This window comes from Bufo bufo, chromosome 2 (genome assembly GCF_905171765.1).
Source record: "Bufo bufo chromosome 2, aBufBuf1.1, whole genome shotgun sequence".
Lineage (NCBI taxonomy): Eukaryota > Metazoa > Chordata > Amphibia > Anura > Bufonidae > Bufo > Bufo bufo.
Genome location: NC_053390.1, coordinates 351,000,681 through 351,506,731, shown reverse-complemented (window position 1 = coordinate 351,506,731; position 506,051 = coordinate 351,000,681). Strand labels below are relative to the sequence as shown.

At 44.2% G+C, this 506,051-nt stretch overlaps 3 protein-coding genes across 5 annotated transcripts; 1 reads left to right on the top strand and 2 right to left on the bottom strand.

Annotated features, from left to right (window-relative positions):
- Positions 1–81,412: 81,412 nt before the first annotated feature.
- FAM189A2 (family with sequence similarity 189 member A2) lies at positions 81,413–179,486 on the top strand. Its single transcript, XM_040417092.1, has 12 exons — positions 81,413–81,955; positions 121,162–121,218; positions 135,777–135,887; positions 146,884–147,012; positions 160,640–160,747; positions 162,584–162,717; positions 168,025–168,154; positions 168,917–168,989; positions 170,253–170,393; positions 171,566–171,855; positions 174,820–177,061; positions 179,191–179,486. The coding sequence occupies exons 1-11, from the start codon at positions 81,584–81,586 to the stop codon at positions 175,024–175,026; spliced, it is 1,752 nt and encodes a 583-aa protein (XP_040273026.1). The 5' UTR covers positions 81,413–81,583; the 3' UTR covers positions 175,027–177,061; positions 179,191–179,486.
- Positions 179,487–183,220: 3,734 nt separating this feature from the next.
- APBA1 (amyloid beta precursor protein binding family A member 1) lies at positions 183,221–363,331 on the bottom strand. Of its 3 annotated transcripts, none has more exons than XR_005776237.1 (13): positions 363,173–363,331; positions 265,729–266,932; positions 232,656–232,754; positions 229,090–229,129; positions 224,286–224,431; positions 216,796–216,882; positions 213,163–213,348; positions 208,314–208,493; positions 205,554–205,766; positions 205,291–205,410; positions 197,415–197,555; positions 194,206–195,763; positions 183,221–183,231 (listed from the first exon to the last, which is right to left on the bottom strand). XR_005776237.1 is itself a non-coding variant. In XM_040417091.1 (13 exons), exons 2-13 carry the CDS (start codon positions 266,893–266,895, stop codon positions 195,692–195,694), a joined length of 2,487 nt encoding a protein of 828 aa, XP_040273025.1. In that variant the 5' UTR covers positions 266,896–266,932; positions 363,173–363,331; the 3' UTR covers positions 192,769–195,691. The 3 variants fall into 3 exon arrangements, 1 of the variants encoding a protein (XP_040273025.1); XR_005776236.1 differs by lacking the exon at positions 363,173–363,331 and adding an exon at positions 222,468–222,500 and having other exon boundaries at positions 265,729–266,895; XM_040417091.1 differs by lacking the exon at positions 183,221–183,231 and adding an exon at positions 222,468–222,503 and having other exon boundaries at positions 192,769–195,763.
- A 32,446-nt stretch (positions 363,332–395,777) lies between these two features.
- On the bottom strand, positions 395,778–505,235 carry PTAR1 (protein prenyltransferase alpha subunit repeat containing 1). The gene is made up of 7 exons (XM_040417090.1): positions 505,109–505,235; positions 481,780–481,949; positions 460,232–460,298; positions 459,795–459,899; positions 449,976–450,183; positions 399,385–399,647; positions 395,778–396,529 (listed from the first exon to the last, which is right to left on the bottom strand). The coding sequence occupies exons 1-7, from the start codon at positions 505,192–505,194 to the stop codon at positions 396,175–396,177; spliced, it is 1,254 nt and encodes a 417-aa protein (XP_040273024.1). The 5' UTR covers positions 505,195–505,235; the 3' UTR covers positions 395,778–396,174.
- Positions 505,236–506,051: the final 816 nt, after the last annotated feature.

Sequence of the window (506,051 nt, the reverse complement as noted above, 5' to 3'; positions counted from 1 at the left end):
CAATATACCATATATAAATATAGTAGTTTGGTTATATTTTGGTACCCATAGCAGTACCAGATATTTGGAATCGGAAGTCTGAAAAAAAACATTGTAATTGTGTGAGAGAACTGAAATGTTATAAATTTAACATTCTGAATAGGGATGAGCGAACCCGAACTGTATAGTTCGGGTTCGTACCGAATTTTGGGGTGTCCGTGACACGGACCCGAACCCGAACATTTTCATAAAAGTCCGGGTTCGGTGTTCGGCGCTTTCTTGGCGCTTTTTGAAAGGCTGCAAAGCAGCCAATCAACAAGCGTCATACTACTTGGCCCAAGAGGCCATCACAGCCATGCCTACTATTGGCATGGCTGTGATTGGCCAGTGCACCATGTGACCCAGCCTCTATTTAAGCTGGAGTCACGTAGCGCCGCACGTCACTCTGCTATGATCAGTATAGGGAGAGGTTGCAGCTGCGACGTTAGGGCGAGATTAGGCAGATTAACTCCTCCAAAAGAGTTCATTCTGTGATCGATCTGCAGCTGTGGAGCATTGAAGTGCTATTATTGACTTGCTCACTTTTTTGAGGCTGCCCAGAGCGTTTTTAGATCACTTTTTTTCTGGGGTGATCGGCGGCCATTTTGTGACTTGTGGTGCGCCAGCACGAGCTATCACCAAGTGTATTTAACCATCGATAGTGTGGTTATTTTGTGCTATATCCTACATCAGCTGCAGGCTGAGCCTGTGTCACCGAAGTGCATTTAACCATCAACAGTCTGGTTATTTTTTGGCCATATACTACATCAGCTGCAAGCTGAGCCTGTGTCACCCAAGTGTATTTAACCATCGATAGTGTGGTTATTTTGTGCTATATCCTACATCAGCTGCAGGCTGAGCCTGTGTCACCCAAGTGCATTTAACCATCAACAGTCTGATTATTTTTTGGCCATATACTACATCTGGTGCAGGCTGAGCCTGTGTCACCCAAGTGCATTTAACCATCAACAGTCTGATTATTTTTTGGCCATATACTACATCTGGTGCAGGCTGAGCCTGTGTCACCCAAGTGCATTTAACCATCAACAGTGTGGTTATTTTTTGGCCATATATTACATCAGGGGCAAGTTGAGCCTGTCACCCAGCGCCTAAAAAATAGACCTGACATTTCTATTCAACCAAATCTGTACTGTTTTAGCTGGTCAAGTTATTTGTATTGACCGTAAAAGCACACTTTTTTTCTGGGTTGAAAAAGCATTCCCAAATTTGCCATTCTCAAAATAACTAGTTTCTGGTATTTGAGGCCTACTTGAAATCGATCCCAAAAAGAAAATCTTAGATTGAAGGTACTAATAGTGTCATTCAGAAAAACCTAAGACACACGCTAGCGTGCTGATAGAAGTGTGATTCTGTGATTAAACCTATACCTGTCACACAGCGCAAAAAAAAACAGGTCTCACATCTCTATTCAACCAAATCTGCATTGTTATAGCTGGTCAAGTTATTTGTAGTGACCGTAAAAGCAGACTTTTTGTTCTGGGTTGAAAAAGCATTCCCAAATTTACCATTCTCAAAATTGTGGTGAACGGGAACAATGAGGAAAACATCTAATAAGGGACGTGGACATGGTCGTGGTGGTGTTAGTGGACCCTCTGGTGCTGGGAGAGGACGTGGCCGTTCTGCCACAGCCACACGTCCTAGTGAACCAACTACCTCAGGTCCCAGTAGCCAGCAGAATTTACAGCGATATTTGGTGGGGCCCAATGCCGTTCTAAGGATGGTAAGGCCTGAGCAGGTACAGGCATTAGTCAATTGGGTGGCCGACAGTGGATCCAGCACGTTCACATTATCTCCCACCCAGTCTTCTGCAGAAAGCGCACAGATGGCGCATGAAAACCAAGCCCATCGGTCTGTCACATCACCCCCATGCATATCAGGGAAACTGTCTGAGCCTCAAGTTATGCAGCAGTCTCTTATGCTGTTTGAAGACTCTGCTGCCAGGGTTTCCCAAGGGCATCCACCTAGCCCTTCCCCAGGGGTGGAAGAGATAGAATGCACTAACGCACAACCACTTATTTTTCCTGATGATGAGGACATGGGAATACCACCTCAGCACGTCTCTGATGATGACGAAACACAGGTGCCAACTGCTGCGTCTTTCTGCAGTGTGCAGACTGAACAGGAGGTCAGGGATCAAGACTGGGTGGAAGACTATGCAGGGGACGATGAGGTCCTAGACCCCACATGGAATGAAGGTCGTGCCACTGACTTTCACAGTTCGGAGGAAGAGGCAGTGGTGAGACCGAGCCAACAGCGTAGCAAAAGAGGGAGCAGTAGGCAAAATCAGAACACCCGCCGCCAAGAGACTCCGCCTGCTACTGACCGCCGCCATCTGGGACCGAGCACCCCAAAGGCAGCTTCAAGGAGTTCCCTGGCATGGCACTTCTTCAAACAATGTGCTGACGACAAGACCCGAGTGGTTTGCACGCTGTGCCATCAGAGCCTGAAGCGAGGCATTAACGTTCTGAACCTTAGCACAACCTGCATGACCAGGCACCTGCATGCAAAGCATGAACTGCAGTGGAGTAGTAAACACCTTAAAAACAAGGAAGTCACTCAGGCTCCCCCTGCTACCTCTTCTGCTGCTGCCGCCTCGGCCTCTTCTGCTGCTGCGGCCGCCTCGGCCTCTTCTGCTGCTGCTGCCGCCGCCTCGGCTTCTTCCTCCGCCTCTGGAGGAACGTTGGCACCTGCCGCCCAGCAAACATGGGATGTACCACCAACACCACCACCTGCGTCACCAAGCATCTCAACCATGTCACACGGCAGCGTTCAGCTCTCCATCTCACAAACATTTGAGAGAAAGCGTAAATTACCACCTAGCCACCCTCGATCCCTGGCCCTGAATGCCAGCATTTCTAAACTACTGGCCTATGAAATGCTGTCATTTAGGCTGGTGGACACACACAGCTTCAAACAGCTCATGTCACTTGCTGTCCCACAGTATGTTGTTCCCAGCCGCCACTACTTCTCCAAGAGAGCCGTGCCTTCACTGCACAAACAAGTGTCCGATAAAATCAAGTGTGCACTGCGCAACGCCATCTGTGGCAAGGTCCACCTAACCACAGATACGTGGACCAGTAAGCACGGCCAGGGACGCTATATCTCCCTAACTGCACACTGGGTAAATGTAGTGGCGGCTGGGCCCCAGGCGGAGAGCTGTTTGGCGCACGTCCTTCCGCCGCCAAGGATCGCAGGGCAACATTCTTTGCCTCCTGTCTCCTCCTCCTCCTCAGCTTCCTCCTCCTCTTCTTCCACCTGCTCATCCAGTCAGCCACACACCTTCACCACCAACTTCAGCACAGCACGGGGTAAACGTCAGCAGGCCATTCTGAAACTCATATGTTTGGGGGACAGGCCCCACACCGCACAGGAGTTGTGGCGGGGTATAGAACAACAGACCGACGAGTGGTTGCTGCCGGTGAGCCTCAAGCCCGGCCTGGTGGTGTGCGATAATGGGCGAAATCTCGTTGCAGCTCTGGGACTAGCCGGTTTGACGCACATCCCTTGCCTGGCGCATGTGCTGAATTTGGTGGTGCAGAAGTTCATTCGCAACTACCCCGACATGTCAGAGCTGCTGCATAAAGTGCGGGCCGTCTGTTCGCGCTTCCGGCGTTCACACCCTGCCGCTGCTTGCCTGTCTGCGCTACAGCGTAACTTCGGCCTTCCCGCTCACCGCCTCATATGCGACGTGCCCACCAGGTGGAACTCCACCTTGCATATGCTGGACAGACTGTGCGAGCAGCAGCAGGCCATAGTGGAGTTTCAGCTGCAGCACGCACGGGTCAGTCGCACTGTGGATCAGACCCACTTCACCACCAATGACTGGGCCTCCATGCGAGACCTGTGTGCCCTGTTGCGCTGTTTCGAGTACTCCACCAACATGGCCAGTGGCGATGATGCCGTTATCAGCGTTACAATACCACTTCTATGTCTCCTTGAGAAAACACTTAGGGCGATGATGGAAGAGGAGGAAGAGGGGGTCATTTTTAGCACTTTCAGGCCAGTCTCTTCGAAGTGACTCAGAGGGAGGTTTTTTGCAACACCAGAGGCCAGGTACAAATGTGGCCAGACAGGGCCCACTACTGGAGGACGAGGAGGATGAGGAGGAGGTGGAGGAGGATGAGGATGAAGCATGTTCACAGCGGGGTGGCACCCAAAGCAGCTCGGGCCCATCACTGGTGCGTGGCTGGGGGGAAACACAGGACGATGACGATACGCCTCCCACAGAGGACAGCTTGTCCTTACCTCTGGCCAGCCTGGCACACATGAGCGACTACATGCTGCAGTGCCTGCGCAACGACAGCAGAGTTGCCCACATTTTAACGTGTGCGGAATACTGGGTTGCCACCCTGCTGGATCCCCGGTACAAAGACAATATGCCCACCTTACTTCCTACACTGGAGCGTGATAGGAAGATGCGCGAGTACAAGCGCACGTTGGTAGACGCGCTACTGAGAGCATTCCCAAATGTCACAGGGGAACCAGTGGAAGCCCAAGGCGAAGGCAGAGGAGGAGCAAGAGGTCGCCAACGCAGCTGTGTCACGGCCAGCTCCTCTGAGGGCAGGGTTAGCATGGCAGAGATGTGGAAAAGTTTTGTCAACACGCCACAGCTAACTGCACCACCACCTGATACGGAACGTGATAGCAGGAGGCAACATTTCACTAACATGGTGGAACAGTACCTGTGCACACCCCTCCACGTACTGACTGATGGTTCGGCCCCATTCAACTTCTGTGTCTCCAAATTGTCCACGTGGCCAGAGCTAGCCTTTTATGCCTTGGAGGTGCTGGCCTGCCCGGCGGCCAGCGTTTTGTCTGAACGTGTATTCAGCACGGCAGGGGGCATCATTACAGACAAACGCAGCCGCCTGTCTACAGCCAATGTGGACAAGCTGACGTTCATAAAAATGAACCAGGCATGGATCCCACAGGACCTGTCCATCCCTTGTGCAGATTAGATATTAACTACCTCCCCTTAACAATATATTATTCTACTCCAGGGCACTTCCTCATTCAATACTATTTTTAATTTCATTTTACCATTATATTGCGGGGCAACCCAAAGTTGAATGAACCTCTCCTCTGTCTGGGTGCCGGGGCCTAAATGTGTGACAGTGGCCTGTTCCAGTGGTGGGTGACGTGAAGCCTGATTCTCTGCTATGACATGAAGGCTTATTCTGTGCTGACATGAAGCCAGATTCTCTGTTACGCGACCTCTCTCCTCTGTCTGGGTGCCTGGGCCTAAATATGTGACAGTGGCCTGTTCCAGTGGTGGGTGACGTGAAGCCTGATTCTCTGCTATGACATGAATACAGATTCTGCGCTGACATAAGGCCAGATTCTCTGTTACGGGACCTCTCTCCTCTGCCTGGGTGCCTGGGCCTAAATGTGTGACAGTGGCCTGTTCCAGTGGTGGGTGACGTGAAGCCTGATTCTCTGCTATGACATGAAGAAAGATTCTGCACTGACATAAGGCCAGATTCTCTGTTACGGGACCTCTCTCCGGTGCCTGGGCCTAAATGTGTGACAGTGGCCTGTTCCAGTGGTGGGTGACGTGAAGCCTGATTCTCTGCTATGACATGAAGACAGATTCTGCGCTGACATAAGGCCAGATTCTCTGTTACGGGACCGCTCTCCTCTGCCTGGGTGCCTGGGCCTAAATGTGTGACAGTGGCCTGTTCCAGTGGTGGGTGACGTGAAGCCTGATTCTCTGCTATGACATGAATACAGATTCTGCGCTGACATAAGGCCAGATTCTCTGTTACGGGACCTCTCTCCTCTGCCTGGGTGCCTGGGCCTAAATGTGTGACAGTGGCCTGTTCCAGTGGTGGGTGACGTGAAGCCTGATTCTCTGCTATGACATGAAGACTGATTCTGCGCTGACACGAAGCCAGATTCTCTGCTATGGCATGTAGAGACTGATTCTCTGCTGACATGAAGCCAGATTCTTTGCTATGGCATGAAGAGACTGATTCTCTGCTGACGCGAAGCCAGATTCTCTGCTATGGGACCTCTGTCCAATTGATATTGGTACATTTTTATTTTTTTAATTTTTATTTTAATTCATTTCCCTATCCACATTTGTTTGCAGGGGATTTACCTACATGTTGCTGCCTTTTGCAGCCCTCTAGCTCTTTCCTGGGCTGTTTTACAGCCTTTTTAGTGCCGAAAAGTTCAGGTCCCCATTGACTTCAATGGGGTTCGGGACGAAGTTCGGATCGGGTTCGGATCCCGAACCCGAACATTTCCGGGAAGTTCGGCCGAACTTCTCGAACCCGAACATCCAGGTGTTCGCTCAACTCTAATTCTGAACAATTTTTTTCCTTGCTGAAAAAAAATTCATATTGTCAACCTACTGTAGATAATAATTTGTCTGCTGACCATGGCAGCTACATGGTTTACAAAAGGAGGGGACTCAATCTCTGACCCATTAGCTCCCCTGCAATACGATCATGTGGTGCCTATGGATTCCTGTGGCAGCCTGAGGCCTAACAATGGATGCCAGGTCTGCCACCTCAGCATACAAATTAGGCCCTGCCAGAGACAGGGCTAACGGGATGCTAGGCATAATACACAGCAGTACAGAAGTGTTACTGTGATTAGTGAAACTTTATTATATATATTTTTTTAATACAATTTAGTACTAAAACAAAACAAAGAATTTTAAATGTTATTTAAAATAAAATGCACAATTGTTAGTACTATGATCATAACTACCTGAACTATGAAGTTTTCATATTGTTTAACCTGCACAATGAACTCTGTAAAAAAAAAATATATATATATATATATACACACACTCACCTAAAGAATTATTAGGAACACTATACTAATACGGTGTTGGACCCCTTTTGCCTTCACCTTAATTCTACGTGGCATTGATTCAACAAGGTGTTGATAGCATTCTTTTGAAATGTTGGCCCATATTGATAGGATAGCATCTTGCAGTTGATGGAGATTTGAGGGATGCACATCCAGGGCACGAAGCTCCCGTTCCACCACATCCCAAAGATGCTCTATCTATTGGAGTGCTGCCCCTTTTTCATCGTTTATATATATATATATATATCCAGAAAAAGGACGGCACTCCAGCAGGATGAAGGTGAAAAATTTCTTTTAATCAACCATACGGTGCAACGTTTCGGCTCAACTGAGCCTTTCTCAAGCAAAGGTACAAATCAAGTGAAGACAAATATATAGGAGACTGAAACAAATCATGTGATCTCGCCACACCCAGTGGGCGTGTTACAAAAGTGATAATTACAAAAGCATAATACGATGCACAATACAAGTGTCAAGTAAGGCAAATACAGACATACTGTATCATGGCCAAAGCCCACCAGCATCATGAAAACCACGATGTGGGGACCTGCTGGAGGAGAACCCTCTTGGGCATGAGCGCAACCAGACATTTTTGATTGGCATTGTCCTCCACATCGTGGTTTTCATGATGCTGGTGGGCTTTGGCCATGATACAGTATGTGGACGATCTGGTTTCAGGGCTGTCTGCACTGGTCTGAGTCGCAATACCCGGATTACAGCAGGTTTGGTGTCGGAACACAGGGCAATGGCATCTTTCCAGTCTCCAAGATGGCGTCCTGGGACTGGATGCACACTGGGCATGCGCCGCGACGCACCTAGGCTGATCTGTGTGGCGCTGTAGTGACGCAAGAGCGGAGGCCGGCTCTGATGATGCTCGGCGTCCTCCAGCTGCTACTGCCCCCTGATTGATGCTACGCCGCTCCAGTCCAGTGGTATGTGTACAGTGTTGAATGATCGCATAGCTTGGGCCCCTCGCCGTCAATATGTATCTTCCGGATCATCCCTTCGCTCCTCCCTCTGTCTGTTTTTATATTCACTGGACGCATCCACAGACTGTTTACACTTTCAATGTATCTGATCTGCGGGTTCGCCCTTTCACGTATGTATGCAAATGTTATACATGTATGTTGGATTGATGTTTTTATAGCCAGGTGTGCTAATACTGGATACATGTAATTTTTTCATTTGCCTTACTTGACACTTGTATTGTGCATCGTATTATGCTTTTGTAATTATCACTTTTGTAACACGCCCACTGGGTGTGGCGAGATCACATGATTTGTTTCAGTCTCCTATATATTTGCCTTCACTTGATTTGTACCTTTGCTTGAGAAAGGCTCAGTTGAGCCGAAACGTTGCACCGTATGGTTGATTAAAATAAATTTTTCACCTTCATCCTGCTGGAGTGCCGTCCTTTTTCTGGATATATTGGTTGGGGTAAGAGGTCAATTCCCCAGGAGCGTGCACCCGTCTTTTCCCATTGCAGTCAGTGCCGCCATTTTTCCTTTGTGTGTATATATATATATATATATATATATATTTTAAATAAATTACACCGCAGCACATCCAATGGTGAAGAAAAAAAGTAGGATCCTTTATTCACCTATGCGACGTTTCGGTCCGCTTGCTGGGACCATTCTCAAGCAAATGAGAATGGTCCCAGCAAGCGGACCGAAACGTCGCATAGGTGAATAAAGGATCCTACTTTTTTCTTCACCATTGGATGTGCTGCGGTGTAATTTATTTATTTTACATCATACACCTTGGTACAGTGTTTTCATCGCTGGCACCAAATTACTGGCTACTAGAAATGCTGCCCTGAACTTCCGTAAATAAATAAATAAATAAATAAATATATATATATATATATATATATATCAGATGAATGAAGAGGCAGCACTTTCAGTATAGCGTAACCGGGTGAGGACCCCAAATTTATTAAAGCGACGTTTCGGCCTACTCAATGAGGCCTTTCTCAAGCTACATAACAGTGCAAATAACAAGGTATATATACCCACAATCCAATACAACTCAATTACAGAATGTGGTAGGGCGTATCTTTAGTCTGGTCACATGATCATTAACCATATCTTCACATGACAAACGTGCATAGTAAACATTATCATATAAAAAAACATCAAAATTGCATAAGTGATCATAATAGTGTCAGGATGCTTCATAAGGTAACAATTGCTGTGCCTCCATTACATTAAGTGGGAAATTTCTATCCATTCCATACATAATTATACATAGCAACCACTGTGCGTAAAGTGACAAGTGCATAAAGAGTTAAAATCACAGTCGCTTATACAGCTGTACCCTATCAAAAGTTAAAAACATCAGGACGGAGCTCACCACACTTAGACTCTTGAAGCACGCCGGCATTGGCGTCTCCTCGTCAGCGGTGCGCCTGCGCCGAGTCCGACGTCACTGGCCTCGCCCCCGACACCACCGCGCTCACACGTGACCGCCCCATGGACCGCAGCGTCATCCATTGGAACGCATCGCAAGGGAGACGGCTGTGAGGGGAGGGAGGCCAGAACATGTGACTCAGCGTCACGCGCACCGCACACGGGGGTGTGTACCAGTAACCATAGTGATGTAAACATAAAGGGGAAGTGCGGACATACGCTCTGATTCCAGAATGCATAACTCTGCACACAATCCAAATATCAATATGCCATGAGGTGCATAAAACCATCCAGAGGGGGGTATAATTGTGCAACAGTTGCACGCAAAAAATGCTTGCTTGGTCAACAATAATCATCACAACACTACCTTATGTGTATGTGATTTCACCTCCCATCTGTCTACACCCATGGCATGATGTATGTGTGTCACCACCGGCCCACAACGGTGCAGCAGGTGAAGTGACACACACCATCCATACTCTAAAAACCTTACACAGGCAATTTTAGCAAAGTGTGCATCACGCTATCAATCCGGGCCATCAGTCGCAGTCCTGCAGATCTCCACACTATGGTCACACTAATGTTCAAGTGTTCAAGTTCTATAGGCGGCTCAATCCAGTACATAGACAAAAAGGCTCATCAAGTTCATCCAAAGTCATCTAGAATAAGAAAATACATATCATTATACGTTGTTGGTTTTGTCAAAAACATTAACACTGTTAGGTGTCTCATACACCACACCGGGTGGTCGAGGACCCCCCCTGCCTGCGAGCACTATACACTTCTATCATCCACATAGCTCCCATCTACATTCAGCATTGAGACCATCAGGCTTCAATGTCTGTAACTTATGTATCCACATAATCTCACGTTGTTTAAGTAATCTCTCCCTGTTCCCTCCCCGTTTGAGTGGGGGAATGTGATCTATTACCCTAAACCTAAGATCTTTCTCTCTGTGCCCAGCCTCAACAAAGTGCTTTGGCACAGGGAGATCTCTCCTTTTTTGACGAATCGAATACCTGTGATAGTTCATTCTAGTCTTGACCTCACAAATAGTCTCCCCCACATATAGGAGGTTGCAGGGACAAGACAACAGATAGATCACAAATGAACTATCACAGGTTAAATGATGTCGTATTTCGAATTGCGTCTTCAGTGTCGGGTGTATAAATTTCTCACCTTTTAGCATGTAACTGCAATTCACGCAGCCTAAACACGGATAGCATCCGTATTTCCTACGACCAATATAGGTCTGGACTTGGGCCTTATTTCCAGCCACCTCAGCCTTAACTAACTTATCCCTCAGATTGGGAGCTCGCCTGTAAGACATCAGGGGGGGTACAGCAAATTCCTTGACCCCCTCTGGATGGTTTTATGCACCTCATGGCATATTGATATTTGGATTGTGTGCAGAGTTATGCATTCTGGAATCAGAGCGTATGTCCGCACTTCCCCTTTATGTTTACATCACTATGGTTACTGGTACACACCCCCGTGTGCGGTGCGCGTGACGCTGGGTCACATGTTCTGGCCTCCCTCCCCTCACATCCGTCTCCCTTGCGATGCGTTCCAATGGATGACGCTGCGGTCCATGGGGCGGTCACGTGTGAGCGCGGTGGTGTCGGGGGCGAGGCCAGTGACGTCGGACTCGGCGCAGGCGCACCGCTGACGAGGAGACGCCAATGCCGGCGTGCTTCAAGAGTCTAAGTGTGGTGAGCTCCGTCCTGATGTTTTTAACTTTTGATAGGGTACAGCTGTATAAGCGACTGTGATTTTAACTCTTTATGCACTTGTCACTTTACGCACAGTGGTTGCTATGTATAATTATGTATGGAATGGATAGAAATTTCCCACTTAATGTAATGGAGGCACAGCAATTGTTACCTTATGAAGCATCCTGACACTATTATGATCACTTATGCAATTTTGATGTTTTTTTATATGATAATGTTTACTATGCACGTTTGTCATGTGAAGATATGGTTAATGATCATGTGACCAGACTAAAGATACGCCCTACCACATTCTGTAATTGAGTTGTATTGGATTGTGGGTATATATACCTTGTTATTTGCACTGTTATGTAGCTTGAGAAAGGCCTCATTGAGTAGGCCGAAACGTCGCTTTAATAAATTTGGGGTCCTCACCCGGTTACGCTATACTGAAAGTGCTGCCTCTTCATTCATCTGATATACTACGTGGAGGAAAGCCGACCTCTGTGGGGATTTGCACCCGGTACATCTCATCTGACTGTGCTGCTGCACTATTTGTGTTTTCTATATAAGGACTTAGCAGCTGAGCACTGAATTCTGTCTATAATGCTTGAACCACCTGAGAGGGACCCGCTTGATGTGTTTTCCTACACCAGACAGGATGAGGAGAGGATCCTCCATGACTTGGTGAGTGACTGCACGTTTTTATCCACCCCATCTGTTACTGAGCTGAAGAAAGGCTATGAGGCTGATGGTAAAAGGCTGGCTTCAATGGAGCTACATCTAGCTACCCTAGCGGAATGTTATAAGTCGCATAGAATACCAAGGGGTATGCGCTCCCAACTGAAGCCTAGTCTATTTCCAGCTGACAGCAAGTTTGCACAAAAGTTTACACAGATTTCAAATAAATTTGCCCTGGATGTGATATTACTGAATTTGGAATTCTTGCAACATGAATTGGGCAGTGTACGGGAACACCTTGATAAAGCTGCTCACAAGCTTAAAGATGCCCTCCCTACACAGGACTTTGATGTTTATTTAACTAACTGCTCTGCTTATCTGGAGAAATTCAGGAAAGAACAAGAGGCTATTAAGCGGCGCAAATGGTTGCGTGATGAAGAGGATTACCGACGGGGTAATGTGTACACCTGGCAGGAATCAAGAGGCCAAAGGCGACCACCGTTTTATGGTAACCCCAATGTGAATAAGAGAAATTACGTCAATCCTAAGAGGAAAATGGCATCTGCCAATGAAGATGGAGTCACACCTGCGCAGCGGCATAATGATGATTTTTTAGGCCCTGCTACGGATCCAAAAGGGCCAGACGTGGTGGACAGCGACAATTTAAATGGCGAAAAAGAACAACGAAGCGTGAGGAAGCGGCCAATAAGGAAAAGAAATCCATAGTGGTAAATATATCTTCCCACAAATTGACTGATGCACAAACCGAGCTTCTATCCAAGGGGTTAACCTTTTGCCCTGCAGTGGGAATTGATTGGTATCAACTTGAAATAGATTTGCAAAAGTTTTTTAGAAGCATCAAATTAAAAGTGTGGTTTTCTGATAGTGACCAGCATATGAGAGGTGGTGACGCGGAGCAGGTTTGTGAACTCTCCCTTCAGAGTGTGGGTTTACACTCCAAGAGTGACTTCACACCGCAGGTTAAATGTCCAGCCATAGACACATATATCAATGCTGTGAGGGCCGATGTCGAACTGTTAAAAAGCTCTATAACGGAAGGAGGGCTTAAACATCCTAATATGAAGTCAGCCGAGATACGTGCATTGGGTGAACTTTGCAACAACGGCTCCCTCACGGTCAAACCGGCCGACAAGGGGGGAGCCGTTGTTGTGATGGACACCCAATGGTACATCTCAGAGATACAGAGACAGCTGGGAGACGGCCTGGTGTATAGACAGCTGAACCATGACCCTAAATTTGATGTGATCAAGGTTATCACTGGTATACTTGATAGAGCAAAAGCAGGAGGTTTGATCGATGAAGCACTATACAAGTATCTATTGATAACACATCCCAAAACACCATTGATATATGTGTTACCTAAAATTCACAAGAGTTTACAAAACCCGCCGGGGAGGCCGATTGTCTCCGGGAGGGAATCTGTGTTCTCCAATATAGCTATCTTCTTGGATAAGGTATTGAGAGGGTTCGCTGTGGGAGCCAGATCATATATACGTGATACAGGTGACTTCCTGAATAAAATTGCTGACGTACAAATGACGGCTGGGACTCGGCTAGTCTCTTTTGATGTGGTGAGCCTCTACACCTCTATCAATCATGATAGGGGTGTGGAGGCAGTTAGGAAATGCCTGATTTCCACTCAATATACAGATGAAGCTAGGGAGTTCATATTGGACCTGCTCGGTGTAGTCTTAAGGTACAACTATTTTGCTTTTCAAGATGGCTACTATCTGCAACAGCGGGGAACCGCAATGGGTTCGAATATGGCGCCGACTTACGCCAACATTTTCATGTCGGGCCTGGAGGCTGAGCACGTCTATGTGTCCCACCACTTCAGCCTAGTGCGGGGGTGGTGGAGATACATAGACGATGTCTTTGTCATCTGGGACGGCACTGAAAGTGAGTTGGCCGACTTTCATTTGTTTCTGAATACTATGGATTCGGATATACAGTTTACTCTTACGCACTCCACCGAGCAGGTCCAATTTTTGGATACCATGGTGATTAAGCAGAACACTGGATTGGTGACTGATTTGTTCACCAAGCCAACGGACTGTAATAGGCTTCTAAAATTTGAGAGCTGTCATCCACGGTCCATGGTCAAAACCTTGCCACGGAGTCAATTTCTCCGTGTGCAACGGATAGTTAAAGATCCTAACCTATGTGACATGAGACTAACACAGATGGCTGATAAGTTTGTTGACAGGGGCTACCCAAGAAAGTTGGTTCATAGGCAATTGAATGAGCTGGAGTCTAGGACCCGGAGGGACGACACCAACAAACAGATGAGGGTACCGTTTATTTCCACATTCACCGAGGGGAGCTACCAGGTAGCAGATGTCATCAAAAAACACTGGCCTATTCTATACAGCAATTTCAGAAAGGTCAAGGAATTTGCTGTACCCCCCCTGATGTCTTACAGGCGAGCTCCCAATCTGAGGGATAAGTTAGTTAAGGCTGAGGTGGCTGGAAATAAGGCCCAAGTCCAGACCTATATTGGTCGTAGGAAATACGGATGCTATCCGTGTTTAGGCTGCGTGAATTGCAGTTACATGCTAAAAGGTGAGAAATTTATACACCCGACACTGAAGACGCAATTCGAAATACGACATCATTTAACCTGTGATAGTTCATTTGTGATCTATCTGTTGTCTTGTCCCTGCAACCTCCTATATGTGGGGGAGACTATTTGTGAGGTCAAGACTAGAATGAACTATCACAGGTATTCGATTCGTCAAAAAAGGAGAGATCTCCCTGTGCCAAAGCACTTTGTTGAGGCTGGGCACAGAGAGAAAGATCTTAGGTTTAGGGTAATAGATCACATTCCCCCACTCAAACGGGGAGGGAACAGGGAGAGATTACTTAAACAACGTGAGATTATGTGGATACATAAGTTACAGACATTGAAGCCTGATGGTCTCAATGCTGAATGTAGATGGGAGCTATGTGGATGATAGAAGTGTATAGTGCTCGCAGGCAGGGGGGGTCCTCGACCACCCGGTGTGGTGTATGAGACACCTAACAGTGTTAATGTTTTTGACAAAACCAACAACGTATAATGATATGTATTTTCTTATTCTAGATGACTTTGGATGAACTTGATGAGCCTTTTTGTCTATGTACTGGATTGAGCCGCCTATAGAACTTGAACACTTGAACATTAGTGTGACCATAGTGTGGAGATCTGCAGGACTGCGACTGATGGCCCGGATTGATAGCGTGATGCACACTTTGCTATAATTGCCTGTGTTAGGTTTTTAGAGTATGTATGGTGTGTGTCACTTCACCTGCTGCACCGTTGTGGGCCGGTGGTGACACACATACATCATGCCATGGGTGTAGACAGATGGGAGGTGAAATCACATACACATAAGGTAGTGTTGTGATGATTATTGTTGACCAAGCAAGCATTTTTTGCGTGCAACTGTTGCACAATTATACCCCCCTCTGGATGGTTTTATGCACCTCATGGCATATTGATATTTGGATTGTGTGCAGAGTTATGCATTCTGGAATCAGAGCGTATGTCCGCACTTCCCCTTTATGTTTACATCACTATGGTTACTGGTACACACCCCCGTGTGCGGTGCGCGTGACGCTGGGTCACATGTTCTGGCCTCCCTCCCCTCACAGCCGTCTCCCTTGCGATGCGTTCCAATGGATGACGCTGCGGTCCATGGGGCGGTCACGTGTGAGCGCGGTGGTGTCGGGGGCGAGGCCAGTGACGTCGGACTCGGCGCAGGCGCACCGCTGACGAGGAGACGCCAATGCCGGCGTGCTTCAAGAGTCTAAGTGTGGTGAGCTCCGTCCTGATGTTTTTAACTTTTGATAGGGTACAGCTGTATAAGCGACTGTGATTTTAACTCTTTATGCACTTGTCACTTTACGCACAGTGGTTGCTATGTATAATTATGTATGGAATGGATAGAAATTTCCCACTTAATGTAATGGAGGCACAGCAATTGTTACCTTATGAAGCATCCTGACACTATTATGATCACTTATGCAATTTTGATGTTTTTTTATATGAGAATGTTTACTATGCAAGTTTGTCATGTGAAGATATGGTTAATGATCATGTGACCAGACTAAAGATACGCCCTACCACATTCTGTAATTGAGTTGTATTGGATTGTGGGTATATATACCTTGTTATTTGCACTGTTATGTAGCTTGAGAAAGGCCTCATTGAGTAGGCCGAAACGTCGCTTTAATAAATTTGGGGTCCTCACCCGGTTACGCTATACCGAAAGTGCTGCCTCTTCATTCATCTGATATACTACGTGGAGGAAAGCCGACCTCTGTGGGGATTTGCACCCGGTACATCTCATCTGACTGTGCTGCTGCACTATTTGTGTTTTCTATATATATATATATATATATACACACACACACACACACACACACACACAGACCAGTTCACATTTTATGTTGTGGCCTTGTGATAAAATAAAATAAAAAATTGCATTTCCTCCATCATTCTGCAATACCCCATATGACAAAGTGAAAACAGAATGTTTACAAATTTTTCGAAAAGGAAAAACTTAAATGTTGACTTGACTTAAGTATTCGGACCCTTTTGGGTCCATTCACACGTCTGCAGAATGGGTCTGCATCCGTTCCACAAATTGCACACAGTGTGCTGTCCGCATCTGCATTTTCCGGAGCGTGCCCCCGATCCAGTCCGCGGCTCCGGAAAAAAATAGAACATGCAATTGCGGACAAGAATAGGCAGTTCTATGGGGGTGCCAGCTGGGTGTATTGCGGTCCTACTCGGGACTAGAAGCACCTTTGGCACTGATTACAGCCTCCAGTCTTCTTGGATATGATGCCACAAGGTTTGCACACCTGTATTTGGAGATTTCTGCCATTCTTCTTCACAGATCCTCTAAAGTTCTGTCAGGTTTGATGGGGACTGTGGATGGACAGCTAGTTACAGGTCTCTCCAGAGATGTTTGTCAGGGCTCTGGCTCACTCAAGGACATTCACAGAGTTGATCATCAGTAAAATAATACACCGCCTGAAAGATCGGTAATAACAAATAAAATAAAAAACTTTATTTCCCCTCCCCTCCATGACGGCACCTTACTTGGAGATTATCCTCCAGCCAGGCAGGGACAGAAAGGTTCAAAAGGGCCCGTCTCCTCACTTATCTTCAGTGTCTTCCTGTCCCTGCCAGGTGGAGGATAGGAACTACGTTTGCGCTCCGGTCGGGAGCTATCGCGGATTGCGGGTGCATTGCGCCAGCCACGGTCTTACCTTGGGCAAGTAAGTACGTTCCATGGGTGCCTGCCGCGGTCCACTTCTTGTTTAAAACTCGCGCGCGCCAGCGTGTAGTGGCAGGCCGCGGCAACCGGACACTCAAAGGAGCACTTCCGGTTTCTAGGCCGTCCGCTGCCCGAGATTCTTGGCTCCGGCGGGTGACGTCATCTGGGGGCCGAATAGTGGTAGCCTGAGAGTTGCCGGCCTGGATGACGTCGGAGGTCCTGGGGAGACTAACGGCCATACGTGGGTTTAAAAACTGGCGCCCTGGTCAAGTCGTATGTCGGCCTCTGACCAGAGAGATTGCAAGCTTTCCTGCAGCCTCAGATATCCGCACATATGGATTGGGAGGAAGCTATGGACCAACCTGTAGCAGTGAGTGACATCCAGGTTGTGAGTATGGAATGCTGCTTGCACTGTTACTAAGTCTTTCTCATCTTTCCCCTGTTTTTTGTATGAAAGAGTGACAAAGACAGTTCTGTGAAGCCTAAAATAGCGTAGAAATCTAAAATTCCTAGATGTCGCGTATGTTCGGCTAAACTCCCCGATAATCATGATAAAAAACTTTGTGGAAAATGCATTGATCACATTGTCAGGGAAGAAGTCCCGTCTTTAAAACAGGAACTGCAGTGTCTGATTAAGCAAGAAATAAAATCCGCTTTTTCAGATTTTTCTGCAGCCGCTAGCGTACCATCAACATCAAAACAGGGGCCCAGGAAAAAATCCCCCTTAAAAACCTCTTCATCTTCTTCCGATGTTTCTTCAGATAGCGATGAGGGTAGTAATAATTCTGACTCTGATGGAGATTTTAAAAATTATTTATTTTCATCTGACGATATAAACGATCTATTGAAAGCAGTCAGGGATACCATGGAAATTAAAGAAGAAAAAATACATAGATCCGTCCAGGATAGAATGTTTTCAGTGTGAAAAAAAGAGTATTTCCTGTACAGAAAAATCTACAGTCTCTTATTAAAAGCCGTAGATTTTTTGTCAGACACAACAGCGGATTCTGTTTGGCTGGCCGCAAGAGCTACGGCTCTAGCTAATAACTCTAGAAGGGCACTTTGGCTAAAAGCCTGGTCTGGAGACACAGGTTCCAAGGCAAAATTATGCAACATCCCGTTTTATGGTAGCCTTCTCTTTGGTCAGGACTTAGATAAAATTCTAGAGAAAGCCTCTGATTCCAAAAAGAACTTCCCAGAGGATAAAAAGAAAAGGAAAACTCCTTTTTTTCGTCCCCAAAAAAAGGTTAGTTTTCAAAATAAAAGGAGTAAAACGGAAAACTGGAGATCGGGAAAACAGAAAGGGAAGGGTTTTATGTTCTCTCCCCGTTCTGAGGAATCTTCCAAAAAATGACGCCAGAGCCCCAGTGGGGGGAAGACTGGGAAGATTTGTGGAATGCTGGGAAAAATACTCATGCAGCCACTGGTTATTAAATACCCTCCACAAGGGGTACAGTATTCCCTTTGTCAAGAGTCCCCCCTCTCTCTTTGTTCAGACTCCAGTGCAGAGCTCGGAACATCTCCAGCTTTGCATGGAGCAAGAAATCGAACTGTTAGTTCAGATGAACGTTTTAGTTCCGGTGCCAACGGATCAAGTCGGTCTGGGCTGTTATTCCAGGGTTTCTTTGGTAAAAAAAAACAAACGGGAAAATGCGTCTCATTATAAATATGAAAGCCCTGAACAAGTCCATAAAATACGAGAAATTCAAGATGGAATCTATAAGAACCACGGTCAAAGTTTTACAAGAAGGGGTGTTTCAAGCATCCATAGATTTAAAAGATGCGTATTTTCACGTACCCATTCATCCAGGGTCACAACCTTTCTTGAGAATAGCGGTATGGATCCAAGGGCATCTAAAACATTTCCAGTTTCAAGCACTACCTTTTGGGATAACAACTGCCCCCAGGCTTTTTACAAAAATTATGCTAGAGGCAATAACCCCTCTGAGAAAGGAAAAAGTAATGATAGTTCCATATCTGGACGACCTTTTGATAGTGGGGGACTCCCAGAAAGATCTAGAGACCAATCTATCCAAAACGATAGACAGACTGGAGGAACTGGGTTGGATTTTAAATCGGGAGAAGTCTTACTTAGTTCCCACACAAAAAATAGTTTTTTTGGGAATTCTCATAGACTCAGTGAGCCAAAAATGTTTTTTACCAGCAGAGAAGATCACAAAAATCCAATCCCAAGTAAAACAATTCAGTCAACAAAAATCCCACACCATAAGACAAACTATGGCCCTGATAGGGTCCTTTACAGCTTGTATCCCGGCAGTGAAGTGGGCGCAAATACATTCCCGTCCTCTTCAGACGTTTATGTTAAAAATATGGAACCGGAAACAGGATTCCCTGGACAGTCTAATAACAATTCCGGATCACATTCGGTCCTCACTAAAATGGTGGGAATTAAATTCAAACCTACAGAGGGGAGTACCGTGGATAGTGAGAGATCAGTTGATCCTCACCACGGATGGCAGTCTGTGGGGCTGGCGAGCACATCTCCAAACATTGTCGGCCCAAGGGGAGTGGTCCCAATCCCAGAAGAAATACTCATCAAATCACCGGGAACTTCTGGCGGTGTGGGGGGCTCTGAGTTACTTCTCAGAGGAGTTAAAGGGGTCCAATGTACAAATAAGATCCGACAACAAGACGGTGGTAGCATATATAAACCACCAGGGAGGAACAAAAAGCAAGCAACTACAAGCCCTAGCCAACAAAATTTTCTTGTGGGCGGAGGAGAATCTCCTCTCCCTATCAGCGGTTTTTCTAAAGGGGACGCAAAACATGCAATTTCCTCAGCCGCAGGAAATTAGATCCGGGGGAGTAGAGTTTAAAAGAGGACATTTTTCAAACCTTAACACAAAAATGGGGTCTTCCCCAAATAGACCTTTTTGCAAACAAGATAAATTGCGAAATTACCAACTTACTTTTCCCTAGATCCAAGGGATCCGAGAAGTGCAGGAACAGATGCACTGGCTCTTCCTTGGAATTTCCAACTGGCATATTGTTTCCCACCTCTGCCTCTGATTCCAAGGGTTCTCAGGAAAATAAAAGGAGAGGACCAAAGTAATCCTAATTGTTCCCAACTGGCCGAGGAGATCCTGGTTTCCTCTCCTGGCAAAAATGTCCAGGGAGGATCCATGGATTCTACCCTGGTCAGAAGACCTCCTATGTCAAGGGCCAGTTCTCCACCCAAAGACGCAAAGTCTGCACCTCTCGGCTTGGATCCTGAAAGGGCAGTCTTAAAATCTAAGGGTCTATCGGACAGAGTAATTAATACCATGCTAGCCAGCAAAAAAGAAGTCACTAATAGAATTTACCGTAAAATCTGGAATAGATATGTTTCCTGGTGTTCAGAAAACACTTCTAACTCTGCGGGGAGTATTTTGTCTATTCTAGATTTTCTCCAAGAAGGTTTTAATAAGGGTTTAAAACCTAGCACTCTTAGAGTTCAAATTTCAGCATTAAGCGCCTATTTAGATGAAAAAATAGCACTTAACCCGTGGATCATTCGCTTCATAAAGGGAACCAACAGACTCAGACCCTGGAGTAGACCTCTGGTCGCTTTGTGGGATTTAAACTCTGTCCTTTCCGGTCTCACTAAACCCCCCTTTGAACCCTTGGAGTCAGCAAATATCAGATATCTGACCCTTAAAACAGTATTCCTAGTGGCCATTACATCTGCACGTAGGGTTAATGAGATACAGGCCTTCTCGGTTAAAAAACCCTTCATGACGATCAGGGACGACAGAATAATTCTAAGATTCGACGATTCCTTTCTACCTAAGGTGGTCTCGGAGTTCCATAGGATGGAGGAGGTGGTTCTTCCCTCGTTCTGTGAAAATCCCAGATCTAAAAAAGAAGACGTTTTTCACACTTTGGATGTCAGAAGGTGTGTTCTAGTTATGAATTTAAATAATTAGTCTAGAGTTATATGTATGAGATCTAATATGTATAACAGAGAATAGTTAAGTAACTGGTGAAGGTCACGAATGAGTGTGTAAGTTTAGGGCCTGTCAAGTCCAGAAGACACTGAAGATAAGTGAGGAGGCGGGCCCTTTTGAACCTTCCTGTCCCTGCCTGGCTGGAGGAGGAGGATAATCTCCAAGTAAGGTGCCGTCATGGAGGATTTGCGGAAAAGGAATTACCAGTAAGACTAATTCAACTTTTCGTTATACTAATAAAACAAGGGTTATGAAGCCCCCATAGCTTTTTTCACATTTTTAGGCTAAGCTTAGTGTTGGGAATGTGCAGGTCGTTACAGGTGTGTAATCCTAACATCTCTAGGTAAGCAAAGGTAGATCTATGCCCTGCGGGGAACACCCTTCACTATCATGCTGAGCATTGGTATATGGGATGTCCAGGCAAATATACTGCACCCCTGTATGTCCTAATCGCAATCCCCAATCACCCTCATCATTGACCAAGGGATATTGCGCTCCTCACAGGTATTTGTACATTGGCATTAGAATCCCCTTTTTGGTCAAGAATGGAGTCACCACATGGAGGCTGAACACAAGTCTATAGTTATATGGGTGGTAATTGGTGCCTATGCAGACCTATCAACTCAACCATTTCTTTCTCCCCTATGGCTATAAACTGCTAAAATTCTGCTCTAATAGTTATTAATTCTAGTGTCTGCTATAGTTGCTAGCTGTACATTCTCACGTTCAACGCATTTCCACATTATTTTCTGAAAAGGGGGTAGGGCTAGTAGGTACTCTGCATTTATCTTTATTTGCACCAGTTTACAGGCACAAATGAAGACTGATATCCATGGCAGCTCCAAGCTGCTGTACATTTCATTCTGGCACACTGACTGCCTGAGGATACACTTAATTTCTGATGAGGCCTGCACCTTATCATAAATTAGGCGCCTAAAACTCTGGTCTTTGATAAATCTCCCCCATTGTCTTGATAGAAGGTGAATCTTCAGCCCAGTCTGAGGTGCGGAGCAAATAAAAACGGCAAATCTGGCATGAATTTATTGTCAGGATCTGTCTATGTTGGTGGGGTCGGCAGTGACACAAAACACAGGCATCAATGGTTAAATGTCCAAATTGGGGGGGGGGGGGTTCATAAACACTGCAGGGCATCCAAGTTTGACATTCATAGCAAAAAAAAAAAAAGTTATAAAATATAAAATAGTTGCCCATCTGGGCGCAAACTATGTAGAAGGTTCCTCACCTAGGTTCTTCAGATCAAAACAGGGCCATCAGGAACATCCACCACAGGTCATGCAGTCTCCAAGCTCTGACCAGGAATGTGCTTTTGAGGCTTGTATTTATCCCCTCAGGCTAGGGGAATACCTTGTACTGGAGTGTGGGAGGGAATTGCATATCCCACTACCAACCTACATGCCAGTAAATCAAAATCAAGCCCATGAAATAACATATTTTTTTTTTTATGATGACCTGTCCTCACTATTACCGGGACCCTCGCTGATGAGCAGCTGTTTTGAGAAGACACTGGCGCCTATGAGTGCCACTGGCTTCTCGCAGCTTACCAAGCACAGTGCCGTACATTGTAGTGGCTGTGCTTTGTATTGCAGCTCAGCCCCATTCACTTGAATGGGGCTGAGCTGCTCCTCTGCCACATGATTGATGAGCATGTTGTCACTGGCCTAGGTAAAGCTGAGAGAAGACCACAGCACTCATAAGAGTGCTGGTGCCTTCTAATGGCTGATATGCGAGGGTCCCGGGTGCTCCCACCAATCAGATATTGGTGACCTATCCAGAGGATAGGTCATCAGTAAAAAAAAAAAAAAATCACGCAAAACCCATTTAAACAAAATGCCTGAATAGATAGAATTTAAGTGATTTCCATGCCTTTTTGATGGGTAAACACTCTCGTTCTATAATGGCATAATTTTTCTTTGTGTAACGGTCGCGTACACACACACACAGGGGGGAGGGAAGTGACCACTGCGCTCCACCCTTACCCCTGGCCCTGCCTACTTGCCTCGCGAGTCCTAATGACAGGGGACAACTGGACGGCAATCCCTAACTTGGAGTAAGTGCAGGGATGACAGACAGACAAACAACAGGACATGAACGGACCGAGTCAATACCAGGAAAGCTGCAAAGTACAAATGGAGCAAGCAGAGAATTGTCAGGAGAAGCCGGGGTCATAAATACCAGGAGAGCAGAGAAGTACAAGAGGAGTCCTAAGAGAGTAGTCAGGTGGGAGCCGAGGTCACAATACCAGGACGGATGCGCAGTACAGGCGGATCAGGCAAAAGGATGGTCAAGGAACAGGATCAGGTAAGTATTCAGCAGTCCAACAAATACCAGGAACCTAGAAATTAACAGGCAACCTGTAGCCAGCAGGCTGCCTGTATTTATAGTGGGGAGTGAGGGTCATGTGACGTGTCCAGCGTCACATGACCGACAGACCAACCAGTCGAGCACCGAGTGATCAGCTCGGCGCTCAAGGCAGACTTAGGAGCAAGGAGCCACCCAGCTAGTAAAGCCGCCCTGGGAATGAGGTCAAACACAGAACCTCATTCCAAAAGCTAAGCAACAATTCTGCGGGCAATGGGGGACCGAGTGCACCTTCGGAACCCCGTGACAGTACCCCCCCTTTTACGAGGGGCCACCGGACCCAAGACTTCAGGCAATGGCTTTTCAGGGTGTTCTAAATGAAATTTACGAACAAGTCTAGGAGCATGAACCTCCCTGGCAGGTACCCAAGATCTCTCTTCAGGTCCATACCCCTTCCAGTGAATCAGGTACTGCAAGGAATTACGCACCTTCCTGACATCCACTATTTTAGACACCACATACTCGACAGCATCATTAACAAGAACTGGCGGAGGCGAGGCTTTTGATGGTACTACCGGTTCAAAATATTTTTTAAGCAGAGATTTATGGAACACATTATGAATGTGGAATGACTCAGGCAGCTCCAACCTAAAAGATACCGGGTTAATCACTTCCGTGATCTTATATGGTCCAATAAAACGAGGAGCAAATTTTTTAGAAGTTACCTTGAGAGATAGATTCTTGGAGGACAACCATACTTTATCCCCAACCTGAAAGTTTACCCCCCTTGAACGTCTCCTATCGGCCTTGAGTTTTTGAGAACATTGAGCCTTTTCTAGGTTCGATTGAACCCGGGCCCAAACTGTGCACAGTTCGGAGGAGAGTTTATCAGCTTCAGGGTTAGAGGAGGAGACGGACGACCCAGAATGAAAACGGGGATGAAAACCATGGTTACAAAAGAAAGGGGAGACCCCAGCAGAAGAATTGACACGGTTATTCAGAGCAAATTCAGCCAACGGAAGGAATTTGACCCATAATTGCTGGTCATCAGCAACATACAACCTCAGGAATTGTTCCACAGACTGATTAAGGCGTTCAGTCTGCCCATTACTCTCAGGATGGTAGGCGGAAGAAAAAGACAACGAAATTTTACATCTTTGACAGAAGGCCCTCCAGAATTTGGACACAAACTGCACACCCCTGTCCGAAACAATATTTTCCGGGATACCATGCAATCGAACAATTTCTTTCACAAAAATAGACGCCAGGGTTTTGGCATTCGGGAGTTTAGACAGGGGAATGAAATGGACCATCTTGCTAAACCTATCCACCACTACCCACACTACAGTCTTACCCTCCGCCAGCGGTAGGTCAGTTATAAAGTCCATCGAGATATAGGACCAGGGTCTACTGGGAATGGGTAGGGGTCGTAGGTTACCAGCAGGGCGAGTCCTAGGTGTCTTGGACCTGGCACAAACCTCACAGGCTGACACATATGACTTGACATCCCTAGTTAGAGTGGGCCACCAATAAGATCTAGAAACCAGATCCTTAGTGCCCTCAACACCCGGATGTCCACAAAAGGCAGAATCGTGACACTCACCCAACAGCTGGAGACGAAATTGTACGGGAACAAACAACTTATCTGTTGGGGTGGATACCAGTGCCAGATGTTGTTCCGACCTAATGCGAGCCGAGATATCCTGGGTAAGAGCTGCTAAGAAGATTTTTGCTGGTAGGATGGATTCAGGTGGTACCTCAGTAGGTTGAAAAGCCTGGAAGCTCCGAGATAATGCGTCCGCCTTCACATTTTTACTTCCCGGCCTGAACGTGATGGAAAAATCAAAACGAGTAAAAAACAGAGCCCATCTGGCTTGACGGGGATTCAACCTCTTAGCAGACTCGAGAAACATAAGGTTTTTATGGTCAGTGACAACAGTTACACAATGCCTTGCCCCCTCCAGAAAATGCCTCCACTCCTCAAATGCCCATTTAATGGCCAGCAGCTCCCTATTCCCTATGTCGTAGTTTCTCTCCGTGGGAGAGAATTTCCTGGAGAAGAAGGCACATGGTCTCAGATTAGTGAGGCTGGCAGGACCTTGTGAAAGGACTGCTCCTGCGCCGTCCTCGGACGCATCCACCTCCACAATAAAAGGTTTCTACTGATCAGGCTGGATCAGAATGGGAGCGCTACTGAATGCCTTTTTTAATTTTTCAAATGAAGAAATGGCCTCAGAAGACCAATTCTCCAAATACGCCCCTTTCTTAGTAAGGTCGGTCAACGGTTTAGCAATTACGGAAAAATTCATAATAAATTTACAATAGTAATTGGCGAAACCTAAGAACCGTTGTAAGGCCTTTAAGGATGAAAGTCTTACCCATTCCTTAATTGCTAGTACCTTACCAGGATCCATCTTGAAGGCGTGAGGAGTCAGAACATGCCCTAGAAACAGAATCTCCTGCACACCAAAGACACATTTCTCTTGTTTAGCGGATAGCTGATTCTCCCTCAACACCTCTAATACTTGTCTAACATGAGACACATGGGATTCGAAGTCAGGAGAGAATATCAAAATGTCGTCAAGATAGACAATAACAAATTTACCTAAGAATTCCCTAAGAATGTCATTCATGAAGTTTTGGAACACAGCTGGGGCATTGCTGAGTCCAAAAGGCATCACCTGATATTCAAAGTGTCCTACCGGAGTATTGAACGCCGTCTTCCATTCGTCTCCCTCCTTGATTCGGATTAGATTGTATGCCCCTTTCAGGTCAATTTTGGAAAACCAGGTTGCCCCCAGGACCTGGTTAAATAAATCCGGAATCAATGGGAGGGAGTATCTATTCTGGACAGTGATTTTATTTAATCTCCGGTAATCGATACATGGCCTAAGACCACCATCTTTTTTCTTAACGAAGAAAAACCCCGCCCCCATAGGAGAGACAGAAGGTCTAATATGCCCTTTACCAAGGCTCTCCTTAATATAATCTTCCATGGCCTTGCGTTCGGGCATAGAAAGATTATAAATTCGTCCTTTAGGAAACTTGGTCCCCTCTACTAGCTCTATGGTACAATCATAAGGTCTATGGGGGGGTAGAACCTCTGGGGTTGGTGATGAGAATACATCAGAATATTCTCTAACAACAGAGGGTAAAGTATCAGACTTTACTGAGACCCCAGCCTGTACCACGGACAGGCACGAGTCACACTTAGGCCCCCATCTCACCAACTCCCCATTGGACCAATCTATAGTGGGGTTATGTAGTCGGAGCCAAGGCAACCCTAGTACCACCTCAGCAGGTAGGTTCTCCAGGACTAGAAGCGAACATCTCTCTGAGTGGCACACACCCACGGTTAGAGAAATCTCCGAGGTACATAAGCTCACCGTACCACCAATAAGAGGAGTAGCATCAATAGCCATGACATGGATAGGAGTTGGTAAGGCAAACATAGGAATACCCAATCTAACAGCATACTCAGAGTCAATAAAGCTAGCCGCTGAGCCAGAATCAATAAAGGCCTTACCCGCCCATTTATTTACTCCCAGAGAAATCGTAATGGGTACCGAAAGCTTACATTTAGAAAATTCAGGGTGTACCTGGTCTTTAGGTTGCCTTGCCTTAGGAGACTTGACAGAGAGGACCTTCTTAGGACACTGGTTGATCCAATGGTCAGAATCTCCACAGTAAAAGCATTCTCCACGTCTGCGGCGAAGATTCCCTCGGGTCATGCCAACCTGCATGAGTTCCTCGGTGGAGACCTCAGCATTGTCTCTGGGATAGGCCTCTGGCTGGACCACCATCTGGGAAGAGAACTGTTGTTCCTGTCGTCTCTCTCTAACCCGTCGGTCAAGTCGGACAACAAGGGTCATCATCTCCTCTAAGGTCTCTGGAAGTTGATAACTGACCAGAAGATCCTTTAATTTATCAGACAGACCTGACCTGAACTGACTCTTCAGGGCTGGTTCGTTCCATCCTGAGGGGACACACCACCTTCTGAATTGGATGCAATAATCCTCCGCTGGTAAATTGCCCTGAACCAGTGCCTTTAGAGCCGTCTCGGCTACTAGAGCCCTGTCTGGTTCATCATAGAGGGTACCTAGGGCCTGAAAGAACCCCTCCACAGAATATAAACAACTGGCGCCAGCAGGTAAAGAGAACGCCCAGTCCTGGGGATCACCCTGTAATCGGGAAATGATAATGCCCACGCGTTGACTCTCGGGGCCAGAGGACACAGGGCGCAAACGGAAGTAAAGTTTGCAACTCTCCTTAAAAGAGAGAAACTTCTTCCGGTCTCCAGAAAAGGTTTCTGGGAGCTTAATCTGGGGCTCAAAATGCAGACTGGAGGCCTGAGGAGTGGAAGAGCCTTGCCCTAACTCAAAAGAGCTGAGTTTTTCCCCTAACTCCTGCACCATCTGCGTCAGATTAGAGACATAGTCAGTCAGGGTCACCAGAGGATTCATAATACAGTGGTTATTGGGCCTGTTAATCTGTAACGGTCGCGTACACACACACACAGGGGGGAGGGAAGTGACCACTGCGCTCCACCCGTACCCCTGGCCCTGCCTACTTGCCTTGCGAGTCCTAATGACAGGGGACAACTGGACGGCAATCCCTAACTTGGAGTAAGTGCAGGGATGACAGACAGACAAACAACAGGACATGAACGGACCGAGTCAATACCAGGAAAGCTGCAAAGTACAAATGGAGCAAGCAGAGAATTGTCAGGAGAAGCCGGGGTCATAAATACCAGGAGAGCAGAGAAGTACAAGAGGAGTCCTAAGAGAGTAGTCAGGTGGGAGCCGAGGTCACAATACCAGGACGGATGCGCAGTACAGGAGGATCAGGCAAAAGGATGGTCAAGGAACAGGATCAGGTAAGTATTCAGCAGTCCAACAAATACCAGGAACCTAGAAATTAACAGGCAACCTGTAGCCAGCAGGCTGCCTGTATTTATAGTGGGGAGTGAGGGTCATGTGACGTGTCCAGCGTCACATGACCGACAGACCAACCAGTCGAGCACCGAGTGATCAGCTCGGCGCTCAAGGCAGACTTAGGAGCAAGGAGCCACCCAGCTAGTAAAGCCGCCCTGGGAATGAGGTCAAACACAGAACCTCATTCCAAAAGCTAAGCAACAGTTCTGCGGGCAATGGGGGACCGAGTGCACCTTCGGAACCCCGTGACACTTTGCTGGAGTTAACTTTCTGCTCAGGTACATTACCAGATGTTCTTCCCCATTCATAACCTCTGACAGAACTGCTCTCAACCCCACATCAGAAGAGTGAGCCTGGACCAGAAACGCTTTCCTAAAATCAGGGGAAATGAGCACGGGCAGTTGACACAGAACAGACTGTAAGCTTTGAAAAGCCTTTTCAGCCTCCGATGTCCATGTTACTACCACCCTTTTGTTAAGTCAGTCAACAGAGCTGCAATTGAGGCAAAATTTGGCACAAACTGGAGGTGGGACGTCGAATCCCTTGAATCTTGAGGGATTCGTGGACTCGAATCCCGACCTCATTTACTAAATTTGAATCCATGACATCGGGGACTGGTGCAGTCCCTGTATTCTAATGCACTGGCCACTCTCACTGTAGTATAATATTATGATCTAACCTGCATTGTTAAGATATAATAATTCATCTGTATTACTTACATTACATTAAGTTCCGTAGGAGGGAGGTGGCAGGCCGGGAGGACGGCGCGTCACTCACTGCGTCGCGTGCCTGTGCCGCCCACTTTATGAATGAAGCAGGCGACACGTGACGTAGTGAGTGACGCGCCGTCCGTCCTCCCTCCCTCTCTGCTACGGAACTTAATGTTGTAATGTAAGTAATACAGATGGATTATTATATCTTAACAATGCAGGTTAGACCCTAAGATTATACTACAGTGAGCGGGGCCAGTGCATTTGAATACAGGGACTGTACCGGTCCCCGCTGTCATTCCTAATCCAGACGCCAGCCCCCAGCCCCTGTATTGGGGGTCATTCACACTGCAGGGACACTGTTATGGGGGGGGGGATCTGTGGATGGCACATAGCATAAGATGCTATACATGTGTCATCCACAGATTCCCCCCCCCATAACAGTGCCATCCACAGATCCCCCCCCTCAATAGCAGTGCCATCCACAGATTCCCCCCCATAGCAGTGCCATCCACAGATTCCCCCCCCCCATAGCAGTGCCATCCACAGATCCTTCCCCCATAACAGTGTCATCCACAGATTCCCCCCCCCCCCCCCCCCATAAGTGTTTGGATCACTTTGTTTCTTACTCCGTTTACACAATTCTTATGTACAGGATTCGAGATTCGATAGATTTGGGAACCTTTTCGGATTTGGATTCGAAAAAAATTGGATTTGTCCCACCTCTAGCACAAACCATTGGTAGTACCCAGTAATACTGAGAAATGCCCTGACTTGTTTTTTTCGTTAAGGGTTTAGACCAGTTCTGTATGGCTAGGGATTCACAGACTAATTGTGTAAGTCAACTATCAATGTTATCACTGCTTGGTGTTGACCTAAAAAGAAAACAAGAAAACTTAATTCATATAATTAAATTAATGCATGGGCAGGTACCATCCAGAACTACTCGAATTCTAAACATATAAAGGGTCTGACTGAATTGTGGCAGTGACCCAAATTAACGTGGATTTCGTTTCCCCTTATTTTCCCACCACCCACCAGGTACGGTATGGTTAGAATTTAGGGACAAGAAAAGAGGCAAAAGGAGAACGTCGGTCCTGTGACTCCAAAATTATTAGATCAACAGCTTGCAATCACCTGTAGCTGAGTCAGCACACAAGCCCGTCCTGCAGTGGAACTGGTTTTAACCAAGGTAACTGAAGGTACCTGCGGTGGACCAGACTCTAGCCGTTCAGGCACTGGAATGCTAACCCAGCGGTACAAGACTAACTTTAAACAGCAGACTACAAAAGTGATGGAACATTCACTTCTGTGTTGCCTATTAGGGTCCAGGAATCAGCAACAATGTTGCCCAAAGCTAAGTATTGCTAAAGGCTGCTGCCCTAAACACCTGACCCCAGACGGGGAAGATACATTTACCTGCTGTCTTAGGCTACTTTCACACTTGCGTTTTTCTTTTCCGGCATAGAGTTCCGTCACAGGGGCTCTATACCGGAAAAGAACTGATCAGTTTTATCCCCATGCATTCTGAATGGAGAGTAATCCGTTCAGTTTGCATCAGGATGTCTTCAGTTCAGTCGTTTTGACTGATCAGGCAAAAGAGAAAACCGTAGCATGCTACGGTTTTATCTCCGGCTAAAAAAACTGAAGACTTGCCTGAATGCCGGATCCGGCATTTTTTCCCATAGGAATATATTAGTGCCGGATCCGGCATTCAGAATACCGGAATGCCGGATCCGTCCTTCCGGTATGCGCATGCGCAGACTGAAAAAAAGGTGAAAAAAATAAATGCCGGATCCGTTTTTGCCGGAAAGACGGATCCGGCATTTCAATGCATTTTTTCGACTGATCAGGCATTTTTAAGACTGATCAGGATCCTGATCAGTCTTACTAATGCCATCAGTTAGTATACATTTTGCCTGATCCGGCAGGCAGTTCCGGCGACGGAACTGCTTGCCGGATCTCTCTGCCGCAAGTGTGAAAGTAGCCTTAGGCTACTTTCACACTTGCGGCAGTGTGATCCGGCGGGCAGTTCCGTCATCGGAACTGCCCACCGGATCCGCCGATCTGCCGCTGACTGAAAGCATTTGTGAGACGGATCCTGGTGCGGATCCGTCTCACAAATGCATTGCAAGGACGGATCCGTCTCTCCGCTTGTCATGCGGACTGACGGATCCGTCTTGTAAATTTTTTCACATTTTTACCGATCTGCGCATGCCGGAACGACGGATCCGGCATTCCGGTATTCTGAATGCCGAATCCGGCGCTAATTCATTCCTATGGGAAAAAATGCCGGATCCGGCGTTCAGGCAAGTCTTCAGTTTTTTCCGCCGGAGAGAAAACCGTAGCATGCTGCGGTTTTCTCTTTTGCCTGATCAGTCAAAACGACTGAACTGAAGACATCATGATGCATCCTGAACGGATTACTCTCCATTCAGAATGCACGGGGATAAAACTGATCAGTTCTTTTCCGGTATAGAGCCCCTAGGACGGAACTCTATGCCGGAAAAGAAAAACGCAAGTGTGAAAGTAGCCTAATAAGGGAAGCTCGTTCCTACACTATATGAGAGTGTTGGCAGGAGCCTAAAAGCACAGAGAGCAATTCAGTTATAAAGCAACATCACGCCCATCCCTAAGGGTCCATTCAGACGTCCATAAGTGTTTTGCGGTCCGCAAATTGTGGATCCGCAAAACACAGATACAGGCCTTGTGCGTTCCGCATTTTGCAGACCGCACATGGCTGGCCCTATGATAGAAATGTCTATTCTTGTGGACAAGAATAGGACATGCTCTATATTTTTTGCGGGGCTGCGGATGGAACTACGGATGTGGACAGCACACGGTGTGCTGTCTGCATCCTTTGCAGCCCCATTGAAATGAATGGGTCCGCACCTGTTCTGCAAAATTGTGGAACTGATGCGGAGCCAGAAATACCGACGTGTGAATGGACCCTTAGAGTGTTTAGTGGCAGCGTGTATGGCAGCCATCGTAACTGACCCATTTTACGGGGTTAAGTCTCACCCACCAAACGGACCGAGCCCACACGTCAGTGAATCATAGGGGAGGAGGTGTATCCAAAGGCCAGGTCCCTTATCCCAGATGATTTGCGGTGTCTCTCTATGTGGAGGTCCAGCAAAGGGTGTGAAACTGTTACTGCAGGGATCAAAAGCAGAACCGATATCAGGTACGTGGACAGGTAAAGGCTTACAGGGATGGCAGAGAGGCATTAACAGAGGTTGTAAAATGAACCAGAGTGGGAAGAATGCGGCATATGCGATCCATCATTGTGCCTAGATTCAGTCCAAGCTAGTCAGAAATACATCCCCTGCGTGGCAAGAGATTGCCTAATGCGACAATGGTGCTAACGCTATTTAATGCCTCAGTAATCAGTGATAGCCCAGGGGAGTGCATACATGGTCTATATCTTGTGTCCCATTGGTGAATCGCTTGCTTCTAATAGAAGATGGGCATGTCATCAAGGGGGTGCCAGGATAGAAGGCAACTTGGCCTTATTTGTAGTTCCTAAAGCCCCTCCACTTGGAGGTGCCAATCCTCCCTACACGGAAAAGAGACACACCACGTCTTTTTTTCATCCTGCATGTCTACAATATTAAGCACCAACAAGTGCCTCTCACAGCACAAGACATGTCTAAGGTGCTAATGCTCTGTTGCCCATAGTATTCGCCATACAGAATACCACTCCAAGCATACTGTGTCTATGAGATCAAACACCGGCATGTGCCGTATAGTACTAGTACCAACTCCAATCGGATAACTCCCTGGATCAACGACCCCTCTCTAGTAACTATAACCTGTAATATTATTACACTCCAGAAATACATCCAGGCCCCTCTTGAATTCCTTTATTGTACTCACCATCACCACCTCCTCAGTCAGAGAGTTCCATAGTCTCACTGCTCTTACCGTAAAGAATCCTCTTCTATGTTTGTGTACAAACCTTCTTTTCTCCAGACGCAGAGGATGTCCCCTCGTCACAGTCGTCACTGACTTTGGATCTGTTTTCACTGCTGCTGCAGCTCCTTCAGTTAAGTGTGCAGACATTGTGTGTTTCTGTTTGTTTGCTGACTGGATCCGAGGCGACCCCGGTTCCGTCCATATTTTGAGCAGGGCACCGGTGGCCGTGCCCCTTCCACTATTGCAGGGGTTACAGTGGTCATCAGCCTTAGGTACGCGGGCATGTCTCGATCCACCATCTGGATCTGGACATGTGCTTAGCAGCATAGGGAGAGCTTTTAGGGTCTGACAGGGGTCACCCTTTATCCTCCCTAGTTTAGGTCCGGTCAGTAGCTAATTCACTGTGTATGCTCTTGTTGCTCACATACAGCCGTGACATTATAATCCGCCTAAACCGTCCTTTTTGACATGGATCCGCTTTCTAACCTGGTTGACCGCATGCAGGGTCTTTCTTTGGAGGTAGCGGATCTCCGTCAATCTATGACTCAGCTTCATGCATTGGGCTCTGCTCCGGCCCATGGAGTCTGTTGCGAGCCAAAGGTCTCACTTCCGGAAACGTTCTCCGGGGGCAGTGAGAATTTTGTTCGCTTCAGAGAGGCATGCAAACTCCATTTTTGCTTGTGTCCCCATTCCTCTGGTAATGAGGAGCAGAGGGTGAGGATTGTCATCTCCCTGCTCAGGGGTAATGCTCAGACTTGGGCTTTTTCGCTGCCATCAGGGGATCCCTCCCTTCGATCCGTGGAAAGATTTTTTGTGGCCCTGGGGCAGATATATGATGACCCGGATCGTGTTGCTCTGGCTGAATCTAACTTACGTTTTTTATGCCAGAACAAACTGTCTGCGGAGCTTTATTGTTCTGAATTTCGGAGATGGGCAGCTGATTCAGGTTGGAATGATGCTGCACTCCGGAGTCAGTTCTGTCATGGTCTCTCAGAGAGATTGAAAGATGCGTTTGCTTTCCATGAGAGACCAACGTCCTTAGAGTCTGCCATGTCATTGGCGGTACGCCTTGACAGGCGTCTAAGAGAAAGAAACGAGACCTCTCTGTCCAGCCATTGTCAGGCTAGGGGCAGTGGTGCGGACTCATTCAGGGTGCAGGGGCCTCATCCTGTCTCGGTCCCCTCTGAGGAGGAGCCCATGCAACTAGGTCGACTTGCCCCTGATAAAGGAGGATTTAATCCTCAGAGAATGGTGTGTTTTTGTTGTGGGGGCATAGGTCATTTGGCAAATGTTTGTCCGTCTAGGAAATTCATGAACTGTACTAAGAGTGATAATAAGAGAAAAACCTCAAAAGATAAATCATCAAACTCTGCTTCATCTGCTACTTTGGGCAAAGTTGATGTAGGAATTGATGCTTTTCCTCTGACCTGCAGTTCCTGTTTTCTCCTTTCTGCCAAGGTGGCGCTAGAGAGCAAAGTAATTTCCTGTGAAATTTTTGTTGATAGTGAAGCGGCCGTCAATCTTATTGACACTCAATTTGTAGCCATGCATGGTTTTCAGGTTTGCACATTAGAAAAGGATATACCTGTTTTTGCCATTGACTCTGCTCCACTCTCACAGAGATCCCTGAAGGGCATTGTTCACAATATCCGGTTAGCTGTAGGTGACACTCATGTGGAGGATATATCTTGTTTTGTCCTTAACGGATTGCCTTCTCCTCTAGTTTTGGGGTTACCCTAGCTCACTAGACATAACCCCACTATTGATTGGCAAGGAAGGCAAATAAATGAGTGGAGTGAGTTTTGTAGAGAGAATTGTCTCACAGCGACTTTTGCAGAGGTGTCTACTAAAACTGTGCCATCATTTCTCTCTGGTTTCTCGGACGTGTTTTCCGAGAGCGGTGTTCAGGAGCTACCTCCTCACCGGGGGTTTGACTGTCACATTAACCTCATTCCCGGCGCCAAGCTGCCAAAAGCACGCCTCTACAATCTCTCACAACCGAAAAGAATCTCAATGCGAACCTATATCTCTGAGAGTCTCGATAAGGGGCATATTTGTCCCTCAAAATCACCTGTTGCCGCTGTTTGTTTTTTTTGTTAAAAAGAAAGATGGCTCTCTGAGACCTTGCCTAGATTTTAGGGAGCTGAACCGTATCACGATTCACGATCCCTATCCCCTTCCTCTGATCCTGGACCTCTTCAACCAAATTGTTGGGGCCAAGGTTTTTTCCAAATTGGATTTGAGAGGCGCGTACAACCTGGTCAGGGTCAGAGAGGGGGATGAATGGAAAACGGCCTTTAATACCCCTAACGGGCATTTCGAGAATCTCGTTATGCCTTTCGGCCTGATGAATGCTCCGGCCGTCTTTCAGCATTTTGTTAACAGTATTTTCTACCATTTAATGGGGAAATTTGTATTGGTGTATCTTGATGATATTTTGATTTTTTCCCCTGATGTTCAGACCCATCAGGATCATCTTTTTCAGGTTCTGCGGATTCTGCGGGAAAATAAATTGTACGCCAAGCTGGAGAAATGTGTTTTTATGGTATCGGAGATTCAATTTCTGGGTTTTCACCTCTCTGCTTCTGGTTTTCGCATGGATCCGGAGAAGGTCCGTGCTGTGCTTAAGTGGGAGCTTCCTGAGAATCAGAAGCCTTTGATGCGCTTTCTGGGTTTTGCGAACTATTACAGAAAGTTCATTTTGAATTATTCCTCTGTTGTCAAACCCCTCACTGACATGACAAAAAAGGGGGTGGATTTTTCCTCTTGGTCGGAGGAGGCGCTTGAAGCTTTTTCTAAGATTAAAGAGAGTTTTGCGTCTGCTCCCATCTTGGTGCATCCCGATGTTTCCTTACCTTTTATTGTTGAGGTGGATGCTTCCGAGGTGGGTGTGGGTGCGGTTTTGTCCCAGGGCCCTTCTCCTGCCAAATGGCGACCCTGTGCCTTTTTCTCTAAAAAACTCTCCCCGGCAGAGAAAAACTATGATGTGGGAGATAGGGAGTTGTTGGCCATCAAGTTGGCTTTCGAGGAATGGCGCCATTGGTTGGAGGGGGGCAGGCACCCTATCACCGTTTTTATCGACCATAAGAATCTGGCGTACTTGGAGTCAGCCAAGCATATGAATCCGAGACAGGCCAGATGGTCTCTGTTCTTCTCCAGATTCAATTTTGTCATTACATTCCGCCCTGGGATCAAAAATGTGAAGGCTGATGCTCTCTCTCGCTGTTTTCCGGGAGGAGGAAACTCCGAGGACCCGGGTCCCATTTTGGCGGAGGGGGTAGTTGTTTCTGCTCTGTATTCTGATTTGGAGGCCGAGGTCCAGGCTGCCCAGACTGAGGCACCTGCCCGTTGTCCTTCTGGGAAGCTGTTTGTGCCTCCTGAGTTACGTCACAAACTCTTCAAGGAGCATCATGATACTGTTCTTGCTGGTCACCCCGGGAGTAGAGGCACGGTAGATCTCATTGCTCGGAGATTTTGGTGGCCGGCTCTTCGTAAGTCGGTGGAGGGTTTTGTGGCTGCCTGTGAGATGTGCGCTCGCGCTAAGGTCCCTCGTTCACGGCCTTCAGGTCCCCTTCTCCCGTTACCCATACCTTCCCGTCCTTGGACACACCTGTCCATGGACTTTATCACGGATCTTCCTCGTTCCTCAGGGAAGTCGGTGATCCTGGTGGTGGTGGACCGTTTTAGCAAGATGGCTCATTTCGTACCCTTCCCTGGTTTACCCAATGCTAAAACGTTGGCGCAAGCTTTCGTCGACCATATTGTTAAATTGCATGGCTTTCCCTCTGATATTGTTTCCGATAGAGGCACGCAGTTTGTGTCCAGATTCTGGAAGGATTTCTGTTCTCGCCTGGGGGTTCGGCTGTCCTTCTCTTCTGCTTTTCACCCGCAGTCGAATGGTCAGACTGCACGTGTCAATCAGAATCTGGAGACATATTTGCGCTGTTTTGTGGCAGAGAACCAGGAGGATTGGTGTTCGTTTCTCCCTCTGGCTGAGTTTGCTCTGAACAACCGTCGTCAGGAATCTTCTGATAAGTAACCATTCTTTGGTGCATATGGGTTCCATCCGCAGTTTGGGACATTCTCGGGAGGGGCTCCTTCTGGTTTGCCTGAGGAGGAGAGATTTTCCTCATCTTTGTCTACCATTTGGCAAAAGATTCAGAGTAATCTTAGAAAGATGAGTGAGAAATATAAGCGTGTGGCTGATAAGAGACGTGTGCTTGGTCCGGACCTGAATGTGGGTGATCTGGTGTGGTTGTCTACAAGAAATATTAAACTGAAGGTCCCCTCCTGGAAATTGGGTCCCAAGTTTATTGCGCCTTATAAAATCTTGTCAGTCGTCAATCCTGTTGCCTTCCGTCTTGATCTTCCACGGGTTTGGAAGATACATAATGTATTTCACAGATCTCTCTTAAAACCATATGTCCAGCCCACGGTACCCTCCTCTTTGCCTCCTCCTCCGATTTTGGTTGATGGCAATCTGGAGTTTGAGGTTTCCAGAATTGTGGACTCTCGCATTGTCCGCGGTTATCTTCAGTACCTCGTTCATTGGAAGGGTTATGGTCCTGAGGAGAGGATGTGGGACATTAAAGCCACTCGCCTCATCGGGGCATTTCATAGGGCTCATCCTGAGAAGGTGGGTCCTGGGTGTCCGGAGTCCACCCGTAGAGGGGGGGTACTGTCACTACCAGAGCTTTGAGACGTTCTCACAGCTCTGTTTCTCCACCCCTGTAATGATGTCACTACTAGAGCTTGGAGGAGTTCTCTCTGCTGTTTCTCCGCCCCTGTGTTGAGGTCTTTACTTTCTGTTTCCTTCCTCCCAGCTGTCCCTCCTGTGTTTGATTTCTCTGCCTTTAAATCACCCCTCCTCCTTTGTAGGGTGCGGATTATACTTTTCATTTGAGCTGTATCTCTCGCTTGAGTATCTTCACTTGTGTGATATCTTTCTATGGACCTGAGTTCTGCTGAAGCAAGTACTTCGGATATTGTCTGCTGACTTTGGATCTGTTTTCACTGCTGCTGCAGCTCCTTCAGTTAAGTGTGCAGACATTGTGTGTTTCTGTTTGTTTGCTGACTGGATCCGAGGCGACCCCGGTTCCGTCCATATTTTGAGCAGGGCACCGGTGGCCGTGCCCCTTCCACTATTGCAGGGGCTACAGTGGTCATCAGCCTTAGGTACGCGGGCATGTCTCGATCCACCATCTGGATCTGGACATATGCTTAGCAGCATAGGGAGAGCTTTTAGGGTCTGACAGGGGTCACCCTTTATCCTCCCTAGTTTGGGTCCGGTCAGTAGCTAATTCACTGTGTATGCTCTTGTTGCTCACATACAGCCGTGACAATAAATAGATGATGGGATAGATCTCTGTACTGACCCCTGATATATTTATACATAGTCCCTTCAGTCGTCTTTGTTCTAAAGTGAATAACCCTAATTTTGATAATCTTTCAGGGTACTGTAGTTGCCCCATTCCAGTTATTACCTTAGTTGCCCTCCTCTGAACCCTCTCCAGCTCTGCTATGTTTGCCTATGTTCACAGGAGCCCAGAACTGTACACAATACTCCATGTGTGGTCTGACTAGTGATTTGTAAAGTGGTAGGGTTATGTTCTCATCACGGGCATTTATGCCCCTTTTGATGCAGCCCATTATCTTATTGGCCTTGGCAGCAGCTGCCTGACACTGGTTTTTGCAGATTAGATTGCTGTTCACTCAAATTTCTAGGTCCTTTTCCATGTCAGTGTTACCCAGTGTTTTACCATTTAGTATGTACGGGTGACTTGCATTATTCCTTCCCATGTGCATTTGTCAGTGTTAAACCTCATCTGCCACTTCTCTGCCCAAGCCTCCAATCTATCCAGATCCCTCTGTAGCAGTATACTGTCCTCTTCCGTGTCAATTACTTTACACAGTTTAGGGTCATCTGCAAAAAATGATATTTTACTGTGCAAGCCTTCTACAAGATCATTAACAAATATATTGAAGAGAATAGGGCCCAGTACTGACTCCTGAGGTACCCCACTTGTGACAGTGACCCAATCTGAGTGTGTGCCATTAACCACCTCAGCCCCCTAGCTTAAACCCCCTTAATGACCAGACCACTTTTTACAATTCTGCACTACACTACTTTCACGGTTTATTGCTCGGTCATACAACTTACCACCCAAACAAATGTTACCTCCTTTTCTTCTCACCAATAGAGCTTTCATTTGGTGGTATTTCATTGCTGCTGACATTATAACTTTTTTTGATATTAATCAAAATTGACCGAAATTTTTGCAAAAAAATGAAATTTTTGACTTTCTGAGCACCTGTCATGTTTCCTGAGGTTCTACAATGCCCAGACAGTAGAAACACCCCACAAATGACCCCATTTTGGAAAGTAGACACCCTAAGGTATTCGCTGATGGACATAGTGAGTTCATGGAAGTTTTTATTTTTTGTCACAAGGAAATGGAATTATTTTTTTTTTTTCTTACAAAGTCTCATATTCCACTAACTTGTGGCAAAAAATAACATTTTACATGAACTCACTATACCCCTCACAGAATACCTTGGGGTGTCTTCTTTCTAAAATGGGGTCACTTGTGGGGTATTTATACTGCCCTTGCATTTTAGGGGCCCTAAAGCGTGAGAAGTAGTTTGGAATCCAAATGCGTAAAAATGCCCTGTGAAATCCTAAAAGTACTCATTGGAATTTGGGCCCCTTTGCGCATCTTGGCTGCAAAAAAGTGTCACACATGTGGTATCGCCGTACTCAGGAGACGTAGGGCAATGTGTTTTGGGGTGTATTTTTACATATACCCATACTGTGTGTGAGAAATATCTCTGTAAATGACAACTTTTTCCATTTTTTTATACAAAGTTGTCAATTTACAGATATTTCTCTCACCCAGCATGGGTATATGTAAAAATACACCCCAAAACACATTGCCCTACTTCTTCTGAGTACGGCGATACCACATGAGTGACACTTTTTTGCATCCAAGATGCGCAAAGGGGCCCAAATTCCAATGAGTACCTTTAGGATTTCAGAGGGCATTTTTACGCATTTGCATTCCGTGAGGGGTATGGTGAGTTCATGTAAGATTTTATTTTTTGTCACAAGTTAGTGGAATATGAGACTTTGTAAGAAAAAACAAAAAAAATATAAATTTCCGCTAACTTGTGCCAAAAAAATAAAATCTATGAACTCGCCATGCCCCTCAAAAGTGATCTTTATAGCGCCGCAGCGATTTTGCGGTAGGGCGGACTGAACGCAAGTGTGCGCACAAGATCAGGCCTGATCGGGTGAACACTGAGTTTTTTGTAGAGCCTATAGAACATGTCCTATTCTTGTCCGCAATTACAGACAAGAAAAGGCATTTTCTATATAGTTCTGGCAATGTGCGGATCTGCAAAATGTGGAAAGCACATTGCCGGTGTCCGTGTTTTGCGGATCCGGAGATCCGCAAAACACATATCGATGTCTGAATGGAGCCTTACAGGGGGGTGATCAATGACAGGTGGGTGATAAGGGGTTAATAAGGGGTTAATAAGTGACAGGGGGGGTGTAGTGTAGTGTAGTGTGGTGATTGGTGCTACTTACAGAGCTGCCTGTGTCCTCTGGTGGTCGATCCAAGCAAAAGGGGCCACCAGAGGACCAGGTAGCAGGTATATCAGAACAGCGTCTAATATACCTTTCTGTAGATCAACTCGTTTACCTTGTGATCCTGGAGCGCGCGTTCACAGGAAATCTCGGCTGACGCGTAGATGCGTGCAGGAGGAATAACCCGGCCGCCCGCAGGATGCATCTCTGCGTTAGGCGGTTGGGAGGTGGTTAAGGACACTCCTAGGCTGCATCTCCTCGGCTCCCATAGAAGGGAGGTCCCAATGCCGTGCAAGGCATTGGGCAGCCTCTGCACAGCATCCGGCTGCCTTCTGAGACATCAAGTCCCTGCCACAGCAGGCGGGGACTCGATGGGCTCCCTAAAGCAAAAACCCCTTCTATGCCGCGGTAGCGGCATAGAAGGGGTTAATCCGCTGCAATCGCCGATACAGGGGGGTCACAGGACCCCCCTCGGCATTGACCCAAGTACCAGGACATCAGGGCGTACCTGTGCGCCCTGTGTCCTTAAGAGGTTAATAGTGGGTTGCATCTATGGTAAATTAATGAAATCACAATGTCTTTTAACCATATAGCTAATATGGCAAGAAAGGGGTATTGCTTAATACCACTGGTTCATTATGATTTTGCACAATGTGAGAAATAGGAGATATAGCTGGATGATCTCAATGAAATATAGTCGATTAATATACTATATGTGTGACGGACAAAGAAAGATGGATATAGTTAATGTTTGTAGCAAATGTTATATCCAATACCATAAGTTGAGATATGACATAAATGATTTTCCAGTAAATAGGCTTATCTTACCTCCACACCTCCGTGTATGGCGGTATCGCTGTTCTCGGCGGTGCACGTGGTGCAATTCAAATACGCTCAGGCCGGTCAGCTGTAGTTGAGTGGTATTTGTAATGTCCTTCGAGCGCTCCAACTTTTCCTCAATGGAAACAGTATTCTGGCAATAGATGAGTATTCTATGGGTCCTGGATCTTTGTTATTCCATCTGTAGTACCAAATGCCTTTCTTTGTCTAACTCCTTCTTCAGTGGCCATGTTTCATCAAAGATCCAACCCATTTATATACCCATATTCAGTCTTTCCCAAGACCCAAAAAGGATTTTTATTTTTTACTTTTTTTTATTAACACAAAAGAAGAAACATCAACAACTTACAACCACAAAGCATATCATAGTATACACAGATAAATCGAGTCCATTACATATATATCTTTCAGTTGTTCACTGCATTGTTATAATTTCTTAACCACTATCAAAGGTTGACATAAAACATATTTTTGCTGCTCCACTAAACCGACCAATCCAGAGCACCTTGGGCTGCCGACAGTGCCTGCCGTATTCTTGGAGCTGAGTACAGTGTATAGGGAGAGGTACACCAGAGGCCCCAGACGTTCTCAATTTTTTTAGGCTTATTACGGTGTTTAAACACCAACACTAAATATGGTATAATTTGGTTAATTTGTGATTTCAACATAGATATGGTCGGTGTATTGGGGTCATACCATCGCAGTGCAATACATTTGCGTGCCATGAATAGCGATTCTCTCAAGAATATCGTCATGTAGTGATCCCAGTTACCATCATGTATGAGTCCAAGCAGACAAGTCTCAGGAGTGCATTCTATCTGTACTGGCAGAATATTGGAGAGAAAGGCAGTCACCTTTCTCCAAAACGTTGCAATTGGACTGCAACTCCATATCATATGCCAGAAATCTGTGTCTAGCTCCCCGCATCTCGGGCATGCAGTAGATGAAGCCCTGCCCCCTCTATATAGCTTAGTTGGCGTTAAATATGTTTGATGAATAATGTATAGTTGTATAATTTTGTTATTAACTGCTGGCGATACTTGTAGATGTGATTCCAATTAATCTGTTATGGATTCTTCTGTGAGTATCTTTCTTTTCCATTTATCAATGACTTTGAGAGGGCTATTTTTGACCTTTGCTTGCACTAAGTGGGAATAAATTGCTGACACTAGACCTCTGGGGCCCTGGGTTTTAACTATGCCTATTAGCGGGTATTTTGAGATCGTGGTATTGGTGTTCGGGATTGTGGCTTGTATGGCTGAACTAAGTTGTAGGTATGAAAAGAAGTGAGTGCGGGGAATATGATATTTTTGGGTCAGTGCTTCAAATGTCATCAGTATACCCTGATCGTATACATCATCGAGAGTTCTTACTCCTGCCGCTTGCCATCTATCAGCCCCCATGACCACGTGCATCTGTGGTAGCGATTGATTGGTCCATAAATGTATATCTGAAACCACTCCTGTGAACTGGGTTAGTATTTTTGGCTCTTTCCAAATATACTGTGCCTGCCTATGCAGTGGTAGCAGTGGTTTCTGGAATCTAGGGTCTAGGGGGCATCTCTAGGACTCGCCATAAGGAGTGACAGTCCAGGAAGCACATTAGGAAGTACTCTGAAGTAGGTAATTCCTCCGCAACATACCATGTTCTAATAAGTCTCAACTGCCCTGCAATGTAATATAATAGTAATCTATCTTGTAGAACCATGCCACCTTCCGGTTTGGGCCGTTTAAGTGTATCCAAGCTTAGTTTGGCCCGTGATCTTTTCCACATAAAAACTCTGGTTATGGAGTATATTTCTTTAAATATCTGCTTGGTTATGGGTACCTCTGAATGTTGGAGGACATATAGCACCTTGGGAAGTATAATCATTTTAATTAGGTTAATGCGTCCTGCCACCGAGATGGGCAGTGTTTTCCAGTTTTGGAGCTTATTCCGTATATAATCCTTTAGTGGGTAAATATTAAGGGATAGAGCTTGAAAGTGTCTTTTAGTAATATGTACCCCCAGATACTTGAATGTATCAACCACCTTTAGTCTTTCTATGTGTGGGGGACCTGACCAATTTGTCTTGCCTAGAGGCATATAAACTGATTTTCCCCAATTGATTTGCACGCCTGAGAACTCCCCAAATTCATTGATCAGAGTGACTGAACCTTTGAGGGATGTATCCAGCGATGATAAATATAAAATCATGTCATCTGCATATAATCCTATGCGGATCTCTCTTTCCCCCATAATCACTCCTGTTATATTGCTGCTGCTCCTCACCCTAATCGCCAGGGGTTCGACTGCCAGTGTGAATAATAGCGGCGACAAGGGACAGCCTTGCCTCGTACCTCTGTGAAGCATAAAACTGTCGGATAGCTCTCCATTTATCAGTAATCAACTGGTAGGCCTGCTATATAATATAGTCCGCTGCCTTGGAGTGACCTTGGATTCTGCCCTTTCCTTCCGACCGCACATCCAAGCCCTTTCCACCACCTGCCGCCTCCAACTCAAAAACAACTCCCGCATCTGTGCTTTCCTTAACTTTAAATCTGCGAAAATGCTTGTACATGCCCTCATCATCTCCCGCCTAGACTACTGCAACACTCTCCTCTGTGGCCTTCCATCTAGCACTCTCGCACCCCTCCAATCTATCCTCAACTCTGTGTAACAGTACGCGGGATTGCGCTCCAACGTGGAACGCAACTGCCGCCTATAATGAGATGCTGGGTTGCGCTCCAGAGTGGAACGCAGCGGCTGCCTGTGATGATACGCTGGCTTGCGCTCCAGCGTGGAACGCAGCGGCCGCCTGTGTTGATACACTGGCTTGCGCTCCAGCGTGGAACGCAGTGGCCGCCGGGCCGTCTTGTGGCTCCGCCCACTTACCGTCCGGCTCTTAAATAGGAGACAGGAGCTATGCAGGGTGTTCCACTAATGGAGTGCGCACCCTGCTAGCTCCATTGAATCTGAGGACTGCCTACCTTCTTGCCACTGGCTCCCCCACTGCTGGCTCCCTTACCAGGAACAACTAACCGCAAGTATATGCCTGTTAACTGGCTTGATTACTATCCTGGAACTCAGAGTGGGGAGGTCCTCTGCTGGTGAGAGTCGGTATTGCTAAACTAACCTGAGCTGAGGACATGCTATATACTAACCCTGAGCTGAGGACATGCGGTACACTAACCCTGAGCTGAGGACATGCTATATACTAACTCTGAACTGAGGGCATACTATATACTAACTCTGAACTGAGGACAAGCTATATACTAACCTGTAACCTCTGCAATATTGGGAGATCCTCCTTCCCATCAGTAAAATTAATTAGCTAGATAGCGGTAAATGATTTTGCTACCCCAAACTCTCCGCTTAAGACTGAGAGAGCCGCCTGGGGTACATACTGAGTAACCGCGAATCTCACAGCCAACACAAGAGAGGTGGGGTAATAGTGGATGTCCATTGCCTCCGCAGTTGAGATCCTAACTGATCAACTTGGTGCGTTACACTCTGCTGCCTGACTAATCCACCTCTCACCCTATTACTCCTCTGCCTCTCCCGTCTGCCAATCCCTTCACTGGCTCCCCATTGCCCAGCGAATTCAGTTCAAAGTACTAACAAATACATACAAGGCCGTCCACAACCTGTCCCCTCACTACATCTCTGAGCTACTTTCCCGATACATCCCCATACGCAATCGCCAATCCTCACAAGACATCCTTCTCTCCTCTCCTCTCCTCTCCTCTTCTCACCTCTTCCCACAATCACCTCCAAGATTTCTCCCGTGCATCCCCCACACTCTGGAACTTGCTACCCCAACATATCAGACTCTTACCTACAGTGGAATCCTTCAAAAGAAACCTGAAAACCCACCTCTTCAGACAATCCCACACCAGTGACCCTGCTGCCTCTATACCGCCATGACCAACTTCACCCTCACATACTGTGTCCTTCTCTTATACCATGTAGATTGTAAGCCCTCACAGGCAGGGCCCTCTCTCCTTCTGTACCAGTCTGTAGCTTATCTTGTTTATGCTTAGTGCAATTGTCTGTATTATGTATGTATACCCATTTTCATACGTACAGCGCTATGGAATGAATGGTGCTTTAATAATAAATAATAATAATAATAGTAATCCATTTGAGAAACTTTTTCAGGCATTCAATAAGATACGGCCATTCTATTGAATCGAATGCCTTGGCAGCATCTAATGAAGCCAAGGCCCAGTCTGTGTTTAAGTAGAACCCTACCTAGGCGGCTACCTGGACCCTCCGGATGTTTTCAGTGGTGGATTTACCAGGCATGAATCCTGTCTGGTCTGCATGGACTAGTGACAGGATTACCCGGTTTAGCCGAGTGGCCAGAACCCTTGTCAGGATTTTGTAATCCACGTTTAGCAATGCTATAGGTCTATATCAGCCACAATCTAAGGGGTCCATATCCGGCTTGAGTAATAATATTGTGGTGGCTTCCATAAAAGTGTCAGGTAGGTTTCCTCTGTCCAGAGAAAATTGGAGAGTAGATAGCAATTGTGGAGCTAGAACCTCCCCATATTTGGCGTATACTTCTTTGGGAAGCCCGTCGGGGCCGGGGGATTTCCTGTTATTAAGGTCTGTTATAGCTTTCATGATTTCCTCTAAGCTGATTGGTTGGTCTAGTTGTGTACATTTGCAATGTGCGAGTCCGCAGGGGTAGAACACATAAGGTTCACGGTGGGCCAGAATGTACATACACTTCATCGGTTACTCACAGTTTAGCAGATGCCTCCCTGGGCCAGCAGTGCAGTGAAGGGGAGAACAGCACTGGATTCCGTGGGGCACACTCGGTTACAGGGGACACCTGCCAGGTGGTGATTGAGGTGCCCTTGATGGTGAATGGGTGCTGAGTGCTTGTGCAGCTGGGCCCCTGGTTTAAGTAATGTTGTGACGCCAGCACCTTGATGGTGCAAAATGTTGAAAGTAAGACTACGTCTACACAACGACATTTGTCGCGATACATTTTTATAATGGCAGTCTATGGTGTCGCACTGCAACATGCAACATGCTGCGACTGCGACAGTAGCAGAAAATCCATTCAATATGGATTTTTCAGCGACTGTTGCGTCGCAGCATGTTGCATGTTGCAGTGCGACACCATAGACTGCCATTATAAAAATTGTCGCGCGACATTAGTGCAACTAACTGTTGCGCGACAAATGTTGCAGTGTAGTTGTGCCCTATCTGTTGCGCGATAAATGTCGTCGTGTAGACGTAGCCTAATAGTGGTGTGGAGTTAGAAGAATAAGGCAGGTTTAAAGGGAGTCTGTCACCACATTTGAGCATATTAGACTGATCAAATAGCGTTATATGTGCCACCCAGAACTTAAAAACTGTACCTTTGTTGTATCTAATGGAGTTTTCTTTCAGCCAAAAATGAACTTTTAAGATTCTGTAAATGCGCCCTCTCAAGTGCCCAGGGCGGCGTCTCAATCGTCCGAGCCCCAGGCAGCACCTCCTCAACGGCTCATAACCCCGCCCTCCGTGTGCCTCTGCCCGCCCGTTTACTCTCCTCCTCTCTCCTTTTCCACTGCGCTACGAATTTGACCTCCGGCAAATGGAGTGCACGACGGATCCGGACAACGCAAGTGTGAAAGAGGCCTAAGTGTTGCTAAGTATTGTCTGCCCGCTTGGAGCCAAGCGTTTCTATTGGTGTCCGATGGGTGATTAATATGTCGCTGCTCCAGTGTATTACACTGGGATTCCAGCTCCGCCTCTGAACGTTTAGCGTCTTTTTTTTATATAGGATATGCTGGATTGTAAGGTCCCTCTAAGGAACGCCTTTAAGGTGTCCCATACTAATGCCAGATTATGCTCTTTTTCATGTGTCATTAGAAACTCTTGCAGTTGGTAAGGGATTCCGTCCGCTGATCCTAAAAGGTTCAACCAGAAGGGATGTACATTCATCCTATACATAATTGAAGGGGCACTCTCATCAGAGTACCCAATATCAGTGAGTGATCCGATATTCCCCTGGGGAGATATGATATCGCCTTCAGATATAACATCATCACTTCATTGCCCAACATATAATCTATTCGGGATAGAGAGTCATGTCCTCCACTGTGGCAAGAGTATACCTTATCTGTGGGGTACTTAGTTCTCCAGAGGTCTAACCATCTAAATTCAGTCAGAAATCTACCCAGTCGTGAGGGAATCCCTGTATCCATTGGGTCCACATTTCTCTGGTGACGATCGAGTGAGGGGTCTAACATCATATTCAGGTCACCCATGCAGATTACTCTAGCTTGCGGATATGAAGCCACAAATGTAGCCGCCAGGTGAAGGACATGCATAGAGCCTGGGGGTGGATTATATATACCTATTAATGTATACTGTACATTATTAATTAGATAGTGTACAAAGACAAATCTGCCTTCTGAATCAATGACCGAGTTTTTCACCTCCCAGCGCAGTTGCTTGTGTACTAAAAAGGACATTCCTCATGAAGAGGAGAAGTGATACGAATGTGCGGCCCATTGTACCCAGGGCTTCTTTAATACCCGACAGGTATTTGCAGTGAGATGCGTCTCTTGCAAGCATAGGATCTGTGGATTATAGTTTCTAATCAAGGCTAGCGCCATAGATCTCTTTTGCGGTGTCCCCAAACCCCTAACGTTCCATGATAGTACTTTTAACTCAGCCATGGATTCAGATGCAGATATGTGTGGACGGTAGTGGAGTCAAATGCAGTGGATGTACTAACACGTTGCATTGCTACAGAAACAATTATATCTAATGAATAAAACATAGTATTTATAATAAAAGAAAAACTTTCAAAGTTATTAACCGTCAACGTTTCCTAACGTTATACTGTCCAGGTATTAAGTCTGTAATAATTTCCTATTCCAGACTAACTGCCATCAAATCAGGGATGCCTCCGCCTATGATGTTGGGTGGCAGAGGAATGCGGGCTGCGGCCACAGAAATAATGTGTCCTTATTAGTAAAGTGCAGGCATATATCAAAGCCCTATATTATTAGCTAAGGTGTAACAAAACCTAGAGGGTTTTGCCAGGAAAACTATAATTAACACATATTTTAATGCGAGCAAACCAGTCTGCTGGGGTTGTCAGACGCCCGTCAGCCACTTCTGGATGTGTCAGATGTGTCAATGTCTCGGTGATCGTCGCCGCAGGGCCAGCCATTCGGAGACTTCTCCAGGGGAAGTGAAGAACACCGCTCTGTCGCCGTCCACCACTTTAAGTCTAGCAGGGTAGCCCATTGAGTACGGGATATTGGCTTCTCTCAGGCGCCTTTTAACATCCATGAAGGTGGCGCGTTATTTCTGTAGTTCCATAGGGAAGTCTGGGAAGATGGAGACTCTAGCGTTGTCAAATTTTATCTCCTGCCGCCTTCTAGCTAGAGCTAGTATCTTATCCCTGTCTTTACAGTTAAGGAACCTTGCAAGCATGGGGCGAGGCGGTGCCCCTGGTGGAGGGTGTTTTGCCGGTACTCTGTGTACCCTTTCCACCACATAAGCAGAGGAGAAATTTGCATCTGGGAAAAGTTCCTTCATCCAATTTTCTATGAATTCATCAGGCGCCCGGCCTTCAGCTCTCCCAAAAAGAATTCTTGATTGTCATCAACTCAAATTGTTTTGATATTTTGGTTGTATATATTATTACTATTTCATTCATACATCTGAGAGTTTGAGTGCCCTTTCTTATTTGTTCGCAATGAACTCTCCCATAACCCTAAAAAAGCGATTTTGATGCATTTTCAATGCGGTTTTTGGTCTGAATATGCATTTTTTGTGCACCATTGCTCCTTACTTCAAATAATAACCTTATATATTAATTTTCAATATATTATAAAATATTATAAAGATAAAATATCAATAATAAAAAAATTAGAATATATTTAGAAAAAATTTAAAATATTTTTAAAAACATAAATATATATAAATAAATAGACATAATCTTATCATTATACAAATCAATGTCGTATTCATTATACAGGGAGTGCAGAATTATTAGGCAAGTTGTATTTTTGAGGATTAATTTTATTATTGAACAACAACCATGTTCTCAATGAACCCAAAAAACTCATTAATATCAAAGCTGAATATTTTTGGAAGTAGTTTTTAGTTTGTTTTTAGTTTTAGCTATTTTAGGGGGATATCTGTGTGTGCAGGTGACTATTACTGTGCCTAATTATTAGGCAACTTAACAAAAAACAAATATATACCCATTTCAATTATTTATTTTTACCAGTGAAACCAATATAACATCTCAACATTCACAAATATACATTTCTGACATTCAAAAACAAAATCAGTGACCAATATAGCCACCTTTCTTTGCAAGGACACTCAAAAGCCTGCCATCTATGGATTCTGTCAGTGTTTTGATCTGTTCACCATCAACATTGCGTGCAGCAGCAACCACAGCCTCCCAGACACTGTTCAGAGAGGTGTACTGTTTTCCCTCCTTGTAAATCTCACATTTGATGATGGACCACAGGTTCTCAATGGGGTTCAGATCAGGTGAACAAGGAGGCCATGTCATTAGATTTTCTTCTTTTATACCGTTTCTTGCCAGCCACGCTGTGGAGTACTTGGACGCGTGTGATGGAGCATTGTCCTGCATGAAAATCATGTTTTTCTTGAAGGATGCAGACTTCTTCCTGTACCACTGCTTGAAGAAGGTGTCTTCCAGAAACTGGCAGTAGGACTGGGAGTTGAGCTTGACTCCATCCTCAACCCGAAAAGGCCCCACAAGCTCATCTTTGATGATACCAGCCCAAACCAGTACTCCACCTCCACCTTGCTGGCGTCTGAGTCGGACTGGAGCTCTCTGCCCTTTACCAATCCAGCCACGGGCCCATCCATCTGGCCCATCAAGACTCACTCTCATTTCATCAGTCCATAAAACCTTAGAAAAATCAGTCTTGAGATATTTCTTGGCCCAGTCTTGACGTTTCAGCTTGTGTGTCTTGTTCAGTGGTGGTCGTCTTTCAGCCTTTCTTACCTTGGCCATGTCTCTGAGTATTGCACACCTTGTGCTTTATTGCACTCCAGTGATGTTGCAGCTCTGAAATTTGGCCAAACTGGTGGCAAGTGGCATCTTGGCAGTTGCACGCTTGACTTTTCTCAGTTCATGGGCAGTTATTTTGCGCCTTGGTTTTTCCACACGCTTCTTGCGACCCTGTTGACTATTTTGAATGAAACGCTTGATTGTTCGATGATCACGCTTCAGAAGCTTTGCAATTTTAAGAGTGCTGCATCCCTCTGCAAGATATCTCACTATTTTTGACTTTTCTGAGCCTGTCAAGTCCTTCTTTTGACCCATTTTGCCAAAGGAAAGGAAGTTGCCTAATAATTATGCACACCTAATATAGGGTGTTGATGTCATTAGACCACACCCCTTCTCATTACAGAGATGCACATCACCTAATATGCTTAATTGGTAGTAGACTTTCGAGCCTATACAGCTTGGAGTAAGACAACATGCATAAAGAGGATGATGTGGTCAAAATACTCATTTGCCTAATAATTCTGCACTCCCTGTAGTTCTCTTGCAGTTATTTCTAACAAATAGGCTTCTTCTTTTCTACAGATCTGTGCATTGATGTGATAGAGATGGGGGCCTCCCACCGAGGACAGATCGGGGTGCTGGTAAACAGCCTGATGTCACCGCCAGTTCTGTGAGAAGGTCTGTTAGATGTTCTTCTCTACCTCTTGCATGAGGTTCTTTGTTTTGGTTTCACTTTGTCATCTCCTTTCCTTCTCCCAGCTGTCACCTATTTACACTAATTGTCTCCCTTTATATCCCCTCCCATACTGCCTCACTTTGCGGTTTATACTTCTTCCTGGATGAGTTGTTCACTGCTGGAGGCTGCTACTGCTGATTCCTCAGATAAGTCCTTTTCCTTTATTTGTGTTTCCTTGCTGGCTTGATTCTAGGTGACCCTGACTCCGTCCGTATTAAGTGCAGGGAGCCGGTGGTCATGTCCCCTCACTATTATAGGGTTTTCAGGTGTCACACAGTATAAGGTACGTGGGCATGCAATCGTCTACCATAAAGAACTTTGCATGGGCATAGCAGTCAGGGAGAGCTCTAGGGGTTTTATAGGACTCACCCATATGCTCCTTAGTTTGTGATCAAGCCAGTCGGATGTTTATTTATAAGTTCCATCTTTCTGCAACACCATCCGTGACATTATAAACCGCCATAACCGTCTTAAGCATGGATCCGGTTTCAGCCTTGATTGACCGCATGCAAGGTCTTTCGCTGGAGGTAGGTGTAGTCCACCTTTTTATCTGATGTGATACATCACACAAACAAAATTGATATATATATATTTTTTATGTATTGTCCAATAAAGTATATGTACATTTTTGCTACTATACCCGTCTATTCTCAGATTATCCTTTGTTCGTGTATGCTTATGTACACTGAGTGGGTATGTCACTATATAGGGTACTTTCCATCACATAGGATCACTAAATGTGAATGCAAATCTGTGTTTTCTGTGATTGTTGTTTTCTAATTATTTCGCTGGAGGTAGCAGATCTCCGTAAAACTGTGTCTCAGTTTCAGGTGACCGGTTCTGCTGGCGTTCATGGAGTTTGTTCTGAGCCTAAGATCTCGCTTCCGGAGGCTTGCAAACTCCATTTTCGCCTACTTCCCCGTTCCTCTGGTGATGAGGAGCAGAGGGTGGGGATCATCATCTCGCTGCTCAGGGATAACGCTCAGTCTCGGGCCTTTTCGCTGCCGGTGGGGGCACGGCCCCCGCGATCGGTGAATGAATTTTTTGTAGCCCTGCGGCAGATATATGATGACCCGGATCTTATTGCTCTGGCTGAATCTAAACTGCGTCTTTTATGCCAGGGTAAACAGTCCGCAGAGATATATTGTTCAGAATTTTGGAGATGGGCAGCTGATACTGGTTGGAATGATGCTGCACTCCGAAGTCAATTTTGACATGGTCTTTTGGAAAGATTGAAAGATGCATTTGCTTTTCATGAGAGACCAGCCTCGTTAGAATCTGCCATGTTCGTATTGACAGGCATCTTAGAGAGAGAGAGGAGACTACTCCTTCCTGTTATATTCAGTCCAAGGACAGTGGGGCTGTCTCATTCAGTGCGCAGGGGTCTCACTCTCTCTCAATCCCCTCTGAGGAGGAGGCCATGCAGCTGGGTTTGCTTGCCTCTGATAGTAGAGGATTCAGCTCTCAGAGGAGGGTTTGTTTCTGTTGTGGGGGTATAAATCATTTGGCTAATGTTTGCCCCTCTAGGAGATTCATGAAGTTTTCTGAGGGTAATAAAAGAAAAACAAAAAGAAAAAAAACCTCTAAAAACTTTCCATTTGCTACTATTAGCAAGGTTGATGCGGAAATTGAAGGTTTGCCGTTTACTTGTAGTTCCCGTTTTCTCCTACCTGCCAGGGTGGCGCTAGACAGCAAGAACATGGTTTGTGAGATTTTTGTAGATAGTTGAGCAGCTGTCTATCTCATTGATAATCAATTTGCAATAATGCATGGTTTCCAGGTATGCACTTTGGAAAAGGATATACCTGTTTTTGCTATCGATTCCGCTCCACTTTCTCAAAGATCATTAAAGGGCATAGTTCACAATATCCGTTTGACTGTGGGTGACGCCCATGTTGAGGATATGTCATGTTTTGTCTTAAGCGGATTACCTAATCCTCTAGTGTTGGGGCTACCCTGGCTCACTAAACATAACCCCACCATTGATTGGCAAGCAAGGAAAATAAATGGTTGGAGTGAGTTTTACAGAGAGAATTGCCTCACGGCGTCTCTTTCAGAGGTTTCTACCAAGACTGTGCCATCTTTTCTCTCAGAATTTTCGGATGTGTTTTCCGAGAGTGGTGTCCAGGAGTTGCACCCGCACCGGGAGTACGACTGCCCTATTAATCTCATCCCAGGCGCCAAACTGCCAAAATCACGTTTATACAATCTCTCCCAAACTGAAAGACTCGCTATGCGTACTTATATCTCTGAGAGCCTGAGAAAGGGACACATCCGACCCTCGAAGTCACCTGTTGCCGCTGTTTTTTTTTTTGTTAAGAAAAAAGATGGTTCTTTAAGAACTTGTCTGGATTTCAGGGAGCTGAACCGTATCACGATTCGTGACCCATATCCGCTTCCTCTGATCCCGGACCTGTTTAACCAGATTGTTGGGGCTAAGGTTTTTTCTAAGTTGGATTTAAGAGGGGCATACAACCTGGTCAGGGTTAGGGAAGGGGAAGAATGGAAGACGGCCTTCAATACCCCTGAGGGTCATTTCGAGAATTTGGTTATGCCCTTTGGTGTGATGAATGCTCCGGCCGTCTTCCAACATTTTGTGAACAGCATTTTTTATCATTTAATGGGGAAATTTGTACTGGTGTATCTAGGTGACATTTTGATTTTTTCTCCTGATTTCAAGACTCATTCGAGACCACTTACGTCAGGTCTTGCTGATTCTGCGGGATAATAAATTGTACGCTAAACTGGAAAAATGTGTGTTTGCGGTTCCGGAGATTCAATTTCTTGGTTTTCTTCTCTCCGCTTCAGGTTTTCGCATGGACCCTGAGAAGGTCAGCGCTGTGCTTGATTGAAAGCTTCCTGAGAATCAGAAGGCGCTGATGCGGTTTTGGGGTTTTGCCAATTATTACAGAAAGTTCATTTTGAATTATTCCTCTGTTGTTAAGCCACTCACTGATATGACTAAAAAGGGGGTGGATTTTTCTTCGTGGTCGGTAGATGCGCTTAAAGCCTTTTCTACTATCAAAGAGAGTTTTGCTTCCGCTCCCATTTTGGTACAACCTGATGTCTCTCTACCATTTATTGTTGAGGTGGACGCTTCTGAGGTGGGTGTGGGTGTGGTCTTATCTCAGGGTCCCTCTCCTGCCAAATGGCGACCATGTGCCTTTTCTCAAGGAAACTATCCTCTGCAGAGAGAAATTACGATGTGGGAGATAGGGAGTTGTTGGCCATCAAATTAGCTTTTGAGGAATGGCGCCATTGGTTAGAGGGAGCCAGACACCCTATTACCGTGTTTACAGACCATAAGAATCTGGCCTACTTGGAATCGGCCAAGCGTCTGAATCCGAGACAGGCCAGATGGTCTTTGTTCTTTTCTAGGTTTAATTTTGTTGTTACGTTCCGCCCTGGGGTTAAAAATGTGAAGTCGGATGCCCTGTCACGTTGTTTTCCGGGGGCGGATGCCCTGTCACGTTGTTTTCCGGGAGGTGGGAACTTTGAAAACCCGGGTCCCATTTTGGCTGAAGGGGTGGTCGTCTCTGCTCTTTATCCTGATTTGGAGGCAGAGGTTCAGGCAGCCCAGGCAGAGGCTCCTGATATTTGTCCCCCTGGGAGGTTGTTTGTGCCTCTCGCTTTACGACACAAGGTTTTTAAGGAGCACCACGATACTGTCCTTGCTGGGCACCCGGGGAGTAGAGCCACAGTGGATCTCATTGCTTGGAGATTCTGGTGGCCGGCTCTTCGTAAGACGGTTGAGGGTTTTGTGGCAGCCTGCGAGACCTGCGCTCGTGCCAAGGTCCCTCATTCATGGCCATCGGGTTCTCTTCTCCCGTTACCCATTCCTTCCCGTCCTTGGACGCATCTGTCCATGGACTTTATTACGGACCTGCCTCGTTCCTCGGGGAAGACTGTGATTCTGGTAGTAGTGGACCGTTTTAGCAAAATGGCGCATTTCATTCCCTTTCCTGGGTTACCCAATGCTAAGACGCTGGCGCAAGCGTTTGTTGATCACATTGTTAAATTGCATGGCATTCCTTCAGACATCGTTTCTGATAGGGGCATGCAATTTGTTTCCAGATTCTGGAAGGCCTTCTGTTCTCGCTTGGGGGTTCGGTTGTCGCTCTCTTCTGCTTTTCACCCGCAGTCGAATGGTCAGACCGAACGCGTCAATCAGAATCTGGGGACATATCTGCGCTGTTTTGTGGCGGAGAATCAGGAGGATTGGTATTCTTTTTTGTGCCTTGCTGAGTTTGCTTTAAATAACCATCGCCCCGAGTCCTCTGATAAGTCACCATTTTTTGGTGCATATGGGTTTCATCCGCAGTTTGGGACATTCTCTGGAGAGGGGTCTTCTGGTTTACCTGATGAGGAGAGATTTTCCTCGTCTTTGTCATTTATTTGGCAAAAGATTCAGGGTAATCTGAAGAGGATGAGTGAGAGATATAAGCGTGTGGCGGATAAGAGACGTGTGCCTGGTCCGGACCTGAATGTGGGTGATCTGGTGTGGTTGTCTACAAAGAATATCAAACTGAAGGTTCCCTCCTGGAAGTTGGGTCCTAAGTTTATTGGGCCTTACAAGATCTTGTCCGTCATCAATCCAGTTGCCTTCCGTCTTGATCTTCCTCAGTCTTGGAAGATCCATAATGTTTTTCACAGGTCCCTATTAAAACCTTATGTCCAACCAACTCTACCCTCCTCTTTGCCTCCTCCTCCGATTGTTGTTGATGGTAATCTTGAATTTCAGGTCTCTAGGATTGTGGATTCTCGCATTATCCGCGGTTCTCTCCAGTACCTCGTTCATTGGGAGGGTTATGGTCCTGAGGAGAGGATGTGGGTCCCAGTGGCGGACATTAAGGCCACTCGTCTCATCAGGGCTTTCCATAGGTCTCATCCTGAGAAGGTGGGCTCTGAGTGTCCGGAGTCCACCCGTAGAGGGAGGGGTACTGTCACCGCCAGTTCTGTGAGAAGGTCTGTTAGATGTTCTTCTCTACCTCTTGCATGAGGTTCTTTGTTTTGGTTTCACTTTGTCATCTCCTTTCCTTCTCCCAGCTGTCACCTATTTACACTAATTGTCTCCCTTTATATCCCCTCCAATACTGCCTCACTTTGCGGTTTATACTTCTTCCTGGATGAGTTGTTCACTGCTGGAGGCTGCTACTGCTGATTCCTCAGATAAGTCCTTTTCCTTTATTTGTGTTTCCTTGCTGGCTTGATTCTAGGTGACCCTGACTCCGTCCGTATTAAGTGCAGGGAGCCGGTGGTCGTGTCCCCTCACTATTATAGGGTTTTCAGGTGTCACACAGTATAAGGTACGTGGGCATGCAATCGTCTACCATAAAGACCTTTGCATGGGCATAGCAGTCAGGGAGAGCTCTAGGGGTTTTATAGGGCTCACCCATATGCTCCTTAGTTTGTGATCAAGCCAGTCGGATGTTTATTTATAAGTTCCAGCTTTCTGCAACACCATCCGTGACACCTGACTCCGATGTCCCGTCAGTGAAGGGCATCCATCTCTAATCTACAGGAAGCCAAAAAGTTCCATCTCAGCATTGAATCCCCCAGGTATGAGTGTATTAAAGTCAAAGATTCTCCTTGATTCTAAACGTGACATCCTTGTCACATGATTCCCTCATCTCCAATGTATTTTTACTTTTTCAAAGGCAGCAAAGGTCAAACCTGCTGGGTCTTTGTTGTGAAACTGTTTAAAGTGTTTGGATAAGGAATGTTTCTCATAACCATTTCTTATATTCCCTATGTGTTCAGATATTCTCTTTTTAAGTGACCTTTTCGTCCTCCCTATGTATTGTTTTTTACAGGGACATTCAATTATGTATATAAAACATTAGTTGAATTACATGTCAAGAATTATTTTATTTCATACACAAAGGAATTTTGTATAGAGCTGACCTTAATTCTTTTTTTTTGGGAATGTGTTATTCTTAAAATGATTACATTTTTCGCATCTAAAAAAAACTTTTATATTAAGCCAATTATGCATAGACTGATCTCCCCTTTTTTTTATTTTAATAGATGGTGCTATTTTTTATATATTTTTTTAAAATCAGATAGTTTTTATTAACAATTTTCTGTAAATTACAAAAAATGCTTGTACAATATCCATGTAACAGCCAATAAAATGATTACCAAAGCATCACATGGTCAGTCACGTTGTTAACCTCTTTAGGACACATGACGTACCAGTACGGCATGTTGTACCGGTACTTAAGGACGCATAACGTACTGGTACGTCATGTGTATTTCCGATCACAGCCGCCCGGCGGTCGGTGATCGGAACAAGGTGCCTGCTCAAATCGTTGAGCAAGCACCTTTGCTAAATGTGCAGGGGGTCCTGTCAATTCAGACCTGCGGTTTGCGGCTTTTCAATGGTGAGGCGGGCGCAGGTGCCATCGGGTCCCCGTGGGGCTGTAGGGGGGACAAGATGGCATGGAAGGCAGTGCAATGCCTAAGGAAGGCATTGTGCTGCCTTCCGGTGACGAGTCTGTGAGATCCAGCCCCCTGGATCTCACGGGCCGGAAGCTGTATGAGTAATACACACAGTATTACTCATACAGCCAATGCATTCCAATACAGAAGTATTGGAATGCATTGTAAAGAATTAGACCCCCAAAAGATGAAGTCCCAAAGTGGAACAAAAAATAAAGTGAAAGAAAAGTTGAAAAAATAAAGTTTTCCCCCCAAAAAATTAAGTTTCAAGTAAAAATAAACAAAAACGTCATCTTCCCCAAATAAAGTTAAAAAAATTGGTAAAAAATAGGGGGGGAGGGAAAGTAGACATATTGGGTATCGCCGCGTCCGTATCGACCGGCTCTATAAACATATCACATGAACTAACCCCTTAGATCAGTGGTTCTCAACCTAAAGCCGTGACCCCTTAATACAGTTCCTCATGTTGTGGTGACCCCCAACCATTACATTTTTTCTCCTTGCTACGTCATAACTAATTTTGCTACTGTTATGATGACCCACCAAAAACACGCACAGACACCAATACACCAAATGTTAATTCAAATACACAAGTATTCATTCATAACCACAGAACTTTAGCATAAATACAAAATATTTGTAAACCAAATAAATAACTTTAAAATAAATAATAAACAACAAATACCCCCTAAAAAATAAATCAGTGGTGCGCACAGTACCCCTCAAATAAATAACTCAGTGGTGCTCACAGTACCCCCCCCCCCAAAAAAAAATTAAAATAAAATATCAGTGGTGCTTCAAGTCCCCCCCAAATAAATAAATCAGAAGTGCTCAGGGTCCCCCAAATAAATAAATAAGCGGGGCTTCAGGTCTCCCCCAAATAAATAAATCAGCGGTGCTCAGGGTACCCCCAAATAAATAAATCAGTGGTGCATTAGGTTTCCCCCAAATAAATAAATCAATGGTGCTCAGGGTCCCCCAAATAAATAAATCAGAAGTGCTCAGGGTCCCCCAAATAAATAAATCAGCGGTGCTTCAGGTCCCCCCCAAATAAATAAATCAATGGTGCTCAGGGTCCCCCAAATAAATAAATCAGAAGTGCTCAGGGTCCCCCAAATAAATAAGTCAGCGGTGCTTCATGTCCCCCCAAATAAAATAAGCCTTGCTCAGCCAAATAATTAAAATAAAATTAGCCAGGCTCAGCCAGGCTCAATTAAATCATTGGTGGCAGTGGTGCTCAGCGGCGGTGTCATTAACGAAAATACTCGGACCTCAGCAGACAGGCGGCCCGACTTAACCGTCCAGACGTCAGGCTCCTTCAAGCACAGGCAGTGATAGGACATCACTTCCTGTGCGCGAGGATAAGGGGCCGCTGCCGTTGTGCGGGCGACCCACAATAGGAAGCCTCAGGCGACCCCCCGGAAAGGACCGATCGACCCCCAAAGGGGTCGCGACCCCTAGGTTGAGAACCGCTGCCTTAGATGAACACCGTAAAAAATAAAAACTGTGCTAAATAAACCATTTTTTTGTCACCTTTCATCACAAAAAGTACAACAGCAAGCGATCAAAAAGGCGTATGCGCACCAAAATAGTACTACTCTAACAGTCACCTCATCCCGCAAAAAATGAGCCCCTACCTGTGACAATCGCCCAAAAAATCTAAAAACTATGGCTCAGAATATGGAGACACTAAAACATCATTTTTTTGTTTAAAAAATGAAATCATTGTGTAAAACTTACATAAATAAAAAAAGTATACATATTAGGTATCGACGCGTCCGTATCGACCGGCTCTATAAAAATATCACATGACCTAACCTCTCAGATGAACACAATAAAAACTGTGCTAAATAAACAATTTTTTGTCACCTTACATCACAAAAAGTGTAATAGCAAGCGATCAAAAAGTCATATGCACCCCAAAATAGTGCCAATCAAACCGTCATCTCATCCCGCAAAAATCGTACCCTTCCCAAGATAATCGCCCAAAAACTGAAAAAACTATGGCTTTCAGACAATGGAAACACTAAAACATGATTTTTTTAGTTTAAAAAATTAAATCATTGTGTAAAAGTTACATAAATAAAAAAAGTATACATATTAGGTATCGCCGAGTCCGTGACAACCTGGTCTATAAAAATACCACATGATCTAACCTGTCAGATGAATGTTGTAAATAACAAAAATAAAAACGGTGCCAAAACAACTATTTCTTGTTACCTTGCCTCACAAAAAGTGTAATACAAAGCAACCAAAAATCATATGTCCCCTATAATAGTACCAACAAAACTGCCACCCTATCCCGTACTTTCTAAAATTGGGTCACTTTTTGGGAGTTTCTACTCTAGGGGTGCATCAGGGGGGCTTCAAATAAGACATGGTGTCAAAAAAACTGTCCAGCGAAATCTGCCTTCCAAAAACCGTACGGCATTCCTTTTCTTCTGTGACCTGCCGTGTGGCCGTACAGCGGTTTACGACCACATATGGGGTGTTTCTGTAAACTACAGAATCAGAGCCATAAATATTGAGTTTTGTTTGGCTGCTAACCCTTGCTTTGTAACTTGAAAAAAATTATTAAAATTGAAAATCTGCCAAAAAAGTGAAATTTTGAAATTGTATCTCTATTTTTCATTAATTCTTGTGGAACACCTAAAGGGTTAACAAAGTTTGTAAAATCAGTTTTGAATACCTTGAGGGGTGTAGTTTCTAGAATGGGGTCACTTTTTTGGAGTTTCTACTCTAGGGGTGCATCAGGGGGGCTTCAAATGGGACATGGTGTCAAAAAACCAGTCCAGCAAAATTTGCCTTCCAAAAACCGTATGGCATTCCTTTCCTTCTGCGCCCTGCCGTGTGCTCGTACAGCGGTTTACGACCACATATGGGGTGTTTCTGTAAACTACAGAATCAGAGCCATAAATATTGAGTTTTGTTTGGCTGTTAACCCTTGCTTTGTAACTTGAAAAAAATTATTAAAATGGAAAATCTGCCAAAAAAGTGACATTTTGAAATTGTATCTCTATTTTCCATTAATTTTTGTAGAACACCTAAAGGTGTTAACAAAGTTTGTAAAATCAGTTTTGAATACCTTGAGGGGTGTAGTTTCTAGAATGGGGTCATTTTTGGGTGGTTTCTATTATGTAAGCCTCACAAAGTGACTTCAGACCTGAACTGGTCCTTGAAAAGTGGGTTTTTGAAAATTTCTGAAAAATTTTAAGATTTGCTTCTAAACTTCTAAGCCTTGTAACATCCCCAAAAAATAAAATGTCATTCCCAAAATGATCCAAACATGAAGTAGACATATGGGGAATGTAAAGTAATAACTATTTTTGTAGGTATTACTATGTATTATAGAAGTAGAGAAATTGAAACTTGGAAATTATTATTTTTTACTTCATTTTTGGTAAATTTGGTATTTATTTTATAAATAAAAATTATTATTTTTTACTTCATTTTACCAGTGTCATGAAGTACAATATGTGACAAAAAAACAATCTCAGAATGGCCTGGATAAATAAAAGCGTTTTAAAGTTATCACCACATGTGACACTGGTCAGATTTGCAAAAAATGGCCTGGTCCTTAAAGGGCTTCTGTCACCCCACTAAACTGTTTTTGTTTTTTTGGTTTTTTTGGTTACTTATAATCCCTATACTGCGATTTATGCATCCATACTGTAATTAATCATTTTGGTTCAGCAGATTATGTTAAAAACGTACTTTTAAAATATGCAAATTACCTTGCTACCAGCAAGTAGGGCGGCTACTTGCTGGTAGCAGCCGCATCCTCCTATCCTAAAGACGCCCCCTCCGCATGTTGATTGACAGGGCCAGCGGACGGGATCTTTCTCTGCTGGCCCTGTTTGCATTCAAAATCGGGCGCCTGCACCGTACCTGTCTTCAGTCGGCGCAGGCGCACTGAGAGGCGGACGCTCGCTCGGCTGCTCCATCCTCAATGCGCCTGCGCCGATGATGTCACATCTACACCCGGCGCAGGCGCATTGAGGATGGAGCGAGCGCGCAACCGCCTCACAGTGCGCCTGCGCCGACTGAAGACAGGTACGGCACAGGTGCCAGATTTTGAAAAGTGTGGGATGACCTGTCATCCTACCAGCAAGTCCACTATTTTCCAATAGAGTCACCTAGGAGTCATGACCTATGATGTGTGCCACCAACCTGGCAGATGCACTATCCCCAACAGTCCTCCCCCATCCCCTCAGCTGCTGCAATTGGGACGTGATGTAGTAGAGCCATGCGTTCGGGACTGAAAGCCCTCCCGCCTCTTTCCCCCTGTGTAGAGTCTCTAGTCTAATCCAAGCTCTTTTAGGATGCCAGATCAGGTCCCTAAATAGCCTATCTATTTTAATAAATATCCTACGAGGTATCCATATCAGGGAATTATGTAGGACGTACATGAGTTTGGGCATGAGAATCATTTTCAGAAGGTTACTCCTCCCAATTTTAGACATCGGCAATTTGCACCAAGCCTTAACCTTAACAGACATTGTAGTCAATAGCGGTTCTACATTATGTTTAATATAACTGTTGGGGTTTGCGGTAACCCATATCCCCAAATACTTAACTTGATGAGCAACTTGTAATGGGCTGGACTGGGGAAGGAGAGTCATAGCAAATTCATCTAGCGGTAGGAGAGTGGACTTGTCCCAATTGATATGGAGACCAGACCTAACTCCAAACTCCTGTATGAGTGACATGATAGGACCTAAGGACCGTTCCACATTTCCCACATAGATTAGCATGTCATCTGCATACAGGGACACCCTCTCTTTCCAGGTCCCACAGGGAAATCCTATGATCCTGTCAGAGGAGCGCAACACACAAGAAAGCGGCTCAATTGCGATGGCAAAAAGAAGGGGGGATAGCGGGCATCCCTGACGGGTTCCCCTGCCTAATCTAAACGCCTCCGATATTCCCCCATTAGCCCGTATCCTAGCCGTGGGGCCATTATACAGCAACTGGACCCAGGAGATAAAGGTCTTCCCAAATCCCATGACTCGCAACACCTCCCAAAGATAGCTCCATTCAACACTATCGAAGGCCTTAGCCGCGTCCAATTAAAGGGTGGCTCGACCTCCGACTGACTCAACCCTCCTCTGAATATTAAGAAAAAGATTTACCGAAGTAGATTTATCAAGCATGAATTCCGCCTGATCGCTATGAATAATAGTGGAGATGACCGACTGCAGTCGGTTCGCTAAAACTTTCGCCAAGATCTGAATATCGAAATTGGCCTGTACGAGTCAGGGAATCTGGGATCCTTACCGGGTTTGGGCAAGACCACCACAATGGCCTCTTTCATAGAGGCGGGAAGATTCCCTGCTAAAAGGGCATCATTAAAAACCGATAGAAGATGAGGCAGCAGGACACCACTATATTTTTTAAAGAACTCTATCGGCAATCCATCTATCCCCGGGGCTTTCTCATTGGGAAACGATTGTAGCGCCAATTCCAACTCAGCGAGTGTCAAATGGCCATCTAGACATGCAACACTTTCCGCCGATAATCGCGGAATCCCAATTCCTTCAAGATAAGCGGCTTTATTAGTAGAGTCCACCTCTAGTTTAGTCCTATAAAGGGATTCATAATAGGCGTGAAATACTGCTAGAATATCTTTCGTTGCAAGAGAACCATCAGTCCTCTGAATAGACAAAATTTTGGACGGGCCCTCCTGGGCTCTAATAACCCTTGCTAGTAGCCTCCCAGAACTTTCCCCCGTCTCAAAATACTTTTGTTTTTAAAAAAACTGTGATGATCTGCCGTATGCAAGAAATGTTGCTTCAACCCCAACTGTGCTGCTATAAGGGATTCCTCGCTTGCCCTGTCAGGTGAATTTACAAACCTTTCCTCCGCCTCTACTACTAAAGCTTGCAACTTCTTCTGGGCGTCCCGGGTTTTCGTTTTATGACGACTAATCTTTTGGATGTAAAGACCTCTAGCATATGCTTTGCAAGTATCCCACACCACCCCCATAGACGCTGATCCCACATTCTGCGCAAAAAATTCCCTCAGTTCCTCCACAATACCATTCTCCCCATCTACCAGCTGCAATCAGAACGGGTTAAGCTTCCATGTACCAACCCCAGGGGAACGCCTGGTGCCCAAGTGCAATTCTACATAAATCGGGAAATGGTCGGATAGACTTCTAGGTAAGTATTTAACCTCAGCCAGCAGCGACAACACCTCAGGCGTTCCTATAGCTAAGTCAATCCGAGACAACCTCACCCGCCAAATGTCATGTAGGTCTAGTTCCCGCAGCACACTGGGGAAATTGGAGTCCCTACTCGCTCCCGACATCCCATCCCTATCTAACGTTACAGAGGGACAAGTATTAAAATCCTCTACTATCAGTATAGGACAGTGAGGTAGCTCCTCAACATACCTCATAATCTCCTTTAGCACCTCACTACTATAGGGAGGGGGAATGTACACTGCTACCAGTATGAAGGACCAATGATAACAAGTACAGTGGAGACATATATAACGTCCACTATCATCTATATGGAACAAATGACATACAAATGGCAGTGATTTATGCACCAAAAAACGTACTCCCCTGGAATGTGAAGAAAGTATAGAATGAAACACATGACCAACCCACGGCCTGTGTACGACCGAGGTAGTGGTAGGAGATAAATGAGTCTCTGACAGACAGATTATAGCGGGGTGAAAGTGTTGCAACGCCATAAGCACCGCGGCTCGTTTAGTCGGCTCTCCTAGTCCCCTAACATTCCAGCCTGTTATCTTAAGACTATTCGCCATAAGGACTCACAGTACAATTAATAGCCAAGCACACCACTCCAGTCATACGTGTTACCTCCATCCTCCCTACATACCATAGAAGATCCCCAATCCCGTTCCATAGCCTGTCCCACCCATTCCCAACCCCAGAAACTAACCCAAAAACATAACAGCCTCCGGCAAAGATAGAATCCCTACCCAGAAGACACCAACAAACAGGGCGAAAAAATTTCCCTACAGTCGGCCATAGATGGCTGAATAACTGCTAAAGGAAAACCTGTGTAAGAGATTACAAACATAAATCGGGTCGCTTTTGCTGACCCGCCTATATACAAGTAAATCTGCAGCGTAATATGCATGAACAAATTGCAAAGACATAACCGAACAGTTCTAGGTGACACCCACAACTAGTCACCAAGGTAGCACAGGGGCCTAAGGACCCGACATATAGAGCACAGGTAAGATAAACAAGAGGTCATAAAAACATTAGGCAAGAAGGAGATACAGCCTATTCACAAAGCAATAATGTATAAAACATAATAGGCGCGTCCCACGCTATTTTCAGCATAGCTCACGTATCCCAACGCTGGCAGAGGCAGGACACTCATCCCACAGTTGCCGAGTTCTTGAGCGATGATTCATTGGCATCGATCCATTGCGCCGCCTCTAAAGGAGTATCAAAGAAGCAGACTTCTCCATGTTCCACTACTCGAAGCTTGGCTGGATACATCATAGAGTACGGAATTTGTAGATTCCGGAGGCGACGCTTCACATCCAGGAACTTGACTCTCTTCCGTTGGACCTCAGCAGAGAAGTCTGGATAAATCGCGATTTTATTTCCATTAATCAATAGCTCAGGATGATCTCTCGCTTTCTTAAGAATAGCATCTCTGTCCTTGAAGTGTAACAACTTCATTAAAACTGGACGGGGTGAGGCCCCTGGTGGTGGAGCGCGGAATGGCACTCTGTGCGCCCTCGAAATAGCAAATACCCTGGATAACGAGTCCTTGCTAGATTTAATTGTAAGCCAGTCTTCAAAAAAAGTCACCGGGTCAGAACCTTCTGCCTTCTCGGGGACCCGCACCAAACGGAGGTTGTTCCTCCTTAATCTGTTCTCTAAATTGTCCGTTTTTTACATCAACAGGGTCACATTATGAATAATCCTGCCCAGATCCCTTTTAACAGGAGGCAATTGGTCCTCAAGGGTGCCCACTCTGACTTCAACCTCAGCCATCCTGTCAGTGACTTTTTTAAGGTCTTGACGAAGAAGGGACACACTCTCTTGCAGGCTGCCCATGTTAGTAGTAAGAAGAACAAGCGAACTGTTGCACTGCTGTACAGCATTAAGGATATCTTTAGATGTGGGCTCACCAGTGCCATTAGCAGGCTGTCCATGCTGAGTACACATAGATGCAGGGCCAGTAGGTGGAGCTAAGGGGACAGAGGCAGCAGCTTCAGCCATTTCTTCTGACTGTGACCCCCCCATCAGTAGGCCCCATTGCAAAGGCTGGCTGATACAGGGACATCTCCCCAGAGATAGCAGGGGGTGGAACAGGCACTTTGGAGGGAGGTATTGCAGAGGCTGTACGGGCATATTTACCCAGGCGGGCCGCCACCTTCGATGCGGCTCCATCTTGCTTGACCGGCGTGGAGGCTCCGGCGTCTCTCAGCTCCCTCTCCTTCTTGCCAGTGCGGGTCATAATGTTTCCTGCAGGTTCCACGCACTCCCCGGCGTCTCCCAGCGCTGTCCGGAGCAGCAGCACTCACTGCAGATAGAGGATTCCACAGGATAACAGGCGGCAGGTCAGGAGCTCCCCGCAAGCACGTCCGTTCACATGCCCGACCAGGCCACGCCCCCCAGATGGTGCTATTTTTGGTCCCAAATTTGGGGCCTTTGTGTAAATTAGTTGAGGAGTGGTATTTATCAAGGGGCCAATGACCTCATTTTCAGAATATGATGCCAATGGTGTTTTATTATCTGTTCTATTTTCTTATATTGTGCATTAAAAGGTAAAATAATCCGTATAACATCATCCTTCTGATCTTCTCCTTTATCAATATTACCTATCATAAAAAAGGATTGTCTATCCATATCCCTCACTTTCGATAGAGACATTTCTATATCAAGTGGAGATTTCTTCATGATAAATAGTTTCTTCATCTTTTTGGCTTCTTCCTCAAATTTATCATTCTCTGTACAGTTACGTTTCATACCATTTAACAACCATGGGGGTAGGTGACAGCATGAGTACAAAATATAACAGTTGTGAGGCAGTGACAGGCCTTATGGTTGTTAGGGGAGATACATGGCAGGATTTGCTGTGTCTTCCCCACAATCTCCAGTTCTGAAGAAAGACCAGGTGCAGTAATCACCTGGGGATAAAGGAATCCTTTAGAGTGAGGGGGTGGGGGAAGGGGGGGGAAGCAGTCTTGTACACAGAAGGCTGGAGTGGCTCTGTGTGGTCTGAGAGACCACTATCCCCCAAGAGACCCTGGTGTGGGAGCAGCCTGGAGGCTGCTGGAGGTTGGGCTGGGAAAGCCGCATCTCATCACGGGTGTGAACTGTGGTACGCTTTAGGTGAGTCAGGGAAACCTACGTGTTTAGATAGGGCCCAGACGGGCAAGGTATTTTATTTTGGCTTTGTATGTTTTTTCTTTATGCCGTGTTATAAGCACAGTTTGGCCCCTAAATCCTGGTGTCCGTGAAGAAGTGTGTGGTTGCAACCCCCGAAAAAGAGCTAATCCCCCACACAGTTTTTGGTTACTGGTTTATAATATGTACTACATTTCAATCATCGGTGTGTTGGCTATAAAACAACTAAAAAAATCTGAAAATATTATTATCTGACTGGCAGATAAGGGAGGTGCCATTGTGATTCTTGAAGCAGAACAATATAATTTAGAGTGTATAAGACAGCTGTCTGATGAAACTACATATAGAAAACTAAAAGGCGATCCTACTAAAGAGTTTAATAAAACTCTTTTTGAAAATTGTAAAAAAGGATTGGACAATAAGATTCTTTTGGAACAGGAGTATAAGTTCATCCTAGGAACACAAGTTAGATTACCTGTATTCTAATGCCCCCCAGAAGAAGCGCACCAGCGAAACGTACGTCGGGCCTCTGGCTCTCCCTAAACTGGTCAGTTCTTTTTGTAGGATTGGCTTGTATTGCTAGTTAGGGCCATCAGTTTACATTTTGTTATTTGCACATGGTTGTTGTTTTTTGTGCTACAGGCAATTGTTGCAAATGTGAATAATGGGGTTGTGCAGATCCATAGCTGATCCACACCAAACGCGAGTGTAAAAGTAGCTTAATATATAGTGTGGTTTCACCTTTTGGTGGTCACCCTGCTGATAATACTTTGTTTTTTATTCCCTGTGTAGAACCTTTGCTACACCTGCAAGCCAAATGCACCATGTGCTTTAGAGACTTAGATATATGATCTTGCTATCTTGGAGCTATACACCTATTTATTAATTTATGACCACTTGTTCATTTGTTTTTGGGGGAGCCTTTGTTCTACATTCCAACACTCCTTACATTGTATTAGTCATTATTGTATTTTATATTGATTTAAAAAGATGTTGTTTTTGTACTTTAATGTGTGGCGTTAGACTATTTTGTTTTTTTTTGTGTACCAACAATACATAAAGATCAGAAATACCCACCGGGCTGACCAATCATCTCAGGAATTGGATCTTTGACTTCTAATTTATCTCAATATATTTACCGAATTTTACAGCCTATTGTGAAAAACACTTTCTCATATATAAAGGATACCACACAGATAATACAAATCATTGAAAGTCTAGACTACAAATCACATTGGATTATAGGTACATTAGACTTTAACACATTATATACTATAATAGATCATGATCAAGGGATTACAGCAATGAAGACACAATTGGAGATGAGTAGTCGGCTTTGTGCAGAACAAATCAATTTTATAACAGAAGGAGTACGATACATATTGACAAATAACAATTTCTTTTTTGAGTCAGATTATTATTTACAGATGAAGGGTACTGCCATGGGCACCAGGTTTTCCCCCAGCTATGCCAATTTATTAATGGCACAATGGGAACAACACAACATAGTGCCCAGGCTGGGGACGGACCTGGTGCTCTGGCGCAGTTACAACAGCGATGTTGTTTTTATATATCAAAAAACAGAGCCAGAACTTCAGTTATTTTTGGAAGCGATCAATAATAATCCAAACAACCTACACTTTTCCTCAAATATTTGTAAAGAATGAATTGAATTCCTGGATCTGTTAATTACAGTACAGAATTACAAATTGATTTGTAGTACATATCATAAACCAGTAACCAAGAACAGTTATATTTTCTACTCAATCTGTCACCTACCCCAATGGTTGTTTAATTTACCCATGGGACAGTTTCGTTGTATAAAAAGTAACTGTACAGAGAATGAGAAATTTGAGGAAAAAGCCAAAAAGATTAAGAAACAATTTATCATGAAAAAATATCCACTTGATATAGAAACGTCTGTATTGAAAGTGAGGGATATGGATAGACAATCCTTTTTTACAATAGATAATATTAATAAAGGTGAAGATCAGAAGGATGATGTTATACAGATTATTTTATCTGTCAATGCACAATATAAGAAAATAGAACAGATTATAAAACACCATTGGCATCATATTCTGAAAGATAAGGTCATTGGCCCCTTGATAAATACCTGTCACAGTCTCTACCATGACAGAGGGGAGAAGATCTGAGAGACTGGTGGCACGTGAGGGTATCTGACAGTCTCTCTGTTTTCTCCTTGCAGTGTTGTTGTTTTGTAATGACCACACCTCTTGTCAGGTGCAGCTTGTGGTCATTACTGAGGATCTATTTAGTTCTGACTCACACTGCTTACCATGTGGTTGATATTTCCTGCTGGAGTTGGTTGAGCTGGTGTGTTGTTCCTTTGGATCTCCTGCTCCTCCACTCTTTTTTAGGCTTTGTGCATTTTGTTTAGCATTTTGTTGTTCGCTTGTGTTTGTTGCTTTCTAGGCCTCAGGGAGACGCTGGTTCCTTCATCTGGGAAGGAACCAGTAGTCTCATTCCCTGCCACCACTCCTATGGATTTCCAGGGTCTCCAGGGCTAAGGTTCCGGTGTATGAGTATTTCCACTTTCAGGGTCTACTCATATTGGCAGGAGTCAGGGAGAGGTCTAGTGATTCCTAGGAGGTCATCATCCCTCTCCCTTAGCTTTGAGGCCTAGATTCCTATTATATTTCCTTCTGTGTCTTATCTGGTGTTTTCCCCTCCCCATTACCTGTGACAATACCACTCCCCAATAATTTACAGAAAGGCCCAAAATTTGGGACTAAAAATAGCACCTTATATATATAAAAAAAGGGGAGATCAGTCTATGCATCTGATCGGCGGGGGTCCAACACCCGGGACCCCTGCCGATCAACTGTTTGAGAAGGCAGCGGTGCTGGCAGTAGCGCCATGGCCTTCTCGCTGTTTACCACAGGCCCAGTGACGTCACGACTAGTATCAATGGCCTGGGCGGGGCTAAGCTCTGTTCACTTGAATGGAGCTTAGCCCTGCACAGGCCATTGATACTAGTCGTGACGTCACTGGGCCTGCGGTAAACAGCGAGAGGGCTGCGGCACTACTGCCAGCGCCGCTGCCTTCTTAAACAGCTGATCGGAGCGGTCCCAGGTGTCGGACCCACGCCGATCAGATGCTGATGATCTATCCAGATGATAGATCATCAGTTTAAAAAAACTACAGAACCACTTAAGTATTAAAGGATTTTCTAGATGCGAAAAATTTTATAATTGTAAGAACAACACATTCCCCCCAAAAAACTAAGGTCGGCTCTACACAAAATTATTTTGCGTATGAAATAAAAGAATTCTTGACATGTAATTCAACTAATGTTTTATATACATAATTGAATGTTCCTGTAAAAAACAATACATAGGGAGGACGAAAAGGTCACTTAAAAAGAGAATATCTGAACACATAGGGAATATAAGAAATGGTTATGAGAAACATTCCTTATCCAAACACTTTAAACCTTTTTTACAACAAAGACCCAGCAGGTTTGACCTTTGCTGCCTTTGAAAAAGTAGAAATACATTGGAGATGAGGGAATCATGTGACAAGGATGTCACTTTTAGAATCAAGGAGAATGTTTGACTTTAATACACTCATACCTGGGGGACTCAATGCTGAGATGGAACTTTTTGGCTTCCTGTAGATTAGGGAAGTATGTCCTTCACTGACGGGAGATCGGAGTCAGGCTGTTTACCAGCACCCTGATCTCTCCTCGGTGGGAGGCCCCCATCTCCATCACATCAATGCACAGATCTGTAGAAAAGAAGAAGCCTATTTGTTAGAAATAACTACAAGAGAACTATAATGAATAAGAAATTGATTTGTCACATGATCGCATCACTTTGTATAATGATAAGATTATGTCTATTTATTTATATATATATTTATCTTTTTTTTAAATCTTTTTTCTATATATTTTCTTATTTTTTCTTATTGATATTTTATCTTTATAATATTTTATAATATATTGAAACTGAATATATAGGGTTATTATTTGAAGTAAGGAGCAATTGTATACAAAAAACGCATATTCAGACAAAAAAACTGCGTTGAAAACGCATCAAAATCGCATGCGTTTTTTAGGGTTATGGGAGAGTTGATTGCGAACAAATAAGAAAGGGCACTCAAACTCTCAGATGTATGAATTAAAAAGTAATAATATATACAACCAAAATATCAAAACAATTTGAGTTGATGACAATCAAGAATCCTTTTTGGGTCTAGGGAAAGACTGAATATGGGTATATAAATGGGTTGGATCTTTGATGAAACATGGCCACTGAAGAAGGAGTTAGACAAAGAAAGGCATTTGGTACTACAGATGGAATAACAAAGATCCAGGACCCATAGAATACTCATCTATTGCCAGAATACTGTTTCCATTGAGGAAAAGTTGGAACGCTCGAAGGACATTACAAATACCACTCAACTACAGCTGACCGGCCACTTGAGACGCCGAAACGAGAGGCTATGGCGGGTAGCGGCACCCGCCATACACGGAGGTGTGGAGGTAAGATAAGCCTCACAATTCACTCACTGCTGCCACGTGGGACGCAGGTCGATTTACCCTTTACCATCAGCAGTGAGTTCATCACTTTACCAAATACCTGTTACCTTACTGCTACCACGTAGGACACAGGGTCGGTTTACATTATACCACCAACGGTGAATGTAATATATGGATCGCCATTAAGTTCTTACTATCAAGGAAAGATTAATAAAGAAGAACTTTTGACTGAACATAATGTCACGAGGGTATCAAGAGCCACGTCTGACTCCGTTATACCCGGGGTCAGGAAGTCGCAGCGGGTGGCTGCGCGCTCTATATCTAAAGATCACGTTGTTTCTTAGTGATTGTTTTCTGTGTTTGCCTTGCTATCCTTTTTGTCTCACTCAGGGATCCGTAGCTTCTCCTCCTCAGCTGTTTCTTGTCTGCCACTCCCAACCTCCTTATATTCTCCCCTCACACTTCTCTAGTTGCCAGTTATAGAGCTTCTTGCCTGGACATCTATCTTGACCCACTGGAGTTGTGAATCCTGGTTGTCGTTCCAGAGTGCTACCCTCCGGATCCCTGTTGGGCTTATTGTTGTCTCCTGTTGTCGCCCACCTGGGATTATATGTTGAGTCTGTGTTGTCTGTCCTCCCCTTGGTGTTTTCCCTTAGAGCTAGTGGTGCGGACTAGTGTTCCCATCGCCCTGTTCACTATCTAGGGCTCAGCTCAGGGAAAGCCAGGGCTTTAGGCACGTGATCGGCGTACGGGTGAGGAACCCGTCTAGAGACGTCAGGGCAGCCAGGTGCCAGCCGCCAGGTGAGTCAGGGGTCACCACCTTCCCTCTCACTTGGGCAGGGCCTTCCTCGTTCCCTCCCTCTGTGTCACGTATGTGATAGCCACGCCGACCGTGATATTATAACTGGCCCTTACTTTTTGAAAAAAAAAAAAAATTATATAATTTTTTATTTGTTGTTTTTTTTTTCTCTACTTAGAATCCAATATGGATCCTATTGATGCCTTGGCAGAACAGCTTCAAAGCCTGTCTTTGGAGGTGGCAGGATTGAAGGCGTCTGTTCTCCAACAACAGCAGCAAATGCAGCAGACCGCACCCCCAGTGGTTGCTATGGGTAACCAGGTTGTCACAGAACCCAAGGTTGCTCTTCCCGACAGATTTTCTGGGGGAAGGGACAAATTTGCGACGTTCCGTGAGGCCTGCAAATTATATTTTAAGTTGCGCCCTTACTCCTCAGGTCATGAAGAACAGCGGGTAGGGATTGTCATTTCCCTGCTTCAGGGGGATCCGCAATCCTGGGCGTTCTCGTTACCCCCTGGTTCTCAGGCTCTTCGGTCAGTGGAGGGATTTTTTGGGGCTTTGGGTCTCATATATGATGACCCTGACCGAGTCGCCCTGGCTGAGTCGAAGTTACGGAGACTCCTACAGGGAGATCGGTCAGCAGAGGAATATTGCTCAGAGTTCCGTAAGTGGGCTACGGATACTCAGTGGAACGACCCGGCTCTCAGGAGTCAGTTCTGCTCTGGGTTATCTGAAAGGGTTAAGGATGCACTGGCGCTATATGAGACCCCCCTTTCCCTTGATGCTGTTATGTCCCTCTCTATCAGAATAGATAGACGTCTTAGGGAGAGATCGAAAATTCCGGAGCAATTGGTTACCTCTCCCAAGCAACAGTCAGCCTGTACTGACTTAGATGAGCCTATGCAGCTAGGCGGAACTTCTCGTCAGGTCCGCCCTCCCGAGGTTCGCCGTAGGGGGGGGCTTGTTTTTTCTGTGGGGGGAAGGGTCATTTCATTAATGTCTGTTCCTCCTTTCTCAAAAACAAAAGACCGTCGGAAAACTACTAACCCCGGGCTGTGCGGAGGATGTCAGCCGGGGGGTATACGTTTCCTCCATACGAACATCTCAATTTGTGTTACCAGCGGTCATTGTTTTTGGTGTTAAGACGGAGTCTATTTCTTTTTTTCTAGACAGTGGAGCAGGGGTAAACTTGATTGATGCCCATTTTGCCCGCACTATGGGTTTGTCTCTCTGTACGCTGCAGAGACCTATTCCCGTATTCGCTATAGATTCTGCTCCTCTGTCTCAGAGAAACCTCACCCACATTGTTCATAATTTACACCTTCGGGTAGGGGACCACCATAATGAGTGTCTTTCATGTTACGTTCTGGAGGGCCTTCCCTCTCCGGTGGTATTGGGTCTTCCGTGGTTGGTAGCGCACAATCCAGTGGTGGATTGGCAGGCCAGGGAGATATTGGAGTGGAGTGAGCATTGCAGAGAGAATTGCTTAAATAACAATTGCTTAATCGCCTCCATAGCTTCCCTACCTACATTTATTTCGGACTTTGAGGACGTTTTTTCTGAAAAGGGTTGTCAGAAACTACCACCTCATCGTCCTTATGATTGCCCGGTTAACCTGATTCCCGGGGCAAAATTACCCAAGTCCAGGTTGTATAATCTTTCGGGTCCCGAGAGACAAGCCATGAAAGATTATATCTCCGAGAGTCTGGCTAAGGGACACATCAGACCCTCTTCTTCACCCGTGGCTGCAGGGTTTTTCTTTGTTAAAAAGAAAGATGGGGGCCTGCGTCCTTGCTTAGATTTCCGTGAGTTAAACCAGATAACCATCCGTGACCCATACCCTCTTCCTCTCATTCCTGACCTTTTTAATCAGATTGCGGGTGCTAAGTGGTTCTCCAAACTTGATCTTAGGGGGGCCTACAATCTGATTCGTATTAAGGAAGGGGATGAGTGGAAGACAGCGTTTAACACCCCTGAGGGGCATTATGAAAATCTAGTTATGCCTTTCGGTCTGACCAATGCCCCTGCTGTCTTCCAACATTTCGTTAATGATATTTTTAGTCATCTCATCGGCAGGTTTGTAGTCATATACCTAGATGATATCTTAATTTATTCGGCTGATCTGAAAACACATGAGGTGCATGTCAGGCAAGTGCAGCGTACTCAAGTCGTGTTATAAATGTCCCTGGGTGTTGTAGTGCAATGGACACTAACCTGAGACGCTGACTCTCTGCAAGGGTAGGTGATGATAGGAAATGTTCGTGACGCCAGTGCCAATTAAACGGTGGCACGCCGTTTGCTGATAGCAGGAATAACTGAGGAACACGTGAGGTTAAAGCAGAACTCCAACTTTAGTAGTTATCATAAATATAGGGACATTAACGGAAACGCAGTTCCTTTGCATACAGTCGATTTTTCAATACAGTTGATGCAGGCAATACAGTTACAGCAAGGTGACTTCAGAGTGTTTAACTCAGGACTTGCAGTACAGGCAGCTTGCACTCTATTCCTGACTGATCCTGGATCATAGAAACTCTTCCCCAAGGTCCAATGCCCTGCTCTGGCGTATATCCTTGGTTTTATCCTTATAAAGTACCTCCTCTGTGGTCTTAAGTACCTCTTGCTTTCCTTGGCTTGCCTCTGTCCCTCTCAGCTTCCTCAGGCTCTAGAAACTTCTGAACAACCAGGCTGTTTAACAGTGGTCTTCCTGCTTCTGCATATATAAATTCAGGAGGGGAACCTTCTCCTTGGATCTGGAACCCGGTTACAGGGACTGCAATACCCTCTCCTGGTCCGCAGGCTTCAGGCCTGGACTTGTCTCTGACATAGTCTAAGCTCCAACTTCAAACTGCAGGCTGCAGCTTTAGACTCCCACTTGAGACTCTAGACTAGACTAGACTGACTTTTCCTTCCCTGACTGGGCCTTATATAAACTAGGGCTCCCTAGCTCCCTCTAATGACCAGAAGCTGGAATGACACCCCTAGCAGGCCTGTACATGCAAGTTTCACAGTAACAGGGAAATACATAGCATTACATTACATGACATTTTATAAAGATGACATATACCAACTTCCCCATAAGTAAGGGGACACGACAGCACACAAGGTGACACTTTTGTAGTGACGGGCATTACAGTCCCCGTACACTACACAAGTACTGCAGGTCCTACGGACGAATAAATTATATGCGAAAATTGAAAAATGTGTCTTCGCCGTTCAGGAATTACAGTTCCTGGGATATCTATTATCTGCTTCAGGTTTCCGCATGGATCCTGGGAAGGTCCAGGCAATTTTAGATTGGGATCTTCCTGAGAACCTTAGAGCCCTACAACGGTTTTTGGGTTTCGCTAATTTCTATAGAAAGTTCATTAAAAATTATTCAGTGATCGTTAAACCCCTTACCGACATGACTAGGAAGGGGACGGATTTTTCCAAATGGTCTGACGCCGCTAAAGATGCATTTTCCTCTCTAAAGGAGAGGTTTACCTCGGCACCTGTTCTAATTCAACCTGATGTCTCCCAGCCTTTTATTGTCGAGGTAGATGCGTCAGAGGTGGGAGTGGGAGCTGTATTGTCTCAGGGTCCGTCTCCTGGCAAATGGCGTCCTTGCGCTTTCTTTTCCAAAAAATTATCTTCTGCGGAGAAGAATTATGATATTGGAAATAGGGAACTGTTGCCGATTAAACTGGCGCTTGAAGAGTGGCGTCACTTCTTAGAGGGAGCAATCCACCCCGTCACGGTGATTACGGATCACAAGAACCTTCTGTACCTAGAATCGGCTAAGCGTCTCACCCCTAGACAAGCTAGGTGGTCGCTATTCTTTACCAGATTTAACTTTGTAATCACCTATCGTCCTGGGGCAAAAAATACCAAGGCAGACGCATTATCTCGTAGTTTCCCTGGAGGGGGTAATGTTTGTGATCCGGTACCTATTTTACAAAGAGGAGTGGTTGTCTCTGCTGTACACTCTGTTCTAGAGGGAAAGGTGTTAGAGGCTCAGGGGGACGCCCCGGCCTCTTGCCCCTCAGAGAAATTGTTTGTACCGTTAAACCTGCGTCTTGAATTATTAAAAGAACATCATAATTCGGCACTTGCTGGACACCCGGGTAGTAAAGCAACCTTGGAGCTTTTATCTCGTCGTTTTTGGTGGCCAAGGTTGCGTCAGGATGTAATGGATTTCGTGTCTACTTGTTCTACTTGTGCACGCGCGAAAGTCTCTCATACACATCCAGCAGGGTCTTTATTGCCACTTTTCATCCCCAATAGGCCATGGACACATCTGTCAATGGATTTCATCACTGACTTACCGTTGTCGGCGGGTAAAACAGTTATCTTGGTAGTAGTAGACAGGTTTAGCAAAATGGTACACTTTATTGCGCTACCCGCACTTCCTAATGCTAAAACTCTCGCTCAGGTGTTTATCAGTGAAATCGTGAAGCTTCACGGGGTCCCTTCCGATGTGGTTTCGGATCGGGGAACCCAGTTTCGTTCTAAGTTTTGGAAAGCTTTTTGTTCCCGTTTGGGGGTTCACTTGTCCTTTTCCTCAGCTTTCCATCCTCAGTCGAATGGACAGACTGAGCGTACCAACCAAAACCTAGAAACATATTTAAGGTGTTTTGTGTCTGAAAACCAAGAGTTGTGGTCATCATATTTACCGTTAGCTGAGTTTGCCATAAATAATCATTATCAGGAGTCCACTGGCAAGTCACCATTCCTTGGTGCATACGGTTTTCATCCCCAATTTTGTACTTTCAAAGAGGGGGGGTCGTCTGGGGTTCCCGAAGAGGAAAGGTTTTCTTCATCTCTTTCATCGGTTTGGCAGAAGGTGCAAGTTAACTTGAAAAAGATGAGTGGTAAATATAAATGCATGGCCGATAAGAAACGGTCGCCAGGTCCGGACCTAGGAGTGAATGACTATGTGTGGTTGTCTACTAGGAATATTAAGTTGAAGGTTCCTTCTTGGAAACTGGGTCCTAGGTTCATTGGTCCCTATAAAATAGTAGCCGTCATTAACCCTGTGGCTTTTCGCCTGGAGCTACCTCAGACTTTTAAGATCCATAACGTCTTCCATAAATCGTTACTCAAGAAGTATGTTCCACCTCTAGAACCATCGCCGCTGCCACCTCCTCCTGTCATTGTGGCTGGTAATCTGGAGTTTCAAATAGCCAGAATTGTTGATTCTCGTCGGGTCCGCCGCTCTCTTCAGTATCTGGTGCATTGGAGGGGTTACGGTCCCGAGGAAAGAATGTGGGTTCCAGCGTCAGAGGTAAACGCCAACAGGTTAATTCAGACTTTCCATGCCTCTCATCCGGAGAGACCTGGTCCTGAGTGTCCGGAGGCCCCTCGTGAAAGGGGGGGTACTGTCACGAGGGTATCAAGAGCCACGTCTGACTCCGTTATACCCGGGGTCAGGAAGTCGCAGCGGGTGGCTGCGCGCTCTATATCTAAAGATCACGTTGTTTCTTAGTGATTGTTTTCTGTGTTTGCCTTGCTATCCTTTTTGTCTCACTCAGGGATCCGTAGCTTCTCCTCCTCAGCTGTTTCTTGTCTGCCACTCCCAACCTCCTTATATTCTCCCCTCACACTTCTCTAGTTGCCAGTTATAGAGCTTCCTGCCTGGACATCTATACTGACCCACTGGAGTTGTGAATCCTGGTTGTCGTTCCAGAGTGCTACCCTCCGGATCCCTGTTGGGCTTATTGTTGTCTCCTGTTGTCGCCCACCTGGGATTATATGTTGAGTCTGTGTTGTCTGTCCTCCCCTTGGTGTTTTCCCTTAGAGCTAGTGGTGCGGACTAGTGTTCCCATCGCCCTGTTCACTATCTAGGGCTCAGCTCAGGGAAAGCCAGGGCTTTAGGCACGTGATCGGCGTACGGGTGAGGAACCCGTCTAGGGACGTCAGGGCAGCCAGGTGCCAGCCGCCAGGTGAGTCAGGGGTCACCACCTTCCCTCTCACTTGGGCAGGGCCTTCCTCGTTCCCTCCCTCTGTGTCACGTATGTGATAGCCACGCCGACCGTGATACATAATAACAAACGCTAACTCAATGCATTGAGATATTATTTTCATCTTTCTTTTTATATATTTTTATATATTTTTTTATATGCGGTCAGAGTGAACTACCTCCTATTTACTGGAAAATCACTTATGTCATATCTGAACTTATGGTATTGGATATAACATTTGCTACAAACATTAACTATATCCATCTTTCTTTGTCCGTCACACATATAGTATATTAATCGACTATATTTCATTGAGATCATCCAGCTATATCTCCTATTTCTCACATTGTACAAAATCATAATGAACCAGTGGTATTAAGCAATACCCCTTTCTTGCCATATTAGCTATATGGTTGACAGACATTGTGATTTCATTCATTTACCATAGATGCAACCCACTATTAATGTGGTATAATTTTCAATTTCTTTTTTTATTTTCCATATCCTTATATTTTTTTGTTTGCTATTTTAGCCTATATGTTTTTACAGATGTGTCAATACATATGTATATGTTTAATATAACCTTATATACACGTGATTATTGCTCTTGAATAGTTCCAAGTAAAGAGTGCATGTCTAAGTATATAATTATTGAATTGATACAGACAGAGCGCCTTTATTCAGATTAAGCGGGGTGGTGAGCCACTATTATATAGATATATGAGTGAACATGTCCTGTGCTGGTAGAATAGTGGGGTACATCCTGTCATTTGGGAGTTGGGCAGACTGTGAAGGAACATGCCCTGTGCTGGAAGAATAGTGGGGTACATCCTGCCCCTCATGTGGGGGTTGGGCAGGCTATGAGTGAACATGCCCTGTGCTGGTAGAATAGTGGGGTACATCCTGTTATTTGGGGGTTGGGCAGACTGTGAAGGAACGTGCCCTGTGCTGGAAGAATACTCAATAATGGGGGTACATCCTGCCATGTGGGGGTCAGGCAGACTATAAAGGAACGTGCCCTGTGTGAGTAGAATAGTGGGGTACATCCTGCCCCTCATGTGGGGGTCGGGCAGGCTATGAGTGAACATGCCCTGTGCTGGGAGGATAGTGGGGTACATCCTGCCCCTCATGTGGGGGTTGGGCAGACTATGAAGGAACGTGCCCTGTGTGAGTAGAATAGTGGGGTACATCCTGCCCCTCATGTGGGGGTTGGGCAGACTATGAGTGAACATGCTCTATGCTGGTAAAATAATGGGGTACATCCTGTCATGTGCAGATCGGGCAGACTGTGAAGGAACATGCCCTGTGCGGGTAGAATAGTGGGGTACATGCTGCCATGTGGGGGTCAGGCAGATTATGAGTGAACATGCCCTGTGCTGGTAGGATAGTGGGGTACATCCTGCCCCTCATGTGGGGGTCGGGCAGGCTATGAGTGAACATGCCCTGTGCTGGTAGAATAGTGGGGTTCATCCTGCCCCTCATGTGGGGGTTGGGCAGACTATGAGTGAACATGCTCTATGCTGGTAAAATAATGGGGTACATCCTGTCATGTGCGGATCGGGCAGACTGTGAAGGAACATGCCCTGTGCGGGTAGAATAGTGGGGTACATGCTGCCATGTGGGGGTCAGGCAGATTATGAGTGAATAAGACCTGTGCTGGTAGGATAGTGGGGTACATCCTGCCCCTCATGTGGGGGTCGGGCAGGCTATGAGTGAACATGCCCTGTGCTGGTAGGATAGTGGGGTACATCCTGCCCCTCATGTGGGGGTTGGGCAGGCTATGGGTGGACATGCCCTGTGCTGGGAGGATAGTGGGGTACATCCTGCCCCTCATGTGGGGGTTGGGCAGGCTATGGGTGAACATGCCCTGTGCTGGGAGGATAGTGGGGTACATCCTGCCCCTCATGTGGGGGTCGGGCAGGCTATGGGTGAACATGTCCTTTGTTGGTAGGATAGTGGGGTACATCCTGCCATGTCGGAGTTGGGCAGACTATGAGTGAACATGCCCTTTGTTGGTAGGATAGTGGGGTACATCCTGCCCCTCATGTGGGGGTTGGGCAGGCTACGGGTGAACATGCCCTGTGCTGGGAGGATAGTGGGGTACATCCTGCCCCTCATGTGGGGGTCGGGCAGGCTATGGGTGAACATGCCCTGTGCTGGGAGGATAGTGGGGTACCTCCTGCCCCTCATGTGGGGGTCGGGCAGACTATGAGTGAACATGCCCTGTGCTGGTAGGATAGTGGGGTACATTCTGCCCCTCATGTGGGGGTCGGGCAGGCTATGAGTGAACATGTCCTTTGTTGGTAGGATAGTGGGGTACATCCTGCCATGTCGGAGTTGGGCAGACTATGAGTGAACATGCCCTTTGTTGGTAGGATAGTGGGGTACATCCTGCCCCTCATGTGGGGGTTGGGCAGGCTATGGGTGAACATGCCCTGTGCTGGTAGGATAGTGGGGTTCATCCTGCCCCTCATGTGGGGGTTGGGCAGGCTATGAGTGAACATGCCCTGTGCTGGTAGGATAGTGGGGTTCATCCTGCCCCTCATGTGGGGGTCGGGCAGGCTATGAGTGAACATGCCCTGTGCTGGTAGGATAGTGGGGTACATCCTGCCCCTCATGTGGGGGTTGGGCAGGCTATGAGTGAACATGCCCTGTGCTGGGAGTATAGTGGGGTACATCCTGCCCCTCATGTGGGGGTTGGGCAGGCTATGGGTGAACATGCCCTGTGCTGGGAGGATAGTGGGGTACATCCTGCCCCTCATGTGGGGGTTGGGCAGGCTATGGGTGAACATGCCCTGTGCTGGTAGGATAGTGGGGTACATCCTGCCCCTCATGTGGGGGTTGGGCAGGCTATGAGTGAACATGCCCTGTGCTGGGAGTATAGTGGGGTACATCCTGCCCCTCATGTGGGGGTTGGGCAGGCTATGGGTGAACATGCCCTGTGCTGGGAGGATAGTGGGGTACATCCTGCCCCTCATGTGGGGGTTGGGCAGGCTATGGGTGAACATGCCCTGTGCTGGTAGGATAGTGGGGTACATCCTGCCCCTCATGTGGGGGTCGGGCAGGCTATGGGTGAACATGCCCTGTGCTGGGAGGATAGTGGGGTACATCCTGCCCCTCATGTGGGGGTTGGGCAGGCTATGGGTGAACATGCCCTGTGCTGGGAGGATAGTGGGGTACATCCTGCCCCTCATGTGGGGGTTGGGCAGGCTATGGGTGAACATGCCCTGTGCTGGGAGGATAGTGGGGTACATCCTGCCCCTCATGTGAGGGTTGGGCAGGCTATGGGTGAACATGCCCTGTCAGCCTGTAGAAGGTAGAAGGTCATGCCTGCGGGCGCTGTATCTCCCGGGGGCAGCTCAGTCCTCCTCACGCCCTCCTTGGAGCGGGGCCAGGCTGTGACACCGGAGCTCTGCTCCCTCCTTCTAGTCACTGGAGTTATTTTAAAACTTCCATGCCGGATGGTCGCTGGGAGAGAGGGCTGAGAGCGCAGGAAGCCAGGCTCGGGGCAGCCCAGCGCCTGCAGACAATGGCATGTGCGGCGGGAGCTGGCTGTGTGTGATCAGGTTTTTCCCCTCCCTTGGCCCGGCCACCGCTCCCGTCCCTCCCGGGTGATGTCTCTGCCCGTGCTGCTCCCTGGCTCTTGCTGCCCCGTGGCAGGGCTGTCTTCCTCCATGGGCAATGCGGCACCTGCTTCTTCTCCGGGCGGAGAGCCTTCCCAGCACCGGGCACGTAGAGGCCGCGGGCCGCCCCAGCCCCCTCGATGTTCCGCTGCTTGGAGCCTGTGCCCCCCTCCTCCACCTCCCACTTTATCAAGCCGGCGCCGGGCTGGGGCTGGACTGATCCTTCCAGGGAGACCGCTGCTGTCCCTGGGGTTGCTGCAGCTGATTCTGGGGTGCTGCACTGTGGCTCTCAGTTTTGGGGCTCTGTCACTGAGCAAGAGCCCCCAGATCAGGAGTTCATGTCCCTTCTGGGCAGGATCCTCGGTGAGTAGCAGACACCTGCTGCATGTTATAACGTATCTTATATCGCGATTGTCATGACAGTTATGTATACATTACAATGCTGTGATGTAGGAGGTGAGACATACAAAAGACTTGTATCTGCATATTCAGTCCTATTCTGCGACAGCCCCAACATATGCAAATCCAAAATAGGCAATAATGCATCCAACCCTCCCTTACTGTGCCAGTAATCCCCAAAGTGACCCATGCCCCCATAAGGGTGCGCCAGCCACAGACTGCTCCCAATATGTGTGCACCAGCCACTGATACCCATCTGTTGTGCCATCCATGGTCTACCCATAACTGTGCACCAGCCACAGCCTCCCCCATAGATGTGTGCCGGCCACTGACACCCTACAAGTGTGCGCCAGCCACAGCCTCCCCCATAGATGTGTGCCGGCCACTGACACCCTACAAGTGTGCGCCAGCCACAGCCTCCCCCATAGATGTGTGCCGGCCACTGACACCCTACAAGTGTGCGCCAGCCACAGACTCCCCATAAGTGTGCGCCAGCCACAGACTCCCCATAAGTGTGCGCCAGCCACGGTCTACCCATAACTGTTCGCCATCCACAGCCTCCCCATATATGTGTGCCAGCCGCTGACACCCCATTAGTGTGCGCCAGCCAGAGACTCTCCATAAGTGTGTGCCAGCCACTGTCACCCATTTTTTTGCGACATCCACAGACTCCCCATAACTGTGCGCCAGCCACGGTCTACCCATAACTGTGACAGCCAGAGACTCCACTTAAGTGTTTGCCAGCCACAGCGCCCTCCATTACAGTGTGCATCAGCCGTAGATGTATCAGACCCTGTACCCGCATAACAATGTATGTCGGAGTGACAGATGCCCCCCATTAACAGTGTACCTTAAGTACAGGTGACCCATAATAGTGTGGACTCCCCTGCGTAACGGAAACTGGACGGAACGGTTTTGCAGCCCATAGACTTCTATTATGACGGAATACCAGTCTAAAGGCATTCCATCATAGAATTGCGTTATGGTCCGTGGTAACGAAATCCATAACGCAATTCACATTTTACCAACAAACGAAGTGTGAACGAATTTCAAAATATGAAATTCGTTCCTCTCTAGTGTCAACCACAGATGCCCTTCAATAACAGTGTACATCAGCCACAGTTACCCCCATAACATAGAAACATAAAAACATAGAATGTGTCGGCAGATAAGAACCATTTGGCCCATCTAGTCTGCCCAATATACTGAATACTATGGATAGCCCCCGGCCCTATCTTATATGAAGGATGGCCTTATGCCTATCCCATGCATGCTTAAACCCCTTCACTGTATTTGCAGCTACCACTTCTGCAGGAAGGCTATTCCATGCATCCACTACTCTCTCAGTAAAGTAATACTTCCTTATATTACTTTTAAACCTTTGCCCCTCTAATTTAAAACTGTGTCCTCTTGTGGTAGTTTTTCTTCTTTTAAATATTCTCTCCTCCTTTACCGAGTTGATTCCCTTTATGTATTTAAAAGTTTCTATCATATCCCCTCTGTCTCGTCTTTCTTCCAAGCTATACATGTTAAGGTCCTTTAATCTTTCCTGGTAAGTTTTATCCTGCAATCCATGTACTAGTTTAGTAGCTCTTCTCTGAACTCTCTCTAGAGTATCTATATCCTTCTGGAGATATGGCCTCCAGTACTGCGCACAATGTAGGTCAGCCACAAATACCACACATAAGTGTGCCAGCCATCAGTGCCCCACATAAGCTTGTGCTGCCATTGATAACCCCTCTTATCAGTGTGTGCCAGTCATCAATTTCCCTATAAATTTGTGTGTCCCCTAGACCTCATTAAACTAGTGAAATTAAAAACATTCTAAAAAATGTACCAAAGAAATTCCGTACTATGTTTCCAGAAACAATGCACTTGAAGGTCTGCTATGGACGTATGATCTGAAGAACTGCTTACACCTCAAGTAGATGTATTTAGTTGTTTGGAGGCTGGTATTGTGATTTTGTTGGTGCAGTTAAACGGGTTGTCCGGGTTCAGAGCTGAACCCAGACATACCCATAATTTCACCCAGGCAGCCCCCCTGATGTTAGTATCGGAGCATTTTTATGCTCTGATGCGCTACCTTGGCCTGTGCTGGGTCTCGCAGGGCAAGGGCTCTTTTATTTACAATACCACACTGCCGGGCGGAGGCTTCCGCCCAGCAGTGAGCCCGGTGACGTCACTGGCTCTGATGCGCGGGCTTTAGCGCTGTCCTAGCCGTTTTACAGGCTAGGGCAGCACTAAAGCCCGACCATCAGTGCCGGTGACGTCACTGGGCTCACTGCTGGGTGGAAGCCTCCGCCTGGCAGCCCTATGGAGAGCTCGGTTTGTCACGGAAACTCCCGAAAATACCTGTGCCCTGCGTGATTTTTGTGTTGATGTGCTTAAAAATAAAAGCATCGTTTGGACTTCAACCTGGTGTCCGTGGCGAAGTCTGTGAGAATGACCCCCGGATAAGAGACGATCCCTTACAGTGTGTATACATAGATAGCTGTCAGTCACTGATAGTTGTACATGGGCAGGTGTTATCAGTGATTGATAACATTCTCTGTGTAAGTGTGTATACATAGATAGCTGTCAGTCACTGATAGTTGTACATGGGCAGGTGTTATCAGTGATTGATAGCATTCTCTGTATAAGTGTGTATACATAGATAGCTGTCAGTCACTGATAGTTGTACATGGGCAGGTGTTATCAGTGATTGATAACATTCTCTGTGTAAGTGTGTATACAGAGATAGTGTTATGTTCTAGCGAGGGTCCAACTGACCCCTAGAACATCTCACCACAAAGAATACACGGAGCAATAATAGTGAGTTGGAAACTGAATCAGCAGGTAAGGAACCAGTGGGAAGAGTTACCACTGGTCCAAGTGCACCGGTTTTACTTGGGGCCAAGCTTAGAGAGCATAAACCCAGTGAGCCCCGTTCTTCATAGAGCCCTAGATGGTAAGGATGAACTTAGCCGTAGCTCACTGGTTGCACCTCCAGGATAGTCCCAGTGCACTTGGCCACTTACCTGCAGAGACTGCTGGAAAAGGCACCAGCAGTCCACACAAACAACAACAGAAACCCAGTCACCCGTACTGGAACCCAAACACTGTACTGAACACCACCACCAGCACACCAAAAGACCGTGATGTTTTTCAAGGTGGCCACACAGACTGGGTAGAAGGAAACCCAGGTAAGGTGCATAGCTCCAGCACCAAACAAGGCCTGGAGAAGAACTAACACCCTGGCCTACAGCAGCAGGATTAAATAGCACCTAGAAGAAGCAAGCATTCAAGGAGCAGTGCACACACAGGCTACCAAAACTACACGTTGCCCCTGGCAACCAGCATACACAACACTAACCGCAGCCTGTACGCCAGAGCACAACAGTGAGCAACATGGAACCTGTCACAGTGAACCACACAGAGACCGAGACACTACCGTGGCAGATAGTTGTCAGTCAGTCATATTTGTACACAGGGGAGGTGTTATCAAAGATTGATAGCATTCTCTGTGTAACTGTGTATACAGATAGCTGTCAGTCACTGATATTTATACACAGGGGAGGTGTTATAAGTGATTGATAGCATTCTCTGAGTAAGTGTGTATACATAGATAGCTGTCACTGATAGTTGTACATGGAGGAGGTGTTATCAGTGATTGATAGTAGAGTTGAGCGGACACCTGGATGTTCGGGTTCAGCCGAACTTGAAAAAAAAGTTCGGGTTCGGGACCCGAACTTGACCCCGAACCCCATTGAAGTCAATGGGGACCCGAACTTTTGGGCACTAAAATGGCTCTAAAATAGTCCTGGAAAGGGCTAGAGGGATGTAAAAGGCAGTACAATGTTCTTAAGAGCATGGCAACTGCTCTGCAAACAAATGTGGATAGGGAAATGACTTAAAATGAAATAATGTGGGGAATTGGGTCAGCACAACCTGTATGTGGTGCACATCACTATGGCGAAATACATATACAAACGAAAAATACAAATGTGATAGCACTCTACATCCAGCAATTTGCCTCCATGCTGGATGAGGCATTGGTGTACATTTTGGCCAAAGCGTAGTAAGCCACTCACCACGTCAAGGTCGCCTCTATTTGAGTGGTCCCTAACTCTAGTTCCTACCTGTTCATGGGCCATGACAGCCACACAAAATCCAGGGAATGCAGGTCAGTGTGCACACCAAGCACACTCTGCTTTTAACCCCGTCCGGTGCCATTACAGCTTTCATCGGATCCAGGGATGCAAGTCCCAACATGCACGCTGAGCCCACCATATACTTCTCCTGGAGCCAAATGGCTACTGGTAGGTTCTATATAAGCAGACTCAGTTTTATACTGACTTTAAAACCAGCCTCCAGGACAGATTGACTGGTCAGGTGTGCAATGACTCCAAGGAGATCGCCACGCCTCCAATATATACTGCAAAGAAAAAATGTGGGGAATTGGGTCAGCACAACCTGTATGTGGTGCACATCACTATGGCGAAATACATATACAAACGGAAAATACAAATGTGATAGCACTCTACATCCAGCAATTTGCCTCCATGCTGGATGAGGCATTGGTGTACATTTTGGCCAAAGCGTAGTAAGCCACTCACCACGTCAAGGTCGCCTCTATTTGAGTGGTCCCTAACTCTACACTGCGTGCAGAATTATTAGGCAAATGAGTATTTTGACCACATCATCCTCTTTATGCATGTTGTCTTACTCCAAGCTGTATAGGCTTGAAAGCCTACTACCAATTAAGCATATTAGGTGATGTGCATCTCTGTAATGAGAAGGGGTGTGGTCTAATGACATCAACACCCTATATTAGGTGTGCATAATTATTTGGCAACTTCCTTTCCTTTGGCAAAATGGGTCAAAAGAAGGACTTGACAGGCTCAGAAAAGTAAAAAATAGTGAGATATCTTGCAGAGGGATGCAGCACTCTTAAAATTGCAAAGCTTCTGAAGCGTGATCATCGAACAATCAAGCGTTTCATTCAAAATAGTCAACAGGGTCGCAAGAAGCGCGTGGAAAAACCAAGGCGCAAAATAACTGCCCATGAACTGAGAAAAGTCAAGCGTGCAGCTGCCAAGATGCCACTTGCCACCAGTTTGGCCATATTTCAGAGCTGCAACATCACTGGAGTGCCCAAAAGCACAAGGTGTGCAATACTCAGAGACATGGCCAAGGTAAGAAAGGCTGAAAGACGACCACCACTGAACAAGACACACAAGCTGAAACGTCAAGACTGGGCCAAGAAATATCTCAAGACTGATTTTTCTAAGGTTTTATGGACTGATGAAATGAGAGTGAGTCTTGATGGGCCAGATGGATGGGCCCGTGGCTGGATTGGTAAAGGGCAGAGAGCTCCAGTCCGACTCAGACGCCAGCAAGGTGGAGGTGGAGTACTGGTTTGGGCTGGTATCATCAAAGATGAGCTTGTGGGGCCTTTTCGGGTTGAGGATGGAGTCAAGCTCAACTCCCAGTCCTACTGCCAGCTTCTGGAAGACACCTTCTTCAAGCAGTGGTACAGGAAGAAGTCTGCATCCTTCAAGAAAAACATGATTTTCATGCAGGACAATGCTCCATCACACGCGTCCAAGTACTCCACAGCGTGGCTGGCAAGAAAGGGTATAAAATAAGAAAATCTAATGACATGGCCTCCTTGTTCACCTGATCTGAACCCCATTGAGAACCTGTGGTCCATCATCAAATGTGAGATTTACAAGGATGGAAAACAGTACACCTCTCTGAACAGTGTCTGGGAGGCTGTGGTTGCTGCTGCACGCAATGTTGATGGTGAACAGATCAAAACACTGACAGAATCCATGGATGGCAGGCTTTTGAGTGTCCTTGCAAAGAAAGGTGGCTATATTGGTCACTGATTTGTTTTTGTTTTGTTTTTGAATGTCAGAAATGTATATTTGTGAATGTTGAGATGTTATATTGGTTTCACTGGTAAAAATAAATAATTGAAATGGGTAAATATTTGTTTTTTGTTAAGTTGCCTAATAATTATGCACAGTAATAGTCACCTGCACACACAGATATCCCCCTAAAATAGCTAAAACTAAAAACAAACTAAAAACTACTTCCAAAAATATTCAGCTTTGATATTAATGAGTTTTTTGGGTTCATTGAGAACATGGTTGTTGTTCAATAATAAAATTAATCCTCAAAAATACAACTTGCCTAATAATTCTGCACTCCCTGTAGTTCCTACCTGTTCATGGGCCATGACAGCCACACAAAATCCAGGGAATGCAGGTCAGCGTGCACGCCAAGCACACTCTGCTTTTAACCCCGTCCGGTGCCATTACAGCTTTCATCGGATCCAGGGATGCAAGTACCAACATGCACGCTGAGCCCACCATATACTTCTCCTGGAGCCAAATGGCTACTGGTAGGTTCTATATAAGCAGACTCAGTTTTATACTGACTTTAAAACCAGCCTCCAGGACAGATTGACTGGTCAGGTGTGCAATGACTCCAAGGAGATCGCCACGCCTCCAATATATACTGCAAAGAAAAAATGTGGGGAATTGGGTCAGCACAACCTGTATGTGGTGCACATCACTATGGCGAAATACATATACAAACGGAAAATACAAATGTGATAGCACTCTACATCCAGCAATTTGCCTCTATGCTGGATGAGGCATTGGTGTACATTTTGGCCAAAGCGTAGTAAGCCACTCACCACGTCAAGGTCGCCTCTATTTGAGTGGTCCCTAACTCTAGTTCCTACCTGTTCATGGGCCATGACAGCCACACAAAATCCAGGGAATGCAGGTCAGTGTGCACGCCAAGCACACTCTGCTTTTAACCCCGTCCGGTGCCATTACAGCTTTCATCGGATCCAGGGATGCAAGTACCAACATGCACGCTGAGCCCACCATATACTTCTCCTGGAGCCAAATGGCTACTGGTAGGTTCTATATAAGCAGACTCAGTTTTATACTGACTTTAAAACCAGCCTCCAGGACAGATTGACTGGTCAGGTGTGCAATGACTCCAAGGAGATCGCCACGCCTCCAATATATACTGCAAAGAAAAAATGTGGGGAATTGGGTCAGCACAACCTGTATGTGGTGCACATCACTATGGCGAAATACATATACAAACGAAAAATACAAATGTGATAGCACTCTACATCCAGCAATTTGCCTCCATGCTGGATGAGGCATTGGTGTACATTTTGGCCAAAGCGTAGTAAGCCACTCACCACGTCAAGGTCGCCTCTATTTGAGTGGTCCCTAACTCTAGTTCCTACCTGTTCATGGGCCATGACAGCCACACAAAATCCAGGGAATGGCACCGGACAGGGTTAAAAGCAGAGCGTGCACGCTGACCTGCATTCCCTGGATTTTGTGTGGCTGTCATGGCCCATGAACAGGTAGGAACTAGAGTTAGGGACCACTCAAATAGAGGCGACCTTGACGTGGTGAGTGGCTTACTACGCTTTGGCCAAAATGTACACCAATGCCTCATCCAGCATGGAGGCAAATTGCTAGATGTAGAGTGCTATCACATTTGTATTTTTCGTTTGTATATGTATTTCGCCATAGTGATGTGCACCACATACAGGTTGTGCTGACCCAATTCCCCACATTTTTTCTTTGCAGTATATATTGGAGGCGTGGCGATCTCCTTGGAGTCATTGCACACCTGACCAGTCAATCTGTCCTGGAGGCTGGTTTTAAAGTCAGTATAAAATGGAGTCTGCTTATATAGAACCTACCAGTAGCCATTTGGCTCCAGGAGAAGTATATGGTGGGCTCAGCGTGCATGTTGGTACTTGCATCCCTAGATCCGATGAAAGCTGTAATGGCACCGGACGGGGTTAAAAGCAGAGTGTGCTTGGCGTGCATGCTGACCTGCATTCCCTGGATTTTGTGTGGCTGTCATGGCCCATGAACAGGTAGGAACTAGAGTTAGGGACCACTCAAATAGAGGCGACCTTGACGTGGTGAGTGGCTTACGCTTTGGCCAAAATGTACACCAATGCCTCATCCAGCAAGGCAGGCAAATTGCTGGATGTAGAGTGCTATCACATTTGTATTTTTCGTTAAAATGAAATAAAATAACAAAAAATTACAAATTATTAACCTGCAACTCAGAGAAGGAGGTGGATATGGAGTCGGAGGTTGAGGAGGCGGTGAATGTGGTGTTGTAGGTGGAGGCAGCAATAGAGGAGGAGGAGGCAGCCAACAATGTTTATTTTTTATTGCGGTAGGTAGCCCCCAAAATATTGGGACAAATAAAAAAAAAAAGAAAACTAAGAATCATTGCACTTGACTTGAGTACAAGAATGTATGTTTGATGGTGGTATAAATGTCTATTCTGCACAAGGTACAGACAAGTCTTGTGGGATCCAAGCCTGGTACATTTTAATGAACGTGAGCTTGTCCACGTTGGCTGTGGACAGGCGGCGGCGTCTGTCTGTAATGACGCCTCCTGTGGTGCTAAATACAGGTTCAGAGAGTACACTGGCTGCAGGGCAGGCCAGCACCTCCAAGGCATACAGAGCAAGCTCTGGCCATGTGGACAATTTGGAGACCCAGAAGTTGAATGGGGCAGAACCATCAGTCAGTACGTGTAGGCGTGTGCACAGGTACTGTTCCACCATGTTGTTCAAATGCTGCCTCCTGCTAACACTCTCCATATCAGCAGTTGGGGCCGGTTGTTGCGGCGAGGTGACAAAGCTTTTCCACATGTCGGCCATGCTAACCCTGCCTTCTGAGGTGCTGGCGCTGACACAGCTGCGTTGGCGACCTCTTACTCCTCCCCTGCCTTGTGCTTCCACTTGTCCCCCTGCGTCAGTCGGGAATGCTCTCAGGAGCGCGTCTACCAGCATGCGCCTGTAGTCGCACATCTTCCGATCACGCTCCAGTGAGGGAATTAAGGACGGCACATTGTCTTTGTAACGGGGATCCAGCAGGGTGGCCACCCAGTAGTCAGCACACGTTAAAATGTGGGCAACTCTGCTGTCGTTGCGCAGGCACTGCAGCATGTAGTCGCTCTTGTGTGCCAGGCTGCCCAGAGGTAAGGACAAGCTGTCCTCTGTGGGAGGCGTATCGTCTGCGTCCTCCGTTTTCCCACAGCCACGCTCCAGTGATGGGCCCGAGCTGCGTTGGATACCACCCCGCTGTGAACATGCTTCATCCCCATCCTCCTCCTCCTCCTCCTCCAGTAGTGGGCCCTGGCTGGCTAAGTTTGTACCTGGCCTCCACTGTTGCAAAAATCCTCTTTCTGAGCCACTTCTAAAAGACTGGCAAGTGTTAGAGATGACCCCTCTTCCTCCTCCTCGTCCTGGGCCACATCCTCTTCCATCATCGCCCTAAGTGTTTTCTCAAGGAGACATAGAAGTGGTATTGTAACGCTGATAACGGCGTCATCGCCACTGGCCATGTTGGTGGAGTACTCGAAACAGCGCAACAGGGCACACAGGTCTCGCATGGAGGCCCAGTCATTGGTGGTGAAGTGGTGCTGTTCCGCAGTGCGACTCACCTGTGCGTGCTGCAGCTGAAACTCCACTATGGCCTGCTGCTGCTCGCACAGTCTCTCCAGCACGTGCAAGGTGGAGTTCCACCTGGTGGGCATGTCGCATATGAGGCGGTGAGCGGGAAGGCCGAAGTTACGCTGTAGAGCAGACAGCCGAGCGGCGGCAGGATGAGAACGCCGGAAGCGCGTACAGACGACCCGCACTTTATGCAGCAGCTCAGACATGTCGGGGTAGTTGTGAATGAATTTCTGCACCACCAAATTCAGCACATGCGCCAGGCAAGGGATGTGCGTCAAACCGGCTAGTCCCAGAGCTGCAACGAGATTTCGCCCATTATCGCACACCACCAGGCCGGGCTTGAGGCTCACTGGCAGCAACCACTCGTCGGTCTGTTGTTCTATACCCCGCCACAACTCCTCCGCGGTGTGGGGCCTGTCCCCCAAACACATCAGTTTCAGAATGCCCTGCTGACGTTTACCCCTGGCTGTGCTGAAGTTGGTGGTGAAGGTCTGTCGCTGACCGGATGAGGAGGTGGTAGAAGAGGAGGAGGAAGCCGAGTAGGAAGAGGAGGCAACAGGAGGCAAAGAATGATGCCCTGCGATCCTTGGCGGCGGAAGGACGTGCGCCAAACAGCTCTCCGCCTGGGGCCCAGCCGCCACTACATTTACCCAGTGTGCAGTTAAGGAGATATAGCGTCCCTGGCCGTGCTTACTGGTCCACGTATCTGTGGTTAGGTGGACCTTGCCACAGATGGCGTTGCGCAGTGCACACTTGATTTTATCCGATACTTGGTTGTGCAGGGAGGGCACGGCTCTCCTGGAGAAGTAGTGGCGGCTGGGAACGACGTACTGTGGGACAGCAAGCGACATGAGCTGTTTGAAGCTGTCCGTCTCCACCAGCCTGAATGACAGCATTTCAAAGGCCAGCAGTTTAGAAATGCTGGCATTCAAGGCAAGGGATCGAGGGTGGCTAGGTGGGAATTTACGCTTTCTCTCAAAGGTTTGTGAGATGGAGAGCTGAACGCTTCCGTGTGACATGGTTGAGATGCTTGGTGACGGAGGTGGTGTTGTTGGTGGCACATCCCCTGTTTTCTGGGCGGCAGGTGCCAATGTTCCTCCAGAGGCGGCGGAAGAGGCCGAGGCAGCAGCAGAAGAGGGAGCAGGAGGGGCCTGAGCCCTTTCTTGGTTTTGAAGGTGCTTACTCCACTGCAGCCCGTGTTTCGCATGTAGATGCCTGGTCATACAGGTTGTGCTAAGGTTCAGAACGTTAATGCCTCGCTTCAGGCTCTGATGGCACAGCGTGCAAACCACTCGCGTCTTGTCGTCATCACATTGTGTGAAGAAGTGCTATGCGAGGGAACTCCTTGAAGCTGCCTTTGGTGTGCTCGGTCCCTGTTGACGGTGGCCAGTAGCAGGTGAACTGTTTTGGCGACGGCTGCTCTGCTTTTGCACCCTGCTCCCGCTTTTGCTACGCTGTTGGCTCGGTCTCACCACTGCCTCTTCCTCCGAACTCTGAAAGTCAGTGGCACGACCTTCATTCCATGTGGGGTCTAGGACCTCATCATCCCCTGCATCGTCTTCCACCCAGTCTTCCTCCCTGACCTTCTTTTCGGTCTGCACACTGCAGAAAGACGCAGCAGTTGGCACCTGTGTTTCGTCATCATCAGAGACGTGCTGAGGTGGTATTCCCATGTCCTCATCAGGAAACATAAGTGGTTGTGGGTCAGTGCATTCTATGTCTTCCACCCCTGGGGAAGGGCTAGGTGGATGCCCTTGGGAAACCCTGCCAGCAGAGTCTTCAAACAGCATAAGAGACTGCTGCATGAATTGAGGCTCAGACAGGTTCCTGTCATGGTCTTACCTTCTTGCTGTTCTCCTTCGTTTGACATGTGCTGGCGGCCATCTTGGTTTCTGGGTTTCTTGTAGCCTTCCACCCTGCGGCTCCTCCTTCCCACTGGGAGGAGCTGGATGCCTAGCTCATATATATAGGAGGTCTGTGGCTTCAGTTCCTTGCTTGGTCCTCTTGTGTACACATGCTTCTAAGACTGCTGCTGCTTCTGGTTCCTGATCCTGGCTTCGTCTGACTACCCTGCTGGTTCCTGATCCTGGCTTCGTCTGACTACCCTGCTGGTTCCTGATCCTGGCTTCGTCTGACTACCCTGCTGGTTCCTGATCCTGGCTTCGTCTGACTACCCTTCTGGTTCCTGACCTCTGGCTTCGCAAAGACTCTGCTCGGTTTCACCATCCATTTGGACTTTTGCTTTACAGCTTTATTTTCAATAAAGCCTTCTTATTTTCTCTTATCTCTTGTTGTACGTCTGGTTCATGGTTCCGTGACATTAGGACCAAGCCATGAATTCTGACGGTACAGGGCCATCCTCGCTACCCACGCTGGTTGCCAGACTTGATCAGCAGGATCACCTGTTGGGTCGGTTCGCTGTGGCGTTGCAAACCCTGCTTGAACACACGGTTCATTTCGCTCCCGTTGCCGATGGGTCGGTTGTCGCTCCTGGGCTCGCTCCTACTGCCGCTCCGGTTGTTGCGCCAGAGTCTACCCCGACACCTGTTGTTGCGCCTGCGGTGTTTCGGGGTATGACCGGTTCTGCCCCTCTTCCACAGCGCTTTGGGGGAGAGCCAACTCAGTGCCGAGGTTTCCTTAACCAGGTGGGCATTTATTTCGAGTTGCTGCCACATGCCTTTCCTACTGAGAGATCAAAGGTGGGCTTCTTGATCTCGCTGCTCTCGGACAAGGCCTTGGCCTGGGCCAGCCCTTTATGGGAGAACAACAATCCGGTGGTTGCCGAGTTTTCCGGTTTTGTTGCTTCTCTTCGGAAGGTATTCGATGTGCCGGCTCGTGCTGCCTCTGCTGCGAAGCTCCTTATGTCCATCAGACAGGGTTCACGATCCGTAGCTGAATACGCCATTGAGTTTCGTACCCTGGCAGCAGAGGTGGGCTGGAATAATGAGGCTCTGGTCGCTGCTTTCTCTCATGGTCTCTCGGATGCCTTGAAGGATGAGGTTGCAGCTAAGGACCTACCAGTTGAGCTCGAGTCTCTTATTTCATTCCTGATTTTGATTGACACCAGACTCAGGGAGAGACCTTCCTTTAAGGAGAACCTGCGGAGGTCTTCTAACAGATTGGTGCCTACGTTTGCTGTCCCACCCGTGCCTCCCTCTCCTCCCACGCCTCCTGGGGATGACTTGTCTGGGGGTGAACCCATGCAGCTGGGGTTTGCTCGCCTGTCCGAGGGGGAGAGGGCACTCCGGAGACGCGAGGGCCGATGCATGTACTGTGGTCTCGGTGGGCATTTTCGGTTGGCATGTCCGAACCGTCCGGGAAAACGCTCGTACCTGAGATCCTGTCGGGGGCAGATCTTGGGTGGAGTCTCCTCGTCCCCGGTTTCCCGTGTTGACAAACCACTGATCACTGTTGTCCTCTCCTGGGTCGGGGGCTCGGTGACGACCCAGGCGTTGGTGGACTCTGGTGCTGGTGGTTTGTTCATTGATAGTGTGTTCGCTGCCGCCAATTCCATTCCTCTGCAGGCTCGAGGTTCCCCACTGGCTCTTGAGGCGATAGACGGCAGACCCCTTCTGCCGCCACACGTGACTCATGAGACCCTTCCAGTGGGGATAGCCATTGGTGCCGTTCACAGAGAGTCGGTCTGTCTCCAGGTTATTTCGTCTCCACACTACTCGGTGGTCTTGGGGTACCCCTGGCTCCAGAAGCATAATCCGACTTTCGATTGGAGATCGGTCGAGATCCTCTCGTGGTCACCGCAGTGTGGGGCTAGTTGCATCCATGGGCCTGTCAAGTTGCTGTGTACTTCCTCGGACTCTCTGTTGCCTCCTGAATACGAGGAGTACCGGGATGTATTCGATAAGGTGCGCGCGGTTGCCCTACCTCCGCACCGCCCATACGATTGTGCCATAGAGTTACAATCTGGTGCCGTTCCTCCTCGTGGCAAAGTCTATCCACTGTCGGTAGCGGAGAATGAGGCCATGGAGGAGTACGTGAGGGAGGCGCTTTCACGCGGACACATTCGCAAATCTTCGTCCCCGGCAGGGGCTGGATTTTTCTTTGTGAAAAAGAAGGGCGGTGAGTTGAGGCCTTGCATCGATTACAGGGGTCTCAATCGCATCACGATCAAGAACGCTTACCCGATACCCTTGATTTCCGAGCTGTTCGATCGCCTTAAAGGGGCCACGGTCTTTACCAAACTCGACCTGAGGGCGGCATATAACCTGGTAAGGATCAAGGCGGGCGATGAGTGGAAGACCGCGTTTAACACCAGGACCGGTCATTATGAATCCTTGGTTATGCCCTTTGGGTTGTGCAATGCGCCCGCAGTCTTTCAGGAATTCATCAACGATGTTTTCCGTGACCTGTTGCAGCAGTGTGTGGTGGTCTATTTGGATGACATCTTGGTATATTCTGAATCCATGGAGGTCCACATTCTGGATGTCAGACGAGTGTTGCAACGGTTACGAGAGAACAAGCTGTTCGGTAAGCTTGAGAAATGCGAATTTCACCGATCCCAGGTAACCTTCTTAGGTTACATCATTTCCGCTGAGGGGTTCTCCATGGATCCTGAGAAGGTTTCGGCTGTCTTACAGTGGCCCCAGCCCAGTGGTCTTCGTTCCCTGCAGCGCTTTTTGGGCTTCGCCAATTATTATCGGAAGTTCATCAGGGACTTTTCCATGCTGGCCAAGCCTCTCACGGATCTGACCAGGAAGGGCAGTAATTCCCAGGTCTGGCCGCTCGAGGCCATCCGAGCTTTTGAGGCCCTAAAGTCCGCCTTTGTGTCGGCTCCGATTCTGTCGCATCCCAACCCTGGGTTGCCCTTTGTCCTCGAGGTGGACGCGTCTGAGACGGGAGTAGGCGCCCTTCTGTCTCAGCGTAGAACACCAGAGGGTCCTCTGCTTCCTTGTGGGTTTTACTCCCGGAAACTGTCTTCCGCGGAGTGCAACTATCAGATTGGTGACAGGGAGTTATTGGCCATCGTGCAGGCCCTTAAAGAATGGAGGCACTTGCTCGAGGGTTCGGTGGTTCCGGTTCTCATCCTGACGGACCACAAGAATCTGACCTACCTTTCTGAGGCCAAGAGATTGACACCACGTCAGGCCAGATGGGCTCTGTTCTTGTCACGTTTTAATTACGTGGTCTCCTACCTACCCGGTTCCAAGAACATCAGGGCGGATGCCTTATCACGGCAGTACTCCGAGCTGTCCAGGGAGGAGTCGATTCCGACTTCGGTCATACCTCCGAATCAGATCCTGGCCGCCATTCGCACCAGCCTGACCTCTCCCCTGGGTGAGCAGATTTTGGCGGCTCAATCTGGTGCTCCCTCTGGGAGACCCAACGGCAGATGTTTTGTGCCTGAGGAGTTGCGCACTCGGTTGTTGCGTACCTACCATAACTCCAAGACCGCGGGGCATCCTGGAAAGAATCAGCTGTCCTGGGCTGTTTCACGTCTGTTCTGGTGGCCTTCCCTACGTTCCGACATCGCCGCATATGTAGCGGCATGCTCCGTTTGTGCCCAGAGTAAGTCCCCTCGGCACCTTCCGTTGGGCCTTCTGCAACCGATAGCCACCGGGGAGCGCCCATGGTCACACCTGGGGATGGATTTCATTGTGGACCTCCCTGCATCCCGAGGCCATACGGTCATTCTCATGATTGTGGATCGGTTTTCCAAAATGTGCCACTGTGTTCCTCTCAAGAAGTTACCCTCTGCACAAGAGTTGGCCACGATTTTTGCCAGGGAGGTCTTCCGGTTGCACGGTTTGCCCAAGGAGATTGTGTCGGATCGGGGGAGTCAGTTTGTGTCCAGGTTCTGGCGCGCCTTTTGCTCCCAGTTGGGGATTCATCTCTCCTTCTCCTCGGCCTACCACCCTCAGTCCAATGGGGCCGCAGAACGATCCAATCAGGCCTTGGAGCAATTCCTTCGTTTCTATGTCTCCGACCACCAAGACAATTGGGTTGACCTCCTGCCTTGGGCTGAGTTTGCCAGGAACACGGCGGTGAACTCTTCCTCTGGGACGTCTCCCTTCATGGCCAATTATGGGTTCCAACCTGCCGTGTTACCGGAGGTATTCTCTCCCCAGGATATTCCGGCTGTGGAGGATCACCTTTCCGTCCTACGTGCTTCTTGGGTACAGATCCAGAAGTCCCTTGAGGTCTCTGCGCAGCGCCAGAGACTCCAGGCTGATCGCAGACGAGCGCCTGCTCCTTCCTACCAGGTCGGAGACCGTGTATGGTTGTCCACCCGCAACCTCAACCTTCGAGTGCCCACTCCCAAGCTGGCGCCTCGCTTTGTTGGTCCCTTCCGAGTGCTTCGCAGGGTAAACCCGGTAGCCTATGCCCTTGCGCTTCCTCCTGGCATGCGGATCTCCAACGTGTTTCATGTCTCCCTGTTGAAGCCACTGGTGTGTAATCGTTTCACTTCCTCGGTTCCTCGGCCTCGTCCGGTCCAAGTGGGCAATCGTGAGGAATATGAGGTGAGCAATAGCCTGGACTCACGCCTGGTCCGCGGTCGGTTGCAGTTTTTGGTCCATTGGCGTGGTTATGGTCCAGAGGAGCGTTCCTGGGTTCCCTCCGCAGATGTCCATGCTCCTGCCTTGCTCCGAGCCTTCCACGCACGCTTCCCTCAGAAACCGTTTTGTGCTCCGCGGAGGAGGGGCCCTTGAGGGGGAGGTACTGTCATGGTCTTACCTTCTTGCTGTTCTCCTTCGTTTGACATGTGCTGGCGGCCATCTTGGTTTCTGGGTTTCTTGTAGCCTTCCACCCTGCGGCTCCTCCTTCCCACTGGGAGGAGCTGGATGCCTAGCTCATATATATAGGAGGTCTGTGGCTTCAGTTCCTTGCTTGGTCCTCTTGTGTACACATGCTTCTAAGACTGCTGCTGCTTCTGGTTCCTGATCCTGGCTTCGTCTGACTACCCTGCTGGTTCCTGATCCTGGCTTCGTCTGACTACCCTGCTGGTTCCTGATCCTGGCTTCGTCTGACTACCCTGCTGGTTCCTGATCCTGGCTTCGTCTGACTACCCTTCTGGTTCCTGACCTCTGGCTTCGCAAAGACTCTGCTCGGTTTCACCATCCATTTGGACTTTTGCTTTACAGCTTTATTTTCAATAAAGCCTTCTTATTTTCTCTTATCTCTTGTTGTACGTCTGGTTCATGGTTCCGTGACAGTTCCCCGATATGCACGGGGGTGATGTGACAGACTGATGGGCATGGGTTTCAGGCGCCACCTGTGCGCTTTCTGCAGAAGACTGGGTGGGAGATAATGTGAACATGCTGGATCCACTGTCGGCCACCCAATTGACTAGCGCCTGTACTTGCTCAGGCCTTACCATCCTTAGAACGGCATTAGGCCCGACCAAATATCGCTGTAGATTCTGGCGGCTACTGGGACCTGAGGTAGTAGGTTGAGTAGGATGTGTAGCTGTGGCAGAACGGCCACGTCCTCTCCCTGTACCAGAGGCTCCACCAACACCACCACCACGACCATGACCGCGTCCCTTATTAGATGTTTGCCTCATAATTAGCGTTCACAAAGCAAAGTAAAAAGTGGTTAAGTCTGTTAAAAATAATTAACCGCCAATATAAACCCTGATGTAGGGTATTGCACTCTATTTATTTTTTTAAAACTCTATATGACAGCGGTATTTGTGGCCTAAATGTGACAGTGACTTATGCACGTCTTATCCCAGATGTGCAGTATATTAGAGGGTTTTTTCACCCTAACCAAAAAGCTGTATTTCTGTCCTAAATGTGACAGTGACTTTTGCACGTGTAATCACAGATGTGCAGTATATTAGAGGCTTTTTTCACCCTAACCAAAAAGCTGTATTTCTGTCCTAAATGTGACAGTGACTTATGCACGTGTAATCACAGATGTGCAGTATATTAGAGGGTTTTTTCACCCAAGTAACCAAAAAGCTGTATTTTTGTCCTAAATGTGACAGTGACTTATGAACGTGTAATCACAGATGTGCAGTATATTAGAGGCTTTTTTCACCCCAGTATGCCAAAGCCGTATTTATGGCCTAAATGTGATAGTGACTTATGCACGTGTAATCCCAGATGTGCAGTATATTAGAGGGTTTTTTCACCCAAGTAACCAAAAAACTGCATTTCTGTCCTAAATGTGACAGTGACTTATGCACGTGTAATCACAGATGTGCAGTATATTAGAGGGTTTTTTCACCCCAGTAACCAAAAAGCTGTATTTCTGTCCTAAATGTGACTGACTTATGCATGTAAAGAAATAAATCAAAAACCTAAATGTGGAAAAGATTTTTCCACTAGCCTACGTTTGCAGGATAGCAGGCAAATGTATTAATAGGCTGTTGGGGCAATGTCCCTGATTCTAGCCCTATTCTTATTGCCCTGCCTGCAAACGGAATAGCTGCTATTTCTGTCCTAAATGTGACAGTCGGAGGGCGTGGCTTGTGAGTGCATGGAGTAAGACGCATGTTTCACTGCTCCTGCCAAGATCCTGCTCATTTACAGTGAAAGCGCACTCAAAACTGCCTGAAACTACTTACCTAAGGAGAGGAAGGTGTCCGGTGACTGCAGTGACAAAATCGGAGCCTGAAAATGCCGAGGAAATCGTCCAAACTGGCGCAACAAGACCGCATGGAGAAAATCCAAGATGGCGCCGGAAGTGGAGAGGGGTCGGCGCGGCAGGAGTTGGTGAGCCAGAGTGCGGCTGCTAAACTTAGTAGATATGCCAGATTGGATGGTGGAGTGGGCGATTCGGCCAGTGATAAAGGGACTGATATTCCTACCTCCTCTGACCAGGAGGACGGATCCATGGACGGCGATGACCCGGTTTTCTCCGGTCAGCCGGTGCCCAATTCTGCGGTCCCTGAAACAGTTCCAGCAGGCCTGCGGGCTGATTCTACAAGGGAGCCCACACTGAAAGATATAATGGTGGCGGTGGCAAGCTGCAACAGTACCCTTAAAGTGCTTGCAGTACAAGTTGGCAGCCTGAGATCAGACGTGTCCATAATCAGGCATGACCTGCATAAGATTTCTGAGCGTACTTCAGATCTGGAAAAGAGGGTGTCCTCACTGGAAGATGTTATTCAACCCCTGCAAATGGCGTCAAAATTGAATGGGAAAGATATAGCTGCTTTATACGCCAAAGCGGATGATTTAGAGAACAGATCGCGGAGGAATAATTTGAGAATTGTTGGAATGCCAGAAAAAACAGAAGGGGCCAATGCTACAGAGTTTGTGGAGAAATGGCTGCACCAGTTATTCCATGAGAAGGGCCTATCCCCCCTGTACGCGGTTGAGCGGGCGCACAGAGTCCCGTCGCGGCCGCTCCCGCCAGGCAGGCCTCCTCGCCCCATACTGGCGAAGATTTTACACTTTAAAGATCGGGACACTATCCTACGTCAGTCAAGGGACAATGATGAGATGGTCATGAATGGGGTCAGAGTGTCCATTTATCCGGATTATTCCAATGAGGTACAGCGGAGGAGGAGCAGATTTATAGACATAAAGAAAAGGCTCAGAGTGCTACAAGTTCCGTACGCCATGTTGTTCCCGGCCAGATTGCGAGTGGTGGCGTTGGGATCCACCAGATTTTTTGAGGACCCTGATGAAGCGACACAGTGGCTGGACGTCCACGAGAGGCAATTGAGAAGTGGGGCCCTGAACACTTGAAGGAAATAGTTTGCAGTTTGTGTTCACTTTATATATGCATAGGACTGCACCTTAATGTCACTTGAACGTTATACCAGTTATAAAGTGTATTGAGTGTTGCTACCGCATGGTAGATCCTGATGCAGGAGTAGGAGGTTGGGATAAGAAATGTATTTCCCAGTTGTGGAGAGGATTCTCTACCTGAGGGAGAGTGTTGGAATCAGAAATGATTTTTGTTCAGCATTGGGCATGGTGCTTACAGATTGCCCTGCGTTAGAGTTGGATGTTTGGGAGGGGGGGGTTGGGGTTACTGTTCAAAGTAGCCTGATCACTGGGGAGGGGGAGGGATGGGGGGGGAGGGTGACGGGTCAGAGATGGGTGAGGGGCGTGAAGTATGCGAGAGTGACTTTAGTATGGAGTGTGAGATTCAAACATGATGTAACCTTTCATTATGACACAGGTGATTAAAGTGTTGAGCTGGAATGTGAGGGGAATGGCTGATGCACGAAAACGACAAGGTATATTTCAATATTTGAGTCGATTTCAGCCAGCTATCTGCTGCCTGCAGGAAACGCATTTGTCAAATGATAATGTGCAGTGGCTGAACAAAAATTGGGTAGGACATGTGGTACATGCAATCCATTCCTCTCACTCCAGGGGCGTAAGTGTGATTGTGCATAAAAGTATAAGGTATGAACATCTGAAGCAATGTGTGGATGCTGAGGGTAGGTATGTGTGTGTAGTGTGCAAGATTGATGGGATCCAGGTGGTGTTGGTGTCAGTGTATGTGCCTCCACCTTTTGCTTCCCCTTTAATAAGGGATATTATGACCTTTGTGGCGGACTTCCCTGGACTGCCGTGGCTGCTAGTGGGGGACTACAACTGTACATTGGATGACTCCATAGATAGATGTCGGGTAGAAGGTGCCAGTGGATCACCGGGGAGTGTGGCTCTAAAGAATATTATGAGGGAAACTGGCTTACTGGATGTTTGGAGGCTGCGTAACCCGGATAAGCGGGTGTTTTCATGTAGATCTGCTACGCATCATTCACTATCACGCATAGATCTGGCTTTGGTTAATGATGTTATGCTGCCATTGATAAGAGATGTTATTTATCACCCTCGGTCGTTGTCTGACCATTCCTTGGTGCAGGTTGATTTGTGCCTGGGCGTGCTTAGGCAGGGACCGAGGTTGTGGAAATGCAACCCGCATTGGCTGAATGTACTGGGGGATCTGTCTGAGATTACTAGGGAGATCAGGGAATACTTTTCTATTAATGGAGGGACGGCTTCAACTCACGGTGTATGGGATGCCATGAAAGCGTTTCTGAGAGGGGTATTGATCAAAGAAATAAGTAAGCATAAATCTAAATCCAGAGAGGCGGATGTTAAAGCGCATGTACAAGTGACTGAGGCTGAAAGGGAGTTTGGTAGAACCCCCACCATGGATAATAGTGAGGCGCTGGAGGTAGCTCAGGAACAACTGAGGTGTCACCTACTACAGGCTGCGGATAGGAAGCGTAGTTTCTACCGCCAAAGATCCTTTGAGGAGGGAGAGAAAGTTGGGCATTTGCTCTCAGTGGTTTCTCAAGCACAGAGGGGTTCTTCTTGTATACAAGAGCTAATGGATGGTAATGGAAATAGTAGCCAAGATACAAAAGGGATATTAGACATTCTAAAAGGGTTTTATGTCTCTCTTTATGCTTCTAAGGCGTCTGGCTCGGAGGAGGCCTTGTCCGCCTTCCTGGCTGAGGCTCAGCTATCAGTGTTATCAGAGGAGGATAGAGAGAGACTGGAAGAGCCGATCACGCTGGAGGAGTTGGAGGGAGCTCTTGGGGGGATGGCGAATGGTAAGGCGCCGGGGGCAGACGGTATACCAGTGGAGGTATATAAAAAATTGCAAGGGATACTTCTCCCTGAATTACTAAAGGTTCTTGAATATTCTCTGGAGACAGGGTCGCTACCACATTCTATGCAGGAGGCTATCATAGTAGTTATTCCTAAGCCTGGGAAGGATCCCAAAGTTCCTGATTCTTATAGACCAATTTCGCTACTAACAGCAGATGTGAAGCTCCTGGCAAAGGTGTTGGCGAACAGGTTGTCCAGAGTAATACTTACTATAGTGCACCCGGATCAAACTGGCTTTATGCCCGGGAAATCGACTGCTATAAATATCCGTAGAGTATATACTAGTCTGAATATTCCAGCAGATAATGGAGGAGATAGGGCCTTACTTGCGTTAGACGCCGCCAAGGCGTTCGACAGTGTTGAATGGAACTACCTATGGGAAACATTGAGAGTCATGGGCTTTGGTACTCGATTTATTCAGTGGGTGAAAGTGTTGTATTCAAGCCCAAAAGCACGGATCAGAGCTAATGGGGGGCTGTCAGATAGCTTTTCCTTGTCCAGGGGCACCAGACAGGGGTGCCCATTGTCACCCTTGTTGTTTGCGTTAGCAATTGAACCTCTTGCAGCCCTTATTCGCCTGTCACCCCATATTGTGGGGTTTAGATATGGTGAGACGCAAAACAAAGTGGCGATGTATGCTGATGACACTATGTTATTTCTGGGTGACACTGGGGGCTCTCTGGATGCGGCCATGGCTTTAATAGATAGATTTGGTAGCTTCTCAGGGCTCCGGATAAATTGGCAGAAGTCCGCCTTGATGCCAGTTGACGGACAGGCACTCTCTGGTGTGCAGGCTGATAGTTTGATTCCTTGGGTGGGCAAGTTTAAATATTTAGGGCTATATATAACACCTAGACTGCTAGATTTTGAAGAGCTTAATTTAACCCCTTTGCTAAATACCTTCAGGCTTAAAGCTAGGACATGGGGTAGACTCTTTTTGTCAGTAGTGGGTAGAGTGAATCTCTTAAAAATGGTAATGATGCCTCAGTTACTATACATATTGAATAATGCACCTGTATGGATCCCAGTGGAGAGATTTAGGAAAATACATTCGATATTTAGAGATCTCATCTGGAAATATGGTCAAGCTAGGATTAAGCTGGAGACGCTGCAATATCCCAAGTCTGAAGGTGGCTTGGCTGTCCCTAACGCCTGGATTTATTTCTTAGCCTCTCAGTGTCAACACTTTAAGGGTTGGATGGAATTTCAGCTACCAGATGTGACGGGGAAGATACTGCAACACTGGTTGGGCAGTAGGGATCTTATGGGTATTCTGGAGGGTGCAGGGATGCATGGGGGAAGAGAGAAAGTGACGCTTATTGAGCTTATGAAAAAAGTGTGGGCAAAGGTGAAATTGATCAGGGGAGTTGGTGGGGTAGGAGAGCTTTCCCCATTGTGGAACAATAACCTGTTGCCAGAATTCATTTCTCTATCAGGAGTCCGAAATTGGGAATCCCATGGAGTAATGAGGATAGGTCAATTGATTGAGACTAGTGTATTTAAATCATTTCAAGGTCTACAGCAGGATTTCAACATTCCCAAAGTGTGGTTCTATCAATATCTGCAACTGAGACACGCATATGAGGTCACGATAAGGAAGGGATGCACTATTGCAAAAGTGGATGTGGTCCATAAACTGGTTCTCCCAGCTGGAGGAAAGAGAGGTTTGATATCACAGGTGTATACTCTGCTTTTAGACAAATTTCTGGTAGAATTCCCCCTTACTAGGATGAGAAAATGGGAAAAGGATTTGGGGGACATCCCAAAGGAACAGTGGGAAGATATATTGGAGGCAGTTCCGAGAGTGTCTGTAAGTGAACAGGGCAAGTTGTCACAACTATTTATCATCCACAGAGTTTACAAAACTCCAGTATTTTTGCGGAAAATTGGGATTAGAACTGATGACAATTGTCCAAAATGTATGGCGGAAGGTGCAGATCTATTTCATATGCTTTGGTCTTGTCCAGTGCTAAGTAGATATTGGGATGAGGTGCTGTCTTTGATTAATCGTAACCTGGAGTTGAGGGTAAAGAAGGATCCTAAGATATGTTTGCTGGGATATGTGAAGGAGATTGGTGGGGGAGAGGCGGTCAAGGTGGCAGTTGGGAGACTACTGTATGTGGCCAGGAAATTGATTGCCTTCAGGTGGATCCAGGGGAGTCCGCCAACGGTGGATGAATTTGTGAGAAAGGTGAATGATATGTTAACATTAGAGAAGGGAGTGTTTGTTAGGAGGGGATGTCCTTTGAAGTTTGAAAAGTTGTGGAATGAATGGTTGTCTCACACTCATGTTGTAATATAAAAGATCTTGGAAATTCATGCTCTGATCGGGGAGGGGGGGGGTTTGGTTGTTGGGGGAGGGGGGTAGGGTGCTGTTGGGGTTATAACAGACAAATGACTTTGTAATTGATTTGTTTATATCTTGGTATGTTCATTATGTACAATGATTGTAGAAGATGTAACAAATATATGGTCAGATGATAATGTTTTTATAATTGTGTATATTTGTGATGCGGAGGGGAGAAAACTACAAGAAAATTGAGATACATATTGTATTGTAATATACCAATTTTATTTGAACAATAAAAAACGATTTGATTGAAAAAAAAAATGTGACAGTCACTTATGCTTGTCTAATCCCAGATGTGCAATATATTAGAGGCTTTTTTCACCCTAACCAAAAAGCTGTATTTATGTCCTAAATGTGACAGTGACTTATGCACGTGTAATCACAGATGTGCAATATATTAGAGGGTTTTTTCACCCCAGTAACCAAAAAGCTGTATTTCTGTCCTAAATGTGACAGTGACTTATGCACGTGTAATCACAGATGTGCAGTATATTAGAAGGTTTTTTCACCCCAGTAACCAAAAAGCTGTATTTCTGTCCTAAATGTGACTGACTTATGCATGTAAAGAAATAAATCAAAAACCTAAATGTGGAAAAGATTTTTCCACTAGCCTACGTTTGCAGGATAGCAGGCAAATGTATTAATAGGCTGTTGGGGCAATGTCCCTGATTCTAGCCCTATTATTATTGCCCTGCCTGCAAACGGAATAGCTGCTATTTCTGTCCTAAATGTGACAGTCACTTATGCTTGTCTAATCCCAGATGTGCAATATATTAGAGGCTTTTTTCACCCTAACCAAAAAGCTGTATTTCTGTCCTAAATGTGACAGTGACTTATGCACGTGTAATCCCAGATGTGCAGTATATTAGAGGGTTTTTTCACCCCAGTAACCAAAAGCTGTATTTCTGTCCTAAATGTGACAGTGACTTATGCACGTGTAATCACAGATGTGCAGTATATTAGAGGTTTTTTCACCCCAGTATGCCAAAGCCGTATTTATGGCCTAAATGTGATAGTGACCTATGCACGTGTAATCCCAGATATGCAGTATATTAGAGGGTTTTTTCACCCAAGTAACCAAAAAACTGTATTTCTGTCCTAAATGTGACTGACTTATGCACGTAAAGAAATAAATCAAAAACCTAAATGTGGAAAAGATTTTTCCACTAGCCTACGTTTGCAGGATAGCAGGCAAATGTATTAATAGGCTGTTGGGGCAATGTCCCTGATTCTAGCCCTATTATTGCCCTGCCTGCAAACGGAATAGCCGCTATTTCTGTCCTAAATGTGACTGTCACTTATGCTTGTCTAATCCCAGATGTGCAGTATATTAGAGGGTTTTTCACCCCAGTATGCCAAAGCTGTATTTCTGGACTTGCAGATAGTGCACCAGCATAGGCTATCGTTGCATAAAATGGCTGCCGATCATGTATTGATATTGACTAACTGAAGAAAAAAAAGTTCGTTTTCAGCAGTAGTTGGCTCAGGGCAGGCTTAAAAAAATTGTGCACTACACCCACAAACCACTTTTTCTGTAGATCGCTGAGTACATAAACTAGTTCTTGATGAGATTTCTCCCTGATCTCTCCCTCACAGCAGCTGCAGCCTCTCCCTACACTAATCCGAGCAGAGTGACGGGCGGCGCTATGTGACTCCAGCTTAAATAGAGGCTGGGTCACATGCTGCAGTTGGCCAATCACAGCCATACCAATAGTAGGCATGGCTGTGATGGCCTTTTGGGGCAAGTAGTATGACGCTTGTTGATTGGCTGCTTTGCAGCCTTTCAAAAAGCGCCATAAAAATCACTGAACCTGAACTTTTACGTAAATGTTCGGGTCCGAGTGCCGAAAACCCTAATGTTCGGTACGAACCCGAACTTTACAGTTTGGGTTTGCTCAACTCAAATTGATAGTATTCTCTGTGTAAGCAGATATATATAGATAGCAGTCAGTCACTGATAGCTGTACATAGGGAGGTGTTATCAGAGATTGATAGCATTCTCTGTGTAACTGTGTATACATAGATAGCTGTCAGTCACTGATAATTATACACAGGGGAGGTGTTATCAGTGATTGATAGCATTCTGTGTAAGTGTGCATACATAGATAGCTGTAGGTCACTGATAGCTGTACACGGAGGAGGTGTTATCAGAGATTGATAGCATTCTCTGTGTAACTGTGTATACCGATAGCTGTCAGTCACTGATAATTATACACAGGGGAGGTGTTATCAGTGATTGATAGCATTCTCTGTGTAAGCATATATATATATATATAGATGTCAGTCACTGATAGCTGTACACAGGGAGGTGTTATCAGTTATTAATAGCATTCTCTGTGTGTGTATACATAGAGAGCTGTCAGTCACTGATATCTGTAAACAGGGGAGGTGTTATCAGTGATTGATAGCATTCTCTGTGTAAGTGTGTATACATAGATAGCTGTCAGTCACTGATAGTTGTACACAGGGGAAGTGTTATCAGTGATTGATAGCATTCTCTGTGTAAGTGTGTATACATAGATAGCTGTCAGTCACTGATAGTTGTACACGGGGGAGGTGTTATCAGTGATTGATGGCATTCTCTGTGTAAGTGTGTATACATAGATAGCTGTCAGCCACTGATAGTTGTACACAGGGGAGGTGTTATCAGTGATTGATAGCATTCTCTGTGTAAGTGTGTATACATAGATAGCTGTCAGTCACTGATATCTGTACACGGGAAAGGTTTTATCAGTGATTGATAGCATTCTTTGTGTAAGTGTATATACATACATAGCTGTCAGTCACTGATAGCTGTACACAGGGGAGGTGTTATCAATTATTGATAGCATTCAAAAGACCTTTCAAAATTGTTTTTGTAGGTACCAAAGATAATGAGGCATTTAGTTTGATCAAGTACATATAGCCTTCTTTAAAATATGGATGATGTAAGAGCAACTTGATCAAATATTTCAGAGTTGCTGAGACAATTCCCCTAACTGACCATGTATTTCCAACGATTCCCTTTAACTGTGTTTTCACACAACTATTATAGGGAATGTGTCATCAGATCTATTATTTAAATCACCTTTTTATGTTTGTATGTTGTGTTTTTTTATTTTGAGGGGTTTTTAATTCAGTTTTTTTTTCTAATTTTCAATGTCCTGATCTATATTTTACAAAAATCTTAAAATCCTGGAGTTTTCACACTAGCCACTAGGCCTAATATATGTCAAGGCTTCCTGATCTTTGAGTGGAGCCACATGGGACATAGACACAGTGGACAGGAGGAGACCTCATTGAGTTCTATGGGAGAGTTTCCTTGACATGCTCTGTGATAAGCTTGTGATATCACCTATTGTCAATGGTTGCTCCAGTGTTATCTATACATAGAGGACGATATCAGTTAACTTTCGACCTATTACGTCTAGTGGCCAGTGCGAAACTTGCATACTTTTAGATATTTTTTTACAATATATTGATATGTAAAATTAAAACAAAAATCTCCAAAATGCTAAAAAATGTGTTTAACATAAAAACCTGATTTAAACAATAGATCACTTTCTGATCACACATTTCCTTTAGGGCTCATTCAGACGGCCGTATGTTGTGTTCCGCACCTGTTCCGCATTTTTGTGGAACGGGTGCGGACACATTCATTTCAATGGGACCGCAAAAGATTCTGACAGCACACTGTGTGCTGTACGCATCCGTTGTTCCGTTCCGCGGCCCAGTAAAAAATACAGAGCGTGTTTTATTCTTTTATTGCCAACAAGAATAGGCCGAGTGCGGTCCGCAAATTTCGGAACGCAATCGGGCCGGTATCTGTGTTTTGCAGATCCGCAATGTGTGGACCACAAAACACATACAGCCGTCTGAATGAGTAAATCCTGCGGAACAATCTGACACTGAATTGGCGTCAGAAATGCAATCGTCAGCCTTGGATTTTTGCTGACAGATTTGCAGTTTGATCTGCTGTGGGACTGTGTGTGGATTAGCCTCATTTAGTGGAGCTAAACCAGTGTGGCTAAGCACAGTTTCCGTGCCAAGAAGTGACAAAGAACCAGTGGCTGCATGAACGGCAATGCTGATTTCCATTAAGAACAATGAATTCAGCATGAAATCCGCACAGGATTCATGAAAAATTTATGAATTTTAGGGCTCATTCAGAAGGCCGTATGCTGTCCGCAAAAATGCGGATCCGTTTTTTTGCTGACAGTTCAGCATGTCTGCAAAAAAACGGATTGCATTCTGCATTTTTGCGGACCCATAGACGTCCTGATTTTCACAGACAAGTATAGGACATGTTTTATTTGTTTTGCAGAGCCATAGAATGGAGAAAAGGGCCCCAAAGAAGTGAATGGGTCTGCATCTAATCCGAAAAAAAAAAACTGATCCGCTTTTTTGCAGACAGCATATGGCCGCCTGAATGAGCCCTTAAAGGGAACCTGTCACCTGGATTTTGGCTATAGAGCTGAGGACATGGGTTGCTAGATGGCCGCTAGCACATCCGCAATACCCAGTCCCCATAGCTCTGTGTGCTTTTATTGTGTAAAAAAAAAGATTTGATACATATGCAAATTAACCTGAGATGAGTCCTGTCCCTGATTCATCTCACATACAGGACTCGTCTCAGGTTAATTTGCATATGTATCAAATCGGGTTTTTTTACACAATAAAAGCACACAGAGCTATGGAACTGGGTATTGCGGATGTGCTAGCGGCCATCTAGCAACCCATGTCCTCAGCTCTATATCCAAAATCCCGGTGACAGGTTCCCTTTAACATATCCTAAAGCAGTGATCAGCACTCCAGCTGCTGTGAAACTACAACTCCCAGCATGCACACTTACTTAACTGTTCTTGTAACTCCCAAAGAAGTGAAAGGTGGATTCTGGGAGTTGTAGTTTCAGAACAGTTGGAGCGCCAGAGGTTGCTTATCCCTGCCCTAAAGCCTAAAGATAGTCTACCAGATCATCGGTAACGAGCATTTGTACGAATGCTTATTAGCGGTCATCTGACAGAGTAAAGCCTCATGCAGACGTCCATGGAACACGGTCCGTGAGATACCGGACTGGCATTGCAGGAGCGCACGGCATCATAGCAGCCAATGACGCCGTGCACTCCTGCAATGCCAGTCCGGTATCTCACGGACCGTGTTCCACGGATGTCTGCATGAGGCTTAATACTGCTGCCAATTACCCGATAAATGAGCAAACGCTTGTTTATCGGGCAATGCCAATCTTTCAACAGGTTTAAAAATCTTAATTTCCCAGAGGCAGATCGTGGTGTCTAATCAAGATCTGCTGCTGGCAAACAGTGATGGAATTATGCTGGGTTCACACCTGAGCGTTTTACAGCGCGTTCCTACGCGCTGTAAAACGCTCAACAGGCAAGAACCAATGATCCCCTATGGGCATGGTTCTCACCTGAGCGTTTTACAGCGCGTACGATCGTGCTGTAAAACGCCCTACGCCCCAAGAAGTACAGGAGCTTCTTTGGGGCGTATGGTCGCGCGTTCCCGTACATAGACTTCCGGGAACGCGCGACTATGGGCGTTGCTTGTAGCCGGAGCCGCGTCTGTAAACGTGCGATACAATCGCGCATACAGAGCACTCCTTCGGTACGCTCAAGTGTGAACCCAGCGTTAGTAATCACTCCCCATACTGAGGAGGTAATAGCAGCGTCTCCTCCACTGACGAGCAGGCGATTGCCGGGAAGGAACGCTTCCTTCCCGACAATCACTTGCATAATCTGCCCATGTAAGGCAGCCTTTAACATCCTTGATCCTATTCCTGACCAAGGGTAACTCGGACATGTATGGAAACCACTGCAATATTTGTCGCTTTTTTTATTGCAAAGTTGCCATTAATATGTTTTCTTAGACAAACACGACTAAAATACTATAATGCATTTGTTCATAAGGAGTTAAATGGCTAATTAATAAGATTGTCATGATATCCCTACCTGAAGGGGGGGCTGCAGTATTTAATATTTAATGAACAGCTCCAGAAAAGGTCACGTTGCCCTTTAACAAAAGACAAGGAAAGCATCTGATAGTAGTAAGTGTAGTAAGTGAAATTCTTGTATAAAAACGAGGGATCTGAATAATTTTATAGGTAATTCTAAGAGCAATTTGTTTGCAAAATTGTTTGTTTTCTTCATTACTGTAACATAATAGGAAAGCGTTGCCTGATGTGTCGGATGGCTGTTCTTGGGTTCTGTCCGGTTAGGACTTGTTCACATCTGCATTGGAGGGCTCTGTTCAGGTCAACAACAAAAAAAAAACAAAAAAAAAAAGTTAAGCATGCAGTTTTTTTGGTCCTGTATAAAAGAGATTCCCAAAACAGAAAATGAATGGACTCCATTGTAGTCAGTGGAGTCTGTTCAGCTCCGCTCATCTCAGCTATGTGCCAAATCCTGTAACGGAGCAGAACAATGGAGATGTATAGCGCTGGTGTGAACTCACCCTTACCCGTGCTGCCTTCTTTAGGTTTCATGGTCTTGTCCTGACCTGCTGCCTTCTTTAGGTTTCATGGTCTTGTCCTGACCTGCTGCCTTCTTTAGGATTCATGGTCTTGTCCTGACCTGCTGACATTTCATTTCTTTGCTTGCAAGCCATGCTCTCTGCTCATTTTATCTTTTGTGGCAGACTATACTTCATTTTGGCTTGTCAGCTGGAGCCCGGGGCAGACAACCTTTATATCAGATCTGTGTCCGTGTTGTTTTATTGATGGTTTGTCGAAAAAGAACAAATACGTTTCTAAAAAAATAAAATTCTTTAAAGGGCTTCTGTCACCCCACTAAACATATTATATTTTTTTTGGTTACTTATAATCCCTATACTCGATTTTTTTTAATACATACTGTAATTAATCATTTCGGTTCAGTAGATTATGTTAAAAACGTATTTTTAAAATATGCAAATTACCTTGCTACCAGCAAGTAGGGCGGCTACTTGCTGGTAGCAGCCGCATCCTCCTATCCTAAAGACGCCCCCTCCGCATGTTGATTGACAGGGCCAACGGACGGGATCGTCCTCTGGCTGGTCCTGTCTGCTATCAAGATCTCACGCCTGCGCCGTAACGGTATTCAGTCGGCGCAGGCGCACTGAGAGGAGGACGCTCGCTCGGCCGCTCCATCCTCAATGCGCCTGCGCCGATGACGTCATCAAGTACACCCGGAAGAGATTTATTATTAATAATCGTTGGTGGTATAGTGTTAATAACTGTCATTTTTATAAAATTATTTATTCCCATTTCGTTGGTGGTTTTTGTGGCAGCATGCTTATTACGTACATACTTACCTGATTCGAGCACCCAGCGACGTCACCAGACTCTCCGCCTCCTTCCAGCGATGCCGGCGTCTTCTCTTCCGGGTGTACTTGATGACGTCATCGGCGCAGGGGCATTGAGGATGGAGCGGCCGAGCGAGCGTCCGCCTCTCAGTGCGCCTGCGCCGACTGAAGACAGGTACGGCGCAGGCGCCAGATTTTGAATGCAAACAGGGCCAGCAGAGAAAGATCCCGTCCGCTGGCCCTGTCAATCAACATGCGGAGGGGGCGTCTTTAGGATAGGAGGATGCGGCTGCTACCAGCAAGCAGCCGCCCTACTTGCTGGTAGCAAGGTAATTTGCATATTTAAAAAATACGTTTTTAACATAATCTACTGAACCGAAATGATTAATTACAGTATGTATGCATAAATCGCAGTATAGGGATTATAACTAACCAAAAAAAAAAAAAAACTGTTTAGTGGGGTGACAGAAGCCCTTTAAGGGGTTTTCCAGAATTTTGATATTGATGGCCTGTCCTCAGAAGTTTCTGTTCTGAAAATGAATCACAGTGATCCCTCAGGATACAATGGCCTCAGAATACAATATTTTCAACATACAATGGTCTTTTCTGACCCATCGTAAGTTGAAACCAGACTCAACATACAATGTCTCAGACTCAGAGCCAACCAATCCAGGTCACTTCCGTGGTACAATAGCTGGATTAGTTGGCTAGTTAGCAGCTATTCCTGACTGTTATATGTGAGGACTTGTCTAGTTATCTGCTTATTTTTCTTATATATTAATTTTCTCTTATCCTGGATGACATTTTGGGGCTTTGGAACCAATTATTCAACTTACAATGGTTTCAACATACAATGGTCGTCCTGGAACCAATTAATATTATATATTGAGGGACCACTCTACATTCACCTGAAACAAACAGTGGTTCATGTTGTGGTGAACTTGAGACATTTGAAGTTTCACCAGTCAAAATAATCTTTTTACCCATTTTCATATTAAAGGGGTTTTCGGGGATTTAAATATTAATGACCCGTCCTCAGGATAGGTCATCAATAGAGTAGAGCGAAGTTCAGGTTATGAAATTCGTTCACGTTTCGTTTGGTGGTAAAAGCAGAATTACGTTATAGATTCCGTTACCACGGACCATAATGCAATTCTATAACGGAATGCCTTTAGAGTACTCCCCTGCATAACAAAAATGGGACGGATCCGTTTTGCAGCCCATAGACTTCTATTATGACGGAATGAATAACGGAATGCCTTTAGAGGCATTCCGTCATAGAATTGCGTTATGGTCCATGGTAACGGGATCCATAACGCAATTCTGCTTTTACCACCAAACAAAGAGTGAACGAATTTAAAAATATGAATTTCGCTCATCTCTAGTCATCAATATTAGATCAATACCGTCTCCCAAAACCCCTAATAATAAGCTGTTTGAAAAGACTGTAACTTGAGACTAATGTCCATCGATCATATGGCTTTTGTGCTGCTCAGTCCCATTTCATATCCAATGAATGCCATTTTTAGCAGTTTTCTCCTTTGCATGCTGCATCTCTAAGGCTTCTTTCAAACTAGCGTTTTAGTTTTCCGGTATTGAGATCCATCATAGAGGCTCAATCAGTGCTCCAGACTAAAAAAAATACCTAGTAGCCATTGGCTCCTGAACTGAAAAATTTAGTTAAGTTAAATTTTTAGTCGCCAAATCTAAACCGAATCAAAATTTTGGTATCGTGACAACGCTACGCCGATCAGATCGGCGTAGGGTTGTTTCGATACCAAAATTTTGATTCGCTTTCGTCACCATAAAAAAGTATTGCGATACTTAATACCAAGCAAAAAAAAAAAAAAAACACCAAAAAAAGCCGCGTGCAATTTATGAAACGTTCGGCCCATAATAGAACAGTCCTACCCTTTTTTTTGGGGTGACAAGGTGACAAAAAAATGGCGAATCGCATGTTTTTTATTTATTTATTTCTGTTACGGCGCTTACCCGCATAGTAGATATTTTTTAATAATTTAATAGTTTGGACTTTTCGGACGCAGCGCTATGTACAATGTTTATTTATTGTTTATATATTTTATATGTAAAATTGGGAAAGGGGGGATTTAAACTTAATATTTTAGGGTACTTTCACACTAGAGTTTTTCATTTCCGGCATAGAGTTCCGTCCTAGGGGCTCTATACCGGAGAAGAACTGATCAGGCATATCCCCAGGCATTCTGAATGGAGAGTAATCCGTTCGGGAGGAATCAGGATGTCTTCAGTTCAGTCATTTTGACTGATCAGGCAAAAGATAAAACCGTAGCATGCTACGGTTTTATCTCCGGCGAAAAAAACTGAAGACTTGCCTGAATGCCGGATCCGGCATTTTTCCCCATAGGAATGTATTAGTGCCGGGTCCGGCATTCAAAATACCGGAATGCCGGAAACGTCCTTCCGGTCTGCGCATGCGCAGACCGGTAAAAATGTGTAAAGAGATACAAGACTGATCCGTCTGTCCGTATGACAAGCGGAGAGATGGATTCGTTCTTGCAATGTATTTGTGAGATGGATCCGCATACGGATGCGTCTCACAAATGCTTTCAGTCACATCCAGATAGGCGGATCCGGCAGGCAGTTCTGACGACTGAACTGCCCGCTGGATCACACTGCCGCAAGTGTGAAAGTAGCCTTAGTGTTTGTGTTTATTTATTTTTTTTACTTACTATTAGCCCCCTTAGGGGCTGGAACCCTTGTCCTATTCACCCTTAGGCCCCTTTCACACGGGCGAGTTTTCCGCGCTGGTGCAATGCGTGAGGTGTACGCATTGCACCCGCACTGAATCCGGACCCATTCACTTCTATGGGGCTGTGCACATGAGCGGTGATTTTCACGCATCACTTGTGAGTTGCGTGAAAATCGCAGCATGCTCTATGTTGTGCGTTTTTCACGCAAAGCAGGCCCATAGAAGTTAATGGGGCTGCGTGAAAATCGCAAGCAAGTGCGGATGCGGTGCGATTTTCACGCATGGTTGCTAGGATGAAAGTCTATTCACTGTATTATTTTCCCTTATAACATGGTTATAAGGGAAAATAAGGAATGCTATTAATACAGAATGCTTAGTAGAAGGTCAATTGAGGGTTAAAAAATAAAAAAATGAACTCCCCTCCACCAATTGATCGCGTAGCTGCCGGTCTCCTGTTCTTTCTTCAGTACCTGTCAAAGGACCTGTGGTGACATCACTGTGCTCATCACATGGTACATCACATGATCCATCACCATGGTAATGGACCATGTGATGAGCTCAGTGACGTCATCACAGGTCCTTTGACAGGTCCTGAAGAAAGAACAGGAGACCGGCAGCTACGCGATCAATTGGAGGAGGTGAGTTAATTTTTTTAAATTTTTTTAACCCTCATTGGCACTGCGCCACAAATGTTTATTATACTAGGGTGTTGGGGGCGCACTGCGCCACCAATGAAGATAACTGACCTGTTAATACAAATACAGGAATCAAATAGCCGGCACCCGACGTCTATGACAGGGAGCTGCCGTCCGCTGCAGTTAACCCCTCAGGTACCGCACCTGAAGGGTTAACTGCCGCTGATTGCAGCTCCCTGTCATAGAGGTTGGGTGCCGGCTATTTGATTCCGGCACCCGCCTTCTGTATTTGTATTAAAGGGTTTCTATCACTTTGTATCACATAATTAGCTGTCAGACACTAGCGATCTGCTAGTGTCTGCTCTGGCCAACCATCCTACTATAATCGCTTGTGGGGCAGCGGTTTTGCTAAAAAACGAACTTTTATAAATATGCTAATGAGCCTCTGGGTGCTATGTGGGCGTCATTAGCACCTAGAGGCTCCGTCTACCTTCATAAACAGCCGCCGCCCAGCGCGTCCCTCCAGCCCACCCATGTCCTCCTCCGTGTGACGCAGCGGACGTGCATGCGCCGTGCGCGGCTGTATTCGGCGCATGCGCATTGAATGTCTGACCGCTCCCAGCTCAGACATCTCAAATGCGCCGAATACAGCCGCGCACGGCGCATGCGCTAGAATTCGTCCGCTGCGTCACACGGAGGAGGACATGGGCGGGCTGGAGGGACGGGCTGGGCGGCGGCTGTTTATGAAGGTAGACGGAGCCTCTAGGTGCTAATGACGCCCACAAAGCACCCAGAGGCTCATTAGCATATTTATAAAAGTTTGTTTTTTAGCAAAACCGTTGCCCCACAAGTGATTATAGTAGGATAGTTGGCCAGAGCAGACACTAGCAGATCGCTAGTGTCTGACAGCTAATTATGTGATACAAAGTGATAGAAACCCTTTAACAGGTCAGTTATCTTCATTGGTGGCGGAGTGGCCACAGCCCCTCCCCTCCTCCTCCTGTCTCTCTTCTTATTGGCGGCGGGGAGGGAGAGACTCCTCCACTGCGCTGCTGAGAACATCGGCGGCGGGGCAGAGAACTATCATCTCCTGTGCCCGCCGCTGTATTCAACTGCAGAGCTGCGGCGGGTCTAGTCGCAAATGGCGACAAGACTAAAAAGTCTTGTCGCCATTTGTAAATTCTAAGTCGCATTGGCGACCATTTTGGTCGCCATATGGAGCCCTGGAATCAATACTGTAAAAAAACTCTTCAGTTTTGTCCCTATTCATTGTCAATGGGGACAAAACTGAACTGAACAGAACGGAATGCTCCAAAATGCATTCAGTTCCGTTTAGTTCCATTCCCAGACCGGAGAACAAACCGCAACATGTTGTAGTTTGCTTTCCGTCCTGACACAATCTGACACATACGGATCCGTCCCCCATTGACTTTCATTGGAGTTTATGACAATCCTTCTTGGCAATGTTAAAGATAATACAACCGGATCCGTTTATAACGGATCCGGTTGTATTATCAGTAACGGGAGTGTTTTTGCTAAGCCCTGCCGGATCCAGTTAAAACGCTAGTGTGAAAGTAGCCTAAGATTGTGTTTTGTCTATAGTTCTAATCAGTACAGGAATACAAGTATTTCCAAAGTGTTTACTTCCTTTTTTAACTGTAATATCTCTTATTATTATGTTTTTATTGGCTTTATCTCACAACCTTGCGAAAAATGTTGAATAATGAAATTAGCGTACTATAAAGAGCACTTGACATTTTGAAATGTTATATGTGCCTTTCATTCCTCTTATGGGAGTCCAAGCATCTGCAGGGTACTGTTATTGTTTAGGAAGAAATGTCCAACTGAGCGCAGTTGCTCTAATGAAGACTGGGAAGAGGCATTAAGATCCTTTGCCAGTATTAAATGGAGTAGTATTTTTTTTTTACGTCAGCTACATGTTGACATTTAGTGAACCTGAGACGAGAGCTTGGAAAATAGGTTACCTACATATCACTCGTAGCAGTGAAGTGCACTTACCCGAACACTCTGCACTTACCGAACTGAGAAAAGGTGTAGTGTACGTACTATATCGAACAGAATCACCGAGATGGAAGAAATGAGCTTAGTTAGCAAATATGCAGACATCATTCATAAATAAATGAATAGAAATACTGCACATTGCCAAATTCAGCCAGGTAGCTGGTGCACCTAGAATGTTCCGACTACTAAAAGCAAATCACAGGGGTTCCTATGATGATCAAGCTGGCCCCCAAAGTGTTCAGTAGTTTGTCCACCCCTGATACTTAGGTGATGCTATACAGTCAAAAGGATTTTCCAAGATTTTATAACTGGTGACCTATCCTCTGGATCAGTATCTGAATGGTGGAGGTCCAGCACCCGAGACACCCGCCAATCACCTGTTTGAGAAGGCACCAGTGCTCTTGTGAGTGCCACAGCCTTCTCCGTGCTCACCAAACACAGTGCTGTACATTGTACAGTGGCTTTGCTTGGTATCGCGCTCAGCCCCATTCATTTGAATGGGGCTGAGCGGCGTCTAGACCACGTGACCGATGAACGTGTCGTCACTGGCCTACGAAAAGCTGAGAGAAGGCCTCGGCACTACTGCGAGCGTCTGTGCCTTCTCAAACAGCTGATCAGTGGGGGTCCCAGGTCCAATAAGTCTCGGAAAACCCTTTAAATGTCTTCTAAATATTGCATAAGATGGAGAACAAGAGCTTCATGAAAAACATGTTCAATCATTGAAACATATAAGAAGAGTAGGGGGTCAGTTTTGTCAGAGTGGGGGTCAGTTTTGTGATTCCCTGATTGCTAGAATACTGAGGCATGTGTCCTTTCAGTTTTTAATCAGGGGTTCTCTGGATCCTCTAGCTATGGGGATGGCACTGCTTTTAATTTTGTAATGCTATTTAGCACCATTAAAACATGCCAAAAGGAGAATGCTAAGCAGAGCACCAGCAAGTTGGCATGTCCGCACTGCGCTTAAAATCCACAGCAATTTACAGTACAGTTTTAAAAACCCCATCCACATGCAGTGGGTAAAAGTCAAGCAGAATTGAGGGCATGCTGTGCCTATTTGGCTGGAGTGAAGGGTGTTTGGACATTGGGGGAGATTTATCAAAACTGGTGTAAAGTAAAACTGGCTTAGTTGGCCATAGCAACCATTCAGATTCCACCTTTCATTTTTCAGAACACCTTTGGAAAATGAAAGGTAGAATCTGATTCTTTGCTATGGACATCTAAACCAGTTTTCCATATACCGTATATATACAGTGCTGCCCATAATTATTCATACCACTGGCAAATTTTGACTTAGTTACTTTTATTCAACCAGCAAGTAATTTTTTGACGGGAAATGACATAGGTGTCTCCCAAAAGATAATAAGACGATGTACAAGAGCAATTATTGTGGGAAAAAAAAAACATTTCTCAGCTTTTATTTACATTTGAGCAAAAAGTATCCAGTCCAAAATTATTCATACCCTTCTCAATAATCAATAGAAAAGCCTTTATTGGCTATTACAGCGATCAAACGCTTCCTATAATTGCAGACCAGCTTTTTGCATGTCTCCACAGGTATTTTTGCCTATTCATCTTTAGCAATGAGCTCCAAATCTTTCAGGTTGGAGGGTCTTCTATCCATCACCCTGATCTTTAGCTCCCTCCACAGATTCTCAATTGGATTCAAGTCTGGACTCTGGTTGGGCCACTCCAAAACGTTAATGTTGTTGTCTGCCAACCATTTCTTCACCACTTTTGCTGTGTGTTTTGGGTCATTGTCATGCTGAAATGTCCACTGGTGCCCAAGGCCAAGTTTCTCTGCAGACTGCCTGATGTTGTCGTTGAGAATCCTCATGTATTGCTCTTTTTTCATGGTGCCGTTTACTGTGATTAGGTTCCCTGGTCCATTGGCTGAAAACCCCCCCCAAAGCATTAGGTTCCCACCACCATGTTTGACAGTGGGGATGGTGTTCTTTGGGTTGAAGGCTTCTCCTTTTTTACGCCAAATGAAGGAAGCATCATTGTGACCAAACAATTAAATTTTTGTTTCATCTAACCATAACACAGAAGACCAGAAGTCGTCTTCTTTGTCCAGATGAGCTTTTGCAAAGGCCAAGAGAGCTTTTGTGTGCCTTATCTGGAGATGTGCGTCCTCCTTGGTCTGCATCCCTGGAGCCCAGCAGTGTCCGTTCGATTGTCTGCCTTGATACATTGCCAACAGCAGAGCCCAGATTCACCAGGATAGCCTTGGTGGTGATCCTTAAATTATTTTTCGCCTCTGTAACTATCCTCCTGGCCAGCACAGGTGTCACTTTTGGCTTCCGACCATGTCCTCTGAGATTTTCCACAGTGCAGAACATCTTGTATTTTTTTTTTTATAATACTTTGCACTGTAGCCACTGGAACTCAAAAACATTTAGAAATGGCCTTGTAGCCCTTTCCTGACTTGTGAGCAGCCACAATGCGCAGCCGCAGGTCCTCACTGAGCTTCTTTGTCTTAGCCATGACTGTCCACAAACCAACTGCAGAGAGCTGCTGTTTTTCACCTGTTGAGTTGATTAAAACACCTGTTCCCAATTAATCAGGGTAATTAGGATGCTTTAGAACAGCTTGGACTATTTGGAATGGTATAGAAATTTTGATTTTCCCACAGACTGTGACAGTTTGTGAAGGGTATGAATAATTTTGGACTGGACACTATTTGCTCAAATGTAAATAAAAGCTGAGAAATGTTTTTTTCCCACAATAATGCCTCTTGTACATCGTCTTATTATCTTTTGGGAGACACCTATGTCATTTCCCGTCAAAAAATTACTTGCTGGTTGAATAAAAGTAACTTTAAGTCAAAGTTTGCCAGGGGTATGAATAATTATGGGCAGCACTGTGTGTGTGTGTATGTGTATGTATATGTGTATATATATATATATATATATATATATATATATATATATATATATAATTTTATTATTGTAATAGCTTTCATGCCTTTTTTATTGACTCTAGGAAGTGTGTAGGTAAATGAATGAATAATCCATTCAGTATTCCTGCAGCTCAACACCATAAAATAAACACACCGAAGAATTAAGTCATAAAACATAACTGAGATTGATTTTGGAATCTCTTTTTGTAGGTAATTCTGTCTGGAATTATAGGACTAACTACATGGAAGAAGCCCATGGTCCTTCTGGTAAGTGAAAAATACCACTGGGTGAGATAACTGGGTACAACATTTATGACCTGTCCTCAGAATAGGTAATCAATATCTGATCGGCGAGGAACCAGTCGGCTGTTTTCACTGGAGAGCTGTGGCCTCCTTGTAGCATACCATGCACAGCACCCTACATTGTATAGTGGCTGCACTTGGTATTACAGCTCAGGCCCATTCACTCAGGCCATGTAACTGATGTACGAGGCGTCACTGTCCTTGGAAGAGGCCACATCACTCACCGGCTTATTCAGCTGGTCGGTGGTGGTGCTAGGAGTGAGACCCCTGATGATCTGGTATTGATGATCTATCCTGAGCATAGGTTATCAGAATTTAATCCTGGAAAACTCTGTTAACCAATGTGAAACAGATTTGGATAATGTTCTTTTGATGCATCTGTGGAAAATCTCAGAAAAATAAATATATAAATTAGAGGGGTTGTCTGATGCCCTGATTTGATTTGGGGGGGGGGGGGGGGGGGGGGGGGTGGTGACCTGATTTTTCTTAAAGATCAGGTTGTGCATAAAGGTATATACTTTAAAAACCTGCTTGAAGGATATTTCTTCTGTATTTTGGAGGTACAATGTCTTGATCAGGCACTTCATTGGCACGTATATTGTAGAGAACAGAAGCTACAAGAGGCAATTTCAGTTAAAGAAGCAAAGTTCACAATCTCAGTTGAATTTTTCATGGCCTAAGTTTGCAGGACCATGTCTCCTAAGAGAACACATAGACAAAATGTATCTGATGTATATGGACTTTTCTTACTTTATGGATAATGGGGAATAATTAGACGTTTGTGGCATGTATAAATGATTCTAAATCTCCTTAACCTGGATCAAATCAAGAATGTAGATAATACATTTACTGAAAAATAAAATTAATGCACCCAGCAATTCACTAAGAAGGAATTGTTGGAATTTAATCAGACTTTTCTGTGTGTGAATGTAATGATTATATATGTATATATGATGATATACAGTGCTTTGAAAATGTTTTCATGCCCTCTGAACTTTTCCACATTTTTTTCATGTTACACCCACAAACTTAACCCCTTAAGGACACGGCCATATTTCACCTTAAGGACCAGGCCATTTTTTGCAAATCTGACCAGTGTCACTTTATGTGGTGATAACTTTAAAACGCTTTGACTTATCCAGGCCATTCTAAAATAGTTTTTTCGTCACATATTGTACTTCATGACACTGGTAAAATGGAGTCAAATTCATTTTTATTTATTTAAAAAAAACAAATTTGCCAAAAATTTTGAAAAATTAGCAAATTTCAAAGTTTTAATTTCTCTACTTCTATAATACATAGTAATACCTACAAAAATAGTTATTACTTTACATTCCCCATATGTCTACTTCATGTTTGGATCATTTTGGGAATGACATTTAATTTTTTGGGGATGTTACAAGGCTTAGAAGTTTAGAATTTAAATTTTTTGGCAAATTTTCCATTTTTTCCAGTTACATAATAAGGGTCAACAGCCAAACAAAACGCTATATTTATTGCCCTGATTCTGTAGTTTGCAGAAACACCCATATGTGGCCGTAAACTACTGTACGGGCACACGGTAGGGCGTAGAGGGAAAGGTGCGCCGTGTGGTTTTTGGAAGGCTGATTTTGCTGGACTGGTTTATTTACACCATGTCCCATTTGAAGCCCCCCTGATGCACCCCTAGAGTAGAAACTCCATAAAAGTGACCCCATTTTGGAAACTATGGGATAAGGTGGCAGTTCTGTTGGGTCTATTTTTAGGGTACATATGATTTTTGGTTGCTCTATTTTACATTTTTGTGAGGCAAGGTTACCAAAAATAGAAATTCTGAAATTTCCTCTCCATTTGCCATAAAGTCTGTTGAGGAACACCTAAAGGGTTAATAAAGTTTGTAAAATCAGTTTTGAATACCTTGAGGGGTGTATTTTCTTAGATGGGGTAGTTTTTCCTAGAGTTTCTACTCTAGGGGTGCATCAGGGGGTCTTCAAATGGGACATGGTGCCAAAAAAAAAGGCCATCAAAATCCGCCTTCCAGAAACCATACAGCGTTCCTTTCCTTCTGCGCCCTGCCGTTTAGTCGAACAGAAGTTTACAGAAGCACCCCATATGTGGTCGTAAACTGCAGAATCAGGGTAATAAATATTAAGTTTTATTTGGCTGTTAACCCTTGCTTTGTTACTGGAAAAAAACGGATTAAAATTGAAAATTTGCCCAAAAATAGCTGTTTTTGCATCGTTTTTATTAAAAATTTTTGACCGTGTTCATCTGAGGGGTTAGGTCATGGGGTATTTTTATAGAGAAGATTCTTACGGACGCGGCGATACCTAATATGTTACATTTATTTATGTTTTACACTATATTATCTTTTTATAAACCAAAAAATAAATAACATTTTAGTATCTTCATAGTCTAAGAGTCAGTTTCTTTTAAAGTTTTTAGCCGATTATCTTAGGTAGGGGCTAATTTTTTGCGGGATGAGAGGACGGTTTTATTGGCACTATTTTGGGGGGCATATGACTTTTTGATCGCTTGTGTGGCGAAACTAACCTCACCACTGGGTTTTGGAGGGGCCTGTTTGCCAGCCTCTTGCCTCAGGATTATGGCCCATATCCTAACTTTGAAGGAGAAGACAGACCGTCCGCACAGTCTAAATCTGTGGTACTGTTTTGGGCAGGAAAGCCATGCTTGCGGTCGGCCAAATGTGACTTCCATGGAATTCGGGAACCCCTGCTCGGATCTGGGTGATTTTTGGATATGTTGTTCACCCAGATCAGAGCTAACCACGGATGTATAAATTATGGGGATATGTGGGGTTTTGAGGTGGTTTCTGTGTTTTGGGGAAAAATGTGTGCTTTCTGCCTGTTAGTGATTAAGTTAGCCCATTATGTTTGGTAATTGTATCACAGGCAGAGCCCATTGTGTTTTGGTAAATTTATTTTGTTGATTGCATCAAAGGCAATGCCTATTCTGTTATTGAGTGCATCACAGGCAATGCCATTGTGTTTAATTGCGTCACAGACAATGCCATTGTGTTTGTTGAATGTATAGTTTTTGTGTTTAAACTGTAAGGATTGGCTGCTATGTTATGTCCTCAGTTCCCAACCAGGTCCACAGGGGTGGCACCCTTGTTGGAAAATGTGTATATAAGTCAATGCTTGTGTGTTCAATAAAGAGTTCCTGTTTTACCCTTCATCATGTTGAGGCTGGTGTTTGGGTAACTGATCGACACTGGGGATTGCTATATGCTGAAGATTTGCTATTCTCCCCTGGCTATAACTACTAGCTCTTGTAAGAGCTGTTCCTGTTCCTGGTTCCTGTGGTGGTTACGGTGTCGAGTGGAGTGCTTGGAGTCCTCGGGAAGCGCTAGGAGCATCCATCAACAGAGGTACCCAGTCGGGGTGCCAGGAGATCGTTACAGATTGCTATTACAATTTTTGTGATGTAATGTGACAAATTTTTTTTGACCGTGTTCATCTGAGCGGTTAGGTCATGAGGTATTTTTATAGAGCAGATTCTTACGGACGGGATGATACCTAATGTCTACTTTTTTAATTTATTTTAGTTTTACAAAATAATATTTTTGAAAATGTTTTTTTTTTTTGTTTTAGTGTCTCAAGTCTGAGAACCATAGTTTTCTTATTGTCAGTGGCTAAATGGAATTAAAATTGGGGAAGGGGATTATAAATTTAGAACTCCATGGAAGTGTGGTACTCCCCGAAGCAACCGTCAATGCAGAGGCCCGGATGATCGGGGCACGTGTCACACTGAGTGGTGGTGTTCTTCCGTATCCCCCTCCTGTGACGCACTCTGCACTTTTTTGGGGGTCCGTCCCTTCTTTCCAGTATGGGGGACCACACCTAGAAAGTGTTGGCCAGGGACGATCCGGGCGCCTCCAGTTCCCGAGGTACTCCGGCCTGCTTTTTCCCGGTCAGAAAAGATCAGGGCCTTGAGGACTGCCTCAACTGAAGGAATTTCCCTGTGTTGCCAGCGCTCCTGGACAGCACAAAAGAGTTGTACAAGGCAACCTGTACCAAGTAGACCGCAACTTTTTTGTACCATGCCCAGGTTTTGCGCATGGCATTATATGGCTTGATGACTTGATCAGAGAGATCAACTCCTCCCATATACTGATTGTAGTCGATGATGCAATCGGGCTTGAGGACCGTTGCCGCGGTACCTCGCACAGGGACAGGGGTGATGCCGTTACCGTGAATTGTGGACAGTACAAGGACATCCCTCTTGTCCTTATATCTGACCAGCAACAGGTTTCCACTGGTAAGGGCATGGGTCGCACCCCTGGGGATAGGTACCTGGAGGGGGTGGGTAGGGAGGTCGCGTTGATTTTTCCGCACATTCCCACAAGCGGACGTGGATCTGGCGGCGAGGGACTGGAACAAGGGGATACTAGTATAAAGGTTATCCACGTACAGGTGGTAACCTTTATCTAGCAGTGGGTGCATAAGGTCCCACACAAGTTTCCCGCTAACACCCAGAGTGGGGGGACATTCTGGGGGTTGAATACGGGAATCTCGCCCGTCGTACACATGAAACTTGTAAGTGTACCCTGAGGTACTCTCACAAAGTTTGTACAGCTTCACGCCATACCTCGCCCGCTTAGAGGGAACATACTGGCGGAAAATTAGTCTCCCCTTGAAAGCAATGAGAGACTCATCAACCGCAACCTCCCTTCCAGATACATAGTCCTCCAAAAATTTGGCCCCAAAGTGATCGATGACCGGCCTGATTTTGTACAAGCGGTCATAGGCAGGATCACCTTGGGGGGGACATGCTGCATTATCTGCATAATGCAGGTATTTCCGGATGGCTTCAAACCGGGTACGTGTCATGGCCGTACTGTAAAGTGGGGTCTGGTAGAGGACGTCCCCACTCCAGTAATGCCTGACACTAGGTTTTTTGACTAGGCCCATGTGCAGCACGAGGCCCCAAAACGTCCTCATCTCGGCTGCACTGACCGGAGTCCAGCCACCGGCCCTAGCCAAAAAGGAGCCCGGGTGTTGAGCAATGAACTGTTGGGCGAACAGGTTAGTTTGCTCCACCATCAGGTTCACAAAGTGGTCACTGAAAAAAAGACTAAAATAGTCTGGATTCCTGGTTGGCCAACAAAATCAGGAATCGCAGGCTCAAAATGCTCTGGGGTATACCATGCAAGTTCACCGGTAGGGGGCTCCGGTGGACTTAACTGGTGGGCCGGAAAACTAGTACGAGCCCCAGAGCTTCTCGTACTAGTGTGGGCCACAGGGTCCCTAGCATGGCGGTCCCCTTGCTCCGCCTGGCGGCGTCTCCGCCTCCTTGGGGGCTCATCATCATCGCTAGATGATGAGGAGGATGCATATGACAAAAGGAAAGTGGGGTCATCCTTGTCCTCACTGGGAGAACATCCGGCGGGCCATAGGGGAGTGTGTGTGAGTGTGTGGAAATCGTTATTTGGTGTGCGTGTGTGTGGGGGCACGTGTGTTCACGTACTTACCCTAAACCTAACAGAAAAAAAAAAAGAAAAAAAGAAATAAAATAAAAGGCCCAAATTTTTTTTTAAATTCAATCTCGTCCGAAGCTGATCAGCGTTGGGGTGTGCGATGCGCTAACAGTGGCCGGACGCTAAGAGAGCCGGCCACAGTCAGCGTACACAGAAAAAAAGTTTGCGCCCAAAAAAAAGTTGGGGGGGGGGGGGGGCAAGCTGCAGCACCCCTGGGGGGGGAGGGGTGTCTAGGGTCACACAGCTGTGCTGTGGACCCCAGACACCCGATTTAGGGTGATGCAACAAAAATATATATATATTTTTTTTTTAACAAAACTTTCCCTGAATATCCCTGCTTAACCTAACCTGTCCCTAACCTTTCCCTAAATACCTTTTAGTGCCAGATGGCACTGTGGAGGGTCAGAAGGGGGTGCTAGGCACAGATGGGGGTGCTGGCTCTGGAGATCCGATGCAGCGCTCCTCTCTCCTCTGCTCTCGGACACAGAAAGGAGGAGGAGAGGAGCACTGCAATAATTTGAACTGCCCGCCCCTGCAGCCAATCAGAACCGATCCTGAGAGATGATGTAACCATCACCTCTCAGGATCGCAGGATGGTGATTGGTGGTGTATTATCACACCACCGATCAACAACCTGTTCCGGGTTATCGGGTCCCCAGAGACCCGAATAACCCGGAAACTCAGCAAACCGCAGGTCTGAATTGACCTGCAGTTTGCTGCGATCGCCGACACGGGGGGGGGGGGGGGGGTCACAGGACCCCCTCCCCCGCGCATTGTCCCAGGGTGCCTGCTCAATGATTTGAGCAGGCACCCAGTTCCGATCACCGCCCGCCGCGCGGCAGTGATCGGAACTACACAGGACGTACCGGTACGCCCTGTGTCCTTAAGAGGTTAAATGTGTTTTTATTGGGATTTTATGTGATAGACCAACACAAAGTAGCAAGTATGTGTGAAGTGAAAAGAAAATTATACATGGTTTTCAAAAAATTTTATAACTAAAAACCTGAAAGGTGTGGTGTGCATTTGTATTTAGGCCCCTATACTCTGATAACCCTATATAACATCCAGTGTGACCAATTGCCTTCAGAAGTAACCTATTTAGTACATAGAATCCACTTGTGTGTAATTTATTCTTGGTATAACTACAACTGTTCTGTGAAGGCGTCAGAGTTTTGTTAGTGATCAAACAGCATCATGAAAACCAAGGAACACACCAGACAGGTTAAGGATAAGCCCTTAGGCTTCATTCACACATCCGCGGAACACGGTCCGTGAGATACCGGCCTGGCATCCTGCTTAGTGCAGGAGCGCACGGTGTCATTGGTTGCTATCACGCCGTGCGCTTTGTGCCGCTGCTGCAGTACAGTAATAGACTCCTATGATCTATACGAGTGTATTACTGTACTGCAGCGGCGGCACAAAGCGCACGGCGACATAGCAACCAATGACGCCGTGCACTCCTGCATTAAGCAGGATGCCAGTACGGTATCTCACCATGTTCCACGGATGTGTGAATGAAGCCTAATTCACACAGTCAGTGTTCGGTCAGTGATTTCCATCAGTGATTTTGAGCCAAAACCAGGTGCAGCTCTAAACACAGAAGAGGTGCAGGTTTTTTCCTTTATACCTTATCTCTGTATAGCTCCAATCCTGGTTTTGGTTCACAATCACTGATGGAAATCACTGACGTGTAAATAAAGCATAAAGCTGTGGAGAAGTGTAAAGCAGGGTTAGGTTATAAAAAAATATCCCAAGTTCTGAACATCTCACGGAGCCCTGTTCGATCCATTATCTGAATATGGAAGGAGTATGGCACAACTGCAAACCTACCAAGACATGGTCATTCACCTAAACTGACAGCCCAGGAAAGGGGAGCACTAATAAGAAAAGCAGGCAAGAGGCCCAAGATCACTCTGGAGGAGCTGCAGAGATTCACAGCTCAGGTAGGAGAATCTGTCCTCAGGACAACTATTAGGCTGAGTTCACACGGGCGAGATTTCCGCGCGGGTGCAATGCGGTAGGTGAACGTATTGCACCCGCACTGAATCCGGCACCATTCATTTCAATGGATCTGTGTACATGAGCGTTTTTTTTCACGCATCACTTCTGCAATGCTTTAAAATCGCAGCATGTTCTATATTCTGCGTTTGTAACGCAGGACAGGCCCCATAGAAGTGAATGGGGCTGCGTGAAAAACGCACTGCATCCGCAAGCAAGTGCGGGTGCGATGCGTTTTTCACTGATGGTTGCTAAGAGATGTTGTTTGTAAACCTTCCGTTTTTTATCACGCGCGTGAAAAACGCATCAAAACGCATTGCACCCGCGCGGAAAAAACTGAACAACTAAACGCAATCGCAGACAAAACTGACTGAACTTGCTTGCAAAATAGTGCGAGTTTCACTGAACGCACCCTGAACGCATCCTGAGCCAATCCGTCACGCCCGTGTGAACCCAGCCTTAGTCTTGTACGCCACAAATCTGGCCTTTATGGAAGAGTGGCAAAAAAAAAGCCATTTTTGAAAGCAACCCAAAAAAAGTCCCGTTTGCAGTTTGCCACAAGCCATGTAGGGGAGACAGCAACATGTGGAAGAAGGTGCTCTGGTCAGATGAAACCAAAGTTGAACATTTTGGCCTAAATGAAAAACAATATATGTGGCGGAAAACTAACACTGCACATCTCCCTGAACACCATGAAAAGACTTGAGACTGAGGCAGAGGTGCACCTTCTAGCAGGACAACAAACCTAAACATACAGTCAGAGCTACAATGGAATGGTTTAAATCAAAGTAGATTCATATGTTAGAATGGCCCAATCAAAGTCTAGGCTTGAATCCGATTAAGAATCTATGGCAAAACTTGAAAATTGCTGTTCACAGACGCTCTCCGTCCACCTGACTGAGCTTGGGCTATTTTGCAAAGAAGAATGGGCACACATTTCAGCCTCCAGCTGTGCAAAGTTGGTAGAGACATACGCCAAAAGACTTGCAGCAAAGGGTGGTCCTATAAAGTATTGACTCAGGGGGCTACATACAAATGCACGCCACACTTTCCAGATTTTTATTTATTACAAATTTTGAAAACCATTTATCATTTTATTTTCACTTGACGCATACAGTATTTGCTACTTTTGTGTTGGTCTATCACATAAAATCCCAATAAAATACATTTAAAGAGGACCTTTCACCAGGATACATGCATTGAAATTGTTATATTACCTTACGCGGTTATCTTCTGCGAGCGCATCCAATCAGAGCGCCCCACTCTTAGCCAGAGAGAAGGAGTTCAAGTTCTCGCGAGACTCGCGAGAACTTGAGCTTTTACACATCCCGAGCCGTGCGCCATCTTGGAGTCCATCGCAGCAGCAGCATCCCCCGGGGTCTCCAAGATGGCTCACGGCTTGGGATGTGTAAAAGCTCAAGTTCTCGCGAATCTCGCGAGAACTTGAGCTTTTTCTTCCTGGCTAAGAGCGGGGCGCTCTGATTGGATGCGCTTGCAGCCAGGCAGAAGATAACTGCGCCCAGGACAAATTCAAGTCCCCGCCTAGTTGAACCGAATCGCTTTATTAGCATATGAGGCGCAAAAACAAACGGGGACCACAGCGGACGAAAGGGGGGGTCCTTTGAAAAAAAAACAAAAACTGAAAGACATCACTGGGGGCCGCACTGTAAGGTAATGTAACTATTTCAACACATGTATCCTGGTGAAATGTCCTCTTTATGTTTGTTGGTGTAACGTGTAAAATATTTGGAAAAGTTGAAGGGGGTATGAAAACTTTTTCAGGCCACTATATGTAAGTGATTACAATATTAGAGAGAAAGGATAAGTTTTTTGAAGAAAACTTTACAATTGAAATAAGTCTGTAGTACCCTGCTGGGCCGTCTCTAGCCAGGATACAAGATGAGATACAGTTGGGCATGGAGCCATACAGGTTCCATATGGTATCTTGCAGCACATTTGCCCACAGATGTTGCAGCTGGGCCTGTAGGTCCTGCACACTAATAGGTTGTCAAAGCTGGTGCCCCATCTGGTCTCATTGGCAATAAATCTGGCAAACGGGCAGGCCAAGAAAGTGTTGCAATCTGGAGGAGACATTCCTGGAAAATCCTTGCTATGTGTGAGAGAGCATTATACTGCTGAAAAATTGTCAATTGGAAGCCCTGCCATGAGAGGCAACACATTTGGCCGAAGGATGTCCTGCACATATCACTGAGTGTCCTTTGTATCACAAATGAAATTTAGGTGCCACATCAGCATCACACCAAGGATACACCGGATAAATGTACCCCCTTTATACACACCTCCTAATGGTGTCCCCTGAAGAAGCCGAGCGAAACGCGCGTCGGGGTGTGCTCACCAAGACTCTAAGGTTTGTCCCCCATAATATGCTTAACTGGTGGTTACATGCGGGTTTTTTGTACATGGGCTCCAGATGGATTAACGCATGTAGGTGTCTTATATATGTTTATTGACATCTGATACTATTCTCAATAACTGTTGCAACTCGCTTTGTTAGATATCACCTGTATTACTATCACAATACACGCTCTCCTTTGGCCTGCTGAGGAGATGTATTTCTCCGTATTAATTGTATTGTCAAGCCATTAGGAGGTGTGTATAAAGGGAGTACATTTATCCGGTGTATCCTTGGTGTGACGCTGATTCGCAGCGCTACTGCATTACTGCTATTTATATTATATTTCATTGTTGTCTATTTTGTTGTCTTTTATGATGATATTCAATAAAAATGTATTATCAATATATATGTGTGTTCTTGTCTGTTTGGTATATTAATGGTGGGCAAGGAAACAGTGAGAGCTGCCCATGTTTGTTGGCAGATAAAACAGTCTTCTTTACTGGTGGTCTGTCCGGAGCCTGTTTAGTGTGTGTATGGTCCCTCTCTTAACCACTGCTCCGAACAGCTTTTAACAGCTATGACAGAATGGTCTACATGGTGGGCAAATCATCAATACGACCATCTGGCTTCTCTCAGTCCAATGATGTGCCCCGTCTCAAACTCTTTCTTATGGGCAAAATGGCTTTGAGTGCATTGAAGAGGCATGTCTAGCAATCAATGATCTCTCCCCAAGAGGTTCACTACCCAAAAGTAGCTTCTGAGAGCCAATTTAAAGGACAGCAGGGGAAGCACTTTTACATCCTCTTGTGGCAAGACTGTGTCTAATCAGACCACACCTTTATTCGTTTACATGCTGAGTTTTACAGCAATCCAACATTTCGTCCGGGTGTGTGTGTTGTTTTTTTATTTTATTTTGTCATTGTCAACAAGTGTAATTGTATTCCACATGGAATGACAATTCTGGAGCATCTCAGGACTTATGTTGTACCGTTCCTCTGTTCTAACTACAAGAAGTCTATGAATAAATTGCCAACTCTGTATTACCAGTTGGGGGAAGGGGGGGGCGGTGTCCTTGCATAGTCTGACACTGTCCAGTCAGTGCGGGCGTGGCAGCCAGTACAAGGAAAATGGGAATACTCTGCAATTTATTCATAAATTTATGTTAGGAATAATGGAGGAAAGACACATCTATTCTGGAATAGATGCTCCAGAATTGTTGTTACGTAGTCGGTGCACACTTTGCTGTTATTCATTATTCATAATATCAAAATTCCCAGCAGAATGTTTTTTGGCTTTTACATTTTCCATTATTACATGTTTGTTTTATGTCTTTCTCCCTGCGATCTTTTGGGAACTTCCCTCTTATTCCTGATTTCTTCCCCTTTGCTGTATGTGTCCTGGCAGCGTAGTATATTGGATTTTCTGTCAGCGTCGCCAGGTTTATTTAGGCTACTACTATGCCTGATGGTAAAATGTGCTAAATCAGTCATAAATTCTTAAAACTTATGTTTTCTTTCCAATAAAATAAATAGGGTTGTTCAAAGCTATGTACATGTTGCTGTGCAGGTACATTTTACACCCAAAATGTCTTGTTGCTTGTGCACATTAGACGTACATATCTTGGCAAGTTATTTGTAGTGTTTGATATGATTGGCTGGAAATGCTACAGATCAAATTTTCATAGGGAGCAATACGATTTTAGGTTAGACCTGTTAGTAATTCCACATTTAAAGGGTTTCTGTCACCAGATTGGCCCCTATTAAGCTAGCTGACATTAGCGATGTGCTAATGTCAGCTAAACCTAACTATCCTATTCCTACTTTTATCTATGCCCCCGTTACGCCAGAAATCTAACTTTTATAATATGCTAATTAGCCTCTAGGAGCAGGAGGGCCTTGTTCCTGCTCCTAGAGGCTCCGTTCTCCCACCTTTGTCGCCTCCCTCCGAGTCCTGATTGACAGGGCCAGGCAGCGCTCGCATCCGTCTGCCAGCCTTGTGCTCTGGTGAAATCTCGCGCCGTTCAGTATTCGACGCAGGCGCGGTGAGGAAGTTGGCAGCCTGCGAGCGTCTATCCCTCACAGCGCCTGAACGGCGCGAGATTTCACCAGAGCACAGGGCTGGCAGATGGATGCGAGCTCTGCCTGGCCCTGTCAATCAGGACTCGGAGGGAGGCGACAAAGGTGGGAGAACGGAGCCTCTAGGAGCAGGGGCAATGCCCCCCTGCTCCTAGAGGCTAATTAGCATATTATAAAAGTTAGATTTCTGGAGTAACGGGGGCATAGATAAAAGTAGGAATAGGATAGTTAGGTTTAGCTGACATTAGCACATCGCTAATGTCAGCTAGCTTAATAGGGTTAAATCTGGTGACACAAACCCTTTAAAGCACAGTGTATAATGTGTGGCTAACAATTAGAATATATAAGCAATGGTGAAAGGAGATACCATGTCACAGACTTTTGTTTAATCTTTTAAAGGGGTTGTCCGGGTTCAGAGCTGAACCCGGACATCCCTCCATTTTTCCGCCGGCAGCCCCCCTGACTTGAGCATCGGAGCAGTTCATGCTCCGATGCTCTCCTTTGCCCTGCGCTAAATCGCGCAGGGCAAAGGCATTTTTTGGAGATCCGGTGACATACCGGGGCTCTCTATGGGGCTGCCAGGAACCCCGGTGACGTCACCGGCACTGATGGGCGGGATTTAGCACTGCTCTAGCTAGTAAAACGGCTAGGGCAGCGCTAAAGCCTGCCCATCAGAGCCGGTGACGTCACCAAACACACTGCCGGGCGGAAGTTTCTGCCCGGCAGTGTGTTATTGAAAACAAAAGAACCCGTGCCCTGCGCGATCTAGCGCAGGGCAAGGGAGCGCATCGGAGCATGGGATGCTCCGATGCTAGCCTCAGGGGGGCTGCCTGGGTGAAAATAAGGGTATGTCCGGGTTCAGCTCTGAACCCGGACAACCCCTTTAAAGGAATTGTATTAACCAGATTTTGTTTTTCTAATTTAAAACCAAACACTGAGATAATTTTACAATATTGATTGTTTTATTTTTGTGACTGTACATATTTTTTTCTAAAAAAATAGAGCTGCACTCTGCTTCGTTGACAGCAGTTCAGAGATTTGCTTTACAGCAGCTTAAAGTGAATGTGTCATCAGAAAATGATCTGCTGTTTAAATCACGTTTTTATGTATAACATATTTTGAAATAATTTTTGATGATGATATTTTTACATTTTCCATGTCACTTTTTATATTTAAACTAAAACAAAAAATCCTGCAGTTTTTGCACTGGCCACTAGGGCTAATAATTGGTGCCTCTTCTTGGTTTGTACTTTACTGCAGTTAACTCTTTCTAATCCTGCCTGTAATGATATCATTCCTATCTACAGATAAGACAGGATCCACCACTCACAATATGTGATTGTCAGACCTTTTTCTTTCCTTGTACAATGACCTCTGCACAGGTCACAGGGCATGTCCAGAAAACTGCCCCATAGAAGTCAGTGAGGTCCCCTCCTGACCATTGTGTCTACTATGTCTAGTAAAACAGTGGTTAGACCTGCAGCAATCGCATTATTAAATATCTTAAAAGACTTCCCATCAGTCTTGAAAAGCACAGAACCTCAAATAAATCATTAAGCAGATATGAGTTAAAGGGGTTGCCCAGCCTAGGAGCTGACAACCTATCTAGGCCTAACGTGTGGCTCACAAAATAAAAGAACCCACTTACCTGCCCACATTCCCGGATGCTTCTGGTTACCCCTGGAAACAGCCAGGAACGGGGCAGTGTCCCAATTGCAGTGGGACCACAGACAGGTAAGTGTGGGTTTGTTTATGGGCCACATTATAGGGATTATAGGGACTGTCGGCCTCCAGCCGAGCCGGACAACTCCTTTAAGGGTACTTTATCAAATAGCGCATTAGGCTACTTTCACACTAGCGTTTCTATTTCCTGTATTGATCCGGTATGGTCTCAATACCGGAAAAAAACGCTTCCATTTTGTCCCCATTCATTGTCAATGGGGACAAAACGTAACTGAACAGAACGGAATGCTCCAAAATGCATTCCAATCCGTTTGGTTGCGTTCCCATACCGGAGAGCATCCGTCATGGGATGCAGAGAAAGACGGATCTGTTATAACACACAATGCAAGTCAATGGGGAGGGATCCGTTTAACTCTGACACTATCTGACACAATAGAAAACGGATCCGTCCCCCATTGACTTTCAATGGACTTCATGACGGATCCGTCTTGGCAATGTTAAAGATTATACAACCGGATCCGTTCATAACTGATGCAGACGGTTGTATTGTCAGTAACGGAAGCGTTTTTGCTGAACCCTGCCGGATCCAGTATAAACGCTGGTGTGAAAGTAGCCTTAGCTGGTTATCATAGAAGGCATTGGGAATGTGTGTGGCCTCACATTCATGGTAACAGTGATTAGCACTCCAAATCTTCTGAAAACCTCCTTACTAATAGAAGTTCACATCTGCATTGTCGCTTCCATTCATTAAGCAAACCACATATTTCTGCCGGATCCGTCACACAGTGGACAGCAATGCTCTCCAGTGATTGACTTATAATGGGGTTCCATCATGGTTTCCATAGTTTTGTTGGCAAGGATTAGCCCTACGTGTGCTGGGTGTGAAGATATATAATATATATAATATTTGTGTTTATTTCCATTCTACCAGGTGAACCTATTTGTCATGCTGTCAGTGGTCTGCGTATTACTGAACCTGGCTGGTTTCATACTAGGATGCCAAGGTGCTCAGTTTGTTTCCAGTGTGCCCAGCTGTCATCTGGTAAGTGTTTATATTGTAATGTATTTCTGAACATCTTAAGACCCTGTAGTCCACCACGCTCTGCAGTCATCTAGATAAGATCCTTTATCCATGGCACTTTACTATTAAGGAATGTAAATTACTACATGCCCACCTGTGCCATTACCACCCATTCTGACAACAAAGGAAATGTCACTGACGGTGCCCAATACATCTTCACCTCTTTCCTTCTCCATATTCACAGATGCCCATGGGGACACACCAGATCATGCCCACAGATACCCCCACAGTGACCTCAATAACATCATGCCTGTGACATTAGCACTGACTAGAGTCTTCACAGGGATTCATCACACCCTCCATATGTCACCCATGCTACCCATGCTCCCAAGTTCAGCCACCACAGTTCTCTGGCCGCTTTGGGTTCTAGCAGTCAGTTTGTAGGCCAGAACTCCTTGTGACATCATGGCCGCCCTGTCCACCCCTGTGACCTCACTACCAAGCCTGGGACCTTAAAGAGGACATATTATCAGTAAATAATAGTATTCCACATGAGATTAGCATCTATTCTTATGACACTATGTTGTGCAATTCCTCTATTATACCTGGTAGAAGTCTCACACTGTTCAATAAGTGCACCCAGTGGCAACCTGTGCATGAACACCCCCCCCCCCCCTACACTGGAAACACCCAGTTGTGCCCTAACCCCTTTGCACCCTCTGACGTAATAGTACATCTGCAGTGTGTCAGAGGTGTATGGAGCAGGGTCATCAGCTGATCCTGTTCCATTCATCATCTCAGTCATTTTAAGGGATTCTGTCATCAGAAATGAGCCCTATAAGCTAAACATATGGCGATGTCCCTTGTAAAACACTGAATCCTAAAGTGACCTTATCAAATGCCCCTGTGGCTCTATATTCCTAAAAAAGCGGTTTATATCACCTGTCAATCACTTCAAAATGTGTCCAAGGGGACGTCTCATGGTGAAAGGTGCCCGGCTGCAGCCATCTCGTTTAGGTGCCCAGCGCCGCCTTCTGAGCTGAAATCGCCGCCCTCCCTTTCATTCGATCCGCCTACCTCAGGTGACTAACCTTCCTTGTGCCCAGCCGTGCCCAGCCACGCCCGCTTGTGAAGGAGCCCAGCACCGCCTATGTCTCCTCCTTTCATCAACGATGGATAGCCGTAATCTCGCTATCTAAAATAAAAATAAAAAGTACATAAATTTGATATTGCTGTAAACTCACCCAATGTCATGTCAACCAGCATATAATGAACACCATAAAAGTAAAGCCGAAAAAAACCATGGGGGAAATGCGTTTTTTTTTTTCTCACCCAGCAAAGATTATTATTATTTTTTTAAAACAAGATATGGTAAATTTATTGGTGCCGTTAAAAACACAAATTGTCCTGCAAAAATAAGCCTTAGTAAGGCTGTGTGAACATAGTAACACAGGGGCACATTTATTAAGACTTCGGCGGGACCACTGCTGCTTCTATATGTAAGACATCTTCCTTGCTGTCTTACAGACCATTTTCTACGCCTAAACCAGGCATAGAAAATGGTAAATGAGACGGGACTGCCAGCCCGCCAACATCACGCCCACTTTTTTACACATGGTGTGAGCGGGGAAAAGTTGCAGATTGCGGCGCAAAGGTAATCTGGGCCTAATACAGGTTCTTCTCAAAAAATTTGCATATTCTGATAAAGTTCATTATTTTCTGTAATGTACTGATAAACATTAGACTTTCATATATTTTAGATTCATTACACACAACTGAAGTAGTTCAAGCCTTTTCTTGTTTTAATATTGATGATTTTGGCATACAGCTCATGAAAACCCCAAATTCCTATCTCAAAAAATTAGCATATTTCATCCGACCAATAAAAGAAAAGTGTTTTTAATACAAAAAAAGTCAACCTTCAAATAATTAAGTTTAGTTATGCACTCAATACTTGGTCGGGAATCCTTTTGCAGAAATGACTGCTTCAATGCGGCGTGGCATGGAGGCAATCAGCCTGTAGCACTGCTGAGGTGTTATGGAGGCCCAGGATGCTTCGATAGCGGCCTTAAGATCATCCAGAGTGTTGGGTCTTGCGTCTCTCAACTTTCTCTTCCCAATATCCCACTGATTCTCTATGGGGTTCAGGTCAGGAGAGTTGGCAGGCCAATTGAGCACAGTAATACCATGGTCAGTAAACCATTTACCAGTGGTTTTGGCACTGTGAGCAGGTGCCAGGTCGTGCTGAAAAATGAAATCTTCATCTCCATAAAGCTTTTCAGCAGATGGAAGCATGAAGTGCTCCAAAATCTCCTGATAGCTAGCTGCATTGACCCTGCCCTTGATAAAACACAGTGGACCAACACCAGCAGCTGACATGGCACCCGAGACCATCACTAACTGTGGGTACTTGACACTGGACTTCAGGCATTTTGGCATTTCCCTCTCCCCAGTCTTCCTCCAGACTCTGGCACCTTGATTTCCGAATGACATGCAAAATTTGCTTTCATCCAAAAAAAGTACTTTGGACCACTGAGCAACAGTCCAGTGCTGCTTCTCTGTAGCCCAGGTCAGGCGCTTCTGCCGCTGTTTCTGGTTCAAAAGTGGCTTGACCTGGGGAATGCGGCACCTGTAGCCCATTTCCTGCACACGCCTGTACACGGTGGCTCTGGATGTTTCTACTCCAGACTCAGTCCACTGCTTCCGCAGGTCCCCCAAGGTCTGGAATCGGTCCTTCTCCACAATCTTCCTCAGGGTCCGGTCACCTCTTCTCGTTGTGCAGCGTTTTCTGCCACACTTTTTCCTTCCCACAGACTTCCCACTGAGGTGCCTTGATACAGCACTCTGGGAACAGCCTATTCGTTCAGAAATTTCTTTCTGTGTCTTACCCTCTTACTTGAGGGTGTCAATGATGGCCTTCTGGACAGCAGTCAGGTCGGCAGTCTTACCCATGATTGTGGTTTTGAGTAATGAACCAGGCTGGGAGTTTTTAAAAGCCTCAGGAATCTTTTGCAGGTGTTTAGAGTTAATTAGCTGATTCAGATGATTAGGTTAATAGCTCGTTTAGAGAACCTTTTCATGATATGCTAATTTTTTGAGATAGGAATTTTGGGTTTTCATGAGCTGTATGCCAAAATCATCAATATTAAAACAAGAAAAGGCTTGAACTACTTCAGTTGTGTGTAATGAATCTAAAATATATGAAAGTCTAATGTTTGTCAGTACATTACAGAAAATAATGAACTTTATCACAATATGCAAATTTTTTTGAGAAGAACCTGTATATATGTATTTCTGGTTAAAAAAGACAAGTCCATCCAGTTCAGCCTGTTATCCTGCAAGTTGATCCAGAGGAAGGCAAAACCCTGTGAGGCAGAAGCCAAATTTCCTCATTTTGCACCAATCAGGCAATCGGATAACTCCCTGGATCAACGACCCCTCTCTAGTAGCTATAGCCTGTAATATTATTACACTCCAGAAATACATCCAGGCCCCTCTTGAACTCTTTTAGTGAACTCTCCATCACCACCTCCTCAGGCAGAGAGTTCCATAGTCTCACTGCTCTTACCATAAAGAATCCTCTTCTATGTCTGTGTACAAACCTTCTTTCTTCCAGATGCAGAGGATGTCTCCTCGTCACAGTCACAGTTCTGGGGATAAATAGATGATGGGATAGATCTCTGTACTGACCCCTGATATATTTATACATAGTAATTAGATCTCCCCTCAGTCGTCTTTTTTCTAAACTGAATAACTTTAATTTTGACAATCTTTCTGGGTACTGTCTGGGAACAGAAAAGCAAAAAAGTTGAGATCTTGGAAGGCAGGGAGGAAAAAAAATAAACTCAAAAATGAAAATTCTGCTGGTCCCTTATGGGGCTAAGTCATACATTTCTAGAAGGAATAAAAGAGGAATGACACAACATACAGTTATAAGAAAACATGCTCCAGAATTATTATTGCCTGGAGTATGCGAGTAGTTACTAAAACAGACATGTCAGGAGAAGTAAAGCAATCTTTATGTGTTGCGACACAGTGAAGGGTACGGTCTGTAAAAACAGGTATTTTCCTCCCAGCGTGTGCTGCTGGGCTGATTTGCAGCCAGGTGGAGTCAAACACCGGACTGGATTTTAAGTGCCAGTCCGGGTTTTGACAGCGCCTGGCTGTCCTTTAAAGGCAGCTGGGCTCAGCAGCAAAGTGTGTGTGTGCTGGAATCTGAGGCTTGTGCTGTGCTGGAGGGCTGAGACATGTGTTTAGGGAAAACAGGCCCCCTAAAATCCTGCTATGGACTGCTGGAGATAGAACTGCCAACAAGGTGATTTTTGCTATGTGGACTTTCCATTGTGTGTGAACTAACACCAAGACTGCAAAGTGACGTTTTGTTTTTGCCTTATGTGTGAATAAACACGGTAGTTCGATTTAAGAACTGGTAATTTGCCTCTGTACTGCGTCCGCATACCCTTTCTACCAGAGCGAATCCCCACAATTGGTGGAGGATGCGGGCACGCCCATAGAGGCTGGCATAAATGCCAAAATATTTTTGCTTTCGGGTACGGCTGGATGTCTTGGATTAGATCAGTTAAAATCAAACCTGTGTCACGTGACAAAATGGAGGCTGTAATGAAAGCTCTCGTGGAGGCTAACCAACACCAGCAAAAAAACAAACCAGCTGCTGTTACAACACTTGATGGCTTTACAGACGGCAGGAGCGTCCCAGAGTGTCCATGATGTCCAGAAAGTGGTCCGTGCGGGGATCCCCAAGATGACACCCTCAGATGACATCAAAACCTACCTGGCGATGTAAGAGAAGGTGGCCACAAGGGAGAATCTACCCCGAGATCAGTGGGCTGAGGTCGTCGCTCCGTTCCTGGCATCCGATTTCCAGCGGGTGTATTTCGACTTGCCAGACGATCAAATGGCTGACTACCAGAAAGTCAAGGGTGAAATTCTGGCAAGACTGGGGGTGAATGTGTTGGTCCGGGCCCAGCGGGTGCATCAGTGGGGGTTCAACCCGGCTGAGCTCGTGAGACCCCAGTATTATAACTTACTTAACCTCTTGCAAAAGTGTCTACAGCCTGACGTGCTGAGCCCCACTGCTATGCTGGATTGTCTGTTAGCTGATATGTTCTGGAGGGCTTGCCAACCCCTCTTCAGCACTGGATCGGCCAGGTGTCTCCTGGCAATGCCCTTGAGATGGTGGACCTGGTGGAATGCTATGAGGCTACCAGGAATCTAAAGGGGGGTTCTTTCGGGAGGGGGCCAGTCAAACCCTGGAAATCTCCACCCCAGGCCCGGAGGTTTGAGCCGCTAAAACCCGCCCAGGATGTACCCACTGCGGACCTGGCTCCGATAGTCTGCTGGCGGTTTCAGGATCATGTCCATGTAAGGGCTGACTGTCCCCATCGGGTTGAGCCCATGGACACTAACTATGGCTACCATCATTCGCTATATTCCATCAAGCTGTGTGCAACAGGTACCCCAGAAACTCTAAATCACTTGTGCCAGGTGGAAGTGGGAGACACTCCAGCAGAGGCCCTGCTGGACTCAGGGAGTCTGGTGTCCCTAGTAAGTGCTCCACTGGTACGGTCCGCTTAGTATACTGGCCGGAAAGTCGGGGTCATGTGCATTCACGGGGACTTTAAGACTATCCCACCGCCCTGGTGTCTCTAACCACGGGGGACGGCAGGTGGACTCACGAAGTGGCAGTTGCCACAAACTTACACTACGAACTTATAATCGGGAGAGACTTCCCGGGTTTCCCGGCACTGTGGCCTGCTACGAAAGTGACTGATACCCATGAGACAGGGGTAACCCCAGCAGAGTGTCCTTGCTCCGGAGGGAGGCCAGAACCCTGGGAACCCGAGGCCGAAAGGCCAGAGGTAGGGGTGACCGCCACTTTGGTGGAAGAGGGGGAGATAACCCCACTGAGTGTAATGGTGGGAGATGTGGAGGACTTGCCGCCGGGGCCTGAGCTGGCAGACCTCAATGTCTCCGGGGATAATTTTGGTACTGTACAACACCGGGACCCAACCCTATCCCGAGTCTGAGAAGATGTATTATCAGTAGATGGTGAACCACAACATGCTGGGGCAGAGTCGGTGTTCCCCCGTTTTGTGGTTCATCAGGATATGTTGCATCGGGTAAACCAGCTGCGGGGTAAACCCATTGAACAGTTGGTGGTGCCCCAGGCTTATCGCAAACTCGTGTTAGAGTTAGCCCACCAACATGTTCTCCGTGGTCATTTGGGAAGGTAGAAAACACAGGACCGGATACTACAATGGTTTTACTGGCCCAGTGTGTTTGGGGAGGTGGACAAACTCTGTAAGTCTTGCCTGACCTGACAGGCAACTAGCCCCCAGCATCTTTTCCGCAGTCCATTGGTACCTCTCGCGATCATTAAGCGAATCGCTATGGACCTCATAGGCTCAGTACCGAAGTCCGCTAGAGGACACCAACACATCTTGGCCGTCCTTGACTACACCACTCGGTAACTGGAGGCGGTGCCACTGTGACATATATCGGCTAAACTTATAGCTAAGGAGCTAATGGAGATGTTCTCCCGAGTGGGGCTACCTAAAGAGGTTCTGACTGACCAGGGGACCCCTTTTATGTCCAAGGTCATGAGGGAACTCTGTAAGTTACTGCATATCAAACAGTTAGACTTTCGTGTACCATTCACAAATGGACGGTGTGGTAGAGAGGTTTAAGAAAACATAAAAAAACATGTTAAAAAAGGTGGTGTCTAAAGATGGGAAGGATTGAGACCACCTTCTGCCCTATCTCATGTTTGCAGTGCGAGAGGTACCCATGGCCTCTACTGGGTTCTCACCCTTCGAACTGCTATATGGTAGACATCCTCGTGGTTTGTTGGACGTAGCCAAAGAGGCGTGGGAACAGCAACCTACTCCGCACAAAAGTGTCCTTGAGTACGTTACCCAGATGCAAGAAAGGATAGAGACAGTGTTACCTCTTGTTAGGGAGCGTATGGAGGCAGCTCAGCAAGCACAAAGTCAGATCTATAATCGGCAGGCCCGGGTCTTGATCTTTAACCCGGGTGATCGGGTTTTGGTTCTGGTACCGACCGTGGACATCAAGTTCCTGGTTAGGTAGCAGGGGCCCTACGAGGTACTCGAGAAAGTTGGAGAGGTAAATTACAAGGCACACCAGTCAGGGCGGCGAAAGCCAGAGCAGGTTTACCATGTTAATTTACAAAAACCTTAGAAAGATAGGGAGACCTTGTGCTGAAGAGGTTTTGGCCCCTCTTTCTGATGCAAGGGAAGCGGTTGCCACAGTAAAAATTGCTGACAGCCTCTCCTCTAAACAGGGTCAGGAGGCCAGGGAGTTCGTTAGTTGGAACATGGATGTGTTCTTGGACCTCCCTGGACGCACTTCCGCATTCCAGCATGACATTGTCTCTAAGCCTCAGGCAAAAGTCCAGTTAAAGCCATACCGGGTACCCGAGGCTCGGCGACAAGCCATCTCGGAGGAAGTGCAGCTAATGCTGCGGCTAGATGTCATCGAGGAGTCTAAAAGTGAGTGGGCCAGTCCTATAGTCTTAATACCCAAGCAGGACGGGACGTTACGTTTTTGTAACGATTTTTGTAAGCTGAATGAGATCTAAATTCGATGTATATCCCATGCCCCGGGACCTCACAAAAGGGTACTGGCAGGTGCCCTTAATGGAGGCTGCCAAAGAGAAAACTGCCTTCATCACGCCTGAGGGGCTGTATCAGTATAAGTTGTTACCCTTTGGTCTGCATGGCGCCCCCACCACTTTTCAACGTCTAATGGACAATGTGCTTCATCCACATCGGCGGTACGCCTCGACTTACCCGGATGATATTGGCATTCACAGTACCGACTGGGAAAGTCACCTGCCCAAAGTACAGGCCGTAGTGGACTCCCTTCGGAAGGCTGGACTAACAGCTAACCCAAAGAAATGTGTGGTAGGGTTAGAGGAGACTAAATACCTAGGGTATGTCATTGGGCGCGGAGTCATTAAACCCCAAGTAAACAAAATGGAGGCGATACGGAATTGGCCCCAACCTGTCACCTCTATGCAAGTAAAGTCGTTCCTACGGATGGTGGGCTATTACATGAGGTTTGTCCTCCACTTTGCTACGATAGCTGCGCCATTGGCAGGGCTCTTGAAGGGACATAAGTCCGTGATTGCTCACTGGGATGATCCGGGCGGAAGAGGCGTTCTCCGCTTTGAAGTTGGCCCTGTGTGGGTCCCCGGTTTTGGTGACGCCCAGTGCTGTACTGTCCCAGGAAGTCAACGGGGAGGAGAATCCCATTGTCTTCCTCCAGGAAGACAGGTATTTTCCTCCCAGCGTGTGCTGCTGGGCTGATTTGCAGCCAGGTGGGGTCAAACACCGGACTGCGTTTAAGTGCCGGACTGGGTATTGACAGCACCTTAGCTGTCCTTAAAAGACAGCTGGGCTCAGCAGCAAAGTGTGTGTGTGCTGGGATCTGAGGCTTGTGCCGTGCTGGAGGGCTGAAACCCGTGTTTAGGGGAAACAGGCCCCCTATAAGCCTGCTATGGACTGCTGGAGATAGAACTGCCAACAAGGTGATTTTTGCTATGTGGACTTTAAATTGTGTGTGAACTAACACCAAGACTTCAAAGTGACGTTTTGTTTGTGCCTTATGTGTGAATAAACATGGAACTTTGATTTAAGAACTGGTAATTTACCTCTTTACTGCGTCCGCATACCCTGTCTACCAGAGCGAATCCCCACAGTGTCCAAAGCAATATATTCGACCTCCACTCTTGGTAGAAGCTCATACCATCATTACCCTGTTAACATCATATATACACTGCACTGACCCCCCATGACAGGTCACCCTCAGATTCCCCTAAGGATACCGTCACATGGGTGCGGGTGAAACAGAAATTCCTCACAGATTTTGATGTGGTTTTGCCCCTATCTTATCCTTTTCTATTACAAAGGGTGAAATCTGCACAAACAATTTACATGCCTGCAACTCGATTTCCGCACGGACAAAAAAGCAAAGTGTACATGAGATTTATCAAAGCTCCTTTACTTTGATGGTACTGCATAATCCACCCTCAAAAACAGCATGTAACTCGCAACATGTGCAGGTAGTGGCACTGGTTAGAAGCTAAGAGAATGGTGGGAATCGTCTGGACACACAAGGTAGCATGCAGCAGTTTCTGTCCTGCCAATTTTCGCCATTTTTGCCAGATCTCCGCCGGACCCCATTATAGTTCATCTCTGCTGGAACAGCCTGCTGGAATTGGTGCCGCACATGTGAAAGTACTCTAAGCAGTGCAGTCTTTATAACAGGAGCCAACTGCAGCACGCACGGCCGCGCAGTACTGAACTGCAGCGCAGCTATGTTGCAGCCACTACCTGACTGCGCCGTGTGGTCATACCCCCATATTCGGGTCCTGTGTGGGTAGGAGAACAGTTTGCAATTACTTTTACCAATCAAGCCTTTCATTTTTCACACGTACGCTCTTTAGTGAACAGTATATTTTGTGTCGCCTTGTTACCTAATTGGTTGTCAGACGCCGGTTTCCGCACTCAGGCTCTCATAATGTAAATCCTCTGCTGATCGTCATCCTGAGATGAAACATCACATTGTGGTTTTTTTGTCCATTCAGGCTGAAATGATGTTTATCTGCTGTTGTACATTAGTGGTTCTCTTGTAATGCCACGATGACTCACATATCAGAATGGCACTGGTAAATTGCTTCCTCCAGTTCCTTGGGAATACACTGCTTCAGAATTAACCTTTTAAAGGGCAGCTCCTTCCACTTATACCGTTCCCAAATATGTTTGTTCATCCATCTGGAGTTTATGAGTGATGAAAGTATGTGAGATATTGCGATCACGGAGACAGGCATTTCCCTGGACATTTTATTAGTACCCCCATTGCAGAATACTGCAGTCAGCCTCTCCATAGCCTGATATGGCTGCTAACAGGGAACAGTAGCTTGCATAGAGATATCCCTTTAGTGACTATTTCAAGCCTTAAAGGATTTCTTCAGTTTACTAAATACTCTTCAGCATATCTAAGACTTTAAGCTCTTTATATTTTCCTATTATATGAATTTTGTCCATTTTCTTTTTGTTCATTTTAGGTTTTTACAGCATATTCCTCTAATGTTTAGCCCCTTCAGGACTGGGATAAATATTTTTTGCATTTTCATTTTCTCCTTCTTGCCTTTTCTGTTTACATAGATGTATGAAGGCTTGTGTTTTTGTGGATAAGTTATATTTTGTAATGACACCATTTAATTTATCATATCTTGTATTTAAAAATGGGTAAATCTTCGTGGGGTACAATTGAAAAAAAAAAATGCAACTCCACCATTGTTTTTTTTTTCTTTTTCTCATTTCTCACAACATTTCGCACATCTCGCCAACCTTTTCTGCAGGTTAGAATGTTTATGGAGGTTCTAAATGAATTTCAACAATAATCAGATTGGTGGGGTCTGCCCTACGCCGGACAACAGTGTGAAAAGGAGGCAGTGCTCAAGTTAGAGCTACGTCCTTTTCACGGTTTAGGTGCACTCCGTCTAAATTATAGCGACGCTGTGGTGTAATTACAACTGCTCATGCCATTCAAGTGAACGGGCTTCCTCAAACAGCTTGTCAATGGGGATACGGTAGTCGGACCCCTGACAATCTGAGGATAGGTCATCGATAATCTCGCACTGTGGGGATTTTTTTTTTTTTAAGGGCTCAGAGTGGGATGAAAAAACAAAAGTAGCAGTACTTCACTGATCTCCCACCGCTCCTGTTTCAATGCTTACAAGATCCCCGCTAGTCTTTACTTCCTTGACCCATCTCAATACACTCAAAACCCAGGAAATGCCAGTTCAACCAGTCCAGCAGTGTCCTGCCTCAGCCAGTGATTTACAAGATGAGTCTTGTCCATGCTGTACTGTTTTTGTCAAATACTCGCTTGTCACTCTTTCTTGTACAAATGGGGCAGATGCGTGACAATACAGTGTTGTGTTGTAGTCACAGTCGTGTATTTGCAGGTAGATATGACTGAAGGCAAAATCTGTGTTTGCTGTGAAGAACCTCAGGCTTCCAAGTGCTTGGAGAAAGAACATGTCCTGAAGCTGGTCATGATCCACTCCTGTAATGCAGTCCATCTTTTACTCAAGGTAGTATTGCCGTAGTACTATGTGTATCTGCTTGGTTTGCTTAAAGTGTTTGTACACTTAGGACTCTAGGCAACTCCCCTCAGCACTCTACTGTTATTGCTGGGTAGGTTTCCGGTGTGTCTATGTAGTGCTGCAGGTGGAATGTAGTATTACACAGCAACCATCAAAGTCAATAGGTAACACTATACCATCTTTCTTAGGAATTGTAAGAATAATTCCTCCTCACCACACAATTTGCATATGCAGACAGGTTTGGAGTGGTCCACAGGGGTACAGGTAAATCTCCGGATTGGCCCTTGAGGAAGTTGGGCCCCTAGTCTCCCTCCCCGTGTACAAGTGCCACATATGTAACTCAGTAGACTTACTGCACTACACATAGATGGGCAATGTACAGCACCTCAACCAGCCTATGTCCATATAAAAAACTGGTCCCCAGTTTATTATTATAGACACGCTGATGTGGCTGAGATGACTTCTAGGTGCAGAGGCAGGACAGCCAGTATCCTCCATTGATTGAGGACAGAGTGCTGGGACTCATCCCATTCAAGAGGGGAGTGCTCCCCAATTTCCAAGAGGAATACCATAGGAATGACACAATGTAAGTGTTCCCTAAAGCAGACATGTAAGGAATGCTGACATACCCTCTTTAAAACTAGAAAACATAAGAACAGTCAGTCATTTCTAATGAGATGTGTGTGTGTTGTTAAACCCTTCCACTTTCTATTTTTGGGCTTAGTGACCAACCAATTTTTTTTTTACTGCAGCATTCCAAGAGCTACAACGTTTTCATTTTTCTATTGATTAAAGAGGACCTGTCACCACAAAATGCAATGCAATCTGACAGTGCCATGTTATAGAGCAGGAGACGCTGAGCAGATTGGTATTTATTTTGGTGGGAAAAGATTCAGTAAAACCTGTAATTTTTACATTTACATCTGCAGCCCGGTGAAGTGCTATTGGTACAGGGAGGAGGTTTTATTACTGACTGACAGCTATCTATGTATACACACTTACACAGAGAATGCTATCAATCACTGATAACACTTCCCCTGTGTACAACTATCAGTGACTGACAGCTATCCATGTATATACACTTACACAGAGAATGCTATCAATCACTAATAACACCTCCCCTGTGTACAACTATCAGTGACTGACAGCTATCTCTGTATACACACTTACACAGAGAATGCTATCAATCACTAATAACACTTCCCCTGTGTACAACTATCAGTGACTGACAGCTATCTATGTATACACATTTACACAGAATGCTACCAATCACAGATAACACCTCCCCATGTAAAACTATCAGTGACTGACAGCTAGCTATGTATATACACTTACACAGAGAATGCTATCAATCACTGATAACACCTCCTCTGTGTACAGCTATCAGTGACTGACAGCTATCTATGTATACACACTTACACAGAGAATGCTATCAATCACTGATAACTCCTCCTCCCTGTACTGATAGATATTCAGATAAAAATTTATAAATTATAGGTTTTAGTGAATCTTTTTCCAAAAAACTATACATCAATCTGCTCACTTCCTCCTGCTCTATAACATGGTGCTGTCAAATTGCATTGCATTATGTGGTGACATGTCCTATTTAAGCCGTATGAGAGCTTATTTTTTGCGGTAAAAGTTGTACTTTTTAATGTCAAAGGGTACAAGGTTTGGGTTATCTAAGAATTCCATTATGGATTCTGCTACCACAGACCATAAAATCTTCCCCAGTGTATCAGTTTTGCCTGAGGTGTTCCCTTAAAGGGGTTATCCAAGACTATAAAATACCAAATGGCGGGCCCCTCACAATGAATATACTTACCTGGCTCCCCGCTCTCTGCACCGCTCATGGTCCCCGCACCACCGCTGCTGCTTCTTCTCCCCATGCGCGGATGAAAACATCCGGTGTCAGGGAAGGGGGGTGGAGAGCAGCCAATGGCAGGCAGGCAGGGAGGCTCATCCCCCGTCCCGGTCTGCCATTGGCTGCTCTCCACCCCCCTTCCCTGACACCGGATGTTTTCATCCGCTCACGGGGTGAAGCAGCAGCGACTGTGCAGGGACCAGGAGCGGCGCGGGGAGCCAGGTAAGTATAGTCATTGTGAGGGGCCCGGCACAAGTTTCCTATTACTTAAATAATATTAGTGGTATAGCTGGGACTGTGTGTGAGGGACTATTTTCTATGTAGGTGAGGAGGGGGTTACCAGTAGCTGTCTGCAGTACATTTCTAGGAGATGCAGGTGCTTGAAGAGCTGTTGCCCTCCCACAGAAAGTGAATTACCCCCCCCCCCCCCCAAAAAAAAGTGATTATTACACTGTAGAGCATTGTTGTTGTTTTTTAAATAAATACAGCAAAAATAATGTGTACGTTACTCCAGATATTTTTTTTTCATTTGTCATTTAATTGCCCTGTTTGTGATAAACTTGGAAGAAACGTGATGTGTATCTTTGGTGCTTTGCTGTATGTTTTTTATTTTGCAGTAAACAATCTACTGAGCATTCATTTTTGCAGGTTAAGATCCTGTATTCCAGGATGTCATTTATTTAGGACCTCTGGCTAGCATCTCGGAGAATATCTTGTTCTAGTATATATTTGCACTGTCAGGAACATATTGACCTTGCTGTTACATAAGACAAAGAAAGCTAATGTGTGCTCTAATATTCCAGGAACTTACCAGGCATCTTACTTTACCAGTAGACAGTGCTGACAAGGCACACTTGAAAGTCTAATAAAGGGGACATTGCTGCACACTATACCAATATATTCACTGCTCGATTTCCCATTGTGTAGCTGTCTGTCATGATTTAATGCTGTCCTATAATTGGAATATTGCCTGATTTTTAAAGAGGCTCTGTCACCAGGATCAACCCTATTAAACCAGGCATATTGCCTGGAAGGGTTGATCCATCTGAGTAAAACGATACTTGTGTTTTCATTGTATGTGTCGTGTTTATGCAAATGTGGCATTGGAACACCAGGAGACAGGCTTATGCAGGCTTAGGCTACTTTCACACTTGCGTTCGGGGTTCCGCTTGTGAGTTCCGTTTGAAGGCTCTCACAAGCGGCCCCGAACGGATCCGTCCAGCCCCAATGCATTCTGAGTGGATAAGGATCCGCTCAGAATGCATCAGTTTGGCTCCGTTCCGCCTCCATTCCGCTCTGGAGGCGGACACCAAAACGCAGCTTGCAGCGTTTTGGTGTCCGCCTGGCCGTGCGGAGCCAAACGGATCCGTCCTGACTTACAATGCAAGTCAATGGGGACGGATCCGTTTGACGTTGACACAATATGGTGCAATGGCAAACGGATCCGTCCCCCATTGACTTTCAATGTAAAGTCAGGAGTCCCTATTAATATACCATCGGATCGGAGTTTTCTCCAATCCGATGGTATATTTTAACTTGAAGCGTCCCCATCACCATGGGAACGCCTCTACGTTAGAATATACCATCGGATTTGAGTTAGATCGTGAAACTCAGATCCGACAGTATATTCTAACAAAGAGGCATTCTCATAGTGATGGAGACACTTCAAGTTAGAATATATAAGAACTGTGGACATAACGGCCCCCTGCTGCCTGGCAGCACCTGATCTCTTACAGGGGGCTGTGATCCGCACAATTAACCCCTCAGGTGCCGCATCTGAGGGGTTAATTGTGCGTATCATAGCCCCCTGTAAGAGATCAGGTGCTGCCTCCCTCCCCAGTTTTAAATTCATTGGTGGCCAGTGCGGCCCCCCCTCCCTCCCCAGTATTATATTCATTGGTGGCCAGTGCGGCCCCCCTCCCTCCTCAGTATTATTCATTGGTGGCCAGTGCGGCCTCCCCCCCTAATTAAAATCGCCTTCCCCCCCCATCATTGGTGGCAGCGGAGAGTTCCGATCGGAGTCCCAGTTTAATCGCTGGGGCTCCGATCGGTTACCATGGCAGCCAAGATACTACTGCAGTCCTGGCTGCCATGGTTACTTAGCAATTTTAGAAGCATTATACTTACCTGCGCTGTTTGTGTCTGGCCGGGCGCTTCTCCTACTGGTAAGTGAAAGGTCTGTGCTATAAGCAATGCGCCGCACAGACCTTTCACTTACCAGTAGGAGGAGCGCCCGGCCGGACACAGACAGCGCAGGTAAGTATAATGCTTCTAAAATTGCTAAGTAACCATGGCAGCCAGGACTGCAGTAGCGTCTTGGCTGCCATGGTAACCGATCGGAGCCCCAGCGATTAAACTGGGACTCCGATCGTAACTCTCCGCTGCCACCAATGATGGGGGGGGAGGCCGCACTGGCCACCAATGAATATAATACTGGGGAGGGAGGGACGGGGGCCGCACTGGCCACCAATGAATATAATACTGGGGAGGGAGGGGGGCCGCACTGGCCACCAATGAATATAATACTGGGGAGGGAGGGGGGGGGGCCGCACTGGCCACCAATGAATATAATACTGGGGAGGGAGGGGGGGTGCACTGGCCACCAATGAATTTAAAACTGGGGGAGGGAGGGGGGGTCTGGCCCCTGCTGCCTGGCAGCACCTGATCTCTTACAGGGGGCTATGATACGCACAATTAACCCCTCAGGTGCAGCACCTGAGGGGTTAATTGTGCAGATCACAGCCTCCTGTAAGAGATCGGGTGCTGCCAGGCAGCAGGGGGCAGTTATGTACACAGTTCTTTTAGTATATTCTAACTTGAAGCGTCCCCATCACCATGGGAACGCCTCTGTGTTAGAATATACTGTCGGATCTGAGTTTTCACGATGTGAAAACTCAGATCTGAAAAAACTGTTATGCAGACGGATCCGTTCTGAACGGATGCAAGCGTTTGCATTATAGGTGCGGATCCATTTGTGCAGATACCAGACGGATCCGCACCGAACGCAAGTGTGAAAGTAGCCTTAATGACGCCCCTCGTGCTCAATACAGACATCTCCATTGTTAAAAACACGCCCCCCATCCCCTTTGATTGACAGCGCTAGACGTGGGTCTAGACCTGCTATCTTGTTCCTGCGCACTAGTACCCTAGCAAGGAGCGTGTGCACCACGTCTTCTGCTGCTTGCCAAGTTAACGTCACTGAACCCGGAAGTGGAGGAGCAGAAATAGGAGTCTTGGTACTCTGATTTAAAGATGAATACAGTATTCCTCAAGAGCCAGTTACACCTCTCCAGGAATCAAACTGATTATTTTTGTGGCCTGCAGATAAAGGGGTTGCCCTGTAATAAATACAAACCAGCACCTGGATCTGAATCCTATTGTAATTGCATGTAATTAAAAATATAGTAAAGGCACTGAGCTATTCAATAAATTGTATTGTATCTGTATAGCGCCACCTGCAGTTTGTTCTTTTCGTTATTTCTCAGACTCTATTCATCTTGGTAACATCACTGAGGTTGCCGCTCATGCTCAATTCCACCCTTCATCTGCCACCAGCTAGATCTTCTTTTAGAAGCTGTTACAGGGACAGAGCTGTTACAGGGACAGACCCCCTGACCTGCAGCAGAAGAAACACGACTTGTGAGCTGTGATGGGGAGACAGTGGCAGTAGAAAGGACATACCTCCTGAGCTGCAGCAGAAGAAACATGACTTGTGAGCTGTGATAGGGAGACAGTAGCAGTAGAAAGGACATACCTCCTGAGCTGCAGCAGAAGAAACACGACTTGTGAGCTGTGATAGGGAGACAGTAGCAGTAGAAAGGACATACCTCCTGAGCTGCAGCAGAAGAAACACGACTTGTGAGCTGTGATAGGGAGACAGGGGCAGTAGAAAGGACATACCTCCTGAGCTGCAGCAGAAGAAACACGACTTGTGAGCTGTGATAGGGAGACAGTAGCAGTAGAAAGGACATACCTCCTGAGCTGCAGCAGAAGAAACACGACTTGTGAGCTGTGATAGGGAGACAGTAGCAGTAGAAAGGACATACCTCCTGAGCTGCAGCAGAAGAAACACGACTTGTGAGCTATGATAGGGAGACAGTAGCAGTAGAAAGGACATACCCCCTGAGCTGCAGCAGAAGAAACATGACTTGTGAGCTGTGATAGGGAGACAGTAGCAGTAGAAAGGACATACCTCCTGAGCTGCAGCAGAAGAAACACGACTTGTGAGCTGTGATAGGGAGACGGTAGCAGTAGAAAGGACATACCTCCTGAGCTGCAGCAGAAGAAACACGACTTGTGAGCTGTGATAGGGAGACAGTAGCAGTAGAAAGGACATACCTCCTGAGCTGCAGCAGAAGAAACACGACTTGTGAGCTGTGATAGGGAGACGGTAGCAGTAGAAAGGACATACCCCCTGAGCTGCAGCAGAAGAAACACGACTTGTGAGCTGTGATAGGGAGACAGTAGCAGTAGAAAGGACATACCCCCTGAGCTGCAGCAGAAGAAACACGACTTGTGAGCTGTGATAGGGAGACAGTAGCAGTAGAAAGGACATACCCCCTGAGCTGCAGCAGAAGAAACACGACTTGTGAGCTGTGATAGGGAGACAGTAGCAGTAGAAAGGACATACCCCCTGAGCTGCAGCAGAAGAAACACGACTTGTGAGCTGTGATAGGGAGACGGTAGCAGTAGAAAGGACATACCTCCTGAGCTGCAGCAGAAGAAACATGACTTGTGAGCTGTGATAGGGAGACAGTAGCAGTAGAAAGGACATACCCCCTGAGCTGCAGCAGAAGAAACACGACTTGTGAGCTATGATAGGGAGACAGGGGCAGTAGAAAGGACATACCCCCTGAGCTGCAGCAGAAGAAACATGACTTGTGAGCTATGATAGGGAGACGGTGGCAGTAGAAAGGACCACCCCCTGGGCATCCAACTTGAAATAAATATAGCAAGTAATCAGTGGGGATATCTCTGGATTCACGTGAGGTAAACGGCTATTTCTAGCATTGTAAGAAAGCAATAGTAATGTACTGTCTTATTTATTTATTTTTTATTAATTGTAGGATAATCACTTTAATTAAAAGTTAGCAATAGGAGGTAGAACCTGTTGCTTCTTTGTGAAACCATGGATAAGGTCCTTTTTCTGTACAGTTCAGATAGTCAAGACAATGTCAATATAATAGGAGCAGGCCATGACTTGTATGGTGTTATTATAGCATGTTGACACAATTACTGTACTTCTTATTGCTTTTCCCTTCTGCTGTCCCAACAGACTCCAGTGTAGTGACGCACACGTTCAGCCTGAAGCTACTGTAGGTCACATTTTTCTTTCCTAGTTGAGCACTATGGCCTCTTCAACGTTTTCCCTGCACAGTTGTCCTCACAGAAAAAACTGCTGTGTAGAGACAACGCCGAATCGACCTCGATCCCTTCATTCTCAGGATTTATCATTCTACAGCATCAAAATGTAATGTCATATCCTAAGGATAGGCCAAATATTACAAGATTGAAATAACCCTGTAAGGCATTTGTTTCATAGGAACAGAAAGGTGCACCTTAGAAATTAACCTGAATTGGGGTTTTTGATGAGCCTAGAAAATGAAAAGGGTCGCCTATCTGAAGGAGGTACAAATTAAGATCTCCTATAATATACTGCAATCATGAAAAAACCTTTTTAAAGGGGGGCAGTATCACAAATTAAGGCTACATTCACTCGTCCGTGGTGTGTTGCGGACCCGCAAATTGCGGGTCCGCAACACACCAGCCCGTCACCCCCATAGAAATGCCTATTCTTGTCCGCAAGCTGCGGACAAGAATAGGACATGCTCTATCTTTTTGCGGAGCTGCGGACCCAAAATCGGGGCCGCGCTCCGCAATTGCGGCTGCAGACAGCACACTGTGTTCTGTCCGCATCCATTCCGTCCCCATAGAGAATGAATGGGTCCGCACCCATTCCGCAAAATTGCGGAAAGGATGCGGACCCATTTTGCGGACGTGTGAATGGAGCCTAAGACTTAACTTTTAATAAAGTATGTATAAAATATACACAAAAGAGACAAGCCTAGTGTAATGAACCCCCAAAAGGACGAACAAACATAGAATCAAACAAACCAAGAAGTGTGCTAGCAACTATAACATATACAGAAGCCCCCAAAGGGGTATCTTTAGCCGGTTGAAAAAATGGGTAGATCTTACCGGTCCAGTAGTATTGTACAATGCAGAGGTGGCTCAGAGTTACGTTCACTCAATGATACCTTTTTCGCATTCGTGTGCTTGAGGATCCTTACTTTCTTTCTCACCATCAAGCGTCACATTTAACTTCTGCATGTATAGGGGACGGGGCAAGGGGTCCTAAACTATCTCTAGTATGCCCTAATGAGGCTGGTACACCCTAATGACCTCCTAATACAGTCATCGCCCTAAAAAGAGTGGCCCATCTGGAACCTGACCCTGTTAACGAAACCCTAGACAACTCTAGCTATATGTGCAGTAGTACCTACTGGGGGAGTGTTTCTGCACAGAGCAGTATGTTGTCTCCTGAGAAGCACGAGATGAAGAAGAGTGTTCCAACGCGTTTCATCGGATTTAAACAGCCCCAGGAATAATCAGGGGACACAGGGCTGGACTGTCTTCAAATACATGGAGTGCAGCGTGCGTATGGCAGGGCTCATCCATGCAGGGACATCCAATAGTTTAAATGTCCCTGCTTTCTTGTAACTGTGTGAAGTTGGCACCCCATGTTCTTAAATTTCAAAAAGAAATACACCATTCGTTTGTGCTGCGTTTGTGCCGCAAAAATGAACGTTTGTGCCGGTTCGGTTCCTGAGATATTGCGCGTTAGATTTTTGTGAAGCCCCGCCCACTTTCCACCCCATGTTCAATGGTAAATTTCAAAAAGAAATACACCATTCGTTTGTGCTGGTTTGTGCCGCAAAAATGAACGTTTGCGCCGCTTTGGTTTCCGAGATATTGCGCGCTTGATTTGCTGAAACCCCGCCCACTTTCCACCTTATGTTTTTAAATTTCAAAAAGAAATACACCATTCATTTGTGCTGCGTTTGTGCTGGTTTGTGCCGCAAAAATGAACGTTTGCGCCGCTTTGGTTTCCGAAATATTGTGCGCTTGATTTGCTGAAACCCCGCCCACTTTCCACCCCATGTTTTTAAATTTCAAAAAGAAATACACCATTCGTTTGTGCTGCTTTTGTGCTGGTTTGTGCTGCAAAAATTAACGTTTGCACCGCTTTGGTTTCCGAGATATTGCACGCTTGCCTAGACCCCCCAGGTGTGCTGCAGCTTGCCCCCCTCCCCCCTCCAACTATTTTTGGGGCACAAGCATATTATTTGGGGCACAAGCGTACGCTGACTGTGGCCAGGACTTTTAGCGTCCGGCCACTGTTCGCGCATGGCACACCCCACCGCTGATCAACTTCAGACGGTTGATCAGCGAGTTTTGAATTTTTTATTTTTTTTTATTCAAATTTTTTGGCCTTTTTTTTATTTTTTTGTCCGTTAGGTTTAGGATAAGTTCGCGAACACCCGTCCCCCCACACACACGCACACCAAATAAAGTTTATCACGCACACACACACTCCCCTATGGCCCGCTGGATGTTTTGGGCTGAGGAGGCATACGCCCAGCTTGCCTCCGAGTCCGAGAGCCCCAGTGAGGACGAGGATGACCCCACTTTCCTTTTGTCATCCGCGTCCTCATCATCATCTAGCGATGATGATGAGACCCCAAGGCGGCGGAGACACCGCCAGGCGGAGCAAGGGGACCGCCATGCTAGGGACCCTGTGGCCCACACTACTACGAGAAGCTCTGGGGCTCGTACTAGTTTTCCAGCCCACCAGTTAAGTCCACCCGAGCCCCCTGTCGGTGAACTTGTCTGGTATACCCCAGAGCGTTTTGAGCCCGTGATTCCTGATTTTGTAGGCCAACCAGGAATCCAGATTTCCACAGTGGGCTTCATTGAATACGACTACTTTAGTGTTTTTTTCAGTGACCACTTTGTAAATCTGATGGTGGAGAAAACAAACCTGTACACCCAACAGTTCATTGCTCAACACCCGGGCTCCTTTTTGGCTAGGCCCGGTGGCTGGACTCCGGTCTGTGCAGCCAAGATGAGGACGTTTTGGGGCCTCGTGCTGCATATGGGCCTAGTCAAGAAACCTAGTGTCAGGCATTACTCCCGTCCTATACCAGACCCCACTTTACAGTACGGCCATGACACGTTCCCGGTTTGAGGCCATCCGGAAATGCCTGCATTATGCAGATAATGCAGCATGCCCCCCCCCCAAGGTGATCCCGCCTATGACCGCCTGTACAAAATCAGGCCGGTCATCGATCACTTTGGGGCCAAATTTGTGTAGGCCGATGTACCTGTAAGGGAGGTCGTGGTTGATGAGTCTCTCATTGCTTTGAAGGGGAGACTCATTTTCCGCCAGTATGATCCCTCTAAGCGGGCGAGGTATGGCGTGAAGCTGTACAGACTTTGCGAGAGTACCTCAGGGTATACTTACAAGTTTTGTGTGTACGAGGGGCGAGATTCCCGTATTCAACCCCCAGAATGTCCCCCCACTCTGGGTGTTAGCGGGAAACTTGTGTGGGACCTTATGCACCCACTGCTAGATAAGGGTTACCACCTGTACGTGGATAACTTTTATACTAGTATCCCCTTGTTCCAGTCCCTCGCCGCCAGATCCACGTCCGCTTGTGGGACCGTGCGGAAAAATCAACGCAGCCTCCCTACCCACCCCCTCCAGGTACCTATCCCCAGGGGTGCGACCCGTGCCTTTACCAGTGGAAACCTGCTGCTGGTCAGATATAAGGACAAGAGGGATGTCCTTGTACTGTCCACAATTCACAGTAACGGCATCACCCCTGTCCCTGTGCGAGGTACTGCGGCAACGGTCCTCATGCCCGATTGCATCGTCGACTGCAATCGGTATATGGGAGGAGTTTATCTATCTGATCAAGTCCTCAAGATATATAACGCCATGCGCAAAACCCGGGCATGGTACAAAAAAGTTGCGGTCTACTTGGTGTAGGTTGCCTTGTACAACTCTTTTGTGCTGTCATGGAGCGCTGGCAACACAGGGACATTCCTTCAGTTCTATGAGGCAGTCCTCAAGGACCTGATCTTTTCTGACCGGGAAAGAGCAGGCCGGATTACCTCGGGAACTGGAGGCGCCCGGATCGTCCCTGGTCAACACTTTCCAGGTGTGGTCCCCCATACTGGAAAGAAGGGAAGGACCCAAAAAAGGTGCAGAGTGTGTCACAGGAAGGGGATACGGAAGGACACCACTACTCAGTGTGACACATGCCGCGATTATCCGGGCCTCTGCATTATTGGTTGCTTCAGGGAGTACCACACTTCCATGGGGTACTAAATTTATGTTCCCCTTCCCCAATTTAGCCACTGACAATCAGATAAAAAACTATGGTTCCCAGATGTTTGGGTACCAAACATGTGCGATTTTTCTCACGCGAGTGCAAAATGCATTACAATGTTTTGCACTCGCGCAGAAAAATTGCGGGTGTTCCCGCAACGCAACCGCACATTTTCCCGCAACGCCCGTGTGAACCCAGCCTAAGTGTACCCTAAGGTACTCTCGCAAAGTTTGTACAGCTTCACGCCATACCTCGCCCACTTAGAGGAAACATACTAGCGGAAAATGAGTCTCCCCTTGAAAGCAATGAGAGATTCATCAACCGCGACCTCCCTTTCAGGTACATCGGCCTGCACAAATTTGGCCCCAAAGTGATCGATGACCGGCCTGATTTTGTACAGGCGGTCATAGGCAGGATCACCTTGGGGGGGACATGCTGCATTATCTGCATAATGCAGGCATTTCCGGATGGCCTCAAACTGGGTACGTGTCATGGCCGTACTGTAAAGTGGGGTCTGGTATAGGACGTCCCCACTCCAGTAATGCCTGACACTAGGTTTCTTGACTAGGCCCATATGCAGCACGAGGCCCCAAAATGTCCTCATCTTGGCTGCACAGACCGGAGTCCGGCCACTGGGCCTAGCCAAAAAGGAGCCCGGGTGTTGAGCAATGAACTGTTGGGCGTACAGGTTCGTCTGCTCCAACATCAGATTCACAAAGTGGTCACTGAAAAAAAGACTAAAGTAGTCGTATTCAGTGAAGCCCACTGTGGAAATCTGGATTCCTGGTTGGCCTACAAAATCAGGAATCACTGGTTCAAAACGCTCTGGGGTATACCAGACAAGTTCACTGGTAGGGGGCTCTGGTGGACCTAACTGGTGGGCTGGAAAACTAGTACGAGCCCCAGAGCTGCTCGTACTAGGATGGGCCACAATGTCCCTAGCATGGCGGTCCCCTTGCTCCGCCTGGCGGCGTCTCCGCCGCCTTGGGGGCTCATCATCATCGTTAGATGATGAGGAGGACGCGGATGACAAAAGGAAAGTGGGGTCATCCTCGTCCTCACTGGGGCTCTTGGACTCGGAGGCAAGCTGGGCGTATGCCTCCTCAGCCCAGAACATCCGGCGGGCCATAGGGGAGTGTGTGTGTGTGTGATAAACTTTATTTGGTGTGTGTGTGTGTGTGGGGGGACGGGTGTTCGCGAACTTATCCTAAACCTAACAGACAAAAAAATAAAAAAAGGCCAAAAAATTTGAATAAAAAAATAAATAAAAATCTAACTCGCTGATCAACCGTCTGAAGTTGATCAGCGGTGGGGTGTGCCATGCGCGAACAGTGGCTGGATGCTAAGAGTCCTGGCCACAGTCAGCGTACGCTTGTGCCCCAAATAATATGCTTGTGCCCCAAAAATAGTTGGAGAGGGGAGGGGTGCAAGCTGCAGCACACCTGGGGGGTCTAGGGTCAGGGTTAAAAACATGGGGTGCAAATCAAGCGTGCAATATCTCGGAAACGAAAGCGGCGCAAACGTTCATTTTTGCAGCACAAACCAGCACAAAAGCAGCACAAACGAATGGTGTATTTCTTTTTGAAATTTAAAAACATGGGGTGGAAAGTGGGCGGGGCTTCACAAAAATCTAACGCGCAATATCTCAGGAACCGAACCGCCACACACGTTCATTTTTGCGGCACAAACGCAGCACAAACGAATGGTGTATTTCTTTTTGAAATTTAAGAACATGAGGTGCCAACTTCACACAGGTCTTTCTTGTTGGTGTGTTGAGCAGCAACGTTTTACTATTGCTGCCTGAATTTACATCTTTTTATACGGAAATTACTAAACAAAGACAAATTTGTCAACGGCAACTAGTTTTATGAGAAAAAAATATCATAGTTTTCAGGAAAAATAAAATGTAGTCAATATTGGCGGGTGTCTGACTCCCCCACACCAATCAATTATTTTGGGCTGCCGCCAGTGCCAAACCTATACATTGGATAGGGGACTCAATCCATTGTGTAGTCTCCGATGCTGGTGTACTGCATCTCAGCTCCTGTTCACTTGAATGGTATCTTAGCTGCAGTACCTATACAGTGGATGGAGTCTTCTGCTTCCACCAGCCTGAAAGCAGATGATCGGTGGGATTGCTGATCCCGAGGGTAGACCATCCAAGTCCTGGAAAATTATAAAAGTAAACTGAAATATTATTATAATTTTAGAGTTTGTGGCTCTGCAGTTCACTTTTATCATATAGGATTCATCTTCTAGAACACATACTATTGTGCCCTATTATACTAATGCTTTTCTTTTTACAGCATGTTCTATAGCATACTTTTATTGAACATGATTTTTATTCTTCCTGTAGAAAGTCTTTTTTGCTCTATGTGCCTTGAATGCTTTGACAACCACTGTTTGCCTGGTAGCGGCTGCATTACGTTACCTTCAGCTCCTGGCCACTAGAAGACCCTGCACAGTAAGTGAGTGGAAAGTTTACTAACATATATTTATTCTATAATAAATCCACACATACTGTACTTCAAGGCTCTGTGAAATGAATGCAGCATCAGGGGAAAGGATTACAGTGATCAGTCCAATAATGAGGGAAACTGAAGCACGAATAATGATGGATGGGGGTTTATACTACTTGATGTTTTAAAAATATAAATATTATTTTTTTGACAAATACACTCATTAAAAAAAACACATTAAGAAGTTGTTTGTGTGTGTAAATGTAATGATATGCATAAAAGATTACAATATAACAGCTCATTCAGATGGCCGTATGAATGAGTCCGCATCCGTTCCACAATTTTGCGGAACGGGTGCAGACCCATTTATTTTTATGGGGTGCAAAAGATGCGGCCGGCAAGAATAGGCATTTTCTATTACGGTTGCGGCCATGAGCAGTCTGCAAATTGTGGAATGCACACGGCCGGTATCCGTGTTTTGCAGGTCTGCTAAACACTGCGGTCGTCTGAATGTGCCCTTAGAGTGAAATGATGGGTTTATTGGGTAAAACTGTAGGAGACTCTAGTAGGTCTCAAGATAAGGTTGGGCATGGAGGCATACAGGTTCCCTATGTATCCTGCACACTCATAGGTTGCCGAAGCTGGTGTCCCATGTGGTCCCATAAATGTTTGATTGGTGATAAATTTGGTGACTGGGCAAGCCAAACATGTGTTGCAGTCTGGTGGAAACATTCCCGGTACACCCTTCTTGTGTGTGGGCAAAATGTCTCTCCCCAAAAAGTGCTTTATGTAAAATATTTGTTATTTTTATTTATTTTTCGGGCAAATCACGTTTACGCCCTCTTGTGGCAGGACCCAGTGTCTAATCGGACCACACCTGTAATCATGTACATATCTGCCTGACACAGCAAGCCAACATTTCTGTCTAGGTGCATATTTTTCTCTCTGAGTGTACCTTAAAGGGGTTTTCTGTTTCCTCTTCACAGCATACTAAGCTCTGTTCATCATATAGCTGCTCTACTTGGTATAGCAGCCCATTCCCATTGACTTGAATGGGACTGAACTTCACCTAGGCCATGTAAAAGATAAACATGACATTGCTGGCCTCAGAAGAGGTTGCAGTGCCCACCAGAGTAGCTGATTGGCAGGGGTGCCTGGATTTGGACCCCCAACAATCAGATATTTATGACCTATCCTTTCTGTGCCCCCAATGTGGAGAAATAAGCCTTTTATTGTTATGCTAATTAGCCCCTGGATGCAACTAGAGTGTTGCTGTTGCACCTAGAGGCTTCACTTACTTTGCCCCCACTGCTTTGACTGACAGGGGCAGACAATGAAGGTGGCAGCGAGTTGAACACACGCCCAGTGCAGGGTTAGAGATCGCCCATCTGGCTGGTGATCTTCAGGCCTGTACTGCGCGTGCGCCAAACACACTGCTGCAAGACTTCAGGGACGGGCATGAGTTTATTTTCACTGCCTGGCCCTGTCAGTCAAAGCAGTGGTGGAGAGGACATCACCATCAAGGCAAGTAAACAGAGCCTCTGGGTGCAATGAAAACTCCCTTGTTGCACCTATGGGCTAATTTGCATAAAAATGTGGAAATCGGACCAAGAGCATTAAAATGTGGTGAGCAGCGCGCATCTCGTATCGCAGATGGATATGTATCGAGGTAAAAATAAACAGAGAAAAAATAAAACAATTGGTATCGTAGCATCCAAAAATATCTGAACTAATAAAATAGAATGTACCATTATTTGCGACACCATTACACCACAATAGTAGCGATAACATTTTGATAACTGCCCCCCAATAAGTTTTTTACTAACTTTTATTATTGTCAGGATGAGTCCCAAGTCTCTGTAGAGGAAGCAGAAGAGCAAGATCGAGAGCCAGACTTTGAAGACTTTGTTCCACCTCCTCCTCCGCCTTCTTACTTTTCCACATTTTATTCTAACACTCCCAGAATGGGTCAGAGGTAAGTGATTATGTTTTCTACAGCTCACAATCTCATTCCATTCTTTGTCAGTTGATTTGTACATTTAATAATAACACATTTCTTAATCTGTATTAATTCATATGTTTGCTAATAAGATACATTGTGAAGTTTAAAAAAAGTGTATAAATTCTAATGAATTCAAATTTAGAGGTTGGTGCATAGTGGGGCAATTGCAGTGCCATTTTTTTTTTCAAGAGCAGAATTGTCACGATTACAGGGGATGGGATTAACACAGAACTAGGCCTTAAAGCTAGGGAGAGGGAAAAGGTCACCTCCTAGGAAGCCCCTAAACCTGGCCCTGACTCCTGTCAGTATGTATAGACCCTGAAGGTGGGAAAATACATACGCCGGAACCTAGACCCTAGAAGCCCTGAAATGCCCTAGGTAGTGGCAGGGAATGAGACTACTGGTTCCTTCCCAAGTGACCGAACCAGCGTCTCCCTGAGGCCTAGTAACAACAAGCACAGGGGAACAACCAAATACAAAGAGCAGTACAACTTATCTTATAGAAAGAGGATGAGCAGGAACACCGGTAAGGTCCACACACCAACTCTTCCAAATCCAAGCAGAGAATATCAACCTCATGGTATGAAGTGTGAGACCAAACTACCGTAAGTAGGGAATGCAGTAATGACCATGGGCTGCACCTGACAAGAGGTGTGGTCATTACCAAACCACAACACTGAGAATCAAGAGACTGTCAGTTAACCTCATGTGCAGTCAGTCTCTCCGATCTTCTAACCTCTGTCATAGAAGGTACCATGACAAGAATATGACATGAATGGCGCCATATGATTGTCTATGGGCAACAGCAGCAGTTATTCCTTTAAATTGTTTGATAAATCCTACATTGTATTTTTTTTTTTACTTAGAAATGCACAACTGCTCAAAATTTTTAATTATGTTGAGAAAGGTGGGTGAGGGGAGGGTGTGAAGAAATAAATAAAGCCGGTCACTTTATATGAAGGACAGCTCCGGGTCGTTTCCTGTCCCGCCAAACCGGAAGAGATAACATGCCATTCCCACTCATGTAACTGCCTCACCCAATCACAGGCCTCAGCAGTAACATGTAAAGTACTATAGCACATCACTGCAGAGGCTAAGCGGTCAATTGGCGTTCTTGCACACGTGACCGTGAATCCACTGATTAGTCACAGCGGTCGGAGTGGGAATGGCATGCATCACCTCTGGTCAGGTGGGTCAACGGAAACAGTGGGGTAGGAACCACAGCACTGGATCTGCAGGACGTTTATAACACGAGAGACTGTTTTTGTTACACACATTTTAATTTTTGGTTGGACAACCCCTTTAAACACCCTACATTTGGGTCCAATGAGTACAATCCTTTTACAAGTGCAGCCGCCCCAATGGGCAAGCAAGTTATACATGGCCTCATAACGTCTCTTTACCTTTGGGTAGGACGCCTGTATACAACCTTATTGTGGAGTTCTGCTGTTTGCAGCACTGTCTTATATTTGGCATTTCATAATTTAACTTGATAAATTTTTTCATAACAGCATGTCCTTTTCTTTCTTATATTGTCAAGGCAATGTGTCATTAGAAAGACTGATTAAAATATAGACTCATTTGGCCAGGTCAGCATTATAAGAGGATTGCTGCAGTCCTTCGTTCTTTGCCATTAGGAAGGGAGCAGATGTTTATGTAGTTTGAACATGTAATTATTGTAATTGCTTCTTTTGGCAGTGAGTGCATTTGCTCCTCATTTTTGGATCACAGTGTTAGAGACTTTGTTGGTCCCCACAATTTCACTTCCAAATTCTTGTGCACAATAAAGTGTTCTATGGACAGAATAAACGAAGACAGACATTCTCAACCTGCGGCTCTCCAGCTGTTGCAAAACTACAACTCCCTGCATGCCCGAACAGCCTACAGCTATCAGCCTACAGCAGGGCATTTTGGGAGTTGTAGTTTTACAACAGCTGGAGGGCCGCAGGTTGAGCTTGCCTGAACTAAGAAATATTGTCATGCCAGTTCATACAGGCAATCTCTTGTCAATCTGTTACATGCACCCATTCCATCATGCTTCATGAGGGTTTAGGCTGCGTTCAAACGGGCGAGATTTCCGCGCGGGTGCAATGCGGTAGGTGAACGCATTGCACCCGCACTGAATCCGGACCCATCCATTTCAATGGGGCTGTTCAGATGAGCGATGATTTTCACGCATCACTTGTGCGTTGCGTGAAAATCGCAGCATGCTCTATATTCTGCGTTTTTCACGTGACGCAGGCCCTTAGAAGTGAATGGGGTTGCGTGAAAATCGCAAGCATCCGCAAGTAAGTGCGGATGCGGTGCGATTTTCACGCATGGTTGCTAGGTGACAGTCTATTCACTGTATTATTTTCCCTTATAACATGGTTATAAGGGAAAATAATAGCATTCTGAATACAGAATGCTTAGTAAAATAGCGCTGGAGGGGTTAAAAAAAATAAACAAATTAACTCACCTTCTCCTCTTGATGGCGTAGTTCCCGGTCTCTTCTGATGAGCTGTCGGCTAAAGGACCTTTGGTGACGTCAGATCACATGCTCCAATCACATGGTCCATCACAGTGGTGATGGACCATGTGATTGGAGCATGTGATCTGACGTCACCAAAGGTCCTAGCCTGTAGTTCATCATTAAAGAAGTAAAGAAGAGACCGGGAACTACGCGGAGGAGGTGAGTTAATTTTTTTTTAACCGTCAATTGATCACCTACTATGCATTCTGTATTCAGAATGCTATTATTTTCCCTTATAACCATGTTATAAGGGAAAATAATACAATCTACACTACAACTAACCCAAACCTGAACTTCTGTGAAGAAGTTCGGGTCTGGGTACCACAGTCGGTTTTTTATCACGCGCGTGCAAAAAACATTGCACCCGCGCGATAAAAACTAAACATTGGAATGCAATCGCAGTCGAAACTGACTGCAATTGCATTCCTACTCGCGCGGGTTTGCCGCAACACACCGGGACGCATCCGGACCTAATCCGGACACGCTCGTGTGAACCCAGCCTTAGTCTTGGCATTCTGCCTATACCCCTTCAGGTCACAGCCAGTTTTCACTTTATGGACTGAGCCTAAGTTTGCAAATCTGACATGTCACTTTATGTGCTAATAACTTTGGAATGCTCTTATCCAACAGATTCTGAGATTTTCTTGTGACACATTGCACTTCATGTTAGTGGTAATTTTGAGTTGATATGTTTTACCTTTATTTATAAAGAAAATGTAAAATTTTACAGGAAATTTGGAAAAATTAGCAATTTTCTAAAATTGAATTTCTCTCATTGTTAAACTGATAGTTATTAACATTCACTATATATCTATGTTATGTTAACATCATTTTGTAAATATTTTAATTTTTAGGATGTTAGAAATCTTTCAAGAACATTTCCAAAACCAAACTTTTTAAGGACCAATTCAGTTATGAAGTGACTCTGAGGGGTATACATCATAGAAACCACCCATTTTAGAAAGTACATCCCTCCAATTATTCAAAACTGGTTTTATAAACTTTGTTAACCCTTTAGATTACGGCAACAATACGGCAACACCCCATATGTGGTTGTAAACTGCTGTATTGGCACATCACAGAGCTCAGAAGGGAAGGGGCGCCATATAGCTTTTGAAGGGCAGACTTTGATGGAAAAAAATTTCAGGCACCATGTCTCATTTACGAGACCTTGCGGTACTGGAATCTTCCACACACCTCAAGAAATGTATTGGGGGTTGCAGTGAGTTCTTTCACCCCACAGACATTTCATAGGATTTAGAAACACTTGACTGTGAAAATGAAGAATTACATTTTTTCTGTTAAATTGTAGGGACCCTACAAATTGTAGTTCATTCTCTCCTGAATATGGCAACACCCCATATGTGGTTGTAAACTGCTGTTTGGGCATTTGAAGCTTAGTTTGTGGATTTATACAGCACTGGCCGATAACTGCAGAGGCTCTGAAGTTAAATAAAAAAGAAAACCTCAAGAAGGGACACCATTTTGGAAACCCCACCCCTAACAGAATTTACCAAGGGTTGTAGTAAGCATTTTGACCCCACAGGTGTTTTTCAAAAATGAATTCACAGGACATGGTGCCATTTCAGTGCCCAATATGTTGTGCCCAAGGTGTGAGTGTAAAAAGCAAGGCCACAGAGCTCAGGAGTAAAGGAGCATCATGTACATTTGAGGCTTAATGCGATTTACGCATCTTGTGCTGTGTGAAATACTAGATGGAAATAAAGGGGCACATTTATTAAGACCGGTGTTTTAGACGCTAGTCTTAATAAAGGCCCATAGCTGGCGGTGGATCCGCCGAAGTTATGAACAGGCATAGGCCTCTCCATAACTTCGTCACATCCAGCACCAGTTTTAAATGTAAGGAAGCTTCCTTGCTGTCTTACATTTAGACCACTTTCTACGCCTAAAACAGGCGTAGAAAATGATGAATGAGACGGGTCTGCCGGCCCTTCCGGGCCCCTTTTACAATGCAGTACTATACATGCTGTATTGTAATGCATTGCGTCTGTCAGTATTACACTGACAGTTGCCTATGTGACCCAGCCTGGGGTCAAGCCCCAAGCCCTTTGTAAGGCCTTTGGCTGCATTAGCAGCCAACGGCACCCCGCAGTCGCAGTTTTCACCAATGCTGGCAGTTACAGCTGTCAGTAACATTCGGGGCCCTGCTGCTGATCAGGCAAGCACTGCTCTTGTGCTTGTCCAATCAATGCGCCATACATGTACAGCGCTGGTCGGGAAATCACTTCCTGCTGACCTGTACTTGTACGGCACTGGTCATTAAGGGGTTAAAGGGTTTCTCAACCCTTTTCAAGTGATGGCCTATCCTCTGGAAAGGCAATCACTATATGACCAGTGGGGGTCCAACACCCTGCAACCCGCAGCTCTGCTGTTACGCAATAGCTCCAAAAGCCAGAACTCCCATTAAAGTGAAAGGGAGCAGCACTGCAGTAACCAGCTCTGTCCACTACACACAGTGGACGGAGCTGTGTAGTTCCACTGAAGCTACTGCAGAACATCTTATCGGTGAGTTTGCAGGGTGTCAGACCCATGTCATTTAGATCAGTAAACTAAATATGTATTTTATACGTTTGCTTAACTTAATTAGCCAAATTAGCATGGCACATAATCAATTTCTGGAGCCAGAAGCCACTACTTTGGGACACCATAAGAGTCAGTGCCAGTATATAGTAGTGGAGATTGGTTGATTATGCTATATTTTTCCAGTATGATTCGGCAGCAAATAATTCCTATGTCTTCTCTTTTAGAATGATTGATAATGATGTGATTCCTCTTCCACACATTTATGGATCCAGGTTCAAAGGGGTTGAAGTGTTTTGCCCTATGGAGCCACCGCCGCCTTATGAATCTGTGGTTAGCCAAAGTCATTCACCAGAGGTAACTATGGCTATCAATTTGACTTACGGTAATATTTACTGATGTCCTGTGTCTTATCATTTTATGTATCTCTAATGGTGGATTTACACATTCAGATATTTGGGCAGATTATTGGGGACGAACATCCCTGCAAACGCTCATTCCTGACAATCTTCCCATCTAAAGGTGCAGCCAAAACTGGTGTTAGTGCTGGCAGGTAAATTTTTGTTTTTGGGCAGCAGATAATGCAGTCTATCTAAACAGCGATCTGCTGCCCAGAAACAATGCAGCTGTATAAGGACAGGGCGATGGCATTAGTGATCCCTCATCCTCATACAGTGGAGATGATCGCTGCATGTAAATTCAGAGCGTCACCTCTACTGAACAAGCAGCCAGTTGTTGGAAAGGAACGCTTCCCTCCAGCTAATGGGCTGCTCCTCTGTACATGGAAATTCACCTTAAGTAGACCACTATCTGTCCTCCAAAGTGTGGACATTTGGCCAAGCAGTCATTTTATGGGTATGAAAAGCCACAGTCTGGAAATTTCAGAGCTGGGCTGATAACCCCTACAGAATCAGTTTGATGGGTTTTCCTCAAGCACATATCTATGTACCTCCCATATTCACAAATTACAGGAGCTCACCAGCTTATTTACATTGCAGCACTATTATGTGTTGAGGAACATCACAGGCCAAACTGAACACTTTCTTCCCTGACCTGTTCATGTGAATACTTCTTATTATTCAATGTCTTATTCACGCATTATCTTAATATTATTTAAAGGAAACCAATTTGGAAGTCGCAGGCTGTGCAACGGATGCCACAATAGCGCTGCCTAAGGTACCAAGCACATCAGGTAGGTAGAAATATGGAAAGAATAGTGGAGGCAAAAAAAGACCAATAGGCCCGTCCAGGCAGTCCTCTCTTGTATTTTTATTTAATTAGCATTTTTGTGTGTGTTTTAAAGGATTGTCTGTGTCCTAGTATTATAGTAAATGGGCTGTAAAGGAGAACTCAACTATTAAAGCTTTTGCCGCTCCAGCGTTGATGCTTTGGTGGTCCTTCACTGCTCTTGCAGACCAGCAGTGGTGATGTGCCACACTGACACGTGCTGTGTTACACGACCTCTGCTTCCACTCGCTTTCCTTAGAAGTTCTGTGCTATAGTAACACACATCGCTGCTCCCAGTCCCGCCAACAAAGACTGGCGAGAACCAACAGTTCATCTGTGCTTGAGTGCCAGTGGATTTTTTTACTAAAACATTCTTTTCATTTTAGTTGTAAAGTATTGATTCTCAGAGATATACCAGGCTGTATGTACTCTCAGAAGCACGCACCCTAGAGCAGTATCCCCTGTATTATATGATTCAAAGATCCTGAATAATTTGGCCCAAAATATGTCAAATATGTGTGTTTGTGACTTTTTAAATGTGACTTTTTGACAAAAGCCGCAAGTGCCTCATTTAACGCTGCCCTTGCCATGTTTCCAAAAAGGAATGTGGCAAGAGTGGGAAAGAGTCGTGGTCCACAGCAGAGGCAAATTTATCTGCATTTACACCCATTTTTGGGTGCAAATGAAGCCAGAAATCGACTGCAGTTTTGAGCTGTCATAGATTTCTGTTTAGGCGCATCCTCTGGCAGTGCAGAAGATATGAAAACCAATGCATAAATCACCGGTCTTGATAAATCTCCCCAGTAATGTTTTTCTTACATTATTGCTTAATTTATATAAATAAAAGGCAACTCTGCACCTGTATCACCCAAATAAAAGGCACCGGCTCCCTAACTTAATAACAGGTCTGACCATCTTTTGTAGTAATAGCTGTAACTTGAATGGGAGCCGCACCACAGTAACCAGGCACAGCCTCTACACAGTGTTCGGAATGGTGCTGTTCCTGCGCACAAAAGTTCCTGCAAGCAGCTGATTGCTGTGCATACCTGGAATTGTTCCTTCACTGATCTGATATTGATGACCTATCCTAAGAATAGGTCATCAATATCAAAGTCCCAGAAAACTCATTTATTAATTTTCTATTTGTGCTTTGTATCTATTCAGTGACTTGTTCCATGACTAATAACTCACCAAGAAAAGTAAGCTGAGCTGTTGTTGTCATCTACAGAAGTTGCTGGCTGTTCTAATACAGAAGCCATATTTGCACATTCCTCCACGGTACAACAAAATGCAGAAGGTGATCCAGCCAGAAAACCACAGCGGAAGAGGTCACACAGTGATCCAGTCATCCATGATCTTCCACCAAGAGGTAGGACTGGAAGCAGGAGAAGAAGATAGCAGGGTATCAGTGTGATATGTCTAGCAGTGACCTAACCTAACAAGCAACATTTCTTATGGTTTATTGGCGATTGCATACAATCCCTGGAGATTGAGTTGGCCCAGAATGTCTCTGTGCACCTTATTACGGGACCATGCACCCAGGAGCTTCAGGTTCCACCTCTGCCTCTCTACATATTGAGCTTTGCACCTCCACGTTTGGCTGCATACATGGTTTCTTTTCTCCTCTAGACTGGTGAGAGCTGCAGTTGAGACCCTGTGAAGACCCATTCCTATACTGTGCTAGGGGTCACAGAACCTCACTACAAAATAATGTTAAAAAAAAACCTATTATTTTTTGCAATTGATATAACATTTATCAGTCACATAGCAAACATGTCGTCCACGGGTGCTCAGGCAAGTTGGCGTGAAGCACCTGTATATGTCATGGAGTAATAGCACACAGAGTATGTGGATACATATCTGCATATAGTTGCCCCTTCTTTGGAACATTCAGAACATCCCTGGTTCAGTATGGAAAATAACTGCTGTTAAATGTGTCCAGGTAGTATAACTTCATCCTAGACTTTGGCTTTAGTCATAAAGGTTTCTATTCTTCCCTGAGGACCAGGACCCTAGTGCATTTAGGCACACATGCTCAATAGCTCAGTCCCATCACCCAGAGGTACATGGGTGGGAGACTGATTCCTCCTATTGTGCAGTCCAGCCAAAACGAAACGGTGTCGGTAGAAGTTGCTTATTCCCACCAGGACTGGACACATTAGGTGTATGTTCTGAAAACCACAGACCCTCAAAATACAGACACCTTCCATATGCATTCTGCATTTTCCTCACTCTCATCAGTAGAAAGGGCTATTCTTGGCCACAATACAGACCATAAAAATAGGACATTGTCTATGATTTGTGGAACGGCCACACGGATCCTCAAAAAATACGAATGTGTGCACGGAATCCATAGAAGTTAATGAGTCTGTGTGCTGTCTGCAAAAAAATTAGCATGGATGAAAAATACAGTCTTACGGAAATGTTCAAAATATGGGACAACCCCTTTAATTATGTGGTTTTATGCTATTTTATATTACCGAAATATTATAATTGATAAGTATTGTGAAATACAATATAATCACATTTTTTTCTATCTAGGCGCAGTTCCAAGCTGCGAAGCCGCCACTCAGACAGAACTCAGACCCCCAGTGACAACTGTCACCTTGAGACGTGCTTTAAGAGCAAAAGCTGTTCGATCAAGACCCAGGTCATTAGTTGATTACAGATCATACATGGACACTAAGCTCTTGGTGAGCAGGTTTTTAGAGGAGCCATCTTGTCACATGTCAACAGAGGTCTCTGAACTGGTAGAAAGCATCAAAACAGTTTTAAAATCAGATGAAGAACACATGGATGAAGCCATTCTAAGTGCCAGCTTTCTTGACCAGGTTAGTTAATTCTATATTAGGCTCTTTGTTAGATGGATCATATTTGAACAAGATCATGATGATATGGAAAGATTCAGATGTTGAATTTATTCATAAAAATCATGAACACATGAAATGATCATAATATGTAAATTCACTGCATTTAATAGTCATGCTTAAAGGGGAACTGACTACTTAATATGCTGCTTAATGTAATAGCTACAGGTCCATAATGACATAAAATGTGCCAGACCGGTAACCTGCATCACCTATAAAGATTTTTCTACCCTGCTCCAGTCCTTCCGGTCGGATAAGGACAAAATCTTTGCGCAAAATTAAAACGCTTTTCAACAGTTTTCTGGCACATGGGGAAGATAAATTTCCCTGCATTTATTTATTGCACTCAGTAATGAAGCAGTATGCATCATACCTAGGCTCCATCTAGTGGTACTTAAAGGGAATCTGTCACCAGCGCCCAACTGTTTACACATAGCTGTGGTTCACCTGATTAAAACAGTCTTTCTTTTGTTGATTTGAGGCTCCGTTCCTGAGTTATGATACTTTTTCTTAATATGCATATTAGTCCTTTGTGCAAGGAGGTCATCACCATTGCTCTTGTTGCACTCAAGCTCCACTCCTTTCTGTGGCTAGCCCCTCACTGGCTGCTTTGATCGACAGGGCCAGGCAGTGGCAAAGCAGTGAGGGAGCAGCAAATGGATTGGAGTTTGGGTGCAACAAGAGCAATAGAGACGCCCTCATTGCACCAAAGGCCTAATTTGCATATTAGGAAAAAATATCATAACTCAGGAACGGAGCCTCGGATAAACAAAAGAGAAACTGCATTTTAATCAGGTGAACTACAGCTATGTGCCTGTGAAAACAGTCTGATAGGGAGGTCGCTGGTGACAGATAACCTTTAAAGGTTTTTTTTTTTTAAACTTTCAAAAAATGTGTGCTGTTTAACTGGAGAACAATAGATCAATTACTAATGTAGTGTCTGTAGCTGAAATACCTCTGAGAGCCAGTCTCGCATGCAGTCACACGGCCATGCTCCTGGTGTTTATCTCCTGTTGTTGTGATGTTCCATTCTGTGATCATGTAGTCATCTCCCCTTTCCTGTAGTAAGGAACATCACCCCTCACATGCCTCTTATCTCCACTGCCATCTGGCTCTCTCCCTTCCTCCCTGTCCCTTGGGTGGTGTTTCACATGCTGGTAGCAGGTTGTGTCCGCACAGCTGTATTATGTGTGAAGTCAGAGAGTAATTACAGCACTACCTTACACTTTGTAACATAGGTCTATGCAGGCAGCTCAGCTGTAAACGGAGACATTGGGTACAGGCCTATTACCGTAATTCATTTGTCTGCCAAAATTAGCTTAAAGGGGTTCTGCAGTTTGTTTAAACTGATGATCTATCCGCTGATCGGCGGGGCTCCGACCCCTGAGACCCCCGCCGATCAGCTGTTTGTTTACCGCAGGCACAGTGACGTCACGACTAGTATCAACTGGCCTGGGCGCGGCTAAGCTCCGTCCACTTGAATGAAGCTTAGCCCCGCCCAGGCTAATTGATACTAGTCGTGACGTCACTGCTGAATAGCTGAATGTTCGTGACCTGATCAGGATCCAAGCGACACACGAGGGTCTGGCGTGGTGCAGGAACAACTGCGCCTGCGCGGCTTCTATTTCCGCACTTCTCCTAGTAACGGCAGTCTTCTATAACCAGCGGGTCAGCTGATCGGAGAGTCAGAGGTCAGGTGATCAGAGTCTTGAAGTCACATGTGACCTGTTAGTACAGGTTGCTACCGCAACCATCACGTGACTCAGGTCCTGCATTCTATAGACCGAACTTTTGTTTCTGTATCTCTCTATTTTCTCTGTGATGGCTTCAATCTTCCCAAAATAAATATCACATCTGCAGTTCCGGATAGTGGAGAAAAAAATCTCAATTAGATTTATCATTAATTGACAAACGTAAGTTTCAGACTTAATTGATATACCTATGGGGTCATCAACAACTGCTGAGATCGCTAAATGCCACCAGTTGTGTCCGTGGGTAGCACCGGCCACACTGCACTTGTCCCCAAGTACAGGATCTGGCCCTGCCCGCCCATCCCCCAATACAGTAAAGTAAAAACATAATGGCAGGGAGGATCTACCCCCACAAGCAGCGATCCAAATTCGGAGCAAATGCTGGGTGGTCTCATCACACACTATCATCCAGGGGTTTCCTGGACGTGCATCGGGCTCCCGTTTCAAGGGGCTCCAGCACATCCGATCAACATCCCATTTGTTAATCTAGTAATTGTCTGCAGCTCACCCTTGTCAAAACTAAGGTGCAATTTGCACCCAAAGCTAAATCCAAGAGCTCCAGATGAGACAAGAGAACAGACAAAAGAAGATAGTGGCCTCATATTAGTGATCTATTCCCTTAACCATATCTCCTCATATATGTGTTCATGATTGTCCAGCATCCTCATGTGTGGCGAGGATCCCAATCCCTTCTCCATGTACACCGAACGTTCAGCTTTACATATTCTGCAAGTAAAAAAAATCTGGTAAAACATTAGAAACAATATATTATTTCATAGCACCCCACATATAACTAGCAGGTCGACAAAGCAGGACTTGGGTCACAACCAGATAAAACGCCATCTAAGTACATATCCAAGGTCTGAACTCAACATTCAATCCCATTGGTTTTAAGGTATTTAATTTCATGATCCAAAGAATATCTCTTTTTTTAGCAGTAGGCCTCTATTCCCACCTCTTCGTGATAATGGGACATGGTCAACGAGTATCCATTTTATGTCTCGTTCACCATGTCCCATTTCTGTACAGTGTTTTGACACCGGTAAATCCATCCGCTTTATATATATATATATATATATATATATATATATATATCTCATTATAATGCATATTCAGAATAATGGTTTTCCAATATTTTATCTATAATTATATTTTATCCTTTTCCACAATTGTGAAGGTGATGGGGCCAAGCCAACAGACCGTGACAGCAACCCAAAGACAGCCAAGCAGAAGGCAGCCTGGTGTTCTACATTTGGATAGCTGCGGGGACTTAAGCACTTTTTGCACTACGCAGACCCAGAGAGACAATAGTATGAGATGCCAAAGGACTGCCAGAGAAAGACCTCACAGTCTCATTGGAGTTGTGCGTGAAACCATACTGTGACACAGAAATAACCCATTGGATGAACAAGGGATGTCCTGTTGCCTCCAGAGATAAGGGCATGCAACTATTCCTTGAACTTGCCAATTATGCAGCCCTCATACATAACTCTTGCCGAATAGTTAATCTTAAAATTAATGTGTTTATTTTTTGGCCATAACCAAAGATTCATGAGCACATTATGGTTCAGGAATATTTTGTTGTTTGTAGAGCATGCTCAAGTGTGGACTATTCAATTATAAACTGTCCTGAAGCCTGGTAATGTAAAAAATTATATATATTATGTATAATTTACAGGCACCTCAGGGGTATTCAATGCCAAGATATGGTGACACTATATATGTGGCATTGTAATAAAGTAAATGAACTTCTAGTGTATCTTCTCTGCAGATTGCTGCCTTATGTCTCAACTATGCACATAAAAAAATGGCTCATATGTATGATGCTGAGTAGGAAACCCAATTGGAAGACATGTATGATTAAAAAACAATGTAAAAGAAGCATATTTTGTATACACTCTATACATTAGTCTGCCTTCATTTTGACTACACTTCTATGGTCATTCAATAATCCAAAGAAGGAAGAGTGTGCCATGATTTTCCCATGCTTCACACCATTGACTGAGAACTGTTTGTGTGGTCTTCATGTATAACTTGCATGTTTGCTGTTTACTATATTATGTGACAAGTCTTCAAATCATACTTTGTCTAAACATGGTGCTGGTTTTGGATACAGACTTGTATACAACACATTGGAATGCAGATTGCCACCTTGCTAGTATTAGCACATCATCCTATAAATAGATGGCATATTGGTAGTATATGCCATCACTATATAATTGATGGGGGTCCAACCTCATTTACCCCCACCAATCCTCAGAATAAAGGTGCTGTATTCTTGGTTTAGCATTGCACCCCATTCAATGGGGTTTATCCCGGGGTAGTGGTGATCCCAGCCACCCAATGTGCAGGAAACTGCAGCAGAGCTGCATTCAAGTGAAAAGGACTGTACTGCAGTTCCCTGCACTGTTGGATGGCTGGGACCACCACCGTGAAAGGGATGCTGAAATTAAGACTTCAGTTTCATGTTTTTAATACTCTGTCTACGGTCAAACATGAAGCAACAATTTATGGGGGTTAGCAGAAACTCATGACTAATCCTTACTTACTCTTCAAGGATGCATACAAGATTGTATAGTAGCATATTGGGGACTGATAATGCATAGGAAAATATAGAGATCTTTAGAGGGGTTCTCCACCTTTTCGAAATTGATGACCTATTTTTTTGGATAGGTCATCAGCATCAGATTAGTATGGGTTCAGCTGATCAGTGGGTGTGCATGGTGTCAGAGGCCCATCAATCTTATATTGATGACCTGTTTAAGATAGTTAAAGGCTATGAGGCCAATTTTCTATTCTACTTATCTTGGGTAAAAACTATTTTTCCTATTGGTCTTTGTTAAAAGGTTTCAACAGATTGTCTCCTACAACCTTTAGGTTTTACTTTCTATGCAGACTGTTCTGCTTGCCACCAAACAGCATAAAGAACAGTCTGTGGAGTCCATGAAATTTGAAGGCTGTAGAAGACAACCTGTTGAAAATTATGAATAAATACCATAATGGAAAAATAATTTTAACCCAAGATAAATCGAATCAAATAATAAAAAATGTCCACAAAAGGTGTCCATAGCTTTTTTATGTTGAAGAAACTAGGGGACGCAAGCTCATCTAAACACTTCTTGAGACCATGTTAGACCTTGTTCACACTTGCATTACAGTGTTCCGTTATAGGTTCCGTTTATAACGGAATATAACACTATTAACAGACGGAATGCAGAACGGAAGCATTTAAGAGGCATTCCGTTTTGATCTCTCATAATAGAAGTCTATGGGCAAGCATAACAGATCTGTCTGGTTTCCATTATGCAGGACGGAAAACAAAGTTCTGTTGGCCTGCATAATGGAAAACAGGCGGATCCGCTATCCTTTCCCATAGACTTTAATTATGACGGATCAAAACGCAAGGCCTCTTAAACAGGGTGGATTTTATTTAAATCAAAATGATTTAAATCACTAGTCAGTAAGGCTTGATTTAAATCATAGTTTTCTACATAGACTAATTCTTGCTGGTATAACTTATTCTAAAAATCTTCGTCTACTTGCATATTATAACAACTTTTTATATTAGTTTGATTAGGTTGATTCTGCATTCATAGGTTTGTAGAAGTTAGGATTAAGGTATTTTTCTCAACTCTGTTCATGTTCTAACATTTTTGCTGTGAAGAAGAGGCATGTGATCTCTGCGGAGTCAAATTCAGTTTTGAGAACTGCAAAAGTAAACCAAGCATCTGTGATAATATCTTATAGGCAGAGAAACTGCCCAATAATCTTACATAAACCTCTGGAAGAGCATGACATTGTGAATGGATTAATGGAATTTATTTACCAAAAAAATTACACATATAGAAACATAGAATGTGTCGGCAGATAAGAACCATTTGGCCCATCTAGTCTGCCCAATATACTGAATACTATGAATAGCTCTTGGCCCTATCTTATATGAAGGATGGCCGTATGCCTATCCCATGCATGCTTAAACTCCTCCACTGTATTTGCAGCTACCACTTCTGCAGGAAGGCTATTCTATGCATCCACTACTCTCTCAGTAAAGTAATACTTCCTGATATCACTTTTAAACCTTTGCCCCTCTAATTTAAAACTATGTCCTCTTGTAGCAGTTTTTCTACTTTTAAATATTCTCTCCTCTTTTACCTTGTTGATTCCCTTTATGTATTTAAAAGTTTCTATCATATCCCCTCTGTCTCGTCTTTCTTCCAAGCTATACATGTTAAAGTCCTTTAATCTTTCCTGGTAAGTTGTATCCTGCAATCCATGTACCAGTTTAGTAGCTCTTCTCTGAACTCTATCCAAAGTATCAATATCCTTCTGGAGATATGGTCTCCAGTACTGAGCACAATACTCCAAATGAGGTCTCACTAGTGCTCTGTAGAGCGGCATAAGCACCTCCCTCTTTCTACTGGTAATTCCTCTCCCTATACACCCAAGCATTCTGCTAGCATTTCCTGCTGCTCTGTGACATGGTCTGCCTACCTTTAAGTCTTCTGAAATAATGACCCCTAAATCCCTTTCCTCAGATACTGAGGTTAGGACTGTATCACTGATTGTATATTCTGCTCTTAGGTTTTTACGCCCCAGGTGCATTATTTTGCATTTATCAACATTACATTTTAGTTGCCAGATTTTTGACCATTCCTCTAGTTTTCCTAAATCCTTTTCCATTTGGTGTATCCCTCCAGGAACATCAACCCTGTTACAAATCTTTGTGTCATCAGAAAAAAGACACACCTTACCATCGAGGCCTTCTGCAATTTCGCTGATAAAGATATTAAAGGGCTTCTGTCACCCCACTAAACTCATTTTTTTTTTTTTTGGGGTACTTATAATCCCTATACTGTGATATATCTATACATTATGTTATTAATCATTTTCGTTCTGTAGATAAGGCAAAAAACGTAGGTTTTATAATATGCTAATTACCTGTCTACCAGCAAGTAGGGCGTCTACTTGCTGGTAGCAGCCGCAAAAAACCGCCCCCTCCTCCTGTTGATTGACAGGGCCAGCCGCGATCTTCTCCTCCGGCTGGTACTGTCTGCATTTCAAAAATCGCGCGCCTGTCTTGATTCGGCGCAGGCGCTCTGAGAGAAGGAAGCTCGCCTCCTCAGCACTCCCTCAGTACGCCTGCGCCGATGACGTCACCGAAAGAGAAGACGTCATCAGCGCAGGCGCACTGAGGGAGTGCTGAGGAGGCGAGCTTCCTTCTCTCAGAGCGCCTGCGCCGAAAAAAAATAATTAGTTTAGTGGGGTGACAGAAGCCCTTTAATGGGTCCCAGAACAGATCCCTGAGGTACCCCACTGGTAACAAGACCATGGTCTGAATATACTCCATTGACTACAACCCTCTGTTGTCTGTCCCTCAGCCACTGCCTAATCCATTCAACAATATGGGAGTCTACGTACAGCCTTATTCTACATAATTAAAAACGAATCTTTATTTCATGATGGAATAACCTTTGGATGGTAATATATTTTCCTCAAAAAACATTTTATATAAAAAAATCATAGATTTTTATCCACCCTGCTCTTAAAGGCTTCTGATTTTGCATTCCGTTATAATCTGTTATAAATGGAACCTATAACGGAATATCCTAACGCAAGTGCGAACCCAGCTTTACTCTCCTTGAACTTCACAGCAGAGCTTCTCTGCTGTAGATCTTCTGCTTCCTGTCCAGGATAAAAGAACTGGACCGTTCAGCAATGGTGTGAGGTTACAAGGCCAGTCCGGAGCAGTATTCAGACACCCGCCCTGTCAATCAAACAGGTGTAGGAGGGGCTTCTCATATACAGCGGTAGAATTAGGGTGCACCAAACAGTTAATTTGTATATTTGACTAAAGTTGTTTTTCTGGTGAAAGCAATTACTGATTATAATGATAAAGGTGCAGTTTTAGTACTCTGTGTAAGCCCCACCAGGCACTATGCTTGGTTTTATATGCTAACTCAGGCTGACAGCCTCCCTTTAAGTAAAGTCATTATTTACCTAGCTATTGTGTTGACCTTTTTACTCATGCTGTTCTTGAAACTACTATATTTGGTGTCAAAAGTGGGATTGTTTGAATAAAAATGTTTGCACAAGATTTGCTTATTTATTAAAGGGAGTTTGTCACCATTATTTAGCATATTTGACCATGCAAAACTGCCAACAGCAGTATGTACTGACAAGGGAGAGCAGGACAAACATGCCTTTTGCTGAGTTTTTATTTCTGCATCAAGCTGCTTCACAGCCCCTCCCCTCTGCTTTGAATGACAGCTGAAACATCCAATCAGGAAACCACTACAGCTGTCACTGAATTAGCCGATTTCACAGAGGACTACATAGTAAAGCATCGCCTCCAAGGCACGTACAGAAGCAGCACCCAACAGAATAAAACCTCATATTCATTTCAGGCTGATTGCCCCTCATCAGTATGGAGTAGGATTCTGCCTGGGTAAGTAAGATACCTTGAACACAGCTTGGGGGGGGGTTGTGGTTTCCTTAAAGGGGTTGTTACACCTCAGACATTGGAGGCATATCGCTAGGATATGCCCCCAATGTCTGATAGGTGCAGGTCCCAGAGGTGGGACTCGCACCTATCTTTACAACGGAACCCGCAAAGTGAAGGAGGGCGCAGCCCTCCATTCATTCCTATGGGAGCACTGAAAATAGCCAAACAACGCGCTCAGCTATTTTTCGGCAGTCCTATTGGAATGCATTGGAAGCGCACTACTCAAGCGCAGCCACCGCTCCATTCACTTCTACGGGGCTGATGGAAATAGACGAACCACCGCTCCCAAAGGAACGAGTGGAGGGCGGCCACACATGCATGGTGCACCCTCCTTCACTTTGAAGGCTCCTTTCTAAAGATAAGTGTGGAGACCTGCACCTTTCAGACATTGGGGGCATATCCTAGCGATATGTCCCCATCGTCTGAAGTGAGACAACCCCTTTAGGGCTAATTCAGAAGGCCGTATGAATGAGTCCACATCAATTCCGCAATTTAGCGGAATGGGTGCGGACCCATTCATTTCAATGGGGCCGCAAAAGATGTGGACAGCACACAGTGTGCTTTCTGCATCCGTGATTCCGCTTCGCAGAAAAGATAGAATATGTCCTATTCTTGTCCGCAATGGCGGACAAGAATAGGCATTTTCTATTATGTTTGCAACCATGTGCGGTCCGCAAATTGCGGAACGCACACGGCCAGTATCCGTGTTTTGTGGATCTGCAAAGCACTACGGCAGTCTGAATGGGCTCTTAAGGAGAGCCAATACCTGCCTAAGTATAGTTACTACAAGGTGATACTTTTCAGCAGCTCTACTCAGTAATAGTATTGGACGATGACTTGTTTAGGCTACTTTCACACTAGCGTTCAGAGCGGGTCCGTCTGATGTCTGCTCAGACGGATCCGCTCCTATAATGCAGACGTTTGGATCCGTTCAGAACGGATCCGTCTGCATTATAGTTTAAAAAAAATTCTAATTCTGAAAGTAGCCTGAACGGATCCGTCCAGACTTTACATTGAAAGTCAATGGGGGACGGATCCGTTTGAAGATTGAGCCATATTGTGTCATCTTCAAACGGATCCGTCCCCATTGACTTACATTGTAAGTCTGGACGGATCCGCTTGCCTCCGCACGGCCAGACAGACACCCGAACGCTGCAAGCAGCGTTCAGGTGTCCGCCTGCTGAGCGGAGGCTGAACGCTGCCAGACTGATGCATTCTGAGCGGATCCGCGTCCACTCAGAATGCATTAGGGCAGTACGGATGCGTTCAGGGCCGCTTGTGAGCCCCTTCAAACGGAACTCACAAGCGGACACCCGAACGCTAGTGTGAAAGTAGCCTAAGCGTTATTGTGAGAGCATTTAGATCTTTCATATTCTCCTTACATCTGAAGCAGCATAAGATAAGCAGCTGCAGGTATTTATATTAAAAATGTAACAAAACTAATTCCAGCACTTGGAAGATAAGTCTCTGTGCAAGGACCCGTTCCAGTCCGTGAAGAAAAGTCATGTCCAGCACTAGAGTAAGATTCTTGGACATTATTGTATAAAAATTCCATAAGTAAGATGTGTGATCGAAACACGTTGGCTGTAACTGTATGCCCTTAATATTGTGGAGATGGAATTTTTATACAATGAAGTTCAAGAATTTTACTCTGGTGGACATCACCTTTCTTCAAACCTTTTATTTTGAATCCCTTGTACCAGATGTTTAAACTTTTCCCCCCACTGTTTTATACTACCTCGGGATAAGTCATCAATATCTGAGTAGGTGTGGGTCCAACTTCTGGCACATCCACCAGTCAGCTGCTTGACAAGGCAACAGCACTCCAGTGCGCGCCATGGCCCCCTCAAAGCTTAACCTGTGGCACTCCAGCTGTTGTGAAACTACAACTCCCAGCATTCATACTTGCTCTGCTCAGAACTCTCATAGAAATAAATGGAGCATGCTGGAGTGCCGCAGGTTGAGCATGCCTGGTCTAGGCCATTGATGGCCACGTTCATTGGTCACATGACCTTAAGTGAATGTGGCTGAGCTGCAATACCAAGCACAGCGTCTATCCAATGGACAAAACTAAGATGGTTAGCTCCAGTGAGCACTGCAGCCTCCTCAAATAGCTGATTGGCGAGGGTACCAGGAGTTGGACCGCACCGATCAGCTACTGATGACATATCCTGAGGATACACTACTAGGTCATCAATATTAAACACTCAGAAAACCCCTTTACTGTTCCCTAGGACGAGACCATTTTACATTATACATAAGGCCAGTTATGCTTTATAAACGGTGAAGAATCTGTTCCACTTGAAATTTTATAATGGAACTGAGCATTGCTATGTACTGTATATACGGTACTTTTTCATTAACTAGTCGTCTGAAGGCGACATAAACCTTCCATTGACAACTTTATTTTCAATGTACGAAGACTAATTGATGAGCTTTTACATATTAACAGGCAGACATTTTTTATTTTAATGTAATGATTTTGATTTCATAATAGGCATGACTTGTAAAGTGACCGTACTATATACTCATGCAGCCAGATCCTATCCCTTCGCAAACCATCTTTTCCACTTTCTACGTAGGTAAAAATCAAAGGTAACATTTTCTTCCTGGTGTTTTTCTTCTAGGGAAGGTGCGTTTTTGCAAAGAAGCCAAGAAAGACAAAAAAACACAAATGAACACAGACTTTTTTTTTAAAAAAAAGGTGCAAAATCACTCCAGTGGGTGGGTGGTGTAGAAAAACTAGAGTATATTTCTTGACAAAAGTTTTAAAGATTTTTGTGCTGAATTTATCAAACAACTTGTGAATTTTGCTGCGTGAATTAGAATTCTGGTGCATTTAGCTTGAAAAAACAGAGCTTCAGTGGAAAATGCAAGCAACATTTTCCTTCTGATTTACATGAAGTCACTGAATACCCAGGACATGTTACTAAAGATGAATTAATTAGGATCCAAACACTAAGAACCCCACCAAACTAATGTGGCTATCTAACTCCCATTCACTACAATGGAGAGTGCTCTTCAGGCCTATGTTGGGGACCTTAATGATCAGACACCTTCAATAAATGGTTGATTGACTGTAATAACCTCAGTTTCCCAGAAAGGTTAGTATTTCTAAGAAACAGATGATGCGGGCTATTGATTGCTTACTGATACTGATTGTATGCACTTTACCACTAGATGGCATAGATGCACTGTGCCACATTTCAAACTGGCAAAAATAGTGATGTAGATATTTTATATATACTTTTCGCAGGATATCCTTTTTAGGTTAAATGTTTTTAGCACTTTTCTGTCTAATGATGAAAGCAGTATTGAGAATTCAATAAAAGACTGCTTCATTAATGTAGGTTCTAATCACAGTACTTTAGCAGCAGATTGCATAAACCACAATCCCTCACCCATTTGTAATGTAATAATAATTTTGAAAAAGACAAAAGCTTGCATTATTCTTTCCTGTAAAAGTTACTTTTTTTTTATAGTTGAGAAATTGCAAGACTGATGCAAATAGAAGTGACGGCTGGAATTCCCAGCCCGACTGCTGCTCTGCTGAATTGAACCCGCTGCAACAGTGATCTACAATACTGTGATGCCCAGCCCGACTGTGGGTCTGCCGTTCCATACTCACATGTTGTGGTAAGTACTTGACTATAGACCTGTGTTTGGGCTGGAACTCACAGCGTTATAGATCAGTATGATGCATGAAGTTCAGCTTGGTCCGGGAAATGCGGCTATCACACAGACTGTATTTTCCAGACTGCACACCCTTGTGTGAAACTGCTCTTAGGGTACTTTCACACTAGCGTTAGAAGAATCCGGCAAGCCGTTCCGATGCCAGAACTGCCTGCCGGATCAGGAAATCCATATGTAAAAGGATATCATTTGTTTTCAAATGCATTGAAATACCGGATCCGTCTCTCCAGTGTCATCCGGAAAAACCGATCCAGTATTTATTTTTTTCACATTTTTAAAGGTCTGTCTATGTCCTCAATGCGGCAATTTCCTGAACACTTGGTACCGGATCCGGCATTAATACATTTCAATGGAAATTAATGCCGGATCCGGCAAGTGTTCCGGAATTTTGGCCGGAGCATGCTGCTGTATTTTCTCCGTCCAAATACCGTAAAAGGGACAGAACGGAAGACATCCTGATGCATACTGAACGGATTGCTTTCCATTCAGAATGCATTAGGACAAAACTGATGCGTTTTTTTTCCCGGTATTGAGCCCCTATGACGGAACTCAACACAGGGAAAACTTTAACGCTAGTGTGAAAGTAGCCTTAAACTGTTATGTCTAATAACATCATGCATGTGCTCAGAAAACTGCCAAAGACAAGTAGTCAGGAGTGTAACTTGAAGCTTTTGGAATCCAAGACCCTACCCAGCATGAAATATTTATAAAATGTTGAGGAAGGGGTCCTCCTATGTGGCAAAGAGGTTTTTAGGGCCCCTCAGGAACCCAGGTTCTAACTTCACACCCTCTATGGCTAGGTCTACACGACGACATTTGTCGCGCGACAAATAAGGCGCAACATTTGTCGCGCAACATTTTGTTGCACTAATGTCGCGCAACAATTTTTATAATGGCAGTCTATGGTGTCGCACTGCAACATGCAACATGTTGCGACTGCGACGCAACAGTCACAGAAAAATCCATCTCGTTGGATTTTCTGCGACTGTTGCGTCGCAGTCGCAGCATGTTGCATGTTGCAGGGCGACACCATAGACTGCCATTATAAAAATTGTTGCGCGACATTGGTGCAACAAAATGTTGCGCGACAAATGTCGTCGTGTAGACCTAGCCTATATCTACAACCCAGACGCTGTTGAAAAGAACAACTTGAGCAGGTCTTTAGAAAGGGATACTTAATCCAGTGAAGACATTGACAGTCTGTACCCTGCATTCTGTGTAATAAGGTAAATCTTTCTTCGCCAGCCACCAAAATGTTGAGCGTTACCTGTAACCCAGTAGAGGAAAAGAACCCACAGGATCAGGAACCTTCATTCCAGACAGTTTTTGCTTAAGTTTATGCATGCAGTGACTTTTAGTATTACAGGTCCATTCACACCACATTTTCCTGTCTGCATACCACACAGAACGATTAAGGCCTATACTGTATTTTAGCAGTAGGCCTCTATTTAGCAGATATATAACACACGTGTGTCCTTTGGCATACACGTACTTTGACAGTTTTACACCTGGACACCTTTTTATAGAGTGTTGAGACGTGTAGACTGCGATGGAAACCAATGACCGATGGATCCAAAGTATGAATGTTTTTCCATCCTATTTGAAGTTTGAACTGCTGTGGGTCAGTATGCACCATAGTCATATTCATATTCATAGGGGATAACCTGCTGCGATTCCTCAGCAAAACGAATATCAAATCCTCAGCAGAAAAATCAATAGAAAGCTGAATACATGCATAGAAAATAAGCCGTGTGAACATGTCCTCGTAGGTTACAGGTTTTGTTACAATCTCTGATCCAACCGATCAGCAGCCTAGATGAATACGTAACTTATCCATCCATTAACTGTCCATTAGAGCTTATCTTCTGATGCATTACAGCTTGGCTTAATCCACCTTCCTTCCCTGTGGGTGATGTAAACCGCTGCATGCCATCTTCTGTCTACTGAGCAATTACAGGAAATGAGGAAGACACTGTTCTTTTCTCCCACCAATCAATGCACCATGTGCTACATACTGTATAACCAACCTACATTTTTTAAAGGTGAAAATCACCGGTCTGCATGATTGTAATGCAGATCTTCAACAGTCTGGAAATGCTAGTCATGCAGCCAGTTACTTTAGGTCTCCAAGGTCCTATTCTTGGCACCTGCTCACACTACATATAGCACAGCTAGGACCACAGCAGTAGTTAAGTGGCATTTCACCTAAAACCTAATGTTTTTAGAGGCTGAGAGATATAGAAAAAAAGTGCCAGAAATCTGGCTGATCTAGAATTCTAGTGCACGTGCCGTGGAACACATTTATTCAGAATTTAGAAATCTTTTCTACCTCGTGCACAAGGATCATGACTTGACATTGTATTGCAAAAATAAGGTGCAACATTTTGGCACAAAGTAAGCCAAACAATAGGGAATGTAAAGTTAGATAAAGGCGTCTTGCGATGCAACAAACATACATGAACCACTTTATATATCAAGCAACATTATGGGTATGGCTACGAGGTGCGGTCGTGATGCAGTCAGGAACCGCAACATCTCAAGTGAATGGGAAAATAGATTTCTGAGATAGACCTGGTACTTGTGATGACTGCACCTGATTGACCGCACATAAGACATGACGTAGTTTTATTCCGCCCACCTCGCGGCATGTTTACCGTGCTGCGGACGGACCTCCAGCCCGCCCCATTATAGTTGTTGTGGAAATTTTATTAGGCGGACATTTTACTTTAGGATGTGTGTGTGTTTTTATAAATTGGCATCTGTCTCCCTGTGTCTGATTTAGCCAAGGAACGCTCTAGCAGAGGGTACTTTGGCTGAATCGGGACCAGTGGCAAAACCGTCAGTATGAAAACCTTCCCATGGGCTTGGAGACATATCTGCTTTTAAGACATGCATATCTGCCTTGTCGGTATACTAGTACCGTATACTGACAATAGCCGTAGCAATGTCTCGCAGATCATTTCAAACCTATGGGAACCAGTAGAATGATCTTTATTAGATACTGATCACCTTTGAGCAGTATTGAATGAGGTCCATGCTGACAGTGATGGGGCGTGGGCGGCCACCTGGCTGATCAGACAATGGACATGACTCATCCTTCCTTATACAGGGATGGGGCGTGTGCATTGTCTGTCCAGCCACATTGATTGCCCCGCCCTGTCCTTTGACATCACTTCCTGCATGTTGTCACTTCCTGTGTCCTTGTCTTGGGCCAGCCCCTTTTACACCTTTTGTTAGTAAATAAAGGTGAGCAGACTGAGCAGGGCGGAAGGAGTTGCTCAGAATTTTCTATCAAGATGGTAACACGTGTGTCTCTCTCTGACTGGGGCTGAGAGAAGGGATTCACCTTTTTCCTTACACAAACTTTGATGCGAGCGGCTGATGTCTAATCCCGAACAGACAAGATACCCTGAAGACCAAGGACCAGATGCAGAGGATTCCAAACCAGCCGGCGACCAGCGCGAAACATCACCTCCTGAGTCAGCTCTCGAAGAAAAGAATCTCAGAGTCAAGATTGGTTTTAAGCTACGTGTCAAGATTGACTTTCTGTTTTCCATCATCTGTTTTGTTTTATGGATTCAGGACTTTTCGTAGACAAGACAGTTTTTTTCAAAGAAGAAGATTGAGATTAGTCGAGAGACACTGGGGAGCATATGACAAAGAGGAGGGACTGTTGTGGAAATTTTATTAGGATGTGTATTTAATATATTGTGTATTGTCATCATGTCTCTCGGTGTCAGGGTAAACCATTGGAGTAGATATCTTCCCGTGTATGTCCTGTCACAGCTGCTGGGCACAGTGGTCTCCGTCGGCGAATGGTCCATGTGCTAAGCACTGGGCTGTGGGCCGAGGGAGACTGATGTGTTCAGCAGAGCAGTGTTTTGTTGGCTGATGTATGGACACCGGCTAGGGCCCCAGCGCAAGACGCGGATTTATTGGCTTGGTGTGGATGCATTTGTTAAGAGAACAATATAACGAAAGGAACGTGCGTTTGTTGTCTCTAGTGCGCCTGATCAGCCGCTGGAGATAATGACGTTGTCCTGTAAATAAACATGCATGAGGATCATAGTAATTTTATCTGGCATTGATCAGGCGCACTAGAGACAACAAACGCACGTTCCTTTCGTTATATTGTTCTCTTAACAAATGCATCCACACCAAGCCAATAAATCCGCGTCTTGCATGGGGGCCCTAGCCGGTGTCCATACATCAGCCAACAAAACACTGCTCTGCTGAACATATCAGTCTCCCTCGGCCCAGAGCCCAGTGCATAGCACATGGACGATTCGCCGACCGAGACCTCTGCGCCCAGCAGCTGTGACAGGACATACACGGGAAGATATCTACTCCAATGGTTTACCCTGACACTGAGAGACATGATGACAATACACAATATATTAAATACACATCCTAATAAAATTTCCACAACATAGTGAATGGGTCCGGAGCAGACTTCTGGCAGCACCGTGCACTAGCGGCAGCACGGATCCCGCAGACTGTTTCCCCGCCGAAACAGCCTGCCGCTAGTGTGAAAGAAAGATAAAAAAAAAAAAAAAGAAACAGTTATTTTGAGCATCAGTTTGCGTCTTGCATGCAGTACTTTTTCTCCCATCAAAAATAACTGATCTCTGACGGAACTGATGCAAACTGATCATACCTGATGATCAGAAAAAGACAGATCAGTTATTCTTAGTGCATACTGATGCTAAGTACAACTGATGCTTAAAATAAAGGATCTGTTTTTTTTAATTATTTATACCTTTCTTTCTCTGACGGATCAGAAGAACAGAAAGCTAAACGGTGATGTGAACTCAGCCTTAGGGCTCATGCACACGAATGCGTGTGCCCCGTGCTGCAAATTATGGTTCGCAATGCATGGACACCAGCCGTGTGCCCGCTGTTTGTGGATGCGGACCCATTCATTTGAATGAGTCTGCGATCCACAAGATTCAGTCTGCACATGTTCATCTTTTTTGCAGTGTGGAGACACAGACTGAAATACCATGGAAGAGCTCCATGGTGCTTCTGCTCCACGCCGCTCTGTATCTTGAGGATTGCACCTGTGATACGGAGCACATGCGTCCGGTGTCCGTCTATTGTGGACCCGCTGTTTGCGGACCACTACACGGGCATGGGCCGCACAAGACGTTCACATGCATGAGCCCTTACTAGCAGTTTAGGTCCAGATGGGTGTTACCTGTTGGAGGTGTGACCTGTTCAGTCTACCACTATTCAATCAGTGATGCCAGTGTCAGACTATGCAGGGACAGCCCCCCAAACTCGTGATACCCATATAGACCTTCACTGCAAACTGCTAGTAATTCAATCATTAAATTGTAGCAGGAATAATAAAGGAATGGCACATCATAAAATCATAAGACTAGATGCTCCAGAATTGTTATTACATGGGGAAGTTACTAGTCGGGACCTTTACACAGATACCTTAATGAACGGCTGCATTAACGATCAGATTGTTTGTGGGGTCGTTCATTTACATAACTCTTGCTAGTACACACCCCGTTTACATGGATCAACGTGCTGCTGACATAAGATCCGATCAGCCAATAAACAGGTACTTGGTCATCTTTTCAGACAATAATTGGTCAGTGTAGAAGAATTTGCAGTGTATGAAGGTAGGACAAGATAAGCCAATCTACTACGCCGTATGTCCGTATATAAAGCACAATACACAGGGTCACCATACAAGAAAAGAAAGCCGCATACACAAGAACACCAGTAAATCTGACCAGTTATTTGTACTCTTCTTTTTTTTTATTATTACTATTGTTGTTGATGCAAATGTTACAGACATCAGCAAGCGCTCCGTTAAATAAAAGATAATATAGCAGAGTAGATACACCACAACAAAGTAGCTGGCGAATCAATGGAACCGTTGCAGCTGCATCACAGATAAAAAGGGGTCGGGGATCTGTGACAAAGCCGTCGGAGGAATTACATTCAGTAGATGTGCAGTATTAACATTCCCGGCTCACATTGATTCTTTTTCGGTTTGCTGTTTACAAAGAACAATATGGTTACAAATACATTACTATACTTTCCCAGCGATTTACAAGAATCTCTAGTCCACCCTCTTTACAGAACAATAGTGTAACTGCATATTCTAAGTACTCTGCTAGGTATGTACAGGACCGTCTGTAGACGCAGCGGTTGTCATTTTGTACAAATAAGAAAACAATTGAAATCATACATTAAAAAAAAGAGAATTTCAAGGATCTCTAAGACATTTTAACCCAATCATAGGTCAAGTAAACTTAAAACTGTCTGAAAAAAAACATTAAAAACGCCTTCTAGGAAGCTTATGAAATGTGAGTAAGACAGCAGTGCATATGTCGTAAAACGGGCTCACGGCGGAACGTTCCAGGAGTGAGATGGAAATGTAACTATTGCAACTTTACTGACAGGGGTGATTTGTACAGCACTGCGCTTCTCTGTGGGATGGTAAGACAGTGACACTTGTGCTCTTCTATGTGACGGTATAATATGTATGGTGCGCAATTAGATGTCACTCTTGCCACAAAGGTTGCAATTTCTCTTAGAAATCAATATTTGATGCTAAAAGGTAAGAGCTCGGGTGAGTTTTGCTTCTAGACCATTTTATCTATTATGATTTTTCATGCCAGAGATTAGACTAAAACCAATGGATTTCTGCTTTAGTTATATTACTAAATATGGTGCATCCCTATTTTCTATGTGTAGCAGATATCAGATATTGCACAAAGCTCCAGACAAATTTAAGGCTACTTTCACACTCGCGTTTGGTGCGGATCCGTCATGGACCTGCACAGACGGATCCGCACGGATAATACAACCGCATGCATTCGCTCAGAACGGATCCGTTTGTATTATCTTTAACATAACCAAGACGTATCAGTCTTGAACACCATTAAAAGTCAATGGAGGACGGATCCGTCTTGAACACCATTGAAAGTCAATGGAGAATGGAGGACGGATCAGTTTTCTATTGTGCCAGATTGTGTCAGTGAAAAAGAATCCGTCCCCATTGACTTACATTGTGGATCCGTTCAGCTCAGTTTCGTCAGACGGACACCAAAAGGCTACAGGCAGCGTTTTGGTGTCCGCCTCCAGAGCGGAATGGTGACTAAACGGAGGCAAACTGATACGTTCTGAGCGGATCCTTTTCCATTCAGAACGCATTAGGGCAAAACTGATCCGTTTTGGACCGCTTCTGAGAGCCCTGAACGGATCTCACAAACGGAAACCAAAACGCCAGTGTGAAAGTAGCCTAAAACATTAAAATGAGCCATGTGTACAATAAAAACTAGCAATATAGTAGATAGCGCCTCACAATTATGGCAGGCTGGAACCCCAAAATGGAAAGCAGGATAGCTACAAGGAATTCTTTTGCCTACCCTGGGAGCCATGCTTCACACTTATATTGTGACTTATTACATAGCTCCCTCCTTACCTTGTCTCACGCGGCCATTGTTTCCCACCAAACAGCATGTGATGCTAAACAACAGCTCAATTCTTGTGTTTTGTTTTTTTTCAAATATCATGTACAAGAAATATTTTAGGATCGTTCTTTTAGGCACAGAGAACAAACCCATCCTCATTGCATATTTCCAATCTGGATTTCGAATTCTTAATCTGTCTGGATTCATTGTGATAAAGGTTTGTTCTGGGTCTTATTGAAAGAAAATCCTGCACCAACCGCTAGATCTAAAAAATCTACTCTGTCTCTTCCCAATAGGCTACACACACACAACTGTATGCATTTTGTGGTACGCAAGCCGCACATCCGTAAAATACAGATACCGTATGTGTGCCATTTTTTTGCGCACCTGTTGACTCCAATGGGTCCATGTTCTGCATTTTGAAGATCAGAATAGGACATGCTCTATATATTGCAGAATGGACATGTGGATGTGGACAGCATAAGGACCCATTGACTTTAGTAAGTCCTATTCTGTTCCGCAAAAAAAATGCAGACGGAACATGGACGGTATCCGTATTTTTCAGATCCATGGTTTGCGGACCGCAAAATACATACATTCGTGTGCATGAGGCCTTAATTTTAAGCTTCTCGCTGTAGTCAAGGACATATTATTGTGCCATAGAAGTTACTATGGGCCCCTGGAAACAGGGGCCCAGGTCTGATTGGTCCTATCTCCATGACTATTAGGTGACGAGAACCTGTATAGGATCTGTATAGAGGCCGGCGCCTCTACATAACTTAGGCGCATCAAGCGCCAGCGTAGGGTTATTAAGACCGGCATCTAAAACACAGGTCTTAATAAATGACCCCATAAGTGTTTGGTAATTGGGAAAGGAGCATGGAGGAAGAATAAGCACCAGGCCCTTCTGTCCTGGGTGGATGTTTGCTATATACACCTCTGGCTGTCGTATTGTGTTTCTAAAAAGCCGGCAGCAAAATAAGTACAAAATACAAATCAAAAATCATCAGTAAGAAAAAGTCCTCCTCTCTTTCTATCCACTTTAAGTCAAGATATTTATTTCTGTCATTTTTTGTCAGAAGCTATGAACTGCAAATTCCGTATGTAATCTTAAAGGGAACCTGTCATCAACGTTATGCTGCCCATACTAACGGCAGCATAAAGTAGAGACAGGTGAGTTGATTTCAGCGGTCTGTCATTTATAAGTTAAAAGTAAGTGGTTGCCGAGAACCAGCATCACAATCCTTGCAGACTGGGCCTGGAAAAGAGTCCCGGCCTCCTGAGAAGAGTCCTGGTTATTCATGAATTCCTGCTCTCCCGTCCACCTGCTGATGACTGACTGTCTTCTACCTAGTTTTCTCTCTTTCTCTCTAGGAGAGAACTGCCAATCATCAGCAGATGGGTGAGAGGGGAGAAGATCATGAATAACCATGACTCTTCTCAGGTAGATTTGACTCTTTTCCAGGCCTGTGCTGCAATGATTATGATACTGATTCTCGGCAACCACTTACTTTTAGCTCATGAGAGACACACCGCTGAAATCAGCATTTCTGTCACTAATTTATACTGCCCTCGGTGAGTGAGCTCAGCATAAAGTTGATGACAGGTTCCCTTTTATGGAACCTGTTCATTTTCCTTAACCAAAGGCAGCAGCGAGGCTACAGATGATACTTATGTGAGCTTGTCCCACCTTCTACTGACAGTCTGCTCAGTATAAAGAGGACCTGTCACCTCTCCTGACATGTCTATTTTAGCAACTACTTTTATTCCACATGTGATAACAAGTATGGAGCATTTATTCATATGAACCTACGTTGTGCGGTTCCCCTATTATTCCTGCTAGACGTTTATGAATAAATGTACAAGTGGGTGCTACCCAGTGCACCGTTTGACACTGTGCGGGGACACATCCCGAACTGCTAATCTCAAGCCGCACAGGAATAATAGAGGAATGACACAACATAGAGCCAACAGAATAGATGCTCCAGAATTGTTATTACATAGGGAATGCAAGTGGTTACTAAAGCAGTGCTATTGCACATTCGTACGCCTGTCACTAGATAGCGCCAGGTCTCTTGGATTCCCAGGAACACTTACAAGTTTAGAACACATAAAATATCTTAATAAATAAATAAATACATTACCGATTCTCTTTATAGCAAAGCTCTCAAGGAAGCGTCAGCTCTCTAAGAACATAATAAAGGATCTTCACACCTTATGAATAAACCCTGTGATACCAGTCTACACAATTATCTAACATCACAATATAAATATCAGTCGCATTATATCGGTATGGTTTCCTTTAAGTTGAGCCGAACGTTTGCTTTTGTTTTAAATATTATATATGCTCTTCTTATTCATTCACTGTAAAATGATATTATAACATTACAACTATTTAGTGATATATTTCTCGACTGACAGCAACCAACAACAGTTAGAAAAGTGGGCCAAAAAATGGTCCACGTCATTGTTCTGTAATCTTGTCCTTTTCCATACCTTGTCCTAATAGTGTCCTCTGGACGCACAGAATATTGCACGTCAGTAACATGTAAATCAGGTTGTGTAATGAAGTTAGCTAGTAACAAGTAAGGGGATGTTCACATTATACTGCCATCCGCAATGACTGCCTGGCTGAATGGTGGCCAGCTCTACAGTCTGAATTGGAAAACATCACGTTGATAGCCTGCACATATTATTGCTTGCTATATCTGGACATACACATGGAAGGAACCACCCGAATCTAACTTGTTACATCTGTCGCCTCTTCTGAAATAGAGCATGTCACTCTAATGGATAGTTAAAGGGGTTGTTCAGTGTCAGATATTGATGATCTACTCTCAGGATAGGTCATCAATAGTAGATCGGCGGAGGTCTGTTTGAAGAAGCTGCTGAGCGCTGTGTCCTCTTCAGTGGTCACCTGCATGCTGGCTACAATTGTTGGTCCCCTTCAAGTAAATGGGAGAAGAAGCTGAAGTTCTACTGCACCGCCGCTACAACCTACACAAGGGACAGGCAACCACTGAAGAGGACAGCGCTTGCATTAGCACCGCAGCTTCTTCTCAAGAGCTGATCAGCAGGGGCACCGGATGTCCCAACCCCTGCCGATCCGGAGGGTAGGACAACCCCTTCAATCAGCAGCAATTGTAGGGCTTAACAGCACAAACAATGAGCGGTTGATGTCCCTGTGCTCTGCATTATCATGTATATGATACTGTTCAGTGTAGACATCTGTTACACTGTGTCATGAGAAATCTATTGCTCTGTATGTGTGAACAAGGATTTTCAAAACAAAGAGCTGTAATACTTCACCAATACAGGACCCCCCCCCTCCCAAGATGTCCCAACACTTTGTAAACAGGGAGGAATGTAAACTCATACACGACCATGTGTAGAGTTCATTATTAGGGTACGGCAGCATGGTCAGGTTTCTCAAAGCAGTTTTGGAAGCCAAAATCAGGAGAGAGGGTATAAAGGACAGATACGACTTCTCTCTTAAGAATACACTACTAGTTTTGGCTTCGAAAACTGCATCTTGAAACCACATCGTGTGGCCGTACCCTTATAAATAACGATTAAGAAGAACGGCAGCCTTTATACAGATGAAATGGTCCCTATATATAGAGTACATCCAACTCTATGTGGAGCTCACACGTCCAGCTATGGTCTATATAACTATGTTATTCATCCACCACATGCATACACTTATTGTGCAAATAAGCCACAGTGAGCTAGTGGAGCCAGGTCTGAACATCGTCATACCTTACATTAAATAATTTAAGGTGGAATATTAAATATCGATTGATAGTACTATTTAACATCCAGGTCAGGCTACTTGTAGAATGCTACCTGTCACTTACTCGTATTGCAAGATTCTCCATTGAGTTTCAATAGTGCTTTGATACAGTGAACACCACAGAAGCACACATAGTATAACTTAGAAATTCAATGTGACCCAGAGCTTCATGCACAGCCTTCCGAGTTGTAACTAAGATTCAGTCCTGCTACATTATTACTGTGGCACATGCATAAGGGCTTGTTTGTAACACATGGTATTGAGAATTGGCCAATTTCAAGTGTTAGAGCTAGAAGTGCATGAGACGACGGTAGAATGAGCCCAACCACCAGGAGCTTGGTAGCCTTTTAGAACGGACTCCTTATGAACCTTATGAATGTAAAGTGTCTTCCCGACTGTGAAAAAAAAAAAAGGATTAGCTTAGTCATTGGTGGAACGTGTCGCTGTCAAAGTCATGACTTTTTGTAAAGTATTCATTTCATGGGCATTGAGGAAATAGACAAAAAAATTCAAAAAGAGGAATGTTCCTGGAGATGCTTCTGCAGACAAAAAGGCAGCACTCGAAAAACAACCACAGGTGAGGAGAACTGTCCTCCATGCATGTTGTGAAGTAGCAGAGAGGTGATCAGATGTAAACTGGTTGCTCCTGTGCAGTCAGCAGACGGTACATGGCTGCTGGCATTGTCTTCATGTGTATCTGGTGAGATAGAAAAAAATATACAAAATTCATCAGTGTAGAGATAGAACCCTAATCCTATAGTTCACTGAATAGTCACATGGCCACTAGGACTTAATAAAAGGCAATAAGGACTGGTCAGCGTAAACATGTTCTTGTCAGGATTATGTTGCATTTCTCAGCGTTGACCACTAGTGGCTGCTGTTTCTCCATGAAGAATTTGTGCTCCACTTCTACACCACTTGACCAAGCACAAGTCACAGTTTAGCCATATTTCACTTGTACTTTAACGCCTAGGAAATGTTTTATTCCTTGAGCTAGCAACATTTTTTGTGAATAATGCTGGTTTCTTGATTTATGACAATTCACGGAAATCAATAGGTGATAAAGTAAAGCGTCCCTAATAAATATGAATCACGGAAGGTGTGGGATACGCTAAAATGTAACTTTTATTGGTATATCAATAAAATAGGGGGAAGAACGGGACCTAAAAAATCCCTAATAATTAAAGGCAGGTGGGGTGGCACTAACCAGGTGCTCAAACAAATAGTGACATGTGAACCCACCATGTGTATAGTGTCGCCACCTCCACTCTGTAGCCATTTATGTTATTATTAGAATTTTTAGGCTAATAATTTGTAAAAATATTTTTTTTTGTATTTTAGTTTATTTTTCTACTAAATATATAGTATTATCCCAAATGGATTTATTTTATTTGCATTCGCCATGGTCTACCTAAAATTGGACATATAATATAGCAAAATGATTAGCACAAGGAAGTTTTTTGTGTAGGCTTTTTTTTTTTTTTTTACTTTTTATTTCTATGCTCTATCCCTAAAGGTCAAAAAAGATCATGGGGGGACTTTATTATTATTATTTTTTTCTTCACACTATACTTTTCCAAAGTGATTGGCTCAAGTCTGCACCGTAAATTTACTATGGCGTGGGTTTTGGGGACCTGGTAGGCAGTCCATTAACTAGTTAAACTTGCTCTTTACCAATATTGCCAATGTTGTTTCTAATGGAAGACATCTTGCATCCTCTTTGGGTCCACTTAAAGGGGTTATCCAACCCCTATGATACCCTCCAAAATGCCTAGGCCCCTCATACTGGTTATACTTACCCCGCTCCCCACGTAGCTTCTGATGCCTGCACGGCCGCCGCTGCATCTCTCCGACGCACGGATAAAATCATCCAGCGACTGGGTGGGGGGCAGCCAATAACAGGCCGTGACGGGAACAAGCCTCCCTAGCGTCACCCGCAATGATAGGGAGGCTCGTTCCCGTCGCAGCCCGCTATTGGATGCACCCCCCCCCATCCACCGTCACTGGATATTTTGATCCACGTGACAAGGAGATGCAGCGGCGACGGCCATGTAGGGATCCGGAGCGACACGGGTGCTGGGGAACAGGTAAGTATAATGAATACGAGAGGCCGGGCATTGGGGGTGGGGGGGAAATCTTTTAGACTTCGGATAACCTCTTTAAAGGGAATCTGTCAAAAGCCAATATGCCCTTCATTACAGCCCATTCTTTCTAAGTGATATACAGAATGATTGGTGTGGCTGAAAAGGCTAATCTACTAATTAATGTCTATATACATTTAGTTATGTAGTGCATGCATTTCCTATCTCATCCAAAGTAGACAGTAATGAGGGCAGTTCATTCCTTACCTCACCAACTGCATTGGACAGAATATGAACTATCTTCTCATGAGGAGTTGCTACAACACTCTGTCCATTGATTTCTATGATGCGATGACCCACTCTTACACCACCTCGTTCTGCAATACCCCCTCGCATCAGGCTGCAAATCTGAGTATAAGAGATCCATAAATAAGCAACATGGAAATTATAAGCAACATGGCAATTATCAAAGTTGTTTTGCCTTTCCAGGAAATTAGTTTCTGTTAGAAAACTAGCATTACATCAGCATTAGAATCCTACAAATCCATAGCTCCCTTGTATGAATGGAGTAGCGGACACGCATGAGTGCTGCTGCTCCATTGAGCCCTATGGGGCTGCAAGAGATAGCCAAGTGTAGCCCCCATCGATCAGACAGTTATCCTCTATCCTATGGATTCAACCCCTTAAAACAAGGATTTTAAAATGGGGCATTTTAGGATTTTAATATTGATGGCCTATAGTCAAGATAGGCCATCAATATCTCAACAGTGGGAGTTCAACACCACTCACTTCCACAGAGGAGATATTGATATCCTAACCTGAGAATAGGCCTTCAATATTAAAATCATGGAATACCACAACCTGTCACCAGGAAATACAGTACAATCTGCAGGCAGTGTGTTACAGAGCAGGAGGAGGAACTGAGCAGACTGGTATATAGTTTTATGGGAAAAGATTCAGGAGAACTTGCAATTTATACATTTATATCCCAGCGTTTTCTGAACATAAGACCGCCACTGTGTACAGCTGTCAGTGACTGATAGCATTCGCTGTGTAAATGTGTATACAGATATGGCTATCACTAATAACACCTCCCCTGTGTACAGCTATCAGTGACTGACAGCTATCTATGTATACATACTTACACAGAGAATGCTATCAATCACTGATAACACCTCCCTCATGTACAACTATAAATGACTGACAGCTATCTATGTATATACACTTACACAGAGAATGCTATCAATCACTGATAACACCTCACCCATGTACAACTAATAGTGACTGACAGCTATCTATGTATACACACTTACACAGAGAATGCTATCAATTACTGATGACACCTCCCCTGTGTACAACTGAAGTCAGAAAGAGGCGAGATTTAGGGCTCTTTCACACTTGCGTTCTTTTCTTCCGGCATAGAGTTCCGTCGTCGGGGCTCTATGCCGGAAGAATCCTGATCAGTTTTATCCTAATGCATTCTGAATGGAGAGAAATCCGTTCAGGATGCATCAGGATGTCTTCAGTTCCGGACCGGAAAGTTTTTTGGCCGGAGAAAATACCGCAGCATGCTGAGCTTTTTGCTCCGACCAAAAATCCGGAACACTTGCCGCAAGGCCGGATCCGGAATGAATGCCCATTGAAAGGCATTGATCCGGATCCGGCCTTAAGCTAAACGTCGTTTCGGCGCATTACCGGATCCGACGTTTAGCTTTTTCTGAATGGTTACCATGGCTGCCAAGACGCTAAAGTCCTGTTTGCCATGGTAAAGTGTAGTGGGGAGCGGGGGAGCAGTATACTTACCGTCCGTGCGGCTCCGCGGGGCGCTTCAGAGTGACGTCAGGGCGCCCCAGGCGCATGGATGACGTGATCGCATGCAGTGCTCCAGACAAAAAAAATTTACCAGGAGCCATTGGCTCCTAAACTAAAAAATTTAGGAGCCAAATTACATTTTTTAGTCGCCAAATTTAAAATGCATATAATTTAAAAAAAAGGACTTTGAGAAGATGAGACGCAGGTGACAGTAGTGAGCCAGCACTACATATAGGAAAAAACAGCACCACATACCTTTCACATCCAGGGACATCTTCTGGGGGACAAGGTGACTAAAAATGGCGAATTGCGTGGTTTAGAGTTTTTTTTTTTCTGTTACGGCCTTCACCGAGCGGGAATATTTTTTAATATTTTAATAGCTCACATTTTTTGGGACGTGGCGATATGTAATATGTTTATTCTTTATGGTTTGTAAATTTTATATGTAAAACTGGGAAGGGGGCCATTTAAACTTTTAGTATTTTGGTGGTTTTTTTACTTTTTATTTAATAACCATTTCTTCCCTTAGGGACTAGAACCTGGATCGTGTCATCCCTTGTCCTATTCACCCTGATAGAGATCTATCAGGGTAAATAGGAGCTCACATCTCCCTGCTGCCCTGTGCCCTGTGCACACAGCAGCAGGGAGCTGAACATGGCAGCCAGGGCTTCAGTAGCGTCCTGGCTGCCATGGTAACAATCGGAGCCCCAGCAGTGTAATCTGCCACTGCCACCAATGAAGGGGATGGGACCCTGTGGCCACCATATAACAATGAAGGGGGGATGGGGGCGACGACTTGTGGCCAGTGATAATGGGGGGGGAGCACTGCGCCACCAATGAATGTAATTAAAAAGAGGACCTTTCGTGGGTCCAAAGAATAAGAACTTATCAGCAGGCTGCATAGAGCGGCGCCCAGGGATCTAAGTGCACTTACTATTATTCCTGGGCGCCGCTCCGTTCGTCCTCTGTGGCCCCCGGTATTTTCAGCATTAAGAGGAAGGAGGAGGAGACGCCAGTGTCTCTCCTTCTCCCTGACAGTAGCGCTGTCCAATCACAGCGCAGAGCTCAGAGCCAGGGAGGTTTTTTTCTCCCTGGCTCGGAGCTCTGCGCTGTGATTGGACAGCGCTGCTGTCAGGGAGAAGGAGAGACACTGGCGTCTCCTCCTCCTTCCTCTGAATGCTGAAAATATCGGGGGCCACAGAGGACGAACAGAGCGGCGCCCAGGAATAATAGTAAGTGCACTTAGATCCCTGGGCGCCGCTCTATGCAGCCTGCTATTAAGTTCATATTCTTTAGACTCACGAAAGGTCCTCTTTCATACAATTGTCTGCAGCGGTATAACAGACCCGTCACCCGGCCTCAATAACAGGGCATGCGATCTGTGGCACCTGAGGGGTTAATGGCCGCGGATCGCATGCCCTGTTATTGAGGCCGGGTGCCGGGTCTGTGATACCGCTGCAGACACTCATGTTTTACATTCATTGGTGGCGCAGTGGCGACAGCTCCTCCCCTCCTCCTCCCTGCTATATCCCCATTGGTGGTAGTGGCGGCCGCGTCACAGTGGAGAGGGAGGGACTCCTTCCTTCTCCACTGTGCAGTGTGCTACTGAACTTAGGCTGCGCAGGATCGCGGCGGTACAGTCGCAAATGGCGACAAGACTAAAAAGTCTTGTCGCCATCTGCAAATTTTAAGGCGCATTGGCGACCGTTTTGGTCGCCATCTGGAGCCCTGGCATGGATCATGTCATCCATGCGCATGGGGCGCTCTGACGTCATTCTGGAGCGCCCCGGGAGCCGCACAGACGGTAAGTATACTGCTCCCCCGCTCCTACTATGGCAACCAGGACTTTAATAGCGTTCCGGGTGCCATAGTAACACTGAACGCATTTTGAAGACGGATGCGTCTTCAAATGCTTTCAGTTCACTTGCGTTTTTCCGGATCCGACGTGTAATTCCGGCAAGTGGAGTACACGCCGGATGCGGACAACGCAAGTGTGAAAGAGGCCAAATGAATAAATTACACATTTTTCGGAATCTTTGCACGCACCATGTTATACAGCAGGAGGAGCTGATCAGACTGATACATGGTGTTATGGGAAAACTGCACTACATTTTGTGATGACAGATTCTCTTTAAGGCTGGTTTCACATTACAATTTTGCCATCCATTTAACGTATACAAAAAACTAATAAGTTAAAGGATCCCTTAGACGGATCCCATACAGTAGCATCCATTTTAACAGGACTCTGCAGGGTATAAAAGCGTGGTATGCTACTCTTTTGTATCCTTTTTTCCCCAACGCATACGTTAAACAGATGGCAAAAACCATGATGTGAACCCTTCATCAAGTGTTTAAAACTTGTTCACAAATTTAAAAAAACGTCCTCTATTTTTATCCCTTCTTGACACACTTCAGATGAATTAGGCCTCCTGCACACGACCGTATGGTTTTGCAGTCCGTTTTAAATAGATCTGTTTTTCAGTTTTTTTTTTGTTTCAGTAGTGTTTCCGTTCCGCCGTTCCGTTTTTCCATTTGGTTTCCGTTTTGTGATCCATTTTTTGCGGATCGCAAACTGTAATGGAAGCATACAATTGTTTCAACAGTAAGTACATAAAAAAATTGGGCTAGGCATAAAATTTTCAATAGATGGTTCCGCAAAAACGGAACAGATACAGAAGACATACGGATGCATTCTGTTTTTTTTTTTACAAAACCATTGACTTGAATAGAGCCACGGAACGCGATTTGCGGAGTACCTTCCGTTGTTTTTGCGGACCCATAGAAGTAAATGGTTCCACATACGGACCGCAAAAAAACGGCACGGAGAAGGAAAAAAAAAATACGGTCATGTGCAGGAGGCCTTAAAGATGTAAAAAAGTTAAAAATATAGCATAAAGCTCTAAGACCTAAAGGATTTTCATTATGAATGTGATTCTAAGAATATGTTGATTAATTAAATTAATTCCATACATGGGTTTTTTTTGCAGCATGTGTTTATATTTCTTCAAGATTTAGTCAGATGAGTGGGAAAATTGTGTGTGAATATATCTAACATACCTAATTTTCTTTGGGGGGGCTTTTTTGTCTTGTAAAAAATGCCATGTAATGTGAGTGCTTTTCTAAGCATTATCCAGGGGAGGTGGTTTTTGTCACACACATTTTACTTCTGTATTTTTCAGCCTTTTTTTCCCCTATAGAGACATCTACAGGCTCATTTATGCAGTGGTTACAGTAGTTCCACATCAAAGCTTCCAGACATGTGGACTGCTGTGTTCAGGGTCCTCACAGTGGAAAGTCGTCCATTTTCCTTCAGAACTGTTATGAACAGAGTCACCGGTGCATTTATTCTCCTGGCTGACCATGCTGACAACGAAGCTCTGAAGGATCAAAAATCAATTCTCAACTCATCAGTCCTGTGGAGTCATTACTCCGGTAGGCTTTAGTCACAAGGCTGAATTGCAGCCTTGTGTCAGTGAAATATACTTTGTGCCATAGACAGGATAACAATAGGATCCTATCAGAAGAAAGGAGGGAAACATGCCAAAAAAGCTTTGGGAAAGGTTTCCTTGTATTCCTCTGTCAGGATACATTTCCCGTTTCTGGTGTTTAATAAACCGCATGCAACTGGGCAGTCTGAATGAATCCTAATGCCTCATTCACACATCAGTGATTGGTAAGTGATTTCCGATCAGTGATTGTGAGCCAAAACCAGGATTGGAGCCTCCACAGAGATAAGGTATAAGGTAAAGATCTGCACCTGTTCTGTGTTTAGAGCCGCACCTGGTGTTGGCTTAAAATCACTGAAGGAAATCACTGACCAAAATTAGAGCAGAATTATATTGAGCTTAGCATTTATTTTTAGGTTTTTAGGTAGAAGTGGACCAAGACCCCCAACATTACTAGTAAAGTGGTCCGGAATCCCCTGTTCTTCCTCAATACAGTCGTGAGTGAGGATGGGTGACCACTGCTCCATTCACTTCTACGGGACTGAGGGAGATAGCCAAGCACCGTACATGGTACTCACAAATAAGTCAATACACACAGGGGACTCAGGGGTCCCTGTTCTTGTGATGAGCAGGGCTCCCCATGGTCGTACCACCAGTAATCATAATTTATCACCTATCTTGTGGGTAGGTGATCAATGTTTATGGGAAGACCTGAGTGAGAATACGCAGATGTTTCTGTAACTTCCAAAGAGTTGAATGGCACATGTTCGCAACCACCTTTCCATACATTTCCCCATCATGGTTATGTTGGTGAAGAGCAACCTAGTGACACATGGCTGTACTAGTAATCGAAAGGGTCTCAGTGGTGAGGCACACCAGAGTAACTGGAGGATACGAAGGTAATAAGCATATACTTAGATGACAGTCTCTGTATCATATGTGCACCTAGGGGTCACCAATAAAATTATTCCAACATAAACTCCAATGTACTGTAACTCAATGCAGAATCTGTATGACCATTAGATGAGAACATATGCCATGCCAGGGAAGGCCACACCCAAATTACAATTTAAAGCATGGTTCCCCAATGCAGATATGTGTGAATTAGTGACATTATCAGGTAATAATGTCAACAATGATAGAAGAGACTTTTATTGATATGTCACCTGGTGGCACTGATTATACATTCATAACCGTGGTCAATCTGCTTGCATTATAATTGGCAGCAGTCCCGAGAAATGTGTAGGAAGGGGGCAGGAGCAGACATAAAGGGATCGGAAGGGTGGGGCTTAAAAATCCCCCAAAATCTTGAAATCTATTGGTGACTATAAATCATTTTGTTCTACCTCAGAGGCTAATGTGACCTCAACAAGTAGAGGTGTTATCTATTGGGAACAAGTTTGTGGAAGGTCTGGTTAGACTAAGGCTAGGTTCACACCTGAGCGTTTTACAGCGCGTTCCTACGCGCTGTAAAACGCTCAACAGGCAAAAACCAATGTTTCCCTATGGGCATGGTTCTCACCTGAGCGTTTTACAGCACGTACGAACGCGCTGTAAAACGCCCTACGCCCCAAGAAGTACAGGAGCTTCTCTGGGGCGTATTGTCGCTCATAACACCTCTGTTTTTCATTGTACGCCTCTGTGGTCAATAGCAAGAACACGCGTAGGACGCGCGTTTCCAAAATAAAAAAAGCCCCAAAATACGCCTCAAAAACGCCCGATAAAAACGCCTGTAAACAGCGCTTATCGAATACGCTCAGGTGTGAACCCAGCCTTAGTCTTATGCACTCTTTCAGCTCGACTGGATGAGATGCTGGATTCTTTTTCCATCACTGCAGTCAATAAACCCAGATGACAACTGGATATTTAATCTGTAAATTATCTTCTAGATTTCATTTCTGTCATTTTTGGGCACTGCGTATGCAGTAGTTTTCAGACAACAGACTGTGATATTAAACCATCAGTCTAGTTTTAGCTACAATATAGCACCCTATAATATTTGAAATGACTGCTTTTAAATTAGAACGTGTTTCCCAGTTTCACATTTTTTATATTTATTCTTCAGGTACTTTAATTCATCATGGTGGTTGCGGAGAACATCAATCGCAGAAACAAGGCAAGTGGTAAAATTAGACTACGGTCTGTCCTGCATGCGTAACCGACAGGTCTACACTTCTATTTCAGCCATAGCTATTTCTCACCAGAGCTGCAGCATAATAGACAGCGCTAGAGGCTTGTGAACAAAAGCTAATAATAAACCAAGCTAATTATTCAGATCTCCATGAGCATCTTCGTAAAAATAATCTCAAGGGAAAGCAGTGGTGCTATGAAGCCTTGAGCGCTCAGTGCTCATTTCAAGTCAGAACTTGCAGGTTCTAAATAAGAGAACTATGTATGGATGGAACAGCGGTTACCTGGGTAAAATATGTCCTTCAAGAATATTGTAGTTTTAATTTACTTTTAGGTTTAGAATAAGTTTATGTATTATTTCAGCCAAAAAATAGATAGGAAAGCTTTATGCTTCTTCTTGGATTCATACACAGTTTGGCTGCATGTTAGAGTCCCAATGGGTCTTTACTAATCTGTACCATACTCTCCCCCAGAACCTTTCAGGGGAGAATATACACGTATCTATAATATGACATGCATTGGAGCACGCTACAGTTTTTTTCTCATATCATTTTGTGATAAATAGCCTCTATATATCTCCGTATGAAATCAGAAGAACACAGATGTACACTATGGCCCCACAGTAGTCTATGGGCGCCATGCTACAAATCTGTACAACATAAAATCATCATAAAGCCATGTGCTGGAGGGTCATTCATCCTCCAGTTCTAGGAAATGTTTAATGACTAGAGACAATGTACGTGTACAACACTCACAATCCCATTCTGTACACTGAAGCCCAGCTGGTATCTGAGGTCAGGTCTTCGTATTAAGACAGTTGTAACTGGAGGACATCTCACAATATTCAGCTTCACTCTAGCCTGGTTCTTCAAGCCCTAAAATGAATGCAATAAGTAAGTATGTACATACACAGCTAAACAGACAATGGCTTAGTGTAGCATATGGCTAGAGAGCCATTTATGGCATATTCTATGGCCATCCAATAAATGCCCAGAATGAAGAATCCCCTTTATTTTACCTTTATTATGCTCTGACAAGTGGACAGTGGTAAACCAACCAAACTGGTGCCATTGATAGACATTATTTGATCCCCAATATTCAATTTCCCTGACTTCTCAGCAGGCCCTCCGTGCATCATATTAGCAATAATAACTGTAGGCAGAATGGAGCCCCAACCAGATTCTACAATCACTACACCAAGGATTTCACCCTTCTGTTTTTCTATAAAAACCTGGAAGACAAAGTGAAACAACAAGGTTTTAGAATATCAGTATTATACTAATGTATCTAATATGTAGGCAAAAGAGAAAACCGTAGCATGCTACAGTTTTATCTCCGGCGAAAAAAACTTAAGACTTGCCTGAATGCCAGCATTTTTTTCCACAGGAATGTATTAGTGCCAGATCCGGCATTCAAAATAGCGGAATGCCGGATCCGTCCTTCCGAAAAAAAAAGGTGAAAAAAAAAATGCCGGATGACACCGAAAAGACGGATCCAGCATTTCAATGCATTTTTTTGACTGATCAGGCATTTTTAAGACTGATCAGGATCCTGATCAGTCTTACTAATGCCATAAGTTGGCATACGGTGACGGTGACGGAACTGCTTGCCGGATCACTCTGCCGCAAGTGTGAAAGTACCCTAAATTACAATGTACTGCGGATATGATCCAAGCACTTATAAAGACTGATATATGAAGTATATAGCATCAATGTAAAGAAGAAGAAGACATATGGTAAAAAGAAAGAATACCCTAGGGCGCTATCCAGAGATGAAAATGTGCAATTACTGTCATTTTTACAAATGTATCACCCATTACTATTCATTTATACAGACCAGGATATAGATAGATATTAGATACTAGGTAGATAGATAGATTATAATCATTATTATTTACTATTATAGCGCCATTCATTCGATGGTGCTCTCCATATGATAAGGGTGTACATACATGATAAAAAAAAACTAATACAATAAGCATGATTAAGACAAGTTACAAACTGGTACAGACGGAGAGAGGACCCTGCCTGTGAGGGCTTACAATCTACAAGGGATGGGAGAAGGATACAGTAGGTTAGGGTAAAGCTGGTTGTACAGTGTTATATTGGCAGCAGGGTTACTGTAGGTTGTAGGCTTGTCTGAAGAGGTGGGTTTTCAGTTTTTGAAGGTTTCCACGGTAGGTGAACGTCTGATATGTTGGGGTAGAGAGTTTCAGAGTACGAAGGCTGCACCAGAGAAATCTTAGAGGCGATTGTGGCAAGAGGAGATAGGAGGAGAGTAGAGAAGGAGGTCTTGTGAGGATTGGAGATTGCGTGTAGGAAGTTATTGGGAGATCAGGTCACAGATGTATGGTCGGGATAGGTTGTGGACGGCTTTGTATGTTATAGTGTTTTGTACTGGATTCTCTGGGCAACGGGGAGCTAGTGAAGGGATTAGCAGAGGGAAGAGACAGGAGACTAATGGGGCTAGAGGTGGATTAGTCGAGCAGCAGAGTTGAGGATAGATTGGAGGAAGTGTTAGATGGGAGGCCACAGAGGAGGATGAGGGCATGTGGAAACATTTTTGCAGACTCCTGGTTGAGGAATGTGCGGACCAGAATTATATTTTTGTGTTGGAGGCAGCATAAGGTGGAACGGGCTTGGATGTGCGGTTTGAAGGACAGAGCAGAAGCGAAGGTCACCCCAAGATAGCGGACTTGGTTGACCAGGGAGAATGTGCAGCCATTGACTGTGATAGAAAGGTCGACTGAGGCTGATGGGGGAAAAATGATAAATTCTGTTTTAGCCATGTTAAGTTTCAGAAAGCGAGAGAAGAAGAAGGAGGCTATAGAGGATAGGCATTGTGGGATTCTAGATAGTAGGATGGTGATATCTGGAGCAGAGAGGTAAATTTGCTGGTCATCAGCACAGAAGTGATACTGAAAGCCATGAGACTCTATAAGCTGTCCAAGGCCGAAGGTGTAGTTTGAGAAGAGCAGGGATCGTAGGACAGAGCTTTGAGGGACATAGACAGAGAGGGAACAAGGCGAGGAGGTGTTGCGTTTAGTGTAAGACACTAAATGTCTGGTCTGTAAGGTATGATGTGATCCAAGAGAGGGACAAGCCCGTGACGCCAAGAGATGAGAGAGTTTGTAGCAGAAGAGAGTGGTCAACTGTGTCAAAGGCAGAGGACAGGTTAAGAAGAAGGAGGACAGAGTAATGGTGTTTGGCTTTGGCCATTAGCAAGTCGTTGGTGACTTTGGTAAGGGCAGTTTCAGTAGAGTGGTGGGGTCGAAAGCCAGATTGTAGAGGTCAAATAGTGCTCAGTTGAATCCAAACCTCTGGTCAGACAATTAAGCCTGGCAAGTGTCACACAGTCATGACAAAACAAAAAAGCATGTTATATCCTTTCTAGGGACTGTGGGGTACTATAGGAAGTTCATTCCTAACTATAGCACCCTTGCTAAAGCTTTAACTGACCTCACCAGAAGAAACTGCCTCAAATAGTCAATTAGACTGCACACTGTGAGTGTTTTCTGTCAGCTCTGAAGTCTGCCTCTGCCAGCTCTCCAGTCTTGCAAAGTATGGATTTTACCTGCTAATTTGTGGTGCCTATAGCTTAGGTAGGTAAATATGGAAGGGGAGGAACATCCAATCATATACTTGAGCAAGAAACTTCTACCGATGGAGGTAATAGTTGGATAGAATAAGATAGATAGATAGATAGATTTGCAGAAAGCCTGACTTATTTTCAGGTTTACAAGAGGTAAGCAGGGCACACAATAGATCACAATACTTACATCTTTGCAGTTCTCTGACTTGGAGAAGTGGATGAGGTCATCATTGTACATGTCCTGGGTATTGAGTAAATCACTGTATTCCTTCTGGCTCAGATCTTCTGGGTTAATGCCATTAGCTCGCAGGAATTCCTGGTAAGCAACACTGAATGCCTGACCTATAGACTGAGCGATAAGCTGGGCCTGCACATAGAGAGAACATGGATAGAAAATAAAACACAGAATCATAAATATCCTAATATATATATTATTTAAAGTTATAATTTTCAACCTGAAATCAGTTGAGGTACATTTATAGGGAATCTGTTACCAGGTTTATGGTGTCCTAACTAAGGACAACATAAACTAGTGACAGATGCTCTTAGCAAAATGCTGGGTCACTTTCTTTAATTGACCCAGCCATTTTTCTAAAATCGTGTGCTAAACATCTCCAGCGCATGCCAATGAGTCCTCATATTCATAAGCTCACGGCTCTCCCCGCCCACCTGTTGGATGACCTGGCAATTTTGGCTGGACTGTCCGACCATCTAATGTGTTCAGGTGCCTCCTGAATCTCCCCTGATGGCAAATGTTACATGAGAAAATGATTAGGGAAGTTGGATTTCAAAATGCCCAACATTTTTGTTCTCAAGGGAGATAAATTGCCACCACAGGTGTCTAGCAGCAGTTTATTCCCTCTCCTTATTGGGTATACATGCACTCTCAGCCAAGCCAAGCATGCATGTGTATGGGGAATCATGAGGAACAGCAAACGTGAACGAGTTTGTGGTGGACAACTATCTAATTAGTATGACTGACCTTAGGATAGGACAGGGATGGGCAAACTGCGGCTCTCCAGCTGTTGTAAAACTACAACTCCCAGTATGCCCAGTCTGCCTACAGCAGGGCATGATGGGATTTGTAGTTTTACAACAGCTGGAGAGCCGCAGTTTGCCCATCCCTGGGATAGAACATCAATTTATGAACGGATGAGCAGAATGAAGTGGTAGTGGTGCAGCGATATTAGTTTGGCAGTGCACGGTACTGCAAACCAAAACCGTTACATATGTGCTAGAATTTATACATTTTCACCAATATGAATATGGACATTTTCTACTCTCCCAGGCGGAAAAAAAATAGTAGTCAAGCTTTCCATCATATTATATATAACTCATGGCTTCTGTCACTCATGTCAATAGGTTCTAAAGAGACCATAAAGGAGGACTATATCAAACCAAACCAGACACCTAATATAACTGCAAAGTAAGTAATAGCACACACTTATGTATATAGGATGGGCACAATTCCCTTGTGTGCCTAATTAGCATCCATCTTTAGGAAGTGCCTGCAAACAGTCTGCAGACAAGGGAACAATCAGTGACCAAGTATGACCTGCTGGCAAGGTCATCCAGCATCTATTTGGGCCGTCCATACCCTGTTCTAATTACAGCCGTGTCACTGCTCGGCGCTCCTGCTGGGGTGTCACGTTGGCTGAACACAGGCGAAAAAGCATCAGCTCAGAAAATAACAGCATCCAAAAAAGCTAAAAGAAATTGTGCTACGACATTCCCAAGTGGTGGCATGCGAAACATAATAAAATTGCAATCCATTTACATAGCAACATAATACTTTGAGTAACTGAGCTAATAGAGGCTGACATTCATGTCATTAATTTCCACAGCCCTTCCAAGGGAAAAAGATGAAACATGGGAATGGAAATGTTCATGGCCGGATATACCGCAGTGATCGAGGACGAAATTAAACCCACACAAGTGTGAAAAATGAGCGCTAATTATACCGAGCCTAGCAATAAATGAAAATAAGGAATATTTATAGATGTACGCCTTATAGATATTATAATAGCTATATCACAGTCGCAGAGTTTAGACGACTAAAAACTAGGTCTCCGTTCTATGTGCTTCTCAGGGCTTGTTATTTCATGTTAATTAGGTTTGCTGCAATCTATAATTACTGTATTTTGTAAAGTATACGGGTATACGATAAATACATATGACTCTGCTGAAAGGGGGTCGTCTTCATAACCGAGCGTGTCCTGTCCTATAGTGGTAAAGCATATGCCATACTGTGGGCTCTGTAGACACAGCCATTACTTACTTGACTAGAGGGGCTTCAGTTAATAAATCTGTGTTGTTGCAGGTGAAATCCCTAAATCTGTATTTACGGATGTATTGGGATGTGTGATCACTGCCGCAATCTTTCGTCCTAATACAGATTGAGTGTTTCTGGGCAGCAGATCACAGTTCACACGGGACTATCTGCTGCTTAGACACAATGATTTTGTCGCATCAAGGTTACATCTTTACAGAGGGCAATTATTGGGAATCAGTGTTCATACAAACATTTGTTCACGATAATTGGCCTGTGTAAAGCAGCCTTAAAGGGGTATTCTCATCACAGACAATGGGGGCATATCGCTAGGATATGCCCCCATTGTCTGATAGGTGGGGGTCCCACCTCTGGGACTCGCACCTACGGCAAGAACGGAGCGGGTAAGGTGGTGGCCGGAGGACCCCGGTTTTCCCGGGATCTGGCCACCACCAAGAGCTCTCCCCATAGTAGTAAATGGGAGCACACCGCATTTGCGCGGCCACCGCTCCCATTCATTTCTATGGGGCCGACGGAAATAGCCGAGCCCCATGGAAATGAATGGAGGGCAGCTGCGCATTCGCCCTCCACTACCTTTCCCCGCTCCATTCTCGGTGTAGGTGCAGGTCCCAGAGGTGGAACCCACACCTATCAGACAATTATGGCATATCCTAGCGATATGCCCCCATTCCCTGTGATGGGAATACCCCTTTAAGGCCACCATCAGATGGGAGCCATATTTACTGTCAAGAATGGGATCAATTCCCAACAAATATCAGTCGACTAAATGGACATTATCTATGAACCTTTTCGACATACAATATGTATGTCTCACACATAGTAAGTGAGTAAATAAATAGTTCCACCTCTGCTGATGCAGTCCCTGATTTAGGACTAAATATTAAAAAAGTATTCCACCCAAAAACACTTATCTATCCCCAGTCACCCTTTTCCCCCAGCGGCACAACAGCAGCTAGCAGGAGTTTGAATGTAATGGCTATCGAGTGTATGACATGCTGCTCCGTTTAGCCAAGCAGCCTACCAGTGGATAAGTGATCCATGCTTTTTGGCTGGAATAGCATTTTAGAAAAACCTATAGGATTTTAAGATTGATGGATAGGTCAAAATATCTGATCAGTGGAGGTCTGACTCCCGGCACCCCTGCCAATCAGCTGTTTGAAGAGGCTGCGACTCTTCCTAGGTCATGGGACATCACAATCATCTTTTACTGAGTAGAACAGTTTCACAGTCTGACCTCCCGTAGGTGGGCAGGTTTACTGCACTTATGCCAATTTGAGTTAATTATGGCACAAATCTATGCCTGCTCGTAGCAGTTGTAGATGTGCTTTTCTGGCGCATGAACAGATAAACCTTGTATGACAACAATTGAATGTGTATCTCCTGGAGGGAGCAACCATAAGAAACCAAAATGGAGGCAGTCTTCTTGTAGTGCTATGCTGGCATCATATTGTATTTTAGACAATGTACATATAATTGGCATCGCTATGATCAGAAGAATTAGCAGATTTGTTTTCGTGGTACATATTATAGACTGAGCCAACTAATTTAGAAAATAATATGAAAATACTTCAAACAGGGATCTAGGTCTTCCCCAAATAATTATAGTAAGTTAGACTAGTAAGCTTAACTTCTGTTGTGGGGAAAATGTTTAAAGGACTCTTAAAGGGTTTTTGTCACCAGAATTAACCCTCTTAGGCTACTTTCACACTTGCGGCAGAGTGATCCAGTAAGCAGTTCTGTCGCCAAAACGTATGCCAACTGATTGCATTTTTCTGACTGATCAGGCCTTTTTAAGACTGATCAGGATCCTGATCAGTCTTAAAAATGCCTGATCAGTCAGAAAAATGCATTGAAATGCCGGATCAGTCTTTCCGGTGTCATCCGGAAAAACGGATCCGGCATTAATTTTTTTCACCTTTTTTTCGGTCTGCGCATGTTCCAGATTTTTGGCCGGAGATAAAACTGTAGCATGCTGCGTTATTATCTCCGTCCTGAACAGTCAAAACGACTGAGCTGAAGACCTCCTAATGCATCCTGAACAGATTGCTCTCCATTCAGAATGCATTAGGATAAAACTGATCAGTTCTTTTGCGGTATTGAGCCCCTAGGACGGAACTCTATGTCGGAAAAGAAAAACGCTAGTGTGAAAGTACCCTAATACTGGTGTATGAACTGCTCACGATTTTCATTGGAAACTGCAGTTAGTAAATGGAAACCAGCAGCCCCTCCTGATCTAGTTCTGCTCAGACATTGCTCCAGTATCAGTCTACTCAATCCTGATACGCAATGCGATTTGACATAGCACAGCAGCATAAATGTCTCCTCTTGCCTAGACTTTGACTACTTTACCTACAATGATTCAGTGTAAAAAATGGAGTTTCAGCATCTGAATATAAACCATGAGTGTTTCCATTCACTGACAGCAAGGGGTAATGTTTTTTTGCAATTTTGTTCTTTTTTTGTATTTCACTGCAAACCAGCTTTACTGCACCATCCGTGATGTTAAGATTGTTCATCAAGTATTATCAAGGGTCAGTGTCAACATAATTTTTAATGTTGCCCCTAATGTGTTTTTATCAACTATACATACCAATAAATAAAACAGGTGGTTTGTACTGTATATCAGTATTGTAATGCACATTAGTATATGTTAGTAATATACACTGCATGCCATGCTGACCGTGTATAATTCAGTTCTTAAGAAATGGTTAACATTAGCTGCTTAATGTGTTCACATGACACTTACGTCCTCAGACTCAAAGACGTGGCAGATCATCTTGTACTGTCTTTTTCCATCTTGGGACGGATGAGATGCCTCCACATTATCCTGAGAATTGCTGCGTGGCATTCGCCTGCGGGCCATCAGTACCACAATATTTCCAATATCAGCAATGTATGAAATGGTTCTCAAAGGGTGATCCATCATTGTCTCCTGCAGGGTGTAAACAGGAGAGACTTAAAATGAGTCTTGGCAAGACATAGACTCTGCCTTCTGAGACTACTGATACACAGACTAGAACCGTTTTCATTATTGGTCTCAATGTCAAAGATGACAATCACTTATAGTCAGCCACCAGGCATCCCCTAATACTTCTCTGAATAGCAAACAGACCAGAAAACCAAGCTTCTCCTCCAGGATCACTAACGGCAAGTGTCAAATAACCAGGGAGGCCGTTTCCTAACATTCGGCAAATGAAAGAGAAGATAGACATACTGATAACTCTGCTGCTGCTCCAATGATGTGGAGGGATTCAAATATAATAATCACCGCACCTATGAAACAAACTAGCTTAAAAGGGTTTTCTAAGATTTTATTTACTTATGACCTATCCTCTAGATGGGTCACCAGGATCGGATCGGTGGGGGGCCGTTTGAGTATGTACCGGTGCTCCTGTGAGCACCGCTGCCCTCTCGCAGCTTATCAAGCAGGGCGCCGTACATTGTATAGCGGCTGTACTTGCTATCGCGCTCAGCCCCATTCGCTTGAACGGGGCTGAGCTGCTCCGAGTGTCGTCACTCGGCCGAGGAAAAGAAGAGAGAAGCTTGCAGAGCTCAAACAGCTGATCACCGGTGGTCCTGGATGTCAGACCCCCACCAATCAGATACTGATGACCTATCCAGAGTATAGGTCATCAATAAAAAGAAAATCTCAGAAAACCCCTTTAAACATGTTCCTGTTTATAGTTCTTACTGTTTATGTGTCATCAGAAAATTACTTATTGTTAAAATCATGAACTATTGGTGTTTTTTAAATTTTCATGTCACTATCTACATCTATATGGATAAAATCTTGCAGTTTTCACACTGACCACTAGGCCTGATAATATGCTGACACTTCCTGTTTTTTAGAGCTCATCAGTCAGCAGTTATCTCAATAGCATTGCAGGATTACAATAAAAGGCAATTCCTCTCTGTAGATGACACAGGATCCACCATTCACCGTATGTGATGATTACAGCCTATATACTCCCCCTCCCTGCACAATGATCTCTGCACAGGTCCACAAGGCACATCTAGAACACTGTCCAATAGAAGCCAACGGGGGTAGACTTACTAATCCTATAGATGGTGTAAATTTAGACAGGGTATCTAGTCGTTCACCAAATTTATCCTCCAGCGTGGGGCATTTGTGATAACTCTGTTACAGGTCTAGACACCCTGTCTAAGCTTATGCAGTCAAAAAGATTAGAAAATCTGTCTCAATGAGGTCCCTCCCAGTCTATTGTGTCTAGGCCCATTGTGTCTCCTGTAAGCCATATCTCTAACTGCTGCCCACATAATCTGGTGCAGTGGGAAAGTGGCTTAGCTGCTCATTGCAACAAATCAGATTGATCCTTTCATTTTACAAACGAGCCCTGAAAGGTGGAATCTAATTGGTTGCTAAGGTCAAGTAATCAGTTGTTTTTTTTTTGCACTAGTCGTAATAAATCTCCCCCTATGTGTCAGTACAGGGTTTTAATACTAAAAATCTAACGGGTGACAAGGTTGCTTTAAGAATAGTTCAGAATTTCACATTTAAGCTGGCCATACACATAAAATAAAAGTACAGCAGACCATCAGCATGAGCAGCCAACGCTTTAACCTTCTGACTCTTCCGCTGGCACATGTCAGCAGAATGAGGAATTGGCATGTTGTTTGAACATGCCTGATCCTTTTTTCCTATAGAAGTTAAAGGGGTTGTGGAGGGATAAAGGATAGCTATCTGATCTATTGTGGTTTGACAACTCGGACTCCCACCTATCGTGAGAACAGGGGGGTCTGTTCCCCCAACTCAGTTGGCTGAACATGTGTGCTGCAGCTCCATTCATGCTCTATGAGACTACTGGAGATAGCCAAGGGCGGGTCTCTGGATAGGGGATAACTTTTAAACTTGGCTCAACCACTTTAAATTTGAATAGATGGTAGCGCTGTGGCAGCAGCTTATTCTCCTTTCCCCCATATTAAAATAAAAATGCGTGCTCGGAAGTAATATCGGCTGGAAGAACGAGCGTTCAGCCATGGGTTATTGCATATGTCTGCCCAACTTTAGGCAATACAGAGATATTTATTGCTATGGAAAAATTTTGTATTTTTTGCGAGATGCGTCTTGAAATCTTTAACACAATGTAACTATATGTACGGGCGGAAGTCAATTCAAAGCATTTACATTTTTTGCTGTGTCTGCTGACATGAAGACATGCTGACAGAGATAGGCTGGAGAAATATGAATTCCCGATACCTGCCCAATTCCATGTTCTAGAGACCAAGAGGTGTTCTCCAGGCTGGAACCTAAAAAGCCTACCTGTGAAGAGAAGACACCTTTGGGGTCATTTATCAAACTGGTGTAAAGTAGAACTGGCTTAGTTGCCCATAGCAACCAATCAGATTACACCTTTCATTTTCCAAAGGAGCTGTGAAAAATGAAAAGTGGAATCTGATTGGTTGCTATGGACAACTAAGCCAGTTCTACTTTACACCAGTTTGATAAATGACCCCATTTGAGTTGTATTTTTGCTCTGCCGATGTCTTGATACTGCATGGGATAAAGTGACCGCCCGACTGGGCTGCAGGCTCTTCCCCTGAGGTTGCGACTGGATGTGCTCCTCTTTCTTCCCATTCAGCTACATCTACATTATGCTACTGAACGAAAAAGGAAGAAACAGGAGCATGGCTGGTTGTGACATCAGAGGAAGAGCCCGCAGCCAGCCAGGCAGTTCTGTGATCCCAGCCGTAAATTGCGGAAATGTTGGAACAACTGAATAGTAAAAGAGTCTTCTCTCCACAGATTAGCTGAAAGGGGCTTGTTAGGTACCATGTAAAATTTTGCCCAGATTAAAGAAACGAGTCTGTAACTCCTGCTCCCCACCCTACAACTTAATAGACAGCTTTCTCTGAGTGTCTACAGAATGACAGCTATTCATCAATTCATGTGGAAAGCAGCAAAACGAATGCATCAATTTATATAAAACAATATAAATATCATATGCCGCACTCAAACACTCCAGTATGGTAGATGTGACAGAGACATTTCAAACTGGTTACTTCTCAAAGACTAAGGCCATACTGGCATATTAACTGACTTACCTTTAAGGTGAACATGTTTGTGGCTGGATTCACACATACAGTTTTTGATGCAGTTTTCATTGCAGTTTCAAGCCAAGCGGAAGTAGAACCTTCTTTTCTAGTTTTTGCGACTGACTGGATGCACTTCTAGCCACAAAAAACTGCATGTATGAATCCAGTCTTTGGGTATACATTCATGGCCATGAAATGAGTCTGAGGTAGAGTAACACATCAGTACCTTCTTTTACTGCATCAAATACATGAACGATACTATAAGAAAGCTCTCTCATGGCTTTTTCCTTTCCTGGCACTTCTCCACTGTTGGCAGCTTCCTTACCTGTGTATCCGCATTCAGAACTTTTATTCTTTGAGTCGAGATAAACAAGTCCACCTCAGTCATGGGCTGAGCTTCTCCTTCTGCGGCCTACAAAAACAGCCAGTCAAAAAGTGAAGACAAATCACACACCAACGCTGAGATGTTATACAGAGCAGACAAGACTGAACCGCAGACTCCAAAAAGAAGGTATAAAAAATCAAAATGTCCATTACTTTCACAAGCTGTCATGGTCTGGAATTGGGCATTTAATAGAGAACCCACATGATGCCAACCTCCAATTATACATATGGGCTTGTGCTGGTTAGGACTGCAGCGCTTCTCCTTCAAGAAGGGGCTGCATCTCCATTAAAGGGGTTCTCCCACAAGTAAATATACATTTATTCTCTTAGTTCTGGCAAAATGTTAACATTTTCTAACTGGAATTTTTTTAGATACTTTTGTTAGATACTTGATTAATTTTCTCTCAAAATGTCCACCTTGTGTGTCAGAGCTGGTGGTCATACAGGTCCAGTAGCTTAGTCTGTCCCCCAGTCTGACCACCAGGATCCTATACACAGGTAGGATAGTCATTTTTTGGTACTGTACAGGCCAGGCAATAGGAATCACGACATTAGAAGCGGTTTCTTCTAACCAGCACTGAACACGAGCCCACATTTACTAAGCATTGCTTTAAAACGCGCCAAAATGTGGTGCAATTTAGAGCATTATTGGCACCTGTAATTTTAGACCTATTTATGAATCAAATGCAACTTAAAGAAAAATCCACTGCACCGATTTTGACAGGAGGTGTGGTTCAGTCCAAAAGAATGTGGCATAAAGAGCATCAATTTGCAAAAAAGTTTTTGTGCACATTTTGGAGCATAGGAAGCCAACAAACAAGTCAGACAAAAGTCTAAGGCCCCATTCACACGTCCGCAAAAGGGTCCGCACCCGTTCATTCTCTATAGGCCCGGACGTGAAGCAGAGAGCACACTATATGCTCTCCGCTTCTGCATTTGCGAAGCGTGGCCCCGAACTTCCGGGTTTCGGCCCCGAACTTCCGGTCAGCAGCTCCGCAAAAGATAGAACATGTCCTATTCTTGTCCACAGACAAGAATAGGCATTTCTAGAGGGGGTGCCGGCCGGGTGTGTTACGGATCCGCAATTTGCGGGTCCGCAACACACAACGGACGTGTGAATGGATCCTTACTGCACCTCAAATGCATGTGATAAATGTAGTCCATCTTTAGACTGTCTACTTTTAAACACGTTAATGCTGGGTTAAGGTCACCGTTTATTTTTCAGTTTTTCTGAAGAACAGAAAAATAAAGAAAAAAAACGTATCATGTATGTTAAGCATCCGTTATCTATGCACACTTAGCATCCATTTTAGCCATTTCTGTCTGAGATCCTTTATTTTATGCATGCAGGACTTTTTTCGGTCTAAAATAATGGATTTCAGATGGAAATAGCTAAAACAGACACCAAATGTGCATAACTAAGCATAACGGAAGCTTAAAATACAGGATCTGATTTTTCTTTATTTTTTTGTCCTTCTGACGGATCAGAAGAACGGAAAAATAAACAGTGACCTGAACCGGGTATAGGTAAATGAGCCCCATTAGATGGACGACCAGAGAGGGATTATAAAAGACAGCATAGGGCGCCATATCTAGACAACAGGAGAATTTTTTTAATAAACTTATGTTTGAGGGATCTGATCTGTTAATCATGAAACAACCTCTTTAAGCAGCCTGTATTTTCTATATATGTAATACACTAGCATCTCATTAGCTTGTTAGGCTATGGTTACCAGCAGCAAGCAAGAAAATCTAATGTTTTTTCACATTGCAATTGTATATCATGTCACACTGTGCCACTGTTCTGGTAACTGGTTTACTAGCGCATGGAGGGTGCAACAGTCAGGTCCAGTGCACTGTATGCAATGTGTAAATCATCACTAACATGGAAAATAAAAAAAATCGTCCTGGAGTTTTTGTAAACTCTATTATGGGCATCTCACCACATAAGGGCTCATGCACATGACCGTATTTATTTTGAGGTCCGCAAAACACGGATCCGCAAAAAAAAAAAAAGCATACGGACACGGAATGCACATGGAGTCATTTCCGTTTTTTTTCAAGTCCCATTGAAGTGAATGGGTCCGCATACTGACCTGTAAAAAAAAAAAAAAAATGGAACAAAAGCAGAAAAAAAATACATTTGTGTGCATGATCCCTAATACTGAGGCGGCTGCGGTGGGATCCTCGACCCACAAGAAACCAAACAGTCAACGCTAACAACAAGCTGGCTCTCTAACCACCTCAGCTGTCTGGAACGTAAAAAACATTGTATATTAGGAGATACCTAATCTGCATCAGAACACTAGTAGCCAGTACAAACAGATAACATAAAGTGCTCGTTCACCACATTATAAAAGCAACTAAAACTATGCCAATAAAAAAAAAAATAATAATCAAAAATACTAATAAAATAGAATCCTGGCCAGAGTGACTACATGTGTGTCGTCTATGGGGCCCTTGTGGTATAGGACTATTAATTACTGGATGTACTTCACAGTAAATTGTGAATTTTGTCCACTCTATCAACAGTGAAGGATAACCCGTCTCCTCTCCTGGCAGGTCTGTTCTACGTGTATAACAATTCTGAAAAATTCATTCTTACTACTCTATCTTGTCCCAAACTTCTATTATTCCTGCTAGAAGCTTATAAATGAACTGCCAGCAGTCTGCAATTAAGGTCCAGATGGGTGCTACCAGTAGGGAGTGGGTCCCTGCACAGTCTGACACTGCCAGTACTTGATTGGATGGTATTAGACTGTGCAGGGAGTGGGACACACCCCAACTGGTAACACACAGCTGGACATTTATTTCAGGCTGCTGGCAATTCATTTATACATTTATGGTCCTTTCATCTGCATATATCTCATATGTCCACTTGCTGCAGATCTCCATGAATAAATACGGCGTGTGAATGTTACGCATATGTTACTGATGGCGTTACCCATCCCAGTGTTGCGAAACCAACCTCGCCACTGGGTTTTGGAGGGGACTGGGTACTAGCCTCTTGCCCCAGGATTATGGGCCCTCTCATCAGCCCATGCAAAACCTAAACCCCCATGGCGATTTGACTGTGTTTGTGGCATCTGAGCGCTCAGATCGAAGCTATATGGGGACATGTGGGGTTTTGAGATGTGTGACAGAATCATCTGTCTGTGTAATTGTATGGTACGTTATGTGAGGGTACCCAGTTAGCTCATTTTATTGTATTCATGTTGTCTAAGTGCCATTCACCTAATAATATGCACTCAGACTTGAGCTGTCTGGGAATGTGTTAAATGTCTATGTGTAATGTAAAGGGTGGGACATTGTATGTTTGAGTAAGTGATGCCTGTTCCATTGTCTCTCTGTGTGTATTGGCGATGTCCTTTGTCCTGAGAGATATTTGAATTACTTCTTGGTTGTCTCCAGAACAGAGGATATTGTGTATTCGTCTGTCTGTGATGATTGCATCAACCCAGTGTGAGGTAATTCTATCACGGACATAGGGGAGGATTTTGTGTGGGAGTGTCTGAGTGCATTGTAAGTGGTTATTGGCTGTTTTTACAAAACCCTGGGGTGGTAACTTTGTTGGAAGATGTGTATAAAATGCTTGTGTGTAAAAATAAAGAGAGTTCCTGTTTTATACCTTCATGAAGTCTTGGCTCATGTTTGGCTCATGGGATAACTACACTCTTGGGGATTGCTATATCACAATACTCCCCTGAGTATAAGCTCTTGTAAGAGCTTGCTCCTGGTTCCTGTCTCTGGATTTAGGAGAGGTTCACCCACTGGAAGCTGAAGCCCAGTCTTGGGTCCAGCGTGGGTGGAGGACGGTGAGACCCCAACCAAGCTGCGGCGGTTCGTGGGGTCTGCAGTGCTGACGGTGTCGAGTGGAGTGCTTGTAGTCCTCTGGAAGTACAAGGAGCATCTATCGACGGAGGTACCCGGTCGGGGTGCTAGGCGTTCCGTTACACCCAGTAACGCAGGTCCTATCATCAGTGGGTGAGTCTCTCGCATTTATATACTGTGCAGCATTGCAGCCTATATTTAGGACATCAGGTCACGCCATATATCTTTGGGATTTAGACGGTATACATATTAGCCACAGGTATTTTACACTATAATGTGTCTTCTATAAGGACTCTTGCATCGTGGGTAGTATTGCTAACTGTTGTCCTTTTCATGTCATCCACCATTGAGGGCTCACCTTTATAATGTAACCGATTAATTTTTGATTGTACATGCATTTACTTGGATTTAGTGACCTGTAAGTTGCTGGGATGGTGTTTTTCTCTGTTCCCTACCCTCCTTTTTAATGGTATTATATACATTATTTATTATGTAATAATGAAGTACTTTTTTCATAAATTGGATGTTTATGAGCTTTAGTTTTTCTAGTTTTTTGCCTCATTTAGTGAGCTCTTCCTGGTTACATGTATGCTGGGGAGTCCCTATGTATAGCTATAATACTTCAGTGGTTACTTTTTTGGCAGGGACACCCATGGTCGAATCTGTTTTGTAATATTAAATCACAGGGACTAACGGTTAATATTAATACCTGTGACCTCTACACAAAATAACAAAGGAGCAGATATACTAATCCTGCAGATAGTGTCAATTTAGGCAGTCTAGACCTGCACAAAGAAAATATTCACAAAGTAGTCAGTAGGTTTCTCCTAATATACAATATTTTTATACCGTCCCAACAGCTGATTGGATAGAGCACCGGTTCATTGTCTATTTTTTCAAAAACTCTGCTTAACCATTTTTATTTTTTAGTCTTAAAGGGCATCTGTCAGCAGATTTGTACCTATGAAACTGGCTGACCGTTTACATGTGAGCCTGGCAGCTGAAGGCAACTGTGTTGGACCCATGTCATATGTGCCCACATTACTAAGGAAAATTATGTTTTATTATGTGCAAATGAGCCTCACCATTACTCCTAGAGGCTCTGCTCTCTCTGCAACTGCCACGTCTTCTGCGCTTTGATTGACAGAGCCAGGCAGTGAAAACATCATCATGCCAGGCCTTGTAAGTGCAGAGGAAGTGGCAGTTGCAGAGAGAGCTGAGTCTCTAGGTGTAATAATGGCAACGCCCCCATTGCTCCTAGAGGCTCATTTGCATATATTAACATGATTTTTCTCAGCAATGCGGGCACATATGTACATGGGATCAACACAGATGCCTTCAGCTTCCGAGCGCACATGTAACAGGTCAGCTAATTTCATAGGTACAAAACTGCTGACAGATGCCCTTTAAGCAACTCTGCAATATAGTTACAGACAAAGTAGTGATGCATAACCGGGTAGATTTATCGTTCTTAGAGCATGGAAAAATAGGAGCTGTAATGGCTGCCCATTCCCATTTCCTATGTCATTTCTTTTTTTTTTAAATTAGTGAGGTTGTATCTAATGAAACCCAGGTACTGTATGCATGACCACAATAGGTATGAACGTCTTAATGGTCAGTGGTTAATGGTTATAGTTTAAGAAATGAAATGTTTATGTTAAAAGAGAGGATAGCTTTCACAGAAAAGATGACACATCAAGATAGGAAAATGCAAGCTAAGACAAAAAAAAAACTAAAATAAAATAACAAGCATAACAACAAAGTGATGAGATTGTACTGCACCTTCTTCCTGCTTTTGGCTAATTTCTGGGCCATCTGCTTAGCATGAAATAAACAGAGACAGGAATATGGTTAGAGAATAGGTTACCGATTCTGCTTCTCTTCAGGGGAGTATAGGAGGCAGCTACTGACAATGTAAGACAGAACTGGAGAGGCTAGCATTACCAGCTACGGTGCATTGGGTGGGATGACATATGGCTTGCTGCTCATTTTTAACGTATTTCACAGTTGTGCCGGCTTCTTTATAGCTATCTGCCATATATAGTACGTGTTGCAAATAAAACTCAGATGTCTTCACATCTTTAGAATCCACAGAAATGAGAAAGAAAACTGGTCTGTATGAAACATGAACTTAACGGTAATGAAAACAACTCATATTAAGATGTGGATGTAGCATTGTTAAAATAATGAAGATGGAGGGAATGTAACCCTTCATCCCTAATCTATCATCTCACCAATGGGTAACTAATCAGTAGTAATGCAGTTGTCTTAAAGGGGTTGTCTCACCAGAGACATTGGTAGCATATCTCTAGAAAATACGCCACCAATGCTCAACTGGTGTCAGTGTCTCCACTGTGACCTCTGTCAGTCACTAGAACAAACAGGATGCAGCGTTAGGAAAGCATCGCCCCACTTAACCTCCTTCCGACTCCAATCAGCTGCCACTTCTCTTGTGATTTACAGGAGATAAAGAAATAGGACCATCAATGATCGGACGGTGGTGCCATCCTCTGTGAGACATCTCCTTTAATGGTGTTGTCCAAGATGTTGCCAGGCAAGGTGCAGGGATTTTAAAAAAAAGACTCACCTGTAACAAGGCCTCCATTTCCAGCAACGAGCTCCCTTCTCCTCCACTTCTGGTCCCCACTGTACTGGAATTTTGATGTGCCACATGTTACCGCTGCCAAACCGTTCACTGCCTCAGCGGTAACGTGCAAAATACATTAACTGGGCAGCAATGAGTGTAGATGGAACATTACACTACTGGTCTAGGAGGACCTGAAGCAGAGGAGAAGGTAGCTCGGTGTGGGAACCGGAGCCCCAGTGATAGGAGAGGGTTTTTTTTTAAATTCCCAAACCCTGCCTGGTAATAGGGCAAAGGGGTTCCCAGTCTCGGAGAACCCTTTTATATGTTTAATTAAATATTAATTCCACCTTCAGATAACTAATAATACTTTATATCCATCATGCTCAATGTTAGAGCCATCCTTAAATAAGACCAGCTACAACTAACAGGAAGAGTGCCATTACCCACACAAGTAATAATGTAACAGAGATCTACAGACACAACATTACTGATAATGTAAATGTCAAAAGATGGTCAACTCCTTTAATGCAAGACTGAAGTTTCTGTCCGCAGTATTTTCTGCATGCTCACAAAAAACCTTGGAAAGAATAAGGTGTTAATTTACTCCTGATCAATTCCATTTATGTCTGGCAGATGTCTTAAGGCGATATGGCTTTTCTAGGGAGGCAAGCTTATCATGACTGGCTTCAGAGCAAATAAGGAGGGCACCTGCTGCAGCCAGTTGCCTTACAGCCATAGTCCAGTTCTGCCTGATGTTGAGCAGAAGGGATGAAAATTTCTTAAACTTTTTTTGTAATATGAGATAGGATCAAACGACAGGATAATCATAAGGGACTGCTGAGATTTTTTGGTATATATTTTCTACACTCTGTGCTCTTTCTAACTGATTCATGTTATTTTTCTGTTTCCTAATTAGACTGTGGGAAGATGAATCGCAGACGTTTGAGTACAGAGCATTGGGGGATAACAGTACTCTTTAAACATAATAAGTGACAAGACGTTTAACCCCTTACCTTAATCCGACTAACTGCTTCTTGGGCTTGCATCATGCGCACATTCTTAGATGGAGTTTTGTCAGACAGTAGCTGAGTGGAGCCAAGGTAATTGGCAGCAAATATTATGCCATCAATTAAATCTTCTGGATCACAGGGTCCAGGGACTGGGAGAAAATATATATACACTTAAAATCCAGCATTAGACATAAAAAAATGAGCAAGCAAAGAAAAGAAAGTTTTGCTTCTGGAGCCACCAGTTGTAAAGGTGCTATCCAATAAGTCAATGTTCAACCTTTTAAACAGGGCTTGAGAGATAACGTAGGATGATAGCCAAGCCAGTTTCAGGATGACTGCCCCCTCATTAGTGCAGAGCAGAGAATACTGGCTTACTTGGGTGAGAGGCTACGGTCGGGAACCTGGGGTATACTAGTGCTCCTTGTGGCGAGAGCCTAGCAGATGTAAGGAGTCCGATAGGCCATGCAATGCTCCTCTGGGAAAAACATCTGCAAATTAGCTCTCTTTCCAAAAAAGAAACCAGTGCCTCTAGTGCTATCAGTTGGACGGTAGCTATCATAGGCCAGTGTTCGACCTTTTAAACATTGGGACATACGTTATTAGTTATACTTAGGCATCATGGTATCTTGCAGATGCCAAAAGAAAGTGTTTTTCTTTCATGATGCCTTCTAAAAATGTTCTACATATGGTATCTTGTATGCTTTAGATGCCTTTCAAGGCATTTTATTTTTTATTTAGATTGGACTAAAATGTTTTTATTAAGAAATTGCCATGTTTGACTTCTAAGTTTCACAGTACACGCAGCTGAATGCTGTTGTGATAAATCCATCAGACTGGCTATCTGACAGCTTCAGTCCCTCTCTCTCTCTCCTCTTCTGAACTATCTAAATCAATAAAATAAAATAAAAATACAAGAGGTGTCCACAGCTTTTCAATATTTTACAGTATGTTAATAGATCAGAAAAAGTTTGCTTATTGTGTCTATTTCAACTCTATTCTGACACAACAAATCATTATAACAGAAAATCTGATGTCAGCACAGGGTGCATAACTGGTCACATAGAGTCCTTGGTTTGTTACATTTCATTCAGTACTGCATTTATTCACTACCTACGTAATTGTCCCTATTGTGTGCGGGTGGTAGATATCAAGATATAAGATCATGATCCACATTGGAGACAGGACATCTAAAGGACACTTCAGACACAGTCAACCTATTCTTCCACAGTACTAGATTTACAGGTTCTAGACCAATGATGGTGAACCTTTTAGGCTCAGTTCACACCTGAGCGTTCTGAAAGGAGCGCTCTGTATGCGCGGTTGTACGGGCGTTTACAAGCTCGCATACAGAGACAAGTGTGCACACATTGTCGCGCGTTCCCGAAAGTCTATGTACGGGAACGCGCGACAAACGCCCAAAAAAACGCTACCGAACTTGTGTATGCGTCTGGCGTTTTACAGCGCGTTCGAACGCGCTGTAAAACGCGAAAATGTGAACCAGTCCCATAGGGAAGCATTGCTTTGCATCGGTTATGCGTTTTACAGCGCGTTCGAACGCGCTGTAAAACACTCAGGTGTGAACTGAGCCTTAGAGACAGAGTGCCCAAACTGTAACCCAAAACCCACTTATTTATTGCAAAGTGTCAACACGGCAATTTACACTGAATACCAGTATAGTATATCTTCCATGTACTTTATCACTTATCTATAATAGCCTGCCTACAGTGAGTGCACTGCCTGTGCTGTTCATAGTGCACCCTGCGCTGGTGAATGGCAGGAAAATTCTAAGGCATATTGGTACACCATAGACTTTTTCCAGGGTGCGGGTGCCCACAGAGAGGGCTCTGAGTGCCGCCTCTGACACCCGTTCCATAGGTTCGCCACCACTGTCCTAAACAGTTACTGGATCTGTTCAAATACATAGATATAGTCAATTATTTCCAGGGTTATACACCTTCCAATATAATTTCCAATATAATTTTACAAAGCTTGCAATACAGTGGAACGTAAAACAAATTCAGCAGCAGCAGCCATCACTCAAGAAGACCAAGGGTCAGTGTTCCTTCCTCCCACTATTAAAGCAAAAACCCTGCTGCACAGCCGCATTCCTGCAGCAAGATGGAATTGTCGAGCCTGTGGTGATAAACATTCTGCAAGCTGAAAGTAATAGCGTGCTCTGGAAATAACAGTAATTATATGACATACATTTGCTCAGTTTCATAGTAATGGAAAAACCAGAGCAGTACACTTCCCAATCATCCTAATATAAGATTCTGCCACTTACTAATGGACAGTTAGTCCTCATGCTCACGACCATATGTATTTTGCGGTCTGCAAATTGCGGATCAACAAAATACGGATACTGTCCCTGTTGCATCTGAATTTTTTGTGGGCCTATTGACTTCAATTGGCCCGTGGTCCACATTTTGCGGCCAAGTATAGGACATGTCCAATTTTTTGGGAATAGAAATACAGATGCGGAAAGCACATGGATTATCTGTGTGCTTTCTGCATCTGTATGTCCGTTCTGCAAAATGTGCACCACCGACCCACTGAAGTGAATGAGTCCGCAAAAAACATGCGGATGGCACCCAGACTGCATCCATAATTTGTGTATCCACAATTTGCGGACTGCAAAATGTATATGGTCGTGTGGCCTTCCATGGATTAACAGTCAATGGTAACACTGTTTGTTTTATGGGTTTTAGGTTGGGTGGAATCATTCTTGATGAGAAAAAATTGGTAGCATGTCCAGGAACAGCTACATTACTTATACACACCTTATGGTAGTCCATTATAAAGATCACTAGCTAACTCTGCTCATATATGGACAGATTCTTAAACTCAGGACAGGATGAATATGCCCATTAGCCTTCTACTTTATAGAATTTGATACATTGTATTACGGCCTTAGGAAGGTAAAAGTAGTTGCAGAAAAAGTTGGTCAAAGGTTATCTTATCATTTTTTTTTTTTTTTACCTGTTTAGTATATAGTACATTACGTCCTGTGTACAAAGGAAAGACATACAGTCTTCCACTAGACCTGGGACAGCCATAACAAATGTTCAACTTCGACCAACCTCCGGGACAACCATACCAGATGCTCAACTTCCACCAACTTCTAGGACAGCCAAACAGATGCACAGCTTCCACCAACTTCCGGGACAGCCATATAAGAGATGTTCAACTTCCATCAACTTCTAGGACAGCAATAAAAGATGTTCAACTTCCACCAACTTCCAGGACAGCCATAACAGATGCACAACTTCCACCAACCTCCGGGACAGCCATAACAGATGCTCAACTTCCACCAACCTCCGGGACAGCCATAACAGATGCTCAATTTCCACCAACCTCCAGAACAGCCATAACAGATGCTCAACTTCCACCAACCTCTGGGACAACCATACCAGATGCTCAACTTCCACCAACTTCTAGGACAGCCAAACAGATGCACAGCTTCCACCAACTTCCGGGACAGCCATATAAGAGATGTTCAATTTCCATCAACTTCTAGGACAACCATAAAAGATGTTCAACTTCCACCAACCTCCGGGACAGCCATAACAGATGCTCAATTTCCACCAACCTTTCAGAACAGCCATAACAGATGCTCAACTTCCACCAACCTCCGGGACAGCCATAACAGATGCTTAATTTCCACCAACCTCCAGAACAGCCATAACAGATGTTCAACTTCCACCAACATCTGAGACAACCATACAAGATGCTCAACTTCCACCAACTTCTAGGACAGCCATAACAGATGCTCAATTTCCACCAACTTCCAGGACACCCATAAAATATGTTCAATTTCCACCAACTTACAGGACAGTTATAAAAGATGTTCAACTTCCACCAACTTCCAGGACAGCCATAACAGTTGCCTAACTTCCACCAACTTCCAGGACAGCCATAACAGATGCACAACTTCCTACAACTTCCACTATTGTCTGTGTCTGAACTACTTTGTTGAGCCCCTAATACTCTGTCGTTCATCTTGAACATCTACTGCCTTGTATGTCTCCCTGCAGGCTCATATTCTTCTCTCACAGAAGAATGGAAGTCCACAGGAACTGTATTTTGTTATTTATATAGTCAGTATAAGACCATGCCAACAGAACCCCAGTAAGAAGACTACCCACTAAACCACTCTCAACTCTGATACCCATTTAATCCACCTCTCCCCTCTCCTAATCCTTTTACTAGCCACCCATTGACCAGGGAATTCAGTTAAGGGAGTCCACAACCTATCTCCTCCATACATCCCTCATCTAATCTTCTGATACATCTCCACACATAATAATGTGCACAAGACCCTTCTTTGCTCCCCACTTATCTGCTCTTGACACAACCACCTCCAAGATTTCTCCTGTGCATCTCCCATATTCTGGAACTTGCTACCCCAAGAAATCAGCTGTCACCCACTATCAAACCACTAAAAAAGCAACATGGAAAGCCCTTTTCAGGACATTGTACAATGCACGATTATCCCCGTTGCTATTCCACTGGAATCGGTGAAGCTTTGAAATAATCAATGGCATGGGGGCTTACTAGGGGTTATACTTGCAGTGATATCAGGCTACAATAAGTATAATAAATACGCTATGCCTATTAGAACAGGAGACAGCAGTGCCTAAAATAACATGTAGAGATGGACTAAATCCTCAGAAAACTCACATGCATCTATAACATATAATAAAATAAACCTGCTTCTACTATCTCATGTGCAAACCACAACAATACAATGGGATACAAAAGTTTAAATCTATGTTGGATATGAATGGCTATCCATTCTCAGTCTTACCTTCTACGTAGGTCGGGAATGAAGCCAGGCTCTTTCTGGACTGTAATTAAGACAAACAATGTTTGTTTCAAAGACAAGGAAGACATATGCAGCAAGGTGAACAAAAACGACATCATGCACATATCACACCAGAGACAGCAAATGCAGTCCGACGGCCGCTTGTTAAGAAAAATTAGGCTGTTCTCAAACTATTAGTGGTTAATTAGGGACTGGTGCACGTGTCTTATTAGCATGTTCCAGTAAATGGGGATTTCAGGGTTGTATCTGCAGGCTCCTGGTTTGACACTTGGGTAATGCTTGCAAGCACTGCATGCTACCTCGTGAAGTTCCTGCCTAGGAGACTGTCAGAAGGTCGCGGGATTTCAGAGGGCTGAAAGGACGGTAAAACATCTATATTATTCATAGGTTTATTCCTCTGCCCCTGAAGCTCAGAGGCAAACCAAGCATGGAATGGAAGACACAAATATACCAAAATTTAAGTACATTAGTTAATACGTATACCAAGTTTCAAGATATACCAGTCATGTCTTACAATACTATATACTCCACACTTAAAGAGGTATTCTGGTTTTAATGCTTACATTTATTTCTTTACAGAATAGGATGTCAAACAATTTTCTAACATACATCTATTTCAAATTTTGCTTGAGGACCTTTATTATATCCATGTGTTTGCCTCTCCCTAAAGACAAAAATGGCACAGTCCATTTTAGTCCTGTAAAATGCATCCGTAGGAGAGCTAGATGGGACTAAACCTGTGAACTGACACATGGGCTATACCTTTCTTCTGCATATAGGGGTCAACTGCCTGATATAAGAAAAGTATGTATGTAGAATTTTTATTACGTGTATATTATAAAACTGTATGATTTCCTACTATATAAACAAATACATTTACAAAAAAAAAACAGAATACCCCTTTAAATAAATTTGTAAAAGTAAATGTTACATCAATTGGTAAAGTTCTGTAATATACATGTGTTCAAATTCTGCCTCTGCAGAGGGTACAACATGCACGGGGGCAGAGGGCTGTCATCGTGGCTGTAGGTTTGACGAGCAGAGATCTATTGGGTCCAGCTCCTCTGTATGGCAGCATTTATTACAGTGCATACTACAAAGTCTTACTATTTGATGTGTTGACACTTTGTGTCATATTTACTTTATATTACAGAGCCCTTTACAGAGAGAGAGCATCTGTCACCTCTCCTGACATGTCCGTTTTAGTAACTACTTGCATTCCCTATGTAATAACAATTCTGGAGAATCTTTTCTTATGACTCTATGTTGTGCCATTCCTCTAATATTCCTGTTAGAAGGTTATGAATGAATTGCTAGCAGATTTACAATTAAGGTCCAGATGGGTGCTGTCAGTTGGGGGTGTGTCTTTGCACAATCTGAAACCTGCAGGACTGATTGGATAATACCACAGTGCGCAGAGACACACCCACAACCAGGAATGTCCAGATGGACCATGGCACACTACTGGAAATTCATTCATAAACTTCTAGTAGGAATAACTGATCAATGGCACAACAGAGGGTCGTAAGAACAGACACTCCAGAATTGTTATTATAAGGGGGGTGTCAGTAGTTACTAAAACAGACATGTCAGGATAGGAGACTGGTGCACTTTAAAGTGCATGTCAGAGACTCCAACCAGTAATTGTGACAGGGCTATCAGGCCAATAGTGTCAAGACTTCTCTCCACTAACATAAATGGTAAAAAAATTTATTATGAAATTGAAATATTATAAAACATCAAAATACATAATAAACAAAGCACATAAATGTAAATTCCCTTTATATGACCTTGGCACATACATTAGGGAACAATAAAAACAGCAATGCTTTATAAGCCAAGGTCCTGTTAAGGGAGTTGGGGAAGAATGGTAGTTCGTGCCCGTGACCTGTACCTATAATACACTGGAGAAGATACACACATAATAATGTAACATGATTGTGTGGACAACCCAATGTACAGTACTATGTTAAGAGAGGTTTTTCAGGTTCAGGAAATTAATGGCCTATCTTCAGGCCATCAAAATCAGATTGGTGGGGGTCCATATTAAAGGGGTTATCCAAGACTATAAAATGCTCCCCCATATGCCAGGCCCCTCACAATGAATCTACTTACCTGGTTTCCCGCGCCACTCCTGGTCCCCTCACCGCCGCTACTGCCTTTCCCTGTGTGCGGATTTTAAAACATCCGGTGTCGATGTGGAAGAGGGGGGGGTTGGGTTGCAGCCAAAGTCAGGTGGGGACAGGCACGAGCCTCCCTAGCGTCACCCGCTGCTCACCCCCGACACCGGATGTTTTCATCTGCGAACGGGGAGAAGCAGCAGCAGCGGTGCGGGGAGCCAGGTAAGTATATTCAGTGTGAGGGGCCCGGCATATGGGGGGGCTTTTTATAGTCTTGGATAACCCCTTTAACAGGAACGCCCATTGAACGGCTGATCATAGAAAGTGCAAGGAGATGCAAACGAAGCGAAATACAACTGCACTGAAACTGGAAAAAATCAAATTAAATTAATAGGAATGGTTATGGAAACATTTCTCTATGTTTCCCTGTAAGAAGAGATGTAACAATAAGGCTACATGCACACGAATGTTGTTTGTTTCCGTTCCTTTTTGCGGATAGGATGCGGACCCATTCAGTTCAATGGGTCCGCAAAAAATGCGGACAGCACACCGTGTGCTGTCCGCATCAGTATGTCTGTTCCGTAGCCCCGCAAAAAAAATAGAACATGTCCTATTCTTGTCCGTTTTAGGCATTGTTACAATGGATCCGCCAAAAAAACGGATGGCATACGGATGTGCAAAACACATACGGTTGTTTGCATGTAGCCTAAAACACAGAAAAACACTAGTGTGAACAGACCTCATCTCATGATTAATGGTAAAAAAATGAAAATCACACATCATACAGTTACATGGTAGTCTCTTTTTAACAAAGTTGAATGGCAGTTGAAGGATGGCACTGAGCCTGTATGACCACTTCATTAGGTAGATGTGCACATTACTATACAGATTTTGTGTAGCGCTCTTCCTATCAGGGTTCAAAGGGGTGTGATGGACTGTGGTATTTGGCACTGTTGGGGTGGTATAATGTGCCACAGTATGGTATTGGGGGCCCTGCCTTCCATCAGTTTGGACCCAACTACAAAACAGGGCCACTTTTAGTATTTTTTCAAGGGCCACTTTAGGCTCTCAGTCCGCCCTGGATGGAACTGAGCATGTGCGTCCACCTCAGCAATATAGTGGAGATCAACAGAGAAATAAGGAAAAAAAACTGATCCAGGTGCTGATTTGAAAACTGTAGAATATGTTTCATGGGACAACCCCCTTTACAAGAAAACTGAAGGTGCTTTCAGAGAGATCTGACAAGATCTGTACAAGGACAAAACTAAAAAAAAAATTCATGTTACAGAGTTTATATCTGGAAAGCTGGGTGGCCAAGGTCAAGTGCGACCACGAGAAACCTAAAGAGTGATAAAGAATGTGGCACATAAGTGACCCATAAACACCTAAGAACGGAGCTGAATGACATCCACCAGGACGTAGGCGTACCTCCTTATTAGAAGAGGATTCTGCTGCATCACAGGCATTCTGACCATGCTGTCGGTTTGCGGATTCTGCTCCCTGCGTGGAAGAATCCGGAGATGGAGACTAAACAGAGTAAAAAACACAAAAGAATTGTTAATGGCTGACCAAATCACACAAAAACACCCAATTTTTTTTTTTTTACTAATCGCAGTAGAAAATATGGGGGAGATTTATCAAACTGGTGTAAAGTAGAACTGGCTTAGTAGCCCATAGCAACCAATCAGATTCCACCTTTCCAAAGGAGCTCTGAATCCGATGGGTTGCTATGGGTAACTAAGCCAGTTCTACTTTACACCAGTTTGATAAATCTCCCCCTATGTCTTAAAAAAATATCCACATGGTAACCACAGTAACATGGTAACCACAGAGCATTAAAGTCAATGGGGCCCCACATTTCATTGTCTTGTAAATATTTGTGCACGTGAGATATTCTTTATATCGCCATTTACATGTCATCTTCAGTCATGATATACTGTTTTACATCATTAATAGTAGAGACGGCGCTAAGGCGCCTCTATATACCAGGCCATGCACTATGATTCACTGCTTGAGAAGAACCCACGCAGGGTTGCCTTTTCAATGAATAAAGCACAAAAGCGCATTTTTTTTGCAAAATAAGACGCGTGCTGCAGTTTTCCTTTGATTTTGTACATGGCTACATCACTGCTGCAGTCTGTAACCACAGTATGGGGGCGAGGACCAAAGGGGCAATGCCTGAAACTATCATGGTGGAGAGCATACAATCTTTTATTATTTTAACACATTTGGAGGCTTTGGGGAGATCTTGAAATAAGTTGGACATCGCCTTTAAACTTGTAAATTATGACCCACTGTTATCCTTTGCATGGCCCCTTTCATACTTATCAGGGGACATTCCTTTATTAACTGGATTACCGGGAACTTAAAGGGGTATTTCAGTTATGGAAAGTTATCCCCTATCCACATGCACAGTTTTTATTTGTTTTCAAATATTAAAAACACAAAAAATATAAAAATGTGGTATCTCTGTAATTATACTGACCCACAGAAAAATGTGGTATCTCTGTGATTGTACTGATCCACAGAAAAATGTGGTATCTCTGTAATTATACTGACCCACAGAAAAATGTGGTATCTCTGTGATTGTACTGACCCACAGAAAAATGTGATATCTCTGTAATTATACTGACCCTCAGAAAAATGTGGTATCTCTGTAATTATACTGACCCTCAGAAGAATGTGGTATCTCTGTAATTATACTGACCCACAGAAAAATGTGGTATCTCTGTAATTATACTGACCCACAGAAAAATGTGGTATCTCTGTAATTATACTGACCCTCAGAAAAATGTGGTATCTCTGTAATTATACTGACCCACAGAAAAATGTGGTATCTCTGTAATTATACTGACCCTCAGAAAAATGTGGTATCTCTGTAATTATACTAACCCACAGAATGAAGTTAACGGGTCATTTTTACTGCAAAAAAAACAAAACCCAAAAAACTATGGTAGAATTGCGTCATTTTTTAATTCCACCCCATTTAGAATTTTTTCCAGCTTCCCACTACATTATGTGTAATATTAAATGGTGTCATTAGAAAGTACAACATCAAAAAAACAAGCCCTCATACGGCTATGTGAACGGAAAAAATAAAGAAAAATTGTGTCTCCTGGAAGACAGGGAATATTAAAAAAAAATAAAGAAAGAAAACTGTTGTGTCAGGAAAGGGAATAGTGAATGTTAGCCCAGAATGATTGGTGCCAATGTCATGCACACAACCGTATGTATTTTGCATTCCGCAAAAAACGTATCCGCAAAAAATACGGATGATGTGCATTTCATATTTTGCGGAACGGAACAGCTGGCCCCAATAGAACAGTACAATCCTTGTTCGTAATGCGGACAATAATAGGACATGTTCTATTTTTTGCGGAACGGAAATACTGACATACGGAATGCACACGTAACTTTTGTTTTTTTGGAGGACCCATTGAAATGAATGGTTCCGTATACGGTCCGCAAAAAAACCCGGAACAGACACAGAAAGAAAATACGAACCTATTTAGATTTAAAAATGATATTCAAGGACAGAAATTCACTCCAAAGTTCCGAACCAGAACAATGGGTCAATCTAATGGGTTAAAGCACCAGTCAGCTTCTGCAGAAGAAAACCGCAATATGGTTAGGTGTTTAATCTGGGAGAATACTACGTTTCTTATCTTTTTACTGTTGAAATAAAAGGTGCTGCTTGTGTTTCATCTGCTTTGCATTACAATCTTATTTCCTCTTCCTCCCATAAAGCTGGTATGAAATCTGAATGTGCAAATGACTCCCATCAATAGAAAGGACTATTCTCGTCTGCAATAGGGACCATAATAAGACATGTTCTATAATGTGTGGAATGGCCACACGGATCCACAAAAAATACAGATGTGTGCATGGCTCCACAGAAATGGATGAGTCACTGTGCTATCTGAAAAAAGAGCAGATAGCAAACGGATGAAAAATACGGTCAGCAGCATGACAGCAATTTACAAAACATGACAGATTACCTTTTCGCTTAACCCCTTAGTGACCACCGATACGTGTTTTTACGGCGGTCACTAAGGGGCCTAAGGCTGGGCAGCTGCTTTTTTTACGGGGGACCCGGCTCTCACATGAGAGCCGCGGCCCTGCTCTAACATCCCGCGGACCGGCAGGAGAGGCGCAGCCTGCTGGTTAATGTTAGAATAGCATTGCCATTAAAATGCAATGCACTATAGGGACATTGCATTTTAAAAGCAAATCAAAAAACTGTCTGTTATGGAGTCCCCTTGTGCTTTTTTCCATTGAAAATACGCTCTTCAATAAAAAAAAAATAAGCCCAAAAAAAATCTTCTCCATATGTGTGGTATTTCCGCGTCCGTAACGACTACATAAATATCATGTAAATTAGCCCCTAAGGTGAACGTAAAAAAAGACAGAATTGCTCATTTATTCTTCGTTGCCACCGAAATTTTTTTAATAACAAGCGATCAAAAGGCGCCATTTACTCCAAAATAATACCAATGAAAAATACAAGTCATCCCGCAAAAATCAAGCCATCACATAACTCCATAGAAGGAAAATAAAAAAAATTATGGGTCTTGGAAAGCGGCAATACAAAAACATTTTTTTCTTAAAGAAAAAAAAAAGTGTTTTAATGCAAAAAAGTAGCAAAATGTAAAAATAAATACATATATTCGGTATCACTGTAATCGTACTGACCCAGAGAATAATGATATTATGTTATTTACAGAAAAATGAACGCCGTAAAATTTATAACATAAAAACGCAGTGGCAGTATTGCTGTTTTTCCCATCTCCCTCCCAGAAATGTAATAAAAGTTAATCAGAAAGTTATGTGTACCCCAAAATTGCGCCATTAAAAACTACAACTTGTCCCGCAAAAAACAAGCCCTTATAAAGCTATATAGACGAAAAAATAAAAAAGTTATAGCTCTTGGAACGCAACGATGAAAAAAGGAAAAAAAACGCTTGATCAGTAAGGCCCAAAACAGGCAGGTCACTAAGGGGTTAATGAGTTTTGTATATTTGGAGGTCAAGACTTTTCTCAAGCCATTCTAGAAAATTTTCAAAGAACATCTTCTATGGAAACTGCACACATAAAAACTACTCATTTAGTTTTATCACATTAAAGTAAAAAAAAAAAAAAAAAAAAAAAGACGATAACACAAGAAAAGTACTGTAACGGATCTCCTGGCACCCCGACTGGGTACCTCCATTGATGGGTGCTCCTAGTGCTTCCCGATTGCTCCAAGCACTCCACTTTACACCGTAAGCACTGCCGACCCCACGCACCGCTGCAGCTTGGTTGGGATCTCACTGTCTTCTACCTACCCTGGACCTACGACAAGGCTCCAGGCTCCAGTGGGTGAACCTCTCTTCCTTCAAACAGTGATGTAGGAACAAGCTCTTAAAAGAGCACAGGGATTATAGCCAGGGGAGTATACAGAGTATAGCCTTCCCCAGTGTAGATACAGCCTTTTCCCCACACACATGAGACAAGGCTCTATGTGGAGGGTAAAACAGGAACTCTTGAATCGGGCTACATGTCAGCCTTTTATGCAGGTCTTCCAGCTAGGGACATTCCCCTGGGGACCTTGTGGAAGACTGAGACAGTTTTTACGTTAGCCAATTACATGCATTTATAGTATAGAAACACTCCCAGCAATTGTACACAACCCCCCTCTGCCTGTTATACAATTAACAAACACAATGGGCTCTGCCTGTGATGCAATTACCAAACACAATGGGCTAACTGAATTACTCACAGGCAGAAAACACACATTTTTCCCCAAAACACCCCAAAGCCCAACGTTTCCCCAAAAATTATACATCCCTGGATAGCTCTTATCTGGGCGAACAACATATCCAGAAATCACCCAGATCATAGCAGGGGTTCCCAAATTCCATGAAAGTCACATTTGACCAACCGCAAACATGGCTTTCCTGCCCAAACAGTTCCACAGATTTAGGCTGTGCGGCCGGTCTGACTTCTCCTTCAAAGTTTTAGTATATGGGCCATAATCCTGAGGCAAGAGGCTGGCAAACAGGCCCCTCCAAAACCCAGTGCTGAGGTTATTTCCGCCACAAGTACCAGGAAGATGCCATGTTGTGTTTTAAAAACCCATATCATAAAACATTTGAATATATGACCAATTTTATTAAAAGACATCTGTCAGCAGACTTGTACCTATAAGGCTACTTTCACACTTGCGCTTGATCGGATCCGTTCTGAACGGATCCGATCATATTAATGCAGACGGAGGCTCCGTTCAGTACGGATCCGTCTGCATTAATAACTTAGAAAAATTTCTAAGTGCGAAATTAGCCTGAGCGGATCCGTTCAGACTTTCAATGTAAAGTCAATGGGGGACGGATCCGCTTGAAGATTGAGCCATATGGTGTCATCTTCAAGCGGATCCGTTCCCATTGACTTACATTGTAAGTCTGGACGGATCCGCACGCCTCCGCACGGCCAGGCGGACACCCGAACGCTGCAAGCAGCGTTCAGCTGTCCGCCTGGCCGTGCGGAGGCGAGCGGAGCGGAGGCTGAACGCCGCCAGACTGATGCAGTCTGAGCGGATCCGCATCCATTCAGACTGCATCAGGGCTGGACGGAAGCGTTCTGCTCCGCTCGTGAGCCCCTTCAAACGGAGCTCACGAGCGGACAGCAGAACGCTAGTGTGAAAGTAGCCTAAAACTGGCTGACCTGTTACATGTGCGCTTGGCAGATGAAGGCATCTGTGTTGGTCCCAATTTCATATGTGCCTGTATTGTTGAGAAAAATGATGTTTTATGAAAATGACAATCTAGAAGCAATGGGGGCGTCACCATTACACCTAGAGGCTCTGCTCTCTCTGCATCTGCTGTGCCCTCTACAGTTTGATTGACAGGGCCAGGTAGGTATGATGACGTTTTCACTACCTGGTCCTGCCAAAGTGCAGCAGAGAATGCAGAGCCTCTAGGTGTAATGGCAATGCCCCCGTTGCTCCTGGAGGTCCATTTGCAAATATAATAAAACTTATTTTTTCTCAGCAATGCAGGCACATATGAACATAGGACCAACAGATATGCTTTCGGTTACATGAAAACGACGATCCTGAAATCTGACTAAGCCAGTTGGTGCGCACCATAGTTATCAAGAGTCAATAGAAACAGTTAAGAAACTGACAGCGAAGGCTAACAATACGCCTGTCAGCAAACAGCTATCTCTCCTGATCTCCCTATACAGATGTATGCTATGCTTGGCTGAACAAGTGTGCTTATGTCTGCACTGAGGGAGAAAGCTGCTGCCTGACACCACCGGCAGTGGCTTATCTCCCGGAGAACAAAAGGATCCAGCAGTTGAAATCCAACTGCCCACTTCTTTTCTCCCCTGACAACTGCTGTCAAGAAAGAGTCAGGAGGCCACCATACATACCGTGGGATGCGAAAGTTTGGGCAACCTTGTTAATCATCATGATTTTCCTGTATAAATCGTTGGCTGTTACGATAAAAAATGTCAGTTAAATATATCATATAGGAGACACACACAGTGATATTTGAGAAGTGAAATGAAGTTTATTGGATTTACAGAAAGTGTGCTATAATTGTTTAAACAGAATTAGGCAGGTGCATAAATTTGGGCACTGTTGTCATTTTATTGATTCCAAAACCTTTAGAACTAATTATTGGAACTCAAATTGGCTTGGTAAGCTCAGTGACCCCTGACCTACATACACAGGTGAATCCAGTTATGAGAAAGAGTATTTAAGGGGGTCAATTGTAAGTTTCCCTCCTCTTTTAGTTTTCTCTGAAGAGTAGCAACATGGGGGTCTCAAAACAACTCTCAAATCCATCATGGTTTAGGGGAAGGCTACAGAAAGCTGTCTCAGAGATTTCAGCTGTCCGTTTCCACAGTTAGGAACATATTGAGGAAATGTAAGACCACAGGCTCAGTTCAAGTTAAGGCTCGAAGTGGCAGACCAAGAAAAATCTCGGATAGACAGAAGCGACGAATGGTGAGAACAGTCAGAGTCAACCCACAGACCAGCACCAAAGACCTACAACATCATCTTGCTGCAGATGGAGTCACTGTGCATCGTTCAACCATTCGGCGCACTTTACACAAGGAGATGCTGTATGCGAGAGTGATGCAGAGGAAACCTTTTCTCCGCCCACAGCACAAAAAGTGCAGCTTGAGGTGGGCTAAAGCACATTTGGACAAGCTAGCTTCATTTTGGAATAAGGTGCTGTGGACTGATGAAACTAAAATTGAGTTATTTGGCCATAACAAGGGGCGTTATGCATGGAGGAAAAAGAACACAGCATTCCAAGAAAAACACCTGCTACCTACAGTAAAATATGGTGGTGGTTCCATCATGCTGTGGGGCTGTGTGGCCAGTGCAGGGACTGGGAATCTTGTCAAAGTTGAGGGACGCATGGATTCCACTCAGTATCAGCAGATTCTGGAGACCAATGTCCAGGAATCAGTGACAAAGCTGAAGCTGCGCCGGGGCTGGATCTTTCAACAAGACAACGACCCTAAACACTGCTCAAAATCCACTAAGGCATTTATGCTGAGGAACAAGTACAACGTTCTGGAATGGCCATCTCAGTCCCCAGACCTGAATATAATTGAAAATCTGTGGTGTGACTTAAAGAGAGCTGTCCATGCTCGGAAGCCATCAAACCTGAATGAACTAAAGATGTTTTGTAAAGAGGAATGGTCCAAAATACCTTCAACCAGAATCCAGACTCTCATTGGAACCTACAGGAAGCGTTTAGAGGCTGTAATTTCTACAAAAGGAGGATCTACTAAATATTGATTTCATTTCTTTTTTGTGGTGCCCAAATTTATGCACCTGCCTAATTTTGTTTAAACAATTATAGCACACTTTCTGTAAATCCAATAAACTTCATTTCACTTCTCAAATATCACTGTGTGTGTCTCCAATATGATATATTTAACTGACATTTTTTATCGTAATAACCAACAATTTATACAGGAAAATCATGACGATTAACAAGGTTGCCCAAACTTTTGCATCCCACTGTATTAGACGATCAGCTGATTCTGCCAAAATCAGTGGGTATGGCCAACGTTTATCTGATGTGTATGGCCAGGTTCCTTCACATTTGGCACTTCTTTGTAGATTATTGTAATCACAGCACACAATATTGGACTTAAAAAGGTCAACATTCACTTTAAATGGGTTCTCCAGTTTCAAAATGACACTTTTTTTTAAATCTACAAAGAGTACTCCAAACACTGCATATTTGTGTCTTATATGCCTGTTTTTCATGCCAGCACTTTCATTCCCCTGTTTCCGGCATCACTGCATCCTGGCAGGATGTTTACATGCAGAACTTCCTGTTTTCATCAGCTTCCTGCTGGGTTTGCTAACATGCTTTCATCTGTAACGTTTCACAGGACTTGCTCTGCCCATCATGGGGAGGGATAAGAGGCATAAGTACTGAATAGAGAGCAGCAATAGAATAACATTACATAGCAAAGCATGCTGGGTTTGGTTAGGAAAGCAGATGATAACAGGAAGTTCTGCATGTAAGTATCCTGCCAAGATGCAGTGATGCTGAGAACAGAGGAAGGAAAGTGCTGACATTAAATACAGGTATATACAGGACAAAGACATGGAGTGTATGGGGAACTATGGGCAGATAAAAATGTTATTATGGAAACCAGAGAACTCCTTTAAACGGAACCTGTCACCAGTTTTATGGTGTCCTAACTAAGGGCAACATAAATAAGTGACTGATTCTCTTAGCAAAATGCTGGGTCACTTTCTTTAATTGACCCAGTCAATCTGCCAACATCTTGTATTGAAAAGCTCCAGCTGATAATGATGAGTCCTGAATATTCATGAGCTCCGGACTCTTCCCACCTACCTGCTGCTGATTGACAGTTATTTTCCATATGAATCAGCAGCAGGTGGGCAGGGGAGTGGCTATAGCTCTGAATTAAAAAAACACTAGACTCAAATCAGCTCATTAGCATGCGGCATCTTTGTGTGTATATTGTGAGGTAACCATCTGTCACATCAGTAAGTGAATACATCTAAGGCACTTTTTAGTAGTTAATGATTGTATATAATTAGTTAGATTATAATCAAATATCCACATGACAGGTTCCCTTTAAGCCTTCTATTTGATATCAAGTTGTAATATAATGTAATAGAAAAACTGGGCACTCTCAAGATATTAGAACCATACAGAAATGTATTGGTCTTTGAAATAACATTAAAAACAACAATAAAAACAACAATAAAAAGGATGATACCCACGTGTTAAAATGGCTATAAATACTCGACAATAAATAGCATGTAGTGTATTGATTGAATGAATGGTGGTATATATAACTGTCTAGTCTGGATAGTACACCAGTAGTTAGACCCAGATGGCATGCACAAAAAACGAAAATGCTTTAAATCGATGAATAATTAAATATTCGCATAAATAGCAGCAATATTCGTATCCGAATATAAAATATAAAATCCTCGCAGGGAACGTAGTGGCTACAATTTTCGTATAGCTCTCTCCCTTCTGACACAAAATAATCCCAAAGTGAAATAATGTCAACAATATTCGTAATGTACTGAAAAATCCAGTACAATAATAATTGGAGGCAACGTTGATTATTTAATGTCCCACACTGGACAAAACCAGCAAAGTGTATTGGCGTCCCGCTATGTATTCAAACCAGCAGCGTCCCACTGGAATATTAACACTGCAGTTGTAATAAATGTTCTGCCGGTAAAGTTCGAAAATAGTCTTACCATATATCTTTCCTCAGCACAAAATCGCTCTGCTGATTCATTCTTTATGCTCTTGTTCAAGCGATAGTAGTTTTCACTTCCCACGTTGGTAAATGTTTGACACGTGCAGACCGATCTTTGCTGTAGACTGTGGTCTTTCAAGGTTTCTTTCTCATTTACCCTTTCCGCGGTGATAAACAAAGATGCTGTGAGAGTTAGGCAATATCTTTCAATTTCCAGTGTTTAGAGGTTCGGGGTCCTGTCTTAGCTAGACACGTTTCGGGGCATTTAATCGGGGCAACTTAACACTGGAAATTGAAAGATATTGCCTAACTCTCACAACATCTTTGTTTAGCACCGCGGAAAGGGTAAATGAGAAAGAAACCTTGAAAGACCACAGTCTACAGCAAAGATCGGTCTGCACGTGTCAAACATTTAGCAACGTTTTAACACGTGGGTATCATCCTTTTTATTGTTGTTTTTAATGTTATTTCAAAGACCAATACATTTCTGTATGGTTCTAATATCTTGAGAGTGCCCAGTTTTTCTATTACATTATTCAGTCCTTTTGAGTGGACAGGGTGAGTCCACTTTACTGAGTGCACCTCTGTTTGGTCATTGTGGGATCCTGTGCGCCACATTCACATTGTCTAAAGTTGTAATATAAGAAACACTTATGAGCCACGTAACACAGTAAATTATGCATCACAGACATCACTCAAACTGGCAGGTCTACATAGTGAAAAAAGTAATATTCATCCCCGCTGACTGTCAATGTACTATCTATCTATTTACAGCATAGATAATACTCGCCCTGAGCACACAGAAATGAATATGATGGTGCAGAGTGTTTTATGGCAAACCATATGTTTAATGGCATTGTCATTTTCTAAACTACCTGAACTTTTTGAACATCTTGTGGCCATAGACCTTCAACAGCTGTCCACCTTTACACATACATACTTGATTTAGCCAAGCATGCATGTATTTTCGATGGCAAGTGATGAAGGCGCTGCTGCCAGACAAGAGATATTCAAATTGCCTAAGCCTTCTTCATCTGGCTAAGCCAGAATTGGCTGGTTTGTATTTCAACTCTCCTATACACATACACAGTCACCCAAGAATGTATATGGGGAGAGAGGGGAGGCCACTACTAGACTCCTCCAGCCGACACTTATGTTCAGGGAGAACAAAAGAATTGGGCTCTGAAACTCAACATGCCCAATCCTTCTCTCCCCGACATCATCTGTCAAGGGAGAGTCGGAAGCTCTCCATACATGTTAGTGTGGGTTCGCACTAGCGTTATGGCATTCCGTTATAGGTTCGATTATAACTGAATATAACGGAATGCCCAGATGGAATGCAAAACGGAAGCCTTTAAGAGGCATTCCGTTTTGATCCGTCCTAATAGAAATCTATGGGCAAGCATAAAGGAAACCGTCTGATTTCCATTATGCAGGACAGAAAAAAAAAGTCCTGTCGTCAGGAAACGAGACAGATCCGTTATGCTTCCCCGAAGACTCCTATTAGGAAGGATCAAAACGGAATGCCTCTTAAAGGCTTCAGTTTTTTCATTCCATCTGGACATTCCGCTATATTCAGTTATAAATGGAACCTATGACGGAATGCCATAACGCTAGTGCGAACCCACCCTTAAATTCCCGCCTGGTCCCACTAATAAATGGTGCCTACTTAAAAATGAAAGTAGGTACCCCCCTTCTGATGTCACTTCCTCTGTGAAAAAAACTAAAACCTAAAATGTAAAGTTACCATGAAAATATGTAAAACGTATTGACACATGCTTTTCTTCAAGCATAGGCAAAAAAGCTATCGTGTCCATGGTACAAAAACACCAAATGAGCACAAAAGTCCACATCCAGGGCATACAGTGATCTAAAAAAATCATGTGAAAAAAACATTAGCCATAGAGTTACTGCTAACATGAGCTTGGGTGGAACAAGAGCAATAGTGATGTGCTTATTGCACCTAATCTGCATATTAAGAAAATGTATGGTAACTCGGGAACGGAGTCTCAAATCAACAAAAGAAAAGCAGCAGCTGGATAGGGAGGTCGCTGGTGACGGATTCTCTTTAAGGCTACACAGAGGCTCGGCCTACTTCCCCACAGGCAGTGCTATCACGGGTTGTTGACGCTGCGCTGTCATCTATTGCTTGTGGGTATGAGAGAGAGAGAGAGAAAGTGTGAGGGTCAGACGGATCTGTTGGAAAGGGTTCCACTAGATCTGAAAGACTTGAGGCGCCTTGGGTTTATAGGAGTGGAGTGGAAAGAAGGTAGGGTGCTAGATACTAGAGGCTTCTCCGGGTATAGTCAGGTCGACATAGGTGTCTGCCTGTAAAGGATATGGTAGTGAGCCAAATTAGGGGGACTGGTAGGTAGAAATACCCTCCAGGTCTCGCCTATTTGAAATATACCCTTTTGGGCGCCAATAACAGTTGATCGTTAATGGTTGGTATTTGGGCTTTGTATTTGTAAAAAGAGCAAATTTTAGGGTGTAGGGGTGTGTATAGAGGTATCAATGTGTGTGGTAAAGACACACATATATATATATATATATATATATATATATATATATATACACACGCACATATAAAACTTGCGCAAAAGATCAAAAGATTGTACACATATAAAAAATCTAAAAAGTCTGCAAAAAGGATTAAAAGATTGTGCACATAGGTAGGATCACTGCAAACCGTCTCGAGTGCCTAAGAGACTGCAATATCGTACACTGTATAGTATGGTACAGTATGTAAATCAATAGGTTAAAAATCTGTATAAAAGGATACCAATATATATATATTAAAATAATATATTTAAAATAATGTGGTATCGTGGGTTCAGTTACTCACTTCACTTTATTGCATGTACATATAAATCCGGCTCAACGCGTTTCGGGACAGGCACGTCCCTTCATCAGGAGATTGCTCTTTTTACAAATACAAAGCCCAAATACCAACCATTAACGATCAACTGCTATTGGCGCCCAAAAGGGTATATTTCAAATAGGCGAGACCTGGAGGGTATTTCTACCTACCAGTCCCCCTAATTTGGCTCACTACCATATCTATTGCTTGTGACAGGTACAATGTACTGCACCTAACTACTTGTTACAACGTCACATTGTCACTCAGCTGAAACAATGGCTATGGTCTCGAAAGAAAGAAAACTGGATACATCTTTTACACTTTCATTCTACACAAATTCTTCAGAATTATTTTAAAAGTGAATTCTCTCGCCTTATGACTGTTCCTGTAAAGATGTTAAAGCTAAAAAACTGGTTTTCACAGTAACATTAAAAGCAGAATTCCCAGGAAATTAATACTGTGCTTTTAAAGTAAACCGAGAAACTGCATAAACATCAGATCAGGACATACAGTCTGCAGATGGATGTACAGGCAGTCATAAACAGCTCCTGTACTCTGCACATGACATCAGCACTGCATCGGAAACCCCCCCTACACCCTATGGGGTTTATAGGATTGCCTTAAAGGGAATCTGCCCTGTTAAACATGTAAAAGTGGTACCTTGGAACCGAACCAGAGTTCGGGAAATGCTTTTGTACTGTAGAAACTGATTTATGAAGTTATTATGCGAACTTCGGCTCATAGGAGCCAATACATTCTAATACGGTACAGAGAGCTCACTCCGTACAGTATTCAAACGAAATATTAAGCAAATCGACTTTGGATGATTCACTAATCCATAGTTGTAATCCTTCCTGTGTTGATAATGAGATGACTGCTGAAAAGTGCTCTGTAGAGACCAAGACATGGCACCTACTATTAGGCTTAGTGGCAAGATTTTGTTTTACAAATATAGTGATGTGAAAAAAAAATAAAACACTAAAAACATTATTTAAAATATCTAGTACCATTATTTAAAATATGTTTAGCATAGAAACTTGATTTAAAGGGGTATTCTCATCTCAGACATTGATGGTATATCGCTAGGATATGCCATCAATGTTAGATAGGTATGGGTCGAAACTCTGGGACCATTCCAACTCTGGGACCCGCACCTAACTTCAGAATGGGTCCCCCAAAGTGAAGAAGAGCACATCGCGCTCTCCATTCATTGCTATGAAAGTTCCAAAAATAGCGGCTCGCTTGCGCAGCTATTTTTACAAGTCTCATAGAAGTGAATGGAAAGTGCACCACATATGCACAGGCAACTCTCCATTCACCAGTATGGGACTGCCAGAAATAGCTATTTTTGGAACTCCATAGCAGGGAATGGAGGGTGATGCATGCATGGCTGCTCTCCCTTCATTTTGGGGGTCTTGTTCTGTAGATAGGAGTGGGCCCCAGAGGTCACATAGCCTAGCTATGAGACTTAGACTTCCCTTTAAGGAACAGGTAATTTTCTGATGAAATAATCCTTTTAAATCTCTGCTCCTTCAAGGTTTGTAAAAGACCCTAGGCCTGCCATATTACAACTCTTATTACAGGATAGCTCTGACTCTGAGGTTTTGCAGTATACAGTACAATCAATCAATGATGACAGGTTCATGTCCCCTAGGGGGCCGAAAAATAAAACAATATATAAAAAAAATAAAAAATATTAGTTCTAAAAGGTAAAAAAAAAAACTTTTCCCAATAAAAATTTCAACATTTACATAATTGGTGCTGTCACACCTGAAAATAAAATATAAATTTTTTTTATCCCGTGTGGTGAGCACAAACGAAACATAACCCCAACATCTCTTTTCAATGAACTTCAGCCAGGCAGAAGGTACTACACAGCAATGGTACAGAAATGGCTCAGTATCAGACAAAAGCCAAAGATCTCACTCACTGCAGAAAAAATTTGATTGATTTAAAAATGTCTAAAAAAAACAAAATGTAAAAAAAAAAAAAAATGTACAAAAAGCTAGAAATCTGATTCTGATTTGATACAGAGAGTGCCAACCCAAAACAAATGACACAGTATGTCATATCTATAAGACTGTAAGAGCATTAATATGCAAAGTCAATTTGAAACATGGAGAACATGGTTAACTGAGAGACGCTGTGGTCAATAAGTGCTGTTATTCCAAGAAGTGTCCATGCTAGATGCCTAAAAAGTCAGAATTCCCATAATTCAATCGTTTTCATCATTTGTTATTATCCTTCAAATTTTTAAGAGAAGTACCAGAAAGGACATGGTTACAGAGCATGCATCATTAGGGCCTTATAACATGTCACAATGAGCACTTACATCTTCATCCCGATATTTAGCTTGATAATTCCAAAAATTCTCCATTGGGCTATTGTAGGTTAGACGAGAAGTAATAAAGATCCAGCAGCATGCAAGATACACTGGTGACTTTCTATGGAGGTACCGGGACAATAAGTCAAGAACGCAGAGCAAGGTAATCGGAGCGCGGTTACACCGTGGATATTTCAGAGCTGATCAATTACTTTCCTATGAATTTTATATGACTCGGATTCATTTCAACAGTGAGCAGTAGACAAACATGCATGCCTTCCTTTGTATATAGCCACTATACACACCCTATATACGGAGGCTGAACTAACTGTCAAATAAGTTATTAGCTGTTCTGTACATCTCCGCTTCCCCAGAAACATATATAACAAATGGCTTAAGAAAATTATCGGTTTGACAGAAGACGAGAATTTAAAGGGAAACTGTCAACACGAAAATGCTGTGCAATCTGCAGGCAGCATGTTATAGATCAGGAGGAGCTGAGCAGATTGATATGTAGTTTTATGGTAAAATGTTCAGTGCAATTTATTTACACCTCGAGCATTGGTCATGTGCTACGTGGGTAGCGTGGCTGACTGGAGCTTGCTCGTTGGTTTGAACACAGGTTAGAGAGATTGTTTCTTTGCTATGTATGTGAGTTGTTTGTCTGCTTATATATTTAACACCTTAAGGATCTATTATGAGAATGCTTGTCCTAAACCTCAGGTACTTAGCACACCAGGACGAGCAGCAGTGGCCCGGCTGTTACTGACAACACAGATGCCCGTGGATTAACCCCTCTTATGCCGTGGTCAGCGCTGACTGCGGCATACGGGAGGTTCGCACTCCCTCTCCTGATCCATCAGGTCCCCGTGCTGCGGTGACGGGGACCCGATGGTTGCCATGGCAGCCCCAAGCCTTTCAAGGTAAAAAATAAATAAAAATTATATATATATATATATATATATATATATATATATATATATACACACAGTACAGACCAAAAGTTTGGACATACCTTCTCATTCAAAGAGTTTTCTTTATTTTCATGACTATGAAGGCATCAAAACTATGAATTAACACATGTGGAATTATATACATAACAAGTGTGAAACAACTGAAAATATGTCATATTCTAGGTTCTTCAAAGTAGCCACCTTTTGCTTTGATTACTGCTTTGCACACTCTTGGCATTCTCTTGATGAGCTTCAAGAGGTAGTCCCCTGAAATGGTCTTCCAACAGTCTTGAAGGAGTTCCCAGAGATGCTTAGCACTTGTTGGCCCTTTTGCCTTCACTCTGCGGTCCAGCTCACCCCAAACCATCTCGATTGGGTTCAGGTCCGGTGTGTTTCTATTGTGCCATTGTCCCATTGTGTGTTTAAAGGTCTGTCCTGTTGTCTGCACATGTGTATTGGTGACTTCTCTTTGTCTTGAGAGATAATTGGATTACGCCTCGGGTGTCTCCAGGGCAGAGAGGAGGAAACCATGATGCATTGTGGGGATGTATTGTCTCTGTGTATCCTACAGTGCTGCATATCTGTCCTATGTCACAAGTCTTCATTCTGGTCCCCTAGGGGCGTGTACACCAGATGGGCTTGGTTGTTTTATACCTCCCTGTGGGCGGACCTGTAATTGCAACAACTGTAATAAAAAACAGGCTGGGTGTGCCAGCACCTCAGACCACTGCTTGACCCTCAACACGGAGCCTTGTCTCGTTATTGGGGGGATCCGCTGTATGCTGTTAGAGACTGATTGCCAGGAGTGTAAGCTGATTCCTGTTCGTCTGCTAGCAGCTATTCGTGAGGTTCCAGTTTGGAGTGCTACTTTGTATCCAGTCCGGGAGGTTTGGTGTTCTGCAGTAGCTGTGCCGGTCTCTCAGAAAGGGGCTTATCGCCTGAACGGATTTTAACCCCTTGTCTGCTGAAACGGTCCGTTACAATTCCAAAAGGGTTCACATACATTTTCTTGCAACTGTACAACTATATTTGCCCCTCACATCCGTATAAAAACATCACATGATATAAAATATCACATGTATAAAAATATCACATGATCCACCCTGTCAGTGCGGAAAAAAAATCTATTTTTTGTCACCTTACATCACAAAAAGTGTAATACCAAGTGATCAAAAAGTCGTATGTAACCCAAAATAGTACCAATCAAACCGTCACCTCATTCTGCAAAAACTGAGCCCCACATAAGCAAAAAAAATTATGGCTTTTAGAAAATGGAGACACAAAAACATGATTGTTTTTCTTTCAAAAATGCTTTTATTGTTTAACAACAAAATTAATATAAAAAAATAGACAAATTAGGTAATCGGCACGTCCATAACAACCTGCTCTATAAAAATATTACATAATCTACCCCCTATGGGGAATGCTGTAAAAAATAAAAACTGTGCCAAAACAACCATCTTTTGGTCATCTTGCCCAAAAAAGTGTAATATTGACTGATCGGAAAATCATATGTACCCCAAAATGGTACCAATAAAAACGTCAAATCTTCCCGCAAAAAAAGAGTCACTGCACAGTGTGACAGGCAGAAAAATAAAAAAATATGGCTTACAGAAAATGGAGACACAAAAACATGATTTTTTTTTTCAAATATGCCTTATTATGTAAAACTGAAACAAAATAAAAGTAGACATATTTAGTATTGTCGTGCCGTAACAACTTGCTCCATAAAAATAGCACATAATCTAAACAAAAAATACCTTGCCTCACAAAAAGCATAATATAGAGCAATCAAAAATCATATGTACCCCAAAATAGTACTAATAATATTATTCTGTAATTTCGAAAATGCAGTCACTTTTTGGGAGTTTCTCCTCAATAGGTGCATCAGGGGGTATTTAAATGTCACATGGCAACTTAAAATGATCCCAGTGAAGTCTGCCCTCCAAAATCTATATGGCGCTCCTTTCCCTCTGCGCCCTGCTGTTTGCCCATACAGCAGTTTACGACCACATATGGGGTGTTTCTGTAAATCAGGGTAATAAACAGGGTAATTTTCTTTAGCTGTTAACCCTTGAGGTGTTACAGGAAAAATAGATTAAAATGGAAAATCTTCCAAAATTCACCATTTCATCTCCTTTTTCCTTTCATTCCTGTGGAACACCTAAAGGGTTAACAAAGTTAGTAAAATCAGTTTTGAATACCTTGAGGGGTGTAGGTTCTAAAATTGGGTCATTTATGGGTGGTTTCTACTATGTAAGCCACACAAATTGACTTCTTAGCAAAACTGGTCCTTAAAAAAGTGGGTTTCGGAAATTTTCGTAAAAATTTGCTTCTAAAATTATAAGACTTATAACATCCTAATTTTTTTTTATTACATATGCAAAATGATGCAAACATGAAAGTGGACATATGGGAAATGTAAAGTAATAACTATTTTATGATCTATCACTATCTGCCTTTTTTTTTTTTTTATGCGCCTAACATGGTGACCACCGGTAGGGTTGAGCGAAAAATTTCCGTAAAAGTTCGGATTCGGTGTTTTCTTGGCGTTTTTTTTTTTTTCAATTTAACATCTTTATTACTATGAAAAGCAAATACACAAAGTAAAATTCAAGCTTATTAAAAAAATTTCAACATTTTTCCCACTTAACCCCATTATCCCCCCCCACACCCAGCGATGCGTCCACCCCTCCTGCCGACCCCCCCCCCCCCCCCCGACCCCCACAGGGAAAGGGAAGGGAAGAGAGAAGAGCGAGAGAAAAAAAAAGAAAGAATATAAGTATATTCCAGATACGGTCCTATCAGAACTACCAGCCGTCCCATATCTTAACCCATTTCTCTAATCCACCTCTCTGCTTATAAAGAATCCGTTCGTAGTTTTTCACTTTGTTAACTAGGTTTATCCAATTGTTTACCTCTGGGGCATGACGTGAAAACCAGTTCCGACTAATCAGGAGCCTGGCCAATAGTAATGTTCTGCCTAGTAGGATCTTTTGGGGTTTATGGCTACTTAATGTCGAAAGATCGTTCAGTAAAAACAATTGTGGCTCAAGAGGAATCCGTACTTTTAATTTGTGGGTGAGGAAATTGTTAATACCACTCCAGTATGCCCCGAGTTCTGGGCATGCCCAGATTATATGTAGATAATCCGCACCATCAGTATCACATCAAGGACACTTGGAGGTGTCTCTTATTCCACACTTGTTTAACCAAATAGGGGTAACATATAATCTGATAAATATTAAACTGAATTAGAACGTGATTAAAGTTATGGGAAAGTACATCTGGATTAGTGAAAATGCTCCCCCACCCTACCATTTGTATATTTGGGCAGTCCCTCACCCAGGCCTTCGGAGAAGAATTATCTATTTCTAGCAGTGATTTATCATCCAAACTAAAAAGTGCCGAACGAAGCTGAAAATACCTAAACTAAGATTGTCTACACTATGTGATAATTCCACAAACGACTTAATTTCTCCGTTCTTAACAACCTGTGCCGTATAGAGAATCCCATTCTTTTGCCAGAATTGATTCGTTGCTATACCATCTAATGTCTGTAAGTGGATATTGTGCCAGAGAGGCGTGAATATAAGCGATCCCTTTACCCCCAACCATCCTCTAGTAATAGCCCACATTTTCAATAGTAATTTTGTAGTCCCTTTATGACCCCAGTCCCTATTATTCAATAGCCCAGATTCAAAAAACGTAAATATATTATTATGTGGAGAGCTTCTTACTAGGCTGCTTAAAGAAGTACTATTTGGCCATTCATTACACATCCATAGCTGAGCAGCAATGAAATAGCCTTTAAAGCATGGGAGATTTAAACCCCCCCTGCTCCAGCAGCTTATATAAATATTCTAGTTTGAGTCTCACTTGTTTTCTTCCCCAGATCAAATCATTGATTAGTCTTTCCATTAGTTTGAAATATTTTTCCTCTATCCAAATAGGTACATTCCTAAGGACATAGAGGAATTGGGGTAAAATTACCATTTTAACCAGTGAAACTCGGTCAGCTCTGGATAAGGGGAGTCTCAGCCAAATCCCTATTTTTGCCCTAGTTTTTGTTATCAATGGGGTCAGATTAAGATGTACAGAATTTTCAACCTTGGGGGATATCGTCATACCCAAGTATTGAAAAGTATCAACAACATCTAACTGGGTTATCAAGGACTCATCTTGAGACACCGGGTCTATTGGCATCAGAATAGTCTTTGACCAGTTTATATCCAGGCCTGATACCTCACCAAATAGATTAACCATCCGGATAATTCTTGGGACAGTTATCTCTGTATTATCTGCAAAAAAAAGGACATCATCCGCGTATAGAGAAATACGATCTTCCTCTCCCAATGTTCCAAATCCTTTAATTTGGACATCCTGCCTAATAGCCAAGGCCAGGGGCTCAATATAGATATCGAATAGAAGTGGGGATAATGGGCAACCCTGACGAGTTCCTCCATTTAGATCAATACTGGCAGTAAGGCTGAGTTCACACGGGCGAGATTTCCGCGCGGGTGCAATGCGGTAGGTGAACGTATTGCACCCGCACTGAATCCGGCACCATTCATTTCAATGGATCTGTGTACATGAGCGTTTTTTTTCACGCATCACTTCTGCAATGCTTTAAAATCGCAGCATGTTCTATATTCTGCGTTTGTAACGCAGGACAGGCCCCATAGAAGTGAATGGGGCTGCGTGAAAAACGCACTGCATCCGCAAGCAAGTGCGGGTGCGATGCGTTTTTCACTGATGGTTGCTAAGAGATGTTGTTTGTAAACCTTCAGTTTTTTATCACGCGCGTGAAAAACGCATCAAAACGCATTGCACCCGCGCGGAAAAAACTGAACAACTAAACGCAATCGCAGACAAAACTGACTGAACTTGCTTGCAAAATAGTGCGAGTTTCACTGAACGCACCCTGAACGCATCCTGAGCCAATCCGTCACGCCCGTGTGAACCCAGCCTAAGGCTCCCATTGATACTCAACTTGGCCGTAGGGGATCTATAGAGTGTTTTGATCATGTTTATAAATCTCTCCCCAAAGCCCATCCTCGCCAAAACCCTCCATAGGAACCGCCACTCCACCCTGTCAAAGGCCTTAGAGGCATCTAAGGACAGGATGGAGCGAGCAGACCCCCCAGGAGCCTGTATATTGGCAAAAAGCTGGTGAAGATTATGTTGTGTACCTTTGTTTTTAATGAAACCGTTCTGGTCTGGGTGGACAATGGAGGAGATAACCCAAGAAAGTCTTGTGGCCAAGATCCTCGCCAGGAGTTTTACATCCGCGTTCAACAGCGAGATCGGTCTATAGGAGCCCATATCTATGGGGTCCTTACCTTTTTTTGGAATTATTATTATTACAGCCTCCATCATTGAACCCGGCAGGTTCCCCTCTTCCACCGATTCAGCAAGGACCTCCAACAATCTAGGAAAAACATCCTCTTTATATTTACCATAGAATTCATATGGGAGTCCGTCTGAACCGGGGGTGGAGTTACCCAAACATAGCTTGATTGCACCTTCCAGCTCCTGAATAGAGAAATCGGCCTCGAGTACCTTCCTTTGAGCCGGAGTGATAGTAGGAAAGACTATACCATCAAGGTCTGAAAAGTAATCAAGGAAGACCTTCTCTATGAAGTCTTGTCCCCTAACCATCCTCCCATTGGCCAATCGTATATTATCTAGGCTCTTTTTGGATTCCTGACTCAAGATCACACTAGATAGAAGTTTCCCCAGTCGCCCCGATTCAGTAAAATATTTTTGCCCTTTGAAGAATAAACTCTGTTGTGCAGAGAAATTGAAATTTTGAAAATTGCATTTTTTTTCCACATTTTCCATAAATTTTGGATTTTTTTAAAAATAAATAAAGGTGAAATTATATCGACTTAAATTTTCCACTATAATAAAGTACAATGTATAGTGAGAAAACATTCAGAGAAATGTTTGGATAAGTAAAAGCATTCCAAACTTATTTCCACATAAAGTGACACGTCAAATTTCCCAAAAACGGCCTGGTCCTTAAGGTGAAAAATGGCAAGGTCCTTAAGGGGTTAATCACACTTTATCACTTAGCCCGTGTAAGCCTATATCTTCTTGAATCTTTGAATTCACATTAAAACATTTCAAGTTTTGTTCCACAACAGCTTCCATGAAACCGCTGGGCCAAGGTTGAAGTCCAATGACTTTTGTGCCTCTTTTTTTTTCACCCCATGTACCTGTTCACTGAATGCATGTCAATGGAGGGATACTGCAGGTATAATGCTACTAAATGTTGGTCTGGTAGCCCCAACTATACTTTTCAACTCAAAAATACGAGTTTTGGAAAGTTGACTGTGTTAGAAATCTCACCTTTCTGTCACTTTGGGGTATCAGTAAGAAAAACCAAAGCAATTTTATTAAAAGCGACTGTCAGTTTCACACATTTAATTGCCATGATTCATCCTGCTTTTGCACTAGGCATCCTCTGGCACATTCACAATAAATTATATTTTGCTTTTTGGGAATGAGGCATACACTCATTTTGTGCAGGTAGCATCACTCATGTCATGGTTTTTTATTTTCGAGACATTAGGCAATAAAATTACATTTCAGCACAAGCTCACTGATGATTCAGCACACGGCCATCTGCTTAATGCAATTAAATACGCTGTGTTAACTAGACAATTTTAAAGCTGTGACTATAGCTGCCCATTCTGGAGCATTTTATGGCGTGATAAGGGACAGGTCTATTTTCTGCCCTCTTTCCTGGCTCATGTATTGTGCACCTGAAACTTATTCAATAATGCAAGGCAGGTTTCTTATCTGTCGCATCAATTATTGATCGGGGGGACAAAGGAATAGACAGAAGATACAGCCTCATTTTACTAGAAACCTACTGACACAAGAAGGCATCATTTTAACATGTAGTTTGTGCTTTGTAAAGGTCAAAAACAGTGTACTTGATAGACAATGGGGGAGATTTATCAAACCAGTGTAAAGGAACACTGGCTGAGATGCCCATAGCAACCAATCAGATCCCACATTTCATTTTCCAAAGGAGCTGTAAAAAGTGAAAAAAATTAATCTGATTGGTTGCTATGGGCAACTAACCCAGTGTTCCTTTACACTGGTTTGATAAATCTCCCCCAATACCGTTTCTAATGAATCCGCTTCATTAGACGTACAATCATATTCAAGTGCTCAATGGAGAGGCCTAAAACTATGGACCTTGCCTGGCCCTCTGCTATATAGAGTTCCGAATGTTATCCACTCGGAGGAGAATATTATTCCTATAAGTTAGGGCTCATTCACACGATCCGTATCGGTTTTTGCAGTCCTCAAATTGTGGATCCACAAAACACAGATACTAGCTTTGTGCGTTCCGCATTTTGCATATTGGATCATCTTTCTCCTGTGTAGAAATGCCCAGTTTTGTCTGCAATAATCTATCTTTTTTTGCGGGGCCACGGAAAGGAAGTATGGATGCAGACAGAACATGGTGTGCTGTCCGCGTCTTTTGCAGCCCAGTTGAAATTAATAGGTTTGCATCCATTCCATAAAATTGCGGAACAAATGCGGACAAAAATATACAGTTGTGTGAATGGGCCCTTAGGCTGAGTTCACATCACTGCTAAATATTTCCGTTCTTCTGCTCCATTAGAGGAGAAGAACAACAGAAATAACAGAGATAAACCGACTCCATTGGCTACAATGCAGTCTGCTCAGTTTCCATTCGGAATCCAGTTTTTTTTACTGGATAAAAAGGTGCTGGATACAGGTCACCAGGACATGATCATCCGGTCTGACGGAATCTGCGACGGAAGCCCTGCATGGAACCTCCAACGAGAATGTGAACTCACTCTTAAGGCTCATGCACACAGCTGTTGCCCAGCCATGCCCGTATTGCGGTCCGCAATATGCTTGCACCGGCCGTGTGCACCCCGCATCATGGATGCTATCCGGAAGGTCGGGTGTGGAACAGAGGCACGGAACCCAAAGTAAGCGCCATGGAGTGCTTCTGTGGGGTTTCTGTCCGTGCCTCCGCACCGCAAAAAAGTAGTGCATGCAAGTTGAATGGGTCTGGATCCGTCCGCGGAATCTGCACAGATGTTGCCCGTGCATTGGGGACTGCAAATTGCGGTTCCCAATGCTTGGAACGGTTGTGTGCATGAGGCCTTAGTCTTACCGCAAAGGAACACATATTTTGAACCTTATCCCATTATGTGGCCACCTAATAAGTTAACCCCTTCCGGTTCCATCCACTGTATAGAAGTTAACCCCTTCCCGCAAAATAATGTTTACACACATTTCTGTAAAAACAGCACCACACCTGTCCACAGGCTGTTTGTGGTATTGCAGTTCATCTTCATTGATTTCAATAGAGCTGAGCTGAAACACAAGACGCAAACCCATAGACAGGTGTTGTAGTTTCCAGAAGAAAGCAGCCATGTTTTTCTAGTCCTGAACAACCTATTTAAAGGGAGAAGGTTCGCCTTGTTAATGTAAGCAGGTTATTAATTGAGGAGGGCACTACAGGTGCAATGTAGCATTGCATGGTGGCCATGTAATTGAATGGTTATCCGTGTAGTGCATAGACAGAATGATCTGCCAAACTGGGAACCAGTCTTAGGCTAGTTACAGACAAATGGGTTCACTCTGGGAAACAAGCTCAGTGAGAACGAGGTATTTTCCATTATGGACATTGCTCATCTGGAGTGGATTAACAGCATCACAATGATTTATGACGTGGTGAATTCCTTCCTGACCTTGAGTCTGCTGAACTGTAGTCATGCCATGCAATGACTACAGATCAGTAGACTCACTGTCAGGAAGGAATTGACAACATCATAAATCATTGTGATGCTGTGAATCCACTCCAGATGAGCAATGTCCATTACAGGAAATACATCTCCCACACGAAGCGTGTTTCCCAGAATGAACATGCTCATCTGAAACTAGATTTATACAGGTCCTGCATGACACTCTACTCTATGATATCTATATGCCCTGCATTTATGTCTTCAAGAGAAGACCCTTTTAAAGCGATTTTCCAGTACTTACTATGGATATTGATGGCTTATCCTCAGAATAGGTCACAAATACAGTCCTGATCAAAAGTTTAAGACCACTTGAAAAATGGCAAAAAAATAATATTTTACATTGTTGGATCTTAACAAGGTTCCAAGTAGAGCTTCAACATGCAACAAGAAGAAATGAGAGTGAGACAAAACATTTTTTGAGCATTCAATTAATTGAAAATAACGATTAAACTGAAACAGGCTGTTTTTCAGCTGATCCAAATTTTAGGACCACATGCCTTTAAAAGGCCAAATCTGTGCAAAGATGTGGATCCATAGTCATTTTCTGTCAGGTAGTCACACGTTGTGATGGCAAAGGCAAAAAAACTCTCCCTTTTTGAACGTGGTCGGGTTGTTGAACTGCATAAGCAGGGTCTCTCACAGCGCGCCATCGCTGCTGAGGTGGGACGCAGTAAGACAGTCATTAGGAATTTCTTAAATGATCCTGAGGGTTATGGAACAAAAAAAGTCAAGTGGAAGACCCAAAAAAATTTCACCAGCACTGAGCCGGAGGATCCAATTGGCTGTCCGTCAAGACACTGGACGATCCTCGACCCAAATTAAGGCCCTTACTGGTGCCGACTGCAGCCCCATAACCATCAGATGGCATCTGAGACTGAAGGGCTTCAAAAACAAAAAACTTCTTCAAAGACCTCGTCTCCTTGAACGCCACAGAACTGCTCGTTTGGACTTTGATGAGAAAAAAATTTAACCTTGATGGTCCTGATGGTTTCCAACGTTACTGGCATGACAAGCAGATCCCACCTGAGATGTTTTCTACGCGCCACAGTGGAGGGGGCACCATAATGGTCTGGGGTGCTTTTTCCTTCAGTGGAACAATGGAGCTTCAGGAAGGGCAGGGGCGTCAAACGGCCGCTGGCTATGTCCAGATGTTGCAGAGAGCATTCCTCATGAGGGCCCTCGTCTGTGTGGTAACGACTGGGTTTTTCAACAGGACAACGCTACAGTACACAATGCCCGCAGGACAAGGGACTTCTTCCAGGAGAATAACATCACTCTTTTGGCCCATCCTGCGTGTTCCCCTGATCTAGATCCAATTGAGAACCTTTGGGGATGGATGGCAAGGGAAGTTTACAAAAATGGACAACAGTTCCAGACAGTAGATGGCCTTCGTGCGGCAGTCTTCACCACTTGGAGAAATGTTCCCACTCACCTCATGGAAACGCTTGCATCAAGCATGCCGAAACTAATTTTTGAAGTGATCAACAATAACGGCGGAGCTACTCATTACTGAGTTCATGTTTGGAAGTTGGATTTCTGTTTTGGGGGGGGGTAGTTTTTTTTTGGAGGTGTGGTCCTAAACTTTTGATCAGCTGAAAAACAGCCTGTTTCAGTTTATTCGTTGTTTTCATTAAATTGAATGCTCAAAAAATGTTTTGTCTCACTCCCATTTCTTCTTGTTGCATGTTGAAGCTCTACTTGGAACCTTGTTAAGATCCAGCCATGCTAAATATGATTTTTTGCCATTTTTCAAGTGGTCTTAAACTTTTGATCAGGACCGTATCTAAATCAGTGTGTCCGACAACCCACACCTCCACCAATCAGCTGGTTCATTTATTTCAGTAATGCAACTTAAAAGGTGAAACTAACATATGAGATAGACTCATTACATGCAAAGCGAGATATTCCAAGCCTTCATTTGTTATAATTTGGATGATTATGGCTTACATGAAATCCCAAAGTCACAATTTTGAGGTACCCTTTGCTCAGGGGGTATGGGTTAATTACTGACTAGAGTATGACACTTTGAGCCTAGAATATTGAACCTTTTCACAAAATTCTAATTTTAAGCTGAATTAATGCAATTCCTTTTAATTTGCATTACTGAAATAAATGGACTTTTGCACGATATTCAAATTTTTTCGAGTTTCACCTGTATATAGAGGACAGAAGGCTCCATCCACTGTGTAGTTTTTAAGTACCGGCATACTACAGCTCAGCTCTCATTGAATGAGATTACACATTGGATGGAGCCTTGTGCTTACGGTTCCATCCACTGTATATGATTTTGGATGCAGATAGCTGCCCAAAACAGCTCGGCGGTTTTGATATTGATGACCTATACTGAGAATAGAAGATCAATATCTAAGTTCCCCATGCACTCAGAGGCACTACAGATACTGCCTGCTTAATGGCTCATGCAGTTTTATATCTACTCCCCTACTGTGTTAAGATGGCTGGACCATTGTACAAAACATGCACTTGTTACCTTTTGTGTTGCCATCCACATAAATTGTAAGCTCTTGCGAGCAGGTCCCTCATTCAGTTGCTTTGTAAAAGTTAAAAAAATCTGTCTGATTGCAAGTTGTCACTTTGTTTTCTTTGAATCCTATCAGCTGACAGCTCATGTGCTCTTATCTATTATCTCCTGGTCTCATAAACACTCAATATAGCTCAATTTATATCAAACTGATAAGAATATGGCTTAAATAAGTGTGTGTGTGTGTGTGTGTCAGGAGATCAGAGATCTCTATAAACAATAAACATAGAAGGAGGGAGGGGGTAGGAAAGAGGGGGAGCCCCGAAAGTAACAGGGGGCGCACTGTGCATGCACAGCTGCCCTCCATTCATTTATATGGGGCAGCTGAAAATATTTCCGTAGGCCCCATAGAAATGAATGGGAGCGGTGGCTGCGCAAGCGCAGTGCGCTCCCATTCGCTACTATGGGGAGAGCGCTTGGTGGTAGCCAGACCCCAGAAAACCCGGGGTCCTTCAGCCACCACTTTCCCTGCTCTGTTCTGAGACCTGCACCTATCAGACAATGGGGGCATATCCTAGAGATATGCCCCCATTGTCTGAGATGGGAATACCCCTTTAACCACCTCCGGACCGCCGAACGCAGCGACGCGTCCTGGAGGTGGTTGATTCATTCCGCCTGGACGCGCCGGCGCGTCCTCTCGCGAGACGCGAGATTTCCTGTGAACGCGCGCACACAGGCGCGCGCGTTCACAGGATCGAAAGGTAAGCGAGTGGATCTCCAGCCTGCCAGTGGCGATCGTTCGCTGGCAGGCTGGAGATGTGATTTTTTTTAACCCCTAACAGGTATATTAGACGCTGTTTTGATAACAGCGTCTAATATACCTGCTACCTGGTCCTCTGGTGGTCCCTTTTGTTTGGATCGACCACCAGAGGACACAGATAGCTCAGCAATATGTAGCACCAAGCACCACACTACACTACACCCCCCCCTGTCACTTATTAACCCCTTATTAGCCCCTGATCACCCCATATAGACTCCCTGATCACCCCTCTGTCATTGATTACCCCCCGTAAAGCTCCATTCAGACGTCCGCATGATTTTTACGGATCCACTGATAGATGGATCGGATCCGCAAAACGCATACGGACGTCTGAATGGAGCCTTACAGGGGCGTGATCAATGACTGTGGTGATCACCCCATATAGACTCCCTGATCACCCCCCTGTCATTGATTACCCCCCTGTCATTGATCACCCCCCTGTAAAGCTCCATTCAGACGTCCGCATGATTTTTACGGATCCACTGATAGATGGATCGGATCCGCAAAACACATACAGGCGTCTGAATGGAGCCTTACAGGGGGGGTGATCACCCCATATAGACTCCCTGATCACCCCCCTGTCATTGATCACCCCCCTGTCATTGATCACCCCCCTGTAAGGCTGCATTCAGATGTCCGTATGATTTTTACGGATCCACGGATACATGGATCGGATCCGCAAAACACATACGGACATCTGAATGGAGCCTTATAGGGGGGTGATCAATGACAGGGGGGTGATCACCCCATATAGACTCCCTGATCACCCCCCTGTCATTGATCCCCCCCTGTAAGGCTCCATTCAGACATTTTTTTGGCCCAAGTTAGCGGAAATTCTTTTTTTTTTCTTACAAAGTCTCATATTCCACTAACTTGTGTCAAAAAATAAAATCTCACATGAACTCACCATACCCCTCACGGAATCCAAATGCGTAAAATTTTTTAGACATTTATATTCCAGACTTCTTCTCACGCTTTAGGGCCCCTAGAATGCCAGGGCAGTATAAATACCCCACATGTGACCCCATTTCGGAAAGAAGACACCCCCAGGTATTCCGTGAAGGGCATATTGAGTCCATGAAAGATTGAAATTTTTGTCCCAAGTTAGCGGAAAGGGAGACTTTGTGAGAAAAAAAAATAAAAAAAATCAATTTCCGCTAACTTGTGCCAAAAAAAAAAAAAATTCTATGAACTCGCCATGCCCCTCATTGAATACCTTGGGGTGTCTTCTTTCCAAAATGGGGTCACATGTGGGGTATTTATACTGCCCTGGCATTCTAGGGGCCCTAAAGCGTGAGAAGAAGTCTGGGATCCAAATGTCTAAAAATGCCCTCATAAAAGGAATGTGGGCCCCTTTGCGCATCTAGGCTGCAAAAAAGTGTCACACATGTGGTATCGCCGTACTCAGGAGAAGTTGGGCAATGTGTTTTGGGGTGTCATTTTACATATACCCATGCTGGGTGAGAGAAATATCTTGGTCAAATGCCAACTTTGTATAAAAAATGGGAAAAGTTGTCTTTTGCCGAGATATTTCTCTCACCCAGCATGAGTATATGTAAAAAGACACCCCAAAACACATTGCCCAACTTCTCCTGAATACGGCGATACCACATGTGTGACACTTTTTTGCAGCCTAGGTGGGCAAAGTGGCCCACATTCCAAAGAGCACCTTTAGGATTTCACAGGTCATTTACCTACTTACCACACATTAGGGCCCCTGGAAAATGCCAGGGCAGTATAACTACCCCACAAGTGACCCCATTTTGGAAAGAAGACACCCCAAGGTATTCCGTGAGGGGCATGGCGAGTTCCTAGAATTTTATATTTTTTGTCACAAGTTAGCGGAAAATGATGATTTTTTTTTTTTTTTTTTTTTCTTACAAAGTCTCATATTCCACTAACTTGTGACAAAAAATAAAAACTTCCATGAACTCACTATGCCCATCACGAAATACCTTGGGGTGTCTTCTTTCCAAAATGGGGTCACTTGTGGGGTAGTTATACTGCCCTGGCATTCTAGGGGCCCAAATGTGTGGTAAGAAGTTTGAAATCAAAATGTGTAAAAAATGACCGGTGAAATCCGAAAGGTGCTCTTTGGAATATGGGCCCCTTTGCCCACCTAGGCTGCAAAAAAGTGTCACACATGTGGTATCTCCGTACTCAGGAGAAGTTGGGGAATGTGTTTTGGGGTGTCATTTTACATATACCCATGCTGGGTGAGAGAAATATCTTGGCAAAAGACAACTTTTCCAATTTTTTTATACAAAGTTGGCATTTGACCAAGATATTTATCTCACCCAGCATGGGTATATGTAAAATGACACCCCAAAACACATTCCCCAACTTCTCCTGAGTACGGCGATACCACATGTGTGGCACTTTTTTGCAGCCTAGGTGGGCAAAGGGGCCCACATTCCAAAGACCACCTTTCGGATTTCACCGGTCATTTTTTACACATTTTGATTTCAAACTACTTACCACACATTTGGGCCCCTAGAATGCCAGGGCAGTATAACTACCCCACAAGTGACCCCATTTTGGAAAGAAGAGACCCCAAGGTATTCGCTGATGGGCATAGTGAGTTCATAGAAGTTTTTATTTTTTGTCACAAGTTAGTGGAATATGAGACTTTGTAAGAAAAAAAATAAAAAAATCATCATTTTCCACTAACTTGTGACAAAAAATAAAAAGTTCTATGAACTCACTATGCCCATCAGCGAATACCTTAGGGTGTCTACTTTCCGAAATGGGGTCATTTGTGGGGTGTTTGTACTGTCTGGCCATTGTAGAACCTCAGGAAACATGACAGGTGCTCAGAAAGTCAGAGCTGCTTCAAAAAGCGGAAATTCACATTTTTGTACCATAGTTTGTAAACGCTATAACTTTTACCCAAACCATTTTTTTTTTACCCAAACATTTTTTTTTAATCAAAGACATGTAGAACAATAAATTTAGAGAAAAATGTATATATGGATGTCGTTTTTTTTTTGCAAAATTTTACAACTGAAAGTGAAAAATTTCATTTTTTTGCAAAAAAATCGTTAAATTTCGATTAATAACAAAAAAAAGTAAAAATGTCAGCAGCAATGAAATACCACCAAATGAAAGCTCTATTAGTGAGAAGAAAAGGAGGTAAAATTCATTTGGGTGGTAAGTTGCATGACCGAGCAATAAACGGTGAAAGTAGGGTAGGTCAGAAGTGTAAAAAGTGGCCTGGTCTTTAAGGGTGTTTAAGCTATAGGGGCTGAGGTGGTTAATAAAGACCCACTGAAAAAATGATTTTTTGCCCAAAAATGAGTAAAATGCAATCATAAAAAAAAATGCCTCTGAAGGTATCCATAGCGTTTAAGTACCAGAAATCCAGTTTAAGTTTTTATATTGGACAGGATTGGTTCCTGGGCTTTAGATTATAAGGACATAGAACATAGCCTGTGAAACACGTTAAGCATCTATTAGTAGCCCAATCAATCATGAAAGTGGAAGCTGGAAATACAATTCCAGAGCCAAATCCTGTCATTTTGAACCCCAGTACAATAACCTTGTATAAGAAACTAATGAATATACAGACTGATAAGTTAAACAGTTGCACTGCATACACTAAAGCTATCAAATAATAAATTGAGCTTATCACCTCTAAATAAAATCCAACTGTGCTTAAAGGGTTTCTATCACTTCGTATGACATAATTAGCTCTCAGACACTAGCGATCCGCTAGTGTCTGCTCTGGCCAACCATCCTAATAGAACAGCTTTTGGGGCAGCCGTTTTGCTAAAAAAAATAACTTTTATAAATATGCTAATGAGCCTCTAGGTGCTATGTGGGCGTCATTAGCACCTAGAGGCTCCGTCTACCTTCATACACAGCCACCGCCCAGCGCGTCCCTCCAGCCCGCCCATCTCCTGCTGAATGCGATCCTCCGTGTGACGCAACGGACGAATTCTCGCGCATGCGCCGTGTGCGGCTGTATTCGGCGCATGCGCAGTGAATGTCTGACCGCTTCCCTGCTCAGACATCTCCACTGCGCCTGCGCCGATGACGTCATAATGCTCCAAGGAACAGGCGCAGTGGAGATGTCTGAGCAGGGAAGCGGTCAGACATTCACTGCGCATGCGCCGAATACAGCCGCGCACGGCGCATGCGCGAGAATTCGTCCGTTGCGTCACACGGAGGATCGCATTCAGCAGGAGATGGGCGGGCTGGAGGGACGCGCTGGGCGGTGGCTGTGTATGAAGGTAGACGGAGCCTCTAGGTGCTAATGACGCCCACATAGCACCTAGAGGCTCATTAGCATATTTATAAAAGTTATTTTTTTAGCAAAACGGCTGCCCCAAAAGCTGTTATATTAGGCTCCATTCACACGTCCGCAATGTGTTTTGCGGATACACGGAGACACGGATCCGCAAAACACGGAAAGCGGCAATGTGCGTTCCGCATTTTGCGGACCGCACATTGCCGACATAATAGAATATGCCTGTTCTTGTCCGCAATTGCGGACAAGAATAGGACATGTTCTATTTTTTTGCGGAAACGGAAGCACGGATGCGGAAGTGCGGATCCGCAAATGTGGATGCGGACAGCACATTCCCTCCCCATAGAGAATGAATGGGTCCGCACCCTTTCCGCAAAATTGCGGAAAGGATGCGGACACATTTTGCGGACGTGTGAATGGAGCCTAAGTATGGTTGGCCAGAGCAGACACTAGCGGATCGCTAGTGTCTGAGAGCTAATTATGTCATACGAAGTGATAGAAACCCTTTAATGCATAGCCACTGAAAATGCTAGAAGACAGTGTCTGCGCAGGATCTGAGCAGAGTCACATCTGACCTACACCAGCTCAGAGTGAAGCGGCAAGACTGGGGAAGACCGCTGCACCCCTGACCTCAAATGGGCGACTTGTATATGGCACGAGGGGGTAATAAAGTGGTTTTACAGTAAAACATTATTAGGGACATAATGACCAGATGCTTTTTGTTCCTTTTCAATAGTACATTATATTTTATTAATATCACCCACTGTCAGTATATGTATTAGGCTACATGCACACGACCGTAGATGCAAAAAAAGATGCCATCCGTAAAAAATTTTTGCGGATCCATTGTAACAATGCCTAAAACAGACAAGAATAGGACATGTTCTATTTTTTTTGGGGGGGCTACGGAATGGACATACGGATGCGGACATGGTGTGCTGTCCGCATTTTTTGCGGACCCATTGAAATGAATGGGTCCGCATCCTATCCGCAAAAAAAACGGAACGTGCACGGAAACAAACAACGTTTGTGTGCATGTAGCCTTAATATATCATTTTTACATACATTTATACCATTATATGATATAGGGCTTGTTTCATTCGGTCTACCTTATTGACATATTGGTGAGTAAAATATTACATTGCACACTACATTTGCTAATACGATCATTCCTATATTCCAGGCTCTGAAGTAAGAAAAAAGCAGTTTGAAAAAAGACGGTCGAGCAGTAGATACCAGACATACTTACATCTCCATCTAGTGGCCTTTGGTCATCACAGTCCTTGGTTGGACTAATATCCTGCCTCATCACCCAAATAGGCTCTTTTGGCTCATCAGGAGTGTAAGGGGAGCGTATTGTCCTAGTCTTTACTTCCTCTATAGCCTCCTTAATGTCCTTGATAGCCAGTGAAATGGCGTCACGCTTCTCCTTACTGTACCTTTGCACCATCTCCACGGCATTAGCAGCAGTTTTTGAGGCAGAAGAGAGGTTCCCATTAGTTACATGCCCTCCACCAACAACCTTGGAATGATCAGGGAGGTCTATACTTTGTTCCGCTTCAGGCATATCCTCAGCCGCCTTGTCTAGGCTTTGAGAGCTCATACTTTGTTTCACCTCTGCCACAATTTGATCAATATCTTCTTCTTGCTCATAACTGTCCATCCTCGGGTACGGCGCAAACTCTGCCTCCTTTTCAGGACTATCCGACTCTCCATCAGACCGCTCATCATAATGGTGGAGGCGAGCACCCAGGGCTTCTTTTCGATAATTATCAGCTTCTTCTCTCTCTTGTTCATAAAGGCGGAGGCCTTCCGTGATATCCAAATCAGGAGTGTCTCCTATTTCCTCATACACATGTTCCTGCAGTCCATAATCTGCATACGGTTCTGCATATTGCTCATCCTCACCCCTGTGAAATAACCTTTGTGTGTAGACATAACCGGAATAAGCTGCATTAATGGCCTCCTCATGGTCCAACTCCATACCATGAAAATGTAAATGATTGGGGAGAGTCCTGTTATGTAGCACCTCACCATGCTCTGCCTCAGCGTTCTCGGTGTATTCCTCAGACTCGGGCCTGTAGTGAATAGCATAGGCATTCTCATCCTCATTTTCCTGAGCTCTGTCAAGGTCATACCCATCTACTTGACCTGTGATGACATCCCCCTCTGCAGTGTCTGTATGGTTGTGAAATCCACTCTCTGTACTCGCAGATCTGGCAAGTGTTCCTTCTTCGTCTTGTCCAGAACCTGCATCCTGCTCTCCGGCTGTATGCCGTAGGTTAGGAGACGCGTATGCATGTTGTTCTTCTTCGACTTCTGGCAGTTCAAGGTCAGCTTCCACAGACTCGTTGATGTCTGCATTGGCAGGCTCATCACTTGCCTCCACCTCTTGTGCTCCGTCTAGATGGTTCATGGCAGATTTTGGGGCGTTTACAGTATTAACATCTTGTCTGCAAAAAAAGAAAATCAAAGTATAAGATTCTAGTAATAATAAAGGTAACAAACATATATGGTTCCAGTACTAGGATAAATTGCAGGCAGTAGTGAGTATAAAGCAATGGTAATATCAATTATATTGTAATAAAGCTACCTGGAATCTAATTAACCAGAAAAAAAAAGATCATAAAGCATGAGAAAGAACGGCATACAAGAATTATCCAGCAGAACGTGTCCCCTACCTCTTCTGCACCTTTGTGCCGGTCTCTCTTCATGTAAATGCCCTAAAGCGTGAGAAATGCACTAAAAGCTGCCTCCCTCTCCTGCTCTATTTACTCACATACACTTTCCGCACAGACGGCTTGAGATGCTGCAGGATACAAACAGAATTGTCACACTCGCTCCAAACCATTCCAGGGAATGACTGCAGCAAGTAAACAATCTTCTCAGATGATAAAAACCTCGGCTCACATACTCCAAACTGCTACCATTTTCTGGTGTCCCAATTTTTTTCTTGTAGCAAACACAGTCATATCAGTTATAGGGCTCTTTCACACAGGCGGATGCCGTGCCTGGAATCCGCTGCGTGAAAGAGAACCAAGCCCCGCTCCGGACAGCAGAGACACGGAGCACTAACATGATTGATAATGCTCCATGCCTCTCTGTGATCTTTTTACTACAAAATCACAGTGAGATAAAATTGTCACTGTGATTTTGTAGTAAAAAGGTCACAGAGAGGCACAGAGCATTATCAATCATGTTAATCCTCCGTGTCTCTACTGTCCGGAGTGGGGCTCGGCTCTCTTTCACGCAGCGGATTCCACGCACAGCATCCGCTCGTGTGAAAGAGCCCATATACATATCAGGCTCCTCTCAGTCTATGGCAGGCAGTAATATATTGTGCTGTTATGGCCGGTGTGTTCTCCACCTCCTCCAGCAGTATGGAGAGTCTCTCTTCCTCCTCCATGGTGGTGAAGTCTGGGCAGAGATCAGACAGTCTCCTGAAGTGAGCGTCCCTCTATGTCATATCAATCTATTTAATATCTATATATCATCCATCTATCTATCAATTATGTATCTGACTTTCTAATATCTATCTCTTTAGCATATCTACCTTATATCTATATCAATATAAATCCATAATATACTGTCTTTATCTATTTAATATTAAAATCATATCTGTATTTTATTTTTTCTATTTAAAAGGGGTATTCTGGTCAAATGAAGTTATTGGTGGGCATCTGTCTGCTGGTCAGCTAGCAACGTTGATTTCATTTCAATAAAATGGGAGCTGTACTGTGTGCATAAAGCTTCCCCTAGTCCAAGTTGCTGGCAAACAGACGTTTATCAGATAATGGGAACCTGTCTAAGGCTGCCTGCTACCAAAACCACGTGTGGCATGCAATACCAACAGGTTACCTGGCGAAAAGCAACTACGTTTCTCTCTGCAATGTTGCGGTGTTCAAAATATGAGTTGGAAACAGGAAGAAGCGTCATAGGGTAGACCTTCCCCCAGATTATCCCCACCCAACTCCGTTTTATTGTCAGGTCTCTTCTGAGGCACAAATAGGGAGAAACTTGTCAATCAGGCAGGCAAGGAGAGAAGCTGATGAGGAGCTCTGGCAGTGCAGCAGATACTGGGCAGGTCCTGGTCGGTAGTCAGGGCTCTTGTTCTCTCTGGTATCAGCCATTCCTCCAGCCTGCAGGGTGCAGGTGTACGTGAGTGCTGGTAACAGATTGTTTGGCTACAAGGTGGATTAACCTGAACATTGGAAAGAAGGGTCTGAGATTCGAACTCTACACTCATAAGGCAGCGCGATCAACATTTCCTGGAACTTTGATGAGGAACAGGCAATTTGACTCTTCTCCCCGTCCCCTCGCCCAGATTTTCTTAGAAACTGTTTTAGGCTACTTTCACACTAGCGTTCGGGGCTCCGCTTGTGAGTTCCGTTTGAAGGGGCTCACAAGCGGCCCTGAACAGATCCGTTCAGCCCTAATGCATTCTGAGTGGATGCGGATCCGCTCAGAATGCATCAGTCTGGCACCGTTTGTCCTCCGCTCCGCTTAGCAGGCGGACACCCGAACGCAGCTTGCAGCGTTCGGGTGTCCGCCTGGCCGTGCGGAGGCAAACGGATAAGTCCAGACTTACAATGTAAGGCTACTTTCACACTAGCGTTCGGAGCGGATCCGTCTGATGTTTCATCAGACGGATCCGCTCCGATAATGCAGACGTTTGCATCCGTTCAGAACGGATCCGTCTGCATTATTACTTAGAAAATTTTCTAAGTCTGAAAGTAGCCTGAGCGGATCCGTTCAGACTTTACATTGAAAGTCAATGGTGGACGGATCCGCTTGAAGATTGAGCCATATAGTGTCATCTTCAAGCGGATCCGTCCCCATTGACTTACATTGTAAGTGTGGACGGATCCGCTCGCCTCCGCACGGCCAGGCGGACACCCGGACGCTGCAAGCAGCGTTCAGGTGTCCGCTCACTGAGCGGAGCGGAGGCTGAACGCTGGCAGGCGGATGCATTCTCAGTGGATCCGCCTCCACTGAGAATGCATTAGGGCCAGACGGATGCGTTCGGGGCCGCTCGTGAGCCCCTTCAAACGGAGCACACGAGCGGACACCCGAACGCTAGTGTGAAAGTAGCCTAAGTCAATGGGGACGGATCCGTTTGAAGTTGACACAGTATGGCTCAATTTTCAAACGGATCCGTCCCCCATTGACTTTCAATGTAAAGTCAAAACGGATCCGTTTGCATTATCATGAACAAAAAAAAAAATTTTTTTTTTTTTTTTTCATGGTAATGCAAACGGATCCGTTCTGAACGGATCTAAGCGTTTGCATTATAGGTGCGGATCCGTCTGTGCAGATACCAGACGGATCCGCACCTAACGCAGGTGTGAAAGTAGCCTTATCTGAAGCACTGCAGTAAAACATATTTGTGATCAGGGAGACTGTCAGAACTTCATGCTGACAGGTTCCTTTTAACTCAATTGATGTGTGATGTGAAGAAAGTGTAGGCCCATTGTGCCAGTGAGCAGATTTGGCTAGGGGCTATTCTTGAGGGTGTTGTTAAGGTGGGCACCTGGTATTTACCCTTTCATCCCAATATGGGGATCTGGACTTTGCTGCAGGGGCCACCTCTAGGAGTAGTCTATGCTCAGAGACTGCTGACCCAGACAGGGCAAAGGACACTGGTGACTGGCACCAAGGGGACAGGCAATTGCAGAGGGCAAGCCGAGGTCAGGACTAGGGCTGAAACAATTACTCGATTGAATCGAGTAATTCGACACAAACAAATCCTCTGTAAATTTTTTGCATGTAGGATTCGTTTATGTCATGTGGGAGTGAAGCGTTTGCTATTACACACCGCTCTGTGGTCACCCGCCGGCCTGCACCGCGCTGCACTTTCCTCCTGACACATAGTGAGGACAAAATGCACATAAGCGTGAACTATGACCTGATGCTGTGTGACGTCAGGACGCGGGAGAAGAAGATGGACGAGCTGGGGGGCAAGCTGGTGGCACTGGGGGGCAAACTTGTGGCACAGAGGGGGCAGCTGATGGCACTGAGGGGAACCTGATGGCACTGGAGAGCAGCTGGTGGAACTCAGGGGGCAGCTGGTGGCACTGGAGGGAACCTGATGGCACTCGGGGGAAGCTGGTGGCACTGGGGGGCAAGCTGATGGCACGGGGGCAAAATTAGTTTTTATAAAGAAAAACGTTCTTTTAATTAGTTTTTTGTTATTAGAGTACTCGATTAAATCGATAGAATACTCGATTAAAAAAATAGTCGATAGCTGCATCCCTAGTCAGGACAACCACAGTTTGTGCACTACGGTAAATAGGCAGCACAGGGTCAATGCAGTGATCAGGCACATGTCAGGACAGGAGGCACATGGTCAATACGAAAAACAGGCTGAGGTCAGAAGATACAATAGTGTAACTTTGTAGGACTAGACAAGCTGTGAGCCTTTTGCTCATGCACCTATATGGGAAGGTGCCCTATGTACCCCAAGGAATGCTGCCATTTCCTGGGAAAAGGTTAGCCCTAAGTGAGCGAGCACCAGGAAGCGGGAGAAGAAGACTAGGAGCAGCCTGCAGCATGGAGCAGCAGGGAGGATGAGTACTGCAAAGTCCATGCCTGACTGAAGAGAGGAGATGTCGGCGGCCTATGCACAGCAACAGACAAATGGAGATCTGGTTGCTTTAAATATATAAATATATAAATTAATCAGCACTGATTTTTTGGACTTAAAAATGAAATGGTGTTCAAAAGAGAAAAATGATTTTTAATAAGAAAAAGTTAACTAAAAAGAATCAATTTAAAATAAATAATATTTTTTTCTCTTTCTGCCCCAAGAATTTACCCACAAGGGATCTGTCCTGTGCTAATAAGGAAGCATTCATACGACTGCAACATGAACTCCGAATCGCAGTGCGGACCCATTAACTTGAATGGGTCAGAGATTCGCAAGATACAACAAAAGATAGGACATGTCCTATCTTTTGCGGAGAGGAGGCATGGACCCAGAAGCCCACAGAAACACACGGCGGCAGCACGGTCGTGTCAATGCTGCCTAAAAAGTAACACAGTATATCTACAGTATATTAAACATATGGAAAGCTGTGATGAATATATGAGTAAATGAATGGTCACATCATTATTCTTACATTAGTTATTTGCACTCGGAATATGTTTGGATTTTTTTTTCATTATATATTTTAGGGAAACAATGGGAACATATCACATGGAGCGCAGTATAATATGTATGGAGGAACATTAGATTTATAAGGTTAGATTTAATATCATTTGGCACGAGGTTGCCTAGATCTATTATCAAGGCAGCCGAAGACTGTATGATGACAAATTGCCAGATTTGCACTAGCAATGTGATTTACAGTTCCAGAAGGGACACTGGCATAGCTGATTGATTCCCAGGCCATAATCAGATAGCAGCACACAGGCCCATAAAATATAGATGGCTTTGCTGCTAGAGACATTAAGAGTGACTCACTGAACTCAGGGGTTTTGTTCACTATAGTTATTTTGTTGAAGTCTTCAGAACAGAAATTGAAAAAGAATTATTGCAAAAAAAAAAAAAGAACATGAGCACAAAGCAATGATGTCTGCAATAAATGTGTACAATGCCCTACAGAAAATATTTCACACAACCAGTCACTAGTATTCTTTACCGAGGTTCTTTAAAGGGGAACTGTCGCCTCTCCTGACATGTCTGTGTCAATAAGTACTTGCAATTCCCATGTAATAACAACTGTAGGGCATCTTTTCTTATTACTTTATTCTGTGCTCTTTCTTTTATTATTCCTGCTAGAAGTTTATGGATAAAGGTACAGATGGGTGTTACTGGCTGGGGGCGTGTCCTTGCACAGTCTGCCATAGGCAGCACTGATTGGATAATACGCAGGGACACCCCCTAACTGGTAACACCCATCTGTGTAACGGAGGACCAGCACAGCATGCGGTCATATGAATAAATGTTCCAGAATTTAAATTTCATGTGGAATACAATTATTGATTTAAACAGACGTGGTGACAGGAACTCTTTAAAGGACCACTCCGGGCAAAAATGAAAAATCAACCATCACTTGTTTATATGTGGTTATTTCCTGTTACTACCTATTTTGCACATTGCGGCATCAAGTGGCTGCCATCTCCAGTAACTGAGTGAGGGTCCGACTTCCAGCCCCCCTGTTGATCAGCTGTTGGAAGTGAATGGGCCTGAGCTGCAATACCAAGAAGAGCTGCCATACAATGTGTGCTGGGAGGTGGACCTCCACAGATGAGATAATGATAGCCTATCCCGATGATATGTACCCTTAACAACAAATCGTGGATCTGCAAAATATGGAACATTTTCATTGGTCCCTTTGAAAAATGCCTATTCTTATCCACAAAACAGACAAGAACAGGACACATTCTATAATTTGCCGCACAGCCACACAGGACAGACGTTTTTCCTCATTGCTTTTTTTTTTTTTAAATGAAGGACAACTGATTACAAAAAATAATGCAATCCTATTATTATTTTCAATTGATTTTCTGCCTGATTGAAACGACACAGACAAACAGCACAGACATCTGCGTTTTCCTATTCAGTAAAAAAAATAAAAAATCGAGATGAACGTAAAAGAGCATGTAAAAGACAAAACAGATGCACTTAGCATCAGTTTTTTTCTAAAGAAGCCTATACAGCAGCTAAACTTTAAATTTTTTTTAAGTAAGGGTACTTTCACACTAGCGCTATTCTTTTCCGGTATTGAAATCCAGTAAAGGGTCTCAATACCGGAAAAAAAAACAAAAACGCATCAGTTTTGTCCTAATGCATTCTGAATGGAAAGCAATCCATTCAGTATGCATCAGGATGTCTTCCGTTCCGTCCCTTGTACGGTATTTGACTGGACAAAATACCGTAGCATGCTGCATATTTTTTTGGGGCCAAAACCCTGGAACAATACCGCACTTCCCGGATCCGGCATTCATTTCTATACCGAGTGTTCTGGAAATTGCCACATAGCTGGATCTGGGCATGAGCCGGGATATAGGAGGAGCAGGTTTCTCTTTTGATCTTTGAAAAAAAATTAAATACCGGATCCATTATTCTGGATGATACCAGATGAGACGAATCCGATATTTCACTGGATCCGTCGGAAATCTCGGAAAAAAAGAGATTTCCGTTTGTATATGGCTTGCCGGAACTGCCTGCTGGATTCTAACAACGCTAGTGTGAAAGTACCCTAAGGCTACTTTCACAACAGCGTTTTTGCTGGATCCATCATCCATTATGACAGATCCGGTTGTATTAGCTTTAAAATAGCCAAGACAGATCCGTCTCTAAAACCACTGTAAGCCAATGGGGGACGGATCTGTTTTCTATTGTGTCAGAGAAAACGGATCCGTCCCCACTGACTTACATTGTGTCATGACATCTTGCTCTGCACCACATCGCAGACAGAAAAACGCTGCTCACAGCATTATTCTGTCCGCGATGGGGACGCAACCAAACGGAACGGAATACATTCTGGTGCATTCTGTTCAGTTCAGTTCACAATGAATGGGGACAAAACTGAAGCGTTTTCTTCCGCTATTGAGATCCTATGACAGATCTAAGGGAAAGCGCAGATGTGAAAATAGCCTAAACCAGTAATTCGGGGCCTGCATCGCAGATTCCACCAAAAAGATTGGACACGCATGCAGGGCTTTTTTTTTTAGAAAGTAGGCACCAAGACGGAAACCAAATGGACCTCATTACCGTCATTGGGTTCTCTTCAGTTCATCTCGTTTCAGTTAAGTGTCGAATCCGGCACTTACATTATTTTTTTCATTGTTCTGTTCCTCTTTCTGAGCAGAACCAGGAAAATAACTAAGGGTCAAGTGAACATGGCCTAACTGAAAGAAAAAGGATGGTAAGAAAAAGCCGATAATTGAGAATATTTCATACTCAATAATTGCATACAGAATTATAATATTTCATTATTCATCATATGATAGCAACCAGTATAGCTGGGAGGCATGAGTGGATCTGCCAATACAAACATGCATACATGATATGTTACAAATAGGGGTGCTATTTCATAGTAAAAACTGGCACACAACCTGCTGTAGGTGCCATCCATCATGTCCTTTCCACAGGATTCAGTAGATACTCAACTAAATATCAGTCTTCTATACACTGTCTACGTGACATCTTTGCTTGGCCTTCTGGATGAATACCAATGCCCCGCGTTATAAAATGTCTTATAAGTCCCCTGTGACAAGAAAGAGACATCACCATTGTGAATCGAATGCAATGGACGATGAAGTAACCGTGCTTAGAATATAGCACTGATTTCTGTTATGGCTGTCATATCAGCCGTATCATAATCTGCACAGGCAGAACTGTAATAGATTCATTTGAATGCAAATATAAGGTGATATCCACACGCCTGCAATTGAGAAACATGAAATGAAGCTTGTAAAATGAAGACTAAGAAATAGATCGGTGCCCTTGAAACTGGGTACAATCTTATATTGTGTTACTGGCAATTTATGGAACTAAAAGGCTGACATTTACAAAATAAATTGTATGGGACAGCATGAACTGTAAACCTTCAAAAACATATCACTGAGTAATAGGATGTGCATGTCCGAAGAACATGTGCCAGCACTACGGGATATACTGGTGATAATATATGACGGCGTATGTCACATACAGTGGGTGTGGATCTACTTTACCAACTGAGTTGGATTTTGGGCTATCTCTAAGGGCGTTATCCTGGCAGTACCCTGGTTTTCACCAGTTTTTTCCATATATTGGGATCTGGTCTTCACTGCAGAAGAGCCACCAGTCTGCTACCTTTTGAGATAGTCCTGGTGTAGTTGGTGGCTGACCTATGGGGGTCAGAGACACTAGTGCAAAGCACCTAGTAGTCAGGTGATATTAGTAGTCAGAAGACATGCCGAGGTCAGAGCAGGCTAAGAACAAACGTATCTGAGAAATAAGTCCAAGGTCAGGGCAGGCAGCAATAGATCAATACAAGGCTAAAGTCAGGGCCGGTAGCAGAGAATCAGAGTCATTTGTCAGGCAGAAGTTCAGTACACGGTTAAAGACAGAATAACGCATCTTCACTGGTTAACTAAAGACTAGGAACCTAAAGCTCAGGCACCCTACCCTAGGGAAAGGTGCTTTTAAAACAATGAGACAACCAGCTATAGGCTGGGGAAGAATTAGGATGTGTGCTCACTAGCCCTTCAGGAGCCTGAGAGTGTGCGTGCACCCTATAGTATAGCCCAGGACTAGCTAGAGGAAGCGCAGGCCACAGCCTGCTGAATCTGCACTAAGAAGGCCAGTGGCAGGGTGCGGGGGCCAGCAGAGTGAGTAGTGTGGTGTCTGTACCCGCAGAGATGAGCAGGGCAGCAGTGGGCACGGGATGCCAGCGCAAAAAAGTGTATATGATTTTCAGGGAAAATCAATAAACCTCTATCAATGACTAAAGAAAATATAGAATTAATCACCTAATAATTCACAAAAATAGCTGTAATTGTATCCCAGGGAAACAAAGCTTCCATCAAAATCCACAGCAAAAGATATAAAAGAGAACAATCACATGCACGCTGGAGAACGCAGCCAGTGCAGGCCATCAGCCAGGCAACCGATGTCATTCTGAGCCAATAACTCTAAACATGAACACAAATTTGGCTATGATCAAAAAGTGTTCATCACTAAAATCATCACGACTACACTACTGCATGTACAATAGATTTTGGGGTTAGACGTGTAGTCATAGCAACTATTAAAAGTCACTTTTTTCTCCAGATTTTTATTTGCGCTATAAATACATCTTGTAAGCATCTTTCCATTATTCATGCTCAGACTCCTAAATAAAAAGGTCAGATCTGAAGAATAATCTTATATCAAAGGCCACCTTAAAGTGACGGTAAACCTTAAATTACATAGTTTAATTAGAGGAAAATTGTCCCTTCTACGGCCATCACTTTGCCCATGATATATGAGGAAAAGTTAAAGTTAAATTATCTTGGAAGCTGCCAGTCACAATACTGGATAAGGCTCCATTCACACATCCGCAAATGGGTCCGCGGACCCATTCAATCTCTATGGGGACAAAAAAGATGCGGACAGCACACGCATCCGCATTTCCATGCCGCTGCCTGAACTTCGGCCCTGAACTTCCGGGCCGCGGCTCCGCAAAAAATAGAACATGTCCTATTCCTGTCCGCAATCGCGGACAAGAATAGGCAGTTCTATGGGGGGTGCCAGCCGGGTGTATTGCGGATCCGCAATACACTACGGACGTGTGAATGGACCCTAAGATGTGGTTCTATTGGCTTCAATTTACCCGTTCTGCTGATTCAAATGACTGAAGGTCTCCTCTGTCTGCCAACATTATTGTTCTGTACCAGGTGTATGTATAAGGTTTTATGTATCTAAGGCTGGATTCACATCACGTTATCCCATCCAACATATAGAAAAAACATACAAATTAAGTGGATGCTTCAGACTGATGCCATACAGTGGCATCCGATCACCACAGAGTTCCATTGTGAAAAAAAGTATATGTTTTTTTTTACTGGACAGTGCAGGATACAAGAATGTGGTGTGCGGCATTTTTGTATCCTTTTTTTTTATAACGTGTACGTCAAACGGAGCTTAAAACGTGAAGTGACCCCACCCTAACTCGTTTTTTTATTTATTTTAAACTTCTTCTTCCACCTAACACTCTACTCTAGTATCTTGACCGATGCCATTTGGTTGGCTTATACTGCCTGACTGCTGTTGCCTCCTAATTTCTTCCTAAGCAAACCATATTTACGGCATTCAACTGTTAAAGGGGTTGTCTGAGTTATGAAAAAAAAATATATAGCACTGTAAATCTGATGGGCAGCAATATATAACTGAGCTAAGCAAGTTTTAGGTAAAAAAAAAATATTATATTTTCTAATTTCCCTGGTTCTCTTCTGGCTCTTTGTTTACCTGCAATAACAATAACCTCTGCCCCTCCCCCTGCTCTGCAAAGGAAGTGAATACAAGTGCTGCCCTGAGTGACATGTCTGCCTGCTGGGATACTGAGCAGCATGTTGTATGTGTAGGACTACAAGTCCCAGCTGTACAATGACACTGCTGATACACACAGGATCTCCCCCTTACCTGTTCTTGTGCAGAACTGCTCTAGTCTGTGAGCTCCTGTGCCCAGCATTTGTCTCCTCACTGCCTGCAGCTACTCAGTAAAGCCATCAGCCCTCAGTCTGTGCAGCTGAAGGGCTTAAGAATCCATGGAGAGAGCACACAGCAGCAAAGGGGGTAGTGGCCACCACTGTGAAGTCTGGTGTACAGACACATCTCTGCTCTTTCAGGTTTGTGCACTAATCATCATCAGAGCAGGAAGAGAAGCTGACATCACAGGTCATGTGACCCTCAGTGAAATCTGAGAAAGGAGCAACTACAGATACAGTAAGTGCATGGCAAAGCTGTTACATTTGATTAGTTAGAAACCTACAAAGAACAAAAAAATAACTCGGACAACCCCTTTAAACTCCAGTGGAGCTGTATTTACATGCATTCCTTCTGTATGGGAATGAAGGATCACTATTGCGATTGTTCATCCCCATACAGATTTATTGTTCCTGGGCAGCAAATCCCTGTTTACATGGGATGATCTGCTGGTGTTTGATGTCTCTTCTCTATGTTTGTCGGCCTTCTTAAGTGTAAAGAGGACTTGAACAGACCCATTCACCAATCAGAGATATGTTTGCTGACTGAGCTGACAGCCAACCAGGCATTGAAGCTGAGTCAGAGGGGAAGAGTCAGAAAACGGCGGCTGAGTGTGAAATGATCAGTAGCAGAGATTGAAACTGCTGCCCTGCATATTGAGTCCTTCGATAGGTCATCAGTAAAACATTGGTGAGAATCCAACACAAGTTACCTCCATTGATCAGCTGTCAGCAGAAGCCATGGCCAATGGAACTAACACAGTGTTCGGAGCCAGAAGCAGACAGCTAAGTGTACCATGTAGTGGTCGTGCTGGGTTACTGCAACTCGGCTCCCATTTTAGGAAAAGGAATTAACTATTGAAGTTGTAGAACTCCCCTTTACATAAAGGACTCCATTAGCAGTTCCATAGTTGCCCACTATTGTCCTAAACATTGTGTTATGAATTATAAAATTCCTTACTTCCCTGCATGCACTGTTCTAGTATAGGACAGTTTTTTTTTTATATTTCTGCTAGCCCCTATAACACTACATATGCTCTCATAGGTCCAGATAAGAAGTTTACTGACAGCAGCACACAATACAATGAAGCACAGCTTGGCAGCATAAGCTTTTAAGGCAAACACATAGAGAATTACTGGGGCGGAAGCCCATGCATTAGCTTCAGTATTCATAATAAACTTGCACTAAAATTAGCCGCAGCTTTTCTACATTATGTTTCCTACTCAATGACCCATATCATCATTGGAAACATCCATGCATAGACAGAAAAAAATTGGAACCATTCAGGCTGATGTGGTCAAAAGAAGGGTCTGATTATTGCATGGGAAAATTATAGGAAGCGTCAAATATTAGGAGAAAAGGAAACAAAATGGTAATACTGTATGTTCTCTAAATGCTGTATGTAAGAGCATATTCAGACCGGCCGCGTACGGGTATATTCACACAGACATGTTTGCTATGTGGTATTATGTAAGACTTTATTTACACTAGCACCTTTTCTATGAGGAATTACGGGGGGAAATTATGAATGGGTGTAAGCAAGTTTGCTCTTGTATAAAAGTTGCATATTTTTGCACAAGCCACTATCTGCACAAAAATTTGCGATATCGTCATTTTGCTCTTCCCACATCACTTTATAGAGGTGAGAAGAACAGTGGGCAAAGTTTAGTGAAAGGGGCATGGTTTCATGCAGCCCAACAGATTGACTATAATTTACGCCAGAATTTGTCATCATGTGAAAATGTTCCCGAATATGTTTGTGTATATTTATACAAGCACTTTTTCTATGCTGTATTCTACTGTTTGTAAAGATACAGTATATTCACACTGGTACTTTTTCTATGCTGTATTATAAGGATACAGTATATTCTCACTAGCACTTACTATGCTGTATTATATGTAAGGATACAGTATAGTCTCACTGGCACTTTTACTATGCTGTATTATATGTAAGGATACAATATATTTACACTGGTACTTTTTATATGCTGCATTATAAATAGGAATACAGTATATTCACACTGGTACTTTCTATGCTGTATTATATTTAAGGATACAGTGTATTCACACAGGTTTGTTTTCTATACTGTATTATATGTAAGGATATAGTATATTCACACTGGTACATTTTCTATACTGTATTATGTGTTAGTATACAATATATTCACATTGGTACTTTTATGCTGTATTATATTTAAGGATACAGTGTATTCACAATGGTACTTTATGCTGTATTATAAATAGGAACATGGTATATTGACACTGGTATGTTTTCTATAATGTATTATATGTAAGAATACAGTATATTCACACTGGTACTTTTTATGCTGTATTATATTTAAGGATACAATGTATTCACACTGGTTCTTTTTCTATGCTGTATTATATGTAAAAGCTATAGTCACATTAGCACTTTTTTCTCTGTAGTAGTATAGTAACGTTTTCTACGTAGTATTATATGCCCACCATTCCGATGAATGGTCAACCATATTAATACACAGACCACCACATCCAGCAGTACTTATCAGTACTCTTCTCTGACTAAGGCCTCATGCACACGACCGCATGTATTTTGTGGTGCGCAAAAAACGGATCCGCAAAAAATACAGATGACGTCCGTGTGCATTCCGTATTTTGTGGAACGCAACAGCTGGTCCCTAATAGAACAGTACTATCCTTGTCCGTAATGCGGACAATAATAGGACATGTTCTATTTGTTTGCAGAACAGAAATACGGACTGTGGAGTTTTGCTCTGGTAGACAGGCTAGCGGACGCAGTATAGAGGCATTCACAAAGTCCTTACAGCTCAGTGTTTATTCACACATAAGGAAAAACAAAATGACCGTTCACAGTCTTGGTGTTTGTTAACACCATGCAATGCCCATAGAACAAAATCTTCACCTGGTTAGCAGTTTTCTATCCGCAGTTCACAGCAGGCTTTAGGGCCCTGTTTCCCGGCATGCGGCTCTCAGCCCTTTAGCACGGCACAAATTCACAGGTCCCAAAATACAGAGACTCCCCAACTTCTCTGTCAGATGGAGGAAAAACCACACCCAGCTGAGACTGCTGGCTGGGTTTTATATAGGCCAAAAAAGACCCGGCCTGGAGCGTGGGGAGCAGCCACCCACCCAGCACTTTGGCTACTCCCAGTAAGAGCCGGCCCGAATCGGCTTTACAGCCATACTAACAACAAAACAGTGTCAGTCAGCACTAGCTGCCGCTGACACTTAAAACTACCGGCTCTTACCTCACCGAGGCGAGGAATCTCGGTGACGCATACCTGTCATCAATGACGGCCCCCTGTGCCTTCCTACAGGACATACGAAAACGGAATGCACACGGAGTGCCTTCTGTTTTTTTTGCGGACCCATTGAAATGAATGGTTCCATATACGGTCCGTAAAAAATATGGAACGGACACGGAAAGAAAATACGTTCGTGTGCATGAGCCCTTATTTAGAGGAGACCCAACAGAGTATAAGAAAAGGAGTTCTCTTGACAATAAAATTCCTTTAACTGGTGAAATTTTTTTAATTTGTCCCTGGTTTACCATGGGCTATAATATATTTATTATTATACTCACTTATATAGCGCCGACATATTCTACAGCGCTTTACAGCTGTCTCCAATGAAGCTCACAGTTTAAGTTCCCTATCAGTATGTCTTTGGAGTGTGGGAGGAAACGAGAGTACCCAGAGGAAACCCATGCAAATACTGGGAGAACATATGTTAAATGGGGGGGGGGGCAGCATCAAGAGAGGCTTGCAAAGTAAAGAGCAGTTGGGGCATCTGTGAATAGATATGGCAGGGGGAAAGACTGCACGCTGCAGGCAGGGGGAGCGAAACATAAAGGAAGGAAATGGCTGGAGACAGGCAGCCCTAGTGAAAAAAACATAAATTAAAGCAAGACTATTATCAGTAACATCAATTAAAGCGTAACATATGACTTAAAGCAGCACTAAGCTTTCAACAAACTTTGCATTAAACTGAAGACTAACACTATTTCTGGCCATTATATCACATGTAACTGGTATTTTTAGCAGTTTTCCTCTGAGTTTTCTGAATATCTGGTTCACAGTTCTCTCAGACATGGTAGGTGGAGACTACCTGCCATCCACTGTACACAGAAAGTAGAGGAGAATCTGCTTCTTAACCTTCTCTTACTCACTAAGAAGCAGCCCTGGATAATGGAGGACATTACAGAGCAGTACTAAACTGTATGCTTATAAATAAAACACTTCTGCTGATCTATAAACTTTCCTTGTAGCTGTGCAGTCTTTCCTTGTCAACTCCTGTTCACTACTCCGCCCTTCCCTTCCCAAAGACTTGCATTAAACATGTGTAATATGATCCTCCTGCAGACATGATCTGTCCTGGACAGGAAACAGCATTTTTAAAACTTAAAGGGCTTCTGTCACCCCCAAAACACATTTTTAATTTTTGGGCTTGTTAAAATCCTTATTGAACGACTATTCCCTATATAGGGCTCTTACCTTGGTCTGTGGCTTTGTTTCATTAAAAATCGATCTTTTAAAATATGCAAATGACTTCACTACCAGCAAGTAGGGCGTCTACTTGCTGGTAGCCGCCGCATCCTCCTTTTAAAAAAACGCCCCCTCCTCCTGTTGATTGACAGGGCCAGCGAGCGCTCTCCTCCTCCGGCTGGCCCGGTCAGCATTTCAAATCCCGCGCCTGTCTTCATTCGGCGCAGGCGCTCTGAGAGAAGGACGCCCGCCTCCTCAGCACTCCCTCAGTGTGCCTGCGCCGATGACGTCTTCTCTTTCGGTGACGTCATCGGCGCAGGCGCACTGAGGGAGTGCTGAGGAGGCGAGCGTCCTTCTCTCAGAGCACCTGCGCCGAATGAAGACAGGCGCGGGATTTGAAATGCTGACAGGGCCAGCCGGAGGAGGAGAGCGCTCGCTGGCCCTGTCAATCAACAGGAGGAGGGGGCGTTTTTTTAAAAGGAGGATGCGGCGGCTACCAGCAAGTAGACGCCCTATTTGCTGCTAGTGAAGTCATTTGCATATTTTAAAAGATCGATTTTTAATGAAACAAAGCCACAGACCAAGGTAAGAGCCCTATATAGGGAATAGTCGTTCAATAAGGATTTTAACAAGCCCAAAAATTAAAAATGTGTTTTGGGGGTGACAGAAGCCCTTTAACCTCCTCAGGACCGCCGTACGCAGGATTGCGTCTTTGCGGCGGCCCTGCTCTTCTGGGTGGACGCGCCGGCGCGTCCTCTCGCGAGACGCGAGATTTCCTGTGAACGCGCGCACACAGGCGCGCGCGTTCACAGGAACGGAAGGTAAGAGAGTGGATCTCCAGCCTGCCAGCGGCGATCGTTCGCTGGCAGGCTGGAGATGTGTTTTTTTTAACCCCTAACAGGTATATTAGACGCTGTTTTGATAACAGCGTCTAATATACCTGCTACCTGGTCCTCTGGTGGTCCCCTTTGTTTGGATCGACCACCAGAGGACACAGGCAGCTCAGTAATATGTTGCACCAAGCACCACTACACTACACCCCCCCCTGTCACTTATTAACCCCTTATTCACCCTTGATCACCCCTGATCACCCCCCTGTCATTGATTACCCCCCTGTCATTGATCAACCCCCTGTAAAGCGCCATTCAGATGTCCGCATGATTTTTACGGATCCACTGATAGATGGATCGGATCCGCAAAACGCATACAGACGTCTGAATGAAGCCTTACAGGGGCGTGATCAATGACTGTGGTTATCACCCCATATAGACTCCCTGATCACCCCCCTGTCATTGATTACACCCCTGTCATTGATCAACCCCCTGTAAAGCTCCATTCAGATGTCCGCATGATTTTTATGGATCCACTGATAAATGGATCGGATCCGCAAAACGCATACGGACGTCTGAATGAAGCCTTACAGGGGAGTGATCAATGACTGTGGTTATCACCCCATATAGACTCCCTGATCACCCCCCTGTCATTGATTACACCCCTGTCATTGATCAACCCCCTGTAAAGCTCCATTCAGATGTCCGCATGATTTTTACGGATCCACTGATAAATGGATCGGATCCGCAAAACGCATACGGACGTCTGAATGAAGCCTTACAGGGGCGTGATCAATGACTGTGGTTATCACCCCATATAGACTCCCTGATCACCCCCCTGTCATTGATTACACCCCTGTCATTGATCAACCCCCTGTAAAGCTCCATTCAGATGTCCGCATGATTTTTACGGATCCACTGATAGATGGATCGGATCCGCAAAACGCATACGGACGTCTGAATGAAGCCTTACAGGGGCGTGATCAATGACTGTGGTGATCACCCCATATAGACTCCCTGATCACCCCCCTGTCATTGATTACACCCCTGTCATTGATCAACCCCCTGTAAAGCTCCATTCAGATGTCCGCATGATTTTTACGGATCCACTGATAAATGGATCTGATCCGCAAAACGCATATGGACGTCTGAATGAAGCCTTACAGGGGCGTGATCAATGACTGTGGTTATCACCCCATATAGACTCCCTGATCACCCCCCTGTCATTGATTACACCCCTGTCATTGATCAACCCCCTGTAAAGCTCCATTCAGATGTCCGCATGATTTTTACGGATCCACTGATAGATGGATCGGATCCGCAAAACGCATACGGACGTCTGAATGAAGCCTTACAGGGGCGTGATCAATGACTGTGGTGATCACCCCATATAGACTCCCTGATCACCCCCCTGTCATTGATTACACCCCTGTCATTGATCAACCCCCTGTAAAGCTCCATTCAGATGTCCGCATGATTTTTACGGATCCACTGATAGATGGATCGGATCCGCAAAACACATACAGGCGTCTCCCTGGAGCCTTCCAGGGGGGGTGATCACCCCATATAGACTCCCTGATCATCCCCCTGTCATTGATCACGCCCCCCTGTCATGCTGCATTCAGATGTCCGTATGACATGGATCGGATCCGCAAAACACATACGGACATCTGAATGGAGCCTTACGGGGGGTGATCAATGACAGGGGGGTGATCACCCCATAAAGACTCTCTGATCACCCCTTGTCATTGATCACCCCTCTGTAAGGCTCCATTCAGACATTTTTTTGGCCCAAGTTAGCGGAAATTATTTTTTTTTTTCTTACAAAGTCTCATATTCCACTAACTTGTGGAATCCAAATGCGTAAAATTTTTTAGACATTTATATTCCAGACTCACCCAGCATGGGTATATGTAAAAAGACACCCCAATACACATTCCCCAACTTCTCCTGAGTACGGAGATACCAGATGTGTGACACTTTTTTGCAGCCTAGGTGGGCAAAGGGGCCCATATTCCAAAGAGCACCTTTCGGATTTCACAGGTAATTTTTTACAGAATTTGATTTCAAACTCCTTACCACACATTTGGGCCCCTAGAATGCCAGGGCAGTATAACTACCCCACAAGTGACCCCATTTTGGAAAGAAGAGACCCCAAGGTATTTCATGATGGGCATAGTGAGTTCATAGAACTTTTTATTTTTTGTCACAAGTTAGTGGAATATGAGACTTTGTAAGAAAAAAAAAAAAAAATCATCATTTTCCGCTAACTTGTGACAAAAAATAAAAAGTTCTATGAACTCACTATGCCCATCAGCGAATACCTTAGGGTGTGTACTTTCCGAAATGGGGTCATTTGTGGGGTGTTTGTACTGTCTGGGCATTGTAGAACCTCAGGAAACATGACAGGTGCTCAGAAAGTCAGAGCTGCTTCAAAAAGCGGAAATTCACATTTTTGTACCATAGTTTGTAAACGCTATAACTTTTACCCAAACCATTTTTTTTTTTACCCAAACATTTTTTTTTTTTATCAAAGACATGTAGAACAATAAATTTAGAGCAAAATTTCTATATGGATCTCGTTTTTTTTGCAAAATTTTACAACTGAAAGTGAAAAATTTCATTTTTTTGCAAAAAAATCGTTAAATTTCGATTAATAACAAAAAAAGTAAAAATGTCAGCAGCAATGAAATACCACCAAATGAAAGCTCTATTAGTGAGAAGAAAAGGAGGTAAAATTCATTTGGGTGGTAAGTTGCATGACCGAGCAATAAACGGTGAAAGTAGTGTAGGTCAGAAGTGTAAAAAGTGGCCTGGTCTTTCAGGGTGTTTAAGCACTGGGGGCTGAGGTGGTTAAAAGCAATAAGCAGTGCTGGGGCGGTAAACCGCTGATAACAGTAGAACTAAGCATTTCTCACTGATAAAACATATTACAAAATTTCTTGTGGTCGCTTGTACTACTGACTTAGGCTACTTTCACACTAGCGTTTTCAATTCCGCTATTGAGATCAATCATAGGATCTCAATAGAGGAAGAAAACACTTAAGTTTTGTCCCCATTCATTGTCAATGGGGACAAAACTGAACGGAATGCACTAAAATGCATTCTGTTCCGTTTGGTTGCGCTCCTATTGCAGACAGAATAAAGCTGCAAGCAGCGTTTTTCTGTCTGCGATGTAGTGCAGAGCAAGACGGATCCGTCCTGAAACACAATGTAAGTCAATGGGAACGGATCTGTTTTCTCTGACACAATAGAAAACGGATCCGTCCCCCATTGACTTTCAATGGTGTTCATGACGGATCCGTCATGGCTATAGAAGAGATAATACAACCGGATCTGTACATGACAGATGCATACGGTTGTATTATTGTAACGGAAGCGTTTTTGCAGATCCATGACGGATCCGCAAAAAACGCTAGTGTGAAAGTAGCCTTAGGCAAAGTTGTATGAAAAGTTAGTGACTATTTAAAGACTAGGTATATATTTGGGGCAATTTCTATGCTTGCATTTTACTCCTTTTGGGCTTAAAATAATTTTTTCAATTGGTCTTTATTAAAAATATTAGCTTTGTCACAAAGGGCAACTACTGCCTAGGTGTGAGAATTGTATTTCACTTTCAGACGGTCCTTTAATAACCCTTATCTCTAAATCACTAGTAGCTCAAAAACACTTATTTAAGCCACATTGTTATCAGTAAAATAATAATTGAGCTATAATGAATGTTTATAAGGTCAGAGCTAAAGAGCCTTCAGTTGAGCTGCTTGATGGAACACAGTAAAAACACAGAGCATGGTACTAGAGAATCTCAAAGCCGTACTGAGAAAGGGGCTCAACATTTTTAATAAAGACCAATTGAAAAAATGATCTTTAGTTAAAAATGAGTACAATGCAATCATAAAAAAAGCTACCAAAGGTGTCCATAGCCTTTAAGAATGAGAAGGCACAGCCCACTGAACATTGTTGGGCGGATGTTCAGTCTGGGGCTGGTTAACAACTATTTAAATTTTAAGCCCCACCCATTGGTGCGAATTAGTATATATCTGAATACTGCACAGCTTGAAAATGAAAACCGTAAAATGAAAAAGCAAAGTGTGAAATTAAAAGTAAATCAGCAGAAGGTGGCACTGTCACTGCTCATTTTAATTTTAATTTTGGCACTGAAATTGTTTTCAGGGATGAAAACTGAATTTTAAACTGTCACTTTGCCTTTCATTTATCCATTTTGTATGTCAGCTTTTTTATAATTTGATCATAAAATACCAGTATGGGTAATGAAAATTAAATGACAAAAGGTCTTTTTAATGTTGTCTTACATTACCCATGCTTGAAGGAAAAACTAAATAGCTAATTAAGTGATTGCAAAAGAAATGTCAAAAGGATATTTGCATTTTCATTTTATTTTTTCCATTTCCATTTGATTTTTGACCGCATTTACCTCCCTTAAACAGTAATGTCCATTTCTTGATGCACACACTCAGTTTTCGGGGTTGTCCAGGATTAGAAAACATGACTGCTTGCTTTCAACAACAGCACCATACCTGTGCACAGGTTGTATTTGGTACTGCAGCTCAGTCCCATTCACTTCAATTGAGAGGAGCTGCAACAGCAGACATAACTTATGGCTGACACATACTTTCCTTTAATCCTAGAGAAGTCCTTTAAGAACTGTTGGTGGTTGAGACCCAATAATAGAAAGAAGCAACTGAGCCTTGTAATAGGTCATTTAGCTAAATGAGATGCATCTGCATTACTTGCACATATCCAATCAAATTGAGCATTGACCGGGGTCTGGCTAGATCCACATTACAATGATTGCATCTGAAAAGACTGTTTTCAATAGACATTGAATTGTGAAAAATGAACGACTGGCTAAAAGATAATCTAATAATACATTCAGAATGTAAGCTTATCCCTAAAATTAATCTAAATTACCATTTAAACAAATTTTGTGTTTGAGAAAATTAGACTCCATCCCCAGGGCTATTACGCCTCTTTCACAAGAGCTAGTTTTCCATCTGGATGAGACTAGTTTTGTGAACAGACAGCATCTGGACTGATTTCTTAGGGCTCTTTCACACGAGCGGATGCCATGCGTGGAATCCGCTGCGTGAAAGACAGCCAAGCCCCACTCCGGACAGCAGAGACACGGAGTACTAACATGACTGATAACGCTCCGTGCCTCTCTGTGACCTTTTTGCTACAAAATCACAGTGACAACTTTATCTCACTGTGATTTTGTAGTAAAAAGGTCACAGAGAGGCACGGAGCGTTATCAGTCATGTTAATGCTCGGTGTCTCTGCTGTCCGGAGTGGGGCTTGGCTGTCTTTCACGCAGCGGATTCCACGCATGGCATCCGCTCGTGTGAAAAAGCCCTTATGGTGCTTCACACGCGGCAGATTTTGTGGCAGAAAATTCTGCGACTGAAAATCAGTTCCATTCACCTTAATGGAGCTTGCAGGAATCCTTGTGCTCATTTAAATGAATAGAACAGATTTTCAGTCGCATAACTTTCTGTAACACAAAATCTGTCACGTGTCAAGGCACCCTTACCCATTCATTTCAATGGCAATATGCACAAGATCAGTAGCATAGCTCTAATAGAGGGGGCTGCTATGGGGCCCATGGAGGAAGGAAGCCTAGCCATGCAGGAAAGCCCCACCGCCAATTAGATTTATATAACTAGCTGTGAAAACCAAGCTAGCTGTGCTGAAGGACCTGCGATGATGTTATCATCATGTGACCAGGGCAGAGAGATGGAGCTCAGCCGTGGAGAGGAAAAAATGTAGTGAAACTACATGGGGAGGAACTTCTGTGCGTGCCTGGACGAGAGGTGAGGGTGTCCTGGGATAGCCCAGAACATCCTCATACTGGGAGTTGTAGTTTTGTCCTACTGTATCCCCCTCCATGTAATGTTCACCGATTCCCTACAATAACAGTCTGGGCATGCTGGGAGTTGTAGTTCTCCCCTCTTATACCCTCTCCCTGTAATGTCAAGTTATGCTCCATAATAACAGCCTGGATATGCTGGGAGTTGTAGTAGTTTTACACTGCCGGCAGTAGTTTCCGACTACTCTCTGGATCTGGCGTTGCACCCAGAGCGCTCCGGCAGGCCGTAATCTGCAGGAACAGCTTGCTGGAACTACTGCCGGTAGTGTGAAACAGGCCTTAACTGGTCATCATGAGACTTGTAGTTCTCATCACTATTATGATGTTCTGCAGCAGCTGAGGTGTACATTAGGCTTAGCTCATATCTGCACTTGTGACGTTCGCTGTTCTGCTCTGTCCAGGGAGCACAACAACGAAAATCACAGTAGTGCCGGAACTGGCGCATCTGGACATGTGGGTCTTATTCAGATTCTTTCTATGGGGCCCAATGATTTTTATGTGCACCCCTGCACACAAGCATTGCTTTTCACTGACCATCACTGTGTTCAGCTGTAAATCGCAGCATGTTCTATATTGTCAAATTTTCACGCAGCTCTGGCCCCATAGAAATGAACTTGGCCGAGTAGAAAACTGAAGGCAGACCGGATGCAATGTGCTTTTCACTGAAGGTTGCTAGGAGGTGACGAGTGTTATTCAGTTTTAATTCATGATTGCATTTGTACGTGGAGACCTTAAAGGGTTTCTGTCACCAGAATTAACCCTCTTAAACTGTGACATTAGAGATGTGCTAATGTCAGTAGAATCCAACTCTGCTATTTTTAGGTTTATTGATGCCCCCCTTACGGCACAATTCTTACTTTTGTAATATGCAAATTAGCCTCTAGGAGTAGGAGGGGGCGTTGTTCCTGCTCCTAGAGACTTTGTTCTCCCACCTCATTCCACGCCCTGCCGTCCTTGATTGATAGGCCAGCGTTAGTCTTCTCCTGCCGGCCCTGTGTGCTGGGTAAGTCTCGCGCCTGCGCAGTGCCGTTTAATTTTTAGAAAGTTTTTTTAACTTTTTTTTATGTCACCCTAAGGCCTCATTCAGATGGCCGTAGTGTGTTGCGGATCTGCAAAAAACGGGTACTGGCCATGTGCGTTCCGCAATTTGCGGACTGCACATGGCGGCGAGCATAATAGAAAATGCCTATTCTTGTCCGCGATTGCTCTCTCCTTTCCGCGGAGCGGAACCACGGATGCAGATAGCACACGTGTGCTGTCTGCAGCCTTTGCGGCTCCGTTGAAAAATTGCGAAATGGGTGCGGACCCGTTCATACGGTCATCTGAATGGGCCCCAAGTATAATTCGAATTCTTCTCCAATACACTGCAATGAATTGCGATTGCAATGCATTGCAGATTCACTATGTTCTTATGGAGCCCTGCCACTTGCAGGGCCCCACAGGAACTACAGCTGTACTTTTAAGAGAGCAGACATTAGACCCGGGGCAGAAAAAAAGCACAAACGCAGCAGCTATGGTGTCTGCTGCACTTATGAGTGGGCACCATTTTTAAACATGGACTTCCACCATCCACGTAGCCGGAGGTCCAAAACGGGTTAAGCCAGAAAGAGTTAAACCAGTGGCTTAATGTCGGGGATATGATAAAATAACAAAATGAGCATTACTCACTTCATTAATTACCCTGCTGCTCCAGTGCCACTGTTCCACCGGGTCCAGAGTTCCCGTCTTAAAATATATGGAATACGCACAGGGTATGCTATAAATGTCAGGTACATTATTTGCAATAATTAAACAATATGTCCATCTTTGCAAGCGATCGTTTTTATTTCTCCAGCACATCTCAAAAACGCTTCAAGCAATATCCATGAAAAAAGTAAATTTTATGTCCACTGCTCTTATGCAAATCTATGACTTCCCATGGTAACATGTCAATATAAATAAAAATGGTGTATATAAATATATATAGTTTATGTGTGTGTGTGTATATATATATTTTTATACTGTAATGTAGCTTACCCTCTTTAGTTACACTTTTTTTCTCACCATGCACTTTGCCCCTTGCATGTTGAGTATTGCCTTTCATACCCCACATAGCCTATCTCTTCCCCCATTACTAGCTTACCACTCTTTTATACTCACACTTTTACATGCTTTAGATTTTTTATTTTTTTTTACAAAGCTCCCCTGCTTTTCTTTCCAGATTTTCTCATATACCGGCTTCATTGGCTTTGTTTATTTCACCTTAAAATGTTAATAAAGACAGAATATGAAAAAAATGTATTTATAAATATAAGGAAAACTTGACCGCGTACGTGGTATTGATTTATCAACCACCTCTGTCATTCCATTGTTTGCTTTTCTCTAGCGCTAAGGTAGCAGCCTCTCGGTCAGGGATGAGACAACAAGTAGTGAGCAGATGTACCTGAAGGTTCCTCCTGGGAGCAGCAATTCCATTAATTGAGCATTTCATAAGACAAGCTGAAATGGTTCTCTAAAACATCCAAGTTATTTCCACACCAAGGGGGAGAATGTGTTTACCAGAAGGGGCATGCTGTAGAGAAATTGTGCATCTGAAAAAAAGAACTGCAGGATCAGCAAAGCGTCCCCAGTTACTACAGAAATGTGCCTCTATAAACAGAGATTTCCATCTGTAGATCTGGTAACTTCAGAGTCTGGAAAATAGATGCTGAGCTTATTAATTATATACTAATTATAAAAGGACACTGGAATTCACAATCACTGCCAATCACTAAGTAGACTATGCAGATGGCATTGAAAGAACAGGGATTTAAAAAGGTGTCCGAGATTTTTTTTTTTATGTAGGAACCCATATAAAAATGGAGAAAAAAAAAAAACATTATTCGCCCTTCAAATGTCCCTTGGCTCAAGCGCTGCCTCTCCGGTCCCTGCTGGCCCTGTAACAATGCCATCATGCTCATCTTTCACGTGACTGCTGAGGTCAGTGACTGGCCTCAGCGGTCACGTGCCTATCATACACACATGACTAGTGAGGCTGAGGGCAGTGTCTGACTGCATCAGTAAGAAGAACAACTATCAGTACATAGTCAATGCAGGACCAGCTGTGGAGCTGGAGAAGACATTGAAAAAGTGAGTAAAGATTTTTAGTTTACACACATTCCCGCACTTTGCCAATTTTTAGAAAATCTCAGACAACCCTTTAAATTAACAAAGCTATATATGAAGCTGCTCAGCTCCTTCTGCTAATAACATGCTGCCTGCAGATAGGGCTGCTTGTACAATATGTCCTGTGTAAACGGTGGATGTGTTGCCGACAAGAACTGTATGGGGTCAACAATCATACTGCTGATCGGTTGTACTCATACTAAAGATAATTGGCACGTGTAAGTGCAGGAGACAAGGGGCAACTGACATGCTGTTTTACGAAAGACGATTATTGTGAACAAATGTTTTTAGGAACACTCATTTATCAAGTGAAAACCTGGTGGATGTGGCATCTGAAACCATCATTTCTGGGCAGCAGATAAGTCAGTGTAAACAGTGATCTGCTGCCCATAAACAATGAAACCTGTATGGGGACGAGCGACTGCTGTCCCCATACAGTGGAGGTGATTGCTGCATGTAAATAGAGCTATCACCTCTGCTGACAATCAGGCAATTATTGGGAATGAACAATAATTGCCTGCTTAGTCAGAGCCCTAAGTCTGCAGATCTGAACGAGTCTGCTAATATAGCAAGAACTAAATCTAACCAAATTAAGATTACCTAAAGCAAGCTAGAAAATGTACCATAGGCTGTGTGGGTGCTAAGAACTAAGAACAAAGCAGAATTGCAAATATCATGAAAAACATAAAGTAAAAATGGTAAAATCAGAGCTGTGACTATCAAGTATTGTGAATGGTGGATCCTGCATCTATACAGAGATGATATCTGTCATTGCAATCCTGCCTGTGATATTAATGAGATGACTGCTGAGAAGTGATTTCTACAGAACAAGAAGGGTCAGTCTATTATGAAACTCAGTGGCCAGATTGAAAACTGCAAGATTTCAGGCTTTACTTAAAGAAATATAGATAGTTTAAAAATGTAAACAAAAGGTAATTTTCTGATGACAATTTCAGGGCCACGCAGAATATCCTTCTCTAAGTTCTGCCCTTCAGTCATCTGTCAGCCTAAAGTGGACGGAATTGGGGTTGTCTGGGACCAATAAAAAAAGAATCTGATACTGCCTTGACAAGTATTAACAAATTGGTCACATGCCATTCATGCACACTTCACCTCTAAGGCCATTGATTAGCCAGCAGTGGTCACGGACGTGTATATGTGACATTGGGGTGAAGGTGATATGGATGTCTTGGCACTGGAATAGCACGACTGTAAGAAGATGGGCCCTTTTTCTGGTGCTTTAAAAACTATTCAGCCAGTATCTCATTTCTAATGGGTATCGAACAATCCCTTTAAGGGAATTGTCCCATCTGGACATTTATGGGATATTCATAGGATATGCCATAAATGTCCTATAGGTCCGGGTCCTCTTAAACCTCTCAAGAATTGGGACCCACTGCATATGGGGAGAAAGTCACCTGTACGCTGGCTCAGCTATTTTAAGAAGACCCATAGAAGTGAATAGAGTTGATGCGGGACACGCTCATCATTCATGGTGGGTTGCCATTCTTGAGACAGAAACGGATCCCACAGATGGGGGTCACAGCAGACATTTATGTCATATTCTATCAATATGTCATAACTGTCCAGATAGGACAATCACTTTAAAGGGGTTCTCAAGGCTTTTAGTATTGGTGACCTATCCTCAGGATAGGTCATCAATATCAGATCGGCGAGGTCCGACACCCACACCTATCAGCTGTATGACGATATAGCAGCAGCAGGAAGAGAGACGTGAGACGGCACGTGCACACTGCGCGTGCCCTCTCCTCATACAGCTGATCAGCGGGGGTGCCAGGTGTCGGATCCCCGCCAATCTGATACTGATGACCTATCCTAAGAATAGGCGATCAATACTAAAAGCCCGGAGAACCTCTTTAACTACTGAGTTCTCTGCAAGATTTTTAAAAGTAGATTTCAGGACTACTCAAAAGTTTAAACAGTTTAAAATACTAAAAACTCTATTTTTAGTATTCCTTTAAGTATTAATTCAGTATTTTGCTAGATAAATTTGTCATTGTGCACAATGCCACACAGCTAAAGCACTGGTTACATTTCATTTTTCCTTCTATTGTAGGTTTATATTTGGAACTAGCTAAAGGACCCGGCTTCTCTCGAGTTTATTTAATCTATTTCATTTAAATAAGTTTGTGTGTGTGTAGTTAAAAGATATCGACAGTATCCACTATAACAGTGACCTCCACAGCACCCCACCCCTTAACACTGACCCCCCCACACAGTACCCCGTCTCCATAAAATAGGACCTCCACAGCAGCCCACCCCCTTAACTTTGACCTTCACAGCCTGCCCCTTTAACAGTGAGTCCCACATCACTCCAACCCCTTGACAGTGATGTCCACATGGGCCCGCCCCCTTAACAGTGACCTCTACAGCACCCACCCCTTAACACTGACCATAGGTTACAGTCCCCTTAACTGTGACCTCCACCATTCCCGGCCCCCTTAACAGATACCTCCACAGAAACTGCCCTTTTAACAGTGAGTGCCACTGTACCCCGCTCCCTTAACAGTGACCTCACAGTACCCCGCTGCCCCTTTAATTGTGGCCTCCACAGTCCCCCTTCTCCCTTAACAGTGACCTCCACAGTACCCCATCTCCTTAACAGTGATTTACACAATAACCCGCCCCCTTGACAGTGACCTACACAGAGCTCCGTTCCCTTAAAATTTCACCTCCACAACACCACGCCCCCTTAACAGTGACCTATACAGCACCCCACCCCTTAACACTGACCTTCATAACAGACCGTCCCCTTAACTGTGACCTCCACCATTCCCTTCCCCCTTAACAGAGACCTCCACAGCACCCGCTCCTTTAACAGTGACCTCCACAGCATCCTGTCTCCTTAACAGTGACCCCCAGAGCGACCAGCCACTTTAACAATGACCCCCACAGTGGCTGCCCCTTTATTAGTGACCTCCACAGTACCCAGTCTCCTTAACAGTGATTTCCACAACACCCCGCCCCCTTAACAGTGGCCTCTACAGCAATCTGCCCCTTAACACTGACCTCCATAGCGGACCGTCCCCTTAATTGTGACCTCCACAGCAGCCTGCCCCTAAGGTGGCCAGAGGTCTGGTTTTAGGCAGGACAGTCCGGCTTTCAGACTCCCTGTCCTCCGTCTGGCGCAGGGACTGCAGGGACACAGTGATGTCCTTTTGAACAGCTCACTCTCAGACAGCAGCACTGTGCTGTCTGAGTGTGAGCTGCAGGAAGAAAGTCACCCTCCCTCCCACCCCTGCAGCTGACATCAATTTATTTTTAACTGAATTTTTTCAATCCCCCTCGGCTGCGGAGTGGGAGGGGGCATGGCTTAGCGGGACCTGGGGGTGGGGTTTTTAAGTCCATCTTTTGAGGGTGGCCTGAATGGCCACCCTACCTGCCCCCTGAACTGTGACCTCCACAGCACTCCGCTCCCTTAACAGTGTTATCCACAGCACGCTGCCCCTTTAAAGGAAATCTGTCACCAGGATAATCGCTATTGAAGTAAAGCCATGGCCTAATAGCACTTAGTACCTTATTTCAAGATGTGCCTTTGTTTTAGCAATAGATGTTTTCTATCTTCTGAAAATCCTGTTTATTTGGCATGCAAATGAGCCAGTAAGGTGCCCAGAAGGGCGTCACTCTTGCAGGAAGTAGCCCAGGCACGCATCCTGCTTAGGGTGGCCACTGGCTTTACCCAAGAAAGCCGAACCTCACTGGCCACTCCCCCAAACCAATAAGCCACGCCCCCATTGCCGACCGGGGGGAAAAATGGGGGTGGGGGAGGGAAGAACTTTCTGAATGGAAGGTGAGGTGGAACAAAAGCACATCTGGAAATAAGGTATTAAATTCTATAAGGCTATGGCTTTACTTCAATAGCGATTATCCTGGTGACAGATTTCCTTTAAAGCTCTCCTACAGCAGTGAAGATAAATGGCTGGGTTGTTTTGGAAAACTGTGTGTATGTGGAGACTAAGGGCCTGCGAGCTTCTATTGGCTGATAAGGGTCATGTGACCAGGCTTCTATTGGCTAATGCATTTTTTGGGAATATCTCAGGAACGGTACATGCTAGAGAGCGGAGACCTGGTCTAAAACCTTCTGGACACCTGATGTACCTGTGTGCCAAATTTCATGATTGTAAATGCGACGGTGCGGATTCCTTTAGCGGACGTACACACATACATACACTCAGCATTATATATTAGATAATCCCCAACCAATACATTATCAAGAGGGATGTGCCATACATATGTCGTCCATTGACTCCCATTGCAAAAAATAAATAAATAAACACAAGACTTACAATGGAATCTGTCAGGTTTTGCTAAGTTGTTGCATGCAGTGCTACTTTTGTCTGTCAAATGTGACTGAATTTGAGGGTGAAAGTGTAAAATGAGGGTTTTTAGTGCCTAAAAATATGGTAAAACTACACACAAAAGTAAGTCTTATGCATGTGCTTCTGGGAAGGTCTCTGATTAAAAATGTGCATAGTAATATACACATCCAAAAGCAAGACAGTAACACCATAAACTTCCTTTTACCCTTAATAACTGTTTTTACAAAGAACACACATTATCCAGAAGCCCTTTGGGTGGATCTTTAATACATAACAGTTGAAATATTTAAGTTTCTGAAGACTTTAAACCTTTTATATTACAAAAATACATGTGGAGAAATAATGTAATAAATAGCAGAATAATAAAAAAAAGAACATGATCTGAACTAGATAAACTGAAGGCTCACATGCACAGAACAGGCCAATAAATACTTGGAGTCAGATATGACAAAGGCATTTCACAATCTTTCAGACTTTCATTTCCTGTGTAATAAAACAGTTTTTAAAAGGGACAAGAGTTGAAGGCTCACAAGAATGGAGACTCTAGTTAACCTGTTAGAACTGAGGTCCTGAGTTCCACCGTTCTTTAAAAGGGCAAATCCAAGATTTAAAACGGTTTTCCGAGACTTAAATACTGATGACCTATCCTCTGGATAGGTCATCAGTATCTGATCGGTGGTGGTCTGACACCTGAGACCCCCATGATCAGCTGTTTGAGAAGGCACCAGCTCTCCTGTGAGCACCATGGCCTTCTCCATGCTCACCATGCACAGTGTTGTACATTGTATAGTGACTGTGTTTGGTATTGTAGCTCAGCCCTATTTACTTCAATAGGGTTGAGCTAGACCTAGGCCACGTGACCTATGTTTAGGTCGTCATGTCGTCACTTGGCCTAAGGAAAGCTGAGAGAAGGCTGTGGTGCCTTCTCAAACAGCTTAGCAGGGGGGTGTCGGACTCCCACTGATCAGATATTGATGACCTATCCAGAAGATAGGTCATCAGTATTTAAGTTTTGGAAAACCCCTTTAAACTTAATGTACAAGTGTCCATCTGAATGGGACAGCAGTTGAGCATGTGCGCTGTCACTATTAATTTCTATGGGACTGCTGGAGATAGCTGAGCACTATACTCAGTTATCTCGGGCAGAATGAATCAATGAATTATGAGTCAATGCATAAGCTTGACCGCTGCTCCATTCATATGGAGGGACATGTATTATGACTGGTGAGGAGTCCATATGGCATACGTTTAAATACTGGGTCAACCCCTTTAAAGAATTCTGGTGAGCCATCGCTGCCCTGAGCATATTGCATAATATATATTATATATATATACACACACACATATACACACATACACATATACACACACACACACACACACACACACTGCTCAAAAAAATAAAGGGAACACAAAAATAACACATCCTAGATCTGAGTTAATTAAATATTCTTCTGAAATACTTTGTTCTTTACATAGTTGAATGTGCTGACAACAAAATCACACAAAAATTTAAAAATGGAAAATCAAATTTTTCAATCCATGGAGGTCTGGATTTGGAGTCACACTCAAAATTAAAGTGGAAAAACACACTACAGGCTGATCCAACTTTGATGTAATGTCCTTAAAACAAGTCAAAATGAGGCTCAGTAGTGTGTGTGGCCTCCTCGTGCCTGTATGACCTCCCTACAACGCCTGTGCATGCTCCTGATGAGGTGGCGGACGGTCTCCTGAGGGATCTCCTCTCAGACCTGGACTAAAGCATCTGCCAACTCCTGGACAGTCTGTGGTGCAACGTGACGTTGGTGGATAGAGCGAGACATGATGTCCCAGATGTGCTCAATTGGATTCAGGTCTGGGGAACGGGCAGGCCAGTCCATAGCATCAATGCCTTCGTCTTGCAGGAACTGCTGACACATTCCAGCCACATGAGGTCTAGCATTGTCTTGCATTAGGAGGAACCCTGGGCCAACCGCACCAGCATATGGTCTCACAAGGGGTCTGAGGATCTCATCTCGGTACCTAATGACAGTCAGGCTACCTCTGGCGAGCACATGGAGGGCTGTGCGGCCCTCCAAAGAAATGCCACCCCACACCATTACTGACCCAATGCCAAACCAGTCATGCTGGAGGATGTTGCAGGCAGCAGAACGTTTTCCACGGCATCTCCAGACTCTGTCACGTCTGTCACATGTGCTCAGTGTGAACCTGCTTTCATCTGTGAAGAGCACAGGGCGCCAGTGGCGAATTTGCCAATCTTGGTGTTCTCTGGCAAATGCCAAACGTCCTGCACGGTGTTGGGCTGTAAGCACAACCCCCACCTGTGGACGTCGGGCCCTCATATCACCCTCATGGAGGCTGTTTCTGACCGTTTGAGCAGACACATGCACATTTGTGGCCTGCTGGAGGTCATTTTGCAGGGCTCTGGCAGTGCTCCTCCTGTTCCTCCTTGCACAAAGGCAGAGGTGGCGGTCCTGCTGCTGGGTTGTTGCCCTCCTACGGCCTCCTCCACGTCTCCTGATGTACTGGCCTGTCTCCTGGTAGCGCCTAAATGCTCTGGACACTACGCTGACAGACACAGCAAACCTTCTTGCCACAGCTCGCATTGATGTGCCATCCTGGATAAGCTGCACTACCTGAGCCACTTGTGTGGGTTGTAGACTCAGTCTCATGCTACCACTAGAGTGAAAGCACCGCCAGCATTCAAAAGTGACCAAAACATCAGCCAGGAAGCATAGGAACTGAGAAGTGGTCTGGGGTCACCACCTGCAGAACCACTCCTTTATTGGGGGTGTCTTGCTAATTGCCTATAATTTCCACCTGTTGTCTATCCCATTTGCACAACAGCATGTGAAATTGATTGTCACTCAGTGTTGCTTCCTAAGTGGACAGTTTGATTTCACAGAAGTGTGATTGACTTGGAGTTACATTGTGTTGTTTAAGTGTTCCCTTTATTTTTTTGAGCAGTGTATATATATCAGACTGGAGAGACCTCCACATTCAGCAGTTGGACTCTTGATGTCTATAGCTTGGATAGTTCCCCCACTACCCCGCTACAGCTCAATAGGCTGCAAAAGTCAATAATCTGTCCAGGCTGGAGAAACTTACAAATTAGGAATCAGAAATCATGCTATGATACAAGACATTTGGCACCCATGGGCCTCCTTTTGAGAATTCTCCACAAGATAATTGCCTCATCTAGACTCACCTAAGGCCTAGTTTACTGGTCATTAATACTTGCTAAAAAAATATAATAGTGGACTCAGGGGGCTATACACTTTTGATATCTTTACACCACTTCCATTAACAACAGGGTGAGGAGGATAAGCAGTTCTCAGACACCTCTAGTGCCACTTATCTTTCCAGAACACCACTACACTACCTTCGCACACAGCAGATTTTACATAGTAACATAGTACATAAGGCCGAAAAAAGACATTTGTCCATCCAGTTCGGCCTGTTATCCTGCAAGTTGATCCAGAGGAAGGCAAAAAAAACCCTGTGAGGTAGAAGCCAATTTTCCTCACTTTAGGGGGAATAGAAAATTCTGCAACTGAAAATCAGTTCTATTCACTTTAACGGGGCTTGCAGAAATCCATGTGTCTGCTGCCCCATTCAAATGAATTGAACCGAATCCTACTGATAATTACTTTATGTGTATGGTCAGCTTTAGGAGGGCCATCACCTAGGTATTGTATATGGAAACTGAAAATGGCATTGCCAGTTAAAATGAAGACCAATAATCTGGAACCAAAGTGGATTTTCAATGAAAACATTCTTCAATACATTCAATCAGTGATAGTCACTATTTATTGCACGAACCATATTTTGCTCTTCCTGAGGCTTGCTGTACCAAGTGGCTTCTGATTAAGTGGAGTTTAAAGAAACGGACTTCTGGTGCTGAGTGTGATTTCGTGGGAGTGATAGCAGGTGGGGTGGGTGGACACATTGTGGCAGGAGGCGTGCTTGGGCTCCTTGTGAGTGTGGTTTGAAGCAGAGATCCTTGAAAGTTAAGTTTTTGCATTTAATACTGCCATTTAAAACCTTTTTTTTTTCTCTGCTTGGTTAAGGGGAATGGCTTGGGCAACCAGGTGCTATAAAATGGAACCACTGAACTCTCCCAGAGCTTGCTTTTCCTGAGGCTTGCTGTACCAAGTGGCTTCTGATTAAGTGGAGTTTAAAGAAACAGAGTTTAAAACAAGGAGCAAGAAACTAAGGTTGGATAGAATTTCCTTGTGTGTTGTTGGCTTGATTCTAACTATTCCTTCAACTACAGCAGACAGGGTCTAATTCAAACTCATATTTACTGTTTTCCTTCTTTACTGTTCATCCCCATTAAACATGTGCTCCATGGACAATGCCACTAAGTGTGTGTCCTGTGCAATGTATGCGTGCCTTGAAGAGCCTTTCGAGGGTGAATACATTTGCACTAGATGCAATCATGTTGCATATTTGGAAGCCCAGATCTTGGATCTAAATATGCAACTTGAAATACTTAGGGGCATTGTAAAACTGTAAAGAGGCTTAGATCTCACTGTGCAGGCACTGACTGGGGTCAGTGAAATGAAGGTGGGAGGAGGAGGGCAAGATCCGGACTATCAGGTGAGCAGTTGGGTTAATGTAGGAAAAAGGGGTAGAGGGAAAAGTGCTAGTCCTGAGCTGAAACGCCCTAGTAAATATGCCTGTTTGGCTGATATTAGGGATGAAAGCCCAGGGCCAGCAACACTGCAGCAGGGCGTTTCTCCTAGCAACCAGGAGGATGACCGCTGCAGGAAGGATGGGAAAAGGAGAGCAGCAAAAGTCAGGTAGATGTTGGTGGTAGGGGACTCTATTAGTCGGACAGATAGGGTCATCTGTCGCCGAGACCGTGAATGCCGAACAGTGTGTTGTCTGCCGGGTGCTCGGGTTCGGCATATTGCGGATCGGATTGACAGATTGCTGGGTGGGGCTGGGGAAGACCCGGGGGTCATGGTACACATTGGCACCAATGACAAAGTCAGTGGGAGATGGAAGGTCCTTAAAAGTGATTTTAGGGAACTAGGTGAGAATCTCAAATCCAGGACCTCCAAAGTAGTGTTTTCAGAAATACTACCAGTGCCACAAGCGTCACTAGAGAGACAACGGGAGCTTAGGGAGTTAAATAGGTGGCTCAAAAGCTGGTGCAGGAAGGAAGGGTTTGGGTTCATGGAGAACTGGGCCGACTTCGTGGTCGGTTACAGGCTCTACAGTAGGGACCTTAATGGGGAGGGCTCAACTGCCCTGGGGGAAAAATGGTTAGACAGCTGAAGGAGCTTTTAAACTAGGATCTAGGGGGAGGGTGGGGGAATCATACCAATAAGGGGGTAGATAGTGTAGATAGAGAGTGGAGTATAGAAGGGGACAGTGGGGATTTAGTGGGGGCTGGGGTTAGCGAGGAAAATAGGGAGAAGACTGGGCATAACTATAGAGTTATAAAAAAAATAGAACTGCTTGTAACAAGAATCTGTTACATACAAAAATTAACCAAGGTAACCAAAAAATCCCGGATAATCACTTTACAGGTAATAGTAATTTAAAATGAATTTTCACAAATGCCAGAAGTCTAGCTAGCAAAATGGGGGAGCTGGAGGCTATGGTACTAGAAGAACACATAGATGTAGTTGGTGTGGCTGAGACATGGTTGGACTCTTCGCATGACTGGGCTGTAAATATTGAGGGTTTAACACTTTTTAGGAAAGACCGGGTCAATAGAAAAGGTGGTGGTGTGTGCCTGTATGTGAGGAGTGATCTGAAGACAAGTGTGAAAGAGGCAATTGTGGGTGAGGATGTGGAAACCTTATGGGTGGAAGTTCAAACGGATATAAACACTGAAAAAAATAATACTTGGTGTAATCTACAGACCCCCTAACATCACAGAGAAGATAGAAATGCAGCTGTATAACCAAATAGAGCGGGCTGCACAGGCTGGTACAGTGGTCATAATGGGAGATGTTAACTTCCCACATACTGTAAGTTCCTCAACTTGCTGCAGGACCACTTTATGGGCCAGTTTGTAGAAGCTCCCACTAGGGGCGATGCTCTGTTGGATCTGGTAATTTCTAATGATGCAGAGCTTGTTGGTAATGTTACTGTTCGAGAAACACTAGGTAATAGTGACCACAATATAATTATATTCCCCCTAAACTATAAAAAGCAAACTCTGTCAGGCAGAGCAAAAGACACTGAATTTCAAAAAGGCTAATTTCCCTGGGTTGAGGGCAGCATTTCAGGGCATAGACTGGGAGCAACTACTGTCACATAATAATACAGAGGATAAATGGGGGAGCTTCGAATCCACATTGAGCAATTGCACTAAAATTTTTATTCCTTTAGGTAACAAGTATAAACGGCTAAAATTAAAACCCCCATGGCTTACAGTTACTGTAAGAGCAATAAAAGACAAAAAGAGGGCATTTAAAAAATACTAATCTGAGGGGTCAGCTATAGCGTTTGAAGATTACAAAGGGCTTAATAAAATCAGCAAAAAGGAGATAAAATTAGCAAAGATACAAAATGAACAGCAGGTAGCAAAAGAAAGCAAAACACATCCCAAAAAGGTTTTTAAATATATAAATGCTAAAAAACCTAGGTCTGAGCAGGTAGGTCCCCTAAATAATGGTAAAGGGGGGGGGGGGGGTAGTCACTGAAGATAAGGAAAAGTCAGAGTTCCTAAATAGGTTATTTTTTTAGCTCTGTATATACAAAAGAAGAGAAAGGAGCCAAGATTGTTTTCTCGTCACATATTGTACTTCATGACAGTGGTAAAATTTAGTCAAAATATTTTATTTTTATTTATAAAAAAATACAAATTTTACAAAAAAATTTGGAATAATTTGCAACTTTCCAAATTTCTATTTCTCTACTTTTATAATAGATAGTAATACCTCCAAAATAGTTATTACTTTACATTCCCCATATGTCTACTTCATGTTTGGATCATTTTGAAAATGACCTTTTATTTTTTTGGGACGTTAGAAGGCTTATGCCCCTTTCACATGGGCGAGTTTTCAGCACTGAATCCGGACTCATTCATTTCTATGGGGCTGTGCACATGAGCCGTGATACCTAATATGTTAGTACATCCAGTGATATACTCAATTGGCTAACTGTAGATATGGTTCAAGAGAAGTTAAATAGGGTAAATGTGAACAAAGCTCCGGGTCCAGATGGATTACACCCAAGAGTGCTTAAAGAGCTCAGTTCAGTCATTGCTGTGCCCCTGTTTATAATTTTTAAGGATTCTCTAGGGACTGGTACAGTGCCAAGTGATTGGCACAAGGCAAACGTGGTGCCCATATTCAAAAAAAGATCAAGGTCCTCCACAGGTAATTATAGACCAGTTAGGTTAACTTCTGTTATGGGAAAAATGTTTGAAGGACTCTTAAGGGACTATATACAGGAGTATGTGACTATAAATAATATTATAAGTGACAACCAGCATGGGTTTACCAAGGACAGAAGTTGTCAGACTAACCTGATTTGTTTTTATGAGGAGGTGAGTAGTAGCCTGGACAGAGGGGCGGCTGTGGATGTAGTGTTTCTGGATTTTGCAAAGGCTTTTGATACTGTCCCTCATAGACACTTAATAAGTAAAGTAAGGTCTACTGGCTTGGAAAGTATAGTTTGTAATTGGATTGAAAACTGTCTGAAGGACCATGTCCAGAGAGTTGTGGTCAATGATTCCTATTCAGAATGGTCCCAGGTTATAAGTGGTGTACCCCAAGGTTCAGTGCTGGGCCCTTTATTTTATAATTTATTTTTTAACCCATTCACGCATTGTCACCTACATGTACGTGGGGGAATGTGGTGCCTTACTGCATTCCCACATGCATGTACGTGATGGGATCGGGCGGGTGCAGGAGCTGCACCCGCGCGATCTGCAGCACGGGCCTGGCTGATACTGATGCGATGATGCCGGCGGATTAACCCTTTCACATGCCGCGGTCAGCGCTGACCGCGTCATATGCGAGATTTACAGAGGGAGGGGGCTCCCTCTGACTCCACTGGCTCCCCGTTCTGCGCTGGCAAGGGGACGATGGTTGCCATGGCAGACCCGATGCCTTACACAGGCATCGGAGCCTGCCGTCTACTGTGTAAGATGCTGACAGTTCAATTCAGGGTTGAATTGAAACAAGGATCAAACCCTGAAAACGTGAAGTACCAAAGTGGGACAAATATAAAAAGTAAAAAAGTAAAAAAATAAAAAAGCGTCCTTTTCCCAAGATAAAGTAAAAAATAAATAAAAAAATTGTAAAAAATAGGGAAAATAAGAAAAGTAGACATATTAGGTATAACCGCTCATGTGCACAGCCCCATAGAAATTAATGAGTCCGGATTCAGTGCGGGTGCAATGAGTTCACCTCATGCATTGCACCCGCGCTGAAAACTCGCCCATGTGAAAGAGGCCTAAGCCTTCTAACGTCCAAAAAAAATAAAAGGTCATTTTCAAAATGATCCAAACATGAAGTAGACATATGGGGAATGTAAAGTAATAACTATTTTGGAGGTATTACTATTATAAAAGTAGAGAAATTGAAATTTGGAAAGTTGCAAATTTTTCCAAATTTTTTGTAAAATTTGTATTTTTTTATAAATAAAAATAAAATATTTTGACTCAATTTTGCCACTGTCATGTCGTTTTAAAGTTATTACCACAAAGTGACAGGTCAGATTTGCAAAATTAAGATGCATACTGAAGGGGAAAAATGGCTGTGTCCTGAAGGGGTTAATGATATTGAGGACGGGATTAATAGCACCATATCTATTTTGCAGATGACACCAAGCTGTGTAGAACTGTACGGTCTATGGAAGATGTCCACAAAATACAAGCTGACTTGAAAACTCTGAGTGATTGGGCATCAACTTGGCAAATGAGGTTCAATGTGAATAACTGTAAAGTTCTGCATCTTGGTAGTAATAATCTCTGTGCTTCATATGTCCTAGGTGATGTAGCACTCGGAGTCACTTATAGAGAAGGATTTGGGTGTCCTTGTGGATGGTAGATAAAATTACAGCATACAATGTAATCAGCTGCTTCTAAGGCCACCAGGATCTGGTCATGCATTAAACGAGGCATGGACTCGTGGGTCAGGGATGCAATATTACCACTTTACAAAGCGCTGGTGCGGCCTCATCTGGAATATGCAGTTCAGTTCTGGGCACCAGTACATAGAAAGGATGCACTGCAGCTGGAAAAAGTACAGAGGAGAGCAACTAAAATGATAAGGGGCATGGAGGGTCTTCGTTATGAAGAAAGATTAAAAAGAATGTAATTTATTTAGTCTTGAGAAGAGACGTCTAAGGGAGGACATGATTAACCTATACAAATATATAAATGGGCCATACAAAAAATACGGTGAAAAACTGTTCCATGTAAAATGCGCTCAAAAGACAAGGGGGCACTGCCTCCGACTGAAGAAGAAAAAGTTCAGTCTCCAGAAGCATCAAAGCTTCTTCACTGTAAGAATCTGTGGAATAGACCTTCTCAGGACGTGGTCACAGCAGGAACAGTGGACAGTAGGGATCGACCGATTATCGGTTTTACCGATATTATCGGCCGATATTCAGTATTTTGACAGTTATCGGCATCTATTTTGCCGATATTCCGATAACGTATGGGGAACAAGGATTGCGCTGCTGACAGCGCTCTCCATGTTCCCTCAGCAGCACAGGGGAGAAGGAAGCAGCGTCTCCCTCCCCCTGTGCTGCTGCCACCAATGAGAGGAAGGAGGACAAGAGAAGGGGAGGGGCTGTGGCCGCTGCACCACCTATGAAGAGAAATCTCTCATTAATACATATACAGGAGGCGGGAGCTGGCTGCAGAATCACATAGCCGGCTCCCGACCTCTATGAGCAGTAGCTGCGATCTGCGGTAGTCAACCCCTCAGGTGCCGCGGATCGCATCTACCGCTCATAGAGGTCGGGAGCCGGCTATGTGATTCTGCAGCCAGCTCCCGCCTCCTGTATATGAATTAATGAGAGATTTCTCTTCATTGGTGGCGCAGTGCGCCCCCCCAAGTATTAATCATTGGTGGCGCAGTGCGCCCCCCACCCCCATGCCAGTATTAAAAACATTGGTGGCGCAGTGCGCCCCCCTACCCAAGCCCCCCCTCAGTATTAATCATTGGTGGCAGTGGCCACAGGATCCCCTCTCCCCTGCTCCTCTGATCGGAGCCCCAGCAGTGTAATCCTGGGGCTCCGATCGGTTACCATGGCAGCCAGGACGCTATTGAAGCCCTGGCTGCCATGGTAAGCTCCATGCTGCTGTGTGCACAAAGCACAGAGCAGCAGGGACAGTGTGAGCTCCTATTCACCCTGATAGAGATCTATCAGGGTGAATAGGACAAGGGTTCTAGTCCCTAAGGGGGCTAAAAGTTAGTAAAAAAAAAAAAAAAAAAAAAAAAAAAAAAAAAAAAAAAAAAAACCCCCACCAAAATATTAAGTATAAATGAAAGAAAAATAAAAAAATAAAAAATACACTAACAATAAAAATATAAATTTTCAGCAGATTTGTGTAGGAATTTTTATTTTTTTTCAAAAATGAAAATGAACAAAATATCGGTATAAATTATTGGCTATCGGCCTACAAGTTCACAAATTATCGGTATCGGCCCTAAAAAAATCAATATCGGTCGATCCCTAGTGGACAGTTTCAAAAAGGGTTTAAACGAATTCTTAAAAGTAAAAAACATTAATGCTTATGAAAATGTCTGAGTCTCACTTCCTTCCGGGATTCGCGTCCCCACCTATTCCTTGGTTTAACTTGATGGACGTTTGTCTTTTTTCAACTGTATTAACTATATAACTATGTAACCAATTTTTTTTTTTATTGTTCCTATGCATTAAAATGAGAAATGAACAAACTTTGCAAATGGTCTTTTATAAAAATTTTACTGTCGTTTTGTGTCTATAGCTGCTATGCAGATCTATTTATCTCCACGGTAACTGCTACTTACTAATCTTACAAATGGGATAGATGGAAAGGAGCACAACTGCAGAATCAGACTACTTATGGTACGATAGTTGTCTGCCACCAGTCACCAAATTTTTCAGGACTTCTTGCAAAGTTGCTTCATTTTTCATTTTAGATGCACTGGAGGGAAACTGGTTTTGGAAGCTGAACATAGCCTTAAAGGCTGTGGAAACCTTTGACATGGACAAATATTTTTATTATTGTATCTTGACAATCTAGGGTAAAAAAAAAATCCACTAAGTTTTAGGCTGCAATCTTCATTCCTCCATTGATTTTGAGACCACAAATATGTAGTTTGCAACCTTCTCCTAGTTTCAGACTTTTTTCATGGTGACGTGTTCCTCCCACTAATACATGCTGGAACTGTGTGTCCAGGATGCTGCTGTCTTCCCTATGCACACTGTTTTGTATGTGCTTTCCCATCTATAAACGGTCTGTGTGAGTTGTCCTTTTTGGCTGCTCCCCCCTCCCTCCATTAACTGATCTTCTGTGTACAACCTCCTACTGCTATGTCTAACAAGAGAAGGAGAGAGCAAAAGAAGGAGCAACGATCTGACAGATTTCTGTTAGATTCTGAAGGACAGTCACATAGGTGAAGGACTTACAAACACTCTGCAATTACGAAGCAAATAATAGAAGAAAAAAAAATCAGCGCAGCTCTTAATGACAATGTGAGAAGTATTTGGAAAAAATTACTAAAACTACTGTCTTTTTGACCACATCTACTGATCTCACACAGCTAAGGCTACTTTCACACTTGCGGCAGAGTGATCCGGCAGGCAATTCCGTCACCGGAACTGCCTACCGGATCAGGCAAAATGTATGCAAACTGATGGCATTAGTAAGACTGATCAGGATCCTGATCAGTCTTAAAAATGCCTGATCAGTCGAAAAAATGCATTGAAATGCCGGATCCGTCTTTCCGGTGTCATCCAGCAAAAACTGATCCGGCATTTATTTTTTTCACCTTTTTTTCGGTCTGCACATGCGCAGACCGGAAGGACGTATCCGGCATTCCGGTATTCTGAATGCCGGATCCGGCACTAATACATTCCTATGGGAAAAAATGCCGGATCCGGCATTCAGGCAAGTCTTCAGTTTTTTTCGCCGGAGATAAAACTGTAGCATGCTGCGGTTTTCTCTTTTGCCTGATCAGTCAAAACGACTGAACTGAAGACATCCTGATGCAAACTGAACGAATTACTCTCCATTCAGAATGCATGGGGATAAAACTGATCAGTTATTTTCCGGTGTTGAGCCCCTAGGACGGAACTCTATGCCGGAAAAGAAAAACGCAAGTGTGAAAGTACCCTTAGATCATTAGGAACTCTTCTATTTATAAGGCAAAATCAGAACATCAGCACTGCTCTTCTCTTTTTGCATCCATTGCAGGAAATACTGTATATCACAATCGTATAGAATTACATAAAGAAAAGATTGTTTTAACTTTTTAGGTTTTTTAACAAAGGTAAACTAGGTCTACGGATTCAGTAGTCTACATGGGGAAAAAAAAAATCAAATTGTTTTTCCATTAGCAAAATTTTGAGGCCTCCTGCACATCTAGATCATTTGGTGATTACTTTACCATGACAGCCAGTTAATAAGGTCTTCCAGAAGAGAAAAAGTAAGATTTCTTTAGACTCAGTTTAACAAGGACTAAAAAAAAAATTAACAGAAATATGAACGGCCTTTAACAGGCTTGACTTAGGTCACACTAGATAGAGGCAGAGAACAGGGATGCTGGAAAGAATAAAGAAAATGCCCAGTGAAGCCCATTATAATTAGCTATTATATAAATCAGTACTATATGTGAATCAATGAAACTCTGTAATATATCTTATTAATGAAAGAGAAATTTTTATAATTTTCCAGCAATGTGTAGTTTATCTTCCTATAGTCACCAATTACTCTATTTGTTTAGGCCACTACAGAAAATAGGGGAGGGGGATGCAGTTGCAGTTTCTCATTCTCAGGAAGAGAGAGCAGCATCTGATTGGCTGAAAGTCCTAAGCACAGTTCTTATATCAAACCAGGAAGAGCCTGCCTACTAAGCAAGGAAGCAAAATGTACCTAAAAAAATGCAAGTTACACACAACACGTATGCCCGTACTACATCTACTCCACATCTAGCTGTCTAAGGAGGGATTTTGATTTAAAAAAAAAAAATCTTTTGCAATAGGTACGTTTTAATTCTTCTAGTATTTATAGCCCTATATCTCTACCCAAACAGAAGAAACATAATAACATAAGAACAAACACTGGCACCTGCTGTAAATAGAGGCAACATTTTACAAAAATTGGTGCAATAAAGGCACATCTAGTTTTAGAAAAAAGCACTGCACCTAGCTTGCCAAGTGGCAGGGCATACCAGAAAAGCTACATGACTTAGGCTACTTTCACACTTGAGGCAGAGGGATCCGGAAAGAAGTTCCGTTGCCGGAACTGCCTGCCGGATCCGGCAAAACGTATGCCAACTGATGGCATTTGTAAGACTGATCAGGATCCCGATCAGTCAGAAAAATGCATTGAAATGCCGGATCCGTATTTCCGGTGTCATCCGGCATTTATTTTTTTCACCTTTTTTTCGGTCTGCGCAGATCCGGCATACCGGTATTTTGAATGCCGGATCCGGTACCAATACATTCCTATGGGGGAAAAAAGCCGGCATTCAGGTAAGTCTTCAGTTTTTTGGGCCGAAGATGCTACGGTTTTATCTTTTGCCTGATCAGTCTGAAAGACTGAACTGAAGACATCCTGATGCATCCTGAACGGATTGCTCTCCATTCAGAATGCATGGGGATAAAACTGATCAGTTCTTTACCGGTATAGAGCCCCTAGGACGGAACTCTATGCCGTAAAAAAAAAAAACGCAAGTGTGAAAGTACCCTAAGGCTACTTTCACACTTGCGGCAGGACGGATCCGACAGGCTATTCACCATGTCGGATCCGTCCTGCCGCTATTTCGCCGTGCCGCCGCTCTGTCCCCATTGACTATAATGAGGGCGGAGCTCCAGCGCAGCACGGCAGTGCACGGCGAAAGGCCGCCGGACTAAAAGTCCTGCATGTCCGACTTTTTAGTCCGGCGGCTCTCACTGCGCCGGAGCTCCGCCCCCGTCCCCATTATAGTCATTGGGGACGGAGCAGCGGTCCGGCGGCAAGGCGAAATAGCGGAAGGACGGATCCGACATGGTGAACAGCCTGTCGGATCCGTCCTGCCACAAGTGTGAAAGTACCATAAGCTAGAAATGGGTTGTGGCCTAAGTTGCTGCATTTTGCACTAAAATTGTGCCACTTAGTGCAAACTTCTGGTGCCAAGTAAGCCAACCAATAGTTAGTATGAAGTTAGACAAAACTGTCTAGCACCAAATGTATCATCCAGCCTTAGCCACCAGTATAAATCTAGTGTAAGTCTAGACAGCCTGTCTAAGTTTACAGAATATGGTAAATCTGCCTCATGGTGTCAAACAATGCCTAATTGCCAGAAAAATAAACACAATGCCCGCTGGATTTATTATTTGAAAAAAAATTGATTTACAACTATCGAAACAAGCAAATATAACAAAAAGGATTTGTGCCCATGCATTTCACATTCAATATATATTGTATCAACAGCAAATATACTGAAATATTCCACCATTGTTGGCTCTGACTAATAGACATGAATACCCCAAATGTAATACATCACACACAATGCAGACAGAAGCATCAATTCAGAGGTCTCCCAGTATATCAGATACATTAACAACTGTTCAGTGACCGACCCCATCATGATCACAGCCTGCAGTCTTTGATGGAAGAGCCAGCCGGTTACCGAAAAATTACCAAGCATATAATAATGGGTGGACAGACATCCTGCATTTAGGTAATTCTTAACAGCTATATTGATTTCTCAGGAGGCTGAAACTGATTAAACTAGTAGTGGTTTCCAGGGAAGGCCAGCATCAATATGGATTGTGTCAACCAGACCTGTCCTTATGGCATATAGCACTTGTGTTATTCATTAGCATATCATGTCCATTCTGCCAGCAATGTAGGCCAATGATAGCATACTAAAGGAGATTATATATATATATATATATATATATAGAGTGTTATATATAGTGTGGTTTCGCTCTGGTAGATGGGGTAAGCGGGCGCAGTACAGAGGCAAAATACAAGTTCTTAACTCAAAACGTCAGTGTTTATTTACACTTGAGGCAATTGCACAAAACAGCACGTAACTTTGCAGTCTTGGTGTTAATTCACACACAATGGAAAGTTCATATAACACAAGTCACCTTGATGGCAGTTCTGCCTCCAGTAGTCCACAGCAGGCTTTAGGGGGCCTGTTACCCCAGCATGCGGCTCTCAACCTTCCTGCACGGCGCAAAGCCTCAGATGCCAAAAACAGAGACATCCCTGCTGAGCCCAGCTGCCTATTTAAGGACAGCCAGGTGCTGCTAAAACCCGGACCAGCACTTAAACTCCGGTCCGGTATTTGACCTCACCTGGCTGGAAACCCCTCACTGTGTTACAAAATATATATATATATATATATATATATATATATATATATATATATATATATATATATACACACACACACTCACCTAAAGAATTATTAGGAACACCTGTTCTTTTTCTCATTAATGCAATTATCTAGTCAACCAATCACATGGCAGTTGCTTCAATGCATTTAGGGGTGTGGTCCTGGTCAAGACAATCTCCTGAACTCCAAACTGAATGTCAGAATGGGAAAGAAAGGCGATTTAAGCAATTTTGAGCGTGGCATGGTTGTTGGTGCCAGACGGGCCGGTCTGAGTATTTCACAATCTGCTCAGTTACTGGGATTTTCACGCACAACCATTTCTAGGGTTTACAAAGAATGGTGTGAAAAGGGAAAAACATCCAGTATGCGGCAGTCCTGTGGGCAAAAATGCCTTGTGGATGCTAGAGGTCAGAGGAGAATGGGCCGACTGATTCAAGCTGATAGAAGAGCAACGTTGACTGAAATAACCACTCGTTACAACCGAGGTATGCAGCAAAGCATTTGTGAAGCCACAACACGCACAACCTTGAGGCGGATGGGCTACAACAGCAGAAGACCTCACCGGGTACCACTCATCTCCACTACAAATAGGAAAAAGAGGCTACAATTTGCACAAGCTTACCAAAATTGGACTGTTGAAGACTGGAAAAATGTTGCCTGGTCTGATGAGTCTCGATTTCTGTTGAGACATTCAAATGGTAGAGTCCGAATTTGGCGTAAACAGAATGAGAACATGTATCCATCCTCTGATGGCTACTTCCAGCAGGATAATGCATCATGTCACAAAGCTCGAATCATTTCAAATTAGTTTCTTGAACAGGACAATGAGTTCACTGTACTAAAATGGCCCCCACAGTCACCAGATCTCAACCCAATAGAGCATCTTTGGGATGTGGTGGAATGGGAGCTTCGTGCCCTGGATGTGCATCCCTCAAATCTCCATCAACTGCAAGATGCTATCCTATCAATATGGGCCAACATTTCTAAAGAATGCTATCAGCACCTTGTTGAATCAATGCCACGTAGAATTAAGGCAGTTCTGAAGGCAAAAGGGGGTCCAACACCGTATTAGTAAGGTGTTCCTAATAATTCTTTAGGTGAGTGTATATATATATATATAATTATAATTATTATTATTTTTTTAAGCCCCCGTTATATTTAGTGCTCTGGAAGGGTCAGCAGTAATTAGTGCCACCACAGTTAAAATAAAGCACTACACATTTCTTATTGAAATCAATGTCTATATAGGGATTTTCCAAGTGCTTTATACTGATGACCTAGATTCAGGATAGGTCATCAGGATGTGATCTGTGGGGTCGGATAGAGAGAACCCCTGCCGATTAGCTGTTTGGGGAGTCTATTGGATAGCAGCTATGCTTGGTATCGCAGCTCAGTCCCATTCCTTTGAATGAGACCGAGCCGCGCCATAGCCATGTGACCAATGAAAGTGACATCAAATGGCCTAGGAAAAGGCCGCAGTACTCACTGGAGTTCACACAGCTGATCGGCAGAGGTGCTGGGAGTCAGACCCCACCAAACACATACTTATGACATATCCTGAGGATAGGTCATGAGTATAAAACAGTAAGCCCAAAGGTCCTTGTGGTCTTTCAGCATTTTAAAACTGACCTCTATGGAGAAAAAGAGGTCAGTCAGGGTCTAACATTATCTTTGGCAAACTAATACTGTTTTTTCTCTGCATCTCACTGGATTGTGCAACAAGTACAACATTTCTAGCTGATAGGCAACATACAGATTGCAGGGTAAAGAAATACCTTTTTTTTCCAGCAAATTTTGTGAAAGGGGTTACACCAATTAAAAATGTGCGCCTAAAATTCCTCATGTTTTATTAAAATGCAATACTCTGCAGAATAGTACAGAAAAGTACAGCGATACGTGTCTAAAGGGCTCTGAAACAGTTCAAACTCAAAACAATGGATTTTTTTTGTAAAAGGGCAAAACAGAGAGAAGAAAGTTCTCCGAAAGAAATGTGCTAAGCTTCTTCTTAAGCGAGCAGATCATCCTTCTATTGTTCAAAGTAAAATCAATGCTACGGTCTCAGCTTCAGCCGTTATCAGACACATTTAATGATGAAACATATCCGATCTTTAAATAATGTCAGACGGGGAAGAGAAGAAAAGTATTTTGGTAATCCCCAAGAATGATTAAAAGCTTTACAGATGCTGTGCAATATACACTGAGCGCTCACACAATAAGAGAACGTACAAGATCAAAAGTAATTTAAAAAGGTGGACAGATGGAGCAGATTTCTGAGTGAAAGAAAAAACTTGGCTGACATCACATATAGCATATCTATAGGTTAGGTGCCAGGAATTTATTTCAACCCTTCCAAGTGTGCCTGATGCCGGTTGACATAAAAAAACATCAACCGATTAATGCACACAGAATTTTTTATTCAATTTTTTGGCATAGTGCAAGCAATGCATTATAATAAGCTTAATACATTAGAATAAGATTCGTACCCCTCCCAGAAACCGTCTACTGGAAACAAATCCTTCCTTTGCAGTAGGGAAGCCATATTGTTTATATTCATGTTATCTATAGTGCCACCTCTGGAAAAAAACAATAAAGACAGGGTGGCTATTGGAATCATTCAAATTCCATGATGACTATCATCTTTGAAAGTTGTGGCCATGTTGTCCATATTGTTTCCTTTGCGGACTAGATTTTGAGGCACATTATCAGGAACGAGAGTCTAAATGATCCTTTACTCATCTCACCCCACTGTAAAAAACATGCATGTCTGGCCAAGCCCAGTGTGGATGTTTATGGTGGACTATCGAGAAACCTTTACACTCCATTTTTACTATAGCTTTATTAGTATATTTCTTGATATACACAGTTGAGTCCCATTATTATGACCACTACCTACTTTCAACGTCAGCAGTGGATAGCTCATGAAGGAAGTCACGTGTGATCTGGGTTGGTCAGTATATAAGATGTGAACACATATCCCTCATTACAAACGTAAAAACCCAAATGCAATCGCACTCTGCAACCAGCACTCTGCCCTGCCTCCATGCTGGATGTTGAATGAGGCATTGGTGTACATTTTGGCCAAAGCGTAATAAGCCACTCACCACGTCAAGGTCGCCTCCATGAGTGGTCCCTAACACTAGTTCCTACCTGTTATGGGCCATGACAGCCACACAAAGTCCAGGGAGCGATTACGGTCATGGGTAAAAGGAGCGATTTACCAGAGCTGCAAAAAAGGATGATTATTGGCTTTCGGGCCAATGGCGGCAGTATTTCTGAAACTGCGCAGTTTGTGAACTCTTTGTGTGCTGCTGTGGTGAAAGTGTATCGTCAGTGGACACATGGCTCCGCTGGAAATAAGCGACCAGACGTGTGTCTAAAACAACAGGTCAGCGAACTGCGTATAGGGGTCAGAAGCAGACGGATGGCCACTGCCTCTCTGCTAATGAAGTTGCATTGACAGAGAAGGCTTCAATTTTTTGTGGAACTAACAGAATTGAACCTCCACTGACTAGAAACAGATGGGACATTTTCATGTCAGGCGAGAAACATCAGAGCACAAACACCCTGCAATGTCATTCCCTGGGCCCACTCATCCATGTTGAAGGCATTCTCAACTGATCTGGGTATGAATCCATTCTTGCAGATCACGTACACCCATACATGCTGATTGTCTTCCCTGGGGCAGATGGGATCTGTAAGTAAGACAATGCGACATGTCGCACAGCTAGAAATATCTGATATTGGATGGAAGAGCATGACCAAGACTTTCAAGGACTACCCTGGCCCCCTAATTTTCTAGAGTTGAACCCAACTGAGCATCTGTGGACCACCTACCTCGTCGTATTCGCACTAAGTATCCTCCCCCATGCACCCTCCAGCAGCTGTGGGATGCACTGCGGTCAGCATGGCTCCAGATACCTGTGACAACCTACCAGGACTATACCGAGTCACTCCCAGCCCGTCTAGCTGCTGTCTGTGCTGCACACAGCCGTCACTCTGGATATTAGCTGCTGGTCATAATGCTGTGACTCCACTGTGTATCTGGATTGTATTGGAGCTGTGTGGTTATTTTTTCAATACATTAAAAGGGGTTTCCGGGATATTAATGCAGTTTAAATAGGAAATGTTGCACCACACAGAAATTTTAAGGGGTTGTAAAGGTTCTAGCTACTGATGAACTATCATCAGGATAGCTCATCAATACCAGATCAGTGGGGGACTGACACTCCCAGCAATTTCGGGCTGCCACAATGAATCGAAATCATACAGTGAATGGAGCCTTACATCCATTGCACATCCATTGTCTGTGGGGTGTCTGACGCCGACCAATCTGATACTGATGACCCATCCTAACGGTTATCAAAACCCAAGTACCAGAAAACCCCTTTATTAAGACATAAAATGGCTGTGTTCACATTTAATTAATTTAAATTGACATTTGATCAATTGGCAATTGAATAAACAGCAATTTCACAATATTGGAAATGATCCAATGTCTCCTTTAAATCATTACCGTACTTTATCTTCTTAACCACACAGTTTGCCCAGGATAATAATAAGCAAGTATATTTGCATTCAATATAAACTCTGTCCAGATGTCATGTCCATGAGGAACAATTATGAAACAATGCATCTTCATGGCTTAATACTTAGGTAATTAGCTTAATTACAAAGCTTATGTCATTTCTTGAGATTCTTAGTTGCAACGGTGAACCTTTCTTCGATGGACCATGTAATAAAAAGGCTACAGCAATGTGCATTTTATATGTAATATCCAAAAGACAAAGAGCAAAATGTCACAATAACAACTGCAAACTATAAAATAAAAACATTTATACGAGTTGTTCTCCCCCAGCAGAGGTTCTAAATCATTTCTAATTCATTCTGTTAGAGTTCCTGTATTTATGTAGTTATTAGTGTGGTAATAGCACCATCTAGCGGTCTTAAAAATGTACTACACTTTGTTTCTCTGTTAATAAAGATTATTGTATTGTGAGAGTGTAATGCATTCTGGGAAAGAGAAGCCCAGTCTCCAGTCTTCATGTTACAGGACATCAGCAGAGCTGTCTCCTGCATATCTCCTTTTCAAACCCCACCATCCTTGTGCGAGCATATCTGGTAAGAAATCTACCTCTGTGTCAGGAATATTGTGTTATGCAGAGCAGTCCAGCTAGTTCTAATCAGTACTCAGGAAGTTGTTCTAACTGTTTGTTAGCTATGCAATTCCATGTATAGGCTGCCATTTTGGACATATGCTTTCTCTGTTAAGGGGAACCGGTCAGCGGAAAAAAACCACCCCAAACTGCCAGCAGTACCTTCAAGTAGCCGGCAGTGTGTTTCTAATGATGATTTTCTTTCTGAAGTCAGATGCAGTAAAAGCAGGAAAAAAAACGATCTTTTATCCCCTGAGCACGCCATTTTCGAGTCACTCTTGAAGTCAAGCGGGCAGTGGCCTCCTTGCTTCAAGTCAAGGTAACCAAGCCCCCTTCCCTGTCCCTTCACTGTGACTGACAGCGCTTATGCCCGACAGCCAGCTGTCAGTCACAGCGAAGGGGCAGGGAAGGGGACGCGGTTACCTTGACTTGAAGCAAGGAGGCCGCTGCCCGCTTGACTTCAAGAGTGACTCGAAAATAGCGCGCTCAGGAGATAAAAGATTGTTTTTTTCCTGCTTTTACCGCATTTGACTGCAGGAAGAAAATCATCATCATTAGAAACACAGTGCCGGCTACTTGAAGGTACTGCTGGTGGTTTGGCGTTGTTTTTGCTGCTGACAGGTTCCCTTTAATGTAATGTTATAATACATGCTGTTCTATGCTTTCTGCTGATACTTGTTACGCCTTATACTTATACAAGTTCTTGTATTCTTGTAGTTTTACCACTCAAATACTCCTGTTTTGCCAATAAACAAGTTAGACTACAAAGAACAGTCCTCTTATTTGGAAGACAGGAATGGTTTATGCTGAATGTTAGACTGCACACTGTGTGAACGTGTATGAAGACAGAACATGAGTTGCCATTTTAGCACAATTGTCCAGAAGGCTATGAACATTATGGAGGCTGAAAAAATACAGCACTAATATTAATTACACCTGCAAATAAAACCATCTGCATATTGCCTTTCAGACCTTCAGCGCATCACTTAATCTGCCTTTGCCTTAGGGAGATTGAGATAGATGTGGATATTGAAAATCTGCATATTTTAAACAGCAGTATGTTCCAAAAATATTTTGACATATTTAAAATTGTAGAGGTGGAATTAGAAAATGATTCGGAACAAGGCTACTGACTTTACAGACATTTGTGAAAGAATGGCTTGTTCTAAAAGAGCTTACTGAATTTCAGCATGGTGCTGTAAAAAGGGTGCCAACTACAATGCCAATCATCAGATGAAATGGTTTAAAGCACACCATCAGTGGAGCAGTAGGAACATGTTCTTTGGAATGATGAATCATGCTTCTGTATCTGGCAGTCTGATGGATAAATCTGGGTTTGGTGAATGCCAGGAGAACATGAATTGCCCGACTGCATTGTGCCAACTGCAGAGTTTGGTGGAAGAGGAAGGATAATGCTATAGGGTTGTTTTTCTGGGGTTGGCCTACGCCTCTTAGTTCCAGTGAAGGGAAACCTTAATGCTTCAGCATACCAAGACATTTTGGACAATTGTATGCTTCTAGCTTTGAGGGAAAACTTTGGGGAAGGCCATTTTCTGTTCCAGCATGACGGTGCCCCAGTGTACAAAGCTAGGTCCATCAAGGCATGGTTGGGCGAGTTTGGTGTTGAAGAACTTGACTGGCCCAAACAGAGCCTTGACCTCAACCCCATCAAACACCTTTGGTATGAACCAGAACGGAGATTGTGTGTCAGGCCCTCTCATCTAACATTAGGGTCTGACCTCACAAATGCTCCTCTGAATGAATGAGCAAAAATTCCAAATTTCCAACACTCCAAAATCTTGAAGAAAGACTTTCCAGAAGAGTGCAAGCTGTTTTAGCTGGACAAGAGTGGGCCAACTCCATATTATTGCCTATCGATTTAGAATGGGATGTAGGTGTAATGTGTAGGTGTCCCAATGCAGCATTGTGTGCACAGCCATAGTATTGTTTCACATTTGCCTGGGAAGCTCTGGACCACAATGTTACAGAGCTGGAGAAGCTGAGCAGATTAATATATAGTTTTATGGAAAAAGATTCAGTATAACTTGTAATTTATACGTTGATTTATCTGCTCTGAGACCTGGACAGTCCCATTCAGGGATTGACAGACTTCCTTGTGTGACAGTGTATACACAGATAGCTGTCAGTCACTAATTGGGAACGCCCACTGGACTCCTAAGAATAGAAAGAGTAGATATTTAAGAAAGTTATACTGAATCTTTTCCAGTAAAATTAAATATCAATCTGCTCAGCTCCTCTTGCTCTATGCTGCCTGAAGATATGACTACATGTAAAATGTGGTAGGTTTTCTTTAAGAAACAATACAGGACAGGTATCTCAGAAACATGCATGGTTCACTATCCATGAGGACCTTGAATTTAGGTAGTCCTCTGTCAAACTGATGCCCAAATGTTTCAGTGCATGACGTACACACATCTGGCATCACATAGAAGACCTTGGCTGCTCTAGACTATGAGGTGTTAAAACACCTGGCCAGTTCACAGGATTTTAAAACCTTTAGATAACATTTACAGTCATTTGTCAATTCCCTCAATCTCCTAGCTGCAGGAGATAGAATTGAGACGGACCCATGGACTCAGACTTTCTATTGAATCCATCTCCAGAACTAAGGAGAGTGAGCACTTCTCTCTCCTCGTTCTAGTAATCGCGGGGGTCTCAGCAGCCTACCCCCAACCGGTCAAAACCTTTGACACTATGTCATATCATAGGAGTAACAGTGAAACATCCCATTTTAATGGTTTAGAGACATCAGAGCAGTGGAGTAGGTTTTCTGATATCAACAGCAATTATACTGATTAAGGTATATGTGGTATTACCAGTATGGAGTGTGAGAATGCCTGCTGAGAGAGGGAAGGAGCAGACGGGAGGCATCTGATTGCCTCAGAGTACTCTGCACAGATTTTATAAGACTTCAGGTAGATTATTTCCACTATGAAGGAACAAAAAAAAGAAAAAAGAAAAGGAAATCCTAATGCAGATGTGAACTCAGCTTTTTAACCCCTTAAGGACACAGCCTTATTTCACCTTAAGGACCAGGCCATTTTTTGAAAATCTGACCAGTGTCACTTTAAGTGGTGATAACTTTAAAACGCTTTGACTTATCCAGGCCATTCTGAGATAGTTTTTTCGTCACATATTGTACTTCATGACACTGGTAAAATGAAGTCAAAATTTTTTATTTATTTTTTGCATAAAAAAATACCTAATTTACCAAAAATTCGGAAAAATTAGCAAATTTCAAAGTTTCATTTTCTCTACTTCTGTAATACATAGTAATACCCCCAAAAATATTGATGACTTTACATTCCCCATATGTCTACTTCATGTTTGAATTATTTTGGGAATGATATTTTATTATTTGGGGATGTTACAAGGCTTAGAAGTTTAGAAGCAAATCTTGAAATTTTTCAGAAATTTACAAAAACCCACCTTTTTAGGGACCAGTTCAGGTCTGAAGTCACTTAGCGAGGCTTACATAAATAGAAACCACCCAAAAATGACCCCATTCTATAAACTACACCCCTCAAGGTATTCAAAACTGATTTTACAAACTTCGTTAACCCTTTAGGTGTTGCACAAGAGTTATTGGCAAATTTGAGAATTTCATTTTTTTGCCTAATTTTCCATTTTAACCCATTTTTTCCACTAACAAAGCAAGGGTTAACAGCCAAACAAGACTGTATCTTTATTGCCCTGACTCTGCTGTTTACAGAAACACCCCATATGTGGCCGTAAACTACTGTACGGCCACACAGCGGGGCGTAGAGTGAAAGGTGCGCCGTTTGGTTTTTGGAAGGCAGATTTTGCTGGACTACTTTATTTACACCATGTTCCATTTGAAGCCCCCCTGATGCACCCCTAGAGTAGAAACTCCATAAAAGTGAAACTACACCCCCAAGGTATTAAAAACTGATTTTACAAACTTTGTTAACCCTTTAGGCGTTGCACAAGATTTAATGGAAAATAGAGATACAATTTCAAAATTTCACTTTTTTGGCAGATTTTCCATTTTTATATATTTTTTCCAGTTACAAAGCAAGGGTTAAAAGCCAAACAAAACTCATTATTTATGGCCCTGATTCTGTAGTTTACAGAAACACCCCATATGTGGTCGTAAACTGCTGTATGGGCAGACGGCAGGGCGCAGAAGGAAAGGAATGCCATATGGTTTTTGTGGGCCAGATGTTGCTGGACTTTTTTTTTGACCCCATGTCCCATTTGAAGCCCCCCTGATGCACCCCTAGAGTAGAAACTCCAAAAAAGTGACCCCATTTTGGAAACTACGGGATAATGTGGCAGTTTTGTTGGTACTAGTTTAGGGTACATATGATTTTTGGTTGCTCTATATTACACTTTTTGTGCGGCAAGGTAACAAGAAATAGCTTTTTTGGCACCGTTTTTTTTTTTTTTGTTATTTACAACATTCATCTGACAGGTTAGATCATGTGGTAATTTTATATAGCAGGTTGTCACGGACACGGCGATACCTAATATGTATACAATTTTTTTTATTTATGTAAGTTTTACACAATGATTTCATTTTTAAAACAAAAAAAAAGTTTTAGTGTCTCCATAGTCCAGGGATGGCCAACCTGAGGCTCTCCAGCTGTTACTAAACTACAACTCCCATCATGCCCGGACAGTCTACAGCTATCAGCCTACAGCAGGGCATGGTGGGAGTTGTAGTTTTACAACAGCTGGAGAGCCGCAGGTTGGCCATGCCTGCCATAGTCTAAGAGCCATAGTTTTTTCAGTTTTTGGGCGATTATCTTAAGTAGGGTCTCATTTTTTGCGGGATGAGATGACGGTTTCATTGGCACTATTTTGGGGTGCATATGACTTTTTGATCGCATGCCATTACACTTTTTGTGACGCAAGATGACAAAAAAAATGGCTTTTTTTACACCGTTTTTATTTTTATTTTTTTACGGTGGTCACCTGAGGGGTTAGGTCATGTGATATTTTTATAGAGCCGGTCGATACGGACGCAGCGATACCTAATATGTATACCTTTTTTTTTATTTATGTAAGTTTTACACAATGATTTCATTTTTGAAACAAAAAAAATCATGTTTTAGTGTTTCCATAGTCTAAGAGCCATAGTTTTTTCAGTTTTTGGGCGATTATCTTGGGTAGGGTATGATTTTTGCGGGATGAGATGACGGTTTGATTGTTACAATTTTGGCGTACATGCAACTTTTTTGATCACTTTTATTACCTTTTTTGGGAAGTAAGGTGGGCAAAATTTCAATTTAATCATAGTTTTTTATTTTTATTTTTTATGGCGTTCACCGTTCGGGTAAAGTAACATGACCGTTTTATAGATCAGGTCGTTACGGATGCGGCGATACCAAACATGTGTAGGGAATTTTATTTTTTTCATTTTTTATCAGTGATAAATGTGTTTTTTGATTTTTACATTTTTTTCACTTTTTTTTTTTACCCAGACCCACTTGGTTCTTGAAGATCCAGTGGGTCTGATGTCTGTATAATACAGTACAGTACAATAGTGTACTGTACTGTATTATACTTACACTTTGTCTGAACAGATCTATGCCTTTAGCACAGATCTGTTCAGCACCATGGACAGCAGGATGCCTGAGAAGGCGTCCTGTTGCCATGGGAACCTTCCCCGTCTGCTCAGTAGTGGCCAGAACTGCGCAGACGGGGAAGGGTAAGGAGGGGGGCTGTCTGGGGGCTCTCTCCCTCTCCATCGGGGGGCTGCAAAGGCACAGCAGCCCCCCGATGGGAGAGTGAGGGAGCTCCCTGAGCTGTTAACCTTTTCCATACAACGGTCCGTACGGACCGCGGTATGGAAAGGGTTAAACGGCTGACATTGCATCACAGATGTCAGCCGTTTATACCAGGGTGTATATATATTTTAGGAATACTAAAGTTTCTGATCCCCGCGGTCAGGGACCGCGGGGATCAGAAACTGCAGCAAACCGCAGGTCTGAATTGACCTGCGGTTTGTTGCGATCGCCGACATGGGGGGGGGCACGGGACCCCCCCGCGCATTTAGCCGAGGTGCCTGCTCAATGATTTGAGCAGGCACCTTGTTCCGATCACAGCCGGCCGGGCGGCAATGATCGGAACAACACATGACGTACCGGTACGTCATGTGTCCTTAAGGACTCGGGAAACATGCCGTACCGATACGTCATGTGTCCTTAAGGGGTTAAAGAGGACCTTTCACCGATCCTGACATTGTGAACTAAGTATACAGACATGGAGAGCGGCGCCCGGGGATCTCACTGCACTTACTATTATCCCTGGGCGCCGCTCTCCATGTCTGTATACTTAGTTCACAATGTCAGGATCGGTGAAAGGTCCTCTTTAACTTGGGTTAAAGTCAAGCCAGTAAAATAATGGAACCCATTGGACCACATCATAAGTCAATGGAGTTCACCAGGCACAGTTGGTGTCCGTCATGTGAGGCATCTGTCACAGCATGAATTCTGTCTTTCTGATACTATGACAGAACAGAAATATGGAGTTCCTAACGTAGATGTGAGCTTGGCTTGGGTTAGAGCCAAACCATTATACGGTCAACTAATTGTATAAACAAGGCATGGTGGGTGTGTAGGTCACCAGAGAAAAATATTTTTTAATAAATACCTATTCACTATAAAATAACAAGTCTGGAGTATCTTTTCTGGAGATTTACTGTGTCGTTCTTCTGTTATTGCTCCTGGAAATGTCTAAATAAATTGACAGGTACCCTTCTCATCTTCAATGGGATGTGTTGCCACATCTTCTGACACTATATGTCACAAACCAGCGGGTGTGAACCCACTGTGCCACATGTCCTACCTCTTCTAAGGGCGTTGTCTAAGTGAACCCTTCGATCTTCACAGTACCCCTGATGGTGGGGATAGACTTTCCCGAGGGGAACACATTAGGTCGCTACCTCTTGAGGAGGATAGGCACGAGGCAGCTGGTCATTGCAGACCAGGAGGTACCTGAGAAAGGTACCAGAGGTACTGGCGTTGTCAGCAGGCTGAGTCGTTACCAGGAGCAACAGTGGAGGACCGAAGGATGAGGTAGAGGCGAAGTCAGACAGGCAATAGGTCAGGGCGGTCGGCACAGGTACAGGTCGGGCAATCCGGATCAGCAACAGGAGAGTCAAGGCAAGCAGGCAGGGATCAAACAGGTAGCAGAGTCCATGAACACAAGTACGAGTCAGGAACACAGGAACACAAGCGGATATCAGGAACCTTAGCAGGACACAAGGACTCTTACACTTAGGCATCTGGGAAGGTGGCTGAGCCACTTATATATGTGCAGGAGGGCTAGGATTGGTTGGCGAGGTCACATGATCCAACCCATAAAACACAGGAAGTGACACGCGCCGGCCCTTATGGAAATGCTGCAGGAAACAAGAAGCAAGCATTCTGTGGCCAGGGCTGAAAGGAAACACTAGCAGCAGATCACCGCTGAACATGGCGCCCGGGACCGCGGCGGTAAGCAGGGGAACAGCGGCGCACAGCAGCCATTGCTACACTATACAATCAGTGCTGACAGTATCAGCCTAAGTAAGGACAAATCCTAGATATCCTCTTCAAATAGCAGCAAAGAGATAAATTACGTGTATTGGTAATGATGAAGATTGCTAGTTTTAAACTGAACCTGTCAGGCGATTTTTGCTGCCCTGTCTGAGAGCAGGATGTAGTAGGGGGAGAAAAGAGGAGCTCTGTGTTATATGTTTCTGGAACAGGTTTTCGGAGTAAATCTTGAGCAGCCTCCTAGGAGAGGCAGTGCTAGTCCTGATTACCCTGCCCACACAGGGTGACGGACAGCTCTCCATGTATCGGCATGTGTACACAGAGGGCCGTCAATCACTCTGTGTGGGTGGGATAGTCAGGACTCTCACTGGCTCACCTAGAAGTCCTGTCTGGGTTTATTCTGCTTTTTCACAGAAATCCTGCTCTAGATCACATAAACCTACATAATGTCAAGCAACAAACAGGCAAATAAATAGATATTAAACATGAATCTATAAATAAAATAACATACAAAGGCAAACTAGTGGAAAAAAAATTATATCGAATTTTGCCTGGAAAATGAAGTTTTAATAATGATTTCAGGAGACGCTTTGAGAACAAACATTTGTTAGTCTAATCAGCTTGCAGCAACAGAATTTACAGATCAATAACTAATCTATGAGATGGATGAGGAGAGCACAAGTCCTACGGAACCATAAATAATACATACACACACACAAAGATAGAAATGTTGGATTGCTGCAAATCTTAGCATGCGGTTATGTCTCAGGCAGATAAGTAAATGATTATAGGTGTGGACTGATTAGACACTTGCTCTTGCCACAACAGGGCACAAAAGTGCTTCCCCTGCTGCTTTAGAAAAATGCTCTCAAAGGCTACTTTTGGGCAGTGTACCTCTTGGTGAGAGATCACGGACTGCTAGACATGCCTCTACGACGCATGCAAACATATTTTGACAGGGGGTACATCATTGGACTGAGAGAAGCAGCACATGCCATCTATGGTGTATTCACCTTGCCGTTAGGAGGTGTTGGGAGCAGTTGTTATGGGAAGAAACACACATATGGCGAAGAGGGTCTGGATGGCCCAGACATTCCACCAGTAGAGAGGATTGTTTGATCCACCAACAAGCATGAGCAGCTCCCACAGTTTTGTTGTGCACCATCCGAACACAGTTGGCACCTTCATTACTCACCCCCGTCTCTGCCCGGACCTTTGCAGGCGCTTAGCAGAAGGAAATTTGATGTCAAGGCGCCTCTTACATGTCCTGCCATTGACAGCAAGCTACCATCGCCTTCATATGTAGTGGTGTAATGAAAGAGAAACCTGGACTGCTATGGATTGGAACCATGCCATCTTTAGTGCTGAATCCAGGTTCTGTTTGGGATCCGACAACAGTCAGGTTCAAATATGGAGGCCACGTGGTGAGTGCTTCAATCCTGCTGTTGCTGTGGAGCGACACACTGCGATGATCTAGGGAAACATCACATACGACAGTCGGTTACCCCTAGAAGGGACATGAGGGACACTAGTGATATGTGCAGGACATCCTGTGGTCACATGTGTGTTACCTCAAATGGAGGGTTCTCAAACTGGCAATTTTCAGCAGGAAAATTATCGCCCACAAACAGCAAGGATTTCCCAGGAATATCTCTGCCTGCCTGGTCACCAGATTTATCACCAATTGAGCATTTATGGAACCAGTTTGGATTCCAGCTTCGGCAATCTACAAGTGTGCAGTATCCACAAGCCCAGCTGCAACATTTGGGGGCAAATATGCTGCAGGACACCATATGGAACCTGTATGCCTCCATGCCCAACCGTATCTCTTCTTGTATCCAGGATAGAGGTGGCCCAACAGGGTCCTAGAACCTCCTTTCATTTGTACAGCTTCCCCCAACAGATTTATCCTTTCACTTACATAAATCATCATTTCACTCAATTCCAATAACTTCTTCCTGGTACGTTATTTTTGGTATCAATGAGTGTACATCTGAGCTGTGAACTGGCCCCGATCTCCATCATCTCTTTTATGATATATTACATTACAAATTCAGTACATAGCGAATAATATGCATTCGCTAATGAGTCCATCTCATAGTGAGGGTTGTAGTGCTGGTTCCCCAGGACGGTGTTGTACAGGATACCCTGACTCAGCAAGTGATTTGGCATCTCATATAAAGCTGTTCCTTTAAAGCAGGGGTGCACAACCTGCGGCCCGGGGGCCACATGCGGCCCTTGATACTATTCTGTGTGGCCCCCAACCATCTGGTAACAGACATGTATGCCTATGTCTTGTGGCTGCTCACATGTATTTCTCCCATTAGATGGGAGTCCTGGAAGTGTAACTAGACATTAATGGTATATAATGTGTGTTCAATATGCCATAAGTACAATATTTCAGTTGTTAATGCACCTTTAAAATTTTAATTTCGTCCCTAGTCATTGGTTCAGTCTGGCAATGTGGACCCAAACCAGGAAACGTTGTACACCCCTGCTTTAAAGGGATTCTGTCACCTCTTTATACCCTATAGAGATGCGGACATGCACGGCTAGATCGCCGCTAGCATGTCCGCAATATACTTGTCCCATAGCGCTGTGTGGTTTTATTTAGGGGAAAAAAATTATTTTATATATATATGTAAATGAGCCTGGTAAGGAGCCCAAGGGGCTGTACTAACCGTTCTGGAGCCCAGTCACACCCCCTGTGAAGGAGCCCAGCACCGCCTGTATCCACGAATCTCCTCCTTGCTCACGAAGTCAGATCGCCGTGAGCTCGCGCATGCGCAGTGTCGGCATAGTGTTCCTTCCCTGTGCTGGCATCAGCCTCAGGGAAGAAACTGCGCATGCGCGAGCTCGCGCATCGCTAGATTATGGCGATCTGACTTCCTGAGCAAGGAAGAGATTCGTGGATACAGGCGGTGCTGGGCTCCTTCACAGGGGGTGTGACTGGGCTCCAGAACGGTTAGTACAGCCCCTTGGGCACCTTACCAGGCTGATTTACATATATATATAAAATAATTTTTTCCCCTAAATAAAACCACACAGAGCTATGGGACAGGTATATTGCGGACATGCTAGCGGCGATCTAGCCGTGCATGTCCGCATCTCTATAGGGTATAAAGAGGTGACAGAATCCCTTTAATCCTGGTGTATAGCACAAATTAATACCCTGCTCCAACCTTCTTTCCCCCAAAAATGTTATTTTTTGCAGCAATGTTACTAATGTACTGTAAAGGATTCATGGATCATAGGAGCGTTAACTCTGCAGTCACGTACATATTGTACAAAGAGCTTTCGTACCATGCCACAAGGGATTTTCAAGCTTCACAAGCCAAGAATAGTGAATCTGTCGGAATCTATGGCTAGCCCAGTTTTCTTACAAAGATTTTAGGGCATTCTGCCCATACTCTAGTCATATGACTTTAACTCGAGCAGACAATAAACTTTCTTTCGCTGTATTCTGCTGGTCAAATGCCATAGAAGATCACGCAAGGCAACACGGTAGGGGACATTCACATACTGCAAATTTTCTCAGTAATTTTTGCGACTGAAAATCAATTCCGTTCATCTGATTGCTGTTGTTTTGACAGAAAGCACGTGGATTTCTGTAAGCCTCAGCTGAGAATAGAGTTAAAGAAATATTGGAAATAAATCTGCCTGTTGTGAATATACCCTTATTTAGAATTTCCTGTCTTAAGGTAGGTTCACATCCCAGTTTCGTTTTCTGTTCTTCTAATCCATCAGAAGAACAGGAAACAAAAAGGAAAAAAAAAACGGATCCTTTATTTCGAGCATCTGTTGTGCTCATTTTGCATCCGTTTTAGTCATTTCTGCCCAAGATCCATTTTTTTCACAAAGGATCAGGAGAACGGAAACCGAAACAGTGATGTGGACCTGGCCTAATTGTCTTAGTGGGGGAGGAAGCTTACTAAAAATCTAAGTTGGCAATTATATGAATATCAAAAGGATCTGAGCGATTATCCTATCCCTCACGCAAATTATTGTACTGTATATGGGTCCATGAAAACCACAAACCATGGATCTATGTTTGGTCTGTGGTTTTCACGGATCGTTGCTATGATAAGCCTAACAGTGCAAGTGGAATAAGGATGACACACAGACAGCAAAAAAAAAAAAAGACAAAGACACACGGACTAAACACGGATCTTTCAAGGACATCTTCACAGATGAACCACTGTCCATCTTGTCACAAATGTCATCATGTACATGGACACTTTAAAGAGGCCTTAGGCCTCTTTCACACGGGCGTCATGGATTTAGGCCGGATAAGATGCGGGTGCGTCACGGGAAAATGCGCGATTTTTCCGCACGAGTGCAAAACATTTTAATGCGTTTTGCACGCGCGTGAGAAAAATCGGCATGTTTGGTACCCAAACCCGAACTTCTTCACAGAAGTTCGGGTTTCGGATCGGTGTTTTCAGTAGATTTTATTATTTTCCCTTATAACATGGTTATAAGGGAAATAATAGTATTCTTAATACAGAATGCAAAGTACAATAGCGCTGGAGGGGTTAAAATAATAATAATAATTTAACTCACCTTAGTCCACCTGTTCGCGCAGCCTGGCTTCTCTTCTTTGTTCTTCTTTGCTTTGCAGGAGGAAAAGGACCTTTGGTGACGTCACTGCGCTCATCACATGGTCCATCACCATGGTGATGGATCATGAGATGGACCATGTGATGAGCACAGTGACGTCACCACAGGTCCTTTTCCTCCTGCAAAGCAAAGAAGAACAAAAAAGAGAAGCCGGGCTGCGCAAACAAGTGGACTAAGGTGAGTTAAATTATTATTATTTTTTTTTAACCCCTCCAGCCCTATTGTACTATGCATTCTGTATTCAGAATGCTATTATTTTCCCTTATAACCATGTTATAAGGGAAAATAATAATGATCGGGTCCCCATCCCGCTCATCTCCTAGCAACCATGCGTGAAAATCGCACTACATCCGCACTTGCTTGTGGATGCTTGCGATTTTCACGCAGACCCGTTCACTTCTATGGGGCCTGCGTGAAAAACGCACAAAATAGAGCAGGCTGCGATTTTTACACAACGCACAAGTGATGCGTGAAAATCACCGCTCATGTGCACGGCCCCATAGAAATGAATGCGTCCGGATTTAGTGCGGGTGCAATGCGTTCAACTCACACATTGCACCCGTGCGGAAATCTCGCCCGTGTGAAAGGGGCCTTAGTCCAAAATGCGGAAAATAAAAAAAAAAAAAAAAAAAAAAAAATCGAAAAATAGAGTGGAGTCATAGATATGTCTGTTGTTTCATGAGGGGAGTAACACTCCCACCTCCTCCCATTCCTCTTAACACCAAATGAGGAGCTGCTACGTATCAATGTATCATTGCAGACACAGGTAGCCGCTATTAGCATGGTATGTTGGGGGTATATGTTAGGAAATACTCCCAGTCGTCCATGTGCTCTCATTATAATATACCATTGACATGTCCTTACAGAACAGTCTTTTGGTATATGTGGGGTCAATGGTCAATGATTCCATTTACAGAGCCATACCATACTTACCATTATCTTTAATTTAAATCACAGGGCAATTTAAAGAGCATCTGTTACCAAGGACAGCCCTATAAAACCAGGCATACTGCCTGGTAGAGTTGATCATGGTGCCTGAAAAGAGCCCTTTTTCTCTACAATTGGTATTACTGATGCAAAATTCTTACTTTTAACTATATATAACTGAGGTGCTTGGAGCACTAAGGGGCTGCCCTAGTCTGTTGGAACACTACTTCACCTCTGATTGAGATTTACAAGGCCAGGCATCCTCGCTGCTGTAATGCCAGGCCCTGAAATCTTGCAGATGCGCAGTGAAGATCTGACCAATGGCACATGTTCAGGGCCAGGCATCGGAGCAGCGAGGATGACTGACTGGTAATCTCGCTGAATGACGGAGCGGCAATAGGGAGTTGAAGTGGTGCTCCGAGAGGCTAGGGTGAATTTTTTTTGAGGCTGTTGGTGCTTGATTAGATTATTTTGGTGGTAATTATCATAATTTTACAGCTCACAGTAAATGCTGATAATGAATTACTATCAGTATATTGAGCTCTAGACATGGATTACTTGAAAGCTTTATCATTCAATATGGTTTTTCAATTTGTCCGTAAAAATGTTGGCTGCCTGTGATTTTGGGATGTTTTCCAGAAAAACGAATAATTCTGGTTGGCAACCCTGCCCCTCGGTGTTTCGAGCATCTAATTTAGATATAACTAAAATAAGAATTTCTCTGCATCTTTAATACAAATAGCAGGGGAAAATGGCTCATTTTAGTCACCATGAGTGACCCAGGCAGGCAGTATGTCTGGCTTAATAGGGTTCATTATGCTCTTTAAAGGGGTTGTCTCACTTCAGCAAGTGGCATTTATCATGTAGAGAAAGTTATTACAAGCCATTTACTAATGTATTGGGATTGTCCATATTGCCTCCTTTTCTGTCTAGATTCATTTTTCCATCACATTATACACTGCTCGTTTCCATGGTTACGACCACCCTACAATCCAGCAGCGGTAGCCGTGCTTGTACACTACAGGAAAAAGCACCAGCCTATGTGCGCTATCACAGTCTCGGCCACCGGAGAGGCCCGTGCTTTTTCCTATATTGTGCAAGCACGGCCACTGCTGATGGATTGCAGGGTGTTCTGTAACCATGGAAACGAGCATGTATAAGGTGATGGAAAAATGAATCCAGCCAGCAAAGAAATCAATATGCACAATCACAATACATTAGTAAGTGCCTTGTATTACTTTCTCTATATGATAAATGCTATTTGCTGAAGTGAGACAACCCCTTTAAGCCTAAGAAGAACCCCAAAATGCGCAGGAATGGTCCTTACCATGACATGACATGCCCCACATTTCATTCCCATGGATCTTCACAATCAGAGACACGGTGAATGATCCATGGTGATCCCATAGCAGGCTATGGGTGCCATATTCTGCATGTGTGTGATATGGATCCTCAGCCATACACATCTGTCCAGAATGAATACAAAGAATGTGATTTAAATTTTTTTTTTTTTTAAATCAGGGTTTTCTAGGAAAAAAAAAAAAAGCATTGTGTAGAAAAATCTCTATGTCTAATTTGCCTTTGACGCGCTGTACCATCTGGACAAGGCGTTTCTGAAACAAAGTGGTGGAATAAACACCTGAAAATGGCCTGATCTGCCTGTGCCCGCTCCATGATAATGTCTCCTTGGTAACATTATAAATTCAAGGCACGTGGACGGCTAGCAAGCAACAATTTTGCAAGGCACAGATGTCCTGGTTGCTGGATTACTGTAGAGAGCTGGAGATGACGGGGACGATGATTGAGTTTACCAAACACGGAAAATACTGTAATTAGTTTGTCACTTTAAGGATCATCTGTAACCTCACACTTAGGGCTCATGCACACGACCGTATTTTGCGGTGCTCAAAAAAATAGAACATAACCTATTATTGTCCACATTACGGACAAGGATATTACTGTTCTATTAGGGGCCAGCTGTTCCGTTCCGCAAAATACGGAATGCACATGGACGTCATCCGGCATGCCCTATCTTGGTGCGGAATATCCCACTGAAATAAATGGGGGAAGGGGGGGGAAACAAAACACATCCCAGTGAGTTCAGAGCCGCCGTTGGCCCGGCAGATCTGGCAGCGACACGGACCGCGTTTCCCGGGTTGATCATGGTCATGTGCATAAACTCTTATAGTAAATATTCCAGGAAACCCCCTTTAAGGAGCCCCTATACAGTAGGCCTCTTTCACACGAGCGAGTTTTCCGTCCGGATGCGACGAGTGTAGTGAGCACATAACATCCGGACTGAATCTTGATTTTTTCATTTCAATGGGTGTGTGTACACGTTTTTCACGCATCATCTCTGTGTTCAGGAAGGAAAAAAAAAAAAAAACGCAGCACGTTCCATATTGTGCGTTTTTCACACAGCCCTAGCCCCATAGAAGTGAATGGGGTTTCAGTGAAAAACGGAAGGCATCCAGATCCAATGTGTCTTTTACTGATCATTGCTGGGTAAAGTACAGTTAGGTCCATGTACTCTTGCTAAGCCCAAAAACAGGGATCGGGAGCAGGTCACCTCCTACAGCCGCCCAAATCCTGACCCTGATCTCCTGACCGTATGAGCGCCCCCTAAAGGTGGGAGGCTCATACACTCGAACCTGGATCCTACTGACCCTAACGGTCCCTTGCATACAGGTCAGGGATAGGAGACCTCTATGCAAGGAAACAGACAAACCGGAGTCTCCAGCCGCCTAGTAACAGAAGGGAAAAATATCAATTATCCATGCAGATCACAACACCAAACCAACCTGACATGGAACACCAAACATTACATAACAGGTGAGGAGGGAAAAGGAGACAAAGGAAGACAAACTATGTCCAACTAGGATGCCCTCACACTGGAAAGATGACACATCCAGAAAGGAGCAGAGCTCCTACACATACAGGCAAACAACCATCTGACCTTCAGGCTCACAGCACAGTATAAGAAGAGCCAGAGGTCACACCCAGCTCCACCAAGCACACATCTTAACCCCGAACACACCAGGATGGGAAGGGACACACAACTTAAAGGGGAAGTGTCAAAACATGCAAAACACCAGCAACAAGCATGCACGGCAAAAGTGTCATGGTCCACTACACCAGACCATGACACAGCTGTGACATTTGGATATTGATACGCCTATATCCTGGAGAGTGTTGTTCACTTGGTTGGCTGTTGTGAAGGGGTTTCTCTTCACCATGGTAATTATTCTGCGATCATCCACCACTGTTGTCTTCCGTGGGCGTCCAGGTCTTTTTGCATTGTTGAGGTCACCAGTGCTTTCTTTCTTTCTCAGGATGTACCAAACTGTAGATTTGGCCACTCCTAATAGTGTAGCAATTTCTCGGATGGGTTTTTTCTGTTTTCGCAGATGAAGGATGGCTTGTTTCACCTGCATGGAGAGCTCCTTTGACCGCATGTTTACTTCTCAGCAAAATCTTTAAAATGCAAGCACCACATCTCAAATCAACTCCAGGCCTTTTATGTGCTTAATTGAGAATGAAATAATGAAGGAATTGCCCACACCTGCCCATGAAACAGCCTTTAACCCCTTAAGGACCCTGCCATATTTCACCTTAAGGACCAGGCCATTTTTTGCAAATCTGACATGTGTCACTTTATGGGGTGATAAATTTAAAACGCTTTTACTTATCCAAGCCATTCTGAGATTGTTTTCTCGTCACATATTGTACTTTATGACAGTGGTAAAATTGAGTCCAAAAAATAAATCTCAATTTCGCTACTTTTATAATAGATAGTAATACCTCCAAAAATAGTTATTATTTTACATTCCCCATATGTCTACTTCATGTTTGGATCATTTTGTGGATGCCATTTTATTTTTTGTGGACATTAGAAAGCTTAGAAGTTTATCTTTTCATAAAATTTCTAAAACCCACTTTTTCAGGGCCAGTTCAGGTCTGAAGTCACTTTGTGAGGCTTACATAATAGAAACCACCCAAAAATGACCCCATTTTACAAACTACACCCCTCAAGGTATTCAAAACTGATTTTACAAACGTTGTTAACCCTTTAGGTGTTCCACAAGTATTAATGTAAAATAGAGATAACATTTTTAAATTTCACTTTTTTGGCAGATTTTCCATTTGAATCCATTTTTTCCAGTTACAAAGCAAGGGTTAACAGCCAAACAAAACTCAATATTTATGGCCCTGATTCTGTAGTTTACAGAAACACCCCATATGTGGTTGTAAACTGCTGTACGGGCACACGGCAGGGCACAGAAGGAAAAGAATGCCAGGCAAATTTTGCTGGACTGGTTTTTTGACACCATGTCCCATTTTAAGCCCCCCTGATCCCCCTGAAGAAACTCAAAAAAAAAAGTGACCCCATTTTGGAAACTACGGGATAGGGTGACAGTTTTGTTGGTACTATTTTAGGGTACATATGATTTTTGGTTGCTCTATATTCCACTTTTTGTGAGGCAAGGTAACAAGAAATAGCTGTTTTGGCACCGTTTTTATTTTTTGTTATTTACAACATTCATCTGACAGTTTAGATTACGTGGTATTTTTATAGAGCAGGTTGTCACGGACGAGACAATACAACTTTTTGGTTGTTTGATTCAGTTTTACATAACAAAGCATTTTAAAAAAATTATTTGATTCTTTAGTGTCTCCACATTCTGAGAGCCATAGTTTTATTTATTTTTTGGGCGACTGTATTGTGTAGGGGCTAATTTTTTTCGGGATGAGATGACGGTTTGATTGGCACTATTTTGGGGTGTGTAAGACTTTTTGATCGCTTGCTATTACACTTTTTGTGATGTAAGGTGATAAAAAAAATGCCTTTTTTTTTTACACAGTTTTTATATTATTTTTTACGGTATTCACCTGAGGGGTTAGATCATATGAGATTTTTATAGAGTAGGTTATTACGGACGCGGCGATACCTAATATGTCTGCTGTTTTATGTAAGGTTTACACCATAATATAGTTTTTGAAACAAAAAAATAAAAATCATGTTTTAGTGTCTCCATATTCTGAGAACCATAGTTTTTTTCAGTTTTTGGGCGATTATCTTAGGTAGGGTCTCATTTTTTGTGGGATGAGATGACGGTTTGATTGTCACTATTTTGGGGTGCATCTGACTTTTTGATCGCTTACTATTACATTTTTTGTGATGTAAGGAGACAAAAAAAAATGCTTTTTTTACACAGTTTTTACTTAATTTTTTTACGGTGTTCATCTGAGGGGTTAGGTCATGTGATATTTTTATAGAGCAGGTTCTTACGGACGCGATACCTAATATGTATACTTTTTTAAATTTACTTAACCCCTTAAGGACACAGCCTTTTTACACCTTAGGACCAGGCCATTTTTTGCAAATCTGACCAGAGTCCCTTTAAGTGCTGATAACTTTAAAACGCTTTGACTTATCCAGGCCGTTCTGAGATTGTTTTTTCGTCACATATTGTACTTCATGACACTGGTAAAATGAAGTCAAAAAATTATTTTTTTTTGCACCAAAAAATACCTAATTTAACAAAAATTTGGAAAAATTTAGCAAATTTCAAAGTTTCAGTTTCTCTACTTCTGTAATACATAGTAATACCCCCAAAAATTGTGATGACTTTACATTCCCCATATGTCTACTTCATGTTAGAATTGTTTTGGGAATGATATTTTATTTTTTGGGGATGTTATAAGGCTTAGAAGTTTAGAAGCAAATCTTGAAATTTTTCAGAAATTTACAAAAACTAAATTTTTAGGGACCAGTTCAGGTCTGAAGTCACTTTGCGAGGCTTACATAATAGAAACCACCCAAAAATGACCCCATCTAAGAAACTACACCCCTCAAGGTATTCAAAACTGATTTTACATACGTCGTTAACCCTTTAGGTGTTGCACAAGAGTTATTGGCAAATGGGGATGAAATTTGAGAATTTCATTTTTTTGTCTAATTTTCCATTTTAACCCATTTTTTCCACTAACAAAGCAAGGGTTAACAGCCAAACAAGACTGTATCTTTATTGCCCTGACTCTGCCGTTTACAGAAACACCCCATATGTGGCCGTAAACTACTGTACGGCCACACAGCGGGGCGTAGAGGGAAAGGTGCGCCGTATGGTTTTTGGAAGGCAGATTCTTATGGACTGGTTTATTTACACCATGTCCCATTTGAAGCCCCCCTGATGCACCCCTAGAGGAGAAACTCCCTAAAAGTGACCCCATCTAAGAAACTACACCCCTCAAGGTATTCAAAACTGATTTTACATACGTCGTTAACCCTTTAGGTGTTGCACAAGAGTTATTGGCAAATGGCGATGAAATTTGAGAATTTCATTTTTTTGCCTAATTTTCCATTTTAACCCATTTTTTCCACTAACAAAGCAAGAGTTAACAGCCAAACAAGACTGTATCTTTATTGCCCTGACTCTGCTGTTTACAGAAACACCCCATATGTGGCCGTAAACTACTGTACGGGCACACAGCGGGGCGTAGAGTGAAAGGTGCGCCGTTTGGTTTTTGGAGGGCTGATTTTGCTGGACTGTTTTTTTGGCACCATGTCCCATTTGAAGCCCCCCTGATGCACCCCTAGATTATAAACTCCATAAAAGTGACCCCATCTAAGAAACTACACCCCTCAAGGTATTCAAAACTGATTTTACAAACTTTGTTAACCCTTTAGGTGTTGCACAAGAGTTATTGGCAAATGGCGATGAAATTTGAGAATTTCATTTTTTTGCCTAATTTTCCATTTTAACCCATTTTTTCCACTAACAAAGCAAGAGTTAACAGCCAAACAAGACTGTATCTTTATTGCCCTGACTCTGCTGTTTACAGAAACACCCCATATGTGGCCGTAAACTACTGTACGGGCACACAGCGGGGCGTAGAGTGAAAGGTGCGCCGTTTGGTTTTTGGAGGGCTGATTTTGCTGGACTGTTTTTTTGACACCATGTCCCATTTGAAGCCCCCCTGATGCACCCCTAGATTATAAACTCCATAAAAGTGACCCCATCTAAGAAACTACACCCCTCAAGGTATTCAAAACTGATTTTACAAACTTTGTTAACCCTTTAGGTGTTGCACAAGATTTAATGGAAAATAGAGATACAATTTCAAAATTTCACTTTTTTGGCAGATTTTCCATTTTAATATTTTTTTTCCAGTTACAAAGCAAGGGTCAACAGCCAAACCAAACTCAATATTTATGGCCCTAATTCTGTAGTTTACAGAAACACCCCATATGTGGTTGTAAACTGCTGTCCGGGCACACGGCAGGGCGCAGAAGGAAAGGAATGCCATACGGTTTTTGGAAGGCAGATTTTGCTGGACTTGTTTTTTGACACCATGTCCCATTTGAAGCACCCCTGATGCAACCCTAGAGTAGAAACTCCAAAAAAGTGACCCCATTTTAGAAACTACGGGATAGGGTGGCAGTTTTGTTGGTACTAGTTTAGGGTACATATGATTTTTGGTTGCTCTATATTACACTTTTTGTGCGGCAAGGTAACAAGAAATAGCTTTTTTGGCACCGTTTTTTTTTTTTGTTATTTACAACATTCATCTGACAGGTTAGATCATGTGGTAATTTTATAGAGCAGGTTGTCACGGACGCGGCGATACCTAATATGTATACAATTTTTTTTATTTATGTAAGTTTTACACAATGATTTCATTTTTAAAACCAAAAAAATGTTTTAGTGTCTCCATAGTCTAAGAGCCATAGTTTTTTCAGTTTTTGGGCGATTATCTTAAGTAGGGTCTCATTTTTTGCGGGATGAGATGACGGTTTGATTGGCATCTATTTTGGGGTGCATATGACTTTTTGATTGCTTGCTATTACACTTTTTGTGACGTAAGATGACAAAAAATGGCTTTTTTTACACCGTTTTTATTTTTATTTTTTTACGGTGGTCATCTGAGGGGTTAGATCATGTGATATTTTTATAGAGCCGGGCGATACGGACGCGGCGATACCTAATATGTATACTTTTTTTTTATTTATGTAAGTTTTACACAATGATTTCATTTTTGAAACAAAAAAAATCATGTTTTAGTGTTTCCATAGTCTAAGAGCCATAGCTTTTTCAGTTTTTGGGCGATTATCTTGGGTAGGGTATGATTTTTGCGGGATGAGATGACGGTTTGATTGTTACAATTTTGGCGTACATGCGACTTTTTTGATCACTTTTATTACCTTTTTTGGGAAGTAAGGTGGGCAAAATTTCAATTTCATCATAGTTTTTTATTTTTTATTTTTATGGTGTTCACCGTTCGGGTAAAGTAACATGACCGTTTTATAGATCAGGTCGTTACGGACGCGGCGATACCAAACATGTGTAGGGAATTTTATTTTTTTCATTTTTTATCAGTGATAAATGTGTTTTTTGATTTTTACTTTTTTTTCACTTTTATTCACTTTTTTTTGACCCAGACCCACTTGGTTCTTGAAGATCCAGTGGGTCTGATGTCTGTATAATACAGTACAGAACAATATATATTGTTCTGTACTGTATTTTACTTACACTGAACAGATCTATGCTTTCAGCACAGATCTGTTCAGCACCATGGACAGCAGGACGCCTGAGAGGCGTCCTGTTGCCATGGGAACCTTCCCCGTCTGCTCAGAACTTCGCAGACGGGGAAGGGTAAGGAGGGGATCTCTCGGGGGGCTCTCTGGGGGCTCTCTCCCTCCCCATCGGGGGGCTGCAAAGGCACAGCAGCCCCCCGATGGGAGAGGGAGGGAGCTCCCTGCGCTGTTAACCTTTTCCATACAGCGGTCCGTACGGACCGCTGTATGGAAAGGGTTAAACGGCTGACATCGCATCGCAGATGTCAGCCGTTTATACCAGGGTGCCAGCAATGTGCTAGCACCCTGGTATCCCCACTAGAAGCCAACGATTATACAAGGGGAGGCGGGCGGGGGATCGCGATCCCGCCTGCCGCACCGCCCGCCTCCCGCACCGCCCACACCGCCCGCAACCCTCCCCCTGCACCTCCCGCCACCATAAAAATCATTCGGGGGTGCAGGGGGGGGTGAATAAAACTTTTTTTAGACATATAAAGTTTCTGATCCCCACGGTCAGGGACCGCGGGGACCAGAAACTGCAGAAATCGCAGCAAACCGCAGGTCTGAATTGACCTGCGGTTTGCCGCAATCGCCGACATGGGGGGGTCACGTGACCCCCCCGCGCATTTAGCCTAGGTGCCTGCTCAATGATTTGAGCAGGCACCGGGTTCCGATCACTGCCAGCCGCACGGCAGTGATCGGAAATACATAGGACGTACCTGTACGCCCTGTGTCCTTAAGTACCAGGGCACAAGGGCGTACCTGTACGCCCTATGTCCTTAAGAGGTTAAAGAGGACCTTTCACTAGAATAGAAAATCTAAACTAAGTATACAGACATGGAGAGCGGCGCCCGGGGATCTCGCTGCACTTACTATTATACCTGGGTGCCGCTCCGTTCTCCCGGTATAGGCTCCGGTATCTTCGGTCACTAAGTTATGGTAGGCGGAGTCTGCCCTTGTTCTGCTGTAGAGCTGGCCAATCGCAGCGCAGAGCTCACAGCCTGGGAGAAAAGAACCTCCCAGGCTGTGAGCTCTGCGCTGCGATTGGCCAGCGCTACAGCAGAACAAGGGCAGACTCCGCCTACCATAACTTAGTGACGGAAGAGAACAGAGGGCATAGCGGGAGAACGGAGCGGCGCCCAGGGATAATAGTAAGTGCAGTGAGATCCCCGGGTGCCGCTCTCCATGTCTGTATACTTAGTTTAGATTTTCTATTCTAGTGAAAGGTCCTCTTTAAGTTTTACACAATAACAGCTTTTTTTAAACAAAAAAAAAAAATTATGTTTTAGTGTCTCCATATTCTGAGCCATATTTTTTTTTATTTTTTGGGCGATTTTTAGGTAGGGGCTCATTTTTTGCTGAATGAGGTGACAGTTAGATTGGTACTATAATGGCGGGCATACGCCTTTTTGATCGCTTGCTGTTGTACTTTTAGTGATGTAAGGTGACAATTTTTTTATTTTATTTAGCACAGTTTTTATTTTTATTTTTTTACGGTGTTCATCTGAGGGGTTAGGTCATGTGATATGTTTATAGAGCCAGTCAATACGGACACGGCGATACCTAATATGTCTACTTTTCTTTCTTTGTTTCCCTATTTTTTACCAAAAATTCTTTTTACTTTATTTGGGAAAAATGACGTGTTTTTTTTTTTTTTTTTCTTGAAACTGAATTTTTGGGGGGGAAAACTTTCTTTTTTCACTTTCTTTTTTGTCCCACTTTGGGTCTGATCCCCTTTACAATGCAGCTTCCTGTCTATGAGATCCAGGGGGCTGGATCTCACAGGCTCTTCACCAGAAGGCAGCGCCAATGCCTAAGGAAGGCATCGCGCTGCCTTTCATGCCATCGGGTCCCCATTACAGCAGCACGCGGACCCGATGGCTTCCACAATCGCCGCTGGAATGACCCGTAAACGCTGCAAACCGCAGGTCTGAAATTGACCTGCGGTTTGCAGCAATCGCCGATATGGGGGGGGGTGTCACAGGATCCCTCTCTGCATTGTCACAGGGTGCCTGCTGAATGTGCAGTGGTGATCGGAAATACACAGGGTGTACAGGTACGCCCTGTGTCCTTAAGGACTCGGACATGAGGGCGTAGAGGTTAAGTCAATTGTCCAATTACTTTTGGTCCCTTTAAAAACAGGTTGCCATATCTAAAAGGAGCTGAAACTCCTAAACCCTTCATCCAATTTTAATGTGGATACCCTCAAATGAAAGCTAAAAGTCTGCACTTTATGTCCGTGTCCATTATATAACTATAACTTGAATATGCTTTAGTAAACAGGTAATAAAAACAAAATTTGTGTCAGTGTCCAAATATATATGGACCTAACTGTAGATTGTTATTCTTCAGTTTTTCTTCACGTGCGTGAAAAACACATGCACTGCAAGCCTTTATACTACTGTCAGGTGAATCCATCATTTTCGGCTAACGTGTATGGGGAGCTCCGTCTCTCCTGAGACAGATGTAGTAGATCATATCTCAGCAGATACATAAAAGAAAAGAAAAAAAAAAAAGAAAGAAAAAAGATTTCATTTTTTTAAAAGCTAGCAAAAGAGACGTTGATAAATTTCCATGCAGGGAAGTCGGGTGTAGTTTTTTTTATTGTGACTCTCATCATTTGTAACTCATCATGGTAACTAACAGGAGTCATGTCTATGGTCAGTACTTCTATGTAATAGCAGGGCAATACAGAGGTAGGAGAGTGGTAGTAGATGAAGCCGTGGATTATCTCGCTGTGACAATGCTCTATTTACTGACGGCATTTCTTCCTGCGTCATTTATCATTCGATTTGCAAGAATTAGCTGAACTAATTGCACGTTTGCGCAATGGATTGATAGATGGCTTCTTCAAAATGCTCAGAAGTACAAATGTTCTACCTGGAGCAGCCCTGAGCTGGGTTCACGCTACAGTTTTCATTCTGCATGTATTTTTCTACCGCTGATCAAAAGTCATTGGACGCCTGCACATACATCTGCATCGGGGGCGTGGGGCATACATCTGCATCGGGGGCGTGGGGCATACATCTGCATTGGGTGCGTGGGGCATACATCTGCATCGGGGGCGTGGGGCATACATCTGCATCGGGGGCATACATCTGCATCGGGGGCATACATCTGCATCGGGTACATGTGCATAAATGTACATTCAGGGACATTGTCACAGCCAGACAGCTGAGAAGCGCTCACAGGAGCTTCTCAGATCCTCCTCCTTGAATTTCTTTGTTTTGGTTTAGTTTCTCATCTCGTTAGTCTATCTCAGCTGTCATGCAGTTGGACTGATTGCTACCCTTTAAGTTCCTCCCCATAATGCAGTAGTGTGCGGCTGATACAACTTCCTGGAGTGTGTGTGCATGCTGTTCCCAGTTCCCTGTTCCCAGTCGTCATTCGTCTGCAAGATAAGTGCTGTTTATGTATTTATGATTTTGTCTTTTCTGGATCCAGGTGACCCTGACTCCCTCCGTGTCAGTGTAGGGAGCCGGTGGTCGTGTCCCTTCACTATTGTAGGGTCTTCAGGTAATAGATAGCCGAGGAACGTGGATATGCGGCCATCCACCTTTGGGGTGTTCGCATAGGCTGAGCAGTGAGGGAGAGCGGCAGGTCTATTGCAGGGGTCTCCCTTTGTTCCTTACTTGTGGATCCAGAGAGACATTGTTTATATGGTATTGTCTTGTTTCCTGTACACCATCCGTGACATTATCAGCCGCCAAAACCGTCTCAAGCATGGATCCGGTTTCACTTTTGGCTGAACGCTTTCAGGGTCTTTCTTTGGAGGTAGCTGATCTCCGTAAGACTTTTTCTCAGTTTCAAGTGACCGGTTCAGCTTGCGTTCATGGAGTTTGTGCTGAGCCTAAGATCTCGCTCCCGGATATGTTCTCCGGGGGTAGTGAGAATTTTGTGCGTTTTAGAGAGGCTTGTAAACTCCATTTTCACCTTCTTCCCCATTCTTCTGGTGATGAAGAACGGAGGGTGGGGATCATTATATCGCTGCTCAGGGGTAACGCTCAGTCCTGGGCCTTTTCGCTGCCGGAGGGGGCACGGCCCCTTTGTTCAGTGGATGAATTCTTTTTAGCCCTGGGTCAGATATATGATGATCCGGATCGTATTGCTCTGGCTGAGTCTAGACTACGTCTGTTATGCCAGGGTAAACAATCCGCAGAGATATACTGTTCAGAATTTCGGAGATGGGCAGCAGATACGGGTTGGAATGATGCTGCACTCCGAAGTCAATTTTGCTATGGTCTTTCAGAGGGATTGAAGGATGCATTTGCCTTTCATGAAAGACCTACCTCCTTGGATTCTGCTATGTCTCAGGCTGTTCGTATTGACAGGCGTCTTAGAGAGAGAGGAGAGATCTCTCCTTCCTGTCATACTCAGTCCCGGGACAGTGCAGCGGTCTCATTCTGTGCACAGGGGTCTCAGTCGCTGTCAGCCCCTTCTGAGCAGGAGTCCATGCAGCTGGGGTTGATTGCCTCTGACAATAGAAGATTCAGCCCGCAGGGGAGGGTTTGTTTTTGTTGTGGAGGTATAAATCATCTGGCAAATGTTTGTCCCTCTAGGAGATTCAGGCAGTTTTCTGGGAGTAATAAAGAGACAAAAAGGAAAAAATCTTTTAAAAATGTTCCGTCTGTTACTATTGGCAGGGTTGAGGCGGAAATTGAAGGTTTTCCGTTTGCTTGTAGTTCCCGTTTTGTCCTGCCTGCTAGGGTGGCGCTAGAGAGCAAGAGCATTTTTTGTGAGATTTTTGTGGATAGTGGAGCAGCTGTCAACCTCATTGATAATCAATTTGCAATAACTCATGGTTTCCAGGTATGCACTTTGGGAAAGGATATTCCTGTTTTTGCTATTGATTCAGCTCCACTTTCTCAGAAATCATTAAAGGGCATAGTTCACAATATCCGTTTAATTGTGAGTGATGCTCATGTTGAGAATGTGTCATGTTTCGTCCTTAGCGGTTTGCCTACTCCTCTAGTGTTGGGGCTACCCTGGCTCACTAAACATAACCCCACCATTGATTGGCAAGCGAGGCAAATAAATGGTTGGAGTAACTTTTGCAGAGAGAATTGCCTCATAACATCTGTTTCTGAGGTTTTTACTAAGACTGTACCACCTTTCCTCTCTGAATTTTTGGATGTCTTCTCTGAGAGTGGAGTTCAGGGTTTACCTCCGCACAGGGAGTATGATTGCCCTATTAATCTCATCCCAGGCGCCAAGCTGCCTAAATCTCGTTTATACAATCTCTCCCAACCTGAGAGGGTCGCTATGCGGGCTTATATCTCAGAGTCTGAGAAAAGGACACATACGACCCTCGAAGTCACCTGTTGCCGCTGGTTTTTTCTTTGTTAAGAAAAAAGATGGTTCTTTAAGACCTTGTCTGGATTTCAGGGAGCTGAACAGTATCACTATTCGTGATCCTTATCCGCTTCCTCTGATCCCGGACCTGTTTAACCAGGTTGTTGGGGCTAAAGTCTTTTCCAAATTAGACCTAAGAGGGGCATACAACCTGGTTAGGGTCAGAGAAGGAGACGAATGGAAGACGGCTTTCAATACCCCTGAGGGCCATTTTGAGAATTTGGTTATGCCTTTTGGTTTGATGAATGCCCCAGCCGTTTTTCAGCATTTCGTCAACAGCATTTTTTATCATTTAATGGGAAAATTTGTATTAGTGTATTTGGATGACATTTTGATTTTTTCTCCTGATTTCAAGACTCATAAGGAACACTTACGTCAGGTCTTGCTCATCCTGCGGGAGAATAAATTATACGCGAAACTGGAAAAATGTGTGTTTGCAGTTCCAGAAATCTAATTTCTGGGGTTTCTTGTCTCCGCTTCTGGTTTTCGCATGGACCCCGAGAAGGTCCGCGCTGTGCTTGAGTGGGAGCTTCCTGAGAATCAGAAGGCGCTGATGCGTTTTTTGGGCTTTGCCAATTATTACAGGAAATTTCTTTTGAATTATTCCTCTGTTGTTAAACCACTCACTGATATGACCAGAAAGGGGGTAGATTTTTCTTCCTGGTCGGTAGAGGCGTGTAAGGCCTTTTCTAATATCAAGGAGAGTTTTGCTTCCGCTCCCATCCTAGTACAACCTGATATTTCGTTACCCTTCATACTTGAGGTTGATGCTTCTGAGGTAGGGGTGGGTGCGGTCTTGTCTCAGGGTTCCTCTCCTGCCAAATGGCAACCGTGTGCCTTTTTCTCAAAGAAACTCTCCTCCGCAGAGAGAAATTATGATGTGGGAGATAGGGAATTGTTGGCCATCAAGTTGGCTTTTGAGGAATGGCGCCATTGGCTAGAGGGAGCCAGACACCCTATTACCGTGTTTACTGACCATAAAAATCTGGCCTACTTGGAGTCAGCCAAGCGTCTGAACCCGAGACAGGCCAGATGGTCTTTGTTCTTTTCAAGGTTTAATTTTGTTGTTACGTTCCACCCTGGGGTTAACAATGTGAAGGCAGATGCCCTGTCACGTTGTTTTCCGGGAGGTGGGAATTTTGAAGACCCGGGTCCCATTTTGGCTGAAGGTGTGGTGGTCTCTGCTCTTTTTCCTGAATTGGAGGCAGAGGTGCAGGCAGCCCAGTCAGAAGCTCCTGATCTTTGTCCTCCTGGGAGGTTGTTTGTGCCTCTCGCTTTGAGACACAAGATTTTTAAAGAACACCACGACATGGTCCTTGCTGGGCACCCGGGGGCAAGAGCCACACTGGATCTCATCGCTCGGAGATTCTGGTGGCCTGCGCTTCGTAAGTCGGTTGAGGGTTTTGTGGCAGCTTGCGAGACTTGCGCTCGTGCCAAGGTCCCTCATTCACGGCCATCAGGTCCTCTCCTTCCTTTGCCCATTCCTTCCCGTCCTTGGACACATCTGTCCATGGACTTCATAACGGACTTGCCTCGTTCCTCGGGGAAGTCTGTGATTCTGGTGGTGGTGGACCGTTTTAGCAAAATGGTGCATTTTATCCCTTTTCCTGGTTTGCCCAATGCTAAGACGCTGGCGCAGGCATTTATTGACCACATTGTCAAATTGCATGGGATTCCTTCAGACATAGTCTCTGATAGGGGCACGCAGTTTGTTTCCAGATTCTGGAAGGCTTTCTGTTCTCGCTTGGGGGTTCGGTTGTCATTCTCTTCTGCTTTCCATCCGCAGTCGAATGGCCAGACAGAGCGCGTCAATCAGAATCTGGAGACATATCTGCGCTGTTTTGTGGCGGAGAATCAGGAGGATTGGTGTTCTTTTTTGTCCCTTGCTGAGTTTGCTTTAAATAACCGTCGTCAGGAGCCCTCTGATAAGTCACCATTTTTTGGTGCATATGGGTTCCATCCGCAGTTTGGGACTTTCTCGGGAGAGGGCTCTTCTGGTTTGCCTGATGAGGACAGATTCTCCTCGTCTTTGTCATCTATTTGGCAAAAGATTCAGGATAATCTAAAGAGCATGAGTGAGAGATATAAGCGTGTGGCGGATAAGAGACGTGTGCCTGGTCCGGACCTGAATGTTGGTGATCTGGTGTGGTTGTCTACCAAGAATATCAAATTGAAGGTTCCCTCCTGGAAGTTGGGTCCTAGGTTTATTGGGCCTTACAAGATCCTGTCTGTCATCAATCCTGTTGCCTACCGTCTTGATCTTCCTCAGACTTGGAAGATCCATAATGTTTTTCATAAGTCCTTATTGAAACCTTATGTTCAACCTATTGTACCCTCGCCTTTGCCTCCTCCTCCGATTATGGTTGATGGAAATCTTGAATTTCAGGTCTCTAGGATTGTGGATTCTCGTCTTGTCCGCGGTTCCCTCCAGTACCTCGTTCATTGGGAGGGTTATGGTCCTGAGGAGAGGATGTGGGTCCCAGTGACGGACATTAAGGCCTCTCGTCTCATCAGGGCTTTCCATAGGTCCCATCCTGAGAAGGTGGGCCCTGAGTGTCCGGAGTCCACTCCTAGAGGGAGGGGTACTGTCACAGCCAGACAGCTGAGAAGCGCTCACAGGAGCTTCTCAGATCCTCCTCCATGAATTTCTTTGTTTTGGTTTAGTTTCTCATCTCGTTAGTCTATCTCAGCTGTCATGCAGTTGGACTGATTGCTACCCTTTAAGTTCCTCCCCATAATGCAGTAGTGTGCGGCTGATACAACTTCCTGGAGTGTGTGTGCATGCTGTTCCCAGTTCCCAGTCGTCATTCGTCTGCAAGATAAGTGCTGTTTATGTATTTATGATTTTGTCTTTTCTGGATCCAGGTGACCCTGACTCCCTCCGTGTCAGTGTAGGGAGCCGGTGGTAGTGTCCCTTCACTATTGTAGGGTCTTCAGGTAATAGATAGCCGAGGAACGTGGATATGCGGCCATCCACCTTTGGGGTGTTCGCATAGGCTGAGCAGTGAGGGAGAGCGGCAGGTCTATTGCAGGGGTCTCCCTTTGTTCCTTACTTGTGGATCCAGAGAGACATTGTTTATATGGTATTGTCTTGTTTCCTGTACACCATCCGTGACAGACATGAGCTAACATCTGCATCGGGTGCGAGGGGCTAACATCTGCATCGGGTGCGTGGGGCTAACATCTGCATCGGGTGCGTGGGGCTAACATCTGCATCGGGTGCGTGGGGCTAACATCTGCATCGGGTGCGTGGGGCTAACATCTGCATCGGGTGCGTGGGGCATACATCTGCATCAAGTGCGTGGGGCTAACATCTGCATCAAGTGCGTGGGGCATACATCAGCATCGGGTACACGTGCATAAATGTGCATTCAGGGACATGGGCATACATTTGCATCCGTTCTCCACCAGTTTTTTGTTGCATGCAGCATTTATTTGTGGAATCTGTATAAAAAAAAAACTGAATGATCTAATGTGCAGGGCTATATGCTTCAGTCTGATGATCCATATAAGTATACATTCCTATCAATTTCTATGGGGTCGTTTGGAAAGTCTTTTTCAAAGGTGTTCAACACCATAGCCAACTATGGGTTACTACAGTTCAGCTTCCATGCAAGAGATAGTTCAGCTGCAGTACCCCAGCACGGCCACTACACTTTGAACGGCGCTGTGCTTCCTGTTCCATTCATAGTACTAGTTCCAGCTCTGAAGGCTGCAGGGAACAGCGGATCTGTGGGGGTTTGGGGTGTCGGATCCTCATCAATATGATATTAATGACCCATGCTGAGATTAGGTTATCAATATCAGGAGTCTGGAAAACCCCTTTAAAAAGGAGTGGTCCCATCTTACCATTTCATCGCTAAGTTATGCCACAAATGTCACTTGTGGGCCCCACCTCTGGGACCAGCTCCCACCTCCAGAACGGGGCCCCCTATCTGACATTTGTGGCATATCCTAGCGATAAACCATTAATGTTGAGATGGGATTAACCTTTTAAGTAGAGAGGGATAAATAAAGAGCATAACGTACAGTGATTGAGACGTAAAGAGATGCATTTATAACTGGAGAAAAGTTGACAACTGGGTTTTAACATTCCCCCTTGAGTTGTCTCCCTATAAAGCACGAAACTCTCAGCACCCCCAGCTGATGACACCCAGTTGTCAATTATATTTAGACATTTCTAGGAGCTGTAACAGAGGAACGGAAGATAAGCTGATCAAGCATTGTATTTTGTACAAAGAATACAAGCATCTAGTGAAATAAACGTCATTAATAGAAGTAGCTCGGTGGGGTGAATGGACCTTTATTTTCACTAACTTTTACAGAAGAAGCCCAACACATTATTTCATTTGAACTTCTCTGCAATTTCATTTCGGCATAACCTGCGTGACATCTCCCTCCGGAGCAGCACCAGCTGGGTGTAATCGACTTTGGAATTTGACAATCTCTTTCCTAGCTGTATAAAAGCTAAAACCAAGGAACTCAAGGGTGTTAATGCTAAAATTTCAATATTTAAAGCACATAAATGGTCTGAAATGTATGCAGAAAATCCACGGGCAGTCAACCATGCCCAGACATTTGCACATCCTTTGTATCCTCTTCAATCCCCCTCTTTGCATGCGGTTCAGAGGTCTATTGTACACAACACTGGATGTTTGTTAAACTTGAGGCGTTCGCGGCTAAGTTTTAATTGGATTAAAAAAAAAGCAGAAGACAACCTGGAGCAGAGGAGGCTTCAGAGATGACTGCAGAGAAAAGGATGCAGGGGCACCGAGGTGGACAACCAGGAGCAACCAAGACCAGGGAAAACTGCTGCTATTAGGCTAAAGCCTCAGGCCTCTTGCACACGAACGTATTTTCATTCCATGTCTGTTCCGGTTTTTTTGCGGACCGCAAAAAAAATAAAAAAATAAATAAAAAGGTACTCGGTGTGCATTCTGTTTCCGTATTTCAGTTCCGCAAAAAAATAGAACATGTCCTATTATTGTCCGCATTACGGACAAGGATAGTACTGTTCTATTAGGGGCCAGCTGTTCCATTCCGCAAAATACAGAATGCACATGGACATCATCCGTATTTCTTGCAGATCTGTTTTTGTGGACTGCAAAATACATACGGTCGTGTGCAAGAGGCCTCAGTCAGACGTCAGTGTATTGATCAGTTATTTCCATCAGTGATTGTGAGCCAAAACCAGGATTGGAGCCTCCACAGAGATGAGGTATAAGGGAAAGATCTGCACCTGTTCTGTCCTATTTTCTGACAGCCAGTATTCAAGGTCCATAAAAAAAAAAAAACAGATCTGTGAATTAGGGGTGGGCGATATGGCCTAAAATCTATATTGCAATATAATTTTAAGCATGTGCGATATGCGATATATATCGCGATATATTGTTTTCTATATTGGGGGGGGTTAAAATTTTATTTTATTTTTTTACTTTTTATTTAATAACTATTAGCCTCCTAAGGGCTAGAACCCTTGTCATATTCACCCTAATAGAGCTCTATTAGGGTGAATAGGACTTTACACTCTCCTTGCTGCCCTGTGCTTTGTGCACAAAACAGCAGGGAGCTGACCATGGCAGCCAGCCTCTGATGTGCCCCCTCCAGCCTCTGATGTGCCCCCCCCCCCAGCCTCTGACGTGCAGTCCGGCGATATAGGCGATATGGCGAAAATCCATATCGTGGCCCAAATTTATATCGCATATCGCCTATACCGCCCACCCCTACTGTGAATACACTCATAGATTGTCATTGTTCTGAAAATGGCTGCCACATGGCCATTTTTCACTGTCATTTGAATAAGGCACAAGTCCCTATGGCGGCACAGACTTGTCCAAGAATGGCAGTAAAATCAGCTGGGGAAACATTGTGACCATTCTCATAATCTTTTTCTATTTCTGCACGGTCAAGTTGCGACTTTGCAATTTCAGGACCCAGACCCCCTTGATAACATCTAATTGATATACAGTATCTCACAAAAGTGAGTACACACACCTCACATTTTTGTAAATATTTTATTATATATTTTCCTGGGACAGCACAGAAGATCTAACACAATGTACAGTAGTCACTGTACAGCTTGTATAACCGTGTAAATTTAGTGTGCCCTCAAAATAACTCAACACACAGCCATTAATGTCTAAACCGCTGGCAACAAAAGTGAGTACACCCCTAAGTGAAAATGGCCAAATTGTGCACACCGGCCGTGTGCATTCCGCATCACAGATGCGGACCCATTCACTGCAGAGGTTAAAGGGGTGGGGGCGGTCAGCCTGTCAGTGTTCAGACCATACACTGCAACAAATTGGTCCCAGAAGGAAGGAAGTCTCTTCTAAGGCTGCGTTCACACGGGCGAGATTTCCGCGCGGGTGCAATGCGGTAGGTGAACGCATTGCACCCGCACTGAATCTGGACCCATTCATTTCAATGGGGCTGTTCAGATGAGCGATGATTTTCACGCATCACTTATGCGTTGCGTGAAAATCGCAGCATGCTCTATATTCTGCGTTTTTCACGCAACGCAGGCCCCATAGAAGTGAATGGGGTTGCGTGAAAATCGCATGCATCCGCAAGCAAGTGCGGATGCGGTGCGATTTTCACGCACGGTTGCTAGGTGACTGTCTATACACTGTATTATTTTCCCTTATAACATGGTTATAAGGGAAAATAATATCATTCTGATTACAGAATGCATAGTAGGTGATCGATTGAGGGTTAAAAAATAAAAAAAATTAACTCACCTTCTCCGTTTGTTCGCGTAGTTCTCCCGGTCTTCAGTTCTTTAAAAAGATGAACTATGGGCTAAAGGACCTTTGATGACGTAAGATCACATGCTCCAATCACATGGTCCATCACCGTGGTGATGGACCCTGTGATTGGAGCATGTGATCTGACGTCACCAAAGGTCCTTTAGCCCATAGTTCATCTTTTTAAAGAACTGAAGACCGGGAGAACTACGCGAACAAACGGAGAAGGTGAGTTAATTTTTTTTATTTTTTAACCCTCAATCGATCACCTACTATGCATTCTGTAATCAGAATGCTATTATTTTCCCTTATAACCATGTTATAAGGGAAAATAATAACATCTACACAACACCGAACCCAAACCTGAACTTCTGTGAAGAAGTTCGGGTCTGGGTACCACAGTCGGTTTTTTATCACGCGCGTGCAAAACACATTGCACACGCGCGATAAAAACTGAACATCGGAACGCAATCGCAGTCAAAACTGACTGCAATTGCATTCCTACTCGCGCGGGTTTGCCGCAACACACCGGGACGCATCCGGAACTAATCCGGACACGCTCGTGTGAACCCAGCCTAAGGATGATGCACAAGAAAGCCCACAAACTGTTTGCAGAAGACAAGCAGACTAAGGACTTGGATTATTGGAACCATGTCCCGTGGTCTGATAAACTTCAGATGGTGTCAAGCGTGTGAGGCTGCAACCAGGTAAGGAGTACAAAGACAAGTGCGTCTTGCCTACATTTAAGCATGATGATGGGAGTGTCATGGTTTGGAGCTGCATGACTGCTGCCAGCTGTGGGGAGCTACAGTTCATTGAGGGAACCATGATTGTCAACACGTATTGTGACATACTGAAGCAGAGCATGATGCCCTCCCTTCGGAAACTGGGCCACAGGGAGTATTCCAACATGATAATGACCCCAAACACCCCTCCAAGATAACCACGGCTTTTCTAAAAAAAACTGAGGGTGAAGGTGCTGGACTGGCCAATCATGTCTCCAGACCTAAACCCTATTGAGCATCTGTGGGGCATCCTCAAACGGAAGGTGGAGGAGCGCAAGGTCTCTAACATCCACCAGCTCCGTGATGTCGTCATGGAGGAGAGGAAGAGGATTCCAGTGGAAACCTGTAAGCTCTAGTGAACTCCATAACCAAGAGGGTTAGGCAGTGCTGGAAAATAATGGTGGCCACAAAATATGGATACTTTGGGCACAATCTGGCCATTTTCACTTAGGGGTGTACTCACTTTTGCTGCCAGCGGTTTAGACATTAATGGCTGTGTGTTAAGTTAATTGGAGGGCACAGCATATTTACACTGTTATACAAGCTGTACACTGACCACTTTATATTGTATCAAAGTGTCATATAGTCAGTGTTGTCCCATGAAAAGATATAATAAAATATTTAGAATAATGTGAGGGGTGGACTCACTTTTGTGAGATACTGTACATGGATACAGCAGAGGAGTTCTAAAAAGCCTCTCAAACTGCACAGTGCACCACTAGAGTATATTAAATGGCACTCATACACTCACATTGAGGTATGTGGCATGTTAGGGGTTCTCCCACATTACAAATCTATCCGCTTTTTACAGCATAAGGGTCTGTCCACTGGGATACCAACTGATTAGTTCCCAAAGTCCATGAAGCAAAGGTCGTGCATGTGCACTGCCAACTCATTAAAGTCTATAAATAGGAGTACAGTACTTGGTTATCTCAGATGATCCCTAGACTGCAGCTCCATTTATACAGGGACATAGGACTGATCAGATACTTATCCTCTATCCCTTTGCTTGAAAAAAGTCCTGTGATAGGACTGAAATTTTTTCATATGGGTGAATGAAGTTTTTTTGCTATTTTTCATCATTGGGGAGTGCTGCGGATTTCTTTCTTTATCTCATGGATGAAGGGTCACCGAGTTTTCATAAAACTTTTGAGATGTCATAGCAACATATCAAGAGTTTTGATCAGTGGGGGTCTAAATGAGGAGACTACTACCAATCACTACAGGAGACGGAATGGCGGCAGGCCCATAAGCTTTCCTTTGAGTCTGTCTTGCTTTCTCTCTCCTCGTTCTAGTGATTGATGGGGGGGGGGGGGGGGGGGGGGGGGGGGGGGGGGTCTCAGCACCCAGACTCCCACCAATCCAAACTTTCTATGTTTTTGAAAACTCTTTAAGTTTGTATTGTGGGAAAACCCCTTCAATGCTAAGAATCAGTGGTCCGGCTGAAATCGCCCAATCCCAACCTACATAGTCTGGCTAATGGCTGCCCGATTTTAAAGGTAATGCCTCAGTTTTACCCTCAAGATCATGCGTGGGGTCATTGGCCACTACGGTACGGTAGGGTTTTGGCTGCGATTGGCAGCAGACCATCTGCTCTTACACAAAGACTGAAGTGTTTTCATTTGAATAATAGCAAGCTAATTGGTGAACATCAAGGGCCAGATTTATCATTACTCTGACCACTCACTCCACTTTCACATATGGCTAAAGTCAGTTTTAGCCAAGTCAGATTTATGATCGGCCCTTTAAGACTGTAATAAATGTGGTTTGACGGGAGCAGTTTATCCGTCAGTAAGCAGCTTTACAAAAGTCGCACGTCTTTACAAAAAAGTCGCATGTTCTATTAAAAAGTCTCATAAGATAAGCATGGTCCTCACTGGAGTGAAATTGTGAATTTTTTTGCGACTTTTTAAATAGTCCCAATAGTAAATCTGTCTAGAGATTCATTTACATGAGAAAACATGCCCACTTTCAGAAAACTGGCGAGCATAGTGCAGAGCAGGGTGGATAAAAATCAATGATTTTTTATTTAAAAAAATCTGATTTTTTTTATTTAAATCAGATTTTTTTTTATATAAAATGCTTTTTGAGGAAAATATATTACCATCCAAAGGTTATTCCATCGTGAAATAAAGATTAGTTTTTTAATTATGTAGAATAAGGCTGTACGTAGACTCCCATATTGTTGAATGGATTAGGCAGTGGCTGAGGGACAGACAACAGAGGGTCAATGGAGTATATTCAGACCAAGGTCTTGTTACCAGTGGGGTACCTCAGGGATCTGTTCTGGGACCCATATTGTTTAATATCTTTATCAGCGAAATTGCAGAAGGCCTCAATGGTAAGGTGTGTCTTTTTGCTGATGACACAAAGATTTGTAACAGGGTTGACGTTCCTGGAGGAATACACCAAATGGAAAAGGACTTAGGAAAACTAGAGGAATGGTCAAAAATCTGGCAACTAAAATTTAATGTTGATAAGTGCAAGATAATGCACCTGGGACGTAAAAACCCAAGAGCAGAATATACAATCAGTGATACAGTCCTAACCTCAGTATCTGAGGAAAGGGATTTAGGGGTCATTATTTCAGAAGACTTAAAGGTAGGCAGACAATGTCATAGAGCAGCAGGAAATGCTAGCAGAATGCTTGGGTGTATAGCAAGAGGAATTACCAGTAGAAAGAGGGAGGTGTTCATGCCGCTCTACAGATATTAGTGAGACCTCATTTGGAGTATTGTGCTCAGTACTGGAGACCATACCAGAAGGATATTGATACTTTAGAGAGCGTTCAGAGAAGAGCTACTAAACTAGTACATGGATTGCAGGATAAAACTTACCAGGAAAGATTAAAGGACCTTAACATGTATAGCTTGGAAGAAAGACGAGACAGAGGGGATATGATAGAAACTTTTAAATACATAAAGGGAATCAACAAGGTAAAAGAGGAGAGAATATTTAAAAGAAGAAAAACTGCTACAAGAGGACATAGTTTTAAATTAGAGGGGCAAAGGTTTAAAAGTAATATCAGGAAGTATTACTTTACTGAGAGAGTAGTGGATGCATGGAATAGCCTTCCTGCAGAAGTGGTAGCTGCAAATACAGTGAAGGAGTTTAAGCATTCATGGGATAGGCATAAGGCCATCCTTCATATAAGATAGGGCCAGGGGCTATCCATAGTATTTAGTATATTGGGCAGCCTAGATGGGCCAAATGGTTCTTATCTGCCGACACATTCTATGTTTCTATATGTGTAATTTTTTTGGTAAATAAATTCCATTAATCCATTCACAATATCATGCTCTTCCAGAGGTTTTTGTAAGATTATTGGGCAGTTTCTCTGCCTACAAGATATTATTACAGATGCTTGGTTTACTTTTGAAGTTCTCAAAACTGAATTTGACTCAGCAGAGATCACATGCCTCTTCTTCACAGCAAAAATGTTATAACATGAACAGAGATGAGAAAAATACCTTAATCCTAACTTCTACAAACCTATGAATGCAGAATCAACCTAATCAAACTAATATGAAAAGTTGTTTAAATCTTCATCTACTTGCATATTATAAGTTATACCAGCAAGAATTAGTCTTTATGTAGAAAACTATGATTTAAAAGAGGACCTTCCACCTATTATGACAATGTGAACTAAGTATACAGACATGTAGAGCGGCGCCCGGGGATCTCACTGCACTTACTATTATCCCTGGGCGCCGCTCCGTTCTCCCGCTATGTCCTCCGGTATCTCCGCTCACTAAGTTATAGTAGGCGGAGATTTCAGTCACTAAGTTATGGTAGGCGGAGTCTGCCCTTGTTCTTCTGTAGCGCTGGCCAATCACAGCACAGAGCTCACAGCCTGGGAGAAAATAACCTCCCAGGCTTTGAGCTCTGTGCTGTGATTGGCCAGCGCTAGAGCAGAACAAGGGCAGACTCCGCCTACCATAACTTAGTGACTGAAATCTCCGCCTACTATAACTTAGTGAGCGGAGATACCGGAGGGCATAACGGGAGAACGGAGCGGCGCCCAGGGATAATAGTAAGCGCAGTGAGATCCCCGGGCGCCGCTCTACATGTCTGTATAGTTAGTTCACATTGTCATAATAGGTGAAAGGTCCTCTTTAAATCAAGCCTTACTGACTAGTGATTTAAATCATTTTGATTTAAATCAAATCCACCCTGGTGCAGAGCAGAAAAAAGTCGCAAATTTGTGCGCAGTTTTAGCGTTTGCGCATTTTTTTGCGACTTTTTCACTCCATTATTCTAACTTGAGCTAATGATAAATCTGGCCCCTTGTGTGAACACAGCCAGAAGATGGCTTCACACAGCTGTCATACAGACACATTATAGCCAACACCTGGACTTTGGATCTACTGAAAATCTGATCTAAGTGCAATTCAGCAGGACAGAATTGTGGCTGCATTCAGGCCTTACACATGCATCACACGGTCACCAGAAAAATCTGAAGTATGTTTCTGCCGCTAATTACTGAGAGAGTAGTGGATGCATAGAATAGCCTTCCTGCAGAAGTGGTAGCTGCAAATACAGTGGAGGAATTTAAGCATGCATGGGATAGGCATAAGGCCATCCTTCATATAAGATAGGGCCAGGGGCTATCCATAGTACTCAGTATATTGGGCAGACTAGATGGGCCAAATGGTTCTCATCTGCCGACACATTCTATGTTTCTATGTTAGTGGTAAAGTACATGTATGACAATATGAGCTGTAACTAGTGTACATGCATGGTACACAAAATCCCTATGGGTGGGAACTAAAAATGCATAACCATCATACTGGAGGTAAGTTTACAGCCTAATAAACTGCAGCCAACAAGATACTGAATCCCTGAGTCAGTATTCTGAAAAACAGCCAAGTCACATAAAATGCTGAAAATGTCCTAGTGCTTTGAATAGATGTGAATCTCTACGCTTATGCTGAGTGCTACAGCACATGGCAAATATTTATTTGTGGGGTCAAAACTGATATAAGGACAAGCTAAGAGGCAAAAGTCTAAATTCTCATAAGGACAACCTCTTTTCAAAGGGTCCAGCTTCTCTAAACCATGGTGATCATCTGTCATGACGGGGGAAGCTATGTGTGGGCAACCCTGACCCCAAAAAACCCTGATCCACCACTGCTGTATTTTTACCTTGCTGGGCTTCAGTCCTGGCAAAGGGTGTCATGGCCAATATTGTCGACGCCATTGGCCACCACATGTTTAGGTGTAAGCAGACACACAACGAGTGTCTTGGATTGAAGAAGTTTCATGACAGTATACCTTATAGTTCATCGAAGATCTCTGCAATGGGAAATACATTAAAGAGGAGCATTTTCATGAAAGTGTTTCAGGCCACCCATGGCTGCCTCCAGAGGTTTACTTCGAGGCCACCATCATGTGAAACTTTGCCTATCTGTGCTTCCTTTATGTCAGAGTAGGCGCCTGTTCATACACAGACTGTGGGGCAGGCACAACGTCACATAATTCTAAGACAACATTATGTTTCTGCCGCTAATTGGTGACAGGGCAGAGCGTTTTCGATCAGGCTGATATCAGTTTGTCACCCTACTGTTACAGGGAACCCCTGACCAAGTTCCAAAGAAAAACTAGGTTTCCTAAGTCGAGCTGATTTACTATACAAATACAGAAATGAAGACGAGATTACACATGAATGGACAGCAGATACTCCTCCCCATTACATATTCCTTATGTCCTTGATGAAAGTCCTTGAACCACAGGCTAAAGGTTCTATATCATGGAGAGAATCCAACCTGGACATCACCTGCAGGTTCAAAGCATTATGTGCAGGAATTTTTGGAGGGACAGTTTCAGACAGTGTGAATATAAACTAAGAATCAATTCAAACAAGTTTTTTTTACATTTTTTCATTGGTCCAAGATTTGTGCTCATTTGTAGGTGGAGCTGTGTAGATCGGGCGTAGCTGTGTAGAACATCTGATCAACAGGGTGTCAGACCCATGAAAATCTGATATTAGTGGCCTACACTGAAGATAAGCCAGCAATATCAAAATCCTGGAAATTCCCTTTAAATGCCAAAGGAAAAAGAAAATGCCCTTCCAATGAGTTTCCCATTATCTTTCACACTCCCTACTGAATGTTTATTAAGCAGCAGTCATATAATATGTACTCACATTCGTTATTTCTGTCCGTAATTGAGGTGGAGCTTTTAAGGCGATTTATGAAAGTGAACATGCAAGCACCAATGTTCTACACCAGCGACCATGACATATCATAGAGCTTCCCCTGAGCCCGCTAATTCTCAACAGGGGATATATGTGTCATTTTCCCATTGAAATCAGTTATGGGATCCATCATTTCAATTGAACTTCAATTGTGCTACAGAGGTGACCAAATCTTCAGTCAGGTCTACACACGCTGGGTCGTGTGCCAGCTAGGCAACCTCCATGACAGTTTCATACCACTTCCTCAAACACAATTTCAAAGAGAAAATAAAAAAGATGAAATTGAAGCCGCTTGTGTCCAGCCCCTTCCTGGCTCCACTCCAACTATGAATTCAGATGTGATGGCAGATAAAGGGGTCTACACGAGGCCTCTGCAAACAATTCCCCAATTCTCTGCTGTGAGACATGATAGGTATGGTAAGGTAACCAGAATCTGCAGACACTGAGTGGATATGGGCTGATTTGATCTCATTTGACATTCATAAACACCATCTGTCACCCTCTGTGGTTGTGGGTTATGTTACACAATGTCAATAACAAGAGAAAACCACACTAAAAAGATGAAAACAGAGGGATTTATAAAAACTGGCCCATAGCAACCAATCAGATTCTTCCTTTAATTTTCCAAAATAGCGTTGAAAAATGAAAGGTGGAATCTGATTGTTGCTATGGGTAACTAAGCCAGTTTTCTGTTATACCAGTTTTGATAAATCTCCCTCAGTGTTTCAAAAGGTAAAGAGTCGTCGTTAAGCGCAAGGACACAGTAATGGTCCTGACTCAACACTATTACAAGTGCTGCCCATGTCCAATTTCCTGGTTCTGGTATGACCCATAGGTATTAAGAGAATGTAGGGTCTGAAACAAGCAAAAAAAGATCAGATCACAATTTGGGCACAATCTTCCATAAAAAGCAATGTGGTCAGGGTGTCCTATATTTCCTAGTGCTGATTATTTACCACTCCAGCACCGGATCTCTGCCTACATGCATATGGGTTGACGTGTCGTCCACAGAGTTAATAAATCACGAGTCTTATGTGGTAAGTGCACTATGGGGTCGAAAATATCCCAGCAGCATGTATATGTGGTGGTGACCTGAACAGTGGCGGAGAGTATACATGAGTAAAGTTTAGAGCCTTAGCTTTGTATGCCTGGAATACTTTATTAGGCTACTATCACACCAGCGTTTTTGCTGGATCAGCAAAAACGCTTCCGTTACTGATAATACAACCGCCTGCATCCGTTATGAACGGATCCGGTTGTATTATCTTTAAAATAGCCATGACGGATCCGTCATGAACACCATTGAAAGTCAATGGGGGACTGATCCGTTTTCTATTGTGTCAGAGAAAACGGATCAGTCTTCATTGACTTACATTGTGAATCATGACGGATCCGTTAGATCGTGGACAGAAAACCGCTGCTTGCAGAGTTATTCTGTCCGCGATGGGGAACGCAACCGAACGGAATGCATTCTGGGGCATTCCGTTTCGTTCAGTTCAGTTCAGTTTTGTCAATGAATGGGGACAAAACTGAAGCGTTTTCCCCCGCTAATGAGATCCTATGATGGATCTCAATAGCGGAAAAGGAAAGCGCAAGTGTGAAAGTAGCCTTAAAAAGGGAGCCATGAAATTTGGGACCACTAAACCACCGACATCTTGTTATGCAGCTAGATATGGCTTTTCAAAACCAGCCATCTGGCCTTGGGTAGTAAAAGAACTTCAAAATGACCTTAGATTAGTCCATTACTATCTTCTGGGTATACCCCAGTTATGGCTCCTCATGTTGGGGGCCCCAAGATCAGGGAAAGGTTCCATTTTACGGTATGTTCACACGTAGCAGATACACAGTGAACTATCCATCCAGAAAATCCAAAGCTTACTACAGTAGTCGCAAATCTTATCCACACGCTGCAGGAAATATCCATACTATATCAATTCTTTCGCCAAATTTCACCCTCTACAGTGCTCAAGGTGACATCCGAAACAAATTGTTTCCACCACATGGGGACGTACCCCAAAGTGGTTAACAGGTAACCACTTGTTCCCATCAGAACCACACGGCCATTGCTGCACATGCTCAGAACTTGCAAAGATCAATCATGAGTCTAAATAATTAGTAATTACAATGGAAAACGGCAACTTTTACTTGAGCCTCCCTTTAACATCAGAGATTAATGCTAACATCTCAAGAACTTTCTGACCTCAGAAGTTAAAGGGAACGTCCAGGACTTTAAAACTGAAGTATAATCCTTACTAAGGATTCCTTAGGTTTGGCCATCAGTAGGGGGGGTCTAAATCTAAGTAACCCCACTGATGGGACCATTTCACTTTGGGGTTTGCGGAGTCCCCATCATGGTGTGCCAGGCACTGCTCTACTAGAGGTATAGAGTTGTGCCTGGTACGTGGCACTCATTGAAGCGCTACTGAGCCTTCAAACAGATGATAATATAGGATGTCGAGGTTCGGACCCTCACCTATCTGATATTCTGTTCTATCCTAAGAACAAGCCATTCATTTTAAAGTCCCCAAAAATACAATTTATTGCACATTTTATTACAAAACTAAAATAAAACCAAATAAAAGTAATTACCGTATGAATTCAGTTGTGCCACTGATGGAAAGCAGTCAGGGAGTGAGGGCACAGCCCATTATTAGATTACTATATATATCACCTATATCTTTAGACATTTTATACACTGCCGTTCCTAGACTGAAGTTTGTTTTGCAGTATTTGACCTTTGCTATGTTTCCTGCCTCTTCTGCAAAATATGACAATGCTATATCAGTGCAGGTTATTAGTATCGGCCAATGCCAGCTACATCTCAGGGGGACCTTCTGATCTACAAGTCATGGAGCTGGAGATGTGGTCAGGGTTAATGAGGTCATCAATGACGAGAAATAAAGGCACCCTTAGGGTACTTTCACACTTGGGCTGTTTGATTCCGGCAGGCAGTTCAGGCCTGATCAGGAAAACCCTATGCAAACGCATGTCATTTGCAGACTGATTAGGACCCTGATCAGTCTGACAAATGAATTGTAGTACCGGATCCGTTTTTTCCGGTGTCATCTGGAAAAACGGATCCAGTATTTATTATTCTTCAAATTTTTAAAGGTCGGCGCACCAGATACAGCATTAATACATTTCAATGGAAATTAATGCCACATCCAGCATTCAGGCAAGTGTTCCGGAATTTTGGCCGGAGAAAATACCGCAGCATGCTGCGGTATTTTCTCAGTCCAAAAACCGTACAGTGACTGAACTTAAGACATCCTGAACGGATTGCTCTCCATTCAGAATACATTATGATAAAACAGTTTTTTTCCGGTATTGAGCCCCTAGGACAATACCGGAAAAGTTTAACGCAAGTGTGAAAGTACCCTTATCCAGGGAGGTATCTGGCTTCAAATTTATCCTTCAAAGGACAACAACCCCACACATACAGCCAACATCATTAAGAACTATCTTCAGTATAAAGAAGAACAAGTAGTCCTGGGAGCGATAAGGCCCCCACAGAGCCCTGATCCCAACATCATGGAGTCTGTCTGGGACTACATGAAGAGACAGAAAGATATGAGCAGGCCTACATCCACAGAAGATATGAGGTTAGTTCTCCACAATCGCAGGACCAACCTCCCTAACGAGTTCCTTCAAAAATAGTGTGCAAGTGTACCTAGAAGAATTGATGCGGTTTGGAAGACAAAGGGTGCTCACACCAAATACTGATATTAAATATAAGATTTCTCTTCATTCACTTTGCATTTTATTAATTCATAAATATAAACTATTAACACTTCTGTTTTTGAAACAGAACAGTCTATCTATACATCTACCCATCTATCTCACATCTATACATCTACCTATCTATACATCTACCTACCTATCCATTATCTCATATCTACAGTATCTATCTATACATCTACCTACCTCATATCTACAGTATCTATCTATACATCTACCTACCTCATATCTACAGTAGCTATCTATCTATACATCTACCTATCTCATATCTATCTATACATCTACCTATCTCATATCTACAGTATCTATCTATACATCTACCTACCTATCCATTATCTCATATCTACAGTATCTATCTATACATCTACCCATCTATCTCACATCTATACATCTACCTATCTATACATCTACCTACCTATCCATTATCTCATATCTACAGTATCTATCTATACATCTACCTACCTCATATCTACAGTATCTATCTATACATCTACCTACCTCATATCTACAGTAGCTATCTATCTATACATCTACCTATCTCATATCTACAGTATCTATCTATACATCTACCTATCTCATATCTACAGTATCTATCTATACATCTACCTACCTATCCATTATCTCATATCTACAGTATCTATCTATACATCTACCCATCTATCTCACATCTATACATCTACCTATCTATACATCTACCTACCTATCCATTATCTCATATCTACAGTATCTATCTATACATCTACCTACCTCATATCTACAGTATCTATCTATACATCTACCTACCTATCTATCTATACATCTACCTATCTCATATCTACAGTATCTATCTATACATCTACCTACCTATCCATTATCTCATATCTACAGTATCTATCTATACATCTACCTATCTCATATCTACAGTATCTATCTATACATCTACCTACCTATCCATCTCTCATATCTACAGTATCGATCTATATATCTACCTATCTATCTCATAGATATATATATATATATATCTACAGTATCTCTCATATCTATATATATATATATATATATATATATATATCTCATATATACAGTATCTATCTACCTATCCATCTCATATATATATATATATATATATCTCTATCTAATATCTATCTCATAACTTTACAGAATATTATTTTTCACGATTTAGTTGTGTGCAGTGAAATGGTGGTTAGAGACCACTCGGATGTGACCAGAGGACATCTGTGATTTCTACTGGTGACCTTCCTGTAGTGGTGGGTGGTCTCCACATCCATCATACTGCTATCAGCATATACTATTCATGGCATCATGCACATGGCCATACCCATTCATGTCAGAGAGATACCACAACACATGCCTATACATCGGAGTGCCAGCCTCCTGCCATGTGCACATGCAGCTCTATCATAGCCTGCCCCTTCCCTCCATCCTCACAGCAGGGGCTGCCATAAACACACCTAGGTGACAGGCTGGCACAGGACACTATGATTAACCCTCTCCACACCACCCTCGGCCTGTGCCCACCACCGCATCTCTCCCTCAGTGCCCAGGGGGGTACCAGGGTAAGTTGACAGCCCACAGCAGGCCATCTGCTCGCCCAGCAGCCTGCCCTATCATACAGCGCCCGCCTGCCAGTCCACACCTCTCCCGGGAAGGTGCATCAAGCCCTCGGTAACATGACAACTGCCCAGATCCTTCACTTACCCGTAAAGCCCTGGATGGAGGCTGCCCGGGGTATATGAGAGAGGTGAGGGCGGTGGGCATCACCCTGCAGGCAGGGGGTTAGCAGGAGAGCCGGTGACAGCTCGGAGGGCTGAGGGCAGCAGCAGCTCTCACATCTGATTCCACCATCTTCCTCCTCCTCCTCCTTTTCTTCTTCTGCAGCCCCGGCTGAACGCCCCGCCCCCCGCCTGGTGACATCAGCCGGGCACTCCCAGCGCTACCTACACCGCCTGGCATTGTCCTGCACCCGGCTCCTACATAGACCCAGAGAACCCGTCTGCTAAAATACCATCCTCCAGGGCCAGGAATTGTCAGGAAATAGCAAAAAATAGGAAAGTCATACTTAACCCCTTTTCTGCGTTAGGCTTTCACGTCTGCGTTTTCGCTGTCCGGTTTTGAGATCCGGCAGGAGATCTGAAAATCACAGCAAAATGCTTCAGTTATAATAACACAATGGGCTGCATCCATTCAGAACGGATCCACATAGTGTGCTCTCCGCATCCCGTTCTGCCCCATTGAGAATGAATGGGTCCCATTTGCGGACGTGTGAATGGACCCTAAGTCAATTGGCGCCGGATTCAGCGCCAGCACCATTGACTTACATGGTTTTTGGTGCCAGATCCGGCTTCTTCAGTTTCCCATGCTGCACACAAAAACTCTGCTTGCAACGAGTTTGTGTCCGGCGTGATGAGAACGCAACAAACTGGAACAGAATACATTCTGGTGCACTCCATTCTGGTTTGTTCAGTTTTGTCCCCATTGACAATGAATGGTGACAAAATGGAAGCGTTGTGCTGCGGTTTTGAGAGCCTCTGACGGATCCCAAAACCGGACAGCACAACGGAGATGTGAAAGTAGCCTTACACTCCATTCTGACCAAACTGATGTCGGCTTTCTGGCAGCAGCAGTGACATTTTGTGCACACAGGTCACCGTACAGCCAATCATGGCACATGACTGCTACGCCACCGCCTGGCTGCAGTGGTGGTGTGTATGGGACATCACTGATGGGGTCAGGAAAACGAACACTGGTAGGGAGCACAGCGCAGAAATGCTGTCACTTTGGACAACCCCTTCAACAACCAGGCACAATGCAAGGCCAGCTCAGCTGAATGTCATGATACCGTTCACTTAGCAGTTTCATTCTGGAGAACTTGTAAAGGAGCAGTTAAGGGCTGTTTCACACGAGCAAGTCCATTGCGGGAATCTCGCTCCGTGTGTGAGTGTGATCCTCTGCTCTGGACTTGCAGGAGCGCACGGCATTATCATGATTTATAATGCTATGTGTCTCTGCATGGCCTTTTTTTACACAGAATCCTAGTGACATAAAGCTGTCAGTATGATCCTGTAGAAATAAGGCCATGCAGAGACAGATAGCATTATAAATCATGATAATGCCGTGCGCTCCTGCAAGTCCAGAGCGGAGGATCACACTCACACACGGAGCGCGATTCCCGCAATGGACTCGCTCGTGTGAAACAGCCCTTAAAGGATTTCTGTCACCAGAATTAACCCTATTAAACTAGCTTAGCGATGTGCTAATGTCAGCTGAACCTAACTAGCCTATTCCTACTTTTATCTATGCTCCCGTTACTCCAGAAATATTACTTTTATCATATGCTAATTAGCCCCTAGGTGCAGGGGGGGGGGGCGTTGTTCCTGCTCCTAGAGGCTCCGTTCTCCCACCTCTGGCCACACCCTGCTACACTAGATTGACAGGGCCAAACAGCGTTGGTCTCCTACTGCCAGCCCTGTCTGCCATGTAAATCTCGCGCCTGCACCGTCCCGTTCAGTATTCGGCTCAGGCGCAGTGAGTGAAGGGCGCTCGCCAGCTCCCTCACTGCGCCTGCGCCGAATACTGAACGATGCGAGATTTCCACAGCGCACAGGGCCGGCAGTTGGAGGTGAAGGCTGCCTGGTCCTGTCAATCTAGTGTAGCAGGGTGTGGTCAGAGGTGGGAGAATGGAGCCTCTAGGAGCAGGCGCAACGCCCCCCCTGCACCTAGGGGCTAATTAGCATATTATAAAAGTAATATTTCTGGAGGGGTAGAGATAAAAGTAGGAATAGGATAGTTAGGTTCAGCTGACATTAGCACATCGCTAATATCAGCTAGTTTAATAGGGTTAAATCTGGTGACAGAAACCCTTTAAAGGGGTTGTCCCATAAAAAATATTCTACAGTTCTTGAACCAGCACCTGGATCTGAATACTTTTGTAATTGCATGTAATTAAAAATGTATAGCCACTGAGTTATTCAATAAAATGTATCTGTATAGCGCCACCTGCTGTTTGTTCTTTTTCTTATTTTTTTTGTCCGGCTCACTGAGATAGTCGCACATGCTCAGTTTCATCCTTCAACTGCCTCCTGAGCTGTGATAGGCAGAGCATGGGCACGCCCCCTGAGCTCCAGCAGAAAAGACACACCCCCTGAGCTCCAGAAGGAAAGACACGCCCCCTTGAGCTGCCTTGTGAAATCTAGCAGAGCAATTAATGAGGAGATCTCTGGATCCATGTGAGGTACAGGGCTGGTTCTAGCTTTGTTAGGTTAGAAAGAGATTGTAATGTACTATATGATGTCAGATTTTTTTCACATTTTACAATAATCATGGGATAACCCCTTTAAGTGAAATCTGTGCACCCTTGCTCCTCTTCAGCAGAGAAACAGGTCCCCACAGAAGTATTGTAGACTGGCAATTAACCCGCAAGAACCAGAGAATATTGTGTTGTGTGGTTAATAGCATCTAGGACAGAATACAGCGGATTTATAGTGAGGAGGAGATCTGTTTTGTCAGATCAGATACACAGCAGCCATTAGTCACTCATTGTCCACAGTGGTGACACACTATCCACTCTTTCTGAACGAGGGAATCCATGGTATATGGTATCGGCTCTCATAATCCCCTAAGCATGCAATAGTTTGGGCACCGCTGGTCACAATTACTGTTACTGTAAACAGCAAGTTTAGGATGAAATGATCTCCAAAAAGGCATAAAGTTAAAGTTGACACATTTTACATTTTCAATATAACAAAAAAGGAAAAGCAAAAAACTTTGGGCACCCTGCATGGTAAGAACCTAGTAGCAACCTCTTTAGCAAGTATCACAGCTTGTAAGCACTTTTTGTAGCCAGCCAAGAGTCTTTCATTTCTTGTTTGAGAGATTTTGATCCATTCGTCCTAGGAGAAGTCTTCCAGTTCTGTGAGATGCCTGGGCTTTTTTGCATGCACTGCTCTTTTGAGGTCTATCAATCATATTTTCAATGATGTTCAGATCAGGAGACTGTGAGGGCCGTGGTAAAATCTTCCGCTTGCACCTTTTGAGGTGTCTTTATAATGATTATCCATTGCTAGAAGCCATCCTCTTTTCAACTTCAGTCTTTTTACAGTTGGTGTTATGTTTGCTGGAATTCCATTGAATCCATTCTTCCCTCTACATGTGAAATGTTCCCTGTGCAATTGGCTGCAACATAATCCCAAAGCATGATTGATCAATCTTCATGCTTAGGGTGGGTTCACACTAGCGTTAGGAATTATGGTATGGCTTTCCATTATAACATGGTTATAACGGAAAATAACTGAATGACCAGACAGAATGCAAAACGGAAGTCTTTAAAAGGCATTCCGTTTGCTTTCCGTCCTAATAGAAGTCTATGGGAAAGCATAACGGATCCGTCTGGGTCGACAGGATTTTATTTTCTGTCTTGCATAACGGGACCCAGACGGATCCGTTATGCTTTCCCATAGACTTCTATTAGGACGGAAAGCAAACGGAATGCCTTTTAACCACTTGCCGCACGCCTAACGCCGAAAGGCGTCATCGCGGCGGCTCCCCCAGGCTACGCTAACGCCAATAGGCGTCATCTCGCGTGAGCCGAGATTTCCTGTGAACGCGCGCACACGGGCGCGCGCGTTCACAGGAACGGAAGGTAAGAGAGTTGATCTCCAGCCTGCCAGCGGCGATCGTTCGCTGGCAGGCTGGAGATGTGTTTTTTTTAACCCCTAACAGGTATATTAGACGCTGTTTTGATAACAGCGTCTAATATACCTGGTCCTCTGGTGGTCCCCTTTGTTTGGATCGACCACCAGAGGACACAGGTAGCTCAGTAAAGTCCCACCAAGCACCACTACACTACACTACACCCCCCCCCCGTCACTTATTAACCCCTTATTAGCCCCTGATCACCCCATATAGACTCCCTGATCACCCCCCTGTCATTGATTACCCCCCTGTCATTGATCACACCCCTGTAAAGCTCCATTCAGATGTCCGCATGATTTTTACGGATCCACTGATAGATGGATCGGATCCGCAAAAACGCACACGGACGTCTGAATGGAGCCTTACAGGGGCGTGATCAATGACTGTGGTGATCACCCCATATAGACTCCCTGATCACCCCCCTGTCATTGATTACCCCCCTGTCATTGATCACACCCCTGTAAAGCTCCATTCAGACGTCCGCATGATTTTTACGGATCCACTGATAGATGGATCGGATCCGCAAAACACATACAGGCGTCTCCCTGGAGCCTTCCAGGGGGGGTGATCACCCCATATAGACTCCCTGATCACCCCCCTGTCATTGATCACCCCCCCCTGTCAGGCTCCATTCAGATGTCCGTATGATTTTTACGGATCCACGGATACATGGATCAGATCCGCAAAACACATACGGACATCTGAATGGAGCCTTACAGGGGCATGATCAATGACTGTGGTGATCACCCCATATAGACTCCCTGATCACCCCCCTGTCATTGATCACCCCCCTGTCATTGATTACCCCCCCTGTCAGGCTGCATTCAGATGTCTGTATGATTTTTACGGATCCACGGATACATGGATCGGATCCGCAAAACACATACGGACATCTGAATGGAGCCTTATAGGGGGGTGATCAATGACAGGGGGGTGATCACCCCATATAGACTCCCTGATCACCCCCCTGTCATTGATCAACCCCCTGTTATTGATCATCCCCCCTGTCATTGATCACCCCCCCTGTCATTGATCACCCCCCCTGTCATTGATCACCCTCTGTAAGGCTCCATTCAGACATTTTTTTGGCCCAAGTTAGCGGAATTTTTTTTTTTTTTTTCTTACAAAGTCTCATATTCCACTAACTTGTGTCAAAAAATAAAATCTCACATGAACTCACCATACCCCTCACGGAATCCAAATGCGTAAAATTTTTTAGACATTTATATTCCAGACTTCTTCTCACGCTTTAGGGCCCCTAGAATGCCAGGGCAGTATAAATACCCCACATGTGACCCCATTTCGGAAAGAAGACACCCCCAGGTATTCCGTGAGGGGCATATTGAGTCCATGAAAGATTAAAATTTTTGTCCCAAGTTAGCGGAAAGGGAGACTTTGTGAGAAAAAAATAAAAAATATCAATTTCCGCTAACTTGTGCCAAAAAAAAAAAATTTCTATGAACTCGCCATGCCCCTCATTGAATACCTTGGGGTGTCTTCTTTCCAAAATGGGGTCACATGTGGGGTATTTATACTGCCCTGGCATTCTAGGGGCTCCAAAGCGTGAGAAGAAGTCTGGTATCCAAATGTCTAAAAATGCCCTCCTAAAAGGAATTTGGGCATCTAGACTTTGTATGAAAAAAAAAAAAAAAAAAAAAAATCATCATTTTCCACTAACTTGTGACAAAAAATAAAAAATTCTAGGAACTCGCCATGCCCCTCACGGAATACCTTGGGGTGTCTTCTTTCCAAAATGGGGTCACTTGTGGGGTAGTTATACTGCCCTGGCATTTTCCAGGGGCCCTAATGTGTGGTAAGTAGGTAAATGACCTGTGAAATCCGAAAGGTGCTCTTTGGAATATGGGCCCCTTTGCGCATCTAGGCTGCAAAAAAGTGTCACACATCTGGTATCGCCGTACTCAGGAGAAGTTGAGGAATGTGTTTTGGGGTGTCATTTTACATATACCCATGCTGGGTGAGAGAAATATCTTGGCAAAAGACAACTTTGTATAAAAAAATGGGAAAAGTTGTCTTTTGCCAAGATATTTCTCTCACCCAGCATGGGTATATGTAAAATGACACCCCAAAACACATTCCCCAACTTCTCCTGAATACGGAGATACCAGATGTGTGACACTTTTTTGCAGCCTAGGTGGGCAAAGGGGCCCATATTCCAAAGAGCACCTTTCGGATTTCACAGGTCATTTACCTACTTACCACACATTAGGGCCCCTGGAAAATGCCAGGGCAGTATAACTACCCCACAAGTGACCCCATTTTGGAAAGAAGACACCCCAAGGTATTCCGTGAGGGGCATGGCGAGTTCCTAGAATTTTTTATTTTTTGTCACAAGTTAGTGGAAAATGATGATTTTTTTTTTTTTTTCATACAAAGTCTCATATTCCACTAACTTGTGACAAAAAATAAAAACTTCCATGAACTCACTATGCCCATCAGCGAATACCTTGGGGTCTCTTCTTTCCAAAATGGGGTCACTTGTGGGGTAGTTATACTGCCCTGGCATTCTAGGGGCCCAAATGTGTGGTAAGGGGTTTGAAATCAAATTCTGTAAAAAATGACCAGTGAAATCCGAAAGGTGCTCTTTGGAATATGGGCCCCTTTGCCCACCTAGGCTGCAAAAAAGTGTCACACATCTGGTATCTCCGTACTCAGGAGAAGTTGGGGAATGTGTTTTGGGGTGTCATTTTACATATACCCATGCTGGGTGAGAGAAATATCTTGGCAAAAGACAACTTTTCCCATTTTTTTTATACAAAGTTGCCATTTGACCAAGATATTTATCTCACCCAGCATGGGTATATGTAAAAAGACACCCCAAAACACATTCCCCAACTTCTACTGAATACGGAGATACCAGATGTGTGACACTTTTTTGCAGCCTAGGTGGGCAAAGGGGCCCATATTCCAAAGAGCACCTTTCGGATTTCACTCGTCATTTTTTACAGAATTTGATTTCAAACTCCTTACCACACATTTGGGCCCCTAGAATGCCAGGGCAGTATAGCTACCCCCACAAGTGACCCCATTTTGGAAAGAAGAGACCCCAAGGTATTTCGTGATGGGCATAGTGAGTTCATAGAACTTTTTATTTTTTGTCACAAGTTAGTGGAATATGAGACTTTGTAAGAAAAAAAACAAAAAAAAAAAACATAATTTTACGCTAACTTGTGACAAAAAATAAAAAGTTCTATGAACTCACTATGCCCATCAGCGAATACCTTAGGGTGTGTACTTTCCGAAATGGGGTCATTTGTTGGGTGTTTGTACTGTCTGGGCATTGTAGAACCTCAGGAAACATGACAAGTGCTCAGAAAGTCAGAGCTGCTTCAAAAAGCGGTAATTCACATTTTTGTACCATAGTTTGTAAACGCTATAACTTTTACCCAAACCATTTTTTTTTTTTTTTACCCAAACATTTTTTTTTTATCAAAGACATGTAGAACAATAAATTTAGAGCAAAATTTATATATGGATCTTGTTTTTTTTGCAAAATTTTACAACTGAAAGTGAAAAATGTCATTTTTTTGCAAAATTAAGATTAATAACAAAAAAAGTAAAAATGTCAGCAGCAATGAAATACCACCAAATGAAAGCTCTATTAGTGAGAAGAAAAGGAGGTAAAATTCATTTGGGTGGTAAGTTGCATGACCGAGCAATAAACCGCTAAAGTTGTGGAGTGCCGATTTGTAAAAAAGGGCCTGGTCTTTAGGGGGGTATAAACCTGTGGTCCTTAAGTGGTTAAAGACTTCTGTTTTGCATTCCGTCATAATACAAGTCTTTGGGCAGAAGAACGGATCCATCCTTCCATCTTATGGATTCTATTATAACCATGTTATAACGGAAAGCCATACCGGAATTCCTAACACCAGTGTGAACCCACCCTTAAAGGGTTTCTACCATCAGAATTACGGTTATGTAGCTGACTGACATTAGTATGTTTTTTACATTTCTCCCTGCAGCCGTTTTGCTAAAATACACACTTTTATAATATGCTAATGAGCTTCTATGTGCTATATGGGTGTAGATTCAGCACCTAGAGGCTCAGTCTACTCACCCTTTATCCCGCCCAGGTCCTCCATTCTGCCCGCCCCGCTCCTCTTGATTGATGTCCAAGTTCCATGCACCGTTGATAAAATCCCGCGCCTGCACCGTTCACTTCTGTATTCGGCGCAGGCGCAGTGAGTGAAGGCCACGCTCCTGGTGCCGGATTCCTCACTGCCCCTGCGCCGACTACGTCACAGTGAGGAAGCTAAATCTTCCTGAAGGTCTTTTGCAGTCAAGTGGGGGTTCTGATTTGTCTTTCTAGCAATCCTATGAGCAGCAGTCTCTAAAATTATTCTTGGTATTCCAGACCTTCTCTTGAACCCCACTGTTCCTGTTAACCGCTATTTCTTAATTACGTTACGAACTGAGGAAATGGCAACCTGAAAACGCTTTGCTACCTTCTGATAGCCTTCTCCTGCTTTGTGGGCTTCAACCATTTTAATTTTCCGAGTGTTATGCATCTGCTTAGAAGAACTCATGGCTGCTGTTAGAGTCTGGGTATTTACCGTATAAAGTTTTTAAATTTGCATCACCTGGCCTTTCCTAACGAAGATTGTGAACAAGCCTTAAAAGATATGATCTGACCCCTGAAATGCCCCCCCATATGCCAGGGGCCCTCACACACAATGTACTTACAATGTAATTACCGCGCTCCCCAGCACCTGTGTCCCTTCGGGTCCCCGCACAGCCGCCACTGCTTCTCCCTGTCTGCGGATGAAAATATCCGCTGGGGGGGGGTTAACCTGCTTGGGTTCTCATACTTTTGCAAGGTACTCCTTTTCCTTTTTTCACTCTACAATTGTAAAAAACCAAAATAATACACGGATATTGCTTAAAATGTTGAAGTGTTTCATCTTTAACTTTATACCTTTTGGAGATTATTTCATCTTCAACTTCACTAATTTTGACATGGGGGGCCCAAAATGTTGCATGCTAGTGTACAGTCATATTTTATATGCATGCATAGTACTGACACTAAGAATGATATGCTTGATTGTTTATACAAATATCTAACATGCTTAACCACTTCATTACCGGAGTGTTTATCCCCCTTCCTTACCAGGCCAGTTTTTAGTTGTAGCAATACGTCTATCTAACTGCAAAGATTAATTTCTGAGACAACCTACATGTATTTAATATTTTTCTCAGGACACCTTATACCTTTGTTTTGTGCCATAAGATGATGGATGTAATATTGAAAAAAATAAATTAAAAGAAAAACTGTGAAAATTATGATTTTTATTAATATTTTTTATTTCTTATCATTTTTTTTAAATAACTATTAGAAAAGGTTTCAAGGCAAAACATTTCTAAAACCATTACCGTACACTTGTACCCTGAAAATAAGCGCTATTTATGTAATTTATCTACTGGCTGGGCCCACCGCAAGACTTCAAAAGACTGGAGCGCATTTTGGATTTTGGGAACCTATTTTTCTATTGCTGGTTCTATAGCAACGTACTGCCAAAAAAAAATTGTACTTTGCCAAAACACTAAAAGCCCCTTCAGAGTGCCTTTTTTTTTTTAATATTATTCGCCTAAGGTATTCATCCTGGGGAAATGTGGACATTTTTTTCTTTTCAAATATAGCTAAATACCTAGATTTTTAAAATAAACAAATGTGTGCATGTATATTTTACACATACAAATTCCACTATACTATTGCTAAAACTAATAAATATATATAATTAATTTTTTATGAACAAAAAAGGGGTGGGATGTTTGTATGGGTGTGTATGTACTCTAAGTACTATTGCTAATACTGGTAACTATTGCTATATCTTTAATTTTTCTTTATTTATTTGGTTTATTAATATTTTTATAAACTTTTTTTTAAAAGTGAATTAACCCCTTTCTGCCACAGTCAAAGCAGGAAGAGGTTAATTTCCAGCCTGCAGACTGACATTTCATTTTAAAGCCAGCAGGTGGCACTCTTACATAAGAAAAAGCACTACCTGCTGGCTTTCAACTTCTTCAATATAATACACGCTTTTAGCAGGATGCTACAAGCGTGTATTACAACCACATCGCTCCTGCTGGCCACGGCACACCTCCCTGTGAGCGTGGTCACAGCGATCTGCATTGGCACGGGCTGCTGGCAGGTCGTGATGTAACCCAACGCTTTTATACGTCGGGTTACAGATAATAGCCTACCGCCGCGACGTAGAAAGTCGTGCGGCGGTAGGTAAGTGGTTAATAACTGGTTGGTTCTTTATTAAAGTGTATAAATAAACATTTCCAGAACCAAATCTCCGGAGAATATTATTGAGGCATAAAAGTTCATATCTGCCTCTATCAATTCTCTCCAATATACCGTATTTCTTTTAATTTGGAACTTGGAGTGAAGGCTAAAATGAATTACTCTGACACCAAGGTATAAATACGGTCTGTGAATCAATAATTATCCAGTCAAAACTGGCTATATAAGGTTGTGGTGACTGTGTTTTGTGCCTCATTAAAAATATATTATGGGAAAAGCTCTTGATGTATATGTTAAACAGAGGCTGTAACAGATGCCAGACAGTGGCATCCATCACTTATAGGCTATCATGGCACCTGTTTAAAGAGGACCTTTCACCACAAAAGGCAGTGCAATCTGCAGGCAGAATGTTATAGAGCAGGAGGAGCTGAGCAGATTAATATATAGTTTTAAAAGAAAAGAGTTATTAAAAATGTATTAATTTACCTTTTTCTAACAAGACCACTCCAGTGAACATCTTTCGATACACAGAGGTGGTGTCATCCATGATGGAAAGCATTCTCTGTGTAAGTGTGTATACAGAGATAGCTGTCAGTCACTGATAGCTGTACACAGGGGAAGTGTTATCAGAGATTGATAGCATTCTCTGTGTAAGTGTGTATACATAGATAGCGGTCAGTCACTGATAGTTGTACACAGGGGAAGTTTTATCAGAGATTGATAGCATTCTCTGTGTAAGTGTAACAGCGTCCTCTGTGCGACGATATTCCCCCACGGTTCTGGGCACCGTGCTCATCTGTGATCTTGGTCTGTGCTTCCCTGTCTCTGGTGCAGCTTTGGGTTCTGCCTGTGTGGTTAGTATTACCTTGAAGAGTCCGCTCAACAACTTCCATTTCACCTGAACACTGCTTGAACTCAGCTTCTGTTGTGCAGTATGCAGCACTCCCTGGGCGGGGCTGACTTTTGTCAGGGGATCTCGTTAACCTCTCCTGCAGGTACTTTAGTAGCTCAGCCCTCTACCCAGGTGCCTTAGAGTCAAGGTCCTTATCTTGTGCTAAAGAGCTTGCTTACCTCTCGTGTTCCTGACTTCGTGCTTTGTTCCTGGACTTCGCTTATCTCCTATCCCAGCCTGCTTGCATTGCCTCTCCTGTTACCGCTCCGGATTGTCTGACCTTGCTCCTTTGCCGCCTGCCTTGACCCTTTGCTCGTCCTGACTACATCCTTGCATCATCCTCCGGTTCCTGTCTTGTTGCTCCCAGTAATGACCCTGTCTGGCTTACTACGTCTGTACTGTCGGTACCTTCGCAGGTACCTCCTGGTCTGCCTGGACCAGCTGTCACTGATTGGTTTACATTCCAAAGTAGCCCCTGGCAACTACCGACGGTCAAGCCTATCCTCCCCATCAGAGGCGCTAGTGAAATCCGGGTAGTCGCTTAGTCACGCCCCTCTGGAGTATTGCTAGTCAGTGGAACAGTAGGTCCACATCTGCTGTTCCGTGATAGTACTCTAAGCCCATGGACCCCGCTGGTCATCCCAAGACTGTCGTTCAATACCTGCTACAGGAATAAAAGCGCCAGAGTGAACGACAAGACGTATTGATGCAGTTTATGCAAAATGTTGCTGCTCGCCTGGATGCAGTCTCTTGTCCGGCCACTGCAGGGTTGCCAGTCGCTTCTCCCCCTGCTATGGCTTCACCGGTGATTCTCGGAACAGGGTGCTGCTGGTATGCAACTCTCGCTGCCAACTCGCTACGGTGGTGATCCTAAAACGTGTCGTGGATTCCTTAATCAGTGCCTGATCCACTTTGAGTTACATGGGCAGAGGTTCCCCACGGAGCGGTACAAGGTCGCCTTCATCGTGTCCCTGCTCTCGGATGGGGCCCTTGCCTGGGCGTACCCTATTTGGGAATGTGGAGGTCCCGAAATGAATAATTTGCAGGCTTTCCTAACTACCTTCCGGATGGTCATTGAGGAGCCAGGTTGCACGTTCTTCGCTGCCTCAGCACTGCTGCATCTTAGACAAGAGTCCGCATCTGTGGGCCAGTGCACCATTCAGTTTTGTACCTTAGCAACCGAACTCACATGGAATAATAAGGCTCAACTTGTGGTGTTCTGGGAGGACCTTTCTGACCGCATTAAGGACGAGTTAGCTGGTCGCGACTGCCGGTCCACTCTGAGTGAGCTGATCACATTGGCTACTAGGATTGATGTACGTTTCAAGGAACACTCTAAGCAGGTCGCATACGCCAGAAGACCACCTCGTCTGGCTCCATCCTTCCAAAGACCGGTCCTTCCTCTGGTGTCCACCCCACCTGAGGAGCCCATGCAAATTGAGCGCCTTCGTCTGACCAACCAAGAATGTCTACGTCGCAAGGCGGAGAATCTATGTCTATATTGTGGAAGCAAGGGCCATTTTGTGCATAACTGCTCCCAGAGGCCGGGAAATGCTACTGTTTAGGATCAATAGGAGAGGTAGTCCTAGATCGGGAGAAGTACAGTACTCTCCAAAACTTTCACTTCTGGTGACTCTCTTTCACAAGGGAGCTAAGTTATCTCTGCTGGCATTCTTGGACTCTGGGTCAGCTGGTAACTTCATTCAACAAGCGCTGGTCCATCAGTATCGGCTTCCCACCACCCAACTGGAGAGGCCTTTGTCTGTGGCCTCTGTAAAAGGACTACCGCTCCCTGAACCAGTATTCTGTTACTGTGCCCCTGAAGTTACAAATTGGGGCTCTGCACTTGGAGCTGATCTCTTTCTATGTGCTGCCAGTCTCTGTGAATCTGATTATTCTGGAGCTTCCCTGGCTACGTCGTCATTCGCCAATTGTGGATTGGCACTCCAGTCAGATCCTGCGATGGGGATCATACGGTCACTCCACCTGCTTAGCGGAGGTCCGACGGCTTCCTCGCCTACAGTTCCTGTAGACCTGCCTGGACTTCCACAGCAATATGCCAATTACGCGGATGTCTTTAGTAAAAAAAGACACTGAGACTCTGCCTCCTAATCGTCCCTATGACTATCCAATCGACCTTCTGCCTGGTACCACTCCTCCTCGTGGTCGAGTCTATCCACTCTCACTTCCAGAGACTCAGGCGATGACTCACTACATCAAAGAGAATCTTGAGAAGGGGTTTATTCGGAAATCCACTTCACCAGCCAGGGCCGGGTTCTTCTTCGTGCAGAAGAAAGATGGATCCTTGCGGCCCTGTATCGAATATTGAGGGTTGAATAAGATTTGACAGGATCCGGGGCGCTAAAGTCTTCACCAAACTCGACCTGCGTGGTGCATATAATCTTGTCCGCATTCATAAAGGTAATGAGTGGAAGACCGCGTTCAACACTCGAGATGGACACTACAAGTATCTCATCATGCCCTTCGGTCTATGCAACGCTCCTGTGGTATTCCAAGAGCTAGTTAATGATGTCTTTCGGGACCTGCTCTATACCTGCGTGATTGTGTATCTGGATGATATACTGGTTTTCTCTCCAGACTTGACCACTCACCGAAGACATTTACGACTAGTCTTACAGCGCTTGAGGGAAAATAGACTCTATGCCAAACTCGAGATATGCACCTTTGAAAGAACGACTGTACCGTTTCTCAGATACATCATCTCAGATGCTGGATTACAGATGGATCCTGAAAAACTGAATGCGGTAAAGAACTGGCCTCGCCCACAGGGTCTGCACGCTATACAGCGCTTCCTGGGATTCGCCAATTTCTATCGTCAGTTTATTTAGAACTTTTCCTCCCTAACGTCTCCAATATCAGCTCTTACTAAAAAAGGGGCGAATGCCAAAGACTGGTCTGAGGCAGAGGCTGCTTTCGTCCAATTAAAAAACTCTTTTGCATCTGCCCCCGACCTGTGACATCCTGATGTCTCCCGACAATTCTTGTTGGAAGTGAACGCCTCCTCCATAGGAGCCGGTGCGGTCCTACTACTAAAGAATTCCGAGAGCAAGACGTTCACCTGTGGATTCTTCTCCAAGCTCTTCTCTCCCGCCGAGAGGAATTACTGTATAGGGGACAGGGAGCTTCTGGCCATAAAACTCGCCTTGGAGGAGTGGCATTAAAGGGAGTTCTAGTGCTGAGTGTGATTTTGTGGGAGTGATTGCAGTGTGGTTTGAAGCAGAGATCCTTGAAAGTTAAGTTTTTGCATTTTAGTACTGCCATTTAAAACTTTTTTTTTTCTCTGCTGGGTGTTGCCATTTAAACCCATTTTTTTTTTCTCTGCTTGATTAAGGGGAGTGGCCTGGGCAACCAGGTGCTATAAATTGAACCACTGAACTCTCCCTGAGCTTGCTCTTCCTGAGGCTTGCTCTACTAAGTGGGCTTCTTATTAAGTGGAGTTAAAAAAAAAAGAGTTTAAGAAAAGGAGTTGGAAACTAAGGTTGGATATAATTTCCTTGTGTGCTGTTGGCTTAATTCTAGGTAGTCCTTGGCTTGCATAGTAAAGTATACATTTTTGCAGATGACACTAAACTGTGTAAAGTAATTTACACTGAAGAGGACAGTATACTACTACAGAGGGATCTGGATAGATTGGAGTCTTGGGCAAATAACTGGCAGATGAGGTTTAAAGGGAACCTGTCACCTGCAAAACGCATATTAAACCGACCACAGTACCTTACAGTATCCCCCAGTGTGTTGTTAATCATATTCTTCTTTGCTCTTTGCGTTTCTTCATACTTGTTAAAAACGTTGTTTTAATGTCGGTTGGTGCTGTCTCCGAGTCAGGCTTGAAGTCAAGGGGGCAGCGGCCTCCTTGCTTCAAGTAAAGCTAAGCCCGCCCCTTACCCCTCCTCTACAATTAGATGGACATGCTGCCGGGATCGCGCTCTTCTAGCGCATGCACGGTACGCTGCCTGTTACAGCGCGATCCTCACTCACCCGCCTACATTTTGCTGACTGCGGATGCTCCGGACAGTTTGATTGCGCGCGCGCGCCCGGCCGTCACGCTGTAACAGGCAGCGTACCGTGCATGCGCTAGAAGAGCGCGATCCCGGCAGCATGTCCATCTAATTGTAGAGGAGGGGTAAGGGGCGGGCTTAGCTTTACTTGAAGCAAGGAGGCCGCTGCCCCCTTGACTTCAAGCCTGACTCGGAGACAGCGCCAACCGACATTAAAACAACGTTTTTAACAAGTATGAAGAAACGCAAAGAGCAAAGAAAAATATGATTAGCAACACACTGGGGGATACTGTAAGGTACTGTGGTCGGTTTAATATGCGTTTTGCAGGTGACAGGTTCCCTTTAACAGTGACAAATGTAAAGTTATGCACATGGGAAGGAATAATGCAAGTCACCCGTACATACTAAATGATAAAACACTCGGTAACACTGACATGGAAAAGGATCTAGGAATTTTAATAAACAGCAAACTAAGCTGCAAAAACCAGTGTCAGGCAGCTGCTGCCAAGGCCAATAAGATAATTGGTTGCATCAGAAGGGGCATAGATGCCCGTGATAAGAACATAGTCCTACCACTTTACAAATCGCTAGTCAGACCACACATGGAGTACTGTGTACAGTTCTGGGCTCCTGTAAACAAGGCAGACATAGCAGAGCTGGAGAAGGTCCAGAGGAGGGCAACTAAAGTAATAACTGGAATGGGGTAACTACAGTACCCTGAAAGATTATCAAAATTAGGGTTATTCACTTTAGAAAAAAGACGACTGAGGGGAGATCTAATTAATATGTATAAATATATCAGGGGTCAGTACAGAGATCTATCCCATCATCTATTTATCCCCAGGACTGTGACTGTGACGAGGGGAGATCCTCTGCGTCTGGAGGAAAGAAGGTTTGTACACAAACATAGAAAAGGATTCTTTACGGTAAGAGCAGTGAGACTATGGAACTCTCTGCCTGAGGAGGTGGTGATGGTGAGTACAATAAAGGAATTCAAGAGGGGCCTGGATGTATTTCGGGAGCGTAATAATATTACAGGCTATAGCTACTAGAGAGGGGTCGTTGATCCAGGGAGTTATTCTGATTGCCTGATTGGAGTCGTGAAGGAATTTTTTATTCCCCTAAAGTGGGGAAAATTGGCTTCTACCTCACAATTTTTTTTTTGCCTTCCTCTGGATCAACTTGCAGGATAACAGGCCGAACTGGATGGACAAATGTCTTTTTTCGGCCTTATGTACTATGTTACTATGTTACTATTGGAGGGAGCCCAGCATCCGGTAAAATTTTTAACCGACCACAAAAATCTCACGTACCTGCAGACAGCTCAGCGTCTGAACCCCCGCTAAGCCAGGTGGGCACTTTTCTTCTTCCGTTGAGAAAAACATTCTCCCGGCTGAGAAAAACATCAAGGCGGATGCTCTGTCACGATCTTTTGATTTTTCTGACTAACAGAAGGAGCCTCAATACATAATAGATCCTGCTCACTTCATCATGGTGGCTCCCGTCCTGGTAAGAGACATTCCCCCCGGGAGAACTTTCGTACCCGTTGCCAAAAGTCGTGGGGGCACAACTCCAAACTGGCCGGTCATCCCGGGATCCGCAAGACTACAGAACTATTGTCTCGCCACTACTAGTGGCCCACATTGTCCAAAGACATACGTGACTGTTTCTGCTTGCACAGTCTGTGCTCAAAATAAAGTTTCCAGGAGCAAATCACCAGGCCTGTTGCGACCCCTACCTGTTCCTGATGTTCCATGGCAACACATTGCCATGGACTTTATTACAGATTTGCCTTCAGCTGGATGTACCATGATTTGGGTGGTGGTGGACCGCTTCTCCAAGATGGCACACTTTGTTCCATTGACTGGATTGCCCTCGGCTGCGGAACTTGCCAATCTATTCATAAAACATATATTTCCACTACATGGTTTGCCTGGGCATATTGTTTCCGATCGAGGAGTCCAGTTTACATCCAAGCTCCGGAGAGCCCTCTGTTGTCTAGTAGAAATATGCCTTGACTTCTCTTCCGGTTATCACCCCCAAACCAACGGGCAATTAGAGCGGGTCAATCAGATATTGGAGAACTATCTTCCACATTTTGTTTCTATGCAACACGACAACTGGGTATCACTGCTACCCTGGGCAAAATTCTTCTACAACAACCACACTAGTGAGTCTACTAGATCCTCACCATTCTTTGTCGTCTATGGTCAACACCCTCGTACTCCTCTTCCTTCGTCTTCCGGGGTACCAGCTGCAGACTCTTCCTTTAGAGATTTTTTGAAGATTTAGAGTGATACCAAGGTCTGCATCGACAAAGCGGTGGTCCGCATGAAGACCAATGCGGACAAGAGAAGGAGGAGACCACCCCAGTTCTCGTCTGGGGAGAAGGTATGGCTTTCCTCCAAAAACATCCGCTTAAGAGTCCCCAGTTTTGAGTTTGCTCCTAGATTCCTTGGAACCTTTGAAGTATTGAAGAGGATCAACAGGGTGACGTACAAGTTACGCCTGCCTCCATCTCTGCGCATTCCCAATGCCTTTCACGTATCGCTGCTTAAGCCAGTGGTCCTTAATAGTTTCTCAAAGGCTCCTTCTACTCCTACTGCAGTGTCTGAAAATATTGACAAGGTCTTTGAGGTCAAGGAGATTCTGGATGTCAAGAAGTAGGGCAGGAAGACCTATTATCTTGTGGACTGGAAAGGATTTGGTCCAGAAGAGAGGTCCTGGGAGCCGCAGAACATTCATGCTCCGGATCTTATCAAGCGCTTTCTGTCTCGTCATTGACTCAAGAAGAGGGGGCATAAGGGGTGTGGGGGGGTGGGGGGGGGGGGTACTGTAACAGAATCCTCTGTGCGATGCTATTCCCCTGCGGATCCGGGCATCGTGCTTATCTGTGATCTTGGTCTGTGCTTCCCTGACCTCTGCTGCAGCTTTGGGTTCTGCCTGTGTGGTTAGTATTACCTTGAAGATTCCGCTCCACAACTTCCATTTAACCTGACCACCGTTTGAACTCGGCTTCTATTGTGCAGTATGCAGCACTCCCTGGGCGAGGCTGACTTGTGTCAGGTGATCTCGTTAACCTCTCCTGCAGGTACTTTAGTAGCTCAGCCCTCTACCCAGGTGCCTTAGGCTGGGTTCACACGAGCGTGTCCAGATGCGTCCCGGTGTGTTGCGGAAAACCCGCGTGAGTAGGAATGCAATTGCAGTCAGTTTTGTCTGCGATTGCGTTCCGATGTTCAGTTTTTATCGCGCGGGTGCAATGTTTTTTGCACGCGCGTGATAAAAAACCGACTGTGGTACCCAGACCCGAACTTCTTCACAAAAGTTCGGGCTTGGGTTAGGTGTTGTGTAGATTGTATTATTTTCCCTTATAACATGGTTATAAGGGAAAATAATAGCATTCTGAATACAGAATGCATAGTAGGTGATCAATTGAGGGTTAAAAAATAAATAAAAAAATTAACTCACCTCCTCCGCGTAGTTCCCGGTCTCTTCTTTACTTCTTTAATGATGAGCTGTCGGCTAAAGGACCTTTGGTGACGTCAGATCACATGCTCCAATCACATGGTACATCACCACGGTGACCTGCATTCTTGTACCTGGATTTTATTGAATATTGAATAAAGCCTTTGGATTACCACGAATACAAGCTGGACCAACCAATTTATTTTCTTCATCACCACGGTGATGGACCATGTGATTGGAGCATGTGATCTGACGTCACCAAAGGTCCTTTAGCCGACAGCTCATCAGAAGAGACTGGGAACTACGCGATCAAGAGGAGAAGGTGAGTTAATTTGTTTATTTTTTTTTAACCCCTCCAGCGCTATTTTACTAAGCATTCTGTATTCAGAATGCTATTATTTTCCCTTATAACCATGTTATAAGGGAAAATAATACAGTGAATAGACTGTCACCTAGCAACCATGCGTGAAAATCGCACCGCATCCGCACTTGCTTGCGGATGCTTGCGATTTTCACGCAACCCCATTCACTTCTATGGGGCCTGCGTTGCGTGAAAAACGCAGAATATAGAGCATGCTGCGATTTTCACGCAACGCACAAGTGATGCGTGAAAATCATCGCTCATCTGAACAGCCCCATTGAAATGAATAGGTCCGGATTCAGTGCGGGTGCAATGCGTTCACCTACCGCATTGCACCCGCGCGGAAATCTCGCCCGTGTGAACGCAGCCTTAGAGTCAAGGTCCTTATCTTGTGCTAAAGAGCTTGCTTACCACTCGTGTTCCTGACTTCGTGCTTTGTTCCTGGACTTCGCTTATCTCCTATCCCAGCCTGCTTCCATTGCCTCTCCTGTTACCGATCCGGATTGTCTGACCTTGCTCCTGTACCACCTGCCTTGACCCTTTGCTCATCCTGACTACGTCCCTGCATCATCCTCCAGTTCCTGTCTTGTTGCTCCCGGTAACGACCCCGTCTGGCTTACTATGTACCTTACTAGGTACCTTTGCAGGTACCTCCTGGTCTGCCTGGACCAGCTGTCACTGACTGGTTTACACTCCAGAGTAGCCCCTGTCAACTACCGATGGTCAAGCCTATCCTCACCATCAGAGGCGCTAGTGATATCCGGGTAATCGCTTAGTCACGCCCCTCTGGAGTATTGCTAGTCAGTGGCACAGTGGGTCTACATCCGCTGTTCCGCAATAGTGTGTATACATAGCTGTCAGTCACTGATAGTTGTACACAGGGAGGGGTTATCAGTGATTGATAGCATTCTCTGTGTAAGTGTGTATACAGATAGCTGTCAGTCACTGATAGCTGTACACAGGGGAAGTGTTATCAGTGACTGATAGCATTTTCTGTGTAGAAACATAGAAACATAGAATGTGTCGGCAGATAAGAACCATTTGGCCCATCTAGTCTGCCCAATATACTGAATACTATGGATAGCCCCCGGCCCTATCTTATATGAAGGATGGCCTTATGCCTATCCCATGCATGCTTAAACCCCTTCACTGTATTTGCAGCTACCACTTCTGCAGGAAGGCTATTCCATGCATCCACTACTCTCTCAGTAAAGTAATACTTCCTTATATTACTTTTAAACCTTTGCCCCTCTAATTTAAAACTGTGTCCTCTTGTGGTAGTTTTTCTTCTTTTAAATATGCTCTCTTCCTTTACCAAGTTGATTCCCTTTATGTATTTAAAAGTTTCTATCATATCCCCTCTGTCTCTTCTTTCTTCCAAGCTATACATATTAAGGTCCTTTAACCTTTCCTGGTAAGTTTTATCCTGCAATCCATGTACTAGTTTAGTAGCTCTTCTCTGAACTCTCTCTAGAGTATCTATATCCTTCTGGAGATATGGCCTCCAGTAATGCGCACAATACTCCAAGTGAGGTCTCACCAGTGTTCTGTACAGCGGCATAAGCACTTCACTCTTTCTACTGCTTATACCTCTCCCTATACATCCAAGCATTCTGCTGGCATTTCGTGCTGCTCTATTACATTGTCTTCCCACCTTTAAGTCTTCTGAAATAATTACTCCTAAATCCCTTTCCTCAGATACTGAGGTCAGGACTGTGTCAAATATTCTATATTCTGCCCTTGGGTTTTTACGCCCCAGGTGCATTATCTTGCACTTATCCACATTAAATTTCAGTTTCCAGAGTTCTGACCATTCTTCTAGTTTTCCTAAATCCTTTTCCATTTGGCGTTTCCCTCCAGGAACATCAACCCTGTTACATATCTTTGTGTCATCAGCAAAAAGACAAACCTTACCAGCGAGGCCTTTTGCAATATCACTTATGAAGATATTAAACAAAATCGGTCCCAGTACAGATCCCTGTGGAACCCCACTGGTAACATTACCTTGTTTTGAATGTTCTCCATTGACTACAACCCTCTGTTGTCTGTCACTCAGCCACTGCCTAATCCACTCAACAATATGGGAGTCCATGCTCAATGACTGCAGTTTATTGATAAGTCTTCTATGTGGGACAGTGTCAAAAGCCTTACTAAAATCTAGATATGCGATGTCTACTGCACCTCCACCGTCTATTATTTTATTCACCCAGTCAAAAAAATCTATAAGATTTGTTTGACATGATCTCCCTGAAGTAAACCCATGTTGTTTTTCATCTTGCAATCCATGGGATTTTAGATGTTCCACAATCCTATCCTTTAATAGTGTTTCCATTTATTTGCCTACTATTGATGTCAGACTCACTGGTCTATAGTTGCTCGATTCCTCCCTACTACCTTTCTTGTGAATGGGCACGACATTTGCCAATTTCCAATCTTCCGGGACGACTCCTGTTACTAATGATTGGTTAAATAAATCTGTTAACGGTTTTGCCAGCTCACCACTAAGCTCTTTTAATAATTTTGGGTGTATCTCATCAGGCCCCTGTGACTTATCTGTCTTCACCTTAGACAGCAAACTTAGAACATCTTCCTCTGTAAAGATACATGCATCAAACGATTTAATAGTCATTCTTTCTAGTGGAGGTCCTTCTCCTTTTTCTTTTGTAAAAACTGAACAGAAGTATTCATTAAGGCAGTCGGCTAGCCCTTTATTCTCTTCTACATACCTTCCGTCCTTTGTTTTTAATTTAGTTATTCCTTGTTTTAATTTCCTTTTTTCATTTATATATCTGAAGAATGTCTTATCCCCTTTTTTCATAGACTGAGCTAGTTTTTCTTCTGCCTGCGCTTTAGAAGTTCTTATAACTTGCTTGGCCTCTCTCTGCCTAATCTTGTAGATTTCCTTATCTTCATTGCTCTGTTTTTTTTTATAATTACACGTATGTATACATGGCTGTCAGTCACTGATATCTGTACACGGAGGAGGTGTAATCAGTGATTGATAGTATTCTCTGTGTAAGTGTGTATACAGAGATAGCCATCAGTCACTGATAGTTGCACATTGGTGAGGTGTTATCAGTGATTGATAGCATTCCCAGTATAAGTGTGTACACATAGACAGCTGTCAGTCACTGATATTTGTACATGGAGGAGGTGTTATCAGTAATTGATAGCATTCTCTGTGTAAGTGTGTATACATAGATAGCAGTCAGTCACTGATGGATGTACACGGGGAGGTGCTATCAGTGATTGATAGCATTCTCTGTGTAAGTGTGTATACCTAGATATCTTTCAGTCACTGATAGTTGTACACGGGGGAGAGGTGTTATCGGTAATTGGTAGCATTCTCTATGTAAGTGTGTATATATAGATAGCAGTCAGTCTCTGATAGTTGTGCACAGGGGAGGTGTTATCAGTGGGTGACAGCTATATATGTATGCACACTTAGGCCCCATTACCCAGTGCCTAATAAGTCTAAACCTGTAATCATTTACATATCTGCCTGAGACAGAACTGCATGCCGAGTTCTCAAGGAGATAGGTGGGAGGCTGCTGCTATAGTGGTCTGCACTGCCACCACTCCTTCTATGTTCTGGTCCCGGCACAGTTTACAACCAGCTGGTTATGGACATGGTCACATGGACTGCTCCAGCCAATGACTGGCTACAGAGGTAATTTGGCCACAAGCTGCACATCATCGCTGAAGCCAGTCATTGGCTGGAGCGGTGCAGGTGACAATGCCCATAGCAAGCTGGTTGTAAACAGTACCGGGACTGAAAGATGGATAGAGCAGAAAACTGGAGCAGCGTGTAGCAGGTAAGTATGAATCTTCTTTTTCAGGGGTTGTGCTACGGGAACTTGTTAAAAAATAATTTTTACTGGAAAACCCCTTTAAAATGTCCCGGGCAACTCTTTAACCCCTTAAGAACTTAGGACGTACCGGTACGCCCTATTTCCCGAGTCCTTAAGGACTCAGGACGTACCGGTACGTCCTAACTTTAAATCGCGATTGCGGCGCGGCGGGGGTTAATCGCAACAGGATGTCCGCTGAAATCATTCAGCGGGCATCCTGTCACAACGCCGGGGGGGTCATGTGACCCCTCCGCATCGGCGATCGCAGCAAACCGCAGGTCAATTCAGACCTTCGGTTTGCTGCGTTTCTGGTGCATTCGGGTCTCCGGTGACCCGATGAACCAGAAAAGGACTGTGATCGGTGATTGGTGCGGGGAGAGAGGCGTGAGATTCAAACTTCCAGCGCTCCTCTCTCCCCTCCTCTTCCTGTTCAGCACCTGCACCGTCCTCACCAGGCTCCTGCGATCCCCCCATCGGCACTCATCACCCTCCTGAACCCATCACCCTCCAGGTAGGTTAGGGTCAGTGAGGGAAAGGCACCGTTAGGCAGGGATAGAAGGGATAAGTTAGTTAGGAAAAAAAACACTTTATCTAAATTTATTGTTTTCTAGCTTTCAGACCCTAGACCCCCCCCCTACCACTTAACACCCCCCCCACCACCACAAGAGGGGGATACGGAAGGACACCACCACTCAATGTGACACTTGCCCCGATCATCCGGGCCCCCTGGTTATCGATTGCTTCAGGGAGTATCACACTTCCATGGAGTACAACATTTTTATAATCCCCAACAGTCCCCTAGAGAACATAAAAAACTATGGCTCTCAGACTTTGGAGACACGGAAACAATTTTTTTCCCCCAAAAATATTAGTTTTAGTGCAGGCATCCTCAAACTGCGGCCCTCCAGATGTTGTAAAACTATAACTCCCAGCATGCCCAGACAACCTACAGCCATCAGCAGGGCATGGTGGGAATTGTAGTTTTACAACATCTGGAGGGCCGCAGTTTGAGGATGCCTGCTTAGTGTCTCCAAAGTCTGAGAGCCATACATATTGGGCATCGCCACGTCCGTAAAAATATTCTCTATAAAAATAACATTTAACCCAACCCCCCCGTATGAACAGCGTTAAAAAAAAAAACGTGTAAAAAAAGCGCCATTTTTTGTCACCTAACATCACAAAAAGTGTAATAGCGAGCGATCAAAATTTCATATGCACCCCCAATTAGTGCCAATAAAACCGCCATCTCATCCCGCAAAAAATGAGCCCCTACATTAGATAGTCGCCAAACAAAAAAAAACAAAAAACTGTAGCTCCCAGGCTATGGAGATACAAAAATATTTTTTGGGGTTCCTAAAATGATAATATAGTGTAAAATCTAAATAAATAAAAAAATGTAGACATATTAGGTATCGCCGCGTCCGTAAGAATCTGCCCTATAAAAATAACATTTGACCAAACCCCTCGGATGAACAGCGTTAAAAATATAAAATAAAAACTGTGCCAAAACACCCATTTTTTTTGGCAAAATTTCCATTTGAATCCTTTTTTTCCGGTAATAAAGCAAGGGTTAACAGCCAAACAAAACTAAATATTTATTGCCCTGATTCTGTAGTTTGCAGAAACACCCCATATGTGGTCGTAAATGGCTATATAGCCACACGGCAGGGCATAGAACGAAGGGAACGCCATATGGTTTCTGGAAGGCAGATTTTGATGGACTGGTTTATTTACACCATGTCCCATTAGAAGCCCCCCCTGATGTAGCCTAGACTAGAAACTCCAAAAAAGTGACCCCATCTAAGAAACTACACCCCTCAAGGTATTCAAAAGTTACTTTACAAACTTTGTTAACCCTTTAGGTGTTCCACAAAACTAAATAGCGAATGTAGAAACAATTTTAGAATTTAAATATTTTGTTACCTTGCCTCAAAAAAGTGTAATATAGAGCAACCAAAAATCATATTTACCCTAAAATAGTCCCAAAACATCAACCACATTATCCCGTAGTTTCCTAGATGGGGTCACTTTTATGGAGTTTCTACTCTAGGGGTGCATCAGGGGGCTTGAAAGGATACATGGTGTAAATAAACCAGTCCAGCAAAATCTGCCTTCCAAAAACCATATGGCGTTCCCCTTCTTCTATGTCCTGCCGTTTAGCCAAATAGTAGTTTACGACCACATATGGGGTGTTTCTGCAAACTACAGAATCAGGGCAACCCATATTGAGTTTTGTTTGGCAGTTAACCCTTACTTTATTACTGGAAAAAATGGGTTAAAATGGAAAATTTTCCAAAAAATTGAAATTCCAAAATTGTTTCTCCATCTGCCATTAACTCTTGTGGAACACCTAAAGGGTTAACACAGTTTGTAAACCCAGTTTTGAATACCTTGAGGGGTGTACTTTCTTAGATGGAGTCACTTTTTTGGAATTTCTATTCTAAGGGTGCAACGGGGGGCTTGAAATGGGACATGGTATAAACAAAACTAGTCCTGCAAAATCTGCCTTGCAAAAACCATATGGCGTTCCCCTCCTTCTATGTCCTCCCGTTTGGCCAAACAGTAGTTTACAACCACATATAGGGTGTTTCTGCAAACTACAGAATCAGGGCAACCCATATTGAGTTTTGTTTGGCAGTTAACCCTTGCTTTGTTCCTGGAAAAAATTGATTATATTGGAAAATTTTCCAAAAAATCGAAATTCTTACATTTTATGTCCATTTGCCATGAAGTCTTGTGGAAGACATAAAGGGTTAACAAAGTTTGTAAAATCAGTTTTGAATACCTTGAGGGGTGTAGTTTCTAAAATGGGGTCATTTTTGGGTGGTTTCTATTACGTAAGCCTCACAAAGTGACTTCAGACCTGAACTGGTCCATAGAAAGTGGGATTTGGAAAGTTTCTGAAAAATTTCAAAATTTGCTTCTAAACTTCTAAGCCTTGTAACAGCCCCAAAAAATAAAATGACATTCCCAAAATGATACAAACATGAAGTAGACATATGGGGAATGCAAAGTCATCAAATTTTTTTGTGGGTATTACTATGTATTACAGAAGTAGAGAAACTGAAACTTTGAAATTTGCCTATTTTTCCAAATTTTTGGTAAATTTTTTTTTTTTTTTTTTTTTTGCATGAAGTACAATATGTGACGAAAAAACTATCTCAGAACGGCCTGGGTAAGTCAAAGCGTTTTAAAGTTATCAGCACTTAAATTGACACTGGTCAGATTTGCAAAAAATGGCCAAGTCCTTAAGGTGAAATAGGGCTGAGTCCTTTAGGGGTTAAGGGTAGGCCAGACTTTGTCCATATATAATGCCTGCATCTACTTTACTAAGTGCATTATTATCTTATTTCTGTGGTTTTCTTTAGGCCAAACTGTTAGGTTTCCTGTTGCAATTTTGGAAGCCAAAACCAGGAGTGAATTCCAAAAAGAGAAGTACTATCTGTCCTTTATACGTCTCTCCTTTTACGATTCACTCCCAATTTTGGTTTCTAAAACTGCATCAGGAAATCCAATCCGACCATGTGGCCATACCCCAAAAGGAGTTTCCAAGATAATTAAAAATGTTGGACAAGCCCTAAAATTGCTAAAAGCATCCTTGAGTTTTCAAAAAAGTTTGCATAATAGCTGAGCTTCTTTGTACAATCATAACTATGAAGGATCTAGTGTTTTTGGGCTTCCCTATCTATTTTAGCACTATTATTCCCAGTTTCAGCTGCACAGCTATATGCATTTCTCTCAAAAGCAGTGGTAGTCTCCCATCTGCCAGTACTGTATGCAGTGAACTCACTTCCTCACTAAGTTTGTTTTCTGCAAAGAGGTCAGAAAGCTGATAAAGAGGGAGAGATCAGACTTACAGACACACAGGAGCCTCTCTGCTCTTCAGGAGTCTATAGGCAGCACATCTATCAGGCTCAGGAGGTCAGCTAGCTGTGACACACCCTTACTTCCTCACTGACATCTTCTGAGTCTCTGTTACCAGGGACAGATCTTGCCTGACAACAGCTCACCCCTTTCCCCAGTGCCATTCTGTACCACATCACAGTGCAGCTGACATGTACACTGGTTTTTAAAGGGGTTGTCCAGGTTGATCCCGGACATATCCACTTCTTCACCCAGGCAGCCCCTCTGAGATGAAATGCTCCGATGCTCTCCTTTGCCCTGCGCTGGAAAAACTCTGCAACAAATTTGCACCATATGCTATATTCCGTGCAGAATATTTAGACAGCATGTGGATGAGATTTGTTAAAATCGAACCACTTGTCCGTCACTGTAATCTCCTGCTACCCATTGAATGGGCAGTATTTGAACCACCTGTGAACGGTACACAGTATACAGAGTAGACCAGAGCTACTAGGGAGCTGCTCATGGGTTCAAGGGTGGCCAGTGTTTGTGGAGAAACATTACTCATGAGTAGCCATAGATCCATGCGCAGCACAGCTATAAAGGTCATGAATGGAGACTCCTAAGTGCTGGACACAAGTCACACATGCAAAGATCTATAGACTTAATTTATGAAGAAACACAGTTTTATTAAACCAGCTGACATATATAAGAGAGCAATAGTGGCACTGTGCCGAATATGAAGCATTTATTTTTATTTTTTTCATTTTGGTGAGTGTCCCTTTAAGCCACTTAAGAAACAGATAAAATTTGCAAATGATCCACACCAATCCTGGTTCAATAATTAAATGTATACTTACATTTAAGTTTATTACTGGGTTTTAATGGTTCTGAGCAGTGAGACGTTGGCACCCTATAGCGGCTTTCCAGCTGTTGTGCTTGCATGGCATGCGGGCAGTTGTATCTTCACGACAGCTGGAAAGCCACAGGTTATCTACCACCATTTCTGACCGTGTGTAAGTGCATATCATAGGCCTCGAACTAGAAAACTGCAACATTATGCGTATATATGTGTCTAAAACAAATTATTAAAAGGGGTTATCCAAACCCTAAAATGCCTCCACAAATGCCCGACCCTCACACAGATTGTACTTCCCTGGCACCCGCGTCGCTTCCTAGCGGGCGATGCTAGGTAGGCTCGTTCCCGTTGTGGCCTGCTATTGGCTGCCAAACCCTCCCCTCCACCAAATGTTTTTTCTTCCGCGTAACGGGGAAATGCAGCGGCGGATGTCAGAAGTTATGTGGAGTATTCCAATCCCATATTTATGGCATGTCCGCAATGTGTGTCAGGTACAGGTCCCACCTGTGAGACCAAACTTATCTCGAAAGCAGGCCTGAGTCTCTTGGTTGCTGTGAATGAATAGGTGGCGGTGCATGTGTGGATCTATCCATTCATGTCTATGGGAGTTCCAAAAATAGCTGATCACACTTACGAACCTGTTTTTGGGAACTCCCACAAAAGTGAACAGAGAAAACTGCCTATCGAACATTTATGGCATAACCCAATAAATGAGATGGGAATACGCTTAAATATCTATGCTTTTTTATTAAATTGTATATATGAAGTGCTAAAATACATTTTTGTAATTGGTTTTAAGGAACATTTCTCACCTGTGTCATCTGCAGCCTGCATGTCTTCACATACATTGATTGCAGGCTCATCAATCCGGTTTAGCATGAAATCCATCAGATGACCTGTGTTACTGTGGGCCCTCTTTCTGTACAGCAGTCTTTTAATCAGAGATCTATATAATCTAATAAAATATATTTACATAAAAAAGGTGCAAACTTAGAAGCTCATTCAAAAGATAAGGACTACAGAGTGAGCCGTTAGACCGTTTGTCTGATGGATTTCAAACTGAATAGGACTTAGCAGCCTGCAACGTATATGAAGACACACAGGCTGCAGAGGAAAAATGGATGAGAATTTTTAATTAAAACCAATTACAAAACTTTGTAATTTTTCATCACATATAGATGTTCAATACAACATTTTTTGATGCACAGGTGTCCATAAGCCTTTAGTGTTGGGAGCACGGCTGAGTGTTAAAGGGAGTCTGTCACATCATTTTCACATTGCCCCACAGAAGATTGCAAACACATTCACAACATAGCTGTGTGCACTTTGTATCTTTGTTCCATGTCCAGGAAAAGCACTTTTATTGTGCTAAAAAACAGCTCCCAAGTGCCCATCTGGGCAGGCTCCATATGCCCAAAGCAAAAAAGACTAAGGGTCTATTCACACGTCCGTTTTTTCTTTCCTGATCTGTTCCGTTTTTTGCTGAACAGATCTGGACCAGATCTGGACCCATTCATTTTCAATGGGTCCTGGAAAAAAACGGACAGCTCAATGTCTGATTTTTTCCAGGACCCATTGAAAATGAATGGGTTCAGATCTGGTTCAGATCTGTTCCTGAAAAAACGGAACAGATCAGGAAAGAAAAAACGGACGTGTGAATGGACCCTTAAAGGGAACCTGTCACCTCAAAAACGCATATAAAACCGGCAGCATTACCTTATAGTATCCCCCAGTCTGTTATTAATGATGTGTTTGACCCGGTAATCTGATGCTCCATACATGACAAAAACGATGTTTTAATCGCCATCAGCGCTATCTCGCCGGACAGTCTGAAGTCAAGGGGGCAGCGGACTCCTTGCTTCAAGTCATGGTAACCACGCACCCTTTCCTGCCCCTTCGCTGTGACTGACAGCCGGCAGTTTGGCCTGGGATCGCGTTAGTCTCACGCATGCACGGTGCGCTCCTTGTTACTGTGCGATCCCGGCTCCTGCAGTTAGCCAGGTTTCATCAGCACACCGCGCATACGGGAGACTAATGCGATCCCAGGCCGCACTGCAGAAAGTCAATCACACAGAAGAGGGGACGGTTAGAGGACGTGCTTATCTTGACTTGAAACAAGGAGTCCGCTGCCCCCTTGACTTCAGACTGACCGGCGAGATAGCGCTGATGGCGATTAAAACATCGTTTTTGTCATGTATGGAGCATCAGATTACCGGATCAAACACATCATTAATAACAGACTGGGGGCTACTATAAGGTAATAAACGAATACAGAAACAAGGTGGGAAACGGCGGCACTACTACGAGCCGCAGAAACAACCCCAATAGACGGTCAAACCACGACCAACCAGCATTTAAACAAAGTCCCGTGTGGTGCTCAGCAACCCGGAGGAACAGGTTCTTGTAAAGGCAGTAGTATGAGAGAGAATAAGTGCGGCACTCACCATTGCTGGTTAAACTTCAAAGCTTTATTGCTTCTTAAATGAAGACATCTAGGCAGGCTGGGGAGCGGAACATGCCTATCACTGGAGATCGGCGGTGACGGACGTTTCGCGCTGAACTAGCGGTCTGACGAAGCACTAGTTCAGCGCAAAACGTCCGTCACCGCCGATCTCCAGTGATAGGCATGTTCCGCTCCCCAGCCTGCCTAGATGTCTTCATTTAAGAAGCAATAAAGCTTTGAAGTTTAACCAGCAATGGTGAGTGCCGCACTTATTCGCTCTCATACTACTGCCTACTATAAGGTAATGCTGGCGGTTTTATATGCGATTTTGAGGTGACAGGTTTAAAAAGAGGGGGGCTGCTTTAGCTGCCTATACCTTTGGATTGGTAACAGCTTGAGATATGAGCATTCCAAGCTTTCATAAACCACCAGAATCACAGCATTATATCCATTACATCAGAAGATATAGCTGTTAGAATTAGGGATGGCAGTGAATGCAGCTGAAAGTGAAAATAAAAAAAGGTTCCACTGCTCTCACTCCTGACTCAATTTCCAACAGCTGTATCTTCGTATGTTGTGGTGGGGGTCTGCCGCTATGGTGATCCGCCATGCTGCTGCTCTCTCCATCTTCTGGTCCCAGCACGGTTTACATCTGGCTGGCTATGGGCATGGTCACATGGACTGCTCCAGCCAATGACTGGCTATAGAGATGATGTGTCCACAAGCTGCACATCACTGTTGAAGCCAGTCATTGGCTGGAGTGGTACATGTGACCATGCCCATAGCCAGCCAGATGTAAACAGTTCCGGGACCGAAAGATGGAGAGAGCACAGGACCAGAGAAGCATGGATCAGGTAAGTATCAATCTTCTTTTTTCAGGGGCTATGTAAACACATTCCAAACATGTGTGTACTTTGTGTCTTTATTCCATGTCAAGGAAAAGCACGTTTATTCTGCTGAAAAACTGCTCCAAAGTGCCCAGCTGGGAAGGCTTTGCTGTTCACAGCATTATATCCATTACATCTGAAGATATAGTAGTTAGAAATAGGGATGGCTGTGAATGCAGCCGAAAGTGAAATTAAAAGCAGATTTCACTGCTTTCACTCCTGACTCCATTTCTAACAGCTATATCTTCTGATGTAGTGGATATAATGCTGTGATTCTGATATTGTTTGAAAGCTTATAGCGTTCAAACAAGACCAGGCCCATAACTCCCAAGATTTGAGCAGCTAAAGCAGCCCTTTCCTCTTCTTAAGTCTGGTTTGCTTTGGCCATTTGGAAGAGCAAAGCCTTCCCAGCTGGGAACTTGGTAGCTTTTTCTGAACATGGAATAAAGACACAAAGTACACACAGGTATGTCTGGAGTGCATTTGCAATCTTCGGTGGGCCAATGCTGTTAGTTGTATTTGTAAAAATGACATGGCAGACTCCTTTTAAAGTATAAAGAATCTAGAACAGTGCAATAAGCGCTGTATATTCGAGAGTTAGTAATGATTGGGGGCATAAAGAAGTCTTAAAAAGCCACAAGATACCCAGATGTATAACTATATCTTTAAGATATAACTATTGGCGTCAGTTTCTATTGTACTTTGTTCACTTAAAGAGAACCTGTCACCAAGCTTAGGGGTCACTAAACAACCAGCATACCATTGTGGAACTTGGGTTAAGGGTCTCAAACCTGCCCATATTAAACCCATTCATCCCTGCAAAGTATAGAAAATGAACATAACACTTCCAGGAAATGAGTCCTGGATTCACCTCCAGCAGCACTGGACACTTGCACGGAGAAAGCCAAGGACGGTAGATCTTCCTTCACCGAGTAGGAGCCCAATGTAGTGGGAGTGTGCAGTGAAGCAAGGTGTACTGTTCCTCAGTTTCATCAGCATCATGCGCCTCTTGCCACTGGAGAACAGTCCCAGACTCAACTCCAGGTAAGTTAGACCATTTATTACACTTTGCAGGGACAGACAAGTTTGATAGGGGCTAGTTCGGGACCTTGAACTCCAGTTGCATAATGGTATGCTAGTGGTTTAGTGGCCCCAAACCAGGAGACAGGTTCCTCTTAACCTCGTGTGGTTTACTCAAATAAGCCAAAATAAAAATCAAAACATGCAAGGTTTCATCCCCACCATTCTAATGTAGAAGTTTAGCTTCTCATGACGACCTAGGTATTTTATGCAGGCTGACATTTTAAGTGGTGTGCTGAAGTCCAGACAGCCCACTTTCTCTGCTTCAAGCTACCAGAAAATCTGCAATTCTTCAAAATGCTTTGTTCATCCAATGTCTCCATAGTTTCTTTATTCCAGGGAAGAAAAAAAAAGTAACAAAAAAACACTACAGTACAGTGAAGTATAGAAGGACTGAACACTTCATCCAAACCTCCCTTGTTAGGCTCCATTCAGACGTCTGTAGAGCATTGCGGATCCGCAATACACCCGGCCGGCAACCCCGTAGAAATGCAATTGCGGACAAGAATAGGACATGCTCTATTTTTTTCCGGAGCTGCGGACCGGAAGATCGGGGCACACACTGTGTGCTGTCCGTATCTCTTCCGGCCCCATAGAGAATGAATGGGTCTGTACCCGTTACGCATAATTGGGGAACGGATGCGGACCCATTCTACGGATGTCTGAATGGAGCCTTAATAAGATAAAAGGGGACAGTTGTAACTTTTACCTAAAATTTTCAAGTAAACATTTTGGAATTTCCAACACCCAGAATGGATTTGATTTTACAAACTAAAATAGCTATTTACTTGTAACAGTTTGAAATGATTTTGCCATGTTCAAAGGCATAGGCATCGTATAAAGATAAATCTCATCTTTCCATCATCGTATTAAATAAAAATGGGGAAAAAAAGGGTGGGGAAAAAAATAAATTAAAAATCTTGCTGTAGAGTCCTATGAAGTGAGAAGAAGATGGTTCAGAGACTTTGGAACCATTCAAATCACTGCTAATGGAAAGAAAGATATTGCACTGTAAGTAATCCATACATAATGCAGCGAGCATGGTTAGTGACCTAGCAATGACAGGAGCCATTTTCTGTACGAAGCAGCAAACCTGGACTGCTCAGCATTTCGGCAGCTGGACAAAATACAACTAATGAACCTGAGCTCGGATTCGTATATAAGAGAGTCTTGGACAGGAGCGCGCTTTAGACGTTTCGTTTCTTGGGTATAGCTCTGCTTGCTTGTGTCACAGCCATCGACATCCATAGTGTTTGTGTGGTATCCCAAAAAATCAGTGCAGAGGTGCTGTGGTTCCTTTCCTGTGCTAACAGCAGCCGTGTCCACACTTGTGACTTGAGAGGGTTCCACATGAGATTGTTCATTGTGCAGTTGATGAACCAAGCCAACGAGATGACGCCTAGAAAGGTAACAAGTACATTTTATTATAATCTAAGAAAGTCAAACATTCTGTAATCTTTCAAGTATGTAGAGCTGTATTTGGCCTGCTTAGATTAAAATGTACAGAAATTATCTGCCTGCATCAACCTCAAGGGGAAGTTTAAAGGGGTTATCCAGTATCTACAAAAGCCCCCCCATGTGCCGGGCCCCTCAGAGGGAATATACTTACCCCGCTCAGCTCCTGGTCACCGCACCGCCGCTGCTGCTTCTTCCTGTACACAGATGAGAACATGGGGGTAACCCTAGGGAGGCTCTTCCCCGTCTGCCATTGGCTGCTCCTTCCCCGACACCAGATGTTTTCATCCATGTACAGGGAGAAGCAGCGGTGGCGGTGCGGGTACCAGGAGCAGAGCGGGGAGCCTGGTAAGTATATTCCCATGGAGGGGCCCGGCACATGGGGGGGCTGTTGTAGATACTGGATAACCCCTTTAAGTGCTCAACCTAAAAGCTATGGACATCTTTTTACGAATTGTTCTTTATTCAAAATTTTCTGTTTGTTCTCTACAGAGCAAGTTTCACTGATTCTGCAGACTTCTGTCCACGAGAGTTGATCTGTAGCTCTTATCTGTTATGTTGTAACAGCTCATGAACATTTAAGCTAAATTATGATTAAACGTGTAAAACTTTATCTTAAATAGGTGCTAATGAGTTGTCAGGAGAACTCGAGATAAGGCCTACAAATCGAACCAACAGAGCAGCTCTCTGACGGATTTCAGAGAAAACCAGAAAGACCAGTTTGGAGAGTCCGTGAAACCCGAAGGCTGTAGAACACAAAGACCAACTGGAAAACGTATTTTTTAGCCCAAGATAAATCGAATGCACCAAATGAAAAAATGCTCCCAAAGATAGCCATAGCCTTTAGTAATAAAATAGTACACAGTAGGACCTAAGCCCTGTCTAGTGGTGGCTGCTACTATATATTTGCAGGGAATTTTGAGCCGTGTATCACAAAAACAAAGCTCCTACTGCTATAAAGATAGATGTAGAAATTGATCAGCACAGTTTTTAAACTAAAAAAGAATGATAATGAGAGGAGATCCTCTTTAAAGGGAAGCGGTCACCAGCGACCACCCTATAACTGTTTTCATAGACACAGAATTTCCATGCTAGTCACTGTGCCAGTTCTAGAACAGTATTTTCTACATTCCTGTCTTACTTAATACAAATCTTAGAAGCTTAAAGTGCCTTTGGAAAACAGAAAAGCTGATCTTTTATGCACAGATAACATATATATGAGAATACGTCTCTCATACTTGCGAAGCCACGTTATTTTACAAATGTGGCTCTTCTGCCAGAGGCGTATTCCAGGAATAAACCACTGGTTGTGCTGGTGACATTGTCAGAGCAGTGATCTGGGAATGATTGCTGCAGAGCTGCTGGGGAGCCATCTGCTTACACAGATAACCAGAACTTTCCTATGTTAATGCCAGCCTAACACTGAGGACATTGGCAGGCCAATAAATTGCAAGGTTATAAACTCTTTCACTCCTGGAGAACATTGCACAGTTTCATGGGAGACACAGAGAGATTTGTTTTTTGGAAAAGCAAGCAGACTGTTTTCCCTTCTCGGCGCAGCACTGCTTGACGTAGACCGTTCCAACACGCTGGTTCTGGTACACAGGCATTTAAAGGGATGTATACGAAACCTTGTAGTCCAGCCCTGCATCAAAATACACTGTGACAAAACTACATTTTACTCATTTAGCGGGCAACCGCAAAGCAAGCTAGGCAGGCAGTGTGTAAGTGGATTCAGGGGGCCGCTAGCTAGCTAATAGAGGGGACATATGGAGACAAGAGCTTTTTCATGATTACTTTATCCTACTGTAATCAAGGGGCTACAAGGATTGGTTATAGGCTCTGTCCACACGTGCACTATTTGCCATGTGTTTCTGTTGCTCTTCGATGGTCAGAACAGTAAAGCATGGCATGCTGTAGGGAAAAAAAATCTATGGTATAAAGTTTTAAATACACAAGGAAGGAATTTATCAATGCTATTGTGGCATAAAAAAGTCGCAAATTATGATGAACAGTATATTGGTGCCAAAAACGGCGACTTTATGAAAATGGGGATGGGCTTTTCAAGGCCTGATGTATTTTCTAAAACTTACACCAGAAACTGGCGCTAAGTTATAGCTGAAGTCTTCGCCAGCTCCTGAGTCTCTGGCACAGAGAGGGGTAGAGATGCACCTAATTTATTAAAAGGCATCTATCACTTAATAAATCTCCCCCGCAGTGTCCTACACTTACTGATGTGAGTGCAGCTAGATTTTGGCATAAATTGCACCAAATTGTGGTGCAATTTGGCACATCTAGGTTTAGTGAAATTTTCTGCACCCTAGTCTGATGATGGAGCTGGTCTTACTGGCAAAGGGGTCTGGCTTTACAGTACATGGGTGTGACCTAAAAAGACACATTTTGCACCAACATTGCGACACAATTCTGGCATAAAATTGTGTCTTAAAGTAAGCAAACCAATAGTTGGTACAGAGACGAGAAAAGTGTCTATCCCTGCACCATATTCATCATCCCACCTGATCCGTGATAAGTCTGGTGCAGACCTACACAGCCTAAGTTTACACCATCTATAGGCGGTGGTGCTGGGAGTCGGACCCCTGCCGATCTGATACTGATGACCTATCCTAGGTATAGGTCCTCACGTTTCAAACCCTAGATTACCCCTTTAAGGGACTGATTCCAATTCCCTTATATACAAGTGTATGGTCACAAAGGATTTACCATAAATACTTCACTACTTGATATGTGACTGTATACAGGATTTCCATCAAAGTTAGAAATAAAAATCATCTAACCCACCTGTGACACCACAGAGCTTCATGTCCTGGATAAGACTCTATAAGATCGCTACTTAGTTCCAGTTCTTCTTCTATCAAGAGTGGGAGAACCGGCCTAGGAACTTCCTCTTCTCTGGGAAGACTTGCACTGCTTGACGTTTCACAGTCTGTTTGTGCTCTGGAGAGTAAAGACTTCAGCAGGAACTGACGATAGTGGAAACCACTATGGTCTGATACATGCATGGAGACCCAGTGTTTTGTGGAAGACAACTCATCTATAAGAAGCTGAAACCAAGAAAAAATATAAAATTATTGTTTATTTCTCCCAGGCTCTTAATTGTGGGTGTTAAATATAGGATTGCATAGCTGAATGGGAATCAGTACAGCAGCCTAATTCAAGCGCCTGCTGAGAACAATTAGGAAGCTGAAATCACACATTGACATCTACTTTATATCTTAAAATTGCAGACAACAAAGGATTACAATGGCAGCAAACCACAGATACAAAAAGACCTTCAATTACGGCACTAAATGCATAATTTGCATCTTTTTTGCTTCCATCATGTCATTTCCACACAGTTTTATTTATTAAGCAAGTGTGATATAAAACAGATGATGTATTGTATATGGAGTTCTCTAGAAAAAGGCTGACCTGCCAGATCCGCACTCTGGACGCTGTAGATACCCAATTTGACATGACCACAAATGTTCAAATTTCATACAAGCAACAGTACACATACATAAAAATAAAAGCATAACTGGCTATAAAGTAATATACGATACTCTCAGTCCACAATCGAGATGCACCTTATCAAAAACATGACAATTCCAAAAGGTTAATCTTTTTGTTTGAAAGAATATTCAAATAATGTCAAAATGCCACTCAGACTGAAGGCTACTGGTTAATGAAAAGACTAAAAACTAAGCAGAAGAGCTGGTGAAAGAAGCACCTAAAGTCTGTATCAGACTGGCAGACTGCCTGCCAGATGATCGTAGTAACGCTCGTTAGCGATGATCTGGCAGTGTAATACTGCCACAATCCGGTTTAAAAAACGTTTGCAGGTGCCAGATTGTGCTGTGTAAACACTATCTGATTTAATATAGGGAACAGCAATGGCATTAGTGATCATTCCTCCCCATACTGAGGAGGAGATCGCTGCGTGTAACCTGAAGGCCACAAATATGCCTAGAATTGGCCAGACTAAAACAGTTGTGTGAATTCATCGCTAGGTGAAGACTCCAAATATCGAGGAGAGACGGAGCTTGACTAAGCACTCTTGTCGTCTTGTATTAGCGACAGGTGGTGGTCACAAGGCCCTCGTGGTAAAATAGAAAAAAAATAGAAGAAAAGGAAAAAAAAAATAGATGAAAATATAAAATATTTACAAAAAATATAGTTAAAAATGAATATATTCTTGTTGAGGCATCCGTTCCTCTTTTTCATTTTTGCTGGTGTCTATCATTTGCTAAATCCATGCCACAGTTTCAGGATAATCAAGCGTCTAATGATATAAAAACAAGTACAATTATACTGCCGTTTTGATACCACTGAAGAATGTGTTGAGATAACACTGTAACGAGTCTGAGAGTTTTCATATGGCAGTCTACTTCACTAATGTGCCCTAACAGCAGGACTACTGAATTTACAGTCTTGGGTCCTTTTTTAGCTCCGCAGGGCTGACTGCTGAGGGCTTACCCAGATCACTGGGACCCAATCCGAGGGGAAAATCCACTTTGATCATGTTGCAGTCAAAGAATGCGGCAATCAAATAGTTAAGAGTTGGGATTGGAGCTACCTCTAGATCCTGGCTGTAGAGCAAAAGGCTGCTCTAAGAACTAGAGCTGTCCGTTACAGTTCAGTTGTAGAGCAGGAGTTCTCACAGAAGTGCTCTGTTCCCTCTAAATCAGCGACGACTAAAGACAGTGGGTGGTTTTTAAGGGGTTAAAAAGAAGCTGGGCACGAGCAGAATTACAAAGCAGCTCTCCACTGGGTTAAAAAAATAATAATTAATTATATGCCACCTCCCATTCCCATCTGTTCCATGGTAGAGGTAATGGAGAAAATCATGGTGACCAGCAAGTGGCCACTGCAGTCGCATGACAGGTAACATAGTTTGTAAGGCTGAAAAAATACATATGTCCATCCAGTGCAGCATGGTATCCTGCAAGGTTGATCCAGAGGAAGGCAACCCCCCCCCTCCCCCTCATGAAGTAGAATCAAATTTTCCTCATTTTATGGACAAAAAATTCTTACCCGACTCCAAATAGGCAATCAGAATAACTCCCTGGATTAACAACAACGACCCCTCTCTAGTAGCTATAGCCTGTACTATTATTACACTCCAGAAATACATCCAGGCCCCTCTTGAACTGAATTCACCATCACCACCTCCTCAGGCAGAGAGTTCCATAGTCTCACTGCTCTTACTGTAAAGAATCCTCTTCTATGTTTGTGTACAAACCTTCTTTCCTCCAGACGCAGAGGATGTCCCCTCGTCACAGTCACAATCCTGGGGATAAATAGATGATGGGATAGATCTCTGTACTGACCCCTGATATATTTATATATAGTTATTAGATCTTCCCTCAGTTGCCTTTTTTCTAAACTGAATAACCCTAAATTTGATAATCTTTCAGGGTACTGTAGTCCTCCCATTCCAGATATTACTTTAGTTGCCCTTCTCTGAACTCTCTCCAGCTCTGCTATGTCTGCCTTGTTCACAGGAGCCCAGAGATGTACACAGTACTCCATGTGTGGTCTGACCAGTGATTTGTAGTGGCAGGACTATGTTCTCATCACGGGCATCTATGCCCCTTTTGATGCACCCTATATTCTTATTGGCCTTGGCAGAAGCTGGCTGACTTTTTTCTACAAATTCACAGAAATACCACCATTCTAAAATATAACCTTTATTGTTATTATATAAAAGTAATTACACCCTTTTATAGATACAGAAAATGAATAATAAATTTCATTTATTATTCATTTTCTGTATCTATAAAAGGGTGTAATTACTTTTATATAATAACAATAAAGGTTATATTTTAGAATGGTGGTATTTCTGTGAATTTGTTTATATACAACCTCATTCTACTATAGATTCCCCTGAACAGGATTTTGTTCAAGCTGTGAATAATGACTTTTTTCTACAGTTAACTAAAATTCCTAAGTCCTTTTCCATGTCAGCTTTACCCAGTGTTTTACCATTTAGTATGTACTGTTGACTTGCATTATTCCTTCCCATGTGCATAACCTTACATTTGTCTGTGTTAAATCTCATTTGCCACTTCTCTGCCAGAGCCTCCAATCTATCCAGGTCCATCTGTAGCAGTATACGGTCCTCCTCCATGTTAATTACTTTACGCAGTTTAGTATTGTCAGCAAAAATTCATATTTTTTCTGTGCTAACCTTCTACAAGATCATTAATAAATATATTGAAGAGGATAGGGCCCAATACTGTCCCCTGTGGTACCCCACTGGTGACAGTGACCCAATCTGAGTGTGCTTCATTAATAACCACCCTCTGTTTTCTATCACTGAGCCAGTTACCCACATACAGACATTTTCTCCCAGTCCAAATGTTTTAGAGAAGTCAAGATATATGACATCAGTTAACTCACCCTGATTCAGTCTAGAACTTACCTCCTCACAGAAACTGATTAAATTTGTTTGTCAGGACCGATCCCTCATGAAGCCATGCTGATACAGCATTATACACTTATTTTCATTGAGATACTCCAAGATAGCATCTCTCAAACAGTTTACCCACAACAGATGTTAGACTTTACCGGCCTTTAGTTTCTGGGTTCTGTTTTTGACCCCTCTTTGAATATTGGGACGACAATTGCTAAGTGCCGATCCTGTGGAACACTCCCTGTCAGTATAGAGTCCTTAAATATCAGAAATAAGCGTCTGTCTATTACATTACTTAATTCTGTTAGCAAACGGGGGTTTTGCCATCTGGACCAGGTAATTTGTCTATTGTAATCTCTTTAAGACTTCTTCCTGGGTCAGACAGGCCACATTAATGGTGAATTTACTTGTACACTCTGCATTTCATCTTCCTCAGTGAATACAGTGGAGAAAAAAAAATATCAAAAAAATTTGGATTCTACTCATCGCTTTCTACAATTCCTCCCTCATCACTCTGTATAGGCCCAACACTTTCAGGTTTAACCTTTTTACTAGAATAACATTTTGAGCTTAGTATTACTGTCTTTGGCAATGAGCCTCTCTGTCTCCAGCTTGACTGCCTTTATCTATCTTACATATTCAATTTTTTTCTTTATAGCTTTTTAGTGCTTCTTTGCTACCATTTTGTTTTAGTAATTTAAATGCTTTCCTTTTTTTATTTACAATTCTATTTATCCATGTTTATTTTTGTTTTGTTTTAAACATCTTTATTGAGATATTCACAAACTACAAGAAGCTTACTACATTCCAGTAAGACAAAATGTACAATGGTACAAGAAGCTTGGCATCACATTACATAACCGTCAACAAAACTATATACCACATCGAGGTAAGAGCTAAGAGACCATTAAAGGGACTTAGATTTATTAGGGTTTATTAAGGTAGGGAGAGCCCAGGTGTTGTGATCCGCTAGACTTGCAACCAGTCACTTATTATTATATTATTAGAGTAGCCGGCCGGAGGCCTGCACCCTCTGTATGATATCAAGCCGCCAATTAGGGGCACTTATTTTAAAGATAAATAATAAAAAGTATATTTTAAAAGGGTCCGAAAATTGACTTTAGAGAGAATAATATTGATGAGAGGACCTACAATATCTCAAAACATAAAAACGTGTTAATAGATATACCACTTATTCCCTTCCAGTCATGATGAGACACTTACGATGGGTTTTTGAGAGTGGTTGTTTTTTTGTAGTGACAAGAGACCAGGGAGGGATAGTTCTCTAATTTCATCTGGGGAGAGATAAGAATTCATAGTTCCATTTTTTGTGGAACCAATTCTTACCATCATCCCTGGCCCTTTTTGATTCCACCATATCCATCAATAGGTAGTATTTTAGTTGCTGAGTGATGTCTGACATGGTGGGTGGAGTTGGGTCAAGCCATGCTCGTAATAAACAGCGTTTAGCTACAATCAGAGCAATATGGACAATTGGTGGTATCTTCCCCGGTTTATGTGAGGGATCATCAACGGGTGAAAAAGGAGCAGCAATGGAGCTACTTGCATCGGACTAGACCAAATGCTATTTATATAACCAATCACCTTGCGCCAAAATATTTGTACCCTCGGGCATGTCCACATCCCTTGGAACAGATCAGAGCCCCCTTTCTGGCATTTGGGACACGCCACCAACCTGTTAGGGTTAGCAGGAGAGACCGGTATGTTGAAGCCATAATAGGCCAAGTGTATTAGTTTGAAATGTGTTTCTCGCCACTTCTCACTAATTATATGTTTGCGGAGCTGTGTCCATCCCTCTAGTATCCTTCGGCCCTCCTCTGGGATCATATGAATTGAAGCCCATTTTTGGAAGTTGTATGGGGTTGGTCCTATATTAAATACTGTACATCTCTTATCGATTCAAATATACTGGATATAGATCTTTTCTGCCTGCCTGACCCCAAAAAAACATCAAAAGGTTGGTTTCTGATCTCCATAGAATAGCTAGACAAAAAGCCTGTAATTGCAGATACTGGAAACTTTGGTTCGAAGGCAGGCATTGCTATTTCCTCAAGAGTTTTTAATCTGGGCTCGGACTCATGGAGAACCTGCCCCACTCTTTGAATGCCAGCCGATCTCCATGGTGCGAAAAGTTTGCTCTGGTGGCCCACTTGAAATTCCACATGGTGCCAGAGGGGAATGTAATTGGATATTCTAAATGTTTAAATCTTTTACGAAGCTCCTTCCACGCCCCTATCGTATCACGCACTATTAGCGATTTCTTTAAGCTTGTGGGTAATGTCGCCAAGGTGGTATGAAGCAGGCTGTCTGGATCGAAGGAGTGTGTGAGAGAGACGACTCCAGCTCATAGTTGGAGTAGTAATTGGAATGATAAATCCAATCTAAGACATGCCTACTTAGGCAGGCTATATTATATGCTCGTATATTTAGAAAATTAATTCCTCCCTGTTTTTTAGACAACATCATCTTTCACAAAAAAGTTGTAAACGCTGATCAGATTGTAGTTAGTTAACATCTGCGTGACGCAAGAGGAGGAGGATGGTCTGGAGGGGGTATAACAGTTTTGAGAAGCTTATCTTTATGAGGTGAGCTCTGCCCAATAGGTTTATGAGCAGATGTCCCCAGCGCTGGAGTTCACGCTCTATTTTAGTTATTAGAGGAGGTAGGTTTAGTTTATAAATGGAGATTTGCCAATTTTTTAAAGATATTTAAATGTACTGTATATTCCTGCGTATAAGACTACTTTTTAACACATGAAAATCTTCTCAAAAGTCGGGGGTCGTCTTATACGCCGGGTATGGCGGGCGCTGCAGTGCCGGGACGCCTGAATTATAAACAGAGAGAGCCCGGGCTATTGCCTTGTATCCCCAGCAGCTGAGAGCTGCGATGTAACCCACGGCATATGCCCCCCCGCGCTGTACCTTGTATACCGCCCCCTGCTCTGTACCTTGTATGCCTCCCCCTGCTCTGTACCTTGTATGCTCCTTGTACCGCCATCCTCCCGGCCGCTCGCATCTCGCTCCTACGCATGTGCGAAATTTCATGCGGCGAGCGTGGATACACGGGATCCTCACGGCCGCTCGCATCTCGCTCCGGCGCATGTCCGAGATCTCCGTGCGGCGTATCTAAGTGCGGCGCAGATGTGCATATGTGAATGTGAATATGAAGACTAACATAACAAAAGCATGTTCAGGGTATAGGTGGCACATGTTTAGGGTCTGGGAGGCAGGACAAGGAAGGTGGTGGGATGCAGGGATGGTGGTGATACCATGGGATGGCGGTGGTACCAAGGGATGGCGGTGGTATGCAGGGATGGTGGTGGGATGCAGGGATGGCAGTGGTACCCAGGGATGGTGGTGGGATGCAGTAATCTACTGCTGTGTGTTGAAAAAGGGGTAGTCTTATACGGAGAGTATATCCCAAACTCTATATTTTCAGTGTAAAAGTTGGGGGTCGTCTTATACGCCGGCATATACGGTAGATATTTAATAAAGGAGGGTGCAATTTTGATGCCTGTTGCCATTATAGCTGCTGAGGATTTGGAGTCCAATCTGCCCAAGCTCAGTAACTCACATTTTTGGGGGTTAACTCTAAAGCCCGATAGTTGCCCAAACTCATTAATATGTTCAAATATGGGAAAACTTTTATCCAGCTCACCTGTCTGGTATGGTATATAATCCCGGCTCCAGAGGCCCTGGGGGAGTGTTCCCGTAGCAGGCAGCAGGCAACTTAGAAAAAGGATTCTGGAGACAATAGAGGTCCTCTTTTCAGCTCTTCTTTATTGATATATTTTTCATAAAATCGACATGGTCACTGTCCCCACGGCATGGTCACTGACGCGTTTCGGGTAAGTACCCTTAGTCGTAGCACCATGCTAAGTGTGACCCCACATTATATAGGAATTGGAGTGCGCCTCTTCAGAGATCCAAGGAGGAACCTCCAATCCCATAGGCTGCCACAACAGAGGCACACCTCTTCCCCAATTATTCGTACAATTGGAAGCACACTGTGTGGACAATCCTGGGGCAAATTAACCCCTAGTCTCCATGCTGTTTACTTGTATAGGAATAAACCGCACAGTGTGAACACTTAGTCCTTTCTACCTGTTAAAATAACATTATAAACAACCGGAATGGCTTGACAGCTGCAGAGTGTTACAATATGTTGTAGGCCGACAATAAATACACATCTGAATATTGGAACAGAAGCAAACTTGTGTGAGGAACCACATTATTGCAGCGATAAGTGATACAAAATATTAGCTACAAATGAGCAAATCAACATAGCCAGTGTTGTAAACCTGATTGCTCCATATATGAGAAGCATCAGAGAGGAACAGCACACAAAATTAGGTGCAATCTTATCACCATTACTTTCATCAAACAGATTCATGTTATGTATGGATCATATTGTAGAAAAATAGGCCGCTCTGTGTGATCAGTGTCCTGAGCAGTGTTCAGCCTGCATGCACGATCCTATGCGACATTTGAAATCCCACCCATCCTGACTACTACAAACAAAGATGAATCATTATAAGTAATCGTCCAAGTTTCCCATTAGACTGCTGGTAAGTACATATCTCCACTTAGATTGTATGTACTATCAATCAGTGGTAAATATACATAAGCTCTTTTCTCAGGTTGAGACCCGCTGGAATCCTAGACCCAAGTCTAAAGATCCAGTATGCCTCTCTGAGAAGAATTTTCTTGCGATGGTCACCGCCCCTTTTGGGTGCCGAGACTCTTTCAATGGCAAATGCTTGAAAAAATGTCACTTTGCGCGCATGTTTTTGGATAAAGTGCCTCGCTATATTAGAGATGTTGAGAATATTTGGATTGCTAATATAGTTCAAATGTTCAAGGATACGGCTCTTGAGCTTACGGGCCGTGCTGCCTATGTACATCAGATCACAATGAGTACATCTGACGACATAGACAACACCCTCCGTATTGCAGTTAATATAACTGCGGATGGGAAATTTGACTGTATGTGTTGAGTTGTCAAAAGTTTGTGTGGGTAGAACATAGTTGCAGGTTTTACAAGGGTTGCTTCCACATTTGGTGAAGCCCTGATAACATAGCCAACTGCTTTTGACATCTTTTTTGATATTAATAGCGGTGTAGAGAGACGGGGACAAAGAGCAGGACAGGGTAGCAGCTCTTCTAGAGACTATTCTGCAACCTGTTTTCAATGCTTGATATAGAATACTATCATCAAACAGTATGGGCAAACATTTTTTTATGGATGTACTGATAGCATTGAATTCACTACTATATGTCAGAGATAAGGTAGGAATACTGTCCCCCTTTATTGTCGGCCTACAACATATTGTAACACTCTGCAGCTGTCAAGCCATTCCGGTTGTTTATAATGTTATTTTAACAGGTAGAAAGGACTAAGTGTTCACACTGTGCGGTTTATTCCTATACAAGTAAACAGCATGGAGACTAGGGGTTAATTTGCCCCAGGATTGTCCACACAGTGTGCTTCCAATTGTACGAATAATTGGGGAAGAGGTGTGCCTCTGTTGTGGCAGCCTATGGGATTGGAGGTTCCTCCTTGGATCTCTGAAGAGGCGCACTCCAATTCCTATATAATGTGGGGTCACACTTAGCATGGTGCTACGACTAAGGGTACTTACCCGAAACGCGTCAGTGACCATGCCGTGGGGACAGTGACCATGTCGATTTTATGAAAAATATATCAATAAAGAAGAGCTGAAAAGAGGACCTCTATTGTCTCCAGAATCCTTTTTCTAAGTTGCCTGATGTTCAAATATGCCAGGTAGGTGAAGTGTGGGATGGGACATAAACTATTCGAAGGTTGTCTTCGAATAGGGCCGTTTTAACTGTACATTTTCCTATGCCTATCCCTATAATCTGCCGCTCTCCAATCTTCTAGCTAAAGGCCAAATTGCTAAGTTGAAGAGTAAAGGTGACAGCAGGCAACCCTGTCTTGTCCCCTTCTGTAAGGGGAATGGGTCTGAGCAGAATCCCGGAAACAACATGGATGCTCGTGGGGAGGTATATAATTGTGCTAGGAATCCTCGGAAGGGTCCAAAGGCATCCAGTGTAAGGTCTAGCCATTTCCAGAATACATTGTCAAATGCCTTTTCAGCGTCTGGCGCTATCAAGGCAGCATGTGAATCAAGGGGGCGGTGTCCAGCCGTAACATCCAGCACAGCAAGGACTTTGCATATGTTGGACACAGCCGCTCTACCCCTAACAAAACTAACCTGGGCAGGGCCAATGAGATCAGGCAGATGAACCGCCAATCTGTCTGCCATGATTTTTTGTTTATGAGGGAAATAGGGCGGTATGATTCCGGTTTGTGAGGGTCCTCATCAGGTTTTGGGAAAACTATGATGTGTGCCAGATTTGCAGCAGTGGGTGTTTGGTGGCCATGGAGCAAAGAGTTGTAGTAAGAAAGTAGTGGGGGGGGGGGGGGGGGCAATCTGAGTTTTGAGCAGTTTATAAAAATCAGATGAGAAGCCATCTGATCCTGGGGCCTTGTGACTAGCCAGACTCGAGATGGCACGTGTGAGTTCCTCAATAGTGACATCAGAGTTAAGCTCATCTCTCTGAGCTTGGCCTAGCTTGGGTAAATTAGCCTCATCTAGATATTTCTGTCCCTCTTTGCTATCGAAGCCCCCAGGGTTGCTATATAAGGAGGAGTAAAAATCTCTAAATACTCCCATCACTGCTGATGGTTCTGAGGAAATATTTCCTGATTTAGTAAAGAGACTGGCGATCAAGTTAGGTTTTCTAGCACCCTTGGCCACATTGGCTAGGAGCCGGCCTGATTTGTTGCCAAATCATAAAAGGTCAGAATCCCATTTTGCCCTATATAAGGTCTCTCTCTTTTCTAACAACAGTTCGAACTGGGCCCTGGAATTTTTCCAGGCCACCAGCGTTTCATTAGGTGGATGGGATTGAAAGTGGATATACGCTTTTTGTAATATGTCGCTTGGTGGCGTATACTTGTTGTGGACCGTTTTTTTTCAAGCGGGCCACATAAGCGATTATATGGCCTCTAATAACAGCCTTGGCTGTCTCCCAGGTGCTGGCTCTTCCTTGTGTTTATTATTAGTAATCTCAAAGTCTTCCCACCATTTCTGCAACTGGATCTTAAAAGTAGAATCCTGCAGCAAGAATGAGGGGAATCGCCAATTGAAGACCTGAGCGGTTGGGCTAGTGTGAGCCTAACTGGAGCATGATCAGAAATGAGCATTTGTTCTATGACAGATCCTCGGGGGATCAGTGCCTGGCTGACAAATATATAGTCAATGCGGGACCATGATCTGTGAGAATCTGAGAAAAAGGTATACTCTTTGCTATCCGGATGTCTGTGTCTCCTTGAGTCTATCAGGCTAAAGTATGATGCCATTGGACCTAGCACCTTATCATAAGATCTAGCAGTACCAGTAGTCAAGAGATTTGGTGGATTTGCAATCTATCTCTGCATTGAAATATCCTCTCACTATTTTCAACATCTGATAATCAAGTGGCAATTTCGTGGAGACTGACTGGAAGAATTCTCTATTTTCCCCGTTTGGGCCATATACATTCTATATACTGACATCGCCTATTGGTAGGCGTACCACAACGTGCTACTCTCCCCTGGGAGTCTACCTCCTGTGATTGCAATGAGAAGGCTAGATTCTTATGGAATAAAATAAGGGCTCCTGCTTTACGGTTAATTGCTGAGGACCCCAGGACCTCCCCCACCCAGAATTTTTTTGAGAGGTGGGTTTCCTGTAATAAGGAAATATCCGCCTTGAGCTTTTTGAGGTGATGGAGCACCATGGATCTTTTCCGAGGAGAGAGTAGACCCTTAACATTCCATGAATTAACATTAATCATTTTCAACATCCATTAACCACCTCAGCCCCCAGTGCTTAAACACCCTGAAAGACCAGGCCACTTTTTACACTTCTGACCTACACTACTTTCACCGTTTATTGCTCGGTCATGCAACTTACCACCCAAATGAATTTTACCTCCTTTTCTTCTCACTAATAGAGCTTTCATTTGGTGGTATTTCATTGCTGCTGACATTTTTACTTTTTTTGTTATTAATCGAAATTTAACGATTTTTTTGCAAAAAAATGACATTTTTCACTTTCAGTTGTAAAATTTTGCAAAAAAAACGAGATCCATATAGAAATTTTGCTCTAAATTTATAGTTCTACATGTCTTTGATAAAAAAAAAATGTTTGGGTAAAAAAAAAAAATGGTTTGGGTAAAAGTTATAGCGTTTACAATCTATGGTACAAAAATGTGAATTTCCGCTTTTTGAAGCAGCTCTGACTTTCTGAGCACCTGTCATGTTTCCTGAGGTTCTACAATGGCCAGACAGTACAAACACCCCACAAATGACCCCATTTCGGAAAGTACACACCCTAAGGTATTCGCTGATGGGCATAGTGAGTTCATAGAACTTTTTTTTTTTTGTCACAAGTTAGCGGAAAATGATGATTTTTATTTTTTTATTTTTTTTCTTACAAAGTCTCATATTCCACTAACTTGTGACAAAAAATAAAAACTTCTATGAACTCACTATGCCCATCACGAAATACCTTGGGGTCTCTTCTTTCCAAAATGGGGTCACTTGTGGGGTAGTTATACTGCCCTGGCATTCTAGGGGCCCAAATGTGTGGTAAGGAGTTGGAAATCAAATTCTGTAAAAAATGACCTGTGAAATCCGAAAGGTGCTCTTTGGAATATGGGCCCCTTTGCCCACCTAGGCTGCAAAAAAGTGTCACACATCTGGTATTGCCGTACTCAGGAGAAGGTGGGGAATGTGTTTTGGGGTGTCATTTTACATATACCCATGCTGGGTGAGATAAATATCTTGGTCAAATGCCAACTTTGTATAAAAAAATGGGAAAAGTTGTCTTTTGCCAAGATATTTCTCTCAACCAGCAGGGGTATATGTAAAATGACACCCCAAAACACATTCCCCACCTTCTCCTGAGTACGGAGATACCAGATGTGTGACACTTTTTTGCAGCCTAGGTGGGCAAAGGGGCCCATATTCCAAAGAGCACCTTTCGGATTTCACAGGTCATTTTTTACAGAATTTGATTTCAAACTCCTTACCACACATTTGGGCCCCTAGAATGCCAGGGCAGTATAACTACCCCACAAGTGACCCCATTTTGGAAAGAAGACACCCCAAGGTATTCGCTGATGGGCATAGTGAGTTCATGGAAGTTTTTATTTTTTGTCACAAGTTAGTGGAATATGAGACTTTGTATGAAAAAAAATAAATAAAAAAAAAAATCAGCATTTTCCACTAACTTGTGACAAAAAATAAAAAATTCTAGGAACTCGCCATGCCCCTCACGGAATACCTTGGGGTGTCTTCTTTCCAAAATGGGGTCACTTGTGGGGTAGTTATACTGCCCTGGCATTTTCCAGGGGCCCTAATGTGTGGTAAGTAGGTAAATGACCTGTGAAATCCTAAAGGTGCTCTTTGGAATATGGGCCCCTTTGCCCACCTAGGCTGCAAAAAAGTGTCACACATCTGGTATCGCCGTATTCAGGAGAAGTTGGGGAATGTGTTTTGGGGTGTCATTTTACATATACCCTTGCTGGGTGAGAGAAATATCTTGGCAAAAGACAACTTTTCCCATTTTTTTATACAAAGTTGGCATTTGACCAAGATATTTCTCTCACCCAGCATGGGTATATGTAAAATGACACCCCAAAACACATTCCCCAACTTCTCCTGAGTACGGCGATACCAGATGTGTGACACTTTTTTGCAGCCTAGATGCGCAAAGGTGCCCAAATTCCTTTTAGGAGGGCATTTTTAGACATTTGGATACCAGACTTCTTCTCACGCTTTGGGGCCCCTAGAATGCCAGGGCAGTATAAATACCCCACATGTGACCCCATTTTGGAAAGAAGACACCCCAAGGTATTCAATGAGGGGCATGGCGAGTTCATAGAAAAAAAATTTTTTGGGCACAAGTTAGCGGAAATTGATATTTTTAATTTTTTTCTCACAAAGTCTCCCGTTCCGCTAACTTGGGACAAAAATTTCAATCTTTCATGGACTCAATATGCCCCTCACGGAATACCTGGGGGTGTCTTCTTTCCGAAATGGGGTCACATGTGGGGTATTTATACTGCCCTGGCATTCTAGGGGCCCTAAAGCGTGAGAAGAAGTCTGGAATATAAATGTCTAAAAAATTTTACGCATTTGGATTCCGTGAGGGGTATGGTGAGTTCATGTGAGATTTTATTTTTTGACACAAGTTAGTGGAATATGAGACTTTGTAAGAAAAAATAATAATAATTCCGCTAACTTGGGCCAAAAAAATGTCTGAATGGAGCCTTACAGAGGGGTGATCAATGACAGGGGGGGTGATCAATGACAGGGGGGTGATCAGGGAGTCTATATGGGGTGATCAGGGAGTCTATATGGGGTGATCACCACAGTCATTGATCATGCCCCTGTAAGGCTTCATTCAGACGTCCGGATGCGTTTTGCGGATCCGATCCATCTATCAGTGCATCCGTAAAAATCATGCGGACATCTGAATGGAGCTTTACAGGGGGTTGATCAATGACAGGGGGGGTGATCAATGACAGGGGGGTGATCAGGGAGTCTATATGGGGTGATCAGGGAGTCTATATGGGGTGATCACCACAGTCATTGATCACGCCCCTGTAAGGCTTCATTCAGACGTCCGGATGCGTTTTGCGGATCCGATCCATCTATCAGTGCATCCGTAAAAATCATGCGGACATCTGAATGGAGCTTTACAGGGGGGTAATCAATGACAGGGGGGTGATCACCACAGTCATTGATCATGCCCCTGTAAGGCTTCATTCAGACGTCCGGATGCGTTTTGCGGATCGGATCCATCTATCAGTGCATCCGTAAAAATCATGCGGACATCTGAATGGAGCTTTACAGGGGGGTGATCAGGGAGTCTATATGGGGTGATCACCACAGTCATTGATCATGCCCCTGTAAGGCTTCATTCAGACGTCCGGATGCGTTTTGCGGATCGGATCCATCTATCAGTGCATCCGTAAAAATCATGCGGACATCTGAATGGAGCTTTACAGGGGGGTGATCAGGGAGTCTATATGGGGTGATCACCACAGTCATTGATCATGCCCCTGTAAGGCTTCATTCAGACGTCCGGATGCGTTTTGCGGATCGGATCCATCTATCAGTGCATCCGTAAAAATCATGCGGACATCTGAATGGAGCTTTACAGGGGGGTGATCAGGGAGTCTATATGGGGTGATCACCACAGTCATTGATCATGCCCCTGTAAGGCTTCATTCAGACGTCCGGATGCGTTTTGCGGATCCGATCCATCTATCAGTGCATCCGTAAAAATCATGCGGACATCTGAATGGAGCTTTACAGGGGGGTGATCAGGGAGTCTATATGGGGTGATCACCACAGTCATTGATCATGCCCCTGTAAGGCTTCATTCAGACGTCCGGATGCGTTTTGCGGATCCGATCCATCTATCAGTGGATCCGTAAAAATCATGCGGACGTCTGAATGGAGCTTTACAGGGGGGTAATCAATGACAGGGGTGTAATCAATGACAGGGGGGTGATCAGGGAGTCTATATGGGGTGATAACCACAGTCATTGATCACGCCCCTGTAAGGCTTCATTCAGACGTCCGGATGCGTTTTGCGGATCCGATCCATCTATCAGTGGATCCGTAAAAATCATGCGGACGTCTGAATGGAGCTTTACAGGGGGTTGATCAATGACAGGGGGGTAATAAATGACAGGGGGGTGATCAGGGAGTCTATATGGGGTGATCAGGGGTGATCAGGGGCTAATAAGGGGTTAATAAGTGACGGGGGGGGGTGTAGTGTAGTGTAGTGGTGCTTGGTGGGACTTTACTGAGCTACCTGTGTCCTCTGGTGGTCGATCCAAACAAAGGGGACCACCAGAGGACCAGGTAGCAGGTATATTAGACGCTGTTATCAAAACAGCGTCTAATATACCTGTTAGGGGTTAAAAAAAAACACATCTCCAGCCTGCCAGCGAACGATCGCCGCTGGCAGGCTGGAGATCAACTCTCTTACCTTCCGTTCCTGTGAGCGCGCGCGCCTGTGTGCGCGCGTTCACAGGAAGTCTCGGCTCGCGCGAGATGACGCGTATATGCGTGACTCTGCGCAGGGCTGCCACCTCCGGAACGCGATCCTGCGTTAGGCGGTCCGGAGGTGGTTAAGGTATTATGTAGACTCCCCGCTGCTTTCCCACCCCCTGAGTCCCTAAGTTTAGCAAATTCTTTAGATACATCAAAGGTTAGGTCACCTTCTGGCTCAATAAGATTACATGTGGCATATAAAAACAGAACACAAACTGCAAAATAAATTTAAGAATAAAGAATGAATTAAAGAAATAAACTGAAAAATGAACCGAAACTATCCCTGGTCTCTGGGGAAAATGCGGCCTCGCTTTTTTCTGACATGCAGGGATCTCCCCTGCACACCTAAAGAGTATGACATTTATCCACCAAGCAAAGAAGCATTTCTCTGGTCTATTGACTGACCCCCCAACACCTATAGGGGGTGACCCAATGACCAGAGACAGCTAGTGAGCTGTCAGCATAATGCAAGAGATATCATGAGCATGGTTACTCACGCAAGTCTAGGTCTGGCAGTAACACAAAAATAAATAAACTAAGGGTCCGTCAGGCTTGACCAGGAGTCGCCTTCAGCAAAGTTACTTGCCACCTCTGTAACTAGGAGTCTTGGGATGTCTCTGCGACTTGGGAGCTTGACTTTAGGGGACTGTAGGTTGAGATGAGAACTGGTGTTTGGGCCCTTTTGTATGTGCGTAGTATCGTTTCTTTTTCAGCATAATCAACGTATTTTATTATGACCCAGCGGGGTCTGGCTGGTCCATTTCGTGCGCTCTGGTCTGAGCCCTCTCAACTCTACAAGGGGTAGCGATTCCCAGAGCCACTGGAATATCTTCTGAGTCCGAATCTCCTTCATTGCCTGAGAGAGGTAGCAAAGCATGCGTGTCCTCTCGTGCTGGGGAAGTGCGGCCCAGCGCCATCTTGTCCTTGCGAGTGGTGGGAGACATGGCGGGTCTGTAGGCGAATATTTGTATCTCCTGAGTCATCGGGTGGACGAGATTGGACTGCTACAACAGTTCCTCTCTAAATCAGAGGAGATATTTGAGCTGGGAAGCAGAGAATATGCTGGGTATGCGGGGTGCATACGGAGCTCCTTTTTCCCCGTGTTTACATGTCAGTGTCTGGAACCGGAAGCCCTCCACATTGTTTTTTTTCTTGTTCCTAACCCATATGGTATGTACCTCTCAGAATGAAAGTTTAGGATGCTTTTAAAAATATCCCAATAATTTTTCAGGACAATGTACCAGTCAACAAGGTAAATTGTCTCTCCAAGGCCTGTTTCACACTGGAGTTGTAGGGCAAGAAACAGCAGGACAAAATATGTTGCGTGCAGCAGTATTTGTCAGTCCGCCTCTCTGCATATTTGCTTTGCTGCAGCCAGATCTCCGCCAGTCCCCATTATAGTGAATGGGGCCGGAAGAACTTCTGGCAGCGCACGGTTACAGATCAGTTAGGCAGTTCCCCTGCCAGAACCATTAATGCCAGTGTGAAACAGGCCTAAGTTAATAAAAATTTGACTTCTTGCAGTTCAGCATTTTTGTCCCTCCTTGACAAAACAACCTTTTGATTGACAATTGGAAATGTATTATGTTATGGTGACTATGGTAAGTATACGGCAGTTTGTTATTTTCATATGGGGAGTTTTGGGAATAAACTTCTCTACGGACAAAAACTTTATCTGACTGTACACAAAGATGTTAAAGGCACTTTACACAGGCCAATGATCGGGAAGAAGCATTCCTAGGAACATTCATTCCCGATAATCGGTCCATGTATAGGTGTCGCTGATCTGGGCGATAAACAAGCAAGTGCTCATTCACTGGGTAAAAGCACTGCAGATATAGACACTAAAAGCCGGAATTAGTACTTACCGGTAATTCATTTTCCATGAGATCACCACGACGGCCATACAAGGAGATTGACCCCTGACCTCTGTAGGGGCAGGAAGCAGAGAAAGGTTTAAATGTTCCCCTCCCACCACCAAACACCAGTGCTTCCAAAATATCAGAGTAAAGGGTGGTGGCTACACACGTGAAAAAATAAATAAACAGGAGAAGATATTTCATCATATCAACCCCCGGGTAACAATAGGGAGGGAAATACGGGCCGTCGTGGTGATCTCATGGAAAATGAATTACCGGTAAGTACTAATTCCGGCTTTCCATATCATCACCACGATGGCCATACAAGGAGGTATATCAAATATGAATCTATGGGCGGGACACAGACTGAAGAACCCCCTGTCCGAAGGCCATGTCAGTCTTTTTAAAAAGATCCAACCTATAATGTTTGGCAAAAGTATGGATACTGGACCAAGTGGCTGCTCTACAGATCTCCTCTAGGGAGACACCCGCTCTTTCTGCCTGAGAAGAAGACATTGCCCTGGTAGAGTGGGCTTTGATATCGCCAGGGCAAGAAAGATTCTGTAGGGAATAACAGGAGGTGATGGTAGCTTTGATCCATCTAGCAATGGAGGACTTGGAAACTTTCTGACCATTGTTTCTTCCTCCAAACTGAACAAAGAGGCAATCTGACTTCCTAAAGTCTTTAGTGGTCTCTAAATAATCCAGTACTGCCCGTCTGACATCAAGTGAATGAAGGGTAGATTCCCAATCGTTAGATGGGTTATTAAACAAGGAAGGGAGGGTGATCTCCTGGTCCTTATGAAACTTCGAGACCACCTTTGGTAGAAAACACGGGTCAAGTTTTAGGACTATCCTGTCATCCAGGACCTGTAGGTAAGGCTCTCTAATTGAAAGGGCCTGTAGTTCACTTATTCTCCTGGCTGAGGTGATGGCAACCAGGAATGCAGTCTTGTAGGATCTGTGTTTCAAAGAGCAGTCACTCAGAGGTTCAAATGGAGGATGCGATAGCCCCCTAAGGACGATATCTAGATCCCAGGAAGGTACATGAGACTTTAGGGTCGGACGTAGCCTTGTTGTTGCCTTCATGAAGCGTTTTATCCACCTATGGCCTGCCAGCTCGGTGTCGTAAAAGCAACTAAGGGCTGATACTTGTACCCTGAGTGTGGATGGTCTTAATCCCATCTCGAAACCTCTTTGTAGGAAATCCAGAATCATCTGGATGTTTGGGGATGAGGTATTCGGTGAAGGCAAACCTGACCATGAGCAGAAACGCTTCCAGATCTTTAGGTAAATTGAAAAGGTCACCTTCTTTTTGGAAGCCTTTAGAGTTGAAATTACCGCCTCTGATAGACCCTGACGCTTTAGGATCTGGGTCTCAGGATCCAGGCTGCTAAGTTGAGGAAGTCCGGGTCCGGGTGTAGGATCGGACCCTGATGAAGGATGTCTCGTCTTTTTGGTAGAATCCAAGGACCTTCGCTGGCAAGGTTCCACCGGATTGGGAACCAGTTCCACTTTGGCCAGTAGGGTGTCACCAGAATGACTGAAGTACCGTCCTGTATGATCTTCTGTACCACCCTCGGTATTAATGGAAGAGGAGGGAAAGCGTAATGGAGACCTTGGTTCCATCTGAGAGAGAAAGCGTCCAGCAAACTCGGGCTGTCTCTGGGATGTAGGGAACAGAAAACTGGTAATTTTGAGTTTGCTCGAGTGGCAAAGAGATCTATTGTAGGTCTCCCCCACCTGTCCACTATCATCAGGAAGACCTCCTTGTTTAAGGACCATTCCGAGTGATCTATTCTTGCCCGGCTTAGGTAGTCTGCTTCCACATTTAGGGACCCCTTCAGGTGGACTGCGGATACTGACCGGACGTTCGCTTCGGCCCAGGCGAATATTCTTGCCGACAATTCCAGCAGGCTGCACGAACCTGTGCCTCCCTGATGGTTTAAATACCTGATCACTGTCGTGTTGTCTGACAGGACTCTTACGTGATGGCCCTGAAGATGAACTTTTGCTTGTCTTAGAGTCTTCCAGACTGCCCTTAGTTCTCGAAGGTTTGATGACTGGAGGCTGACAGATCTGGGCCAGACTCCCTGGTAATAAACTTCTCCGACCTTTGCTCCCCAACCGTACTGGCTTGCATCTGTGGTGATCTGGGCATAGGGGTTTCTTGACCACTGCACCCCCTTGGAGATCTTTAGCCTGTCCTTCCACCAAAGAAGGGAGGTCTTTATCCTCTGAGGGATGATCACCTTTTGGTCTAAAGAAGATTCTCTTCTGTCCCAAACCCTGAGTATCCACATCTGTAGGGTTCGAAAATGGATCTGACACCACTGAACGGATGGTATGCAGGATGTAAGGATCCCCAGTAGACTCATTGAGTCCCTGATGGAACAGAGATTCTTTGAGTTGAAGATGGAGATCTTCCTTTGGATGTCCCGTATCTTGCTCTGAGGTAAGCAGGTTATCTGTTTCTGAGAATCCAGAATAACCCCCAGAAACTGGATCTTCGTTGTCGGATCTAACTGAGATTTTTTTATGTTGATCAACCAGCCCAGGCTTTCTAGAGTTTGACGGAAGAAACCTAGATCTCTCAGCAGGAGAGGAGCGGAACTGTTTGAAATCAGAAAATCGTCCAAGTACGGAAAGACTGTCAGACCTTTTTTTCTTAGATAAGCCACTACCTCGATCATTAGCTTTGTAAAAACTCGAGGGGCTGATGATATGCCGAAGGGGAGAGAGGTGAATTGGTAATGAAGGATTCTGCTGTGATGGTCTCTGACCGCGAACCTTAAGAACCGTTGAGAGCTGGGATGTATTGGTACATGATAATAGGCGTCGGTCAGATCGACCGAGCACATTACTGAATTGCTTTGGAGCAAAGGGACTATAGATCTTAGGGTCTCCATCCTGAATTTTTGATAAGTAATGTATCTGTTCAGGCGCTTTAAGTTTATAATTGTGCGGTAGGATCCCTCCTTCTTCTTCACTAGGAAGAGGTTGGAATAGAAACCCCCTCCCTGTTCGGATAGAGGTACTTTCACCACCACCCCCTTTGCGAGTAATTCCCGGATGCCCACGTAAATGGGATGATTGAAGTCTGGGACCGCAACCTTGGTGACCAAAAACCTCTTTGGGGGAGGGTCCGAGAATTGTATTCTGTAACCCGACCCTACAATCCTCAGAGCCCAGGAGTTTGAGGATATTTCCCCCCCGCGGGGAAAAAACATCCTCAATCTCCCCCCCACCCGGATGTCACTGGTTTCCATTTCCTTTCTGGGGAGCAGAAGCGGGAGCCCTACCTCTCCCCCCTTTGGGGTAACTGAAACGGCCCGACTTGCCCTTCCCCGTGTATTGACTACCTTGGTTGGAAGGGGCACGAAAGGGATACTTCCTTTTATAGACCTTCTCCTCCGGAAAACCCTTCTTTTTATCGGAGGCCCTCTCTAGGATTTTCTCTAGCTCAGGTCCGAAAACGTATTCTCCAGAGAAAGGGATGCCACATAATCTGGATTTAGATACTTTGTCCCCCGACCAGCACTTCACCCACAAGGCACGGCGAGCTGCATTGGACAGACCCGCATCTTTTGCTGAAAAACGCACTGACTCCGCGGAAGCGTCTGCCAAAAAAGCTGTAGCGGATTTTAACAGGGGAATGGCGCTCATGATTTCATTTGTAGAGGAATCGTCGGAGGCCCTATTCTCTAACTCAGAGAGCCAGATGAACATAGATCTGGCCACGGAAGAGGCTGCTATGTTAGACTTAAGCGTGAGCATGGCCGCTTCCCAGGATCTCCTCAGCAGGCCGTCAGCCTTTCTATCCAGTGGGTCTCTGAGTTGAGAAGCATCCTCAAATGGTAGGCTGGTTTTCTTATTGACCCTAGCTACCTGGGCGTCAATTTTAGGGATGGTATTAAATGTCCTAGCTTCTTCCTGATCAAAGAGAAGCCGGTTTTGGAAGGATCTGGCGACGCCTAGCCGTTTCTCCGGATCTGCCCATTCATCCAAAATCATCCCCTTGATGTTCTCGTTAATAGGGAAGACTCTGGATTTCTTTACCCTGAGACCTCCAAACATCTCATCTTGTACTGACGGTGTAGAGGGAACCTCCTCTACTCCCATAGTAGCTCTGACGGCTTTTAACAGCTCGGGCATATCCTCAGAGGAAAAATAAAATTTCCTTCTGTTTTCTGAAAAATCCCGTTCAGAGAGCTTATCTTCATCCTCCATATGTTTAGAGGAGGAAGCTGAACCCCCATAAACCTCAGAGTCGGATGAGACATCATCGTCCGATTTGTGGCGTTTAGCGGGGGGCTCCGAAACCACAGGCTTCACTGTTTGAAGAGAGGAAAAAACCGCAAAAGAGGATTTAATCTCTTCCTGCATCATGGATTTAATCTCGTCCATGAGGGACGGTTGTTCCTCCCGGACAATCTTAGTAATGCAGACCCTGCACAGTTTCTTAGGGTAATCATCAGGAAGTCGTTTGAGGCATGAGATACACTTCAATGACTTCTTGGGTTTTCTCAGAGGTTCATTTGCAGTCTGGAAAACCAAGAGAGAAAACCCCAATAAAATGTGCCCCGGTGAGAGAGGAAGAAAAACTCTCCCCTATGGGGAACTTACGGACGGTAGAGTAGAGGTCTCGGTGTGTTCAGAAGCAGACATCCTGTAGTACAGCCGAAATCAGGTAGGTACTCACCGCAGGACGCTGCCGGCAGGAGAATCCATTTGAATCTTCCCGCCCTCTGAAGCCGGCCCCCTCCGTCCGCGTCACTTCCGGAAACGTCCGGCTACCCGGAAGTGACGAACTTGTATAGCGCCGCACGGCGCTGGGAGCACAAGCCGGCATGGTTTTGATGAACCAGCGGGCATCTCCGTGCTCCCGGGAGCAGGCCCCAGATCAACCGGAGGCGAGTCTCTCCCTACCCCCCCCGTCCGGCGTTAGTACGAGACCGCGGGCAGACAGGGGGGGCCCGCAAAAGCAGGTACGCGACTCCATACCACTTCTGCCTTCATCTCCACGGCGGCTGCCCGCGGAGACCTTTCTCCGCCCCTGTCCTCTGTAGGGACAGGAAACACTGGTGTTTGGTGGTGGGAGGGGAACATTTAAACCTTTCTCTGCTTCCTGCCCCTACAGAGGTCAGGGGTCAATCTCCTTGTATGGCCGTCGTGGTGATGATATGGAAATAATTGTTTCTGGGCAGCAGATCGTTCTCTGTACACAGATCTGCTGTCCTGAAACAAAGATTTTCTGTGGGGACGAGCAGGCAATTAATGGGAGTCGTTCCTGATAGCTGACTGCTGTGTTAGCCCTTATAGGATAATCTTGACAGCTTTGTTACTACAAAGGCCATAAACAAGAGATAACAGAAAGTAATGATTAATCCAAATCCCCACCATTTTCACTGCACTTGTTTTTAACGCCGTGATAGATAAGGTCAGTGTGTCATACATATCTCAGCGTTTATTCTACTGAACAACCTCAGTTAGGCTACTTTCACATTAGCGTTTTCAATTCCACTATTGAGATCTATTTTGTCCCCATTCATTGTTAATGGGGAAAAAACTGAACGGAAAGAAACTGAATGCACCAGAATGAATTCCGTTCCGTTTGGTTACATCTCCATCGCGGACAGAAAAACGCTGCCTGTAGCGTTTTTCTGTCCGCGATGTGGTGCGGAGCAAGACGTCCTGACACACAATGTAAGTCAATGGGGACGGATCTGTTTTCTCTGACACAATAGAAAACGGATCCGTCCCCCACTGACTTTCAATGGTGTCCAAGACGGATCCGTCATGGCTGTAGAAGACATAATACAACCGGACCCGTTTCATGACGGATGCATGCGGTTGTATTATGGTAACGGAAGCATTTTTGCAGATCCATGACGGATCCACAAAAAACGCTAGTGTGAAAGTAGCCTTAACGGTACTGCTACAAATAACGATTTAGTTAAAGGGTGAATTAGACATGGTAAATGAACCAGCAAGAGGCCGTCTGGGGAATTTCTTCTGATGTGCTGCCTTTTTTAGCGGTGTTTCAAATGAAGATTGCTGTCCAATCCCAATGCACTGGCTGTTGCTAAGAACCTTGGGCTTCAGAGCAATGATCAGTGAACAATACATTTGGCATCCGATCATGTGACCCCAGCAGTAACCCCTTAGATCCTGTAGTTAATAGCGTTTCCAGAAACGAAGGTGTTTGACAAAGGAAGGGAGCTTCTGTCAGTCCATTAGCACCCACCAGTAATGGGGTAAAATTAAAGGGATTTGGCCACTTTCTGGCTATTCTTAATCACTGTATCTGTAAGACGACTATATGGCGCGTACTAGCATAGACTTTGTGGATATTCTGTGTACATTTCTATATTTCATAAGGTATGCCTTCCTGTTGGTCAAGCTCTTCGTGCTGTTCACACGGAGGTCCTGTCCATAAAATGGCTGCTGATAGAGGGTCATGTGACCAGGCATTACTTATGAAATATAGCAAACAGCACAGAATATCAACAAAGGCTATATTAGTAAGTTCCATACAGTCATCTCACATACACATTGATCACAAGCGGACAGAATGTGGCCACTCTCCAAAAAAAAAAAAAGTATTTTCATAAAAAATTGTTTACTGTAAAAAAAAAATTACATACTTGCCAACCGCAATCATAACAACAATACCGCTGGGTTCACACTGGGTTTAGACCTCCACTGGGTATTCAGTCACTGTGTACGTTGGAATACCCAAAAGTGATGGGTACATGAAACAAACAGAGTTCTAAGGATTCATGTTTAGGCCCTGTTTGATCTACTTCAGTTTTTTTCTGCATGACAGAATAGCGTAGTCTGCCACACTATTCTGCCCTGAAAAACCGCAAGAAACAAATGGAAAGCAGGTCAACCGAGTCTAAAGATAAATTGTTTGAACTAACTGAAGTGAATGTACCCGTTGCTGAATATGCTTGAGTACAGCTTTTCTGGTATTCAAAAGTATACCTCAACAGAAAGCCCAGTGAGGAGCTAGAATGAAGTTGTTTTTTTGTACGCCCCCTAATTAATAAAAGGTAATCAATAAATTATATGTACCCCAAAAATGTTCCATTGAAAAATATAATTCGTCCTGCAAAAAGCAAGCCCCAAGACAGCTACATAGACAGAAAAATAAAAGTATTATGGCTCTTGGAATGTGAACATGAAAAAAGACTACTTAGAGTCCATTCACACGTCCGTTTTTTCTTTCCTGATCTGTTCCGTTTTTTCTGGAACAGTTCTGGACCAGATCTGGACCCATTCATTTTCAATGGGTCCTGGAAAAAAACGGACAGCACAATGTGTGCTGTCCGTTTCCGTTGTTCCGTTCCGCATGTCCGTTTAAATATAAAACATGTCCTATTCTTTTCCTGAAAAATCGGATCCTGGTACAATACAAAGTCAATGGATCCGCAAAAAACGGGAGACATACGGATGTCATTCCGTATGTCATCCGTTTTATACGGAATCCGTTCCTGGAAATTACATTTTAATTTTTAATTTTTTTTCCAAGAAATCCAAACAACTTTATTTGCTTATTGAAATTTATACATGCTTCCGTTTTTTGCGGATCCGCAAAAAACGGATGACATACGGAAACATTTTCAGGAACAACGGATCCGCAAAAAACGGACAGAAAATCGGATTATAGAAAAATACTGACGTGTGAATGTAGCCTTAAAGGGGATGAGATTGTGGTGTTCTCACTAACAGGAGCATAAACTAGTTACAGATCCCCTTAGCAAAATGCTTGGTCGCTTTCTTTTATTGAATTGTTTTGATAAAATCTTGCACTGAACAGCTTCTGATGTTCAAAAGCTCCCGGCCCTCCCATTATACCTGCTGCTGATTTTAGTTGGAAAAAACATGTCAATCAAGTGGGGGGAAAGCAATGAGCTCTTAAATATCAGGACTCGTCAACATGTGCTGGAGCTGGTAGGACATGACAGCATTATGCCTCATTCGCACGTCAGTGTTTGGTCAGTGATTTCCATCAGTGATTGAGACAAAACCAGGTGTGGCTCTAAACACAGAACAGGTGCAGATCCTTCCCTTATACCTCATCTCTGTGTGGCTCCAATCCTGGTTTTGGCTCACAATCACTGATGGAAATCACTGACCAATCACTGAATGAGACTTAAAACTGATGACATATTCCCTTCAAACCCTATGCCACATGACTACTGAGGCCACTGCTTCGCTGCAGTGGTCATGTGTTGGTCGCATATAAACAGACTGGGGGACTGCCGGAGAATCTTCACCATGATAATAAGGCTAATGCTCCACGACGACATTTGTTGCAGCAATGAGTCTATGGTGTCACACTGCGACATGCTGCAATGCAAGAGTCACAAAAATCCATCCAAGTTGGATTGCTGTGCGACTATCGCAGTGCAACACCATTGACCATCATTACAAAAAATGTTGTGTGACATAATGTCGCAAGACACATGTCGTGGTGTAGCTGTACCTTTTTTGTACCGTGACAAATGTCGTTGTTTAGCCCTAGCCTAAGCTGATGACAAAGTGTCCCTTTGCTGGGAATCCAAACAATTAGCTGTAATTTAAAGGGGCTGTGGCTATCCTCAGGTCTGACTCCCAGCACCCCCGCCGATCAGCTATTTGATCAGCTGTGTATGACGTCCCCATTCACTTCTATGGGACAGCTCCATAGTATTCGCTTGAACAGACAGAGCCATCCCATACAAGTGAATGAGGAAGGCATACTTGTAATTACACCTGCTCACCACTGCAATGGCTGCAGTGAGCAGGTAAACAGAGCAGAGAAGGCAGCGCTCATACGAGTACTGCCTTCTCTTCAAAAAGAAAATCGGCGGGAGTGACGGGAGTCAGACCCCGCCGATCTGATATTGATGACTCATCCTGAGGATAGCTCATCAATAGTAAAAACCGGACAACCCCTTTAAGAGCCTATTTTTCAGTGAGTGTTCAGTTTTCCTGCAGCGCCACCACAGGAGGAATGAAGCATTACACTATGACCATTCAAATCAATAGACTGTCTGTATAAAGAACCTTTTAAATGGGTTGAGGACCAGGACAATTATCAGGTATGAACACTCGGTGCTGATAATCACCCCGTTTAAAGGCGCTGCCGATCACCTAACAAATGCATGTTCATTGGGCAATTACATGTTACTACATGGGGATAATATGAGGAGTAATAATCATCCATTCCAATATATGTAAATGGAGCTAACAAGCAGGCGATGGTCAGCAATGAATGTTCATAGGAATGGGAATGTTCAGACAGCATAAAAGTGTCCTAATACAGATCCACCAGAGAGAGATGCTCTTTATAACTCTCTCTGAGAGATGAGTACTCTCTGCCTCTATTAACTCAGAACGCACTAATGGGGTATAAGAAAATGGGTTTCCTAAATCCTACACCTTTAAAGAGGACCTTTCATGGGTCCAGACATTATTAAATAAGTAGGGGGTTGTGTAGGGCAATGGTCCCCAACCGCCGGGCCCTGGAAGATCAGGGCAGTCTTTAACGCGGTACTAATGAGGCGCTTCCATTATGGAAGCGCTTCATTAGTACAGGAGGAGCAGGAAGCTGAAGGATCTGTACTCACCGCTTCCTGGTCCTCGGCTCGGCTATCGGCTGTGCAGGGCTGCGCACAGCATGAGGTCGCTGTGACCTCACACTGTGCGCCGCGGTATACAGCACACAGCAGGATGAAGAGGATCGCAATGGTGACCAGGAGCAGGAGAGGTAAATGTTTGTTTGTTTTTTGCCCTGGGGGCTGACATAAGGGCTGATGGCTCACAAATGGCTGACATGGGGGGCTGGGGGATGATGGCTGACATAAGGGGCTGATGACTGACATAGGGGGCTGATGGCTGACATAGGGGGCTGATGGCTGACATAGGGGGCTGATGGCTGACATAGGGGGCTGATGGCTGACATAGGGGGCTGATGGCTGACATAGGGGGCTGATGGCTGACATAGGGGGCTGATGGCTGACATAGGGGGCTGATGGCTGACATAGGGGGCTTATGGCTGACATTGGGGGCTTATGGCTGACATTGGGGGCTTATGGCTGACATTGGGGGGGGGCTTATGGCTGACATTGGGGGGGGGGGGCTGATGGCTGACTAAAGGTTTGGGGGTTGATCTGAGCCATTGGGGGTCTGATCTGAGGTCTGATTAACATTGGGGTCTGATTGCTGGTCTGACCTGAGGTGTAATGAAAAATATTTTTTCTTATTGTTCTCCTCTAAAACCTAGGCGCGTCTTATAGGGCGAAAAATACAGTACAGTGCGGCAGAGACCAGTGCAGCAGAGACCCTAGATAGTTTATATAGTCGTTATATAGTGTTATATATTTTAATATGCACCTTGTGTTTTGTTATGCATGTGAATCAGTCACCGCCAACTAGCACTCCCTAAGCCCCGCCTACCCCCCTTCTTCCTGTCTTTTGACCTTTATAATTCTGGGTATTACGTAATTTACTGGAACATGGACAATCCCTTTAATCATTGTAGAATATCAATGACTCCTTGTTATTTAGCTGCAAATAGGAAATACTTATTTGACAACCGAAGTGTTGAGGTAAGAAAGCAGCATCATATCACTTGTAGCAATCCCTCACACTGTGCAATGGGGATTTGACACTGGATGAAGCACACAGTGCATTGATATTAGAAATCTTTCCCTAGAGGAAGAAACTGAAACAGTTTCTATTACTTTCATCTTTAGGTGTCAAACTTTTTCACTCTTTCAATAAAATATTGTTAATTTTCTTACACACCTTATAGCCAACCGTTTGAAGTCTCAGGGGACTTTGCACTTGCATGAAAAACAATTCAACAAGAAGAATGTCTATACAGCAAAATAAAAAGTGGTCACTTTTCTATAGAACTGCAAAGCATGCAGGAAAGTCGCAAATTATGGTGCACACCGTATTTGTGCTGTAATTTTGGAACATTTTTTAGCTTCGACAGTTTTCTAAAGTGTCGAGAAAAGAGGTTGGTGCTTAGTGGGAGTGCCGGGCTTCCAGCCACCCATCTGATTTACTATAACTAGCACCACAAACTGGTGTAAGTTATAGCTCAGGTCTATGCCAGCTCCTGGCTAGTGGACTTGAGTTTTTGGCGCTCAGATTGCCAGAGGTGCGACTAATTTATTAAGAGGCATTTGATTCTCAATAATTAGGCACATCTTAAAGGGCATCTGCAGCAGATTTGTACCTATGACACTGGCTGACCTGTTACATGTACACCTGGCAGCTGAAGGCATCTGTGTTGGTCCTATGTTCATATGTGTCCACATTGCTGAGAAAAATTATGTTTTATTATATTCAAATGAGCCTCTAGGAGCACCGGGGGCGTTTCCATTACACCTAGAGGCTCTGCTCTCTCTGTAACTGCTGACAGGATCAGGCAGTGTAAACGTGATCACACCTGTCCTGCCCTGTCAATTAAACTGGAGAGGGCACAGCAGTTGCAGAGAGAGCAGAGCCTCTAGGTGTAATGGAAACGCCCCCTTTGCTCCTAGAGGCTCATTTGCATATATTTAAACTTACTTTTTCTCAGCAATGCGGGCACGTATGAACATGGGACCAAGATGTGGAGCACAGCAGCGAGCCTTTATACACCAGTCACAATAACGTGCCTTCCCCGGGGAACCAAGCGACTGACCAACGTGGAGTAGGATTCAAGAATTAAAACAAAAATTGACATTTCTACTTTAGAATATGACAAAACAGACAAATCTTCTTCTTATATTTGTAATGAAATTATACAAAATGCTACACAGCAATGCCTGCAAGGCAACAGATTTCATCGCACACAGAGAGGACTATAAATGGCCGAACACGCGCTATTATGCTCCAGTGGAAAATATGTTTATCAGATCAAATATTAAAAGTCACATTAACCTAGCTTTGGCAGTTATGGCTGCCTGCATGACAAATGGGAAGGTCGGCTGTGTGCAGTCTAGGTAGGTAGACTTCATCCTCTACAATGCTCAGCACAGGCAGCCTGAGTGCTACAATTCATTAGATGGGGGCCGCTCCTAGACTGTAAGGGTCCATTCACACGTCCGCAAAATGTGTGCAGTCTAGGTAGGTAGACTTCATCCTCTACAATGCTCAGCACAGGCAGCCCGAGTGCTACAATTCATTAGATAGGGGCCGCTCCTAGACTGTAAGGGTCCATTCACACGTCCGCAAAATGTGTGCAGTCTAGGTAGGTAGACTTCATCCTCTACAATGCTCAGCACAGGCAGCCCGAGTGCTACAATTCATTAGATAGGGGCCGCTCCTAGACTGTAAGGGTCCATTCACACGTCCGCAAAATGGGAAGGTCGGCTATGTGCAGTCTAGGTAGGTAGACTTCATCCTCTACAATGCTCAGCACAGGCAGCCTGAGTGCTACAATTCATTAGATAGGGGCCGCTCCTAGACTGTAAGGGTCCATTCACACGTCCGCAAAATGGGAAGGGTGGCTGTGTGCAGTCTAGGTAGGTAGACTTCATCCTCTACAATGCTCAGCACAGGCAGCCTGAGTGCTACAATTCATTAGATAGGGACCGCTCCTAGACTGTAAGGGTCCATTCACACGTCCGCAAAATGGGAAGGTCGGCTGTGTGCAGTCTAGTGCTACAATGCTCAGCACAGGCAGCCCGAGTGCTACAATTCATTAGATAGGGGTCTAGACTGTAAGGGTCTATTCACACGTCCGCAAAATGGGTCTGCATCCATTCCGCAAAAAAATAGAACATGTCCTATTCTTGTCCGCAATTGCGGACAAGAAAAGGCATTTTCTTTGAGAGTGCCGGCGATGGGTGGTCCGCAAAATGCGGAACGCACATTGCCGGTGTTCGTGTTTTGCGGATCCGCAAAACACATACGGACGTGTGCAGGGCCGGCCTTAGGTGTTCAGGCACCCTGTGCGAGCTAACCTTGTGGCGCCCCCCCCCACCCCAAAAAAAAAAAAAACACTGCTTGTTGCTGGCATCATGGCATAGGCTGGCTGACTATCCAACCAAGTAGATACCAGCCCACACACCCCAAAGGCCGGTGTAATGTTATACTTCCCTACTTCGTGAGATTTCCCTACCCTCGTCACTTCCGGTCGCACCGGACATGACGTGAGGAGGTGTGCAGCGCCGCGCAGGCGCACAACGACAGGTTAGGTAAATTTCACAGCAGAGTGCGAATGCGCCAGGAGCCTCGCCGGCGGTTAGGGTAGGGAAAAACTATGGGCCAATGCGCAGGCGCAGTGATTGGATGGATGTTCTCAGCTGAACACCGGCCGACACTGCGCATGCACCGGGAGCCTCACCAGCGGTTAGGGAAGGGAAAAATTACGTACGGGCCAGTGCTTTTTCCCTACCCTAACCGCTGGTGAGGCTCCCAGCGCATGCGCAGTGTCGGCCGGTGTCCAGCTGAGAAAATTAGTTTCCAATGTAGTATTAATAACTAAACAATTAAATAATAAACATATTGCATTGTCTACTTACCACCAGGACAATAAGATGATCTGGACTCTGGCTGCAGTCTGGCTCTGGGGACTCCATTGTCACTCTCTTCTCCCCCCCCCCCTTCCCTCCCTTGTCACTCTCATTCCCCCCCCCTCTCCCTTGTCACTCTCATTATTCCACCCCCCCACCTTTGTCACTCTCATTATCCCCCCCCCTCCCTTGTCACTCTCATTATTTCCACCCCCCCCTTGTCACTCTCATTATTTCCACCCCCCCCCTTGTCACTCTCATTATTTCCCCTCCCTCCCCCCTTGTCACTCTCATTATTCCCCCCCTCCCTCCCCCTTGTCCCTCTCATTATTTCCCCCCCCTTGTCACTCTCATTATTTCCTCCCCCCCCTCCCCCTTTTCACGCTCATTATTTTCTCTCCCCTCCCCCCTTGTCACTCTCATTCTACTCCCACCTCCAACTCTAGTGTAGCGTGGCCGAGCTCTGTTCGATCTGCGGTACAGGAGCATTTGTTTCCTGTACCCGGCCGGACTGACAGGAAGTGCACACTAAGTGAGCACTTCCTGTCAGTCCGGCCGGGTACAGGAAACAAAAGCTCCTGTACCGCGGATCAAACAGAGCTCGGCCACGCTACATTAACAGCACACAGCAGGCGCAGGCAGGATTCTTTAGAGCGGCAAGCGCTCAGCCTCAGCCGCTCAGGCGGCGCAGCATGAGGGGCGCCGCCGGCCGCCCGAACTTATATAAGCAACTTTTTTTAAACGCAACGGGCGCCCCCTGCTAGATGCAGGGGAGGGGGAGATGGAGGGGGCCCGCCCCGAGGGAGAACACAAGTGCCGCCTCACCTGCCGCATATTACATTGCGAGCTGTCGGCCGCACGGCGCCCCTGTTGCTATGGCACCCTGTGCGGCCGCACAGCCCGCACACCCCAAAGGCCGGCCCTGGACGTGTGAATGGACCCTAATGCTGTGTCGAGCAGACAGGACAAAAAATGACTTTCTCTGCAGATTCTGTATTTTACTGGTGAACAGTAAAGGAAAAGAGTGATCAGAAAACAGGAAAGCTGGTTGCCATTACTGTAACTACATCCACTGACAGCACAGGACAGATCGCATTTTCATTTTGCTTGTCCTACATTTAAAGGACATCTGTCAGCAGATTTGTACCAATGACACTGGCTGACCTGTTACATGTACACCTGGCAGCTGAAGGCATCGGTGTTGGTCCCATGTTCATATGTGCCTGTATTGTTGAGAAATGAGCCTCTAGGAGCAACAGGGGGGTTGCCATTACTTCTAGAGGCTCTGCTCTCTCTGCAACTGCCGCACCCTCTGCACTTTATTGACGGGGCCCAGTGTGATAATGGTTCGGAGCCCCCACAGTGAAATTACAGAGCTGTAATCAGTTGCTATGACAGCCTGAGGCCTTTTGAAGTCTCCCAGGCAACCAAGACGGATTTACCATTAGGCAGTTTGATTTGGAGATATTGGAGACAGGCTACTTTTCCGTGGGCCACCCTGTGTATAATAAAAGTGATGTTTTAGAGCAGCATTATTTCAGTGATTAGATTCTAGTGTGCGCGTGCTACTTTTTGATACCAAACAGTGAAATTTATGCAGCATTTTTAGGATTTACTGCTTTTGCACCATAAATTCACTTAAAAATGTATTTTGTTTCACCATATTCCAAGAACCAAGACCTATGTGAGGTTTTTTTTTTTCCCAGAGATGTTTTATTGTTACCATTTTGGGGGAACTTTATACAAAGATTTAAATAACATGCAATGTAATCACAGAGAACCTTCACCAGTGTAAAACGTAACCTTTACTGATGATCATTAAAGGGCTTCTGTCACCCCCAAAACACATTTTTCATTTTTGGGCTTGTTAAAATCCTTATTGGACGACTATTCCCTATATAGTGCTCTTACCTTGGTCTGTGGCTTCATTTCATAAAAATCGATCTTTTAAAATATGCAAATGACTTCACTACCAGCAAGTAGGGCGTCTACTTGCTCGTAGCTGCCGCAAAAAACCGCCCCCTTCTCCTGTTGATTGACAGGGCCAGCGAGCGCTCTCCTCCTCCGGCTGGCCGTCTGCATTTCAAAAATCGCGCGCCTGTGTTGATTCGGCGCAGGCGCTCTGAGAGAAGGAGGCTCGCCTCCTCAGCACTCCCTCAGTGCACCTGCGCCGATGACGTCACTGAAAGAGAAGACGTCATCGGCGCAGGCGCACTGAGGGAGTGCTGAGGAGGCGAGCGTCCTTCTCTCAGAGCACCTGCGCCGAATGAAGACACGTAAGGCACAGGCGCGGGATTTGAAATGCTGACAGGGCCAGCCGGAGGAGGAGAGCACTGCTGGCCTTGTCAATCAACAAGAGGAGGGGGCGTTTTTTTGCGGCGGCTACCAGCAAGTAGATGCCCTACTTGCTGGTAGTGAAGTAATTTGCATATTTTAAAAGATCGACCTTTTAACAAGCCCAAAAATGAAAAATGTGTTTTGGGGGTGACAGAAGCCCTTTAAAACTCAACCAGATTGTGCCCATAAAAAGCAATTGGCAAGGAGGCTCGGCGGGACAAGGAAAGGAATAATATCTAACCCTCACACTTGCCCTATCAAACTACAAGCCCTGCCTAGCAAAAACAAAATGGCCGCCCCGATGGGGGCGATTCAGTGTCAGGAACCTCCTAAAAGGTCCTATATGTCCCTGACAAGGGATAGATACCGCCACCCGAGAAGAGACCTATTATGACTACATTATCACCAATAAATAATAGTGTGCAGGCTTCCAACCTCTCTCCCAGCTGCAGTCCCAAAGTCAGGAGTAGATCCGTTCTCCTGTATAAATCCATATAAAACATGTAAATATGGGTCCGCGCTAACAGGAATATTCACATGTAGTCCCTTTGCACAGGCAGTTTTTTCCTTAACTTCATTACTGGCTTCCTTGGTCCCAGTACTGACCGACAACAGAAATCTTTACTCCTTCAAAAGGAAAATGGACATAGTACAGACCCGCAAACAGATCGTTTCACCACCGTGCTTTATTGTACTTACACGGGTAAAACTTGTCACATCGCACATAAAATTGGTACTTTTGCCCGACCCGGGTTTTGCTTGCCAGCTTCGTCTGGGGCGTCCTTACTTCACTTTCTTTTGGGCGGTGTTTTTTAATACACCCACTGATCCCATACTCCTTTCTGTTTCCCTGCCCTCAAATGACATCAGGGTTTTGGGCGTCCATACATTACAATACAAAACACTACATATTCAAATAAAATATAAATTTTTCCTTAATAAAAATACTGTATTATAAACTTGAATATTCTCCAATTAAAATCCATCTCATAAAATCTATGTGGGTCCATTATATACCATTCTTTTGAATTATCAGCTTCTACAGAGGCATCCTAGTAAAGGAGCATTCCTTCAGAATATACCGTATTGCTCCTAACAAGACCTCAATGCTATTTCGCTCTAATAAACTACCTGCTTCTATAGGAGAATACCGCGTTATTCCTAATAGAAGAGTTCTTTTTCGGGGTATACCGTATTGTTCCTACTAAGGCATCACTTACTGGGTCTCCGTTTGCTCCCTCCACAGTCTCTGATACCTCATATCTACCATCAAAAAGAAACATGGAGGAACTAATTAATTACATAGTTTTCAAAGGGCATATAAGGTATTTTTCCCCTATAAGGCCTCATGCACACGACCGTTGTTGTGTTCCGTTCTGCAAAATGGGGTTCCGTTGTTCCGTGATCCGTTTTTGTTTCCGTGTGTCTTCCTTTATTTTTGGAGGATCACCAGACATGCAGGAAAGTTAAAAAAAAAGTCTAAGTCAAGTTTGCCATGCAAATGATAGTAAAAAACGGACGCGGACGCGCGGATGACAACCTTGTGTGCCTCCGTGTTTTTTCACGGTCTTATTGACTTGAATGGGTCCGCGAACCGTTTTCCGTGAAAAAAATAGGACAGGTTATATTTTTTTGACGGACTGGAACCACGGATCACGGACGCGGATGACAAACGGTGCATTAGCCGAGTTTTCAACAGACCCATTGAAAGTCAATGGGTCCGCAGAAAATCACGAAAAACGGAACAGACACGGAATAAAACAACGGTCGTGTGCATGAGGCCTAAGACGCACTTTTCCCCCTGTTCAGTGCTGCATTTTGCTGAATTTTCAATGATACGCCGCGCCGCGATACCGCGCGGTGGGTGTATCAGCTGAGAGGGAGGAGGGGCTGGGGGCCGGCATCTGCTTTTATAATGACAGCGGGGCTCATGCAGTGACTGTATTCTACTACATGGGCCCCGCTCACTGTATATAATCGTATCTGTAATTGTAGACCTGCCCCTCCTCCCTCCTCTCTGCTACCGAGCGCTTGTAAGTACCGTAATACAGGCGCTGATTACCCAGAATTTGTATACATTAACAATGCCTACAATTACAGATACGATTATATACAGTGAGCGGGGCCCGTGTAGTAGAATACAGTCACTGCACGGGCCCTGCTGTCATTATAAAACCAGATGGGACCCCCACCACATGTACTGAGGGTCATTCACACTACAGGGACACTGTTATGGAGGGGATCTGTGGATGACACATAGCATCTTATGCTATGTGTCATCCACAGATCCCCCCCATAACAGTGTCATCCACAGATCCCCATAACAGTGCCATTAAGAGCCCCCAATAAGAGCCATCTAGAGATCCCCATAACAGTGTCACCCACAGATCCCCCATAACAGTGTCACCCACAGATCCCCCATAACAGTGTCCTCAACAGATCCCCCATAATAGTGTCATCCACAGACCACCATTAGTTCAAAACCCACCAAAAGCACACCTTTTGGTTCAAAATATTTTTTTTCTTATTTTCCTCCTCAAAAACCTAGGTGCGTCTTATAGGGCGAAAAATGAACTCATTTTATTATCCCCCTTCCCCAATTTATATGTTCGAATTTTCTATGGGCTTTATTACCTTTCCCTTATTTCACATCATACAGACAGATTTTATGTTCCATTCAATATTCATCCCTGCCGGCTGTAATGTATTCATATTGTATATCCCCTGGGCTTCTATTTTATTGATCTGTTTAGCCGGATCTCCTCCCCTCTATTTCTTCTGTACCAATTCCACCCCCATAAACTTCAAGCCAGCTGGATTTTTCTGATGTACTTTTTAATAATGCGAAGACACACTGTGAGTGTGAAGTCCTTTTCTAATATGTTTATTAATTCTCACTTTTAATTTTCTGAGTGTCCTGCCCACATATTGAAGTTTACAGGGACATTTCAGGACATAGATCACTCCTGAGCTCTCACACGATAGATTTCTTTTCACTTTAAAATTCCTTTGGTTTGCTGTAGCTATTATAGCATTTTTATTCATATTCTTCTTCTCTTCCCTTGATCTATTTTTACATGCCTTACAAAACCTGCACCATGTAAATGCATTTGTGCCAGTCTTATTCCTTTCCTTCTTTAGGCAACTATGTACCACTTTATTTCTAATCGTGGGTGCTCTTTTGATCAGGGATCTGTGATCAGGGATCCTATTGTTTCATCATTTTTCAAAATCCTCCAATTCCTCTTAATTATTTGTTTAATCTGGGGACATACTGTAGAATATGTATTGGAAAAGGAAAATATGTATCTATTTTCGTCTGTTTTTGTCTCTTTTCCTTTTGTCAAATTCTATTGTCTAACCTGTTGTCTATTTATCTGCAACATCCCTTCTTCATAACCTTTCTCCTTGAACCTACCAAGCACCATTTTACTTTGTTCATTATAGTCTTTTACCGGAGAGCAATTCCTCCTGATTCTTTGGAATTGACCTTTGGGTATGTTCCTTATCCATGGATTATAATGACAGCTTTCTATATCTATATATCCGTTTCTATCAGTTGGCTTAAAAAACGTTTTTGTCTGGATTTTCCCTTCTACCACAGAGATCTCCAAGCCCAGGAAGTTCACTGACGTCTTGCTTATATTTTTAGTGAATTTGATATTCCACGCATTATCATTTATATATCTAATAAACTCTTTCAGAGAGCTTTCCTCTCCCTGCCAGATGAACAGGCAGTCATCTATAAATCTTCTCCCCATTCAGCTGGGGGTCAATGTGGAAATGCTCCCAATACGCCATGAAAATATTCGCAAAACTCGCGGTACCGGATACCTGAGCGTAATATTTATCTCCATACCAAAAATAGTTGTGTCCTAAACAGTAATCTATACAGTCCACAATGAACTTTTTTTGATTTTCATCCAGGAGATTATTTTCCTTCATAATATATTCAACTGCTTTCAGAACTAGGTTTTTTGGGATAATGGTATAAAAGGGATGTAACATCTACCGTAACCAGTTATATATCATTTGTCATCGCTCCTTGTTCACTTACCGTATTTTTCGCCCCATAAGACGCACTTTTTCCCCCCCAAAAATGGGGGAAAAATGCCCCTGCGTCTTATGGGGCGAATGCTGACAGTTTAACATCGCAGTCTGCGATGAACGAGCGAGCGGAGGTCCGGGGGAGGAGCTGGGGGCCGGCAATTGCGGCGGGGCGGTGCAGTCACTGTACTATAGCTCCGCCCCGCCGCTCCAGTGCTGCACAAATATAAACTGTTTTATTCAATTAAAAATGATTACACATGCCCACCAACTCCTAATAGTACCGTACATCCTAATAGCTTCTGTACAATGCCGGCAGGCAGGCAGGGCGGGCGGCAGCGTAACTGCCTGATGTCACGTGCCTGCGCCGCCTACTTTATGAATGAAGCAGGCGGCGCAGGCAAGTGACGTCAGTGAGTGACGCGCCGGCAGCCCGGCCTGCCTGCCGGCATTGTACAGAAGCTATTAGGATGTACGGTACTATTAGGAGTGAGGGGGGCATGTGTAATCATTTTTAATTGAATAAGACATTTTATATTTGTATACTGGGGGGGCGGGGGCATCTGTGGATAACATCCGTGGATGGCACAGTTAAGGGGTGGGGGTCTGTGGATGGCACTGTTATGGGCTGGGGGAGGTCTGTGGATGGCACTGTTATGGGGTGGGGGGTCTGTGGATGGCACATATATAACAGTGCCAGCCACAGATCCCCCCCGTAACAGTGTCCGTCATCCACAGATCCCCCCCATAACAGTGTCCGTCATCCACAGATCCCCCCCATAACAGTGTCCGTCATCCACAGATCCCCCCCATAACAGTGTCCGTCATCCACAGATCCCCCCCATAACAGTGTCCGTCATCCACAGATCCCCCCATAACAGTGTCCGTCATCCACAGATCCCCCCATAACAGTGTCCGTCATCCACAGATCCGCCCATAACAGTGTCCGTCATCCACAGATCCCCCCCATAACAGTGTCCGTCATCCACAGATCCCCCCCATAACAGTGTCCGTCATCCACAGATCCCCCCCATAACAGTGTCCGTCATCCACAGATCCCCCCATAACAGTGTCCGTCATCCACAGATCCCCCCATAACAGTGTCCGTCATCCACAGATCCGCCCATAACAGTGTCCGTCATCCACAGATCCCCCCATAACAGTGTCCGTCATCCACAGATCCCCCCCATAACAGTGTCCGTCATCCACAGATCCCCCCCATAACAGTGTCCGTCATCCACAGATCCCCCCATAACAGTGTCCGTCATCCACAGATCCCCCCCATAACAGTGTCCGTCATCCACAGATCCCCCCCCATAACAGTGTCCGTCATCCACAGATCCCCCCGTAACAGTGTCCGTCATCCACAGATCCCCCCCGTAACAGTGTCCGTCATCCACAGATCCCCCCGTAACAGTGTCCGTCATCCACAGATCCCCCCGTAACAGTGTCCGTCATCCACAGATCCCCCCGTAACAGTGTCCGTCATCCACAGATCCCCCCGTAACAGTGTCCGTCATCCACAGATCCCCCCGTAACAGTGTCCGTCATCCACAGATCCCCCCGTAACAGTGTCTGTCATCCACAGATCCCCCCATAACAGTGTCCGTCATCCACAGATCCCCCCATAACAGTGTCCGTCATCCACAGATCCCCCCATAATAGTGTCCGTCATCCACAGATCCTCCCCATAACAGTGTCCGTCATCCACAGATCCCCCCATAACAGTATCCGTCATCCACAGATCCCCAGTAATAGTGCCATCCACAGACCATTAGTTCCAAACCCACCAAAAGCACACCTTTTGGTTAAAAATAAATTTTTTCTTATTTTCCAACCCAAAAACCTAGGTGCGTCTTATGGGCCGGTGCGTCTTATAGGGCGAAAAATACGGTAATACCTTTAGGACATGTCCTGTATCCTTTAAATACGATGGTATGGTGGGCACGTACTTCTTCAAATATATGTCAACGTACTCTGACACTCGACTTGTGATAGATTCAATTCCTGAAACAATGGGCCTTCCTGGAGGATTTTTTACATCTTTATAGATCTTTGGTAGATAGTATATAACAGGTGTATAGGGGTGAGTGTTATTAAGATTGTTATATCCCCTCCTGTTCAGGACCTCCTCTATCTAGAAGCTTTTTTAGATCTTTTTTGTGAGAGCTCAGGAGTAATCTAGGTCCTGGAATGTCCCTGTAAACTTCAATATGTGGGCAGGACACTCAGAAAATTAAAAGTGAGAATTAACCACTTCAAATTTTTAAGAAAATTGCCAAAACCCACTTTTTAAGGACCAGTTCAGGTCTGAAGTCACTTTGTGGGGCCTACATAGTGGATACCCCCATAAATGACCCCACTGTAGAAACTACACCCCTCAAGTTACTTAAAACCGATTTTACAAACTTTGTTAACCCTTTAGGCGTTCCACAAGAATTAAAGGAAAATGGAGATCAAATTTCACTTTTTTGGCAGATTTTCCATTTTAATCCATTTTTTTCTTTAACACATCGATGGTTAACAGCCAAACAAAACTCAATATTTATTACCCAGATTCTGCAGTTTACAGAAACACCCCACATGTGGTCATAAACTGCTGTATGGGCACACGGCAGGGCGCAGAAGAAAAGGAACTCCACATGGTTTTTAGATGCCATGTCCCATTTGAAGCCCCCCTGATGCACCCTTACAGTAGAAACTCCCAAGAAGTGACCCCATTTTGGATACTAGGGGATAAGGTGCCAGTTTTATTGGTACTATTTTTAGGTACATATGATTTTTTGATCATTCATTATAACACTTTATGGGGCAAGGTGACCAAAAAAAAATTGGTTGTTTTAGCACAGTTTTTATTTATTTATTTTTACAGCGTTCACCTGAGGGGTTCGGTCAAGTGAAATTTTTATAGAGCAGATTGTTACAGACGTGGCGATACCTAATATGTATACTTTTTCTCATTTAAGTTTTACACAATAATAGCATTTTTGAAACAAAAAAAATGATGTTTTAATGTGTCCATGTTCTGAGAGCTATAGTTTTTTTTATTTTTTGAGAGATTTTCTTATGTAGGGGCTCATTTTTTGAGAGATGAGGTGCCGGTTTTATTGGTACCATTTTTTGATCACTTTGTAAGGTGACAAAAATGGCTTTTTTTGACACTTTTTTTTTAATGGTGTTTATCGGACTGGGTCGATCATGTGATAAATTTATAGAGCCGACCGTCACGGATGCGGCAATACCAAATATGTCTATTTAATTTTTTCTATTTTTAACTTTTTTTTTTTTTCCTTACATGGGGAATTTTTTTTTTTATTCCTTAGATGGGGAATTTTTTATTTTTTTTTTTACATGTAACACTTTTTTTTTTTTTTTTTACACTTTTCGTCCCCCATAAGGTCATACAAGACCTCTGGGGGACACCTACTTCACTTTTTCTTTTTTTTACAAGTGATTTCTCCTGTAACTGGGGCTGACATAGTAGCCCCAGTAACAGGAGAAATGCACCCCCCAGAGAGGCTGTACAGCGCAATACAGCGCTGTACAGCCTCAGTGCAGGGCTGATCGAGGTCTCTGAAAGACCTCACACAGCTCCTGCACTCTCCGGTCCTAGTGAGCACATGACCGGTGAGCGCTGTGTATACAGCGATATAGAAGGCAGGGACACCTGGGCACTGTCCCTGCCTTCTCTAAGGGTTGCCCTGCTGTCACTGACAGCGGGCAACCCAATCAGCAGCTGCACGATTAGCGTGCAGCTGCAGTTTCTGAATGGACGCTCAGGAACGTCCATTCAAAAATATAGAACCACCTCCCGGGCGTTTTTAGTCTTTGGGCGGACGGGAGGTGGTAAATGAACATATCAGAAATATTAGAAAAGGACTAGACACTCACAGTGTGTCTACGCATTTTAAGAAAGTACATCAGAAAAATTGCGCTGGCTTAAGGTTTATGGGGGTGGAATTGGTACAGAAGAAATTAAGGGGAGGAGATCCGGCTAAACAGATCAATAAAATAGAAGCCCAGTGGATATACAATATGAATACATTACAAATGGTGTATATTCCTTGTGAAAAATATGTAATTAATTAGTTCCTCCATGTTTCTTTTTGATGGTAGATATGAGGTATCAGAGACTGTGGAGGGAGCAAATGGAGACCCAGTAGTGATGCCTTAGTAGGAACAATACGGTATACCCTGAAGAAGAACTCTTCTATTAGGAATAACGCGGTATTCTCATATAGAAGCAGGTAGTTTATTAGAACAAAATAGCATTGAGGTCTTGTTAGGAGCAATACGGTATATTCTGAAGGAATGCTCCTTTACTAGGATGCCTCTGTAGAAGCTGATAATTCAAAAGAATGGTATATAATGGACCCACATAGATTTTATGAGATGGATTTTAATTGGAGAATATTCAAGTTTATAATACAGTATTTTTATTAAGGAAAAATTTATATTTTATTGGAATATGTAGTGTTTTGTATTGTAATGTATAGACTCCCAAAACCCTGATGTCATTTGAGGGCAGGGAAACAGAAAGGAGTATGGGATCAGTGGGTGTTTTAACCCAAAAGAAAGTGAAGTAAGGACGCCCCAGACGGAGCTGGCAAGTGAAACCCGGGTCGGGCAAAAGTACCAATTTTATGAGCGATGTGACAAGTTTGACCTGTGTAAATACAATAAAGCACGGTGGTGAACCGATCTGTTTGCGGGTCTGTACTATGTCCATTTTCCTTTTAACTAACAATTTCTGATTACTTTAAATACGAGTGCCGTGGTCTTTACCTATATCTATATTGATCATTACCACTGAGCACCGAAAACTACATGAGGAGTGCCATCCACTATATATCATTTTCCTTTTAAAGCTTTCTGTTGTCGGTCGGTACTGGGACCAAGGAAGCCAGTAATGGAGGAAAGGAAAAAACTGCCTGTGCAAAGGGACTACATGTGAATATACCCTAAGACTGATAGCTCTTAGCGCGTTTTTATATCTATTATGACTACAGTCGAACAGTAATGTCATTGGTCAATGTATGTATCAGAAAATAATAAAGTCACAACATAGCTAAATAATCGCACATAATACATATATGATCCCAAATAAACCAGTGGCGTCCAAATATGATCACCAGTGGGAAAAAAAGGAGATTTTTGTAAAACTTACCAGTAAAATCTCTTTCTCGCTCTTCATTGGGGGACATTGGAACCGTGGGTATAGCTATGTCCTCTAGGAGACGTTGACACTAGATAAAGCTGTTAGCTCCTCCCCTGGCAGCTATACCCCCTCCAGCCTGGAGAGAGAGCTTCAGTTTGTGCACAAGCAGTAGGAGAAGCAAGCCAACCAAAGAAAAAACATGGAACACCAACCATGCCAAAAGACCCAACGGGGTTCAAACCAGCAACTGCCACAACTGTGGTCGAACAACAATACTGGATGGGTGCTGTGTCCCCCAATGAAGAGCGAGAAAGAGATTTTACTAGTAAGTTTTACAAAAACCTAATTTTCTCGCCCATATTCATTGGGGTACATGGGAACCGTGGGATGTCCAAAAGCAGTCCACAGGGGGGGGGGGGGGGGACGGGACACAGAGCCATGGAAGCAAGCGTCCCTGCAGGCATCTAAGAAACTGCCGCCTGCAAAACCATTTGGCCCAAGGCAGCGTCCGCTGATGCATAAGTATGCACCTGGTAAATTTTGTAAATGTGTGTAAGGAGGACCAAGTAGCCGCCTTACACAACTGTGCAGCACCTTGGAGGCCGCCAATCCCTTGTGAGGACCCTCCGGAATGACAAAAAAGAAAGGAAGGAACGGGCCGGAGAACTACTTTGTCCTTATGAATAACCAGGAAGGGTTCTCTGCAAGAGAGTGCCGCCAACTCGGACACTCGTCTGATGGAAGTGATAGCGACAAGAAAAATTACCTTCCAGGACAGGAGTCGGAGAGAAACCTTCCCTAAGGGCTCAAAGGGGGAAGCCTGGAGCGCTGAGAGGACTAAATTCAGATCCCAAGGCGGCAAAGGAGGACGGTACGGGGGAACCGTATGTGCCACAGCCTAAAGAAAAGTCCTTACAGGCCCCAGGGGGGCCAGAGGGCGCTGAAAAAGGATAGAAAGCGCCGATACCTGACCCTTCAAAGAACTAAGGGCCAGACCAAGGTCCAACCCTGATTGAAGAAAAGGACAGGACCGTGGGGAGCAAAAAACGAAGTGGTGGAATATTTCGGCTTTCACAGAAACCCAGGAAGGACCTCCGGGTCCTGTAATAGATCCTGAACGACGCAGGCTTCCTGGCCTGAATCATAGTGCGGATGACATCCGCCGAAAAACCCTCTGCGCGTCAGAATGGCCACGCCGTCAAACGAAGAGACCTTAAATGCTGATAGAAGACCGTTCCCTGCGAAAGAAGGTAGTCTCTGAGAGGTAGTGACCAAGGGACGTCTCCTAGAAGGAGAACGAGGTCGGCGTACCACGCGCGACGAGGATCGTCGAAATGCCTCCATCCTGATTTTCCGTAGAACCCTGGGTAGGAGGGGGAAGGGGGGAAACACGCAAAGGAGGGAGAACCCCTGCCAAGGGGAGATCAGGGCGTCCACGCCGCAAGCTTCCGGATCCCTTGCTCGTGAGAGGAAGGTGGGAAGTTTCCGATTGAGCCTTGAGGCCATCAAGTCCACGTTGGGGCGACCCCAACGTGGACAGATTGCCTCGGACACCTCCGGGTGGAGGGACCACTCGCCCGGATCTATTGTCGTCCTGCTGAGAAAGTCCACAGTCCAGTTCTCCACACCGGGGATGTAGATAGCTGAAATTGCCGGTACATGGGCCTCCGCCCACGGCAAGATCTTGGCAAATTCCTGCATCACCGCAAGGCTGCGTGTTCCCCCTGGTGGTTGATGTATGCCACCGCCGTGGCGTTGTCCGACTGGACTCTGACGGGGCGACCCTTCAGGAGGTGGGTCCAGTGCCGGAGGGATAGAAGAATCGCCCTGAGCTCCAGGACATTGATCGGGAGCTTGGACTCCGACCGAGACCATGTGCCTTGGACTGTCCTGTCCCAACCCAGCAGACTGGGTGGTAACAACGGTCCAAGATATCGGAAGGAAAGACCTTCCCAGAACTGGAACCGACAGCCACCAACGAAGGGACGATCTCACCTGGGGAGAGAGGCGGATGGGATAGTCCAGGCTCTCGGACAATTTTTCCCAGGAGGACAGGATCGCTCTCTGGAATGTGCGAGAGTGGAACTGGGCATAGGGAATCGCTTCGAAACAGGCGAACATCTTCCCTAACGTCCTCATGCAGAGGCGAATGGACTGAAGCCTGCAATCGAGAAGAACCCTCACCGAACGGTGCAAGGCCAGTCGCTTGTCCGGAGGAAGGCGAACCTGTGCCGCTTCAGTGTCCAGAAGCATACGCAGAAAGACCAGTTGTCTGGAGGGAGTCAGAGAGGACTTCTGCAGATTGACCAGCCACCCGAAACGTGCAAGGGATTCTAGCGTGCTCCGTACGCTGCTCGACGCCTGAGCGAAAGAGGGAGCCTTGATGAGGATGTCGTCCAGATAAGGCATAAGGAAGATGCCTCTGGAACGGAGCAGGGCGAGAAGAGGGGCCAGAAATTTTGTGAAGACCAGAGGCGCAGTTGCCAGTCCGAACGGGAGGGCGACAAACTGGTAATGATAGTCTCCTATTGCAAACCTCAGGAAGCGCTGGTGACTTCGCGCGATGGGGACGTGGAGGTACGTGTCCTGTATATCTACGGCCGACAGGAATTCCCCCTGCTCCAGAGAAGCAATTACGGAACAAAGGGATTCCATCCGAAACCGCTGGAGACAGAGGATCTTGTTCAGCAGTTTGAGGTCCAGGATTGGGCGCACCGAGCCCTCCTTTTTGGGGACCAGAAAAAGGATCGAAAAGAACCCATTGAACCTCTCTGCTGGGGGAACAGGAGAGATTACTTCCCGGTCCAGGAGGGACTGAATGGCCTTGGAGAAGGCGGCCGCCTGCTCGGGGTCCCGTGGAAGATGGGATTGAAAAAACCTGTCTGGGGGAACAGACAGGATCTCGATCACGTATCCTGAGGATACAATCTCGAGTGCCCAATCGTCAGAGACGTCCTGGAAGAGGAGGAGGCGGCCCCCCACCTTGTTGGGCGGGGGCGCACCTTCAGGCTGAGGACTGCTTAGCAGCAGAAGGTCGAGTGGCTTGAGGCCTGGGACGCCAGGAGGGCTGTGCCCGAAAGGACGTTTTTTTGCGTCAATCTATGGAAATAAACCTGCCTACCACGCGAGGAACCTGACCTAACGTTAGATGCCCGCTTGGCTCTAGGCTGTGGGAGATGGGTGCTCTTGCCTCCCGTGGCCTCAGAAATAATTTCGTCCAGCCGAGAACCAAAGAGACAGGCGCCGGCGAAGGGAAGTCCGACTAAAGAACGCTTTGGAAGTCGCATCCGCTGCCCACACCTTCAGCCAAAGCTTGCAAAGTAAGGTGACTGCAAGCGCTGAAGAGCGCGCAATGAGGGCGCTAGCGTCCAAGGACGCCTCACAGAGGAACTTCCCCGCCTGGGTGATCAGCTGCGCCAAGGATTGAAGATCCTGAGCATGGACCTCGGACACCAAGTCCTGGTCCAGCTGGCTGCCCCACTCAGAGATCGCCTTAGCCACCCACACGGAGGCGAACACGGGCCTAAGGGCTGACCCTGTAGCTGCAAAGAGGGACTTCGTCAAGGACTTCATCCGACGATCTTCAGCAGACTGGAGGGAGGATCCATCGGCTATAGGAATAGCCGTATTTTTGGAGAGCCGTGCCACTGGTGGGTCGACCTTAGGAGGGGACGCCCACGTGGACACACAATCCGCTGGGAAAGGATATAGGACATCCAGCTTTTTAGGGGTGGAAAAATGCATGTCTGGATGATCCCAAGCCTTAGAAACCACCGCTGAAAAATCATTATGGTGAGGAAACACCTTTGATGCCTGTTTTGGATGGAAAAAGGATGCTATCTACAGAGGAGGCCAACTTGGAAGGCTGCTCCGTATCCATGTCCAAATCAGAATTCTCTACCTCTCCTTCGGACGGCACGTCCCCAGGAGAAGAAAAACCTGAGTGAGATCGTACACGGGGTGGAGAGGGAGACGCTTTTGTAATTGCCGTGCGCAGACGGATTCACCAGGGGGAAGTGACCTAGGGGGAATCACCCGAGCAAGAAGCCCTAGAGGGTGCATCCGAGGAAGGTGCAGCCTGCGCTGGTGGCGGATTCTCAACCAAGCGACCCACTATAGCTAGGGTGGATTGGGAGATTGTAGCAAGGTTTTCCACCGCCTGAGAAAGGGTTTTGGCCCAATCCGGTAACTCATATGCTAGGGGGGGAGGCAGCGATACGGGCTAAAGGGGGGCCCCCTGCCTGGGCGTCTGATAAGCAGTACAGACAGAATCTGGTTGCCCGCAAGGGAATTTTGCCTGACACATGGAGCAGGCATAATGGACAGCTATTGGCAGCTTAGGATGAGCACTCGTGGGATCAGACATGGTGGTTACAAAGGGAAAGACACACCTGAGGCTGGAGAAGGTACAGTGACCTGAGGAGAGGAGACAACAGTTCCTACCAGAGCCAGGAGCGGGGAGGCCGGGAGCAGGCATCACTTATCTGTCCGGCCGCCATCTTCACCCTTCCTCTTCTCCAGCAGGGTCACCCCTTCAGCTACTGGCACCATAGTGGCAGGACACTGGAAGAGGGACTTGGATGGGTGACCCTTCTGCTGGCGGGCGGGATGCAGGGGAGCGAGGCTGCCCTGGTCCACCTTGTCTTCTTGTGGGGGAGGAGGCAGCGTGGCGGACCAACGCTGATGTGCTCCCCCGGGATAACAGGGAGGCTAGGCGACCACTGTTTCCCACCTGAAAAAGAAGGAAAAAAATAAAATAAAAAAATAAAATAAAAAATCTTCAGGGAGGTCGTGCCTCCTATTGACGCTAGAAAAAACTGAAGCTCTCTCTCCAGGGTGGAGGGGGTATAGCTGCCAGGGGAGGAGCTAACAGCTTTATCTAGTGTCAACGCCTCCTAAAGGACATAGCTATACCCACGGTTCCTGTGTCCCCCAATGAATATGGGCGAGAAAAGGAACACATACCATATGTCCCAGGAATGCAAACTTTGTCCCGACGTGTTTCTCTGAACCGTTCTCTAGGGTCAGTTCATCAGGGGATCAAATAGAACGCTACTTTCACATTAGCGTTTACAATTCCGCTATTGAGATCCGTCATAGGATCTCAATAGCGGAAGAAAACGTTTCAGTTTTGTCCACATTCATTGTCAATGGGGACAGAACTGAACGAAATGAAATGCACCAAAATTCATTCCGTTACGTTTGGTTGCGCTCCCATCTCGGACAGAATAACACTGCAAGCAGCGTTTTTCTGTCCGTGATGTGGTGTGGAGCAAGACAGATCCGTCCTGACACACAATGTAAGTCAATGGGGACGGATCTGTTTTCTCTGACACAATAGAAAACGGATCCTTCCCCCATTGACTCTCAATGGTGTTCATGATGGATCCGTCATGGCTATAGAAGACATAATACAAATGGATCCGTTCATGACGGATGCATGCGGTTGTATTATGGTAACAAAAGCTTTTTTGCAGGTCCATGACAGATCCGCAAAAACTGCTAATGTGAAAGTAGCCTAACAAAATGGAGACAATAATATGTGTGCTAATATTGTGATAATGCCCATATGATAATGGCAATTCTAGATGGCCAAAAAGAATAATAATTCCCACAAATTTGGGACCAAATATAATGCATCTGCATCACACACCAAATGTCCACAATGCTGATACTAATAAGCCCCTTTTAACGTATACCGCAGACCAGTTAACTATTGATAGTACTAATATGGGTATATAAGTAAAATTGGAATAACAGTAGGAAAGGCTAATCAAAGTAACTACCGATGTAGCAGAGAGGGGAAAATATTTTCATTTTTGGCAGGTGAGATTAACGAAAACTACTAATCTGCCAGCTTTTTTTTTTTTACTTTTTTTTTTATACATTTTTACATTATAAGTGACATACTAACTTTATTCTTTAACTTTACTGAATTTATATAGTTTTTTTTTTAATGTTTCACTACTTTTGAACACGTTGTTTTCCATTCACCGCTGTGGGACTTTCCAAAGCAGCCGAGTGCACTAGCTAAAGTTTTTTCCTAAGGTCCCATAACTATATCAAATGAAAAATGTAAACGTTATCACTCTTGGGATACAGTGAAGAAAAAAAATTTGCCTTAGGTTAGTTCATTCTGCGAAACACGTGTGTGAGCAATATATTTTACAGCCTGAACGCTGCTCCTGTGATGTGAACTCGCAACATTATAATGTTATCATGTTGTGAGTTCACTTCACAGGAGCAGCGTTCAGGCTGGGAAATATTGCTCACTCACAGAGCATGTTTCCCGGAATAAACATGCCAGTCTGAATCTAGCCTTAGGGTTCAAATAGCTACATCTTTAAGGGGTTAACCTCACAACCTACAGCTTCCTAGTTCTCTACAATCCTCGGAGATAAGCACTAACAGTCACTATGTATCAGCATTATGCTGGGTAAGGGCTTCAATGCTGAAACAATTCAGTAGAGGAATGCTTCGCACTGAAACACAATGAAAAAGAACTGGAAGACAAATAGTGATAAAGCAGCAAATCACTAAAGGAGGGTTTAGATGCCCCAATGTACAGATGATTGTCGGGAAGGAAGCTGCTCGTTCAGTGAAGGTGACCACAGTATGAGGACGAGGGATGGTTATTGCGACCCCTTGTCCCCATACAGAATCATTGCTTCTGGGCAGCAGATCGCCGTTTAGACAGCACAATCTGCTGCCCAGAAACTATAATCGGTGGGCCTGCGCGAACATCAGGATCGGCGGCAGATTTAGATGGGCAGATTGTCAGGAACGAGCGTTTGCAGGAACGTTCATCCCCAGGCCGTGTAAATCCACCTTTAATTTCTGTGCATCACCAAACTAGAGAGAACGTTCTTCCCAACACTACTCATACTTATTATTTTGAAATAGATGGTGAACAGAACTATAGTCAATGTGATTATCATAGACAGAAAGTCAATTCTGTATGATCACTGTAGTGAAGAAATGTCTGCATGCACAGGACCATGGACGTCAACATAAGGCATCAAACTGGTGGAAATGTCTCCTAATGGCACGAACAGTCTCACAATGATGGAGAATGTCACTTAATTTAGACATATCAATGAGAAAAAAAACTGCCATATTTAGTGCACGCACACACTGCAAGGACAAAAGGGGGTCTGCCACTGTGATAGTCCCTTCTGCAATGCCCTGTTGGGACATACGGACATCACAGAGGGAGGGTCCCCTGATCTAGAGCACTCAGCGATGCTGGTTCAGTTGACACTGCAAAAGATATGTGACTGCATGCATTCTCCCCTGGAAGGTCAGCAAGTGTTTCAGCAGTCAGGACTTGATCAGCGGACTGCTGGGCCATCATTAAAGACCACCTGTCGCTTCTTCTGACATGCCTGTACTAGTAACTACTTGCATCTTCCTTGTAATAACATTTCTGGAGCATCTATCCTCATGGCTCTATGTTGTGCCATTCCATTATTATTCCTGCTAGAAGTTATAAATGAATTGCTAGTAGTTTGCAATGAATGTCCAGGTCGGTGTTACTAGTTGGTGGTGTGTCCCTGCACACTGACACTATCCAATCAGTGCAGCCAGTGTCAGACTGGTAACACCCATCTGGACATTCATTGCAAACTGCTAGCAATTCATTCATAACTTCTAGCAGGAATAATAAAGGAATGGCACAACATAGAGAAATAAAGATAGTTGATCCAGAATTATTACATGGGGAATGCAAGTAGCTACTGAAACAGACATGTCAGGGGAGGGGGCAGGTCCTCTTTAACAGTTACATAAAACTGTAAAAAGCCTCTTCAAACAAATTGAAAAATAATCTTTTCTCAGATTTTTTTTTTTCACAAAAAAATGCAGTTTACAGGCAAGCATTTCCAAAGCTTTAATTTTCACTTCCCAAATACCTTGACATTTAGTTTCCCCAAATGTTGCAGAACCCAAATTCGATGGGACCAAGAATTATAGTTGCTTGGGTATCTTCCTGATGCTTCACAGCAGACATTCATCTCTTCACGGACAATACCTTGGAGCTGTTCGGTGAGCACCTGTGCTTCCTTATTCACAACTGAGGGAGGAATGTGCTCCTGAAGAAGGTGCTGCAATACCCATCTCCTGTCATGGAAAAATAGGAAGAGGAGTTCTTACTTTTGCTGAAAAAATAAAATACACCAAATACATTTTCAACCCTAAATAAATACTCTTGCCATATGTCACTGTGAAACGTTCAAAGGATTGGGTTGGATGGCTCCTAGGCTGGACAACCCCTTTAAACCATGACTTTTTTTTTTTTATAATCCAGGCAAGACCAGGCCATGTACCCCTCTTCTTGATCACACAAGTTTTCTGTACTTTTATTACATGCATCTTCAAAAGCCAGAACTTTTTTTTTCAATTTGGTTAAATCACTTTTTCCTTTTTTTTTTTTTCAGTGAAGCATGCCACTTTATTTTGTCATTTTCATACCCAAAAAATGAAAAAAGTAGCTTTTCACATTTGTTTTTAATTTATATTATTTCATGGCACAAAAGTGCAACTTAAATATTATTATTTTTTAAAATGATGTCAGCTTTATGTTAGGAACATTTTGATACAGTGGATATATAATTTATGGTTGCCAGGGTAGAGGATAGAAGCTGCTGTGTGGGCTAGTGGTGGTGTTTTTTTATTTTTATTACTGAGCACTGTGTATACAGCGATGGAGAAGGCAAGAATGGTAAAAAAAAACAAAAAAAAAACAGCCTCTGCCTTTGCATTGAGCCCGTCAGGGGAGAGCGAGAGGACAAGAGTGACAGTAGGGTTAATGATAGTGGCGGTTGTACTAACAGTGGCAGTCCTTAGTCTGGCTCTCCCTGGGCCGTGCAGTGATGAAAAAGGTGCGTCTTTTCTTGCCTTCAGGGCACACCCTGTCTTTGTTGCTCCTGCCTGGTGGCGGTTGGGGTGCCCTTGATGGAGTCATGTAGATACAAGGCAGGGCTCTCTCACAGTAGGATACCATGCACTACTGTAGCGGTGCAGGTGTTGTTGCATACAATGATGCGTTACTGAAATTAGTAGGATAGATGGTTCACACAGGCAGCTTTAAATGTAAGTACAGTCTTTACAAGGTGGTCTAGATCATTTTCCCAAAAGGTTGTGTGCATGGAAGGGTAGGAAATACTAGTCCCCTCTGAGTCTCTCTTTCTCCAGTCAGCCTTTAGAATTTCTCCAACCTGGCCTAAGCACTCTTTTGATTTTTCGCTCAATACTTTCACAGTACCCTCCGCAGGGTGCAGTCTCTCCAAACAGATAGCCAGTCTCTACGTGAATTTAATAGGGGACCTGAAGCTCATCATCCCAACCATAATGCAGTGAAGTCCAAAACAGGTGTAGATGAGTTACTTTCACTAGTTTGTATTTTTTCAGCACTCTCACCTTCAGTTCTTTTTCTCAGTGGCTGGCAAATATACTGTAATACTGCTTCTAGCTTTCAATTCAGATCTGCAGCTCACTCAGTTTCTTGCTCCTCACTCTCAGCCTACACACTCCATACTGCTTCCGACCAGAGGAAGGGTAGAGTTAGCCCACCTGAGGGTGCTGACACACAGCACAGTTGTGATGCAGTTGGAAACTGCGTGCAGTTGACTGCATTAACAAACATGCATTCACAATTCAGTTAAAGAATTTAGCACCTAATTAAGCACTGGTTATCCTGCATAGAGGAAATTATCAAAATTATTTAATTAATTGCAGCTGGCTACAATAAAAAACTGCGCTGTGAAAGTATGATTGTTGTTGCAGTAACTGCGTCACAACTGCATTCCATCTGCGCTGTGCACCAGCACCCTATTAATTGTTATTAAAGGGGTTGCCTCACTTGAGTAACTAGCATTTATTATTTAGAGGAAACTAATACAAGCCACTTCATTTTTCCATCACCTTATACACTGGTCTTTTCCATGGTTACGACCCCCCTGCAATCCATCAGCAGTGGTTGTGCTTGCAGACTATAGGAAAAAGCAGTAGGCTATGTGCACTCCCACGGGCCCGGCCACTATAGAGGCCAGCGCTTTTTCCTACAGTGTGCAAGCACGACCACCACTGATGGATTGCAGGGTGGTCATAACCCCTGGAAATGAGCAGTGTATAATGTGATAAAAAAATTAATCCAGCCAGCAAAGGATGCAATATGGACAATCACAATACATTAGCAAGTGGCTTGTATTAACTTTCTCTACATGATAAATGCCCCTTGCTAAAGTGAGGCAACCCCTTTAAGGGGCTGCTGGCCAGGAGACATCTATCAAGACTTGATCCCCTCTGCGCTGGAGTAAGAGGGGTCTAATTTACACAACCTTTGAGATACAGAGTGCATAATGGCATTACATTAACCCCTTGTGCAGTTGACACACTCTACCTTCTCTATGGGAAGCACTTCAGTCACTGACCTCTGTGCAGCTACTAACTCTGCAAGGATGTTTAGATATGTCCTTTCAGAGTGAAATGTGGTCCATGGGAATAAAAAAAAAAAAGGTTTTCTGAGAACTTAAGAAATGAAACGAACTGAGGGAACTGCAACCATTACTCCCTTGCTACAGTTTGTTTTATTTCATAAACTTCTGAACAACCTTTTCAAGTGTTTACAGTGTACTGCTCTAAAGTTGTGGCCAAATTGCTTGCATTTGGCAACTTCTACCTGTTTCCATTGCACTAGGCTTGTAATATTTGCCGTCAAGTGTGTATGCCTACAGTATATCTTCCAAATTTGTGATAAAAATGTTTGGGAATTAAAGACTTTGCCCCCTTCTAGACAATTAATTACCAAATGTGACATTGTGCCGACGGTACGGATCACAAAAAGTTCCCCTGCTAGATTAAAAGATCTGGAGATCACTTTCTCAAAGCCAAACAAAATAAGAGATGTGGAAGTCCACCAAACTAGGAGCCTATTTACAAAGGCAACATTAAAGAACAAACTTTTCGTTCTTGATAACCAGCTCATTTAAAGAGGACCTGTTGCCACAAAATGCAATGCAATCTTACTGCACCATGTTATAGAGTAGAAGATGAGAGCAGATTTATATACCGGTATGTTTTTGTAAGAAAAGATTCAGTAAAACCTGCAATTTATACATTTATATCTTTTTTCCCACCTCCTGTGAAAGACTATTGGTACAGGAGGGAGGAGTTATCAGTGATTGATAGAATTGTGTGTATAAGTGTGTACACAGAGATAGCTGTCAGTCACTGAAAACACCTTCTCCCTGTACCGATAGCTGTTCACAGGACGTGAAAAACGCAGAGATATAAATGTATAAATTACATGTTTTACTGAATCTTTTTATACAAATATATACATCAATCTGCTCAGCTTCTTCTGCTCTATGACATGGTGCTTTCAGATTACATTGCATTTTGTGGTGACAGTTCCTCTTTAAATTACATTTACATGCAGCAATCATCTCGCTTGTAAGGGAGTGAGTGATCCTTGCTGCGATTGTTCATTCCCTACACAGTTTAATTGTTTGTCAAAAGGATATCCCTGTCTACACAGAGTGAAGTCCTGCCAACAAATGATGATTTTATGTGCCACAAAGGATGGATTACCCAACAAACGAGCATTTTAATTGGCGGCACATTTAAACTGGGCAATTATAAGGAACGAGTGTTTGTAGGAATGTCAGTTCCCAAAAATATCTAATGCTAAGGATAACAACAGATGTCTCTATTTTGTGAGCAGAAGTGGTTAAATGATCTGTAGTTGTTTGTACCTTTCCTACATTCATCTTGGTTGCGCGCATTTCCATATCTTTCACTTATTGGTGAATTTAGGCTGCAAGTCCATTATGACGTAAACAGGTCAAGGCTCAAAAGGAGTTGTTTAAAACCAGGTAAGACCTCCTAAATAAAAAGGCAGAAGTAAAGAAACAAAAAACAAAAAAAAACTAAAAAAAAAACAAAACTAGATATTATCTACTAAGGACTGTAAGACGGGAAAAAAAATACTGGCGACATTTAACAAGACTTGATCCCCTCTGCACTGGAGTAAGAGGGGCCTAATTTATTAAGAGGCAGATTTTTCTTAAAGGGGTTGTCCAACAAAACAAAAAAAAAATAAAAAAAAAATTCTACAGTATTCAAACCAGCACCTGGATCTGAATACGTTTGTAATTGAATGTAATTAAAAATGTAGCATAGCCTCCCAGTTATTCAATAAAATCTATCTGCATAGCGCGACCTGCACTTTGTTTTTGTCTTATTTCTTATTTCTTTGTCCTGCTCACTGAGAAGGCCGCACATGCTCAGTTTCATCCTTCAGCTGCCTCCTGAGCTGTGATAGGGAGAGCATGGACACGCCCCCTGAGCTGCAGCAGAGAAGACACTCACCTTGAGCTGTGATCGGGAGAGCTGAGACACGCCCCCTGAGCTGCAGCAGAGAAGACACTCACCTTGAGCTGTGATCGGGAGAGCTGAGACACGCCCCCTGAGCTGCAGCAGAGAAGACACTCCCCCCTTGAGCTGCCAGCTTGATATAAGTCTAGCAAAGCAATGAATGGGGAGATCTCTGGATCCATATGAGGTACAGGGCTGTTAGAAAGAGATTGTCATGTACTATATAATGTCTGATTTTCATTTTTTAAATTAGTCATGGGATAACCCCTTTAAATTAGTTGCATCTCTGGCATTCCGTGTGTCAGAAACTCATATCTACGCTAACCAAGGGCTGGCATAGACTTGAGCTATAACTTACGGCAAGGTTCTAGCATTATTTATAGTAAATCCGGCGGGCAGCAATAGAAAAGTGGTGAGACGCTTAAAAAAGGCGCAAATTATGCCAGAAATATGGCATTCACCATAATTTTTGACTTTCTAATGCCACAACAGTGGAACAGTGGCGGAAATAGCATGGTAAATGACCCTCAATGCATGCACTGAATAGCCACATGTTCATTAAAGTGTAACATTCTTTTTTTATTTTTGTAATGTATAAGTACTGAGCATTTTGGTAATATACTTTAATTACTGAAATTGTACATATCGATTAGAAAAATAGCTTTAAAGTGGCCCATTTTGAGCCTTAGCAACGCTCCTCTGTCTTCTGTTTACATGACACAATTAGTGTTGAGCAAGTCTACACAGTTATGTAAACCGAAGACAGAGGAGCGTTTCTAAGGCTCAAAATGGGCTACTTTAAAGCTATTTTTCTAATAGAAATTTACAATTTCAGTAATTAAAGTATATTACAAAAATGGTCAGTATCACTGCCCCTATACATTACACAAATAAATAAAAAAAATGACAGTTACACTTTAAAAAACGGGAGCTTTCTTGTATGGAAATAAGACATGTGACCAGCAGAGTGCAACATTAAATGAAGTGGGCAAGTTTTCCATGAATCAGTTTCAGTGTAAAGCCACATGGGAAAATCTACTTTCTGAGTAACTTCAAACAAGGCATGGTCATCAGCCCTAAACTAGTCAAGGCCAGGATTTCAAAAACGACCGACCTTCTGGGGTTTTCCAGTGTAATGGTATCAAGAGTACACCTAAAAATGGTGTGATCAAAGAAAAAAAAACATCCAGCAAAACGGGATCCCATGATTGTAAACTAATCAATGAAAGGGGGGAAGAAAAGGAGGACAAAAAAACATTCTTGTGAGCAGTTAAGCACACTGCAGTCGAATATAATGCAGATTACCATTTTGAGTGCCATTAATGTATGAGGTAAATGGAAAGACAACACTAGTGCAGAATTTGGATCTCTGAGCAGTGGAATACATTGCCTGGTCAGATGAATCCAGATTTGTGTTGCACCATGCTGATGGGAAGATCTGAATTTGGCAGAAGCAGCATGGATTGATGAACTCTTCAAGCTCAGATGTCAACAGTTCAGGTTGGTAGAGGTGGAGTAATTGTGTGGGGAATGTTTTCTTGGCAAACCTTAACTCCTCTGACACCTGTGGACAGACATTTGGGCAGTAGAGATAACCCAAGCACTGGCTGACCAAGTTGATCCTTCATGGCAGCTGGACAACGCACTATGCCACAAGGCTGGTATAGTCCTGAATTAGGCGCAGGAAGAGGACTGTAGAGTTTTCCTTTCTTCAGTGTCCTTCACAGACCCCAAATCTTAATTCTATAGAGTATCTCTGGGACGAGGTAGAATGAGCTGTTCACAGGATGTCCGTATGGGCCAAATGGGTGTCTAAATACATTTAGGGTAAATATATTATTTAGTTTCACTTGTGAGATATGACCTTTCATGTATTTTGTATTGACAGGTTACCTCTTCAACAGTAGTACATAAAACCCTAGCCTTTCATCATATCATAAATAATTTCCCAAGGTGCTAATATCAAGTTACTCTATATTCATGCAAGCTACACAGACACTGGAAGAGAGAAAGGGCCATACTTAGGACAGACACTGATTCTCAGGACTAAGAGTGCTATGTCCATGACAATCAGGATTTAATGTTCTCTCAGGGAATGCTAGGTACTATCTGCTCCAGCACTGGCTCACTGCATTGAGATGAGCCTACAGATAAGAGTCTGATGGGAAACTAATCACAACTCCTGTGGGAAATCATTTAGACGCAGTTAGAGCATAAAATCACTAGAAGCTTCCATTAAAGAAAAATAAGAATAAGAGCCTGCCAATAGAATCAGGACATTAGAAGAAAATACGTTTAGTATAATTGTTTTCAGGTTATTCCGTGGAGCATAGAACTAATGCATGTTCCATATATTCACATCAATATAGGCATACGGGACATAAACTACAGTACTTTCCACACTATAAGAACCACAAGCATTGGACCATAAGAAGCACCCCAGGTTTAGACAACAGAAAATTTGAAAAAATATTTTCTAAAAGCTTCCTTGATGGTTTAATGAAGTGGAGGGGCAATGTCAGTAACTTACACACTCACACAGCACTGCTGCATACACACCTGACAAACACAGCTTTGCTGACTAGACCAACAGCAAGCTCTGGAATTGAGGTGTGTCGGATTGGTGATAACGTTAAACCATCACTCAATCAGCCTCACTTTTGGAGCTTGCCATAAGCTGGGGCAGCGTAGTGATCACGTTCTAAGTGTCTTCTGAGGACTATGCCCCCAAGCCTGCCCATGCTTCAGGATGCCAGAGACCATACAGCATCTTCACCCCTTGGGCTAGAACTCTCAGCCAGGTAGGCAGGACCACTGATAAAGGCTTCAGTTCCGGTGTATGCAAACGCAGCAGTAGGAGGCAGAGAGAGCAGTGAGTGGGTACCACCCTGACTGCGGAATATAAGATGCAGGCATTTTTTAGCAAGATCGTTTGCTGCTAAAAAGTGCATCTTATAGTAAAACAAAATACGGTACAGTGTTCCATATTAACTAAAAATAAATAAAAAAATAAATAGGTATACGGACCATAAAATATTTAGTGTTCCATATATACAAAGAAATATATGTATACAAACCATAAAGTACATGGTTTGTGTAGGGTCTCATTGTCTGTGGAATGAGTTGATATTTTCATTTGTACCATTTTGGGGTACATAGTACTTTTTGATTGCTCGCTATTCTGTAAGGCAAGGTGAAAATATTGTTTTGACATTTTTATTTTTTTTACGCCGTTCATCTGGCGGGGTAGATCATATGATATTTTTATATAGCCAGTTATTATGGACGTGGAAATACCTAGTATGTCTGTTTTTTGTTTTTTTGCAATCTTACATAATAAAAGTTTTTTTGAAGAAAAAAAATGAGTTACCATTTTCTGAGAGCCATCGTCTTATGTGCGGGCTCATTTACTTTTTGAGTTGATGTTTTCATTGGTACCATTTTGGGGTAGTACTTTTTGATCACTCACTATTACGCATTTTGTAAGGCAAGGTGACAAAAATGGTTTGTTTTTGACACTGTTTTAATTTCTTTTTTACAGCATTTACCTGACAGGGTAGATCATGAGATATTTTTATAGAGCAGGTCATTACGGATGCGGCAATACCTAATATGTCTAATTTTTATTTTTGGTTTGCAATCTTACACAATAAAGCCATTTTTGAAATAAAATCCTGTTTTTGTTTCGCTATTTTCTAAAAGCCATATATATATTTTTTTTTCTGCCGATCGTCTTGTGTAGGGGCTCATTTTTTGTGGGATGAAGTGATGGTTTCAGTAGTACCATTTTGGAGAACAGACTGTATTTTTCGCCCTATAAGACCCACAGTTGTCGTAAAATGTCAGTGGGTCTTATGGGGCAAATACTAATGAGTGCTTCCATTATGAAAGCGCTTATCAGTACAGGGGGACTGGGAAGCTGTGAATGCAGCGCTCCCCGGGCTCTGTACTCACCGCATCCTGGTCCTGACTGCTGCAGCAGGAAGAGCCAGAGCTGGATCCCCAGTGCAGCGGTGGGGTCCGGATTGGACAGTTAAGTTGATTATCATAAGTTGATTTATTGTTTTTGTCAGATCTGAGGTCTGAATGAGGGTCTTAACATTTGGGGTCTGATTTGGGCTCTGAGCTGAAGTCTGCTGAAATTTTTATTTATTTTTTCTTATTTTTCTCCTCTAAAACCTAGGTGCGTCTTCTGGGGCACAAAATACAGTAGTACTTTTTTAATCGCACACTACTACACTTTGTGTAGGGAAAAGTGACCAAAAAAAATGTCATTTTTGTTTTAACTTCTTTTTTTGTCCCACCATGGGACATCAACTTTTGGGGTCTGATCCCCTCTACAATCCATTACAATCCGTCTTTTATTGTAATGCCTTGCCTGTCAGCTTTTACACAGAGATTCCCTATGAGACCCACTCCCTCAGCAAACCCCGTGCATACAGCAGTCAGTGTTGGCTGCGGCATACAAGGGGTTAATGCGTTGGCATTAGTGTTCTCACCAATGCATGCAGCAGGCGATTAGCTGTCAGGAAGAGGAGGGCTCCTGCTGGTGCAGTTTCTGCACCCGCCCGATCAGCGTGCTATACATGTACAGCGCTGCCGGGAAGTCACTGCCCTCTAGGCAGTGCATGTAAGGCAGCTGTCGGGAAGGGGTTAAAATTGGGAAAGGGGGTGATTTGAATTTTTTATATTTTTTTTTACCCTTGAGCAGCAGCCCACTCCATACAAGCCGTTGTATGGCATGTACGACATTATGCATTACGGGTTAAAGGAATTGTCGCATTACAACAACTTACTCCTATTCACAGGATAAGTGATAAGTGTCTGATCGGCAGAGGCCTGACAATTATGGAAATAGGAGCCTGTGTTTCCTTGCTTGAATGGAGCGGCTGACACACATTTGTGTCCACCACTCCATTCAACTCTATGGGACTGCCAGAGATAGCCAAGTACAAGCCCTAGACTATCTCCAGATCCGAATGGGGCAGCAGTACGCATGCCTGCCCACCACTCCATCCAAACAAGGGAACACAGGCCCCTGTTCTTGTGATTGGCAGGAGGCCCAGCAGTAGGAACCCTCCAATCACACACTTATTCGCCATCCTGTGGATAGAGGATTCCTTGTTGTAATGAGACGTAAATGAGACGTTTACATTACTAACAAAGATATTTTTAATATTAAAAATAAAACTGTAGGTGACAGACAAGCAGCATTGCAATTTGGAGGTGCGACTCAAGGTGCATGGTTATATTTTTATATAAAATCACTTCATGTTCATGTAGCAAGGCTAAAAACAGTAGTGGTGGAAATATGATTAATAAAATGGAAGAACGGCATTCATGTAACACAAGACCTGTGAATCCATGTTTCAGGACTTTTAGGGAACTTAGTCAAAGCCAGTTTTCCAAGCTGCAAATCCTTCTCTGGGTTGATGGCTCCAGACTGGATCAATTCTTTCCTGTTGGAGAAACATAAGGTTATGCTACTGTGCACTGGCCTGAGCAAATTTTGGTATAAATAAGCACCTAAATAACTAAGGTTTATGAGTTATTTCCAAACAGAAGACATCAATGACCAGCAAGACAAGCACATACCGTGCCATGTCTCTGACATGGTATAGGCCTTTAAGAAGATACTGTCTACAGTAAAGTATATGTTGTAGGCCCACAATAATATATTATATACTGTACTGTATATGTTATACGCATATAATAATAATATAGTGTACACAGGCAAGGAGAACAAGGATTAAGTGCGCCATTAAAGAATGGTAAGGCTAGGGTGGCATACCTGACATTCCATGCAGTGGTTAAGTCTGGGTTCAGCAATAACAGGGTGCACGTCACATCGATCAATTCTAAACAAAAAGAAACATGAATCTATATTGCATCATTGATTAGCTTACCATTCATTTTTTTTACATTTAAAATTTTAAAAAGTACCTTCAAAACCTAGGACCGTTCACTGTAATCTTAATGGAGACCTGCCAGAAGATCTAGATTAACCACTTAAAATGGTTATCCCACGGATAACACTTATCACCTACCCACGGAATTGATGGTAAACGTACAGTACGATCACAAGGTCCCTAATGCTGGGATCCCATCGATCAGTAAAACAGGGTAAAGAACAGTATGAATGGAGCCGTGGCACCTTGCCATTCCATTCAACGTTTCAGTCAATGATCTACTGGCAGTCCAGGCCATTTCCTGTGAGTCGAGCTGGGACCAGGAAGTGGAGAGCAGCAGGGTCTAGAGCAGCTGTGGAACGCTGTGGGTATGTACTGCATTATGTTTGCTCTGTGATTGGCTGCTCCTAACTAAAGAGTTGCGTAATAGATATAAATGTCTTTTGTGAATTTGTCATGCACTTTCCAAAGTTCAAAAAGAATAAAAGTTAGGCTAGGTTTACATCTCTGTTGGGTAAATCCGGTAGTCTGATCCAGAAGAGGAGCAGACCCATTGGATTTATTGTATTCGGCATAGATCCCCATACCCTATAATGGGATCCGGTGGGTTTCTGTCAGAAAGCCGGCACTTATGCCAGAAACAGCCCGCAGATTCCATAATTGAGAATCGGCCACCTTTACATGAATTTGCCCCCAGATACCGCAAAGGGTGAAATCCACAACATAAATTGCTTATTCACAATCTCATTCACTCTGCTGATGCTTTTCTGTAAGGAACTTTAATTTCCGCCACTTGTGGACATACCCTAAAAGGCACCTAAGCAATCCGTTTCTTCATATTCTGACTGCAATATGTGACTTTATTACATTCAAGGCAAAACAGAATTCACAGAGCATTTCTTTTTCAGAAAAACATTGAGCATCATTATACAGTGTGAATTAGTGTATCCTTATTACACTAACATATTTATCAGCAAGCTAAAAGGTTGGTAAGTGGGATAAGTACTTTCATTTTCATTAAAAAAGGGATTGTTTTAAAAAAATCTGACTTTATTTTAAATTATTACTACTAATGAGGTTAGGGGCATAGTAGGATTGAAGCTCCATGGGGATTCTTAAATATAGAACACCGCCGCAGTTTAGCTAGGGTTATCTTTGATCTTCCAAAGGACTTCATTTTGTCTTGATATATTGCCTTTAATGTTATTTTAAGGAGTCACATACACATCTTTAAAAAGATTATTCTAATTTTACAAAAAGAAAAAGGAAAGTTATTGCAAACTTTCAAAACAGAAAAGTAATACAGAGACAAAGCGTCACTAACCTTTCAGCAAACTCTGCATTATTCAATAGTACAGAGAGTGTGTACAAGAGGAATAACACTATTTCTGGCCATTATATCACTTGTATCTGGCTTTTTTTTTTGCAGTTGACCTCTGTGCATAGTAAATGTGTTGTTTGCAGATCTCTCCGACATGGTGGGTGGAGACTAGGTGTCATCCACTGCACACAAAGTAGAGGAGAATCTGCTTTCCAATCTTCTCTTATGCACTCAGAAGCAGCTCCATTATCATGGAGGACACTACAGAGAGTTACTGGCCTGTACGGCTGTGAATACAAGAAGTTTATATTTCAGTCCATGTAGCTCCAGCAGTCTGCTTGTCTTTGTGTGATCCTGCTCATTCCCCCCCCCCCCCCTTTACCTACAGTACAGACCAAAAGTTTGGACACACCTTCTCATTCAAAGAGTTTTCTTTATTTTCATGACTATGAAGGCATCAAAACTATGAATTAACACATGTGGAATTATATACATAACAAACAAGTGTGAAATGGTCTTCCAACAGTCTTGAAGGAGTTCCCAGAGATGCTTAGCACTTGTTGGCCCTTTTGCCTTCACTCTGCGGTCCAGCTCACCCCAAACCATCTCGATTGGGTTCAGGTCCGGTGACTGTGGAGGCCAGGTCATCTGGCGCAGTACCCCATCACTCTCCTTCATGGTCAAATAGCCCTTACTTTCAAAGTTTTCCCAATTTTTCGGCTGACAAACTTTTTTCTTGCCATAATACAAATTCTAACAGTCTATTCAGTAGGACTATCAGCTGTGTATCCACCTGACTTCTCCTCAACGCAACTGATGGTCCCAATCCTATTTATAAGGCAAGAAATCCCACTTATTAAACCTGACAGGGCACACCTGTGAAGTGAAAACCATTTCACGGGACTACCTCTTGAAGCTCATCAAGAGAATGCCAAGAGTGTGCAAAGCAGTAATCAAAGCAAAAGGTGGCTACTTTGAAGAACCTAGAATATGACATATTTTCAGTTGTTTCACACTTGTTTGTTATGTATATAATTCCACATGTGTTAATTCATAGTTTTGATGCCTTCAGTGTGAATCTACAATTTTCATAGTCATGAAAATAAAGAAAACTCTTTGAATGAGAAGGTGTGTCCAAACTTTTGGTCTGTACTGTATATTCTTGCATTGGCATGTGTAATATGGTCCTCCTGTAGAGCTGCTCCGTATTGAACGGAATTAAGGCATTTTTCAAAGTGAAAACCAATTAGCCGTGTGTGGGGGAGAACGAGAGGTGAATAGCTGTTGACATGAGAACTAGACATCTCACCGATATAGCACTATTTATGTTACTATTGTACTATTCATTTATGTAAAGTTGTGTGAAAAGCCAGTAACCATTTAAAGTAATTAAAGTCAACTGATAAAGTGTGTATGTGTTTGTACGGGAGGGGGGGCGCATAGGGTGTGAACTCCATAGTGCATACCCATCTGATGATATAGGCTTGTCAGGGCAGATTGCCTCAGACAATCTGATCAAAATGTGCACTAAGAAGCTCAAATGTTTGTTTGAGCTTGTTCTGTCACTTGCCTAAAGTGTGAATAAAACACTGAACTGTTTGATCCAAAGAACTTGTTGTTGCCTCTATACTGTGTCCGCTAATCCTGTCTACCAGAGCGAGTCCCCACAATATATATATGTTTAATATTCATATATTCAATGTTTACTTACATCTTAACACTCAAAGTGCTGCTGTATTTTTTGTGTGCAGCAAGCACATGGTGGTGAATAGCGCTGTTTGGCCTGACCGTCTACAGTTTTGCCTGGACCAGATTATTTCCGTATTGTTCACCATGCAGACTTTTAATGGATTTTAACTATATCTAATATGCCTATGGTTTACATTCAACTGTGTGCATAATACGGTATACCTTAACCTTTCCCACTCAACACTGAAAACTGGTCTGCACTATATATTTAGTTCCTTGGTTTGAAGAGGGGAGATAGAAGATCAAGTGCAGCAATGGATAACAGCCACTTCAGCTTGCGGAATTACCCTTTATGCCCCTGGAGCAACACACCTAAATTTGCATTTTAAGTGATTAATCAAATGCAAGGTAGCTTTATTCTTTTATATACTATGAAACAGACAAAGGTAGATTTTGCAAAGAGGAACGCAGTGCACTACTGCAAAGTGGCCTTAATTTGTCATACACTTCTAGCAGATGCTTTAATGATCCACAGACTATTTTACATTCAGGGCATCATTAAATTCATCTAAGATTAATTAAGTTGCTTGGCTTGTTAAGAATGTGTCAAGATTCAAGACTGAAGAACATTTGCATCTTTATTAAAAAATAAATAAATTAATAAAGCTAAGCAAAAACACTTCACCCTCCGATAGTCACCTAACCTTCTGCAGACAAATTAGACACTAGACTATAGAACTGTTTTCACCCAAGTTTAATGTTAGTCAATGTAGCTTTTAAATTAGACGTTAACTTTAGTGAGAACACTTTTGGACACACTTCTAAATATCTTAAAATACTTCGGAACTAAAACAGAATTCTAGTTTTCCAAGGCCTGGTATACAAATAACGCAAGTTCTGTAATAATTTGTAGCCTTCAACTGGTCTCATGCCTTGAACATGTACTCATTTTAATCTAAAGAAAACGTGTCATACTTGTAAGTGGTTTAAAACCTTAAAAAAAAAAATTATATATATATATATATACACACACACACACTGCTCAAAAAAATAAAGGGAACACAAAAATAACACATCCTAGATCTGAATTATTTAAATATTCTTCTGAAATACTTTGTTCTTTACATAGTTGAATGTGCTGACAACAAAATCACACAAAAATAAAAAAATGGAAATCAAATTTTTCAACCCATGGAGGTCTGGATTTGGAGTCACACTCAAAATTAACGTGGAAAAACACACTACAGGCTGATCCAACTTTGATGTAGTATCCTTAAAACAAGTCAAAATGAGGCTCAGTAGTGTGTGTGGCCTCCATGTGCCTGTATGACCTCCCTACAACGCCTGTGCATGCTCCTGATGCGGTGGCGGACGGTCTCCTGAGGGATCTCCTCCCAGACCTGGACTAAAGCATCTGCCAACTCCTGGACAGTCTGTGGTGCAACGTGACGTTGGTGGATAGAGGCGAGACATGATGTCCCAGATGTGCTCAATTGGATTCAGGTCTGGGGAACGGGCGGGCCAGTCCATAGCATCAATGCCTTCGTCTTGCAGGAACTGCTGACACACTCCAGCCACATGAGGTCTAGCATTGTCTTGCATTAGGAGGAACCCAGGGCCAGCGCACCCGCATATAGTCTCACAAGGGGTCTGAGGATCTCATCTCGGTACCTAATGGCAGTCAGGCTACCTCTGGCGAGCACATGGAGGGCTGTGCGGCCCTCCAAAGAAATGCCACCCCACACCATTACTGACCCAATACCAAACCGGTCATGCTGGTGGATGTTGCAGGCAGCAGAACGTTCTCCACGGCGTCTCCAGACTCTGTCACGTCTGTCACATGTGCTCAGTGTGAACCTGCTTTCATCTGTGAAGAGCACAGGGCACCAGTGGCGAATTTGCCAATCTTGGTGTTCTCTGGCAAATGCCAAACGTCCTGCACGGTGTTGGGCTGCAAGCACAACCCCCACCTGTGGACGTCGGGCCCTCATATCACCCTCATGGAGTCTGTTTCTGACCGTTTGAGCAGACATGCACATTTGTGGCCTGCTGGAGGTCATTTTGCAGGGCTCTGGCAGTCCTGTTCCTCCTTGCACAAAGGCGGAGGTAGCGGTCCTGCTGCTGGGTTGTTGCCCTCCTACGGCCTCCTCCATGTCTCCTTATGTACTGGCCTGTCTCCTGGTAGCGCCTCCATGCTCTGGACACTACGCCGACAGACACAGCAAACCTTCTTGCCACAGCTCGCATTGATGTGCCATCCTGGATAAGCTGCACTACCTGAGCCACTTGTGTGGGTTGTAGACTCCGTCTCATGCTACCAGTAGAGTGAAAGCACCGCCAGCATTCAAAAGTGACCAAAACATCAGCCAGGAAGCATAGGAACTGAGAAGTGGTCTGTGGTCACCACCTGCAGAACCACTCCTTTATTGGGGGTGTCTTGCTAATTGCCTATAATTTCCACCTGTTGTCTATCCCATTTGCACAACAGCATGTGAAATTGATTGTTACTTAGTGTTGCTTCCTAAGTGGACAGTTTGATTTCCCAGAAGTGTGATTGACTTGGAGTTACATTGTGTTGTTTAAGTGTTCCCTTTATTTTTTTTGAGCAGTGTATAAACACTCACCTAAAGAATTATTAGGAACACCATACTAATACGGTGTTGGACCCAATTTTGCCTTCAGAACTGCCTTAATTCTACGTGGCATTGATTCAACAAGGTGCTGATAGCATTCTTTAGAAATGTTGGCCCATATTGATAGGATAGCATCTTGCAGTTGATGGAGATTTGAGGGATGCACATCCAGGGCACGAAGCTCCCGTTCCACCACATCCCAAAGATGCTCTATTGGGTTGAGATCTGGTGACTGTGGGGGCCATTTTAGTACAGTGAACTCATTGTCATGTTCAAGAAACCAATTTGAAATGATTCGAGCTTTGTAACATGGTGCATTATCCTGCTGGAAGTAGCCATCAGAGGATGGATACATGTTCTCATTCTGTTTACGCCAAATTCGGACTCTACCATTTGAATGTCTCAACAGAAATCGAGACTCATGAGACCAGGCAACATTTTTCCAGTCTTCAACAGTCCAATTTTGGTGAGCTCGTGCAAATTGTAGCCTCTTTTTCCTATTTGTAGGGGAGATGAGTGGTACCCGGTGGGGTCTTCTGCTGTTGTAGCCCATCCGCCTCAAGGTTGTGCGTGTAGTGGCTTCACAAATGCTTTGCTGCATACCTCGGTTGTAACGAGTGGTTATTTCAGTCAACGTTGCTCTTCTATCAGCTTGAATCAGTCGGCCCATTCTCCTCTGACCTCTAGCATCCACAAGGCATTTTTGCCCACAGGACTGCCGCATACTGGATGTTTTTCCCTTTTCACACCATTCTTTGTAAACCCTAGAAATGGTTGTGACTGAGCAGATTGTGAAATACTCAGACCGGCCCGTCTGGCACCAACAACCATTCCACACTCAAAATTGCTTAAATCACCTTTCTTTCCCATTCTGACATTCAGTTTGGAGTTCAGGAGATTGTCTTGACCAGGAGCACACCCCTAAATGCATTGAAGCAACTGCCATGTGATTGGTTGACTAGATAGTTGCATTAATGAGAAATAGAACAGGTGTTCCTAATAATTCTTTAGGTGAGTGTATATATATATATATATATATATATATATATATATATATAAATAAATCTATCAAAAAACAGCAGCAGCACAGCAGTTGTGAAAAGCGGGTGTGGGCAACAAAGTCCATAGATAATCTCCAAAAGGCAAATGATGAGGCAGCACTCCAACGTGAATAAAAGAGTGTCAGACCCGTTTATTACCCCTGACACCTTTTAGGCCCCTTGCAGACGAGCGTGTCCGGATTAGGTCCGGATGTGTTTCCGGTGCATTGCGGCAAACCCGCGCGAGTAGGCACACAATTGCAGTCAGTTTTGACTGCGATTGCGTTCCGTTGTTCAGTTTTTATCGCGCGGATGCAATGTGTTTTGCACGCGCGTGATAAAAAACCGACTGTGGTACCCAGACCCGAACTTCTTCACTGAAGTTCAGGTTTGGATTCAAGGTTGTGTAGATTGCATTATTTTCCCTTATAACATGGTTATAAGGTAAAATAATAGCATTCTGAATACAGAATGCATAGTAAAATAGGGCTGTAGGGGTTAAAAAAAAATTAAAAATATTTTAACTCACCTTAATCCACTTGTTCGCGAAGCCGACATCTCTTCTGTCTTCATCTGTGAGGAAAAGGACCTTTGATGACGTCACTACGCTCATCACATGGTCATTCACATGATCCATCAACATGGTGATGGATCATGTGATGAGCGTAGGGACGTCACCACAGGTCCTTTACCCAGGTCCTGAAGAAAGAAGACAGAAGAGATGCCGGCTGCGCGAACAAGTTGATTAAGGCGAGTTAAAATATTTTTTATATTTTTTTTTAACCCCTCCAGGCCTATTTTACTAAGCATTCTGTATTCAGAATGCTATTATTTTCCCTTATAACCATGTTATAAGGGAAAATAATGATCGGGTCCCCATCTCGATCGTCTCCTAGCAACCGTGCGTGAAAATCGCACCGCATCCGCACGTGCTTGCGATTTTCCTGCAACCCCATTCATGGGGACTCCGTTACGTGAAAAACGCACAAAGAGGAGCATGCTGCGATTTTCACGCAACACACAAGTGATGCGTGAAAATCACCACTTATGTGCACAGCCCCATAGAAATGAATGGGTCCGGATTCAGTGCGGGTGCAATGCGTTCACCTCACGCATTGCACCCGCGCGGAAATCTCGCCCGTGTGAAAGGGGCCTTATTCACGTTGGAGTGATGCCTCATCATTTGCCTTTTGGAGATATATAGTGAGGTTTCACTCTGGTAGATGGGGTAAGTGGGCGCAGTAAAGAGGCAAAATACAAGTTCTTAACTCAAAACGTCAGTGTTTATTCACACTTGAGGCAATTGCACAAAACAGCACGTAACTTTGCAGTCTTGGTGTTAATTCACACACAATGGAAAGTTCATATAACACAAGTCACCTTGCTGGCAGTTCTGCCTCCAGTAGTCCACAGCAGGCTTTAGGGGGCCTGTTTCCCCAGCATGCGGCTCTCAGCCCTCCAGCACGGCACAAAGCCTTAGATCCAAAAAACAGACACCTCTCTGCTGAGCCCAGCTGCCTATTTAACCACCTCCGGACCGCCTAACGCAGGATCGCGTTCCGGAGGTGGCAGCGCTGCGCAGAGTCACGCATATACGCGTCATCTCGCGAGACGCGAGATTTCGCTCCAAGCTGGCCCGCGCATGCGCATCGCGGGCCGGCAAAATTAAAAGAAGTATTTCGTCACCAGCCTGCCAGCAACGATCATTGGCTGGCAGGCTGGCGATTTTCAAAAAATCCAATCCAAAGTCATATAACAGATCATATTAGTAAATATGATCTGTTATATGGCTTGTCTGCTCCTGTGCTGGTCCTTTTCGTCGGTTGGATCCAGCACAGGAGCAGACTGAACTGTGAGTAGCACCAACACTACACCTTAGCCCCAGATCACCCACCTGCACCCCAATTAACCCTTTGATCACCCCTTTGATCGCCCCTGTCAATCACTAGTGAAAGGAAAAAAAGTGATCAGTGTAAACTGTCACTTTTTTTTTTTCACTGGTATTGGCTGTTAGGTTTTAGGGATAGTTTAGGCCCCTTGGTTAGGTAGTTAGCGTCAGTTAGCGCCCACCCCACCGCACCGCAGTCACTTTTATTCGCTGTTTAGCGTATCGCTAATCAGCATTTGTACTTTTATAGTATCTGTAAGTGATCAAAACTGATCACGGTCAGATCTATAATAGTATTAGTGTCACCTTAGCTCGCCCTCCACCCAAAACGCAGTGTTTGCCCGATCAGGCCTGATCGGTCGCCCACACGTGCGTTCACCCACGCCCGCCCCACCGCAGTGACAAAAAATATATATTTTTTGATCACTGCACATTCATTTTACACGCACTGCGGCGATAAAAAAATCAGTTTTGATATTTTTTATCAACCGCAGCAGCCTCCGGTACTTCGCTAGCCTCCCCTTTGTAAGACAGGTTTGCTTTTTTTCTTGGGTAGTCTCAGGGAATACCCCTAAATTTAGTAGTCCAAAATGTCAAACAGGGGGTATTCTTCTGAAGAGGCCTACAGGATTCTGACCCAGTCGGATGAGGAGTGGGAACCCTCATCTGATGAATCTAGCGGGTCAGAATATGAACCTGTAGAAAGCAGTGGCTCTCTGACCCAAAGTTCGGACGAGGAGGTGGAGGTCCCTGATAGCACCAGGCGTACCAGGCCCCGTGTCGCTAGACCACAGGTTACGCAGGATCCGCTTCAAGAGCAGCAGAGTGGGGCTGTCGCTGCCGGATCACGTGGTGAGGCATACACCAGCAGCGCAGCCCTTCCTGGACCTAGTACTAGCACTGCCGTACAACCTGGTGAAGTAGCGAGCACCAGAAGGGCAGTTGAAGCTGGTACGGTGGCACGTGCAATAGTTACCCCGTCGCAGCCACCGCACAGACAGGCCCGTAGAGCCCCTAGAGTCCCTGAGGTGCTGGCAAATCCTGATTGGCAGTCACCAACTTCAGCCGCACCAGTAGTTCCCCCTTTCACCGCCCAGTCTGGAGTTCGGGTTGAGACGGCTCAAATCGGTTCGGCCCTGGGATTTTTTGAGCTGTTCTTGACTGCGGAGCTCTTGGACTTAGTTGTGGCAGAGACAAACCGGTATGCCACACAATTTATAACCGCAAACCCGGGAAGCTATTATGCCCAGCCTTTCCGGTGGAAACCAGTCCAAGTTTCCGAAATTAAAATTTTTCTGGGCCTTCTCCTCAACATGGGCCTGACAAAAAAGCATGAATTGCGGTCATATTGGTCAACGCACCCAATTCATCACATGCCCATGTTCTCTGCTGCTATGTCCAGGACACGATTTGAGACCATCCTCCGTTTTCTGCATTTTAGCGACAACACCACCTCCCGTCCCAGAGGCCACCCTGCTTTTGACCGGCTCCACAAAATTCGGCCCCTCATAGACCATTTCAACCTGAAATTTGCAGATTTGTATACCCCTGAGCAAAACATCTGCGTAGACGAGTCCCTAATACATTTTACCGGGCGCCTTGGCTTCAAACAATACATCCCAAGCAAGCGTGCCCGGTATGGGGTCAAATTGTATAAGCTCTGTGAAAGGGCCACAGGCTATACCCACAAATTTCGGATCTATGAGGGAAAAGATCAGACCCTGGAGCCGGTCGGTTGCCCTGACTACCTGGGGAGCAGTGGGAAGACAGTCTGGGACTTGGTGTCACCCTTATTCGGCAAGGGGTACCATCTTTATGTGGACAATTTCTACACAAGTGTGGCCCTCTTTAGGCATTTGTTTCTAGAACGGATTTGCGCCTGTGGCACCGCGCGAACTAGTCGCGTGGGCTTCCCCCAACGGCTTGTAACCACCCGTCTTGCAAGGGGGCAGAGGGCTGCCTTGTGTAACGAAGAACTGCTCGCGGTGAAATGGAGAGACAAGCGTGAAGTTTACATGCTCTCCTCCATTCACGCAGACACGACAATCCAAATTGAGCGAGCAACCCGTGTCATTGAAAAGCCCCTCTGTGTCCACGACTATAATGCGCTCATGGGAGGGGTGGACTTCAATGACCAGATGTTGTCTCCGTATTTAGTTTCCCGCAGAACCAGACGCTGGTATAAGAAGGTGTCTGTATATTTGATTCAATTGGCGCTGTACAATAGTTTTGTTCTCTACAGTAAGGCTGGGAGAACACGATCCTTCCTCAAATTCCAGGAAGAGATCATCGAGAACCTCCTGTATCCAGAAGGTTCCGTGGCCCCATCCACCAGTGTAGTTAGCCGTCTACACGAGCGACATTTCCCCAGTGTCGTTCCTGGTACCTCAACCCAACCGTCACCCCGAAAAAGATGTCGTGTCTGTAGCAGGAGTGGAATAAGGCGTGACACCCGCTATTTCTGTCCTGACTGTGCTGACCACCCTGCCCTATGCTATGGAGAGTGTTTCCGGAAGTACCACACACAGGTACACCTAGCATAGGGATCACATCTCACCAGGACAGGCACACAGGGCTATTAGGGCCCATTCACTCACAGCTGCTGCAAACCTCTCCTTTCACCTGGGATAAAGTGCATAACGTACTTCGCCACATCTTTGGGCGATTTGCGCTTTGCACATTGTCCCATGGGGAAGGAGAGGTTTGTTCTATAAAAGGTAAAAAAAACTAAAAACAAAAAAAAAAATTACCGGTAAGTAAAAAAGTTAAAAAAGTTAAAAAAAAGTTAATATGTTCTGTTCTAAAGTTAATAAAGTTATTGCTTTGCGGCCTGTTTTTTTCTTTTTTGTTTTGTTTTTTTTACCTTTCAGGTGGACCAACCGATCGACTAGCTGCAGCACTGATGTGCATTCGGACAGAAGCATTGCGCTGCTGTCAGATTACACGCAAGTCGGTGTATGCGGCGCTGCAAGACGAGATTTCTCCTCTGCAGTAAAAGATACGTTTGCCGAGGCATATGAGCTGAGGAGGTGGCGGTGTTCATATACTTTGGCAAACACTTTGTATATATAAAAAAAAAAATCCCGGCAATGATTTATTCATCCACATCGATTGATGTGAATGGAGAAATCGGGTTTGCCAGGGCATACGAGCTAAGTGGGCATGGATGTTGGGCGGAGCTCCTATGTCCTGGCAGACGCCTTTCCCCTCCTTTTTCTTTTTTTGGCAGAGATTTTTTCATCCACATTGATCGATGCGAATGAAGAAATCTGTGCCGTTCATTTTTTTCTTTCAGCCCAGCGGCTGAACGGAAAAAAAAAATCTCATTACCTGTATGCTCAATATAAGGAGAATAGCAGAAACTCCTAATGCTGGGCATACATGTAATGATTGCGGAGACCCTCAAATGCCAGGGCAGTACAAACACCCCACAAATAACACCATTTTGGAAAGAAGACACCCCAAGGTATTCGCTGAGGGGCATATTGAGTCCATGAAAGATTGAAATTTTTGTCCCAAGTTAGCGGAAAGGGAGACTTTGTGAGAACAAAATCAAAAAAATCAATTTCCGCTAACTTGTGCCAAAAATTTTTTTTTTCAATGAACTTGCCATGCCCCTCATTGAATACCTTGGGGTGTCTTCTTTCCAAAATGGGGTCACATGTGGGGTATTTATACTGCCCTGGCATTTTAGGGGCCCCAAAGCGTGAGAAGAAGTCTGGTATCCAAATGTCTAAAAATGCCCTCCTAAAAGGAATTTGGGCCCCTTTGCCCACCTAGGCTGCAAAAAAGTGTCACACATCTGGTATCTCCGTATTCAGTAGAAGTTGGTGAATGTGTTTTGGGGTGTCATTTTACATATACCCATGCTGGGTGAGATAAATATCTTGGTCAAATGCCAACTTTGTATAAAAAAATGGGAAAAGTTGTCTTTTGCCAAGATATTTCTCTCACCCAGCATGGGTATATGTAAAATGACACCACAAAACACATTCCCCAACTTCTCCCGAGTACGGCGATACCAGATGTGTAACACTTTTTTGCAGCCTAGGTGGGCAAAGGGGCCCACATTCCAAAGAGCACCTTTCGGATTTCACAGGTCATTTACCTACTTACCACACATTAGGGCCCCTGGAAAATGCCAGGGCAGTATAACTACCCCACAAGTGACCCTATTTTGGAAAGAAGACACCCCAAGGTATTCCGTGAGGGGCATGGCGAGTTCCTAGAATTTTTTATTTTTTGTCACAAGTTAGTGGAAAATGATGATTTTTTTTTTTTTTTTTTTTTTTTTACATACAAAGTCTCATATTCCACTAACTTGTGACAAAAAATAAAAACTTCCATGAACTCACTATGCCCATCAGCGAATACCTTGGGGTCTCTTCTTTCCAAAATGGGGTCACTTGTGGGGTAGTTATACTGCCCTGGCATTCTAGGGGCCCAAATGTGTGGTAAGGAGTTTGAAATCAAATTCTGTAAAAAATGACGAGTGAAATCCGAAAGGTGCTCTTTGGAATATGGGCCCCTTTGCCCACCTAGGCTGCAAAAAAGTGTCACACATCTGGTATCTCCGTATTCAGTAGAAGTTGGGGAATGTGTTTTGGGGTGTCTTTTTACATATACCCATGCTGGGTGAGAGAAATATCTTGGTCAAATGCCAACTTTGTATAAAAAAATGGGAAAAGTTGTCTTTTGCCAAGATATTTCTCTCACCCAGCATGGGTATATGTAAAATGACACCCCAAAACACATTCCCCAACTTCTACTGAATACGGAGATACCAGATGTGTGACACTTTTTTGCAGCCTAGGTGGGCAAAGGGGCCCATATTCCAAAGAGCACCTTTCGGATTTCACTCGTCATTTTTTACAGAATTTGATTTCAAACTCCTTACCACACATTTGGGCCCCTAGAATGCCAGGGCAGTATAACTACCCCACAAGTGACCCCATTTTGGAAAGAAGAGACCCCAAGGTATTCGCTGATGGGCATGGCGAGTTCATGGAAGTTTTTATTTTTTGTCACAAGTTAGTGGAATATGAGACTTTGTATGAAAAAAAAAAAAAAAAAAAAAAAAATCATCATTTTCCACTAACTTGTGACAAAAAATAAAAAATTCTAGGAACTCGCCATACCCCTCACGGAATACCTTGGGGTGTCTTCTTTCCAAAATGGGGTCACTTGTGGGGTAGTTATACTGCCCTGGCATTCTAGGGGCCCAAATGTGTGGTAAGGAGTTTGAAATCAAATTCTGTAAAAAATGACGAGTGAAATCCGAAAGGTGCTCTTTGGAATATGGGCCCCTTTGCCCACCTAGGCTGCAAAAAAGTGTCACACATCTGGTATCTCCGTACTCAGTAGAAGTTGGGGAATGTGTTTTGGGGTGTCATTTTACATATACCCATGCTGGGTGAGAGAAATATCTTGGCAAAAGACAACTTTTCCCATTTTTTTATACAAAGTTGGCATTTGACCAAGATATTTATCTCACCCAGCATGGGTATATGTAAAAAGACACCCCAAAACACATTCCCCAACTTCTACTGAATACGGAGATACCACATGTGTGACACTTTTTTGCAGCCTAGGTGGGCAAAGGGGCCCATATTCCAAAGAGCACCTTTCGGATTTCACTCGTCATTTTTTACAGAATTTGATTTCAAACTCCTTACCACACATTTGGGCCCCTAGAATGCCAGGGCAGTATAACTACCCCACAAGTGACCCCATTTTGGAAAGAAGACACCCCAAGGTATTCCGTGAGGGGCATGGCGAGTTCCTAGAATTTTTTATTTTTTGTCACAAGTTAGTGTAAAATGATGATTTTTTTTTTTTTCATACAAAGTCTCATATTCCACTAACTTGTGACAAAAAATAAAAACTTCCATGAACTCGCCATGCCCATCAGTGAATACCTTGGGGTCTCTTCTTTCCAAAATGGGGTCACTTGTGGGGTAGTTATACTGCCCTGGCATTCTAGGGGCCCAAATGTGTGGTAAGGAGTTTGAAATCAAATTCTGTAAAAAATGACGAGTGAAATCCGAAAGGTGCTCTTTGGAATATGGGCCCCTTTGCCCACCTAGGCTGCAAAAAAGTGTCACACATCTGGTATCTCCGTATTCAGTAGAAGTTGGGGAATGTGTTTTGGGGTGTCATTTTACATATACCCATGCTGGGTGAGAGAAATATCTTGGCAAAAGACAACTTTTCCCATTTTTTTATACAAAGTTGGCATTTGACCAAGATATTTCTCTCACCCAGCATGGGTATATGTAAAAAGACACCCCAAAACACATTCCCCAACTTCTACTGAATACGGAGATACCAGATGTGTGACACTTTTTTGCAGCCTAGGTGGGCAAAGGGGCCCATATTCCAAAGAGCACCTTTCGGATTTCACTCGTCATTTTTTACAGAATTTGATTTCAAACTCCTTACCACACATTTGGGCCCCTAGAATGCCAGGGCAGTATAACTACCCCACAAGTGACCCCATTTTGGAAAGAAGAGACCCCAAGGTATTCGCTGATGGGCATAGTGAGTTCATAGAACTTTTTATTTTTTGTCACAAGTTAGTGGAATATGAGACTTTGTAAGAAAAAAAAAATAAAATAAAAAAATCATCATTTTCCGCTAACTTGTGACAAAAAATAAAAAGTTCTATGAACTCACTATGCCCACCAGCGAATACCTTAGGGTGTGTACTTTCCGAAATGGGGTCATTTGTGGGGTATTTGTACTGTCTGGGCATTGTAGAACCTCAGGAAACATGACAGGTGCTCAGAAAGTCACAGCTGCTTCAAAAAGCGGAAATTCACATTTTTGTACCATAGTTTGTAAACGCTATAACTTTTACCCAAACCATTTTTTTTTTACCCAAACATTTTTTTTTTATCAAAGACATGTAGAACAATAAATTTAGAGCAAAATTTATATATGGATCTTGTTTTTTTTTGCAAAATTTTACAACTGAAAGTGAAAAATGTCATTTTTTTGCAAAAAAATCGTTAAATTTCGATTAATAACAAAAAAAGTAAAAATGTCAGCAGCAATGAAATACCACCAAATGAAAGCTCTATTAGTGAGAATAAAAGGAGGTAAAATTCATTTGGGTGGTAAGTTGCATGACCGAGCAATAAATGGTGAAAGTAGTGTAGGTCAGAAGTGTAAAAAGTGGCCTGGTCTTTCAGGGTGTTTAAGCACTGGGGGCTGAGGTGGTTAAGGACAGCCAGGTGCTGCCAAAACCCGGACCGGCACTTAAACTCCGGTCTGGTATTTGACCTCACCTGGCTAGAAACCAGCCGAGCCGCACACGCTGGGAGGAAAATACCTGCCTTGCCAGACACAACCCCTCACTGTGTCACTATATATATATATATATATATATATATATATATATATATATATATATATATATATATATATATATATATATCTCACATACACAGTTTTCCTAGATTGTGGAGGGCAGGGACATTACCCCTGTAATGGTCTTTCTCTACACAAAGGGGCCTTTGAATTAATGAAATTCATAGATCTAGCCAAGTCTGGCTGGAGCTCTGCTGAAGTGCACCCAGGACAGGAACAAGTGAGCCTTTTGTCCCTTTACTAAGGCTTAGACTGTACATTCATTTTACTACCGCTCTATAATTGTAACTGGAAAGGCAATGTTATCTACAACATTGGAGATCTGTTTGCTGGCTGGGATTATAACAAGTATACATACATTATATACATACATGTATATTAATTTACAATGATTTGTCTGCATCTACTTTACCTGGTCACTTATAAAAGTGCAGGGCTATACACATACAAACTGAAAGATCTCTACAGGTCATCAGAACTGGAAATATTTCCGTAATATGGTGATCAAGACAGGCATTTAACTGCACTATGATCACACAGAGCAAATGAGATGCAGATTTTCTGCCAGGAAACTGTGGTTGGAAAAATACAGCTTTTACAGTAGCATCAAAGAGAAATCTCATCCATACTGTGTGGGGAAAAAGCAAGTCATTGGCTGCAGTGGAACAGGTGACCATGGCTATTCCGGGAGGAAGAAAACAAGCAACAAACCAGAAGATGGACATGCGGGAGCCACCATTTAATTTTGTATATGATATAGTGGGGAGTTGGATAAAAAAAAAAATCCATATGGGGTGAAATTGGAAAAAAAAAATTCCATTCCGCAACGGTTTTATTTTTATGGACTTCCCTATATGGTAAAACGGACCAGTTAATTTCATTCTCCAGGTCTGTACGATTATGGCGATACCACATATGTATACTTTTACTTGCGTTTTTATACTAAAAAGAAAAATAAATAAATATTTTTTTCTTTTCGTTGTCATATTCTGACCCTTTTTACTTTTTGGTAGTTATTTGTATGGAGTTGTGTGAGCGCTCAATTTTTGCGGGGCGATCTGTACTTTTCATTGATGCCATTTTGGGGTGTGTATGACTTTTTGATCACTTTTTATTACATTTTTTTGTGGGAAGAGAAGAGACCAAAAAACGGTGAATCGGTCATTTTGGCTTTTTTTTTTTACTTTTCGCTGTTTTCCGTATGGGATAAATATTTTTATAATAGTAAGAGCGTTTTCACACACGGCGATGCCCATGATGTGTATTTAAAAAATAAATAAAAAAATTACACTTTATTTTCATTTTGGGGAAGGGGTTGATTTGAATTATATATATATATATATAATTTTTTTTTTTTATTATTATTTTTGAAAACATTTTATTTTTTGACACTTTTTTTTTATAGGAAACTATAACAAGCAATCCGCAGATTGTTTTTTTTCATAGACTCCAATGCAATAGCATTAGAGTCAATGGGGATTATACTATGTTCCTATGGAGCCCTGTCGGGAAGGGGTTAAAGGGGTTGTCAACAAGTTTTGTTTTTTAAACTGCAACTTCAGAAAACGATTTTCTGACTTTAGGACGGTCCAAAACACACTCCATCCATTTTTCTTTTAATGACTGGCACATGGAACACTAGTTCTAATAATTCTCCCATGGATTTGGAGGTAACCATCAATCCGTTTGATTCTGCTGCATGATTGTTGGTGACACAGCAATTACCACTGCATAGCTGATAATGTCGGGGCCGCTTTAGATAGCTGTCAACTGAACGCTCATTAGGGTATTACTCCCAATCACCCCATACAATTCTAAATGTATATGTGGTAATTGCCTGTGCCTGAACATGTGACTGTGTTTTCAGTGACAAAAAGGCAATAAAGTACCTGCCTAAACCTCCTCCACCCTCATCTGTCTGCCATCAGGGGAGACAGCACCCCCTTTCCCATACACATAAGATCAGGGCTGGCCAACCTGCGGCTCTCCAGCTGTTGCAAAACTACAATTCCCACCATGCAATGCTGTAGGCTGATAGTTGTAGACAGTCTGGGCATGCTGGGAGTTGTAGTTTTGCAACAGCTGGAGAGCCTCAGGTTGGCCATCCCTGCATAAGATAGTCAGCAGGTTCAGTTGAATTACATCTACCATAAGTCTACCTTCACACTGGCGTTTTGGCTTTCCGTTTAGGAGATCCGTTCAGGGCTCTCAGAAGAGGTCCAAAACGGATCAGTTGTGGTCCAAAACGGATCAGAATGCCCCAATGCATTCTGAATGGAAAAGGATCTGCTCAGAATGCATCAGTTTGCCTCTGTTCCGTCTCCATTCCGCTCTGGAGGTGGACACCAAAACGCTGCTTGCCATGTGGTGCGGAGCAAGACGGATCCGTCCTGACAGACAATGTAAGTCAATGGGAACGGATTCATTTTCTCTGGCACAATAGAAAACAGATCCGTCTCCCATTGACTTTCACAGACAGATATGTCATGGCTATAGAAGACATAATACAATCGGATTCGTTCATGACGGATGCACGTAGTTGTATTATTGTAACAGAAGCGGTTTTGCAGATCCATGATGGATCCGCAAAAAACGCTAGTGTGAAAGTAGCCAAAAGTGTGTGGGCAGCTTCATAGCAAGAAACTGGGGTTTCTGATTTTTCACTTTATTCTTCACAAATAGCCTTTTTACATTTTATTTTCACCTATATGGTCTCCTTTAAGACAAATATACAGTCGTGGCCAAAAGTTTTGAGAATTACATAAATATTGGAAATTGGAAAAGTTGCTGCTTATGTTTTTATAATAGCAATTTGCATATACTCCAGAATGTTATGAAGAGTGATCAGATGAATTGCATAGTCCTTCTTTGCCATGAAAATTAACTTAATCCCAAAAAAAACTTTCCACTGCATTTCATTGCTGTCATTAAAGGACCTGCTGAGATCATTTCAGTAATCGTCTTGTTAACTCAGGTGAGAATGTTGACGAGCACAAGGCTAGAGATCATTATGTCAGGCTGATTGGGTTAAAATGGCAGACTTGACATGTTAAAAGGAGGGTGATGCTTGAAATCATTGTTCTTCCATTGTTAACCATGGTGACCTGCAAAGAAACACGTGCAGCCATCATTGCGTTGCATAAAAATGGCTTCACAGGCAAGGATATTGTGGCTACTAAGATTGCACCTCAATCAACAATTTATAGGATCATCAAGAACTTCAAGGAAAGGTTCAATTCTTGTTAAGAAGGCTTCAGGGCATCCAAGAAAGTCCAGCAAGCGCCAGGATCGTCTCCTAAAGAGGATTCAGCTGCGGGATCGGAGTGCCACCAGTGCAGAGCTTGCTCAGGAATGGCAGCAGGCAGGTGTGAGCGCATCTGCACGCACAGTGAGGCGAAGACTTTTGGAAGATGGCCTGGTGTCAAAAAGGCAGCAAAGAAGCCACTTCTCTCCCAAAAAAAACATCAGGGACAGATTGATCTTCTGCAGAAAGTATGGTGAATGGACTGCTGAGGACTGGGGCAAAGTCATATTCTCTGATGAAGCCTCTTTCTGATTGTTTGGGGCATCTGGAAAAAGGCTTGTCCGGAGAAGAAAAGGTGAGCGCTACCATCAGTCCTGTGTCATGCCAACAGTAAAGCATCCTGAGACCATTCATGTGTGGGGTTGCTTCTCATCCAAGGGAGTGGGCTCACTCACAATTTTGCCCCAAAACACAGCCATGAATAAAGAATGGTACCAAAACACCCTCCAACAGCAACTTCTTCCAACAATCCAACAACAGTTTGGTGAAGAACAATGCATTTTCCAGCACGATGGAGCACCGTGCCATAAGGCAAAAGTGATAACTAAGTGGCTCGGGGACCAAAACGTTGACATTTTGGGTCCATGGCCTGGAAACTCCCCAGATCTTAATCCCATTGAGAACTTGTGGTCAATCCTCAAGAGGCGGGTGGACAAACAAAAACCCACTAATTCTGACAAACTCTAAGAAGTGATTATGAAAGAATGGGTTGCTATCAGTCAGGAATTGGCCCAGAAGTTGATTGAGAGCATGCCCAGTCGAATTGCAGACGTCCTGAAAAAGAAGGGCCAACACTGCAAATACTGACTCTTTGCATAAATGTCATGTAATTGTCGATAAAAGCCTTTGAAACGTATGAAGTGCGTGTAATTATATTTCACTACATCACAGAAACAACTGAAACAAAGATCTAAAAGCAGTTTAGCAGCAAACTTTGTGAAAACTAATATTTGTGTCATTCTCAAAACTTTTGGCCACGACTGTACAATATTTATTTAGTATGCAAATACATGGATCAAGGGCAGCTGTCCAAAAAGGAAGAGCCGAATTGGAAAAAGGGTACTTTCACACTAGCATTATTCTTTTCCGGCATTGAGTTCCGTCCTAGGGGCCCAATACCGGAAAAAAGCTGATCAGTTTTAGGCCTAGTTCACACGAACGTATGGCTTTTGTAGTTTTTTTTCGGTCAGTTTTTCACGGATCCGTTGTTCCATTTTTGAGTTCCGATGTGTTTCCGTTCTGTTTTTCCGTTCCATTTTTCAGTTTGTCATATACAGTATACAGTAATTACATAGAAAAAATTGGGCTGGGCATAACATTTTCAATAGATGGTTCCGCAAAAACGGAACGGATACGGAAGACATACAGATGCATTTCCGTATGTGTTCCGTTTTTTTTTGCGGACCCATTGACTTGAATGGAGCCACGGATTGTGATTTGCAGGCAATAATAGGACATGTTCTATCTTTCAACGGAACGGAAAAACGGAAATACGGAAACGGAATGCTTACAGAACACATTCCGCTTTTAATGCGGAACCATTGAAATGAATGGTTCCGTATACGGAACACAAAAAAACGGCCCGTACACTCGCAAAAAAAACGATCGTGTGAACTAGGCCTTATCCTAATGCATTCTGAATGGAGAGAAATACGTTCAGGATGCATCAGGATGTCTTCAGTTCAGTCTTTTTGCCTTTTCAGGATGGAGATAATACCGCAGCATGCTGCAGTTTTATCTCCGTCCAAAATTCCGGAACACTTGCTGGAATTTTTTCCCATTGAAATGCATTAATGCCGGATCCGGCCCCGAGTGTTTCGGCAAAACAGATCAGTTTTTGCAGTCTGCGCATGCTCAGACCGCATAAAATGTGAAAAAAATAAAATGCCGGATCCGTTTTTCCAGGATGACAACGAAGAGACGGATCCGGCATTTCAATGCATTTGTCAGAGAGATCAGGATCCTGATCTGTCTGACAGATGCCATCAGTTTGCATACGTTTGGACGGATCCGGTAGGCAGTTCCGGCGACGGAACTGCCTGCCGGAATCCTCTGCCGCAAGTGTGAAAGTAGCCTTAACATAGATGTATACTGAGAAACTTCCTTTGTAAGAAAAAGTATTATACATACTCTGGAAAAATAAAAACAAGAAGAGTACAAGGAGCGTAAAAGATAAAAACTTACCATCTCTATTAAGCCAAAGCTTCTTCTGCCGGTACAGCAAGAGCTTGTTATGTACATAAGGAAGCAGAAACTTGATGCACCAGCTCTCCACTCCCAATTTATTTTCCACCAGAACGATGGGACTGCGATTAAATTTTGCTTCAGGACATGGAATTAAGCCGATTTCATCTCTGTGGAATAGACAATAAATATTCCCATCAATTCTAAACAAGCCCGTCTTCACACCAGCCAGAACAGACGTTCCCCCGCATTATACGTGCTTTTCCAGCCAGATAGGAGTGGTTGTTCTACAAGAAGAGTATTGAACAGCCTGTAGCGGCGCCACGGAAACTCCCCGCCAAGGCTAATGCACCCTAAATGAACTACAATACGTGTGGCCACATCCAAAACCGTCCCTATTAACCAGGCCCTGGACATCGGTAAACAGAGAAAGATACAAGAAATACAACAATAGGGAATAAATAAAAAACAGCACCTACGCGTTTCGTCTGCCGAGTCTAGGGGGAAAAATATGTTGGGGGGGCGGAACAGTCAAAATACAGATGCTATCCGTGTTATTTCAAGGACCTACAGACTATAATGGCCGCGAAGGATCCGTAAACATGGCCAAAAATAGGGAATGCTTCTGTGAACGACCCACGGACCATTAAAATTCACGGATGTGTGCTGGAGAACACATGATTCACCGTCATTTGAATAAGGTTTTAGGATTAGCAGATACAGTGATCCCTCAGGATACAATATTTCCAACATACAACGGTCTTTTCTGACCCATCAGAAGTTGAAACCAGACTCAACATACAATCATTTCTGATGATGTTATTTTTAATTTTCCATGTCACTTTTTATATTTAGGCTGGGTTCAGACCTGAGCGTTTTACAGCGCATTCCTACGCGCTGTAAAACGCTCAACAGGAAAAAACCAATGTTTCCCTATGGGCATGGTTCTCACCTGAGCTGTAAAAGGCCCTACGCCTCAAGAAGTACAGGAGCTTCTTTGGGGCGTATTGTCGCGCGTTCCCACCCATAGACTTCAGCGGGAACGCGCCTAAATGGGCGTTTGCTTGTTTCCGCCCATTAAAAACGCCCGATAAAAACGCCTGTAAAAAGCGCATATCGAATACGCTCAGGTCTGAACCCAACCTAAAACTAAAACCAAAAACCCTGCAGTTTTCGCACTGCCCACTATGTCTAATAATCGGCTCCTCTTCTTGGTTTGTACAGATCACTTTACTGCAGTTAACTAATTCTAATCCTGCCTGTAATGATACCACCTCTATGTATAGATAAGACAGGATCCCCCATTCACAATAGGTGATATCACAACGTATCAGCTCTCACCTGACCTCAGTACAGATCACAGAGGATGCCTAGAAAACTCTCCCATAGAAGTCAATGCGGTCCCCTCCTGACCATTGTGTCTATGGCCCATGGGGCTGCCATAAAGCAATTTTCTTGATGCTTAGTTCGCTAATGTTCAGAAAATAAAATAAGAAATCTACAATCAGATTAGAAAAAAAAAAAAAGATGTGTGTTACTATCTGGTTTTAACTGGCAGATAACATTTTTGGTGACATGCTCCCTTTAAACCTTCATTTTCCCTCATCTGGGATGATATTTTGAGGCTTTAGAACGATTAACTTACAATGGTCGTCCTGGAAGCAATTGATATTGTAACTTGAGGGACCACTGTAATTTGAAGGTGAAATTAGAGTCAGGTGTTTTCAGTCAATGGGATGACAACCAGGGGTGAGTGGGCAACCAGTTTTATGTAAAGAACAGTGAGCTGTTGATGCTCATCAGGCTGGAAAAGATTATAAAACCATCATAAAGAGATTGGATTCCACCAATTCATAGTCAGACAGATTGTGTACAGATGGAGGAAATTCATGACTATTATGACCCTCCCCAGGAGTGGTCAACCACCGAAGAGCACACCAAAAGTAAGGAGTGTAATAGTCCACGAGGTCACAAAAGAGCACAAATATATGTTTTTATTGTGTGAAACTGAAATAAATGAAAAAAAATAAAATAAAAATAGACATATTAGGTATCGTCTGTAACGACTGGCTCTGTATCACATGATCTACCCATTGTTTGGTCACCTTGCCACAAAAAAAGTGTAATATTGAACTATCAAAAAAGCATATGCACCCAAAAATAGTACCAATAAAAACGTCAACTCTTCCTGTTGCTATGTCTATGGCTTTCAGAAACTCGAGAGACAAAAACATGATTTTTTTTTTCCCAAAATGCTTCATTATGTAAAACAGAAACAAAAAAAATAAAAATAGACATATTTGGTTTCATCACATCCGTAACAACCTGTTCTATAAAAATAACACATGATCAATCCTGTGAGGTGTACACTGTAAAAAACTAAAAATTAAAACTGTGCCAGAACAGCCATTTTTTGGTTACCTTGCCTCACAAAAAGCGTAATATCCAGCAATCAAAAATCACATGTGCCCCAAAATAGTACCAATAAAACTGTAACCTTATCCCGTAGTTTCAAAAATGGGTTAACTTTTTGGGAATTTCTACTGTAGGGGTGCCTCAGGGGGACTTGAAATCTGATTTTGTGCCTAAAAACCAGTCCAAAAAAATCTGCCCTCCAAAAGCCACAAGTTGCTCCTTCCCTTCTGCGCCCTGCCGTGTGCCCATACAGCAGTTTACGACCACATATGGGGTTTCTGTAAACTGCAGAATCAGGGCAATAAATATTGAGGTTTGATTTGCTGTTAACCCTTGCTGTGTTACAGGAAAAAAATGATTCAATTGGGAAATCTGCAAAAAAAAAAAAGTTCAAATTTGTAATGTCATCTTCATTTTCCTTTAAAGGGGTATTCCCATCACAGACAAGGGGGGCATATCACTAGGATATGCCCCCATTGTCTGATAGGTTTGGGTCCCGCTGCTTTCATTTCTATGAGGCCAACAGAAATGGCCAAGCCCGTTCTCCGTGTAGGTGCGGGTCCCAGAGGTGGGACCAGCACCTATCAGACAATGGGGCATATCATAGTGATATGCCCCCCATTGTCTGTGATGGCAAAACCCCTTTAACTCTTGTGGCACACCTAAAGGGTTAACAAAGTTTGTTAAATCAGTTTTGAATAACTTGAGGGGTATAGTTTGTAAAATGGGGTCATTTATGGGTGGTTTCTACTATGTAAGTCCCACAAAGTGACTTCATACCAGAACTGGTCCTTAACCACCTCCGGACCGCCTAACGCAGATTCGCGTTCCGGAGGTGGCAGCGCTGCGCACAATCACGCATATACGCGTCATCTCGCGAGACGCGAGATTTCGCTCAAAGCCGGCACGCGCATGCGCATCGCGGGCCGGCAAAATTTAAAGAACAGGTTCGTCACCAGCCTGCCAGCAACGATCATTGGCTGGCAGGCTGGCGATTTTCAAAAAATCCAATCACAAGTCATATAACAGATCATATTAGTAAATATGATCTGTTATATGGCTTGTCTGCTCCTCTGCTGGTCCTTTTCGTCGGTTGGATCCAGCAGAGGAACAGACTGAACTGTGAGTACACCAAACACTACACCTTAGCCCCAGATCACCCCCCTGCACCCCAATTAACCCTTTGATCACCCCTGTCAATCACTAGTGAAAGGAAAAAAAGTGATCAGTGTAAACTGTCACTTTTTTTTTTTCACTAGTATTGGCTGTTAGGTTTTAGGGATAGTTTAGGCCCCTTGGTTAGGTAGTTTAGCGTGAGTTAGCGCCCAGCCCACCGCACTCACTTATTCGCTGTTTAGCATATCGCTAATCAGCATTTGTACTTTTATAGTATCTGTAAGTGATCAAAACTGATCACGGTCAGATCTATAATAGTATTAGTGTCACCTTAGCTCGCCCTCCACCCAAAACGCAGTGTTTGCCCGATCAGGCCTGATCGGTCGCCCACACGTGCGTTCACCCACGCCCGCCCCACCGCAGTGACAAAAAAAATATATTTTTTTGATCACTGCACATTCATTTTACACGCACTGCGGCGATAAAAAAATCAGTTTTGATTTTTTTTATCAACCGCAGCGGCCTCCGGTACTTCGCTAGCCTTCCCTTTGTAAGACAGGTTTGCTTTTTTTCTTGGGTAGTCTCAGGGAATACCCCTAAATTTAGTAGTCCAAAATGTCAAACAGGGGGTATTCTTCTGAAGAGGCCTACAGGATTCTGACCCAGTCGGATGAGGAGTGGGAACCCTCATCTGACGAATCTAGCGGGTCAGAATATGAACCTGTGGAAAGCAGTGGCTCTCTGACCCAAAGTTTGGACGAGGAGGTGGAGGTCCCTGATAGCACCAGGCGTACCAGGCCCTGTGTCGCTAGACCACAGGTTATGCAGGATCCGCTTCAAGAGCAGCAGAGTGGGGCTGTCGCTGCCGGATCACGTGGTGAGGCATACACCAGCAGCGCAGCCCTCCCTGGACCTAGTACCAGCACTGCCGTACAACATGGTGACGTGGCGAGCACCAGAAGGGCAGTTGAAGCTGGTACGGTGGCACGTGCAGTAGTTACCCGGTCGCAGCCACCGCACAGACAGGCCCGTAGAGCCCCTAGAATCCCTGAGGTGCTGGCAAACGCTGATTGGCAGTCACCAACTTCAGCCGCACCATTAGTTCCCCCTTTCACCGCCCAGTCTGGAGTTCGGGTTGAGACGGCTCAAATCGGTTCGGCCCTGGGATTTTTTGAGCTGTTCTTGACTGCGGAGCTCTTGGACTTAGTTGTGGCAGAGACAAACCGGTATGCCACACAATTTATATCCGCCAACCCGGGAAGCTATTATGCCCAGCCTTTCCGGTGGAAACCAGTCCAAGTTTCCGAACTTAAATTTTTTTTGGGCCTTCTCCTCAACATGGGTCTAACTAAAAAGCATGAATTGCGTTCATATTGGTCCACGAACCCGATTCATCACATGCCCATGTTCTCTGCTGGTATGTCCAGGGCACGATTTGAGGCCATCCTCCGTTTCCTGCATTTTAGCGACAACACCACCTCCCATCCCAGAGGCCACCCAGCTTTTGACCGGCTCCACAAAATTCGGCCCCTCATAGACCATTTCAACCAGAAATTTGCAGATTTGTATACCCCTGAGCAAAACATCTGCGTAGACGAGTCCCTAATACATTTTACCGGGCGCCTTGGCTTCAAACAATACATCCCAAGCAAGCGTGCCCGGTATGGGGTCAAATTGTATAAGCTCTGTGAAAGGGCCACAGGCTATACCCACAAATTTCGGATCTATGAGGGAAAAGATCAGACCCTGGAGCCGGTCGGTTGCCCTGACTACCTGGGGAGCAGTGGGAAGACAGTCTGGGACTTGGTGTCACCCTTATTCGGCAAGGGGTACCATCTTTATGTGGACAATTTTTACACAAGTGTGGCCCTCTTTAGGCATTTGTTTCTAGAACGGATTTGCGCCTGTGGCACCGCGCGAACTAGTCGCGTGGGCTTCCCCCAACGGCTTGTAACCACCCGTCTTGCAAGGGGGGAGAGGGCTGCCTTGTGTAACGAAGAACTGCTCGCGGTGAAATGGAGAGACAAGCGTGATGTTTACATGCTCTCCTCCATTCACGCAAACACGACAATCCAAATTGAGCGAGCAACCCGTGTCATTGAAAAGCCCCTCTGTGTCCACGACTATAATGCGCTCATGGGAGGGGTGGACTTCAATGACCAGAAGTTGTCTCCGTATTTAGTTTCCCGCAGAACCAGACGCTGGTATAAGAAGGTGTCTGTATATTTAATTCAATTGGCGCTGTATAATAGTTTTGTTCTCTACAGTAAGGCTGGGAGAACAGGATCCTTCCTCAAATTCCAGGAAGAGATCATCGAGAACCTCCTGTATCCAGGAGGTTCCGTGGCCCCATCCACCAGTGTAGTTAGCCGTCTACACGAGCGACATTGTCCCAGTGTCGTTCCTGGTACCTCAACCCAACCGTCACCCCGAAAAAGATGTCGTGTCTGTAGCAGGAGTGGAATAAGGCGTGACACCCGCTATTTCTGTCCTGACTGTCCTGACCACCCTGCCCTATGCTTTGGTGAGTGTTTCCGGAAGTACCACACACAGGTACACCTAGCATAGGGATTGCATCTCACAGGACAGGCACACAGGGCTATTAGGGCCCTTTTACTCACAGTTGCTGCAAACCTCTCCTTTCACCTGGGATAAAGTGCATAACGTACTTCGCCACATCTTTGGGCGATTTGCGCTTTGCACATTGTCCCATGGGGAAGGAGAGGTTTGTTCTATAAAGGTAAAAAAAACTAAACAAAAAAAAAATTACCGGTAAGTAAAAAAGTTAAAAAAAGTTAATATGTTCTGTTCTAAAGTTAATAAAGTTATTGCATTGCGGCCTGGTTTTTTCTTTTTTGTTTTGTTTTTTTTACCTTCCAGGTGGACCAACCGATCGACTAGCTGCAGCACTGATGTGCATTCTGACAGAAGCATTGCGCTGCTGTCAGATTACACGCAAGTCTGTGTATGCGGCGCTGCAAGACGAGATTTCTCCTCTGCAGTAAAAGATACGTTTGCCGAGGCATATGAGCTGAGGAGGTGGCGGTGTTCATATACTTTGGCAAACACTTTGTATATATAAAAAAAATAAAATCCCGGCAATGATTTATTCATCCACATCGATTGATGTGAATGGAGAAATCTGGTTTGCCAGGGCATACGAGCTAAGTGGGTATGGATGTTGGGCGGAGCTCCTATGTCCTGGCAGACGCCTTTCCCCTCCTTTTTCTTTTTTTGGCAGAGATTTTTTCATCCACATTGATCGATGCGAATGAAGAAATCTGTGCCGTTCATTTTTTTTCTTTCAGCCCAGAGGCTGAACGGAAAAAAAATATCTCATTACACGTATGCTCAATATAAGGAGAATAGCAGAAACTCCTAATGCTGGGCATACATGTAATGATTGCGGAGACCCTCAAATGCCAGGGCAGTACAAACACCCCACAAATGACCCCATTTTGGAAAGAAGACACCCCAAGGTATTTGCTGAGGGGCTTATTGAGTCCATGAAAGATTGAAATTTTTGTCCCAAGTTAGCGGAAAGGGAGACTTTGTGAGAAAAAAAATCCAAAAAATCTATTTCCGCTAACTTGTGCCAAAAATTTTTTGTTTCTATGAACTCGCCATGCCCCTCATTGAATACCTTGGGGTGTCTTCTTTCCAAAATGGGGTCACATGTGGGGTATTTATACTGCCCTGGCATTTTAGGGGCCCCAAAGCGTGAGAAGAAGTCTGGTATCCAAATGTCTAAAAATGCCCTCCTAAAAGGAATTTGGGCCCCTTTGCCCACCTAGGCTGCAAAAAAGTGTCACACATGTGGTATCTCCGTATTCAGGAGAAGTTGGGGAATGTGTTTTGGGGTGTCATTTTACATATACCCATGCTGGGTGAGATAAATATGTTGGTCAAATGCCAACTTTGTATAAAAAAAATGAGAAAAGTTGTCTTTTGCCAAGATATTTCTCTCACCCAGCATGGGTATATGTAAAATGACACCCCAAAACACATTCCCCAACTTCTCCTGAATACGGAGATACCAGATGTGTGACACTTTTTTGCAGCCTAGGTGGGCAAAGTGGCCCACATTCCAAAGAGCACCTTTCGGATTTCACAGGTCATTTACCTACTTACCACACATTTGGGCCCCTAGAATGCCAGGGCAGTATAACTACCCCACAAGTGACCCCATTTTGGAAAGAAGACACCCCAAGGTATTCCGTGAGGGGCATGGCGAGTTCCTAGAATTTTTTATTTTTTGTCACAAGTTAGTGGAAAATGATGATTTTTTTTTTTTCTTACAAAGTCTCATATTCCACTAACTTGTGACAAAAAAAAATAATTCTATGAACTCGCCATGCCCCTCACGGAATACCTTGGGGTGTCTTCTTTCCAAAATGGGGTCACTTGTGGGGTAGTTATACTGCCCTGGCATTCTAGGGGCCCAAATGTGTGGTAAGGAGTTTGAAATCAAATTCTGTAAAAAATGACCAGTGAAATCCGAAAGGTGCTCTTTGGAATATGGGCCCCTTTGCCCACCTAGGCTGCAAAAAAGTGTCACACATCTGGTATCTCCGTATTCAGGAGAAGTTGGGGAATGTGTTTTGGGGTGTCATTTTACATATACCCATGCTGGGTGAGAGAAATATCTTGGTCAAATGACAACTTTGTATAAAAAAATGGTAAAAGTTGTCTTTTGCCAAGATATTTCTCTCACCCAGCATGGGTATATGTAAAATGACACCCCAAAACACATTCCCCAACTTCTCCTGAATACGGAGATACCAGATGTGTGACACTTTTTTGCAGCCTAGGTGGGCAAAGGGGCCCATATTCCAAAGAGCACCTTTCGGATTTCACTGGTCATTTTTTACAGAATTTGATTTCAAACTCCTTACCACACATTTGGGCCCCTAGAATGCCAGGGCAGTATAACTACCCCACAAGTGACCCCATTTTGGAAAGAAGACACCCCAAGGTATTCCGTGAGGGGCATGGCAAGTTCCTAGAATTTTTTATTTTTTGTCACAAGTTAGTGGAAAATGATGATTTTTTTTTTTTTTCTTACAAAGTCTCATATTCCACTAACTTGTGACAAAAAATAAAAACTTCCATGAACTCACTATGCCCATCAGCGAATACCTTAGGGTGTCTACTTGCCGAAATGGGGTCATTTGTGGGGTGTTTGTACTGTCTGGGCATTGTAGAACCTCAGGAAACATGACAGGTGCTCAGAAAGTCAGAGCTGCTGCAAAAAGCGGAAATTCACATTTTTGTACCATAGTTTGTAAACGCTATAACTTTTACCCAAACCATTTTTTTTTTACCCAAACATTTTTTTTTTATCAAAGACATGTAGAACAATAAATTTAGAGCAAAATTTATATATGGATGTCGTTTTTTTTGCAAAATTTTACAACTGAAAGTGAAAAATGACATTTTTTTGCAAAGAAATCGTTAAATTTCGATTAATAACAAAAAAAAGTAAAAATATCAGCAGCAATGAAATACCACCAAATGAAAGCTCTATTAGTGAGAAGAAAAGGAGGTAAAATTCATTTGGGTGGTAAGTTGCATGACCGAGCAATAAACGGTGAAAGTAGTGTAGGTCAGAAGTGTAAAAAGTGGCCTGGTCTTTCAGGGTGTTTAAGCACTGGGGGCTGAGGTGGTTAAAAAAGTGGGTTTTGGAAATTTTCTTAAAATTTTTTAAAATTGCTTCTAAAATTCAAAGTCTTCTAAATGTCCCAAAAAAATTAAATGTCATTTACAAAATGATACCAACATAAAGTAGACATATGGGGAATGTAAAGTAATATCTATTTTATGAGGTATTACTATCTGCCTTAAAGGGGTTGTCAAAGTTATATATATTTATTCTAATGTGCCTTATATCATCCTAAACAATGCTTTTGTAAATTACTTTATATTTCCTTGTGGTCCTGTTTCACCCAAAGCGCTGCGGGTCACGTGACTCCAGACATCATCTACCAGGCTCCTGTGGTGACGTTTCGTGTACAAGCTTATCCCTACCTGCGGGAGGGGCCCGGCGCTGTACACGAAACGTGCCCGCCCCTCTCCCAACAGCTTGTTGCCGGCCGGCTCCTATCAGGAATCGAGCATGCGATTCCCGTCACAAGTGATCCGGCCCATAAGCCCCCCAGACAGATGCACATTGGTAATTTTATTTGCATATAAGAATATTTATATATATATATATATATATATATATGGGGAAGGGCTGCGTAGATTGCTCACACCCACAAATATTCATGAGGGAGAGCTCAATGATTGTTATTCGCCCCAACAGCATGTAAACAAAGGAGGCACTATGCAAAAGGTATTTTTTTTCTTTATAAATCATGCTTAACCCCTTCAACCCCGGGCCTGTTTTCACCTTCCTGCCCAGGCCATTTTTTGCAAATCTGACATGTGTCACTTTATGTGGTGATAACTTTAAAACGCTTTTACTTATACAGGCCATTCTGAGATTGTTTTCTCGGCACATATTGTACTTCATGACAAGGGTAAAAATAAGTAAAAAAATAAATAAAAAATTTTTATTCATAAAAAAAATACCAAATTTACCCAAAATTTAGAAACATTAGCAAATTTCAAATTCTCTACTTTTATAATAGATAGTAATACCTTCAAAAATAGTAATTACTTTACATTCCCCATATGTCTACTTCATGTTTGGATCATTTTCAAAATGACATTTAATTTTTTGGGGACGTTACAAGGCTTAGAAGTATGGAAGCAAATCTTTAATTTTTTCGGAAAATTTCCAAAACACACTTTTTAAGGACCAGTTCAGGTCTGAAGTCACTTTGCGAGGCTTACATAATAGAAACCACCCAAAAATGACCCCATTTTAGAAACTAGACCCCTCAAGGTATACAAAACTGATATTACAAACTTTGTTAACCCTTTAGGTGTTCCTCAAGAAATGATGGAAAATGGAGATGAAATTTCAGAATTTCACTTTTTTGGCAGATTTTACATTTGAATCCATTTTTTCCAGTAGCAAAGCAAGGGTTAACAGCCAAATAAAACTCAATATTTATTATCCTGATTCTGCTGTTTACAGAAACACCCCACATGTGATCGGAAACTGCTGTACAGGCACACGGCAGGGCGCAGAAGGAAAGGAACGCCATATGGTTTTTGGAAGGCAAAGTAGGCTGAACTGGTTTTTAGATGCCATGTCCCATTTAAAGCCCCCTTGATGCACCCCTACAGTAGAAACTCAAAAAAGTGACCACATTTTGGAAACTACGGGAAAAGGTGCCAGTTTTATTGGTACTATTTTGGGGTACATGATTTTTTTATTGCTCTATATTACGTTTTTTGTGAGGCAAGGTAACAAAAAAAATTGATGTTTTGGCACCGTTTTTATTTTTAATTTTTACAGCGTTTACCTGAGGGATTAGGTCATGTGACTTTATAGAGCAGATCGTTACACACGTGTCAATACCTAATATGTCTACTTTTCTTATTTATTTAAGTTTTACACAATAGCAGCATTTTTGAAACCGAAGTAATGATATTTTAGTGTCTCAGTCTGAGAGCCATAGCTTTTTTATTTTTTGACCAATTCTCTCAGGTAGGGTCTAATTTTTGCAGGATGAGGTGACGGTCTGATTGGTACTATTTTAGGGGGCATATGCCTTTTGGATCACTTGCTGTTGCAATTTTTGTGATGTAATGTGCCAAAAATAGCTTTTTTTTTTTACACAGGTTTTCTTTTTTTTTTTTTACGGTGTTCACCTGAGTGGTTAGGTCATGTGATATTTTTATAGAGCTGGTTGTTACGGATGTGGCGATACCTAATATGTATTTTTTTTTTTTATGTATTTCACTTTAGCACAATAATAGCAGTTTTGAAACAATTTTTTTTTGTATACTTAACTTAAGGGGTTATATAATATTTTAGTGTCTCCATGTTCTGAGAGCTATAGTTTTTTTTTTTTTTTTGGCGATTGTCTTAGGTAGGGGCTCATTTTTTGCGGGATGAGGTGACGGTTTTATTGATACCATTTTGGGGGGCACACACCTTTTTGATCGGTTGGTGTTGCACTTTTTGCGATGTAAGGTGACAAAATGGCTTTTTTTTACACTTTTATTTTTATTTTTTATGTTGTTTATCGGACAGGGTGGATCATGTAATATATTTAAAGAGCCGGTTATTACGGACGCGGTGATACCTAATATGTGTGTTTTTTTAATTTTTTTATTATAAAATAAGGGAAAAGGGGCGTTTTTTTCTTTTTTACTTTCTTAATTTTATTAAAAACACTTTTTTTTTACTTTACTTTATTTATGACATTCACTTTTGGGGGTCTGATTCCCTCTGCAATGCATTACAATACATCTGTATTGTAATGCATTGCCTGTTAGTGTATGACACTGAGTCATACACTAACAGGTTGCCTAGGAGACCAAGCCTGAGGCTGGATCTCCTCGGCACCCGTGGAAGGCAGGTCCCGATGCCGTGCAAGGCATTGGGCAGCCTCTGCACAGCATCAGGCTGCCTTGTGTCGCATCGGGTCCCCGCCACAGCAGCGCGGGGACTCGATGCTCTCCTTCACCCGACACAAACCTCTTCTATGTCGCGGTCAGCGCGGACCGCGGCATAAAAGGGGTTAATCCGCCGGCATCGGCTTTTACAGCGATACCGGCGGATACAGCAGGGGCCCGGCTACCACGGACTGCCGGGCCCCTGCAGTAATCACGCGCGCAACGCTCCGGTGCTCGCGCGATCACTATGACATACTATTACGTCAAATTGCGGGAACCCAGTGGTTCCCATGACGTAACAGTACGTCAAAGGTTAGGAAGGGGTTAACTCATGTATATGTAAGTCTGGGTGAGTTTTGTAATGTTTTGTTTTTTCCCCCCATAACTTGGATAACCCCTTTAAAAGCAGAGAAATTAAAATTTAGAAAATTGCTAATTTTTTTTTGCTTGGATACGTAAAACTATTACAGAGTTATTACCACATAATGTGACATATGTCAGATTTGCAAAAATCGGCCTGGGATTTAAGGTGAAAAGTGGCTCGGTACTAAAGGGGTTAAAGGGGCTCCGTCACCTCCTTTTCACTTATACTTCTGGCAGTGTTCTTCTGTGCACCAAAACAGCATCGTAAACATACCTTTATTAGCATTCATGTGGGTTGCTTGCAGCATAAATTGATTGTTGTTAAAAAAAGATTAGGCCTCATGTGCCCAGGGGGGCCTTATCCATTGTGCATGTGCCCAAGCCCCCTTGTCAAGACCTGCTCCATCTCTCTTGAGGGGCTGCGGAACGGAACTATGGATGCGGACCGCACACGATGTGCTGTCGGCATCTTTTGCGGCCCCAATGAAATGAAGGAGTCCGCACCCGATCCGCAAGAGGCGGACCCGTTCATAAGATCATCTGAATGAGCACTTACTCTTCTTCTGACGGATCTGTGGCACACTGCATGCGCATTACAAGCAGTGAAGCCGAGGACCACAGCGGTGTTTGTAACGCACAAGTGCTGGACAGCATTTCACAGAGGGAAATGAATGACATTGCAGGAAGAGGGGAAGGGCGTTAGAAATTAGGGTAGGAGCTATGGATAAGCCCCACTCCGAGGCACTTGGGGCCTAACTGCATAGCAAATAAAGGTCGTCTTATGCCGCAAGCAAAGCGCACAAACACTAATTAATAAAAGGGCGTTACAAATGCTGCTTAGGTTTACAGCAGAATGTCAGCAGAAGCCTAAGGCCTCTTTCACACGGGCGTTGCGGGAACATGTGCGATTTTTCCGCGCGAGTGCAAAACATTGTAATGCGTTTTGCACTCACGTGAGAAGAATCGCGCATGTTTGGTACCCAAACCCGAACTTCTTCACAGAAGTTCGGGCTTGGGATCGGTGTTCTGTAGATTGTATTATTTTCCCTTATAACATGGTTATAAGGGAACATAATAGCATTCTGAATACAGAATGCATAGTAAAATAACGCTGGAGGGGTTAAAAAAAATATATATAATAATTAAACTCACCTTAGTCCACTTGATCGCGCAGCCCGGCTTCTCTTCTGTCTCCTTCTTTGCTGATTGCAGGAAAAGGACCTGTGGTGACGTCACTCCGGTCATCACATGGTCCATCACCATGTTAAAAGATCATGTGATGGATCATGTGATGACCAGAGTGACGTCACAACAGGTCCCTTTCCTGCACACAGTTCCGGTGAAGAACCGGGCTCTCCATAGGGCTGCCAGGCGGAGACTTCCGCCCAGCAGTGAGCCCGATGACATCACCGGTACTGATAGTAGGGCTTTAGCGCTGCACTAGCTTGTAAAATGACTAGGGCAACGCTAAAGCCCGCCCATCAGAGCAGGTGACGTCACCAAACACACTGCTGGGTGGAAGCCTCTGCCCGGCAGTGTGTTATTGTAAATAAAAGGGTTAATTCCTCTTACCAGTAATTGGATTTTTCAATAGCCTCCACAACGCCACTCTCAGGAGGGTGTCCCCGCCTCCCCAGGACAGGAAACAACGTAGAAGCTTAAGTTTAAAAGGCCCCCTCCCTTTACCTACTTCAGTTAATGACATAGGACTTGTTAGTAGAGCAAGAAGTGTATTGAATATTTAAAAATATAACAACATAATTTACATAAGGGTTGGGAAACTCCAGTGCCCTTGTGGAGGCTATTGGAAAATACAATTACCGGTAAAAGTAATTAACCCTTTTACCTGGCGCCTTCACAACAGCACTCTCAGGAGTAACAGAGAAACAAAAGTCTATTAGGGTGGGACTACCGCAGATAATACTTTTCTGCCAAAATATAAATCATAGTTATGGAGTACATCCAACTTACAGTGTTTGAGAAAAGTACTTGGGTTTGCCCACGTGGCTGCCCTGCATATCAGTTCCACAGACGCAGATGCATTTTCTGCCCATGAGGCAGACACCGCCCTGGTGCAGTAAGCATTAATCCCTGTAGGGGGGAGTCAAGTCTTTGTGAAGATAGCAGAATTCGATGGTATTTCTGATCCACCGTGCGATGGTACTCTTGCTTGCTGCTGATCCTTTATGCTGACCTTGATATTGAAGAAGAAGGTGATCTGAGCTCCTGAACTCTTTGGAGACCTCCAGGTAGGTTAATATACACCGTCTTACGTCCAGGTTATGATACTTTTCCTCTATTTTTGACGATAGATTTGGGCAAAAAGATGGAAGGGATACCTCCTGCTGACGATGGAATTTGGAAATCACCTTAGGTAGAAACATAGGGGTATGTCTGAGAACAATACTGTCCTCCAACACGCTTCTGGCTGAAGTAATTGCCAATAAAAAGGTGGTTTTTAACGTTAAAAGTTATAGCGGGATAGTCTGTAAAGGTTCAAAGGGCACATCCATCAGAACTTCCAGCACTAGGTTCAAATCCCAAGGTGAAATAGTGCAATGAACAAACGGGAATTTTCTTGTTGCACCTTTTAGAAATCTCTTTATCAGAGGTAGATCTGCCAGCTTTAATTAGAAAAAAATTGTTTAGTGCCGAGATCTGCACTTTAAGGGTGCTTGGTCTGAGCCCCTTGTCTAAACCGGACTGAAGAAAATCCAATATAAGGGGAATGTCGGGATCTTGACTGAGATTCCATCAATCCCTCGCAAATATTAAGAAGGTTTGCCATGTTCTTGAATAGATTTTGGAAGTTATATGCTTTTTACTATATAAAAAAGAGTGGAAATTACCTGTTCTGACAGACCCTTTCGTTTTAGTAGAACTTGTTCAGTCTCCAGACTGTTAGGTGCAACTGGTATACACTTGGATGGGCCTTGACGCAGTAGACCTGGATAGGATAGAAGGGACTAGAATTCCCCCGCTGCCAAATCGAACAGGAGAGAAAACCAGGACCTTTTGGCCATGGGGTAGATCAGTATCAATTGCGCCTTTTCCTCCATTGCCTTCATCAATACCCTCGGAATTAGACTGAAAGGTGGGAAAGAGTAAGGCCCCTTTCACATGGGCGAGTATTCCGCGCGGATGCGATGCGCGAGTTGAACGCATTGCACCCGCACTGAATCCCGACCCATTCGTTTCTATGGGGCTGTTCACATGAGCAGTGATTTTCACGCATCACTTGTGCGTTGCCTGAAAATCGCAGCATGCTCTATATTCTGCATTTTTCACGCAACGCAGGCCCCATAGAAGTAAATGGGGTTGCGTGAAATTTCACGCACGGTTGCTAGGAGACGATCGGGATGGAGACCCGATCATTATTATTTTCCCTTATAACATGGTTATAAGGGAAAATAATAGCATTCTGAATACAGAATGAATAGTACAATAGCGCTGGAGGGGTTAAATTTAAAAAAAAAAAAAAATGTAACTCACCTTAATCCACTTGATCGCGCAGCCCGGCATCTCCTTCTGTCTTCATCTTAGCTGTGTGCAGGAACAGGACCTGTGGTGACGTCACTCCGGTCATCACATGGTCCATCACATGATCCATCACCATGGTAAAAAGATCATGTGATGGGTCATGTGATGACCGGAGTGACGTCACCACAGGTCCTGTTCCTGCACACAGCTAAGATGAAGACAGAAGGAGATGCCGGGCTGCGCGATCAAGTGGATTAAGGCGAGTTACATTTTTTTTTAACCCCTCCAGCGCTATTTTACTATGCATTCTGTATTCAGAATGCTATTATTTTCCCTTATAACCATGTTATAAGGGAAAATAATACAATCTACAGAACACCGATCCCAAGCCCGAACTTCTGTGAAGAAGTTCGGGTACCAAACATGTTGATTTTTCTCACGCGAGTGCAAAACGCATTACAATGTTTTGCACTCGTGCTGAAAAATCGCACATGTTCCCGCAACGCACTCGCACATTTTCCCGCAACGCACGTGTGAAAGAGGCCTAAAGAAGACCCTTTGGCCATGGGGTAGACAGAGCATCTACTATCAGAGGCTGATCCCAAACGGAGAGGGAACCAAATTTCTTGACCTGTCTGTTTATTCGATCCGGGAAAAGGTTATGATTGGGGTTCCCCACCTTTCTGATATTTGTTTGAACATTTCTGGGTCTAGCGACCATTCTTCTTCTTTCAGACTTTTCCTGCTGAGATAGTCTGCTACTGTGTTTTCCTTGCCTCTTAGATGAACTGCTGTCAGGGTTTTTAGGTTCTTTTTGGCCCAGAAAAAAAATCCTTCTTGAAAGATCTTGCAGTGCCTTGCTTTTTGCACCCCCTTGGCGGTTTAGATAAGCCACGGTAGTGTTGAAATCTTACGGTTAACTGTATTGAAATCTTACGGTTAATTGTAGAGAAAGTACAGTCGTGGCCAAAAGTTTTGAGAATGACAAAAATATTAGTTTTCACAAAGTTTGCTGCTAAACTGCTTTTAGATCTTTGTTTCAGTTGTTTCTGTGATGTAGTGAAATATAATTACACGCACTTCATACGTTTCAAAGGCTTTTATCGACAATTACATGACATTTATGCAAAGAGTCAGTATTTGCAGTGTTGGCCCTTCTTTTGCAGGACCTCTGCAATTCGACTGGGCATGCTCTCAATCAACTTCTGGGCCAATTCCTGACTGATAGCAACCCATTCTTTCATAATCACTTCTTGGAGTTTGTCAGAATTTGTGGGTTTTTGTTTGTCCATCCGCCTCTTGAGGATTGACCACAAGTTCTCAATGGGATTAAGATCTGGGGAGTTTCCAGGCCATGGACCCAAAATGTCAACGTTTTGGTCCCCGAGCCACTTAGTTATCACTTTTGCCTTATGGCACGGTGCTCCATCGTGCTGGAAAATGCATTGTTCTTCACCAAACTGTTGTTGGATTGTTGGAAGAAGTTGCTGTTGGAGGGTGTTTTGGTACCATTCTTTATTCATGGCTGTGTTTTTGGGCAAAATTGTGAGTGAGCCCACTCCCTTGGATGAGAAGCAACCCCACACATGAATGGTCTCAGGATGCTTTACTGTTGGCATGACACAGGACTGATGGTAGCGCTCACCTTTTCTTCTCCGGACAAGCCTTTTTCCAGATGCCCCAAACAATCGGAAAGAGGCTTCATCGGAGAATATGACTTTGCCCCAGTCCTCAGCAGTCCATTCACCATACTTTCTGCAGAAGATCAATCTGTCCCTGATGTTTTTTTTGGAGAGAAGTGGCTTCTTTGCTGCCCTTCTTGACACCAGGCCATCTTCCAAAAGTCTTCGCCTCACTGTGCGTGCAGATGCGCTCACACCTGCCTGCTGCCATTCCTGAGCAAGCTCTGCACTGGTGGCACTCCGATCCCGCAGCTGAATACTCTTTAGGAAACGATCCTGGCGCTTGCTGGACTTTCTTGGACGCCCTGAAGCCTTCTTAACAAGAATTGAACCTCTTTCCTTGAAGTTCTACGATGATCCTATAAATTGTTGATTGAGGTGCAATCTTAGTAGCCACAATATCCTTGCCTGTGAAGCCATTTTTATGCAACGTAATGATGGCTGCATGCGTTTCTTTGCAGGTCACCATGGTTAACAATGGAAGAAGAACAATGATTTCAAGCATCACCCTCCTTTTAACATGTCAAGTCTGCCATTTTAACCCAATCAGCCTGACATAATGATCTCCAGCCTTGTGCTCGTCAACATTCTCACCTGAGTTAACAAGACGATTACTGAAATTATCTCAGCAGGTCCTTTAATGACAGCAATGAAATGCAGTGGAAAGTTTTTTATGGGATTAAGTTAATTTTCATGGCAAAGAAGGACTATGCAATTCATCTGATCACTCTTCATAACATTCTGGAGTATATGCAAATTGCTATTATAAAAACTTAAGCAGCAACTTTTCCAATTTCCAATATTTTTGTCATTCTCAAAACTTTTGGCCATGACTGTAGTACTTTGTATACCGCCATGAGTTCTTTTAAATTAGAAGATGCTGCTGCCATTTTTTGACTCCAAACACCCTGTACTGCTTGACCTTGGGTGTGGCCTCCCCAACCTCGACCGCTGGCATCGGTTGTAATAACTATCTGATTTGTATGTCGCCAGAACATACCTTTTTGAAGATTTTTCTTTATTCTCCACCAAAGGAGAGACTGTTTTACTCTTAAGAGGGACTTTTTATTCTTTTGTCTAAAGTGTCCTGATTTCCATCCCAGGACTTTAGGAGGAACATCTGTAGTATCCTTGTATGATGCTGGGCCCACCTGACTGCAGGGATTGCGGAAGTTAAATGGCCCAACAGCATCATGATATCTCTGATGGACACTATTCTGGACTCGCAGAATAGATCCACCTTTTGAAAGAGAGAGGTTTGCTTTTCTTGCGGGAGGAAGGACATATGATTGTGGGAATCTAGCATGACTCCCAAAAATACCTTTTGTTGACTGGGAACTAGGTCTGACTTCTCTTCGTTTATCAACCAGCCTAGTTCCAGTAATTGTTCTTTCACAACCCGTAAATGAGCTTGGAGATCTTGCAGGGACGGAGCTGCCACCAGAAAGTCGTCCAAATATGGAACGATTAGTATTCCCTGGAGATGAAAAGAGCTCATTACTTCTGCCATAATTTTTTTTTAAACCCTGGGGACTGATGACAACCCGAAGGGAAGGGCCTGAAACTGGAAGTGATATTTTTGCCCCTTCAAAAGAAACACAATACTGAGATATTTTTGATAGTGTCTGTGTATGGGAACATGGTAATATGCGTCGAAGAGATCCATAGTTACCGTGTAGCAATCGCGACTGAAGAGATTTACTGTCGATTTTATGGTGTCCATTTTGAACTTCTTGTAAGATGTGTTTTTGTCACTTTTTTTAGGTTTATTATTAATCTGAAGGATTTGTTTGGTTTTTGGATGAGAAAGATGGGAGAATAAAATCCCGTTCCCGCCTGATCTCTTGGAACCGGGATTAAGACCTGTTTTTGTAGGAGAGAGCATATCTCGGATTCTAGAACCTGCTGTTTTTTCCTCTGAAGTAATGGTTTGTTGAGCGTGAAGTAATTTGGAGGAGGTGCACTGAACTCTAGTTTGTAGTCTTCTCTTATAGTGCCCATTACCCAGGAAGAGGTAGAAATATTGTCCCAGGCCGAGACAAATCTTGTTAGTCTGCCTCTTACCTGAAACCTGTAGTCATTGCAAGGGTTTTGCAGAGGTTTTTGGGGTAAATAGGAATCCCTCTTCCCTTCGCTCTAGAGGGCTGCCACTTTCCCAAGCTCTCTTTCCTCTTCTGATCAGATCTAGGATCCTTTTTTTACGAAAAGACTGTCTTTGTTGGAAAATTTTTAATCTGACGGGAAACCTTTTTTCTTGTCTGATGCCTTATCCAGTATATTGTCTAGGACAGGGCCAAAAATCTTATCCCCCTCACACGGGATGGAGCATAGACGACTCTTAGAACTGGCGTCCCCAAACCAAGACCTGAGCCATGTGGCTCTACGTGTGGCATTTGAAAGGGCAGAGGATCTAGCTGAGAGCTTCACCAGATCTGCCGAGGCATCAGACAAAAAATTTGAGGCCCGATTCAGAATGGGAATGGAGGCTAAAATTTCCTCTCTGGGGACAGCGGCTGCCAAGTGTTCCTCTAACTGGGTTAACCAGACTGACAATGATCTGGAGGTGCAGGTGGCCGCTATACTCGGCCTTAAGATAGCAGTGTTTGTTTCCCATACCTGTTTGAGAAGACCCTCACATTTTTTGTCCATATGGTCTTTTAAAAGGCCCATATCTTCAAAGGGTAGCAAGGTCTTTTTTGATATGCAGGCAACAGGGGCATCCATCTTGGGAGTCTTATCCCACAAAGCTGAGTCCGAATCTGCAAAAGGATATTTCCTCTTAAAGGCATTTGGGATTGCATTTCGCTTCTCAGGATCTTTCCATTCCTTAGCGATTAGCATTTTTATACTGTTATGAACGGGAAAAACCTTGCTACTCTTTTGACCCAGTGCCTGAAACATCCTATCTTGAATAGACTGGGGCTCTTTTACTTCCTCAATTTTCAAAGTGGCTCTCATAGTTTTCAATAATTTTTCTGTGTCCTCAGGGGTACAGAAGGGCTTCCCTGAATCATCCTCAGAAGACTCAGAACCTACATCTGAGAATATTTCCCCATCACCAGAGTCAGGTTCAACTTGGAATTCCGACGTCTGTGATCTTTTTGAGGTGGATGGTTGGTGGGAACATGGTAGTAGTCTTGCATCTATCACTGTCATTACTTCTTCCTTGATCATATTTCTTATAGATTCTAGGAAGGAAGGAGACTCTTTGGTCTCTACTTTGTCTGGGACAGAGCGCCTTTTTAGTCTGATGGCAGGGATTCTTTGCAGATTGCACATTTTTTCCGCCCCAATTCTCCTCCAGAGGATTCAATGGTGCTGGCCTCCCTGCCCTACAAGAAGATAATATAAATCAGGGCTAGTGGCCATAACTCTAACTTGGGACCAGCACCACACCAGTGGGGGGATAATTAAAATTGTGTCCCCCCCCCCCCCCCCTGTAGCAGGAGCAACACATGTAGCACAATATTTGGAAGGAGGCTTACTGGGCTCTGGGCGGCAGAAGGATCCACAGGCTTGCGGGACTCTGGCACATCCAGAGAAGCTGACATGCTGCACGTGTCAGGAAGACGCTAGTACTGCAGCGCTCCTTCCTGCCAACATCTCCCCTGATACCCGCCAGGCCTCTGACATCATGCGCTGACGGAAGTGACTAACAGAGGCCTGGCAAGCGGAACTCTCGGCCTGTTTGCACATACGCACGATCCCTCGTTCCCCGCCATGAGATGAAGCGGGGGAACGGATGCCCAGGGCTGCCTTCACTGAAGGGCTTATGCCTAAGGACGGGGATAGAGGCTTCAGACCCCTTCGGTGCCCGTCCTCTGCACCGGCTTTCGCAGGATGGGGCAATAGTAACAGGCCGTGCAGTAGTAACTTGGACTCCTGACACCACAGGAGCTGCTTCCAAGCGATCCCGAGGACAGGAAACAACAACTGAAGCAGGTAAAGGGAAGGAGCCTATTAAACTTGAGCTTCTGCGTTGTTTCCTGTCCTGGGGAGGCAGGGACACCCTCCTGAGAGTGCCGTTGTGGAGGCGCCGGGCAAAAGAGCCCTTGCCCTGCGCTATCCAGCAAAGGGCAAGGGAGAGCATCGGAGTATGAAATGCTCCGATGCTAACATCAGGGGGGCTGCCTGGGTGAAATTATGGGTATGTCCGGCCCTTCAGCTCTGAACCCGGACAACCCCTTTAACTGGTGCTGGGTCAGTGTTCTTAGCAGTAATCCCAAAAGATATCACAGTTAATCCATACAGACAGTGTACGGAAAGTGCCTTCTTCCTGATGACAACAACCAGAAGCCCATAGGAAAGATCAGAAAACAACCAGAAGTGTGGTCCTAATGATGATCGGCAGTTTATGTCTCATAGTGGTCCCATCTGATCACCACTCCGACAGCAATCACTGGGACACTGCTAGTTAGAGGGCCTTTACAGGATTTAGAAAAAAAGCACAGCACAGGTGCACGGTGTGGATGTATCCTTAGGGTCAGACGACATGGGGCGGTCGTGTTGCGGCCACGCTACAGTCAAGTACAGTGCAGTTGTACAAGCTGCAGTGGTCTCTAAACTAATTAGGACCACTTGTTTAGTCGGCCTGCATTGATAATGTTCTGCACGGCCACTGACAATGCAGACTGACGGTGCGGTCCTAAATAGAGCCCGCTGCAGCTTGTATTAGACCGCGTCACGGCCATGCTGAAACCTCAACATGACCGCACCGTGTGGTCATAATCTAAGGTGTTTGACAGAGGAAGGGAGTTCTCTGTATCACTGCAATGGAAGCGCAGGGGACCGATGCTTATTACCGTAATCCAAAAAGACCCCCAGCACAGACAATAATGCGCTGAAATAATATGTATTTCAAAGCACAGTAGACAAGATCATAGAACTGCTGCCTTAAATGCCACAGGAAGACAAAAAAAAAAAACTAAATGGTCCCCACCCCCCACAAAAAATATATATATATTTGGAAATGTTGCAATCGTTAAGACCCATAGAATAACGTTAAACAGCGGGGGTGCAAGTGTTGGATTATTTTGGATTCCCCCCCCAAAAAAAAAAATCATTACAAAAACTAAATCAATAAATTATATAAAAGTACTATCTATAAAAAAAACAACAACAACTGGCTGAACGTAGCAAACGTAGCAACGTAAAAAATGTATTTTTGTCCCCAACAAAGAATATTATGCAAAAGTAGTAAGGCTCCCTTCACACCTGCGGACGGCTGTGGACCCCGTCTGACTATACACCGCGCAGCGGTTTCTGTCCCGTCAATTCTCAGCGTATTTGTCGGGATCTCTGCTGGACCCCATTATAGTCAAAGGGGTCCGGTGGGCAGTATCCGGCAGATCCAGGCTGTTCTATGCTGAGAGAACTATATACCCTGTACTGATGTGTTATCTTTATTACCACATAGGAAACAGCCAACAGAAATGGCGCCCATCCCCAAATAATAAAGCCAATATCCGTGCCATATGTACCCAAAAATTGTATCATTGAAAAATGCAAACCCTCAAATAGCGATAACAGTGTTAAAATAAACTTCTGGATCTTGAAACTCAGATGAAAAAAGGACAAGTAAGGTGGGAGGTAGGTAGTCCTGCAGGTGAAGGTTAGCACTGACGGGACAGTCAGCACCGGTGACAGGACAGCGGTCACCACACCACTCAAACTTTCCCCAACTCCATCCCTGCCGCCAAATATGTCATAAGCCAGCGACGTCACGAGGCCCGTGTGACGTCACCGCCGCCGTCACTCACATGTTGGGGTTCCTGCGGAAAGCGCCAGTGATGTCCTTCACCACCCGCTGCACCAGCACCTCCACCTCCTCCTTCCATTCCGCCATCGCCGAGGCTACGGGCGGAGAATCATGCGCTTCCGGGTCAGCCTGACCCGCCTCCTGCGCCGGGGACTTAACCCTTTGGCGGCTACACAGCGCCGTCACCCGGTAACGGCGAATGCTGCATAGGAATACATGGCAGCTGCTGCAGGGGACAATAAAGGCACCTGGACCGCCATCTGTTCACACATGTGAATGCATCCATAGACCAGACGCATGCTTCTTCACCACACAGCTGTTTTCTGGAGATTGAGGTCCATGACCTTCTCGGTGTAGGACCTGTCTGCATTCCCCATGTAATGTCACTTGTGGACCCTCTATCCTTATGGCTCTATGTTGTGCCATTCCTCTATTATTCCTGCTAGAAGTTGGGAATGACGTGTTAGCGGGGTCCGGCTGAGTCTGACCAGTGGCAATGGGGAGCCAGTGAAGGGATTGGCAGAGGGGTAACTGGGGGAGTGGTGGATTAGTTGAGGTTAGATTGGAGGGGTGCAAGGCTGCTAGATGGAAGGCCACAGAGGAGGATGTTGCAGTAGTCCAGGCGGGAGATGATGAGGTCATGTACAAGCATGTTTGCAGACTCCTGGTTGATGAATGTGCGGATCTGAGAGATGGAGGCGTCAGGAGATGGAAAGGGCTTGGATGTGCGGTTTGAAGGACAGAGCAGAATCCGAGGTTACCCCAATGCAGCAAACTTGTGGGACTGGGCAGCGTGTGCAGTGACTGTGATAGGTCTGTTGGGGAAAGCCTGGCCCTGTAAACAGAAAATTCACACTTATCAGCTCGGCGGGGGTCTGACACCCAGGACCCCTGCCGATCAGCTGTACGAGGAGACGGCGCGCACAGTGTACACATGTCGTCTC

Coding starts and splice junctions, on each gene's coding strand:
- FAM189A2 (XM_040417092.1), top strand. CDS start 81,584: ATGTCTCTGCCCGTGCTGCTCCCTGGCTCTTGCTGCCCCGTGGCAGGG. Junction 81,956..121,161: donor CCTTCTGGGCAGGATCCTCG/GTGAGTAGCAGA, acceptor CTCTTTTTGTAG/GTAATTCTGTCTGGAATTAT. Junction 135,888..146,883: donor GTGTGCCCAGCTGTCATCTG/GTAAGTGTTTAT, acceptor GTGTATTTGCAG/GTAGATATGACTGAAGGCAA.
- APBA1 (XM_040417091.1), bottom strand. CDS start 266,895: ATGAACCATCTAGACGGAGCACAAGAGGTGGAGGCAAGTGATGAGCCT. Junction 213,349..216,795: donor TTCTGAATGCGGATACACAG/GTAAGGAAGCTG, acceptor TACACCCTGCAG/GAGACAATGATGGATCACCC. Junction 195,764..197,414: donor TGTCCAATGCAGTTGGTGAG/GTAAGGAATGAA, acceptor CTATCTCACCAG/ATACACATGAAGACAATGCC.
- PTAR1 (XM_040417090.1), bottom strand. CDS start 505,194: ATGGCGGAATGGAAGGAGGAGGTGGAGGTGCTGGTGCAGCGGGTGGTG. Junction 481,950..505,108: donor TTCCGCAGGAACCCCAACAT/GTGAGTGACGGC, acceptor TCTATTCCACAG/AGATGAAATCGGCTTAATTC. Junction 399,648..449,975: donor TGGGGAAACTAAATGTCAAG/GTATTTGGGAAG, acceptor TCTTGGTTTCAG/CTTCTTATAGATGAGTTGTC.